At 47.6% G+C, this 552948-nt stretch overlaps 10 protein-coding genes, 155 non-coding genes and 27 pseudogenes across 173 annotated transcripts; 4 read left to right on the forward strand and 188 right to left on the reverse strand.

The window, feature by feature from the left end:
* Window positions 1-26932: 26932 nt before the first annotated feature.
* On the reverse strand, window positions 26933-59448 carry LOC140132618 (carbonic anhydrase 2-like). 3 transcript variants are annotated; one of them, XM_072151600.1, is made up of 8 exons: window positions 59433-59448; window positions 56824-57017; window positions 55676-55873; window positions 35915-36033; window positions 34521-34613; window positions 32116-32178; window positions 30063-30218; window positions 26933-27628 (listed from the first exon to the last, which is right to left on the reverse strand). In XM_072151600.1, the coding sequence occupies exons 2-8, from the start codon at window positions 56855-56857 to the stop codon at window positions 27509-27511; spliced, it is 783 nt and encodes a 260-aa protein (XP_072007701.1). In that variant the 5' UTR covers window positions 56858-57017; window positions 59433-59448; the 3' UTR covers window positions 26933-27508. The 3 variants fall into 3 exon arrangements, with proteins under 3 accessions (XP_072007701.1, XP_072007699.1, XP_072007700.1); XM_072151598.1 differs by lacking the exon at window positions 59433-59448 and adding an exon at window positions 59198-59339; XM_072151599.1 differs by lacking the exon at window positions 59433-59448 and adding an exon at window positions 58988-59141.
* Window positions 59449-76460: 17012 nt separating this feature from the next.
* LOC140133975 (carbonic anhydrase 3-like) lies at window positions 76461-85688 on the reverse strand. The gene is made up of 7 exons (XM_072154649.1): window positions 85552-85688; window positions 84115-84303; window positions 81812-81930; window positions 80156-80248; window positions 78414-78476; window positions 77452-77607; window positions 76461-77330 (listed from the first exon to the last, which is right to left on the reverse strand). Exons 1-7 carry the CDS (start codon window positions 85640-85642, stop codon window positions 77211-77213), a joined length of 831 nt encoding a protein of 276 aa, XP_072010750.1. The 5' UTR covers window positions 85643-85688; the 3' UTR covers window positions 76461-77210.
* Window positions 85689-99336: 13648 nt separating this feature from the next.
* Window positions 99337-122651, forward strand: LOC140133976 (E3 ubiquitin-protein ligase RNF31-like). The gene is made up of 15 exons (XM_072154650.1): window positions 99337-99369; window positions 101755-101780; window positions 104126-104171; window positions 105638-105696; window positions 106896-107060; window positions 108313-108480; window positions 109383-109481; window positions 110709-110798; window positions 112264-112363; window positions 115925-116043; window positions 117577-117690; window positions 117780-117837; window positions 119712-119784; window positions 120972-121131; window positions 122131-122651. The coding sequence occupies exons 2-15, from the start codon at window positions 101760-101762 to the stop codon at window positions 122188-122190; spliced, it is 1332 nt and encodes a 443-aa protein (XP_072010751.1). The 5' UTR covers window positions 99337-99369; window positions 101755-101759; the 3' UTR covers window positions 122191-122651.
* A 4179-nt stretch (window positions 122652-126830) lies between these two features.
* Window positions 126831-164466, forward strand: LOC140132619 (E3 ubiquitin-protein ligase RNF31-like). Its single transcript, XM_072151602.1, has 16 exons — window positions 126831-126895; window positions 127710-127738; window positions 129533-129558; window positions 130086-130131; window positions 131015-131070; window positions 142304-142468; window positions 143301-143474; window positions 144786-144884; window positions 146334-146423; window positions 146814-146916; window positions 150026-150144; window positions 151464-151577; window positions 151661-151718; window positions 153795-153858; window positions 159557-159716; window positions 161369-164466. The coding sequence occupies exons 3-16, from the start codon at window positions 129538-129540 to the stop codon at window positions 161399-161401; spliced, it is 1302 nt and encodes a 433-aa protein (XP_072007703.1). The 5' UTR covers window positions 126831-126895; window positions 127710-127738; window positions 129533-129537; the 3' UTR covers window positions 161402-164466.
* Window positions 164467-164556: 90 nt separating this feature from the next.
* On the reverse strand, window positions 164557-187869 carry IMPA1 (inositol monophosphatase 1). 3 transcript variants are annotated; one of them, XM_072151605.1, is made up of 9 exons: window positions 187736-187869; window positions 177052-177120; window positions 176183-176316; window positions 174788-174892; window positions 170957-171002; window positions 169187-169295; window positions 168845-168953; window positions 166699-166850; window positions 164557-165106 (listed from the first exon to the last, which is right to left on the reverse strand). In XM_072151605.1, the coding sequence occupies exons 2-9, from the start codon at window positions 177112-177114 to the stop codon at window positions 164985-164987; spliced, it is 840 nt and encodes a 279-aa protein (XP_072007706.1). In that variant the 5' UTR covers window positions 177115-177120; window positions 187736-187869; the 3' UTR covers window positions 164557-164984. The 3 variants fall into 3 exon arrangements, with proteins under 3 accessions (XP_072007706.1, XP_072007704.1, XP_072007705.1); XM_072151603.1 differs by lacking the exon at window positions 187736-187869 and adding an exon at window positions 187658-187726; XM_072151604.1 differs by lacking the exon at window positions 187736-187869 and adding an exon at window positions 187666-187688.
* Window positions 187870-192175: 4306 nt separating this feature from the next.
* LOC140134516 (5S ribosomal RNA) lies at window positions 192176-192294 on the reverse strand. Its single transcript, XR_011856341.1, has one exon. It is a non-coding gene; the product is annotated as a 5S ribosomal RNA (ribosomal RNA).
* Window positions 192295-192978: 684 nt separating this feature from the next.
* On the reverse strand, window positions 192979-193098 carry LOC140134387 (5S ribosomal RNA). The gene has a single exon (XR_011856248.1). It is a non-coding gene; the product is annotated as a 5S ribosomal RNA (ribosomal RNA).
* Window positions 193099-194411: 1313 nt separating this feature from the next.
* On the reverse strand, window positions 194412-194530 carry LOC140134528 (5S ribosomal RNA). Its single transcript, XR_011856352.1, has one exon. It is a non-coding gene; the product is annotated as a 5S ribosomal RNA (ribosomal RNA).
* A 644-nt stretch (window positions 194531-195174) lies between these two features.
* Window positions 195175-195294, reverse strand: LOC140134388 (5S ribosomal RNA). Its single transcript, XR_011856249.1, has one exon. It is a non-coding gene; the product is annotated as a 5S ribosomal RNA (ribosomal RNA).
* A 1313-nt stretch (window positions 195295-196607) lies between these two features.
* On the reverse strand, window positions 196608-196726 carry LOC140134324 (5S ribosomal RNA). Its single transcript, XR_011856187.1, has one exon. It is a non-coding gene; the product is annotated as a 5S ribosomal RNA (ribosomal RNA).
* Window positions 196727-197418: 692 nt separating this feature from the next.
* LOC140134469 (5S ribosomal RNA) lies at window positions 197419-197528 on the reverse strand (annotated as a pseudogene).
* A 1313-nt stretch (window positions 197529-198841) lies between these two features.
* LOC140134336 (5S ribosomal RNA) lies at window positions 198842-198960 on the reverse strand. The gene has a single exon (XR_011856198.1). It is a non-coding gene; the product is annotated as a 5S ribosomal RNA (ribosomal RNA).
* A 644-nt stretch (window positions 198961-199604) lies between these two features.
* LOC140134389 (5S ribosomal RNA) lies at window positions 199605-199724 on the reverse strand. Its single transcript, XR_011856250.1, has one exon. It is a non-coding gene; the product is annotated as a 5S ribosomal RNA (ribosomal RNA).
* A 1313-nt stretch (window positions 199725-201037) lies between these two features.
* On the reverse strand, window positions 201038-201156 carry LOC140134347 (5S ribosomal RNA). The gene has a single exon (XR_011856209.1). It is a non-coding gene; the product is annotated as a 5S ribosomal RNA (ribosomal RNA).
* A 684-nt stretch (window positions 201157-201840) lies between these two features.
* On the reverse strand, window positions 201841-201960 carry LOC140134390 (5S ribosomal RNA). The gene has a single exon (XR_011856251.1). It is a non-coding gene; the product is annotated as a 5S ribosomal RNA (ribosomal RNA).
* A 1313-nt stretch (window positions 201961-203273) lies between these two features.
* LOC140134358 (5S ribosomal RNA) lies at window positions 203274-203392 on the reverse strand. The gene has a single exon (XR_011856220.1). It is a non-coding gene; the product is annotated as a 5S ribosomal RNA (ribosomal RNA).
* A 684-nt stretch (window positions 203393-204076) lies between these two features.
* Window positions 204077-204196, reverse strand: LOC140134391 (5S ribosomal RNA). The gene has a single exon (XR_011856252.1). It is a non-coding gene; the product is annotated as a 5S ribosomal RNA (ribosomal RNA).
* Window positions 204197-205511: 1315 nt separating this feature from the next.
* Window positions 205512-205630, reverse strand: LOC140134369 (5S ribosomal RNA). The gene has a single exon (XR_011856231.1). It is a non-coding gene; the product is annotated as a 5S ribosomal RNA (ribosomal RNA).
* A 684-nt stretch (window positions 205631-206314) lies between these two features.
* Window positions 206315-206434, reverse strand: LOC140134393 (5S ribosomal RNA). Its single transcript, XR_011856254.1, has one exon. It is a non-coding gene; the product is annotated as a 5S ribosomal RNA (ribosomal RNA).
* A 1313-nt stretch (window positions 206435-207747) lies between these two features.
* LOC140134381 (5S ribosomal RNA) lies at window positions 207748-207866 on the reverse strand. Its single transcript, XR_011856242.1, has one exon. It is a non-coding gene; the product is annotated as a 5S ribosomal RNA (ribosomal RNA).
* Window positions 207867-208550: 684 nt separating this feature from the next.
* LOC140134394 (5S ribosomal RNA) lies at window positions 208551-208670 on the reverse strand. Its single transcript, XR_011856255.1, has one exon. It is a non-coding gene; the product is annotated as a 5S ribosomal RNA (ribosomal RNA).
* A 1315-nt stretch (window positions 208671-209985) lies between these two features.
* Window positions 209986-210104, reverse strand: LOC140134392 (5S ribosomal RNA). Its single transcript, XR_011856253.1, has one exon. It is a non-coding gene; the product is annotated as a 5S ribosomal RNA (ribosomal RNA).
* A 684-nt stretch (window positions 210105-210788) lies between these two features.
* LOC140134459 (5S ribosomal RNA) lies at window positions 210789-210898 on the reverse strand (annotated as a pseudogene).
* A 1313-nt stretch (window positions 210899-212211) lies between these two features.
* Window positions 212212-212330, reverse strand: LOC140134403 (5S ribosomal RNA). The gene has a single exon (XR_011856264.1). It is a non-coding gene; the product is annotated as a 5S ribosomal RNA (ribosomal RNA).
* A 684-nt stretch (window positions 212331-213014) lies between these two features.
* LOC140134395 (5S ribosomal RNA) lies at window positions 213015-213134 on the reverse strand. The gene has a single exon (XR_011856256.1). It is a non-coding gene; the product is annotated as a 5S ribosomal RNA (ribosomal RNA).
* Window positions 213135-214433: 1299 nt separating this feature from the next.
* On the reverse strand, window positions 214434-214552 carry LOC140134415 (5S ribosomal RNA). Its single transcript, XR_011856275.1, has one exon. It is a non-coding gene; the product is annotated as a 5S ribosomal RNA (ribosomal RNA).
* A 684-nt stretch (window positions 214553-215236) lies between these two features.
* LOC140134460 (5S ribosomal RNA) lies at window positions 215237-215346 on the reverse strand (annotated as a pseudogene).
* A 1315-nt stretch (window positions 215347-216661) lies between these two features.
* LOC140134426 (5S ribosomal RNA) lies at window positions 216662-216780 on the reverse strand. The gene has a single exon (XR_011856286.1). It is a non-coding gene; the product is annotated as a 5S ribosomal RNA (ribosomal RNA).
* Window positions 216781-217464: 684 nt separating this feature from the next.
* LOC140134461 (5S ribosomal RNA) lies at window positions 217465-217574 on the reverse strand (annotated as a pseudogene).
* A 1315-nt stretch (window positions 217575-218889) lies between these two features.
* Window positions 218890-219008, reverse strand: LOC140134438 (5S ribosomal RNA). Its single transcript, XR_011856298.1, has one exon. It is a non-coding gene; the product is annotated as a 5S ribosomal RNA (ribosomal RNA).
* Window positions 219009-219704: 696 nt separating this feature from the next.
* LOC140134396 (5S ribosomal RNA) lies at window positions 219705-219824 on the reverse strand. Its single transcript, XR_011856257.1, has one exon. It is a non-coding gene; the product is annotated as a 5S ribosomal RNA (ribosomal RNA).
* A 1315-nt stretch (window positions 219825-221139) lies between these two features.
* Window positions 221140-221258, reverse strand: LOC140134318 (5S ribosomal RNA). Its single transcript, XR_011856181.1, has one exon. It is a non-coding gene; the product is annotated as a 5S ribosomal RNA (ribosomal RNA).
* Window positions 221259-221942: 684 nt separating this feature from the next.
* Window positions 221943-222062, reverse strand: LOC140134397 (5S ribosomal RNA). The gene has a single exon (XR_011856258.1). It is a non-coding gene; the product is annotated as a 5S ribosomal RNA (ribosomal RNA).
* Window positions 222063-223376: 1314 nt separating this feature from the next.
* On the reverse strand, window positions 223377-223495 carry LOC140134450 (5S ribosomal RNA). The gene has a single exon (XR_011856299.1). It is a non-coding gene; the product is annotated as a 5S ribosomal RNA (ribosomal RNA).
* A 684-nt stretch (window positions 223496-224179) lies between these two features.
* On the reverse strand, window positions 224180-224289 carry LOC140134463 (5S ribosomal RNA; annotated as a pseudogene).
* Window positions 224290-225603: 1314 nt separating this feature from the next.
* On the reverse strand, window positions 225604-225722 carry LOC140134462 (5S ribosomal RNA). The gene has a single exon (XR_011856300.1). It is a non-coding gene; the product is annotated as a 5S ribosomal RNA (ribosomal RNA).
* Window positions 225723-226406: 684 nt separating this feature from the next.
* Window positions 226407-226516, reverse strand: LOC140134464 (5S ribosomal RNA; annotated as a pseudogene).
* A 1315-nt stretch (window positions 226517-227831) lies between these two features.
* Window positions 227832-227950, reverse strand: LOC140134471 (5S ribosomal RNA). Its single transcript, XR_011856301.1, has one exon. It is a non-coding gene; the product is annotated as a 5S ribosomal RNA (ribosomal RNA).
* A 692-nt stretch (window positions 227951-228642) lies between these two features.
* On the reverse strand, window positions 228643-228762 carry LOC140134398 (5S ribosomal RNA). The gene has a single exon (XR_011856259.1). It is a non-coding gene; the product is annotated as a 5S ribosomal RNA (ribosomal RNA).
* Window positions 228763-230061: 1299 nt separating this feature from the next.
* LOC140134479 (5S ribosomal RNA) lies at window positions 230062-230180 on the reverse strand. The gene has a single exon (XR_011856305.1). It is a non-coding gene; the product is annotated as a 5S ribosomal RNA (ribosomal RNA).
* Window positions 230181-230872: 692 nt separating this feature from the next.
* On the reverse strand, window positions 230873-230992 carry LOC140134373 (5S ribosomal RNA). Its single transcript, XR_011856235.1, has one exon. It is a non-coding gene; the product is annotated as a 5S ribosomal RNA (ribosomal RNA).
* Window positions 230993-232290: 1298 nt separating this feature from the next.
* On the reverse strand, window positions 232291-232409 carry LOC140134490 (5S ribosomal RNA). The gene has a single exon (XR_011856316.1). It is a non-coding gene; the product is annotated as a 5S ribosomal RNA (ribosomal RNA).
* Window positions 232410-233101: 692 nt separating this feature from the next.
* On the reverse strand, window positions 233102-233221 carry LOC140134429 (5S ribosomal RNA). Its single transcript, XR_011856289.1, has one exon. It is a non-coding gene; the product is annotated as a 5S ribosomal RNA (ribosomal RNA).
* A 1298-nt stretch (window positions 233222-234519) lies between these two features.
* Window positions 234520-234638, reverse strand: LOC140134432 (5S ribosomal RNA). Its single transcript, XR_011856292.1, has one exon. It is a non-coding gene; the product is annotated as a 5S ribosomal RNA (ribosomal RNA).
* A 688-nt stretch (window positions 234639-235326) lies between these two features.
* On the reverse strand, window positions 235327-235446 carry LOC140134374 (5S ribosomal RNA). Its single transcript, XR_011856236.1, has one exon. It is a non-coding gene; the product is annotated as a 5S ribosomal RNA (ribosomal RNA).
* Window positions 235447-236759: 1313 nt separating this feature from the next.
* On the reverse strand, window positions 236760-236878 carry LOC140134500 (5S ribosomal RNA). The gene has a single exon (XR_011856326.1). It is a non-coding gene; the product is annotated as a 5S ribosomal RNA (ribosomal RNA).
* A 644-nt stretch (window positions 236879-237522) lies between these two features.
* Window positions 237523-237642, reverse strand: LOC140134399 (5S ribosomal RNA). The gene has a single exon (XR_011856260.1). It is a non-coding gene; the product is annotated as a 5S ribosomal RNA (ribosomal RNA).
* A 1313-nt stretch (window positions 237643-238955) lies between these two features.
* LOC140134501 (5S ribosomal RNA) lies at window positions 238956-239074 on the reverse strand. Its single transcript, XR_011856327.1, has one exon. It is a non-coding gene; the product is annotated as a 5S ribosomal RNA (ribosomal RNA).
* A 684-nt stretch (window positions 239075-239758) lies between these two features.
* On the reverse strand, window positions 239759-239878 carry LOC140134400 (5S ribosomal RNA). The gene has a single exon (XR_011856261.1). It is a non-coding gene; the product is annotated as a 5S ribosomal RNA (ribosomal RNA).
* A 1313-nt stretch (window positions 239879-241191) lies between these two features.
* LOC140134502 (5S ribosomal RNA) lies at window positions 241192-241310 on the reverse strand. The gene has a single exon (XR_011856328.1). It is a non-coding gene; the product is annotated as a 5S ribosomal RNA (ribosomal RNA).
* Window positions 241311-241994: 684 nt separating this feature from the next.
* LOC140134401 (5S ribosomal RNA) lies at window positions 241995-242114 on the reverse strand. The gene has a single exon (XR_011856262.1). It is a non-coding gene; the product is annotated as a 5S ribosomal RNA (ribosomal RNA).
* Window positions 242115-243429: 1315 nt separating this feature from the next.
* On the reverse strand, window positions 243430-243548 carry LOC140134503 (5S ribosomal RNA). Its single transcript, XR_011856329.1, has one exon. It is a non-coding gene; the product is annotated as a 5S ribosomal RNA (ribosomal RNA).
* Window positions 243549-244232: 684 nt separating this feature from the next.
* Window positions 244233-244342, reverse strand: LOC140134465 (5S ribosomal RNA; annotated as a pseudogene).
* A 1298-nt stretch (window positions 244343-245640) lies between these two features.
* Window positions 245641-245759, reverse strand: LOC140134505 (5S ribosomal RNA). The gene has a single exon (XR_011856331.1). It is a non-coding gene; the product is annotated as a 5S ribosomal RNA (ribosomal RNA).
* Window positions 245760-246403: 644 nt separating this feature from the next.
* On the reverse strand, window positions 246404-246523 carry LOC140134402 (5S ribosomal RNA). The gene has a single exon (XR_011856263.1). It is a non-coding gene; the product is annotated as a 5S ribosomal RNA (ribosomal RNA).
* Window positions 246524-247836: 1313 nt separating this feature from the next.
* On the reverse strand, window positions 247837-247955 carry LOC140134506 (5S ribosomal RNA). The gene has a single exon (XR_011856332.1). It is a non-coding gene; the product is annotated as a 5S ribosomal RNA (ribosomal RNA).
* Window positions 247956-248647: 692 nt separating this feature from the next.
* Window positions 248648-248767, reverse strand: LOC140134404 (5S ribosomal RNA). The gene has a single exon (XR_011856265.1). It is a non-coding gene; the product is annotated as a 5S ribosomal RNA (ribosomal RNA).
* A 1313-nt stretch (window positions 248768-250080) lies between these two features.
* Window positions 250081-250199, reverse strand: LOC140134507 (5S ribosomal RNA). The gene has a single exon (XR_011856333.1). It is a non-coding gene; the product is annotated as a 5S ribosomal RNA (ribosomal RNA).
* Window positions 250200-250843: 644 nt separating this feature from the next.
* Window positions 250844-250963, reverse strand: LOC140134405 (5S ribosomal RNA). Its single transcript, XR_011856266.1, has one exon. It is a non-coding gene; the product is annotated as a 5S ribosomal RNA (ribosomal RNA).
* A 1313-nt stretch (window positions 250964-252276) lies between these two features.
* LOC140134508 (5S ribosomal RNA) lies at window positions 252277-252395 on the reverse strand. The gene has a single exon (XR_011856334.1). It is a non-coding gene; the product is annotated as a 5S ribosomal RNA (ribosomal RNA).
* Window positions 252396-253079: 684 nt separating this feature from the next.
* LOC140134407 (5S ribosomal RNA) lies at window positions 253080-253199 on the reverse strand. The gene has a single exon (XR_011856267.1). It is a non-coding gene; the product is annotated as a 5S ribosomal RNA (ribosomal RNA).
* Window positions 253200-254516: 1317 nt separating this feature from the next.
* On the reverse strand, window positions 254517-254635 carry LOC140134509 (5S ribosomal RNA). Its single transcript, XR_011856335.1, has one exon. It is a non-coding gene; the product is annotated as a 5S ribosomal RNA (ribosomal RNA).
* A 684-nt stretch (window positions 254636-255319) lies between these two features.
* On the reverse strand, window positions 255320-255429 carry LOC140134466 (5S ribosomal RNA; annotated as a pseudogene).
* A 1315-nt stretch (window positions 255430-256744) lies between these two features.
* Window positions 256745-256863, reverse strand: LOC140134511 (5S ribosomal RNA). The gene has a single exon (XR_011856336.1). It is a non-coding gene; the product is annotated as a 5S ribosomal RNA (ribosomal RNA).
* A 684-nt stretch (window positions 256864-257547) lies between these two features.
* On the reverse strand, window positions 257548-257667 carry LOC140134408 (5S ribosomal RNA). The gene has a single exon (XR_011856268.1). It is a non-coding gene; the product is annotated as a 5S ribosomal RNA (ribosomal RNA).
* A 1315-nt stretch (window positions 257668-258982) lies between these two features.
* LOC140134354 (5S ribosomal RNA) lies at window positions 258983-259101 on the reverse strand. The gene has a single exon (XR_011856216.1). It is a non-coding gene; the product is annotated as a 5S ribosomal RNA (ribosomal RNA).
* A 684-nt stretch (window positions 259102-259785) lies between these two features.
* On the reverse strand, window positions 259786-259895 carry LOC140134467 (5S ribosomal RNA; annotated as a pseudogene).
* A 1315-nt stretch (window positions 259896-261210) lies between these two features.
* LOC140134348 (5S ribosomal RNA) lies at window positions 261211-261329 on the reverse strand. Its single transcript, XR_011856210.1, has one exon. It is a non-coding gene; the product is annotated as a 5S ribosomal RNA (ribosomal RNA).
* A 696-nt stretch (window positions 261330-262025) lies between these two features.
* Window positions 262026-262145, reverse strand: LOC140134409 (5S ribosomal RNA). Its single transcript, XR_011856269.1, has one exon. It is a non-coding gene; the product is annotated as a 5S ribosomal RNA (ribosomal RNA).
* Window positions 262146-263460: 1315 nt separating this feature from the next.
* On the reverse strand, window positions 263461-263579 carry LOC140134359 (5S ribosomal RNA). The gene has a single exon (XR_011856221.1). It is a non-coding gene; the product is annotated as a 5S ribosomal RNA (ribosomal RNA).
* A 691-nt stretch (window positions 263580-264270) lies between these two features.
* On the reverse strand, window positions 264271-264380 carry LOC140134468 (5S ribosomal RNA; annotated as a pseudogene).
* Window positions 264381-265695: 1315 nt separating this feature from the next.
* Window positions 265696-265818, reverse strand: LOC140134362 (5S ribosomal RNA). Its single transcript, XR_011856224.1, has one exon. It is a non-coding gene; the product is annotated as a 5S ribosomal RNA (ribosomal RNA).
* A 684-nt stretch (window positions 265819-266502) lies between these two features.
* LOC140134410 (5S ribosomal RNA) lies at window positions 266503-266622 on the reverse strand. Its single transcript, XR_011856270.1, has one exon. It is a non-coding gene; the product is annotated as a 5S ribosomal RNA (ribosomal RNA).
* A 1314-nt stretch (window positions 266623-267936) lies between these two features.
* On the reverse strand, window positions 267937-268055 carry LOC140134504 (5S ribosomal RNA). Its single transcript, XR_011856330.1, has one exon. It is a non-coding gene; the product is annotated as a 5S ribosomal RNA (ribosomal RNA).
* Window positions 268056-268739: 684 nt separating this feature from the next.
* LOC140134411 (5S ribosomal RNA) lies at window positions 268740-268859 on the reverse strand. The gene has a single exon (XR_011856271.1). It is a non-coding gene; the product is annotated as a 5S ribosomal RNA (ribosomal RNA).
* A 1315-nt stretch (window positions 268860-270174) lies between these two features.
* On the reverse strand, window positions 270175-270297 carry LOC140134363 (5S ribosomal RNA). The gene has a single exon (XR_011856225.1). It is a non-coding gene; the product is annotated as a 5S ribosomal RNA (ribosomal RNA).
* A 684-nt stretch (window positions 270298-270981) lies between these two features.
* Window positions 270982-271101, reverse strand: LOC140134412 (5S ribosomal RNA). Its single transcript, XR_011856272.1, has one exon. It is a non-coding gene; the product is annotated as a 5S ribosomal RNA (ribosomal RNA).
* Window positions 271102-272399: 1298 nt separating this feature from the next.
* Window positions 272400-272518, reverse strand: LOC140134352 (5S ribosomal RNA). Its single transcript, XR_011856214.1, has one exon. It is a non-coding gene; the product is annotated as a 5S ribosomal RNA (ribosomal RNA).
* Window positions 272519-273214: 696 nt separating this feature from the next.
* Window positions 273215-273334, reverse strand: LOC140134413 (5S ribosomal RNA). Its single transcript, XR_011856273.1, has one exon. It is a non-coding gene; the product is annotated as a 5S ribosomal RNA (ribosomal RNA).
* A 1298-nt stretch (window positions 273335-274632) lies between these two features.
* Window positions 274633-274751, reverse strand: LOC140134353 (5S ribosomal RNA). Its single transcript, XR_011856215.1, has one exon. It is a non-coding gene; the product is annotated as a 5S ribosomal RNA (ribosomal RNA).
* Window positions 274752-275443: 692 nt separating this feature from the next.
* On the reverse strand, window positions 275444-275563 carry LOC140134430 (5S ribosomal RNA). The gene has a single exon (XR_011856290.1). It is a non-coding gene; the product is annotated as a 5S ribosomal RNA (ribosomal RNA).
* A 1298-nt stretch (window positions 275564-276861) lies between these two features.
* LOC140134512 (5S ribosomal RNA) lies at window positions 276862-276980 on the reverse strand. Its single transcript, XR_011856337.1, has one exon. It is a non-coding gene; the product is annotated as a 5S ribosomal RNA (ribosomal RNA).
* Window positions 276981-277668: 688 nt separating this feature from the next.
* LOC140134414 (5S ribosomal RNA) lies at window positions 277669-277788 on the reverse strand. Its single transcript, XR_011856274.1, has one exon. It is a non-coding gene; the product is annotated as a 5S ribosomal RNA (ribosomal RNA).
* Window positions 277789-279086: 1298 nt separating this feature from the next.
* LOC140134513 (5S ribosomal RNA) lies at window positions 279087-279205 on the reverse strand. The gene has a single exon (XR_011856338.1). It is a non-coding gene; the product is annotated as a 5S ribosomal RNA (ribosomal RNA).
* Window positions 279206-279897: 692 nt separating this feature from the next.
* Window positions 279898-280017, reverse strand: LOC140134443 (5S ribosomal RNA; annotated as a pseudogene).
* Window positions 280018-281315: 1298 nt separating this feature from the next.
* On the reverse strand, window positions 281316-281434 carry LOC140134514 (5S ribosomal RNA). The gene has a single exon (XR_011856339.1). It is a non-coding gene; the product is annotated as a 5S ribosomal RNA (ribosomal RNA).
* Window positions 281435-282118: 684 nt separating this feature from the next.
* LOC140134416 (5S ribosomal RNA) lies at window positions 282119-282238 on the reverse strand. Its single transcript, XR_011856276.1, has one exon. It is a non-coding gene; the product is annotated as a 5S ribosomal RNA (ribosomal RNA).
* A 1314-nt stretch (window positions 282239-283552) lies between these two features.
* Window positions 283553-283671, reverse strand: LOC140134515 (5S ribosomal RNA). The gene has a single exon (XR_011856340.1). It is a non-coding gene; the product is annotated as a 5S ribosomal RNA (ribosomal RNA).
* Window positions 283672-284363: 692 nt separating this feature from the next.
* On the reverse strand, window positions 284364-284483 carry LOC140134372 (5S ribosomal RNA). The gene has a single exon (XR_011856234.1). It is a non-coding gene; the product is annotated as a 5S ribosomal RNA (ribosomal RNA).
* A 1297-nt stretch (window positions 284484-285780) lies between these two features.
* Window positions 285781-285899, reverse strand: LOC140134357 (5S ribosomal RNA). The gene has a single exon (XR_011856219.1). It is a non-coding gene; the product is annotated as a 5S ribosomal RNA (ribosomal RNA).
* A 688-nt stretch (window positions 285900-286587) lies between these two features.
* On the reverse strand, window positions 286588-286707 carry LOC140134417 (5S ribosomal RNA). Its single transcript, XR_011856277.1, has one exon. It is a non-coding gene; the product is annotated as a 5S ribosomal RNA (ribosomal RNA).
* A 1314-nt stretch (window positions 286708-288021) lies between these two features.
* LOC140134355 (5S ribosomal RNA) lies at window positions 288022-288140 on the reverse strand. Its single transcript, XR_011856217.1, has one exon. It is a non-coding gene; the product is annotated as a 5S ribosomal RNA (ribosomal RNA).
* A 696-nt stretch (window positions 288141-288836) lies between these two features.
* LOC140134418 (5S ribosomal RNA) lies at window positions 288837-288956 on the reverse strand. Its single transcript, XR_011856278.1, has one exon. It is a non-coding gene; the product is annotated as a 5S ribosomal RNA (ribosomal RNA).
* Window positions 288957-290270: 1314 nt separating this feature from the next.
* Window positions 290271-290389, reverse strand: LOC140134356 (5S ribosomal RNA). Its single transcript, XR_011856218.1, has one exon. It is a non-coding gene; the product is annotated as a 5S ribosomal RNA (ribosomal RNA).
* Window positions 290390-291085: 696 nt separating this feature from the next.
* On the reverse strand, window positions 291086-291205 carry LOC140134419 (5S ribosomal RNA). Its single transcript, XR_011856279.1, has one exon. It is a non-coding gene; the product is annotated as a 5S ribosomal RNA (ribosomal RNA).
* Window positions 291206-292519: 1314 nt separating this feature from the next.
* LOC140134350 (5S ribosomal RNA) lies at window positions 292520-292638 on the reverse strand. Its single transcript, XR_011856212.1, has one exon. It is a non-coding gene; the product is annotated as a 5S ribosomal RNA (ribosomal RNA).
* Window positions 292639-293322: 684 nt separating this feature from the next.
* Window positions 293323-293442, reverse strand: LOC140134364 (5S ribosomal RNA). The gene has a single exon (XR_011856226.1). It is a non-coding gene; the product is annotated as a 5S ribosomal RNA (ribosomal RNA).
* A 1298-nt stretch (window positions 293443-294740) lies between these two features.
* Window positions 294741-294859, reverse strand: LOC140134517 (5S ribosomal RNA). Its single transcript, XR_011856342.1, has one exon. It is a non-coding gene; the product is annotated as a 5S ribosomal RNA (ribosomal RNA).
* Window positions 294860-295555: 696 nt separating this feature from the next.
* LOC140134420 (5S ribosomal RNA) lies at window positions 295556-295675 on the reverse strand. Its single transcript, XR_011856280.1, has one exon. It is a non-coding gene; the product is annotated as a 5S ribosomal RNA (ribosomal RNA).
* A 1298-nt stretch (window positions 295676-296973) lies between these two features.
* LOC140134518 (5S ribosomal RNA) lies at window positions 296974-297092 on the reverse strand. The gene has a single exon (XR_011856343.1). It is a non-coding gene; the product is annotated as a 5S ribosomal RNA (ribosomal RNA).
* A 696-nt stretch (window positions 297093-297788) lies between these two features.
* Window positions 297789-297908, reverse strand: LOC140134376 (5S ribosomal RNA). Its single transcript, XR_011856237.1, has one exon. It is a non-coding gene; the product is annotated as a 5S ribosomal RNA (ribosomal RNA).
* Window positions 297909-299207: 1299 nt separating this feature from the next.
* Window positions 299208-299326, reverse strand: LOC140134519 (5S ribosomal RNA). The gene has a single exon (XR_011856344.1). It is a non-coding gene; the product is annotated as a 5S ribosomal RNA (ribosomal RNA).
* A 692-nt stretch (window positions 299327-300018) lies between these two features.
* On the reverse strand, window positions 300019-300138 carry LOC140134377 (5S ribosomal RNA). The gene has a single exon (XR_011856238.1). It is a non-coding gene; the product is annotated as a 5S ribosomal RNA (ribosomal RNA).
* Window positions 300139-301436: 1298 nt separating this feature from the next.
* LOC140134520 (5S ribosomal RNA) lies at window positions 301437-301555 on the reverse strand. The gene has a single exon (XR_011856345.1). It is a non-coding gene; the product is annotated as a 5S ribosomal RNA (ribosomal RNA).
* Window positions 301556-302251: 696 nt separating this feature from the next.
* On the reverse strand, window positions 302252-302371 carry LOC140134378 (5S ribosomal RNA). The gene has a single exon (XR_011856239.1). It is a non-coding gene; the product is annotated as a 5S ribosomal RNA (ribosomal RNA).
* Window positions 302372-303669: 1298 nt separating this feature from the next.
* LOC140134521 (5S ribosomal RNA) lies at window positions 303670-303788 on the reverse strand. Its single transcript, XR_011856346.1, has one exon. It is a non-coding gene; the product is annotated as a 5S ribosomal RNA (ribosomal RNA).
* Window positions 303789-304488: 700 nt separating this feature from the next.
* Window positions 304489-304608, reverse strand: LOC140134379 (5S ribosomal RNA). The gene has a single exon (XR_011856240.1). It is a non-coding gene; the product is annotated as a 5S ribosomal RNA (ribosomal RNA).
* A 1298-nt stretch (window positions 304609-305906) lies between these two features.
* LOC140134522 (5S ribosomal RNA) lies at window positions 305907-306025 on the reverse strand. The gene has a single exon (XR_011856347.1). It is a non-coding gene; the product is annotated as a 5S ribosomal RNA (ribosomal RNA).
* Window positions 306026-306721: 696 nt separating this feature from the next.
* On the reverse strand, window positions 306722-306841 carry LOC140134421 (5S ribosomal RNA). Its single transcript, XR_011856281.1, has one exon. It is a non-coding gene; the product is annotated as a 5S ribosomal RNA (ribosomal RNA).
* Window positions 306842-308139: 1298 nt separating this feature from the next.
* Window positions 308140-308258, reverse strand: LOC140134523 (5S ribosomal RNA). Its single transcript, XR_011856348.1, has one exon. It is a non-coding gene; the product is annotated as a 5S ribosomal RNA (ribosomal RNA).
* A 692-nt stretch (window positions 308259-308950) lies between these two features.
* Window positions 308951-309070, reverse strand: LOC140134439 (5S ribosomal RNA; annotated as a pseudogene).
* A 1298-nt stretch (window positions 309071-310368) lies between these two features.
* Window positions 310369-310487, reverse strand: LOC140134360 (5S ribosomal RNA). Its single transcript, XR_011856222.1, has one exon. It is a non-coding gene; the product is annotated as a 5S ribosomal RNA (ribosomal RNA).
* Window positions 310488-311183: 696 nt separating this feature from the next.
* On the reverse strand, window positions 311184-311303 carry LOC140134422 (5S ribosomal RNA). The gene has a single exon (XR_011856282.1). It is a non-coding gene; the product is annotated as a 5S ribosomal RNA (ribosomal RNA).
* A 1299-nt stretch (window positions 311304-312602) lies between these two features.
* LOC140134524 (5S ribosomal RNA) lies at window positions 312603-312721 on the reverse strand. The gene has a single exon (XR_011856349.1). It is a non-coding gene; the product is annotated as a 5S ribosomal RNA (ribosomal RNA).
* A 692-nt stretch (window positions 312722-313413) lies between these two features.
* LOC140134380 (5S ribosomal RNA) lies at window positions 313414-313533 on the reverse strand. Its single transcript, XR_011856241.1, has one exon. It is a non-coding gene; the product is annotated as a 5S ribosomal RNA (ribosomal RNA).
* Window positions 313534-314831: 1298 nt separating this feature from the next.
* Window positions 314832-314950, reverse strand: LOC140134525 (5S ribosomal RNA). The gene has a single exon (XR_011856350.1). It is a non-coding gene; the product is annotated as a 5S ribosomal RNA (ribosomal RNA).
* Window positions 314951-315646: 696 nt separating this feature from the next.
* Window positions 315647-315766, reverse strand: LOC140134423 (5S ribosomal RNA). The gene has a single exon (XR_011856283.1). It is a non-coding gene; the product is annotated as a 5S ribosomal RNA (ribosomal RNA).
* Window positions 315767-317064: 1298 nt separating this feature from the next.
* Window positions 317065-317183, reverse strand: LOC140134527 (5S ribosomal RNA). The gene has a single exon (XR_011856351.1). It is a non-coding gene; the product is annotated as a 5S ribosomal RNA (ribosomal RNA).
* A 692-nt stretch (window positions 317184-317875) lies between these two features.
* LOC140134440 (5S ribosomal RNA) lies at window positions 317876-317995 on the reverse strand (annotated as a pseudogene).
* Window positions 317996-319293: 1298 nt separating this feature from the next.
* LOC140134361 (5S ribosomal RNA) lies at window positions 319294-319412 on the reverse strand. Its single transcript, XR_011856223.1, has one exon. It is a non-coding gene; the product is annotated as a 5S ribosomal RNA (ribosomal RNA).
* Window positions 319413-320108: 696 nt separating this feature from the next.
* Window positions 320109-320228, reverse strand: LOC140134424 (5S ribosomal RNA). The gene has a single exon (XR_011856284.1). It is a non-coding gene; the product is annotated as a 5S ribosomal RNA (ribosomal RNA).
* Window positions 320229-321527: 1299 nt separating this feature from the next.
* LOC140134529 (5S ribosomal RNA) lies at window positions 321528-321646 on the reverse strand. Its single transcript, XR_011856353.1, has one exon. It is a non-coding gene; the product is annotated as a 5S ribosomal RNA (ribosomal RNA).
* A 692-nt stretch (window positions 321647-322338) lies between these two features.
* On the reverse strand, window positions 322339-322458 carry LOC140134382 (5S ribosomal RNA). The gene has a single exon (XR_011856243.1). It is a non-coding gene; the product is annotated as a 5S ribosomal RNA (ribosomal RNA).
* Window positions 322459-323756: 1298 nt separating this feature from the next.
* On the reverse strand, window positions 323757-323875 carry LOC140134530 (5S ribosomal RNA). Its single transcript, XR_011856354.1, has one exon. It is a non-coding gene; the product is annotated as a 5S ribosomal RNA (ribosomal RNA).
* Window positions 323876-324571: 696 nt separating this feature from the next.
* On the reverse strand, window positions 324572-324691 carry LOC140134425 (5S ribosomal RNA). The gene has a single exon (XR_011856285.1). It is a non-coding gene; the product is annotated as a 5S ribosomal RNA (ribosomal RNA).
* Window positions 324692-325989: 1298 nt separating this feature from the next.
* On the reverse strand, window positions 325990-326108 carry LOC140134531 (5S ribosomal RNA). The gene has a single exon (XR_011856355.1). It is a non-coding gene; the product is annotated as a 5S ribosomal RNA (ribosomal RNA).
* A 696-nt stretch (window positions 326109-326804) lies between these two features.
* On the reverse strand, window positions 326805-326924 carry LOC140134427 (5S ribosomal RNA). Its single transcript, XR_011856287.1, has one exon. It is a non-coding gene; the product is annotated as a 5S ribosomal RNA (ribosomal RNA).
* Window positions 326925-328222: 1298 nt separating this feature from the next.
* On the reverse strand, window positions 328223-328341 carry LOC140134532 (5S ribosomal RNA). Its single transcript, XR_011856356.1, has one exon. It is a non-coding gene; the product is annotated as a 5S ribosomal RNA (ribosomal RNA).
* A 686-nt stretch (window positions 328342-329027) lies between these two features.
* Window positions 329028-329147, reverse strand: LOC140134441 (5S ribosomal RNA; annotated as a pseudogene).
* Window positions 329148-330445: 1298 nt separating this feature from the next.
* On the reverse strand, window positions 330446-330564 carry LOC140134533 (5S ribosomal RNA). The gene has a single exon (XR_011856357.1). It is a non-coding gene; the product is annotated as a 5S ribosomal RNA (ribosomal RNA).
* A 696-nt stretch (window positions 330565-331260) lies between these two features.
* LOC140134428 (5S ribosomal RNA) lies at window positions 331261-331380 on the reverse strand. Its single transcript, XR_011856288.1, has one exon. It is a non-coding gene; the product is annotated as a 5S ribosomal RNA (ribosomal RNA).
* A 3404-nt stretch (window positions 331381-334784) lies between these two features.
* LOC140134319 (5S ribosomal RNA) lies at window positions 334785-334903 on the reverse strand. Its single transcript, XR_011856182.1, has one exon. It is a non-coding gene; the product is annotated as a 5S ribosomal RNA (ribosomal RNA).
* A 692-nt stretch (window positions 334904-335595) lies between these two features.
* Window positions 335596-335715, reverse strand: LOC140134433 (5S ribosomal RNA). Its single transcript, XR_011856293.1, has one exon. It is a non-coding gene; the product is annotated as a 5S ribosomal RNA (ribosomal RNA).
* Window positions 335716-337013: 1298 nt separating this feature from the next.
* Window positions 337014-337132, reverse strand: LOC140134320 (5S ribosomal RNA). The gene has a single exon (XR_011856183.1). It is a non-coding gene; the product is annotated as a 5S ribosomal RNA (ribosomal RNA).
* A 700-nt stretch (window positions 337133-337832) lies between these two features.
* On the reverse strand, window positions 337833-337952 carry LOC140134383 (5S ribosomal RNA). Its single transcript, XR_011856244.1, has one exon. It is a non-coding gene; the product is annotated as a 5S ribosomal RNA (ribosomal RNA).
* Window positions 337953-339250: 1298 nt separating this feature from the next.
* Window positions 339251-339369, reverse strand: LOC140134321 (5S ribosomal RNA). Its single transcript, XR_011856184.1, has one exon. It is a non-coding gene; the product is annotated as a 5S ribosomal RNA (ribosomal RNA).
* Window positions 339370-340061: 692 nt separating this feature from the next.
* Window positions 340062-340191, reverse strand: LOC140134445 (5S ribosomal RNA; annotated as a pseudogene).
* A 1291-nt stretch (window positions 340192-341482) lies between these two features.
* Window positions 341483-341601, reverse strand: LOC140134322 (5S ribosomal RNA). The gene has a single exon (XR_011856185.1). It is a non-coding gene; the product is annotated as a 5S ribosomal RNA (ribosomal RNA).
* A 692-nt stretch (window positions 341602-342293) lies between these two features.
* LOC140134446 (5S ribosomal RNA) lies at window positions 342294-342423 on the reverse strand (annotated as a pseudogene).
* A 1291-nt stretch (window positions 342424-343714) lies between these two features.
* Window positions 343715-343833, reverse strand: LOC140134323 (5S ribosomal RNA). Its single transcript, XR_011856186.1, has one exon. It is a non-coding gene; the product is annotated as a 5S ribosomal RNA (ribosomal RNA).
* Window positions 343834-344525: 692 nt separating this feature from the next.
* On the reverse strand, window positions 344526-344655 carry LOC140134447 (5S ribosomal RNA; annotated as a pseudogene).
* A 1291-nt stretch (window positions 344656-345946) lies between these two features.
* LOC140134325 (5S ribosomal RNA) lies at window positions 345947-346065 on the reverse strand. Its single transcript, XR_011856188.1, has one exon. It is a non-coding gene; the product is annotated as a 5S ribosomal RNA (ribosomal RNA).
* Window positions 346066-346757: 692 nt separating this feature from the next.
* LOC140134431 (5S ribosomal RNA) lies at window positions 346758-346877 on the reverse strand. Its single transcript, XR_011856291.1, has one exon. It is a non-coding gene; the product is annotated as a 5S ribosomal RNA (ribosomal RNA).
* A 1291-nt stretch (window positions 346878-348168) lies between these two features.
* On the reverse strand, window positions 348169-348287 carry LOC140134351 (5S ribosomal RNA). Its single transcript, XR_011856213.1, has one exon. It is a non-coding gene; the product is annotated as a 5S ribosomal RNA (ribosomal RNA).
* A 692-nt stretch (window positions 348288-348979) lies between these two features.
* On the reverse strand, window positions 348980-349109 carry LOC140134448 (5S ribosomal RNA; annotated as a pseudogene).
* Window positions 349110-350400: 1291 nt separating this feature from the next.
* Window positions 350401-350519, reverse strand: LOC140134326 (5S ribosomal RNA). Its single transcript, XR_011856189.1, has one exon. It is a non-coding gene; the product is annotated as a 5S ribosomal RNA (ribosomal RNA).
* Window positions 350520-351211: 692 nt separating this feature from the next.
* Window positions 351212-351341, reverse strand: LOC140134449 (5S ribosomal RNA; annotated as a pseudogene).
* A 1291-nt stretch (window positions 351342-352632) lies between these two features.
* On the reverse strand, window positions 352633-352751 carry LOC140134327 (5S ribosomal RNA). Its single transcript, XR_011856190.1, has one exon. It is a non-coding gene; the product is annotated as a 5S ribosomal RNA (ribosomal RNA).
* Window positions 352752-353443: 692 nt separating this feature from the next.
* Window positions 353444-353573, reverse strand: LOC140134451 (5S ribosomal RNA; annotated as a pseudogene).
* A 1301-nt stretch (window positions 353574-354874) lies between these two features.
* Window positions 354875-354993, reverse strand: LOC140134328 (5S ribosomal RNA). The gene has a single exon (XR_011856191.1). It is a non-coding gene; the product is annotated as a 5S ribosomal RNA (ribosomal RNA).
* A 692-nt stretch (window positions 354994-355685) lies between these two features.
* On the reverse strand, window positions 355686-355815 carry LOC140134452 (5S ribosomal RNA; annotated as a pseudogene).
* A 1301-nt stretch (window positions 355816-357116) lies between these two features.
* Window positions 357117-357235, reverse strand: LOC140134330 (5S ribosomal RNA). Its single transcript, XR_011856192.1, has one exon. It is a non-coding gene; the product is annotated as a 5S ribosomal RNA (ribosomal RNA).
* Window positions 357236-357927: 692 nt separating this feature from the next.
* Window positions 357928-358057, reverse strand: LOC140134453 (5S ribosomal RNA; annotated as a pseudogene).
* A 1290-nt stretch (window positions 358058-359347) lies between these two features.
* Window positions 359348-359466, reverse strand: LOC140134331 (5S ribosomal RNA). The gene has a single exon (XR_011856193.1). It is a non-coding gene; the product is annotated as a 5S ribosomal RNA (ribosomal RNA).
* A 635-nt stretch (window positions 359467-360101) lies between these two features.
* On the reverse strand, window positions 360102-360221 carry LOC140134365 (5S ribosomal RNA). Its single transcript, XR_011856227.1, has one exon. It is a non-coding gene; the product is annotated as a 5S ribosomal RNA (ribosomal RNA).
* A 1301-nt stretch (window positions 360222-361522) lies between these two features.
* On the reverse strand, window positions 361523-361641 carry LOC140134332 (5S ribosomal RNA). Its single transcript, XR_011856194.1, has one exon. It is a non-coding gene; the product is annotated as a 5S ribosomal RNA (ribosomal RNA).
* A 692-nt stretch (window positions 361642-362333) lies between these two features.
* On the reverse strand, window positions 362334-362463 carry LOC140134454 (5S ribosomal RNA; annotated as a pseudogene).
* Window positions 362464-363754: 1291 nt separating this feature from the next.
* Window positions 363755-363873, reverse strand: LOC140134346 (5S ribosomal RNA). The gene has a single exon (XR_011856208.1). It is a non-coding gene; the product is annotated as a 5S ribosomal RNA (ribosomal RNA).
* Window positions 363874-364561: 688 nt separating this feature from the next.
* On the reverse strand, window positions 364562-364691 carry LOC140134455 (5S ribosomal RNA; annotated as a pseudogene).
* A 1291-nt stretch (window positions 364692-365982) lies between these two features.
* LOC140134333 (5S ribosomal RNA) lies at window positions 365983-366101 on the reverse strand. The gene has a single exon (XR_011856195.1). It is a non-coding gene; the product is annotated as a 5S ribosomal RNA (ribosomal RNA).
* Window positions 366102-366793: 692 nt separating this feature from the next.
* Window positions 366794-366923, reverse strand: LOC140134456 (5S ribosomal RNA; annotated as a pseudogene).
* Window positions 366924-368224: 1301 nt separating this feature from the next.
* Window positions 368225-368343, reverse strand: LOC140134334 (5S ribosomal RNA). Its single transcript, XR_011856196.1, has one exon. It is a non-coding gene; the product is annotated as a 5S ribosomal RNA (ribosomal RNA).
* Window positions 368344-369039: 696 nt separating this feature from the next.
* LOC140134366 (5S ribosomal RNA) lies at window positions 369040-369159 on the reverse strand. Its single transcript, XR_011856228.1, has one exon. It is a non-coding gene; the product is annotated as a 5S ribosomal RNA (ribosomal RNA).
* Window positions 369160-370460: 1301 nt separating this feature from the next.
* On the reverse strand, window positions 370461-370579 carry LOC140134335 (5S ribosomal RNA). Its single transcript, XR_011856197.1, has one exon. It is a non-coding gene; the product is annotated as a 5S ribosomal RNA (ribosomal RNA).
* Window positions 370580-371267: 688 nt separating this feature from the next.
* On the reverse strand, window positions 371268-371387 carry LOC140134367 (5S ribosomal RNA). Its single transcript, XR_011856229.1, has one exon. It is a non-coding gene; the product is annotated as a 5S ribosomal RNA (ribosomal RNA).
* An 11196-nt stretch (window positions 371388-382583) lies between these two features.
* On the reverse strand, window positions 382584-382703 carry LOC140134434 (5S ribosomal RNA). Its single transcript, XR_011856294.1, has one exon. It is a non-coding gene; the product is annotated as a 5S ribosomal RNA (ribosomal RNA).
* A 1301-nt stretch (window positions 382704-384004) lies between these two features.
* LOC140134337 (5S ribosomal RNA) lies at window positions 384005-384123 on the reverse strand. The gene has a single exon (XR_011856199.1). It is a non-coding gene; the product is annotated as a 5S ribosomal RNA (ribosomal RNA).
* A 696-nt stretch (window positions 384124-384819) lies between these two features.
* LOC140134435 (5S ribosomal RNA) lies at window positions 384820-384939 on the reverse strand. Its single transcript, XR_011856295.1, has one exon. It is a non-coding gene; the product is annotated as a 5S ribosomal RNA (ribosomal RNA).
* A 1313-nt stretch (window positions 384940-386252) lies between these two features.
* LOC140134436 (5S ribosomal RNA) lies at window positions 386253-386372 on the reverse strand. The gene has a single exon (XR_011856296.1). It is a non-coding gene; the product is annotated as a 5S ribosomal RNA (ribosomal RNA).
* Window positions 386373-387673: 1301 nt separating this feature from the next.
* LOC140134349 (5S ribosomal RNA) lies at window positions 387674-387792 on the reverse strand. Its single transcript, XR_011856211.1, has one exon. It is a non-coding gene; the product is annotated as a 5S ribosomal RNA (ribosomal RNA).
* Window positions 387793-388484: 692 nt separating this feature from the next.
* LOC140134437 (5S ribosomal RNA) lies at window positions 388485-388604 on the reverse strand. Its single transcript, XR_011856297.1, has one exon. It is a non-coding gene; the product is annotated as a 5S ribosomal RNA (ribosomal RNA).
* Window positions 388605-389889: 1285 nt separating this feature from the next.
* LOC140134338 (5S ribosomal RNA) lies at window positions 389890-390008 on the reverse strand. The gene has a single exon (XR_011856200.1). It is a non-coding gene; the product is annotated as a 5S ribosomal RNA (ribosomal RNA).
* Window positions 390009-390702: 694 nt separating this feature from the next.
* Window positions 390703-390821, reverse strand: LOC140134444 (5S ribosomal RNA; annotated as a pseudogene).
* Window positions 390822-392136: 1315 nt separating this feature from the next.
* On the reverse strand, window positions 392137-392255 carry LOC140134339 (5S ribosomal RNA). Its single transcript, XR_011856201.1, has one exon. It is a non-coding gene; the product is annotated as a 5S ribosomal RNA (ribosomal RNA).
* A 697-nt stretch (window positions 392256-392952) lies between these two features.
* LOC140134457 (5S ribosomal RNA) lies at window positions 392953-393062 on the reverse strand (annotated as a pseudogene).
* A 1301-nt stretch (window positions 393063-394363) lies between these two features.
* On the reverse strand, window positions 394364-394482 carry LOC140134340 (5S ribosomal RNA). The gene has a single exon (XR_011856202.1). It is a non-coding gene; the product is annotated as a 5S ribosomal RNA (ribosomal RNA).
* A 692-nt stretch (window positions 394483-395174) lies between these two features.
* On the reverse strand, window positions 395175-395294 carry LOC140134368 (5S ribosomal RNA). The gene has a single exon (XR_011856230.1). It is a non-coding gene; the product is annotated as a 5S ribosomal RNA (ribosomal RNA).
* A 1314-nt stretch (window positions 395295-396608) lies between these two features.
* LOC140134341 (5S ribosomal RNA) lies at window positions 396609-396727 on the reverse strand. The gene has a single exon (XR_011856203.1). It is a non-coding gene; the product is annotated as a 5S ribosomal RNA (ribosomal RNA).
* A 688-nt stretch (window positions 396728-397415) lies between these two features.
* LOC140134384 (5S ribosomal RNA) lies at window positions 397416-397535 on the reverse strand. Its single transcript, XR_011856245.1, has one exon. It is a non-coding gene; the product is annotated as a 5S ribosomal RNA (ribosomal RNA).
* Window positions 397536-398849: 1314 nt separating this feature from the next.
* Window positions 398850-398968, reverse strand: LOC140134342 (5S ribosomal RNA). Its single transcript, XR_011856204.1, has one exon. It is a non-coding gene; the product is annotated as a 5S ribosomal RNA (ribosomal RNA).
* A 692-nt stretch (window positions 398969-399660) lies between these two features.
* LOC140134370 (5S ribosomal RNA) lies at window positions 399661-399780 on the reverse strand. Its single transcript, XR_011856232.1, has one exon. It is a non-coding gene; the product is annotated as a 5S ribosomal RNA (ribosomal RNA).
* A 1314-nt stretch (window positions 399781-401094) lies between these two features.
* Window positions 401095-401213, reverse strand: LOC140134343 (5S ribosomal RNA). Its single transcript, XR_011856205.1, has one exon. It is a non-coding gene; the product is annotated as a 5S ribosomal RNA (ribosomal RNA).
* A 688-nt stretch (window positions 401214-401901) lies between these two features.
* Window positions 401902-402021, reverse strand: LOC140134385 (5S ribosomal RNA). The gene has a single exon (XR_011856246.1). It is a non-coding gene; the product is annotated as a 5S ribosomal RNA (ribosomal RNA).
* A 1314-nt stretch (window positions 402022-403335) lies between these two features.
* On the reverse strand, window positions 403336-403454 carry LOC140134344 (5S ribosomal RNA). Its single transcript, XR_011856206.1, has one exon. It is a non-coding gene; the product is annotated as a 5S ribosomal RNA (ribosomal RNA).
* Window positions 403455-404146: 692 nt separating this feature from the next.
* Window positions 404147-404266, reverse strand: LOC140134386 (5S ribosomal RNA). The gene has a single exon (XR_011856247.1). It is a non-coding gene; the product is annotated as a 5S ribosomal RNA (ribosomal RNA).
* Window positions 404267-405567: 1301 nt separating this feature from the next.
* Window positions 405568-405686, reverse strand: LOC140134345 (5S ribosomal RNA). The gene has a single exon (XR_011856207.1). It is a non-coding gene; the product is annotated as a 5S ribosomal RNA (ribosomal RNA).
* Window positions 405687-406377: 691 nt separating this feature from the next.
* LOC140134371 (5S ribosomal RNA) lies at window positions 406378-406497 on the reverse strand. Its single transcript, XR_011856233.1, has one exon. It is a non-coding gene; the product is annotated as a 5S ribosomal RNA (ribosomal RNA).
* Window positions 406498-410393: 3896 nt separating this feature from the next.
* On the forward strand, window positions 410394-435514 carry LOC140132621 (carbonic anhydrase 1-like). Its single transcript, XM_072151606.1, has 7 exons — window positions 410394-410476; window positions 413908-414105; window positions 415090-415208; window positions 418083-418178; window positions 419580-419642; window positions 434858-435013; window positions 435210-435514. Exons 1-7 carry the CDS (start codon window positions 410440-410442, stop codon window positions 435327-435329), a joined length of 789 nt encoding a protein of 262 aa, XP_072007707.1. The 5' UTR covers window positions 410394-410439; the 3' UTR covers window positions 435330-435514.
* A 190-nt stretch (window positions 435515-435704) lies between these two features.
* CA13 (carbonic anhydrase 13) lies at window positions 435705-459196 on the reverse strand. Of its 2 annotated transcripts, XM_072151607.1 has the most exons (7): window positions 458994-459196; window positions 453793-453990; window positions 449374-449492; window positions 448593-448688; window positions 446715-446777; window positions 444961-445116; window positions 435705-437337 (listed from the first exon to the last, which is right to left on the reverse strand). In XM_072151607.1, the coding sequence occupies exons 1-7, from the start codon at window positions 459022-459024 to the stop codon at window positions 437212-437214; spliced, it is 789 nt and encodes a 262-aa protein (XP_072007708.1). In that variant the 5' UTR covers window positions 459025-459196; the 3' UTR covers window positions 435705-437211. The 2 variants fall into 2 exon arrangements, with proteins under 2 accessions (XP_072007708.1, XP_072007709.1); XM_072151608.1 differs by lacking the exon at window positions 444961-445116.
* A 4930-nt stretch (window positions 459197-464126) lies between these two features.
* LOC140132624 (carbonic anhydrase 13-like) lies at window positions 464127-507361 on the reverse strand. 3 transcript variants are annotated; one of them, XM_072151611.1, is made up of 7 exons: window positions 507041-507361; window positions 482044-482250; window positions 480019-480137; window positions 475432-475527; window positions 470763-470825; window positions 466080-466235; window positions 464127-464969 (listed from the first exon to the last, which is right to left on the reverse strand). In XM_072151611.1, exons 1-7 carry the CDS (start codon window positions 507192-507194, stop codon window positions 464832-464834), a joined length of 933 nt encoding a protein of 310 aa, XP_072007712.1. In that variant the 5' UTR covers window positions 507195-507361; the 3' UTR covers window positions 464127-464831. The 3 variants fall into 3 exon arrangements, with proteins under 3 accessions (XP_072007712.1, XP_072007714.1, XP_072007713.1); XM_072151613.1 differs by lacking the exon at window positions 507041-507361 and adding an exon at window positions 506764-506841; XM_072151612.1 differs by lacking the exon at window positions 507041-507361 and adding an exon at window positions 488252-488376.
* On the forward strand, window positions 506214-514470 carry RBIS (ribosomal biogenesis factor). 2 transcript variants are annotated; one of them, XM_072151615.1, is made up of 4 exons: window positions 506214-506329; window positions 509905-510039; window positions 510128-510247; window positions 514061-514470. In XM_072151615.1, the coding sequence occupies exons 2-4, from the start codon at window positions 509926-509928 to the stop codon at window positions 514127-514129; spliced, it is 303 nt and encodes a 100-aa protein (XP_072007716.1). In that variant the 5' UTR covers window positions 506214-506329; window positions 509905-509925; the 3' UTR covers window positions 514130-514470. The 2 variants fall into 2 exon arrangements, with proteins under 2 accessions (XP_072007716.1, XP_072007715.1); XM_072151614.1 differs by lacking the exon at window positions 506214-506329 and having other exon boundaries at window positions 510128-510241.
* Window positions 514471-516782: 2312 nt separating this feature from the next.
* On the reverse strand, window positions 516783-531749 carry E2F5 (E2F transcription factor 5). The gene is made up of 9 exons (XM_072151609.1): window positions 531443-531749; window positions 529496-529605; window positions 524027-524190; window positions 522443-522484; window positions 521931-521995; window positions 520851-521094; window positions 519136-519318; window positions 518983-519027; window positions 516783-517980 (listed from the first exon to the last, which is right to left on the reverse strand). Exons 1-9 carry the CDS (start codon window positions 531554-531556, stop codon window positions 517871-517873), a joined length of 1077 nt encoding a protein of 358 aa, XP_072007710.1. The 5' UTR covers window positions 531557-531749; the 3' UTR covers window positions 516783-517870.
* Between the last annotated feature and the right edge of the window lie 21199 nt (window positions 531750-552948).

A 552948-nucleotide genomic window follows, 5' to 3' on the forward strand; every position in this document is an offset into this window, starting at 1 on the left:
AAAAATTGGTATAAAAATTATTATATCTCCAATATTTCTACAAAGTTGAAAGAAAAATTAAAGAATATCTCTGGTTGGTAATACAGAACATAAGGGTCGCAGATCGCACTTTCGGGGATTGCGTACCTGTGACAGGTATTTAACAGGGGTCTGCACTGGGATTTTGTAGCAGGTGATCAGATTGTGGCGCAGCTGTGCCAGGTTTCATTCGACAGAAATTGGTGGGGCGATCCGACTGATTCAGACTGAGCCAAGGATTTAACTTTCAAATTGTGTCGCAAGACATGCACTTACATACACCAGGAAGAAGAAGGTGAACTCCGGCGGACCTGAGCGGGGAAGTGACACATGCAGGATATTGGGCGCACGATCTTAGTCAGAGTGCGTTATCGTCGGACAACTTTCGGTGAGCTCCGTGGACTGGGTAAGTAAATGTGCCCCAGAAGATACGATTGAAGATGTGGTAAAGAGAGAACATCCAAATTTTATGTTGGAATGATTGTTTGGATGGGGATGATGGTTTTTGATGATTATTTGGCTTCTAGTAAGGCTGACACATGTAATGAGAATGTTGTGGTGGCTGCATATCCATTACCAGTAGAGATGAGTGGACCACAACTTTTTGTTTGGGTACGGGAGCACCCTGCGCAACCTGAACAGATTGCCGGATCCGGCATAGTAACGCCCCTAGCAACAAGCCATGGGTTTGGGATGTCCCGTTCTGGAAATATGTCCGGGTCACACGGGGTGCACTCGAACCCCAAACCTGAATGAAAAGTTTGGGTTAGTTCATTTCTAATAACCAGTAACTCCCATAAAAGGAGGTTGTAGATCCAGGAAACAAATAAGAAATCTACTTTCTTTGAAAAGATTCTGCCATGTGCATCTCCCATTTTGTGTTCTTCTGAGGAAGGTCAAAATGAAATCCCCAGAGCAGCCACTATTAGTATACCCGAACAAGGGTGGTACCTCCCCTCTCTGGTATTTTGGATCCATACATCACCTTCTGACAATTTTGGACTATCATAATCTACCATCAAAATCCATCATGACAAACCAGTGGCACTTTTCATGGATCCAGACACCGTGCAGTAATTGTCTTATTTTGTTATCCATGTCCTCCTTCCTTCTAAAATCATTTTTTATTATGCTAATGAGTCAGAAGTGCTCTGGGGTGTTGCCAGAGCCCCTCCATTCTGTAGATTCACAGACTGTTGAACTGTCTCCCCTTGCTCCCTCAACACTTCCCCCTTCTCTCTGCCTAATGTAGTCTCGCACCGTGAGAGGGGAGAAGAGCTCCTGCACAGTGTAACAGCCTGTGAACACTCTGTTGTTTGTATCACTTACCCAAAACATGAAAACTGATATATGGCCACTGGACAGATCCAGAAGTACATGACTGTGACAAGCCACTAGAGAGAGTTTATTACCCTCCAAGCCTTAAAGGAAACCTACCACCACGGATCTACCTATAAAGCAATCTTTTAATAACTTTTAATTCCCTAATATGCAGATTTTCTAAAAAGGCTACTGGGGCGTGGAGTAGCCGGAGCTGAGGCTACACGGTGCGGCTACTCCACGCCTCGGCAGCCTCTCCTACCAGATGTCTACAGCACACAGAACAGCAGGCCTCTTTAGAGGCAGAAGCCTTGTATTTCCAGCAATTGTTATCCAGTATTTTGGAGACCTAGACTACACAACCGTCGCCTGCTACTTGGGAGACACATAATCTACCACCCTTACCAGTTATGACATGGGAAATGTAAGTGTCTGCAGACTCTTTGTCTTCACATAAACACTATATATATATATATATGTATTACATAAACACGTAGTAGTGGGAGACAGAGGAGCTGTAGTAACTTCTAGTGGAGTCATTCATCTTCTCTGTTTAGTTGTATGAACAGGATGATTACACATAAGGGTTTTATAGAAATGGCCGGGGGATCATGTAGTATATAGTCAGTACATTGCCCTGCTCCTAAAGGATTTGTGTTACTTCCCTAGTATTTCTCTAATGGTTAAGAATGTCAGGATGTTCTGAAAATAGCATCTATCCCCTGAGGTATGTTTAGCAGATTTACTTTAGTACTTTGAATAAGGTGAAAAATTCTGATGCAGTTGTGTTACTTACTGCATGTCTTCAAAGGAAATCTACCATCAAAATCCATCATGATAAACCACTTACTCATAGATCCAGGCAACGTGACTGTGGTACACTTCTTTTATTTCTTTCCTTCTAAAAGCAACTCATACAATTATGCTAATGAGTCTGACAGGCTATGGGGGGAGTTACCAGAGCCCATCTTTGTGGAAGCTTCACAGGCTCTTACACTGTGCAGTTACATTGCGTGAGATAACAGCAGGCAGAGGGAAGAGGCAGGCGCTTAGGTAGCAGATGTGATTGGAGAAAGTGTAACAGCCTGTGAAGTTACAGCACGAAGGGTCCATGATAACGCCATACTGATCCCTTCACACATATAAGAATAATTTGGAAGTTGATTTTAGAAAGATGGAGGCCATGGATAACAAATATAAGAAGATTACCACAGTCACGGTGCCTGGATCTATGAGTAAGTGTCCCTGGTTTATATCATGATGGATTTTGATGGTAGATTTTCCTTTTTAATCTATGTAATTTTTATCTCTGTATATGAAGGCTGTGGAGTAAACATTTTATTAAACTGGATTGCATTAATAATTCTATAGATTTTCATCCTAAAAGCCGTCAGAGCCATCACTGTCCTAAAGTGGTAGGAGGGTGGGGCATTCTGTATCGCCAGCCTTGGGCGCCATCGTAAGCGGGTAACATAAGTGTAAATGTCCTTCTGTTGTCAGGGAGATTATAGACAATATAGATATTTAGGACCGGACATTGGAGTACACATCATATTTACTTTATATAAACTACTTATTTTTACCCTCATATTACACTTTTTAATTTTCAGATTCAGTGTTCTTTATACCGTGTTTAACAAAAATCTAAAATAGGCAAAAGCCATGACAGAGACGGAGAGTACAATTTGTATTTCTACAAGAGCTCGGGAACAGATGGCACAGTTAATATTATAAATTATTCTATTACGCTTTGAGCATCACTCCAGTCACAGAATAGACAGGGGTGTGTTATTACGTTACCTCTTTGTATTACTTATCCTGTATATCAGCTGCTACCTGCGTACAGGTAGGTGGCGTATGTTGTCGATATATTATAATCGTCAGTTCCTGTTCCTTTCATTTATCTATATGTGGATATTGGATAAACATAGGTCCTGACTATGTAGAGTCACTACTATTGGCCATTACGATATACCATATACACTATGGGGCACATTTACTTACAAAGTTGGAGAGTTCACTAAAATTGCTATTTCCGTGTATAATACTTTGTTCGGCGATTCACTAAAATAGTGCGCCACAAATTATGAATTTGTCGCTTGCCCGCACTGGTCCGACAGAGGTCACCATCTTTTTTGTGGTGCAACTTTAACATAGGGCGTGCGACACAATATGAAAGTTAAATACGGCGCTCGGTCCGAATCAGTCAGACCGTCCGACAACACGTCCCCTAATTTGTGTCGTATGGAGACCAGCGCAGCCGCGCCACAAAAGGATCGCGTGTGACACATTAGCAACGCAGACACTTCTTAAATACCTGTGCAGGCCGTTTTAGCCTAGAAGAAGGTGCACGATCCAACAAATATGCGGACTGTGCATCCACTTGATCTGTATAGACTGTAGGTGAGAATAATTCTCATGGTGACATCCATCACTGTACAGCTGCATAAACAAGTGATATATCATTTGGAGCAGTGTAAGGTTATCTCTATATGGAAGGTGTGGTGTGCTATCCATGAGCACACACTTCTGTGAATCCTCAGCTATCAGATAGCAGCACAGCGCTGAGCTGTAGAAACCCAAGTCTACTACCTTAGTTAATATCAGTTGGTTCTGGAGTTATACAATATTTCAGAATATGCTGGACACGTGTTGCCCGCTAATAATAATTGGCCCTGCCAAATCATCCTCAGCCAATGTCAAAATGTTGACATTTTTGTGAATATTTTAATGAACAATGTATAATTTGCTCTAAAGGTGAGCAGCTCAGAATCTGATTTTTAATTACACTTTGGATCTGAAGTATATAAAACAACAAATAATATAAAAAGTTTTTATAAATTTCGAATAAAGTTTATTTTAGGCTTCATGGCCCGTATGTAAATGTTGTAACCTATGTACATATTATTGCATATTTTAACTCTTGATTCGCTGCCCCTATTCATTCCAACTATTACGTCATTAAACATGATCACCGGGATTCCAATAAAGAGAGGCTTTTATCTCTTTTTATATTTTTGCTATGTGCTTTAGCTTTATAGTATTTATCACATCTGTTTTGCTTGCGTTTTTTCCGTGTATGTTTCCCTGTACCTGAATCTCCTTCCCTGATCTTAGAATTTCTACTGATCAAGGCCATATTAAAGTTGGTGGGGGCCACTGAATGTAGACAGGGTATACATCCATGTAATAGTCAGGGTCCTTCTTTAGTCCTTAATCAATTTAATATGCTGGGTACCTCCTAAGTCCATAATCAGTGTAATATTCAGGGTCCCCCCCTTAGTCAGTAATCCATGTAATAGACAGGGTCCCCCTTAGTCCGTAATCCATGTAATAGGCAGGGACCCATTAGACAGTGTCCTTCTCTTAGTAATTAGGCAGGCTTACCACTATTTGGGTGCTGTTCCTGCATTGTCCTCCATTGCTGCCTCTATCCTTCAGCTCCATGGGGCCACTGCCGGCTTGGCGGCTCCAGGCGCTGCTGTATGTGTTGCCAATGCTTGCCAGCTCGCTTTGCTCTTTCTCCAACCTCCCTCTGGTCACCGTATCGAGCAGGACTTGCACTTGCCGTTGTGCCCCTGGTTTGTTGATGGAGCACTCTTGCTGGTAGAAGGGCAACGGCACTGCAAACTCTGCCATCTGGGTGGAACAAGGAGCATAATCCGGGCCTGGCCATGGCCCACTGCTGCTGTTAGGGGCCCCCATAGGAGCAAGTTGGTGGGGGCCTTGGAAATGTGCCCCGTGAGCCTCCCAAGAATCTGGCCCTGCTGTTGATCATTTTTTAAATCTTTCCCTTAGGTGATACAAACTGTTGTCTCCGGACCAATCTGGCTCAGCCACCAAAAACTGAAACTACTTCTGTGGTAGCGACCTGGCGGTTCCCTATAGTAAAGGCCCAATCATAATAAGGGGCAATATAGAAGTGACAGGGTGTTACCACAGTTAAATAATTTTACTATAAGCATGATGTCTATAGCAGTCACAAGGGATACATATATACCAGGCTGATGTTGTATTATTAACCAGCTTCCACATGATCAAGGAAGTATGTCAAAAAGCTAAAAGTCACAATGATACAATGTAAAAACCATCCCCTGTGTCTATGTGTAATACAAAGAATTCACCAACGGACACTCCATATTCTCCTTGTCTGCTACAGGAAATCTGTATGAGGATGGATTAGCACAAATGTCACTCTGCTTCTCTATGCAGAATATAAAGTATTCCATATATTTTGAGCAGAATTGTTCTGCTTCGTGCCATTAACTTGCACTGGATGTGAATTTAATGAGGGTTTTGGTAAAATGATAAGCAATTCCTAAAAATTGAGGCAGCAAAAAATGTGGGGGTAGTAAGGGGGAGGCAGTATTGTTCATTGGGTAGAACACACCACAACTTTTATCCCTCTTTGGGCGTCACAAAAGTTGGGAGGTACAGTTATATCATCCACATTCCTCCGACTAGCCTTAATATCTAGTGATACATTCCTTAATATTTCATGGAATGTTAAGTAAAGATGAAGCTTTACCTCTTCTTTCACCATTATCTCTGCTTCCCTCCTTATGGTTGAATAACAAATAGCAGGTTGTGTCAATTACACATCATATATGACACCACGTCACGACCTCGCCCCCAACAGACTGGTTAGTGATACATGAAATGTTTTACTTAAGAGCTTAAATATAGAATAGAATGAAAAAGACTAAAACATCAGAGCTGAAATGAGTAATGGTGCCGTGTCATTGTTTCATTGTGTAGACCTGAAAAGTTGCTGGTTAGACGGGTTACTGATACTGCTAATGTTTTACACTTGGCCGAAGAGCATAAATGTAGAATGTCACTGACAAAAGATGACTCAAGGGACCCTCACTTGCATCCCGTAGACTGGGACACGTCATGCGCAGGTAGCCTCAGTTACATGCACGTCTTATAGCACATGCAAGTGCTTACATACTCAAACCCAGGTCTGGCTCATCATTGGAGCTGTTGAAGCTCTAGGTCGGGGCCTCCTGAAACTACACAGAGCACATTCATTTCTTTTGATGCCACTTAAAGGAAATCTACCAATTGATTCTATTCATCATGAACCAAACATACCTTGAGAATGTTGTAGCTACCCTGATGCAGAAACATATCTTGTTTAATCCCTGAACCGAGTGGTTTTGCTGAAAAAACTATTATAAAATTTTACTGATGAGGCTCTGTTGCTCATGTGGCTGCCCTGGTGCTTCTCCTCACCCTAATTAAGCACTGCTTCAGCCTTGTCCTGCCCAGCATGACCCAAGAATACATTATCACTGTGTGGTCCCTGACAGGCAGAACTAATCAATTGCTGCACCATGCCCCAGCTGCTGTCTATGAGTCATCCAGGTCAGGTTGATTAGTCTGTCTGCATAGTTCAGGGATCTCCGTGTGTAACGTGTTTATGTAGACAGCCAGCTTTCCCAATGTCCTCAATTTTATAATTGTTTTTTGAGCAGAACCACTTGGATCAGGGATTAAACAAGATATGTTTCTGCATCAGTGTAGGCACAGTGTAGGTATGTTTGGTTCACAATGCATAAAAACAAATGATTTTCTTTAATGGGTTGTTTTGTATTGGCCTTTTTTTTATAGACCCCCAGTTTATGTAAAAATAAGAAAGAATTAACACTGAAATAAGTTCTTTTCTCCAGTCCAGCTCCTCATCTTCTATCACCGGCAGAGTGATATCCCCTTCACTACAAACCCAACACTGGCTAATAAAGGCCACATATGTTTACTGTAGTGAATACACACTTCAACAGTAAAATAACTACAGGCATCCATGGGAGTGATCTGAGGCAACCAGTTTAAAGGGGTTGTCCATAGTTTGAAAAACATGGCCGCTTTCTTCCAAATGCAGCTCCTCCCCTGACAATGGGTAGTGTGTGGTATTGCAACTGAGCTACATTCATCTGTGTACAGCAGAGCTTAAATACTGGTACTACCCATGGTCAGGTGTGGCAATATTTTTGGAAGAAAAAAGCCATGTTTTTTGACCAATTTAATTCAATGCACATTACGAGTTAGCTTTCCAGAAATAATACTATCTAATACTTATAATAATAGTAATTAGTACTACAGGCAGTCCCCTACTTAAGGACACTCGACTTTATTTTAGTCCCAGGCCGCAATTGTCAGCTGTAAGGTGTCTGTAATGACATTTAATTGATAATCCTTGTCACCGGGAAAAAAAAAAAGTTTGCCTGCAGCTTTAATTATAAACTATACAGTTCCGACTTACATACAAATTCAACTTAAGAACAAACCTAAAGAACCTATCTTGTACGTAAACCGGGGGCTACCTGTATTTACTATATAATCTAAATAATAAATAGGATTACCATATTTTTCGGACTATAAGACGCTTCTTACTATAGGACGCACCCCAGATTTAGGCTTCCAAAAAAAGGAAAAATATATTTTACACCAATTAAAATATCCCTGTTGTCGCACTAAAGCACAGCACACACAGACATACATTTACACAGACAGCTCTGCATCATCCATCCACATATACACTCAGCTCTGCATCATCCATCCACATGCACACACAGCTCAGCTGTACACACACAGCTCAGCTATACACACTCAGCTCAGCTATACACACACACACACAGAACCACACACACATACTTCCCCCATTCCCCTTCTTCTTACCCTGTCCCAGGACAGCATGGCAGTATCAGACCTGTTGTGATGTAAGAAGCATGTGATCAGTCACATGATTCTGACATCACCGCAGGTCCTGTACCTGTAGGAAGAGAGCAGTGCGGAGTCTCTCCTCTCTGGGAGATTGGGTGCAGCTCTATATGAGGGCATCACCCGATCTCCATTACAGCGGTCAGGAGGGTCTGGCAGTGCTGGATCCTCCTGACCTCCAGTCTATAAGAGGCAGGCACTTTTTAGCAAGATTTTTTTCTTGCAAAAAAGTGTGTCTTATAGTCCAGAAAATACGGTAGCTTTTATATGATTCATAGTTTGTAGTCAACACACTCAGCAATTTGGAAGCTGAACATGAGTTTTTTTATATTCATCATTTCTTTACCTAATTTCAGAATTTCTAGTAAATCTTTAATGTGTTGCCTCCAATCATCCCGTCTGATCCCATTATTGTCCTGGACAGCTCAAAGTACTACGGAGCTAAAGAAATCACCTGCAAAGCTTACGGCATGAACAAGGAGTACAGGCAGTCCTCGGGTTACATACAAGATAGGGTCTGTAGGTTTGTTCTTAAGTATGTATGTAAGTTGGAACTGTATACTTTATCATTGTAACCCCAGCCAGAACTATTTTGGTCTTTGTGACAATTGCATTTTAAAAATGTTGGGTTGCCATAAAAATCAATATTAACACTAAAGCTTCATTACAGACACCAGTGATAACTGTTACAGCTGATTATTGTAGCCTAGGACTAAAGTACAATAAATTACTAATATCCAGAGGTCCGTTTGTAACTAGGGGTCGTATGTAAGTCGAGTGTTCTTAAGTAGGGGACCGCCTGTAAGTGTTATAATGTCTACAGATATCCCGTACTATGGACAATTGGCTGTAAATATTCAAACTAAAAATCTACCAGATATTAACATAAGTTTTCTTTTTGTTGTCTGGTGGAGCTTTTTTGTATATTAGAACTAAAGTGGTATTACAAAACTTAAAGGGGTATTCTTATCTGGGCATTTACATTTAATATAATTTATTTGCCATATGTAAACATTTCTTCAATTGAATGTCACTAAAAAAAATGTTCCTGTGTGAGGATAATTTCTCATAAATGTAGCCATGTTGTCCCTTAGGGATCCAAAAAGGGGAAAAATGGGAGATTTCCACTTGGTAGGCTATTTCTAAGCTTTACAAGAGGGGGCTAGCTAGCCCTAGGGCACCATAACCAAGGGATAAAACTTAACTTTTAATCATATTAGTTTAAATGTACAGTGAACATAAATTTAAGATCCCTAAGTGATCTTTTTACTATTTACACTTTGCATTATATGAACATTCTAATTGGATGCAAGCGTGCATAATACTTACACATCAAACTTTGTTCCTGACGTTCACAGATCTCGAACACTGAACGATCCCTCTCTTGGAATGGATTAGGTGATTAACTCAGGCCAAAAATACTTACCTACGCCCAACCCTTATCCTCTATGGGATGAGTTATTCTTTTTACTTCTTTTCCTTCTCCCTGAGGGGACATAATGATATTCTTTTGATATAGCCTCCCTGCCCTGAACTAGTAACCATGGTGATCCCACCGAGTGACGTACCAGAACACGTGATGACACCACGTGACGAGCAGGGGATCATGGGCCCTCACAGAGGGCGGCCCTTCGTTACCCCCACACATTACTGGGCAGATGACGCGATATGGGCGAGCCCTCATGTCTATACACAACACGTGATGGCCCCGTGTTGGTCATGTGACAAGTGCCCGCCCATACGTACCTAGGGGCGGTCGCAACAACAGCTGGGCTGACACGCCCCCTCTCGCCCTCGGACAGCTGATTGGGCACACCCACCACCTTGGCATTCTGGGTAAGGGTATAAGTACACACTCTGCACGCCGCTCGCGAGTTAAGCCCGTTACGCCTGATGAAGCCGTGTACTCGGCGAAACATGTTGGGGGGCTTGAGCAGCAAGTTTTAATTGCAGAGTACTTCATGCCAGTGTAGAATTGATTATCAAATAATATAGGAGGCAGCATAGGAATAGAGCAGTACTGTGTGGTGTGAATGCTATTCACCAGGTGTATGAGACAATTGGGTCATAGGACTGGATCAGGGTAATTGGGGTATCCATCTTTACTATATATACAGTGGCATAACACTGATCCACCTCGTTTTGATCCCTACATAGGGATACAGTGCAGCAAGAGTAATATCTATCTAACAATTCACTTGGACAATGATGGATAAACCCCACTGACCTGACCAGGGAGTGCGAACTGCACTTTCCTGGACTCATCCACCCAAACAGTCTAAAGATACATATACCCCACTATAAATAGTCTCACCTGAGACATAAAACTCACACCCACCACTGAAATCTGCCCCACTAATGCATATGTGACACATTTAGTACCTAGTCTGGTATTCCGGAAACCAGAACTGGGACACTTAGACACGTGGCATTGAAGCAACTCTGTGTTTTTAGCCTTAAATTTATGTTCACTGTACATTTAAACTAATATGATTAAAAGTTAAGTTTTATCCCTTGGTTATGGTGCCTTAGGGCTAGCTAGCCCCCTCTTGTAAAACATGCTGTCCCTTAGAAACGAGATAGCTTCCTCAGATACGACCACCCCACATTTTGGCAGCAGTGGCCACACATGCGCTATAGAGTCCTGCTTGATTACGTGGCTTCAGCAATCATTACCGCAGGATGTCTATGTGACATGTAGTAACTCCCGGACATTTCATATGCAAAAACTTTTTGTTTCTTTGTGCAATCCCTCCAGCAGAGGTGGTCGTATCCAAGGACACCGTCCTGTTTCTAAGGCACCATATGACTACATTAATCAAAAATTATCTTCACACAGGTAATTTTTTTACATCTAATTGAAGAAATGTATATATATAGTAGATTAATGCCTATTGCTCACAAGTGAGTTCAGTCCAAGAAACTCGCTCCATGCAGTCAGAGGATTTTCTGGACCAACTTATAATCACTGAACTGAAAAGACATTCTGAATTCAGGTCAATGACTAGAGGTACAGAGACCTGCAAGCCCATAGATGTAGTTTCTTCGACCAAACTCGCTTGTGGGTAACGGCCTTAATGTTCATATCATATACCAGTCTTAATATGAACCCCTTGATTTTATTAGCTTAGAAAAAGTATGCACACTGAGCCGCAATTCCAAAAATAACCAATGGACAAGAATGGCACTATTGCATGTAAAGTAACTGGGTTTGGGGTGACCCCAACATTACACTGGGCTCCTCAGACACTGTTCAGCTGTTGCCATGTGTTGCTGCTCTCTGGATGGGATGGTAAGGTTTGGTGCACCCTAATGTCATTTCAGTCAAGAGAGCCAGGGTATGCAGTGGGAAGCTGGTTTCTTTACTGAGGAAATTTCGGTGCAATATAGCAAAGCATAGGGATGACTTCTCCAAACTTCTCCCTGGCAGAATGAGGGTTTATGCTAAGGAAAGGCCTTGGGCTCCTGGGATAGCTGTCCCTTTCTTCCTTACAAGACTAGTATTCTAGCCAAAGGCTGGGAGCCCAAGATATATAATAATAATATGAACAGTGGCGTAACTTAAATCTGATGGGCCCTGGTGCGAAGTCTGTGCCAGGCCCCTGACTATAATGTATGGTTTATAGTACTAGTCTTCTCATATGGGAAAGCGACACCTTATGGGCCCCTAAGCCTCTTGGGCCCGGTTGCGACCGCACCCTCTGCACCCCCTCTAGTTACGCCCCTGAATACTAATGCTTTATATAGTGCCATAATATTCCGAAGCATTGTATATGCCAGAGTATCCCCGTCTCAGCTGCTTTTTCTTCTGGCCGCTCAGACAGTTGGGCAGAGTGTTCATCTCCAAGCGCTGTTTCCTAACTTTAGGACCCTTGGGTTAGTGACTGTTCTCTTTTTATACTTTTTTCTTGTAAGAGGAGTGGAGATATTCAGCACAAACAATGACAAAACAATCTCCCATTGACTTACATCAAGTCCCCATGATATTCTATGGCAAACAAGATTCCAGACAGCACCTTAATTTCTAGTAAACACATATTTTTTTACCTCCAAAACATGTTCTTCTATAGTCTCTACATCTAAGGAAATTTACCAGCTTCTCTATAGTTAAAGACATAAAGTAAGAAATGTCTCTGAGTTCATTAAGCCTTTCTACAGTATAAATAAACAGTATGCATTTCACATCTTACAGTAATAAACAATATACACTCACCGGCCACTTTATTAGGTACACCTGTCCAACTGCTCGTTAACACTTAATTTCTAATCAGCCAATCACATGGCGGCAACTCAGTGCATTTAGGCATGTAGACATGGTCAAGACAATCTCCTGCAGTTCAAACCGAGCATCAGTATGGGGAAGAAAGGTGATTTGAGGCCTTTGAACGTGGCATGGTTGTTGGTGCCAGAAGGGCTGGTCTGAGTATTTCAGAAACTGCTGATCTATTGGGATTTTCACGCACAACCATCTCTAGGGTTTACAGAGAATGGTCCGAAAAAGAAAAAACATCCAGTGAGCGGCGGTTCTGTGGGCGGAAATGCCTTGTTGATGTCAGAGGAGAAAGGGCAGACTGGTTCGAGCTGATAGAAAGGCAACAGTGACTCAAATCGCCACCCGTTACAACCAAGGTAGGCAGAAGAGCATCTCTGAACGCACAGTACGTCGAACTTTGAGGCAGATGGGCTACAGCAGCAGAAGACCACATCGGGTGCCACTCCTTTCAGCTAAGAACAGGAAACTGAGGCTACAATTTGCACAAGCTCATCGAAATTGGACAGTAGAAGATTGGAAAAACGTTGCCTGGTATGATGAGTCTCGATTTCTGCTGCGACATTCAAATGGTAGGGTCAGAATTTGGCGTCAACAACATGAAAGCATGGATCCATCCTGCCTTGTATCAACGGTTCAGGCTGGGGGTGGTGGTGTCATGGTGTGGGGAATATTTTCTTGGCACTCTTTGGGCCCCTTGGTACAACGCCACAGCCTACCTGAGTATTGTTGCTGACCATGTCCATCCCTTTAAGACCACAATGTACCCAACATCTGATGGCTACTTTCAGCTGGATAATGCGCCATGTCATAAAGCTGGAATCATCTCAGACTGGTTTCTTGAACATGACAATGAGGTCACTGTACTCAAATGGCCTCCACAGTCACCAGATCTCAATCCAATAGAGCATCTTTGGGATGTGGTGGAACGGGAGATTGGCATCATGGATGTGCAGCCGACAAATCTGCGGCAACTGTGTGATGACATCATGTCAATATGGACCAAAATCTCTGAGGAGCTTCCAGCACCTTGTTGAATCTATGCCACAAAGAATTGAGGCAGTTCTGAAGGCAAAAGGGGGTCCAACCCGTTGCTAGCATGGTGTACCTAATAAAGTGGCCGGTGAGTGTAGATCAGTGCACGTTAACCCTCGATGAGAAATAAGGAAGACGTTGGTGACTTTGTTTAGGGAAAATTTGCAAATGTTCACAAATGTCCAAAGTTCGGTGCTCCAGGACACTACACATGAAATCCAGACCCCTTTTCTAAACTCAATGGGGGGATTTACTAATTCTGGTGCAAGCACGACTGTCGGCATCGGAGATCAGTCTCCGGAAAGCACAGCCTGATGTATTAATGTGGCGCACGGCTGTAAGTAATTAATGTGTAGTCGGAAATAATCAGTCAGGCACCATAAAAATACCGACATCAATGAGATGTGCGCCAAAAGCTTACATGGACTGCCCCTTAATTTTGCTTTTTTTTGCAGATGCCACGACAGAGATCCGATGATGGAAAGCACAGCCCGATGCATTAAAGTAGCGCACGTAATTAATGTGCACACAGAACTTTTGATTTCAGACCATTTTTTTCCTGGTCTATTCTTCGACAAAAATTGCGCCTAAAAAAGCCAACAAACTCAACATAAATGTGGCGAATGATGTAGAAAATATAGGCCTCACCCACTTGCGTAAAAAAAAGACGGACGAGTCGGGATAGTCGGAAACATCTGTTCTTTCTGGCGCAAACACATTATAAATGATCCGCAACACTTTAGCACCAAAAAAAGTGAGTTTCCGACACTTTTTTGGCGCATATACGATAATACGTCTGCCCCTATGTGCTGTTTGCGTCACAAATGTGAAGTGTGCGCACGCTGCATGGCCTGATATGCGCAGGATCTATACGCCCCTTTCAGAACGCCCCTTTCCATGCACAGTATTGTGTCGCGACTTGCATTGTTCAAACATCATAAATACACATGCAACCAGTTTGCACATATACTTGTGTGCAGTCTACGCGAGAATTTTTTGATATTTATTTATGCTATTGTAAAAGTTTTTTTATTACACTTTCAGTGTGTCTAAATAATTGTATAAGCTCCTTTTATTTTTATAATCCCTCTATAGATACTTCTAGAGATTTTTCCATGATGTTCACCTGTCATATACTGGAATGTGCTTATGACAGTAATTCACTGTATAGACAAATAAGCCCTTCAATATCCCATCCCCCTCCCTTCTGTTATCATGATCAGAAGCGATCATCACCGTGACCTACTTGCGCATGTCAAACCGCTGTGTGAGATAAGATGGGCTATGCTTCCTGCTGATGAAACAAAAGCTTCTTCTAAAATTCTAATTAAAATGGACGAATGTCTTATTTATGTTTTGTTTCTGCTTTATAGAATTCTGTTCCTGAGTGTAGAAGACACAATTGAATATTAAAGTCCTGCGGACTACAAGCCTTCTGGAGATACAGCGCTATTAGTCTGAACTGAAGGATTTTAGATAAGGAGAGATAGAGAAGTGATTACATATATCAGCGCCAGGCGCATCCACCAAACGTTTTACTAGACGGAAGGTTTTATATTGTCCAGATGATCAACGTGTCTGATGCTCACCTCCTATTTACACCTCCTATTAGTTGGCATAGTACATGACATTATTATAATGCATCATTTTTGTGCACGCCCCTATTCCCAATAAGCCACACCCCATTTTGTTAGGCCAACCACAAACCCCACCCATTTCTCAATAGTTGTGAACGTTTAAATTTGTCTTAGATAAATAAATCCGCTAAATATGTAAATTGAGAGGTTAATCTGTTACCCACACCCTACTTACAGTCTACTAATATTTTAATTGTGTGAAATTGGCTACGTGAGACTCTACCAAATTGTGCTGAGGTACAGTACCAGACAAAATTAATGTACAGGAATCAAAACTCTAAGGAATCCCATTAAAGGGAACTTGTAAGGAGAAATTATCCTAATACACCCCAACCAGATTGTCACGGGTGCTCCCGCGATCCCTGTCTCGGATCGCGGGGGCATCCGTGCTCCTCCGTGTGCCCCTGCTGCAGCTCGGTCACGTCACTCACCTCTCCCGGCTCCTGCTCTTCCCCGGACTGCCGTGCGCACATGTCCCCGCCGCCTAGGGCACGCTTGCGGCTCCTGCCGAAAATTTAATGGGGCACCGTTAATTGGTGCACTGGCTGAACACCTCACCTTTAAGAATCCTGCCTCTTCCTGTGTCCCCTGCCGGATCTTGGTGCCTCACAGCCTAAGAGAACGCTTCCTGGTGATTATTCCTGCGTTCCTCTGTCTTCTTGTGTTCCTCCGCTCCTGAGTCCTGTGTAGCCGTGTTACCCGAGTTCCTCCGTGTTGCTGTGTTCCGTATGCCTGTGTTCCCGTTCCCACCTGCCTGGACCTCCCATTGCTGACCCCGGATTTGGACATGACCTTGCATCTCTGCTGCCTGCCCTGACCCTGAGCTTGAACATCACTACCACACTGTCTTCTACTAAAGTACCTCGACCTCGGCTGCCAGCGCGGGCTAGTCGCACCTGGGAACGACCTGGTGGTATCCTGTCACAGCAAGTCCAACCCGCTTTGCGGCGGGCTCTGGTGAAAACCAGGTGCCACTTAGACTCCAGTCCCAGGTGTCGGCTAGTTCCATCTCCCACGGTGGTCCAGAGGATCCACTGATGCTGACACAGATTGTGGTGAAGCAGATTAAAAACTTCCAGATGATGTTTCTTTCATGGCCCAGTGTGGTGGCATCATCCAGAAAATCAACTTTGAAGTGAGATGTAAATTGGTTGTATAAAGTCATGAGGGAGGAGAACTTAGCACTGAAGTCAAGTTCTCCTCACCTAAGAATACTCACATCACCGTACTTTACAGTCTGGTGTCCAGGGGCATCACAAACTGGCTCTCCTGAAGTTTGGTGCATGATGTCAATTACAGTAGAAGGGAGACAGGAGAGCTTGATGTCAGTGCAGAACTCTCCGCCTCCTTGACTTTATACAACCAATTTATATTTCACTTCAAAGTAAATTTTCTGGATGATGCCAACCCACTGGGCCGTGAAAAGAACATCATCTTGAAGGTGTTAATTTGATTCACAATAATCTTCTAGTATCTTTAATTTCAGAAACAAAAGGGAAAAGGACACAACTGATATCCTTTCAGGTGGTGGGTGAGGGGGGCCTATATTTTATGCTATGTCTGTGACATGGCCATCATCTGAAAGATACCATATTGGCCCAAAGGCAAGTTTTGTCAATTGGAAGGTGGTTATGTAGTATATCACAGCTTCAAAAAATGTTCATGATATTTTGATCCGGTTCCTTCAGCTTTTTGTTCAGCACCACGGACAATGGGGCTCATTTACTAACAGTCATGCTGCTCACTTTTGTCGTACTGTTCGCCATTTTGGTGCACACCATCGTTTTTTGGCGCAGCTGCGCTGGCTTCCATGTGACACATATTGGGGGCATTTAACTGGTGCAAGCAAAGAGGACAATGTTTTTGTTAACACCAATGTTTTGTTTTATGCTTGAGATCCTTGAATTTGATTTTAAAATGTGCCCCTCAAAGGGTCCCAGAAAAAAAAGAACTTCCGGGACAAAGCGACTAACACAACATTAATCTCTTTTAAAGTGGATGACAGCAAAGAGTATCTGGCAGAATGAAATGATTTAAAGGGAACCTGTCATCAGGAATGTCATTTTTAGTAATATTTCAGACTGGGGAACTGTGGGCCCTCCAATGATTATGGTGACGTGCACCTACCTTCCATGCTTTATTAACAGACCTACAGTAATGGATTGTTAGAGCGTAACCGTAAAGTTAACGACAAAAAATAGTTTTAGCATAGCTGGAGTGAGCATTTTACAACAATTCCAACGATGACTGTATCATGCTGCTGGCTTTTTCCTAACCTGAGATATAAGGGTTAATAGGTATATGAGGCCATCCGTAAAATCCACTCAGCTTTTCCTGAAGTGGGCGACACTTCCTGGTTGTGATATCAGCTCAGGGCATTGAAGCCACAGCATTGAAGGCATTCCTATGAATCAGGACAGTGGGGGTCATTTACTAAGGGCCCGAATCGCGTTTTTCCCGCGGGTTACCCGAATTTTACCGTTTTGCCCCGATTTTCCCTGAATTGCCCCGGGATTTTGGCGCATGCGGATAGATTGCAGCGCATCGGCGCCGGCATGCACGCGATGGCGTGGTCGTCGGAAAACCCTGTGGATTCAGAGAAACCGTCGTATTTTTTAAAAAATGTGTCACTTGACAAGCCCTTACCTGCACCCGGCCTTGCTTGGTGAACTTCAGTGAACTCCAACGGAAATAAGCACAGCAGCGACACCTGGTGGACTTCGGGCGCACTACCTTAGTGAATCGGCGGAAGACCCGAATCGTCCACAGAGAACGCGCCGCTGGATCGCGACAGGACCGGGTAAGTAAATCTGCCCCAGTATGTTTGTAATTGGACAACCTGAAGCATGTGATGAGTCACATACTTGTGACATCACTCAAGCTCATATTTATTTGCAATCATCTTCTACTGCCTTCTCCAGCAAGCCTCTAGCTGTTCTATATGTTTTCCCATGGTGACCAGAAAGCATGGCAAATGGAGAGTAGCCGGGGGGGAATGTAAAGAGTCTGTTAGCAGCTAAACACCTGCAGATTAGAGTAAATTATTTTTGCTTATTGCAGAGTTGGGCAAAAGTTTTTATACTTTACACTTTTACTTTAATATACTAAAACATTTTGAGAGTATTAGTCTTAATAGTTTGTATATATGGTTCGTAAACTGTTACCATAGAAACATTCCGGTTTGGATAGTGGCTGGGAACAGAAAGTGATTAGGGACCTTTCCTTTGTTCTGATTTCGTTGCGCTTGAGAAGAGGGTAAATACAGGTTAGGGAAAGGCAATATTGTTGCAGCTTTTTTTTGATGGACAGCATATTCTGATATTCCAGTTCAGACCTTAACCGATTGTAAAATGTATGTCACAGAAAGCCATTCCTTTAAATAACCTCCCACATCTTTTGCCGTATTGTATGCTTACCTGACAGCTTTACCCTTTATAGTACATGTTAAGATTAATAGACTGAACAACCTCTGTGATCACTTCCACTCTCTACATTGTAACCGGCAAGTCATTACACCTCCCTGTGATTCTATTACATGATTTTCTAGCATTTTCCTCTCCTTCAAGCTCTGTAACAATGAAGAAACATCTTATTCTATTTCAAACGTTCAGAAAGAAGGTGAGAAAGTGCGTCTTATTTACACGAACATCCAAGACAATAAGATATGTGTCTGCAGCGGGCAGAACACCCACAGCTTCATCTGGAAAATAAGACGGCAATCATTCTCAACAATGGTGTCGCTGGGTAGATTGAGGCGAACAGCGGGGACGGCTATGGAAGTCAGGCTGGAAGCGGCTTTCCTGCAGCTCTTTGTCCTCCGCAATATACAAGTAAAATTATACTTTGTGTTCTTCTCTGCATGGCGGTGAATGAAGCGGTTTCCTACCCCGGAGGGACATTGTTTTCCCTGAATATATTTATTATTAGCAACAAAAATGACAAATCATTTTACATTTATGATTAGGTTGAATTCAAAAGATTATAAAGACAAAATAATAATAACCATAAATCCCTTATAACCATAAATAATGAGGGCCATATAGGGCGCCGTCGAAGAGTTAACTGGAAAAAATACTTAACCGCCCGGAGGTGCCGTGAATTCATGTTCCCTGACAAAGTAGACACCTTTCAGGGGATCGAATTGAAAGAGATTAATGTGGCTCAGCAGTAAGGAGTCGGAAGAAACCGAAATTCTAATTTAACAGCACAGCATCCCCATAGGACTGAAGAAGTGAAGTCGATGAAGAGAGATACAAAGCAACACAAGTGCATTAGTAAACCGAGCGCCGAACACCTCTATGATACCAGGCTGGAGTTATTTGTGAATGTTACGGATACTACAGATATTTGTAGCACAGTTTATTACTGTGTATTCCAGCCAAAGACGAAGATGTGACGTTGGTCCTAAATATTTACATGAAGCTTCTCTTGTACTGAGAAATATTTTGTCTCCAGGATAATTCAAAGCCTTTTCTCGTCTGTTCTCATCTCATCAAAACCCTTTCATCAGATTCATAAGCTTTGATAACCCATATAGCAATAAAAACAACAACAACAAAAAATTGCAGATGTTTATTCTTGTTGCCCTGTCCTAACTCCACACACTTGTTTTCGAACACAGTATCATACCTACCTAATGGCCCCCACCCTATATACTGCCCCTTCATAGTACAATGCTTCTTCTTGTGACTCGGCTCTGTTATGTCACAAAACTGTCTCCTCTCTCATCAACTCCTCTACACTAGAATCTTCCCAACCAACCTCATAAACCAGAGAAGAACCCTTTTTGTTAACTACTGGAGTCTGTTTCTGGAATGTTCTGGGATGCCAGCCAATTAGAAAGACTGCTAACCACCAGGTGATATGAATAATAAACACTGAAAATGAAAATATTTAAATTAACAAATACTGCTCGCAAATATACCTGTAGTGGCCATTAAATGGTAATGATATATCACATACAGTAAACTCAGCTCAGACAGGTGTTTTGCACAGGAAATCTGGGATAGCCTGCAGGAGAGACAGGAAGGAGATGGCTAGTCTCCCGCAAGCAACACCACACTATACTACGCCCTCTCATAATGTATAGTGCCCTCTTCTTGTGGCCCCCACCATATAATTTCTTCCTGACAACTTCATCTATCATACCCAAAATTGATTGATTGTAAACCAAGCACACTGACATACTGGTGTGTTCCCCCTTTGGCAGGATCTGCTCTTTTTTTTTAGCTTTTTATGCCCTGGTTTTATTTTTAAAAAAAAGCTATTAAAATTATGCAAAGGAGCCTAGAGACTCCAGGATCCATAGGTATTAATGGAGTCTGAAGCCCCTGAGGCTCATTTGCATGATTTTAAACCCTTTTTTTTTCCTTAAAAACAAGGGCATAAGAGGAATAGCAAATCCTGCCAGAAAGGGCGCACACCAGTATGTCAGTGTGCTTGGTTTACAATCCTGGTGGAAGATGTCCTTTAAGTCAATTAAAGGCTTCAATGATAGGGAGATCATAAATCTTCTTCTTTATAAAGTTCTCATAGAATCTTATATGAGGGTAAAAAAACAGGAAGTTGTCCAGAATGATGAATGAAACACATAAATTAGGACATAATTGTCAGTACTGTCTCTGGCAACCATTGAGCCGAGCTGAAAATATGCACGACTGCCAATCTGGGACATGGGTGTACGGGGAACTGAAACCACTTTCTCATGCTGATTGCAGTAATTGGCAGCGCAGACCATGGCACCCGGTCTCTTCCTTTGTCCTCGAGGATACATTTTCTGTTCCGAAAAAAAGGAACATTATGTGTAACAGCTCATTGACTATTTGGTTACGGTGAGTTATAAATAACATTTTAAGGCGCAGTTATTTGCTAAAGAAATTACAGCTTAGATCAAATGTATAAAGGTAAAAGAAGAAGTTGCCATGTCTTCTGCTTTGTTGTAGTCTTCTGCTTCATGGTGGTTTATACCCCTGGAGTTCTAGAGGTCCTCAGAGATTTAGTCTTTATCCACTATTGACACTGATTCCAATCCACAAGTTAGTGAATAAATGTCTGATCACTAGGGGTCTGACTGCTGGGACCTCTACTTATTATGAGAATGGGGGTACACAAGTGCCTTTGAGTGTCCCATTTAAATATAATCAGGATTCTAGATAAACCACCCAGAAGTTATATGGAGCTAAATGGAGCCTTTAGTGAGAATGTGCTTAAAGATAATCTACCGGGACAATCAAGAATGGATAAACTGAGGACAATTACACATAGATCCACATGGACTGTGGTAATCTTTTTATATTAGTTAACCATGGCCTTTTTCCTTCTATAAACAACTTTTAAAATTATTCTAATGAGCAAGAAATTGCTCCTGGGTGGTATTACCAGAGCCCTTTAGTGTTGCTTATTCACAGGCTGTTACAATGAGCAGGACATGTCTGATCCAACCCCCTGCTCTCTCCCTCATTGCTCTCTCTTTCCCTGAGGAAGTGCAAGGGGGGAGGGGAGAGCTACTCTGCTCATTGTAACAGCCTGTGAAGCTACAGCACTGAGAGACCCTGGAAACACCCACCAGAGCCTTCAGGCCTGAATCTATTAGTAAGTATCCCTGGTTTATCCTGCTTGATTTTGATGATACATTAAAAGAGTTCTCCAATGACAAACAAGTTAGCCCCTATCAATAGGACCCTGAGATGGATAGGAGTGTCATTCCGATTCCCCCTTATCTTTGGTTCTATAGCACCTAGAAACATGTTTTCATTGTCATATTAAAGATAAGAATCTGATCTTTCAGACCGCACCTTGCAGCTTCCATTTTCACTATGTCTTTAACTGCCTTTATATTCGGTTCAGTAAATCACTGAACCAAAAGTGATCTGTAAGATGAGATTCCCATCATTAATATGACACCAAGAACATGTTTCTAGATACTGTTGAAGCAAAGTTAGGGACATCTGAAGTGACACTTCCCCTATAGCCTATAAACTTGACTATAAACTTTTTCTAGTTAAAGGAAATCTACCAATTGCTTTTATGCATTATGAACCAAAAATACCTTGAGAATGCTGTAGCTACACTGATGAAGAAATATTTCTTGTTTAAACCCTGAACTGAGTGGTTTTGCTGAAAAACTATTATAAAATTATGATAATGTGGCTCCTGTGGCTGCTCTGCTGCTTCTCCTTCCCCTTATTATGCACTGCTTCAGCCTTGTCCTGCCCAGCATAAGCCAAAAATATGTCATCATTGTGTTGTCCCTGACAAGCAGAAGTAATCGATCACTGCACCATCCCCCAGCTGCTGAGTCATCCAGCTTGGTTGATTAGTCCTGTCTGGACAGTTCAGGAAGCTCTGTGTAATGTGTTTATGTACTGCAGCCAGTCTGCACCCAGCTTTCCTAAGGCCCTAAATTTTATAATTGTTTTTTGAGCAAAACCACTTGGATCAGAGATTAAACAAGATATGTTTTTGCATCAGTGAAGCTAAAGCATTTTCAAGGTATAAAAACAAAATGGCCGATTTTCTTTAAGCGGTCAACATCTCACATAAAAGAGGGAATTCTGGAAAGGACATTTCATACCCTCCTGAGGGCAATTGGTAGTTTAACGGGGTAAAACCTGGTGACAAGTTCCCTTTAAATATATATTTGACCTAATATCTTTGTCTTAGGGCACATTCACATGGCTGTCTGCGGGGACGTACATGCGGCCACACATGTGTGGCATCGATCCGGCCCGCACACCGCAAAAAGATAGAGCATGCTCTATCTTTCGGCGTGTGTGCAGCCGTGCACCACTATTCTCTATGGAGGGAGGAGGGGCCGCCTCCTCCTCCTCTCCAGCACACGGCGGTATGCCCGCACGGCGGGCATACCGCTGCTTGAATGTACCCTCAGCAGTACAAAGGGAACTGCATTGTTGCATACAGTTATTGTTACATTACATTGTGTATAAATTATTGACAACACTTGGGAGGAAGTGATATAAAAAGCCATTAACAACGTATAAAACCTTTGAAACTTCCCTTTTATAGGTGCCAGGTTATTTGGGGGTAAATTCATGGTATAAGCCGCTTCCAGAACACTCTTGTCTCTAGGCCGGTTTAGTGGATCCTTCATCAGGAGTGGGTGGCCATTACAAAGAAGGGTCTCATAATCAAGAACTGAGAATAATGCCCTGTACCACTGCCCCCATAGTTCTATCCTTTTACTAGCTTTGTCAACCAGCTAATTCTTGGTGGACTTGGGTATAGGGTTAATAATTAATTATTTTATCTGTATTATTAAGTGTTGTGGAATTATTTTTTCATTAATTACATTCATGAGTTGAGTTTTATTATTAACTAGCTGTAGCTCCCGGCATAGCCCAGGATAGTAAATAACTGCTCTTAGCTATAACAAAATAGAAATAAAAATATTTTATATGTCACAGCATGTCTGTCAGTCCCTGTCACAGTCTATCTCAGTCCTTGTCACAGCCTGTCTGTCAGTCCCTGTCACATTCTCACGGTCAGTCCCTGTCACAGCCTGTCTGTCAGTCAGTCCCTGTCACAGCCTCACGGTCAGCCCCTGTCACAGCCTGTCTGTCAGTCAGTCAGTCCCTGTCAAAGCCTGTCAGTCAGTCCCTGTCACAGCCTGTCTGTCAGTCAGTCAGTCCCTGTCACAGCCTGTCTGTCAGTCAGTCCCTGTCACAGCCTCACGGTCAGCCCCTGTCACAGCCTGTCTGTCAGTCAGTCAGTCCCTGTCAAAGCCTGTCAGTCAGTCCCTGTCACAGCCTGTCTGTCAGTCAGTCAGTCCCTGTCACAGCCTGTCTGTCAGTCAGTCCCTGTCACAGCCTCACGGTCAGCCCCTGTCACAGCCTGTCTGTCAGTCAGTCAGTCCCTGTCAAAGCCTGTCAGTCAGTCCCTGTCACAGCCTGTCTGTCAGTCAGTCAGTCCCTGTCAAAGCCTGTCAGTCAGTCCCTGTCACAGCCTGTCTGTCAGTCAGTCAGTCCCTGTCACAGCCTGTCTGTCAGTCAGTCCCTGTCACAGCCTCTCGGTCAGTCCCTGTCACAGCCTGTCTGTCAGTCAGTCCCTGTCACAGTCTATCTCAGTCCTTGTCACAGCCTGTCTGTCAGTCCCTGTCACAGCCTCTCGGTCAGTCCCTGTCACAGCGTGTCTGTCAGTCAGTCCCTGTCACAGTCTATCTCAGTCCTTGTCACAGCCTGTCTGTCAGTCCCTGTCACAGCCTCACGGTCAGTCCCTGTCACAGCCTGTCAGTCCGTCAGTCCCTGTCAAAGCCTGTCAGTCAGTCCCTGTCACAGCCTGTCTGTCAGTCAGTCAGTCCCTGTCACGGCCTGTCTGTCAGTCAGTCCCTGTCACAGCCTCTCGGTCAGTCCCTGTCACAGCCAGTCTGTCAGTCAGTCCCTGTCACAGCCTGTCAGTCAGTCCCTGTCACAGCCTCTCGGTCAGTCCCTGTCACAGCCTGTCTGTCCAACAGACAATGGCTCCTGTATATGGTGGTTAATAAGTGTATTTTGGAAAGCACAGGGTAAAAATTTTGGCTCAAAACCGAGTGTATGACGTTCCCTGAGTCACAGAGAGAGACTGTGCAAAATTTGGTGACTGTAAACGTGACATACATACATACACACATACATACACACACACATACATACACATACATACACACATACATACATACACACATACATACACATACATACACACATACATACACATACATCCAGCTTTATATATTAGATTCTTTTTGTCACTCTTATTAAACACTGCAGCTTTATTTCATCCTTAGGAGCAGTTGTGTATCATTTATTAGGTAGTTATGTCTTTTCTGTGATAGTGGGTTAGGGTTAGGTGTAAGCTGCCATACTTGGTGGCCGACTCCTACTTCCTGTCATAAGCAGGAAGAAGCAAAAACAGCTGATCACCGATATGTAGACAAGCGGCACATCTAATGAACATAGTAAGTTCAACATTGGGTCTGCGGTATACATGACAGAGCCAGCATGATAGTCTGACTGTAATGAGATCATCATGCACGTATAAATACATGGAAGTATGCCATAGGCAAGAAGAATGAGTGTCTCAGTGAAGATAGTCGAAAGTTATTGGACACATAGAATTTCCATAAATAACCTCGCCTGATAGTGCTCTTAGCTCATCACAGCTGTCTGGTTCGAGTTTGATCTGACAGTTCTCCAACACGCATGGCTAACACATCACGTTTAGTTTTCATATCATGTGTGGGCGATGACATCTCGAGACTTACAAACAATAGACAGCGGTTACTGAAACACAAATCTTACTGTATAAGAATTGACTCCTAATTGTCTGAATCTTTCTCATAACTTTTTTAATAGGTGGGCATGGCAGATAATAAGGCTTAGAGGATAAGTTTATAACATAGATTATCAGATTATCATTATCAGAGGGACAGAAGTTACTAGACCTTTGGGGTTTATAGCACATTTTATGTCTGTTTTTGGTCTAAAAATGTGTAATAAAAGTCTCAAGTTATGGTGTAACCCCTCATTCACTGGCCTGGCTGGGCTATGCAAGAGGAAGGGGGTCTCCCCCATCCCTATACATCAGTTTATAATCACAGTAGAAAGTAGGGAGAATTATAGCTCAGGAGCTTTCTGGGACGGATGTAGCACCTAATTCCTCGAGAGGCACATACCTTGTTAATTGGGTGCAGTTCTTTCCAGTTTAGGGGAGGACAAGACTGAGACTCAAGATTTTCCCTATTGATTGCATGTTTTCCAATAACAATTGCAATTTATTCCTAAACAGACAGGCCCTGACGTAAGGACACCTACAGATGACCTACAGATGACCCCTAGATACAGACAGACCTCTCTGCCCACTGTGACCTCTGGTGAAGTCTCTGGGTGTTACTTTAGTCCCAGACTGCAATGATCAGCTGTAACGTGTCTGTAATGAAGCTTTATCGATAATCCTTGGTCCCATTATACCAGTACAAACCTAAAGGTGTTCTTCAAGTTTCTACATACTGATATGCCATCTATAGGATTGGTTTATCAATATGAGATCAGGTTAGGCCAACAGTATTCCAACACTGACCAGCTGATGTCTACTGCCTCCAGTGGTGGTAAATAAAAAATAAGTCAGGAGAACAGAACATAACATTCTTGTTATGTCTACTCACCATTTATTTTCTTGATCGTGGCCAAATGCCAATCCTGGACACCTCACTACTCCCAGATATTTGGCAGGCCAAGATGTGAATGTATGGAGAAGGATGAGCAAATAATATGGTGAATGATAACTATGTCTGGAACTAGAAATACTCTGGCAATCGAATATATATATATATATGCAAATGTAAACGGTGACATGTATGTATGCCTGTTTAAATTTTGTTTTTATCAAAACAATAAATACTGTTTAAAAAAAAAAAAAAGTTGGGATAACAGCTCCATTCTCTGTGTTGTAGCGGATTTGGGTTACTGCAACTTCCCATTATGGCTTTGTAGAGTTCTGTTCTCTGTGTGCCCGAGTCTTGGATTCCCATATTTATGATACAGGCGTTCCCCTACCTAAGAACACCCGACTTACAGATGACCCCTAGTTACAAACGGATCTCTGGTAATTGGTAATTTACTTTACTTTATCCCTAGGTTACATTAAACATCTATAACAGTTATCACAGGTGTCTGCAATTAAGCTTTATTGTTAATCCTGATTCTTATGACAATCCAACATTTTTAAAATCCAATTGTCACAAAGACCAAAATAAATTAGTCTGGAGCTACAATTATAAAATATACAGTTCCGACTTGCATACAAATTCAACTTAAGAACAAACCTACAGACCCTATCTTGTACGTAACCTGGGGACTGCTTGTATTGAACATGAACAAGTCATCAATGTACTGTATGTAAAATATATAATATATAAAAACCACAGCGACAATGATTTGCGGTAGCCACTTTTATTAAGGTATCGAAAAATACATTTATAATCTGCTCTTTCTTTATGTTAAGTTTGGAACTTTAAAACTGTGCAAAGTTAGTCCCAATAAGACTTTATATGTATATTTTATCATATTATACTGTAAAAAAAAAATGTACACTCCTATTAAAATCAATATTTTCTTTATGCAACAGGTAGATAAGATTTTACACACACATTCACATTAAGTCATACATGGCGGTGTATGTCCTTCAAGTTTTCGTCTTATAACATAATCTTTGTAAAAATCTAATGGACAAAGCGCCCCCCCCCCCCCTTCTATATTAGTGCAGCATTATTTGTGGAAGAAAATCAGCAAAGGCTACGCCTGGTTAAGCTGTAAGCAAGATCTCACATCATAAATGATTTGCCTATGTCTGTCGACTTTCACATTTCATTAATCAGATCCTAATACTCACAAAGGGATTAGAAATTGAGCACAGAGAAATATCTGCCACCACTGTGCACGCGGCCAGAGATCATTAAACTCCGGAGCCTGGACTCCAAGGTTGATCTTTGCACAGATGGATAAATCTGATCCTAATGGAATGAGGCCCTAACTTCTCGGCCCTTTAGTGGCTGTGGTGGGCGATAGTTGTCCACCATGTGGCAGGGACTGTCATGTTCACTGCTGAAGTAAAGGCCTCGCAGCTTTGAGATCTAAAACAAACACAAAACAATCTTGTTAGTTTTCTCAAATAAAGTACATTATTCGTTAAAGCTGTTATATTACAGGAAATCTACCATCAATATCAAGCGTAACAAACCAGGGACACTTACTCATAGATCCAGGCACCGCGACTGTGGTCATCTTCTTATATTTGTTATCCATGGCCTCCTTTATTCTAAAAATCAACTTTTAAATTTATGCTAATGAAACAGACGTGCTACCCTAGCCCCTTTTTGATCATTGACATTACAGTAAGAACTGATCTCTGAACAGGGGATGGAGTGTGAGACAGTGTTACACTCTGTAAAGCCTGATCACAGAGGGGCTAGGGTAGCCCCTCAGGCTCATTAGCATAATTCCAAAAGTTGATTTTGGAAGTAAGAGGCCATGGATACCAAATATAATAAGATTATCACAGTCTAGATGCCTGGATCTATGAGTAATGTCCCTGGTTTATCATGATGGATTTTCATGGTAGATTTCCTTTAAAGGGGATGTCCCGTATTAGAAATAACCCACCTCCAAAAGGGTATGTACAATAGTATGGACAAACAATTCTGCCAGTGCCGAAAATGTACTTTAATAGCACACAGCCCATGAGCAAGTGTGTGGCTGCTTTTTAACTATTTATTAAAAATTTTAACAAGTTAGGGGTGTATTCTGGGATTTAGTTATTCTTTGGTTAAGCGGTCAATATCAGATTGGTATCTGACATCTCAGCAGTTTGGCGAATGCTGTCCTGACTTGCCAGTGATGTCACAGGGTCTGCTTGCAGTGTAGTCCACTTTCAGTGTATAGCCGCAATACCAAGCACCACCACTTTGCAATGTACAGCACTGTGCAAGATAGGCTGTGAAGAGTATTGATTGGTTTTTCTAAGAACATATATTTGACTAAAATAATAATAATAACATAAATAAAAAAAACAAAAACCTTTGGCCCCTTTATAGTGAGCTTACTTGGTGGCATTAAAAATTCAGAAAATAAAATAGTCTCATATTCCCTAAAATATAACCTAATTTATCATACCAAACAGCCCCCTCATGGTTATTTTATATAAAACCTCCCTCCCCCTATGGATTTATTAAAACCCCTCCTATTCTATGTTACATCAGAGGCTATGTTGTAATTTGTTGTGTAATGAAGGGACAGATATGTTGCAGATTTTGTTTTGTTTTTTTAAATTGCTGCCAATTGTCACAATATTTAATACTAAATTAGATATTTTGGTAAAATGCCATCCACTTTGCAGATGCTGTAAATGTTTGCATTTTATGCCTGAGGTTCCGCAATGGAAAAACTTTAGTACATCTCTCCTATCACACGTGGATAGTTATACATTTCTAAATAATGTCTGAAAAATTCTAAAAACTTACATTCTAAGCTCATCTTTAGAACTGGGCTATAATGTCCCTGGTGAGGTCAAGAGCAGAGGGCATCCTGGTATGGCATATATATATATATACACATCTAGTGCTCAGGAAAATGTCATACTACTTCGCTTCATTGTGAAAACATGGACAACCTTGGCGAATGTTAACAAAAACATCCAGCTCTGTGTGTGAGAACCTCTGGGTTACATGTCACTGCTGCTCTGAGATAAGGGAGGTTCCTCATGATGAAAGTCAAAAGTCATGGGAGATGTCAAAATCTTAAGTTGCACAGTTAGTTGGCTGCTTCTTAGCTCTTATCACCGGCTAAAATATTTCTTCTTCAACCGTGCTCAACTTTTGACATAAAGCTGTATCGTGACAAGGGGAGGCAGATGAATAGATAACGCACAGGTCTTATGTTACTGGACTTTATCATATTTCTCCTGCCGCAGTATATTTGGAGTCTATGAGCAGTATTGATCAAGAAAAATTGCAGACTGTGTTAGTTTGGTGACAAGAAAGTGATATTTTTCGCCATCTATGAAAATAACAAAAGTAATAATGGAACTTTATTCTAGCATGGACCACTCTTGCAAGTGCAGAAGGGGCGGAGCTAATTCCAAAATGCTCCGGGCAATGTGCATTCAGCTTCCCCTCTTCATTATTCTAAATGACAGCTGCATTGTCCATCCTGTCAGAGCCATCATTCAAGCAGAGAAGAATCCTGGCTGCCTCCAACCACCACTAGTGGGAGCTAATGAGCATCCTGCATACTACTTAACATTAAACTCAATAAAAAAATCTCCCCCTATTTGCGGTTACTGTATAACTGTATAATTGTATCTCTTTAGATATGTAGATGATTTGGAGCTCTGTACCAGGAAGTATGAGCTGTGATCACTTCACACATAGAAATGAATCACTACTAGATGCCTGACCGCATACAATGCAATAGTAAAATGCAGAAATGAATGAATTATATATCTAAGCAACAACAATTTTAATGGGCTTGAAGATATTAGTACAAGAGAGATGTATACAATCCCCATACCTGGTCACTGCTCACACTAATTGGCTCCTTAAGGACATGCCAGAGGACGCACTGCAGGAGAGGAGGGGTCGTCAGAGATCCCTTGTAGGTCCAGAAATCCAAGGAATTTGGTAGCAGACCTGAAGGATCATAATTATGGAAAGAGGCCTCTTTTCCCTAGAACATTAAGATATTTAACTTATTGACTAGAAGAAAAATTATTTACATACCATACAATATTAATGTATAATTTATAAATTTCTCAGCTAAGCAGAGTTCCACAGATCTATGATGCCTTTTAGGGTATAATATCTCATATGGAGATTGCACCTAGATCAAGGCCTACAACCTGAGAAGATCAAGGACTAAATTTTTAAAATTTTTAAAATTGTTATTGAGTCTGACGGGCTCTGGGGGTGTTATCAGAGCCCCTCTGTGGTGTAGTTTCACAGGCTGTTACAGTGTGCAAGGAGGACTTGTCCCCTCCCACAATTTTCCCATGCTCCCTCAGCACTGCCGCCCCCGTCTTCCTGATGTAATCTTAAATCATAAGAGGAAGTTTCAGCAGGGAATGGGAAAGAACCGAGGGAGCAGAGAGTGAGACAGTGTAACAGATTGTGAAGATACATCATGAATCATCATGGCTAATCATCATAATTTTAAAAGATTTTAGAAGGAAGGAGGACGTGGATAACAAATATAAGAAGATTACCACAGTCACAGTTCCTGGATCTATGAGTAATTGTCCCTGGTTTATCATGTTCTGTTTTGACGGCAAATTTCCTTTAAAGGAACACTCCAGTCACAGATTCACTGAATTATACCACATGCAGGGGGGACTATAGGTTTTAGCAAGGTTCCAGGAATACAATGTACATTAGTCCTCTCAGGTCCTGACCATGCATTATTCAATTAATTAGCTATGACTGGAGTGTTCCTTCCAGTACATGTAAAGTAAAGTACACCGTTTTTTTTTGCCACCCCTGCCTCAGCCCCCTTTTTCAGTTTATTAATAAATTTCAAAGTGGAAAATATGATTATGCATAATTTATTATAAAAGATTATATTACATAGCCTATTGTTTGTAAGGTTTGCATATGCTTAATGTATTTCCATATTTCCCAGAATCTCCTAGTGGAGCACCAATGGCTATAAGTCTCCACATGCCTGCAAAGTGGGCGAATTGGCAAAGTCTCTGTAAGGAGAAGCCTCTCTCACTCAATCAAGCCAGTTTCCTGCACTGCGCTAAAGAAGCCCAACCAGCTTGAAACAGTGCTGTCTACAGTTGGGAATTTGTTCCTTCTGGAATAGATATAAGTTTAGGCTTTAATGCCACATCATGTCATATCCTATATGATTAGGATATTCATGCTTGATGGTAAGAGGGCTAAAATAGGTAGCTAAAATAGGTGTAGTTTTCTTTGTCCCATTCTGGAAAATATATTTGCATATTTTCCAGAGTCTCCTAGTGGATCCTCAATGGCTATAAGTCTCCTTACTCCTACAAGTTGGCCTTAATTGGCAAAGTCTCTGCAAGGAGAACTCTTACTCCCTGACACTTATGAAAGGATAAACATTTTCACATAAGCATGGCGAGTGATAAAGCCCCACAGCCAGGGCAGACACATCATGAGGCTTAGATCTCATAAAGTAACCGCCGGCCGTGCTCTGCTGGCAGACAAAACTTCACCAGGTCCAACTTGGCAAAAAAGTCTTCAAACATTCAGTGGTAAATGTTCACAGGCTTTTAGACAGGCACGGGGCGTTCTACTCTCTCAGCGTCCGCGACCTTTCACTTCCCCCCTTGCTAACACGGCATGGAGGTGACATTGTCGTGAGAAATTGCGATTATTTCATTGCGCCGGAAAACTGGGGTAGGAGGACTAATAAATCTCCCCTTGGAAGTAAAAATTAACAACTGAACGGCAATTACAGAACTCATAAGTATTTTTAATTATATCTAAGAATGTATTAGTCCCGATTTTTATCCTGTTACATACTTAAATCTGAATTCCCAGAATGCACCTCATCATGTAAACCTGTGATAGGGAACACAAGAAATTCTGCTTCTTACCTTTGTTGGAATGAGAGCTAAGGCGTCAATCACCTGCTGGAGCTCTGGCTTTGCCTCGCCGACCTGTAATGTACAGAGATTACTTAAATATGGCATGTAATACCATAATACAACATAATACAGAATAATAACATACAACAAGCAATTAACTTTCACTAATTTTTGTTTTAATCGCTGTAACAAAGCAGTAATTAAAGTGACTAGAGATCAGCAGAGCAATTACAATGTGGTTCTGATGATGTTTATTGTGTGCAAAACAAACAAAACTCAACTTATAGGTGAACGGATGCTGGTGGTAACATTACAAAATGGCCACTACATCCTATATATTACATATACATTATCAGACTAAATGTTATTTTCCTACCTTGAGTGAGGGTATATGGCTAGGATAAGGCAATGCGGCCTACTGCTGCTCTCTACTTCCTGTGTGAAGCCTCAAAAACACAGGAAATGCATCCTCAGCCAATCAAATCCTGCAGTATAGACCTGCCTTGGCCAGTGATTGGTTGAGGATTTATTTTCAAGCATTTTACGTGTTTCGAAGTTGTTATTGACATCCTAGTTCACAATACTGTAAGGGGTGTTCCATCTTTAAGATATCGGTGAAATTTCCATAAGACGGGTTATCAGTATTAGATAATGGAGGTCTGACTCTCACACACCACACAGACCAGCTTAATTTATAAAGATGGATGCTCACTGGAATCAGAGCTAAGGTGCTGTTCCTGCAAGAGCCACTACATAGAGCAGGGAGCTCGAAAATTGGCTCTGTTCTATGTGTACTAGGAATAGTTGATTGGTGGAAATCTGAGTATTAGGCCCCCACCAATTTGATGTTGATGACCTCTCCTATGTAAAGGTAAAGGTAGAAGAAACTTTTAACTCTTGAGTCTTCATATAAACTGCGTCACTACTTTGTATTGAGTCATTGGGGCACATTTACTAAGGGTCCATCGGAAGCATTTTCGTCGGGTTTCACAGCGATTTCCGTCGCCGGCTTGCACAGGACAGAAATCAGGGGGCAGGCCGTCGGACAACCCAACGGATTCGGACAAACCGCAAAATTTTAAAACGGAATTGTGTCGCAAGATCAAGCACTCATATGCACCAGAAAGAAGAAGGTGAACTCTGGCGGATCACAGCGCAGAAGCGACACATGCAGGAAATTGGACGCACGACCTTAGTGAATCCCGGCTGGACCCGAATCCTCGTCAAACAACGCACCGCGGGATCGCGAATGGACCGGGTAAGTAAATCTGCCCCATTGTCTTGCCGCAATGAGGTAAGGCACTAAAGAGAAGTGCTCTGTGGTAATAAGACATCTGCGGGGGATTCCTGCAAATCTAATATGGAAAGCCCACCGCCCCATACACCAGCCATTTCAACAAGACAAATGTCATAGTGGATTTTTTATTTCATTTTTAACGATGTCTATATTTCAACAGCAAAAATGCAATTTTAAGGGAAAAACAGATTTCATGTGTCTGCTGTTATATATTTTGCACTCGTGTGCTTTTTCTGACATATGAGATAATGGTATTTTACTCCTGCCCTGTGACTACGACTATAGTGACTATCCCATCTTCATTCTTAGAAATCACTTCACTACAATGACTAGAAAGACAGATAGGAGGGGTAACTGGTCAAACTGCATTTGTTTAGTCTACAAACAATAGACAAAACATTGACATATACTGTATCTATGTAATCAGGAAACACACAGCTGTCATAGCCGCCACCTACCTGTCCTATAACTACTGCTCTCAAGATTGTCAGTGTACCTCACCCTTCAACAAACTAAATCAGTAGTACTTCTGCTTCTGCCGATTTTGTGACTTATCTTAATTTTCTAGCAGCCTTGGTGGGAGAAGATCTAGTTGCTGTGACTTATCCCTATCTCCTCTTAGTTGACTTATATGATCTGATACGTCAATAGCATCTCACTCAGCCAAACCAGTTCCCTACACTGTACTGAAGAGATGCAACCACGTCGAAACAGCGCTGCCTACAGTTGGGAATCTGTTCCCTCTGGCTTTAATCCCTACATCATGTCATTTGGCTTCTGGAAAGTCTTGCTTGATGGTAAGTGGGCTGCCATATAAGGTAGCTGAGAGGCAATGTTGTCCTTATCCCATTCTGGAAAACATATTTGCATATTTCCCAGAATCCCCTGGTGGAGCATCAATGGCTATACATCTTCACACGCCTACAAGTTGGCGTCAGGGTACATTTAGACAACCATGTGGTTGCCTGGACTAGATCCCGGACAAGCACAAGGCTGGAAGGAAGAGGGGTGAGCGCTCTTCACCCCTCCTCCCTGCATAGGCAGCCGAGCAGCCGTGATAAGTCTTATACTTTGCCGCGCAACTAGATCATCACGCATCTATTTCTGGCTAACTTACCTTCAAGAAAACACCTACTACCGCCAATCCATCGCAGTGCTTCACGGCTTCACCAAAGCTGCCGTACTTTGTGTTCCAGTGCACCAAGTGAAGCTGCCAATGAAATACAGACATGAAAAAGTTAGAAGGAGAAGGTCAATTTTTGCTGCCTACAATTAAGACAACCTCAAAGAAATAAGAAGATAATGGGGCATATTTATGAGGCCCTCTGCGCCACGCCAGTAATGCTACCACTTGCGATTATTTGCCCCAATCTGCCACCTTCATGTCAGTGGGCCTGAAGGGGTGTGAAGGGGGGGCGCGGACGGCCGGGAATGAAAAGTCGCCAGCTGCGGTTTTTTCTACGCCAGGCCCAGGCCCTCCCTGCCGTGGAATAAATGCTGTGCAGCCTCCCACCCTGATAAATCAAGAGGCTTCCTTCCTCCTCTTGATGTATGCCGCTGCGAATATGCCCAGCGTATGATAAATATGCCCCAATGTTTACAGATTTAAAGGGCCAGCGCGCCACTTCCGGGTTTCTTTATAAGCCGACTTCTCCCAGCAACCCCTGATGGATCTTTGATCATTTGCCAATGAGAAAGCTTTCCTTGCATTATTCTTGTATTCTGATCTCCTGTTGTGACCCCGGACCTGACCCTGACCTTGCTCCTGCTGCCAGCCCTGACCAGCTGCCCCATTCCTAATTTTGCATCTTTTATGCTCGTCCCTGACCTCGAGACTGCCTAGCGTTCCTGTACCTCGACCTTGGCTGCCACCACGGTCAAGTCACACCTGTGGAACGACCTGGTGGTTCCACGCCGCAGCAAGACCATCCTGCTTTGCAGCGGGCTCTGGTGAATACTAGGTGTCACTTTGACTCCGGTCCGAGGTGTGTCATCGTCCGCGGTGGTCCAGGGGGTTCACTACACTGAAGCCTGACAATGGCAAACTGAAGTGGATGATCTAGGAGCAGTAGATTATTCAATGGGGTGGATCTGTTTTATAAATATTGATAAAAATTCGTGTGAAATTTTGCACCACAAATGGGTAATTTTATAACAGGTTCAAGGCCCAAACTCAATGCAGTTTTTTTAGGATGGATTTTGACACATTCAGCTAAGCAAATTACTCTCATATTGCAGTGAATCACCCAGACATGGATTATCTCAGAAACCTGACTATAGTCCAAAGCCTCATCACTTACTAAACTAAAGTATTGTGACAAATCCTACATTGTGATAGTTATTCTATGAGAAGTTCTAATCCCAAGCATCAAAAGTAAAAATTTTTGGAAGTTTTTGAAAACTTAGAGTTTGACACTGGTAGAGTAGAATCGAGCACCACTGACCTCTCTTGACAAAACAACTATGACTAAACCCATAGAATTTTAAAGTTTTCAATGCTATAAAACTTACCTCAGCCTCATATTTGTGTCCATTAACGGTGTGCTCAGAACCATGTCCATCGCAGGATCCCCAGTGAAAGTGGAATTGCTTCAGCCTGTAGGTTCCTTCCAGAGCTCCACCTTCCAGCACTGTAATTCCAGAAGAAACAAGAGCTCAGCACCTTCTTATCTATGCCGGAGGAAAAGCACATCCTCATGTTCTTTTAATAAACACTTAAGAGACCACTGACCCATTAAGACTCTGACTCCAGAGATAGCCGAGGGTTTTACGGATCAGTCCAAATTAGCCAAATGAGTTGTGACATGTATATCTTGTCAATCTTCTTAAATACATCATTATCGCTTTACCTAGTGAGACTGTGAAGGCCTGACCCTTCCCTGGAAGTTCACACGTCCCACCTGTGCCCTGAATGTCCAGACTCTACAATGGCAGTCATCCATACTACATGTACAATAGCCAATACATCATATATACAGTCAGGGTAGTAGCTAAAAGGGGTACAAAAGTAACAAAAACAACAGGATCCTAAAGCACAATGGGTGGGCCTTTTGCCACGCAAGACTAAACTATTATTATAAATGGACTTGGAGGAACTTTAACGTACTTTATACATGGGTTCAGGAGCTTCATATTGCACCTCTTTATAAAAGTATTATACAAAATCTGCATTATGAGTGCTATTTACTGTAAGGACATCATTATCAATACCTCTCCCTAATCAAATGTTTCATACTCCAAATTTTAGAATTCACTTTTGAACTAATTACCAAGTTCCGACTGCTGGGACCTCCACCAATCATGAGCATGGACCGCCACCAATCACGGTGGTCCCATGTTCACTAATTAATAGAGCAGCTCAAGTATCTCCTATGGAATGGGGAGAACGATAAAACGTGGTGTACCCATTCAAAGGGTTTTTCTGAGATTTTGATTTATACAACATTCTTCTGATCCGTTAGAGTTGACTATGCTGTTGGATTTTCTAAAGAAAAAACCTAAATGAAGCGTTAGCAATATCAACAAATTACACTCAATAATAATTGATTTCTCAACACCAACAGGTTGTCCAAGGTGAGTGAAGACTGAGATGAGTGAGACACTGGACCATGCTTGGTATCAAAGTTGAGCTCTACTCACTTGAATGTACACAGGTCACACTCTTAAGTGGCCTAAGGCTTTTTTTAAAAGGTTATTTTAACCCCTTTAAGGGTAGATGCACATAATACAAAAATGTAAAAAAAATCATATGGAGATACAGACACTTTGAAATCGATGTGCTTTAAAGCTACTATATATGTGCAGAATATTTACTTATGGAAATGGACCTGACCTATGGATTTTGTAGAAGTACAGAAAAACGAATAATAATAATAATAAAATGTATGCAGATAACACCATGCTCTATGTCTGACTGGAGGAAGATGGGGCACGCAGCATGAGTTGTGAATATTTAGCACATTATCTACATAACACATAGAGCAGATATTCGGGGGCCCTACCTTGCTGCTACAGCACGGGGCGTATCAGTGCACCGCAGGAGCCCGAATGAGACATCTTAATATTCAGTCTAAATTCATGGGATGAAACCAATTAATGCCACTCCATGTACCAGGGCTGAGGGGCACAGAGGGTCACATTGTCCCAAATACATTATTGATGTAAAAGTCATCTACACTTATTTGCATGACAAAGGCAAAATACATTCAGGAATATCTCTATATTAACCCCTTTATCATCGCTGGCAGTTTTTGGCCTCTGTGACACAGCAATTTTTTTATCATCAGAATCATCTGTTGTGTAGATGACATTTTCATAATTCTAACTCTGGGGAGGAATTTTTAAAAAATTTCTCATGTAAAAATAATATTAGCTCAAAGGACATCTACCGCCAGGATAAAGTATTGTAAACCAAGCATACTGACTAACTGGTGTGTGCCCCCTCTAGCAGAAACCACTCTTTTTATGAAAAAAAAAGGTTGTAACAATTATGCAAATGAGCCTGAGGGGCTCCAGGCTCCATGGACATCTATAAAAAAAAACCTGGAGACCCTGAGACTCATTTGCATAATTTTTATAACCATTCATTCATAGAAACAAGGACTTAAACATCTAAAAGAAGAGCAGGTCCTGTCAGAGGGGACATACACCAGTATGTCAGTGTGCTAGGTTTACAATCCTTCATCCTGGTGGTAGATGTCTTTTAATGCTCTGGATTGATCTGCTACAATTTTTATAGTATAGTTATAGCTGATGAATGAAATGTAATAAATCTGCTTAGAAAACGGTTCAGGAGAGGAGAGAGGGGTTGAACTGAATAGTTACTTTCAAAACTTTCAGTGAGGGTGTATTTTATTATCCATAACTCAAAACCCAATATCAGGATTTGGGGTCTTAAGAGCCAACTTATAGGATTCTATGGTGATCAACGTTCAACTCAACTGCAGGAGGACCACACATTTTATGGTTTTATGGTAAAGTGCGACCACCTAACAATAACTTATTAAAGGGGATTTTACTATTTTGATGATAATGAAGCATTTCTAATCATCAGTACAGTACATCAGTTTCCTTAAACCCACGGTAAACATATAACCAACTGGTTACGTTATCAAACTTTATTCCTCCATTCAATCCAGAAAAGTAACATTATACTGTTTACAGTGAAGGGGGAAAGTAACCTGATAGCATTTCTGGTTCTAGACAGAGAACATTTGGAATACATTTGTAACTGTGTGTATCTAGTGACATACAATCTACAGGTTATATAATCCTCTGTGTCAGTGCTCGGGCCGCCCCACTAGATAACACCTTATTGTTTGCATAAGCCATTGCGGTATCAGCAGTCACGTACAAGCTTGCACCTATTGTTCCTGAAAATGCAAAGCTTAACAGATGAAGAACCGCATTCAAAATACACAGCGGAAATGGATTTCCTCTCTAATAATTTGTGTCCCATATTTACTAGACATTGTGGACATTGTTACATTTTTATGTTATCACATCACTATCTTAACTGTTTTTGATTGACATTTTGTGATAGCTAAGAACAATGTCGGGATATGATGGGTCTATTCTCCATTCGTGGTTATTTTTTTGTACTTTCAAATAAACAAAAGCCAATTTCATGAAACAAAGGCTAATGCTCCTTCCATATACATTAGATAACTTTCAGCAATTTTTATTGGACAGATAACTCTTCCAATAATAATAATAATCTTCATCATCATATTCCGTAGTGCTTAACAGATCAAAGGGAACATGTACAATTATGATATTACACTACAGAGTACAAACAGTCATATGCAAAGAGTTTGTATGCTCTCTCCGTGTTTGCGTGGGTTTCCTCCGGGTCCTCCGGTTTCCTCCCACACTCCAAAAACATACTGTTAGGTTGTTTAGATTGTGAGCCCCATGGGGACAGGGACCCATTTGACATGCTTTGTGCAGCGCTGCGTAATCTGTGTGCGCTATATAAATAAAGAATTATTATTATATGGAACAATAGCAGTGAGCTCACTGATATACCAGTACCATTGCCTTGGCTAAAAGAAAATCCAGTGTACCGTCCTCTGTCCTTTGAAAGGAAAACTTTATTGGGGCTCCAGCATACAAAAAAACCCCACTTATTAAAGATCAATGCGTTCCAGCATAAGCCTTATTCCCGATCTCTCTAAGGTTTGTACCGAAACGTGTCGATCTTTTACAAGTGTTTTTACTTGATGTATTGTATGCTGGAGCACCAATAAAGTTTGCCTTAAAAAGGACAGAAGACGTTGTCCTGGATTTTCTTTTATTTCATGTATTTGCTTCAAATTTGAGCGTTCCGATTGCAGTCTGTTGGTCCGGCAGCGAGGGGTAAGAGGGCTGGATTTAGGATTGAACTTTTATATTGGCTTGGCCAAAAGTACATGTCTAATGAAAGGAGAGGAAAGCTACAAAAGTTTTCTCAAAGTTGGAATAAATTTCAACTTGCTAGATCCTTATCTCCGCCATCGAAGCTGAATCAGGAAGCCCCACTGAAATCAACAGATTCAGTCGAATTTAATCTGATTTTAATCCTTAAACTGGTTCCTACAATGTAAGCATCCTGAAAACTACAACCTTACTAAATATAGGACACAGGCTTCCAGAGCCCAAGTTTAATGTCAAAGGTAGAAATAGGTAAGTACATAGTAAAGTGGAGGTATGTGTCATACATGGAGCTAAGCTGCTGCATCTAAGTTGCCCTGTTAGAAAAGACTTATTATTCATATGCTGTTTCCAAAATTTTCCAAAATACTTGCTGGGCATGTGCCCCTAATTTCAGTAAATTAAACACCAATAGTCGCACGGCTTGCGACCACAAATACCCTTTCTCCACCATGGTTAATTAGAAAAAACTATCTTTTTTTCGAATTATTTTAAGAATTGGTAACAAAGGAACATTATTTAAAAATGAACAAACAGACAGTATAAGGAAGGGTCGATGGAGTATTTCAGTAAGGCCCTGGCAATGAACCTGGTTGCTAGTTTTGCACCCTATGAACTTTTCCCACATCCAAAAATAAAGAAAAAACAACAACGAAAGGGAAATCGGGGGCCAAAACCTTCTAAGGGGCCCATGGCCACTCAAACCTCTCACACCAAATTTTATACTGAGAAGGGCCCATGAAATCATTGTACATCTGTTTATGCTCTCAATACACTGGTACAAAAGAGCCATTTCAGGACCTTTGAAGGTCCTCCAAAGGTCTTGAAACCACAGATTAAAAGCAGACAGAAATTAGCATCTTCTATTCCTCAAGAAGCTGATTCTAGCACCTGATGTAGGAAGTGATTCCAGACTTGTAGGGGCTATAATACTCATACAGCCCAGAGCCCATGGCAGTCCACCCCTGATGTTATATGTAAGGATATGTAAAAACTATGTCATAATGCGTCCTTTGAAGCTTTTTAGATAAGGGTAATTGTTGAAAGAACAAAGTATTATTGTCCACCTGACAAAGGTCACAAAGGTTATCAGCATATGGAGCTTCAGTTATAGGATCTATCATCCAGTCTCCTGCTTGGTGAATAGATCTGTGTGTTTGTGTGTCTTGCATCTATTTTACCAATTTTCTAAGCAAGAACAAATATTTAATGAGTTTTATATCAAACTCTTTTTAATAATTTATGTTGTCTAGCGGGTCTTCTTTTGCCTCTGATAATCAGTTGTTATGACGGGAAGAAGTTTGTTGTCCTTAGAAAACTAGTGTATAAGATTACACATCATGTATTTTGTTAGATATAAAAAAAAACCAAATAGCAACTTCCAATAACAAAAAATAACAAGAATAAGAAAAAGTTTTGATTTAAAAAATGGCCGCTGATAAATGTTAATAGGAATCTCATTGGTCATTAAAGGCAATACTTTTTTACAAGTGGAAAAAATTTAATAATTCTTCTAATGGATGTCAAAGGGTTCTAATATTTTTATAGGTCCAAACAAAAGTGAAACCAAAATGATATTTTTTAGAGCTTCCTGTCATAAAAGTAGGAAGTACTAATACATTTAGACTTCTTTGGTCTTTTGTTTTAATTGTACTATGACATTAAACAACCTCCATTATGGATATCACAGAAGGAGCCTTCTAGATTTGCATATACTTCTGATTTTATACCAAGACATGCAGAGCTGTCACGGGTGACCCAGCGATCCATGTCTCGGATCGCGGGTGCAACCGTGTGCTGCTGCCACGCGGCTCCCCTGGCTCGGACCTGCACTCCCCGCTCCTGTGATTTAAAGGGCCAGTGTCCCTCTAATTGGCGCTGGCTAATCTGACGCGCCCCTTATAGTCCGGCACCTCCCTTCACTCTCTGCCGGATCTTCAAGTCATTCAATTGAAGTGAAAGCCTCCTGTGTTCTTCCTGTGCATTTCCAGACGCCTCCGTGTTTCCCATGTTCCGGCTAGTACCATCATCTCCCTCGGTGGTCCAGGGAGTCCACAGACTCTAGCTCCAAGAGACTCTCCCACACCCTCGTGTGTGACAAGAGGTTACTGCAGTGGATTCCATATGAGACCAGAAGAAGAAAATATTGTCCCATTCTTCATTATGAAGAAGTACAGGGTCACATGGACTTGTTGTGCCACTGTACAATAAGTCAAAGTTGCCAAAATTTTTGCCACAAAGTCAAATCTGCCACAAAGAGTCAAAATTGGCAGAAAATTACTAATTTTCCAGGCCAAGTGAATGTAACGATAAAGAATGAGACTATATATTTCTAGTTCTTATCTGTAGCAAACAAAATTGTGCAAATATCCCAATCTATATTATAGTTTAAAGGACCAATAAAATATAATGTAACTATACACCTCTCTCTATCTCTCTCTATGAACCTGCACTTGTAGATCCATACATCTAAGAAGTGATATTATATTATTATGCAGAGATAAGTAGAGAACTGATACTGGACATAGTAACCAGTCACCAGCCTCTACTATAATACACTCTTCTGTCCACATAACAATAGTCCATTGTGTATTGCAGTCGTTTCTGGATATTGTAATTAGCTCGGTGTTCAGTAACCATTGTATTCTTGACCTACAGGGCATGACCATGATACAGGCTCTGATCCGAAGACTAGGTATCAATTACATAAGGCAAAAAAATTTGGAAACCATATTATAAAACGTCTTACTATACCAGCAAGGAACATATACAATACTCAACCAACACGGTAATCCAAAAGAACTGAAATTCCAAGCTTAAAACAATCTAATTTGGACATAACATAAAAGTTACCAGGTCTATTGTTTATTGGATGAATAAACTATTAGATCTTACTGATATCATGTCCCATTTCTGAATCTAGAACCATAGATTACAATGTAAAGTAATTGTTATTATATGTGACGCCGATTCCAAGGATTGTTAAGCGATTCCTGTCTTCATACATTATATGCAAGGAGCCATGATATGTATATATAGAATGTATCCGAGGGTTAAACCATCCAAATTGCTTCACGGCTACATATTGTCTTTTGTTCTCTACTTTTAGCAACAAGAAACCTGACTCCATAGTGATGCAGGGATCCGATTCTTGTAAAACAATTTTATTAATACTCAGTTTACTTTAAGTTCAGTGAAAATCTCATTATAAAGGAACCATAAAATCAGATTTTATTGTTGTACTTGGACAGTATGTCTTCTCTTTCCACTTAAGAGGATGTAGAATATGGCAGATTTCTATATACATTAGTAAGGATAAGAAGCACAAGACTACATTCAATGCACAAAGGTCGGAACATTGTAGGGGATTAGGGGGTTCGCTCTAGATTTGAGCGGGTCATCCAAGATTTGATATGATGACGCTGAAATGCTGCTATTTGGAAATGGAAAAGCAAAGGACAGACATGAAGAGTTAGTCCTAGAGCTAGACCCCCAGCTGTCCCTACCTATTTGTCTATTACTACACTAGATGGTAGGTGACAATTGGTCATCGTTCCCTTCCTGCGTCAAAGTGAAAACAGGGAGATAAAAAACCAAAGGAAAACCAAATAAAAAAGAATGGTTCTATGAATACGGGTCAAAGGATACAGAAGTCCAGAAAACACTAGCACCCTCCAAAAAAGACCTATAGCAAGAACTAGAGAGTAAGTAGGCAATCTTCTTGTAAGATACCAGAGTGCCTGTCCAGAAAGTTATTGGACTGAGCTCAATAACTTCCAGATAAACCAGACCAGCAGAGGAGGAATGTGAATGGAGGAGGCATGTGTCCATCAAAGCTAGATAAGCCGTCTGCAGCCCAAAACAAAGTCAACTGGAGACAAAAGTATATGGTGGAAATCAATGTAAACAGCCTGGCGTAAAATAAGGCAGTGTTCAGACTAGTGCAGGACTGAATGCAAACTATGTACACATTCACAGCAGCGTATCTCCTGCCATACTTTACAGACAGAGGATGGCACTGAAGCATGAACAGGCACAGAAGTTCGAGAAGATTTGGTTTTGGACCGCTACTTTAAAAGATTTGACTGAAGTGAAGCAGAAAAAATTCAGAATTGATTCAGTACCTAAAAAATTTACTAAGTCTACAACCAATGACTAGATTCACTCATCTCTAGTTTGCTCCTGTAATTTGCATTGGGTCTCAGAACTAAAGATAGACAAACTAATTTGGAAAGTCTGCAGGGAATATACCGCAATGCAGCAAGTGGTGATAAATATCCGGCACAAAGAGGCAAATACTTTGCATGCAAAGACGTGAAGGGCAATGAATGAGGGTGCGCTTCTATTTCAATGAAAATACATATTGGATTTATTAGCATTTTCTCATTTAAAGGGGCATTTCAGGCTCTATCCATAGTATATAGGTCATCACTAGTTGATCTATGAGGGTGCAATGGCGACATGGTGATACTCCGGTCGGTAGTCATATCTGCATTCATAGTTCAGAAAGAAATCTCAAAGAAAACCAGATAATCACTGAAATATAGGAAAAAATGTATGAATATGATGACCACTAATGACATCTAATACACTGCTGTCTACAATGCATTGAATACTTGAGCTCCTTTCTAGATGAGAATATTATGATATCGAGATATAAGTAGTGGAAGTCGGTTACACAAGTTTTATCTAATGACTTGTTGCCCACCAACCCAACTGACCACGGTAATTTTTCATATAAGATTTATTATCCCACTGATCCGCGGTTCCAGGGCTCAAACAATAAGGTAAACATTTTCCTATATTTGATGTCTATGATAAATATGCAATTACAATGATATTTAATGTACAGATGCAAGGCCAATCCTCCCCATTCACCGTTGTTGGCAGAACAGGACATGTTCATCCACTACAATTATAAGAGACAGATAATTGGCCTGTGTAAAAGGCTTTCATTCAGCTCAGTTATAAGTATATCGAGGGCCACAATAAGATAACAAAATAGGATGTGAGGAGGGAAAGGTAAAAGTTATTAATATATAGTTAGAATATATTTGTATCACTTTCTATTGTATTAACCAAAATATAGAAGTTGGATAAAGGCAAAAAGAGTTCTACCGACTTCTATATCATTATGTTTATTATTTATTTTTGTAACATCACTGTGTGTATTATCCCTGTACTGTGACATCACTGTGTGTATTATCCCTGTACTGTGACATCACTGTGTGTATTATCCCTGTACTGTGACATCACTGTGTGTATTATCCCTGTACTGTGACATCACTAAGTGTGTTATCCCTGTACTGTGACATCAATGTGTGTGTTATCCCTGTACTGTGACATCACTGTGTGTGTTATCCCTGTACTGTGACATCAATGTGTGTGTTATCCCTGTACTGTGACATCACTGTGTGTGTTATCCCTGTACTGTGACATCACTGTGTGTATTATCCCTGTACTGTGACATCACTGTGTGTATTATCCCTGTACTGTGACATCACTGTGTGTATTATCCCTGTACTGTGACATCACTTTGTGTATTATCCATGTACTGTGACATTACTATGTGTATTATCCCTGTACTGTGACATCACTTTGTGTATTATCCCTGTACTGTGACATTACTATGTGTATTATCCCTGTACTGTGACATCACTGTGTGCATTATACCTGTACTGTGACATCACTGTGTGTATTATCCCTGTACTGTGACATCACTGTGTGCATTATACCTGTACTGTGTATATTATCCATATACTATAAGATTACTGTGTGTATTATCTCTTTACTGTGACATCACTGTGTCTATTATCTCTTTACTGTGACATCACTTTGTATATTATCTCTGTACTGTGACATCACTGTGTGTATTATCCCTGTACTGTGACATCAGTGTGTATAATCCCTGTACTGTGACATCACTGTGTGTATTATCCCAGTACTGTGACATCACTGTGTGTATTATCCCAGTACTGTGACATCACTGTGAGTATTATCCCAGTACTGTGACATCACTGTGCGTATTATCTCTTTACTGTGACATCACTTTGTATATTATCTCTGTACTGTGACATCACTGTGTGTATTATCCCTGCACTGTGACATCACTGTGTATTATCCCTGTACTGTGACATCACTGTGTGTATTATCCCTGTACTGTGACATCACTGTGTATTATCCCTGTACTGTGACATCACTGTGTGTATTATCCCTGTACTGTGACATCACTTTGTGTATTATCCCTGTACTGAGACATAACTGTGTGTATTATCCCTGTACTGTGACATCATTGTGTGTATTATCTCTTTACTGTGACATCACTTTGTATATTATCTCTGTACTGTGACATCACTGTGTGTATTATCCCAGTACTGTGACATCACTGTGATTATTATTCCTGTACTATTAGATTACTGTGTGTATTATCCCTGTACTGTGACATCACTGTGTGTATTATCCCTGTACTGTGACATCACTGTGTATGTTATCCCTGTACTGTGACATCACTGTGTGTTATCCCTGTACTGTGACATCACTATGTGTATTATCCCTGTACTATGAAATAACTGTGTGCAGTATCCCTGTACTGTGACATCACTGTGTATATTATCCCTTTACTGTGACATCACTGTTTGTATTATCCCTGCACTGTGACATCACTGTGTGTAATATCACTGTACTGTGACATCAATGTGTGTATTATCCCTGTACTGTGACATCACTGTGTGTATTATACCTGTACTGTGACATCACTGTGTGTGGTATCCCTGTACTGTGACGTCATTGTGTGTATTATCCCTGTACTGTGACATCCCTGTGTGTATTATCTCTGTACTGTGACATCACTGTGTGTATTATCCCTGTACTGTGACATTACTGTGTGTATTATCTATGTACTGTGACATCACTGTGTGTATTATGCCTGTACTGTGACATTAATGTGTGCATACTCTCTGTACTGTGACATCTCTGTGTGTATTATCCCTGTATTGTGACATCACTGTGTGTATTATCTCTGTACTGTGACATTAATGTGTGCATACTCTCTGTACTGTGACATCTCTGTGTGTATTATCCCTGTACTGTGACATCACTGTGTGTATTATCCTGTACTGTGACATCACTGTGTGTATTATCCCTGTACTGTGACATCACTGTGTGTATTATCCCTGTACTGTGACATTACTGTGTGTATTATCTCTGTACTGTGACATCACTGTGTGTATTATCCCTGTACTGTGACATTACTGTGTGTATTATCTCTGTACTGTGACATCACTGTGTGTATTATGCCTGTACTGTGACATTAATGTGTGCATACTCTCTGTACTGTGACATCTCTGTGTGTATTATCCCTGTACTGTGACATCACTGTGTGTATTATCCCTGTACTGTGACATCTCTGTGTGTATTATCCCTGTATTGTGACATCACTGTGTGTATTATCTCTGTACTGTGACATTAATGTGTGCATACTCTCTGTACTGTGACATCTCTGTGTGTATTATCCCTGTACTGTGACATCACTGTGTGTATTATCCTGTACTGTGACATCACTGTGTGTATTATCCCTGTACTGTGACATCACTGTGTGTATTATCCCTGTACTGTGACATTACTGTGTGTATTATCTCTGTACTGTGACATCACTGTGTGTATTATGCCTGTACTGGGACAATACTTGAAGAAGCAGGTTTTTCCTATGGGTCCCCAACCTTATTTGTTATGACTGAGGAGATATAACTATTCTATTGGAAGGGAGGGCAGAAAATTGCAAGTTACAGTATAAAACATGTCAAGTGCCATAAAATATGAGACAGTTCACAGGTTCAGTGTTTACTTTATCCAATGAATTAAATGTGGTGTCTGAGCGTGGTTGACGTGTCCCATCCTGACAGCTTGTTAGCAATTCTCTGCTTGTGATGTGACACTGCGGACAGTTAAATAAACAGCGACAAAGAAAGCTTTGTTATAAGGGAGGCAAAGTCATAGGCAAATAGAGAGGAAGGGAGAGGGACGGGAACACTGCAGCCTTGTACTTCTCACACTTATATTATTATATTATACATAGACAACACAAACCAATGGTCACTGACATGTAGCTTTCAAGATCTCTGATTGCTATCAGCAAATGGAAACCTATTGAGGGTTTTCTTGGATCACTTTATTTGCCAATCTAGTATATGGATGGGCTATACATATCATATTATATATTCTGGCACCCCCATCAGCTGGCATAGTGTAATTCTTCATGCTGTATAGAGTGCTGGAGGAGCTGCTATAATAGTGTACTAACTGGTTTCTTATGGCTCCATTGTGCAGAACCAGCAGCGGGTTTTGGCGCCATGTGTTTACATACACACCATCTACCTTGTAGGGTGATACAACTGATAGTCCAGGGCAGGGCTTCCACTAGAAAGTTTTGGGTCCCTGAATGGCAAATTCTGTGGGCAGCCGCAAGCCCCACAGAATAATAATTTGTCCCTGCGTGCACAGTGAGTTCCCTGCACCTGGGAGGGGAGGAGGGTTTTCTATGATTTGGGGCCCCTTCTCCTCCATGGGGCCTCCTGAACACAGTCACACTCATCCCCACTGATGGCGGCCCTGGGTTAGGGGCATCCACCTTTGTCTCAATGCTAATAACTGGTATAGTAGGAATTTAAAACTACACTCACCGGCCACTTTATTAGGTACACCATGCTAGTAACGGGTTGGACCCCCTTTTGCCTTCAGAACTGCCTCAATTCTTCGTGGCATAGATTCAACAAGGTGCTGGAAGCCTTTCTCAGAGATTTTGGTCCATATTGACATGATGGCATCACACAGTTGCCGCAGATTTGTCGGCTGCACATCCATGATGCGAATCTCCCGTTCCACCACATCCCAAAGATGCTCTATTGGATTGAGATCTGGTGACTGTGGAGGCCATTTGAGTCCAGTGACCTCATTGTCATGTTCAAGAAACCAGTCTGAGATGATTCCAGCTTTATGACATGGCGCATTATCCTGCTGAAAGTAGCCATCAGATGTTGGGTACATTGTGGTCATAAAGGGATGGACATGGTCAGCAACAATACTCAGGTAGGCTGTGGCGTTGCAACGATGCTCAATTGGTACCAAGGGGCCCAAAGAGTGCCAAGAAAATATTCCCCACACCATGACACCACCACCACCAGCCTGAACCGTTGATACAAGGCAGGATGGATCCATGCTTTCATGTTGTTGACGCCAAATTCTGACCCTACCATCCGAATGTTGCAGCAGAAATCGAGACTCATCAGACCAGGCAACGTTTTTCCAATCTTCTACTGTCCAATTTCGATGAGCTTGTGCAAATTGTAGCCTCAGTTTCCTGTTCTTAGCTGAAAGGAGTGGAACCCAGTGTGGTCTTCTGCTGCTGTAGCCCATCTGCCTCAAAGTTCGACGTACTGAGATGCTCTTCTGCCTACCTTGGTTGTAACGGGTGGTGATTTGAGTCACTGTTGCCTTTCTATCAGCTCGAACCAGTCTGCCCATTCTCCTCTGACCTCTGGCATCAACAAGGCATTTCCGCCCACAGAACTGCCGCTCGCTGGATGTTTTTTCTTTTTCAGACCATTCTCTGTAAACCCTAAAGATGGTTGTGCGTGAAAATCCCAGTAGATCAGCAGTTTCTGAAATACTCAGACCAGCCCTTCTGGCACCAACAATCATGCCACGTTCAAAGGCCTCAAATCACCTTTCTTCCCCATACTGATGGTTGAACTGCAGGAGATTGTCTTGACCATGTCTACATGCCTAAATGCACTGAGTTGCCGCCATGTGATTGGCTGATTAGAAATTAAGTGTTAACGAGCAGTTGGACAGGTGTACCTAATAAAGTGGCCGGTGAGTGTATTTTATGGTCATACCCAGGCCCAGGAGCCTATGGTCCTATAAATTGTCTCCTCCCCATATGAATAGACAATTGATTGTAGTAAGGGGGTCTGTATAAGTACACAGTACACATCTGTATCTGATGTTGGAAGCTGCTTAATCAGATATATCCACTAATTATATAGGAAGCTCCATGCGGATAGTTGTACTTTCTTGTAGGTTATACATGTTGTATTGGGATGAAGCACAGGGACGGCTCCAGCACTCTCCATTACACTCCCCCACTACTCTGCAATGGCCAGAAATCATCCTACTAGTACACACTCCTCCTGCACAGCAGCCGCTCTATGATATAACACCTTGTCCATTTGTAGAGACACCTGCAGATGCGGGATATTAAATGAGGATGATAATTAACCACTTAATTTATCGCTACCAATATGCTCCTACTATCTACCAGGGGACTGCGCAAGCTGTTATCATGGAGGCCACAGCACACGGATACTAATGGCAGCGCACGCTCAGCAATGCATCCACAATACAAGCCTCCATCTATCTGGATTACACATTGAGTGAGGCCGGTGAGGTGTCCAGACCTTCCTCTATAAAAACTATCCTCTCTTGCCAAGGTGAAAGATAATGATCCTATAAACTGGATTTTATCACTGTCCCTGCGCACTGATACTGCTCATACATTCTGCCATAAATCCTACAATGACAATGTGTCCGCACTGATTCTGCCTCTCACCAGAGGAACTATACTACAATAGAGACAATAGATGAATAGATAGATATGAGACTGTTACTAGATTCTAGATGGATAGATATATACTGTAGATTAATAGACAGATATTACATAGATAGACAATAGATAGATGGATGATAGATAGTAGTTTTTCATCCCAAACAGCTCCAGAATGGTCATTTTCCATAGATTGAGCCCCCCTCACCCCATAGATTCCTTATGTACAGCTTTATGTGGGCCCCCGGCAGTTCTGGGCCCCGGCACTTGCCCGTGCATGCCCAGTGCTGGCGCTAGCCCTGGATTGATAGATAGATAGATAGATAGATAGATAGATAGATAGATAGATAGATATGAGATAGATAGATAGATAGATAGATAGATAGATAGATAGCTGATAGACAGATAGATAGATAGATGGATAGATAGATGATAGACAGATAGATAGATGGATAGATAGATAGATAGATAGATGATAGATATATAGATAGATAGATAGATAGATGATAAATATATAGATTGATAGATGGATAGATAGATGATAGATAGATAGATAGATAGATAGATAGATAGATGGATGATAGATAGATAGATAGATAGATAGATAGATGGATGATAGATAGATAGATAGATAGATAGATATGAGATAGATAGATAGATAGATAGATAGATAGATATAGGAGAAGTAGATAGATAGATAGATAGATAGATAGATAGATAGATAGATAGATAGATAGATCTTGATCCTGGTGCAGAACATAGCTAGTGCACCCAGTAGTGGATTATAATATAGGTGGCCTTCTAGGGGGACTATGGACACCCGAACCAGCCACCAAATATTATACTGAGAAGGTTTTCACCCTTGAATCCTTGTACATATGTTCCTGCTCTCAATACACATGTACACAAGAGGCATTTCAGGACCCTTGTAGGTCCTGAAACTGCAATTTGAAAGCAGACAGAAGGGACACATCCTCCATTCCCCACGTAGCTTGATTCTATTACCATATGTGGGAAGTGAATTCCAGATGTGTAGGGGCTATAATACTCATTTAGACCCCTAATAATAGCCATAGCCCTGCCCCCTCCCAATGGACGGAGTAGTTGCGATTCCCAGATCTGCGCCGGGAACAGTGACTATTGCACAGCTTCTCCCCCCTGTGTTCAGGAGTACAACCTGCCATTTATTGTAAATTCACTTTTCTTCAATATTGGATTTACAGTGGTGTGAAATAGTCAGATTGAGAGGCTGTGGTATGACCTTAGTATAGCGGTTCATGGTCGGATACCCTCCAATGTGGGTGAGTTATAACAATTCTGAAAAGACGAGTGGCTGCTTCTGCTAATGAGCAATAAGGTGTGTTACTAGTACCCCTCCGTGCTGTAGCTTTTCAGATGGTTACACTGTCTCATACCCCTTGCTCCCTCAGCACTTCCCCCTCCTTCTGTCTGAGGTACATTCGCAGCTCTAGAGGAGGTTTCACAGTGTAAAAGCCTGTGAAGCTACAGCACAGAGGGGTTCTGGTAAAACCCCGAGAGCCCTTCTGGTTCATTGGCATCATTTTAAAAGTTGATTTTAGAAGGAAGGAGGCCATGGATAACAAATATAACAAGATTACCACAATCACAGTGCCTGGTTCTATGAGTCCCTGGTTTGCTGGGTTTAGATTTTTAACAAATTAGTAAGGGGGCAAATACTATTTCACCTCACTTTATGGTGGTGCTGCCTTTCATGGATATATCTAAAATGTCTTCTCACAGATAGATTGATAGATCGATAGATCGATCTGGGGACGCTGGGGAACAAATTTTAAAAATGGTGGTGCTTGGAGGTTTTTACCTGATTCTGGGTATTTTTGAGCCGCTGATTCCAAAAATACCTTCCACTTCTCTCTAGCAGCTCTGGTGTATGAGAAGTTGATGCAATGAGTACCTTGTTCTTATGACTATCGCTCCTGTTGGAGTCTCCAGCGCCAATGTCCAACAACATCTTATCGCAGGAAATCACAGAAACAAGGATTCAGCGACCTGATGGAAAACCTCTAGTCTACAGCCACAAAATATCGAATTCATATCCAAAACATCTTTAGCACAATATTAAGTGACCACTAGTTTGAGCAGCGTATACCTCATACAGCGGCAGATATTAAAAATTTGTTTGATTAGGAAAATGGATGTAATTTCCAGAATCAGGGCCACACACATACTTTAATACAGTCCTAAGTTTTAAGGTTGTAATAAATATGACATAGATAGATAGATGTGAGATAGATAGATAGATAGATAGATAGATAGATAGATAGATAGATAGATAGATATGAGATAGATAGATAGATAGATAGATAGATAGATAGATAGATAGATAGATGTGAGATAGATGAATAGATAATAGATAGATATGACATAAATAATAGATTTATAGATTATTTTAAAAAGTTCAAAGCAGCACAGTGCACTAGTTATCCTTGTAGAGGAGGGGTCAGAGGCGTAACTTGAGGGGGTGCAGAGGTTGCTGTCGCACCCGGGCCCAAGAGGTTTAGGGGACCCTTATGGTGTCACTTTCCCATATGAGAAGACTATTACTATAAGCCATACATTACAGTCGGGGCCTGGCACAGACTTTGCACTGGGGCTCATCAGCTTCTAGTTACACCACTGGGAGGGGTACAAACCAAGGTTCACTATTTTGTAAGGAAAATAGCAGCAGATATTGATAATAGCCTGGTACTAAGTGCACCAGTGTATGTTGCTCCTGTGATTGCTCCTGTGATTGTGCTGTACCACCAGGGCACGCCTATGCAATATCTAACCTGGTGTAGAACTGCACCATAGCCTGCACCTGAACAGCCCACACCTAACCCTCCACGACAGACTGGCGTAGAGGGGGAGGAAGTCGCAATCCACAGCCTCTGCACTAAGAATTGTAACTTAATCACAGCTTGCACCCCTGTTTTCAGGTGTATAAGTTGTGATAATTGTGGCCCATAATGTATAAGAAAATGAGAAACTGAAAATGTTCTGTATGGAATGTTTAGTTAGTGATAATAGACAGACAGATAAAATATGATAAAAGTAGATGATAAATATTTATTTATACAGAACCAAATGTTACACAGCAGTTTACTTAATAGATAGATAGATAGATATGAGATAGATAGATAGATAGATAGATAGATAGATGATAGATAGATGATAGATAGATAGATAGATGATAGATAGATGATAGATAGATAGATAGATAGATAGATAGATAGATAGATAGATAGATAGATAGATAGATAGATAGATAGATAGGAGATAGATAGATAGATAGATAGATAGATAGATATGAGAGATAAATGGATGATTGATTGACAGATAGATGTATCTTAGATAGAACTACTTAAATATATAAATTAATGCACAAAACTATATAAAAAAAACCATACATGACTCTAATTACTACTACAGATACATCTCTAGAAGATAATGAGATAATATGCTGATGTATGTCATTACTGTACTGACACAATGACAGCCGCTCACAGCAGAGGACAATGACGGTATCAGAAAATAACAAACTAATACGGTAATTGTCATTTGTGACCAGACCAGTGACACGTGATAGGGATGGAGCAATGTCACTAGCAGCTAGTATTACAGTAGCAGGCTGAGCGTTTATGGGGCCGGTGTGTACACAACGTATCTATTGCAGATAAGCCGGCAGTAACCTTGAGATGTGAGCACCTGTAACCACTGCAGGTCCTGTGCGGCACCACCACGGCCTTTCTAGAACGCAGATTAAGTTACCACTCACAACTGAGCACAACGCGCACGGGATGTGTATCCTATGGGGTTTACTGAGAAGACGTATCTAGGAAAAGGATCTTCACTGGGAGATCCCCACAATGTTACTGGTATATGAGGAGGAATCAATCTCCTGGTAGCAATTATTAAAGGGATATCCCCATTATATGATGTCATGGCAGATAATCATATAAAACGCCTGATTCATAGAAGAACAACCTACTATATATCCTCCTGGGCCCCCACAAGGTCATCCTTATACTGTACAGAATCTGGAAAACTCATTTAACTGACCCCACAATCTTCATATTCTAAGGATCTGCGGTGGCCCAATACATTGGACCCCCATGAATCAGAAAGTGATGACAGATTCCAACTGTACGTATCACTCACAATCATGGATGGGTTCACCTTTAAACTCTTTCTGCAGCACTTAGGTTCACAATAGGAATGAATGAATTTTGACTAGTAATAGTTGACTTAAAGGAAATCTACCATCATAGTCCAGCATTGTAAACCAGGGGAACCATGTCTGTGCTAATCTTCTTATATGTATTATTCATGACCTTCTTCCTTCTAAAATCAACTATTAAAATTATGATTAAGAGATAGAAGGGTATTGGGGGGGCATTACCAGAGCCTTTCTGTTCATTGACTTCACAGGCAGCTACACTGTGCAGAAGCACCCCCCCCCCCTCTGTCTGCTCCCCCACAGTGCCCCTGCACAGTGTAACAACCTGTGAAGTTACAGCATGGTGGGGCTAGATTAGCACTTCTGTCTCAACAGCATAATTTTACAATTTGATTTTAGAAGGAAGTAGACCACGGATAACAAATAAGAAGATTACCACAACCACACTGCCTGGATCTATGAGTAAGTGTCCCTGGCTATTCATGATGGATTTTGATTGTAGATTTCCCTTAATGGACATCTACCACCAGGATGAAGAATTATAAACCAAGTAAACTGACATACAGGTGTGTGTCCCCTCTGCAATGATCTGCTTTTCTTTCAGCTTCTTATGTCCTGTTTTTAATTATGCAATTGAGCCTGAGGGGCTCCAGGCTCCATAAGGGTTAATGGAGCCCTGAGCCCCAGTGGCTCATTTGCATAATGTTTAAAGTAATTTTTTTCTTAAAAACAAGGGCACAAGAACCTAAAAGAAGAGCAGATCCTGCCAGAGGGGGCACACACCAGTATGTTAGTGTGCCTGGTTTACAATCCTTCATCCTGGTGGTAGATGTCCTTTAAAGGGGATGACTGCTGAAGCCAGTGATAGTTTGTTTTTTTATGTCATGACCACTACAGCCAATCAGGAGGACTGGAGTGATGAGATTATGTTATATAGATGACACCAAAAACTAATTACAGACAAGCAGTGAGAACACACTTCATTACAATGCAATGACTTAGAATAAAGCAATATATCAACCGTGGGATCAATAACTTTTATAATACAGAAATGAAAACTAACCTGATTTGTTTTCAGAGTCTTCAAACTCCACATTGAAGGCATGGCCATTATTCAGGATGGCTTTGGCAGTGGAAGGGTCATAGGTGATGCTCAAAGGTTTAAGTGCTGGGTCGTATTTGGCTTCACTTGGCTTAATATCAATAGGGGACTGATGATCCCCCAAAGCTACTGGGAAGGATTGATGCCATGTGTCAGGTCCTATGTAAAGAAGAACCATAAAGAGCGTCAACAGAGAATACGTATTAAAGATACATTGTAACAGAACGTCAGCGAGAGGGAATCCAACAGAACACAAAGTGCTGACAAGGTGCTTCAAGGTCAAAATTCAATGAAATCGCTACAATGTTGCAAAATGTTTCAAAGTTTAATCAGTAGCTTTACAGAAGTTAATAGCGAATTAGCAGGAGAGCTGCTGTCACATAATAATCCGGGACGCGGCATTAACCCTTTCAGCTCAGGGAAATCTCCCCCACCACTACCACGTGCACAAACCCATAATTAACCCAAAATAGGACAGAACATAGAGACCGTACGAGGAAAAGCTATAAATATTACAGATTATCCTAATTCTAGCAATCTTGTCATTTCAAGGTCACACGAGAGAGAGAAGAAGATGAGGAGAAGGAAATGTCAGGAGACGCAAGGATGACTCAAGGTAACACAAAAAATTTTCCTAAACCACCAGGAAATAATATCTGGAAGTTCTAGATTCATTGAATTGTGATATTAGTCCAGAAGTGTCCGTGATTTGTAACCTATCATTAAGTGTTGGGTAAATCCTCGGAGTCAGATGAATGATGAGTCTAGTGAAACCCTTCCAATGCAATTAGTATAATGTGTATCCCCACCGCTGCAGCCCGGGGGGAACTCTCCATGTTAATGAAAAGGCAATGAATAAAACAGGACACTATTTATGGTGGGAGAACAGCCATGAAAACCGATACATAAGGTGCGCAATTCTAAAATAGACCCCCGCACCCCCCACCTGCACCATCCAGGGTCAACAATCTCCTAACCTGAACATTACAGGAGGAGAAGATTCCAAGTAATGGTTTATACAGCGTATGTCATACGTCAACATACCATAACCTATGCCCTAAGCGTCAAAGTAAGTGTCAAAAGGAATGACACTTGTTCCCATCACTCACCGTTGTCAGGACCGTATCCCCATCCATGTGCCATGATCTTCTGCTTGTAGCTCCTCCTGCTGGACAAGTCCGTCTACTGGTTGCCACTGAGTGAGTGTCAGCCACCGGGCTTCTTCTTGTGCGGTTTTATAGGGTCCCACCAGCTCCATCTCACTTAGACCTCAGCAGGTGGGGGTTGTCTCTCGGAGATCAGCCTGTTTTTTTGAGGCGGAGAGTAAAAATGAGCCCCTCCTTCTACAACGTACCGGCCCGATGACTTCTACTCTATTGACCATCTACTGTACTCCTCCCATTCATCATCTCTATGTGCTTCTGTATACACATGATACACATAATAAATATAACAACGTCCCATAGCACCCGGGACAAGTCATCTCTAGAAATGACTGGATCGCTTAAGGTCTGTCCTGAGCTACAGAGTGAAACTACACATAACATCTCCAAGGGTATAGTATACAGCACACACTGACCTGAGCAACCAAGCTTCATAGTGGGACAAGGACACATAGTGCAAATAAGCCCATACTATACCACAACAGCAAACCATATAATATACCATAATAGTACACAACAGAAAAACATATTCTATACCATAATAGTACACAACAGAAAAACATATTCTATACCATAATAGTACACAACAGAAAAACATATTCTATACCATAATAGTACACAACGCAAAACATATACAATACGACAACAGTACACAACAGAAAAACATATACTATACCATAATAGTACACAACAGCAAACCATATACAATACCACAACAGTACACAACAGAAAAACCTATACTATAGCATAATAGTACACAAAGCAAAACCTATACTATACCACAACAGTACACAACAGCAAGAAAATATACAACAGTAAAACATTACAGAACAGCAATGAAAATAGCAATACAAGACAGCAATGTACACACTGCTATAAAAGCACATACTGTACTATCACAGCACATAGAAGTGATACATACTCTATACTATGACATATATATGTGCACTATAGTACAACATCACTGCAGCAATTCATACACCGAACTGAAACATATGGACACACTATTCAATCAGAGCACATAGCAGTAATACGTACACTATACTACCACACCACACAGTGTACTATCACAGCACACACTACACTACCACACTACACTACCACACCACACAGTGTACTATCACACTACACTACCACATCACACACTACACTACCACACACTATACTATCACACACTACTCTACCACACCACACACTATACTATCAGAGCTTACATGAGCAATGCACGCTCTATACTAGAACATATATACACAGTATACTATACTACATGCACACACCATAAGGGAAGACCACACAGTAGTAATGCACACACTATAGTAGAATGTGTACACAATATACTAAAACATACACATCAACACTGCACTATAATACACACATTATAGTACAAACACATAGATAGTAAGCAACTTACATAGTATACTATAATACATACACACTCCCTTCTAATACATGCACACACTATACTACAACATATATACACAGTGTACTATAATACAAGCACACACCATAGTGAAATATCACACAGTAGTAATGCACACACTATAGTATATATACACAGTGTACTATAATACAGACACACACTATACTACAACATATATACACAGTGTACTATAATACAAGCACACACTATACTACAACATTTATACACAGTGTACTATAATACAGACACACTATACTACAACATTTATACACAGTGTACTATAATACAGACACACTATACTACAACATTTATACACAGTGTACTATAATACAGACACACACTATACTACAACATTTATACACAGTGTACTATAATACATACACACTCTATAATACAGACACACACTATACTACAACATATACACAGTGTACTATAATACATGCACACACCATAGTGAAATGCACACACTATAGTATATATACACAGTGTATTATAATACAGACACACACTATACTACAACATATACACAGTGTACTATAATACATGCACACACCATAGTGAAATATCACACAGTAGTAATGCACACACTATAGTATATATACACAGTGTATTATAATACAGACACACACTATACTACAACATACACACACACAACACAAGGACATCACACAGCACAGCCACACACTTCACCATTGCAGGACTTCATTGAGAAAAGCCTGTGTGTATCTCAGGAGATTGTCCTGGGTCCTCGGAGCCATAGATTTCCTATTGGTAAATCATTGGGGGAGCTGCAGAGGATGCCAGTGCTTGTCCCTGGTGCCCTCCTGTGCCACACACAATGCCCTGCACTGCTAGTTTATACAGAAAGTAGAGGAGAAGATGCCAGGGGGCAGGATGTACCTGCAGCAGCGCCAGGCAAGGGACAGCACTTGTAGCAGCCCCATGTAAGCTGAGTGCTGGATCCTGTTGGCATTAGCTCAGCGATGGCATCTGGTGGGTCATGTGCCCCATCCCCTGCTCCTCCTCTAGCATCCATCACATAGCAGGCGGACATGCACCATCACATCCCATTAGGCAGCCCTCATCTCCCAGACACTTGCTACATACCACCACTAAGTCACCCCCATACACTTACCTCACCTCCCCCTGCGCCGCAGCCTCCAAAAATAATCCCTAATCCCATACATTGCAATAAATCATACATTGACCTTGTCGCTCACAGACGTGGAGCTGCTTTCTGTGATCTGGGTCTTTAATTAGGAGAAGATTACATGATATGCCTGGTATTATGCTGCCTCCTGCTGGTGGAGAGGAATATTACACGCTCCCTCCGTGGATGGTCACTGCTCATCCTTACCGGCTGATGGCGCGTTGTCGACATCTGCTGGTGAAAATGTCTTACTACAATAAAAAATCCAATTCTTTAATTATTGATGAAGGTTTACACAGATTATCAATAAATAAGGGGACAACTATGTTTTATGTCTTGTTACTGTCAGTTGCTTCTGGACAATCTGAATTATTCATGTTGCAATAAGGAGAAGAATAGTAGTTTGCAAGTAATTCATTCTTCCCTACTAATGTACATGGATTGTATCTGGTTTTTCTAAGTTTAATTAACTAAAGTTTAGCTGAGCTGTAAAATAAGACACCATGAAGACATGTGATTCAGTTCCTTGTAGAAAGTAGTCCAGGCAAAAACATTAGTGCACATTAGGAAATTTTAGAGAGCCTTGCCTCTATCCCTTCATTGTCCCTCTACATGCCTGTAAACCTAAGCAATGAGGTCCTAAAGCTGTATGCAAATGACATGTGAAATGTCCAATGAGTCATTAGCATATTCAAGCTGTCCACCTTATTCATGAGTGGGAGGCACAGCCACACCCCCAGTGCTTGACTGACAGCTGCTCCATGTAATGGCTGCTCCATGTGCTTGCTGGTGGCCACCCCTCCTGCAGCCTGTGTGTGTGTATGTGAAAGATACAACAGCTCCAGGCAGCCACGTTATAGCAGAACATGTCAGGTACTTGTGTCTCTGTGTATTAGGAGGATGCAGCATGTCAGCAGATGCAGCACAGACACCAGCAATGCTTTACTATACATTACACACAGACATGTGCAGGGGGAGGAGAGGGGAGGGGAAACAGGGGTGACATAACAGCCTCTGACCATGTGACCAGCCTCATTTACATAATAAAGAATAGATGATTTTACAGTGATTAATGTATGAATTGACTAGATAAAGGCTGGGATGGGATCCTTGTGAGCTGATCCAGCAGGTACTGGTGACAGAAATAGTGACAGAGACCTGATGACAGGTGTCCTTTAACTTTTGCATTGAATTCCACAGTCTGTAGGAATTATTGACAACCCCTATAACATAGGAGTAAATCATGAATCTCCATTCCTTCGCCTCTGCTCCAGTTCTCTTTGTTGTTCTATCTTGACTGTGCTGCTGCAATGATATGCCGTCTACTCATGTGACCACTGCAGCCAATCACTGGCCTCACTGGCAGTAGTAGTCACATGTGTAACCATCATAACATAGTAACAGCAATGTAAACAGAGAACAGGAGTAGTGGTGATGGAATGGAGAGAGATTCTTTTCAAAAATGTTGTTATTATTATTAATATTATTATTATTTTAAACATTCTCCTCTTGTGTTCTTCTATACTTCAAAGCTCCTTTAACATGGAACGGCCAAGTGTCTTTCATGTGAATGTATCACATAATGTACAAAACCAAATAAAACGGTACAAACACATATTCAAATGTATCTTGTTTTTGTATAGTGTAAGGATATATCTAATCTAATCATTGGTTTCTTGCTCTGCAGTTTTAGGTTTACTATTTTTTTCACTATATAATGTGACCAAATACTGTATAAGGGGGCATTCAGTATGTTGTCTTCACAGATAAACTCAGCTTAAGAAAATAGGTTTGGAACACCAACTTTCTAGGGTGTTTAAAATGTGTCGGCCTTGAGGTGTACCTTAAAGGGAACCTGTCAGTTACAATAACAAACCCTAGCTAAACTTATCTCTGAATACTGCTATTATACAGCATTACAACTATCCCTATATTGTTGCTCCCTATGTCTGTCAAGTCCCACAGTCAGTTTGTAAAGGTGCCTCACCATCTATGCAAAATTATCCCATGTGAATTTGGTCATCCTCTCAGCTGAGTCCAGCATATTCATATTCTTCCTGCTAAGCCACGCCTCCATCTCATTCCCCCCTTCCCTGAAGAATGAAAGATGCTGGTTGTGTAACTTACTGAATACTGAGAGAGGGGTGTATGAGGGGGTTGAGAGAGCGTTCATTGAAGAGAATTCCAAAGGGAGGGGTGAATGAGAGGGTTGAGGGAGCTCTCATTGAAGAGAATTCCAGAGGGGGGCGGTGAATGAGGAAGCTGATTTTTCTTCACACAGTCACAGACAATGGGGCACATTTACTAAGGGTCCGCAGCCGCGAATCCGTCGGGTTTTTCCCGAATATTTCCGCTTTGCGCTGTATTTCACGGAATTGTGGCGCACGCGATCGATTTTTGCGCGACAGAAATCGGGGGGCGTGGCCACCGGACAACCCGAAGGATTCGGAAAAACCGCAGAATTTAAAAAGCCATTTGTGTCGCAAGATCAAGCACTCACATACACCAGAAAAAAGCGGGTGAACTTCGGCGGACCTCGGCGCAGCAGCGACACCTGGTGAATATCGGCGCACGGACCTTAGTGAATCCCAGCAGAACCCGAATCAGCGGCGGAGAACCCGCCGCTGGATCGCGACTGGACCGGGTAAGTAAATGTGCCCCAATGTCTTTCTCATTCCTGAGGGAGGGGTGAATAATATAGCAGAGTTATGTTCTGATGAAATAAAAAGTAAAACAAGAGGCAGCGTTGAGCGAGAAGAACATCAATAGATGCACGCATAGCTAGTGAGTCAACTTTACAAACAGAAGTGAAACTTTATAGGCATGGGGAGGAACAATATAGGGATAGTTGTACTTCTGTATAATAGCAGTTTTCAAAGATATGTTAGTGTGGGTAAGTTTAACTGACAGGTTCCCATTAATGAATCCCAAATGTGATCCCTTCTACAAGGGTCTATAGTTCTGCTTCTAATCTTCAATATAAGTAACTGCATCAAACTGTCCACCTGGTCTACATAGATCTCCATAGAAACTGTTTACACATTTTCATTATTTATTACATCTAGTCTGCAATGTGATGATGCTACACACTCCCATATGCTTGGTGTTACATAAAAGTAATATATGGACCAGGCAATACACAGATTCCTTTTGTGAGGCATAAGACTGGATTGTGGTCATGACTTATAGCAGACGAGAAAATAAAATTTTTCATCTTTTCTTGTTGCGCTAAAATCAAAAGGTCAGTTTCTTGTAAATGATAATCCAGGTTCTGTGCTGCCGGGTCACAGGACACCTTAATCCTTATGTACTTACAAGGAGGTTCTGATTCTGAAAGGTTTTATAGTTAAAGTTCACACAAGGTGTAAATCAACCAATATTTAAGCAGTTGGGTGTGGAGAAGATAAGGCAGAGTAATAAGCAGCGGCTGTTTAATTCCCTGAAATCCAGGAACCAGATTTATTACTTTGTATTTTCACATGTTATACCCACGACTTTATCTAAATGTGAGTGTGAGGATGAAGAGGGCCCCAGGCTGCAAAGGACAACATTCAGGACACAAGCACAATCCCGTCTATTTCTAAGTCAGTCCTCTTGCACATATCCAGCACAATGTGGAAATTTGTCTCTAGAATTGGGAGCACAGTGTGGAAATTTGTCTCTAGAATTGGGAGCACAGTGTGGAAATTTGTCTCTAGAATTGGGAGCACAGTGTGGAAATTTGTCTCTAGAATTGGGAGCACAGTGTGGAAATTTGTCTCTAGAATTGGGAGCACAGTGTGGAAATTTGTTTTTAGAATTGGGAGCACAGTGTGGAAATTTGTCTCTAGATGTGGGAGCACAGTGTGCAAATTTGTATCTACAAATTAGGGAACAAGTTGTGGAAAATTGTCTCTAGAATCAGGGAGCATAATCTGGAAATTTGTCTCTAGAATTGGGAGCACAGTGTGAAAATTTGTCTTTAGAATTGGGAGCATAGTGTGGAAATTTGTCTCTAGAATTGGGAGCACAGTGTGGAACTTTGTCTCCGGAATCGCTGATCACATTGTGGAATTTGTTTCTACAATAAGGGAGAACAGTGTGGAAATGTTTTTTTCTTAATTCAGGGCAACAGTGATGACAGTGTGGAAATAATAAAAATGAATTGATGAATAATATGTACACAAAAGGGAGCCAATGAAAACTTTGTGTTCATTAGTTGTCATCCTAAAAGCTCTCAGCTTTTCCAGTAAACAAATCTGTTTTTTTCTGTAAAACAATTTGTACTATAACTGTGGAAAATGTATAGCTTTAAGTTAGAGATACATCACCAGTAAATGTTCTTCTTGTCTACAGATACTGTACTAATAAACAGAATGTATAAAAGAAAATACTATAGATTAATGCAAGTTAACCCTAGATATAAAGTAAGAAGTGCTGACTTTGTGAAGGAGAATATCCGTGCAGGCATTGCCCTCTGTCCGCGTATTGCAGCTTAGAAGGGGTTAATGTCTGTTTGTATTTCCTGTGTGTGAACTGTGGTTTAGCTTTTGTTTATAAAGCCACACTCGGCTCCCTCTGGCTTAGTCCTGTCCAGCAAAGGGTTACTGGTGTGATGGACAGCTCCCAATGTGATGCTACATCCTCAGTAGTGCTGTCGTTCACTTTCAGCAAATAATTGATATTGTTTGTGTAGTGAAAAATGTCTTCGATTTTCCTATATACTTTATGTATCAATTCCATGGTGTTCTCTAGACAGAGAGTGTGTGTGTTATAACGAGATGTGCACCTGTGTGACATCACATGATCGGGCATATAACGAGCCGTGCACCTGTGTGACATAACATGATCAGGGGTATAATGAGCCGTGAACCTGTGAGACATCACTTGACCAGGGATATAATGAGCCGTGCACCTGTGTGACATCACATGACCAGGGATATAACGAGCCGTGCACCTGTTTGGCATCACATGACCAGCGATATAATGAGCCGTGCTCCTTTGTGACATCACATGACCAGGGATATAATGAGCCGTGCATCTGTGTGACATCACATGACTAGGGATATAACAAGCTGTGCACCTGTGTGACATCACATGACCAGGGATTTAATGAGCCGTGCACCTGTGTGACATCACATGACCGTGTATATAATGAGCCGTGCACCTGTGTGACATCACATGACCAGGGATATAATGAGCCGTGCACCTGTGTGACATCACATGACCGTGTATATAATGAACCGTGCACCTGTGTGACATCATATGACCAGGGATATAACAAGCTGTGCACCTGTGTGACATCACATGACCAGGGATATAACGAGCCGTGCACCTGTGTGACATAACATGATCAGGGGTATAATGAGCCGTGAACCTGTGAGACATCACTTGACCAGGGATATAATGAGCCGTGCACCTGTGTGACATCACATGACCAGGGATATAACGAGCCGTGCACCTGTTTGGCATCACATGACCAGCGATATAATGAGCCGTGCTCCTTTGTGACATCACATGACCAGGGATATAATGAGCCGTGCATCTGTGTGACATCACATGACTAGGGATATAACAAGCTGTGCACCTGTGTGACATCACATGACCAGGGATATAATGAGCCGTGCACCTGTGTGACATCACATGACCGTGTATATAATGAGCCGTGCACCTGTGTGACATCACATGACCAGGGATATAATGAGCCGTGCACCTGTGTGACATCACATGACCGTGTATATAATGAGCCGTGCACCTGTGTGACATCATATGACCAGGGATATAACAAGCTGTGCACCTGTGTGACATCACATGACCAGGGATATAACGAGCCGTGCACCTGTGTGACATAACATGATCAGGGGTATAATGAGCCGTGAACCTGTGAGACATCACTTGACCAGGGATATAATGAGCCGTGCACCTGTGTGACATCACATGACCAGGGATATAACGAGCCGTGCACCTGTTTGGCATCACATGACCAGCGATATAATGAGCCGTGCTCCTTTGTGACATCACATGACCAGGGATATAATGAGCCGTGCATCTGTGTGACATCACATGACTAGGGATATAACAAGCTGTGCACCTGTGTGACATCACATGACCAGGGATATAATGAGCCATGCACCTGTGTGACATCACATGACCGTGTATATAATGAGCCGTGCACCTGTGTGACATCACATGACCAGGGATATAATGAGCCGTGCACCTGTGTGACATCACATGACCGTGTATATAATGAGCCGTGCACCTGTGTGACATCATATGACCAGGGATATAACAAGCTGTGCACCTGTGTGACATCACATGACCAGGGATATAATGAGCCGTGCACCTGTGTGACATCACATGACCGTGTATATAATGAGCCGTGCACCTGTGTGACATCACATGACCAGGGATATAATGAGCCGTGCACCTGTGTGACAAAACATGACTGGGGACCTATTATTATCCATAGAAAGTAAACAATAAAGCTTCCTATAGAATGACGGCAAGCAGAGATTTAGAAAATTGTGAGGAATTGATATAGAAATTATATTGGAAATGTATAGAATTTTTTATTACACAAACAATATCAATTATCTACTGAAAGTGGAAAACTCTTTTAAAAATTTTTCTTTTTCGTATAGAATGAATTCTACTCATTTCGCATTCTAACCTATAACCAAATTGCATTACATACTGATCACAAGCTGTTACCAGACATTTTTACAATAACTACAGAAATGTCAAGTACAATATACTCAAAAAATCTAGTCCCCGGAGCCGCTATATATATAGGAGATCTTACAATAGATCTATGAATAATTCATCACTTCCAAGCGATAATAACAGTGTCCCTGTGTGGATACAAGAACAAATCTGGAGACACGTAGAAGCAGACATAGGGTGCAATTTCCATAACAGAAATTTACTTTGTTGTTCTATTAAAGCCACCAGTGAAAAATAAACTTCTGGAATGGAGATTTTACAAAAATAAAATGTTTATTCTACGGATATTGCGACTCTATTCCTTCAGAATCCCTCTGTTTCTCCCGATTCATTACATTGAAAGTCCCGTCAATGTTGGGCCTTAACTCTTATGCAAATGAATTATAAAATTAGGACCATTATATATATATTTTTTTTATTATTATTTATTTATTAATTTACTCTTTCTCTGGCAACATTTCAGTTTCTTTGTCCCATTGTTTAAACAGTGTGGCACATTTACCAGTTTTCTGTCGGACTTTGCACATTCTTTCTAGAACAAACTGCTTGCACAGGTATTTAACCCCTGTACGGCGCTCGCCAGGTCCCGGTGCATGGAGAAGGCTCGTGGGCCGTGCACGCTCCATAATCGGTAAGTCTTTGCTGCATATTGACAGATAACTTTAGTGATAGACCTCAGCGGAAATTAGTAAAGATGACGTATGCAGATCATAGTGGACATGGTGAGGGTAAGAAGAGAGGAGATGACAAAAGGAAAAGGCTACAGCTTCACAGAACACAAGAAAACCAAAATGAGAAGAGACACAGAGGATAGAGAATTGGAGGAAGACAACCCATCATCTGGGAGCAGCCTACAACATCTGCAACATCCACACTGGGGCTGACAGCATGGAGGGGCCGCAGGTGACTATGATCCGCAGTGACTGGTTGTATGATGCCCGGATAGACCTCATCCACACCCGCCTGGGTTGGTAGTGGGGAGTCGGCATAGGTTTCTCCTTTGAAGATTAATGTAATGACTCGCTGGAATGGTCTTTACGAGCTAAACCCACTCCTGTAGGCTTCCTGTTTAACTAAGCAGATTGAACAAAATTTCATTCCATTTCATTTCTTAGTCTATGCTACCATCTAGTGGTTATATATGGTATTGTAGCTGAATTGTCATCTGCCTGATGGAAGGGTTAAATTTTACGCTGGTAAATTATATAAAGAAGCCAAAATTATTCAGTAAAGATCAACACAACACTTCTGTACATTACAACTCACTATGGAACTAATAGAATCTCCATGGTAACATAAGAAGAACTTGGAATAAAACAGTCCGGCTCATCAGAATCAGATTAAGCCACCAGTACCAGTGACCCCCTGGGTACAACACAACAACAAGCCCAAATGAAAGCTGAATTTGTAGGCAACCAGAGTTTTCCTTATAAGGTGTGAAGGTGGGCTCCAAGAATATGGTTTTCCTGGTGGTCCCAATGTAACAAGTCTGCACACACATCAGTTCCTGTTGTTTGACACTGATAGAAGTTTTTTGATATAAGGAATAAAGAAATAGAAATTTTACTACAACAAGCCGCTCAGGAGCTGTTTTTTTCTTCCCTTGCAAGTCTTGTAAAATGTAATAATATATAATAGAATGTTTATGTGGCCATCAAAATTTGAGGAAGAAGAGAAAACAGAACAAACATCAACCAGAGTTTCATGGGATGTTGAAGTCCATCCACAGCGGCCCAATGGGGCGCGGGCAATAACCATTCACTAAGGGAGGGGTTTCCCCTAGGTCACTCCTGGTTGATAATGGTACTGTGCTGAAGATAAAGAAGAGACACACAAAGACAGTTGGATCCAGCTTACAGTTAGTTTATTGTCCAAACCAAAATACACACAGCGGTGTTGGTATTGTCGCATCTTCCATGCATGGTGTCGCATGGCAGTAGGAAAAGCTGTAGGAATATTGGCTTTAAGTCTAGTATGGCTCTCTGCACCTTATCACATGCACCTCTTTATAGGCATTTCACCGGTTTTCCGAAGGAAAAAAGTCAAGATCTTCATTGGAGCAGACTACATCAGTAAATATACTGTATACAACACGGGTGAGCTGTGCCTTGTGGTGCACCGAGTCATCAATTTGACTATTTGACAGTTTGAATATATACACAGGACTCCTTAGAAAATAAAGGGTGATCAGGCCTACTCCCCATATACCACAGGTATTACCGGGAAAGACATTTGTAGGGACTGTACTTGTGTCAAAATCATAATAATAATAATTCATTTATTTATATATCATTGTAAATCAACACTGCAGCAATACGTACAAAGGTTTTCTTTAATATGGACTGTCCCGGCAGCAGACCTTGAGGTCACAAAACAATATCAATCATAGATTGGATTCCTCCGTGGATTGGATTTTATACAGACATATTCAGCAAATTGAAAAAAAAACCCTGAACTACTGAATGAGACTTATTTCTACTATGTTCCCTTTCCTCAGTGAAGCTACATGCACCAGTATACAGAAGCCGGATATATTGTTTGGAATGGCTATCCCATTGTAAACTAAAACTTACATTACAGCACAGTTAATTAAATAGCTCTACGACCCCTGGTGGTTTCTTAGGGGTACTGCTGTAACCAGTTTCTAAAAAAAATAAAAAGAAACTTTTTTTTTTTTTTTTATTACAGCTATTCCTGGACTTAAAGGAAATCTACAAAAAGCTAAAAAAAAAACATCTCGTCCCCCCACTGCGGCCTGCTAATTATAAGACTTATTTCTAGGTGATCCCTGTGTGTCAAGATCAGAGAGGACAACCACCAGGATCAAGATCAGGAGGAGGACAGGTGAGTATCTGTTGTTTTTTTTTTACTTTTTGGTAATGGTAGATTATAGAAAAGACTATAGCAGGAAGGAACTGATGGATATTGGTAACAAAGAACGAACATCTGGAGTCTGGGGCGGCGATTGTATCATCTAGAGGCATACAAGGGGCCATTACCATCAGGGGATGTAGTTAGGAGCAGTTAGGAGCAGACTCCTGACATTTGGAGGTGGAGGTGGTGCCAGGATCATCTAGACTCGGACAATTAAGGCGCCATTGCCATCTGGAGGAATCATTTGTCTGACATGGGGAGAAGATGGATGAGAACCTCTTGACCATCAGGCGTAAAAGGAAATGCACTTTCTACCTAAGTACTAAGGGCTTGTAATCCCCGGAGGAAACTAAAAGACAAATATATATACCTGTATACAGTACAGACCCCATAAAAACTATCAAGAAACAATAGACAACAATTTGATCACAATCAGTAAATTTTATTAATGACACACAAAAATCAGATATGTATGATCACCAAGACTTAAAAACTACCCATAAAAACAGTCCCTGGTGGACACAAAGGTGCATCGCTATTCTTGAAACAATAGTATCACACTACAAAAATGAATGGATGGTCGGAAGGGCACTACAGGCAGCAATACAAAAATATAGAAATAGAACAGCATAGTGCCAATCAACCTGTATTTTAAATATAACAATATACAATTTCATGAGAAGACCGGCCGCGGCGCGGGACATCGGCAACACCGGAGGAGGTAAGTACATGTTTATTGTGTTTAAATAGCCCACCGCAGCCCGGCCATAAGAATTTTTTTAAACCCGGATAACCCCTTTAATCTGAAAAAAGTTTCTTTCTACTTTTTGCTGATGACATGCCGACGTCAGAGTCTCTAGGATGTGCAACACTCTCGCCGATGCAAGGCAGAGGAGTGGTTGTGAATACGTCCCACCTTGTAGCTTGCAGCCTGTGTAGGGTCTAGTCAGCCCCACAGCATGTCACTACATCACACTACATAGTCCTTATAGGACACAGGGGAACATTGCAGTGGTAGATCCTGCCTGGTAAGGCAGGAGTTAATTGCTTTATGTGATGTAAGATGTGTCATCCAATCACATGTATTATCCTAATGTATTGTAAGCTGAGATGTAATTGGAGGAGTAGCCAGCATCTGACCAGTGGGAGTAACAAAACCCCTGGCCAGGAATGTTCTAGAGCTCAGTTGCAGTCAGACCAGAGGGTCTGCAGGACACTAGTAGAGAGCAGTCAGACTAGGAGTCTGCAGAAGCAGACTGGAGTTACTCCAGTAAAGACTATGTACAGCTAGCATACCAGACCAGAGCAGGAAGAGCCTAGCCCCTGCCTAAAGAGTGGAACTAATAGCTAGTTTAGTGAGGAAAGGGGTATCATCCTACCTTCAAGGGTGATACCTGAAGCAACCCAGGACAAGCTGAAGCATCCTACAAGGACACAGCTACCACCCAGCTTGCCCTCTGCATCCAGCCTGGTGCTCTACATCCTGTGGCTCCCTCCAACTGCATCTCAGCACTCCGCTACTCTGTTAAAGGCACGTTGCTGCGGTTCCTGTTGGTTCCAATAAAGAACTGTAAGTTGTTTTTGTTCAACCTCTGCCTCCGTCTGGTCCCTGCTACTACGGCTGCCATCATCACAGGCACCCTGTCCACTACACAGAGACTTATACTCTAGACACCAAAGGGTTGCCCCAGGGAGAACCGCTATAGCAGCCTCTCCCTCATAATTTCTTGCCAACACCACCCTGCTGGAGACCTGCCAGGCTGTAGGACAGCCCTCCGGTTCCCCCATACCAAGCACCGTGACACTAGCGTGCCTAGGCCGCAAACGCAAGCCACTCAGGTACTGCGGGCCCCGGCTGACTCCAGGCCCCCGAGAAAAGGCTAGGCCCCGGTGGGGGATGTTGCAGATGTCTCTCCCAGTATGGAGAAATTACTGCAGGACTAGGATACATGTAAAAAAGACTAATTTACCAAAAGTGACTTTATTTCATCTTGGTTATCCACCTATTCAAAGCCTGTCATGGCATATATCTATATTGAGATTCATGCACTAATGCTGGGTTCTAATTTTGGACCTCATGTATATGTACTGCCCTGTGACAGAGGACTTTTGTGGACATTGTAATATTTATCCTATGCAAACTCAGTATTTCTTACTTTATTTTATGTCAAGGGTTAACTTGCATTAATCTATAGTGCTTTGTTATGTACATTCTGTTTCTTAGTGCTGTATCTGTATAGACTAGTAGAAAGGGTTCATGAACATTGAGAGACATTTCTGACTGTATATCTCTAACTAGAGAGGAGTTAGTAATTTTCCACAGATATAGTACAGATTGTTTTGCAGAAGAAAAACAGACTTGTTAATGGACAATCAGACAGTTTGACCTTTAGAATGACAGGTGCTGTCTGGAAAGTTGTTTACACTTTAGTAAGTTGCTGTCATATAATATTATGAGAACTTAATGGAAGTTTATGGTTTGTCACTGTTGTTATGCTGAAATGTAAACACTTCTCCCCTGGTAGAAAGTATATAATGAGAATAATCCCAGTTCTTAGTGATTTTCAGTCAGGAAACATCTTGGAGAAGAAGACTGCCAGTCTACCTGAGTACCAAAAGAAGAAGCTGAGATGGGGATATACTGCCATAAACTCTGGGGTGACCAGCGTCTCAGCCTTATGAGAAAGAGAAGGACAGAGGGACAGGCCTTTCCTCAACATTAACCCTTCTTCTGCCAGGGAGGAGATTGAGGAAGCCAACCCTTTGATTAGCTTTTATTTCTTTGCACCTGAATTTCTTCAGTAAACGAGGTAACTGTTCACTGCAGACCCTGACTCTCTGGACTTATTTCCCATTGGGGTGCACCATGTCTTACCATCCCTTCCGGAGAGCTACAACACATGGTGACACCTTTTATAATTTAGGCACAAATCTGAAACTACCCCAGCGGACTGTGTATTGTTACCTGTTGGAAGTAATTGAACTACAGTTAACCCCTTCCCACTGATGCCTTATTTTGTTTCCATTTTTTGCTCACTTCCTTTAAAAATCCATAACTTTCCATGTACAGAGTTGTCTAAGGGCTTGTCTTTTGTACTTCCCAGCGCCAGTATTTTACATGCCTTCTCATGCACTGGGCATCTGGGAACAAAATTCTGATTGCACTGAAATTGACAAAAAACTAACACATTTGCATTCTCTGTTTTTACATATTTCACTTTGTGCTCCAAATTATTATTATTTGTTGGGTACAATCACACAGATAACAAATTTGGATAGTTTTGATTATGTTTTAATAGATTTTTTCTAACCTTTGCTACAAAATGTTTTTTTGTTTCATTTGTTGCAATATGCGCTTTTCTGCATCTTCTTCCTCCTTTCATGATAGAAGCTTGTGCCAAGGTTTTGTTGGTATAATCGGATGATGGATGAAAGCTAATACAGGGCGATTCTGGAGGAAATGCAGCCAGAGACGGGGCCAGAAGAACAGCAACCCTAAACATACAGCAAAAGCTACAATGGATTGGTTTATATAAAAGCATTTTTTAACCCCTTACCGACGGGCGCCGTGATAGTACGGCGTGTGTCAGGTGCTGGTACATGGAGAGGGCTCACGGGCTGAGTCCTCTCTATATCCGTTAGGTCTTTGCTGCATATTGCGATTGGTGCTAGCAGTGTTATCCCCGTGATCGCCGCTGACAGATCGTCGCTCCCCTAGATGTCATGACAGGCTCGGGTCAGCACATTCTAATGAATGAGGAGGAAAATCCCCATTTACTACCAAAATTCAAGGGGTGTGAATATTTGTGCAACCCACTGTAAGTGTTGAATAAGGTTGTTTGATAATGTGCTGTGTGTACACATGAAGAGGGGGACAGCATTATATCATTGCCTTCTCCTGCAAGTCCTAGTAGATTGTTTTGGAAGTGACATCACTTAAACAACTTCTGTGTAAAGCTGAGGGTCTTAATGCAGGATTAAGAGATTGTTAGAGTCTATATTTATCGGACAGATCGCATATTCTTCCATCAGACACAGCAGGGTAGGAAACCTCTTATTCTGTTATGTCCATAGAGCAGCTTGAATTCTCAATCATTCGGCGTGTTTGTTAGCAGCAAAGTAATCCCTCAGCGGCGATAGCACACTGTAAGTCCTAATGCACATAAACGCTGCTTTTATTTGTGTGTTATCTATATATATATTTGTTTGTCGCGCATTCGTTTTAATGGACTCATACACATGAACATGTCTTTCTGGATCTGTGTGGAGGCTGTAAAAAACTCAGGGTAGGTCAATTTACTGTCTGTGTTTGCGGTCTGTGCCTTCCCATAGAAATGGGACGCAGATGACAGTTGGCAGATTGCTTGCTAGTAGAGTTATGATAACCCGATGGTCGGGTTCAGCCTCCTGACCCCTACATATTGCTAGCTATGGCAATGATTGACCAGGGGGACACACCGAACCCAACCACCGGGTCCCCTCATCTCTACTTTTTAGGTATCACAATAATGTTACTTTTCAGGAGGTTTTGGACAAGCGAGTGGCAACAACTTTCAACTATTTCCAATCATCACACACATCCTTCTAACAAATTATTTTTTCCTTTAACTGCTTGATCTGATCTGTTTTCAATCTCCATCGGGTTACCCTGGCATCATATTAGTTCAGGGAAGAACTGGTGACAGTGAAAATCATGATGAGAGTTGTATAATGTATCTTTACAGAACTTGGAGTCCTCCAAGTTACTGGGAATGAATTATCTTTGCAGACATTGATGGTGAACCTCAATGAATATGTTTCGTGTAAAGCTGAGGGTCTTAATGCAGGGTTAAGAGAAGTCTATATTTATCAGACAGATGACATATTCTTCCATCAGTCACAGCAGGGATCCATATTCTACATTCTATTCCATAGACTGCTTGCATCAGAGATGATTGTTGACTCCAGTTGATAGATTCAATGATGGGTTCAGTACGGTCCTTCACCTACCGACCATGGACCGACTGATTGAAGCAGCTTCTCCTTCACCATCGGCCATGAGCAGACAACAATGGATGAACAAATGTAAGCGGCTACACCTACTGGCCACACAGTGTCATCAAATCTAAGGATATCTGCATCTAGACAGGTCACACCTCAGGAATCTTGCTCTTTACCTCAAAAAACAACACACAAGTGCAAGCCAACCAAGGGCTGAAGAGAAGATTCTCTCTCATCTACTTGGTTACTACTACATTACTTAGGCATGTGCATATGGTCAAGTATATAATTGTGTAGTGCACAAGCAGCCCAGGGCCGCCATCATGGTTTCCCAGTGATATTGTCCTCCAGGGCTGTGACCCGTGGCTTTAGCACTTTATTCTAGCAACACTAACATAGTACTGAATAAAACAATTGGTAATTATTATAAAAATATTCAAGAAATTAAGAAAACACCATTGTTTTCCTATAAACGTATGAATAACTTCTAGGATGAATTGGTCAAGACTGATGTCAGTTTACAGAGATTGTAACTCAGAAAGGTTGCTTCCCGTGTCTTTCCTGTGAGTATTGCCCTACACCCCACTACAAGAAGGACATATAATATTAGATGTTTTTTTACATGTAAAACTGACTATGTAATTTATGTGTGTTGACAACTAATGAATACAGAATCATACTCAATGGGGAAAATAAACCAGGGGCCGTGCGCCAGTTTTCTGTTGGACTCTTTTTAGTGCAAACTGCTTATCCATGTATTTAAGAAGTGTCAGTATGAGACAAAAAAAAAAGAAGTGTTTGCGCCACATTTGTGTACCACGCAGCTGCACTAGGCATCATGCAACTCATATTCTGGTGTTCAGTCACACTACCACGCGCACCATGGGTGTCACACCTCTTTGAGGAAGCGATAGCGAAACGTACGTCGGGGTGCTGTGGTGGTGGTTTACTATGCCACGCCCGGGTGGGTAAAGTAACAATAATATATTTTGTGCACTTTTGAATTGGATTATTTGAATACTCATAATGGATGTATATATATATTTAACCGATTGACCACCACCACACTTCTGTTTCTGTGGATGTTATTGTATGTCTAGTGTTCTTTGATTGCCATTTTGCGTATTAATAAAGATTGGAATAACTTTTATAACACTGGTGTTATAGTTTATGGATCATTTTTTCATCCTATATACTTATATTGGTATTCATATTGTGGCTGGTATTAGGATTGTTTACAGTAGAAGTGGGTAGTGCTATTGGTATTCATCGTTCTTAAGTAGAGGGTCGTCTGTACTGCTCATATTTTTATGGTTTTTAGTTGTCTCTGATAAATACTGTAGTTATGGATTAACCTTCTAAATTGCAAGACAATGATCATCATTTCAAATGTTAGGTATGGGGGGAAGTGGAGGAACAATATTTGCTTGCATGGAGCCCTGAAATATCTGATCCCAGTGCTAAACACAGTCCAATAAATGTGAATGTGCACCGGTTCTCCATTTACATGAAGAAGTCGATGGTATTTGTGGTCTCCCTGTTGCTTAGGGTCTCTATGGTAATTGCTGAGGGTCCCTATAGTTGAATTAAAAACAAGTGTTGTACATGGCTTTAGGTAAACTGCAGTTATAGCTGCAGATGTAGCTCACCCTTATGACTACACTTACATCTATAAATTGAAATGCTAAAAGGCAACTGACTGAATAGTTAATGAAAATGTCTTAGTCTAGAAACACTGGTGAGATCAACAAGGTCCATTGCTCCGATGCCTACATGGAGCTTACTGAGTTTATTACATTATTTCTGTTTAAAGAGAACCTGTCAGCAGTGACCCCCACACATGTACACACAAAGCACACAGTACCTTCTAGATGTCTTAAAAGTTTCACTGATGCCTCTATCCATGGATTAGAGCCACTGAGGTGGGAGCTGAAGTATACAGCCAGGTTTCCCCACCCTCCTCACTGAGGCCGACATTGCTAACGTGGCTGCAGAGAATTCCAGAGGTAAGGGTGAGGAGTAAAGTTGATTTTTCTTCACACAGGCAGTGTTTCCCAAAACCTCTCCCTTCCTGATGGAGTGGTTAATGATGTAGCACAAAGCCACAGTTTCTCACCTGACCTCCCCACCTTGGGAATTCTCTTCAGCAAGTCACATGTCTAGCTCTCTCTCTCTTTCTCAAGGTTCCAGCAAGGCATTAAGTAGAATTTCCTACCCCTGACAATAAGTAAACATACAGTATATTTCTCAAGTTGAATAGTGGCAGATCGTCACTAAGTACCAGTTCCATATAAGCAGCATGGTAGTAGCAGTGAGACCTGTCAATCATGAACAGGGAGGCAGTGCAGGCAGCCATAAATATGCAGGACTTACTGTGATTGGACTCAACACAGGTTGTTTTTTCAACATTGCATCCATGGAATGGAACCATTTAAGGATAACAGGAAAGCTTTTTAATCATCGTTTTTAATAAAGTATTTATTTTGAGTGGGTTAATTTTAATTGCAGGTTCCCTTTAAGGATTGTTCACTTCAGGGATTGCCCAGTTTTTCACTTTTTATGCCAAGAAAATATGAATCTACAACATCATGCTTGCCATAAAAAATATAACATCATACAACTCATATATATCAAATTATAAGCCATTGAGATTGTATAAATCATTGACATATCCTGTGGATGACAATACCAATAAGTAACTTTATTTAAAGGAAATCTACCATTTGATTTCATGCATTATGAACTAAAAATCCCCGTGCTGAGTGTTTTTGCTGAAAAAAATTACAGCATTCGGGACCTTGAAAAACATGGATTGCTAAATCCATTACACATTAAACACATTACACTGAGCTTTCTGAACAGTCCAGACAGGACTAATCAACCTGAGCTGCATGACTCATATGCAGCAGCTGGGGGATGGTGCAGCGATTGATTACTTCTGCCTCTCAGGGATAACACAGTGATTACATCATTCTCTGGAGCAGTGCATAGCTAATGTGAGAGGAAAAGCGCTGAGCGCTGACGGAAAGGAGCGACAGAGCTTCATTCTCATAATTTTATAATTGTTTTTTCATCAAAACCACTCGGCTCAGAGATTAAACAAGATATGTTTCTGCCTCAGTGTAGCTACAGCATTCTCAAGGTATCAAATGGTACATTATTTTTAAGGATGTGCTATGATGTGCAGTCTTGTTACTGCAGAAAATTCTAGTCGAATGATGCTCTAACTTCTCTCCCATTCAGGGGCTGGGTGGGACGATAATTATCCACCAAGTGTATTGGAACTTCACACTCCATGGTTGATAAAAGGCTCCGAAATTTCTCCATCTACAAACAGAAGTTAATATATAAGTAATATTCATAAAAAATGCCTGGCAGCTCTCATTGGATTTCTAGTTTTTAGACTATTTTTGAAAGGTTTAATAGATGAAAATTCTAAGGCGATTACCTGTTCCGTGCTGATTGTAATTGGTTCTCTTAAGAGCAGCCAGTCTACACATTCCTCACATGGGGGGGTTGTGTACGAGCCTTGGTATGTCCAGTAATCGTGGGATGTAGGGAACAGGACCGAGGGGTCAAAATCTGTGAAATGAGTTTTCCTTCCCTAAATGCCAAAAATAAAATGATTAAGCGGTTCTGGTCAAAGTAATAAATAAGCAAATAATTAAAGAGTTTACACCTCTCCATTTAAAGATCATATACTGTTCGGCCTTCGCTAAAAAGCCTCCCAACTAGACATCATTACTTTTATAGAAGTTGTTGTTAGATGAGCAAAAGGGTAACAATGTTTTGAAGTTTTGACTTCTAGGCTCCATATGCTTTGAGATATGAGACTATCATCATGTTATAGACAATCATCTTGCCTATCTCATGCATAAATTTGACTTGCAGCTATTTAGAATAAAGACCTGCAGTCTTGTTATATAACCGCATTGTTAGTGTTTCGCTCCTCCTGGTGGAACAATGTTTTTCATATTTTATGATTCAAATTCCAACCTATTCTCACATTCCCCAATAGCACAGGCTGTTATAAGGATGATTCCTGCAACTGCATCATGTGAGGGCCACTATATTTGAATGAAATAATATGAAATGTAGACTGTCTATCCAAAACCAAGAGGTGGATATCTAGCCAAAATATTGGAGTCAACAAGTCAGCTCATCGGCTCAGCACAAGGTTAATCAGTTCTCATGTGACAAACATAACAGTGACGGCGGCTTACATCCTTCATAGTAGTAAAATCAAATATGTCCAAGCAATGCGCATTACACAAGTCAAAAACAGGTGAAGAAGCCTAAACGTGGTCTAGTTTTCAAAATAGTACAAAGTTACATTTTGCCAAATGGACCTGGAAAAATCAAGCAACAGCCTATACATAGCCTGTAATTCAAACTTTATTCTTCCCCCACCTTTGCTTTGATGCAGTCCAGCGCCTCTAATATTGGCTTCAGTTGTGGCTTTGCTTTGCCAATCTGTTCAAAGTTATAATCAGATTTATTATTTAACATTAATAGTTTATTGTTTGTTATTTGTTACCAGTGATAAAAGTAAGAATCTTAGGAGAGACAGTGACATTTTTGATAACGTGTCCATCAATAATGATTGCCAGCCTTCTGTATACACACACTCAGTGGCATAACTAGGAGAGGCCGGGCCCTTATCAGACTTCTGAATGGGGCCCCCTTCCTTCATAAAAATATACATATTACACTCACATTTCTATACCTGTATACATAAACATACAGTTTTTCACTTATACATGCACATTTATATACTCTTACACACATACACACACATATAGAGCATATACACATTACATATACACACATATACAGTGCCATATACAGACGTACAGCATATATATACACATACAGTATATCCACACCATATACATATACAGCATATATACATCACATATATGTTACTGTGTGTGGGTTGAGTAATCAGGACTCTCACTGCCAATCACTGTGTGTGGGTTAAGTAATCAGGACTCTCACTGCCAATCACTGTGTGTGGGTTGAGTAATCAGGACTCTCACTGCCAATCACTGCGTGTGGGTGGGGTAATCAGGACTCTCACTGCCAATCACTGTGTATGGGTGGAGTAATTAGGACTCTCACTGTCAATCACTGTGTTTGGTCGGGGTAATGAGGACTATCACTGCCAATCACTGTGTTTGGTCGGGGAAATGAGGACTCTCACTGCCAATCATTGAATGTTGCGGGGGGAATAATCAGGACTATACTGCCAATCACTGTGTTTGTGGTCGGGGTAATCAGGACTATGACTAGAAAACATTGGGTGTTGAGGGGCGTAATCAGGACAAGCACTGGCAATCACTGTGTGTGTGTGGGTGGGTGGGTGGGGGTAATCAGGACTATTACTGCCAATCACTGTGTGTGTGTGTGTGTGGGGGGTAATCAGGACTATCACTGCCAATCGCTGTGTGTGTGGGGGGGGGGTAATCAGGACTATCACTGTCAATCACTGTGTGTGGGGGGGGGTAATCAGGACTATCACTGTCAATCACTGTGTGTGGATGGGATATTCAAAACTCTCATTGTAAAACACTGTGGAGTAACAGTTTGCCAGCATAGGGTGCATTGTGTGCCAGATTCAGGAATTGTGGTGCACAGCCTTAATGAATCTGATGCAACCTCGACTGCTCCGGCAGAGTGCAATAACTTTTTTTGGTGCACCTTTAACATAGAGCGTGCAACACAATTCTGTGGGACACTGCATGGTAAATGTGGTTCATGGTCCGACTGTGCACTGGAACACCCCTTTATGTGCAGAATTGGGCAGCTGCAACACAAATGTGTAGCAGACACTTCTTAAATACATGTGCAAGCAGTTTGCACTGAAAAAAACATGCAAAGTCCGACAGAAAAATGGGGCAAGGGCTTTAATAAATGTGGGCCTGTGTGTTTCTCCTCTAAGTGCTTTCAGGATTTTGCAATTCTGCTCTACAGAGATCAACTTCTGTCCTCTAACATATTCTGTTTTCGGATAGGACTGTACTTTTAGCTACATTTTATATTTCTTGAAATAAATTAATAATTTTTGTTGCTGTCCAGCATTGTTGCATTATCTAAGCAAGTATTAGTAGTAGAATCAATGATATTGACCCCGTAGATCTTACTTTACTTACTTTGATGAACACAGATAGTATAGTCACTCCATCAGGATTCTTCCGGGCTTCTGTAACAGTGTCATACTTTGAGTTCCAATGAACAAATTGTATCTATGATAAAAATAGGAGTGACATTACACCAATACATGGAAAATAATACATTTTATACATTTTACTTCTTTTGCACAATAAAACACAAAAATGCACAAAAGTTGCATAGTTTTTTTTAAAGGTTTCAATGTATGGAAGAAATATTATTATTATAGTTATGTATAGTCGTATATATATATATACATCCACAGGGCTGACACTGTTTTGCTAGCACACTTTTCTCGCATTAAAGGACAGCAGACCTGGGGATATAACCCAATCAAAATCCTCCTGCTATTTTAAAATAATAAAAACAATCTAAAAAAAATCCTCCTGCTATTGGTAGAGGGGTAATATGTGACAGGTCAATAGGTGACCAGAAAGTTGTGAGAAACTGCAGACAGATGGATGTAAACAGAGACGCATAGGAAGGTGTTCAGAGACTGATAGATCACAGCATTATATTAGTTACCATCACTATGGGATTGGGAGTTAAAGGGATATTCCCATTTCAGCATATGAATGTTATTGTTTGCATTATAAAAACTTATACAATTTTCCAAAATACTTTCTGTTTCAATTCCTCACTGTTTTCTAGATCTCTGCTTGCTGTCATTCCATACAAAGGTTCTATGTTTACTACCAGTAAACCGAATCTGATCCTAATCCCTATAGATGACCATAGCATTTAATAGGGTTATTTCCAAGAGTGTTCCCCAACCTAATGTTAGAGTCAATGCCTTCCTTCACTATTATGGGATAGTTGGAAAAATTTCTTTTGGAGCACCACAATGGTAAATGACTATAAGGCAGTTGTTAAAGGGTTAATAATACAGTGTCATCACTTAAAGTGAGACGGCGTCATTGTGCTATGGTTCTCTGATTGGTGCAGGTTATTGGGGGCTTGATATCATAGATGCTGTGCAATGGAAATCTTTGAAGACTCTGCTATGGTGAACCAACCACTGAAGAGGATTAAGAAGCTGGATGGTTGGTTCACCGTAGCAGAGTCTTCAAAGATTTCCATTGCACAGCATCTATGACAGTGGTGGCGAACCTATGGCACGGGTGCCAATGGTGGCACTCGGAGCCCTCTCTGTGGGCACCCAGGACATCACCAAAAAAAAGAAACTTCCTGCAGTCTCAGACTTGCTGTGCACAGAGCTATTTAAAGGTGACAGTTCTACCTGGGATTACTGGAGGAGGGAGAAGGTGTGGACAGATCTAGATTATCATTGTAGCTCCTGCTTCAGCCCTGACAAGGGAAGGTACAATGATCATCCAAATCTTTTTCCTATTTTCTGCTTTATTGGTGTCCTCAGTGTGCTAATATGAATGAAAGCTGTGACAGAGCTTGGAGAATAAATCACTTATTAGATTTCTGTGTTGGCACTTTGTGATGAATAAGTCGGTCTCGGTGGTAGTTTGAGCACTCGGTCTCTAAAAGGTTCGCCATCGCTGATCTATGATATCAAGCCCCCACCAACCATAAAATGGGGCATATAAAATCCCATTGTATGATTATTCTAAATCACTCCAACACTAGTAACCAAATGAGCAACCAATAGATACTATTTCCAGTACCTCTCCTGCATATCTCAGGCCATCTATAACATGCTCAGAGCCTTGGTCATCAGAAGACCCCCAATGGAACTGTATTTGGCGTAGTCTGTAGGTCCCAGTTATAGGTCCACCTTTAATCACTAAAGAAGACAAAATTAAAGTAAAATCATGTGAAGGTTAACTAAATTGATGTAGTATAATTTGCTCTACATTTGGTTGTGCATCTAGAGTTTCCAAGTAAGATCATCTCTATTATTTCTGATTCAGAAAATAATTTAGAAGACAATGGGGGGGATTTATAAAGAGAATCGCTTAGGTTCCAGTGGTGAGCACATAAGCCGGAATGATATCTTCACCAAATCAGACCTGGTGGACATTTCATTGATAGTCACCACAGGTTTTCTGGTGAAGGCTATAGTAAATATGGCCACTGGGAGTTCACACCACCACTCCTCACCCAAACAAGCCCACTTTCGGAAAAAATGGCACGCAGGGTAGAAAACTGCCGGAAATTAGACTAAAATTCCCACCATTGTTCTCAAGAGCTTTGGTTAGATGTTTATCTATTTACCTGACATAGATAATTAGATAATCCATATCTTTTTTAATTTTTTTTTTAAGTAAGAGGTGAAAGCATGGGGCCTTTTAGAGTACAATATTCCGGAGATAAGTTACTGTTCAGATTTTGACAAAGTCTTCATCTTTTCACTACAAGATCAGCTGTTCTACTCGTCAAAATTGATAGAGACCATGATGGCATTCCCAATAGTGGCTCACATTGATGTAAATACAGACCAAAATATTTCTACTAGTGTAATCCCCCCATTACCCAGATCTGAGTACTGTAGCACCTACAAAGCTTTAACAATCCTTCATACCCTGCATTAATTCCTTCTGATCCCTCTTCTTTCCTTTGTCTTCTCTCTCTTCATATCCCATGTAAACAAGATATAAACATTGTACATGGAAACTTACAACCTTTACCAATCTCAACTCTTTACTTCACTGTTCATGACCAATCAGTGAGAGTTGAAATGTCATGCAGGTTAGTGAATGTTATAGGTTTGCCTAAGAGCATGTTTGAAACTTTGGGTATTAAGCTATTGGGTATTTGTCTGATAGTCAGGGGAAGGACATTCCAGAGAATTGGTGCAGCTCAGGAGAAGTCCTGGAGACATGAGTGAGAGAATCTTCAAGTTGTAATAGATCAAATGCTTGTATTCTATAAAATCTATTGCCTCAATGTCAATAAAAGCCATCTATCTATGGCACCTGATCACTGTGCAGTGAGCACACAGAGGGGCACAGTTACTATGGACCTTGCTCCAGTTTTCTAACGGACTTTGAACGTTATTTAATGAGCAAACTGCTTGCACATGTATTGAAGAAGTGTCCGCATCACATATGTGTTGCACATGACCCTTTTGTGTCGTGGCTGCACTATTCTTCACACAACACAGGTTTTGTCACTGAAATGGGTGCTCCGGTGTGTCACTTGTCCCATGTTAAACGTGCGCCAAAAAAAAAGTAGTTGGAGCAGTGCAGGGAGCACCAGATTCATGAAAAATGAGCGCTACAATTCATGAATCAAACTGCACAGTGGGCCTTACTGGTATAAAATCTCTATTTCCATAATTCATGACAAATTTTCAAAATCACCTTGAAAAGTTTGATCATTTTTCCTCACTTTTAAACTTCTCTCCTGTGATGGTATTCAATTTTACGTACCACATATCTACTGGAATGGATGTAGGGAAGGTTGTCTGAAACTTTCGAAAAGTCCCATTTGATAATTAGTCAAATGGGTTCATAAAGAGTTCAACATTTTAACTACACTTACTTCCCAACCCCCTAAATCCTTTGAAAAACCATAATGTCATTAACACTGTGACCTTATGAGTCCAAAACATTTTTTTACAATGGATGTCAGCCATGTAGGTCTTGACACATCACCTTGAAGGGGTTGTCCATGAATTTGAAAAATAATGGCGGCAGGGCTGTAAAAATTAAAATGAGCATATACTCACCACACTCTCTTGGTATACAGAGGCCAACGGTGACCACAGCCACTGCAGGCGTTGCAGAAGGAGTGACCGGCACCGCTACAGCCGAAGAGGAGTGCGGAGAGAGGTGAGTATAAGCTCTTTATTGTTTTTATAAACCCCAAGCCGTACTGTATATATAAAATGTTATTCCTGAGCAACCCCTTCAATGTCCAGGATAAAGAGTGAAGCATTAAGATATAAATAGATGTGATATCTCCATAGGTACAGAGTTTTATACCACTTCATATTTTTATTGATTCAAATTCAGTAACAGATCACCTGATGCCCCATCAAACATCACTCTGATAGTAGTGCCATCATTGACGATAGTCATGGAAGATGATGGGCGGTAGGAAACAGTCCATGGTTTCAGGCTGGCATCGTGCTTAATGTACCGGGTGTGCAGCTCAATAGGGGATTGCTTCTGACCTTTGGCACTTGGGAAATATTCTGCCCATGAGTCTGGACCTAATCCATACAAAATTAAATAAACTTTAGTAAATTGATACGCTTAACTATTGTCTTACCAACCTGGCAATAATCATTATTATACAAAAGAATGCAAACATATCGTACATAGTCACATAAGCAAATTACATACACAGTGGGCCCCTTACTTAAGGACACCCGACTTCAAGACAACTACTAATTACAGACAGACCTCTCTGGCCACTGTGACCCCTGGTGAGACTCTCTGGATCCTTTACTTTAGTCCCAGGCTAATAATAGGCTTGATAATCCTTGTTCCCATGACATCACACAATTTTGAAAATCCAATTGTCACTGAGACAAAAATTTTGTCAGGAGCTACAATCGTAAAATATACCAGTTCCGAGTTACATACAAATTCAACTTAAAGGGATATTCCCATGAAGACAAGTTTCTTATATGCTCTCAGGATAACAAAATAACACATTCTCTAATTCACTGTTGTTAACAAATATACAGCATTTCACAGATATAATCCAACCTGTCTCTCAGTCCTGCTGTACACAATTTCAGTTGCCCCTAGACACGACCCTGTAACTTCTGACTTGGGGTCGGACCGCCTCTTGGATTTCTGTGTGAGATTGTGCAGATGAGACTTCTGTCTCTCTCTGATCTGAGCCTGTAGCCCCTCCCCCTGCACCGAGCTCACACATAATCACATCCTGCCAGGAGATCGTGAGGAGAGAGAGACTACAAACTGCAAACTACAAGGAGATAAGTTATCTGGGGGGAAGGAGGAGGCAGGCACATAGCTGTGAGATGTAGCAGAGCTCACAGTGTAACAGTCTGTCAGCCTCTGTCTGTGTAATCTCATGTATCTCTGATCTGTCTCATCTCTTTCTATATGTCAGTGAGTTATGAGTTAGTATAGTATCAGAAGCCAGATAAAAGTGTATTTGCACCTGTACCCTAATAATGTAACCACATTGTCACCCCACAAAACTAGATGGATAATACAGTAATGTGCCTGCTTAGAGAGTCCCCACCCCCACACCCTAAGATCTTACACTGAGGGAGTGATAGAAGCTAAAACAGCAATAAAAATTAATACAATTGTAAAGTAAAGGGTTAAAATTATCTTTATTGTGTTAACATCACTAGGGGATTGAAATGCAAGAATTTTCTTTTGTGGGAAAACCCCTTTAAGTGCAAATCTTAAAAAACGATCTTGTACATAACCCAGGGACTGCCTGTAATACAAATATATCGATAATATGTGGTACTCACCATTCAAAGCACCATATCCCCAGTCGTGTCTTCGGGACATCACTATATTGTAAGTCCGAGCACTGATAGTGTGTTTGCTCTCTCCCCTCATTTATAGATTGCTTTAGCCCTGAGACTGGGTTTATTCTTCCCCTCCCCTATGTGTTAGATGGACCCTAGGGAATGGCAGTGTTATGTTGACTAACAAGCCCTCGTGCCCCGCAGAATGTCATTCAAGATATGATGATCCCTCCTCATATTTAGAAAGAGTAGAAGATAAAAAGCTAATGTGATCACAAGGATGAATCACTGTGCCAAGCGCATTCAGGCACGGCCATCGGAATTGTGACAGTAACCAAATCAGCTGAGATGATGGGAGTAAATGTGTCACTCAAGCAGATGATATTGTTGGTGCTTAGCACATACGTGATTAGAACATTTATAAGTTCAGCATGCCTTTATACAAGGGTGGCTCTGTATAAGAGAGGTGAGCAGCATCGGGTTTCCCCATAATATCAATCATTATTAACTGTTAGCAACACAAGTGATGAAACCTCAGAATGTAGAAGATAATAGAATATCTGGCAAGAGGAAAACAATAATGAGGCAGATTTACTTACCCGGTGCAGTCGTGATCCAGCAACAGGTTATCCGACGCTGATTCGGGTCCAGCCGGGATTCACTAAGGTCCGTGCGCCCGATGTCCATTAGGTGTCGCTGCTGCGCTGAAGTCCACCGGAGTTCACTTTCTATTTCTTGGTGCAGGTAAGTGCGTGTCAAGCGACCCTTTTTTTTTTTTTTATAAAACAGCGATTTTTCCGAATCCATCGGGTTTTCCGACGGCCACGCCCCCCAATTTCAGCCGCATGCATACCAGCGCTGAAGCGGCACAATCGGATCGCGTGCACAAAAAAAACCCGGGGCAATTTGGCGCAAATCTGAAAAATTTGGGAAACCCAATGAAAAAAAGTGATTCGGGCCCTTAGTAAATGACCCCTATTGTCTACAAACATAAATTTACAAGACATTTTTTATTTGCATCAGCTGAAATTTTTCCTTTCTTTACTATCATTAAAATTATTCCTGCCCTTTAAGTGATGAGATAAAACACATCAGATTCAGTTGTCTTATATGGAGTGGGGAGCACGATCGGCTCCAGGTTTCAGTAGGCTCCTGGGCGACAGAGCCTCAGTGGGCCCCTTTTGCAGTGAACTAGCATTAAAAATTCAGAAACTAAAACAGTCTCCTGTTCCCTAAAATAATTTGTTAGTTTATCATACTAAACAGCCCCCTCATGGTTATTTTATATAAAGCCTCCCCCTAGTAGAAACACCCTCCCTTACCCCCATGGATTCTTATCTACAGATTTAAGCAGGCCCCCTTCGGAGCCCTGGACCCTGGCACTTGGCAGGTCTCCAGCAGGTGGTGTGTGCAAGAAATATGGAGGGAGAGGCTGATGTACTGATTCTCCCTGGGGCAACCCCTGAGTGTCTGTAAGATAGGTCCCTGGGTAATGGATGGGGAAGCCCGTTGTTGTGACAGCCATATCCAGGGATCAGATGGAGGCAACATTGTGCAAATCAACTCACAGTTCTTTATTGAACAGGTAGCAGGCAATAGGCCTAAACGGTCAATAGCAGATTCTGGTACTGGAGTGGTCATGGAATGGAATCCGCAGGAAAAATGCACCAGCCTGGTAGTAGATGAAGACTGGGTTAGTTGAGAATGAGCTGTGTCCAAACTGTGGAAGCTGCAGCTCTGGTTAGAGTCTCCTAACTCTGTGGCAGCACTGAAGGTGTGCTACACACTGACTCTCTCTTCACTTAGACCATGTGGTATGGACTCCTGACAGGCAAAGACCATGAGGTTAGACAGATCAGTTAAGACTCTGCAGACTGGATCATGTGTTCCCTGTGGCCAGGTGGTAGCGCCTCTCCAATCACACTCCAGTTTACAATACAGCCAACTCATTGGTTAATTACTTACACATAGTTAACTGTTGCCTTTCCAGGCAGTATCTTCTGGCTGTAATTACTAAGTCTCTCATGTTACACCTTCTGACATGGAGAGGGACACTTTCAGAAACACCTACCTAGCCCTTTGCATCTGCAGGGGTGTTGCACTTCCATGTAATACTAACAACTTATTATTCTTGCCACAGAAGCACAGTACAAGTTATCTGAGTTATGGTAACCCCTAGAAGTATGAGTGGGCGAGGACCCGAATCTAGGGGTCATTCAGAACTCAGATTGCCGTAAGTCAGGGACTGACTAAATCTTAAGAAGAGTTTAATACTTGTGTCTTATTAGAACTTTCGTGAGGACTTTCTTGTACCATTACAGTATTTGAGGGAGAGTGTTAGGGGATCAAGAACATTGTTAGGAGACCAAGAACTAGAGGACAAAGAAGAACATAAGATGTTTGTGTGGTAAACTCCACAGGTTATGAAACATGGATGGAAGAGGAGACGTGGTAATGCCGGACCTAAAGAAGAAGACAGAGGACAACTACATTCCGAGGACACGTCACTGGCAGTCACCCGATGGAATAAGTAGGGATTTTGCCTGTATTTTGAGTAGCTGGATATGACAAGCACAATATTTAGCACAAGCACATGTAAGAGGGTTTTTTTTACGAGAGTGGACACTTGTGCAAATTCACTACCGTACATTGGGGCCTATGCCCCGGATCTTTTGCGCCCCTAAGGGTCACCCATATTTTATTTAACCTAGTAATATTTCTTTTCTGCCTGTAGCAGCCGCAAGTCACATGACAAAAAACAGACTCACAATAAGTCGCACCCCTCAAAATACTGACATGGAGTCGTTTTCACAGAGCATGCAGTGCTTCCCTCTGATCCGCCGGTAAGAGGTCCTGAACCCCACTACCCGGGATTTATGGCTGCTACAGACAGAAGAGAAAATTTAGCAGGGTAAGTACAAAATGGGTAGCCCTACTAGGGTATTGTACTTGCCCTGGTAAACTTTCTTATTAGTTGCCAACATGTTTACCAATCAAATATTGGTAATTAAATATTTTCCTGACAACATTAACTTGAACATTTGGTAATAAAGGGGTTGTTGAGAGTATTGAAAAAAAACTAAAGGTGGCCGGAGGGGGCTGCTTAAAAAAAATAGAGATCTACTTACCTTCTGGTGCCCTCCGGCTGCTGTTGCTCTGGTCCGGGCGCTATGGCTGCCGGAGCAGCGCAGGACTCAGCTTCCCGGTCGGCATTGTGTATAGGGGCCGGAAGGTTGTCGGGTCCGAGCGGAAGCTGAGTTCAGATAACGGAGGGTACCAGAAGGGAAGTAGATCTTTATTTTTTTTTAAGCAGCCCCCTCCGGCCACCTTTAGTTTTTTTTTCTCGGACAACCCCTTTAAGTATATATTGATATTTGATAAATTTGGCTGTTAAATAATTTTTGGGCTTACCATCACTGTCGATAAGCTTCTGTTTACAGTAGGCTTCATGGCATTCAGGGTGTTGGAGGTATAATCCAGCACGTTCACCCATTTCCAGTGAGGTAATGTCCCAGACATGTTGGCACCTGTGAATTTTTTTTTTGCAGGATGGATTTCTGGAAACAAGGACATGGCTATGTTTGGTGACATATACCAGCGGACGTTTGCTTTGCTAGGAATAAACACATCAAGCCATTGATTTAGTAAAGAATAGCTTTAGGATGGGATCTGAACTATTAATGTACAGCTGCCAAGCTGGTACTTAACGGGACATGCCAACATCACGAGAATATCCTTTAATACCCTGGGATCCATTCTGCCCATGATGTCTGCAGCTGTTTTACAGTTAGTGAATTTCCAAGAGTAAAAAAAAAGTAGTTTTATTTAACTATTGAAAAAACCATTATTCATTTCTTTCTAGGATTCAACAATTTCGTTAAAAGATCGTAAAAAATATTTACCAAATTGGGGATTTTCTAAAATTCTAAATGATTTTATTCAATATTTACTTATGTCTGCAAAAATTACAATAAGAAATGATGTTGAAAATTGGGTAATTGCTATCACCCAAACCATGCAATGGATCTTAGATCTAAGATTATGGTGCTAACACCAAACCACTTTTTTTTAAAACATTAAAAAAATGCATTTGTTTAATTTGTGTGTTTTGTATTTTTTTAAGGGACCACCTATCCATAATGGTAAAAGGTAGAGCATGACCTACTCTGAACCATTTTTCACAGAACACGATAGGCCCACGTTTATTCTGTTTAAGTGTTTGCGCCAGTTTTATGTCTGATTTAGCACTAGTAGAATTGGCAAACTGATTGCACATGTATTTATATTGTCTGCGCCAGTTTTGTGATGCGGCTGCACCGTGTCCGACAGGACAGAAAAAACGTGCAACTAAAGGCCCGTGTTATTGCTTAGTCGGTGTTAGCATCACATTTATTACTACATATATTTTATATATTTATATATATTTTATACATATATGTTATTTATTTATTACTACATATTTTTTATTAACCCCTAGGGGACACAGCCTATTTTGGCCTTAAGGACGCGGTCCCATTTTTCAAATCTGACCTGTGTCACTATAAGTGGTTATAGCTTTGGAACGCTATGAGATATCCAGGGGATTTTGAGATTGTTTTCTCGTGACACATTGTACTTCAAATTAGTTTAAAAATTTGGATGAAATCTTTTGCGTTTAGTTATGAAAAAAAACAAAATTTGGCAAAAATTTTGAAAAATTCTTTATTTTCAACGTTCTAAATTCTCTACTTTTGATGCAGACAGTCATAGCTCCCAAATAAATTCATAACTTACATTTCCCAAATGTCTGCTTTATGTTGGCATGGTTTTTTAAGATTCCACATATTTTACTAGAATGTTATGAGGCTCAGAATTTGGGTGCCATTTTTCACATTTTTTGTAAAATCGCCAAAACCCGTATTTAGATGGACCTGCTCAACTTCTAATTGACACTGAGAGGCCTAAATAATAGCAAGACTCGTAAATTACCCCATTGTGGAAACTACACCCCTCAACGTATGAAAAACTACTTTTAAGAAGTTTGTTAACCCTTTACGTGTTTTATAGGGGTTAAAACAAAATGGAGGTGCAGTCTGCAAATTGTAATATTTTTTCACAATACACTCATTTTGGGTGGAAAATTAAACATTTAAAATGGATTAAATGAAAAAAGGCTCCACAAAGTTTGATACCCAATTTCTCCCGAGTACACGGATACTCTATATGTGGTGGTAACTTCTGTATGGGCGCACGGCCGGGCATAGAAGGGAAGGAGGCGCCATCCAGATCAGATTTGCTATGTCACATTGTACAGGCTATAATTTTTTTCTTTTTTTTTAATGTGGACATATAGGGACTTATTTCTTTTGCTACATGAGATGCACTTTTCTGGTATGTAATTTTGGGGCATCTACAGCTAATTGGTGAGATTTAATTAACTCTTTGTTGGTGGAGGAAATGAAAATCATCAATTTTTAGGAAAATTTTTGTGTTTTTTATTTGGCCGTTAACCATACCATAAAAATAGTATATTATTTTTATTCTATGGGTCGCCACGATTATGAAAATACTTCATTTATATATATTTTTTATTTTTTACCATTTTTACTGAATAAAAAGTAATTTGGCAAAATTGTTGTTAATTTTAGCATCACCGTCTTTCATATGTATAACTTTTTTATTTTTCACCTCACAAATCTGTTTAAGGGCTTATTTTTTGCAAGAATGATAGCTCTTTTTAGTGGTCTTATTTTAGATTGCGTAACTTTTTAAAATCACTTTTTTTAGAGCATTTTTAAAGGGCATTAATAAAAAATCATCTTTTTCAGAGAGAGTTTTTTTAGGTTGTTTTTTACGGGGTTCACTTTGCGGATCTAATAACGATTCTGTTTTATTATGCAGATTGTTACGGACGCAGGGATACCAAATATGTGGGGGTTTTGTGTATTTTATTCAATTGTACTGAATAAAAACTAATTTGGAGAAAATCTTATTCATTTTAGCATCACCATCTTTTCATATGCATAACTTTTTTATTTTTTGGCTGACAAATCTGGTTAGGGGCTTATTTTTTGCGAGAACAGTTGTTCTTTTTAGTGGGCTTATTTTAGAGTGCATAAAATTTTTAAAATCACTTTTTAGAGCATTTTTTATAGGGTATTAATTAAAAATTATCTTTTTTCGGAACGTTTTTTGCGTTTTTTTCCTCCGGCGTTTACCGTGCGGGTCCAGTAACAATTCTGTTTTATTATGCAGATTGTTACGGACGCGGCAATACCAAATATGCAGGTTTTTTTTGTGTTTTTATGTTTTTTATACTTTATTAAGTTTTTTATGGGAAAGTGACATTTTAGGGGCTTATATTTTATGTATTTATTTTTTATTTATTATAATGTGTAGTGTTAACTGTTTTTGCATTTTTTTTTACTTATACATACTTGAACTTAAACCAGTGATGCTCTGATCACTGGTTTAAGTTCAATACACTGCTCTACAATACTATTTTATTGTAGAGCAGTGTAAACTGTCTGAGCAAGCTTGCGCATGCTCAGACAGTTTACAGCCAGACCCGGAAGGGGTCTGGCTGCCATGGAGACCGGGCAGCTCCGGGGCACATGCCAGTCCTCGGAGCTGCCCGGAAGAGGATCGGATCCCCCGGTAAGCGGCACGGGGGATCCGATCCACAGCAGGAACACCGGCCGGCTCCGATCGCGGGTGTTACAGCGCGGTGTCAGCTGTGATAGACAGCTGACAGCCGCTGCTTCTGGTACCGGCTCCGTTCGTGAGCCGGTCCCAGAAGCTAGACGTTATACTACGTCCCGGTGCGCTAAGCATCTAGCCCCGGGGACGTAGTATAACGTCGTGGTGCGCCTAGGGGTTAATATATACAGTTATTACTCCATATATTTTAGACATTATTGTATATTTTATTATCAATACAGGCAGTTACGTACAAGATAGGTTCCATAGATTTGTTCTTAAGTTGAATTTGTATGTAAGTCGAAACTTATACTTTATAATTGTAGATCCAGACAAAAAATTTTTTTGCCCCAGTGACAATTGGAGTGTTAAAACTTTTTGCAGTAATGCGACCAAGGATTATCAATAAAGCTTCATTACAGACACATTACAGCTGATCACTGCAGTCTAGGACTATAGTAAAGCATCCAGAGAGCTGTTTCAGTGGGCAGAGGGGTCCGTCTGTAACTAGGGGTCATCTGTAAGTCGGGTGTCCTTAAGTAGGGGACCACCTGTATTAAACATTACAGTTTTAAATCACATAGAGAGACACTGAGGATCACGGGCTTACATGCAACAGAAATGGGGGGGTGAAGAAGAAGGTGAACTATGTCGAACCTGAGCGAAGAAGCGACACATGCAGAATATCGGGCGCACAATCTTAGTGAATCGCGGCAACTGTGCATTATCGTTGGACAATGCATTTTAGGTGAACTCAGTCGGACAGTAAATCTCCCCCATTAGGTGCAAAATCCCCATATACTGCCATACAGACAACCTTGGGTTAAATTTAGATTTTTCAAACCTAGGGGGTTTGAAAAATAGTAAAAAAAAAAAGTAAAAAAGTTACATTTAAAAAAAAATTTTAATTAAAAAAACTAAACATTAAAATCACCCCCCTTGCCCTAGAACTGATATAAATATAAATAAGCAGTAAAAATAATAAACATGTTTGGTATGAATGCATCCCGAAATGTACAATCTATTCAAATATAATAACTGTCATTCCCGGCCTTTAACCTGGTATCTGAAAATAGCGTCCTAAGACGAAAATGTGACTTTTGTGCCATTTTGAGAAATATAAAAGAATTCAATAAAAAGTGATCAAAAGGCTGTACTGTCCTCAAAATGGTAGCATTGAAAACGTCATCAAAAATCGCAAAAAATTACACCACACACAGCTCCCTACACTGAAGAAGAGGACAAAATGAAGAGACTTTTTTGTACAGGAAGTTTTAATTTTTGTAAATGAAACCATTATAAAACCTATATAAATGTGGTATCCCTGTGATTCTACCGACCAAAATAAAAATGTCATTTGGGGCGTACAGTGAAAGTTGTAGAATCCAAGGCCACAAATGTATTATTTCACCAATTTCACTACATTTGGATTTTTTTCCTGCTTCCCAGTACACAGCATTGAATAATATACCGTCACTATGGAGTGCAATTTGTTATACAGAAAACAAGCCCTCGTACAGCCCCTTAGTTTGAAAAATAAAAAATTATGGATTTTTGAGATGAGGTGGGGAGTGAAAAATGAAAAAAAAACAATAAGGGCCTGGTCATTAAGGGATTTAAAAGGAAAAACTCTTTGGACACATCTGACCAACAAAACAGCAGAAAAATAGGAAAACAAAGCAGACGCACAAAGCCAGAATTAGGATGCATGTGCTCTTAGACATTGCACACCTCTAAGGCTACATTCACACTAACGTATGGAGGACGTTTATACGGCCGATATACGTCCTCCATAGACGGCAATGGGCGCACGGCGCCCTACGGGAGTGGTACGGTGCAGCACACGTGCGGCACCGTACCGCTCCATACCCGGGAAAAAGATAGGACCTGTCCTATCTTTACCCATAGTACGGCGCCGTGCGCCATTACTTCCTATAGAGAGGGGCGGGGGTGAGGTGCGCTCACCTCCTCCTCCTCTCCCCGTGCACTGCCGTTGCCCGCTACGGTACGGTACAGGTGGGCAACGGCAGTGTGAATATAGCCTAAGACAAAGCTCTGCCATAGACATGACATTTCACAAACCTTTTCATACATCAATAGATCAAAGAAACATAAGAACCTTTGTAATACAAGCCGGGTAACATACAAGATAGGTTCTTTAGGTTTGTTCTTAAGTTGAATTTGTATGTAAATCGGAACTGTATAGTTTATAATTGTAGCTCCAGGCAATTTTTTTTTTTGTTGTTGTTCCAGTGACAATTAGATTTTCAAATGTTTTTGCTGTAATGGGAACAAGGATTATCAATAAAACTTCATTACAGACACTTTACAGCTGATCATTGCAGCCTGGGACTAGAGTAACATCCAGAGAGCTTTGTCTTTAACTAAGGGTCGTCTGTAAGTCGGATGTCCTTAAGTAGGGGACTGCCTGTATATCTTAATGGAGTAAGTGCTTCTTTCTCCACTTATTTTGGCTCCCTCCTTCCTTTTTAATCTGCTTTTCACTCTGAAATTCATATGAATTCCTTTAGGCAGGCAAGTTGGAGAAAAGCTCTCTGGGCAGATTACATAATAGGGGGGTAAGAAGATTAAGAAGCAGATTATGATTTTTAAACTTCTAAACAATTTTTGACAACATAAAATATTTCTTAGTTTAATACAACAGAAAATAACAGATGATTTAAGTACTTGCTTCTTAACATTCTGTAGTTTCACATCATTTTATCAAGCTATAAATTATTTGCTATAGTTTTTAATATTTTATTAAAGGAAATCTACCATTTGATTCTATGCATTATGAACCAAACATACCTTGAGAATGCTGTAGCTACACTGATGTAGAAACATATCTTGTTTAATCCCCCGAGTGGTTTTGCTGAAAAATCAGTTATAAAATTATGATCATTTTTAGCTGCCCTGGTGCTTCTCCTCGCCCTAATTCTGCATAAGCTGAGAATAAGTCATCACTGTGTTTTCCCTGACAGGCAGAAGTAATCAGTCACAGCATTATCCCTCAGCTGATGTCTATGAGTCATTCAGCTCAGGTTGATTAGTCCTGTCTGGATAGTTCACGAAGCTCCGTATGTAATGTGTTTATGTTTATGCTTTCCCAAGGTCCTGAATTTTATAATTGTTTTTTGAGCAAAACCACTCAGTTCAGGGATTAAACAAGAAATGTTTCTGCGTCAGTGTCGTTACAGCATTCTCACAACATAAAGCAATGTTTTTTTAGCAGATAGGTTTCTTTTTCCACTTTCTTTTCCTCAAATCATCCTCCTTCCTTCCTATTCTACTTTTAACCCTTAGGCCTCTGCTGAACTATGTTTAACTGGGAACACAGACTGAAGCTCATTGAGGTTTTAGATTACACAGATATTCTATGGATAGGGGAGGGGGCAGTGAGTCACAGCAGCTAGATCTCTTCCCTCCAGCGAAAAAATAAGCGAGAAATAAGTGGAAATTACACAGATTTTAGTGCAGGGGTAGGGAACCTATGGCTCGGGAGCCATATGTGGCTCTTTTTATGGCTGCATCTGGCTCTCAGACAAATCATTGATTAATAGCGATGGACAGTGTGTACATATAAGGCACACACGGCGATGATCACTAGATGCAGGCAGGGATGTTACCGCTACCTGCATCCTTTGTGTGACCAAGGTACCATCGCTGCACCATTGCTTAAAGGGGTATTCCCATCTGGGCATTTACATTTAATTTAATTCATTTGCCATATGTAAACATTTCTTCAATTGGATGTTATTAAAAAAAAATGTTTTTATCTTCTGTGTGAAGATAATTTTATCATAAATGTAGCAATGTTGTCCCTTAGAAACGAGATAGCTTCCTCGGATACGACCACCTCACATTTTGGCAGAGGTGGCCAGACATGCGCTATTGAGTCCTGCCTGACCACCTAGATTCAACGATCATTACCACAGGACGGCTGTAGGACATACAATAACTCCTGGACATTTCATATACAAACATCCTTTGTGTCTTTGTGCAATACCTCCAGCAGAGGTGGCCGTATCCAAGGATATAGTTTTGTTTCTAAGGAACCATATGACTACATTTATGAGAAATTAACTTTTTTTTAATAACATCTAATTGAAGAAATGTTTATATATGGCAGATTAATGAAACAGAATGTGAATGCCCAGACAAGAATACCCCTTTAAGGTGAACGGTCCTGTGTCATAGAGTAGAGCAGCATCCATTCCTCTCTATGACCCAGGCACCAAAGCAACGATGGCAGCAGTGCCTGGGTCACAGAGAAGAGCGCGGGAGTGATGAGAAACCGTTGAAGGGAGAGCAGGTAGGTGAATATTCCCTTTTTTGTTTTGCTGTGACTACCTATCTACTGGGGGAAAGTATGTGCTGACACTATCTATCTACTGAGAGGCATGTGCTGTGACTACCTATCTACTGGGGCCTGGGGTCATGTGCTGGGGCTACCTGTCTACTGGGAGGTATTTACTGTGGCTACCTATCTACTGGGGGCATGTGCTATGACTACCTATCTACTGGGTGCATGTGCTATGACTACCTATCTGCCTTGGGCATGTGCTGTGGCTACCTATCTACTGAGGGCATGTGCTGGGGCTACCTTTCTACTGGGGGCATGTGCTGGGGCTACTTATCTGCTGGGGGGGGCATGTGCCGTGATTATCAATATATTGGGCGGCATGTGCTGTGGCAGCCTATCCACTTGGGGGCATGTGCTGGGGCTAGCTGTCTATTTGGGTGCATGTGCTGTGGCTACATATGTACTGGGGGGGCATGTGCTGGGACTACCTATCTACTGGGGACATGTGCTGGGGCTGCCTATTTACTGGGGGCATGTTCTGTGGCTACCTATTACTGGGGCTCATGTGATGTTGTTACCTATCTACTAGGTGCATGTACTGGGGTTACCTATCCACTGGAAGCATGTGCTGTGAATACCTATTTACTGGGGGCCATATACTGGGACTACATATCTACTAGAGGGGAAGTCCTGTTGCTACCTATCTACTGGGGGGCCATGTGCATATTGTATGGCTCTCACAGAATTATATTTTAAAATATGTGTGTTAACGGCTCTCTCAGCCAAAAAGGTTCCTGACCACTGTTTTAGTGTGAGGTGGGTATTCTTTGAGTACAGATGACAATTCTGCTGTACAGCACTTGCCACTTGAGTGTCTGCTCAGCAGCCAGGAAAACTCATCTTTAGAGGTTACTTCTCTTCTATTACTCAATGTAATATTATTTAACAGGTGGAATCTCATGCAAATGCATGAAGCTAATGTTCCCATAACTATTTACAGATATTACCATATGAATCCACCAGAAGACATAGACATGGTGATTTGCATGGTAAATTGCATTTATTTCCCCCTGTACACTAACTCAATGCCAAATGAGTTGAATTACTTTTATGAACAGTACAAGATAAACAATATAGAGGATATAGGGGACATTAATCATAGGGGGTCTCAGGTTCGCCTATTTTTGCGGCTGGTTTGTTCTTTTTTTTGGCTTGTGATTTGTGATGGATCTAGTTCTGCCCTAGTAAATGCGTTTTGGAATTGTCACATGTCCGATTCATTTGCGCCTAATTTTGTGCCAAATTTGTCTCTGATTTTTACCCTTCAAAGTAGATCTCATTTGAGACTAATAATGGAACAAAATTTAAAAAAGGTGACAGAACGTTCACGGCTTCATTTTTGCTCAAAAAAGTATCAGCTTGTACAATGTCCGGACCACATTGTGATGCAAATGCAGGGACTAAAACTTACAGATATGTCGGAAAAAAAAAATTCTTGCTCAAATGAGTCTTTGCCTTTTCCATTGTAATGTACAGGATATGGAGTCTGATAATATTTTCAGATCTGTACAATATGACAATAATCACTCACAGAGATGATCCCATAGACAATGATGAAGTCGTTACTGGAGAAATTTACATTTTAAACTGAGCTGAAGGATTTTCCCTGTTGCATAGAGGTTATTTCTAATTTGGCAAACGAAAACCTATGTTTTTAGTAATGAAAAAGTGAAGTTTTTTTGAAGTGCAGCTGCTCAGAGAAGGTGCATTTTTGCGCCTGTTTAGGCGCAAATTAGAGATAGATGTCGTGCAAACATCTGTATAACAGTCACTCACTAAGTCAGATAAGGCGCAGGGACTCCAAGTGCCTCTCAAGTGCCGAACTTTGACGGGCACCTGAAAATGGCGCAAATGTCACTCACTAAGTCAGATAAGGCGCAGGGACTCCAAGTGCCTCTCAAGTGCCGAACTTTGACGGGCACCTGAAAATGGCGCAAAAATGCACCAAAATGAATAACTACGCCATGTTTTTGCGCAAAAAAAACGCCAAAAACTTTCTAACAAACTAAGATCAATGTCCCCCATAGAGTATATGGAGGATATAGTGTAGTACTTAACATCAGGGCACATTTTGGTTTGGACGCTGGGGGGACCCTAGTCATGTGAACAGCCCAGGGCCCATGGGACACTTAATCCGCCACTGTTCAGGACTATGCTACACTGAGAAGTACAGGAAAGAAACTGCTGGATATAGGTAATAAAGATAATAAGCAAAGTTGTTCAATGTTGAATGTGAATAAAAAACTTTACTGTTGTTCTTCAAGTTACTGTTGGGAAACAGGTCGGAGGTCAGTTGAGTAGATGGTAACTGAGGGTCATCAATGTGGAGGACAAACAGGTGCAGACAATTCATGTGACTTGTCTGATTTTTTTGGGTGAAGTATCATCATATTTGTGTCAGGGCTTAGTTCATCCCCAATAAAAATAATTTCTAAACCATGAATTATAGTCAAGACTAGTTCTGGTAAGTAATGCTAAAATTATTTTTTTTTAGCAGTAGATAGTTTTATGCTGTTATTTCTAACATGTAACCTAGTGATAGTGCAAGTAACAGTGTCACATGTACTTTGTCCTGAATGAAGGACCTATAGTCCAAGGAAGTGTCCATATCTTTAAACTAAACCTAAGGGGGGGAAATGGAAAGATAGTGTTAGTAATGCAATAAGGAAGCTGGTGGTGCTAGGAGCCGCTCTGTGCATAATGATCCTTGTGTCTTCCCTTTCTGTGTCACAGCTATTGTTTCCAGGCCAGAAGCTAGAGCAGAAGACAGTCCGGTAAGTGGTCATCATCTTCCCCATCATTACTGTATAATAATCTTTCTTCTGATCATCTGTTGTTATGCTTTGCTGTGCCGCACATTTTCATGATGATGCTATGACAATTATTCTCTGTATGGCACAAATGTTTACAGAATCATCTTATCATTGCATAATAAGAATCTATTTATGATCGTTAAGTTACGTGATCATTGATAAAATTAGCATAGACAAGCTTTATTCATTACATCAGAGTAGTACAGAATACTTCAAGCGTAAGGCCCCATTCACACTACCGTATGGGGGGCGCACATACGTCTCCCAAAGGCGGCAATGGGAGCACAGAGCGACACGGTGCTGCACACGTGTCTCACCATATCACGGGGAAAAGATAGTATATGTCCTATGTTTCCCCATATTACTGTGCTGTACCGAATGCATTGTTATGGAGAGGGAAGTGGTCACCCCTTCTCCTCTCCATGGCTCCAGGCATGCCTTCGTGTGATTATGCCCTAATTAAAAGAAAATGATTGTTTTATATACCCTGCAGGAGTTTTACCAGACGTTGGCGTTGGGTTCACCAGCGTATGATGTAAATCTCAACTCACACTGTGCCAGCTGTGTCAGGTGGCTCCTGGTAAATCTGGCGGGCGGCTGCATTGCCAATCAATACGATATAGAGTTACACTATGGGGGCATTTATCTTTAGTCAGGACATTTGTGCGCGTGTTTTCTTGTCTGGTCAGAACTGGAGTTTGTTTGCAACTTTTTAACCACGATTTGCGCCAAAATTGCAACTTTTTTAATACGTTCTCATCTGGATTTTAAAGATATATCAGACACAGCGCTGAAAAATTCTTGCGTGGCTGACTTTGCTAGGCGAGTTTAAGTCGCAAATATATAAAAAAGTAGCAAAAATTTGAGAAAAAAAGAGAAATTCCTATGATAAGTGATCACCTATGACTAGTGTAAGGACAGCAACTCCCTGCTCCGGCCAATACAGATGCCGAGACTTGATGTGAAAGTGGCGTAAGAGGAAAATAATTCCTTGCAATTGGGATTTCACCTATATGAGGGCTGCTAAATATCCCTCCATTAAAATTATGCTATTAAGCCAAAAGGACCCTGGGGGTTTTACCAGAGTCCCTCAGCGCTGGAGCTAAATTTTTTGTTGCTTTGTCATATTTATTGTTCTAGTAGACAGCCAAGCTTAAAGCGAACCTGTCAGCAGGTTTTCCGAACTAAACTACTAGTAGCCTCAGCTGCAGTATGAAAAATCCTTGCTAGAATTCCCTCTTTTATGTAAAATCTCACATGAAATGAGTCAGGTCTAGTGATTGCAGCAGTCGTGTCACTTCAGACGCCCTTACCTTCTGTTCTGTTGTAGCTACAAACATTCTTTATGTCATATGTAAGATACAGATCTCTCCTTTTTGAATGTACCTTTCAGATTTTGGCTGTGTAACCCGTACTATTTGTAAATGTAAATTAAAAAAACAATAAAAAAAAGTTTAACAAGAAAAGATACCGAACTCATCTTTCTGATTACAACAGGTTTATGGGTTCTGTGAGCTATAGAACTTTAGATACCGGCAGCTAAAGACATAGAACTAAATATATAAAAACTGGTGCAATCTGCCTCCGTGCAGTTTGCCTCCCTAATGCGCATTTTGCACCAGATAATCCGTTAGCGTCGCACGCACTTAGTTAATCTGCCCTTTTTTAGGATGTGACACAGTTGCACCTTTTTTTGGTGCACTTTTCTTCTTTTGTGGCGCAGCTCAGTAATTAATATGGAACAAACGAGGAAAACACACTACCAAGCCCCTTTAGGTGGACAGTTTTCTAAAATGTCAGAAAAAGTGCATCCGCAACACAAAAGTGGTTCAAACACTTTATAAATACATGTGGAAGCTCAAAAGACCTTCGTTTTAGTGCAAACATAGACAAAAAACTGGCACAGACATAATAATATAACTGGGCCATAGTGGAAATGTGAACTGCAGATAAAGATCCAGTTCCTGCCTATTTTTAACTGCCTGTATGTCTAGTTCTGTAGCTCACAGAACCAACACCACTAGCATCTGAAAGATGAGATTCTTTTCTTTAATATGACACAAGGAGTTTGTTTCTTGGCGCTATAGAAGCAAAGATAGGGGCGACACTACTCTACTCCTGCAACCACTAAATTTGACTATTCTAATGTGGGATGAGAAGAGCTGGACTTTGATTGGGATTTTTTATTGGTAAACAGAAGAATTCTACAATATCATAACTTACCTGAGGAGGTCGGGAGATTCGTGGGGGAAAACCTGGTAACAGGTTTCTTTTAAGCAATATCGGCGGACCCAAATAGATTAATAGATAATATAACTTGATTTTTTTGTTCATTTTTTTCCCCAGATACCATGAAAAATCCTTGCATTCAGGTCAGTAATAACTATAAAAACAACTGTAATACAATCCTCTTATAAGACACTAAGTGCACCATATGTATACATACAGTATAACGCTTTATACTTTTCCTTTTGTACATTATTTATTATATAATCACATGATTGATGAGCAGAGTAAAGGTTATAGATAAATTGCTGCTTCATTTATCTTTATGGAACTGTGTGCAAGCTCATTCACACAGGGAATTCATCCAGGTTCACCAAAGGTTATTATGCAAATTGTGCCACAGATTCCACTTATCTGTTAACTTATCTTCTCCCATTGACAGAGGTAAAGGTGCAAAATTGGCATTAATATTTGATGTCAATTTCAGTGTATACTTTGTGTACATACTGCAGTAACTATAAACCCCCTAGAGATACAAATTCATGGAAACTCAGGATACTGTAGTACACAGGGAATTTTCTGTAGATGCATCCATGTGGAAAATCCAAATTCTGATCATGTGCACCAATGATTTTTCTATTTGTTAACAACAAAATGATGTCATATTTTGTGTACCACATTTATCAAGAATTCTAGAATGTTTTTAGACACTTTTCTGACTGCTTTGACAGAAGGGGAGTGGGTTTGGTAATGGGGACATAATCTACATAGAGTCGAAAATGTGTGTATTATTACAGGGAACCTGTCACCAGGAATTTCATTATTAACTTATGACAAGTTCCAATAGCCTGTGCTATTCTGATTTTAAAAATGCCTTTGTCAGCATTCTGGTAAATGCTGGGTCCGAGTGTTTCCTCTCGGAGGTGGTCGGAGGATCAAAGATGAGAGAAGAAACAAAAGCGCAAGAGGACTCAATTGTTTCTTTGATGTAACAGTGATAGGATAAAAATAATGACTCTCACCTGGTGTTTGGAAGAGTCTGAGCGTATCGGCGAGCAATTTTGCTCTTGAAGGTATTTAGATGTTTTCGGGCATCTGGAAAAGCTGACAGCCACGAGATTCAGGTGATGGTCCGTTCTCCCAGGAAGATGGACCGACAGGCAGATGCAAGGCAATACACGTGGAATTGGAGATCTCGTCGATCACGGCGCTGCGATGTCCAGAAGCCACTCGCAAACTATGGGTACGTTTTTTGACTGTTTTTATTGAATCACTACGCGTTTCAGCCCCGGTCTGGAGCCTTCCTCAGGTGTAAAAGACATATACTTTTATATGTGTTTGCGCACAAATATATACAATGAATGTTGGCTGACGTCAGAATGACGTCTAGCGGAAATGACATCACAAAAAAGGGGCATAATATATAAACATAAATATAAATGTATAAAAAAATGTATAAAAAACATAGAAAAGGTGTATTTTACCACCCAATATAACCCCATGGGTTTTATGTGTTTTAATATGTATTTCTATGTTTTTTATACATTTTTTTATACATTTATATTTATGTTTATATATTATGCCCCTTTTTTGTGATGTCATTTCCTCTAGACGTCATTCTGACGTCAGCCAACATTCATTGTATATATTTGTGCGCAAACACATATAAAAGTATATGTCTTTTACACCTGAGGAGGGCTCCAGACCGGGACCGAAACGCGTAGTGATTCAATAAAAACAGTCAAAAAACTTACCCATAGTTTGCGAGTGGCTTCTGGACATCGCAGCGCCGTGATCGACGAGATCTCCAATTCCACGTGTATTGCCTTGCATTTGTCAGCATTCTGAATCATTTCAGTAGTTTATAAAAGTTTATTTTACCTCCCTGGGAGAGAGATGGAGGAGTGTAGAGGACAGGAGACTGCACAGGCTGCAGCTTCCCAAGTGAGCTTCTGTCTTGTTACTAGCAAGACCAAATTACAGTGACATTTCAGTAAAAAACAGATGTAGAAGTGGGGTGAGCCAAAATAAGTTGAGAAGGAAGCACTTTCCTATCCGACTTAAGGACACCCGACTTACAGACAATGCCTGGTTACAGACAGTCCTCTCTGACCACTGTGACCTCTGGTGAAGCTCTCTGTATATTACTTTAGTCCCAGACTGCAATGATCAGCTGGAAGGTTTCTTTAATGAAGCTTTATGGATAATCCTTCTTCTCATAACAGCAAAAACATTTTAAAATCCAAGTGTCCTGGGACAAAAAAAAATTGTCTGGAGCTACAATAATAAAATTTGCCAGTTCCAACTTAGATACAAATTCAACTTAAGAAAAAACCTAATGAACCAATGTTGTACGTAACCCGGGGACTGCCTGTATATTACAAATTTTCATGTGGTCACTTGCACTATTTATTTATACAAAGTCAGTTGAAAAGTAAGTGACCCTGTAGTATGGCTGCTCACTGACATTATTATTATTATGTTCTTTTAGGCTTTTATCCAACGGTGTTGGCTGTTACTGAAATGTAAAAAAGGAGGTAAATTCTGGATGACATAACTGAATATTTTAATATAATTTAACATCTAAGGCCCCTTTCACGTTTGTGTTTTTCACGCATGGGTTTTGCTTGTGCTTTTGATGTTCCAAATTCGCATTGCACTCTGTCCCATTGTTTTCAATGGACTTTTTTTTATTTGCATTTTTTTTTTCACGTGGGTGCATGTATTTCAAGTCTATAGAGATGCATCAAAAACGCATAGCATTCGCCGAGCAATGTGTTTTAAATGGATGGGTTGCTTGGTGATGTGAAAAAAAGACAAGGAGTGGCATGTGGGTACCAACATGGGCAAGAAAAACACACCAAAAACGCAGTAAAAAAAAACAAACAACAGGCATGTGAAAAACTCAAAAACGTCAATGACTCCTAGCAAAAATTAACCAAAAATGCAGGCAAAAATTGCACTTTAACATGATGTTATCCTGTAAATTAATGGAACACTCTAATGAAAGTCAGCAGACTCTGATAAAGATAATGATGTATTTTTGGCTCTTTTGGTGACTATTGTTTTACAAGCTGGGGGCTTCCATTTTTTAAAATAATTAATCATTGTGCCTAACCCTCTGAGATCTACAACAGCAGCAATGTTTCATTCATAGCTTGCAAATTTAGCTATGCAAGGATCTGGTCTGATGCCTGAATTTATTTCGGGGCCTAGTTTGGAGTCTGTATTGATTACAGATACCTGGTGTCTGATTTACTCATAGAAGTGGTGTCAGCTTTTCTTCAATACATCTTATTCGACAGTCCATAGAATACATTGGTACAATGCTCCTTTTTTTTAAAGAATATTGTAGGTGCAATTTTTTTCTTTTAAAAAAAGTACTCAATGGATCAAAAAAATTAAATAAAAAAATTAAATATGCATTGTTCACCACAATCCCCCACAACATCCTTTACAATGATGCTGGAGCCCCTGCTGCTGTTCACTTCTGGGTCCTAAATTACAGGAAGTGGCTGTATATCCCTAAACTACCAACCAGCAAGGAGATCCATTGTCGAGGCCAGTGATTGGCTAAGCAGGCATTTACATCAATTTCCTGTGTTTTGAGAAAAAGATCAGGCACAGGATCTACTTATGGATTTGGACTTCAATTTGTGTTAGGGATTTAGGGATTTTAGGGAATGTCCTTATTTTTGGGTCTCCATTGTGAAAATGGATCTTGGAACTAAAGACACCTGTACATGATTTTGTTAGAATACTCTGCTATTATATACAGAACCATCCGGGACTGGTAGAAACATACGCCACACCGTAGAATATTTTTTGCAATGGGAATATATGGGCAACTTCTGTGTCAGCTGATTGGTGAGGGATCGGTGTGTGCTGGACCACAACTACTTTGACAATATTAAAATACAAAAAAATAAATAAATGTTTGATCATGTTAAATGTTATATATGGGACTGTATTGTATAACATATTCTGTATTTTAATACAACAGATGAGGAGGATAACATTTCAACCAGTGATGTTTCAGTTACGGTTGGAGATGTAAATACGGTATGCGCTTTTCTTCAAATTCTTGTCTAAATTCTTCTCTAGGGTCACAACAGAATTTGTCCTGCTATAAATGACAGTTGTGCTATATCAATACTAATTGTTTATATCATCAATGTCGTTAGCAACTTTTCCTTTCGGGTCCATGCACACTGATGTATTGGGGACACATAAACGACCGCAAATTTACGGCCGCAGATACATCCCCCATAGTTGTCTACCGGGTTCGGTACAGTGAGCACAACGTGAGCACAAAAAAGATAGAGCGTGCTCCATCTTTGGCCGTAAGAACGGCTGTGCGTCTCTATTCTCTATGGAGAGAGGAGGGGCAAGCAACGATCGCTTCTCCTCCTCTGCAGCGCGCTGTCGTGTGCACGTACAGCTACGGACGGCCGGGCATACATACATGTTAGTGTGCATGAGCCCTTAAACTGTATAATGTGTCAGATGTGTTACTTCCTTCACTGACTTTGACTATTATCCTCCTCCCTTCTTCCTCCCTCCTCTGCTAATCTTTTCTGAATTATGTTTTACTTGTAGCAAGACTTACACAGAGGTTCTATGGAGAGGGGAGGGGGAGCAATGAGTCACAGCAGCTAGATAATAATAATAGTAATAATTCCTTTATTTATATAGCGCACACAGATTATGCAGCGTTGCACAGAGCTTGTCAGATCAGTCCCTGTCCCCATGGGGCTCACAATCTAATACAACCTACCAGTGTGTCTTTGGTGTGTGGGAGGAAACCGGAGGACCTGGAGGAAACCCACACAAACACGCAGAGAACGTACAAACTCTTTGCAGATGTTGACCTGGATGGGACTTTAATCCAGGACGCCAGTGCTTCAAGGCTGTAGTGCTAACCACTGAGCCACCATGCTACCCTATAATCTCCCCGACCAGCTGAAAACTACTGATAGAGCATGCAGGGAGAGAGAGAGAGACTGCTATAAATGGGTCATATTATTCCCATAAATAGTATTATTCCACATGAACACACACTGAACCACGTATTTCTCCGAAGTCTCGTAAATAGAGAGTTGACCTTTTAAAACTACCCTTTAAAAAACTTTTTACATTTTCCATAACATAGCAAATCTTAGCATAATTTTGCATTGTGCTGTTTCTCTGTTATTCATCCTGGAAATGTATAAATAAAACTATTATATATGAAAAGCACATTAAAAATGTTGTTCTTACAGGAGGTACCATGGAGACAAACAATTATTGATGAATTATCTAAGCAAGGCTTGTGGAGCCAGGAAGATATATTGGAGGCTGTTAATGCCTGTCTAGATTACGATTCTGCCGTAAAGTACTTGTCACACGAGTGTCAGATCTGCTGTGAGAAATCCTCATTTTCAAAGGTTACTTCTCTTCTATCACTCAATGCAATATAATAATGTGTAAGAAATAAAAGCAATGCAATAGCTACTAATAATAATGTCCCGGATGGAATCTTATGCATAATTATGAAATTAAAGGGGTTGTCCAATTTACCTCATTAGTTTTTTGTAAAAAGTTCTGCTCTCATGATATGTAAAGTGAAGCCTCCTGTCTTTTACCTCATCAGTCAGACATTCATGTACATAAAATGGCCACAGATGGAGGGTCATGTGATCTCTAACTGTCCATGAACAATTGCCCTGCCAGGACCTTAATCTTATATTCATGAATATTATCATAAAGTTCTGGCATAGCAATTGTTCATGGACAGTTAGAGATCACATGACCCTCCTTCTGCGGCCATTTTATGGTCAGGAAACTCTGGCTGATGAGGTAAAAGACAGGAGGCTTCACTTTACATATCAAGAAAGCGAGCACAACTATTACCGTATTTTTCGGATTATAAGGCGCACCATCAATAAATGCCTGCTAAAACGTCTAGGTTCATGTATAAGGCGCACCGAATTATAAGGATGAATGGCCAGCAGGTGGCAGACCTGTGCACAGTTCAAGGCAGCTGTTGACTGTAAGTACGGTTCATATATAAGGCGCACTGGACTATAACGCACACCTTTAATTTCTGAAAAAAATCAAAGGATTTTCTGTGCGCCTTATAGTCCGAAAAATACGGTACTAGATGTATATTGGTAAATTACCTAATATCCTGCCCTCACACTTGTAATGTACAGAATTTGCCATAACCATCTACCACAAAACATAGGCCTCATGTACATGGCTGCATAGAAGCATAGAACTGCATATAGGCCTTTTGTATACCGTATCTTGCCATATAATAGAAGTATAGCACACCAAACCAGTTTAGAGTCTCATCGGACTCCGTGCTATACCGCCTCCATGCGTTCTGCGTATAACCATGCTTAGCAATGCCGGTTTTCGCGTCTCATAGTCGGCCTGGATGTTCAGCTCCCTATCTTTTTCCCTGTGAATAGAGTTCATTATCGGTGCTCGTAACCTGGAAGAAAAACACAAGGGACTATCCAATGCTGGATCCCCTCTTTCCAAAGACCCTGAGCCGAATCATAAACAAATTCACAAAACAGACCAATCTTTAAAAATATGGAGAAAAGTAATAGGAAGTGGGAAGGGAAATGTATCATTTTATTCAATAAACATATATTTAGTTTTCTAAGCAATCTCCGTCTTATCTTTCAGTTCGTGCACATGACACACTGCAGTTGCTCCTTCTGTCAAGATTGTTTCATTCACCATTTCTCCTCGGTTATTAAAGAGAAGAGTATCATACACGTGAAGTGTCCTATCTGCAATAATCCGCAGAATGAAGATGAATTCATGGAGTTTTTCAACTTATTGGACACACAGGTAAAAGATAAAACCGAATATTGTTCCAACAATAATTTATAACAATATAATAAAATGAAAGCTGTAACCACAGCCTGTATAATCTTACAATGTTTGAGGCAGGGGATAGACTAGTAGTAGGCCCCAGCCCTGGAGGCGACAATATCCCTCTCTTGTCGTGGTGGCTCTGATACTGCTTTACCATATCTCTTGCTGTAGTGTATGCGGGTGCTCCTGCGACCCATGTCTCAGGTCGTGTGCTCAACGTGCCTCTCTGTGTGCCCCCGCTATAGCTACTCACTCCTCACTCCTGCTCCTGCGTCCATGCTCGTGTGCTCATGTCCTAAGGCGCATGCTCGCTGGCTTCAGAAGATTTAAATGGCCAGTATGCTGTTAATTGGTGCTGGCCTTACCCAGAATCTTATTTAACCCAGCCTCTCCCCGCACACCGCTCCAGATCTTCGTGCATAGTGCCGTCCCTGTTGCCCTGCATTCTTTCTGTGATCTTTTTGTTGTGACCCCGGTTCCGTATTTGTCTCTGATCCTGTTCTGCCTGCCCTGACCTGTTGCTCCGTTCCTGACTCTGATTCCGTGCTGCCTGTCCTGACCTCATGTCATGTCATGTTTAACGTCTGTGTACCTTGCCTTGGCTGCCACCGCGGACAAAGCCGCACCTGTGGAACGACCTGGTGGCACCTCGCCACAGCAAGTCCAACCCGCTTTGCAGCGGGCTCTGGTGAAAACCGGGTGCCACTTAGACTCCGGTTCCAGGTGTTGGCTGCCTGGACTACCAAATAAAGTATTAATTGTTTTTATAAATGTAACATAAAGCTTTTCTTATTTTATTATAGGATTTTATTACTGCCTATACCCTTTCCTTAAATTAAATAAATGTTGTATTTTCATCCATCCTTTTCTTTCAGATTCGCCACTATCTTGATGAAGAAACCCATTGTTTGTTTCAACGTAAATTGAGAGATGCAGCGCTAATGAAGATGCCCAACTTCAGGTGGTGCAGTCATGTAAGCAACAAATTCTGCTACAAGGCAGATTTTCATTTTAGTTGCATTATGACTTTTACTTTAATGAATTATGTCCAAATTTGAGACATTTGATTTTTGGCCAAAATTTTATAACTTGCTTTAACTCGTTTGGGCAGATTTATCAAATGCCAGCGCCTTGTGCACCGACATATGATGAGACCCGCCCTCTGACTCCTCCTTTTTGTATCTGTGGTGTGGAGGTGTTGTAAAGGGGAAAATGGGTTTAAAAGGTATTGGGATTATTTCAGCGCTTGTAGACCAGAAAACAGGTGACTTTGTGGAAAAGGGGTATGGCCTGAAGAAAACAAAATGCACCAGATTTTGTATGGGATAAATGTTACTTTATATTAGTTTTGTTATGAATTATCGTCACAATTACTTAAAGGGGTATTACCACAGATAACAAAATAACACATTCTCTAATTCACTGTCATTAACAAAATACACAATTTCACAGATATAATTCCAGCCTGTCTCCATCAGTCCTGGTGTTAATTTTGGTTGTCCCTGGATACGACCATAAACTCCTGATTATGGTCAGACAGATTAAGGGGTGTAACTAGGAGAGAATGGGCCCAATAGCAGTTTTCTTTTCCTTAAAAAAATATATACATATTTTTACAATCACACACATTTATACATTCAAATATACACACACATAGGTTCACATTTAATAAAGGACTGTTTTTTGTCAGATTTTGCACTTTCTAGAGCAAACTGCTTGCACATGTATTTAAGAAGCGTCTGCACCACATTTGTGTCTCACGTGACCTTTTTGTGGCGTGGCTGCACTAGTCAGCATGCAACACAAATTTCTGCACTGAAGGGCGCGTTCTGGTGCTCAGTCGGACCGTACGTCACGTATAGACACACACAGTACATACACATCCATACATTTATACACATCATACACACACATAGGGGGGGATTTAGCATACACTGGAACTCATGCACCGGCGTATGATAAAGGCCATGCCTCTGGTGTCCCGCAGGATACATCAAGAGGATTAGGCACAGACGGCCAGGCAACTGGGCAAAGACCATGGAAGGTTTTTAAAAAGCACGCAGGCAGGCAGTCACCCGCCAATGATACTTGGGCATAGATCGCTGTTTGCGGACAGAGGAAATGCACACATCATCTGCTTGTAGGTTTACTCTGCTTGTTATTTGATTATTATTTGTATTAATTATCTATTATGTATTTAGTGTCAGTTTGGAATTTTACATGAAGGAGAATCTTTAGAAATGGAATGTCCAGAATGCGAAAAGAGCACGTGTTTCCAGTGCAAAGAAAAAGTAAGTGTAGGATTTAAAGTGACCCTCTCTATCTGACAGTCAACATACCTGGTACCCACTGTTGTTCCTATCAGGATTTTGTTCTCATTTGAAGCCTCCCATATCTACACAGTGCACATGTAGACACCTGTATAAAAGATCAAAAAAAGATACTACCTCTCCTAAAACCCAAATTTCCTTCCTCTAACTTCAACATCAGATCCACGCTTTCAGTCTTGTACATGGTCACATTTACCACCTAGTACAGATACAGACACATAACAATATTGTTGGGATAATGGAAAGATAATAAAAGTCATTGTCAGGATTCAGGGGTAGTAGACCCACTGAACCACGGCGGACGATGACGTAAGCCGACAACTGGGAGAGGAGTCTAAGTGGCACCCAGTTTTCACCAGAGCCCACTGAAAAGTCCACCAGGTCGCTCCACAGGCACAACTGTGTCTGCAGTGGTGGCCATGGCGAGGTACAGAATTGTGAGGCAGAATGGTGGTCAGGGACAGGCAGGAGGTCGAGAAAGGCAACACAGGATGGCAGAGCTGAAGGTCAGGGATGGCAGCAGAGTAGCGAAGTCAGGGACAGAAACGGGGTCACAACGGGAATCCACCAAATAACCGTAGGGCATAGGAACAAGCTTTTCACTAAGGCACGGGGCACAGAGATCCGGCATGTGGGAAGAGGCTGGCTATTTATCAGATTGGCAGATTACCAGTTGCTCAGCGCCTATTAGCGGCGTGCTGGCCCCACACCATACGAGGCGGGGACGCGTGTGCCGGACTGCCGGAGCCATCGCTGGAGTGTGGACAGGTAAGTCAGCCAGCTGCGGTGGTCCAGGGGCATGAAGGGGCATGCCAGGGGCATGTGTTTTTGGTGCACAAATTGTGCAGTTATTGACATTGGGATGTTAAATTGTGGTTCAAGGGTTAATGAATTGGAGCATGAACTGTCACCATATTCGGGAAGATGAAATAGACCAGCTTTTAGCTCGTCTGTGAACCAAAAATTGCGGCAAAAAAAATTGTGGCAAACCTAGAGCAGCAGGAAAAGTGTTCGAATCACTAAGCTGCGCCCAAATTGAGCAACCAAAAAAAAAAAAGGCATGAGTGTCACAAAAGGGAGCAAAATTGTGGCACCGACACTTCATAAATTTGGTGCAGCAAAGAAAAAGATCAGAAAAATCAATAATGAATGCCCCCCGATAAGTATCCAGAACCAGTTATTTTCACTTTGATAAAAGAACAAATGGGAAAACCACAAACCTCTCCTCACACTGCGGTTAAAGACGCTATGAGTATCCAGGAAAAACAGATAATACACTCAGCTCGGCTGCTCCCTTTTCCTCAAAAACAAACGATTGAAAAAAATGTTGTATTATATGTTTTGTCAAGAAAAATGTATTACAATAACAATGATTGCAAAAATTAATGTTATTTAATGTTATTATGATTGATTTTCTCTTCCATAGTGGGATGGTAGACATGTAGGTTTGAGTTGTGAGCAATTTCAGAAATTGAAGATGAAAGAAGACGAGAACCTGAACACGTATCTTGCCAAGAACGGAATCGGTAGTATTCATGTAGTTTCATTCTATGTTTTCACTGGAATACTGTACAAAATGATATTTCTTTACAGTGGATAAAAATCTGTCCCTGCTCATGTGATGTCACACAGGTGCACAGCTCATTATATATCACACAGCTCTGATATAACGAACCGTGTACCTGTGTTACATAACATGACCAGGGATATAAATTATAAGCCGTGCACCTTTGTGACATCACATCACCAGAGATATAATGAGCCGTGCACCGGTGTGACATCACATGACCAGGGATTTAATGAGCTGTGCACCTGTGTGACATCACATGACCACGTTCCAGTTCTTATCCATACAAACTAAACAATAAACTTTCCTATAGAATTACAGCAAGCAGAGATTTGAAAAACCATAAGGAATTTACACTCACCGGCCACTTTATTAGGTACACCTGTCCAACTGCTCGTTAACACTTAATTTCTAATCAGCCAATCACATGGCGGCAACTCAGTGCATTTAGGCATGTAGACATGGTCAAGACAATCTCCTGCAGTTCAAACCGAGCATCAGTATGGGGAAGAAAGGTGATTTGAGGCCTTTGAACATGGCATGGTTGTTGGTGCCAGAAGGGCTGGTCTGAGTATTTCAGAAACTGCTGATCTACCGGGATTTTCACGCACAACCATCTCTAGGGTTTACAGAGAATGGTCCAAAAAAGAAAAAACATCCAGTGAGCGGCAGTTCTGTGGGCGGAAATGCCTTGTTGATGCCCAAGGTCAGAGGAGAATGGGCAGACTGGTTCGAGCTGATAGAAAGGCAACAATGACTCAAATCGCCACCCGTTACAACCAAGGTAGGCAGAAGAGCATCTCTGAATGCACAGTACGTCCAACTTTGAGGCAGATGGGCTACAGCAGCAGAAGACCACACCGGGTGCCACTCCTTTCAGCTAAGAACAGGAAACTGAGGCTACAATTTGCACAAGCTCATCGAAATTGGACAGTAGAAGATTGGAAAAACGTTGCCTGGTCTGATGAGTCTCGATCTCTGCTGCGACATTCGGATGGTAGGGTCAGAATTTGGCATCAACAACATGAAAGCATGGATCCATCCTGCCTTGTATCAACGGTTCAGGCTGGTGGTGGTGGTGTCATGGTGTGGGGAATATTTTCTTGGCACTCTTTGGGCCCCTTGGTACCAATTGAGCATCGTTGCAATGCCACAGCCTACCTGAGTATTGTTGCTGACCATGTCCATCCCTTTATGACCACAATGTACCCAACATCTGATGGCTACTTTCAGCAGGATAATGCGCCATGTCATAAAGCTGGAATCATCTCAGACTTGTTTCTTGAACATGACAATTAGTTCACTGTACTCAAATGGCCTCCACAGTCACCAGATCTCAATCCAATAGAGCATCTTTGGGATGTGGTGGAACGGGAGATTCGCATCATGTGCAGCCGACAAATCTGCGGCAACTGTGTGATGCCATCATGTCAATATGGACCCAAATCTCTGAGGAATGCTTCCAGCACCTTGTTGAATCTATGCCACGAAGAATTGAGGCAGTTCTGAAGGCAAAAGGGGGTCCAACCCGTTACTAGCATGGTGTACCTAATAAAGTGGCCGGTGAGTGTATAAAGACAATGGGGCTCGTTTACTATGGATTCGCGAAGCGCATTTTCGTCGGGTTTCCCGACGATTTCCGTTTTGTGTCGCATTTAACAAGGGGATTTTGGCACACACGATCGAATTTTGGTGCATTGGGGGGCGTGGCCGTCGGACAACCCGATGGATTTGGACAACTCGCAAGATTTAACATTTAGAATTGTGTCGCAAGACATGCACTTACAAGCACCGGGAAGAAGAAGGTGAACTCCGGCAAACCTCGGCGGGGAAGCGATGGATGCAGGAACTGAGGCGCACAATCTTCATGAATCGTGCCGGACTACATCCTCATCGGACCATCCGAATCGGGGATCGCAACAGGACCAGGTAAGTAAATTTGCCCCACTGTATTGGAAAATTCTATAATTTTTCAATATACAATCAGTAACATTAATTTGCTGAATCTGTACAACCCCTTTAACATTTTGCACCTAAAATAAGATAAATGGTGCGCACCTTTTACATAAAATATACAAGATATATCTCAGGCTAGGAAGAAGCCAACAGCATGATACAGGTATCGTTGGAATTGTTATGAAAGGTGCTATTTTTGTCAGTGACTTTACAGTTACGCTTTAAATGGCCAACATAAATCAATAGAACAAACCATCCTGTTACGAGGGAAAGCTTTGGAATACAGGGTGCTTCAAAAGTTCCAACCTTTTATTTAAGAAATGAAAGGGAAGATTACATATTTGAATAACCCCATCAAGGAATGGGTGAGGGTGATCATCTTTTAGGCTTTTATGACCAAAACATTGCCGCCATCTTCAAAAAGCCTCCATATTGGATTGATGGCAAATTTTTCCAATAGGAAAGTATTCATGTAGTATATAAGAGGAAACCAGAAATTGATCGCCTTAATTAGATTTGCAATATCTCAAGTGGTTCAAAAATATCAACACAGATTCTCAATCAGGTTCATTTCAATTAAATTCAGCTCTGTGTTCAGCACAATGGTCAACTGGTCATCACATCGCATAGCTGTGCATCACAGGAAATGTTTCCAGTTTTGGTTAAAACTTTCTGTGTTGACAGTTTTTAACCATAAGAGATATTGCAAAACTGACAATTAATTTTCTCTTACAATTGGAAAAATTTGCCTTTGACTCAGTGGTGCTTATTCACTTTAGTCAGATTTTCCAACATTATCGGTGATTGCAGGGCTGTGACAGGTATTTAGCAGGGGATTGTGTCGGACGCGATCGGATTTTGGCGTAGCTGCGCTGGCTTTCACGCGACACAGATCGGCGGGTGTGCCGTCGGATGATCCGACGGATTCGGACTGAGCGCGGGATTTAAAATTCAAATTTTGTCGCAAGACAATGTACTCACATGCACCAGGAAGAAGAAGGTGAACTCCGGCGGACCTGAGTGGGGAAGCGACACATGCAGGATATCGGCCCATGATCTTAGTGAATCGCGGCACAGTGCATTGTCGTCGGACAATGCACTTTTGGGTGAACTCCTCCGGACAGGTAAGTAATTGTGCACCAGTATGTCAGCTTTCAAGATGGTGGCCATGTTCTGGTTGAAACCTAAAAGATAGGCACCCTTGTCTCATCCTGCACATCCTATCACAGCAAAGTGCTTCACTTTGGCCACTTTCTTTGGCTCGTATCATCCTCCTCCTTCTTTCCTAATTTGATTTTCATCATTCTGTGAATTTCATCATTCAAGCAAAATAGTAAGCCTATCAGATCACATAGGGTAGAAGAGACATCTGCAAATTATCAAAATAAACTAAATAGAAGAAAACCGCTATAGAATGAAAATTACAAGTCACATATTGACCAGAATCACCATACACAAAAATTCTGATGGTTCTTATGATTTTCCAAATGGCATAACTGTTTTGTAAAATGTAATCAATTGTGACCCGTGCCTCTGGTGACACTATGCCTTTGTCTCCATGCAGTATGTCCAGCTTGCAAATATCAGTATGACCTGTGGAAAGGCGGATGTTTGCACTTTACGTGCCGAGAGTGTAAGCATGAATTCTGTGGAGGATGTAAACAGCCGTTTTATAAAAGCTCCGTAAGAACCTTATTTTATTAAAATTTAAAGGACATCTACCACCATGATGAAGGATTATAAACCAAGTACACTTACATGCTGGTGTGTGCCCCCGAGGCAGGATCATGTGAGCATATGCATATGAGCCTGAGGGGTTCTGGGCTCCATAGATAATAATTGAGCCTGGAGCCCTTCAAGCTCATTTGCATATTTTTCAAAACCTTTTTTTTGGAAAAACAAGATTATAAGTAGCTAGAGGAAGAGCAGATCTTGCCTGTCGAGGCCTGCACCAGCATGTAAGTGTGCTTGGTTTACAATCCTTGATGCTGGCGGTAAACTCCCTTTAATATCTGCTAACAGTTGAATTCCTAATACACTTAATGTTATCCAATAGGATGTGTTATAGGTCACACAGATTTCAAAATACCTTACATCTTTTGCATTTCCATAAGACACATGTATCTTAAAACTAGCTTAGTATGCCTTTTTTTTTACTCTTCTCCTCCTTTAGATTTATCTATCGGATGATTTCCAATTTTTGGCAAATTTTTTTGTGCAACATGTACCACCTCTATTTGCCTACACCCTTAGGACCTGAAGTATTTTTCCACATTTTTTTGCAACATTTCTGGCAAAAATCAAAGGGTAAACATCTGAAACTAGTCCATGGACAAATATGGCACAAAGTACACATGAAGAAGTTGTTAAAAAATGTGCAAATCCACCATTTAAAAAAAAAATGGTGGAATTTCAAAAAAGAGAAACATAGTTCTCCCTATGTCTTTAACTGCCTATACACACACTACTATGAATTACCTTATGCGATTCTAATATTTTTATATGATACAAAAACATGTTTCTAGGTAATATAGAACTAACATGTCAGAACTGCAGGTTCTGGTTTAGCAGTCTGGATGAGTACCTGCTCTGTGGACAGCACTCATGATTAAAGGTGGTAATATCACCAGAAACGCGTAGAATTCTGGATGTTTTCACTGAACATGCACACTTGAAAATAAAGCAAGGCACAGTTTTTTTCATATTTGCTGGATCATGGTTGAGTTTTAAGAAGTTAATTACCTTGAGTGGAGAGTCCCTGCAAAGACATGACTGTCATATGCTCTGCGGAGGGCTGAGTGATTGACATCTTGCTGCCTTTCTGAGCTGGTGGTGTGTTACCAGTGTCAGTTGGAGAGATGGATGGCCGAACCAACCAACACCTTTGGCTTGATTGAGTACACTTTAGACAAGTCTTCTGGCTCTTGGTGATCCATATACTCTGTGGTCTTTGACTACTGTACTGCCTTACCATTTTGTGCCTTTCCGCCTTTTTGTTTCTTACTTGGTCGCCTGACTGTTTGTCTGTCTTTTCTCTCTTGTTGTCGCTCTTTAACAATGCAGAGGTGAAAACTACTGACATAACCTGAATACAGGTGAAAGAATAGCCAGAAATAGTGTTACTCTTCATGCACACACACTGGATTCTGATGCAAAGTTTGTTGAAATGAAATTGACAATTTAACAAATTATTTTCTTTTATTCTGTGACTCTCAGGAATGTGGTTTCTCAGAAGACTGCGGTAACAAGGGGCTGCACGCTCATCACAGACGGGATTGTTTCTATTACTTGAGAGATTGGGATGTGGAAAGACTGCAGAAACTGCTTCAGGTAACACCTTCCTCATATGAAGACATTTGAGACATCTTCAGTGTTTAAGTTGAACGTATCTAATATGTTATTTTATACTTATTTTATAGCACAACAAGATACAGTACGCCTTTAAGGAGAGGAATAACACCAATAATGAGCCTAAACGTAAGATTTCCAGTATTTTCCTATTTATGTAAATCACTAAGAAGTAACTAATATGTGCATAGCCTTAGCTTCTTAAAGCAGATACAAGCTTTCCTCTAATTCACACTCAAGTTTCTTCCTTCCTGGGTTATGCTTGTTATGATGAATATTAATTTACTCGATTATGTCCCACGTCAGCTTTAAGTTAGTGAAGATTGCAACTATAACTTAAACCCTAACCTACCCCTTCCTATCATCATGTTCACCAGTGTATAATAGCCCCAACACGGCAGCCTCTTGATGTATCGGGCAGGCTGCCGTGCAGCGTTTATTCTACACCAGGCAGGGTCTAGCATAGAAATAAACGCAACCGGCGACTTTTCACATGTGTAAAATCACCGGCGGTAGAGTAATACCGCACACTGGCCCACTCCCGTCTGGCCGTACCCGCTCCTGTCCGGACGCGCCCTCCACTCGGCTGGCCGCGTCCCCCATTTGCGATTATTTCAGGGCCTCTGCGCCATGTCAGGTCCTGATAAATATTCCCCATAATACCTATGGATGTACTTTCAATGATTTTGGTTAAATATTCATTGCCACAAACTGGGGGAATATTAGGACTCTAGTCACAGGCCCAGCCAGAACTAGGGAGGCCCAGGCAGGCTCCTTAAGACACTGGTACAATTGGTTACGATTGTGGGGCCCCATTACTATATAGCAGTGATGGCGAACCTTTTAGAGACCGAGTGCCCAAACTACAACAAAGACCGGCTTATTTATCGCAAAGTGCCAACACAGAAATGTAATTTGTGATTTATACTCCCTTCTCTGCCACAGTTTTCATTGATAGCAGCACCTGAGGACACCAATACAGCAGAAAATAGTCCCAGGTACAGCTGTGACTTAGAAATAGCTCTGTGCACCGCAAGTCCTGGGCTGTCTGGGACTGCAGGAAGTTACCTGGAGTCATCTCTGGTGATGGCCTGAGTGCCCACAGAAAGGGCTCTGAGTGCCACCTCTGGCACCAGTGCCATAGGTTAGCCATCACTGCTATATAGGCTACTGTGAGGGCACTGTTTCTATACTGGCTATTGGGGAGGCACCATTAGAATATTGGCTTCTAAAGGGGCAATATCACTATATTGGCTACTGATGGGACACTGTTACTATATTGTCTACTGTGGGGGCATAAGAGTGAGCAAAAGAACAGTCTCAAGTGTTTTATAAGATTGTCAGCTGTGCAGCTAATCCGGCAAATTGTCACCCCATGCTACTATCCATGGCTGTGATTGGCCAGAAACACCCAAATTTGCTTACAACCCTTGCATTTCCTCTTATAATATCACAGTAGAAATATTTGTTCTTGAAATGTAGGGTCCACACATGAAATATTGCCTACACATATCTAAGATTATATATGATCCAATCAATTTTTTTAAATATAACATTTATTTGTTTTCACACATAATTTACAAAATTCAACATTACGATACAAAAACAATAACCAAAAACATGTAACATACAAGTTTGGACATAAAGATGTCCTTAGTCCCTTACATGCTTAGCAAGATCTAATATTATTGCAGTTATTAGCTCCAAAAAGACGAATATTAACGTGGATACATTTAAGTTATAATTTCCACTATGACTATCCTACTAAATCCAATAAGTGATTCCAGTTTTTGCATAAATTCAGCATGTTAATTATGTCATTATTTATTAATGCTGTTTCATATGTGTAATAATCTGTTATTCTCTTAATAACATCCCGAATATGATCCAATCTATAACTAATTAATTATAATTAATTAAAATACTGTGAAAGGATAAAATGAAAAAATGAATCCTTAAAATAAAGAAAAAAGAAATAAAGCAAATAAAATGTTTCGTTTTAGGTGTTTTTATAGCAGTAAAATTTCTGCAAACCTCCGATAAGGATGAAAAAAACCAAGATCATTCCGCCACAAGGTATATTATGATCTTTATACACATTTGTTGATTTAATCCCTTAAAGAGAATCTACCTTTTGATTTAATGCATTAAGAACCAAACATACCTTGAGAATGCTGTAGCTAAACTGACACAGAAACATATCTTGTTTAATCTCTGGTCCTTTAAAGACCAGGCCTGTTAAGTTTTAGCATTTTTTGTAATACTAAATACTGAACTATGATTGTATTGAAGTAAATTGCTGATATACTGCATCCAGTATTGCTGAAAGATATCCATGGGATCAACTCCCAGCTGTCGCAACAACCAGCAACCCCCAGGGGGCAACTATCTGTGCCAAAATGGTGGCATTCATGCTTTGCCGTCAACTTCTCTGGTTGAATTGCCAGCATCAGTCACAGGCTTTACAACAGTCCTGTACGAAGTGAAAGTGTATCCAAGCCCTTATTCACACAACGCACTAAATGCAGTACGTTAGTATTTTTCGTTTTTTAATGTATGGGGCAATAAAAAATCCTAGTCTGAATTATTTTCATCAACTCTAGTGTATTATAGTCGATGGGTCAGTGAAAAAAACAGATGGCAGCCATAATACACTCCTGAAATTCAGATGTTTTTACAGACAGTAAAGAAATTTAGGTCAAAATGTTTGAACTTGCCACGGGACACAGTGGAATATTTTCTGCGACCATGTGTGTGTTGTAAGCAGTGTGTGTTGTAAGCAATCCTGAACAGATGGGTTTTCAGGGTACGTCTGAAACTTTGGAAGATGGGGGACAATCTGACACATTTTGGTAGAGAGTTCCAGAGTATTGGTGTAGCACAGAAGACGTCCTGGAGATGGATGTCAAAAAAGTAGATGGTAATAGATCAAAGTAGAAGGTCCTGTGGGGATCGGAGATTATGTGTGGGACGGTATTGGTAGATTAGGTTAGAGTTAAATTGAATTCCCTGTGCAATGGGGAACCAGTGGAGAGACTGGCAGAGAGGAGAGGCAGAGGAGGAGCGAGGAGACAGATGAATTAGCCGGGCAGCAGAGTTAAGGATGGATTGAGGGTGTTAGAGAGTTAGCAGGGAGACCACAGAGAAGAATGTTTCAGTAGTCCAAGTGGGAGATGATGAGGACATGGATTAGCAAATTCCAATCTGATACTTATTACTTATATCATGGATGCATTACACTATTTTATTTTATTGTGTTACAGTACAGAAGAAAAGGAATACTTGGTGGAACAAATAAATACCAACAAACTGGATCCACTTGACCTCTTTACAGAAGAAGAGATGATAATAGAGCTTCAACGTTGGAAAGTAACAATTCCCAAAACCTGTTATGGGGAAAAATATCTACACACACTACAGGAGGTAAGAGATGAGGGCCAATGGCGTAACCTGAAGCTGTCAGGCCCCAGTGTGCAAAGTAATAATAATGTTTATAGTACTAGTCTAGGTTCACCATACGGGCCCCTTGGACCCAGTTGCAGCCTTACCCTTTGCAGCCCCTGATCAGGGAAATACGTGTCTGTGTAGCTGAAGAATTGCAGATCTACCAAACACCTAGGTTCCAAGTAAGCGAGTGAACTTCTACATGGCTTTAAACTGTTTGCTTCCAACTCGGTGAAGGCAAGAAGGAAAAAATGTGGGGTCGAATTAGATAGACGCGCTATATCTAGATTAAAGTGATGAGGATTTTATTGATATTTTGACAACGCGTTTCAACACCATATCGGCGTCTTCATCAGGTCTATGATGGTAAATGACATAACACCAAACAAAACATAACATAATTAGTAATTCTTGCCTTCACACTTCTTGTGGACCACCATCCAGCTCCAGGGTTTGATGCTGCAACTCTACCGTAACACCACCCCCCCTATTGTTTGTGCACACATCTTTTTGACGCCTGGCTCAAGAAATCCCCAAACTTTTTTACCCTAATCTCACTTCCAACTCTGTGATTTACCTCACTACCTGGTCAGTTCATTGCTTCTAGCTGAATTGCGGGAAGGACACATGCTTCTGAATGACATCTTATGTCGTGCCACACAGCTATTTTATGGCTTGAATTTGAGATGGAAGATGCATACCTGATCTTGACTATCGTGTCTTGAGTGGGTTTAGCTGTGCAAAGGAGGCCAACACTGTTGAAGTTTGGCAATGGCCATAATCATGAGCAACATAACTGTAGGGAACCCCGGTGAAGAAGAAAAGATCCCCAGAAAGCAAACATATAAAAGAATAATAAAACAAATAGAGTATATTTCATTTATTATAGAAATTTTACGCAGCATAAAGTCTCAAAGAAAACTATAGTTCATCTAGATAGCGACTCTTGTTAATTTTTTTCTCTTTTTTTTTTTACAGAAAATAAAGAAAGAAATACCACTTTTTGGCAATTTGGATACACAGGCCAACAGTTCTTAAGTTCTAAATGAAAGCAACAGAGAAAGGAGCTCACAGCATTGGTTGTATGATTATGATGGATTAATGAGAGATACAATAGTATAAGGCCCAATATACATGAATGTATGAACGCCAGCTAGAATACGGCCTGCAGAGGAGGGCAGTATGCACGGCACGGTATGGTGAGAACCCACACGTGTCACCGTACTGAGCCATTGCTTAAAAAACAGTGTTCTCTATTGCCAGAAATACGGCACAGCTGCACATCTTCTTATGGAGGGGGAAGGGGAGGGGTAACTACCGCCCTGCTCGCTCCATAGGCCGGCAGTGACTGCCGCGCGCTAGGCGGCAGTCACCGCCCCTAGCCACGCCCCAACCCCGCCCCCTCATGAATACGTCGGACAGCTTTGCGAGCTGTCCAACAATTACATTGTACCCCGCAGCAGTGTTTGATAGCGTTACCGGAGGTTAACACTGCGGCGTTTGATCGAGCACTAGGAGCTGCTTACTTTAGTAAGCAGCTCCTAGTGCCGATAAATTGGGTGACAGGTCCTCTTTAAGACAAGGATGAAAACTGTTGCTGTGTCCCTCTTTTGGTTGTTTCTCTATATAATTATGACTCTTTACTAAATCATCTTTGATGCTCTTACCATTTTTATGGACAATTCACAAAATTACAAATTTTAAGATGGGTCTCCTCTTATCTTTTGTGAATGTGTAATTTTTAGGGATAAATGAATGTATTACTGACCAAATCGGACCTTTCTATATTTTATCTCCTTTTTGTTTTAACTACTATGAAGATCTCAAAGGGTTAAAAAATCTTCTTAAAAGCTGTTTCTGATAATTTGAGGGGTGCAGATTTGAAAATAGAGTGACATATTGGGGGTTTCTAATATTATATATTTCAAATATCTTTAAAAACATTAATGATCTTTATACTACAGGGGCTGGCAGGCTATACACTACAGGGGGCTGGCAGGCTATATGCTACAGGGGCTGGCAGGCTATATGCTAGAGGGGCTGGCAGGCCATATACTACAGGGGCTGGCAGGCTATATACTACAGGGGATGACAGGCTATATACTACAGGGGATGGCAGGCTATATATACTGGGGGTTAGGGCGCTTGGAGGCTATATACTACAGGGGGCTGGCTAGTGATATACCACAGGAGGCTGGCTGGCTACATACTACAGGGGCTGGCTGGCTATATACTACAAAGGCTGGCAGGCTATATACTGGGGGCAGGGGCTGGCAGGCTATATACTACAGGGGCTGTTTATATGCTACAAAGGCTGGCAGGCTATATATACTGGGGGGCAGGGGCTGGCAGGCTGTATACTGAAGGGACTGGCTATATGCTACAAAGGCTTGCAGGCTATATATACTGGGGGGCAGGGGCTGGCAGGCTATATACTACAGGGGCTGGCTATATGCTACAAAGGCTGGCAGGCTATATATACTGGGGGGCAGGGGCTGGCAGGCTACATACTTGGAGGCTGTGACAAATGTATTTCCCACCCTCGGCTTATACTCGAGTCAAAAGGTTTTTCTAGTTTTTTTGTGTTAAAATTAGGGGTCTCCGCCTATACTTGGGTCGGATTATACGCGAGTATATATGGTAATTTAAATACAAAAAATTGGGCTGAGTCTGACACTATATACCGGCTGCATCCTGAAGGGGTTAACCATGATTTATAATGACAGCTATTTGATTTTATGAAGCTGTTACAGTCAGTATCTTTAAAATAGGTTTTTGTGTAGCGGTCATCTTATTCTTTGATGATTTCTAAATATAAATTTTTCTGAAAAAGACAAATGTATGTTTTGAAGGATTTCCACATACTCAAATCGCACTGTCATACAATCAGTAGTTGTCGATAAACTGATGAAACACCTTTAAATGTTGTGGAGTTAAATTGTTTTGTACTTTTGAAAGAAAATAATCATAATCTAATATAGAGATTGTGAGCCCTCATGGACAGGGTCCTCCTTCCTCTTGTTCCAGATTGCAGTAGTTTTTGTCTTTTGTACTTGAATTTGTTTTTATCTTGATGTTTGTAAACCTCTAACACAGTGATGGCGAACCTTTTAGACAAAGAGTGCCCAAACTACAACCAAAACCTACTTTTATGCCGCAAAGTGCCAAGGTGACATTTTAAGCAGTAACCTATTGATCCCAACTGTATCATAAGTCTTAATCGTATTGGCGTTCTGAGGACACCAATACAATAGAAAGAAAATTTGGATTGTAGCTTCCTTCCAGGGTCCCCTGAAGAGAAAGAAACTTTGAGTCATGTCTAGCAAATATTGTCCTGGAGTGAAGGCCTGGGTGCCAACAGAAAGGGCTCTGAGTGCCACCTCTGGCACCCGTGCCATAGGTTCGCCACCACTGCTCTAACAGTAACATGGAATTAATGGTGCTCAGTAAATAAATAATTATAATATTTGCAGTAAGAACTTTAGAACTTTTTAACTTATATCTAAGTCATTTAGAGAATGTTTTTTCATATCACGTTGTACATCTAAATTTTGCTCACCACTCAAAGGGGTATATTGAGCATTTTGACACCACATGTGTTTAATAGAAAGTATTATTTTTGGCTTGTGTAAGTGAAAAATAAACATTTTTCTTAAAAACGCTTGTTTTAGACCCTAAATTTTTCTCTTTTTCAATGGGTTAAAGAATCCATCTTGTAGCCTGTTATCCAATTTCTCCTGAAAACAGAAAGATCTCAAACATGGTTGGAAAATGCTGTAGAGGCACTCAGTGAGGCTTGGAGGGTAAGAAATCAGATACTGGGCCACATGTATCATAGTTTTGTCTCTCTGAGGTGAATTTTTGAGACATTTGGTGGCTCTTTTTTGGACTCTATGTATGATCCTGTCTTTTTACTTGTGATACATGTTCAGTTTTTCCTGTCCTGGCAGGCGCAAATTTTGGCTTCTTTTTGAGACTTTTTGTTGCAAATGTCTCAAGAGGAAGAATCAGGGGACCCAGAGCAGGAGCTCCAGTGACAATCCATCTCTATCCACACCTTCTTGCTCCTTCTTAAATCCTGGCAGCCAAGGATGTCGCTTTAAAATAGCGCTGAACTTGGCAAGTCCTGGGCTGTGTTGGATCACAGGAGAAAGCCTTGAGTCCTAGATGGCAAACTCTGTGTTGGGGTGAAGGCCTGGGTGCCCGCAGAAAGGGTTCTGAGTGCCCCCTCTGGCACCCGTGCCATCGGTTTGCCACCAGTGCTCTAGACCATTGGAGAGGCCCCAATCTCTTTACAGTGCAGGGTTCATGATAGTCTCACATGTATGCTACTACTCTATATTGCAAACATACCATGTGAAAAAAATGTACGGTGTGCACAGAAATTTGCTGTACAGGGGCCCAAAAATTCCTAGTGGCAGCCCTTGCAGCAAGGCTTCCCATGATGTTAGGTGACTAAGTGATCCGAGTTGTACCTTATGGTTGCTTTAATTCCCTGAACCTTCAGTGGGCCTTGGTGAAATGTAACTGTCTACCTGTAAATACCTTAACTTTTCCCTAAAACATATTTGGGTTTGTAACGAGCAGAAGGTTGTAGACCCACTGTACTGCCAGACCAGCTTCATATTGGTGGGGGCTGCCACAGGGGGAGTAGATGGCAGGGAAGTTTGGCACAGGGACAGGAACCCATGTGGCCAAAGAGCAAATCCGAGGTCAGGCCAGTCAGTTGTGCAAAGTCAAAAGTCCAGGCAACGGTTCAGGGCAGGCAGGGGCCGCAGGGCAGATGCAGGAGTGCAATAAACAGGATCCAAATACACAACATACACAAAAGCACTACTCTAGCAAGCTAGAAGGCTTTGCTCATGTATATTCCCATGTGTCCTTCATAATCCACAGGTGCATCAGATGGACTGGGAGCAGAAAGCTGAGACTTTAGGTTCTTAAAGGGTCAGCACAGTTGACTGAAAAAAGCTCAGATGGTATTATGGGAATGCCGGCGAGCACAGGGCTATACCAGGGCTATAGTTATTGAGTCTTTTTGAATATTAAATTAGAAAAAAATATAAGTACTTGCATAGTGAAGCAATTGCAACTTTTGAAAGTGTCATGTTGGATGTCAATGACTTCTCCCTTGGCCTCTGTATGTGTCTTCATTCTCCACATACTCATGTCTGGGGAAAGTATACAGAACAGAATGGAAGAGCTAACTGGAACTTCTGGAACAGAAGATAAGAAAGTAGATGTTGACTTTGATAAAGAAATATAATTCTGTCAGTATGGACAGAGTTTTGTTATGCCACATACTCAATTAAGCGATAAAATGCTTCATGCCTGGCAAGGATAGACAGAAGGATGGGCCCTGACAGTGCCACTAGGTGCCACTATGTACCCAATACTAACTAGAAGACATCACATGACATTTTGGTTGTTTTATTTGTTTCATTAAATGTATTTTTGATAATATTTTGTTGTTCTAATGGTATGTGAATATTGTACCTTACTTTGTAAAAACAAATCTTCAATAGACAAAAATGTAGACAGAAAGTAATACCCGTAGCCCGCATTCTTTGAGTTGAAAAATGTGTACAATCCAGAATATGAGGAACTTTAATGTAGCACAGCTTTCGTTCCTGCATTTATGTTCAAGGAAGGAAAGCCGTAATTTCTGGAGAAGCACTTCTCCTTCACCAGACGACAAGGGGACACCAGGCAGACAGGACTTTCTCTAAGACTGAAATTTAAGGTACTGTTAGGCAACGAGGCAGCTGTCAATTGAGAAGTCACTTTGTGCAGATTGACCTTGATGGTCATCAATATGGTGACCCACCAGTTGTAGACGTGGCCCTGCTGGTTGTATGCAAATTTTTGTGGCTAAGTAGCAGGTTGGCTTGTTAGACATAATTTGTGCCACTTAACCCCCTATCTTTTCATCCAATAAAAGTACCTTCTAATCTATGGGTGGCTCAGAGGTTAGCACTACAGGCTTGCAGTGTTGGGGTCCTGGTCTCAAGTCCCATCCAGGTCAACATCTGCAAAGAGTTTGTATGTTCTCTCTGTGTTTGTGTGGGTTTCCTCCGGGTCCTTTGGTTTCCTCCCACACTTCAAAAACATACTGGTAGGTTGAATCGATTATGAGCCCCTTTGAGGACAGGGATTAATTTGTCAAGCTCTGGGCAGCGCTGTGGAATATGTTGGTGCTAAATAAATAAAGGATTTGTTTGCAGTTCTTCTTGGTTTTGATACATATAATTTTTATTAACCATAGTTAATTTATGCTGTTATTTCTAAAACGGAAACCAATTATATGAACGGGACCAATGTTACATGTACTTTGTCCTGAGAGAAATAGTCAGCAAGTATCTTTATGATGTTTCATTCAACTAGATACTCCAATAAACCATTCAACCTTGGGGACATAAGGAAGCACAGCTTTCATTTTTTAACTTAAGTTAGGGGAAAAATGCAAAGATAGTGTGAGTATTACAATAAGGAAGCTGGCAGTGCTAGGAGCAGCTCTGTGTATAATGATCATTGTGTTTCCTTGTTCTGTATAACAGCTATTCTCTTCACCCCAGCAGAGAGTCCGGTAAGTGTTCATTACTTTATAATAATTTTTCTTCTAATCATCATTTATTTTGACATGATTTGCTGTGTACCAATGTTTATGGTGATGCCACTAACATTTTGAATACAGTATAAGTTACATGTATATTTATATAATTATCGTAGATGAGCATTATTCATTAGGCCAGTGTAGTAAGTACAGATCTCAAGTATCAGGAGAGGGACATGAGTATAATCCCTGGAACATACCATGACTCTATTTCATGGATGGATAAACTTGAAGCATAGTTGCCAAAATTACAGTTGGCAAAATAGGAATGTTAAATGGGTTGGGACAGCATGACCCGTGATTCCCAGCCATCATAAATATGTAGGGCTGAAAGTCTCCTAAAGTACTTCAAGTGAATGGGGTGAATATGCACATGCTCACCCCATGATCCATTCACTTCTCACCCATTCTCCCTTCACTAGCCCTAAAATGGTGAATATAACACAGGCTGAGTATGAGTATGGGATAAGTGGCTATAATGCAAATAACTATATCTCTGCAGTATTTGATATGCTTGTGCAGCGCTGCGTAATCTGTGTGCGCTATATAAATAAAGAATTATTATTATTATTACCTGACCCACAGTGGGAGGGAGCCTTTGACAACAATTCCAACGATACATATATCATGTTGCTGGCTTCTTCATAGCCTGATGTCACGGGGGCTCCTGCTACTCACATCTTGGGTCACAGACGCACCTGTGCCGCTCTTCGTGGAGGCCGCCGCTCCCCTTATCCACACTCACCTCTTCACGCTCCTGTTCCCGTCCTGGCTTCCCGGCACGCACATCCCCGGCTCCTACGGCGCACTCTCACTGGTCACTTCCCAAATTAGTTAAAAGCCGGCCCTTCCCAGCATTCCCAGCCAGATCTTTGCACTCTATGCCTCAGAAAAAGCTATTACCTGTGACCTCTTCCTGTGTATTGCTCTGTCTCTAACCCCATATCTTTGCCGCCTGTCTTGACCTCCTGCCTGTCCCCGACCATGAGATTGCCTGCTCGACTTTGGCTGCCATCGCGGACAAGTCGCGTCTGTGGAATGACCTGGTAATACCACACCGCAGCAAGACCAACCTGCTTTGCGGCAGGCTCTGGTGAAAACCGTGTGCCACTTAGATTCCGGTGCCAGGTGTCGGTTGTGTCATCATCCACGGTGGTCCAGGGGGTTCACTACCCCAGAAGCCTGACACCTGAGTTCGAACCTGGTGTATCTATCAGCCCTATCTGTAAAATCTTCTCCTGAAATGAGCGAGAACTTCCTGGTTGTGAAATTAGCTATATGGAACTGAGCGAAGCTTCCCTCACTTCCCAAAATGCTGAGTTCTCCGCACATGTAATAGCGCTAGCAGTCCAGCCATAGGATGTCATTGTCAGTTTAACTCACATAATAACATGCTTTACAGTAACAGCAACCTATACACACTGATTATTACACAAACACACACATATAGACCTATGCATTAACTGCTGTAACCGTGAAACAGAAGCCAGCTACTGCCATTACTCAGAGGGGATGGGTTGTGTTGTATTTATTAAAAAGATTTCACACACTACGACACCAGAGTGCTCTGTATCCAGCTACAATCCTGGAATATAAATACAATTTATACTGTTGTAAAGTGGTTGTATAGTGAAAGCTGCTGACAGATCTCTTTTTAATTAACTTTTTGACCAAGAAGTAACTGGCCAGCTTAAGAAGTAGTGGCTGACCATATTTCCAGATGGATAGATAATATTTCTTCTGTGACTTTCTTTGTTTGTTCCACAGATACCATGAGAAATACCCGCTTCCAGGTCAGTTGCCAGTGTAAAAACAATATGACACAGTGTTATTTTTTCACCTTCTGTAATGTACCGTAATATTTATTCTTGATGAAAAATACCTTAGTAGACTTGAAATTATCTAATAAAGTATAGAAGTTATCACATACTGGTAGGTTAGGTGATAGCTTGTTAATCGTTGTAGGTCCTACTGCGGGGGCATCCATTATCATAAGAATGGGAGTCCTGTGCTCCTTATATGACTTGAGTAAGTACAAAAGCACTTATCTCCGCTGTCTCAGCTGCTGAGAGATTTATCCTCACTGCTTTCACTTCACCCCCATATAGCTTTTATATGATCTTGTACATCAGTGTGCTTCTGTCTTGTTGCTAGAAAGTTGGAAGTCAGGTGAAATTTCAGCAAAAAGCAGATTTGGTAAAAATTACTAAGTTTTTTATAGTCACTACTAATTTATGCAAAGTTAATTGAAAAATTAGTAACCATTTAAATCAGATGCACTTATACATCCGTCTATGATATTATTATCTTTCTTTTTTAGGCTTTGATCCAACGGTGTTGGCTGTTCCTAAGATGTAAAAAAACAGGTAAAGGTTAATCACTGGATAATGGGAACATATACAAATCAATAACTTGTGTTTTTTTGTTTAAATCAAACCCAGCCTTTGAAATGAGGCTGAAAATATGAAATGGTTGGGTGCCATGATCGGTAATCGTTGCCAGCTATCCCGCTGCTATCTATTATTTCATGTAATCAAGACACCCACAAAACACACTACGGAAATGTTTAGTTTTAAAGGAAATTACTTAGGTACCAAATGGATTCAAAGTAAAAAAAACATTATGCTGAATGTCACCGATCCCCACCTCATCTCCCACTGCAGGGCCCTCACTTTTAGGAAATGGCTGTAAATGCCAAAAACAGGCAATCAGTTAGTGAGATGGCCCCGCACAGGGGCTGAACAGGCATTTACATCAATATGCTGTGTTTTTTTTAAGAAAGGGATCATGCACAGGCACTGAGATGGTTCTGAATTTTGGGGTTCAATTTGGGTTCATTCTGTGCTTTTTATCAATATGTAAATGATGGATTCAGAGCACCCCTAGGTACCAAACAGGGGTGTAACTGTGAGAGGCTGGGCCTCATAGCAAACTTTTGAATGGGACCTTCCCCTTAAAATAAATATTTGTACACTCACAAATGTTTATACAATCTCACACATTTATACATTTATACACACATTTAAAAACTTATATTCACACACTTCTACTCTTATACACTCATTTTTATACATTCGCATGTATTTTTTCTGATGCCTCTGTCAGCTGATCAGTGAGGTTGATGGGTGTTGGACCCCAACTACTTTGACAATATTTATATTCAATAAATCTAGATGATTATGATCATGTTAGGTTTTGTATGTGGAACTGCATTGTATAATATATACATCCTTTATTTCAATAAAACAGACAACGAGGAAACAGTTTCAACCAGTGATGTTTCAGTCAAAGTGGAAGATGTGGAAGTAGGTGCTTTTCATCTAACCGTGTATAAATCATTAGTAAAAGTAACTACACAAAACTGTGTAACATTTCTTATCAAATGTGTTTCTATCTCCTCTGTGTTTTGGTTCTAATCATCCTTCATTCTTCCTTCCTCATCAACTTTTTACTCCTTTAAAGGAAACCTACCATCAGCATCTACCATCAGAAGTAGATCTAATGATAGATTCCAATGCATATACACAAAGAAATGTACTGGGTTTCCACAGGACTATTAGTATCACTGTTTTAATATAGTTAATTCCAAAAGTTTACCAGTGTCAGACATGTAGGTTGCGGATTAGGGAAGTAAGCAGGAGGGTTGCGGTGCTCTAATTCTTGAAGTAGACAATCAATCCAAGTATTCATAAGAAAGTAAACGAATGGCCCTCACCACGGTATCTCCTTCCAATTCATCATAGTATCATAGTATATAAGGCTGAAAAAAGACCATCAAGTCCAACCTTTAAGAATTAAATAAATGTTTTATCCCCATAACCCGTGATATTTTTTCTCTCCAGAAAGGCATCCAGGCCTCTCTTGAACATGTACATAGAGTCCGCCATAACAACCTCCTGCGGCAGAGAGTTCCACAGTCTCACTGCTCTTACAGTAAAGAACCTTTGTCTATGGTGATGGTAGAATCGCCTCTCCTCTAGGCGTAGAGGATGCCCCCTTGTCCTGGTCACAGGCCTAGGTATAAAAAGATCTTTGGAGAGATCCTTGTACTGTCCGTTCAGGTATTTGTACATTGTAATGAGGTCTCCCCTCAGTCGTCTTTTTTCTAAACTGAATAATCCCAAATTTTGTAATCTGTCATTTTATTCTAATCCCTCCATTCCCCTAATAATCCTGGTTGCTCTCCTCTGCACCCGTTCCAGCTCTACTATATCCTTTTTATACACTGGTGCCCAAAACTGTACACAATATTCCATGTGTGCTCTGACCAGGGATTTGTATAAGGGCAAAACTATGTCTTTATCATGAGAATCTATTCCTCTCTTGATACATCCCGTAATTTTATTTGCTTTAGCTGCAGCCGCCTGGCTCTGGTCACTAAAATTAAGTTTACCATCCACCAATACCCCCAAGTCCTTTTCAGCTCTAGTTTTACCAAGTAATTGACCGTTTAGAACATAATTATACTTTTTGTTTCCATGGCCCAAGTGCATAACTTTACATTTATCAGAAACAGCATTTACAAAGATTGTTAACCCCTTGAGATCTTCATAGTAATTGAATCAAAATGGCGGTGAAATTTAGAATAGTCAAATTTTGTCGGTTATACGTTCATTTAGCCCTAAAATTTACACATTTCCAAAAGATAAAAAGAGAAAACCCACCATAAAATTTGTTCTACAATTTCTCCTGAGTGCAGCGACCCCCCACATTGGACATTACTTGTGTTATGGGGGCACAGCGAGGCGCAGAAGGGAAGGAGCCCTGCAGCTGCCAGGATTTTAGTTTTCTAGTTGCCCCCTTTTGAAGGCTATAAAATTTTTGCTTTTCCGTTATTTGGGCCATGTGACAGCATTTTTTTTGCGCGATGAGATGCTTTTTCCAGTGTTACCATTTTTGGGGTTGGTATCACCTATTGTTGAAAATTTAGGAACTTTTTTTGAGGTCATGAGTTGAAAAGCATCAATTCTGTACTGGATTTTTAACTTTTTTTTTTTTTCGTGTTCACCGTATAGCCTGATAATCATGTTATCTTTATTCTATGGGTCGATACGATTACGGGGATACCAGACATGAATATTTTTTCTTATGTTTTACTAAATTTGCCAAATAAAACCCTAATGTGGGGAAAATCTATCATTTTTGCATCACCGTCTTCCAAGTGGCATAACAATGTTACGTTTTTGGCTACAGAGCTGGTTGATGGCTTGTTTTTTGCGGGACATGTTGTACTTTGCAACAGTATTATGTTATATGGAGTACATATGTTTTGTTGATCACTTTTTATTGCCTTTTTAGTGGGATATAATAGGTATATCATAATATCATAATTTTTGGCGGGTTTTTAACGTTTTTTTTTACGGCGTTAATCATATGGGTTCAATAGTTATCTAGTTTTATTCTATGGATTGTTACGGACGCGGTGATACTATATATGTGGGGTTTGGGTTATGATTTAGACTTTTTTGAGCGTTTTATGTCTCTTTATATGTTTTGGGGCTTATGGGCATTTTTTGTGATTTATAAAGTTATTTTTTATTGAAAAACATTTTTTTTTACATTTTTGTTTTTGATCCACCATGGGAAATGAACAAGCAATCATCTGATTGCTTGTTCATGATAATACTCTGCAATACTGATGTATTGCAGGGTATTGGCAGTGTCAGCCTATGCAGATGCCCCAGAGGTGCCATTGCAGCGGTTGGCGCCCCCGAAAACGGCGCGGGGGGGGCGATCGTGGGGTAAAGACCGCCAGAAGGCAGGTTAAATGCCGCGGCCGCGTTGACCGCGGCATTTAACGGGTTAAACGCCCGCAATCGGAGCCCACTCCGACCGCGGGTGTTAGCTGGGGATGTCAGCGGTACATTACCGCTGAAATCCCACGACCCCCGATACCGGTTCGGCTCCTGTGCAGAGCTGAACCGGCATAGTCTCTGTGCAGTAGCTTTACTGCGCTGAGCGCTATTCGCGGGACTCAGCGCAGTACAGCTACGGCACAGAGCGCTAAGGGTTTAATAAAAATATTAAAAAGAAGTGGCCCCAATACTGACCCCTGTGGCACTCCACTGGTAACGTCAACCCAATCTGAGAATGTGCCATTAATGACGACCCTCTGTTTTCTATCACTAAGCCAATTACTTACCCAAATACACAGATTTTCCCCTATTCCCAGCAGTCTCATTTTATATACCAACCTTTTATGTGGCACGGTGTCAAATGCCTTTGAAAAGTCCAGATATACAACATCCACAGCGTCCCCCAGATCCAGTCTTGAACTTACCTACTCGTAGAAACCAATCAGATTAGTCTGACAGGACCGATCTCTCATAAACCCATGCTGACGCTGGGTTATAAGGTTATGCACAGTGAGATACTCCAGGATAGCATCTCTAACAAAGCCCTCAAATATTTTCCCCACCACAGAAGTTAGACTCACGGGTCTGTAGTTTCCAGGATCGCTATTTGATCCTTTTTTGTATATTGGTACCACATTTGCTATGCGCCAGTCCTGTGGAACATAACCAGTCCTCAGTGAATCTTCAAATATTAAAAATAATGGTCTGTCTATCACGGTACATAGTTCATGCAGAACCCGGGGGTGTATGCCATCTGGCCCCGGTGATTTATCTATCTTAGTGGTTGCGAGGCTGCGCCGTACCTCTTCCTGGGTTAAACTGTTGACATTCCAAAAAGAATTTACATTATTCCTCATTGTGTCTTCCACCAGGGGATTTTCCTGGGTAAAGACAGTCGAGAAGGCGACATTCAGTAGATTGGCCCTTTCCTCATCTCCTTCCACCATGACCCCCATGTTATTTCTAAGGGGACCCACACTCTCTGTTTTTAGTTTCTTATCATTTATATACTTGAAAAATAATTTGGGATTATTTTTGCTCTCCCTGGCAATTTTTCTCTCAGTCTCTATTTTTGCAGCCTTTATCTGCTTTTTACAGGATTTATTTTTCTCTCTATAATCCTGTAATGCCTCATCGCTACCTTCACGTTTTAGGACCTTAAACGCCTTATCTTTCTCGCTTATTGCTTTCCTTACAAGACTAGTTAGCCACATTGGCTTTTTCTTGTTCCTCTTATGCTTTTTCCCATAAGGTATGTGTTTCTCACAGGACTTTTTCAGAATATATGAGAAAAAGTCCCATTTTTGGGGGGGGGGTTTGTCTTTGAGAACATTATCCCAGTCTATGCCTTTAAGGTCTTCCCTTAGTTGCTGAAAATTTGCCCTCCTGAAGTTTAGAGTGTTGGTTGCCCCTTCCCTAACATTCTTAGTAAAGTGTAATACAAAATCAATGATATTATGATCACTATTCCCCAGGTTCCCCCCAACCTGTAGTTTTGATACCCTATTAGGTCTGTTGGTAAGCATAAGGTCCAGCAGTGCCCCCCCTCTTGTTGGCTCCAGGACTATTTGCGACAGGTAATTGTCTTTTGTTGTTGACAAGAACCTGCTACCTTTGAAGGACCTGCAGGTTTCTGCCCCCCAGTCAATATCTGGGTAATTGAAGCCCCCCATGATAAGTACTTCACCATGCTTTGAAGCCGCATCCATTTCACTTATCAGCATTTCCTCTGCTGCCTCCAATATATTTGGAGCCTTATAACAAACCCCTAGTAATATTTTATTATTCTTTTTCCCTCCCCTTATCTCCTCCCATAGGGACTCCACATTTGCGTTACTGATGTCATCTCGCAAGACAGGCTTGAGGCAAGAATTCACATATAAACAAACCCCTCCCCCTTTTTTATTTATACGATTCTTTCTAAAAAGACTATAACCATCTATAGTAACCGCCCAATCATAGCTACTGTCCAGCCATGTCTCGCTGATTCCCACTATATCATATTTCCGTTCCAACATCAAGAGTTCCAGTTCCTCCATTTTGTTTGTGAGGCTTCTGGCATTTGTGTACATACACTTTACATGGTTTTCCCCTGTTCGAATTCCTTTTGTTCTTATTCCCCAATCTCATTCCAGCCCCCCTTCCTCCCCCATGGACTATGACATTTCCCAGCTCTCTATCTACACTGTCTATTTGCCCTGCACAATTGTAGTTGCCCTCCCCCCAGGTCTCTAGTTTAAACAATCCTCCAACCTTCTAGCCATTTTTTCCCCCAAAACAGCTGCACCCTCCCCATTGAGGTGCAGCCCATCCCTACTGTAGAGCCTGTAGCCGACAGAAAAGTCAGCCCAGTTCTCCATGAACCCAAAACCCTCCTTCCTACACCAACTTTTGAGCCACTTATTTACCTCCCTGATCTCCCGCTGCCTTTCCGGTGTGGCACGTGGTACAGGTAGTATTTCGGAGAAAACTACCTTTGAGGTCCTTGCCCTGAGCTTATGGCCTAAATCCCTGAAATCATTTTTTAAGGACCTTCCACCTACCTCTTACTTTGTAATTAGTGCCAATGTGGACCATGACCGCTGGTTCCTCACCAGCCCCTCCCAGTAATCTGTCAACCCGATCCGCAACATGCCGAACCCGAGCACCCGGCAAACAACACACTGTTCGGTATGCACAGTCTTTGTGACAGATTGCCCTGTGTGTTCCCCTAATAATCGAATCTCCCACTACCAGCACCTGTCTGACCTTGCCTGTGCTCCCATTACCCTTCTTACTGGAGCAGACAGTCCCCTGGTTGCTAGAGGCCATGTCTTGCTGAAGCATTGCTACCCCAGAGCTGATATCCCCGTCATCCGCCAGCCTGGCAAACTTATTGGGGTGCACCAGATCAGGACTAGACTCCCTACAACTCTTCCCTCTACCCCGCCTTCTACATGTTACCCAACTAGCTGCCCCCTCCCTCTGCACCTCCATACTTCCCTCCCCACAACCATCTTCCCCAGAGAGTTTGTGCTCCAGGAGCAGCAAACTTTGCTCCATATTGTCAATTGCCCGCAGCCTTGAAACTTGCTCATTTAGATCCAGAATCTGGGCTTCCAGATGAGCAATTTTCACACATCCCACACAGCAGTATTCCCCCTCGAACGGCTGTTCAGGGAAAGCATACATGGCACAGGATGTACACTGTGTAGCAATGCCACTTATGGAGTCCATTCAGTTTATTTGTGCATACTTACAATAATATGACGGGCAAGCAACATTTCATAGGGAAGGGAGGACATTGTGGCCATCTGCCTCGACACACCCCTTTTTCAACCTCAAGTTCCTATTGGTGCTTTACAAATTAATGCTCCTCACCATTAACACTCAAGATTGGTGCTTCGTTTGGTATAAGTTATACAAATAAAGCATCTGTCATGCACTTACAAAAGTCTGGACTCGTGATGCCACACGCTCTCACAGGGCACGGTCCTCATCGCCACGCCCCCCCCCCCCCAGATGACGTCAGCTGAAGAGGTGGGGCGCAACTTCGGGCCGACTCGGGATTGGCGCATGGCAAAGTAGATGTGTTCGTAGTGGTTCCTATGGATACCAGACAATCAACATTGCGCACCTTCAAAGAAAGGGTTTCAAATATGTAGTAGGAGGTAGGAGAGAGGAACAGGGTGGGGACTAAGGTAGTAACGGCCTCAATTTTAAAACATCAAAATGTCACTAACTAGGAGTGACAAAAAACTATGCTTGTAATGACCCCTTAAGCGGGATAAATTGGTCTATTACCGGGGCATTCACTAACCGTGAACTAAATGTACAGTAACAATTCTTTAAATCTGACATATATTACAGGTAATGTTAAATGGCTTCTAATCTTTGTGGGTATATGTCGTATTTTATTGTTAATATTTAGCAAAGATAGAGCACGTGAGTAATATGTCATAATATGAAATAAATCAGATAGACTCTCATGTCTAGTCTATCATTTAGTCCCAGAGGGCCTAGGGCTCCTGTCCGTAGGATCCATCTACCTTCATTTTGCAAAAGACGCTGTCTATCGCTTCCTCCTCGCAAGATGGGGACTGCGATTTTCAAGACCTTTGGATCCGAATTGTGGTGCATTTTCACATGTTCAATTAATCTCGGTGCCCCATGGCCTGTTCTTAAGGACCTAATATGTTCTCCAAAACGAATGTTCAATTTCCTTATAGTTTTCCATATATAAAACCTCCCACAATCACAGAAAATTACATAGACTACGAAGTCCGTATTGCATGTAATGAGATGCTTAGGTTTTATTGTACACATAAAACCTCTTTTGTTTTAATGAATTGTGGACAATGGCTGCAACTACCACAAGGGTAGTTTTCTGTACTCGTTTCTAGCCAATTGCTTCTGACGGGGTTAAAGGCATTCCTCACTAACTCTGACTTTATTGTCCTCCCTCTCCGGAAGGTCACCAAACGTCCTCTGGCTGCTACCTCAGCTAGTTCCTTATCGGCCTCTATTATGTGCCAGTTGGATCTGATGGCTGACTTGATCAAATTTGCCTGGGGTGTAAAATTAAAAGTGAAAGAGATTTAATGTCACCTTGTACTATTTTTCTGTTCTTTTTTGCTCTTTCAAAGGCTTCATCTATGAGTATTTCTGGGTACTCTTTTGCTAAGAGTCTTATTTTCAGTTCTTGAGATTGCCTACAAAACCTTCTTCTGTGTTAATAATTCGGGACACCCTTACAAATTGACCATATGGTACCGCCTTCTTCACGTATTGGGGGTGGTAACTATGAAAATGTAAAAGAGTGTTTTTAGCTGTACTTTTCTGAACACTCTTGTCTCTAGAACTACCTCTTTGTCTTCAACTATGACACCTAGAAACTCTAAACAACTGCCTCCAATGTTGTATGTAAAACACATGTTCATTGTATTATGTGTGTTCAGGTATTAGACCATATCCTTAAACTGCTGCTCCGAGCCTCTCCATACTATAAAGACATCGTCCACATATCGTTTATATGTCTGTAAATACTTCAAATATGGGTTACTTTCAGAAAAAATGTATATGTCTTCGAATATGGGCAGAAAGAGGTTGGAGTATGTACAGGAGACCGGAGTCCCCATCGCTGTCCCCTTTCTCTGGCCATACCAAGTATTATCATGCTGAAATGCATTGTGTGTCAATACGAAATGCAGGGCATTGCAGATGAAATTTATGTATCCCTCATTTTTATTGGCTTGAGTAAGAATACTCCTTACTGACTGTATTCCTGTGTCATGGGGTATTCTGGTATATAAGCTTTCAACATCTATCGACATCAGGTAGTCTCCTGGTTGCCACGATAAATTCTGTACTATGTCTAGGAAGTGATTTGTGTCTTTAATATAAGATGGAATGTTGTGTAATGCAGGTCTTAACAGCCAGTCTATATATTGGGATAATGGCTCCGTTATTGAACCTATAGCAGCCACTATCGGGCGGCCTGGCGGGGACTGTTCTTTTAGATATCAGGCCCTTTTCGACACTGTCCCTTAAAAAAGTTCTTAAGTGGGATAAGAATTTTTGTGTCGGATCTTTTGTAAGCCTCTCGTATGTTCGTTCATCCCCAAGTAAGCGTGCTGCCTCCTGTTTGTAATAATCTTTAGTTAGAAGCACTACACACCCCCTCCCCCCCTTTGTCAGCCTGCTTCACTATTAAATTGTCATCGTTTTTTAACGACTTCAGGGCTTTCCATTCCTCTTTCGTTAAATTCGGTTCGTCTTGTCTATATATAAGGGACTTCACTTCCTTAGTGACCTGTTTCTTAAAAATGTCGATTGTGCTACCAGGATGTACTTGGGGATTATATGTGGAGGGTAAACCCCCTCTGAAATGTGTATCTGTTGTATGTGTGGATGTCTCAGCCTCATCTGCCAAAAACAAAAGACAATCTTTCTCAATGTCTGTCAATTTTTGTTCTACAAAAAATCCTAATGGGATCACTGTGACTGGAACTTCAGCTACCTTGAGTTTTCTCTCTTTTGCATTATCATTTTTTTGTGCAAACACTTTTTTTAGGGCCATTTTTCTAGTACCTATGAACAAATCAATTTCAAAATCCACATAATCAAACGTATCTGTAAGGCAGAAATGTAAACCTTCCTGCAGAACAGACTTGTGTGCTGTCCCCAGTTCAACCTGCGATAGGGTGGTTATTAAGTCTCCTTCCTTATTTACTTCCAGGAGACTTGCTTGCGTTTCTGATTCCTCCTCTTTTCTTTTATGTCTCTTGGGTTTACCTCGTCGTGTGTGTTGTTTTTTTGGATTTTTCCTAAAGGGGCCTGCGCTTGCGTGGGTATACTGGTGGATGTACTAGTTGATGGTCCTTCGTCCGAGTAACTGGACTCGGAGTCAGTTGTCCAATAGTTCTTCTTCTCTCTGTTTCCACTTCTCCTGTGTCTAGGTTGATAGGGCTTATTCATTTTTGTCCTCTTCTTCGCGTGACAATTAAAGATCTGATTATTTTCATAGTCCTTCTTATCCCTCATGAACTTATCTTTCTTTTTCTCTTTTATTGTTTCTCTAAACTCTTCATGAATGTTTCCATTTGTTGTGGGGTATGTCTTCTTCTTAATTCTGACTTCGCTTTACAAAGCTCCGTGGTCACTAGCTGGTATTCTTCTTCATTTCGTGTTAGTACTATTTTCATCAAGTTCTTGGAGTTTTCGTGATGCGCTTCTTCCCATGCTCTTACGTTTCTGCTATCATCAACAAATTGGGACGGTGGTTTGTAAACTCTAAGACCTCTGGGTACTCTCTCACTTGCTACATAACATTTTAACGAATTTATAGTCCAAAAAAATTTCACTTCCTTCTCTGCCAACCCTTTTATCTTAAATTCCAAACTCTTGGTGCTTATTACCTGTATATCTTCTTTCTCATTGCACTGCGTCCTCCCTCCCTTGTTTTAGTGAAACTCCTTCTTCTGATTTCCCAATTTCCACATCTGTATCTGTAATCATGTCTTTTCCCTGTGTCAGGTGTCCTTCTTACATTCATCAAAGTGTGCTCTACTCAGTCGATTAGAAAAAGTCCAAATCGCAATGCTCACGTTCTCGGTCTTTGCTAAATATTAACAATAAAATATGACGTATACCCACAAAGATTAGAAGCCATTTAACATTACCTGTAATATATGTCAGACTTAAAGAATTGTTACTGTACATTTAGTTCACTGCTAGTGAATGCCCCGGTAATAGACCAATTTATCCCGCTTAAGGGGTCATTACAAGCATAGTTTTTTGTCACTCCTAGTTATTGACATTTAAATGTTTTAAAATTGAGGCCGTTACTACCTTAGTCACCAACCCTGTTCCTCGCTCCTACTACACATCAGCGGTTTTGAAACCCTTTCTTTGAAGGTGCGCAATGTTGATTGTCTGGTATCCATAGGAACCACTAGGAATACATCTACTTTGCCATGCGCCAATCCTGAGTCGGTTCAAAGTTGCGCCCCGCCTCTTCGGCTGACGTCATCTGGGGGGGGGGGGTGGCGATGCGGACCGTGCCCCAGTGATGGCGGCTTTGCGGCCGAGGTAGTGATGCCGACGCCATTTTGGGGGTTGGCCACGCTCTGCCAGCCTTCCCCTTTCGACAAAAGCCGTGTGAGAGCGTGTGGCATCACTAGTCCAGACTTTGGTAAGTGCATGACAGATGCTTTATTTGTATAACTTATACAAAACGAAGCACCGATCTTGAGTGTTAATGGTGAGGAGCATTCATTTGTAAAGCACCAATAGGAACTTGAGGTTGAAAAACGGGTGTGTCGAGGCAGATGGCCACAATGTTTCATGTGTGTGAACGGGCAAGCCAGATGAAGCGCTCTACTCGGGAAACAGCTGTCCTTTTTGTCTTTTTGTGAGTCCCTGCGTCCTCCCTTCCCTGTGAAATGCTGCTTGCCCGTCATGTTATTGTAAGTATGCACAAATAAACCGAATTGAAAGGAGATACCGTGGTGAGTGCCATTGGATTACTTTCTTATGAATACTAATGATAGATTCCTCCTGTCTCTGCCCTAATCTGTAATTTAATGATCCTGGAACCTAACCTAACTTGTTACTGGGGCGTGGAGTAGCCTTAGCTCCCAGTGCTGGGCTAGGCTAGTACACACCCCAGTAGCCTCTGCAGTTAATTTACATATTCCTAAAATCTAATTCTTAACAAGTTTGGTTAGATTCCAGGATTATTAAATTACAGATTAGGGCAGAGGCAGGAGGAGTCTACCATCCGATCCACCGCTGATGGTAGATTCCTCATTGTTGGTTTCCTTTAAATCTTCACTTGCATAGAAGTTCTATGGAAAGGGGAGCAATGAGTCACAACAGCTGGGTCTCCTCCACTAACTGTGAGGCAACTGTAAATTACTGAGCCTACAGAGAGAGAGAAACTACTAAAAATGTAGCATATAAATCTTAGAAATAATGTTATTCTGCAAGAACAAACACTAGACTACCGACTTCTGGTAAAAAGAGAGTTGTGCTTTAAATATTATCTTTTAAAAACTACTTGTATTCTCCATCATAACATTTTAAGAATCCTGTGGTTTTTACCTGCTGGAAATACATATATAAAATAACTGGTTGGTGCTTTCCCTCCCCTTATGTAAATGTATAGAAAATAAAAATCTTGTTATTTTTTTTTTTTTTTTAGCAAGAACAGTTGAAACAAATAATGTATGAAGAATTATCTAACAAAGGTTTGTGGAGTGAGGAAGATATATGGGAAGCTGTTTCTGTCAATCCAGATTACGATTCTGCCGTAAAGTACTTGTCACATGAATGTCAGATCTGCTGTGAGAAATTCTCATTTTCAAAGGTTACTTCTCTTCTATCACTCAATGTAATATTATAAAGCAAAAGAAAACACTAATGCAGTAACTGATATTAAGAAATAAAAGTTAAAGTAGTTTTCCAGGAATATGGAAAAAAAACAGGGGACCGGGGCTGGGGTAGGAAAAAAGCAAACACACACTTACATTAGTGGATTATAAAGAGGCAGTTTGGGGGTCAGCCTGGGGCTCAAGATTTCAAGGGGGCCCATGGTCTACCCAAATCACCCACCAAATTGTACAGAGAAGCACCTTCACCCATGAAATCCTGGTACATCTGTTAATGCTCTTGGTACACATGTACACAAGAGCCATCTCAGGACCTCTGGAGGTCCACCTAACTGGAGGACTGAAGACTGAAACAGACAGAAAGGACACATCATCCATTCCCAAAGAATCTTGATTCTAGTACCATATGTAGGAAGTGAATTTCCACCCTTGTATACCTTACTTACCCCGCTCTTATTCTGGCCCTGTGTACTTCCAGTAATGTGACCTGCGTCTGGTTGGAAGTTAAGGACGCCACAGGACATGGGAACTGGGAGCTAGAGACGGGAAATTGTGTTTTTTCCCCTCTAAGGGGGTTTCCATATTCCTTGTAAACAATTCTTTAATGTTGTCATAGTAATGTACATCATTTACTATAGCATAGAAGAAAATCAAAAAGGCCACCCAAGGCTGGGTGCCCCCTTTCTAAAGACCCCTAGTAGATACATGAATAAATACATAAAAACAGACCAAATTATAGAATAATAAATAAAAAAAATGAAATCTTTATAGTGGAACAAATATCTAAGCAAACTCCGTCTTATCTTTCAGTTTGTGCACATGACACACTGCAGTTGCTCCTTCTGCAAAAACTGTTTCACCCAACATTTCTCCTCGGTTATTAAGGAGAAAAGTATCTTCCATGTGAAGTGTCCTATCTGCAAAAAGCCTGATCTAGAGAATAAGGAGGAATCTATGGAGTTTTTCAACTATTTGGATATACAGGTATGATGGGCAGGGTTGGCTACAGGTTTCAGTGGGACCCTGGGCGACAGAGCCTCAGGGGGCCCTTTTGCAGTGAACTCATGTGGCGACATTAAAAATTCAGAAACTAAAACAGTCTCCTGTTCCCTAAAATATTCCCTAGATTATCATCACAAACAGCCCCCTAATGGTTATTTTATATAAAACCTCCTCATAGTTATTTTATATAGAGCCCCCCCTCACCCCCTATGGATTCATTTAATATGGCCCCCCTCACCCCCATGGATTCCTTATGTACAGCCTTATGTGGACCCCCACCCCAGGAACCCTGGGCCCTGGCACTTGCCCGGGTAAGCCCAATGCTGGTGCCGACCCAGATGATGGGTAAAGTATGAAAGTACTGTCTTAGCCAAACCATAAAAAGTTTATTCCGTGATCTTAAATACTTTAAGTGAAAAGTATTTATTGCAATGAACCATAAATCCTGGTGCTATATTGTCTTGTGAACATTTATCAGGACTTGTGCGCCAGTTTTCTGGTGTGAAAGCCATAAATTATTCACAATTATTAGAGAACCACCTAAAATTGTGATTATTTCCCCCTTCACACCAATCTCCACGCCAAGTGGGCATAGAGGGGTATGATAGGGGCCCAGGCCAGCTGCGAATTCTACACCAGAACAATGAGTGACCTCTGTAGATCACAGGACATCATAAATCCCATGGCCCGGGAGGCCACTAATTGGTTAAAGAAAGTCCTGTGACCCTCAACCTGCAGACCAGCAGTAATGGAGTAGCATGGGAATTGTGGGCTGGGGCAGGGTACACTTTCTTTACAGTCCATGTACCCAGAAGGTTTTCCAGAACTTCTGGAAAAACCTTTTAATGAAACATGACTTGGGTTGGGGCCACAAACTTTAGCTTATCTAGCCACAGTCTTTTTCAATATGTAGTGTGTGATTCTTATCATGTTACTTAATATTTAATGAGCATAACTGAGCAAGTGGGACATGTGTGCTGCGGCTCCATTCACTATCCTATGGTACTGAGGGAAGTAGCCATGTACCGTGCATGTGCAGGTGTATGTGCAACCAGCTGCTTTATTCATTTAGAGGTAACATAGACGATCCTTGACGATCCGTGGGGATCCCACTGGAACCCTCAGTTATTCCCTGTGGATAGGAGACAACTTCATGTAAGTCACAACAGCCATACTGCCAATCTTTTCCCATGCACATCTTTATAACATCTAGACAACTTTATGTAAAATGTATTTTTTATGCACACCCAATATAAAATGAATTTAGTTTTTCCACATGTCCTCCTCTTCCAGATCAAACAGAATCTTGATCAAGGAACACATGAGTTGTTTCAATGTAAATTGAGAGATAGAGCGCTAATGAAGATGCCCAATTTCCGGTGGTGCAGTCATGTAAGTGATAAATTCTGCTCTATGAGGATAAATTCTGCAATATTATTGAATCTTGACTTTACTTTTTATAAATCAAGTTATGACACAATTTGGCACATATCGTTTTAGACTAAAATTTGATTAAATAGAAATTTGCTTTAAATTAAAATCAAGCCACTTTGTGGGAAAAGGATGTGGCTGGAAGACACCAAATTTATATAAAATGTTTCTTTTATCACACAATCCTGTCGGGGGTACTTGGCTAGCTATGACTCTCTCACATACAGTGAAGAGGGGTGCTGGAGTGACCAATGGAGGGACCATGCAGTTGGACATCAGATGGTTGTCCCCTATCCTGCGGGGACAACCAGACACCCAGTCCAACTACTTTAAGGTATCCTGCACAAAACCAGAATTTGCAATGGGAGAAATCCTCTATGAATCTGCAACATCCCCCACTGGGGCCTAGCCTTTTATTGGGGCCTGGAGGTATAGGGGGACCAGAACACCGGAGTGACTGCCTAGTGCGGCCTTGGGCACGCTGATGTCACCAAATGCTTGGTATGGGGACCGGAGGGCTGACCTACAGCCTGGCAGGTCTCCAGCAGGTGGTGTGTGCAAGAAATATGGAAGGAGAGGCTAATACAATGGCTTCTCTCTAGGACAACCCCTGAAGTGTCTGTAGGATGAGTCCCTGTGTGATGGATGGGGAAACCCATGGCGGTAACCAGCCATATCCAGGGATCAGACGGGGCAGCATTGTGCAAATAAACTTACAGTTCTTTTTTCAACAGCAGGCAACGGCTAAATGATTAACAGCAGATTTCAGAAAGCCAGTGAGCTGGTGAGCGCTAGTCCGCAGGAAGGTTACTCTCAGTCTTGTAGGAACTGCAGGCTGGGCTGGTAGGGATGGAGCGGAGTCCACATGGGGAACTCTGCTCTGGGGCTTAAGTTTCCTGACAAGCCCTCAGGTATCAGGCAGCAGCCCTAGGTACCTCCTTTTCCTGGTAGTGGGTCTGGAGAGCAGCTCTGGAGATGCACACTGGACCTGCTTCTCTATCTACTGACTGGATTCCAAGACCATGTGCTCCCGCCCAGCAGGGGTTTATATACTCCCCTGGTCAGGTAGTAGCACTTCTCCAATCAGCTTCCAGCTTGCTTTACATGAACATCATTGGACAATAACATTATGTATTGTTAACTCTTGCCTTACCAGACAGTGGCTACAGCTGCAATTACTAAATTTACCTAGCAGTAGCTTCTGGATGAGTTGCGCAGGCTCACCATATAAATCCTGACAAGGGGAGGACGCTATTTGCGACAACCACCTTGCCTATGCATTGGCAGGACAAAATTGCATAAAAGTTTTTGATCTCTCTACATGAATTACATGGAGAATCACTTTCTACTCAAGTCTTAAGTCTTGTTTATTCCTTGTAGTTTTTGCTTCATTATCTATTTTATATTTAGTGTCCATCTGGTATTTTACATGAAGGAAACACATTAGAAATGCAATGTCCAGACTGTAATAAGAGCACGTGTTTCCAGTGCAAAGAACAAGTAAGTGCAAATTTCACTTGACCCTCACAACAACAGAAAACATCTGACAATCAACTAATCTGGATCACATTCCATTTCCTTTCTCATGTCCCCCATCTGATTCCTTTCAAGATGGCTGCTAAGTTTTAATTCAGAGCTCTGTATAAAAGTCTAGAGTAAAAAAAAAATTCCTCCTCCTGCCTCTGCACTAATCTGTAATTAAATAATCCTGAAATCCAACCTAACTTGTTAAAAACTTTATTTTAGTAACATGTAAATTAACTGCAGAGGCTACTGGGGCGTGGAGTAGCCTTCGCTCCCAGTGCCCGGCCAGACTAATACATGCCCCTCATATACAACAGTCTTTGTTGCCTAATTTAATGTTATTATGATTGATTTTCTCTTCTGCAGTGGGATGATATGCATTTAGATTTGACTTGTGAGCAATTCAAAACGTTGAGGATGGAAGAGGAGAACCAGAACCCAACTACGTGCCCTACCAAGAACGAAATCGGTATTCATGTAGTTTCATTCTACTTTTCACTGGAAAACTGGAGCTGATAAAAAGATAATATCTAAGGGAAACAGTACAATTAGAATTTCAAAGCTACACTATGTTTCATACATAATAATATGTTAACATTTTTCACCTAAAATAAGTGACATGACCTTGCACACCTCTTACACAAAGCTCTGCCATGGACACAAGATTTAAAGAGCCACCACAATTGCAACAACCTTTTTGTATATCAATAGAACAAAGGAACATTAAAGGAAATCTACCATTTGATTTCATGCATTAGGAAGCAAACATACCTTGAGAATGCTGTAGCTACACTGATGCAGGATAATTTCTTCTTTAATCCCTGAGCTGAGTGGTTTTGCTGACGCTGTTTTTTGTCAGAAATGAAAGGGAAAATGACATATTTGACTACCCCAGCAAAGAATGGATGTAGGCTATGTCTGGAACACAGCTGCCTTATTGTATCAAGAGCAAGTTTTTTCAATAGACAGGTGGTCATGTAGCGTATCAAAGAAAACCAGAATTGTCTTGCCACAGTCAGATATGGGCTTAGATTGTCGCTTCCCGTGACGTCATCGTAGAACGGTGATCTTTTACCATGAAAACCTTGGGTCATACAAAAACCCGAGGCTGTCTGCTTTTAGCCGATCTATTACAATGTGCGGTTTTTTAGTATGGCAGTATATGGTAGGATCAATCAGACACTCGGGAGTGTAAAAATAGTAAAAAAGAAAGCTAGTAGTGTAGATTTGTAGCGTGTTAGCCATGGAGAGCAGAAGAAGAGTGAAGAAATCAGACGATTATGAGGCTAACTGAGTATATTTGATGGTGGAGCTTTCGAGAATACCAGTTCTCTTCGTCAGACATGATGTTAGCATAAAACTGAAAATTCACTGCATTGTATACACACTAAACAGTGATCATCAAAGGATATTAAAAAAAACCTTTAAAACAACAGATTGATAAATACAAGGATATCTTATTTATGACAGGACGACAATAAACAGACTAAAAACCTGCGAGGCGAGGCAAGAGAGCCCTGGCTCTTATCTGCTTGTGGCCTCCAGGTCAGAGGTCAAGGGTCATGAAGCCGCATGAATGTTAAGACCATGCCAGAGACTCCATCAGAGCATGAACTTGCACCAATATGATATTAAAAATGAAAGGACAGATCTCCCAGTAGCTGCACATTTCTCCAGAGAGGACCTCACTATGGAAGATTTGCAGATTACTATTTTAATGGGACATTTTAAGACACAGAGGGAAAGGAAAGAATGGGAGTTTAAATTAATGCAGAGATTCCTTACAAAGTGGTCTTTTGTTTTAAAGGGTTTTTTTTAATATCCTTTGATGATCACTGCCTAGTGTGTATAAAATGCAGTTTTCAGTTCCATGCATAACATCATGTCTGACGAAGAGAACTGGTATTCTCGAAAGCTCCACCACCAAATAGACTCAGTTAGCCTCAAAAAGGTATCGCCTGATTTCTTCACTCTTCTAAAAGAAACCTAAACATTCAAATCCCCCGCTTTCCCAAGAACTGATATAAATAAAGAGTAAAAATCATAAACATGTTACCTATTGCCGCATCCCAAAATGTCCGATATATCAAAACATATAATAACCGTTATCCCCGATGTTTAACCCTGTAAAGGAAAATTCGTTAAAGACACTTTTCCGCCATTTTGCAACATATAAAAAATTTTATAAAAAGCAATCAAAAGGTCGCACAGTCCTCAAAATTGTAGCATTGAAAACATCACCTTATCTCACAAAAAATGACCCCTCACACAGTTCTGTACACTGAAGTATGAAGAAGTTACTAGCGCCAGAAGATGGCAAAATGAAGACTATTTTTTGTGCGGGAGGTTTTAATTATTGTGAATGTATGAAAACATTATAAAACCTATACAAATTTGGTATTGTACCCACCCTAAGAATAAAGTAGACATGTCATTTGGGGCAAGCTGTAAAATCCAAGCCCACAAGAAAATAGTGCAAATGCATTTTTTCACTAATTTCACTGCATGTGGACTTTTTTCCTGCTTCCCAGTACATGGCATGGATTGCAATTTGTTACACAGAAACAAACCCTCACACAGCTCTTTAAATGAAAAAATAAAAAAGTTATAGATTTTTGAAGGTTTGAGAGGGAAAAATTGAAATGCAAAAACAAAAAGGGCTATGGGGTTAAAGGGTTAAAAGATACCCATTATTTGTTAGTAGTGATATGCAGCCCTGAACTGCAATGTGCATGTTCAGGTCCGCAGAACACGAACCCAGACTTCTATCAGGTTTAGGCTTTTCCCCCCACTACTAACACCCGTGATTGGTGCTTCCTCTTCACTACTTGCTGGATATCAAATATGTCATATTCCTGTTTATTTCTGAAATGGAAGGATGTCCTGGGACTTTTATCTCACTCTACAATGTCCAATGTCTCAATATACAATGTACAGGAACCGACAGTGGATGGGGCAAGTAAGTGGCTAGGACTGGAGGGTCTAGCTTAATAGTTTCCTTGTGGCCGTTGTCACTGTGGCTTGTCCTAAACTAGGCATCATCAAACCCTATCTGGGCCAGTAGGGTAGAACCAAGAAAAGGAGGGGGTGTAGCATGGTAGATAATCCCCCTATGGAACTCCTGGTGTATACAGGGTGGTAATCCCTGGCAGGTGGCAGAAGGAAGGCCCTTGGTGTTCACGGCATGCCAGGGATGCACAATGGAGACACTGAAGTAACATAGTGAAAACGTAGAGTTACTTTATTAAAAAACAGTCCAAGCAGCACCAACGTTCTAGGTTTAAGCTATCATAAAGAGTAATAGAGAGGCAATAATCCTTGGTTGCAGGAACAGCTTAATACCTCAGCCCAGGACCTACGGGTCAACTAGGCTACCTTGTCTACTTTGGAGCCCATTTGGCTCTGCTACATCAAATTTTTGTCACTCTTTCCCGCCAAAAGTTGGGAGGTATGAGATAACAAGTCACATAGTGACCGGAAACACCATACACAAAAATTCTGATTGGCATAACTGTGTAGTAAACGTCCTCAGTTGGTATCCATATCTCTGGTGACACTATGCTTTTGTCTCCATGCAGTATGTCCATCTTGCAAATATCGGTTTGACTTGTGGAAAGGCGGATGTTTGCACTTTACGTGCACGCAGTGTGAACATGAATTTTGTGGAGGATGCAAACAACCGTTTCATCAAAGCTCTGTAAGAATTAGTATTTTACTGAAATCTCAATGTCCGTTAGATGGAATCTGTGTAATTTATTATATTGTACAATATGTGATGTATAAGGAGCTTAGATCTAATTCTAAGATCCCAGAGCAGATTATTACCAAAATACAGACCTGATATAAAGCTAATCTTTACCATAAACCTACTATAAGGAATACACGAACTGAGTTATTCCTGCTGGCAGGTTCCTTTCTATCTTCTAATATCTACCATGGGGGATATTTATCATACGCCGGCGCTTTTGTGCCGTTGTTTGATAGCCCTCCCGCTGTGGAAGCCTCCTCATGTATCCGGTGGGGTTCTGCGCAGCAACTTGTAAAAAGTCACCAGCTGCAGTAAGTACGCAGGGGGAGGGGACAGTGACGCCCCACGCCGCCCCCCCTTCACGCCCATCTGTCATGAAGGTGGCGGATTGGGCTAAATAATCACAGGTTCTATCAATAAGCTAGCATTTGCGATTATTTCAGGGCTTCTACGACACTGACGTGGCGCAGAGGTCCTGGTATGTATATTCCAATGTCTTTATCTAAACTTTTGCGCCATGTAACAAACAAAAACTTTATCTTATGCCGCCAGAAGTTAGTGAACATACTTGGGCATGGGCTAAATAGCCGAGAGCGCTACGGGACGGGCAGGGAGGTGGCACTTCAGAGCTCTGGCTCCTGGTGCTCGACCGGGCTACTCCACGCCCCAGTAGACAAGAAAGATACAGTTTTTCTTTAGTACCATAGGGCAAAAAGATTACATTAAGACAGAGTAGGGGTTAGAAGAGAGAAAGGAATCTACCATCAGGAACACCTATATAGATGTATATGTGTAGTTGATGGGAGACAATATAGCAGCTAGTCTCCAGCCACCCTACAATCAAGAACTGAGAATTAAAGATAAAGCGAGGAAAACCGCTTTCAATTCCAGGCTACATTCACACGGCCGTATGGGGGGGCGTATATACGGCCGACGTATATATGCTGTACATACGCCCCCCATGGATGGCAATGGGCGCACGTCCCGCAGGGTACCGTTCCGTACCCGGGAGAAAGGACATGTCTTATCTTTCCCGCTAATACGCCGCCGTGCGCCATATATCGCTATGGAGAGCGCTCCTCCTCCTCTCCCGGGGGCCCCGTGCTACGCTACGACGTGCACACAGTCGTGTGAATGTAGCCTAAAAGTCATGTAGTGTCCAGATAAAACTCCACATGTACATACACTCTACTTCTCATTCATGCACAGTTGGTTAAAAAGATATTGACCTTTTAAAAACGTATTTTCTTTTATTCTGTGACTCTCAGGAATGTGATTTCTCAGAAGACTGCGGTAACAAGGGGCTGCACGCTCATCACAGACGGGATTGTTTCTATTACTTGAGAGATTGGGATGTGGAAAGACTGCAGAAACTGCTTCAGGTAACACCATCCTCATATAAAGACACCTGAGACAACTTTGTTTTATAGTTGAAGATGCCTAATAAGTTATTTAACCCTTATAGCACAACAAGATACAGTACGACTTTAAGACGAAGAGCGACACCAACAATGAGCCTAAAAGTAAGAGTTCCATTTGTATCCTATTCAAATAAATCACTAAGAACAGGGGCCCATAGCAGACTTCTGAATACCTTCCCGCTTAAAAATATACATATTACACATATACTTACATAATACAGTACATACACACCATATACAGCATATATACATCACATATATGTTATATACATATTATGCTGTACAATGTGCAATAATAGTGCACATTCTTTAGTGTCAGATCTGATGACGGGGTCCCATAACACTGTGGGCCCCATAGCGGCTACTATGGCTGCTGCTGCTGTAAATAAGCCCCTGACTAAGAAATAACTATTGTATTCAAAACCTTAGCTTCTTTAGGCAGATCTAAGTTTGCTTCTTATTCACTTTCAAATTTCTTCCTTACTAAGTTATCCTTTGATATGCTTCCCACATGGGAATTGAATATTAATATTCTTTATTATGCCCAACAAAACTGAACTTTTCCAATGGAATCTTTTAACACTGACAAACACTGACAAATATATTATATGTGGGTCTCTTCCGGATCCTCCGGTTTCCTCCCACACTCCAAAACATACTGGTAGGTTGATTAGATTGTGAGCCCCATTGGGGACAGGAACTGATTTGGCAAGCTCTGTGCAGCGCTGTGTAATCTGTGTGCACTATATGAATAAAGAATTATTATTAACCTCCTACTAAATGTAACACATCTTCCATCAGTATCGGAAAGGTTGTAATTTTTTATAGTTTTAAATTTCTTATGGCCGGGCTGGGGAGGGATATTTAAACATAATAAACATGTACTTACCTCCTCCGGCGCCGCCGATGTCCCGCGCCGCGGTCCCTTCGATCCGTGCCCCTGTTTGTTTACAGGGGAACGGAAGCCGAGCACAAGGAGCTTCCAGTCCGCGATGTGGCCGGCTCCTCCCATCCGTCCATATCTCTCAGCGTTGTAAGCTCTTGTAATGAAACCGGCGCACAGAGAAGACCGGTCGCGGCACGGGACATCGGCGGCGCCGGACAAGGTAAATACATGTTTATTATTTTTAAACAGCCCTCCCCAGCCCGGGCCTCAGTTATTTTTAAAACCCGGATAACCCCTTTAAATAATACCTTGTGCAGCATGACTCTAGGTTCTAACAAGGTTCTAGGAATACTATGGAAATGAGTCCTTCTCCTACCTTCAGGGCCTGCACCATTTACTATTCAATGAATTAGCTTTAAATTGAATGTTCCTTTAACCCCTTAACGGAAAAAGATGCTCCTGAACGTTTTGTAGCATTAGGGGGCGTATGAAGCGAGCTCACGGTCTGAGCCGCCTTTATACTCACCGGGTGTTTGCTGCACAATGCTACACAATAATAGGTGTGTGGACAGCCGTCGCTAGCAAAGCTGCCAGCAGCATCTTGGCTTGGATCGTCACTCCCTGTGACGTGATTGGGTAGCAGTGGTCCGTTGCCATGACAGCCACAGGTCACACAAAGATCCGTGTGCTATTACAATGTGTGATTTGCAAACAACAGGGCACATTTACTAAGGGTCCTGCGGCCGCGATTCCGTCGGGTTTTCCCAAATATTTTCGATTTGCTCCAGGTTTTGGCCGCACGTGATCGGATTGTGGTGCATGGGCGCCGGCTTGCATGCGACAGAAATCGGGGAGCGTGGCCGTCGGACAACCCGACAGATTCGGACGAACCGCAGAATTGAAAAAAAAAAATTGCACTCACATGCACCAGGAAGAAGAAGGTGAACTCCGGAGGACCTCAGCACAGCAGCGACGCCTGCTGGATATCGGGGGCATGACTTTTTAGTGAATCCCGGCAGACCCGAATCCTCGACCGACAACGCGCCGCGGGATTGCGACTGGACCGGGTAAGTAAATGTGCCCCAATGTGTAAATCCGTTGGGCGGTCGTTTGGCATGCGGTTAAGGAAACTGGAGTGGGGGATTTATGTGATTCAACAAAGCTTATTAAATATATCCCCCCATGTGTTCACTGTTTATAATCAACTGACCTTTCGTAGTTCTGAAAGATTTTTGAAAGATCCATAAAAATAAAGAAAATTTTAAAAGCTAAAAGGACATATTTCATTTTAGGTTTATTGAAATCTCTGCAAGCTTCAAATAATACACTGAATAAGGGAGATAATACTTCCAGCAGGTATGTTATGTCTCTTTATAATAATAATATTAATTTTCATATATAAAGCGCCTTCATATTCTGTAGCACTGTGATGATTTTGGGGGGAAATAGACAAATAAAATAAGATATTACAGTGTGAAAACATATGAAAATAATAGGTGTGTGGAACTTGATGAGGATGAGGGAGTGACACAAGAGCTTACAGTCTATGAGGATAAGGGGGTGACACAAGAGCTTACAGTCTATGAGGATGAGGGGGTGACACAAGAGCTTACAGTCTATGAGGATGAGAGGGTGACACAAGAGCTTACAGTCTATGAGGATGAAGGGGGTGACACAAGAGCTTACAGTCTATGAGGATGAGGAGGTGACACAAGAGCTTACAGTCTATAAGGATGAGGGGGTGACACAAGAGCTTACAGTCTATGAGGATGAGGGGGTGACACAAGAGCTTACAGTCTATGAGGATGAGGGGGCAACACAAGTGCTTACAGACTATGAGGATGAGGAGGTGACACAAGAGCTTACAGTGTATGAGGATGAGGGGGTGACACAAGAGCTTACAGTCTATGAGGATGAGGGGGTGACACAAGAGCTTACAGTCTATGAGTATGAGGAGGTGACACAAGAGCTTACAGTCTATGAGGATGAGGGGGTTACACAAGAGCTTACAGTCTATGAGGATGAGAGGGTGACACAAGAGCTAACAGTCTATGAGGATGAGGGGGTGACACAAGAGCTTACAGTCTATGAGGATGAGGGGGTGACACAAGAGCTTCCAGTCTATGAGGATAAGGGGGTGACACAAGAGCTTACAGTCTATGAGGATGAGGGGGTGACACAAGAGCTTACAGTCTATGAGGATGAGGGGTGGCACAAGAGCTTACAGTCTATGAGGATGAGGGGGTGACACAAGAGCTAACAGTCTATGAGGATGAGGGGGTGACACAGGAACTTACAGTCTATGAGGATGAGGGGGTGACACAAGAGCTTACAGTCTATGAGGATGAAGGGGGTGACACAAGAGCTTACAGTCTATGAGGATGAGGGGTGGCACAAGAGCTTACAGTCTATGAGGATGAGGGGGTGACACAAGAGCTAACAGTCTATGAGGATGAGGGGGTGACACAGTAACTTACAGTCTATGAGGATGAGGGGGTGACACAGGAACTTACAGTCTATGAGGATGAGGGGGTGACACAAGAGCTAACAGTCTATGAGGATGAAGGGGGTGACACAAGAGCTTACAGTCTATGAGGATGAGGAGGTGACACAAGAGCTTCCAGTCTATGAGGATGAGGGGGTGACACAAGAGCTTACAGTCTATGAGGGGGTGATACAAGAGCTCACAGTCTATGAGGATGAGGGGGTGACACAAGAGCTTACAGTCTATGAGGATGAGGGGGTGACACAAGAGCTTAGAGTCTATAAGGATGAGGGGGTGACACAAGAGCTTACAGTCTATAAGGATGAGGGGGTGACACAAGAGCTTACAGTCTATGAGGATGAGGGGGTGACACAAGAACTTACAGTCTATGAGGATGAGGGGGTGACACAAGAACTTGCAGTCTATGAGGATGAGGGGGTGACATAAGAGCTTCCAGTCTATAAGGATGAGGGGGTGACACAAGAGCTTCCAGTCTATGAGGATAAGGGGGTGACACAAGAGCTTACAGTCTATGAGGATGAGGGGGTGACACAAGAGCTTACAGTCTATGAGGATAAGGGGTGGCACAAGAGCTTACAGTCTATGAGGATGAGGGGGTGACACAAGAGCTAACAGTCTATGAGGATGAGGGGGTGACACAGGAACTTACAGTCTATGAGGATGAGGGGGTGACACAAGAGCTTACAGTCTATGAGGATGAAGGGGGTGACACAAGAGCTTACAGTCTATGAGGATGAGGAGGTGACACAAGAGCTTCCAGTCTATGAGGATGAGGGGGTGACACAAGAGCTTACAGTCTATGAGGGGGTGATACAAGAGCTCACAGTCTATGAGTATGAGGGGGTGACACAAGAGCTTACAGTCTATGAGGATGAGGGGGTGACACAAGAGCTTAGAGTCTATAAGGATGAGGGGGTGACACAAGAGCTTACAGTCTATAAGGATGAGGGGGTGACACAAGAGCTTCCAGTCTATGAGGATGAGGGGGTGACACAAGAACTTACAGTCTATGAGGATGAGGGGGTGACACAAGAACTTGCAGTCTATGAGGATGAGGGGGTGACACAAGAGCTTACAGTCTATGAGGATGAGGGGGTGACACAAGAGCTTACAGTCTATGAGGATGAGGGGGTGATACAAGAGCTCACAGTCTATGAGGATGAGGGGGTGACACAAGAGCTTACAGTTTATGAGGATGAGGAGGTGACACAAGAGCTTCCAGTCTATGAGGATGAGGGGGTGACACAAGAGCTTACAGTCTATGAGGGGGTGATACAAGAGCTCACAGTCTATGAGGATGAGGGGGTGACACAAGAGCTTACAGTCTATGAGGATGAGGGGGTGACACAAGAGCTTCCAGTCTATAAGGATGAGGGGGTGACACAAGAGCTTCCAGTCTATGAGGATGAGGGGGTGACACAAGAGCTTACAGTCTATGAGGATGAGGAGTGGCACAAGAGCTTACAGTCTATGAGGATGAGGGGGTGACACAAGAGCTCACAGTCTATGAGGATGAGGGGGTGACACAAGAACTTACAGTCTATGAGGATGAGGGGGTGACACAAGAGCTTACAGTCTATGAGGATGAAGGGGGTGACACAAGAGCTTACAGTCTATGAGGATGAGGAGGTGACACAAGAGCTTCCAGTCTATGAGGATGAGGGGGTGACACAAGAGCTTACAGTCTATGAGGGGGTGATACAAGAGCTCACAGTCTATGAGGATGAGGGGGTGACACAAGAGCTTACAGTCTATGAGGATGAGGGGGTGACACAAGAGCTTACAGTCTATAAGGATGACGGGGTGACACAAGAGCTTACAGTCTATAAGGATGAGGGGGTGACACAAGAGCTTACAGTCTATGAGGATGAGGGGGTGACACAAGAACTTGCAGTCTATGAGGATGAGGGGGTGACACAAGAGCTTACCGTCTATGAGGATGAGGGGGTGACACAAGAGCTTACAGTCTATGAGGATGAGGGGGTGACACAAGAGCTTACAGTCTATGAGGATGAGGGGGTGACACAAGAGCTTACAGTCTATGAGGATGAGGGGGTGACACAAGAGCTTACAGTCTAGGAGGATGAGGGGGTGATACAAGAGCTCACAGTCTATGAGGATGAGGGGGTGACACAAGAGCTTACAGTCTGTGAGGGTGAAGGGGATGACAGAAGAGCTTACAGTCTATGAGGATGAGGAGGTGACACAAGAGTTTCTAGTCTATGAGGATGAGGGGGTGACACAAGAGCTTACAGTCTATGAGGATGAGGGGGTGACACAAGAGCTTACTTTCTATGAGGATGAGGGGGTGATACAAGAGCTCACAGTCTATGAGGATGAGGGGGTGATACAAGAGCTCACAGTCTATGAGGATGAGGGGATGACTGACGAGCTTACAGTCTATGAGTATGAGGGGTGATACAAGAGCTTCCAGTCTATGAGGATGAGGAGGTGACAGACGAGCTTACAGTCTATCAGGATGAGGGGGTGACACAAGAGCTTACAGTCTATGAGAATGAGGGGGTGACACAAGAGCTTACAGTCTATGAGGATGAGAGGGTGACACAAGAGCTTACAGTCTATGAGGATGAAGGGGGTGACACAAGAGCTTACAGTGTATGAGGATGAGGAGGTGACACAAGAGCTTACAGTCTATAAGGATGAGGAGGTGACACAAGAGCTTACAGTCTATGAGGATGAGGGGGTGACACAAGAGCTTACAGTCTATGAGGGGGTGATACAAGAGCTTACAGTCTATGAGGATGAGGGGGTGACACAAGAGCTTACAGTCTATGAGGATGAGGGGGCAACACAAGTGCTTACAGACTATGAGGATGAGGAGGTGACACAGGAGCTTACAGTGTATGAGGATGAGGGGGTGACACAAGAGCTTACAGTCTATGAGGATGAGGGGGTGACACAAGAGCTTACAGTCTATGAGGATGAGGGGGTGATACAAGAGCTTACTTTTTATGAGGATGAAGGGGGTGACAGAAGAGCTTCCAGTCTATATGGATGAGGGGGTGACACAAGAGCTTCCAGTCTATGAGGATGAGGGGGTGACACAAGAGCTTACAGTCTATGAGGATGAGGGGGTGACACAAGAGCTTACAGTCTATATGGATGAGGGGGTGACACAAGAGCTTCCAGTCTATGAGGATGAGGGGGTGACACAAGAGCTTACAGTCTATGAGGATGAGGGGGTGACACAAGAGCTTACAGTCTATGAGGAGCTGACACAAGAGCTTACAGTCTATGAGGATGAGGGGGTGACACAAGAGCTAACAGTCTATGAGGATAAGGGGGTGACACAAGAACTTACAGTCTATGAGGATGAGGGGGTGACACAAGAGCTTACAGTCTATGAGGATGAAGGGGGTGACACAAGAGCTTACAGTCTATGAGGATGAGGAGGTGACACAAGAGCTTCCAGTCTATGAGGATGAGGGGGTGACACAAGAGCTTACAGTCTATGAGGATGAGGGGGTGACACAAGAGCTTACAGTCTATAAGGATGAGGGGGTGACACAAGAGCTTACAGTCTATAAGGATGAGGGGGTGACACAAGAGCTTACAGTCTATAAGGATGAGGGGGTGACTCAAGAGCTTACAGTCTATGAGGATGAGGGGGTGACACAAGAACTTGCAGTCTATGAGGATGAGGGGGTGACACAAGAGCTTACAGTCTATGAGGATGAGGGGGTGACACAAGAGCTTACAGTCTATGAGGATGAGGGGGTGATACAAGAGCTCACAGTCTATGAGGATGAGGGGGTGATACAAGAGCACACAGTCTATGAGGATGAGGGGATGACACAAGAGCTTACAGTCTGTGAGGGTGAAGGGGATGACAGAAGAGCTTACAGTCTATGAGGATGAGGAGGTGACACAAGAGTTTCTAGTCTATGAGGATGAGGGGTTGACACAAGAGCTTACAGTCTATGAGGATGAGGGGGTGACACAAGAGCTTACTTTCTATGAGGATGAGGGGGTGATACAAGAGCTCACAGTCTATGAGGATGAGAGGGTGACACAAGAGCTTACAGTCTATGAGTATGAGGGGTGATACAAGAGCTTCCAGTCTATGAGGATGAGGGGGTGACACAAGAGCTTATAGTCTAAGAGGATGAGGGGGTGACACAAGAGTTTCTAGTCTATGAGGATGAGGGGGTGACACAAGAGCTTACAGTCTATGAGGATAAGAGGGGACGACACAAGAGCTTACAGTCCATGAGGATGAGGAGGTGACACAAGAGCTTACAGTCTATGAGGATGAGGGGGTGACACAAGAGCTTACATTCTATGAGGATAAGAGGGTGACACAAGAGGTATAAGCGCTTGTATAATGGTCCAGCCATAAATAAGTCGACACCCATGTGAAGCATTGCCACAGTCACCCTCAGTTTGCCCAATACTATACCTATTATATATCAAAACACAATAGGGATCTCATTAATAGAGTTACACACTTGTTTATTGCAAAAACTGATATGATTTAATATCTACTTAATCTCATTGTATGCTTTAAACTATTTAATCTTTTTACAGTACAGAAGAAAAGGAATACTTGGTAGAGGTAATAAATACCAACAACCTAGATCCACTTGACCTCTTTACAGAAGAAGAGATGATAATAGAGCTTCAACGTTGGAAAGTAACAATTCCAGAAAACTGTGATGGGGAAAAATATCTACAGACACTACAGGAGGTAAGAGATGAGGGCCAATCTGTTTCTATGTTGCCTAAGAGTGGCAGATCTACACTCACCGGCCACTTTATTAGGTACACCTGTCCAACTGCTTTTTAACACTTAATTTCTAATCAGCCAATCACATGGTGGCAACTCAGTGCATTTAGGCATGTAGACATGGTCAAGACAATCTCCTGCAGTTCAAACCGAGCATCAGTATGGGGAAGAAAGGTGATTTGAGGCCTTTGAACGTGGCATGGTTGTTGGTGCCAGAAGGGCTCGTCTGAGTATTTCAGAAACTCCTGATCTACTGGGATTTTCACGCACAACCATCTCTAGGGTTTACAGAGAATGGTCCAAAAAAGAAAAAAACATCCAGTGAGCGGCAGTTCTGTGGGCGGAAATGCCTTGTTGATGCCAGAGGTCAGAGGAGAATGGGCAGACTGGTTCGAGCTGATAGAAAGGCAACAGTGACTCAAATCGCCACCCGTTACAACCAAGGTAGGCAGAAGAGCATCTCTGAACGCACAGTATGTCGACCTTTGAGGCAGATGGGCTACAGCAGCAGAAGACCACACCGGGTGCCACTCCTTTCAGCTAAGAACAGGAAACTGAGGCTACAATTTGCACAAGCTCATCGATATTGGACAGTAGAAGGTTGGAAAAACGTTGCCTGGTCTGATGAGTCTTGATTTCTGCTGCGACATTCGGATGGTAGGGTCAGAATTTGGCGTCAACAACATGAAAGCATGGATCCATCCTGCCTTGTATCAACGGTTCAGGCTGGTGGTGGTGGTGTCATGGTGTGGGGAATATTTTCTTGGCACTCTTTGGGCCCCTTGGTACCAATTGAGCATCGTTGCAATGCTACAGCCTACCTGAGTATTGTTGCTGACCATGTCCATCCCTTTATGACCACAATGTACCCAACATCTGATGGCTACTTTCAGCAGGATAATGCGCCATGTCATAAAGCTGGAATCATCTCAGACTGGTTTCTTGAACATGACAATGAGGTCACTGGACTCAAATGGCCTCCACAGTCACCAGATCTCAATCCAATAGAGCATCTTTGGGATGTGGTGGAACGGGAGATTCCCATCATGAATGTGAAGCCGACAAATCTGCGGCAACTGTGTGATGCCATCATGTCAATATGGACCAAAATCTCTGAGGAGATTCCAGCACCTTGTTGAATCTATGCCACAAAGAATTGAGGCAGTTCTGAAGGCAAAAGGGGGTCCAACCCGTTACTAGCATGGTGTACCTAATAAAGTGGCCGGTGAGTGTAAAAGAGATATAACCATAAAAAAGTAAGATATATAATATAAATTGGGTATAACCAGGGGTGAATCTAAAGTCTCTGCTGAGGTGAGCTATAGCACAGCCCCCTCCAACTCGTCCAGAAGTAATATGATATATTATTTTTATTTAGTATGCAAGTTCTCCACGCTGTGTCTCTTACCCCTGCTGACTTTATAGCAGGTGCAAGCTCCCATCTTGCTGCAGGTGGTGCTGCCTGAGGCAAGAGGCTCAATTCACCTCATGGAGGGTGCGAACCTGGATATAACACTCTATGATATAAACCATACTCAGCAGAAACTTGCGATAAGGATAAATACAGCTTGAGACACTGGTTGTTTTATTTTTTTTTTTAAATCTTTTTGCAGAAAATAAAGGCAGATATTCCCCTTGGATTTTAATGAAGAATGAATCTATAGAGAAGATCAACTATTTTATGAATACTGAACCTTCATAGCTGCATGGTGCACAAAATATTGGCTGTATGATTACGAAGGAGCAAAGAAGATATGCAACTTTAGCAAAAGCACGTCTAAGCCCTTATTCACACATAATAGTTTTGGTATCTGATTTGCATCACTGCAGCCTTAGCTGACAAACCTTAGGAGGTTCTAAACACTTATTACTTCTGTACCAAGACAGCTACACACAAAGTACTGGTGTCATTTTAAAGAGGGGAAACTCCCCTTTAACTTAAACAGTTTGTGGATAACTCTGTACCTGTGGCACCTAGAAACAGTTAAATTTGGTATTGTGAGAGGTATATGAAAATCGCACTGAAATTCACATTAGGAACATATGTATCTGTAATGAAGATTTGGTCTATCTTTAGATATAAAGGGGGTAATTTATTTTGATTTTCCTAGGCGTTTTGGGCCCAAAAAAAAAAAGTTTCAAAAAAGTCGGATTCAGGTTTTCTGGGACTGTTCACCGCTAAAAAGTCTCACACGGCTATTTCTACCAGTTCATTAATTTGGTGTAAATACAGAACTGCTGCTAGAGCAACACTGTACAAAGCCAGATTCATGACTAGGGACTTTTAGCAAAAGTCTCAGTTACTTCAGTCCTTTGCTGTGTCTTTTTATGCCGTTTGAGACTTTTTGGGGAAAAAAAACCCAGACAAAGTAGATCATACGAACATTTATTAAAGGGCCAAGTCACTTTAATGAGTCTGATGGGCATCGGAGCTCCAAAAATAGACAGATCTGTCACAAGGAGCTGCCTAATGATAAATAACCATTCTAGGATCCATATTACCACCCTTTAACTTAAAAGTTAATTTCTGAAAATCAGAAATCCTAAACATCACCCTACCCCCACACATAGCATCCAAATTACAGGCCACAATTTACAATTACAATGGCCACAGAGGGCACTCATATACTTGGGCATACAATTGCCAAAGAACCATCAGACCTTTTCCAACTCACTTAACTAGCGCTCCTAGAATCTATTGACTTGCAACTTAGAACATTGTCCATCCCATTTGTATCCTGGATAGGTGTAGTATGTCAAACTTGTCCTCACTGCCGCCAAATGCTTACTCTCCTTATTCTGGAAGAAACCCGCTCCGCCCTCTATTTTGGATCTTTACACCCGAATGAAAGCTATAAGGCTGATGGAGCACCTGACTGCCCAAGTAAATAACCAAATGGATAAGTTTGAAGTAGTGTGGTCCACTTGGGACAATTTCTGTGTGACGGATGTTCCTTAATAGTAGTGTCGACTGCTCAGTTTATTCTTTTCTTTAAGTGCTACAAGTGAGACAGGAATGCCAGTTTGTTTAGATTTTAGTTTATTAATGTTACATACTCTATATTCTGATATCTGAACACAGACTGTCACATATTCGGTCTTTGTGCAGTGGTCCCCCTGCTGTTACAGGATTAAGGGTCGTATTTGCTACAAGCACATAGATCATTTTCTTCCTTTATCTGGGCTTTTAAAAAGTTCAGACTACACTACTTACAACAAATCCAGATTAAGAAAAAAGGAGGACCTCACTAATATCTACTGGATCTCTCATATCCAACGCTGGTTAACCCTCCAAAAATCTCTGGCGCCCTCCTAATGCGCTTCACTAGAACAGAACCTACTCATGAGCTCTGGGGCAAAGCGCATGCACACACAATACATAGTAAAAGTTACTTACTCTCATCCACTATCAAGGTCTGGCAGAATATTCAGAAGAAATGGGGCCCTTTGCCCTCAATCTCAGCCGAGATGACCGGCCACCTGCTGCCATATGTGGTTCTTAAACTCAGGCAAGATTTTTCCTTCTGGACACAAATGAAAGATATTACAGTCAAAGAGCTCAAACTAGGTGCCCCGACACCCCTACACTTGTCAGACTAGTAGAGAAAAAGTGCGCTTCATTAGATTTTCTGCGGTTATATAGGATGAACAAGATTTGCTCTTGCCTACTGGTGAAGGTGCCACAGTCATTTATGGCAAATCTAGTGTTTTAGGATCGGAGTGGCCCTTTAAGACTCTTTACAACCACAGCACAGGTATGGTTCAAACCCGACCTAGGAGGGAGAACCTGCATCTACTTGATATAGCGAAATAAACGCCTAAAATGAGATTACCACTTTACAGCTGAAATATGGGCTCTTCAGATGTGGCAGCACTACCACTGGCTACATACAAACCCTGGAGGATGTGTGGAGATGGTAATTCCCTATTTACATGGCCTCATTTTCAGGTTTAGGTTGCTCAGTTTGTCATAAGTGCCAAGGAAGCTGAGAAGGCAATGTGCATAAAATTCACATACGTTCAATATATCTGCCAAATATTTGCCATATCCACCAATATATCTGGTTTATATTACAGAACGCTGTGGCAATATATCACAGATCATAGATACATTAAAGCGCATGCAACCTCTTCATATTTTATTTAACAAGTCAAAACCAGAAAGTGATTTTCAGATTGTTTTCCTTTATTCTGTGCAACACTGCACCAGGTCCAGAGACCAGTTGAATGTGCTAGTAACTCCTGCTGCTGATATCGGGACAATCATAGTTGCGCCAAAAACAGTGGAGTGTGCAGCATCAATAGTGCAGCAAGTGTTATGTGCAGCGGAAGAGGTGTGAGAAGCGGGTTTCCTTGTATTTATCTGGTCTGGGTTCTGTACAATCATTCAGTCTGGGTTACTGGGTTGGTTTTGTATTATTGTATGTACTGACATGCTGAGTTATTTTGGGCTGCGCTGCAGAGACCTTATTCTGTGCTGCATTTTCAGTAATCTTCTGGGGTGGCATTTCATGCTTATATAGTGGTGATGGCAATAATGTTCCCCCACAAAACATGTACAATGCGTGCTGTGTTCCTTCCACACTCATAAGGGGGGAAAAAAAATATCAATAAAGAAATTAAGATGCTATCAATAAAAGGTACAGAAATACAATATTCCCTGATTCTTGAAACATGCGAGAGAGGAAGGGAGAGCCTGGAAATCCAATTATGTTACAGGAGGAATGGAGTGTGTGGAGGGGGGGGGGGGGGGGGGGCTGGGGGCGGTTCAATCTTAATTAAAGATGTAAATTACACCGGCTTCCAAGTTACAGAAATAAAAAATAAATCTTTATTTCAGCTTAGTAAATACACTGATTGGACAGTGGTGTATAAGAGGTATTCAGTACATTTGGACAGTAGGTTTTACATTCAAATATAACAAGACACCAGGAGCAAGTCCACAATAAATAGATTCGGAGACCTTCAAGACCGGTGTTCATTCTCTTTCGTCCAACTTTATTTTTGGGCAGTTTTTTTGGAAAGGCGGAAACCAGGACATTGCATTGCCCTGCATTTACCCTCATCACTAATGGTCAGGTTCCCACCTGGAGCAGAGATACTGAGCCTACTATGGTCTAGATAAAGCTCTTCTTAAAATAATGCAAAATGAATCATTAAGTTAAAAATGCCTATTTCTAAGTCGAGTGCAAAGTTAATAAAAAGTGCATCTAAAACCAAGACGCTGCTCTACTCCTTTCTGCCGTCATCCCGCACCAGTTGTATGAGTTGAAGCTCCTTGGCGATGCGTTCTCCAATTTCCGTGCTGCTCGCTGCAATCACTCGACGAGACATTAGGTCAAAAGCGCCTCCTGCACAAAAAAATAAAATCTTCTGTAAAGTCTTTGTTATGTTTTAAATCATACTGTATCATCAGATCTTCTAGACAAGGGGAACTCCGACAAGTACATTTCCATTTTAAATGCATGTAGCAAACTCCTAAACCCAAGAATACAAACAAATAAGTTACACAGGTATATTTCAAAAAGACCTGTCAACCAAAAAAAAAAAAGTAAGCAGCTCCTAGCGCTACCCCAGATGTAGCAGTGTTACACCGCTAGCTTAATTGGAACCCTCTGATAGCAGACACTGCGGTGCCATACCCTCCAAACGCTGGACCAAGCCGCTTCTCCCCCGGACCGCTCCTCCCATGCCATAGTCCAGCGGTGAATGCCAGGCTTCCTTCTCGGATGGCTGTGAGCTTCGTCCGGCGTTCCGAGGGTATGAGGCTGCAGTGGTTCCGATAAAGCTGGCAGTTGGACTTTGGTAAGCAGCTCCTGGGGCGTTTTTATAGGGCGACAGGTCCTCTTTAAAGAGGAACTTTCATCGCCTCACACATGTTGATTTACATACCATACAGTAGGGACTTTTTCACAGATTCTGTGGCATTTTTTTTTGGGCTCTGTGGCTAGCCCCTACGGTTGCCAAGATATCCGTCCTAGTATCTGACCATTATAATCCTCTCCACTGTCAAAAAGGAGGTGCTGGAGCAAAGTAGGGGGGCGTGTTATGATAATCTTCTTTGACACTATCCAATCAGCGGCAGGCAATGCCCGAGAAACTATTGTGGATAGTTCTCCATGCTCATTTAAAGTCTGTGTTCACACATTGGCCCAAATTAAAAAAAAACTTTACAGGAGAAAAAAAAAAAAAAAAGTAAAACAAGTATTTTTTTCACATTTTAGTTTTATATCAGAATTCAAAGGGAACCAGGGATGTCATTTTCACTAAACACAGGTTACAGAAGCCCATTACAGCTGCATTGGAAATATGCCTTTCTGCCTTCTCTGAGCATTTGAATTACAATATAATTGTATGTGATAACTTACCTTGCACCCTGACAGAATCCTCTGTGTAGTCCCAGGGGTTGGGCTTTGGTTTGGATGCATTTCAAAAAACAACACGTGACAAGTGTTGCAGACTGCTCAGCTCTCAGCCCCCATCTTTGTGCTCCTGTACAGCTCCTCCCTCTCCCACTATTGTCAGTTCACCAGGCTCCAAGAGCTGAGGAGTCTGCAGCACAAACAAGTCACATGTTTTTTTGAAATGCATCCAAACCAGAGCCCAACCTCTGGGACTACACAGAGAATTCTGTCAGGGTGCAAGGTAAGTCATAATACACAATTATATTGTAATGCAAATGCTTAGAGAAAGCAGAAAGACATATGTGCACCGCAGCTGTAATGGGCTATTATAACCTGTCTTTAGTGAAAATTAGGTCACTAGTGACAAGTTCCCTTTAAGAGAAAAAAAAATCTACAGGGTGAACACAACATTGATCGAATGTTCATTCAACAATTTGAGTTTTATTACTATAGGAATTATTAACTCTGTAAATGAGTAACAAGGATTATGCAGTAACTCCAATACTCTTCCATTATTTGGACTTTACACATATATGTACCGTTAGTATCCAGGACAACCCCTCCAGCCTCCGTAACAATGACCGCTGCAGCCGCCATATCCCAGCAATGGATTCCCATCTCATAGTAAGCGTCAGCTCCTCCTGTAGCCACCAAACACATATTTACAGCAGCTGTGCCCACCGCCCGGATACTAGGGGTTACAAGAACAGTTCAATGAAAACCTTAAACTAATGAAAACACAAATTTACATATAGATATATACAGTTTAGTAAAATTATCAGACATATATCAGACAGAGCGAGTAGAAGGCTACAGGTCTTGGGCCACAGGCACACAGTCAGTTGCGTGCAGCCCGTGTGACGCGAGCTGCAATCTCAGCAAGAACAGGACTCGCAAGGTTATGTAACTCAGGTGGTCGGATCATGCGCAGGGGCGCTGAAAACACCACCACAGTGTGTACGAGCCCATAGAAATACCCAGCCATGTACATGGAGCCTCAGGGAGAACTTTATAAAAACTGGAGAAGAACAGATCCTCCTCCTTTATGTTGCTCTTTAATGGAAATCTACCATTTCATAAACCAAACATACCTAGCTACGATGCAGAAACATATCTTGTTTAATAATTAAGTTCTCGGGGGTGCTCGGGGGCACTATTGTAGTAACTTCTGCGTCGTCAGAGGGAACAAAAACTCAGCATATAGCTTATATGGAGATCAAACTGTAGGTTTCTAGACTTCGGTGTGTTGCTCTAACTGCAGTGACAGGTCATTGACAGACTTCGTGGTAGAACAAAGGAAAAAAGTTGGCAAGATGAAGCGCTACCCAAAGCGTGAAACGAGTCGTCCCTGGTGAAAGAACGCATCCTCCCTCGCTACCCTCCCCTGTTGTGTACGCCAAATTTTAAATGGATTAATAAAAGAAAAGAATTTTACCAAAGGTGGCGAGTGCCAACTTTTTTCCTTTTTTCTACCACGAAGTCTATATCTTGTTTAATCATTGATCCGATTGGTTTTGCTGAAAAAACAATTATAAAATTATGATAATGAGGATCAGTCGCTCCTGTGGCTGCCCCAGCACTTTCCTCACCCTAACTATGCACTGCTCCAGCCTTGTTCTGCCCAGCATAAAACGATAATATGTAATCACTGTGTTGCCCCTGACAGGCAGAAGTCATCAAATCACTGCACCATCCCCCAGCTGCTGTGTATCGGTCATCCAGCTCAGGTTGATTGGTCCTGTCTGGACAGTTCAGGAAGCTCCGTGTAATGTGTTTACGTAGGCAGCCTGTATGCAACACAGCTTTTCGATCATCCTGAATTTTATAATTGTTTTTTTAGCAAAACCACTCAGTTCAGGGATTAAACAAGATATGTTTCTGCATCATTGTAACTACAGCATTCTCAAGGTACATGTGGTTCACAATGTATAAACACAAAATGGTAGATTTCCTTTATATGGTTTTCGGATATTTAATTAGCCGATATCTGGAGCACATGATTTTGGTAGTTAAAAGCTACGGGACTACGCCTTTTTATTGGTTACACAGAACACCTACCTACATGCCATCCACTTAGTAATGGTGATGCAGGGTACTGCAGGTTCATCCTTTTCATTTGAATGGGGTAAAGCTGCACTACCCAGCACAGCCGCCACCAATTACAACCAATAGGTCTGTAGTTATCCAGTCTCCAGCAGAAACATTCATACTGTTTAGTTAGACCCTTTACAAACAGTGACAATGTGGTGTATTTGGTTAAGAATTCTCCAGGATTGGAAAGGAAAATGGTCTCCAATGCTTCCTTAAATAAAGCAGCTCCCTCTACAGAAATGTCTGAGTTACGAGATGCCTAGTGACATCAAGTGGGATAACAGCTGAACCAATAAGTATTTTTCAAAAGAAAAAAAAATCCAGTTTTTTTTTTTGCTTTTTTTAAGAGAGGATTTAGAACCTTAAACTACATGTCCGTTTGGATCTGCGGTTTAGGGTTCTAAATCGACCGGAGAGTCTCCTTTAGTGTTACAGCAAGTGAAGCTTCACTGTACATGTGCGGCACCTATGACAAGTCATCGTGCCAAAGTATTAACCAAGGTGCGTCCAGGGCATGTATAGTAACAAAAAACATTTATAATGTAACCAAGCAGGTTAATGTTGTCAAGATTTGCCCAAAAAGGTGATAGTTACCCATGGATTGGAATACACAGCAGTCTCTCCATGTTAGACAGAACAATTTTAATAACCTCAGGGTCACGATTTGATCCCAATTCTGTAACAATCATGGACTTTGTAATATCTGAAAAACATACAAAAACATTCGGACATGAATTTTAATGTTATGCCCGGTGAGACTGCCCGAATGTTATGCAAGATTACTTTTCATGTGAATAGGTTCCCATCCACTATGCCTCAACTCTAGCCCATACATTTACCAGTAACTCTACGAGGGGAAAACCTATAGACAATGCTAATGCCTCTGAATGGAGCAGGGTCAATATCAAGCTTAGAAATCTGTAAAGCGTCATTTACCTTTCTGCCCAGAGACTTGCAATTTCTGACCGTTACAATAAGCCCCCTTTCCCTTCCTGCCAGTGTACATCTTGTCTTCTACGCAGCTGTATACCACACCAAATTCGACCTAGAAGGGGGGAAAGAAAAAAAAAATCATTGTTTTTGTCATGAGGAAAAATTTTAAAAAAAAGGCACATCACTGATCATAAGAAAAATAAGTGACATTTTAATAGTCAAACCATTCAAAATAACATGCGTCTCTGTATATAAAATCCCCAAAGTGGGATCATTAATACCAAAAGTTAACTAAGGGTTGATAAACCCACCACAATGTGACTGCTCTCATTGGAGCAATGTGTAAGTGACTCCCTTGGCAGATGCGCTTTGGAAGATTATTATTACAGTCCTATAAACCACAAATTAAAGGCTGAAAGTCTAAATTTATATATAATATTACCCTTCAGTATGAGATCTAGTAATACACGGCTTCCACTGAGGAAAGCTACGGTTATACATCAGACAGACATCATACAATGCTCTACTACTCAGTAAATAGCTACTCTGTACTCTACGCAAAAAGGTACAAGATCTTAGTTTGCTTTCACACAGCCGTTGTGAAGACGTATATCCGGCCCCAAACTTGAGTCCTCCCATAGACGGCTATGGCGCCCGGTGGAGGTACAATGTACACACATGTGGCACTGCACCGTGCAGGGGGCAAAAGATGGAGCATGCTCTACCTTTCCATGTGTTTACGGGCCTTTGGCTATGTACATATAAGCATTGCAGGCTCTGTTGCGATCCTCCGCCAGCCAATCAGGTCTATCGGGTGCCACCACCAACAGCGCCCATTATTTGACAATTCCAGCACAACCTCATGGTTTCGGCTTAAGAGGTTTGAAAAACATGGCTGTTTTCCTTTCCTCTCCTCTCCTGGCCAAGAAATTTAGCATCAAATTGAAGCATGATAAACTGGGGACACCAACTCATAGATCCAGGCACCGTGACTGGGTTAATCTTCATATAGCTGTTATCCATGGCCTCCCTTCTAAAAATCTACTTTTAGCTTCACAGGCTGTTACACTGTGTCCCCTGCCACTGTGTGGGAATAAAGCAAAGGGCCACCAGTAGGTGGACGGGAACGATGCCAGACTGAGGGAGAAAAATCACAGTCTGTCTACATTGAGAGCTCTGATTTTCTCCCTCCATCTGGCTCTGTTCCAGTCTACATTTCGCCATGCATCGAGAACATTCGGCACACGAGTCCAGAATGTCGAGTAGCCTGGATTGAGCTCATTAATTCAAGGCTTCGTAAAAAGAGTATCCCAGGTAAGGTTCCATTTACAGGGAAATGGGTTCATATTAACCCAACAGTATTACCTTAGAGGATTGCAGTGCTTACAAAAAATGTCAGCGAATATTATGGATGGAACATCTAAAACTGGCTAAAAGGAAATCTACCATGAAAATTAAGCATCAATAAACCTGGGACACTTACTCATAGATCCAGCCACCATGACTGTGGTTATCTTAGATTTGTAATCCATGGGTTGTAACATCCTGTAAATATACATCACTGAGGGGCTCTGAAAACACCCACCAGAGCCCTCAGACTCATTAGCTTATTTTAACGTTTATTTAAGAAGGATGGAGGCCACAGATAACAAATATAAAAGATTACCACAGTGATTACTATAAAATACTAAAGTTCTCAAGCATACACTTGCTCTGGATTTTTACCACTCTGCTACCAATTTGTAGAATAAGATATGGTTGGAGTCTACCTACCTGCTTATTCACAGCAAAGCCAATGGAGACGGCTACAAAGGGAAACCTACGTAAACAAGAATAAATAATAAATCATAGGTTTTTAGTTTTGAAAGTCCCTAGAAATACAGCACCACCTAGTTTACAGTTCACGGAAATAACATGCGTATTTCTGTTTTTAAAAGGGTTTGCCCATGAAAGAAAGTTCTCAAATTTTAATCCCCTGTTGATGTTTAGACAAGATAATTTTTAACCCCTTACTTTGCAATTTTACACTTACCATCACTGAGTAATAGGAGCTAAAACAGCAATAAACTGAGTGTAAGTGGGAACTCTCTAAGACACTTCACAATACCTCTGTGCTATGAGATGCTGTGCACTGACAATGTGCTTAGATTATCAAGGTACATGGTTTATCTGCGCTTTTATTTAGCTTCTGAACATTCCACTAGTAATTGACAAATAGAAAAATAGATAATACAGATCAGAGATTATGAGATCCATGAGATGCATATAACACACAATGACATTCTCCAGCTCTGCCATCTCACCTATAACTTACACAAAAAGCTACCTCCACTTGTATAAAGACCTTATCTCGTCTGTAGCTAGTACATCAAGTCTCTGTACACTGCTGCTTGCTGGCAGGCAGTGCCTGTGTATGGGGTATTCTTGTAATGCAGGGGGAAGGGGAAGGAGGGAAGAATCCAACCGTAGTCAGAAGATTTACAGTAGGATTCAGGGACTTGATGTATATTTAAGAATCTTCTCTACATGGGAATACTCCTTTAAGGATAATTGTTCTTTTGGACATTGCTTGGCTCCCACCCAATTAACCTGTTCTATGGCTAATCTGCCAGAACCTGGAGGTGAATCAGGCCTGCTCTTATATGCCAAAGGTACATAGGTATATTGTGTGGATGTGCAGTCCAGTTCTTTCCCCTTCCAATGTTGCTTTAGTTCTATTCTATCCCGTCATTTATTTTGTTTTGTGCCTGGTACCAGCACTCCGCCCCATTCGACCCAGGTGTTTTTAATTTAGCAGGAGACTGCATATAGGGGCCGCCTACTCCCTCTCAGCCAGTGCCTGAGACCACATGGAACAGTGAGTATTCAAGACCTGTTCACACCTGGTTAGCATCTAATTCCTGTTCACATGGTGCGGTATTGCATGGCATCTGCTGCTTCTGTAGTGTGGTGCTGGTGGAGACCCAGGGCCCGGAGCCATGGGGGCTTTGCCTGCCAATATGGGTGCTGGGGGGCAACTGGTTCTTAGTCCCTGCTGGTGCTGTGCTGCAGCGGCTACGGATGCCATGTGATGCCGCACATAATAGCATAAGGACCCACTACAACAAGGTCATCAAAATGTAACAAAGAACCTTGAGATCGTTATGTAAATGTAGCCTAGGGGCGATAGTACATTGTATATTGTGTGGTTGTGCGGTCCAGTTCTTCTCCCAATGCTGGATATGCCAAAGGTACCATGTGAAATTTATACCATTTTATTACATAAAAGCTTTTATTGTTTATATAAGTGTGGTCCTTATCTTTCCTTCCTACCTAAAAATCATTATTGCAGCCTCGGAGTGCCAGGATCCAGGTAGAATCCTGTTGCACATACAGCCAAAATATCTCTAGTGAGCCACCACCACTCAGTGCTCCTCACTTGGCCAAAACACTGTCTCCAAGCCAAGACTGACTACCTGTGCGCTGCCTCCCAGTGGTGCTACGTGGGGGCCTGACCTGTTACAAAGTTTTTTCTTTGTAATGCAAATACTCCTTTATTAGAAGAATCTGCAAAGAGATTAATAGGCTGTGCAACACTCCATTCAGATGGCATGCAGGGCTGTCCAGCTGGCTAGCTAAGGCGCAATAAATCGCTTTGTAGAAGAAGCAGAAATGATGAGCAACTCAGTCTAAAACCTGTGGTCTGCTGAGCTGGACCAATCTCCTAGGAGCTGGTTCAGCTCTTCTGAATTAGTATAAACAAGCACATTAATGGCTCATTCACACGGCCATTCATGGGGACGTACAAGCGGCTGCATATACGCCCCCCATAGACGGCAATGGCATATAAACACATTTCACACAAGAAGTACCCATCTCTAGCAACAGGTGGCACTGTTGTTACTTAACACTATAGTGCAGCCTAGATAGGGAGTTGGATCTCGGAGTTATAAAGCTCAGTAGGGCGCTCAGTCCTACTGGGTCTACTCTAGCAAGAATACCAGTCTAAAGTGGCGTAATGGCCCAACTCTTGGACATTACACAATCGGATATCATATGCAAGAACCTTGTCATTTTAAAATTGATGATTTATTCCATAGATATGTGGCCTTCGATTAATTGGTTGAACTCTCTTTGAATATGTATACAAGTTCTACCCGATGAAAACAGAGAAGTGCATGTCTCATGGGCCTCAAGCGCAACATTATCCTGCGGTACTGTACAGCATGTTCCACTAATTCTGTACACCCGGGCCAATAAAAACCTAAAAGTGCTTTCAGTTTCCAGGGATACAAATCTTATAACAGATGCCAGAAATTTTCCACACTGGCATATAAGGCTTAGCCTCATCTGAAATTTTCCACACTGGAAAACGATAAAGACAATATGTTTACTAAGATTACAAGCCGGTCTTACCTAAGGCATGTGAAAATAATGACATTATGGTGCTGCAAAGTGAAATCTAGCAGCAGTTTATAACCTCAGCGCATTAAATGTAGCAGTATTGTGATCTTGGTACATATCTTCATTAGTCACTCTCATTGTGACCCTGCTTGCTTGTCATTTCCCCACGTCTCTGTGAGGCATCTGTGTCCTCCTCTTCCCGAGAGTCAGCTCTCGGGAATTCTCTGGCGTGTGTGTTTGCCTTCTGTATTGTACAGCCGGCTTCTGCTCACCGGTGCTGCACAATGGAGATGGCGCACACGCATGCGCAAAAGATCGCTTATGTGGGCTCTTGGGCACAGGAAGAGAAGGTGGAGGGCAAAGATGCTTCACAGAGGTGAGAATAAATAAGGAAACATGGAGCAGAAAGTGGTTACTATGAGGTACAAAGTAGCCAGATTAGAATTAGCAACTTTTTTTTTTTTTTTTTTTTTTTTTTAAAAACATGAAATTACACAAAATACAGGACTAATGAAGATATGCACAAGGTCAGCATACGGCTTAGGTTAAAAACTTTCACTTTTCTAATGATAAAGTGAAAAATATCTGCGACTCTTTTGACAAAGTTGCCATATGGGGGCGACTTTTTTTGTTTTGCAAGTACCCCAATGTGGTGTTTTATTTTTCCACCATAGTTTAGCACCATTCTTGGTTTTGTCAAACTATTAGTGTATCAAAATTTTTTGAGGCAATGCAGCTATGTGTTAAAGGAAATCTACCATCAAAATCAAGTATTATAAACCAGGGACATTTACTCATAGATCCAGGCACCAGGACTGTGGTAATCTTCTTATATTTGTTATCCATGGTCTCATTCCTTCTAAAATCAACTTTCAAAAATATGCTAATGAGATTGAAGATTGAAGATCCGAGATCCCCTCTGTGCTGCAGACTCACCTCACCTTCCCCCCCTGCTCCTGCTCGGCACTTCCCCCCTCCCTCTGCCTGATGTAATCTCACTTTAGAACAGGAACTTTCAGAACACAGTGGGAGAGGGAAAGTGCACAGTGTAACTGCCTGTGAATCTACAGCACAGAGGGTCTCTGGTAATGCTCCCCGGGCCCTTCAGGCTCATTACATAATTTTATAAGTTGCCTGGATCTATGAATAAGTGCACATGGTTTATCAAGGGTAGATTTATGGATTCTGAATATGCTGCAGGACTGCACTCAAGTCACTTACCGGTGAACAAAATTAGTTGTGCCATCAATGGGGTCAATGATCCACGTTGCGTTATCAGTCAAAGTACTTCCCTGACCTGCAGCCACCGATTCCTCACCAATAAAACTGGAAGAGATGAATGAAACATATTAGCTATTTGTCATGTAATACAAACTGTGCAAATGTCTGCAGCAGCCTCTTAGAGTGACCGAAACTAAGTAGACCACACAGTCCACTGAGTATAGCCTGCAAGACCACTACGCGAGGGATGGCACTGTCCCAATGTACTGGAGCTGCAGATCAGTGTGGGTTGCATCAACAGCACCAGAACCAGTCGGTAGCAGTGAGACTAATAGGGGAAATTTATCATTAGGCAGGATCCTTTATGACAGTTTTTAGACTTTGGGCAATTTTGGGCACATGAGGTTTGGGCACATTAAATACGCAGGGGGGGTTACTGGAGTGGCAGTCAAACTTTCAGTATTTTTTAAAGTTGCACATCTTAAATCCTGCCCTGCACAGTAAAACAAATCAATTTGTTGCAATGTGCTCGTGTGTAAGCGGCGTTAAATGCCCTACAAGGCAAAGTCTTAAACCGTGAAATAAGACTTCTTACCGCCAAGAAAATCACAAAAAATGATAAATCTCTGCCAATGTGGCTGACTCCGCCCCGAAGACAGACACTGGGGGTTTGGGGGGAGAGAACGATCAAACATGTTCCAGTCCTCTTAACAGTTTTCTGCAATTTTCAGCCATTTCCCCTTTAAACAGAATAGGGTACAACGAGAGCAGGGGTCCTGTTCTCTCTATTGAATGGAGAGGCAGATCAAGCATGTGTCCTGTCACTCCATTCAATATTTATGGGAGTTCTGGAAATTGCCAAGTACAGGGGTCTGGTGTCTGTGCACTCACATGTATCAGATTGTCATACGCAAGACTGTGGGCCAAATCTTCCCTGCGGCCTTGTGTTATCCAGCCCGTCCCCCTGGCTCTACGCTGAGCTAGTCATAGTGCCTGGGATACCCTCCCCACTTCACCGGAACAGCAGCCGTCATCACACTGTGCCTGTCGGCTTCAGAGCCACATACAAAGCTGCACAGAGGGAAACAGAAGACGACTCCGCTGATTCGGTGGAGCGGGAAAGGGTGAGTAAAGGATTTTTCCCCATAGTGCAACATACTTTTATGTATATGTAACATATATATGTATGTACAGTAATAAAATGACTTTCGGTCCTTTACAGATAACCACGAGGCTGATGTGGCCCCGGGGAAAATGAGTTTGGTACCCCTTACCGAGCCAGTGGGCAAACCCATAGGGTAACTCATATATATATATATATATATATATATATTTTTTTTTTTTTTAAGTTTAGCAAACCCAAGTTCCCAGTTCAAAGCCTTCATATGACGTTACCTGTGAGTTGGATATTTCTCTTTAATCGATGAAATAATCATCTCTTCAACTTTCTGATCTGTAGCTGTCACCAGGTCGGCTGGGGAGCTCTTTACCATTATAGAAACTTCTTCTTTCAGTGCTGCACATATCACCTGCCAATCCATTCAGAGAGTGAAAAATATTAGGATAGGAAAAAGTATGGTGCGGCTGTTTTGGAAGAAGGAACTTAATACATCATATAGCACTGTGGTCATATAGCACATACATCCCCTGCACGGTGGTCAGGCTGTGAACTGCACCCAGCACACGGTCCATTCAGTAAGTACTTAAAGGGGTTTTCCCACAAAGACAATTTAGACCCTATCCCCGGGGCCCTATCGCCCTATCCCCGGGGCCATCCCTTGTAAGGATATGTCAGGAATCCGCCCAACATATCCTTACAATGGAGGAGAAAAACGCAACGTGAGTGCAGCCTTATATACAGGGAGTCCCCGGGTTACATACAAGATAGGTTCTGTAGGTTTGTTCTTAAGTTGAATTTGTATGCAAGTTGGAACTGTTTACTATATCATTGTAACCCAAGACAACATTTTTTCTGGTCTCAATTGGATTTTAAAAATGTTGGGTTGTCATAAGAACCAGGATTAACAATAAAGCTTCATTACAGACGCCTGTGATAACTGGTACAGCTGATTATTATAGCCTAGGACTAAAGTACAGTAAATTACCAATTACCAGAGGTCCGTTTGTAACTAGTGGTCGTCTGTAAGTCGGGTGTTCTTAAGTAGGGGACCGCCTGTAGATCTCTACCCATTACTACAAATTGCCTGGGATTTCTCTATAAAACAATTGTTGCATATGTATTTAACATGTCCGCCAATACTTACTGCCCCGGCTTTTCTTGCTACTTGCACAGCAAACTCCATACATTCCTGCCATTGATCTGCCATTTTAACCTAGAAAAAAGATGAGAAAGAAAAATCTTTTCACTTTGATCACATTCCCACATAGAGCAAGAACAGTAACCACCAATGCTCCAATAACATATACTGGCCGGGTTCACCTTTCCGTTTTTCAAATAAAGGATTATAATTTTAACAGATACATTGGCTTATACTAAAAGAGTAAAGAATCTGTTATTTTAACAGATACTTTATAAGTTGGATGTTCATTTTTAACATTTATTATGACAAATCCGCAATCTATATCTAGCTAACTGCAGCCACTGTAATTTTACAAAATACATAGGGACTTCCCATTCAGGTGTATCTTTGGCCAATTAAAGCCCTTGCTGGGGGCATCAATTTTGAGTGGCAATTTCGGAATTTGAATTTCGATTCGGCTCATCTCTAATGCACATAATGACCCCATAGACTAAATGCACATAATGACCCCATAGGCTAAATGCACTATGTGCAGAGTGCGCCACTAATAATCCGGCATACCCACCATGCGCCCAAAGTGCTTAAAATAAGTGCACCAGTTATTTTCTGGTGACCTCAGTTTAAAGGGGTTTGCCCATTTAATTCACTAGTGATGTTTACACAAAGATTTTTTTTAACCCCTTACTTTGCAATTTTACTCAGTTTTATTGCTGTTTTAGCTCCTATCACTCAGTGATGGTCGGTGTAATATTCCAGAGTGTGGGTGGGCACTCTCTAAGCAGACACATCATGTTTCTTCTAGTGCTATGAGAAGCTGCTTAGATTAGCAGTATTGTAGAATTGTGCCGTGTTAGCTGTCTATATCATTCTGTTGTTTTTTAAAGTCCTTTGATGAGTGCTTCCTAGTGTGTTTAAAGGAAACCTACCACTTAAAAGTGGTAGTTTTACATACATATATATGGCACCAGCTCAGGGTGAGCTGGTGCCGGAGCATATTTTTGTTACTAGAATAAAGCCCCTATCTCTGATTTATAAGTTATATTAACTTTTATCTCGGCGCACCATGCGCGCGCCCGATTCTGAAGTGCTGGAGAGCCGGTGACGTTGCCTGCGCAAGTTAGCATGGGGAAACAGGCCGTGCTAAGTTGCGCAGGCGCGCGTGTGCCGGAGAGCTCGGTGACGTCACCGGCTCTCCAGCACTTCAGAATCCGGCGCACGCACGGGCGCGCGCATAGCGCGCCATGCCCTAGTGCGGTGTGCGGAGATATAAATTAATATAACTTATAAATCAGGGATAGGGGCTTTATTTAGTAACAAAAATATGATGTTTATGTATGTAAAACTACCACTTTTAAGTGGTAGGTTTCTTTTAAAATGCTCTAAGTTTTCTGTTTCATGCATAACATCTTCCCTAGTTCTCGAAAGCTCACCAACAAATATACTCGGCCTTAAAAATGTATCTTGACTTCGTGAGAATACCCCAACATAAATGTGGCGGCCAGTGTGAATATGCCCCGCAACCCCCCTTTAAGTGCACAGTTTTGCGTTGCTGCAGACATATTGCAGCCATGACACAAAACTGGCGCAAACACTACATAAATACATACGATACAACTTTATTGATCCTCTGGGGTTGTGCAAACAGTTTGCACATGTATTTACGTGTCTCAGAAAACTGGCGCAGACAGTTTGATAAATCTGGGCCAATGGAGGACATAAAATTTACATTGATGTCAATGGGATTTTTAATTGACACGTTAAACCTCCGTTGTTTGATTTTTAACGAAGGTAACGAACAGAGGATTCCACGATACCGTGAACAGAGTCTTAGGTAGAAATTAATATTAAAGGGAATCTGTCCTGACAGCTTTGTTGGTGCGAGACGGCATGACGTAAGCAAGCGTCTGTGTCGCCCCTCCCCCGGAAGCCTCCTACCATGTAGCATGCCGGCTCTCCTGCCTCGGTCGGTTGGGAGACGTCCCTCTGTGTGCCATCGGGATCCCCCGGAGGACAGCTGTAAGCTCGGGCAGCACGATTGACGGAGCGGGGCAGCGCTGGAGGAGAGGAGCGGTGCGGGTCCGGTTGCTTGCTGCTGACCTGTGTTCTCAGGTCGGGCGAAGTTGGCGTCACGCTGCGACTGAGCGTGCCCGACTATGAATTGATGGTATACTGCCAGTGACCTCTGCACCCGGGATTCCTGTGTCGCTTCTCCCAACGTGCAGCTTACCCTATGGAGATAAAGCTCCTCTGCTCCCTGGAGACCGGACGTAGCTGGAAGAGTGATTAGCAAGGTTCAGCGTGGCTACAACCTGAGGCGTCAAGTGGGTGAGATCCAAAGCATGCTTTAACAAATATTGCTGTATGGAGGATGGATTTATTGCATAGCTGCTCCACTAACCTTCTTGCGACTAACTCAGCACTCCCTGCTCCTCTCCCATTAATCTGTCATGAGCATTCACAGCCGAAATGACTAACATACCAAATGGTTTATCTTTGCTTTTTACTAACCAGTGATGAACTTTGTGTACTGTGCTCCAAAGAAAGGATTTTGTATCTTGAGAGTCACTAATGATTTGTGAGCACTTACAATTAACCCACACAGGCTTCTTTTGCTTCTTTGGAGTCAGCGTTTTGCCCGCATCGCCGCTGAGCTATATATATTGTGACTGTAGAGCATTAACCCAACATGAGCTCACAGAACTAACATATTTAATACTGCCAGAGCTCCTCTGTCTTCTGATAACACACCGCCGACGCGGGTTGTATAAACGTATATACTGGGATAGGGCTATACAGTTTACAGCCTTGCAGGTGGTTTGAACCCGGTCAATTTTGATTTGTCTGATTGTTGGAATAACCTTGTGACAAATATTAGACATTACATCCTATCTTTGCCCGGGTCCTGCGGAACAAGAAATTGACGAAAAAGACAGTGCTCCTTTGACAACAAAGATTTGCCCCATGTTAATCGCTTATATGCCTCTTTAGGTTTAATAACTATATGTATTAGCATAACGTGCATTGGTCTGGTTTGTAAAAGTTTACAACTAAATAATCACCGGCTTTGTAAATATGCCAACCCTATTGTTTCTGCTGACATAGATGTTGTCGCATTAGTGGCACAGGCAAAATCTGGCCAAGACACGCTTTACAGCCTCTTCTAGGTGACCGGGAGAGGCGCTAGTTAAATCTTCCATTACAATTTCTGTAGTTACTGTACTGCTTTATTAGATACTTGTTTTAACCAAGGGCAAAGCCACAGTTCTTGATTTATTAATACAATGGGTCCTAAGAATGTACAAAGGAAGTCGGGTGGGGGAATAGATAAGTTATGGAAGGGATCACCAGCCAAGACCAGACAGACCCCTAAGGAACAAGAGGGGCCGGAAGAAGGCTCCAGATATGTGCCCTTACAGAATGAGGACCCCCCAGGTGAAATTAAAGAAACCCTGGCTGAGATCCTTGCAGCTGTGAAAGAAACCAAAACAAAAGTGGACGAATCCAAACTAGCAATAGAAAAACTTAACTCTCAGGTTGGATCCATACAGGGCGATCTACTTCGATTTAGGGATGAGATGAATAGGATATGGGAAAAAACGAAAGGGTTGGAGAATATCTGTAAAGATATGGAGGAGGAAATTAAAGAGATGAGAAAGACTGCAGAGACAACCAAAAAGGAACAGAAAAAGCTGCAGGATAAGCTTACGGATCTGGAGGACAGATCGAGGCGATCCAATATCAGAATAGTGGGCCTCCCGGAAGGGGAATCAGATAAGGAATTAATAAGTAAAATTACAAAATGGCTGTATGAGACCCTCGGGCAGGAGGGCTTTTCTAAGTCTTTCGGGATTGAGCGAGCTCATAGGATCCCATTTAAGAGACCCCCTCCAGGCTCCCCCCCAAGGGCCATATTGATAAAGTTGATAAGTTCCCAAGATCGGGATTTCATTTTGCGACAATGTCGCGATATGAAGGATCTGGCCCTTGAAGGCGCTAAAATTGCCTTATACCCCGATTACTCCAGAGAAACCCAACAACAAAGAGCTAGCTTTAAAGGGGTTAAGAAAAGACTCTTGGAAGGCAAGATTAAATATGCGCTTCTTTTTCCAGCCAAACTACGGGTCATATTTCAGGAGAAAACCTGGTTTTTCACCTCTTCAGCAGAGGTAGCGAATTGGCTGGACCAACAGGGACTATAATAGAGACGCGTTGTTAGAGCTGCCTTAGAGCAGGAATAAAGAGCAGGATTCAAGTTAAGACATTGCAGATATAGATATGGTAGGATTGGTGGAGGGGAGGGTGGCACCAGGTGGTGTGGGAGACCTGTTTAAAAAGAAGAGATGGGTCGATGAGAGGGGAGGGGGGGGGACGCTGGCAGAGCACAGGAGTGGGAGGAAGGGTTTTTTTCTTTGTTTTGTGTTTTTTTTTTTTTTTTTTCTTTTTTGTTTTTTTTGTTTTTTCCCTAGAAAATGGAAACCAGAATACTTACATGGAATATTAGAGGGATTAGCGACAGAATAAAACGTTGCCAAATTTTTGATGTAGTCAGTAAGCACCTACCAGCCATTGTTTGCCTTCTCGAAACCCATTTGGTAACAGAAAATGTGTATAGACTCAAAAGAAAGTGGGTCGGGAGGGAATTTCATGCCTTTGGAACCATTTTTTCGAGAGGGGTATCAGTATTGATTCACCGGGATATTGATTTTGAAATAAAAGAATCCATGGTGGATAAAAATGGTAAATTTATTTTTTTACATGGTATTTTAAAGGGGCTTGAGGTTATTTTGGCATTTGTGTATATTCCTCCTCCAGCATCTCTGGAAGTGATCTATTCCCTCCTGGAATTTATAGAACCCAGGGCACATTGCCCCCTGATGATAATGGGAGATTTCAACTTGGTAATGGACGAAGTAAAGGACAGGTTTAAAATGTCTCAGGGTAATACAGTGGGACAAAATCCGAGCGGGAGATTAGCCAGAGTCTGTGGTGAGTTAGGCTGGATTGATGTCTGGCGGAAGCTGTATGGCAACCGGAAAGCCTTTTCATGTTCAAGCCGTTCATACCAGTCGTTATCCCGCATTGACCTAAGTTTGGTCAACCCTGCCTTTTTTAACTTGATCCGCAAAATGGCATACGAAAATATTATAATATCTGATCATGCGCCAGTAATGATCATTTTGAAATCGACAGTACAAAGCCATAGGCGGTTCAAGTTAAACCCTTACTGGATTTGTATCCTTAAGGATCAACTGAATATCAAGGAGGAAACGCAGAAGTTTTGGGTGCAGAATTTGGGTTCGGCAAGTAAGAGTGCTATTTGGGACGCCTTAAAGCTTCATTTAGGAGCTTTATATAGGAGGGAAATTAAGCGGGCAAAGATCCAATATAATCAACAGGAAAGTAGTCTACAACAAGAGTTGCACAATGCGGAACGGAGGTATATTGAGTCCCCCTCAGAAGAGGCTAGAACCAGGACTCTTAAATGTACGCAGGATCTCAAAGATTTCATGAGCCAGAAAGCCCAACACAGAGCCTTTTTTCGGTCCCAGACTCATTTTATAGAAAGTGGGAAACCGGGTAAATATCTTGCAGGTATAATAAAGGACTCCGGTGGTAAGAACATCATTACAGCTATCAGGAGGGAGGACGGTATAGTGACCAACAATCAGGATGAGATAGTGCAGACAATTAGAAACTTTTACGCTGACTTGTACAGATCAGAGGAAACACTGGGCGCTAGTGAGATGAGAGAATACCTGAGGGGAATACAGTTTCCCAAAGTTTCGGAAGCCCAAAAGCAAATGTTAAATGACCCCATTACCTTACAAGAAATCAAGTTGGCTCTGGACTCTTTTGGTAGGGACTCTTCACCAGGCCCAGACGGGCTTCCATTTGGCTTTTACAAACAATATGGGGAGACTATTCTCCCTAGATTGTTGGAGGTGCTGGAGGAAGTGGTTGAAGTTGGAGGAGTTACCAGATCGATGGCTGAAGCTGGGATAGTACTGATCCCAAAGAAAGAAAAAGACCCAACCGAAGTGGGGTCGTATCGCCCCATTTCGCTGTTAAATACAGATATTAAGATCCTCTCTAAAGTCCTTGCAATTAGGCTACAACGGGTTATTAAATATATAATTCATAGAGATCAGAATGGATTTATACCCGGTAGAAGCACTGGAGACTGTATCCAGAGATTATTCTCGGCTATCGATCTGGGAGAGGGAGGGCTCCGCTCCATCTTGTCTTTGGACGCTGTAAAGGCGTTTGACAGGGTGGAGTGGAGCTTCCTGTGGGAGGTTATGAGGAGTTTCGGACTGGGGGACCGGTTTATCGGGCTAGTCAAGTGTATGTATAGGGCGCCCACAGCAAGAATCCGTACTGGCAACAGTGAATCGGAAATGTTCCAACTTACCCGTGGGACGAGACAGGGGTGCCCACTGTCACCCCTGCTCTTTGCAATATATATAGAACCCTTAGCCTTGAAAATTAGAGGGGAAAAAAGTATACTGGGTGGGGGCTGCGGGGGTTCAGACGATAAGATCTGTCTATATGCGGATGATCTAGCGCTTTTTTTACAAGACTCCCCGGACTCAATCCCAATGGCTATCAGGGTCACTGAAGAATTTGGCAAATTCTCTGGATTGCAGATAAATTGGCGGAAGTCCGCCCTGCTGGCCTTAGACCCATCAGTAGACAGTTGGGCGACAGACAACACCACATTACCGTGTGTCAAGAGCTTTCACTATTTGGGAGTGGAAGTCTCAAGCAACTTGGAAGATTTCTATAATCTGAATCTGGTGCCATTAATTGGAACTCTGAGGAAGAGAGTTGGAGTTTGGAACAAGCTCCCTCTCTCTAAAGCAGACAAGATAGGGCTTATCAAAATGGTTATCCTGCCGCAGGTACTATATTATTTGTCAGCATCACCACTCTGGATTGAAGACTCCTTTTTTAAAATGATCGAAGCAATTTTGAATGGTTTGATTTGGGGCAGAAAGAGAATTAGGATAAAGATGGATTTTCTTTATAAGCCACTGGGGGAAGGGGGACTGGGGTTACCCTTTTTTCAGGGTTACTATCTAGCAGCGCAGATCAGCCGGCTAATAAAATGGAGGGAAAAGCCACTGATGGTTAAATTGGTGACGATGACACAGGGCAAAACAGAAAGTATTTTTGAGCTTCTGGAGGGCTCCCTTTTAGAAGGAAAAATTTTTCAGGGATATCTGCTGGGTAAGACTTTAAAGAGAATTTGGACTGCCACTAAAAAGATATTAGGAATAAATGGTTTTTTAAATGACACCCCTTTGTGGTTTAATGCTAATTTGACGGGAGTAATGGCTATGGATGATCAAAATTTTTGGTGGATTAAGGGAGTGAGGTACATATCACAGATTATGATAGAAGGAAAATTTATATCACTTATTTCGATGCAAAGGTTATACGGCTTGAGATCAGAAGACTGGCTTAGATATTTGCAATTAAAACATGTAATGAACTATAATTTGCACAAGATAAAAATGAAACTGGATTCACATAAATGCTTAGATTTTATTAAAACGAAAGGGGATAGTAATAAGTCTTTATCTAAATTATATAGGTTTATAAGGGATAGTCACTCTAGGAACAAGATACACAAATCCCAAAATAAATGGGAAGGGGTGATTGGGACAATGAGTATGGAAGAATGGAAGAGAATTCACAGAAACACTAGATTGTGTTCACTAAATTGGAATCACAGATTAATTTATTTTAATGTTTTGCACCAGGTGTATTACACTCCAGCGGCGTTGCTAAAAATGAAGTTAAAGAAGGAATCTAGGTGCTGGAAATGCCAATTACCGGACGCAGATTTCCTTCACCTGGTATGGCAGTGCCCAATTATAAAGGTCTTTTGGAAAGAAGTTTTCAGAAGGATTGATCACATTCTTAAAATCAATTTACCCCTAGTGATTCACATAGCAATTTTTAGCCTAGTGGAGGATCCGAGTTTGACTAACCTACATGGTAGGCTGATTAGTAGGCTGATGAATATGGCAATGATAATCATAGTCCGAAAATGGGGCTCCAAGTCCCCTCCAAATGTAGAGAACTGGTGGAGACTCTCCATGCAGATAAAGGAATATGAATGTAATCGATCTAAGATGTTGCGTACAGAGCATAAATGGAATAGGGTCTGGTCATGTTGGCAATAAAACACATAGTTGAATATTATTAATCTTAACTACAATTTTTATATATACATTTTTTTTTTTTGTTGTTTTTTGTTTAATTAATTAATTTTTTTTTTTTTTTTTTTTTTTTTTTTTTCTCTCCGCTTCTTTCTCACTCCTGCTGCCAGGGGATCCATTTAGGGGAGGGGGGGGGGGGATTTGGCAAAAGTGTGTTGGGACTCTGGTCTGTAGGAAAAGGGAAGTTGCAGAATAATTGATATATATTTTATATATTAGATGCCATAAGGGACTACACTGCAATAATCCTATTAAGCAATAATCCTATATAAACAATGCATTTTATGTCAAGGGTTGATATTTGTGTTAGCATAAAGGAAAATTTTGTAGATGAAGGATTTTAAAAGACTAATGTAATTAATGTATACACTTTTAGAGTATATTGTATGGTCTTTTGAAACATGCATGTAAAATATGTAAACATTGCAATAAAGATTTATATTTTCAAAAAAAAAAAAAAAAAAAAAAAGGGAATCTGTCCTGTTATGCATGCTTGTTACCTCTAGAGAATGATGGCACAGTTTGCAGTTAACTCCAGGGCTCTGGTATTGCTGAGAAAACGACATTATAAAAATATGTAAATGAGCCTGAGGAGCACATGAGCGCCCCATGGCTCTGCCTTCAATAATTATGCACGCCCCCTTCCCCAGCTACTTATCATTAACCTTCTGTCCCGCATGCTATCCTCAGTAAAGAAAGTGTCTGGCTGTCTGGAAATCTCACGCATGTGCGAGAAATTGTTCCTTGCGGAGCCTGTAGGTTACCAGTGCGGCTGAGCAAGAAGACAAAGGTGAATAATAAGTAGCCTGAGGCGTGCATAATTACAGAGCGGTGGAGCCATGAGGCGCTCAATTGACGTGAGCCTGGCGGCGTGTTTCCTCGATACGTCACGTTTGACGCACATGCAATGTTACCTCAGCATGTAATTCAGACCGAAGCCTTTGGAATGCGTCAAAAAATGCATCGTGTGAACGCACCCCACGTTCAGTTTTGATGCAGTTTTTGAAGCCAAAAGCAGGTGTGGATAATAGTGGGTGAGGACTTATCATTAAGAAGTCCTGCTCCTCTATTTCCACTCCTGCTTAGGGCATCAAAAACTGCATCTGAAAAAATGAACGTGTGGACGCACCCTGAGCGCCTCAGGCTAATTTACATATTTTTTTAAAGTTGCTTTCTCAGCAATACCAGAGCCCTGGAGTTAGCTGGAAACTGTGCCCTCACCCTCTAGAGCAATGATGGCCAACCTTTTGGAGTACCCAAAGTACAACCAAAACCCATTTATATGTCGCAAAGTGCCAACATGACAATTTAAGCAGTAATTTATTAATCCCTGCTGTAGCACAGGTTTTAATCGTATTGGTGTCATGATTTCACCAATACAATAGAAAGATGGTGGAGAAATTTACATTTTAGCTTCCCTCCAGGGTTCCCTAAAGAGGAAGAATCAGGGTTCCCAGAACAGGAGCTCCAACAATAACCTGTCTCTATCCACACCTTCTTGTTCCTGCTGTAACCCTGGCAGCCAAAGATGTCGCTTTAAAATGGCAAGTCCTGGGCTGTATTGGACCACAGGAGGAAGCCTTGAGTCCTATCTGGCAAACTATATGTTGGGGTGAAGGCCTGGGTGCCCACAGTAAGGGCTCTGAGAGCCACCTCTGGCACCCGTGCCATAGGTTCGCCACCACTGCTCTAGATAAAACATGCAGTCTACCACCAGTAATCTGGTAGTTGATGTCCTTTAAATTAAGGACCGAAAAAAACTATTTCATCAGTCCAAAAGTATTTCTGCCATAAATGATTGTCCTAATACGCATATAAGGGTATACATATAGATAACACATATAAATGGCTGTGTGATCCCATCCCTTCCCCTGCACCTTGTATTATGTTGGGAGACCACACTACATGGGGTTACACACACTATACACGGGGGGCTAATGCAGTGTTGGACTGGCCCACCAGAGTACCAGAGGATCCTCAAGTGGGCCCCTGGCTCAACCCAATACTGAACCCCAGAGGTCCATCAGAAAACACCACAATTTGGAGACTGCTAGAGCACATTTCCTGGGGGATAATGAAGAGTGGGCCCCCAAATTGATTTTCTCTGGTGGGCCTATGGAAACCAGTCCGACACTGGGCTAATGTGTGATCACTGAGACCCCTGACCCCCCAAGACTGGGTAGAAATGCAATACGTTTTTGGTGCATGGTAAAAAAAAAACAAAAAAAACAACCAGTTCTAAATGAGATAATAACATTAAAAAATGCACAACAAGAAGGACCAATAGTAAGACCCCATACAACAACATAGAGGCTAGAGGAGGAAATAGGGAGCAGCCCCTAATCCCTATAGAGGAAGATCCCCCCAGCTATAACGCATACAGCAGCACCTCGGTAACATCTCCCATTAGCCATGACCATTAATCCATGGAGCTGGTGCACGTCCACAGCACACGTTACCTTACACCGAATGACCGCAGCCGCTTCCTACCCCGGTAACCGGCAGCACAAGAGACGCACTCCGCTTCCTGCTCTCCTGCGCATGCGCCACCTCCAGGACACGCCCACCATGACCGGTGTCGCGGCAGTAACTGTTTCGTTTCCATCAAAACCGGCGGCCGGCAGCGTTACCCTGGAAGATAATAATTGGTGACTGCTTTCCGGGTAATCTCTAAAGAAATAACCAAGATTGTTGAAAGGTTTAATGTCAAATATATGTAAATATCTGACTTTGTCAATAAAGAAGAGTTAAAGGGGCAGTCTGTTAAAGGGATTGTCACAAGTATAGGTAGACAGCAGTTTGATCAGTGGGGGGGGGGGGGGAGGGAAGGAGGGGGGGTTAACTGCTGGGATCCCCACTGATCAAGAAGAATCGGGGACCCTATATGAGTGGACCCAGTGTTTAGGCTAGACGACCCGAACATTTTGGGCGACAGAACAGCCAAACCAGTAAATTGACACCCCTAGCTACTAGACTTGGCTATGATTGGCCAGATAATTTCTGGAATTGGCTGTTCGGGCATTAAACGTGTCGTGCGGCCGAACCCAAACGCAAACATCTGGTCCGTTCATCATGTCATATCAAGAATGAGTCCTATCGCACATTCTCGTGAACAGCGCAGGTTTTCGTTTCCTGTTCGGTATGGATCCAGTAGTCACTCACCAGATTGCTATCCTTTATCCTGTCCCACGTTGCGTTTTTGGCTGCGTTTGCAAACGCAGACAAAACCGCACCCACTGGGTCGGGCCATGGACCGATCGCATCAGTGTTTCTATGGAAACGCCTGCGATCGGGAAGGAGCCGTCGGTGTTTTGCGTTACTTTAATACTGGAGACCCCATGACAGACCTGTTATACTGGAGACCCTCACAGCAGATTTATAAAACTGGAGACCAACATATAACCGCTGTATAATAGAGGAGACCTGACCCCATTGCAGCCTTATAATACTGGAGACCCCCAGAGGAAACCTACATAAATATGCAGACCCCTCAGAGAAGATGTATAATACTGGAGACCCCCCAGAGGAAACCTATATAAATATGCAGACCCCTCAGAGAAGATGTATAATACTGGAGACCCCCCAGAGGAAACCTATATAAATATGCAGACCCCTCAGAGAAGATGTATAATACTGGCGACCCCCCAGAGGAAACCTATATAAATATGCAGACCCCTCAGAGAAGATGTATAATACTGGAGACCCCCAGAGCAAACTGGGCTGGCACTACTTTGAGTTTTGTTATGAAGGTGATGACTATGGTTCAGTATTCATAGTGCATTTCATTTCTCAGGGTGCATCCGTTTTTTTATGCGTTTTAGACGCATTCCAAAGGCTTTAACCTTGATCACATGTTGAAGTAACATTGCATTTGCTGAAACGCAATGTTACTTCAACATTGTGATCAAGGCTGAAGCCTTTGGAATGCGTCAAAAACACATAAAAAAACGTGACGCAACGGATCGTGTGAATGAGCCCTAAAGATTCTTCACAGACATTTTGGGCTCAGATTTATTAATGTCTTGTGGCCTTTTTCCTGTTATGTGTGTGACCCTGGACAGGTAGACACAATGGCTCCATTGTGTCTCATTGCTGAAGATAAAGACATCAGCAAAAAGGTATTTACTTTTTTTTTTGGAAACCATGAGTCTCTGTGACTATTGGCTACTGAGGGCAGTGTAACTATGGGCTACAATGGAGCACTGCATTACAAACTCTGGTGCACTGTACAAATATAGACCTCTGTGGGGGCAATGTGATTACATTGGCTACTAAGGGGACTTTGTGACTATATTGTCTACTGCAGGGACACTGTGACTGTACTGGCTACTACGGGGACACTGTGACTGTACTGGCTACTGCGGGGACACTGTGACTGTACTGGCTACTGCGGGGACACTGTGACTGTACTGGCTACTGCGGGGACACTGTGACTGTACTGGCTACTGCGGGGACACTGTGACTGTACTGGCTACTACGGGGACACTGTGACTGTACTGGCTAGTGCGGGGACACTGTGACTGTACTGGCTACTACGGGGACACTGTGACTGTACTGGCTACTGCGGGGACACTGTGACTGTACTGGCTACTACGTGGGACACTGTGACTGTACTGGCTACTGCGGGGACACTGTGACTGTATTGGCTACTGCGGGGACACTGTGACTGTACTGGCTACTACGTGGGACACTGTGACTGTACTGGCTACTGCGGGGACACTGTGACTGTATTGGCTACTTTGGTGATATAATAGTAATCTCTATAGGAGCTAGAGATCAATAACACCAAAAAATGAAAATAGAATCTGCTCTTGATGCTATGGTCCAAAACCGGATAAATATTATGAAATCTATGTCAAAAACTGAACCAAAAAAAGATTTATTCCACACAACATGAATAATGATCATAGAAAAAACAATATTTACTGAAATAACCTTAGTACACATTAAAAATATCTCTGGTAGAAAACAATGTCCAGATGAAATTAACCTGACATAATACAGTTACAGTGAGGGCAAATATAGAATTGTAATTACCGTATATACTCGAGTATAAGCCGACCCAAGTATAAGCCGAGACCCCTAATTTTACCACCAAAAACTTGGAAAACCTATTGACTCGAGTATAAGCCGAGGCTGGGAAATGGATTGGTCACAGACCCCCCCAGTATATAGCCAGCCCCCTATAGTATACAACTTGCCCCCTGTAGTATACAGCCACCCCAGCCTGCCAGCGGCGCCTAGTATGACGTCAGCCCGGTAGAGAGCAATGGCGGCGCCCAGCGCGATGTACAGAGGACGGTGGACGGGCCAGAAAAGGACCTGCGCGGACATCGGGGGAGCAGCGCTGCACATCGGGTCCACCGGAGGGTGAGTATATGAGTTTATTATTTTTAAAGTATTTTTTACTTATTTTGTGACTCGTGTATAAGCCGAGGGGACGTTTTTCAGCACATTTTTTGTGCTGAAAAACTCGGTACATGTATATCATTAGGTCATTACGTGATATTATCCTGCAAGATGTATATGAAAAAAAATCAACATCATTGCCTAAATGGTGTCAAAACAAAACCCCCCTTACCCATAAAACACACCGCACACCAGCCTCGACACACTTTTCAGCTGTCAAACCTTTACTGATCGTCAGATGTATTTTGCCAGGGAAATTTCACCTAAACGTTGTTTCCCATCAAAGGTATTTTTAATGTGTACTAAGGTAATTTCAATAAATATTGTTTTTCTATGATCATTATTCATGTTGTGTGGAAAACATCTTTAGGGTAGTGGCACACGTGCCATTTTGTCTGCGTTTGCAAACGCAAACAAAGCCGCACCCACAGGGGTGGGTTGCGAGCCAATCGCATCAGCGTTTCTAATTAACGCAAAACACCAGCGGTGGCCGCCGCCTTTCTCCATGGCCTAAAAACTGCTTTTGGGGGGAAGCTGTTTGGAAAGCACAACCAGCAGGCTCCAGCCACCTGGGATGGAGACAAAACAGGTGACATAGTTGCCAGCCATTGGCAGCTGCTTTTACCACCCACAGCTTCCCTGTACTGGGACGCGTGGCTTGCTAACAGGCTGGGCTGGGGCGGCTGGCTGGATAACTGGCTGGCTGGATAACTGGCTGGCTGTGGAAATCGGACAGCCGCCTAGCGCCCATGGGGGCTTGGGGATTAAGCCCCCAGTTTACGCAACTTTTTGGCTTGAAAAACGGCGCAAAACAAAGGTGGCGTCACAGGTTTTTGACACTTTTTGCCAGCAAAAAGCCGCAAGGAGCATTTCATGCCAAACCCCCCGCACAGCACTGAGACACAAATGTCGCATTCGCTCGCCTCCTGCCAGGCCGCGCAAAGCAGGATTTAGCAATTGACCCTTTTCAAAGGCAACGCTTGCCTCACTGTGTTTGTCACTCTGCAAGGCGGCTAAAACAGCCACAAAGTTTTCTGCAAATCTACCCCTTTTCCCCCGAAAAGCTGACAAATACAAGGGAAAAAAAGACAAAAGACAAAACTAAATGACCCCCTTAAAACAGTGCCAAAGATGCCTGTCTGATAATAAAAAGAATCCTTCTTTATTTATATAGCGCCTACACATTACGCAGCGCTGCACAAAGCTAGATGACAAATGCCCCCCCTTGCCTCCAGCCCTATGGGAGACGCTGGGGGTTGAAATTTGGGGCAGAAGTAAGAGGAATAAACAAGAACGCTGGTGGGCGCCTTGCTCTTGAGGTATCCCCGCAGTTGAAAAGTGACAGGGGGGGGCCAAGGCGACTGCTAGGGCTTTGCAAGGGTTAAAGAGTGCAAGAGAGAAAGCAAGTGAAAAGAAGCAAGCGTGCAAAGTAAATGTAAAATAGGCATAGAGGACAGTGACCCCTGCTGGTTGAAGGGAGGAAAAGCAAAAGCCTACAGCACCTGGTATTCCCAGGCGGTCTCCCATCCAAGTACTAACCAGGCCCGACCCTGCTTAGCTTCCGAGATCAGACGAGATCGGGCGTGTTCAGGGTGGTGTGGCCGTAGGCAGAGACAGGCCTCTCACTTGCTGCTCTTGTACTGCAGCCTGACGCCTGCTGCTTCTTCCACTGGGCTCAAGCTTGGCCCTTTTTTTTTTTCTTTTTTCTTCTTCTTCTTCTTCTCTTCTTTTACATGGCCTGGCTCTGTGCAGCACAGCAAAGCCACCCAGCACAGCCTACTTGCTTGCCTCACAGCCCCCTCTAGCTTCATGGCACCGTGGCCACAGCCTGCTACTGCTCAAGCCCGCCTTTTTGCAACATTCTACCAGCAGCCCCCACATCCCTTTTGGCCACAGCTGGCTAGCTGGCTGGCTGGCTGGCTAGCCCGCAGGCCGTCGGCAGCTCAGCCCCTCCAGCGGGCTAGTTACACCCGCTTCTTTGGCACACTTCACTTCTGCTGGCCCTCCCCACTAGCCCCTGCTCAAGGCCTGAGCCTTTCAGCTGCGGCCTCATATTAACTCTCACCTTTCCAGGTGGCAGGCTGCAGGGGGCCAACCAAGGCCTTGCAGCGGGAACACCCAGCTAGAGGCCGTGGTGACGGTGTGGGGGGTGGGTGGGCGTCTCAGAGGCCTTGGTGGGCCAGCCTCTTCCTGCTCGGGGATGCGTCAAGGCAACATATATTCGGGGACTGGCAGCTCCGCGCTGGAGGGGGGTGGACCTTGGAGGGAGGTAGAGGACAAAAAGTAATCAAACGGTCTACAGCACCCGCGCTTCCCAGGAGGTCTCCCATCCAAGTACTGTCCGAGCCCGACCCTGCTTTGCTTCCGAGATCGGACGAGATCGGGCGTATTCAGGGTGGTATGGCCGGTAGACGCTACCTCATGCTTCCCTGCCTCCCCAAAAAGGCGGCCATTCTGACAACGTGCTGCCCCAAAGCACCGGCCTAGCACGGCCCTGGGCCAAGCCGCTCCCGTGCCTCGGGTACACCAGGGACACACAACAGGATGGGGGGTGGGGGAAGGGCTCCTCCTCTTTGGCCAGCGGCAAAACTTTGGCCTTTCTATACCTCCGCGCCGGCAAAGTGCAACTGCAAGGGCTGGCTGTAGCCCCTGTCATGACAGCTGTTGTTGAGCAATCAAACCCCCTCACCGTGGCAACTCTCCACCTGAGCGGCCAGCCGCCTTTCTCCATGGCCTAAAACTGCTTTTGGGGGGAAGCTGTTTGGAAAGCACAACCAGCAGGCTCCAGCCACCTGGGATGGAGACAAAACAGGTGACATAGTTGCCAGCCATTGGCAGCTGCTTTTACCACCCACAGCTTCCCTGTACTGGGACGCGTGGCTTGCTAACAGGCTGGGCTGGGGCGGCTGGCGCCGCCGGCTGGCTGGATAACTGGCTGGCTGGATAACTGGCTGGCTGTGGAAATCGGACAGCCGCCTAGCGCCCATGGGGGCTTGGGGATTAAGCCCCCAGTTTACGCAACTTTTTGGCTTGAAAAACGGCGCAAAACAAAGGTGGCGTCACAGGTTTTTGACACTTTTTGCCAGCAAAAAGCCGCAAGGAGCATTTCATGCCAAACCCCCCGCACAGCACTGAGACACAAATGTCGCATTCGCTCGCCTCCTGCCAGGCCGCGCAAAGCAGGATTTAGCAATTGACCCTTTTCAAAGGCAACGCTTGCCTCACTGTGTTTGTCACTCTGCAAGGCGGCTAAAACAGCCACAAAGTTTTCTGCAAATCTACCCCTTTTCCCCCGAAAAGCTGACAAATACAAGGGAAAAAAAGACAAAAGACAAAACTAAATGACCCCCTTAAAACAGTGCCAAAGATGCCTGTCTGATAATAAAAAGAATCCTTCTTTATTTATATAGCGCCTACACATTACGCAGCGCTGCACAAAGCTAGATGACAAATGCCCCCCCTTGCCTCCAGCCCTATGGGAGACGCTGGGGGTTGAAATTTGGGGCAGAAGTAAGAGGAATAAACAAGAACGCTGGTGGGCGCCTTGCTCTTGAGGTATCCCCGCAGTTGAAAAGTGACAGGGGGGGGCCAAGGCGACTGCTAGGGCTTTGCAAGGGTTAAAGAGTGCAAGAGAGAAAGCAAGTGAAAAGAAGCAAGCGTGCAAAGTAAATGTAAAATAGGCATAGAGGACAGTGACCCCTGCTGGTTGAAGGGAGGAAAAGCAAAAGCCTACAGCACCTGGTATTCCCAGGCGGTCTCCCATCCAAGTACTAACCAGGCCCGACCCTGCTTAGCTTCCGAGATCAGACGAGATCGGGCGTGTTCAGGGTGGTGTGGCCGTAGGCAGAGACAGGCCTCTCACTTGCTGCTCTTGTACTGCAGCCTGACGCCTACTGCTTCTTCCACTGGGCTCAAGCTTGGCCCTTTTTTTTTTTCTTTTTTCTTCTTCTTCTTCTTCTCTTCTTTTACATGGCCTGGCTCTGTGCAGCACAGCAAAGCCACCCAGCACAGCCTACTTGCTTGCCTCACAGCCCCCTCTAGCTTCATGGCACCGTGGCCACAGCCTGCTACTGCTCAAGCCCGCCTTTTTGCAACATTCTACCAGCAGCCCCCACATCCCTTTTGGCCACAGCTGGCTAGCTGGCTGGCTGGCTGGCTAGCCCGCAGGCCGTCGGCAGCTCAGCCCCTCCAGCGGGCTAGTTACACCCGCTTCTTTGGCACACTTCACTTCTGCTGGCCCTCCCCACTAGCCCCTGCTCAAGGCCTGAGCCTTTCAGCTGCGGCCTCATATTAACTCTCACCTTTCCAGGTGGCAGGCTGCAGGGGGCCAACCAAGGCCTTGCAGCGGGAACACCCAGCTAGAGGCCTTGGTGGGCCAGCCTCTTCCTGCTCGGGGATGCGTCAAGGCAACATATATTCGGGGACTGGCAGCTCCGCGCTGGAGGGGGGTGGACCTTGGAGGGAGGTAGAGGACAAAAAGTAATCAAACGGTCTACAGCACCCGCGCTTCCCAGGAGGTCTCCCATCCAAGTACTGTCCGAGCCCGACCCTGCTTTGCTTCCGAGATCGGACGAGATCGGGCGTATTCAGGGTGGTATGGCCGGTAGACGCTACCTCATGCTTCCCTGCCTCCCCAAAAAGGCGGCCATTCTGACAACGTGCTGCCCCAAAGCACCGGCCTAGCACGGCCCTGGGCCAAGCCGCTCCCGAGCCTCGGGTACACCAGGGACACACAACAGGATGGGGGGTGGGGGAAGGGCTCCTCCTCTTTGGCCAGCGGCAAAACTTTGGCCTTTCTATACCTCCGCGCCGGCAAAGTGCAACTGCAAGGGCTGGCTGTAGCCCCTGTCATGACAGCTGTTGTTGAGCAATCAAACCCCCTCACCGTGGCAACTCTCCACCTGAGCGGCCAGCCGCCTTTCTCCATGGCCTAAAACTGCTTTTGGGGGGAAGCTGTTTGGAAAGCACAACCAGCAGGCTCCAGCCACCTGGGATGGAGACAAAACAGGTGACATAGTTGCCAGCCATTGGCAGCTGCTTTTACCACCCACAGCTTCCCTGTACTGGGACGCGTGGCTTGCTAACAGGCTGGGCTGGGGCGGCTGGCGCCGCCGGCTGGCTGGATAACTGGCTGGCTGGATAACTGGCTGGCTGTGGAAATCGGACAGCCGCCTAGCGCCCATGGGGGCTTGGGGATTAAGCCCCCAGTTTACGCAACTTTTTGGCTTGAAAAACGGCGCAAAACAAAGGTGGCGTCACAGGTTTTTGACACTTTTTGCCAGCAAAAAGCCGCAAGGAGCATTTCATGCCAAACCCCCCGCACAGCACTGAGACACAAATGTCGCATTCGCTCGCCTCCTGCCAGGCCGCGCAAAGCAGGATTTAGCAATTGACCCTTTTCAAAGGCAACGCTTGCCTCACTGTGTTTGTCACTCTGCAAGGCGGCTAAAACAGCCACAAAGTTTTCTGCAAATCTACCCCTTTTCCCCCGAAAAGCTGACAAATACAAGGGAAAAAAAGACAAAAGACAAAACTAAATGACCCCCTTAAAACAGTGCCAAAGATGCCTGTCTGATAATAAAAAGAATCCTTCTTTATTTATATAGCGCCTACACATTACGCAGCGCTGCACAAAGCTAGATGACAAATGCCCCCCCTTGCCTCCAGCCCTATGGGAGACGCTGGGGGTTGAAATTTGGGGCAGAAGTAAGAGGAATAAACAAGAACGCTGGTGGGCGCCTTGCTCTTGAGGTATCCCCGCAGTTGAAAAGTGACAGGGGGGGGCCAAGGCGACTGCTAGGGCTTTGCAAGGGTTAAAGAGTGCAAGAGAGAAAGCAAGTGAAAAGAAGCAAGCGTGCAAAGTAAATGTAAAATAGGCATAGAGGACAGTGACCCCTGCTGGTTGAAGGGAGGAAAAGCAAAAGCCTACAGCACCTGGTATTCCCAGGCGGTCTCCCATCCAAGTACTAACCAGGCCCGACCCTGCTTAGCTTCCGAGATCAGACGAGATCGGGCGTGTTCAGGGTGGTGTGGCCGTAGGCAGAGACAGGCCTCTCACTTGCTGCTCTTGTACTGCAGCCTGACGCCTACTGCTTCTTCCACTGGGCTCAAGCTTGGCCCTTTTTTTTTTTCTTTTTTCTTCTTCTTCTTCTTCTCTTCTTTTACATGGCCTGGCTCTGTGCAGCACAGCAAAGCCACCCAGCACAGCCTACTTGCTTGCCTCACAGCCCCCTCTAGCTTCATGGCACCGTGGCCACAGCCTGCTACTGCTCAAGCCCGCCTTTTTGCAACATTCTACCAGCAGCCCCCACATCCCTTTTGGCCACAGCTGGCTAGCTGGCTGGCTGGCTGGCTGGCTGGCTAGCCCGCAGGCCGTCGGCAGCTCAGCCCCTCCAGCGGGCTAGTTACACCCGCTTCTTTGGCACACTTCACTTCTGCTGGCCCTCCCCACTAGCCCCTGCTCAAGGCCTGAGCCTTTCAGCTGCGGCCTCATATTAACTCTCACCTTTCCAGGTGGCAGGCTGCAGGGGGCCAACCAAGGCCTTGCAGCGGGAACACCCAGCTAGAGGCCGTGGTGACGGTGTGGGGGGTGGGTGGGCGTCTCAGAGGCCTTGGTGGGCCAGCCTCTTCCTGCTCGGGGATGCGTCAAGGCAACATATATTCGGGGACTGGCAGCTCCGCGCTGGAGGGGGGTGGACCTTGGAGGGAGGTAGAGGACAAAAAGTAATCAAACGGTCTACAGCACCCGCGCTTCCCAGGAGGTCTCCCATCCAAGTACTGTCCGAGCCCGACCCTGCTTTGCTTCCGAGATCGGACGTATTCAGGGTGGTATGGCCGGTAGACGCTACCTCATGCTTCCCTGCCTCCCCAAAAAGGCGGCCATTCTGACAACGTGCTGCCCCAAAGCACCGGCCTAGCACGGCCCTGGGCCAAGCCGCTCCCGTGCCTCGGGTACACCAGGGACACACAACAGGATGGGGGGTGGGGGAAGGGCTCCTCCTCTTTGGCCAGCGGCAAAACTTTGGCCTTTCTATACCTCCGCGCCGGCAAAGTGCAACTGCAAGGGCTGGCTGTAGCCCCTGTCATGACAGCTGTTGTTGAGCAATCAAACCCCCTCACCGTGGCAACTCTCCACCTGAGCGGCCAGCCGCCTTTCTCCATGGCCTAAAACTGCTTTTGGGGGGAAGCTGTTTGGAAAGCACAACCAGCAGGCTCCAGCCACCTGGGATGGAGACAAAACAGGTGACATAGTTGCCAGCCATTGGCAGCTGCTTTTACCACCCACAGCTTCCCTGTACTGGGACGCGTGGCTTGCTAACAGGCTGGGCTGGGGCGGCTGGCGCCGCCGGCTGGCTGGATAACTGGCTGGCTGGATAACTGGCTGGCTGTGGAAATCGGACAGCCGTCTAGCGCCCATGGGGGCTTGGGGATTAAGCCCCCAGTTTACGCAACTTTTTGGCTTGAAAAACGGCGCAAAACAAAGGTGGCGTCACAGGTTTTTGACACTTTTTGCCAGCAAAAAGCCGCAAGGAGCATTTCATGCCAAACCCCCCGCACAGCACTGAGACACAAATGTCGCATTCGCTCGCCTCCTGCCAGGCCGCGCAAAGCAGGATTTAGCAATTGACCCTTTTCAAAGGCAACGCTTGCCTCACTGTGTTTGTCACTCTGCAAGGCGGCTAAAACAGCCACAAAGTTTTCTGCAAATCTACCCCTTTTCCCCCGAAAAGCTGACAAATACAAGGGAAAAAAAGACAAAAGACAAAACTAAATGACCCCCTTAAAACAGTGCCAAAGATGCCTGTCTGATAATAAAAAGAATCCTTCTTTATTTATATAGCGCCTACACATTACGCAGCGCTGCACAAAGCTAGATGACAAATGCCCCCCCTTGCCTCCAGCCCTATGGGAGACGCTGGGGGTTGAAATTTGGGGCAGAAGTAAGAGGAATAAACAAGAACGCTGGTGGGCGCCTTGCTCTTGAGGTATCCCCGCAGTTGAAAAGTGACAGGGGGGGGCCAAGGCGACTGCTAGGGCTTTGCAAGGGTTAAAGAGTGCAAGAGAGAAAGCAAGTGAAAAGAAGCAAGCGTGCAAAGTAAATGTAAAATAGGCATAGAGGACAGTGACCCCTGCTGGTTGAAGGGAGGAAAAGCAAAAGCCTACAGCACCTGGTATTCCCAGGCGGTCTCCCATCCAAGTACTAACCAGGCCCGACCCTGCTTAGCTTCCGAGATCAGACGAGATCGGGCGTGTTCAGGGTGGTGTGGCCGTAGGCAGAGACAGGCCTCTCACTTGCTGCTCTTGTACTGCAGCCTGACGCCTACTGCTTCTTCCACTGGGCTCAAGCTTGGCCCTTTTTTTTTTTCTTTTTTCTTCTTCTTCTTCTTCTCTTCTTTTACATGGCCTGGCTCTGTGCAGCACAGCAAAGCCACCCAGCACAGCCTACTTGCTTGCCTCACAGCCCCCTCTAGCTTCATGGCACCGTGGCCACAGCCTGCTACTGCTCAAGCCCGCCTTTTTGCAACATTCTACCAGCAGCCCCCACATCCCTTTTGGCCACAGCTGGCTAGCTGGCTGGCTGGCTGGCTAGCCCGCAGGCCGTCGGCAGCTCAGCCCCTCCAGCGGGCTAGTTACACCCGCTTCTTTGGCACACTTCACTTCTGCTGGCCCTCCCCACTAGCCCCTGCTCAAGGCCTGAGCCTTTCAGCTGCGGCCTCATATTAACTCTCACCTTTCCAGGTGGCAGGCTGCAGGGGGCCAACCAAGGCCTTGCAGCGGGAACACCCAGCTAGAGGCCTTGGTGGGCCAGCCTCTTCCTGCTCGGGGATGCGTCAAGGCAACATATATTCGGGGACTGGCAGCTCCGCGCTGGAGGGGGGTGGACCTTGGAGGGAGGTAGAGGACAAAAAGTAATCAAACGGTCTACAGCACCCGCGCTTCCCAGGAGGTCTCCCATCCAAGTACTGTCCGAGCCCGACCCTGCTTTGCTTCCGAGATCGGACGAGATCGGGCGTATTCAGGGTGGTATGGCCGGTAGACGCTACCTCATGCTTCCCTGCCTCCCCAAAAAGGCGGCCATTCTGACAACGTGCTGCCCCAAAGCACCGGCCTAGCACGGCCCTGGGCCAAGCCGCTCCCGTGCCTCGGGTACACCAGGGACACACAACAGGATGGGGGGTGGGGGAAGGGCTCCTCCTCTTTGGCCAGCGGCAAAACTTTGGCCTTTCTATACCTCCGCGCCGGCAAAGTGCAACTGCAAGGGCTGGCTGTAGCCCCTGTCATGACAGCTGTTGTTGAGCAATCAAACCCCCTCACCGTGGCAACTCTCCACCTGAGCGGCCAGCCGCCTTTCTCCATGGCCTAAAACTGCTTTTGGGGGGAAGCTGTTTGGAAAGCACAACCAGCAGGCTCCAGCCACCTGGGATGGAGACAAAACAGGTGACATAGTTGCCAGCCATTGGCAGCTGCTTTTACCACCCACAGCTTCCCTGTACTGGGACGCGTGGCTTGCTAACAGGCTGGGCTGGGGCGGCTGGCGCCGCCGGCTGGCTGGATAACTGGCTGGCTGGATAACTGGCTGGCTGTGGAAATCGGACAGCCGCCTAGCGCCCATGGGGGCTTGGGGATTAAGCCCCCAGTTTACGCAACTTTTTGGCTTGAAAAACGGCGCAAAACAAAGGTGGCGTCACAGGTTTTTGACACTTTTTGCCAGCAAAAAGCCGCAAGGAGCATTTCATGCCAAACCCCCCGCACAGCACTGAGACACAAATGTCGCATTCGCTCGCCTCCTGCCAGGCCGCGCAAAGCAGGATTTAGCAATTGACCCTTTTCAAAGGCAACGCTTGCCTCACTGTGTTTGTCACTCTGCAAGGCGGCTAAAACAGCCACAAAGTTTTCTGCAAATCTACCCCTTTTCCCCCGAAAAGCTGACAAATACAAGGGAAAAAAAGACAAAAGACAAAACTAAATGACCCCCTTAAAACAGTGCCAAAGATGCCTGTCTGATAATAAAAAGAATCCTTCTTTATTTATATAGCGCCTACACATTACGCAGCGCTGCACAAAGCTAGATGACAAATGCCCCCCCTTGCCTCCAGCCCTATGGGAGACGCTGGGGGTTGAAATTTGGGGCAGAAGTAAGAGGAATAAACAAGAACGCTGGTGGGCGCCTTGCTCTTGAGGTATCCCCGCAGTTGAAAAGTGACAGGGGGGGGCCAAGGCGACTGCTAGGGCTTTGCAAGGGTTAAAGAGTGCAAGAGAGAAAGCAAGTGAAAAGAAGCAAGCGTGCAAAGTAAATGTAAAATAGGCATAGAGGACAGTGACCCCTGCTGGTTGAAGGGAGGAAAAGCAAAAGCCTACAGCACCTGGTATTCCCAGGCGGTCTCCCATCCAAGTACTAACCAGGCCCGACCCTGCTTAGCTTCCGAGATCAGACGAGATCGGGCGTGTTCAGGGTGGTGTGGCCGTAGGCAGAGACAGGCCTCTCACTTGCTGCTCTTGTACTGCAGCCTGACGCCTACTGCTTCTTCCACTGGGCTCAAGCTTGGCCCTTTTTTTTTTTCTTTTTTCTTCTTCTTCTTCTTCTCTTCTTTTACATGGCCTGGCTCTGTGCAGCACAGCAAAGCCACCCAGCACAGCCTACTTGCTTGCCTCACAGCCCCCTCTAGCTTCATGGCACCGTGGCCACAGCCTGCTACTGCTCAAGCCCGCCTTTTTGCAACATTCTACCAGCAGCCCCCACATCCCTTTTGGCCACAGCTGGCTAGCTGGCTGGCTGGCTGGCTAGCCCGCAGGCCGTCGGCAGCTCAGCCCCTCCAGCGGGCTAGTTACACCCGCTTCTTTGGCACACTTCACTTCTGCTGGCCCTCCCCACTAGCCCCTGCTCAAGGCCTGAGCCTTTCAGCTGCGGCCTCATATTAACTCTCACCTTTCCAGGTGGCAGGCTGCAGGGGGCCAACCAAGGCCTTGCAGCGGGAACACCCAGCTAGAGGCCGTGGTGACGGTGTGGGGGGTGGGTGGGCGTCTCAGAGGCCTTGGTGGGCCAGCCTCTTCCTGCTCGGGGATGCGTCAAGGCAACATATATTCGGGGACTGGCAGCTCCGCGCTGGAGGGGGGTGGACCTTGGAGGGAGGTAGAGGACAAAAAGTAATCAAACGGTCTACAGCACCCGCGCTTCCCAGGAGGTCTCCCATCCAAGTACTGTCCGAGCCCGACCCTGCTTTGCTTCCGAGATCGGACGAGATCGGGCGTATTCAGGGTGGTATGGCCGGTAGACGCTACCTCATGCTTCCCTGCCTCCCCAAAAAGGCGGCCATTCTGACAACGTGCTGCCCCAAAGCACCGGCCTAGCACGGCCCTGGGCCAAGCCGCTCCCGTGCCTCGGGTACACCAGGGACACACAACAGGATGGGGGGTGGGGGAAGGGCTCCTCCTCTTTGGCCAGCGGCAAAACTTTGGCCTTTCTATACCTCCGCGCCGGCAAAGTGCAACTGCAAGGGCTGGCTGTAGCCCCTGTCATGACAGCTGTTGTTGAGCAATCAAACCCCCTCACCGTGGCAACTCTCCACCTGAGCGGCCAGCCGCCTTTCTCCATGGCCTAAAACTGCTTTTGGGGGGAAGCTGTTTGGAAAGCACAACCAGCAGGCTCCAGCCACCTGGGATGGAGACAAAACAGGTGACATAGTTGCCAGCCATTGGCAGCTGCTTTTACCACCCACAGCTTCCCTGTACTGGGACGCGTGGCTTGCTAACAGGCTGGGCTGGGGCGGCTGGCGCCGCCGGCTGGCTGGATAACTGGCTGGCTGGATAACTGGCTGGCTGTGGAAATCGGACAGCCGTCTAGCGCCCATGGGGGCTTGGGGATTAAGCCCCCAGTTTACGCAACTTTTTGGCTTGAAAAACGGCGCAAAACAAAGGTGGCGTCACAGGTTTTTGACACTTTTTGCCAGCAAAAAGCCGCAAGGAGCATTTCATGCCAAACCCCCCGCACAGCACTGAGACACAAATGTCGCATTCGCTCGCCTCCTGCCAGGCCGCGCAAAGCAGGATTTAGCAATTGACCCTTTTCAAAGGCAACGCTTGCCTCACTGTGTTTGTCACTCTGCAAGGCGGCTAAAACAGCCACAAAGTTTTCTGCAAATCTACCCCTTTTCCCCCGAAAAGCTGACAAATACAAGGGAAAAAAAGACAAAAGACAAAACTAAATGACCCCCTTAAAACAGTGCCAAAGATGCCTGTCTGATAATAAAAAGAATCCTTCTTTATTTATATAGCGCCTACACATTACGCAGCGCTGCACAAAGCTAGATGACAAATGCACCCCCTTGCCTCCAGCCCTATGGGAGACGCTGGGGGTTGAAATTTGGGGCAGAAGTAAGAGGAATAAACAAGAACGCTGGTGGGCGCCTTGCTCTTGAGGTATCCCCGCAGTTGAAAAGTGACAGGGGGGGGCCAAGGCGACTGCTAGGGCTTTGCAAGGGTTAAAGAGTGCAAGAGAGAAAGCAAGTGAAAAGAAGCAAGCGTGCAAAGTAAATGTAAAATAGGCATAGAGGACAGTGACCCCTGCTGGTTGAAGGGAGGAAAAGCAAAAGCCTACAGCACCTGGTATTCCCAGGCGGTCTCCCATCCAAGTACTAACCAGGCCCGACCCTGCTTAGCTTCCGAGATCAGACGAGATCGGGCGTGTTCAGGGTGGTGTGGCCGTAGGCAGAGACAGGCCTCTCACTTGCTGCTCTTGTACTGCAGCCTGACGCCTGCTGCTTCTTCCACTGGGCTCAAGCTTGGCCCTTTTTTTTTTTCTTTTTTCTTCTTCTTCTTCTTCTCTTCTTTTACATGGCCTGGCTCTGTGCAGCACAGCAAAGCCACCCAGCACAGCCTACTTGCTTGCCTCACAGCCCCCTCTAGCTTCATGGCACCGTGGCCACAGCCTGCTACTGCTCAAGCCCGCCTTTTTGCAACATTCTACCAGCAGCCCCCACATCCCTTTTGGCCACAGCTGGCTAGCTGGCTGGCTGGCTGGCTAGCCCGCAGGCCGTCGGCAGCTCAGCCCCTCCAGCGGGCTAGTTACACCCGCTTCTTTGGCACACTTCACTTCTGCTGGCCCTCCCCACTAGCCCCTGCTCAAGGCCTGAGCCTTTCAGCTGCGGCCTCATATTAACTCTCACCTTTCCAGGTGGCAGGCTGCAGGGGGCCAACCAAGGCCTTGCAGCGGGAACACCCAGCTAGAGGCCGTGGTGACGGTGTGGGGGGTGGGTGGGCGTCTCAGAGGCCTTGGTGGGCCAGCCTCTTCCTGCTCGGGGATGCGTCAAGGCAACATATATTCGGGGACTGGCAGCTCCGCGCTGGAGGGGGGTGGACCTTGGAGGGAGGTAGAGGACAAAAAGTAATCAAACGGTCTACAGCACCCGCGCTTCCCAGGAGGTCTCCCATCCAAGTACTGTCCGAGCCCGACCCTGCTTTGCTTCCGAGATCGGACGAGATCGGGCGTATTCAGGGTGGTATGGCCGGTAGACGCTACCTCATGCTTCCCTGCCTCCCCAAAAAGGCGGCCATTCTGACAACATGCTGCCCCAAAGCACCGGCCTAGCACGGCCCTGGGCCAAGCCGCTCCCGTGCCTCGGGTACACCAGGGACACACAACAGGATGGGGGGTGGGGGAAGGGCTCCTCCTCTTTGGCCAGCGGCAAAACTTTGGCCTTTCTATACCTCCGCGCCGGCAAAGTGCAACTGCAAGGGCTGGCTGTAGCCCCTGTCATGACAGCTGTTGTTGAGCAATCAAACCCCCTCACCGTGGCAACTCTCCACCTGAGCGGCCAGCCGCCTTTCTCCATGGCCTAAAATCTGCTTTTGGGTGGAAGCTGTTTGGAAAGCACAACCAGCAGGCTCCAGCCACCTGGGATGGAGACAAAACAGGTGACATAGTTGCCAGCCATTGGCAGCTGCTTTTACCACCCACAGCTTCCCTGTACTGGGACGCGTGGCTTGCTAACAGGCTGGGCTGGGGCGGCTGGCGCCGCCGGCTGGCTGGATAACTGGCTGGCTGGATAACTGGCTGGCTGTGGAAATCGGACAGCCGCCTAGCGCCCATGGGGGCTTGGGGATTAAGCCCCCAGTTTACGCAACTTTTTGGCTTGAAAAACGGCGCAAAACAAAGGTGGCGTCACAGGTTTTTGACACTTTTTGCCAGCAAAAAGCCGCAAGGAGCATTTCATGCCAAACCCCCCGCACAGCACTGAGACACAAATGTCGCATTCGCTCGCCTCCTGCCAGGCCGCGCAAAGCAGGATTTAGCAATTGACCCTTTTCAAAGGCAACGCTTGCCTCACTGTGTTTGTCACTCTGCAAGGCGGCTAAAACAGCCACAAAGTTTTCTGCAAATCTACCCCTTTTCCCCCGAAAAGCTGACAAATACAAGGGAAAAAAAGACAAAAGACAAAACTAAATGACCCCCTTAAAACAGTGCCAAAGATGCCTGTCTGATAATAAAAAGAATCCTTCTTTATTTATATAGCGCCTACACATTACGCAGCGCTGCACAAAGCTAGATGACAAATGCCCCCCCTTGCCTCCAGCCCTATGGGAGACGCTGGGGGTTGAAATTTGGGGCAGAAGTAAGAGGAATAAACAAGAACGCTGGTGGGCGCCTTGCTCTTGAGGTATCCCCGCAGTTGAAAAGTGACAGGGGGGGGGCCAAGGCGACTGCTAGGGCTTTGCAAGGGTTAAAGAGTGCAAGAGAGAAAGCAAGTGAAAAGAAGCAAGCGTGCAAAGTAAATGTAAAATAGGCATAGAGGACAGTGACCCCTGCTGGTTGAAGGGAGGAAAAGCAAAAGCCTACAGCACCTGGTATTCCCAGGCGGTCTCCCATCCAAGTACTAACCAGGCCCGACCCTGCTTAGCTTCCGAGATCAGACGAGATCGGGCGTGTTCAGGGTGGTGTGGCCGTAGGCAGAGACAGGCCTCTCACTTGCTGCTCTTGTACTGCAGCCTGACGCCTACTGCTTCTTCCACTGGGCTCAAGCTTGGCCCTTTTTTTTTTTCTTTTTTCTTCTTCTTCTTCTTCTCTTCTTTTACATGGCCTGGCTCTGTGCAGCACAGCAAAGCCACCCAGCACAGCCTACTTGCTTGCCTCACAGCCCCCTCTAGCTTCATGGCACCGTGGCCACAGCCTGCTACTGCTCAAGCCCGCCTTTTTGCAACATTCTACCAGCAGCCCCCACATCCCTTTTGGCCACAGCTGGCTAGCTGGCTGGCTGGCTGGCTAGCCCGCAGGCCGTCGGCAGCTCAGCCCCTCCAGCGGGCTAGTTACACCCGCTTCTTTGGCACACTTCACTTCTGCTGGCCCTCCCCACTAGCCCCTGCTCAAGGCCTGAGCCTTTCAGCTGCGGCCTCATATTAACTCTCACCTTTCCAGGTGGCAGGCTGCAGGGGGCCAACCAAGGCCTTGCAGCGGGAACACCCAGCTAGAGGCCGTGGTGACGGTGTGGGGGGTGGGTGGGCGTCTCAGAGGCCTTGGTGGGCCAGCCTCTTCCTGCTCGGGGATGCGTCAAGGCAACATATATTCGGGGACTGGCAGCTCCGCGCTGGAGGGGGGTGGACCTTGGAGGGAGGTAGAGGACAAAAAGTAATCAAACGGTCTACAGCACCCGCGCTTCCCAGGAGGTCTCCCATCCAAGTACTGTCCGAGCCCGACCCTGCTTTGCTTCCGAGATCGGACGAGATCGGGCGTATTCAGGGTGGTATGGCCGGTAGACGCTACCTCATGCTTCCCTGCCTCCCCAAAAAGGCGGCCATTCTGACAACGTGCTGCCCCAAAGCACCGGCCTAGCACGGCCCTGGGCCAAGCCGCTCCCGTGCCTCGGGTACACCAGGGACACACAACAGGATGGGGGGTGGGGGAAGGGCTCCTCCTCTTTGGCCAGCGGCAAAACTTTGGCCTTTCTATACCTCCGCGCCGGCAAAGTGCAACTGCAAGGGCTGGCTGTAGCCCCTGTCATGACAGCTGTTGTTGAGCAATCAAACCCCCTCACCGTGGCAACTCTCCACCTGAGCGGCCAGCCGCCTTTCTCCATGGCCTAAAACTGCTTTTGGGGGGAAGCTGTTTGGAAAGCACAACCAGCAGGCTCCAGCCACCTGGGATGGAGACAAAACAGGTGACATAGTTGCCAGCCATTGGCAGCTGCTTTTACCACCCACAGCTTCCCTGTACTGGGACGCGTGGCTTGCTAACAGGCTGGGCTGGGGCGGCTGGCGCCGCCGGCTGGCTGGATAACTGGCTGGCTGGATAACTGGCTGGCTGTGGAAATCGGACAGCCGTCTAGCGCCCATGGGGGCTTGGGGATTAAGCCCCCAGTTTACGCAACTTTTTGGCTTGAAAAACGGCGCAAAACAAAGGTGGCGTCACAGGTTTTTGACACTTTTTGCCAGCAAAAAGCCGCAAGGAGCATTTCATGCCAAACCCCCCGCACAGCACTGAGACACAAATGTCGCATTCGCTCGCCTCCTGCCAGGCCGCGCAAAGCAGGATTTAGCAATTGACCCTTTTCAAAGGCAACGCTTGCCTCACTGTGTTTGTCACTCTGCAAGGCGGCTAAAACAGCCACAAAGTTTTCTGCAAATCTACCCCTTTTCCCCCGAAAAGCTGACAAATACAAGGGAAAAAAAGACAAAAGACAAAACTAAATGACCCCCTTAAAACAGTGCCAAAGATGCCTGTCTGATAATAAAAAGAATCCTTCTTTATTTATATAGCGCCTACACATTACGCAGCGCTGCACAAAGCTAGATGACAAATGCCCCCCCTTGCCTCCAGCCCTATGGGAGACGCTGGGGGTTGAAATTTGGGGCAGAAGTAAGAGGAATAAACAAGAACGCTGGTGGGCGCCTTGCTCTTGAGGTATCCCCGCAGTTGAAAAGTGACAGGGGGGGGCCAAGGCGACTGCTAGGGCTTTGCAAGGGTTAAAGAGTGCAAGAGAGAAAGCAAGTGAAAAGAAGCAAGCGTGCAAAGTAAATGTAAAATAGGCATAGAGGACAGTGACCCCTGCTGGTTGAAGGGAGGAAAAGCAAAAGCCTACAGCACCTGGTATTCCCAGGCGGTCTCCCATCCAAGTACTAACCAGGCCCGACCCTGCTTAGCTTCCGAGATCAGACGAGATCGGGCGTGTTCAGGGTGGTGTGGCCGTAGGCAGAGACAGGCCTCTCACTTGCTGCTCTTGTACTGCAGCCTGACGCCTGCTGCTTCTTCCACTGGGCTCAAGCTTGGCCCTTTTTTTTTTTCTTTTTTCTTCTTCTTCTTCTTCTCTTCTTTTACATGGCCTGGCTCTGTGCAGCACAGCAAAGCCACCCAGCACAGCCTACTTGCTTGCCTCACAGCCCCCTCTAGCTTCATGGCACCGTGGCCACAGCCTGCTACTGCTCAAGCCCGCCTTTTTGCAACATTCTACCAGCAGCCCCCACATCCCTTTTGGCCACAGCTGGCTAGCTGGCTGGCTGGCTGGCTAGCCCGCAGGCCGTCGGCAGCTCAGCCCCTCCAGCGGGCTAGTTACACCCGCTTCTTTGGCACACTTCACTTCTGCTGGCCCTCCCCACTAGCCCCTGCTCAAGGCCTGAGCCTTTCAGCTGCGGCCTCATATTAACTCTCACCTTTCCAGGTGGCAGGCTGCAGGGGGCCAACCAAGGCCTTGCAGCGGGAACACCCAGCTAGAGGCCGTGGTGACGGTGTGGGGGGTGGGTGGGCGTCTCAGAGGCCTTGGTGGGCCAGCCTCTTCCTGCTCGGGGATGCGTCAAGGCAACATATATTCGGGGACTGGCAGCTCCGCGCTGGAGGGGGGTGGACCTTGGAGGGAGGTAGAGGACAAAAAGTAATCAAACGGTCTACAGCACCCGCGCTTCCCAGGAGGTCTCCCATCCAAGTACTGTCCGAGCCCGACCCTGCTTTGCTTCCGAGATCGGACGAGATCGGGCGTATTCAGGGTGGTATGGCCGGTAGACGCTACCTCATGCTTCCCTGCCTCCCCAAAAAGGCGGCCATTCTGACAACATGCTGCCCCAAAGCACCGGCCTAGCACGGCCCTGGGCCAAGCCGCTCCCGTGCCTCGGGTACACCAGGGACACACAACAGGATGGGGGGTGGGGGAAGGGCTCCTCCTCTTTGGCCAGCGGCAAAACTTTGGCCTTTCTATACCTCCGCGCCGGCAAAGTGCAACTGCAAGGGCTGGCTGTAGCCCCTGTCATGACAGCTGTTGTTGAGCAATCAAACCCCCTCACCGTGGCAACTCTCCACCTGAGCGGCCAGCCGCCTTTCTCCATGGCCTAAAAACTGCTTTTGGGTGGAAGCTGTTTGGAAAGCACAACCAGCAGGCTCCAGCCACCTGGGATGGAGACAAAACAGGTGACATAGTTGCCAGCCATTGGCAGCTGCTTTTACCACCCACAGCTTCCCTGTACTGGGACGCGTGGCTTGCTAACAGGCTGGGCTGGGGCGGCTGGCGCCGCCGGCTGGCTGGATAACTGGCTGGCTGGATAACTGGCTGGCTGTGGAAATCGGACAGCCGCCTAGCGCCCATGGGGGCTTGGGGATTAAGCCCCCAGTTTACGCAACTTTTTGGCTTGAAAAACGGCGCAAAACAAAGGTGGCGTCACAGGTTTTTGACACTTTTTGCCAGCAAAAAGCCGCAAGGAGCATTTCATGCCAAACCCCCCGCACAGCACTGAGACACAAATGTCGCATTCGCTCGCCTCCTGCCAGGCCGCGCAAAGCAGGATTTAGCAATTGACCCTTTTCAAAGGCAACGCTTGCCTCACTGTGTTTGTCACTCTGCAAGGCGGCTAAAACAGCCACAAAGTTTTCTGCAAATCTACCCCTTTTCCCCCGAAAAGCTGACAAATACAAGGGAAAAAAAGACAAAAGACAAAACTAAATGACCCCCTTAAAACAGTGCCAAAGATGCCTGTCTGATAATAAAAAGAATCCTTCTTTATTTATATAGCGCCTACACATTACGCAGCGCTGCACAAAGCTAGATGACAAATGCCCCCCCTTGCCTCCAGCCCTATGGGAGACGCTGGGGGTTGAAATTTGGGGCAGAAGTAAGAGGAATAAACAAGAACGCTGGTGGGCGCCTTGCTCTTGAGGTATCCCCGCAGTTGAAAAGTGACAGGGGGGGGGCCAAGGCGACTGCTAGGGCTTTGCAAGGGTTAAAGAGTGCAAGAGAGAAAGCAAGTGAAAAGAAGCAAGCGTGCAAAGTAAATGTAAAATAGGCATAGAGGACAGTGACCCCTGCTGGTTGAAGGGAGGAAAAGCAAAAGCCTACAGCACCTGGTATTCCCAGGCGGTCTCCCATCCAAGTACTAACCAGGCCCGACCCTGCTTAGCTTCCGAGATCAGACGAGATCGGGCGTGTTCAGGGTGGTGTGGCCGTAGGCAGAGACAGGCCTCTCACTTGCTGCTCTTGTACTGCAGCCTGACGCCTGCTGCTTCTTCCACTGGGCTCAAGCTTGGCCCTTTTTTTTTTTCTTTTTTCTTCTTCTTCTTCTTCTCTTCTTTTACATGGCCTGGCTCTGTGCAGCACAGCAAAGCCACCCAGCACAGCCTACTTGCTTGCCTCACAGCCCCCTCTAGCTTCATGGCACCGTGGCCACAGCCTGCTACTGCTCAAGCCCGCCTTTTTGCAACATTCTACCAGCAGCCCCCACATCCCTTTTGGCCACAGCTGGCTAGCTGGCTGGCTGGCTGGCTAGCCCGCAGGCCGTCGGCAGCTCAGCCCCTCCAGCGGGCTAGTTACACCCGCTTCTTTGGCACACTTCACTTCTGCTGGCCCTCCCCACTAGCCCCTGCTCAAGGCCTGAGCCTTTCAGCTGCGGCCTCATATTAACTCTCACCTTTCCAGGTGGCAGGCTGCAGGGGGCCAACCAAGGCCTTGCAGCGGGAACACCCAGCTAGAGGCCGTGGTGACGGTGTGGGGGGTGGGTGGGCGTCTCAGAGGCCTTGGTGAGCCAGCCTCTTCCTGCTCGGGGATGCGTCAAGGCAACATATATTCGGGGACTGGCAGCTCCGCGCTGGAGGGGGGTGGACCTTGGAGGGAGGTAGAGGACAAAAAGTAATCAAACGGTCTACAGCACCCGCGCTTCCCAGGAGGTCTCCCATCCAAGTACTGTCCGAGCCCGACCCTGCTTTGCTTCCGAGATCGGGCGTATTCAGGGTGGTATGGCCGGTAGACGCTACCTCATGCTTCCCTGCCTCCCCAAAAAGGCGGCCATTCTGACAACGTGCTGCCCCAAAGCACCGGCCTAGCACGGCCCTGGGCCAAGCCGCTCCCGTGCCTCGGGTACACCAGGGACACACAACAGGATGGGGGGTGGGGGAAGGGCTCCTCCTCTTTGGCCAGCGGCAAAACTTTGGCCTTTCTATACCTCCGCGCCGGCAAAGTGCAACTGCAAGGGCTGGCTGTAGCCCCTGTCATGACAGCTGTTGTTGAGCAATCAAACCCCCTCACCGTGGCAACTCTCCACCTGAGCGGCCAGCCGCCTTTCTCCATGGCCTAAAACTGCTTTTGGGGGGAAGCTGTTTGGAAAGCACAACCAGCAGGCTCCAGCCACCTGGGATGGAGACAAAACAGGTGACATAGTTGCCAGCCATTGGCAGCTGCTTTTACCACCCACAGCTTCCCTGTACTGGGACGCGTGGCTTGCTAACAGGCTGGGCTGGGGCGGCTGGCGCCGCCGGCTGGCTGGATAACTGGCTGGCTGGATAACTGGCTGGCTGTGGAAATCGGACAGCCGTCTAGCGCCCATGGGGGCTTGGGGATTAAGCCCCCAGTTTACGCAACTTTTTGGCTTGAAAAACGGCGCAAAACAAAGGTGGCGTCACAGGTTTTTGACACTTTTTGCCAGCAAAAAGCCGCAAGGAGCATTTCATGCCAAACCCCCCGCACAGCACTGAGACACAAATGTCGCATTCGCTCGCCTCCTGCCAGGCCGCGCAAAGCAGGATTTAGCAATTGACCCTTTTCAAAGGCAACGCTTGCCTCACTGTGTTTGTCACTCTGCAAGGCGGCTAAAACAGCCACAAAGTTTTCTGCAAATCTACCCCTTTTCCCCCGAAAAGCTGACAAATACAAGGGAAAAAAAGACAAAAGACAAAACTAAATGACCCCCTTAAAACAGTGCCAAAGATGCCTGTCTGATAATAAAAAGAATCCTTCTTTATTTATATAGCGCCTACACATTACGCAGCGCTGCACAAAGCTAGATGACAAATGCCCCCCCTTGCCTCCAGCCCTATGGGAGACGCTGGGGGTTGAAATTTGGGGCAGAAGTAAGAGGAATAAACAAGAACGCTGGTGGGCGCCTTGCTCTTGAGGTATCCCCGCAGTTGAAAAGTGACAGGGGGGGGCCAAGGCGACTGCTAGGGCTTTGCAAGGGTTAAAGAGTGCAAGAGAGAAAGCAAGTGAAAAGAAGCAAGCGTGCAAAGTAAATGTAAAATAGGCATAGAGGACAGTGACCCCTGCTGGTTGAAGGGAGGAAAAGCAAAAGCCTACAGCACCTGGTATTCCCAGGCGGTCTCCCATCCAAGTACTAACCAGGCCCGACCCTGCTTAGCTTCCGAGATCAGACGAGATCGGGCGTGTTCAGGGTGGTGTGGCCGTAGGCAGAGACAGGCCTCTCACTTGCTGCTCTTGTACTGCAGCCTGACGCCTGCTGCTTCTTCCACTGGGCTCAAGCTTGGCCCTTTTTTTTTTTCTTTTTTCTTCTTCTTCTTCTTCTCTTCTTTTACATGGCCTGGCTCTGTGCAGCACAGCAAAGCCACCCAGCACAGCCTACTTGCTTGCCTCACAGCCCCCTCTAGCTTCATGGCACCGTGGCCACAGCCTGCTACTGCTCAAGCCCGCCTTTTTGCAACATTCTACCAGCAGCCCCCACATCCCTTTTGGCCACAGCTGGCTAGCTGGCTGGCTGGCTGGCTAGCCCGCAGGCCGTCGGCAGCTCAGCCCCTCCAGCGGGCTAGTTACACCCGCTTCTTTGGCACACTTCACTTCTGCTGGCCCTCCCCACTAGCCCCTGCTCAAGGCCTGAGCCTTTCAGCTGCGGCCTCATATTAACTCTCACCTTTCCAGGTGGCAGGCTGCAGGGGGCCAACCAAGGCCTTGCAGCGGGAACACCCAGCTAGAGGCCGTGGTGACGGTGTGGGGGGTGGGTGGGCGTCTCAGAGGCCTTGGTGGGCCAGCCTCTTCCTGCTCGGGGATGCGTCAAGGCAACATATATTCGGGGACTGGCAGCTCCGCGCTGGAGGGGGGTGGACCTTGGAGGGAGGTAGAGGACAAAAAGTAATCAAACGGTCTACAGCACCCGCGCTTCCCAGGAGGTCTCCCATCCAAGTACTGTCCGAGCCCGACCCTGCTTTGCTTCCGAGATCGGACGAGATCGGGCGTATTCAGGGTGGTATGGCCGGTAGACGCTACCTCATGCTTCCCTGCCTCCCCAAAAAGGCGGCCATTCTGACAACATGCTGCCCCAAAGCACCGGCCTAGCACGGCCCTGGGCCAAGCCGCTCCCGTGCCTCGGGTACACCAGGGACACACAACAGGATGGGGGGTGGGGGAAGGGCTCCTCCTCTTTGGCCAGCGGCAAAACTTTGGCCTTTCTATACCTCCGCGCCGGCAAAGTGCAACTGCAAGGGCTGGCTGTAGCCCCTGTCATGACAGCTGTTGTTGAGCAATCAAACCCCCTCACCGTGGCAACTCTCCACCTGAGCGGCCAGCCGCCTTTCTCCATGGCCTAAAAACTGCTTTTGGGTGGAAGCTGTTTGGAAAGCACAACCAGCAGGCTCCAGCCACCTGGGATGGAGACAAAACAGGTGACATAGTTGCCAGCCATTGGCAGCTGCTTTTACCACCCACAGCTTCCCTGTACTGGGACGCGTGGCTTGCTAACAGGCTGGGCTGGGGCGGCTGGCGCCGCCGGCTGGCTGGATAACTGGCTGGCTGTGGAAATCGGACAGCCGCCTAGCGCCCATGGGGGCTTGGGGATTAAGCCCCCAGTTTACGCAACTTTTTGGCTTGAAAAACGGCGCAAAACAAAGGTGGCGTCACAGGTTTTTGACACTTTTTGCCAGCAAAAAGCCGCAAGGAGCATTTCATGCCAAACCCCCCGCACAGCACTGAGACACAAATGTCGCATTCGCTCGCCTCCTGCCAGGCCGCGCAAAGCAGGATTTAGCAATTGACCCTTTTCAAAGGCAACGCTTGCCTCACTGTGTTTGTCACTCTGCAAGGCGGCTAAAACAGCCACAAAGTTTTCTGCAAATCTACCCCTTTTCCCCCGAAAAGCTGACAAATACAAGGGAAAAAAAGACAAAAGACAAAACTAAATGACCCCCTTAAAACAGTGCCAAAGATGCCTGTCTGATAATAAAAAGAATCCTTCTTTATTTATATAGCGCCTACACATTACGCAGCGCTGCACAAAGCTAGATGACAAATGCCCCCCCTTGCCTCCAGCCCTATGGGAGACGCTGGGGGTTGAAATTTGGGGCAGAAGTAAGAGGAATAAACAAGAACGCTGGTGGGCGCCTTGCTCTTGAGGTATCCCCGCAGTTGAAAAGTGACAGGGGGGGGGCCAAGGCGACTGCTAGGGCTTTGCAAGGGTTAAAGAGTGCAAGAGAGAAAGCAAGTGAAAAGAAGCAAGCGTGCAAAGTAAATGTAAAATAGGCATAGAGGACAGTGACCCCTGCTGGTTGAAGGGAGGAAAAGCAAAAGCCTACAGCACCTGGTATTCCCAGGCGGTCTCCCATCCAAGTACTAACCAGGCCCGACCCTGCTTAGCTTCCGAGATCAGACGAGATCGGGCGTGTTCAGGGTGGTGTGGCCGTAGGCAGAGACAGGCCTCTCACTTGCTGCTCTTGTACTGCAGCCTGACGCCTGCTGCTTCTTCCACTGGGCTCAAGCTTGGCCCTTTTTTTTTTTCTTTTTTCTTCTTCTTCTTCTTCTCTTCTTTTACATGGCCTGGCTCTGTGCAGCACAGCAAAGCCACCCAGCACAGCCTACTTGCTTGCCTCACAGCCCCCTCTAGCTTCATGGCACCGTGGCCACAGCCTGCTACTGCTCAAGCCCGCCTTTTTGCAACATTCTACCAGCAGCCCCCACATCCCTTTTGGCCACAGCTGGCTAGCTGGCTGGCTGGCTGGCTAGCCCGCAGGCCGTCGGCAGCTCAGCCCCTCCAGCGGGCTAGTTACACCCGCTTCTTTGGCACACTTCACTTCTGCTGGCCCTCCCCACTAGCCCCTGCTCAAGGCCTGAGCCTTTCAGCTGCGGCCTCATATTAACTCTCACCTTTCCAGGTGGCAGGCTGCAGGGGGCCAACCAAGGCCTTGCAGCGGGAACACCCAGCTAGAGGCCGTGGTGACGGTGTGGGGGGTGGGTGGGCGTCTCAGAGGCCTTGGTGAGCCAGCCTCTTCCTGCTCGGGGATGCGTCAAGGCAACATATATTCGGGGACTGGCAGCTCCGCGCTGGAGGGGGGTGGACCTTGGAGGGAGGTAGAGGACAAAAAGTAATCAAACGGTCTACAGCACCCGCGCTTCCCAGGAGGTCTCCCATCCAAGTACTGTCCGAGCCCGACCCTGCTTTGCTTCCGAGATCGGGCGTATTCAGGGTGGTATGGCCGGTAGACGCTACCTCATGCTTCCCTGCCTCCCCAAAAAGGCGGCCATTCTGACAACGTGCTGCCCCAAAGCACCGGCCTAGCACGGCCCTGGGCCAAGCCGCTCCCGTGCCTCGGGTACACCAGGGACACACAACAGGATGGGGGGTGGGGGAAGGGCTCCTCCTCTTTGGCCAGCGGCAAAACTTTGGCCTTTCTATACCTCCGCGCCGGCAAAGTGCAACTGCAAGGGCTGGCTGTAGCCCCTGTCATGACAGCTGTTGTTGAGCAATCAAACCCCCTCACCGTGGCAACTCTCCACCTGAGCGGCCAGCCGCCTTTCTCCATGGCCTAAAATCTGCTTTTGGGTGGAAGCTGTTTGGAAAGCACAACCAGCAGGCTCCAGCCACCTGGGATGGAGACAAAACAGGTGACATAGTTGCCAGCCATTGGCAGCTGCTTTTACCACCCACAGCTTCCCTGTACTGGGACGCGTGGCTTGCTAACAGGCTGGGCTGGGGCGGCTGGCGCCGCCGGCTGGCTGGATAACTGGCTGGCTGGATAACTGGCTGGCTGTGGAAATCGGACAGCCGCCTAGCGCCCATGGGGGCTTGGGGATTAAGCCCCCAGTTTACGCAACTTTTTGGCTTGAAAAACGGCGCAAAACAAAGGTGGCGTCACAGGTTTTTGACACTTTTTGCCAGCAAAAAGCCGCAAGGAGCATTTCATGCCAAACCCCCCGCACAGCACTGAGACACAAATGTCGCATTCGCTCGCCTCCTGCCAGGCCGCGCAAAGCAGGATTTAGCAATTGACCCTTTTCAAAGGCAACGCTTGCCTCACTGTGTTTGTCACTCTGCAAGGCGGCTAAAACAGCCACAAAGTTTTCTGCAAATCTACCCCTTTTCCCCCGAAAAGCTGACAAATACAAGGGAAAAAAAGACAAAAGACAAAACTAAATGACCCCCTTAAAACAGTGCCAAAGATGCCTGTCTGATAATAAAAAGAATCCTTCTTTATTTATATAGCGCCTACACATTACGCAGCGCTGCACAAAGCTAGATGACAAATGCCCCCCCTTGCCTCCAGCCCTATGGGAGACGCTGGGGGTTGAAATTTGGGGCAGAAGTAAGAGGAATAAACAAGAACGCTGGTGGGCGCCTTGCTCTTGAGGTATCCCCGCAGTTGAAAAGTGACAGGGGGGGGGCCAAGGCGACTGCTAGGGCTTTGCAAGGGTTAAAGAGTGCAAGAGAGAAAGCAAGTGAAAAGAAGCAAGCGTGCAAAGTAAATGTAAAATAGGCATAGAGGACAGTGACCCCTGCTGGTTGAAGGGAGGAAAAGCAAAAGCCTACAGCACCTGGTATTCCCAGGCGGTCTCCCATCCAAGTACTAACCAGGCCCGACCCTGCTTAGCTTCCGAGATCAGACGAGATCGGGCGTGTTCAGGGTGGTGTGGCCGTAGGCAGAGACAGGCCTCTCACTTGCTGCTCTTGTACTGCAGCCTGACGCCTGCTGCTTCTTCCACTGGGCTCAAGCTTGGCCCTTTTTTTTTTTCTTTTTTCTTCTTCTTCTTCTTCTCTTCTTTTACATGGCCTGGCTCTGTGCAGCACAGCAAAGCCACCCAGCACAGCCTACTTGCTTGCCTCACAGCCCCCTCTAGCTTCATGGCACCGTGGCCACAGCCTGCTACTGCTCAAGCCCGCCTTTTTGCAACATTCTACCAGCAGCCCCCACATCCCTTTTGGCCACAGCTGGCTAGCTGGCTGGCTGGCTGGCTAGCCCGCAGGCCGTCGGCAGCTCAGCCCCTCCAGCGGGCTAGTTACACCCGCTTCTTTGGCACACTTCACTTCTGCTGGCCCTCCCCACTAGCCCCTGCTCAAGGCCTGAGCCTTTCAGCTGCGGCCTCATATTAACTCTCACCTTTCCAGGTGGCAGGCTGCAGGGGGCCAACCAAGGCCTTGCAGCGGGAACACCCAGCTAGAGGCCGTGGTGACGGTGTGGGGGGTGGGTGGGCGTCTCAGAGGCCTTGGTGGGCCAGCCTCTTCCTGCTCGGGGATGCGTCAAGGCAACATATATTCGGGGACTGGCAGCTCCGCGCTGGAGGGGGGTGGACCTTGGAGGGAGGTAGAGGACAAAAAGTAATCAAACGGTCTACAGCACCCGCGCTTCCCAGGAGGTCTCCCATCCAAGTACTGTCCGAGCCCGACCCTGCTTTGCTTCCGAGATCGGGCGTATTCAGGGTGGTATGGCCGGTAGACGCTACCTCATGCTTCCCTGCCTCCCCAAAAAGGCGTCCATTCTGACAACGTGCTGCCCCAAAGCACCGGCCTAGCACGGCCCTGGGCCAAGCCGCTCCCGTGCCTCGGGTACACCAGGGACACACAACAGGATGGGGGGTGGGGGAAGGGCTCCTCCTCTTTGGCCAGCGGCAAAACTTTGGCCTTTCTATACCTCCGCGCCGGCAAAGTGCAACTGCAAGGGCTGGCTGTAGCCCCTGTCATGACAGCTGTTGTTGAGCAATCAAACCCCCTCACCGTGGCAACTCTCCACCTGAGCGGCCAGCCGCCTTTCTCCATGGCCTAAAATCTGCTTTTGGGTGGAAGCTGTTTGGAAAGCACAACCAGCAGGCTCCAGCCACCTGGGATGGAGACAAAACAGGTGACATAGTTGCCAGCCATTGGCAGCTGCTTTTACCACCCACAGCTTCCCTGTACTGGGACGCGTGGCTTGCTAACAGGCTGGGCTGGGGCGGCTGGCGCCGCCGGCTGGCTGGATAACTGGCTGGCTGGATAACTGGCTGGCTGTGGAAATCGGACAGCCGCCTAGCGCCCATGGGGGCTTGGGGATTAAGCCCCCAGTTTACGCAACTTTTTGGCTTGAAAAACGGCGCAAAACAAAGGTGGCGTCACAGGTTTTTGACACTTTTTGCCAGCAAAAAGCCGCAAGGAGCATTTCATGCCAAACCCCCCGCACAGCACTGAGACACAAATGTCGCATTCGCTCGCCTCCTGCCAGGCCGCGCAAAGCAGGATTTAGCAATTGACCCTTTTCAAAGGCAACGCTTGCCTCACTGTGTTTGTCACTCTGCAAGGCGGCTAAAACAGCCACAAAGTTTTCTGCAAATCTACCCCTTTTCCCCCGAAAAGCTGACAAATACAAGGGAAAAAAAGACAAAAGACAAAACTAAATGACCCCCTTAAAACAGTGCCAAAGATGCCTGTCTGATAATAAAAAGAATCCTTCTTTATTTATATAGCGCCTACACATTACGCAGCGCTGCACAAAGCTAGATGACAAATGCCCCCCCTTGCCTCCAGCCCTATGGGAGACGCTGGGGGTTGAAATTTGGGGCAGAAGTAAGAGGAATAAACAAGAACGCTGGTGGGCGCCTTGCTCTTGAGGTATCCCCGCAGTTGAAAAGTGACAGGGGGGGGGCCAAGGCGACTGCTAGGGCTTTGCAAGGGTTAAAGAGTGCAAGAGAGAAAGCAAGTGAAAAGAAGCAAGCGTGCAAAGTAAATGTAAAATAGGCATAGAGGACAGTGACCCCTGCTGGTTGAAGGGAGGAAAAGCAAAAGCCTACAGCACCTGGTATTCCCAGGCGGTCTCCCATCCAAGTACTAACCAGGCCCGACCCTGCTTAGCTTCCGAGATCAGACGAGATCGGGCGTGTTCAGGGTGGTGTGGCCGTAGGCAGAGACAGGCCTCTCACTTGCTGCTCTTGTACTGCAGCCTGACGCCTGCTGCTTCTTCCACTGGGCTCAAGCTTGGCCCTTTTTTTTTTTCTTTTTTCTTCTTCTTCTTCTTCTCTTCTTTTACATGGCCTGGCTCTGTGCAGCACAGCAAAGCCACCCAGCACAGCCTACTTGCTTGCCTCACAGCCCCCTCTAGCTTCATGGCACCGTGGCCACAGCCTGCTACTGCTCAAGCCCGCCTTTTTGCAACATTCTACCAGCAGCCCCCACATCCCTTTTGGCCACAGCTGGCTAGCTGGCTGGCTGGCTGGCTGGCTGGCTGGCTAGCCCGCAGGCCGTCGGCAGCTCAGCCCCTCCAGCGGGCTAGTTACACCCGCTTCTTTGGCACACTTCACTTCTGCTGGCCCTCCCCACTAGCCCCTGCTCAAGGCCTGAGCCTTTCAGCTGCGGCCTCATATTAACTCTCACCTTTCCAGGTGGCAGGCTGCAGGGGGCCAACCAAGGCCTTGCAGCGGGAACACCCAGCTAGAGGCCGTGGTGACGGTGTGGGGGGTGGGTGGGCGTCTCAGAGGCCTTGGTGAGCCAGCCTCTTCCTGCTCGGGGATGCGTCAAGGCAACATATATTCGGGGACTGGCAGCTCCGCGCTGGAGGGGGGTGGACCTTGGAGGGAGGTAGAGGACAAAAAGTAATCAAACGGTCTACAGCACCCGCGCTTCCCAGGAGGTCTCCCATCCAAGTACTGTCCGAGCCCGACCCTGCTTTGCTTCCGAGATCGGACGAGATCGGGCGTATTCAGGGTGGTATGGCCGGTAGACGCTACCTCATGCTTCCCTGCCTCCCCAAAAAGGCGGCCATTCTGACAACGTGCTGCCCCAAAGCACCGGCCTAGCACGGCCCTGGGCCAAGCCGCTCCCGTGCCTCGGGTACACCAGGGACACACAACAGGATGGGGGGTGGGGGAAGGGCTCCTCCTCTTTGGCCAGCGGCAAAACTTTGGCCTTTCTATACCTCCGCGCCGGCAAAGTGCAACTGCAAGGGCTGGCTGTAGCCCCTGTCATGACAGCTGTTGTTGAGCAATCAAACCCCCTCACCGTGGCAACTCTCCACCTGAGCGGCCAGCCGCCTTTCTCCATGGCCTAAAATCTGCTTTTGGGTGGAAGCTGTTTGGAAAGCACAACCAGCAGGCTCCAGCCACCTGGGATGGAGACAAAACAGGTGACATAGTTGCCAGCCATTGGCAGCTGCTTTTACCACCCACAGCTTCCCTGTACTGGGACGCGTGGCTTGCTAACAGGCTGGGCTGGGGCGGCTGGCGCCGCCGGCTGGCTGGATAACTGGCTGGCTGGATAACTGGCTGGCTGTGGAAATCGGACAGCCGCCTAGCGCCCATGGGGGCTTGGGGATTAAGCCCCCAGTTTACGCAACTTTTTGGCTTGAAAAACGGCGCAAAACAAAGGTGGCGTCACAGGTTTTTGACACTTTTTGCCAGCAAAAAGCCGCAAGGAGCATTTCATGCCAAACCCCCCGCACAGCACTGAGACACAAATGTCGCATTCGCTCGCCTCCTGCCAGGCCGCGCAAAGCAGGATTTAGCAATTGACCCTTTTCAAAGGCAACGCTTGCCTCACTGTGTTTGTCACTCTGCAAGGCGGCTAAAACAGCCACAAAGTTTTCTGCAAATCTACCCCTTTTCCCCCGAAAAGCTGACAAATACAAGGGAAAAAAAGACAAAAGACAAAACTAAATGACCCCCTTAAAACAGTGCCAAAGATGCCTGTCTGATAATAAAAAGAATCCTTCTTTATTTATATAGCGCCTACACATTACGCAGCGCTGCACAAAGCTAGATGACAAATGCCCCCCCTTGCCTCCAGCCCTATGGGAGACGCTGGGGGTTGAAATTTGGGGCAGAAGTAAGAGGAATAAACAAGAACGCTGGTGGGCGCCTTGCTCTTGAGGTATCCCCGCAGTTGAAAAGTGACAGGGGGGGGGCCAAGGCGACTGCTAGGGCTTTGCAAGGGTTAAAGAGTGCAAGAGAGAAAGCAAGTGAAAAGAAGCAAGCGTGCAAAGTAAATGTAAAATAGGCATAGAGGACAGTGACCCCTGCTGGTTGAAGGGAGGAAAAGCAAAAGCCTACAGCACCTGGTATTCCCAGGCGGTCTCCCATCCAAGTACTAACCAGGCCCAACCCTGCTTAGCTTCCGAGATCAGACGAGATCGGGCGTGTTCAGGGTGGTGTGGCCGTAGGCAGAGACAGGCCTCTCACTTGCTGCTCTTGTACTGCAGCCTGACGCCTGCTGCTTCTTCCACTGGGCTCAAGCTTGGCCCTTTTTTTTTTTCTTTTTTCTTCTTCTTCTTCTTCTCTTCTTTTACATGGCCTGGCTCTGTGCAGCACAGCAAAGCCACCCAGCACAGCCTACTTGCTTGCCTCACAGCCCCCTCTAGCTTCATGGCACCGTGGCCACAGCCTGCTACTGCTCAAGCCCGCCTTTTTGCAACATTCTACCAGCAGCCCCCACATCCCTTTTGGCCACAGCTGGCTAGCTGGCTGGCTGGCTGGCTAGCCCGCAGGCCGTCGGCAGCTCAGCCCCTCCAGCGGGCTAGTTACACCCGCTTCTTTGGCACACTTCACTTCTGCTGGCCCTCCCCACTAGCCCCTGCTCAAGGCCTGAGCCTTTCAGCTGCGGCCTCATATTAACTCTCACCTTTCCAGGTGGCAGGCTGCAGGGGGCCAACCAAGGCCTTGCAGCGGGAACACCCAGCTAGAGGCCGTGGTGACGGTGTGGGGGGTGGGTGGGCGTCTCAGAGGCCTTGGTGAGCCAGCCTCTTCCTGCTCAGGGATGCGTCAAGGCAACATATATTCGGGGACTGGCAGCTCCGCGCTGGAGGGGGGTGGACCTTGGAGGGAGGTAGAGGACAAAAAGTAATCAAACGGTCTACAGCACCCGCGCTTCCCAGGAGGTCTCCCATCCAAGTACTGTCCGAGCCCGACCCTGCTTTGCTTCCGAGATCGGACGAGATCGGGCGTATTCAGGGTGGTATGGCCGGTAGACGCTACCTCATGCTTCCCTGCCTCCCCAAAAAGGCGGCCATTCTGACAACGTGCTGCCCCAAAGCACCGGCCTAGCACGGCCCTGGGCCAAGCCGCTCCCGTGCCTCGGGTACACCAGGGACACACAACAGGATGGGGGGTGGGGGAAGGGCTCCTCCTCTTTGGCCAGCGGCAAAACTTTGGCCTTTCTATACCTCCGCGCCGGCAAAGTGCAACTGCAAGGGCTGGCTGTAGCCCCTGTCATGACAGCTGTTGTTGAGCAATCAAACCCCCTCACCGTGGCAACTCTCCACCTGAGCGGCCAGCCGCCTTTCTCCATGGCCTAAAATCTGCTTTTGGGTGGAAGCTGTTTGGAAAGCACAACCAGCAGGCTCCAGCCACCTGGGATGGAGACAAAACAGGTGACATAGTTGCCAGCCATTGGCAGCTGCTTTTACCACCCACAGCTTCCCTGTACTGGGACGCGTGGCTTGCTAACAGGCTGGGCTGGGGCGGCTGGCGCCGCCGGCTGGCTGGATAACTGGCTGGCTGGATAACTGGCTGGCTGTGGAAATCGGACAGCCGCCTAGCGCCCATGGGGGCTTGGGGATTAAGCCCCCAGTTTACGCAACTTTTTGGCTTGAAAAACGGCGCAAAACAAAGGTGGCGTCACAGGTTTTTGACACTTTTTGCCAGCAAAAAGCCGCAAGGAGCATTTCATGCCAAACCCCCCGCACAGCACTGAGACACAAATGTCGCATTCGCTCGCCTCCTGCCAGGCCGCGCAAAGCAGGATTTAGCAATTGACCCTTTTCAAAGGCAACGCTTGCCTCACTGTGTTTGTCACTCTGCAAGGCGGCTAAAACAGCCACAAAGTTTTCTGCAAATCTACCCCTTTTCCCCCGAAAAGCTGACAAATACAAGGGAAAAAAAGACAAAAGACAAAACTAAATGACCCCCTTAAAACAGTGCCAAAGATGCCTGTCTGATAATAAAAAGAATCCTTCTTTATTTATATAGCGCCTACACATTACGCAGCGCTGCACAAAGCTAGATGACAAATGCCCCCCCTTGCCTCCAGCCCTATGGGAGACGCTGGGGGTTGAAATTTGGGGCAGAAGTAAGAGGAATAAACAAGAACGCTGGTGGGCGCCTTGCTCTTGAGGTATCCCCGCAGTTGAAAAGTGACAGGGGGGGGCCAAGGCGACTGCTAGGGCTTTGCAAGGGTTAAAGAGTGCAAGAGAGAAAGCAAGTGAAAAGAAGCAAGCGTGCAAAGTAAATGTAAAATAGGCATAGAGGACAGTGACCCCTGCTGGTTGAAGGGAGGAAAAGCAAAAGCCTACAGCACCTGGTATTCCCAGGCGGTCTCCCATCCAAGTACTAACCAGGCCCGACCCTGCTTAGCTTCCGAGATCAGACGAGATCGGGCGTGTTCAGGGTGGTGTGGCCGTAGGCAGAGACAGGCCTCTCACTTGCTGCTCTTGTACTGCAGCCTGACGCCTACTGCTTCTTCCACTGGGCTCAAGCTTGGCCCTTTTTTTTTTTCTTTTTTCTTCTTCTTCTTCTTCTCTTCTTTTACATGGCCTGGCTCTGTGCAGCACAGCAAAGCCACCCAGCACAGCCTACTTGCTTGCCTCACAGCCCCCTCTAGCTTCATGGCACCGTGGCCACAGCCTGCTACTGCTCAAGCCCGCCTTTTTGCAACATTCTACCAGCAGCCCCCACATCCCTTTTGGCCACAGCTGGCTAGCTGGCTGGCTGGCTGGCTAGCCCGCAGGCCGTCGGCAGCTCAGCCCCTCCAGCGGGCTAGTTACACCCGCTTCTTTGGCACACTTCACTTCTGCTGGCCCTCCCCACTAGCCCCTGCTCAAGGCCTGAGCCTTTCAGCTGCGGCCTCATATTAACTCTCACCTTTCCAGGTGGCAGGCTGCAGGGGGCCAACCAAGGCCTTGCAGCGGGAACACCCAGCTAGAGGCCGTGGTGACGGTGTGGGGGGTGGGTGGGCGTCTCAGAGGCCTTGGTGGGCCAGCCTCTTCCTGCTCGGGGATGCGTCAAGGCAACATATATTCGGGGACTGGCAGCTCCGCGCTGGAGGGGGGTGGACCTTGGAGGGAGGTAGAGGACAAAAAGTAATCAAACGGTCTACAGCACCCGCGCTTCCCAGGAGGTCTCCCATCCAAGTACTGTCCGAGCCCGACCCTGCTTTGCTTCCGAGATCGGGCGTATTCAGGGTGGTATGGCCGGTAGACGCTACCTCATGCTTCCCTGCCTCCCCAAAAAGGCGGCCATTCTGACAACGTGCTGCCCCAAAGCACCGGCCTAGCACGGCCCTGGGCCAAGCCGCTCCCGTGCCTCGGGTACACCAGGGACACACAACAGGATGGGGGGTGGGGGAAGGGCTCCTCCTCTTTGGCCAGCGGCAAAACTTTGGCCTTTCTATACCTCCGCGCCGGCAAAGTGCAACTGCAAGGGCTGGCTGTAGCCCCTGTCATGACAGCTGTTGTTGAGCAATCAAACCCCCTCACCGTGGCAACTCTCCACCTGAGCGGCCAGCCGCCTTTCTCCATGGCCTAAAATCTGCTTTTGGGTGGAAGCTGTTTGGAAAGCACAACCAGCAGGCTCCAGCCACCTGGGATGGAGACAAAACAGGTGACATAGTTGCCAGCCATTGGCAGCTGCTTTTACCACCCACAGCTTCCCTGTACTGGGACGCGTGGCTTGCTAACAGGCTGGGCTGGGGCGGCTGGCGCCGCCGGCTGGCTGGATAACTGGCTGGCTGGATAACTGGCTGGCTGTGGAAATCGGACAGCCGCCTAGCGCCCATGGGGGCTTGGGGATTAAGCCCCCAGTTTACGCAACTTTTTGGCTTGAAAAACGGCGCAAAACAAAGGTGGCGTCACAGGTTTTTGACACTTTTTGCCAGCAAAAAGCCGCAAGGAGCATTTCATGCCAAACCCCCCGCACAGCACTGAGACACAAATGTCGCATTCGCTCGCCTCCTGCCAGGCCGCGCAAAGCAGGATTTAGCAATTGACCCTTTTCAAAGGCAACGCTTGCCTCACTGTGTTTGTCACTCTGCAAGGCGGCTAAAACAGCCACAAAGTTTTCTGCAAATCTACCCCTTTTCCCCCGAAAAGCTGACAAATACAAGGGAAAAAAAGACAAAAGACAAAACTAAATGACCCCCTTAAAACAGTGCCAAAGATGCCTGTCTGATAATAAAAAGAATCCTTCTTTATTTATATAGCGCCTACACATTACGCAGCGCTGCACAAAGCTAGATGACAAATGCCCCCCCTTGCCTCCAGCCCTATGGGAGACGCTGGGGGTTGAAATTTGGGGCAGAAGTAAGAGGAATAAACAAGAACGCTGGTGGGCGCCTTGCTCTTGAGGTATCCCCGCAGTTGAAAAGTGACAGGGGGGGGCCAAGGCGACTGCTAGGGCTTTGCAAGGGTTAAAGAGTGCAAGAGAGAAAGCAAGTGAAAAGAAGCAAGCGTGCAAAGTAAATGTAAAATAGGCATAGAGGACAGTGACCCCTGCTGGTTGAAGGGAGGAAAAGCAAAAGCCTACAGCACCTGGTATTCCCAGGCGGTCTCCCATCCAAGTACTAACCAGGCCCGACCCTGCTTAGCTTCCGAGATCAGACGAGATCGGGCGTGTTCAGGGTGGTGTGGCCGTAGGCAGAGACAGGCCTCTCACTTGCTGCTCTTGTACTGCAGCCTGACGCCTACTGCTTCTTCCACTGGGCTCAAGCTTGGCCCTTTTTTTTTTTCTTTTTTCTTCTTCTTCTTCTTCTCTTCTTTTACATGGCCTGGCTCTGTGCAGCACAGCAAAGCCACCCAGCACAGCCTACTTGCTTGCCTCACAGCCCCCTCTAGCTTCATGGCACCGTGGCCACAGCCTGCTACTGCTCAAGCCCGCCTTTTTGCAACATTCTACCAGCAGCCCCCACATCCCTTTTGGCCACAGCTGGCTAGCTGGCTGGCTGGCTGGCTAGCCCGCAGGCCGTCGGCAGCTCAGCCCCTCCAGCGGGCTAGTTACACCCGCTTCTTTGGCACACTTCACTTCTGCTGGCCCTCCCCACTAGCCCCTGCTCAAGGCCTGAGCCTTTCAGCTGCGGCCTCATATTAACTCTCACCTTTCCAGGTGGCAGGCTGCAGGGGGCCAACCAAGGCCTTGCAGCGGGAACACCCAGCTAGAGGCCGTGGTGACGGTGTGGGGGGTGGGTGGGCGTCTCAGAGGCCTTGGTGGGCCAGCCTCTTCCTGCTCGGGGATGCGTCAAGGCAACATATATTCGGGGACTGGCAGCTCCGCGCTGGAGGGGGGTGGACCTTGGAGGGAGGTAGAGGACAAAAAGTAATCAAACGGTCTACAGCACCCGCGCTTCCCAGGAGGTCTCCCATCCAAGTACTGTCCGAGCCCGACCCTGCTTTGCTTCCGAGATCGGGCGTATTCAGGGTGGTATGGCCGGTAGACGCTACCTCATGCTTCCCTGCCTCCCCAAAAAGGCGTCCATTCTGACAACGTGCTGCCCCAAAGCACCGGCCTAGCACGGCCCTGGGCCAAGCCGCTCCCGTGCCTCGGGTACACCAGGGACACACAACAGGATGGGGGGTGGGGGAAGGGCTCCTCCTCTTTGGCCAGCGGCAAAACTTTGGCCTTTCTATACCTCCGCGCCGGCAAAGTGCAACTGCAAGGGCTGGCTGTAGCCCCTGTCATGACAGCTGTTGTTGAGCAATCAAACCCCCTCACCGTGGCAACTCTCCACCTGAGCGGCCAGCCGCCTTTCTCCATGGCCTAAAATCTGCTTTTGGGTGGAAGCTGTTTGGAAAGCACAACCAGCAGGCTCCAGCCACCTGGGATGGAGACAAAACAGGTGACATAGTTGCCAGCCATTGGCAGCTGCTTTTACCACCCACAGCTTCCCTGTACTGGGACGCGTGGCTTGCTAACAGGCTGGGCTGGGGCGGCTGGCGCCGCCGGCTGGCTGGATAACTGGCTGGCTGGATAACTGGCTGGCTGTGGAAATCGGACAGCCGCCTAGCGCCCATGGGGGCTTGGGGATTAAGCCCCCAGTTTACGCAACTTTTTGGCTTGAAAAACGGCGCAAAACAAAGGTGGCGTCACAGGTTTTTGACACTTTTTGCCAGCAAAAAGCCGCAAGGAGCATTTCATGCCAAACCCCCCGCACAGCACTGAGACACAAATGTCGCATTCGCTCGCCTCCTGCCAGGCCGCGCAAAGCAGGATTTAGCAATTGACCCTTTTCAAAGGCAACGCTTGCCTCACTGTGTTTGTCACTCTGCAAGGCGGCTAAAACAGCCACAAAGTTTTCTGCAAATCTACCCCTTTTCCCCCGAAAAGCTGACAAATACAAGGGAAAAAAAGACAAAAGACAAAACTAAATGACCCCCTTAAAACAGTGCCAAAGATGCCTGTCTGATAATAAAAAGAATCCTTCTTTATTTATATAGCGCCTACACATTACGCAGCGCTGCACAAAGCTAGATGACAAATGCCCCCCCTTGCCTCCAGCCCTATGGGAGACGCTGGGGGTTGAAATTTGGGGCAGAAGTAAGAGGAATAAACAAGAACGCTGGTGGGCGCCTTGCTCTTGAGTTATCCCCGCAGTTGAAAAGTGACAGGGGGGGGGCCAAGGCGACTGCTAGGGCTTTGCAAGGGTTAAAGAGTGCAAGAGAGAAAGCAAGTGAAAAGAAGCAAGCGTGCAAAGTAAATGTAAAATAGGCATAGAGGACAGTGACCCCTGCTGGTTGAAGGGAGGAAAAGCAAAAGCCTACAGCACCTGGTATTCCCAGGCGGTCTCCCATCCAAGTACTAACCAGGCCCGACCCTGCTTAGCTTCCGAGATCAGACGAGATCGGGCGTGTTCAGGGTGGTGTGGCCGTAGGCAGAGACAGGCCTCTCACTTGCTGCTCTTGTACTGCAGCCTGACGCCTGCTGCTTCTTCCACTGGGCTCAAGCTTGGCCCTTTTTTTTTTTCTTTTTTCTTCTTCTTCTTCTTCTCTTCTTTTACATGGCCTGGCTCTGTGCAGCACAGCAAAGCCACCCAGCACAGCCTACTTGCTTGCCTCACAGCCCCCTCTAGCTTCATGGCACCGTGGCCACAGCCTGCTACTGCTCAAGCCCGCCTTTTTGCAACATTCTACCAGCAGCCCCCACATCCCTTTTGGCCACAGCTGGCTAGCTGGCTGGCTGGCTGGCTGGCTGGCTAGCCCGCAGGCCGTCGGCAGCTCAGCCCCTCCAGCGGGCTAGTTACACCCGCTTCTTTGGCACACTTCACTTCTGCTGGCCCTCCCCACTAGCCCCTGCTCAAGGCCTGAGCCTTTCAGCTGCGGCCTCATATTAACTCTCACCTTTCCAGGTGGCAGGCTGCAGGGGGCCAACCAAGGCCTTGCAGCGGGAACACCCAGCTAGAGGCCGTGGTGACGGTGTGGGGGGTGGGTGGGCGTCTCAGAGGCCTTGGTGAGCCAGCCTCTTCCTGCTCGGGGATGCGTCAAGGCAACATATATTCGGGGACTGGCAGCTCCGCGCTGGAGGGGGGTGGACCTTGGAGGGAGGTAGAGGACAAAAAGTAATCAAACGGTCTACAGCACCCGCGCTTCCCAGGAGGTCTCCCATCCAAGTACTGTCCGAGCCCGACCCTGCTTTGCTTCCGAGATCGGACGAGATCGGGCGTATTCAGGGTGGTATGGCCGGTAGACGCTACCTCATGCTTCCCTGCCTCCCCAAAAAGGCGGCCATTCTGACAACGTGCTGCCCCAAAGCACCGGCCTAGCACGGCCCTGGGCCAAGCCGCTCCCGTGCCTCGGGTACACCAGGGACACACAACAGGATGGGGGGTGGGGGAAGGGCTCCTCCTCTTTGGCCAGCGGCAAAACTTTGGCCTTTCTATACCTCCGCGCCGGCAAAGTGCAACTGCAAGGGCTGGCTGTAGCCCCTGTCATGACAGCTGTTGTTGAGCAATCAAACCCCCTCACCGTGGCAACTCTCCACCTGAGCGGCCAGCCGCCTTTCTCCATGGCCTAAAATCTGCTTTTGGGTGGAAGCTGTTTGGAAAGCACAACCAGCAGGCTCCAGCCACCTGGGATGGAGACAAAACAGGTGACATAGTTGCCAGCCATTGGCAGCTGCTTTTACCACCCACAGCTTCCCTGTACTGGGACGCGTGGCTTGCTAACAGGCTGGGCTGGGGCGGCTGGCGCCGCCGGCTGGCTGGATAACTGGCTGGCTGTGGAAATCGGACAGCCGCCTAGCGCCCATGGGGGCTTGGGGATTAAGCCCCCAGTTTACGCAACTTTTTGGCTTGAAAAACGGCGCAAAACAAAGGTGGCGTCACAGGTTTTTGACACTTTTTGCCAGCAAAAAGCCGCAAGGAGCATTTCATGCCAAACCCCCCGCACAGCACTGAGACACAAATGTCGCATTCGCTCGCCTCCTGCCAGGCCGCGCAAAGCAGGATTTAGCAATTGACCCTTTTCAAAGGCAACGCTTGCCTCACTGTGTTTGTCACTCTGCAAGGCGGCTAAAACAGCCACAAAGTTTTCTGCAAATCTACCCCTTTTCCCCCGAAAAGCTGACAAATACAAGGGAAAAAAAGACAAAAGACAAAACTAAATGACCCCCTTAAAACAGTGCCAAAGATGCCTGTCTGATAATAAAAAGAATCCTTCTTTATTTATATAGCGCCTACACATTACGCAGCGCTGCACAAAGCTAGATGACAAATGCCCCCCCTTGCCTCCAGCCCTATGGGAGACGCTGGGGGTTGAAATTTGGGGCAGAAGTAAGAGGAATAAACAAGAACGCTGGTGGGCGCCTTGCTCTTGAGGTATCCCCGCAGTTGAAAAGTGACAGGGGGGGGGCCAAGGCGACTGCTAGGGCTTTGCAAGGGTTAAAGAGTGCAAGAGAGAAAGCAAGTGAAAAGAAGCAAGCGTGCAAAGTAAATGTAAAATAGGCATAGAGGACAGTGACCCCTGCTGGTTGAAGGGAGGAAAAGCAAAAGCCTACAGCACCTGGTATTCCCAGGCGGTCTCCCATCCAAGTACTAACCAGGCCCGACCCTGCTTAGCTTCCGAGATCAGACGAGATCGGGCGTGTTCAGGGTGGTGTGGCCGTAGGCAGAGACAGGCCTCTCACTTGCTGCTCTTGTACTGCAGCCTGACGCCTGCTGCTTCTTCCACTGGGCTCAAGCTTGGCCCTTTTTTTTTTTCTTTTTTCTTCTTCTTCTTCTTCTCTTCTTTTACATGGCCTGGCTCTGTGCAGCACAGCAAAGCCACCCAGCACAGCCTACTTGCTTGCCTCACAGCCCCCTCTAGCTTCATGGCACCGTGGCCACAGCCTGCTACTGCTCAAGCCCGCCTTTTTGCAACATTCTACCAGCAGCCCCCACATCCCTTTTGGCCACAGCTGGCTAGCTGGCTGGCTGGCTGGCTGGCTGGCTAGCCCGCAGGCCGTCGGCAGCTCAGCCCCTCCAGCGGGCTAGTTACACCCGCTTCTTTGGCACACTTCACTTCTGCTGGCCCTCCCCACTAGCCCCTGCTCAAGGCCTGAGCCTTTCAGCTGCGGCCTCATATTAACTCTCACCTTTCCAGGTGGCAGGCTGCAGGGGGCCAACCAAGGCCTTGCAGCGGGAACACCCAGCTAGAGGCCGTGGTGACGGTGTGGGGGGTGGGTGGGCGTCTCAGAGGCCTTGGTGGGCCAGCCTCTTCCTGCTCGGGGATGCGTCAAGGCAACATATATTCGGGGACTGGCAGCTCCGCGCTGGAGGGGGGTGGACCTTGGAGGGAGGTAGAGGACAAAAAGTAATCAAACGGTCTACAGCACCCATGCTTCCCAGGAGGTCTCCCATCCAAGTACTGTCCGGGCCCGACCCTGCTTTGCTTCCGAGATCGGACGAGATCGGGCGTATTCAGGGTGGTATGGCCGGTAGACGCTACCTCATGCTTCCCTGCCTCCCCAAAAAGGCGTCCATTCTGACAACGTGCTGCCCCAAAGCACCGGCCTAGCACGGCCCTGGGCCAAGCCGCTCCCGTGCCTCGGGTACACCAGGGACACACAACAGGATGGGGGGTGGGGGAAGGGCTCCTCCTCTTTGGCCAGCGGCAAAACTTTGGCCTTTCTATACCTCCGCGCCGGCAAAGTGCAACTGCAAGGGCTGGCTGTAGCCCCTGTCATGACAGCTGTTGTTGAGCAATCAAACCCCCTCACCGTGGCAACTCTCCACCTGAGCGGCCAGCCGCCTTTCTCCATGGCCTAAAAACTGCTTTTGGGGGGAAGCTGTTTGGAAAGCACAACCAGCAGGCTCCAGCCACCTGGGATGGAGACAAAACAGGTGACATAGTTGCCAGCCATTGGCAGCTGCTTTTACCACCCACAGCTTCCCTGTACTGGGACGCGTGGCTTGCTAACAGGCTGGGCTGGGGCGGCTGGCGCCGCCGGCTGGCTGGATAACTGGCTGGCTGTGGAAATCGGACAGCCGCCTAGCGCCCATGGGGGCTTGGGGATTAAGCCCCCAGTTTACGCAACTTTTTGGCTTGAAAAACGGCGCAAAACAAAGGTGGCGTCACAGGTTTTTGACACTTTTTGCCAGCAAAAAGCCGCAAGGAGCATTTCATGCCAAACCCCCCGCACAGCACTGAGACACAAATGTCGCATTCGCTCGCCTCCTGCCAGGCCGCGCAAAGCAGGATTTAGCAATTGACCCTTTTCAAAGGCAACGCTTGCCTCACTGTGTTTGTCACTCTGCAAGGCGGCTAAAACAGCCACAAAGTTTTCTGCAAATCTACCCCTTTTCCCCCGAAAAGCTGACAAATACAAGGGAAAAAAAGACAAAAGACAAAACTAAATGACCCCCTTAAAACAGTGCCAAAGATGCCTGTCTGATAATAAAAAGAATCCTTCTTTATTTATATAGCGCCTACACATTACGCAGCGCTGCACAAAGCTAGATGACAAATGCCCCCCCTTGCCTCCAGCCCTATGGGAGACGCTGGGGGTTGAAATTTGGGGCAGAAGTAAGAGGAATAAACAAGAACGCTGGTGGGCGCCTTGCTCTTGAGGTATCCCCGCAGTTGAAAAGTGACAGGGGGGGGCCAAGGCGACTGCTAGGGCTTTGCAAGGGTTAAAGAGTGCAAGAGAGAAAGCAAGTGAAAAGAAGCAAGCGTGCAAAGTAAATGTAAAATAGGCATAGAGGACAGTGACCCCTGCTGGTTGAAGGGAGGAAAAGCAAAAGCCTACAGCACCTGGTATTCCCAGGCGGTCTCCCATCCAAGTACTAACCAGGCCCGACCCTGCTTAGCTTCCGAGATCAGACGAGATCGGGCGTGTTCAGGGTGGTGTGGCCGTAGGCAGAGACAGGCCTCTCACTTGCTGCTCTTGTACTGCAGCCTGACGCCTGCTGCTTCTTCCACTGGGCTCAAGCTTGGCCCTTTTTTTTTTTCTTTTTTCTTCTTCTTCTTCTTCTCTTCTTTTACATGGCCTGGCTCTGTGCAGCACAGCAAAGCCACCCAGCACAGCCTACTTGCTTGCCTCACAGCCCCCTCTAGCTTCATGGCACCGTGGCCACAGCCTGCTACTGCTCAAGCCCGCCTTTTTGCAACATTCTACCAGCAGCCCCCACATCCCTTTTGGCCACAGCTGGCTAGCTGGCTGGCTGGCTGGCTGGCTGGCTAGCCCGCAGGCCGTCGGCAGCTCAGCCCCTCCAGCGGGCTAGTTACACCCGCTTCTTTGGCACACTTCACTTCTGCTGGCCCTCCCCACTAGCCCCTGCTCAAGGCCTGAGCCTTTCAGCTGCGGCCTCATATTAACTCTCACCTTTCCAGGTGGCAGGCTGCAGGGGGCCAACCAAGGCCTTGCAGCGGGAACACCCAGCTAGAGGCCGTGGTGACGGTGTGGGGGGTGGGTGGGCGTCTCAGAGGCCTTGGTGGGCCAGCCTCTTCCTGCTCGGGGATGCGTCAAGGCAACATATATTCGGGGACTGGCAGCTCCGCGCTGGAGGGGGGTGGACCTTGGAGGGAGGTAGAGGACAAAAAGTAATCAAACGGTCTACAGCACCCGCGCTTCCCAGGAGGTCTCCCTTCCAAGTACTGTCCGGGCCCGACCCTGCTTTGCTTCCGAGATCGGACGAGATCGGGCGTATTCAGGGTGGTATGGCCGGTAGACGCTACCTCATGCTTCCCTGCCTCCCCAAAAAGGCGGCCATTCTGACAACGTGCTGCCCCAAAGCACCGGCCTAGCACGGCCCTGGGCCAAGCCGCTCCCGTGCCTCGGGTACACCAGGGACACACAACAGGATGGGGGGTGGGGGAAGGGCTCCTCCTCTTTGGCCAGCGGCAAAACTTTGGCCTTTCTATACCTCCGCGCCGGCAAAGTGCAACTGCAAGGGCTGGCTGTAGCCCCTGTCATGACAGCTGTTGTTGAGCAATCAAACCCCCTCACCGTGGCAACTCTCCACCTGAGCGGCCAGCCGCCTTTCTCCATGGCCTAAAATCTGCTTTTGGGTGGAAGCTGTTTGGAAAGCACAACCAGCAGGCTCCAGCCACCTGGGATGGAGACAAAACAGGTGACATAGTTGCCAGCCATTGGCAGCTGCTTTTACCACCCACAGCTTCCCTGTACTGGGACGCGTGGCTTGCTAACAGGCTGGGCTGGGGCGGCTGGCGCCGCCGGCTGGCTGGATAACTGGCTGGCTGTGGAAATCGGACAGCCGCCTAGCGCCCATGGGGGCTTGGGGATTAAGCCCCCAGTTTACGCAACTTTTTGGCTTGAAAAACGGCACAAAACAAAGGTGGCGTCACAGGTTTTTGACACTTTTTGCCAGCAAAAAGCCGCAAGGAGCATTTCATGCCAAACCCCCCGCACAGCACTGAGACACAAATGTCGCATTCGCTCGCCTCCTGCCAGGCCGCGCAAAGCAGGATTTAGCAATTGACCCTTTTCAAAGGCAACGCTTGCCTCACTGTGTTTGTCACTCTGCAAGGCGGCTAAAACAGCCACAAAGTTTTCTGCAAATCTACCCCTTTTCCCCCGAAAAGCTGACAAATACAAGGGAAAAAAAGACAAAAGACAAAACTAAATGACCCCCTTAAAACAGTGCCAAAGATGCCTGTCTGATAATAAAAAGAATCCTTCTTTATTTATATAGCGCCTACACATTACGCAGCGCTGCACAAAGCTAGATGACAAATGCCCCCCCTTGCCTCCAGCCCTATGGGAGACGCTGGGGGTTGAAATTTGGGGCAGAAGTAAGAGGAATAAACAAGAACGCTGGTGGGCGCCTTGCTCTTGAGGTATCCCCGCAGTTGAAAAGTGACAGGGGGGGGCCAAGGCGACTGCTAGGGCTTTGCAAGGGTTAAAGAGTGCAAGAGAGAAAGCAAGTGAAAAGAAGCAAGCGTGCAAAGTAAATGTAAAATAGGCATAGAGGACAGTGACCCCTGCTGGTTGAAGGGAGGAAAAGCAAAAGCCTACAGCACCTGGTATTCCCAGGCGGTCTCCCATCCAAGTACTAACCAGGCCCAACCCTGCTTAGCTTCCGAGATCAGACGAGATCGGGCGTGTTCAGGGTGGTGTGGCCGTAGGCAGAGACAGGCCTCTCACTTGCTGCTCTTGTACTGCAGCCTGACGCCTACTGCTTCTTCCACTGGGCTCAAGCTTGGCCCTTTTTTTTTTTCTTTTTTCTTCTTCTTCTTCTTCTCTTCTTTTACATGGCCTGGCTCTGTGCAGCACAGCAAAGCCACCCAGCACAGCCTACTTGCTTGCCTCACAGCCCCCTCTAGCTTCATGGCACCGTGGCCACAGCCTGCTACTGCTCAAGCCCGCCTTTTTGCAACATTCTACCAGCAGCCCCCACATCCCTTTTGGCCACAGCTGGCTGGCTAGCTGGCTGGCTGGCTGGCTAGCCCGCAGGCCGTCGGCAGCTCAGCCCCTCCAGCGGGCTAGTTACACCCGCTTCTTTGGCACACTTCACTTCTGCTGGCCCTCCCCACTAGCCCCTGCTCAAGGCCTGAGCCTTTCAGCTGCGGCCTCATATTAACTCTCACCTTTCCAGGTGGCAGGCTGCAGGGGGCCAACCAAGGCCTTGCAGCGGGAACACCCAGCTAGAGGCCGTGGTGACGGTGTGGGGGGTGGGTGGGCGTCTCAGAGGCCTTGGTGGGCCAGCCTCTTCCTGCTCGGGGATGCGTCAAGGCAACATATATTCGGGGACTGGCAGCTCCGCGCTGGAGGGGGGTGGACCTTGGAGGGAGGTAGAGGACAAAAAGTAATCAAACGGTCTACAGCACCCATGCTTCCCAGGAGGTCTCCCATCCAAGTACTGTCCGGGCCCGACCCTGCTTTGCTTCCGAGATCGGACGAGATCGGGCGTATTCAGGGTGGTATGGCCGGTAGACGCTACCTCATGCTTCCCTGCCTCCCCAAAAAGGCGTCCATTCTGACAACGTGCTGCCCCAAAGCACCGGCCTAGCACGGCCCTGGGCCAAGCCGCTCCCGTGCCTCGGGTACACCAGGGACACACAACAGGATGGGGGGTGGGGGAAGGGCTCCTCCTCTTTGGCCAGCGGCAAAACTTTGGCCTTTCTATACCTCCGCGCCGGCAAAGTGCAACTGCAAGGGCTGGCTGTAGCCCCTGTCATGACAGCTGTTGTTGAGCAATCAAACCCCCTCACCGTGGCAACTCTCCACCTGAGCGGCCAGCCGCCTTTCTCCATGGCCTAAAACTGCTTTTGGGGGGAAGCTGTTTGGAAAGCACAACCAGCAGGCTCCAGCCACCTGGGATGGAGACAAAACAGGTGACATAGTTGCCAGCCATTGGCAGCTGCTTTTACCACCCACAGCTTCCCTGTACTGGGACGCGTGGCTTGCTAACAGGCTGGGCTGGGGCGGCTGGCGCCGCCGGCTGGCTGGATAACTGGCTGGCTGGATAACTGGCTGGCTGTGGAAATCGGACAGCCGTCTAGCGCCCATGGGGGCTTGGGGATTAAGCCCCCAGTTTACGCAACTTTTTGGCTTGAAAAACGGCGCAAAACAAAGGTGGCGTCACAGGTTTTTGACACTTTTTGCCAGCAAAAAGCCGCAAGGAGCATTTCATGCCAAACCCCCCGCACAGCACTGAGACACAAATGTCGCATTCGCTCGCCTCCTGCCAGGCCGCGCAAAGCAGGATTTAGCAATTGACCCTTTTCAAAGGCAACGCTTGCCTCACTGTGTTTGTCACTCTGCAAGGCGGCTAAAACAGCCACAAAGTTTTCTGCAAATCTACCCCTTTTCCCCCGAAAAGCTGACAAATACAAGGGAAAAAAAGACAAAAGACAAAACTAAATGACCCCCTTAAAACAGTGCCAAAGATGCCTGTCTGATAATAAAAAGAATCCTTCTTTATTTATATAGCGCCTACACATTACGCAGCGCTGCACAAAGCTAGATGACAAATGCCCCCCCTTGCCTCCAGCCCTATGGGAGACGCTGGGGGTTGAAATTTGGGGCAGAAGTAAGAGGAATAAACAAGAACGCTGGTGGGCGCCTTGCTCTTGAGGTATCCCCGCAGTTGAAAAGTGACAGGGGGGGGCCAAGGCGACTGCTAGGGCTTTGCAAGGGTTAAAGAGTGCAAGAGAGAAAGCAAGTGAAATGAAGCAAGCGTGCAAAGTAAATGTAAAATAGGCATAGAGGACAGTGACCCCTGCTGGTTGAAGGGAGGAAAAGCAAAAGCCTACAGCACCTGGTATTCCCAGGCGGTCTCCCATCCAAGTACTAACCAGGCCCGACCCTGCTTAGCTTCCGAGATCAGACGAGATCGGGCGTGTTCAGGGTGGTGTGGCCGTAGGCAGAGACAGGCCTCTCACTTGCTGCTCTTGTACTGCAGCCTGACGCCTACTGCTTCTTCCACTGGGCTCAAGCTTGGCCCTTTTTTTTTTTCTTTTTTCTTCTTCTTCTTCTTCTCTTCTTTTACATGGCCTGGCTCTGTGCAGCACAGCAAAGCCACCCAGCGCAGCCTACTTGCTTGCCTCACAGCCCCCTCTAGCTTCATGGCACCGTGGCCACAGCCTGCTACTGCTCAAGCCCGCCTTTTTGCAACATTCTACCAGCAGCCCCCACATCCCTTTTGGCCACAGCTGGCTAGCTGGCTGGCTGGCTGGCTAGCCCGCAGGCCGTCGGCAGCTCAGCCCCTCCAGCGGGCTAGTTACACCCGCTTCTTTGGCACACTTCACTTCTGCTGGCCCTCCCCACTAGCCCCTGCTCAAGGCCTGAGCCTTTCAGCTGCGGCCTCATATTAACTCTCACCTTTCCAGGTGGCAGGCTGCAGGGGGCCAACCAAGGCCTTGCAGCGGGAACACCCAGCTAGAGGCCTTGGTGGGCCAGCCTCTTCCTGCTCGGGGATGCGTCAAGGCAACATATATTCGGGGACTGGCAGCTCCGCGCTGGAGGGGGGTGGACCTTGGAGGGAGGTAGAGGACAAAAAGTAATCAAACGGTCTACAGCACCCGCGCTTCCCAGGAGGTCTCCCATCCAAGTACTGTCCGAGCCCGACCCTGCTTTGCTTCCGAGATCGGACGAGATCGGGCGTATTCAGGGTGGTATGGCCGGTAGACGCTACCTCATGCTTCCCTGCCTCCCCAAAAAGGCGGCCATTCTGACAACGTGCTGCCCCAAAGCACCGGCCTAGCACGGCCCTGGGCCAAGCCGCTCCCGTGCCTCGGGTACACCAGGGACACACAACAGGATGGGGGGTGGGGGAAGGGCTCCTCCTCTTTGGCCAGCGGCAAAACTTTGGCCTTTCTATACCTCCGCGCCGGCAAAGTGCAACTGCAAGGGCTGGCTGTAGCCCCTGTCATGACAGCTGTTGTTGAGCAATCAAACCCCCTCACCGTGGCAACTCTCCACCTGAGCGGCCAGCCGCCTTTCTCCATGGCCTAAAACTGCTTTTGGGGGGAAGCTGTTTGGAAAGCACAACCAGCAGGCTCCAGCCACCTGGGATGGAGACAAAACAGGTGACATAGTTGCCAGCCATTGGCAGCTGCTTTTACCACCCACAGCTTCCCTGTACTGGGACGCGTGGCTTGCTAACAGGCTGGGCTGGGGCGGCTGGCGCCGCCGGCTGGCTGGATAACTGGCTGGCTGGATAACTGGCTGGCTGTGGAAATCGGACAGCCGCCTAGCGCCCATGGGGGCTTGGGGATTAAGCCCCCAGTTTACGCAACTTTTTGGCTTGAAAAACGGCGCAAAACAAAGGTGGCGTCACAGGTTTTTGACACTTTTTGCCAGCAAAAAGCCGCAAGGAGCATTTCATGCCAAACCCCCCGCACAGCACTGAGACACAAATGTCGCATTCGCTCGCCTCCTGCCAGGCCGCGCAAAGCAGGATTTAGCAATTGACCCTTTTCAAAGGCAACGCTTGCCTCACTGTGTTTGTCACTCTGCAAGGCGGCTAAAACAGCCACAAAGTTTTCTGCAAATCTACCCCTTTTCCCCCGAAAAGCTGACAAATACAAGGGAAAAAAAGACAAAAGACAAAACTAAATGACCCCCTTAAAACAGTGCCAAAGATGCCTGTCTGATAATAAAAAGAATCCTTCTTTATTTATATAGCGCCTACACATTACGCAGCGCTGCACAAAGCTAGATGACAAATGCCCCCCCTTGCCTCCAGCCCTATGGGAGACGCTGGGGGTTGAAATTTGGGGCAGAAGTAAGAGGAATAAACAAGAACGCTGGTAGGCGCCTTGCTCTTGAGGTATCCCCGCAGTTGAAAAGTGACAGGGGGGGGCCAAGGCGACTGCTAGGGCTTTGCAAGGGTTAAAGAGTGCAAGAGAGAAAGCAAGTGAAAAGAAGCAAGCGTGCAAAGTAAATGTAAAATAGGCATAGAGGACAGTGACCCCTGCTGGTTGAAGGGAGGAAAAGCAAAAGCCTACAGCACCTGGTATTCCCAGGCGGTCTCCCATCCAAGTACTAACCAGGCCCGACCCTGCTTAGCTTCCGAGATCAGACGAGATCGGGCGTGTTCAGGGTGGTGTGGCCGTAGGCAGAGACAGGCCTCTCACTTGCTGCTCTTGTACTGCAGCCTGACGCCTACTGCTTCTTCCACTGGGCTCAAGCTTGGCCCTTTTTTTTTTTCTTTTTTCTTCTTCTTCTTCTTCTCTTCTTTTACATGGCCTGGCTCTGTGCAGCACAGCAAAGCCACCCAGCACAGCCTACTTGCTTGCCTCACAGCCCCCTCTAGCTTCATGGCACCGTGGCCACAGCCTGCTACTGCTCAAGCCCGCCTTTTTGCAACATTCTACCAGCAGCCCCCACATCCCTTTTGGCCACAGCTGGCTAGCTGGCTGGCTGGCTGGCTAGCCCGCAGGCCGTCGGCAGCTCAGCCCCTCCAGCGGGCTAGTTACACCCGCTTCTTTGGCACACTTCACTTCTGCTGGCCCTCCCCACTAGCCCCTGCTCAAGGCCTGAGCCTTTCAGCTGCGGCCTCATATTAACTCTCACCTTTCCAGGTGGCAGGCTGCAGGGGGCCAACCAAGGCCTTGCAGCGGGAACACCCAGCTAGAGGCCGTGGTGACGGTGTGGGGGGTGGGTGGGCGTCTCAGAGGCCTTGGTGGGCCAGCCTCTTCCTGCTCGGGGATGCGTCAAGGCAACATATATTCGGGGACTGGCAGCTCCGCGCTGGAGGGGGGTGGACCTTGGAGGGAGGTAGAGGACAAAAAGTAATCAAACGGTCTACAGCACCCGCGCTTCCCAGGAGGTCTCCCATCCAAGTACTGTCCGAGCCCGACCCTGCTTTGCTTCCGAGATCGGACGAGATCGGGCGTATTCAGGGTGGTATGGCCGGTAGACGCTACCTCATGCTTCCCTGCCTCCCCAAAAAGGCGGCCATTCTGACAACGTGCTGCCCCAAAGCACCGGCCTAGCACGGCCCTGGGCCAAGCCGCTCCCGTGCCTCGGGTACACCAGGGACACACAACAGGATGGGGGGTGGGGGAAGGGCTCCTCCTCTTTGGCCAGCGGCAAAACTTTGGCCTTTCTATACCTCCGCGCCGGCAAAGTGCAACTGCAAGGGCTGGCTGTAGCCCCTGTCATGACAGCTGTTGTTGAGCAATCAAACCCCCTCACCGTGGCAACTCTCCACCTGAGCGGCCAGCCGCCTTTCTCCATGGCCTAAAACTGCTTTTGGGGGGAAGCTGTTTGGAAAGCACAACCAGCAGGCTCCAGCCACCTGGGATGGAGACAAAACAGGTGACATAGTTGCCAGCCATTGGCAGCTGCTTTTACCACCCACAGCTTCCCTGTACTGGGACGCGTGGCTTGCTAACAGGCTGGGCTGGGGCGGCTGGCGCCGCCGGCTGGCTGGATAACTGGCTGGCTGGATAACTGGCTGGCTGTGGAAATCGGACAGCCGTCTAGCGCCCATGGGGGCTTGGGGATTAAGCCCCCAGTTTACGCAACTTTTTGGCTTGAAAAACGGCGCAAAACAAAGGTGGCGTCACAGGTTTTTGACACTTTTTGCCAGCAAAAAGCCGCAAGGAGCATTTCATGCCAAACCCCCCGCACAGCACTGAGACACAAATGTCGCATTCGCTCGCCTCCTGCCAGGCCGCGCAAAGCAGGATTTAGCAATTGACCCTTTTCAAAGGCAACGCTTGCCTCACTGTGTTTGTCACTCTGCAAGGCGGCTAAAACAGCCACAAAGTTTTCTGCAAATCTACCCCTTTTCCCCCGAAAAGCTGACAAATACAAGGGAAAAAAAGACAAAAGACAAAACTAAATGACCCCCTTAAAACAGTGCCAAAGATGCCTGTCTGATAATAAAAAGAATCCTTCTTTATTTATATAGCGCCTACACATTACGCAGCGCTGCACAAAGCTAGATGACAAATGCCCCCCCTTGCCTCCAGCCCTATGGGAGACGCTGGGGGTTGAAATTTGGGGCAGAAGTAAGAGGAATAAACAAGAACGCTGGTGGGCGCCTTGCTCTTGAGGTATCCCCGCAGTTGAAAAGTGACAGGGGGGGGCCAAGGCGACTGCTAGGGCTTTGCAAGGGTTAAAGAGTGCAAGAGAGAAAGCAAGTGAAAAGAAGCAAGCGTGCAAAGTAAATGTAAAATAGGCATAGAGGACAGTGACCCCTGCTGGTTGAAGGGAGGAAAAGCAAAAGCCTACAGCACCTGGTATTCCCAGGCGGTCTCCCATCCAAGTACTAACCAGGCCCGACCCTGCTTAGCTTCCGAGATCAGACGAGATCGGGCGTGTTCAGGGTGGTGTGGCCGTAGGCAGAGACAGGCCTCTCACTTGCTGCTCTTGTACTGCAGCCTGACGCCTGCTGCTTCTTCCACTGGGCTCAAGCTTGGCCCTTTTTTTTTTTCTTTTTTCTTCTTCTTCTTCTTCTCTTCTTTTACATGGCCTGGCTCTGTGCAGCACAGCAAAGCCACCCAGCACAGCCTACTTGCTTGCCTCACAGCCCCCTCTAGCTTCATGGCACCGTGGCCACAGCCTGCTACTGCTCAAGCCCGCCTTTTTGCAACATTCTACCAGCAGCCCCCACATCCCTTTTGGCCACAGCTGGCTAGCTGGCTGGCTGGCTGGCTAGCCCGCAGGCCGTCGGCAGCTCAGCCCCTCCAGCGGGCTAGTTACACCCGCTTCTTTGGCACACTTCACTTCTGCTGGCCCTCCCCACTAGCCCCTGCTCAAGGCCTGAGCCTTTCAGCTGCGGCCTCATATTAACTCTCACCTTTCCAGGTGGCAGGCTGCAGGGGGCCAACCAAGGCCTTGCAGCGGGAACACCCAGCTAGAGGCCGTGGTGACGGTGTGGGGGGTGGGTGGGCGTCTCAGAGGCCTTGGTGGGCCAGCCTCTTCCTGCTCGGGGATGCGTCAAGGCAACATATATTCGGGGACTGGCAGCTCCGCGCTGGAGGGGGGTGGACCTTGGAGGGAGGTAGAGGACAAAAAGTAATCAAACGGTCTACAGCACCCGCGCTTCCCAGGAGGTCTCCCATCCAAGTACTGTCCGAGCCCGACCCTGCTTTGCTTCCGAGATCGGACGAGATCGGGCGTATTCAGGGTGGTATGGCCGGTAGACGCTACCTCATGCTTCCCTGCCTCCCCAAAAAGGCGTCCATTCTGACAACATGCTGCCCCAAAGCACCGGCCTAGCACGGCCCTGGGCCAAGCCGCTCCCGTGCCTCGGGTACACCAGGGACACACAACAGGATGGGGGGTGGGGGAAGGGCTCCTCCTCTTTGGCCAGCGGCAAAACTTTGGCCTTTCTATACCTCCGCGCCGGCAAAGTGCAACTGCAAGGGCTGGCTGTAGCCCCTGTCATGACAGCTGTTGTTGAGCAATCAAACCCCCTCACCGTGGCAACTCTCCACCTGAGCGGCCAGCCGCCTTTCTCCATGGCCTAAAATCTGCTTTTGGGTGGAAGCTGTTTGGAAAGCACAACCAGCAGGCTCCAGCCACCTGGGATGGAGACAAAACAGGTGACATAGTTGCCAGCCATTGGCAGCTGCTTTTACCACCCACAGCTTCCCTGTACTGGGACGCGTGGCTTGCTAACAGGCTGGGCTGGGGCGGCTGGCGCCGCCGGCTGGCTGGATAACTGGCTGGCTGGATAACTGGCTGGCTGTGGAAATCGGACAGCCGCCTAGCGCCCATGGGGGCTTGGGGATTAAGCCCCCAGTTTACGCAACTTTTTGGCTTGAAAAACGGCGCAAAACAAAGGTGGCGTCACAGGTTTTTGACACTTTTTGCCAGCAAAAAGCCGCAAGGAGCATTTCATGCCAAACCCCCCGCACAGCACTGAGACACAAATGTCGCATTCGCTCGCCTCCTGCCAGGCCGCGCAAAGCAGGATTTAGCAATTGACCCTTTTCAAAGGCAACGCTTGCCTCACTGTGTTTGTCACTCTGCAAGGCGGCTAAAACAGCCACAAAGTTTTCTGCAAATCTACCCCTTTTCCCCCGAAAAGCTGACAAATACAAGGGAAAAAAAGACAAAAGACAAAACTAAATGACCCCCTTAAAACAGTGCCAAAGATGCCTGTCTGATAATAAAAAGAATCCTTCTTTATTTATATAGCGCCTACACATTACGCAGCGCTGCACAAAGCTAGATGACAAATGCCCCCCCTTGCCTCCAGCCCTATGGGAGACGCTGGGGGTTGAAATTTGGGGCAGAAGTAAGAGGAATAAACAAGAACGCTGGTGGGCGCCTTGCTCTTGAGGTATCCCCGCAGTTGAAAAGTGACAGGGGGGGGGCCAAGGCGACTGCTAGGGCTTTGCAAGGGTTAAAGAGTGCAAGAGAGAAAGCAAGTGAAAAGAAGCAAGCGTGCAAAGTAAATGTAAAATAGGCATAGAGGACAGTGACCCCTGCTGGTTGAAGGGAGGAAAAGCAAAAGCCTACAGCACCTGGTATTCCCAGGCGGTCTCCCATCCAAGTACTAACCAGGCCCGACCCTGCTTAGCTTCCGAGATCAGACGAGATCGGGCGTGTTCAGGGTGGTGTGGCCGTAGGCAGAGACAGGCCTCTCACTTGCTGCTCTTGTACTGCAGCCTGACGCCTGCTGCTTCTTCCACTGGGCTCAAGCTTGGCCCTTTTTTTTTTTCTTTTTTCTTCTTCTTCTTCTTCTCTTCTTTTACATGGCCTGGCTCTGTGCAGCACAGCAAAGCCACCCAGCACAGCCTACTTGCTTGCCTCACAGCCCCCTCTAGCTTCATGGCACCGTGGCCACAGCCTGCTACTGCTCAAGCCCGCCTTTTTGCAACATTCTACCAGCAGCCCCCACATCCCTTTTGGCCACAGCTGGCTAGCTGGCTGGCTGGCTGGCTAGCCCGCAGGCCGTCGGCAGCTCAGCCCCTCCAGCGGGCTAGTTACACCCGCTTCTTTGGCACACTTCACTTCTGCTGGCCCTCCCCACTAGCCCCTGCTCAAGGCCTGAGCCTTTCAGCTGCGGCCTCATATTAACTCTCACCTTTCCAGGTGGCAGGCTGCAGGGGGCCAACCAAGGCCTTGCAGCGGGAACACCCAGCTAGAGGCCGTGGTGACGGTGTGGGGGGTGGGTGGGCGTCTCAGAGGCCTTGGTGGGCCAGCCTCTTCCTGCTCGGGGATGCGTCAAGGCAACATATATTCGGGGACTGGCAGCTCCGCGCTGGAGGGGGGTGGACCTTGGAGGGAGGTAGAGGACAAAAAGTAATCAAACGGTCTACAGCACCCGCGCTTCCCAGGAGGTCTCCCATCCAAGTACTGTCCGAGCCCGACCCTGCTTTGCTTCCGAGATCGGGCGTATTCAGGGTGGTATGGCCGGTAGACGCTACCTCATGCTTCCCTGCCTCCCCAAAAAGGCGTCCATTCTGACAACGTGCTGCCCCAAAGCACCGGCCTAGCACGGCCCTGGGCCAAGCCGCTCCCGTGCCTCGGGTACACCAGGGACACACAACAGGATGGGGGGTGGGGGAAGGGCTCCTCCTCTTTGGCCAGCGGCAAAACTTTGGCCTTTCTATACCTCCGCGCCGGCAAAGTGCAACTGCAAGGGCTGGCTGTAGCCCCTGTCATGACAGCTGTTGTTGAGCAATCAAACCCCCTCACCGTGGCAACTCTCCACCTGAGCGGCCAGCCGCCTTTCTCCATGGCCTAAAATCTGCTTTTGGGTGGAAGCTGTTTGGAAAGCACAACCAGCAGGCTCCAGCCACCTGGGATGGAGACAAAACAGGTGACATAGTTGCCAGCCATTGGCAGCTGCTTTTACCACCCACAGCTTCCCTGTACTGGGACGCGTGGCTTGCTAACAGGCTGGGCTGGGGCGGCTGGCGCCGCCGGCTGGCTGGATAACTGGCTGGCTGTGGAAATCGGACAGCCGCCTAGCGCCCATGGGGGCTTGGGGATTAAGCCCCCAGTTTACGCAACTTTTTGGCTTGAAAAACGGCGCAAAACAAAGGTGGCGTCACAGGTTTTTGACACTTTTTGCCAGCAAAAAGCCGCAAGGAGCATTTCATGCCAAACCCCCCGCACAGCACTGAGACACAAATGTCGCATTCGCTCGCCTCCTGCCAGGCCGCGCAAAGCAGGATTTAGCAATTGACCCTTTTCAAAGGCAACGCTTGCCTCACTGTGTTTGTCACTCTGCAAGGCGGCTAAAACAGCCACAAAGTTTTCTGCAAATCTACCCCTTTTCCCCCGAAAAGCTGACAAATACAAGGGAAAAAAAGACAAAAGACAAAACTAAATGACCCCCTTAAAACAGTGCCAAAGATGCCTGTCTGATAATAAAAAGAATCCTTCTTTATTTATATAGCGCCTACACATTACGCAGCGCTGCACAAAGCTAGATGACAAATGCCCCCCCTTGCCTCCAGCCCTATGGGAGACGCTGGGGGTTGAAATTTGGGGCAGAAGTAAGAGGAATAAACAAGAACGCTGGTGGGCGCCTTGCTCTTGAGGTATCCCCGCAGTTGAAAAGTGACAGGGGGGGGCCAAGGCGACTGCTAGGGCTTTGCAAGGGTTAAAGAGTGCAAGAGAGAAAGCAAGTGAAAAGAAGCAAGCGTGCAAAGTAAATGTAAAATAGGCATAGAGGACAGTGACCCCTGCTGGTTGAAGGGAGGAAAAGCAAAAGCCTACAGCACCTGGTATTCCCAGGCGGTCTCCCATCCAAGTACTAACCAGGCCCGACCCTGCTTAGCTTCCGAGATCAGACGAGATCGGGCGTGTTCAGGGTGGTGTGGCCGTAGGCAGAGACAGGCCTCTCACTTGCTGCTCTTGTACTGCAGCCTGACGCCTACTGCTTCTTCCACTGGGCTCAAGCTTGGCCCTTTTTTTTTTTCTTTTTTCTTCTTCTTCTTCTTCTCTTCTTTTACATGGCCTGGCTCTGTGCAGCACAGCAAAGCCACCCAGCACAGCCTACTTGCTTGCCTCACAGCCCCCTCTAGCTTCATGGCACCGTGGCCACAGCCTGCTACTGCTCAAGCCCGCCTTTTTGCAACATTCTACCAGCAGCCCCCACATCCCTTTTGGCCACAGCTGGCTAGCTGGCTGGCTGGCTGGCTAGCCCGCAGGCCGTCGGCAGCTCAGCCCCTCCAGCGGGCTAGTTACACCCGCTTCTTTGGCACACTTCACTTCTGCTGGCCCTCCCCACTAGCCCCTGCTCAAGGCCTGAGCCTTTCAGCTGCGGCCTCATATTAACTCTCACCTTTCCAGGTGGCAGGCTGCAGGGGGCCAACCAAGGCCTTGCAGCGGGAACACCCAGCTAGAGGCCTTGGTGGGCCAGCCTCTTCCTGCTCGGGGATGCGTCAAGGCAACATATATTCGGGGACTGGCAGCTCCGCGCTGGAGGGGGGTGGACCTTGGAGGGAGGTAGAGGACAAAAAGTAATCAAACGGTCTACAGCACCCGCGCTTCCCAGGAGGTCTCCCATCCAAGTACTGTCCGAGCCCGACCCTGCTTTGCTTCCGAGATCGGACGAGATCGGGCGTATTCAGGGTGGTATGGCCGGTAGACGCTACCTCATGCTTCCCTGCCTCCCCAAAAAGGCGGCCATTCTGACAACGTGCTGCCCCAAAGCACCGGCCTAGCACGGCCCTGGGCCAAGCCGCTCCCGAGCCTCGGGTACACCAGGGACACACAACAGGATGGGGGGTGGGGGAAGGGCTCCTCCTCTTTGGCCAGCGGCAAAACTTTGGCCTTTCTATACCTCCGCGCCGGCAAAGTGCAACTGCAAGGGCTGGCTGTAGCCCCTGTCATGACAGCTGTTGTTGAGCAATCAAACCCCCTCACCGTGGCAACTCTCCACCTGAGCGGCCAGCCGCCTTTCTCCATGGCCTAAAACTGCTTTTGGGGGGAAGCTGTTTGGAAAGCACAACCAGCAGGCTCCAGCCACCTGGGATGGAGACAAAACAGGTGACATAGTTGCCAGCCATTGGCAGCTGCTTTTACCACCCACAGCTTCCCTGTACTGGGACGCGTGGCTTGCTAACAGGCTGGGCTGGGGCGGCTGGCGCCGCCGGCTGGCTGGATAACTGGCTGGCTGGATAACTGGCTGGCTGTGGAAATCGGACAGCCGCCTAGCGCCCATGGGGGCTTGGGGATTAAGCCCCCAGTTTACGCAACTTTTTGGCTTGAAAAACGGCGCAAAACAAAGGTGGCGTCACAGGTTTTTGACACTTTTTGCCAGCAAAAAGCCGCAAGGAGCATTTCATGCCAAACCCCCCGCACAGCACTGAGACACAAATGTCGCATTCGCTCGCCTCCTGCCAGGCCGCGCAAAGCAGGATTTAGCAATTGACCCTTTTCAAAGGCAACGCTTGCCTCACTGTGTTTGTCACTCTGCAAGGCGGCTAAAACAGCCACAAAGTTTTCTGCAAATCTACCCCTTTTCCCCCGAAAAGCTGACAAATACAAGGGAAAAAAAGACAAAAGACAAAACTAAATGACCCCCTTAAAACAGTGCCAAAGATGCCTGTCTGATAATAAAAAGAATCCTTCTTTATTTATATAGCGCCTACACATTACGCAGCGCTGCACAAAGCTAGATGACAAATGCCCCCCCTTGCCTCCAGCCCTATGGGAGACGCTGGGGGTTGAAATTTGGGGCAGAAGTAAGAGGAATAAACAAGAACGCTGGTGGGCGCCTTGCTCTTGAGGTATCCCCGCAGTTGAAAAGTGACAGGGGGGGGCCAAGGCGACTGCTAGGGCTTTGCAAGGGTTAAAGAGTGCAAGAGAGAAAGCAAGTGAAAAGAAGCAAGCGTGCAAAGTAAATGTAAAATAGGCATAGAGGACAGTGACCCCTGCTGGTTGAAGGGAGGAAAAGCAAAAGCCTACAGCACCTGGTATTCCCAGGCGGTCTCCCATCCAAGTACTAACCAGGCCCGACCCTGCTTAGCTTCCGAGATCAGACGAGATCGGGCGTGTTCAGGGTGGTGTGGCCGTAGGCAGAGACAGGCCTCTCACTTGCTGCTCTTGTACTGCAGCCTGACGCCTGCTGCTTCTTCCACTGGGCTCAAGCTTGGCCCTTTTTTTTTTTCTTTTTTCTTCTTCTTCTTCTTCTCTTCTTTTACATGGCCTGGCTCTGTGCAGCACAGCAAAGCCACCCAGCACAGCCTACTTGCTTGCCTCACAGCCCCCTCTAGCTTCATGGCACCGTGGCCACAGCCTGCTACTGCTCAAGCCCGCCTTTTTGCAACATTCTACCAGCAGCCCCCACATCCCTTTTGGCCACAGCTGGCTAGCTGGCTGGCTGGCTGGCTGGCTGGCTAGCCCGCAGGCCGTCGGCAGCTCAGCCCCTCCAGCGGGCTAGTTACACCCGCTTCTTTGGCACACTTCACTTCTGCTGGCCCTCCCCACTAGCCCCTGCTCAAGGCCTGAGCCTTTCAGCTGCGGCCTCATATTAACTCTCACCTTTCCAGGTGGCAGGCTGCAGGGGGCCAACCAAGGCCTTGCAGCGGGAACACCCAGCTAGAGGCCGTGGTGACGGTGTGGGGGGTGGGTGGGCGTCTCAGAGGCCTTGGTGGGCCAGCCTCTTCCTGCTCGGGGATGCGTCAAGGCAACATATATTCGGGGACTGGCAGCTCCGCGCTGGAGGGGGGTGGACCTTGGAGGGAGGTAGAGGACAAAAAGTAATCAAACGGTCTACAGCACCCGCGCTTCCCAGGAGGTCTCCCATCCAAGTACTGTCCGAGCCCGACCCTGCTTTGCTTCCGAGATCGGACGAGATCGGGCGTATTCAGGGTGGTATGGCCGGTAGACGCTACCTCATGCTTCCCTGCCTCCCCAAAAAGGCGGCCATTCTGACAACGTGCTGCCCCAAAGCACCGGCCTAGCACGGCCCTGGGCCAAGCCGCTCCCGTGCCTCGGGTACACCAGGGACACACAACAGGATGGGGGGTGGGGGAAGGGCTCCTCCTCTTTGGCCAGCGGCAAAACTTTGGCCTTTCTATACCTCCGCGCCGGCAAAGTGCAACTGCAAGGGCTGGCTGTAGCCCCTGTCATGACAGCTGTTGTTGAGCAATCAAACCCCCTCACCGTGGCAACTCTCCACCTGAGCGGCCAGCCGCCTTTCTCCATGGCCTAAAACTGCTTTTGGGGGGAAGCTGTTTGGAAAGCACAACCAGCAGGCTCCAGCCACCTGGGATGGAGACAAAACAGGTGACATAGTTGCCAGCCATTGGCAGCTGCTTTTACCACCCACAGCTTCCCTGTACTGGGACGCGTGGCTTGCTAACAGGCTGGGCTGGGGCGGCTGGCGCCGCCGGCTGGCTGGATAACTGGCTGGCTGGATAACTGGCTGGCTGTGGAAATCGGACAGCCGTCTAGCGCCCATGGGGGCTTGGGGATTAAGCCCCCAGTTTACGCAACTTTTTGGCTTGAAAAACGGCGCAAAACAAAGGTGGCGTCACAGGTTTTTGACACTTTTTGCCAGCAAAAAGCCGCAAGGAGCATTTCATGCCAAACCCCCCGCACAGCACTGAGACACAAATGTCGCATTCGCTCGCCTCCTGCCAGGCCGCGCAAAGCAGGATTTAGCAATTGACCCTTTTCAAAGGCAACGCTTGCCTCACTGTGTTTGTCACTCTGCAAGGCGGCTAAAACAGCCACAAAGTTTTCTGCAAATCTACCCCTTTTCCCCCGAAAAGCTGACAAATACAAGGGAAAAAAAGACAAAAGACAAAACTAAATGACCCCCTTAAAACAGTGCCAAAGATGCCTGTCTGATAATAAAAAGAATCCTTCTTTATTTATATAGCGCCTACACATTACGCAGCGCTGCACAAAGCTAGATGACAAATGCCCCCCCTTGCCTCCAGCCCTATGGGAGACGCTGGGGGTTGAAATTTGGGGCAGAAGTAAGAGGAATAAACAAGAACGCTGGTGGGCGCCTTGCTCTTGAGGTATCCCCGCAGTTGAAAAGTGACAGGGGGGGGCCAAGGCGACTGCTAGGGCTTTGCAAGGGTTAAAGAGTGCAAGAGAGAAAGCAAGTGAAAAGAAGCAAGCGTGCAAAGTAAATGTAAAATAGGCATAGAGGACAGTGACCCCTGCTGGTTGAAGGGAGGAAAAGCAAAAGCCTACAGCACCTGGTATTCCCAGGCGGTCTCCCATCCAAGTACTAACCAGGCCCGACCCTGCTTAGCTTCCGAGATCAGACGAGATCGGGCGTGTTCAGGGTGGTGTGGCCGTAGGCAGAGACAGGCCTCTCACTTGCTGCTCTTGTACTGCAGCCTGACGCCTACTGCTTCTTCCACTGGGCTCAAGCTTGGCCCTTTTTTTTTTTCTTTTTTCTTCTTCTTCTTCTTCTCTTCTTTTACATGGCCTGGCTCTGTGCAGCACAGCAAAGCCACCCAGCACAGCCTACTTGCTTGCCTCACAGCCCCCTCTAGCTTCATGGCACCGTGGCCACAGCCTGCTACTGCTCAAGCCCGCCTTTTTGCAACATTCTACCAGCAGCCCCCACATCCCTTTTGGCCACAGCTGGCTAGCTGGCTGGCTGGCTGGCTAGCCCGCAGGCCGTCGGCAGCTCAGCCCCTCCAGCGGGCTAGTTACACCCGCTTCTTTGGCACACTTCACTTCTGCTGGCCCTCCCCACTAGCCCCTGCTCAAGGCCTGAGCCTTTCAGCTGCGGCCTCATATTAACTCTCACCTTTCCAGGTGGCAGGCTGCAGGGGGCCAACCAAGGCCTTGCAGCGGGAACACCCAGCTAGAGGCCTTGGTGGGCCAGCCTCTTCCTGCTCGGGGATGCGTCAAGGCAACATATATTCGGGGACTGGCAGCTCCGCGCTGGAGGGGGGTGGACCTTGGAGGGAGGTAGAGGACAAAAAGTAATCAAACGGTCTACAGCACCCGCGCTTCCCAGGAGGTCTCCCATCCAAGTACTGTCCGAGCCCGACCCTGCTTTGCTTCCGAGATCGGACGAGATCGGGCGTATTCAGGGTGGTATGGCCGGTAGACGCTACCTCATGCTTCCCTGCCTCCCCAAAAAGGCGGCCATTCTGACAACGTGCTGCCCCAAAGCACCGGCCTAGCACGGCCCTGGGCCAAGCCGCTCCCGTGCCTCGGGTACACCAGGGACACACAACAGGATGGGGGGTGGGGGAAGGGCTCCTCCTCTTTGGCCAGCGGCAAAACTTTGGCCTTTCTATACCTCCGCGCCGGCAAAGTGCAACTGCAAGGGCTGGCTGTAGCCCCTGTCATGACAGCTGTTGTTGAGCAATCAAACCCCCTCACCGTGGCAACTCTCCACCTGAGCGGCCAGACGCCTTTCTCCATGGCCTAAAACTGCTTTTGGGGGGAAGCTGTTTGGAAAGCACAACCAGCAGGCTCCAGCCACCTGGGATGGAGACAAAACAGGTGACATAGTTGCCAGCCATTGGCAGCTGCTTTTACCACCCACAGCTTCCCTGTACTGGGACGCGTGGCTTGCTAACAGGCTGGGCTGGGGCGGCTGGCGCCGCCGGCTGGCTGGATAACTGGCTGGCTGGATAACTGGCTGGCTGTGGAAATCGGACAGCCGTCTAGCGCCCATGGGGGCTTGGGGATTAAGCCCCCAGTTTACGCAACTTTTTGGCTTGAAAAACGGCGCAAAACAAAGGTGGCGTCACAGGTTTTTGACACTTTTTGCCAGCAAAAAGCCGCAAGGAGCATTTCATGCCAAACCCCCCGCACAGCACTGAGACACAAATGTCGCATTCGCTCGCCTCCTGCCAGGCCGCGCAAAGCAGGATTTAGCAATTGACCCTTTTCAAAGGCAACGCTTGCCTCACTGTGTTTGTCACTCTGCAAGGCGGCTAAAACAGCCACAAAGTTTTCTGCAAATCTACCCCTTTTCCCCCGAAAAGCTGACAAATACAAGGGAAAAAAAGACAAAAGACAAAACTAAATGACCCCCTTAAAACAGTGCCAAAGATGCCTGTCTGATAATAAAAAGAATCCTTCTTTATTTATATAGCGCCTACACATTACGCAGCGCTGCACAAAGCTAGATGACAAATGCCCCCCCTTGCCTCCAGCCCTATGGGAGACGCTGGGGGTTGAAATTTGGGGCAGAAGTAAGAGGAATAAACAAGAACGCTGGTGGGCGCCTTGCTCTTGAGGTATCCCCGCAGTTGAAAAGTGACAGGGGGGGGCCAAGGCGACTGCTAGGGCTTTGCAAGGGTTAAAGAGTGCAAGAGAGAAAGCAAGTGAAAAGAAGCAAGCGTGCAAAGTAAATGTAAAATAGGCATAGAGGACAGTGACCCCTGCTGGTTGAAGGGAGGAAAAGCAAAAGCCTACAGCACCTGGTATTCCCAGGCGGTCTCCCATCCAAGTACTAACCAGGCCCGACCCTGCTTAGCTTCCGAGATCAGACGAGATCGGGCGTGTTCAGGGTGGTGTGGCCGTAGGCAGAGACAGGCCTCTCACTTGCTGCTCTTGTACTGCAGCCTGACGCCTGCTGCTTCTTCCACTGGGCTCAAGCTTGGCCCTTTTTTTTTTTCTTTTTTCTTCTTCTTCTTCTTCTCTTCTTTTACATGGCCTGGCTCTGTGCAGCACAGCAAAGCCACCCAGCACAGCCTACTTGCTTGCCTCACAGCCCCCTCTAGCTTCATGGCACCGTGGCCACAGCCTGCTACTGCTCAAGCCCGCCTTTTTGCAACATTCTACCAGCAGCCCCCACATCCCTTTTGGCCACAGCTGGCTAGCTGGCTGGCTGGCTGGCTAGCCCGCAGGCCGTCGGCAGCTCAGCCCCTCCAGCGGGCTAGTTACACCCGCTTCTTTGGCACACTTCACTTCTGCTGGCCCTCCCCACTAGCCCCTGCTCAAGGCCTGAGCCTTTCAGCTGCGGCCTCATATTAACTCTCACCTTTCCAGGTGGCAGGCTGCAGGGGGCCAACCAAGGCCTTGCAGCGGGAACACCCAGCTAGAGGCCGTGGTGACGGTGTGGGGGGTGGGTGGGCGTCTCAGAGGCCTTGGTGGGCCAGCCTCTTCCTGCTCGGGGATGCGTCAAGGCAACATATATTCGGGGACTGGCAGCTCCGCGCTGGAGGGGGGTGGACCTTGGAGGGAGGTAGAGGACAAAAAGTAATCAAACGGTCTACAGCACCCGCGCTTCCCAGGAGGTCTCCCATCCAAGTACTGTCCGAGCCCGACCCTGCTTTGCTTCCGAGATCGGACGAGATCGGGCGTATTCAGGGTGGTATGGCCGGTAGACGCTACCTCATGCTTCCCTGCCTCCCCAAAAAGGCGTCCATTCTGACAACATGCTGCCCCAAAGCACCGGCCTAGCACGGCCCTGGGCCAAGCCGCTCCCGTGCCTCGGGTACACCAGGGACACACAACAGGATGGGGGGTGGGGGAAGGGCTCCTCCTCTTTGGCCAGCGGCAAAACTTTGGCCTTTCTATACCTCCGCGCCGGCAAAGTGCAACTGCAAGGGCTGGCTGTAGCCCCTGTCATGACAGCTGTTGTTGAGCAATCAAACCCCCTCACCGTGGCAACTCTCCACCTGAGCGGCCAGCCGCCTTTCTCCATGGCCTAAAATCTGCTTTTGGGTGGAAGCTGTTTGGAAAGCACAACCAGCAGGCTCCAGCCACCTGGGATGGAGACAAAACAGGTGACATAGTTGCCAGCCATTGGCAGCTGCTTTTACCACCCACAGCTTCCCTGTACTGGGACGCGTGGCTTGCTAACAGGCTGGGCTGGGGGCGGCTGGCGCCGCCGGCTGGCTGGATAACTGGCTGGCTGGATAACTGGCTGGCTGTGGAAATCGGACAGCCGCCTAGCGCCCATGGGGGCTTGGGGATTAAGCCCCCAGTTTACGCAACTTTTTGGCTTGAAAAACGGCGCAAAACAAAGGTGGCGTCACAGGTTTTTGACACTTTTTGCCAGCAAAAAGCCGCAAGGAGCATTTCATGCCAAACCCCCCGCACAGCACTGAGACACAAATGTCGCATTCGCTCGCCTCCTGCCAGGCCGCGCAAAGCAGGATTTAGCAATTGACCCTTTTCAAAGGCAACGCTTGCCTCACTGTGTTTGTCACTCTGCAAGGCGGCTAAAACAGCCACAAAGTTTTCTGCAAATCTACCCCTTTTCCCCCGAAAAGCTGACAAATACAAGGGAAAAAAAGACAAAAGACAAAACTAAATGACCCCCTTAAAACAGTGCCAAAGATGCCTGTCTGATAATAAAAAGAATCCTTCTTTATTTATATAGCGCCTACACATTACGCAGCGCTGCACAAAGCTAGATGACAAATGCCCCCCCTTGCCTCCAGCCCTATGGGAGACGCTGGGGGTTGAAATTTGGGGCAGAAGTAAGAGGAATAAACAAGAACGCTGGTGGGCGCCTTGCTCTTGAGGTATCCCCGCAGTTGAAAAGTGACAGGGGGGGGGCCAAGGCGACTGCTAGGGCTTTGCAAGGGTTAAAGAGTGCAAGAGAAGAAAGCAAGTGAAAAGAAGCAAGCGTGCAAAGTAAATGTAAAATAGGCATAGAGGACAGTGACCCCTGCTGGTTGAAGGGAGGAAAAGCAAAAGCCTACAGCACCTGGTATTCCCAGGCGGTCTCCCATCCAAGTACTAACCAGGCCCGACCCTGCTTAGCTTCCGAGATCAGACGAGATCGGGCGTGTTCAGGGTGGTGTGGCCGTAGGCAGAGACAGGCCTCTCACTTGCTGCTCTTGTACTGCAGCCTGACGCCTGCTGCTTCTTCCACTGGGCTCAAGCTTGGCCCTTTTTTTTTTTCTTTTTTCTTCTTCTTCTTCTTCTCTTCTTTTACATGGCCTGGCTCTGTGCAGCACAGCAAAGCCACCCAGCACAGCCTACTTGCTTGCCTCACAGCCCCCTCTAGCTTCATGGCACCGTGGCCACAGCCTGCTACTGCTCAAGCCCGCCTTTTTGCAACATTCTACCAGCAGCCCCCACATCCCTTTTGGCCACAGCTGGCTAGCTGGCTGGCTGGCTGGCTAGCCCGCAGGCCGTCGGCAGCTCAGCCCCTCCAGCGGGCTAGTTACACCCGCTTCTTTGGCACACTTCACTTCTGCTGGCCCTCCCCACTAGCCCCTGCTCAAGGCCTGAGCCTTTCAGCTGCGGCCTCATATTAACTCTCACCTTTCCAGGTGGCAGGCTGCAGGGGGCCAACCAAGGCCTTGCAGCGGGAACACCCAGCTAGAGGCCGTGGTGACGGTGTGGGGGGTGGGTGGGCGTCTCAGAGGCCTTGGTGGGCCAGCCTCTTCCTGCTCGGGGATGCGTCAAGGCAACATATATTCGGGGACTGGCAGCTCCGCGCTGGAGGGGGGTGGACCTTGGAGGGAGGTAGAGGACAAAAAGTAATCAAACGGTCTACAGCACCCGCGCTTCCCAGGAGGTCTCCCATCCAAGTACTGTCCGAGCCCGACCCTGCTTTGCTTCCGAGATCGGGCGTATTCAGGGTGGTATGGCCGGTAGACGCTACCTCATGCTTCCCTGCCTCCCCAAAAAGGCGTCCATTCTGACAACGTGCTGCCCCAAAGCACCGGCCTAGCACGGCCCTGGGCCAAGCCGCTCCCGTGCCTCGGGTACACCAGGGACACACAACAGGATGGGGGGTGGGGGAAGGGCTCCTCCTCTTTGGCCAGCGGCAAAACTTTGGCCTTTCTATACCTCCGCGCCGGCAAAGTGCAACTGCAAGGGCTGGCTGTAGCCCCTGTCATGACAGCTGTTGTTGAGCAATCAAACCCCCTCACCGTGGCAACTCTCCACCTGAGCGGCCAGCCGCCTTTCTCCATGGCCTAAAATCTGCTTTTGGGTGGAAGCTGTTTGGAAAGCACAACCAGCAGGCTCCAGCCACCTGGGATGGAGACAAAACAGGTGACATAGTTGCCAGCCATTGGCAGCTGCTTTTACCACCCACAGCTTCCCTGTACTGGGACGCGTGGCTTGCTAACAGGCTGGGCTGGGGCGGCTGGCGCCGCCGGCTGGCTGGATAACTGGCTGGCTGGATAACTGGCTGGCTGTGGAAATCGGACAGCCGCCTAGCGCCCATGGGGGCTTGGGGATTAAGCCCCCAGTTTACGCAACTTTTTGGCTTGAAAAACGGCGCAAAACAAAGGTGGCGTCACAGGTTTTTGACACTTTTTGCCAGCAAAAAGCCGCAAGGAGCATTTCATGCCAAACCCCCCGCACAGCACTGAGACACAAATGTCGCATTCGCTCGCCTCCTGCCAGGCCGCGCAAAGCAGGATTTAGCAATTGACCCTTTTCAAAGGCAACGCTTGCCTCACTGTGTTTGTCACTCTGCAAGGCGGCTAAAACAGCCACAAAGTTTTCTGCAAATCTACCCCTTTTCCCCCGAAAAGCTGACAAATACAAGGGAAAAAAAGACAAAAGACAAAACTAAATGACCCCCTTAAAACAGTGCCAAAGATGCCTGTCTGATAATAAAAAGAATCCTTCTTTATTTATATAGCGCCTACACATTACGCAGCGCTGCACAAAGCTAGATGACAAATGCCCCCCCTTGCCTCCAGCCCTATGGGAGACGCTGGGGGTTGAAATTTGGGGCAGAAGTAAGAGGAATAAACAAGAACGCTGGTGGGCGCCTTGCTCTTGAGGTATCCCCGCAGTTGAAAAGTGACAGGGGGGGGGCCAAGGCGACTGCTAGGGCTTTGCAAGGGTTAAAGAGTGCAAGAGAGAAAGCAAGTGAAAAGAAGCAAGCGTGCAAAGTAAATGTAAAATAGGCATAGAGGACAGTGACCCCTGCTGGTTGAAGGGAGGAAAAGCAAAAGCCTACAGCACCTGGTATTCCCAGGCGGTCTCCCATCCAAGTACTAACCAGGCCCGACCCTGCTTAGCTTCCGAGATCAGACGAGATCGGGCGTGTTCAGGGTGGTGTGGCCGTAGGCAGAGACAGGCCTCTCACTTGCTGCTCTTGTACTGCAGCCTGACGCCTGCTGCTTCTTCCACTGGGCTCAAGCTTGGCCCTTTTTTTTTTTCTTTTTTCTTCTTCTTCTTCTTCTCTTCTTTTACATGGCCTGGCTCTGTGCAGCACAGCAAAGCCACCCAGCACAGCCTACTTGCTTGCCTCACAGCCCCCTCTAGCTTCATGGCACCATGGCCACAGCCTGCTACTGCTCAAGCCCGCCTTTTTGCAACATTCTACCAGCAGCCCCCACATCCCTTTTGGCCACAGCTGGCTAGCTGGCTGGCTGGCTGGCTAGCCCGCAGGCCGTCGGCAGCTCAGCCCCTCCAGCGGGCTAGTTACACCCGCTTCTTTGGCACACTTCACTTCTGCTGGCCCTCCCCACTAGCCCCTGCTCAAGGCCTGAGCCTTTCAGCTGCGGCCTCATATTAACTCTCACCTTTCCAGGTGGCAGGCTGCAGGGGGCCAACCAAGGCCTTGCAGCGGGAACACCCAGCTAGAGGCCGTGGTGACGGTGTGGGGGGTGGGTGGGCGTCTCAGAGGCCTTGGTGAGCCAGCCTCTTCCTGCTCGGGGATGCGTCAAGGCAACATATATTCGGGGACTGGCAGCTCCGCGCTGGAGGGGGGTGGACCTTGGAGGGAGGTAGAGGACAAAAAGTAATCAAACGGTCTACAGCACCCGCGCTTCCCAGGAGGTCTCCCATCCAAGTACTGTCCGAGCCCGACCCTGCTTTGCTTCCGAGATCGGACGAGATCGGGCGTATTCAGGGTGGTATGGCCGGTAGACGCTACCTCATGCTTCCCTGCCTCCCCAAAAAGGCGGCCATTCTGACAACGTGCTGCCCCAAAGCACCGGCCTAGCACGGCCCTGGGCCAAGCCGCTCCCGTGCCTCGGGTACACCAGGGACACACAACAGGATGGGGGGTGGGGGAAGGGCTCCTCCTCTTTGGCCAGCGGCAAAACTTTGGCCTTTCTATACCTCCGCGCCGGCAAAGTGCAACTGCAAGGGCTGGCTGTAGCCCCTGTCATGACAGCTGTTGTTGAGCAATCAAACCCCCTCACCGTGGCAACTCTCCACCTGAGCGGCCAGCCGCCTTTCTCCATGGCCTAAAATCTGCTTTTGGGTGGAAGCTGTTTGGAAAGCACAACCAGCAGGCTCCAGCCACCTGGGATGGAGACAAAACAGGTGACATAGTTGCCAGCCATTGGCAGCTGCTTTTACCACCCACAGCTTCCCTGTACTGGGACGCGTGGCTTGCTAACAGGCTGGGCTGGGGCGGCTGGCGCCGCCGGCTGGCTGGATAACTGGCTGGCTGGATAACTGGCTGGCTGTGGAAATCGGACAGCCGCCTAGCGCCCATGGGGGCTTGGGGATTAAGCCCCCAGTTTACGCAACTTTTTGGCTTGAAAAACGGCGCAAAACAAAGGTGGCGTCACAGGTTTTTGACACTTTTTGCCAGCAAAAAGCCGCAAGGAGCATTTCATGCCAAACCCCCCGCACAGCACTGAGACACAAATGTCGCATTCGCTCGCCTCCTGCCAGGCCGCGCAAAGCAGGATTTAGCAATTGACCCTTTTCAAAGGCAACGCTTGCCTCACTGTGTTTGTCACTCTGCAAGGCGGCTAAAACAGCCACAAAGTTTTCTGCAAATCTACCCCTTTTCCCCCGAAAAGCTGACAAATACAAGGGAAAAAAAGACAAAAGACAAAACTAAATGACCCCCTTAAAACAGTGCCAAAGATGCCTGTCTGATAATAAAAAGAATCCTTCTTTATTTATATAGCGCCTACACATTACGCAGCGCTGCACAAAGCTAGATGACAAATGCCCCCCCTTGCCTCCAGCCCTATGGGAGACGCTGGGGGTTGAAATTTGGGGCAGAAGTAAGAGGAATAAACAAGAACGCTGGTGGGCGCCTTGCTCTTGAGGTATCCCCGCAGTTGAAAAGTGACAGGGGGGGGGCCAAGGCGACTGCTAGGGCTTTGCAAGGGTTAAAGAGTGCAAGAGAGAAAGCAAGTGAAAAGAAGCAAGCGTGCAAAGTAAATGTAAAATAGGCATAGAGGACAGTGACCCCTGCTGGTTGAAGGGAGGAAAAGCAAAAGCCTACAGCACCTGGTATTCCCAGGCGGTCTCCCATCCAAGTACTAACCAGGCCCGACCCTGCTTAGCTTCCGAGATCAGACAAGATCGGGCGTGTTCAGGGTGGTGTGGCCGTAGGCAGAGACAGGCCTCTCACTTGCTGCTCTTGTACTGCAGCCTGACGCCTGCTGCTTCTTCCACTGGGCTCAAGCTTGGCCCTTTTTTTTTTTCTTTTTTCTTCTTCTTCTTCTTCTCTTCTTTTACATGGCCTGGCTCTGTGCAGCACAGCAAAGCCACCCAGCACAGCCTACTTGCTTGCCTCACAGCCCCCTCTAGCTTCATGGCACCGTGGCCACAGCCTGCTACTGCTCAAGCCCGCCTTTTTGCAACATTCTACCAGCAGCCCCCACATCCCTTTTGGCCACAGCTGGCTAGCTGGCTGGCTGGCTGGCTAGCCCGCAGGCCGTCGGCAGCTCAGCCCCTCCAGCGGGCTAGTTACACCCGCTTCTTTGGCACACTTCACTTCTGCTGGCCCTCCCCACTAGCCCCTGCTCAAGGCCTGAGCCTTTCAGCTGCGGCCTCATATTAACTCTCACCTTTCCAGGTGGCAGGCTGCAGGGGGCCAACCAAGGCCTTGCAGCGGGAACACCCAGCTAGAGGCCGTGGTGACGGTGTGGGGGGTGGGTGGGCGTCTCAGAGGCCTTGGTGGGCCAGCCTCTTCCTGCTCGGGGATGCGTCAAGGCAACATATATTCGGGGACTGGCAGCTCCGCGCTGGAGGGGGGTGGACCTTGGAGGGAGGTAGAGGACAAAAAGTAATCAAACGGTCTACAGCACCCGCGCTTCCCAGGAGGTCTCCCATCCAAGTACTGTCCGAGCCCGACCCTGCTTTGCTTCCGAGATCGGGCGTATTCAGGGTGGTATGGCCGGTAGACGCTACCTCATGCTTCCCTGCCTCCCCAAAAAGGCGTCCATTCTGACAACGTGCTGCCCCAAAGCACCGGCCTAGCACGGCCCTGGGCCAAGCCGCTCCCGTGCCTCGGGTACACCAGGGACACACAACAGGATGGGGGGTGGGGGAAGGGCTCCTCCTCTTTGGCCAGCGGCAAAACTTTGGCCTTTCTATACCTCCGCGCCGGCAAAGTGCAACTGCAAGGGCTGGCTGTAGCCCCTGTCATGACAGCTGTTGTTGAGCAATCAAACCCCCTCACCGTGGCAACTCTCCACCTGAGCGGCCAGCCGCCTTTCTCCATGGCCTAAAATCTGCTTTTGGGTGGAAGCTGTTTGGAAAGCACAACCAGCAGGCTCCAGCCACCTGGGATGGAGACAAAACAGGTGACATAGTTGCCAGCCATTGGCAGCTGCTTTTACCACCCACAGCTTCCCTGTACTGGGACGCGTGGCTTGCTAACAGGCTGGGCTGGGGCGGCTGGCGCCGCCGGCTGGCTGGATAACTGGCTGGCTGGATAACTGGCTGGCTGTGGAAATCGGACAGCCGCCTAGCGCCCATGGGGGCTTGGGGATTAAGCCCCCAGTTTACGCAACTTTTTGGCTTGAAAAACGGCGCAAAACAAAGGTGGCGTCACAGGTTTTTGACACTTTTTGCCAGCAAAAAGCCGCAAGGAGCATTTCATGCCAAACCCCCCGCACAGCACTGAGACACAAATGTCGCATTCGCTCGCCTCCTGCCAGGCCGCGCAAAGCAGGATTTAGCAATTGACCCTTTTCAAAGGCAACGCTTGCCTCACTGTGTTTGTCACTCTGCAAGGCGGCTAAAACAGCCACAAAGTTTTCTGCAAATCTACCCCTTTTCCCCCGAAAAGTTGACAAATACAAGGGAAAAAAAGACAAAAGACAAAACTAAATGACCCCCTTAAAACAGTGCCAAAGATGCCTGTCTGATAATAAAAAGAATCCTTCTTTATTTATATAGCGCCTACACATTACGCAGCGCTGCACAAAGCTAGATGACAAATGCCCCCCCTTGCCTCCAGCCCTATGGGAGACGCTGGGGGTTGAAATTTGGGGCAGAAGTAAGAGGAATAAACAAGAACGCTGGTGGGCGCCTTGCTCTTGAGGTATCCCCGCAGTTGAAAAGTGACAGGGGGGGGGCCAAGGCGACTGCTAGGGCTTTGCAAGGGTTAAAGAGTGCAAGAGAGAAAGCAAGTGAAAAGAAGCAAGCGTGCAAAGTAAATGTAAAATAGGCATAGAGGACAGTGACCCCTGCTGGTTGAAGGGAGGAAAAGCAAAAGCCTACAGCACCTGGTATTCCCAGGCGGTCTCCCATCCAAGTACTAACCAGGCCCGACCCTGCTTAGCTTCCGAGATCAGACGAGATCGGGCATGTTCAGGGTGGTGTGGCCGTAGGCAGAGACAGGCCTCTCACTTGCTGCTCTTGTACTGCAGCCTGACGCCTGCTGCTTCTTCCACTGGGCTCAAGCTTGGCCCTTTTTTTTTTTCTTTTTTCTTCTTCTTCTTCTTCTCTTCTTTTACATGGCCTGGCTCTGTGCAGCACAGCAAAGCCACCCAGCACAGCCTACTTGCTTGCCTCACAGCCCCCTCTAGCTTCATGGCACCGTGGCCACAGCCTGCTACTGCTCAAGCCCGCCTTTTTGCAACATTCTACCAGCAGCCCCCACATCCCTTTTGGCCACAGCTGGCTAGCTGGCTGGCTGGCTGGCTGGCTGGCTGGCTAGCCCGCAGGCCGTCGGCAGCTCAGCCCCTCCAGCGGGCTAGTTACACCCGCTTCTTTGGCACACTTCACTTCTGCTGGCCCTCCCCACTAGCCCCTGCTCAAGGCCTGAGCCTTTCAGCTGCGGCCTCATATTAACTCTCACCTTTCCAGGTGGCAGGCTGCAGGGGGCCAACCAAGGCCTTGCAGCGGGAACACCCAGCTAGAGGCCGTGGTGACGGTGTGGGGGGTGGGTGGGCGTCTCAGAGGCCTTGGTGAGCCAGCCTCTTCCTGCTCGGGGATGCGTCAAGGCAACATATATTCGGGGACTGGCAGCTCCGCGCTGGAGGGGGGTGGACCTTGGAGGGAGGTAGAGGACAAAAAGTAATCAAACGGTCTACAGCACCCGCGCTTCCCAGGAGGTCTCCCATCCAAGTACTGTCCGAGCCCGACCCTGCTTTGCTTCCGAGATCGGACGAGATCGGGCGTATTCAGGGTGGTATGGCCGGTAGACGCTACCTCATGCTTCCCTGCCTCCCCAAAAAGGCGGCCATTCTGACAACGTGCTGCCCCAAAGCACCGGCCTAGCACGGCCCTGGGCCAAGCCGCTCCCGTGCCTCGGGTACACCAGGGACACACAACAGGATGGGGGGTGGGGGAAGGGCTCCTCCTCTTTGGCCAGCGGCAAAACTTTGGCCTTTCTATACCTCCGCGCCGGCAAAGTGCAACTGCAAGGGCTGGCTGTAGCCCCTGTCATGACAGCTGTTGTTGAGCAATCAAACCCCCTCACCGTGGCAACTCTCCACCTGAGCGGCCAGCCGCCTTTCTCCATGGCCTAAAATCTGCTTTTGGGTGGAAGCTGTTTGGAAAGCACAACCAGCAGGCTCCAGCCACCTGGGATGGAGACAAAACAGGTGACATAGTTGCCAGCCATTGGCAGCTGCTTTTACCACCCACAGCTTCCCTGTACTGGGACGCGTGGCTTGCTAACAGGCTGGGCTGGGGCGGCTGGCGCCGCCGGCTGGCTGGATAACTGGCTGGCTGGATAACTGGCTGGCTGTGGAAATCGGACAGCCGCCTAGCGCCCATGGGGGCTTGGGGATTAAGCCCCCAGTTTACGCAACTTTTTGGCTTGAAAAACGGCGCAAAACAAAGGTGGCGTCACAGGTTTTTGACACTTTTTGCCAGCAAAAAGCCGCAAGGAGCATTTCATGCCAAACCCCCCGCACAGCACTGAGACACAAATGTCGCATTCGCTCGCCTCCTGCCAGGCCGCGCAAAGCAGGATTTAGCAATTGACCCTTTTCAAAGGCAACGCTTGCCTCACTGTGTTTGTCACTCTGCAAGGCGGCTAAAACAGCCACAAAGTTTTCTGCAAATCTACCCCTTTTCCCCCGAAAAGCTGACAAATACAAGGGAAAAAAAGACAAAAGACAAAACTAAATGACCCCCTTAAAACAGTGCCAAAGATGCCTGTCTGATAATAAAAAGAATCCTTCTTTATTTATATAGCGCCTACACATTACGCAGCGCTGCACAAAGCTAGATGACAAATGCCCCCCCTTGCCTCCAGCCCTATGGGAGACGCTGGGGGTTGAAATTTGGGGCAGAAGTAAGAGGAATAAACAAGAACGCTGGTGGGCGCCTTGCTCTTGAGGTATCCCCGCAGTTGAAAAGTGACAGGGGGGGGGCCAAGGCGACTGCTAGGGCTTTGCAAGGGTTAAAGAGTGCAAGAGAGAAAGCAAGTGAAAAGAAGCAAGCGTGCAAAGTAAATGTAAAATAGGCATAGAGGACAGTGACCCCTGCTGGTTGAAGGGAGGAAAAGCAAAAGCCTACAGCACCTGGTATTCCCAGGCGGTCTCCCATCCAAGTACTAACCAGGCCCAAACCTGCTTAGCTTCCGAGATCAGACGAGATCGGGCGTGTTCAGGGTGGTGTGGCCATAGGCAGAGACAGGCCTCTCACTTGCTGCTCTTGTACTGCAGCCTGACGCCTGCTGCTTCTTCCACTGGGCTCAAGCTTGGCCCTTTTTTTTTTTCTTTTTTCTTCTTCTTCTTCTTCTCTTCTTTTACATGGCCTGGCTCTGTGCAGCACAGCAAAGCCACCCAGCACAGCCTACTTGCTTGCCTCACAGCCCCCTCTAGCTTCATGGCACCGTGGCCACAGCCTGCTACTGCTCAAGCCCGCCTTTTTGCAACATTCTACCAGCAGCCCCCACATCCCTTTTGGCCACAGCTGGCTAGCTGGCTGGCTGGCTGGCTAGCCCGCAGGCCGTCGGCAGCTCAGCCCCTCCAGCGGGCTAGTTACACCCGCTTCTTTGGCACACTTCACTTCTGCTGGCCCTCCCCACTAGCCCCTGCTCAAGGCCTGAGCCTTTCAGCTGCGGCCTCATATTAACTCTCACCTTTCCAGGTGGCAGGCTGCAGGGGGCCAACCAAGGCCTTGCAGCGGGAACACCCAGCTAGAGGCCGTGGTGACGGTGTGGGGGGTGGGGGGTGGGTGGGCGTCTCAGAGGCCTTGGTGGGCCAGCCTCTTCCTGCTCGGGGATGCGTCAAGGCAACATATATTCGGGGACTGGCAGCTCCGCGCTGGAGGGGGGTGGACCTTGGAGGGAGGTAGAGGACAAAAAGTAATCAAACGGTCTACAGCACCCGCGCTTCCCAGGAGGTCTCCCATCCAAGTACTGTCCGAGCCCGACCCTGCTTTGCTTCCGAGATCGGGCGTATTCAGGGTGGTATGGCCGGTAGACGCTACCTCATGCTTCCCTGCCTCCCCAAAAAGGCGTCCATTCTGACAACGTGCTGCCCCAAAGCACCGGCCTAGCACGGCCCTGGGCCAAGCCGCTCCCGTGCCTCGGGTACACCAGGGACACACAACAGGATGGGGGGTGGGGGAAGGGCTCCTCCTCTTTGGCCAGCGGCAAAACTTTGGCCTTTCTATACCTCCGCGCCGGCAAAGTGCAACTGCAAGGGCTGGCTGTAGCCCCTGTCATGACAGCTGTTGTTGAGCAATCAAACCCCCTCACCGTGGCAACTCTCCACCTGAGCGGCCAGCCGCCTTTCTCCATGGCCTAAAATCTGCTTTTGGGTGGAAGCTGTTTGGAAAGCACAACCAGCAGGCTCCAGCCACCTGGGATGGAGACAAAACAGGTGACATAGTTGCCAGCCATTGGCAGCTGCTTTTACCACCCACAGCTTCCCTGTACTGGGACGCGTGGCTTGCTAACAGGCTGGGCTGGGGCGGCTGGCGCCGCCGGCTGGCTGGATAACTGGCTGGCTGGATAACTGGCTGGCTGTGGAAATCGGACAGCCGCCTAGCGCCCATGGGGGCTTGGGGATTAAGCCCCCAGTTTACGCAACTTTTTGGCTTGAAAAACGGCGCAAAACAAAGGTGGCGTCACAGGTTTTTGACACTTTTTGCCAGCAAAAAGCCGCAAGGAGCATTTCATGCCAAACCCCCCGCACAGCACTGAGACACAAATGTCGCATTCGCTCGCCTCCTGCCAGGCCGCGCAAAGCAGGATTTAGCAATTGACCCTTTTCAAAGGCAACGCTTGCCTCACTGTGTTTGTCACTCTGCAAGGCGGCTAAAACAGCCACAAAGTTTTCTGCAAATCTACCCCTTTTCCCCCGAAAAGCTGACAAATACAAGGGAAAAAAAGACAAAAGACAAAACTAAATGACCCCCTTAAAACAGTGCCAAAGATGCCTGTCTGATAATAAAAAGAATCCTTCTTTATTTATATAGCGCCTACACATTACGCAGCGCTGCACAAAGCTAGATGACAAATGCCCCCCCTTGCCTCCAGCCCTATGGGAGACGCTGGGGGTTGAAATTTGGGGCAGAAGTAAGAGGAATAAACAAGAACGCTGGTGGGCGCCTTGCTCTTGAGGTATCCCCGCAGTTGAAAAGTGACAGGGGGGGGGCCAAGGCGACTGCTAGGGCTTTGCAAGGGTTAAAGAGTGCAAGAGAGAAAGCAAGTGAAAAGAAGCAAGCGTGCAAAGTAAATGTAAAATAGGCATAGAGGACAGTGACCCCTGCTGGTTGAAGGGAGGAAAAGCAAAAGCCTACAGCACCTGGTATTCCCAGGCGGTCTCCCATCCAACCAAGTACTAACCAGGCCCGACCCTGCTTAGCTTCCGAGATCAGACGAGATCGGGCGTGTTCAGGGTGGTGTGGCCGTAGGCAGAGACAGGCCTCTCACTTGCTGCTCTTGTACTGCAGCCTGACGCCTGCTGCTTCTTCCACTGGGCTCAAGCTTGGCCCTTTTTTTTTTTCTTTTTTCTTCTTCTTCTTCTTCTCTTCTTTTACATGGCCTGGCTCTGTGCAGCACAGCAAAGCCACCCAGCACAGCCTACTTGCTTGCCTCACAGCCCCCTCTAGCTTCATGGCACCGTGGCCACAGCCTGCTACTGCTCAAGCCCGCCTTTTTGCAACATTCTACCAGCAGCCCCCACATCCCTTTTGGCCACAGCTGGCTAGCTGGCTGGCTGGCTGGCTAGCCCGCAGGCCGTCGGCAGCTCAGCCCCTCCAGCGGGCTAGTTACACCCGCTTCTTTGGCACACTTCACTTCTGCTGGCCCTCCCCACTAGCCCCTGCTCAAGGCCTGAGCCTTTCAGCTGCGGCCTCATATTAACTCTCACCTTTCCAGGTGGCAGGCTGCAGGGGGCCAACCAAGGCCTTGCAGCGGGAACACCCAGCTAGAGGCCGTGGTGACGGTGTGGGGGGTGGGTGGGCGTCTCAGAGGCCTTGGTGAGCCAGCCTCTTCCTGCTCGGGGATGCGTCAAGGCAACATATATTCGGGGACTGGCAGCTCCGCGCTGGAGGGGGGTGGACCTTGGAGGGAGGTAGAGGACAAAAAGTAATCAAACGGTCTACAGCACCCGCGCTTCCCAGGAGGTCTCCCATCCAAGTACTGTCCGAGCCCGACCCTGCTTTGCTTCCGAGATCGGACGAGATCGGGCGTATTCAGGGTGGTATGGCCGGTAGACGCTACCTCATGCTTCCCTGCCTCCCCAAAAAGGCGTCCATTCTGACAACGTGCTGCCCCAAAGCACCGGCCTAGCACGGCCCTGGGCCAAGCCGCTCCCGTGCCTCGGGTACACCAGGGACACACAACAGGATGGGGGGTGGGGGAAGGGCTCCTCCTCTTTGGCCAGCGGCAAAACTTTGGCCTTTCTATACCTCCGCGCCGGCAAAGTGCAACTGCAAGGGCTGGCTGTAGCCCCTGTCATGACAGCTGTTGTTGAGCAATCAAACCCCCTCACCGTGGCAACTCTCCACCTGAGCGGCCAGCCGCCTTTCTCCATGGCCTAAAATCTGCTTTTGGGTGGAAGCTGTTTGGAAAGCACAACCAGCAGGCTCCAGCCACCTGGGATGGAGACAAAACAGGTGACATAGTTGCCAGCCATTGGCAGCTGCTTTTACCACCCACAGCTTCCCTGTACTGGGACGCGTGGCTTGCTAACAGGCTGGGCTGGGGCGGCTGGCGCCGCCGGCTGGCTGGATAACTGGCTGGCTGGATAACTGGCTGGCTGTGGAAATCGGACAGCCGCCTAGCGCCCATGGGGGCTTGGGGATTAAGCCCCCAGTTTACGCAACTTTTTGGCTTGAAAAACGGCGCAAAACAAAGGTGGCGTCACAGGTTTTTGACACTTTTTGCCAGCAAAAAGCCGCAAGGAGCATTTCATGCCAAACCCCCCGCACAGCACTGAGACACAAATGTCGCATTCGCTCGCCTCCTGCCAGGCCGCGCAAAGCAGGATTTAGCAATTGACCCTTTTCAAAGGCAACGCTTGCCTCACTGTGTTTGTCACTCTGCAAGGCGGCTAAAACAGCCACAAAGTTTTCTGCAAATCTACCCCTTTTCCCCCGAAAAGCTGACAAATACAAGGGAAAAAAAGACAAAAGACAAAACTAAATGACCCCCTTAAAACAGTGCCAAAGATGCCTGTCTGATAATAAAAAGAATCCTTCTTTATTTATATAGCGCCTACACATTACGCAGCGCTGCACAAAGCTAGATGACAAATGCCCCCCCTTGCCTCCAGCCCTATGGGAGACGCTGGGGGTTGAAATTTGGGGCAGAAGTAAGAGGAATAAACAAGAACGCTGGTGGGCGCCTTGCTCTTGAGGTATCCCCGCAGTTGAAAAGTGACAGGGGGGGGCCAAGGCGACTGCTAGGGCTTTGCAAGGGTTAAAGAGTGCAAGAGAGAAAGCAAGTGAAAAGAAGCAAGCGTGCAAAGTAAATGTAAAATAGGCATAGAGGACAGTGACCCCTGCTGGTTGAAGGGAGGAAAAGCAAAAGCCTACAGCACCTGGTATTCCCAGGTGGTCTCCCATCCAAGTACTAACCAGGCCCGACCCTGCTTAGCTTCCGAGATCAGACGAGATCGGGCGTGTTCAGGGTGGTGTGGCCGTAGGCAGAGACAGGCCTCTCACTTGCTGCTCTTGTACTGCAGCCTGACGCCTACTGCTTCTTCCACTGGGCTCAAGCTTGGCCCTTTTTTTTTTTCTTTTTTCTTCTTCTTCTTCTTCTCTTCTTTTACATGGCCTGGCTCTGTGCAGCACAGCAAAGCCACCCAGCACAGCCTACTTGCTTGCCTCACAGCCCCCTCTAGCTTCATGGCACCGTGGCCACAGCCTGCTACTGCTCAAGCCCGCCTTTTTGCAACATTCTACCAGCAGCCCCCACATCCCTTTTGGCCACAGCTGGCTAGCTGGCTGGCTGGCTGGCTAGCCCGCAGGCCGTCGGCAGCTCAGCCCCTCCAGCGGGCTAGTTACACCCGCTTCTTTGGCACACTTCACTTCTGCTGGCCCTCCCCACTAGCCCCTGCTCAAGGCCTGAGCCTTTCAGCTGCGGCCTCATATTAACTCTCACCTTTCCAGGTGGCAGGCTGCAGGGGGCCAACCAAGGCCTTGCAGCGGGAACACCCAGCTAGAGGCCGTGGTGACGGTGTGGGGGGTGGGTGGGCGTCTCAGAGGCCTTGGTGGGCCAGCCTCTTCCTGCTCGGGGATGCGTCAAGGCAACATATATTCGGGGACTGGCAGCTCCGCGCTGGAGGGGGGTGGACCTTGGAGGGAGGTAGAGGACAAAAAGTAATCAAACGGTCTACAGCACCCGCGCTTCCCAGGAGGTCTCCCATCCAAGTACTGTCCGAGCCCGACCCTGCTTTGCTTCCGAGATCGGACGAGATCGGGCGTATTCAGGGTGGTATGGCCGGTAGACGCTACCTCATGCTTCCCTGCCTCCCCAAAAAGGCGGCCATTCTGACAACGTGCTGCCCCAAAGCACCGGCCTAGCACGGCCCTGGGCCAAGCCGCTCCCGTGCCTCGGGTACACCAGGGACACACAACAGGATGGGGGGTGGGGGAAGGGCTCCTCCTCTTTGGCCAGCGGCAAAACTTTGGCCTTTCTATACCTCCGCGCCGGCAAAGTGCAACTGCAAGGGCTGGCTGTAGCCCCTGTCATGACAGCTGTTGTTGAGCAATCAAACCCCCTCACCGTGGCAACTCTCCACCTGAGCGGCCAGCCGCCTTTCTCCATGGCCTAAAATCTGCTTTTGGGTGGAAGCTGTTTGGAAAGCACAACCAGCAGGCTCCAGCCACCTGGGATGGAGACAAAACAGGTGACATAGTTGCCAGCCATTGGCAGCTGCTTTTACCACCCACAGCTTCCCTGTACTGGGACGCGTGGCTTGCTAACAGGCTGGGCTGGGGCGGCTGGCGCCGCCGGCTGGCTGGATAACTGGCTGGCTGGATAACTGGCTGGCTGTGGAAATCGGACAGCCGCCTAGCGCCCATGGGGGCTTGGGGATTAAGCCCCCAGTTTACGCAACTTTTTGGCTTGAAAAACGGCGCAAAACAAAGGTGGCGTCACAGGTTTTTGACACTTTTTGCCAGCAAAAAGCCGCAAGGAGCATTTCATGCCAAACCCCCCGCACAGCACTGAGACACAAATGTCGCATTCGCTCGCCTCCTGCCAGGCCGCGCAAAGCAGGATTTAGCAATTGACCCTTTTCAAAGGCAACGCTTGCCTCACTGTGTTTGTCACTCTGCAAGGCGGCTAAAACAGCCACAAAGTTTTCTGCAAATCTACCCCTTTTCCCCCGAAAAGCTGACAAATACAAGGGAAAAAAAGACAAAAGACAAAACTAAATGACCCCCTTAAAACAGTGCCAAAGATGCCTGTCTGATAATAAAAAGAATCCTTCTTTATTTATATAGCGCCTACACATTACGCAGCGCTGCACAAAGCTAGATGACAAATGCCCCCCCTTGCCTCCAGCCCTATGGGAGACGCTGGGGGTTGAAATTTGGGGCAGAAGTAAGAGGAATAAACAAGAACGCTGGTGGGCGCCTTGCTCTTGAGGTATCCCCGCAGTTGAAAAGTGACAGGGGGGGGGCCAAGGCGACTGCTAGGGCTTTGCAAGGGTTAAAGAGTGCAAGAGAGAAAGCAAGTGAAAAGAAGCAAGCGTGCAAAGTAAATGTAAAATAGGCATAGAGGACAGTGACCCCTGCTGGTTGAAGGGAGGAAAAGCAAAAGCCTACAGCACCTGGTATTCCCAGGCGGTCTCCCATCCAACCAAGTACTAACCAGGCCCGACCCTGCTTAGCTTCCGAGATCAGACGAGATCGGGCGTGTTCAGGGTGGTGTGGCCGTAGGCAGAGACAGGCCTCTCACTTGCTGCTCTTGTACTGCAGCCTGACGCCTGCTGCTTCTTCCACTGGGCTCAAGCTTGGCCCTTTTTTTTTTTCTTTTTTCTTCTTCTTCTTCTTCTCTTCTTTTACATGGCCTGGCTCTGTGCAGCACAGCAAAGCCACCCAGCACAGCCTACTTGCTTGCCTCACAGCCCCCTCTAGCTTCATGGCACCGTGGCCACAGCCTGCTACTGCTCAAGCCCGCCTTTTTGCAACATTCTACCAGCAGCCCCCACATCCCTTTTGGCCACAGCTGGCTAGCTGGCTGGCTGGCTGGCTAGCCTGCAGGCCGTCGGCAGCTCAGCCCCTCCAGCGGGCTAGTTACACCCGCTTCTTTGGCACACTTCACTTCTGCTGGCCCTCCCCACTAGCCCCTGCTCAAGGCCTGAGCCTTTCAGCTGCGGCCTCATATTAACTCTCACCTTTCCAGGTGGCAGGCTGCAGGGGGCCAACCAAGGCCTTGCAGCGGGAACACCCAGCTAGAGGCCGTGGTGACGGTGTGGGGGGTGGGTGGGCGTCTCAGAGGCCTTGGTGAGCCAGCCTCTTCCTGCTCGGGGATGCGTCAAGGCAACATATATTCGGGGACTGGCAGCTCCGCGCTGGAGGGGGGTGGACCTTGGAGGGAGGTAGAGGACAAAAAGTAATCAAACGGTCTACAGCACCCGCGCTTCCCAGGAGGTCTCCCATCCAAGTACTGTCCGAGCCCGACCCTGCTTTGCTTCCGAGATCGGACGAGATCGGGCGTATTCAGGGTGGTATGGCCGGTAGACGCTACCTCATGCTTCCCTGCCTCCCCAAAAAGGCGGCCATTCTGACAACGTGCTGCCCCAAAGCACCGGCCTAGCACGGCCCTGGGCCAAGCCGCTCCCGTGCCTCGGGTACACCAGGGACACACAACAGGATGGGGGGTGGGGGAAGGGCTCCTCCTCTTTGGCCAGCGGCAAAACTTTGGCCTTTCTATACCTCCGCGCCGGCAAAGTGCAACTGCAAGGGCTGGCTGTAGCCCCTGTCATGACAGCTGTTGTTGAGCAATCAAACCCCCTCACCGTGGCAACTCTCCACCTGAGCGGCCAGCCGCCTTTCTCCATGGCCTAAAATCTGCTTTTGGGTGGAAGCTGTTTGGAAAGCACAACCAGCAGGCTCCAGCCACCTGGGATGGAGACAAAACAGGTGACATAGTTGCCAGCCATTGGCAGCTGCTTTTACCACCCACAGCTTCCCTGTACTGGGACGCGTGGCTTGCTAACAGGCTGGGCTGGGGCGGCTGGCGCCGCCGGCTGGCTGGATAACTGGCTGGCTGTGGAAATCGGACAGCCGCCTAGCGCCCATGGGGGCTTGGGGATTAAGCCCCCAGTTTACGCAACTTTTTGGCTTGAAAAACGGCGCAAAACAAAGGTGGCGTCACAGGTTTTTGACACTTTTTGCCAGCAAAAAGCCGCAAGGAGCATTTCATGCCAAACCCCCCGCACAGCACTGAGACACAAATGTCGCATTCGCTCGCCTCCTGCCAGGCCGCGCAAAGCAGGATTTAGCAATTGACCCTTTTCAAAGGCAACGCTTGCCTCACTGTGTTTGTCACTCTGCAAGGCGGCTAAAACAGCCACAAAGTTTTCTGCAAATCTACCCCTTTTCCCCCGAAAAGCTGACAAATACAAGGGAAAAAAAGACAAAAGACAAAACTAAATGACCCCCTTAAAACAGTGCCAAAGATGCCTGTCTGATAATAAAAAGAATCCTTCTTTATTTATATAGCGCCTACACATTACGCAGCGCTGCACAAAGCTAGATGACAAATGCCCCCCCTTGCCTCCAGCCCTATGGGAGACGCTGGGGGTTGAAATTTGGGGCAGAAGTAAGAGGAATAAACAAGAACGCTGGTGGGCGCCTTGCTCTTGAGGTATCCCCGCAGTTGAAAAGTGACAGGGGGGGGCCAAGGCGACTGCTAGGGCTTTGCAAGGGTTAAAGAGTGCAAGAGAGAAAGCAAGTGAAAAGAAGCAAGCGTGCAAAGTAAATGTAAAATAGGCATAGAGGACAGTGACCCCTGCTGGTTGAAGGGAGGAAAAGCAAAAGCCTACAGCACCTGGTATTCCCAGGCAGTCTCCCATCCAAGTACTAACCAGGCCCGACCCTGCTTAGCTTCCGAGATCAGACGAGATCGGGCGTGTTCAGGGTGGTGTGGCCGTAGGCAGAGACAGGCCTCTCACTTGCTGCTCTTGTACTGCAGCCTGACGCCTGCTGCTTCTTCCACTGGGCTCAAGCTTGGCCCTTTTTTTTTTTCTTTTTTCTTCTTCTTCTTCTTCTCTTCTTTTACATGGCCTGGCTCTGTGCAGCACAGCAAAGCCACCCAGCACAGCCTACTTGCTTGCCTCACAGCCCCCTCTAGCTTCATGGCACCGTGGCCACAGCCTGCTACTGCTCAAGCCCGCCTTTTTGCAACATTCTACCAGCAGCCCCCACATCCCTTTTGGCCACAGCTGGCTGGCTAGCTGGCTGGCTGGCTGGCTGGCTGGCTAGCCCGCAGGCCGTCGGCAGCTCAGCCCCTCCAGCGGGCTAGTTACACCCGCTTCTTTGGCACACTTCACTTCTGCTGGCCCTCCCCCCTAGCCCCTGCTCAAGGCCTGAGCCTTTCAGCTGTGGCCTCATATTAACTCTCACCTTTCCAGGTGGCAGGCTGCAGGGGGCCAACCAAGGCCTTGCAGCGGGAACACCCAGCTAGAGGCCGTGGTGACGGTGTGGGGGGTGGGTGGGCGTCTCAGAGGCCTTGGTGGGCCAGCCTCTTCCTGCTCGGGGATGCGTCAAGGCAACATATATTCGGGGACTGGCAGCTCCGCGCTGGAGGGGGGTGGACCTTGGAGGGAGGTAGAGGACAAAAAGTAATCAAACGGTCTACAGCACCCGCGCTTCCCAGGAGGTCTCCCATCCAAGTACTGTCCGAGCCCGACCCTGCTTTGCTTCCGAGATCGGACGAGATCGGGCGTATTCAGGGTGGTATGGCCGGTAGACGCTACCTCATGCTTCCCTGCCTCCCCAAAAAGGCGTCCATTCTGACAACGTGCTGCCCCAAAGCACCGGCCTAGCACGGCCCTGGGCCAAGCCGCTCCCGTGCCTCGGGTACACCAGGGACACACAACAGGATGGGGGGTGGGGGAAGGGCTCCTCCTCTTTGGCCAGCGGCAAAACTTTGGCCTTTCTATACCTCCGCGCCGGCAAAGTGCAACTGCAAGGGCTGGCTGTAGCCCCTGTCATGACAGCTGTTGTTGAGCAATCAAACCCCCTCACCGTGGCAACTCTCCACCTGAGCGGCCAGCCGCCTTTCTCCATGGCCTAAAAACTGCTTTTGGGGGGAAGCTGTTTGGAAAGCACAACCAGCAGGCTCCAGCCACCTGGGATGGAGACAAAACAGGTGACATAGTTGCCAGCCATTGGCAGCTGCTTTTACCACCCACAGCTTCCCTGTACTGGGACGCGTGGCTTGCTAACAGGCTGGGCTGGGGCGGCTGGCGCCGCCGGCTGGCTGGATAACTGGCTGGCTGTGGAAATCGGACAGCCGCCTAGCGCCCATGGGGGCTTGGGGATTAAGCCCCCAGTTTACGCAACTTTTTGGCTTGAAAAACGGCGCAAAACAAAGGTGGCGTCACAGGTTTTTGACACTTTTTGCCAGCAAAAAGCCGCAAGGAGCATTTCATGCCAAACCCCCCGCACAGCACTGAGACACAAATGTCGCATTCGCTCGCCTCCTGCCAGGCCGCGCAAAGCAGGATTTAGCAATTGACCCTTTTCAAAGGCAACGCTTGCCTCACTGTGTTTGTCACTCTGCAAGGCGGCTAAAACAGCCACAAAGTTTTCTGCAAATCTACCCCTTTTCCCCCGAAAAGCTGACAAATACAAGGGAAAAAAAGACAAAAGACAAAACTAAATGACCCCCTTAAAACAGTGCCAAAGATGCCTGTCTGATAATAAAAAGAATCCTTCTTTATTTATATAGCGCCTACACATTACGCAGCGCTGCACAAAGCTAGATGACAAATGCCCCCCCTTGCCTCCAGCCCTATGGGAGACGCTGGGGGTTGAAATTTGGGGCAGAAGTAAGAGGAATAAACAAGAACGCTGGTGGGCGCCTTGCTCTTGAGGTATCCCCGCAGTTGAAAAGTGACAGGGGGGGGCCAAGGCGACTGCTAGGGCTTTGCAAGGGTTAAAGAGTGCAAGAGAGAAAGCAAGTGAAAAGAAGCAAGCGTGCAAAGTAAATGTAAAATAGGCATAGAGGACAGTGACCCCTGCTGGTTGAAGGGAGGAAAAGCAAAAGCCTACAGCACCTGGTATTCCCAGGCGGTCTCCCATCCAAGTACTAACCAGGCCCGACCCTGCTTAGCTTCCGAGATCAGACGAGATCGGACGTGTTCAGGGTGGTGTGGCCGTAGGCAGAGACAGGCCTCTCACTTGCTGCTCTTGTACTGCAGCCTGACGCCTACTGCTTCTTCCACTGGGCTCAAGCTTGGCCCTTTTTTTTTTTCTTTTTTCTTCTTCTTCTTCTTCTCTTCTTTTACATGGCCTGGCTCTGTGCAGCACAGCAAAGCCACCCAGCACAGCCTACTTGCTTGCCTCACAGCCCCCTCTAGCTTCATGGCACCGTGGCCACAGCCTGCTACTGCTCAAGCCCGCCTTTTTGCAACATTCTACCAGCAGCCCCCACATCCCTTTTGGCCACAGCTGGCTAGCTGGCTGGCTGGCTGGCTGGCTGGCTAGCCCGCAGGCCGTCGGCAGCTCAGCCCCTCCAGCGGGCTAGTTACACCCGCTTCTTTGGCACACTTCACTTCTGCTGGCCCTCCCCACTAGCCCCTGCTCAAGGCCTGAGCCTTTCAGCTGCGGCCTCATATTAACTCTCACCTTTCCAGGTGGCAGGCTGCAGGGGGCCAACCAAGGCCTTGCAGCGGGAACACCCAGCTAGAGGCCGTGGTGACGGTGTGGGGGGTGGGTGGGCGTCTCAGAGGCCTTGGTGGGCCAGCCTCTTCCTGCTCGGGGATGCGTCAAGGCAACATATATTCGGGGACTGGCAGCTCCGCGCTGGAGGGGGGTGGACCTTGGAGGGAGGTAGAGGACAAAAAGTAATCAAACGGTCTACAGCACCCGCGCTTCCCAGGAGGTCTCCCTTCCAAGTACTGTCCGGGCCCGACCCTGCTTTGCTTCCGAGATCGGACGAGATCGGGCGTATTCAGGGTGGTATGGCCGGTAGACGCTACCTCATGCTTCCCTGCCTCCCCAAAAAGGCGTCCATTCTGACAACGTGCTGCCCCAAAGCACCGGCCTAGCACGGCCCTGGGCCAAGCCGCTCCCGTGCCTCGGGTACACCAGGGACACACAACAGGATGGGGGGTGGGGGAAGGGCTCCTCCTCTTTGGCCAGCGGCAAAACTTTGGCCTTTCTATACCTCCGCGCCGGCAAAGTGCAACTGCAAGGGCTGGCTGTAGCCCCTGTCATGACAGCTGTTGTTGAGCAATCAAACCCCCTCACCGTGGCAACTCTCCACCTGAGCGGCCAGCCGCCTTTCTCCATGGCCTAAAATCTGCTTTTGGGTGGAAGCTGTTTGGAAAGCACAACCAGCAGGCTCCAGCCACCTGGGATGGAGACAAAACAGGTGACATAGTTGCCAGCCATTGGCAGCTGCTTTTACCACCCACAGCTTCCCTGTACTGGGACGCGTGGCTTGCTAACAGGCTGGGCTGGGGCGGCTGGCGCCGCCGGCTGGCTGGATAACTGGCTGGCTGTGGAAATCGGACAGCCGCCTAGCGCCCATGGGGGCTTGGGGATTAAGCCCCCAGTTTACGCAACTTTTTGGCTTGAAAAACGGCGCAAAACAAAGGTGGCGTCACAGGTTTTTGACACTTTTTGCCAGCAAAAAGCCGCAAGGAGCATTTCATGCCAAACCCCCCGCACAGCACTGAGACACAAATGTCGCATTCGCTCGCCTCCTGCCAGGCCGCGCAAAGCAGGATTTAGCAATTGACCCTTTTCAAAGGCAACGCTTGCCTCACTGTGTTTGTCACTCTGCAAGGCGGCTAAAACAGCCACAAAGTTTTCTGCAAATCTACCCCTTTTCCCCCGAAAAGCTGACAAATACAAGGGAAAAAAAGACAAAAGACAAAACTAAATGACCCCCTTAAAACAGTGCCAAAGATGCCTGTCTGATAATAAAAAGAATCCTTCTTTATTTATATAGCGCCTACACATTACGCAGCGCTGCACAAAGCTAGATGACAAATGCCCCCCCTTGCCTCCAGCCCTATGGGAGACGCTGGGGGTTGAAATTTGGGGCAGAAGTAAGAGGAATAAACAAGAACGCTGGTGGGCGCCTTGCTCTTGAGGTATCCCCGCAGTTGAAAAGTGACAGGGGGGGGCCAAGGCGACTGCTAGGGCTTTGCAAGGGTTAAAGAGTGCAAGAGAGAAAGCAAGTGAAAAGAAGCAAGCGTGCAAAGTAAATGTAAAATAGGCATAGAGGACAGTGACCCCTGCTGGTTGAAGGGAGGAAAAGCAAAAGCCTACAGCACCTGGTATTCCCAGGCGGTCTCCCATCCAAGTACTAACCAGGCCCGACCCTGCTTAGCTTCCGAGATCAGACGAGATCGGGCGTGTTCAGGGTGGTGTGGCCGTAGGCAGAGACAGGCCTCTCACTTGCTGCTCTTGTACTGCAGCCTGACGCCTGCTGCTTCTTCCACTGGGCTCAAGCTTGGCCCTTTTTTTTTTTCTTTTTTCTTCTTCTTCTTCTTCTCTTCTTTTACATGGCCTGGCTCTGTGCAGCACAGCAAAGCCACCCAGCACAGCCTACTTGCTTGCCTCACAGCCCCCTCTAGCTTCATGGCACCGTGGCCACAGCCTGCTACTGCTCAAGCCCGCCTTTTTGCAACATTCTACCAGCAGCCCCCACATCCCTTTTGGCCACAGCTGGCTAGCTGGCTGGCTGGCTGGCTGGCTAGCCCGCAGGCCGTCGGCAGCTCAGCCCCTCCAGCGGGCTAGTTACACCCGCTTCTTTGGCACACTTCACTTCTGCTGGCCCTCCCCACTAGCCCCTGCTCAAGGCCTGAGCCTTTCAGCTGCGGCCTCATATTAACTCTCACCTTTCCAGGTGGCAGGCTGCAGGGGGCCAACCAAGGCCTTGCAGCGGGAACACCCAGCTAGAGGCCGTGGTGACGGTGTGGGGGGTGGGTGGGCGTCTCAGAGGCCTTGGTGGGCCAGCCTCTTCCTGCTCGGGGATGCGTCAAGGCAACATATATTCGGGGACTGGCAGCTCCGCGCTGGAGGGGGGTGGACCTTGGAGGGAGGTAGAGGACAAAAAGTAATCAAACGGTCTACAGCACCCGCGCTTCCCAGGAGGTCTCCCATCCAAGTACTGTCCGAGCCCGACCCTGCTTTGCTTCCGAGATCGGACGAGATCGGGCGTATTCAGGGTGGTATGGCCGGTAGACGCTACCTCATGCTTCCCTGCCTCCCCAAAAAGGCGTCCATTCTGACAACGTGCTGCCCCAAAGCACCGGCCTAGCACGGCCCTGGGCCAAGCCGCTCCCGTGCCTCGGGTACACCAGGGACACACAACAGGATGGGGGGTGGGGGAAGGGCTCCTCCTCTTTGGCCAGCGGCAAAACTTTGGCCTTTCTATACCTCCGCGCCGGCAAAGTGCAACTGCAAGGGCTGGCTGTAGCCCCTGTCATGACAGCTGTTGTTGAGCAATCAAACCCCCTCACCGTGGCAACTCTCCACCTGAGCGGCCAGCCGCCTTTCTCCATGGCCTAAAATCTGCTTTTGGGTGGAAGCTGTTTGGAAAGCACAACCAGCAGGCTCCAGCCACCTGGGATGGAGACAAAACAGGTGACATAGTTGCCAGCCATTGGCAGCTGCTTTTACCACCCACAGCTTCCCTGTACTGGGACGCGTGGCTTGCTAACAGGCTGGGCTGGGGCGGCTGGCGCCGCCGGCTGGCTGGATAACTGGCTGGCTGTGGAAATCGGACAGCCGCCTAGCGCCCATGGGGGCTTGGGGATTAAGCCCCCAGTTTACGCAACTTTTTGGCTTGAAAAACGGCGCAAAACAAAGGTGGCGTCACAGGTTTTTGACACTTTTTGCCAGCAAAAAGCCGCAAGGAGCATTTCATGCCAAACCCCCCGCACAGCACTGAGACACAAATGTCGCATTCGCTCGCCTCCTGCCAGGCCGCGCAAAGCAGGATTTAGCAATTGACCCTTTTCAAAGGCAACGCTTGCCTCACTGTGTTTGTCACTCTGCAAGGCGGCTAAAACAGCCACAAAGTTTTCTGCAAATCTACCCCTTTTCCCCCGAAAAGCTGACAAATACAAGGGAAAAAAAGACAAAAGACAAAACTAAATGACCCCCTTAAAACAGTGCCAAAGATGCCTGTCTGATAATAAAAAGAATCCTTCTTTATTTATATAGCGCCTACACATTACGCAGCGCTGCACAAAGCTAGATGACAAATGCCCCCCCTTGCCTCCAGCCCTATGGGAGACGCTGGGGGTTGAAATTTGGGGCAGAAGTAAGAGGAATAAACAAGAACGCTGGTGGGCGCCTTGCTCTTGAGTTATCCCCGCAGTTGAAAAGTGACAGGGGGGGGCCAAGGCGACTGCTAGGGCTTTGCAAGGGTTAAAGAGTGCAAGAGAGAAAGCAAGTGAAAAGAAGCAAGCGTGCAAAGTAAATGTAAAATAGGCATAGAGGACAGTGACCCCTGCTGGTTGAAGGGAGGAAAAGCAAAAGCCTACAGCACCTGGTATTCCCAGGCGGTCTCCCATCCAAGTACTAACCAGGCCCGACCCTGCTTAGCTTCCGAGATCAGACGAGATCGGGCGTGTTCAGGGTGGTGTGGCCGTAGGCAGAGACAGGCCTCTCACTTGCTGCTCTTGTACTGCAGCCTGACGCCTGCTGCTTCTTCCACTGGGCTCAAGCTTGGCCCTTTTTTTTTTTCTTTTTTCTTCTTCTTCTTCTTCTCTTCTTTTACATGGCCTGGCTCTGTGCAGCACAGCAAAGCCACCCAGCACAGCCTACTTGCTTGCCTCACAGCCCCCTCTAGCTTCATGGCACCGTGGCCACAGCCTGCTACTGCTCAAGCCCGCCTTTTTGCAACATTCTACCAGCAGCCCCCACATCCCTTTTGGCCACAGCTGGCTAGCTGGCTGGCTGGCTGGCTGGCTGGCTAGCCCGCAGGCCGTCGGCAGCTCAGCCCCTCCAGCGGGCTAGTTACACCCGCTTCTTTGGCACACTTCACTTCTGCTGGCCCTCCCCACTAGCCCCTGCTCAAGGCCTGAGCCTTTCAGCTGCGGCCTCATATTAACTCTCACCTTTCCAGGTGGCAGGCTGCAGGGGGCCAACCAAGGCCTTGCAGCGGGAACACCCAGCTAGAGGCCGTGGTGACGGTGTGGGGGGTGGGTGGGCGTCTCAGAGGCCTTGGTGGGCCAGCCTCTTCCTGCTCGGGGATGCGTCAAGGCAACATATATTCGGGGACTGGCAGCTCCGCGCTGGAGGGGGGTGGACCTTGGAGGGAGGTAGAGGACAAAAAGTAATCAAACGGTCTACAGCACCCGCGCTTCCCAGGAGGTCTCCCATCCAAGTACTGTCCGAGCCCGACCCTGCTTTGCTTCCGCGATCGGACGAGATCGGGCGTATTCAGGGTGGTATGGCCGGTAGACGCTACCTCATGCTTCCCTGCCTCCCCAAAAAGGCGGCCATTCTGACAACGTGCTGCCCCAAAGCACCGGCCTAGCACGGCCCTGGGCCAAGCCGCTCCCGTGCCTCGGGTACACCAGGGACACACAACAGGATGGGGGGTGGGGGAAGGGCTCCTCCTCTTTGGCCAGCGGCAAAACTTTGGCCTTTCTATACCTCCGCGCCGGCAAAGTGCAACTGCAAGGGCTGGCTGTAGCCCCTGTCATGACAGCTGTTGTTGAGCAATCAAACCCCCTCACCGTGGCAACTCTCCACCTGAGCGGCCAGCCGCCTTTCTCCATGGCCTAAAATCTGCTTTTGGGTGGAAGCTGTTTGGAAAGCACAACCAGCAGGCTCCAGCCACCTGGGATGGAGACAAAACAGGTGACATAGTTGCCAGCCATTGGCAGCTGCTTTTACCACCCACAGCTTCCCTGTACTGGGACGCGTGGCTTGCTAACAGGCTGGGCTGGGGCGGCTGGCGCCGCCGGCTGGCTGGATAACTGGCTGGCTGTGGAAATCGGACAGCCGCCTAGCGCCCATGGGGGCTTGGGGATTAAGCCCCCAGTTTACGCAACTTTTTGGCTTGAAAAACGGCGCAAAACAAAGGTGGCGTCACAGGTTTTTGACACTTTTTGCCAGCAAAAAGCCGCAAGGAGCATTTCATGCCAAACCCCCCGCACAGCACTGAGACACAAATGTCGCATTCGCTCGCCTCCTGCCAGGCCGCGCAAAGCAGGATTTAGCAATTGACCCTTTTCAAAGGCAACGCTTGCCTCACTGTGTTTGTCACTCTGCAAGGCGGCTAAAACAGCCACAAAGTTTTCTGCAAATCTACCCCTTTTCCCCCGAAAAGCTGACAAATACAAGGGAAAAAAAGACAAAAGACAAAACTAAATGACCCCCTTAAAACAGTGCCAAAGATGCCTGTCTGATAATAAAAAGAATCCTTCTTTATTTATATAGCGCCTACACATTACGCAGCGCTGCACAAAGCTAGATGACAAATGCCCCCCCTTGCCTCCAGCCCTATGGGAGACGCTGGGGGTTGAAATTTGGGGCAGAAGTAAGAGGAATAAACAAGAACGCTGGTGGGCGCCTTGCTCTTGAGGTATCCCCGCAGTTGAAAAGTGACAGGGGGGGGCCAAGGCGACTGCTAGGGCTTTGCAAGGGTTAAAGAGTGCAAGAGAGAAAGCAAGTGAAAAGAAGCAAGCGTGCAAAGTAAATGTAAAATAGGCATAGAGGACAGTGACCCCTGCTGGTTGAAGGGAGGAAAAGCAAAAGCCTACAGCACCTGGTATTCCCAGGCGGTCTCCCATCCAAGTACTAACCAGGCCCGACCCTGCTTAGCTTCCGAGATCAGACGAGATCGGGCGTGTTCAGGGTGGTGTGGCCGTAGGCAGAGACAGGCCTCTCACTTGCTGCTCTTGTACTGCAGCCTGACGCCTGCTGCTTCTTCCACTGGGCTCAAGCTTGGCCCTTTTTTTTTTTCTTTTTTCTTCTTCTTCTTCTTCTCTTCTTTTACATGGCCTGGCTCTGTGCAGCACAGCAAAGCCACCCAGCACAGCCTACTTGCTTGCCTCACAGCCCCCTCTAGCTTCATGGCACCGTGGCCACAGCCTGCTACTGCTCAAGCCCGCCTTTTTGCAACATTCTACCAGCAGCCCCCACATCCCTTTTGGCCACAGCTGGCTAGCTGGCTGGCTGGCTGGCTAGCCCGCAGGCCGTCGGCAGCTCAGCCCCTCCAGCGGGCTAGTTACACCCGCTTCTTTGGCACACTTCACTTCTGCTGGCCCTCCCCACTAGCCCCTGCTCAAGGCCTGAGCCTTTCAGCTGTGGCCTCATATTAACTCTCACCTTTCCAGGTGGCAGGCTGCAGGGGGCCAACCAAGGCCTTGCAGCGGGAACACCCAGCTAGAGGCCGTGGTGACGGTGTGGGGGGTGGGTGGGCGTCTCAGAGGCCTTGGTGGGCCAGCCTCTTCCTGCTCGGGGATGCGTCAAGGCAACATATATTCGGGGACTGGCAGCTCCGCGCTGGAGGGGGGTGGACCTTGGAGGGAGGTAGAGGACAAAAAGTAATCAAACGGTCTACAGCACCCGCGCTTCCCAGGAGGTCTCCCATCCAAGTACTGTCCGAGCCCGACCCTGCTTTGCTTCCGAGATCGGACGAGATCGGGCGTATTCAGGGTGGTATGGCCGGTAGACGCTACCTCATGCTTCCCTGCCTCCCCAAAAAGGCGTCCATTCTGACAACGTGCTGCCCCAAAGCACCGGCCTAGCACGGCCCTGGGCCAAGCCGCTCCCGTGCCTCGGGTACACCAGGGACACACAACAGGATGGGGGGTGGGGGAAGGGCTCCTCCTCTTTGGCCAGCGGCAAAACTTTGGCCTTTCTATACCTCCGCGCCGGCAAAGTGCAACTGCAAGGGCTGGCTGTAGCCCCTGTCATGACAGCTGTTGTTGAGCAATCAAACCCCCTCACCGTGGCAACTCTCCACCTGAGCGGCCAGCCGCCTTTCTCCATGGCCTAAAATCTGCTTTTGGGTGGAAGCTGTTTGGAAAGCACAACCAGCAGGCTCCAGCCACCTGGGATGGAGACAAAACAGGTGACATAGTTGCCAGCCATTGGCAGCTGCTTTTACCACCCACAGCTTCCCTGTACTGGGACGCGTGGCTTGCTAACAGGCTGGGCTGGGGCGGCTGGCGCCGCCGGCTGGCTGGATAACTGGCTGGCTGGATAACTGGCTGGCTGTGGAAATCGGACAGCCGCCTAGCGCCCATGGGGGCTTGGGGATTAAGCCCCCAGTTTACGCAACTTTTTGGCTTGAAAAACGGCGCAAAACAAAGGTGGCGTCACAGGTTTTTGACACTTTTTGCCAGCAAAAAGCCGCAAGGAGCATTTCATGCCAAACCCCCCGCACAGCACTGAGACACAAATGTCGCATTCGCTCGCCTCCTGCCAGGCCGCGCAAAGCAGGATTTAGCAATTGACCCTTTTCAAAGGCAACGCTTGCCTCACTGTGTTTGTCACTCTGCAAGGCGGCTAAAACAGCCACAAAGTTTTCTGCAAATCTACCCCTTTTCCCCCGAAAAGCTGACAAATACAAGGGAAAAAAAGACAAAAGACAAAACTAAATGACCCCCTTAAAACAGTGCCAAAGATGCCTGTCTGATAATAAAAAGAATCCTTCTTTATTTATATAGCGCCTACACATTACGCAGCGCTGCACAAAGCTAGATGACAAATGCCCCCCCTTGCCTCCAGCCCTATGGGAGATGCTGGGGGTTGAAATTTGGGGCAGAAGTAAGAGGAATAAACAAGAACGCTGGTGGGCGCCTTGCTCTTGAGGTATCCCCGCAGTTGAAAAGTGACAGGGGGGGGCCAAGGCGACTGCTAGGGCTTTGCAAGGGTTAAAGAGTGCAAGAGAGAAAGCAAGTGAAAAGAAGCAAGCGTGCAAAGTAAATGTAAAATAGGCATAGAGGACAGTGACCCCTGCTGGTTGAAGGGAGGAAAAGCAAAAGCCTACAGCACCTGGTATTCCCAGGCGGTCTCCCATCCAAGTACTAACCAGGCCCGACCCTGCTTAGCTTCCGAGATCAGACGAGATCGGGCGTGTTCAGGGTGGTGTGGCCGTAGGCAGAGACAGGCCTCTCACTTGCTGCTCTTGTACTGCAGCCTGACGCCTGCTGCTTCTTCCACTGGGCTCAAGCTTGGCCCTTTTTTTTTTTCTTTTTTCTTCTTCTTCTTCTTCTCTTCTTTTACATGGCCTGGCTCTGTGCAGCACAGCAAAGCCACCCAGCACAGCCTACTTGCTTGCCTCACAGCCCCCTCTAGCTTCATGGCACCGTGGCCACAGCCTGCTACTGCTCAAGCCCGCCTTTTTGCAACATTCTACCAGCAGCCCCCACATCCCTTTTGGCCACAGCTGGCTAGCTGGCTGGCTGGCTGGCTGGCTGGCTAGCCCGCAGGCCGTCGGCAGCTCAGCCCCTCCAGCGGGCTAGTTACACCCGCTTCTTTGGCACACTTCACTTCTGCTGGCCCTCCCCACTAGCCCCTGCTCAAGGCCTGAGCCTTTCAGCTGCGGCCTCATATTAACTCTCACCTTTCCAGGTGGCAGGCTGCAGGGGGCCAACCAAGGCCTTGCAGCGGGAACACCCAGCTAGAGGCCGTGGTGACGGTGTGGGGGGTGGGTGGGCGTCTCAGAGGCCTTGGTGGGCCAGCCTCTTCCTGCTCGGGGATGCGTCAAGGCAACATATATTCGGGGACTGGCAGCTCCGCGCTGGAGGGGGGTGGACCTTGGAGGGAGGTAGAGGACAAAAAGTAATCAAACGGTCTACAGCACCCGCGCTTCCCAGGAGGTCTCCCATCCAAGTACTGTCCGAGCCCAACCCTGCTTTGCTTCCGAGATCGGACGAGATCGGGCGTATTCAGGGTGGTATGGCCGGTAGACGCTACCTCATGCTTCCCTGCCTCCCCAAAAAGGCGGCCATTCTGACAACGTGCTGCCCCAAAGCACCGGCCTAGCACGGCCCTGGGCCAAGCCGCTCCCGTGCCTCGGGTACACCAGGGACACACAACAGGATGGGGGGTGGGGGAAGGGCTCCTCCTCTTTGGCCAGCGGCAAAACTTTGGCCTTTCTATACCTCCGCGCCGGCAAAGTGCAACTGCAAGGGCTGGCTGTAGCCCCTGTCATGACAGCTGTTGTTGAGCAATCAAACCCCCTCACCGTGGCAACTCTCCACCTGAGCGGCCAGCCGCCTTTCTCCATGGCCTAAAATCTGCTTTTGGGTGGAAGCTGTTTGGAAAGCACAACCAGCAGGCTCCAGCCACCTGGGATGGAGACAAAACAGGTGACATAGTTGCCAGCCATTGGCAGCTGCTTTTACCACCCACAGCTTCCCTGTACTGGGACGCGTGGCTTGCTAACAGGCTGGGCTGGGGCGGCTGGCGCCGCCGGCTGGCTGGATAACTGGCTGGCTGTGGAAATCGGACAGCCGCCTAGCGCCCATGGGGGCTTGGGGATTAAGCCCCCAGTTTACGCAACTTTTTGGCTTGAAAAACGGCGCAAAACAAAGGTGGCGTCACAGGTTTTTGACACTTTTTGCCAGCAAAAAGCCGCAAGGAGCATTTCATGCCAAACCCCCCGCACAGCACTGAGACACAAATGTCGCATTCGCTCGCCTCCTGCCAGGCCGCGCAAAGCAGGATTTAGCAATTGACCCTTTTCAAAGGCAACGCTTGCCTCACTGTGTTTGTCACTCTGCAAGGCGGCTAAAACAGCCACAAAGTTTTCTGCAAATCTACCCCTTTTCCCCCGAAAAGCTGACAAATACAAGGGAAAAAAAGACAAAAGACAAAACTAAATGACCCCCTTAAAACAGTGCCAAAGATGCCTGTCTGATAATAAAAAGAATCCTTCTTTATTTATATAGCGCCTACACATTACGCAGCGCTGCACAAAGCTAGATGACAAATGCCCCCCCTTGCCTCCAGCCCTATGGGAGACGCTGGGGGTTGAAATTTGGGGCAGAAGTAAGAGGAATAAACAAGAACGCTGGTGGGCGCCTTGCTCTTGAGGTATCCCCGCAGTTGAAAAGTGACAGGGGGGGCCAAGGCGACTGCTAGGGCTTTGCAAGGGTTAAAGAGTGCAAGAGAGAAAGCAAGTGAAAAGAAGCAAGCGTGCAAAGTAAATGTAAAATAGGCATAGAGGACAGTGACCCCTGCTGGTTGAAGGGAGGAAAAGCAAAAGCCTACAGCACCTGGTATTCCCAGGCGGTCTCCCATCCAAGCACTAACCAGGCCCGACCCTGCTTAGCTTCCGAGATCAGACGAGATCGGGCGTGTTCAGGGTGGTGTGGCCGTAGGCAGAGACAGGCCTCTCACTTGCTGCTCTTGTACTGCAGCCTGACGCCTGCTGCTTCTTCCACTGGGCTCAAGCTTGGCCCTTTTTTTTTTTCTTTTTTCTTCTTCTTCTTCTTCTCTTCTTTTACATGGCCTGGCTCTGTGCAGCACAGCAAAGCCACCCAGCACAGCCTACTTGCTTGCCTCACAGCCCCCTCTAGCTTCATGGCACCGTGGCCACAGCCTGCTACTGCTCAAGCCCGCCTTTTTGCAACATTCTACCAGCAGCCCCCACATCCCTTTTGGCCACAGCTGGCTAGCTGGCTGGCTGGCTGGCTGGCTAGCCCGCAGGCCGTCGGCAGCTCAGCCCCTCCAGCGGGCTAGTTACACCCGCTTCTTTGGCACACTTCACTTCTGCTGGCCCTCCCCACTAGCCCCTGCTCAAGGCCTGAGCCTTTCAGCTGCGGCCTCATATTAACTCTCACCTTTCCAGGTGGCAGGCTGCAGGGGGCCAACCAAGGCCTTGCAGCGGGAACACCCAGCTAGAGGCCGTGGTGACGGTGTGGGGGGTGGGTGGGCGTCTCAGAGGCCTTGGTGGGCCAGCCTCTTCCTGCTCGGGGATGCGTCAAGGCAACATATATTCGGGGACTGGCAGCTCCGCGCTGGAGGGGGGTGGACCTTGGAGGGAGGTAGAGGACAAAAAGTAATCAAACGGTCTACAGCACCCGCGCTTCCCAGGAGGTCTCCCATCCAAGTACTGTCCGAGCCCGACCCTGCTTTGCTTCCGAGATCGGACGAGATCGGGCGTATTCAGGGTGGTATGGCCGGTAGACGCTACCTCATGCTTCCCTGCCTCCCCAAAAAGGCGTCCATTCTGACAACGTGCTGCCCCAAAGCACCGGCCTAGCACGGCCCTGGGCCAAGCCGCTCCCGTGCCTCGGGTACACCAGGGACACACAACAGGATGGGGGGTGGGGGAAGGGCTCCTCCTCTTTGGCCAGCGGCAAAACTTTGGCCTTTCTATACCTCCGCGCCGGCAAAGTGCAACTGCAAGGGCTGGCTGTAGCCCCTGTCATGACAGCTGTTGTTGAGCAATCAAACCCCCTCACCGTGGCAACTCTCCACCTGAGCGGCCAGCCGCCTTTCTCCATGGCCTAAAATCTGCTTTTGGGTGGAAGCTGTTTGGAAAGCACAACCAGCAGGCTCCAGCCACCTGGGATGGAGACAAAACAGGTGACATAGTTGCCAGCCATTGGCAGCTGCTTTTACCACCCACAGCTTCCCTGTACTGGGACGCGTGGCTTGCTAACAGGCTGGGCTGGGGCGGCTGGCGCCGCCGGCTGGCTGGATAACTGGCTGGCTGGATAACTGGCTGGCTGTGGAAATCGGACAGCCGCCTAGCGCCCATGGGGGCTTGGGGATTAAGCCCCCAGTTTACGCAACTTTTTGGCTTGAAAAACGGCGCAAAACAAAGGTGGCGTCACAGGTTTTTGACACTTTTTGCCAGCAAAAAGCCGCAAGGAGCATTTCATGCCAAACCCCCCGCACAGCACTGAGACACAAATGTCGCATTCGCTCGCCTCCTGCCAGGCCGCGCAAAGCAGGATTTAGCAATTGACCCTTTTCAAAGGCAACGCTTGCCTCACTGTGTTTGTCACTCTGCAAGGCGGCTAAAACAGCCACAAAGTTTTCTGCAAATCTACCCCTTTTCCCCCGAAAAGCTGACAAATACAAGGGAAAAAAAGACAAAAGACAAAACTAAATGACCCCCTTAAAACAGTGCCAAAGATGCCTGTCTGATAATAAAAAGAATCCTTCTTTATTTATATAGCGCCTACACATTACGCAGCGCTGCACAAAGCTAGATGACAAATGCCCCCCCTTGCCTCCAGCCCTATGGGAGACGCTGGGGGTTGAAATTTGGGGCAGAAGTAAGAGGAATAAACAAGAACGCTGGTGGGCGCCTTGCTCTTGAGGTATCCCCGCAGTTGAAAAGTGACAGGGGGGGGCCAAGGCGACTGCTAGGGCTTTGCAAGGGTTAAAGAGTGCAAGAGAGAAAGCAAGTGAAAAGAAGCAAGCGTGCAAAGTAAATGTAAAATAGGCATAGAGGACAGTGACCCCTGCTGGTTGAAGGGAGGAAAAGCAAAAGCCTACAGCACCTGGTATTCCCAGGCGGTCTCCCATCCAAGTACTAACCAGGCCTGACCCTGCTTAGCTTCCGAGATCAGACGAGATCGGGCGTGTTCAGGGTGGTGTGGCCGTAGGCAGAGACAGGCCTCTCACTTGCTGCTCTTGTACTGCAGCCTGACGCCTGCTGCTTCTTCCACTGGGCTCAAGCTTGGCCCTTTTTTTTTTTCTTTTTTCTTCTTCTTCTTCTTCTCTTCTTTTACATGGCCTGGCTCTGTGCAGCACAGCAAAGCCACCCAGCGCAGCCTACTTGCTTGCCTCACAGCCCCCTCTAGCTTCATGGCACCGTGGCCACAGCCTGCTACTGCTCAAGCCCGCCTTTTTGCAACATTCTACCAGCAGCCCCCACATCCCTTTTGGCCACAGCTGGCTGGCTAGCTGGCTGGCTGGCTGGCTGGCTGGCTAGCCCGCAGGCCGTCGGCAGCTCAGCCCCTCCAGCGGGCTAGTTACACCCGCTTCTTTGGCACACTTCACTTCTGCTGGCCCTCCCCACTAGCCCCTGCTCAAGGCCTGAGCCTTTCAGCTGTGGCCTCATATTAACTCTCACCTTTCCAGGTGGCAGGCTGCAGGGGGCCAACCAAGGCCTTGCAGCGGGAACACCCAGCTAGAGGCCGTGGTGACGGTGTGGGGGGTGGGTGGGCGTCTCAGAGGCCTTGGTGGGCCAGCCTCTTCCTGCTCGGGGATGCGTCAAGGCAACATATATTCGGGGACTGGCAGCTCCGCGCTGGAGGGGGGTGGACCTTGGAGGGAGGTAGAGGACAAAAAGTAATCAAACGGTCTACAGCACCCGCGCTTCCCAGGAGGTCTCCCATCCAAGTACTGTCCGAGCCCGACCCTGCTTTGCTTCCGAGATCGGACGAGATCGGGCGTATTCAGGGTGGTATGGCCGGTAGACGCTACCTCATGCTTCCCTGCCTCCCCAAAAAGGCGTCCATTCTGACAACGTGCTGCCCCAAAGCACCGGCCTAGCACGGCCCTGGGCCAAGCCGCTCCCGTGCCTCGGGTACACCAGGGACACACAACAGGATGGGGGGTGGGGGAAGGGCTCCTCCTCTTTGGCCAGCGGCAAAACTTTGGCCTTTCTATACCTCCGCGCCGGCAAAGTGCAACTGCAAGGGCTGGCTGTAGCCCCTGTCATGACAGCTGTTGTTGAGCAATCAAACCCCCTCACCGTGGCAACTCTCCACCTGAGCGGCCAGCCGCCTTTCTCCATGGCCTAAAATCTGCTTTTGGGTGGAAGCTGTTTGGAAAGCACAACCAGCAGGCTCCAGCCACCTGGGATGGAGACAAAACAGGTGACATAGTTGCCAGCCATTGGCAGCTGCTTTTACCACCCACAGCTTCCCTGTACTGGGACGCGTGGCTTGCTAACAGGCTGGGCTGGGGCGGCTGGCGCCGCCGGCTGGCTGGATAACTGGCTGGCTGGATAACTGGCTGGCTGTGGAAATCGGACAGCCGCCTAGCGCCCATGGGGGCTTGGGGATTAAGCCCCCAGTTTACGCAACTTTTTGGCTTGAAAAACGGCGCAAAACAAAGGTGGCGTCACAGGTTTTTGACACTTTTTGCCAGCAAAAAGCCGCAAGGAGCATTTCATGCCAAACCCCCCGCACAGCACTGAGACACAAATGTCGCATTCGCTCGCCTCCTGCCAGGCCGCGCAAAGCAGGATTTAGCAATTGACCCTTTTCAAAGGCAACGCTTGCCTCACTGTGTTTGTCACTCTGCAAGGCGGCTAAAACAGCCACAAAGTTTTCTGCAAATCTACCCCTTTTCCCCCGAAAAGCTGACAAATACAAGGGAAAAAAAGACAAAAGACAAAACTAAATGACCCCCTTAAAACAGTGCCAAAGATGCCTGTCTGATAATAAAAAGAATCCTTCTTTATTTATATAGCGCCTACACATTACGCAGCGCTGCACAAAGCTAGATGACAAATGCCCCCCCTTGCCTCCAGCCCTATGGGAGACGCTGGGGGTTGAAATTTGGGGCAGAAGTAAGAGGAATAAACAAGAACGCTGGTGGGCGCCTTGCTCTTGAGGTATCCCCGCAGTTGAAAAGTGACAGGGGGGGGCCAAGGCGACTGCTAGGGCTTTGCAAGGGTTAAAGAGTGCAAGAGAGAAAGCAAGTGAAAAGAAGCAAGCGTGCAAAGTAAATGTAAAATAGGCATAGAGGACAGTGACCCCTGCTGGTTGAAGGGAGGAAAAGCAAAAGCCTACAGCACCTGGTATTCCCAGGCGGTCTCCCATCCAAGTACTAACCAGGCCTGACCCTGCTTAGCTTCCGAGATCAGACGAGATCGGGCGTGTTCAGGGTGGTGTGGCCGTAGGCAGAGACAGGCCTCTCACTTGCTGCTCTTGTACTGCAGCCTGACGCCTGCTGCTTCTTCCACTGGGCTCAAGCTTGGCCCTTTTTTTTTTTCTTTTTTCTTCTTCTTCTTCTTCTCTTCTTTTACATGGCCTGGCTCTGTGCAGCACAGCAAAGCCACCCAGCGCAGCCTACTTGCTTGCCTCACAGCCCCCTCTAGCTTCATGGCACCGTGGCCACAGCCTGCTACTGCTCAAGCCCGCCTTTTTGCAACATTCTACCAGCAGCCCCCACATCCCTTTTGGCCACAGCTGGCTGGCTAGCTGGCTGGCTGGCTGGCTGGCTGGCTAGCCCGCAGGCCGTCGGCAGCTCAGCCCCTCCAGCGGGCTAGTTACACCCGCTTCTTTGGCACACTTCACTTCTGCTGGCCCTCCCCACTAGCCCCTGCTCAAGGCCTGAGCCTTTCAGCTGTGGCCTCATATTAACTCTCACCTTTCCAGGTGGCAGGCTGCAGGGGGCCAACCAAGGCCTTGCAGCGGGAACACCCAGCTAGAGGCCGTGGTGACGGTGTGGGGGGTGGGTGGGCGTCTCAGAGGCCTTGGTGGGCCAGCCTCTTCCTGCTCGGGGATGCGTCAAGGCAACATATATTCGGGGACTGGCAGCTCCGCGCTGGAGGGGGGTGGACCTTGGAGGGAGGTAGAGGACAAAAAGTAATCAAACGGTCTACAGCACCCGCGCTTCCCAGGAGGTCTCCCATCCAAGTACTGTCCGAGCCCGACCCTGCTTTGCTTCCGAGATCGGACGAGATCGGGCGTATTCAGGGTGGTATGGCCGGTAGACGCTACCTCATGCTTCCCTGCCTCCCCAAAAAGGCGTCCATTCTGACAACGTGCTGCCCCAAAGCACCGGCCTAGCACGGCCCTGGGCCAAGCCGCTCCCGTGCCTCGGGTACACCAGGGACACACAACAGGATGGGGGGTGGGGGAAGGGCTCCTCCTCTTTGGCCAGCGGCAAAACTTTGGCCTTTCTATACCTCCGCGCCGGCAAAGTGCAACTGCAAGGGCTGGCTGTAGCCCCTGTCATGACAGCTGTTGTTGAGCAATCAAACCCCCTCACCGTGGCAACTCTCCACCTGAGCGGCCAGCCGCCTTTCTCCATGGCCTAAAATCTGCTTTTGGGTGGAAGCTGTTTGGAAAGCACAACCAGCAGGCTCCAGCCACCTGGGATGGAGACAAAACAGGTGACATAGTTGCCAGCCATTGGCAGCTGCTTTTACCACCCACAGCTTCCCTGTACTGGGACGCGTGGCTTGCTAACAGGCTGGGCTGGGGCGGCTGGCGCCGCCGGCTGGCTGGATAACTGGCTGGCTGGATAACTGGCTGGCTGTGGAAATCGGACAGCCGCCTAGCGCCCATGGGGGCTTGGGGATTAAGCCCCCAGTTTACGCAACTTTTTGGCTTGAAAAACGGCGCTAAACAAAGGTGGCGTCACAGGTTTTTGACACTTTTTGCCAGCAAAAAGCCGCAAGGAGCATTTCATGCCAAACCCCCCGCACAGCACTGAGACACAAATGTCGCATTCGCTCGCCTCCTGCCAGGCCGCGCAAAGCAGGATTTAGCAATTGACCCTTTTCAAAGGCAACGCTTGCCTCACTGTGTTTGTCACTCTGCAAGGCGGCTAAAACAGCCACAAAGTTTTCTGCAAATCTACCCCTTTTCCCCCGAAAAGCTGACAAATACAAGGGAAAAAAAGACAAAAGACAAAACTAAATGACCCCCTTAAAACAGTGCCAAAGATGCCTGTCTGATAATAAAAAGAATCCTTCTTTATTTATATAGCGCCTACACATTACGCAGCGCTGCACAAAGCTAGATGACAAATGCCCCCCCTTGCCTCCAGCCCTATGGGAGACGCTGGGGGTTGAAATTTGGGGCAGAAGTAAGAGGAATAAACAAGAACGCTGGTGGGCGCCTTGCTCTTGAGGTATCCCCGCAGTTGAAAAGTGACAGGGGGGGGCCAAGGCGACTGCTAGGGCTTTGCAAGGGTTAAAGAGTGCAAGAGAGAAAGCAAGTGAAAAGAAGCAAGCGTGCAAAGTAAATGTAAAATAGGCATAGAGGACAGTGACCCCTGCTGGTTGAAGGGAGGAAAAGCAAAAGCCTACAGCACCTGGTATTCCCAGGCGGTCTCCCATCCAAGTACTAACCAGGCCCGACCCTGCTTAGCTTTCGAGATCAGACGAGATCGGGCGTGTTCAGGGTGGTGTGGCCGTAGGCAGAGACAGGCCTCTCACTTGCTGCTCTTGTACTGCAGCCTGACGCCTACTGCTTCTTCCACTGGGCTCAAGCTTGGCCCTTTTTTTTTTTCTTTTTTCTTCTTCTTCTTCTTCTCTTCTTTTACATGGCCTGGCTCTGTGCAGCACAGCAAAGCCACCCAGCACAGCCTACTTGCTTGCCTCACAGCCCCCTCTAGCTTCATGGCACCGTGGCCACAGCCTGCTACTGCTCAAGCCCGCCTTTTTGCAACATTCTACCAGCAGCCCCCACATCCCTTTTGGCCACAGCTGGCTAGCTGGCTGGCTGGCTGGCTAGCCCGCAGGCCGTCGGCAGCTCAGCCCCTCCAGCGGGCTAGTTACACCCGCTTCTTTGGCACACTTCACTTCTGCTGGCCCTCCCCACTAGCCCCTGCTCAAGGCCTGAGCCTTTCAGCTGCGGCCTCATATTAACTCTCACCTTTCCAGGTGGCAGGCTGCAGGGGGCCAACCAAGGCCTTGCAGCGGGAACACCCAGCTAGAGGCCGTGGTGACGGTGTGAGGGGTGGGTGGGCGTCTCAGAGGCCTTGGTGGGCCAGCCTCTTCCTGCTCGGGGATGCGTCAAGGCAACATATATTCGGGGACTGGCAGCTCCGCGCTGGAGGGGGGTGGACCTTGGAGGGAGGTAGAGGACAAAAAGTAATCAAACGGTCTACAGCACCCGCGCTTCCCAGGAGGTCTCCCATCCAAGTACTGTCCGGGCCCGACCCTGCTTTGCTTCCGAGATCGGACGAGATCGGGCGTATTCAGGGTGGTATGGCCGGTAGACGCTACCTCATGCTTCCCTGCCTCCCCAAAAAGGCGGCCATTCTGACAACGTGCTGCCCCAAAGCACCGGCCTAGCACGGCCCTGGGCCAAGCCGCTCCCGTGCCTCGGGTACACCAGGGACACACAACAGGATGGGGGGTGGGGGAAGGGCTCCTCCTCTTTGGCCAGCGGCAAAACTTTGGCCTTTCTATACCTCCGCGCCGGCAAAGTGCAACTGCAAGGGCTGGCTGTAGCCCCTGTCATGACAGCTGTTGTTGAGCAATCAAACCCCCTCACCGTGGCAACTCTCCACCTGAGCGGCCAGCCGCCTTTCTCCATGGCCTAAAATCTGCTTTTGGGTGGAAGCTGTTTGGAAAGCACAACCAGCAGGCTCCAGCCACCTGGGATGGAGACAAAACAGGTGACATAGTTGCCAGCCATTGGCAGCTGCTTTTACCACCCACAGCTTCCCTGTACTGGGACGCGTGGCTTGCTAACAGGCTGGGCTGGGGCGGCTGGCGCCGCCGGCTGGCTGGATAACTGGCTGGCTGTGGAAATCGGACAGCCGCCTAGCGCCCATGGGGGCTTGGGGATTAAGCCCCCAGTTTACGCAACTTTTTGGCTTGAAAAACGGCCCAAAACAAAGGTGGCGTCACAGGTTTTTGACACTTTTTGCCAGCAAAAAGCCGCAAGGAGCATTTCATGCCAAACCCCCCGCACAGCACTGAGACACAAATGTCGCATTCGCTCGCCTCCTGCCAGGCCGCGCAAAGCAGGATTTAGCAATTGACCCTTTTCAAAGGCAACGCTTGCCTCACTGTGTTTGTCACTCTGCAAGGCGGCTAAAACAGCCACAAAGTTTTCTGCAAATCTACCCCTTTTCCCCCGAAAAGCTGACAAATACAAGGGAAAAAAAGACAAAAGACAAAACTAAATGACCCCCTTAAAACAGTGCCAAAGATGCCTGTCTGATAATAAAAAGAATCCTTCTTTATTTATATAGCGCCTACACATTACGCAGCGCTGCACAAAGCTAGATGACAAATGCCCCCCCTTGCCTCCAGCCCTATGGGAGACGCTGGGGGTTGAAATTTGGGGCAGAAGTAAGAGGAATAAACAAGAACGCTGGTGGGCGCCTTGCTCTTGAGGTATCCCCGCAGTTGAAAAGTGACAGGGGGGGGCCAAGGCGACTGCTAGGGCTTTGCAAGGGTTAAAGAGTGCAAGAGAGAAAGCAAGTGAAAAGAAGCAAGCGTGCAAAGTAAATGTAAAATAGGCATAGAGGACAGTGACCCCTGCTGGTTGAAGGGAGGAAAAGCAAAAGCCTACAGCACCTGGTATTCCCAGGCGGTCTCCCATCCAAGTACTAACCAGGCCCGACCCTGCTTAGCTTCCGAGATCAGACGAGATCGGGCGTGTTCAGGGTGGTGTGGCCGTAGGCAGAGACAGGCCTCTCATTTGCTGCTCTTGTACTGCAGCCTGACGCCTACTGCTTCTTCCACTGGGCTCAAGCTTGGCCCTTTTTTTTTTTCTTTTTTCTTCTTCTTCTTCTTCTCTTCTTTTACATGGCCTGGCTCTGTGCAGCACAGCAAAGCCACCCAGCACAGCCTACTTGCTTGCCTCACAGCCCCCTCTAGCTTCATGGCACCGTGGCCACAGCCTGCTACTGCTCAAGCCCGCCTTTTTGCAACATTCTACCAGCAGCCCCCACATCCCTTTTGGCCACAGCTGGCTAGCTGGCTGGCTGGCTGGCTGGCTGGCTGGCTAGCCCGCAGGCCGTCGGCAGCTCAGCCCCTCCAGCGGGCTAGTTACACCCGCTTCTTTGGCACACTTCACTTCTGCTGGCCCTCCCCACTAGCCCCTGCTCAAGGCCTGAGCCTTTCAGCTGCGGCCTCATATTAACTCTCACCTTTCCAGGTGGCAGGCTGCAGGGGGCCAACCAAGGCCTTGCAGCGGGAACACCCAGCTAGAGGCCGTGGTGACGGTGTGGGGGGTGGGTGGGCGTCTCAGAGGCCTTGGTGGGCCAGCCTCTTCCTGCTCGGGGATGCGTCAAGGCAACATATATTCGGGGACTGGCAGCTCCGCGCTGGAGGGGGGTGGACCTTGGAGGGAGGTAGAGGACAAAAAGTAATCAAACGGTCTACAGCACCCGCGCTTCCCAGGAGGTCTCCCATCCAAGTACTGTCCGAGCCCGACCCTGCTTTGCTTCCGAGATCGGACGAGATCGGGCGTATTCAGGGTGGTATGGCCGGTAGACGCTACCTCATGCTTCCCTGCCTCCCCAAAAAGGCGTCCATTCTGACAACGTGCTGCCCCAAAGCACCGGCCTAGCACGGCCCTGGGCCAAGCCGCTCCCGTGCCTCGGGTACACCAGGGACACACAACAGGATGGGGGGTGGGGGAAGGGCTCCTCCTCTTTGGCCAGCGGCAAAACTTTGGCCTTTCTATACCTCCGCGCCGGCAAAGTGCAACTGCAAGGGCTGGCTGTAGCCCCTGTCATGACAGCTGTTGTTGAGCAATCAAACCCCCTCACCGTGGCAACTCTCCACCTGAGCGGCCAGCCGCCTTTCTCCATGGCCTAAAATCTGCTTTTGGGTGGAAGCTGTTTGGAAAGCACAACCAGCAGGCTCCAGCCACCTGGGATGGAGACAAAACAGGTGACATAGTTGCCAGCCATTGGCAGCTGTTTTTACCACCCACAGCTTCCCTGTACTGGGACGCGTGGCTTGCTAACAGGCTGGGCTGGGGCGGCTGGCGCCGCCGGCTGGCTGGATAACTGGCTGGCTGTGGAAATCGGACAGCCGCCTAGCGCCCATGGGGGCTTGGGGATTAAGCCCCCAGTTTACGCAACTTTTTGGCTTGAAAAACGGCGCAAAACAAAGGTGGCGTCACAGGTTTTTGACACTTTTTGCCAGCAAAAAGCCGCAAGGAGCATTTCATGCCAAACCCCCCGCACAGCACTGAGACACAAATGTCGCATTCGCTCGCCTCCTGCCAGGCCGCGCAAAGCAGGATTTAGCAATTGACCCTTTTCAAAGGCAACGCTTGCCTCACTGTGTTTGTCACTCTGCAAGGCGGCTAAAACAGCCACAAAGTTTTCTGCAAATCTACCCCTTTTCCCCCGAAAAGCTGACAAATACAAGGGAAAAAAAGACAAAAGACAAAACTAAATGACCCCCTTAAAACAGTGCCAAAGATGCCTGTCTGATAATAAAAAGAATCCTTCTTTATTTATATAGCGCCTACACATTACGCAGCGCTGCACAAAGCTAGATGACAAATGCCCCCCCTTGCCTCCAGCCCTATGGGAGACGCTGGGGGTTGAAATTTGGGGCAGAAGTAAGAGGAATAAACAAGAACGCTGGTGGGCGCCTTGCTCTTGAGGTATCCCCGCAGTTGAAAAGTGACAGGGGGGGGCCAAGGCGACTGCTAGGGCTTTGCAAGGGTTAAAGAGTGCAAGAGAGAAAGCAAGTGAAAAGAAGCAAGCGTGCAAAGTAAATGTAAAATAGGCATAGAGGACAGTGACCCCTGCTGGTTGAAGGGAGGAAAAGCAAAAGCCTACAGCACCTGGTATTCCCAGGCGGTCTCCCATCCAAGTACTAACCAGGCCCGACCCTGCTTAGCTTCCGAGATCAGACGAGATCGGGCGTGTTCAGGGTGGTGTGGCCGTAGGCAGAGACAGGCCTCTCACTTGCTGCTCTTGTACTGCAGCCTGACGCCTACTGCTTCTTCCACTGGGCTCAAGCTTGGCCCTTTTTTTTTTTCTTTTTTCTTCTTCTTCTTCTTCTCTTCTTTTACATGGCCTGGCTCTGTGCAGCACAGCAAAGCCACCCAGCACAGCCTACTTGCTTGCCTCACAGCCCCCTCTAGCTTCATGGCACCGTGGCCACAGCCTGCTACTGCTCAAGCCCGCCTTTTTGCAACATTCTACCAGCAGCCCCCACATCCCTTTTGGCCACAGCTGGCTAGCTGGCTGGCTGGCTGGCTGGCTGGCTGGCTAGCCCGCAGGCCGTCGGCAGCTCAGCCCCTCCAGCGGGCTAGTTACACCCGCTTCTTTGGCACACTTCACTTCTGCTGGCCCTCCCCACTAGCCCCTGCTCAAGGCCTGAGCCTTTCAGCTGCGGCCTCATATTAACTCTCACCTTTCCAGGTGGCAGGCTGCAGGGGGCCAACCAAGGCCTTGCAGCGGGAACACCCAGCTAGAGGCCGTGGTGACGGTGTGGGGGGTGGGTGGGCGTCTCAGAGGCCTTGGTGGGCCAGCCTCTTCCTGCTCGGGGATGCGTCAAGGCAACATATATTCGGGGACTGGCAGCTCCGCGCTGGAGGGGGGTGGACCTTGGAGGGAGGTAGAGGACAAAAAGTAATCAAACGGTCTACAGCACCCATGCTTCCCAGGAGGTCTCCCATCCAAGTACTGTCCGGGCCCGACCCTGCTTTGCTTCCGAGATCGGACGAGATCGGGCGTATTCAGGGTGGTATGGCCGGTAGACGCTACCTCATGCTTCCCTGCCTCCCCAAAAAGGCGTCCATTCTGACAACGTGCTGCCCCAAAGCACCGGCCTAGCACGGCCCTGGGCCAAGCCGCTCCCGTGCCTCGGGTACACCAGGGACACACAACAGGATGGGGGGTGGGGGAAGGGCTCCTCCTCTTTGGCCAGCGGCAAAACTTTGGCCTTTCTATACCTCCGCGCCGGCAAAGTGCAACTGCAAGGGCTGGCTGTAGCCCCTGTCATGACAGCTGTTGTTGAGCAATCAAACCCCCTCACCGTGGCAACTCTCCACCTGAGCGGCCAGCCGCCTTTCTCCATGGCCTAAAAACTGCTTTTGGGGGGAAGCTGTTTGGAAAGCACAACCAGCAGGCTCCAGCCACCTGGGATGGAGACAAAACAGGTGACATAGTTGCCAGCCATTGGCAGCTGCTTTTACCACCCACAGCTTCCCTGTACTGGGACGCGTGGCTTGCTAACAGGCTGGGCTGGGGCGGCTGGCGCCGCCGGCTGGCTGGATAACTGGCTGGCTGTGGAAATCGGACAGCCGCCTAGCGCCCATGGGGGCTTGGGGATTAAGCCCCCAGTTTACGCAACTTTTTGGCTTGAAAAACGGCGCAAAACAAAGGTGGCGTCACAGGTTTTTGACACTTTTTGCCAGCAAAAAGCCGCAAGGAGCATTTCATGCCAAACCCCCCGCACAGCACTGAGACACAAATGTCGCATTCGCTCGCCTCCTGCCAGGCCGCGCAAAGCAGGATTTAGCAATTGACCCTTTTCAAAGGCAACGCTTGCCTCACTGTGTTTGTCACTCTGCAAGGCGGCTAAAACAGCCACAAAGTTTTCTGCAAATCTACCCCTTTTCCCCCGAAAAGCTGACAAATACAAGGGAAAAAAAGACAAAAGACAAAACTAAATGACCCCCTTAAAACAGTGCCAAAGATGCCTGTCTGATAATAAAAAGAATCCTTCTTTATTTATATAGCGCCTACACATTACGCAGCGCTGCACAAAGCTAGATGACAAATGCCCCCCCTTGCCTCCAGCCCTATGGGAGACGCTGGGGGTTGAAATTTGGGGCAGAAGTAAGAGGAATAAACAAGAACGCTGGTGGGCGCCTTGCTCTTGAGGTATCCCCGCAGTTGAAAAGTGACAGGGGGGGGGCCAAGGCGACTGCTAGGGCTTTGCAAGGGTTAAAGAGTGCAAGAGAGAAAGCAAGTGAAAAGAAGCAAGCGTGCAAAGTAAATGTAAAATAGGCATAGAGGACAGTGACCCCTGCTGGTTGAAGGGAGGAAAAGCAAAAGCCTACAGCACCTGGTATTCCCAGGCGGTCTCCCATCCAAGTACTAACCAGGCCCGACCCTGCTTAGCTTCCGAGATCAGACGAGATCGGGCGTGTTCAGGGTGGTGTGGCCGTAGGCAGAGACAGGCCTCTCACTTGCTGCTCTTGTACTGCAGCCTGACGCCTACTGCTTCTTCCACTGGGCTCAAGCTTGGCCCTTTTTTTTTTTCTTTTTTCTTCTTCTTCTTCTTCTCTTCTTTTACATGGCCTGGCTCTGTGCAGCACAGCAAAGCCACCCAGCACAGCCTACTTGCTTGCCTCACAGCCCCCTCTAGCTTCATGGCACCGTGGCCACAGCCTGCTACTGCTCAAGCCCGCCTTTTTGCAACATTCTACCAGCAGCCCCCACATCCCTTTTGGCCACAGCTGGCTAGCTGGCTGGCTGGCTGGCTGGCTGGCTAGCCCGCAGGCCGTCGGCAGCTCAGCCCCTCCAGCGGGCTAGTTACACCCGCTTCTTTGGCACACTTCACTTCTGCTGGCCCTCCCCACTAGCCCCTGCTCAAGGCCTGAGCCTTTCAGCTGCGGCCTCATATTAACTCTCACCTTTCCAGGTGGCAGGCTGCAGGGGGCCAACCAAGGCCTTGCAGCGGGAACACCCAGCTAGAGGCCGTGGTGACGGTGTGGGGGGTGGGTGGGCGTCTCAGAGGCCTTGGTGGGCCAGCCTCTTCCTGCTCGGGGATGCGTCAAGGCAACATATATTCGGGGACTGGCAGCTCCGCGCTGGAGGGGGGTGGACCTTGGAGGGAGGTAGAGGACAAAAAGTAATCAAACGGTCTACAGCACCCATGCTTCCCAGGAGGTCTCCCATCCAAGTACTGTCCGGGCCCGACCCTGCTTTGCTTCCGAGATCGGACGAGATCGGGCGTATTCAGGGTGGTATGGCCGGTAGACGCTACCTCATGCTTCCCTGCCTCCCCAAAAAGGCGTCCATTCTGACAACGTGCTGCCCCAAAGCACCGGCCTAGCACGGCCCTGGGCCAAGCCGCTCCCGTGCCTCGGGTACACCAGGGACACACAACAGGATGGGGGGTGGGGGAAGGGCTCCTCCTCTTTGGCCAGCGGCAAAACTTTGGCCTTTCTATACCTCCGCGCCGGCAAAGTGCAACTGCAAGGGCTGGCTGTAGCCCCTGTCATGACAGCTGTTGTTGAGCAATCAAACCCCCTCACCGTGGCAACTCTCCACCTGAGCGGCCAGCCGCCTTTCTCCATGGCCTAAAAACTGCTTTTGGGGGGAAGCTGTTTGGAAAGCACAACCAGCAGGCTCCAGCCACCTGGGATGGAGACAAAACAGGTGACATAGTTGCCAGCCATTGGCAGCTGCTTTTACCACCCACAGCTTCCCTGTACTGGGACGCGTGGCTTGCTAACAGGCTGGGCTGGGGCGGCTGGCGCCGCCGGCTGGCTGGATAACTGGCTGGCTGTGGAAATCGGACAGCCGCCTAGCGCCCATGGGGGCTTGGGGATTAAGCCCCCAGTTTACGCAACTTTTTGGCTTGAAAAACGGCGCAAAACAAAGGTGGCGTCACAGGTTTTTGACACTTTTTGCCAGCAAAAAGCCGCAAGGAGCATTTCATGCCAAACCCCCCGCACAGCACTGAGACACAAATGTCGCATTCGCTCGCCTCCTGCCAGGCCGCGCAAAGCAGGATTTAGCAATTGACCCTTTTCAAAGGCAACGCTTGCCTCACTGTGTTTGTCACTCTGCAAGGCGGCTAAAACAGCCACAAAGTTTTCTGCAAATCTACCCCTTTTCCCCCGAAAAGCTGACAAATACAAGGGAAAAAAAGACAAAAGACAAAACTAAATGACCCCCTTAAAACAGTGCCAAAGATGCCTGTCTGATAATAAAAAGAATCCTTCTTTATTTATATAGCGCCTACACATTACGCAGCGCTGCACAAAGCTAGATGACAAATGCCCCCCCTTGCCTCCAGCCCTATGGGAGACGCTGGGGGTTGAAATTTGGGGCAGAAGTAAGAGGAATAAACAAGAACGCTGGTGGGCGCCTTGCTCTTGAGGTATCCCCGCAGTTGAAAAGTGACAGGGGGGGGCCAAGGCGACTGCTAGGGCTTTGCAAGGGTTAAAGAGTGCAAGAGAGAAAGCAAGTGAAAAGAAGCAAGCGTGCAAAGTAAATGTAAAATAGGCATAGAGGACAGTGACCCCTGCTGGTTGAAGGGAGGAAAAGCAAAAGCCTACAGCACCTGGTATTCCCAGGCGGTCTCCCATCCAAGTACTAACCAGGCCCGACCCTGCTTAGCTTCCGAGATCAGACGAGATCGGGCGTGTTCAGGGTGGTGTGGCCGTAGGCAGAGACAGGCCTCTCACTTGCTGCTCTTGTACTGCAGCCTGACGCCTACTGCTTCTTCCACTGGGCTCAAGCTTGGCCCTTTTTTTTTTTCTTTTTTCTTCTTCTTCTTCTTCTCTTCTTTTACATGGCCTGGCTCTGTGCAGCACAGCAAAGCCACCCAGCACAGCCTACTTGCTTGCCTCACAGCCCCCTCTAGCTTCATGGCACCGTGGCCACAGCCTGCTACTGCTCAAGCCCGCCTTTTTGCAACATTCTACCAGCAGCCCCCACATCCCTTTTGGCCACAGCTGGCTAGCTGGCTGGCTGGCTGGCTGGCTGGCTGGCTAGCCCGCAGGCCGTCGGCAGCTCAGCCCCTCCAGCGGGCTAGTTACACCCGCTTCTTTGGCACACTTCACTTCTGCTGGCCCTCCCCACTAGCCCCTGCTCAAGGCCTGAGCCTTTCAGCTGCGGCCTCATATTAACTCTCACCTTTCCAGGTGGCAGGCTGCAGGGGGCCAACCAAGGCCTTGCAGCGGGAACACCCAGCTAGAGGCCGTGGTGACGGTGTGGGGGGTGGGTGGGCGTCTCAGAGGCCTTGGTGGGCCAGCCTCTTCCTGCTCGGGGATGCGTCAAGGCAACATATATTCGGGGACTGGCAGCTCCGCGCTGGAGGGGGGTGGACCTTGGAGGGAGGTAGAGGACAAAAAGTAATCAAACGGTCTACAGCACCCATGCTTCCCAGGAGGTCTCCCATCCAAGTACTGTCCGGGCCCGACCCTGCTTTGCTTCCGAGATCGGACGAGATCGGGCGTATTCAGGGTGGTATGGCCGGTAGACGCTACCTCATGCTTCCCTGCCTCCCCAAAAAGGCGTCCATTCTGACAACGTGCTGCCCCAAAGCACCGGCCTAGCACGGCCCTGGGCCAAGCCGCTCCCGTGCCTCGGGTACACCAGGGACACACAACAGGATGGGGGGTGGGGGAAGGGCTCCTCCTCTTTGGCCAGCGGCAAAACTTTGGCCTTTCTATACCTCCGCGCCGGCAAAGTGCAACTGCAAGGGCTGGCTGTAGCCCCTGTCATGACAGCTGTTGTTGAGCAATCAAACCCCCTCACCGTGGCAACTCTCCACCTGAGCGGCCAGCCGCCTTTCTCCATGGCCTAAAAACTGCTTTTGGGGGGAAGCTGTTTGGAAAGCACAACCAGCAGGCTCCAGCCACCTGGGATGGAGACAAAACAGGTGACATAGTTGCCAGCCATTGGCAGCTGCTTTTACCACCCACAGCTTCCCTGTACTGGGACGCGTGGCTTGCTAACAGGCTGGGCTGGGGCGGCTGGCGCCGCCGGCTGGCTGGATAACTGGCTGGCTGTGGAAATCGGACAGCCGCCTAGCGCCCATGGGGGCTTGGGGATTAAGCCCCCAGTTTACGCAACTTTTTGGCTTGAAAAACGGCGCAAAACAAAGGTGGCGTCACAGGTTTTTGACACTTTTTGCCAGCAAAAAGCCGCAAGGAGCATTTCATGCCAAACCCCCCGCACAGCACTGAGACACAAATGTCGCATTCGCTCGCCTCCTGCCAGGCCGCGCAAAGCAGGATTTAGCAATTGACCCTTTTCAAAGGCAACGCTTGCCTCACTGTGTTTGTCACTCTGCAAGGCGGCTAAAACAGCCACAAAGTTTTCTGCAAATCTACCCCTTTTCCCCCGAAAAGCTGACAAATACAAGGGAAAAAAAGACAAAAGACAAAACTAAATGACCCCCTTAAAACAGTGCCAAAGATGCCTGTCTGATAATAAAAAGAATCCTTCTTTATTTATATAGCGCCTACACATTACGCAGCGCTGCACAAAGCTAGATGACAAATGCCCCCCCTTGCCTCCAGCCCTATGGGAGACGCTGGGGGTTGAAATTTGGGGCAGAAGTAAGAGGAATAAACAAGAACGCTGGTGGGCGCCTTGCTCTTGAGGTATCCCCGCAGTTGAAAAGTGACAGGGGGGGGCCAAGGCGACTGCTAGGGCTTTGCAAGGGTTAAAGAGTGCAAGAGAGAAAGCAAGTGAAAAGAAGCAAGCGTGCAAAGTAAATGTAAAATAGGCATAGAGGACAGTGACCCCTGCTGGTTGAAGGGAGGAAAAGCAAAAGCCTACAGCACCTGGTATTCCCAGGCGGTCTCCCATCCAAGTACTAACCAGGCCCGACCCTGCTTAGCTTCCGAGATCAGACGAGATCGGGCGTGTTCAGGGTGGTGTGGCCGTAGGCAGAGACAGGCCTCTCACTTGCTGCTCTTGTACTGCAGCCTGACGCCTGCTGCTTCTTCCACTGGGCTCAAGCTTGGCCCTTTTTTTTTTTCTTTTTTCTTCTTCTTCTTCTTCTCTTCTTTTACATGGCCTGGCTCTGTGCAGCACAGCAAAGCCACCCAGCACAGCCTACTTGCTTGCCTCACAGCCCCCTCTAGCTTCATGGCACCGTGGCCACAGCCTGCTACTGCTCAAGCCCGCCTTTTTGCAACATTCTACCAGCAGCCCCCACATCCCTTTTGGCCACAGCTGGCTAGCTGGCTGGCTGGCTGGCTGGCTGGCTGGCTGGCTAGCCCGCAGGCCGTCGGCAGCTCAGCCCCTCCAGCGGGCTAGTTACACCCGCTTCTTTGGCACACTTCACTTCTGCTGGCCCTCCCCACTAGCCCCTGCTCAAGGCCTGAGCCTTTCAGCTGCGGCCTCATATTAACTCTCACCTTTCCAGGTGGCAGGCTGCAGGGGGCCAACCAAGGCCTTGCAGCGGGAACACCCAGCTAGAGGCCGTGGTGACGGTGTGGGGGGTGGGTGGGCGTCTCAGAGGCCTTGGTGGGCCAGCCTCTTCCTGCTCGGGGATGCGTCAAGGCAACATATATTCGGGGACTGGCAGCTCCGCGCTGGAGGGGGGTGGACCTTGGAGGGAGGTAGAGGACAAAAAGTAATCAAACGGTCTACAGCACCCATGCTTCCCAGGAGGTCTCCCATCCAAGTACTGTCCGGGCCCGACCCTGCTTTGCTTCCGAGATCGGACGAGATCGGGCGTATTCAGGGTGGTATGGCCGGTAGACGCTACCTCATGCTTCCCTGCCTCCCCAAAAAGGCGTCCATTCTGACAACGTGCTGCCCCAAAGCACCGGCCTAGCACGGCCCTGGGCCAAGCCGCTCCCGTGCCTCGGGTACACCAGGGACACACAACAGGATGGGGGGTGGGGGAAGGGCTCCTCCTCTTTGGCCAGCGGCAAAACTTTGGCCTTTCTATACCTCCGCGCCGGCAAAGTGCAACTGCAAGGGCTGGCTGTAGCCCCTGTCATGACAGCTGTTGTTGAGCAATCAAACCCCCTCACCGTGGCAACTCTCCACCTGAGCGGCCAGCCGCCTTTCTCCATGGCCTAAAAACTGCTTTTGGGGGGAAGCTGTTTGGAAAGCACAACCAGCAGGCTCCAGCCACCTGGGATGGAGACAAAACAGGTGACATAGTTGCCAGCCATTGGCAGCTGCTTTTACCACCCACAGCTTCCCTGTACTGGGACGCGTGGCTTGCTAACAGGCTGGGCTGGGGCGGCTGGCGCCGCCGGCTGGCTGGATAACTGGCTGGCTGTGGAAATCGGACAGCCGCCTAGCGCCCATGGGGGCTTGGGGATTAAGCCCCCAGTTTACGCAACTTTTTGGCTTGAAAAACGGCGCAAAACAAAGGTGGCGTCACAGGTTTTTGACACTTTTTGCCAGCAAAAAGCCGCAAGGAGCATTTCATGCCAAACCCCCCGCACAGCACTGAGACACAAATGTCGCATTCGCTCGCCTCCTGCCAGGCCGCGCAAAGCAGGATTTAGCAATTGACCCTTTTCAAAGGCAACGCTTGCCTCACTGTGTTTGTCACTCTGCAAGGCGGCTAAAACAGCCACAAAGTTTTCTGCAAATCTACCCCTTTTCCCCCGAAAAGCTGACAAATACAAGGGAAAAAAAGACAAAAGACAAAACTAAATGACCCCCTTAAAACAGTGCCAAAGATGCCTGTCTGATAATAAAAAGAATCCTTCTTTATTTATATAGCGCCTACACATTACGCAGCGCTGCACAAAGCTAGATGACAAATGCCCCCCCTTGCCTCCAGCCCTATGGGAGACGCTGGGGGTTGAAATTTGGGGCAGAAGTAAGAGGAATAAACAAGAACGCTGGTGGGCGCCTTGCTCTTGAGGTATCCCCGCAGTTGAAAAGTGACAGGGGGGGGCCAAGGCGACTGCTAGGGCTTTGCAAGGGTTAAAGAGTGCAAGAGAGAAAGCAAGTGAAAAGAAGCAAGCGTGCAAAGTAAATGTAAAATAGGCATAGAGGACAGTGACCCCTGCTGGTTGAAGGGAGGAAAAGCAAAAGCCTACAGCACCTGGTATTCCCAGGCGGTCTCCCATCCAAGTACTAACCAGGCCCGACCCTGCTTAGCTTCCGAGATCAGACGAGATCGGGCGTGTTCAGGGTGGTGTGGCCGTAGGCAGAGACAGGCCTCTCACTTGCTGCTCTTGTACTGCAGCCTGACGCCTGCTGCTTCTTCCACTGGGCTCAAGCTTGGCCCTTTTTTTTTTTCTTTTTTCTTCTTCTTCTTCTTCTCTTCTTTTACATGGCCTGGCTCTGTGCAGCACAGCAAAGCCACCCAGCGCAGCCTACTTGCTTGCCTCACAGCCCCCTCTAGCTTCATGGCACCGTGGCCACAGCCTGCTACTGCTCAAGCCCGCCTTTTTGCAACATTCTACCAGCAGCCCCCACATCCCTTTTGGCCACAGCTGGCTGGCTAGCTGGCTGGCTGGCTGGCTGGCTGGCTAGCCCGCAGGCCGTCGGCAGCTCAGCCCCTCCAGCGGGCTAGTTACACCCGCTTCTTTGGCACACTTCACTTCTGCTGGCCCTCCCCACTAGCCCCTGCTCAAGGCCTGAGCCTTTCAGCTGTGGCCTCATATTAACTCTCACCTTTCCAGGTGGCAGGCTGCAGGGGGCCAACCAAGGCCTTGCAGCGGGAACACCCAGCTAGAGGCCGTGGTGACGGTGTGGGGGGTGGGTGGGCGTCTCAGAGGCCTTGGTGGGCCAGCCTCTTCCTGCTCGGGGATGCGTCAAGGCAACATATATTCGGGGACTGGCAGCTCCGCGCTGGAGGGGGGTGGACCTTGGAGGGAGGTAGAGGACAAAAAGTAATCAAACGGTCTACAGCACCCGCGCTTCCCAGGAGGTCTCCCATCCAAGTACTGTCCGAGCCCGACCCTGCTTTGCTTCCGAGATCGGACGAGATCGGGCGTATTCAGGGTGGTATGGCCGGTAGACGCTACCTCATGCTTCCCTGCCTCCCCAAAAAGGCGTCCATTCTGACAACGTGCTGCCCCAAAGCACCGGCCTAGCACGGCCCTGGGCCAAGCCGCTCCCGTGCCTCGGGTACACCAGGGACACACAACAGGATGGGGGGTGGGGGAAGGGCTCCTCCTCTTTGGCCAGCGGCAAAACTTTGGCCTTTCTATACCTCCGCGCCGGCAAAGTGCAACTGCAAGGGCTGGCTGTAGCCCCTGTCATGACAGCTGTTGTTGAGCAATCAAACCCCCTCACCGTGGCAACTCTCCACCTGAGCGGCCAGCCGCCTTTCTCCATGGCCTAAAATCTGCTTTTGGGTGGAAGCTGTTTGGAAAGCACAACCAGCAGGCTCCAGCCACCTGGGATGGAGACAAAACAGGTGACATAGTTGCCAGCCATTGGCAGCTGCTTTTACCACCCACAGCTTCCCTGTACTGGGACGCGTGGCTTGCTAACAGGCTGGGCTGGGGCGGCTGGCGCCGCCGGCTGGCTGGATAACTGGCTGGCTGTGGAAATCGGACAGCCGCCTAGCGCCCATGGGGGCTTGGGGATTAAGCCCCCAGTTTACGCAACTTTTTGGCTTGAAAAACGGCGCAAAACAAAGGTGGCGTCACAGGTTTTTGACACTTTTTGCCAGCAAAAAGCCGCAAGGAGCATTTCATGCCAAACCCCCCGCACAGCACTGAGACACAAATGTCGCATTCGCTCGCCTCCTGCCAGGCCGCGCAAAGCAGGATTTAGCAATTGACCCTTTTCAAAGGCAACGCTTGCCTCACTGTGTTTGTCACTCTGCAAGGCGGCTAAAACAGCCACAAAGTTTTCTGCAAATCTACCCCTTTTCCCCCGAAAAGCTGACAAATACAAGGGAAAAAAAGACAAAAGACAAAACTAAATGACCCCCTTAAAACAGTGCCAAAGATGCCTGTCTGATAATAAAAAGAATCCTTCTTTATTTATATAGCGCCTACACATTACGCAGCGCTGCACAAAGCTAGATGACAAATGCCCCCCCTTGCCTCCAGCCCTATGGGAGACGCTGGGGGTTGAAATTTGGGGCAGAAGTAAGAGGAATAAACAAGAACGCTGGTGGGCGCCTTGCTCTTGAGGTATCCCCGCAGTTGAAAAGTGACAGGGGGGGGCCAAGGCGACTGCTAGGGCTTTGCAAGGGTTAAAGAGTGCAAGAGAGAAAGCAAGTGAAAAGAAGCAAGCGTGCAAAGTAAATGTAAAATAGGCATAGAGGACAGTGACCCCTGCTGGTTGAAGGGAGGAAAAGCAAAAGCCTACAGCACCTGGTATTCCCAGGCGGTCTCCCATCCAAGTACTAACCAGGCCCGACCCTGCTTAGCTTCCGAGATCAGACGAGATCGGGCGTGTTCAGGGTGGTGTGGCCGTAGGCAGAGACAGGCCTCTCACTTGCTGCTCTTGTACTGCAGCCTGACGCCTACTGCTTCTTCCACTGGGCTCAAGCTTGGCCCTTTTTTTTTTTCTTTTTTCTTCTTCTTCTTCTTCTCTTCTTTTACATGGCCTGGCTCTGTGCAGCACAGCAAAGCCACCCAGCACAGCCTACTTGCTTGCCTCACAGCCCCCTCTAGCTTCATGGCACCGTGGCCACAGCCTGCTACTGCTCAAGCCCGCCTTTTTGCAACATTCTACCAGCAGCCCCCACATCCCTTTTGGCCACAGCTGGCTAGCTGGCTGGCTGGCTGGCTGGCTGGCTAGCCCGCAGGCCGTCGGCAGCTCAGCCCCTCCAGCGGGCTAGTTACACCCGCTTCTTTGGCACACTTCACTTCTGCTGGCCCTCCCCACTAGCCCCTGCTCAAGGCCTGAGCCTTTCAGCTGCGGCCTCATATTAACTCTCACCTTTCCAGGTGGCAGGCTGCAGGGGGCCAACCAAGGCCTTGCAGCGGGAACACCCAGCTAGAGGCCGTGGTGACGGTGTGGGGGGTGGGTGGGCGTCTCAGAGGCCTTGGTGGGCCAGCCTCTTCCTGCTCGGGGATGCGTCAAGGCAACATATATTCGGGGACTGGCAGCTCCGCGCTGGAGGGGGGTGGACCTTGGAGGGAGGTAGAGGACAAAAAGTAATCAAACGGTCTACAGCACCCATGCTTCCCAGGAGGTCTCCCATCCAAGTACTGTCCGGGCCTGACCCTGCTTTGCTTCCGAGATCGGACGAGATCGGGCGTATTCAGGGTGGTATGGCCGGTAGACGCTACCTCATGCTTCCCTGCCTCCCCAAAAAGGCGTCCATTCTGACAACGTGCTGCCCCAAAGCACCGGCCTAGCACGGCCCTGGGCCAAGCCGCTCCCGTGCCTCGGGTACACCAGGGACACACAACAGGATGGGGGGTGGGGGAAGGGCTCCTCCTCTTTGGCCAGCGGCAAAACTTTGGCCTTTCTATACCTCCGCGCCGGCAAAGTGCAACTGCAAGGGCTGGCTGTAGCCCCTGTCATGACAGCTGTTGTTGAGCAATCAAACCCCCTCACCGTGGCAACTCTCCACCTGAGCGGCCAGCCGCCTTTCTCCATGGCCTAAAAACTGCTTTTGGGGGGAAGCTGTTTGGAAAGCACAACCAGCAGGCTCCAGCCACCTGGGATGGAGACAAAACAGGTGACATAGTTGCCAGCCATTGGCAGCTGCTTTTACCACCCACAGCTTCCCTGTACTGGGACGCGTGGCTTGCTAACAGGCTGGGCTGGGGCGGCTGGCGCCGCCGGCTGGCTGGATAACTGGCTGGCTGTGGAAATCGGACAGCCGCCTAGCGCCCATGGGGGCTTGGGGATTAAGCCCCCAGTTTACGCAACTTTTTGGCTTGAAAAACGGCGCAAAACAAAGGTGGCGTCACAGGTTTTTGACACTTTTTGCCAGCAAAAAGCCGCAAGGAGCATTTCATGCCAAACCCCCCGCACAGCACTGAGACACAAATGTCGCATTCGCTCGCCTCCTGCCAGGCCGCGCAAAGCAGGATTTAGCAATTGACCCTTTTCAAAGGCAACGCTTGCCTCACTGTGTTTGTCACTCTGCAAGGCGGCTAAAACAGCCACAAAGTTTTCTGCAAATCTACCCCTTTTCCCCCGAAAAGCTGACAAATACAAGGGAAAAAAAGACAAAAGACAAAACTAAATGACCCCCTTAAAACAGTGCCAAAGATGCCTGTCTGATAATAAAAAGAATCCTTCTTTATTTATATAGCGCCTACACATTACGCAGCGCTGCACAAAGCTAGATGACAAATGCCCCCCCTTGCCTCCAGCCCTATGGGAGACGCTGGGGGTTGAAATTTGGGGCAGAAGTAAGAGGAATAAACAAGAACGCTGGTGGGCGCCTTGCTCTTGAGGTATCCCCGCAGTTGAAAAGTGACAGGGGGGGGCCAAGGCGACTGCTAGGGCTTTGCAAGGGTTAAAGAGTGCAAGAGAGAAAGCAAGTGAAAAGAAGCAAGCGTGCAAAGTAAATGTAAAATAGGCATAGAGGACAGTGACCCCTGCTGGTTGAAGGGAGGAAAAGCAAAAGCCTACAGCACCTGGTATTCCCAGGCGGTCTCCCATCCAAGTACTAACCAGGCCCGACCCTGCTTAGCTTCCGAGATCAGACGATATCGGGCGTGTTCAGGGTGGTGTGGCCGTAGGCAGAGACAGGCCTCTCACTTGCTGCTCTTGTACTGCAGCCTGACGCCTGCTGCTTCTTCCACTGGGCTCAAGCTTGGCCCTTTTTTTTTTTCTTTTTTCTTCTTCTTCTTCTTCTCTTCTTTTACATGGCCTGGCTCTGTGCAGCACAGCAAAGCCACCCAGCACAGCCTACTTGCTTGCCTCACAGCCCCCTCTAGCTTCATGGCACCGTGGCCACAGCCTGCTACTGCTCAAGCCCGCCTTTTTGCAACATTCTACCAGCAGCCCCCACATCCCTTTTGGCCACAGCTGGCTAGCTGGCTGGCTGGCTGGCTGGCTGGCTGGCTAGCCCGCAGGCCGTCGGCAGCTCAGCCCCTCCAGCGGGCTAGTTACACCCGCTTCTTTGGCACACTTCACTTCTGCTGGCCCTCCCCACTAGCCCCTGCTCAAGGCCTGAGCCTTTCAGCTGCGGCCTCATATTAACTCTCACCTTTCCAGGTGGCAGGCTGCAGGGGGCCAACCAAGGCCTTGCAGCGGGAACACCCAGCTAGAGGCCGTGGTGACGGTGTGGGGGGTGGGTGGGCGTCTCAGAGGCCTTGGTGGGCCAGCCTCTTCCTGCTCGGGGATGCGTCAAGGCAACATATATTCGGGGACTGGCAGCTCCGCGCTGGAGGGGGGTGGACCTTGGAGGGAGGTAGAGGACAAAAAGTAATCAAACGGTCTACAGCACCCGCGCTTCCCAGGAGGTCTCCCATCCAAGTACTGTCCGAGCCCGACCCTGCTTTGCTTCCGAGATCGGACGAGATCGGGCGTATTCAGGGTGGTATGGCCGGTAGACGCTACCTCATGCTTCCCTGCCTCCCCAAAAAGGCGTCCATTCTGACAACGTGCTGCCCCAAAGCACCGGCCTAGCACGGCCCTGGGCCAAGCCGCTCCCGTGCCTCGGGTACACCAGGGACACACAACAGGATGGGGGGTGGGGGAAGGGCTCCTCCTCTTTGGCCAGCGGCAAAACTTTGGCCTTTCTATACCTCCGCGCCGGCAAAGTGCAACTGCAAGGGCTGGCTGTAGCCCCTGTCATGACAGCTGTTGTTGAGCAATCAAACCCCCTCACCGTGGCAACTCTCCACCTGAGCGGCCAGCCGCCTTTCTCCATGGCCTAAAATCTGCTTTTGGGTGGAAGCTGTTTGGAAAGCACAACCAGCAGGCTCCAGCCACCTGGGATGGAGACAAAACAGGTGACATAGTTGCCAGCCATTGGCAGCTGCTTTTACCACCCACAGCTTCCCTGTACTGGGACGCGTGGCTTGCTAACAGGCTGGGCTGGGGCGGCTGGCGCCGCCGGCTGGCTGGATAACTGGCTGGCTGTGGAAATCGGACAGCCGCCTAGCGCCCATGGGGGCTTGGGGATTAAGCCCCCAGTTTACGCAACTTTTTGGCTTGAAAAACGGCGCAAAACAAAGGTGGCGTCACAGGTTTTTGACACTTTTTGCCAGCAAAAAGCCGCAAGGAGCATTTCATGCCAAACCCCCCGCACAGCACTGAGACACAAATGTCGCATTCGCTCGCCTCCTGCCAGGCCGCGCAAAGCAGGATTTAGCAATTGACCCTTTTCAAAGGCAACGCTTGCCTCACTGTGTTTGTCACTCTGCAAGGCGGCTAAAACAGCCACAAAGTTTTCTGCAAATCTACCCCTTTTCCCCCGAAAAGCTGACAAATACAAGGGAAAAAAAGACAAAAGACAAAACTAAATGACCCCCTTAAAACAGTGCCAAAGATGCCTGTCTGATAATAAAAAGAATCCTTCTTTATTTATATAGCGCCTACACATTACGCAGCGCTGCACAAAGCTAGATGACAAATGCCCCCCCTTGCCTCCAGCCCTATGGGAGACGCTGGGGGTTGAAATTTGGGGCAGAAGTAAGAGGAATAAACAAGAACGCTGGTGGGCGCCTTGCTCTTGAGGTATCCCCGCAGTTGAAAAGTGACAGGGGGGGGGCCAAGGCGACTGCTAGGGCTTTGCAAGGGTTAAAGAGTGCAAGAGAGAAAGCAAGTGAAAAGAAGCAAGCGTGCAAAGTAAATGTAAAATAGGCATAGAGGACAGTGACCCCTGCTGGTTGAAGGGAGGAAAAGCAAAAGCCTACAGCACCTGGTATTCCCAGGCGGTCTCCCATCCAAGTACTAACCAGGCCCGACCCTGCTTAGCTTCCGAGATCAGACGAGATCGGGCGTGTTCAGGGTGGTGTGGCCGTAGGCAGAGACAGGCCTCTCACTTGCTGCTCTTGTACTGCAGCCTGACGCCTACTGCTTCTTCCACTGGGCTCAAGCTTGGCCCTTTTTTTTTTTCTTTTTTCTTCTTCTTCTTCTTCTCTTCTTTTACATGGCCTGGCTCTGTGCAGCACAGCAAAGCCACCCAGCACAGCCTACTTGCTTGCCTCACAGCCCCCTCTAGCTTCATGGCACCGTGGCCACAGCCTGCTACTGCTCAAGCCCGCCTTTTTGCAACATTCTACCAGCAGCCCCCACATCCCTTTTGGCCACAGCTGGCTAGCTGGCTGGCTGGCTGGCTGGCTGGCTAGCCCGCAGGCCGTCGGCAGCTCAGCCCCTCCAGCGGGCTAGTTACACCCGCTTCTTTGGCACACTTCACTTCTGCTGGCCCTCCCCACTAGCCCCTGCTCAAGGCCTGAGCCTTTCAGCTGCGGCCTCATATTAACTCTCACCTTTCCAGGTGGCAGGCTGCAGGGGGCCAACCAAGGCCTTGCAGCGGGAACACCCAGCTAGAGGCCGTGGTGACGGTGTGGGGGGTGGGTGGGCGTCTCAGAGGCCTTGGTGGGCCAGCCTCTTCCTGCTCGGGGATGCGTCAAGGCAACATATATTCGGGGACTGGCAGCTCCGCGCTGGAGGGGGGTGGACCTTGGAGGGAGGTAGAGGACAAAAAGTAATCAAACGGTCTACAGCACCCATGCTTCCCAGGAGGTCTCCCATCCAAGTACTGTCCGGGCCCGACCCTGCTTTGCTTCCGAGATCGGACGAGATCGGGCGTATTCAGGGTGGTATGGCCGGTAGACGCTACCTCATGCTTCCCTGCCTCCCCAAAAAGGCGTCCATTCTGACAACGTGCTGCCCCAAAGCACCGGCCTAGCACGGCCCTGGGCCAAGCCGCTCCCGTGCCTCGGGTACACCAGGGACACACAACAGGATGGGGGGTGGGGGAAGGGCTCCTCCTCTTTGGCCAGCGGCAAAACTTTGGCCTTTCTATACCTCCGCGCCGGCAAAGTGCAACTGCAAGGGCTGGCTGTAGCCCCTGTCATGACAGCTGTTGTTGAGCAATCAAACCCCCTCACCGTGGCAACTCTCCACCTGAGCGGCCAGCCGCCTTTCTCCATGGCCTAAAAACTGCTTTTGGGGGGAAGCTGTTTGGAAAGCACAACCAGCAGGCTCCAGCCACCTGGGATGGAGACAAAACAGGTGACATAGTTGCCAGCCATTGGCAGCTGCTTTTACCACCCACAGCTTCCCTGTACTGGGACGCGTGGCTTGCTAACAGGCTGGGCTGGGGCGGCTGGCGCCGCCGGCTGGCTGGATAACTGGCTGGCTGTGGAAATCGGACAGCCGCCTAGCGCCCATGGGGGCTTGGGGATTAAGCCCCCAGTTTACGCAACTTTTTGGCTTGAAAAACGGCGCAAAACAAAGGTGGCGTCACAGGTTTTTGACACTTTTTGCCAGCAAAAAGCCGCAAGGAGCATTTCATGCCAAACCCCCCGCACAGCACTGAGACACAAATGTCGCATTCGCTCGCCTCCTGCCAGGCCGCGCAAAGCAGGATTTAGCAATTGACCCTTTTCAAAGGCAACGCTTGCCTCACTGTGTTTGTCACTCTGCAAGGCGGCTAAAACAGCCACAAAGTTTTCTGCAAATCTACCCCTTTTCCCCCGAAAAGCTGACAAATACAAGGGAAAAAAAGACAAAAGACAAAACTAAATGACCCCCTTAAAACAGTGCCAAAGATGCCTGTCTGATAATAAAAAGAATCCTTCTTTATTTATATAGCGCCTACACATTACGCAGCGCTGCACAAAGCTAGATGACAAATGCCCCCCCTTGCCTCCAGCCCTATGGGAGACGCTGGGGGTTGAAATTTGGGGCAGAAGTAAGAGGAATAAACAAGAACGCTGGTGGGCGCCTTGCTCTTGAGGTATCCCCGCAGTTGAAAAGTGACAGGGGGGGGCCAAGGCGACTGCTAGGGCTTTGCAAGGGTTAAAGAGTGCAAGAGAGAAAGCAAGTGAAAAGAAGCAAGCGTGCAAAGTAAATGTAAAATAGGCATAGAGGACAGTGACCCCTGCTGGTTGAAGGGAGGAAAAGCAAAAGCCTACAGCACCTGGTATTCCCAGGCGGTCTCCCATCCAAGTACTAACCAGGCCCGACCCTGCTTAGCTTCCGAGATCAGACGAGATCGGGCGTGTTCAGGGTGGTGTGGCCGTAGGCAGAGACAGGCCTCTCACTTGCTGCTCTTGTACTGCAGCCTGACGCCTGCTGCTTCTTCCACTGGGCTCAAGCTTGGCCCTTTTTTTTTTTCTTTTTTCTTCTTCTTCTTCTTCTCTTCTTTTACATGGCCTGGCTCTGTGCAGCACAGCAAAGCCACCCAGCGCAGCCTACTTGCTTGCCTCACAGCCCCCTCTAGCTTCATGGCACCGTGGCCACAGCCTGCTACTGCTCAAGCCCGCCTTTTTGCAACATTCTACCAGCAGCCCCCACATCCCTTTTGGCCACAGCTGGCTGGCTAGCTGGCTGGCTGGCTGGCTGGCTGGCTAGCCCGCAGGCCGTCGGCAGCTCAGCCCCTCCAGCGGGCTAGTTACACCCGCTTCTTTGGCACACTTCACTTCTGCTGGCCCTCCCCACTAGCCCCTGCTCAAGGCCTGAGCCTTTCAGCTGTGGCCTCATATTAACTCTCACCTTTCCAGGTGGCAGGCTGCAGGGGGCCAACCAAGGCCTTGCAGCGGGAACACCCAGCTAGAGGCCGTGGTGACGGTGTGGGGGGTGGGTGGGCGTCTCAGAGGCCTTGGTGGGCCAGCCTCTTCCTGCTCGGGGATGCGTCAAGGCAACATATATTCGGGGACTGGCAGCTCCGCGCTGGAGGGGGGTGGACCTTGGAGGGAGGTAGAGGACAAAAAGTAATCAAACGGTCTACAGCACCCGCGCTTCCCAGGAGGTCTCCCATCCAAGTACTGTCCGAGCCCGACCCTGCTTTGCTTCCGAGATCGGACGAGATCGGGCGTATTCAGGGTGGTATGGCCGGTAGACGCTACCTCATGCTTCCCTGCCTCCCCAAAAAGGCGTCCATTCTGACAACGTGCTGCCCCAAAGCACCGGCCTAGCACGGCCCTGGGCCAAGCCGCTCCCGTGCCTCGGGTACACCAGGGACACACAACAGGATGGGGGGTGGGGGAAGGGCTCCTCCTCTTTGGCCAGCGGCAAAACTTTGGCCTTTCTATACCTCCGCGCCGGCAAAGTGCAACTGCAAGGGCTGGCTGTAGCCCCTGTCATGACAGCTGTTGTTGAGCAATCAAACCCCCTCACCGTGGCAACTCTCCACCTGAGCGGCCAGCCGCCTTTCTCCATGGCCTAAAATCTGCTTTTGGGTGGAAGCTGTTTGGAAAGCACAACCAGCAGGCTCCAGCCACCTGGGATGGAGACAAAACAGGTGACATAGTTGCCAGCCATTGGCAGCTGCTTTTACCACCCACAGCTTCCCTGTACTGGGACGCGTGGCTTGCTAACAGGCTGGGCTGGGGCGGCTGGCGCCGCCGGCTGGCTGGATAACTGGCTGGCTGTGGAAATCGGACAGCCGCCTAGCGCCCATGGGGGCTTGGGGATTAAGCCCCCAGTTTACGCAACTTTTTGGCTTGAAAAACGGCCCAAAACAAAGGTGGCGTCACAGGTTTTTGACACTTTTTGCCAGCAAAAAGCCGCAAGGAGCATTTCATGCCAAACCCCCCGCACAGCACTGAGACACAAATGTCGCATTCGCTCGCCTCCTGCCAGGCCGCGCAAAGCAGGATTTAGCAATTGACCCTTTTCAAAGGCAACGCTTGCCTCACTGTGTTTGTCACTCTGCAAGGCGGCTAAAACAGCCACAAAGTTTTCTGCAAATCTACCCCTTTTCCCCCGAAAAGCTGACAAATACAAGGGAAAAAAAGACAAAAGACAAAACTAAATGACCCCCTTAAAACAGTGCCAAAGATGCCTGTCTGATAATAAAAAGAATCCTTCTTTATTTATATAGCGCCTACACATTACGCAGCGCTGCACAAAGCTAGATGACAAATGCCCCCCCTTGCCTCCAGCCCTATGGGAGACGCTGGGGGTTGAAATTTGGGGCAGAAGTAAGAGGAATAAACAAGAACGCTGGTGGGCGCCTTGCTCTTGAGGTATCCCCGCAGTTGAAAAGTGACAGGGGGGGGCCAAGGCGACTGCTAGGGCTTTGCAAGGGTTAAAGAGTGCAAGAGAGAAAGCAAGTGAAAAGAAGCAAGCGTGCAAAGTAAATGTAAAATAGGCATAGAGGACAGTGACCCCTGCTGGTTGAAGGGAGGAAAAGCAAAAGCCTACAGCACCTGGTATTCCCAGGCGGTCTCCCATCCAAGTACTAACCAGGCCCGACCCTGCTTAGCTTCCGAGATCAGACGAGATCGGGCGTGTTCAGGGTGGTGTGGCCGTAGGCAGAGACAGGCCTCTCACTTGCTGCTCTTGTACTGCAGCCTGACGCCTACTGCTTCTTCCACTGGGCTCAAGCTTGGCCCTTTTTTTTTTTCTTTTTTCTTCTTCTTCTTCTTCTCTTCTTTTACATGGCCTGGCTCTGTGCAGCACAGCAAAGCCACCCAGCACAGCCTACTTGCTTGCCTCACAGCCCCCTCTAGCTTCATGGCACCGTGGCCACAGCCTGCTACTGCTCAAGCCCGCCTTTTTGCAACATTCTACCAGCAGCCCCCACATCCCTTTTGGCCACAGCTGGCTAGCTGGCTGGCTGGCTGGCTGGCTGGCTAGCCCGCAGGCCGTCGGCAGCTCAGCCCCTCCAGCGGGCTAGTTACACCCGCTTCTTTGGCACACTTCACTTCTGCTGGCCCTCCCCACTAGCCCCTGCTCAAGGCCTGAGCCTTTCAGCTGCGGCCTCATATTAACTCTCACCTTTCCAGGTGGCAGGCTGCAGGGGGCCAACCAAGGCCTTGCAGCGGGAACACCCAGCTAGAGGCCGTGGTGACGGTGTGGGGGGTGGGTGGGCGTCTCAGAGGCCTTGGTGGGCCAGCCTCTTCCTGCTCGGGGATGCGTCAAGGCAACATATATTCGGGGACTGGCAGCTCCGCGCTGGAGGGGGGTGGACCTTGGAGGGAGGTAGAGGACAAAAAGTAATCAAACGGTCTACAGCACCCATGCTTCCCAGGAGGTCTCCCATCCAAGTACTGTCCGGGCCTGACCCTGCTTTGCTTCCGAGATCGGACGAGATCGGGCGTATTCAGGGTGGTATGGCCGGTAGACGCTACCTCATGCTTCCCTGCCTCCCCAAAAAGGCGTCCATTCTGACAACGTGCTGCCCCAAAGCACCGGCCTAGCACGGCCCTGGGCCAAGCCGCTCCCGTGCCTCGGGTACACCAGGGACACACAACAGGATGGGGGGTGGGGGAAGGGCTCCTCCTCTTTGGCCAGCGGCAAAACTTTGGCCTTTCTATACCTCCGCGCCGGCAAAGTGCAACTGCAAGGGCTGGCTGTAGCCCCTGTCATGACAGCTGTTGTTGAGCAATCAAACCCCCTCACCGTGGCAACTCTCCACCTGAGCGGCCAGCCGCCTTTCTCCATGGCCTAAAAACTGCTTTTGGGGGGAAGCTGTTTGGAAAGCACAACCAGCAGGCTCCAGCCACCTGGGATGGAGACAAAACAGGTGACATAGTTGCCAGCCATTGGCAGCTGCTTTTACCACCCACAGCTTCCCTGTACTGGGACGCGTGGCTTGCTAACAGGCTGGGCTGGGGCGGCTGGCGCCGCCGGCTGGCTGGATAACTGGCTGGCTGTGGAAATCGGACAGCCGCCTAGCGCCCATGGGGGCTTGGGGATTAAGCCCCCAGTTTACGCAACTTTTTGGCTTGAAAAACGGCGCAAAACAAAGGTGGCGTCACAGGTTTTTGACACTTTTTGCCAGCAAAAAGCCGCAAGGAGCATTTCATGCCAAACCCCCCGCACAGCACTGAGACACAAATGTCGCATTCGCTCGCCTCCTGCCAGGCCGCGCAAAGCAGGATTTAGCAATTGACCCTTTTCAAAGGCAACGCTTGCCTCACTGTGTTTGTCACTCTGCAAGGCGGCTAAAACAGCCACAAAGTTTTCTGCAAATCTACCCCTTTTCCCCCGAAAAGCTGACAAATACAAGGGAAAAAAAGACAAAAGACAAAACTAAATGACCCCCTTAAAACAGTGCCAAAGATGCCTGTCTGATAATAAAAAGAATCCTTCTTTATTTATATAGCGCCTACACATTACGCAGCGCTGCACAAAGCTAGATGACAAATGCCCCCCCTTGCCTCCAGCCCTATGGGAGACGCTGGGGGTTGAAATTTGGGGCAGAAGTAAGAGGAATAAACAAGAACGCTGGTGGGCGCCTTGCTCTTGAGGTATCCCCGCAGTTGAAAAGTGACAGGGGGGGGCCAAGGCGACTGCTAGGGCTTTGCAAGGGTTAAAGAGTGCAAGAGAGAAAGCAAGTGAAAAGAAGCAAGCGTGCAAAGTAAATGTAAAATAGGCATAGAGGACAGTGACCCCTGCTGGTTGAAGGGAGGAAAAGCAAAAGCCTACAGCACCTGGTATTCCCAGGCGGTCTCCCATCCAAGTACTAACCAGGCCCGACCCTGCTTAGCTTCCGAGATCAGACGATATCGGGCGTGTTCAGGGTGGTGTGGCCGTAGGCAGAGACAGGCCTCTCACTTGCTGCTCTTGTACTGCAGCCTGACGCCTGCTGCTTCTTCCACTGGGCTCAAGCTTGGCCCTTTTTTTTTTTCTTTTTTCTTCTTCTTCTTCTTCTCTTCTTTTACATGGCCTGGCTCTGTGCAGCACAGCAAAGCCACCCAGCACAGCCTACTTGCTTGCCTCACAGCCCCCTCTAGCTTCATGGCACCGTGGCCACAGCCTGCTACTGCTCAAGCCCGCCTTTTTGCAACATTCTACCAGCAGCCCCCACATCCCTTTTGGCCACAGCTGGCTAGCTGGCTGGCTGGCTGGCTGGCTGGCTGGCTAGCCCGCAGGCCGTCGGCAGCTCAGCCCCTCCAGCGGGCTAGTTACACCCGCTTCTTTGGCACACTTCACTTCTGCTGGCCCTCCCCACTAGCCCCTGCTCAAGGCCTGAGCCTTTCAGCTGCGGCCTCATATTAACTCTCACCTTTCCAGGTGGCAGGCTGCAGGGGGCCAACCAAGGCCTTGCAGCGGGAACACCCAGCTAGAGGCCGTGGTGACGGTGTGGGGGGTGGGTGGGCGTCTCAGAGGCCTTGGTGGGCCAGCCTCTTCCTGCTCGGGGATGCGTCAAGGCAACATATATTCGGGGACTGGCAGCTCCGCGCTGGAGGGGGGTGGACCTTGGAGGGAGGTAGAGGACAAAAAGTAATCAAACGGTCTACAGCACCCGCGCTTCCCAGGAGGTCTCCCATCCAAGTACTGTCCGAGCCCGACCCTGCTTTGCTTCCGAGATCGGACGAGATCGGGCGTATTCAGGGTGGTATGGCCGGTAGACGCTACCTCATGCTTCCCTGCCTCCCCAAAAAGGCGTCCATTCTGACAACGTGCTGCCCCAAAGCACCGGCCTAGCACGGCCCTGGGCCAAGCCGCTCCCGTGCCTCGGGTACACCAGGGACACACAACAGGATGGGGGGTGGGGGAAGGGCTCCTCCTCTTTGGCCAGCGGCAAAACTTTGGCCTTTCTATACCTCCGCGCCGGCAAAGTGCAACTGCAAGGGCTGGCTGTAGCCCCTGTCATGACAGCTGTTGTTGAGCAATCAAACCCCCTCACCGTGGCAACTCTCCACCTGAGCGGCCAGCCGCCTTTCTCCATGGCCTAAAATCTGCTTTTGGGTGGAAGCTGTTTGGAAAGCACAACCAGCAGGCTCCAGCCACCTGGGATGGAGACAAAACAGGTGACATAGTTGCCAGCCATTGGCAGCTGCTTTTACCACCCACAGCTTCCCTGTACTGGGACGCGTGGCTTGCTAACAGGCTGGGCTGGGGCGGCTGGCGCCGCCGGCTGGCTGGATAACTGGCTGGCTGTGGAAATCGGACAGCCGCCTAGCGCCCATGGGGGCTTGGGGATTAAGCCCCCAGTTTACGCAACTTTTTGGCTTGAAAAACGGCGCAAAACAAAGGTGGCGTCACAGGTTTTTGACACTTTTTGCCAGCAAAAAGCCGCAAGGAGCATTTCATGCCAAACCCCCCGCACAGCACTGAGACACAAATGTCGCATTCGCTCGCCTCCTGCCAGGCCGCGCAAAGCAGGATTTAGCAATTGACCCTTTTCAAAGGCAACGCTTGCCTCACTGTGTTTGTCACTCTGCAAGGCGGCTAAAACAGCCACAAAGTTTTCTGCAAATCTACCCCTTTTCCCCCGAAAAGCTGACAAATACAAGGGAAAAAAAGACAAAAGACAAAACTAAATGACCCCCTTAAAACAGTGCCAAAGATGCCTGTCTGATAATAAAAAGAATCCTTCTTTATTTATATAGCGCCTACACATTACGCAGCGCTGCACAAAGCTAGATGACAAATGCCCCCCCTTGCCTCCAGCCCTATGGGAGACGCTGGGGGTTGAAATTTGGGGCAGAAGTAAGAGGAATAAACAAGAACGCTGGTGGGCGCCTTGCTCTTGAGGTATCCCCGCAGTTGAAAAGTGACAGGGGGGGGGCCAAGGCGACTGCTAGGGCTTTGCAAGGGTTAAAGAGTGCAAGAGAGAAAGCAAGTGAAAAGAAGCAAGCGTGCAAAGTAAATGTAAAATAGGCATAGAGGACAGTGACCCCTGCTGGTTGAAGGGAGGAAAAGCAAAAGCCTACAGCACCTGGTATTCCCAGGCGGTCTCCCATCCAAGTACTAACCAGGCCCGACCCTGCTTAGCTTCCGAGATCAGACGAGATCGGGCGTGTTCAGGGTGGTGTGGCCGTAGGCAGAGACAGGCCTCTCACTTGCTGCTCTTGTACTGCAGCCTGACGCCTACTGCTTCTTCCACTGGGCTCAAGCTTGGCCCTTTTTTTTTTTCTTTTTTCTTCTTCTTCTTCTTCTCTTCTTTTACATGGCCTGGCTCTGTGCAGCACAGCAAAGCCACCCAGCACAGCCTACTTGCTTGCCTCACAGCCCCCTCTAGCTTCATGGCACCGTGGCCACAGCCTGCTACTGCTCAAGCCCGCCTTTTTGCAACATTCTACCAGCAGCCCCCACATCCCTTTTGGCCACAGCTGGCTAGCTGGCTGGCTGGCTGGCTGGCTGGCTAGCCCGCAGGCCGTCGGCAGCTCAGCCCCTCCAGCGGGCTAGTTACACCCGCTTCTTTGGCACACTTCACTTCTGCTGGCCCTCCCCACTAGCCCCTGCTCAAGGCCTGAGCCTTTCAGCTGCGGCCTCATATTAACTCTCACCTTTCCAGGTGGCAGGCTGCAGGGGGCCAACCAAGGCCTTGCAGCGGGAACACCCAGCTAGAGGCCGTGGTGACGGTGTGGGGGGTGGGTGGGCGTCTCAGAGGCCTTGGTGGGCCAGCCTCTTCCTGCTCGGGGATGCGTCAAGGCAACATATATTCGGGGACTGGCAGCTCCGCGCTGGAGGGGGGTGGACCTTGGAGGGAGGTAGAGGACAAAAAGTAATCAAACGGTCTACAGCACCCATGCTTCCCAGGAGGTCTCCCATCCAAGTACTGTCCGGGCCCGACCCTGCTTTGCTTCCGAGATCGGACGAGATCGGGCGTATTCAGGGTGGTATGGCCGGTAGACGCTACCTCATGCTTCCCTGCCTCCCCAAAAAGGCGTCCATTCTGACAACGTGCTGCCCCAAAGCACCGGCCTAGCACGGCCCTGGGCCAAGCCGCTCCCGTGCCTCGGGTACACCAGGGACACACAACAGGATGGGGGGTGGGGGAAGGGCTCCTCCTCTTTGGCCAGCGGCAAAACTTTGGCCTTTCTATACCTCCGCGCCGGCAAAGTGCAACTGCAAGGGCTGGCTGTAGCCCCTGTCATGACAGCTGTTGTTGAGCAATCAAACCCCCTCACCGTGGCAACTCTCCACCTGAGCGGCCAGCCGCCTTTCTCCATGGCCTAAAAACTGCTTTTGGGGGGAAGCTGTTTGGAAAGCACAACCAGCAGGCTCCAGCCACCTGGGATGGAGACAAAACAGGTGACATAGTTGCCAGCCATTGGCAGCTGCTTTTACCACCCACAGCTTCCCTGTACTGGGACGCGTGGCTTGCTAACAGGCTGGGCTGGGGCGGCTGGCGCCGCCGGCTGGCTGGATAACTGGCTGGCTGTGGAAATCGGACAGCCGCCTAGCGCCCATGGGGGCTTGGGGATTAAGCCCCCAGTTTACGCAACTTTTTGGCTTGAAAAACGGCGCAAAACAAAGGTGGCGTCACAGGTTTTTGACACTTTTTGCCAGCAAAAAGCCGCAAGGAGCATTTCATGCCAAACCCCCCGCACAGCACTGAGACACAAATGTCGCATTCGCTCGCCTCCTGCCAGGCCGCGCAAAGCAGGATTTAGCAATTGACCCTTTTCAAAGGCAACGCTTGCCTCACTGTGTTTGTCACTCTGCAAGGCGGCTAAAACAGCCACAAAGTTTTCTGCAAATCTACCCCTTTTCCCCCGAAAAGCTGACAAATACAAGGGAAAAAAAGACAAAAGACAAAACTAAATGACCCCCTTAAAACAGTGCCAAAGATGCCTGTCTGATAATAAAAAGAATCCTTCTTTATTTATATAGCGCCTACACATTACGCAGCGCTGCACAAAGCTAGATGACAAATGCCCCCCCTTGCCTCCAGCCCTATGGGAGACGCTGGGGGTTGAAATTTGGGGCAGAAGTAAGAGGAATAAACAAGAACGCTGGTGGGCGCCTTGCTCTTGAGGTATCCCCGCAGTTGAAAAGTGACAGGGGGGGGCCAAGGCGACTGCTAGGGCTTTGCAAGGGTTAAAGAGTGCAAGAGAGAAAGCAAGTGAAAAGAAGCAAGCGTGCAAAGTAAATGTAAAATAGGCATAGAGGACAGTGACCCCTGCTGGTTGAAGGGAGGAAAAGCAAAAGCCTACAGCACCTGGTATTCCCAGGCGGTCTCCCATCCAAGTACTAACCAGGCCCGACCCTGCTTAGCTTCCGAGATCAGACGAGATCGGGCGTGTTCAGGGTGGTGTGGCCGTAGGCAGAGACAGGCCTCTCACTTGCTGCTCTTGTACTGCAGCCTGACGCCTGCTGCTTCTTCCACTGGGCTCAAGCTTGGCCCTTTTTTTTTTTCTTTTTTCTTCTTCTTCTTCTTCTCTTCTTTTACATGGCCTGGCTCTGTGCAGCACAGCAAAGCCACCCAGCGCAGCCTACTTGCTTGCCTCACAGCCCCCTCTAGCTTCATGGCACCGTGGCCACAGCCTGCTACTGCTCAAGCCCGCCTTTTTGCAACATTCTACCAGCAGCCCCCACATCCCTTTTGGCCACAGCTGGCTGGCTAGCTGGCTGGCTGGCTGGCTGGCTGGCTAGCCCGCAGGCCGTCGGCAGCTCAGCCCCTCCAGCGGGCTAGTTACACCCGCTTCTTTGGCACACTTCACTTCTGCTGGCCCTCCCCACTAGCCCCTGCTCAAGGCCTGAGCCTTTCAGCTGTGGCCTCATATTAACTCTCACCTTTCCAGGTGGCAGGCTGCAGGGGGCCAACCAAGGCCTTGCAGCGGGAACACCCAGCTAGAGGCCGTGGTGACGGTGTGGGGGGTGGGTGGGCGTCTCAGAGGCCTTGGTGGGCCAGCCTCTTCCTGCTCGGGGATGCGTCAAGGCAACATATATTCGGGGACTGGCAGCTCCGCGCTGGAGGGGGGTGGACCTTGGAGGGAGGTAGAGGACAAAAAGTAATCAAACGGTCTACAGCACCCGCGCTTCCCAGGAGGTCTCCCATCCAAGTACTGTCCGAGCCCGACCCTGCTTTGCTTCCGAGATCGGACGAGATCGGGCGTATTCAGGGTGGTATGGCCGGTAGACGCTACCTCATGCTTCCCTGCCTCCCCAAAAAGGCGTCCATTCTGACAACGTGCTGCCCCAAAGCACCGGCCTAGCACGGCCCTGGGCCAAGCCGCTCCCGTGCCTCGGGTACACCAGGGACACACAACAGGATGGGGGGTGGGGGAAGGGCTCCTCCTCTTTGGCCAGCGGCAAAACTTTGGCCTTTCTATACCTCCGCGCCGGCAAAGTGCAACTGCAAGGGCTGGCTGTAGCCCCTGTCATGACAGCTGTTGTTGAGCAATCAAACCCCCTCACCGTGGCAACTCTCCACCTGAGCGGCCAGCCGCCTTTCTCCATGGCCTAAAATCTGCTTTTGGGTGGAAGCTGTTTGGAAAGCACAACCAGCAGGCTCCAGCCACCTGGGATGGAGACAAAACAGGTGACATAGTTGCCAGCCATTGGCAGCTGCTTTTACCACCCACAGCTTCCCTGTACTGGGACGCGTGGCTTGCTAACAGGCTGGGCTGGGGCGGCTGGCGCCGCCGGCTGGCTGGATAACTGGCTGGCTGTGGAAATCGGACAGCCGCCTAGCGCCCATGGGGGCTTGGGGATTAAGCCCCCAGTTTACGCAACTTTTTGGCTTGAAAAACGGCCCAAAACAAAGGTGGCGTCACAGGTTTTTGACACTTTTTGCCAGCAAAAAGCCGCAAGGAGCATTTCATGCCAAACCCCCCGCACAGCACTGAGACACAAATGTCGCATTCGCTCGCCTCCTGCCAGGCCGCGCAAAGCAGGATTTAGCAATTGACCCTTTTCAAAGGCAACGCTTGCCTCACTGTGTTTGTCACTCTGCAAGGCGGCTAAAACAGCCACAAAGTTTTCTGCAAATCTACCCCTTTTCCCCCGAAAAGCTGACAAATACAAGGGAAAAAAAGACAAAAGACAAAACTAAATGACCCCCTTAAAACAGTGCCAAAGATGCCTGTCTGATAATAAAAAGAATCCTTCTTTATTTATATAGCGCCTACACATTACGCAGCGCTGCACAAAGCTAGATGACAAATGCCCCCCCTTGCCTCCAGCCCTATGGGAGACGCTGGGGGTTGAAATTTGGGGCAGAAGTAAGAGGAATAAACAAGAACGCTGGTGGGCGCCTTGCTCTTGAGGTATCCCCGCAGTTGAAAAGTGACAGGGGGGGGCCAAGGCGACTGCTAGGGCTTTGCAAGGGTTAAAGAGTGCAAGAGAGAAAGCAAGTGAAAAGAAGCAAGCGTGCAAAGTAAATGTAAAATAGGCATAGAGGACAGTGACCCCTGCTGGTTGAAGGGAGGAAAAGCAAAAGCCTACAGCACCTGGTATTCCCAGGCGGTCTCCCATCCAAGTACTAACCAGGCCCGACCCTGCTTAGCTTCCGAGATCAGACGAGATCGGGCGTGTTCAGGGTGGTGTGGCCGTAGGCAGAGACAGGCCTCTCATTTGCTGCTCTTGTACTGCAGCCTGACGCCTACTGCTTCTTCCACTGGGCTCAAGCTTGGCCCTTTTTTTTTTTCTTTTTTCTTCTTCTTCTTCTTCTCTTCTTTTACATGGCCTGGCTCTGTGCAGCACAGCAAAGCCACCCAGCACAGCCTACTTGCTTGCCTCACAGCCCCCTCTAGCTTCATGGCACCGTGGCCACAGCCTGCTACTGCTCAAGCCCGCCTTTTTGCAACATTCTACCAGCAGCCCCCACATCCCTTTTGGCCACAGCTGGCTAGCTGGCTGGCTGGCTGGCTGGCTGGCTGGCTAGCCCGCAGGCCGTCGGCAGCTCAGCCCCTCCAGCGGGCTAGTTACACCCGCTTCTTTGGCACACTTCACTTCTGCTGGCCCTCCCCACTAGCCCCTGCTCAAGGCCTGAGCCTTTCAGCTGCGGCCTCATATTAACTCTCACCTTTCCAGGTGGCAGGCTGCAGGGGGCCAACCAAGGCCTTGCAGCGGGAACACCCAGCTAGAGGCCGTGGTGACGGTGTGGGGGGTGGGTGGGCGTCTCAGAGGCCTTGGTGGGCCAGCCTCTTCCTGCTCGGGGATGCGTCAAGGCAACATATATTCGGGGACTGGCAGCTCCGCGCTGGAGGGGGGTGGACCTTGGAGGGAGGTAGAGGACAAAAAGTAATCAAACGGTCTACAGCACCCGCGCTTCCCAGGAGGTCTCCCATCCAAGTACTGTCCGAGCCCGACCCTGCTTTGCTTCCGAGATCGGACGAGATCGGGCGTATTCAGGGTGGTATGGCCGGTAGACGCTACCTCATGCTTCCCTGCCTCCCCAAAAAGGCGTCCATTCTGACAACGTGCTGCCCCAAAGCACCGGCCTAGCACGGCCCTGGGCCAAGCCGCTCCCGTGCCTCGGGTACACCAGGGACACACAACAGGATGGGGGGTGGGGGAAGGGCTCCTCCTCTTTGGCCAGCGGCAAAACTTTGGCCTTTCTATACCTCCGCGCCGGCAAAGTGCAACTGCAAGGGCTGGCTGTAGCCCCTGTCATGACAGCTGTTGTTGAGCAATCAAACCCCCTCACCGTGGCAACTCTCCACCTGAGCGGCCAGCCGCCTTTCTCCATGGCCTAAAATCTGCTTTTGGGTGGAAGCTGTTTGGAAAGCACAACCAGCAGGCTCCAGCCACCTGGGATGGAGACAAAACAGGTGACATAGTTGCCAGCCATTGGCAGCTGCTTTTACCACCCACAGCTTCCCTGTACTGGGACGCGTGGCTTGCTAACAGGCTGGGCTGGGGCGGCTGGCGCCGCCGGCTGGCTGGATAACTGGCTGGCTGTGGAAATCGGACAGCCGCCTAGCGCCCATGGGGGCTTGGGGATTAAGCCCCCAGTTTACGCAACTTTTTGGCTTGAAAAACGGCGCAAAACAAAGGTGGCGTCACAGGTTTTTGACACTTTTTGCCAGCAAAAAGCCGCAAGGAGCATTTCATGCCAAACCCCCCGCACAGCACTGAGACACAAATGTCGCATTCGCTCGCCTCCTGCCAGGCCGCGCAAAGCAGGATTTAGCAATTGACCCTTTTCAAAGGCAACGCTTGCCTCACTGTGTTTGTCACTCTGCAAGGCGGCTAAAACAGCCACAAAGTTTTCTGCAAATCTACCCCTTTTCCCCCGAAAAGCTGACAAATACAAGGGAAAAAAAGACAAAAGACAAAACTAAATGACCCCCTTAAAACAGTGCCAAAGATGCCTGTCTGATAATAAAAAGAATCCTTCTTTATTTATATAGCGCCTACACATTACGCAGCGCTGCACAAAGCTAGATGACAAATGCCCCCCCTTGCCTCCAGCCCTATGGGAGACGCTGGGGGTTGAAATTTGGGGCAGAAGTAAGAGGAATAAACAAGAACGCTGGTGGGCGCCTTGCTCTTGAGGTATCCCCGCAGTTGAAAAGTGACAGGGGGGGGCCAAGGCGACTGCTAGGGCTTTGCAAGGGTTAAAGAGTGCAAGAGAGAAAGCAAGTGAAAAGAAGCAAGCGTGCAAAGTAAATGTAAAATAGGCATAGAGGACAGTGACCCCTGCTGGTTGAAGGGAGGAAAAGCAAAAGCCTACAGCACCTGGTATTCCCAGGCGGTCTCCCATCCAAGTACTAACCAGGCCCGACCCTGCTTAGCTTCCGAGATCAGACGAGATCGGGCGTGTTCAGGGTGGTGTGGCCGTAGGCAGAGACAGGCCTCTCACTTGCTGCTCTTGTACTGCAGCCTGACGCCTACTGCTTCTTCCACTGGGCTCAAGCTTGGCCCTTTTTTTTTTTCTTTTTTCTTCTTCTTCTCTTCTTTTACATGGCCTGGCTCTGTGCAGCACAGCAAAGCCACCCAGCACAGCCTACTTGCTTGCCTCACAGCCCCCTCTAGCTTCATGGCACCGTGGCCACAGCCTGCTACTGCTCAAGCCCGCCTTTTTGCAACATTCTACCAGCAGCCCCCACATCCCTTTTGGCCACAGCTGGCTAGCTGGCTGGCTGGCTGGCTGGCTGGCTAGCCCGCAGGCCGTCGGCAGCTCAGCCCCTCCAGCGGGCTAGTTACACCCGCTTCTTTGGCACACTTCACTTCTGCTGGCCCTCCCCACTAGCCCCTGCTCAAGGCCTGAGCCTTTCAGCTGCGGCCTCATATTAACTCTCACCTTTCCAGGTGGCAGGCTGCAGGGGGCCAACCAAGGCCTTGCAGCGGGAACACCCAGCTAGAGGCCGTGGTGACGGTGTGGGGGGTGGGTGGGCGTCTCAGAGGCCTTGGTGGGCCAGCCTCTTCCTGCTCGGGGATGCGTCAAGGCAACATATATTCGGGGACTGGCAGCTCCGCGCTGGAGGGGGGTGGACCTTGGAGGGAGGTAGAGGACAAAAAGTAATCAAACGGTCTACAGCACCCATGCTTCCCAGGAGGTCTCCCATCCAAGTACTGTCCGGGCCTGACCCTGCTTTGCTTCCGAGATCGGACGAGATCGGGCGTATTCAGGGTGGTATGGCCGGTAGACGCTACCTCATGCTTCCCTGCCTCCCCAAAAAGGCGTCCATTCTGACAACGTGCTGCCCCAAAGCACCGGCCTAGCACGGCCCTGGGCCAAGCCGCTCCCGTGCCTCGGGTACACCAGGGACACACAACAGGATGGGGGGTGGGGGAAGGGCTCCTCCTCTTTGGCCAGCGGCAAAACTTTGGCCTTTCTATACCTCCGCGCCGGCAAAGTGCAACTGCAAGGGCTGGCTGTAGCCCCTGTCATGACAGCTGTTGTTGAGCAATCAAACCCCCTCACCGTGGCAACTCTCCACCTGAGCGGCCAGCCGCCTTTCTCCATGGCCTAAAAACTGCTTTTGGGGGGAAGCTGTTTGGAAAGCACAACCAGCAGGCTCCAGCCACCTGGGATGGAGACAAAACAGGTGACATAGTTGCCAGCCATTGGCAGCTGCTTTTACCACCCACAGCTTCCCTGTACTGGGACGCGTGGCTTGCTAACAGGCTGGGCTGGGGCGGCTGGCGCCGCCGGCTGGCTGGATAACTGGCTGGCTGTGGAAATCGGACAGCCGCCTAGCGCCCATGGGGGCTTGGGGATTAAGCCCCCAGTTTACGCAACTTTTTGGCTTGAAAAACGGCGCAAAACAAAGGTGGCGTCACAGGTTTTTGACACTTTTTGCCAGCAAAAAGCCGCAAGGAGCATTTCATGCCAAACCCCCCGCACAGCACTGAGACACAAATGTCGCATTCGCTCGCCTCCTGCCAGGCCGCGCAAAGCAGGATTTAGCAATTGACCCTTTTCAAAGGCAACGCTTGCCTCACTGTGTTTGTCACTCTGCAAGGCGGCTAAAACAGCCACAAAGTTTTCTGCAAATCTACCCCTTTTCCCCCGAAAAGCTGACAAATACAAGGGAAAAAAAGACAAAAGACAAAACTAAATGACCCCCTTAAAACAGTGCCAAAGATGCCTGTCTGATAATAAAAAGAATCCTTCTTTATTTATATAGCGCCTACACATTACGCAGCGCTGCACAAAGCTAGATGACAAATGCCCCCCCTTGCCTCCAGCCCTATGGGAGACGCTGGGGGTTGAAATTTGGGGCAGAAGTAAGAGGAATAAACAAGAACGCTGGTGGGCGCCTTGCTCTTGAGGTATCCCCGCAGTTGAAAAGTGACAGGGGGGGGCCAAGGCGACTGCTAGGGCTTTGCAAGGGTTAAAGAGTGCAAGAGAGAAAGCAAGTGAAAAGAAGCAAGCGTGCAAAGTAAATGTAAAATAGGCATAGAGGACAGTGACCCCTGCTGGTTGAAGGGAGGAAAAGCAAAAGCCTACAGCACCTGGTATTCCCAGGCGGTCTCCCATCCAAGTACTAACCAGGCCCGACCCTGCTTAGCTTCCGAGATCAGACGAGATCGGGCGTGTTCAGGGTGGTGTGGCCGTAGGCAGAGACAGGCCTCTCACTTGCTGCTCTTGTACTGCAGCCTGACGCCTGCTGCTTCTTCCACTGGGCTCAAGCTTGGCCCTTTTTTTTTTTCTTTTTTCTTCTTCTTCTTCTTCTCTTCTTTTACATGGCCTGGCTCTGTGCAGCACAGCAAAGCCACCCAGCACAGCCTACTTGCTTGCCTCACAGCCCCCTCTAGCTTCATGGCACCGTGGCCACAGCCTGCTACTGCTCAAGCCCGCCTTTTTGCAACATTCTACCAGCAGCCCCCACATCCCTTTTGGCCACAGCTGGCTAGCTGGCTGGCTGGCTGGCTGGCTGGCTGGCTAGCCCGCAGGCCGTCGGCAGCTCAGCCCCTCCAGCGGGCTAGTTACACCCGCTTCTTTGGCACACTTCACTTCTGCTGGCCCTCCCCACTAGCCCCTGCTCAAGGCCTGAGCCTTTCAGCTGCGGCCTCATATTAACTCTCACCTTTCCAGGTGGCAGGCTGCAGGGGGCCAACCAAGGCCTTGCAGCGGGAACACCCAGCTAGAGGCCGTGGTGACGGTGTGGGGGGTGGGTGGGCGTCTCAGAGGCCTTGGTGGGCCAGCCTCTTCCTGCTCGGGGATGCGTCAAGGCAACATATATTCGGGGACTGGCAGCTCCGCGCTGGAGGGGGGTGGACCTTGGAGGGAGGTAGAGGACAAAAAGTAATCAAACGGTCTACAGCACCCGCGCTTCCCAGGAGGTCTCCCATCCAAGTACTGTCCGAGCCCGACCCTGCTTTGCTTCCGAGATCGGACGAGATCGGGCGTATTCAGGGTGGTATGGCCGGTAGACGCTACCTCATGCTTCCCTGCCTCCCCAAAAAGGCGTCCATTCTGACAACGTGCTGCCCCAAAGCACCGGCCTAGCACGGCCCTGGGCCAAGCCGCTCCCGTGCCTCGGGTACACCAGGGACACACAACAGGATGGGGGGTGGGGGAAGGGCTCCTCCTCTTTGGCCAGCGGCAAAACTTTGGCCTTTCTATACCTCCGCGCCGGCAAAGTGCAACTGCAAGGGCTGGCTGTAGCCCCTGTCATGACAGCTGTTGTTGAGCAATCAAACCCCCTCACCGTGGCAACTCTCCACCTGAGCGGCCAGCCGCCTTTCTCCATGGCCTAAAATCTGCTTTTGGGTGGAAGCTGTTTGGAAAGCACAACCAGCAGGCTCCAGCCACCTGGGATGGAGACAAAACAGGTGACATAGTTGCCAGCCATTGGCAGCTGCTTTTACCACCCACAGCTTCCCTGTACTGGGACGCGTGGCTTGCTAACAGGCTGGGCTGGGGCGGCTGGCGCCGCCGGCTGGCTGGATAACTGGCTGGCTGTGGAAATCGGACAGCCGCCTAGCGCCCATGGGGGCTTGGGGATTAAGCCCCCAGTTTACGCAACTTTTTGGCTTGAAAAACGGCGCAAAACAAAGGTGGCGTCACAGGTTTTTGACACTTTTTGCCAGCAAAAAGCCGCAAGGAGCATTTCATGCCAAACCCCCCGCACAGCACTGAGACACAAATGTCGCATTCGCTCGCCTCCTGCCAGGCCGCGCAAAGCAGGATTTAGCAATTGACCCTTTTCAAAGGCAACGCTTGCCTCACTGTGTTTGTCACTCTGCAAGGCGGCTAAAACAGCCACAAAGTTTTCTGCAAATCTACCCCTTTTCCCCCGAAAAGCTGACAAATACAAGGGAAAAAAAGACAAAAGACAAAACTAAATGACCCCCTTAACCCCTTCACGCTCCGCGGCGGATATATCCGCCACGGAGCGCAGTGACTTAGCGCTCAGTGGCGGATATATCCGCCACGGCGCTTATGCCGGCTCGGCTCTGGATCAGAGCCGAACCGGCATCGGGAAACACGGGGTGCCGGCTGTAACTAATAGCCGGCACCCCAGTGTAACACCCGCGATCGGAGTTGTCTCCGATCGCGGGTGCTTAACCCTTTAGATGCCGCGGTCAGCGCGACCGCGGCATCTAACAAGCATCTGGGGTGTCTTTCCCCCACGATCGGCCCCCCCGAACCGTTTTCGGGGGGCGCCGATCGTTGCTATAGTAACTCTGGGGTCCGATCTGGACCCCAGAGTTACTAGCAAGAATTGCCAGTAAGATGGCGTCTGTGACGTCATCTTACTGGCACAGTGCCAGCCTATGCAAGTGCATAGGCTGACACTGATAATACTCTGCAATACATGAGTATTGCAGAATATTATCATGAAGAAGCAATCAGAGGATTGCTTCTTCATGTCCCATGGTATAAAAGTGAAAAAGTAAAAAAAAAAGTTATTCAATAAAAAAATAAAGTCATAAATCCCTAAAAATGCCCCAAACCCCCAAAACATATAAAGAGACATATAACTCAAAAAAAAAGTCTAAATCATAACACAAACCCCACATATATAGTATCACCGCGTCCGTAACAACCCGTAGAATAAAAGTAAATCATTATTGAACCCGCACGATAAACGCCGTAAAAAAAAACTGTTATAAACCCTCCAAAAATTATGATTTTTACCTTTTCAATCCCACAAAAAATGCTATAAAATGCGACCAAAAAACCATATGTACTTAGACATGATACTGGTGCAAAGTACAACATGTCCCGCAAAAAACAAGCCATCAACCAGCTCCGTAGCCAAAAACGTAACAAAGTTATGCCACTTGGAAGATGGCAATACAAAAATTATAGATTTTTCCCCACATTAGGGTTTTGTTTGACAAATTTAGTAAAACGTAAGAAAATATATTCATGTCTGGTATCCCCGTAATCGTATCAACCCATAGAATAAAGCTAACAGGATTATTAGTCTATACGGTGAACACCAAAAAAAAAAAAGTCAAAAATCCAGTACAGAATTGATGCTTTTCTACTCCTGCCCTCAAAAAAAGTTCCTAAATTTTCAACAATAGGTGATACCAACCCCAAAATGGTAACAATGGAAAAAGCATCTCATCCCGCAAAAAAAATGCCGTCACATGGCCCCAATAACGAAAAAGCGAAAATTTTATAGCCTTCAAAAGGGGCCAATGAGGAAACTAAAATCCTGGCAGCTGCAGGGCGCTCCTTCCCTTCTGCGTCTCGCTGTGCGCCCATAAAACAAGTCACAGCCACATGTGGGGGGTCTTTGTACTCAGGAGAAATTGCAGAACAAATTGTATGGTGGGTTTTCTCTTTTTATATTTTGGAAATGTGTAAATTTTAGTGCTAAATGAACGTATAAGGGAACAGTATGACCATTCTAAATTTCACCTCCATTTTGATTCAATTACTATGAAGATCTCAAGGGGTTAACAATCTTCGTAAAAGCTGTTTCTGATAGCTTGAGGGGTGCAGATTTGAAAATGGGTAGATTATATAGGGGGTTTTGATGCTAAATATGTAAAATTTCATTCAAAACTGTATTTATCCCCAAAATAGTCAATTCTGAAAATCTGGAAAAGCGCTATTCTATTTGTAAGCCGCGTGACATCAAAATAAATTATCCAGACATTTCAGAAATTATGAAAATGTAAAGTAGACAAATGGGAAATGTTATTCAGCAACTTATTTAGGTGGTAAATCGATCTGCCTGAAAACGCAATGATTTAGAATTTCGAAAATGGCAAATTTTTCAAAAAATTTATCATATTTTCTTTTTTTTGTAAATAAACGCAAAACTTATCTGCCAAAATTTACCACTAAAATGAAGTACAACATGTGGGGAAAAAACAATCTCAGAATCGTTTTGATAAGTAACAGTGTTCAAAAGTTATAACCATATAAAGCGAAGCAAGTCAGAATCCAAAAAATCGGGCTGAGCCTTAACCTGCAAAATGGCTGCGTCCTTAAGGGGTTAAAACAGTGCCAAAGATGCCTGTCTGATAATAAAAAGAATCCTTCTTTATTTATATAGCGCCTACACATTACGCAGCGCTGCACAAAGCTAGATGACAAATGCCCCCCCTTGCCTCCAGCCCTATGGGAGACGCTGGGGGTTGAAATTTGGGGCAGAAGTAAGAGGAATAAACAAGAACGCTGGTGGGCGCCTTGCTCTTGAGGTATCCCCGCAGTTGAAAAGTGACAGGGGGGGGGCCAAGGCGACTGCTAGGGCTTTGCAAGGGTTAAAGAGTGCAAGAGAGAAAGCAAGTGAAAAGAAGCAAGCGTGCAAAGTAAATGTAAAATAGGCATAGAGGACAGTGACCCCTGCTGGTTGAAGGGAGGAAAAGCAAAAGCCTACAGCACCTGGTATTCCCAGGCGGTCTCCCATCCAAGTACTAACCAGGCCCGACCCTGCTTAGCTTCCGAGATCAGACGAGATCGGGCGTGTTCAGGGTGGTGTGGCCGTAGGCAGAGACAGGCCTCTCACTTGCTGCTCTTGTACTGCAGCCTGACGCCTACTGCTTCTTCCACTGGGCTCAAGCTTGGCCCTTTTTTTTTTTCTTTTTTCTTCTTCTTCTTCTTCTCTTCTTTTACATGGCCTGGCTCTGTGCAGCACAGCAAAGCCACCCAGCACAGCCTACTTGCTTGCCTCACAGCCCCCTCTAGCTTCATGGCACCGTGGCCACAGCCTGCTACTGCTCAAGCCCGCCTTTTTGCAACATTCTACCAGCAGCCCCCACATCCCTTTTGGCCACAGCTGGCTAGCTGGCTGGCTGGCTGGCTGGCTGGCTAGCCCGCAGGCCGTCGGCAGCTCAGCCCCTCCAGCGGGCTAGTTACACCCGCTTCTTTGGCACACTTCACTTCTGCTGGCCCTCCCCACTAGCCCCTGCTCAAGGCCTGAGCCTTTCAGCTGCGGCCTCATATTAACTCTCACCTTTCCAGGTGGCAGGCTGCAGGGGGCCAACCAAGGCCTTGCAGCGGGAACACCCAGCTAGAGGCCGTGGTGACGGTGTGGGGGGTGGGTGGGCGTCTCAGAGGCCTTGGTGGGCCAGCCTCTTCCTGCTCGGGGATGCGTCAAGGCAACATATATTCGGGGACTGGCAGCTCCGCGCTGGAGGGGGGTGGACCTTGGAGGGAGGTAGAGGACAAAAAGTAATCAAACGGTCTACAGCACCCATGCTTCCCAGGAGGTCTCCCATCCAAGTACTGTCAGGGCCCGACCCTGCTTTGCTTCCGAGATCGGACGAGATCGGGCGTATTCAGGGTGGTATGGCCGGTAGACGCTACCTCATGCTTCCCTGCCTCCCCAAAAAGGCGTCCATTCTGACAACGTGCTGCCCCAAAGCACCGGCCTAGCACGGCCCTGGGCCAAGCCGCTCCCGTGCCTCGGGTACACCAGGGACACACAACAGGATGGGGGGTGGGGGAAGGGCTCCTCCTCTTTGGCCAGCGGCAAAACTTTGGCCTTTCTATACCTCCGCGCCGGCAAAGTGCAACTGCAAGGGCTGGCTGTAGCCCCTGTCATGACAGCTGTTGTTGAGCAATCAAACCCCCTCACCGTGGCAACTCTCCACCTGAGCGGCCAGCCGCCTTTCTCCATGGCCTAAAATCTGCTTTTGGGGGGAAGCTGTTTGGAAAGCACAACCAGCAGGCTCCAGCCACCTGGGATGGAGACAAAACAGGTGACATAGTTGCCAGCCATTGGCAGCTGCTTTTACCACCCACAGCTTCCCTGTACTGGGACGCGTGGCTTGCTAACAGGCTGGGCTGGGGCGGCTGGCGCCGCCGGCTGGCTGGATAACTGGCTGGCTGTGGAAATCGGACAGCCGCCTAGCGCCCATGGGGGCTTGGGGATTAAGCCCCCAGTTTACGCAACTTTTTGGCTTGAAAAACGGCGCAAAACAAAGGTGGCGTCACAGGTTTTTGACACTTTTTGCCAGCAAAAAGCCGCAAGGAGCATTTCATGCCAAACCCCCCGCACAGCACTGAGACACAAATGTCGCATTCGCTCGCCTCCTGCCAGGCCGCGCAAAGCAGGATTTAGCAATTGACCCTTTTCAAAGGCAACGCTTGCCTCACTGTGTTTGTCACTCTGCAAGGCGGCTAAAACAGCCACAAAGTTTTCTGCAAATCTACCCCTTTTCCCCCGAAAAGCTGACAAATACAAGGGAAAAAAAGACAAAAGACAAAACTAAATGACCCCCTTAAAACAGTGCCAAAGATGCCTGTCTGATAATAAAAAGAATCCTTCTTTATTTATATAGCGCCTACACATTACGCAGCGCTGCACAAAGCTAGATGACAAATGCCCTCCCTTGCCTCCAGCCCTATGGGAGACGCTGGGGGTTGAAATTTGGGGCAGAAGTAAGAGGAATAAACAAGAACGCTGGTGGGCGCCTTGCTCTTGAGGTATCCCCGCAGTTGAAAAGTGACAGGGGGGGGCCAAGGCGACTGCTAGGGCTTTGCAAGGGTTAAAGAGTGCAAGAGAGAAAGCAAGTGAAAAGAAGCAAGCGTGCAAAGTAAATGTAAAATAGGCATAGAGGACAGTGACCCCTGCTGGTTGAAGGGAGGAAAAGCAAAAGCCTACAGCACCTGGTATTCCCAGGCGGTCTCCCATCCAAGTACTAACCAGGCCCGACCCTGCTTAGCTTCCGAGATCAGACGAGATCGGGCGTGTTCAGGGTGGTGTGGCCGTAGGCAGAGACAGGCCTCTCACTTGCTGCTCTTGTACTGCAGCCTGACGCCTGCTGCTTCTTCCACTGGGCTCAAGCTTGGCCCTTTTTTTTTTTCTTTTTTCTTCTTCTTCTTCTTCTCTTCTTTTACATGGCCTGGCTCTGTGCAGCACAGCAAAGCCACCCAGCACAGCCTACTTGCTTGCCTCACAGCCCCCTCTAGCTTCATGGCACCGTGGCCACAGCCTGCTACTGCTCAAGCCCGCCTTTTTGCAACATTCTACCAGCAGCCCCCACATCCCTTTTGGCCACAGCTGGCTAGCTGGCTGGCTGGCTGGCTGGCTGGCTGGCTGGCTAGCCCGCAGGCCGTCGGCAGCTCAGCCCCTCCAGCGGGCTAGTTACACCCGCTTCTTTGGCACACTTCACTTCTGCTGGCCCTCCCCACTAGCCCCTGCTCAAGGCCTGAGCCTTTCAGCTGCGGCCTCATATTAACTCTCACCTTTCCAGGTGGCAGGCTGCAGGGGGCCAACCAAGGCCTTGCAGCGGGAACACCCAGCTAGAGGCCGTGGTGACGGTGTGGGGGGTGGGTGGGCGTCTCAGAGGCCTTGGTGGGCCAGCCTCTTCCTGCTCGGGGATGCGTCAAGGCAACATATATTCGGGGACTGGCAGCTCCGCGCTGGAGGGGGGTGGACCTTGGAGGGAGGTAGAGGACAAAAAGTAATCAAACGGTCTACAGCACCCATGCTTCCCAGGAGGTCTCCCATCCAAGTACTGTCCGGGCCCGACCCTGCTTTGCTTCCGAGATCGGACGAGATCGGGCGTATTCAGGGTGGTATGGCCGGTAGACGCTACCTCATGCTTCCCTGCCTCCCCAAAAAGGCGTCCATTCTGACAACGTGCTGCCCCAAAGCACCGGCCTAGCACGGCCCTGGGCCAAGCCGCTCCCGTGCCTCGGGTACACCAGGGACACACAACAGGATGGGGGGTGGGGGAAGGGCTCCTCCTCTTTGGCCAGCGGCAAAACTTTGGCCTTTCTATACCTCCGCGCCGGCAAAGTGCAACTGCAAGGGCTGGCTGTAGCCCCTGTCATGACAGCTGTTGTTGAGCAATCAAACCCCCTCACCGTGGCAACTCTCCACCTGAGCGGCCAGCCGCCTTTCTCCATGGCCTAAAAACTGCTTTTGGGGGGAAGCTGTTTGGAAAGCACAACCAGCAGGCTCCAGCCACCTGGGATGGAGACAAAACAGGTGACATAGTTGCCAGCCATTGGCAGCTGCTTTTACCACCCACAGCTTCCCTGTACTGGGACGCGTGGCTTGCTAACAGGCTGGGCTGGGGCGGCTGGCGCCGCCGGCTGGCTGGATAACTGGCTGGCTGTGGAAATCGGACAGCCGCCTAGCGCCCATGGGGGCTTGGGGATTAAGCCCCCAGTTTACGCAACTTTTTGGCTTGAAAAACGGCGCAAAACAAAGGTGGCGTCACAGGTTTTTGACACTTTTTGCCAGCAAAAAGCCGCAAGGAGCATTTCATGCCAAACCCCCCGCACAGCACTGAGACACAAATGTCGCATTCGCTCGCCTCCTGCCAGGCCGCGCAAAGCAGGATTTAGCAATTGACCCTTTTCAAAGGCAACGCTTGCCTCACTGTGTTTGTCACTCTGCAAGGCGGCTAAAACAGCCACAAAGTTTTCTGCAAATCTACCCCTTTTCCCCCGAAAAGCTGACAAATACAAGGGAAAAAAAGACAAAAGACAAAACTAAATGACCCCCTTAAAACAGTGCCAAAGATGCCTGTCTGATAATAAAAAGAATCCTTCTTTATTTATATAGCGCCTACACATTACGCAGCGCTGCACAAAGCTAGATGACAAATGCCCCCCCTTGCCTCCAGCCCTATGGGAGACGCTGGGGGTTGAAATTTGGGGCAGAAGTAAGAGGAATAAACAAGAACGCTGGTGGGCGCCTTGCTCTTGAGGTATCCCCGCAGTTGAAAAGTGACAGGGGGGGGCCAAGGCGACTGCTAGGGCTTTGCAAGGGTTAAAGAGTGCAAGAGAGAAAGCAAGTGAAAAGAAGCAAGCGTGCAAAGTAAATGTAAAATAGGCATAGAGGACAGTGACCCCTGCTGGTTGAAGGGAGGAAAAGCAAAAGCCTACAGCACCTGGTATTCCCAGGCGGTCTCCCATCCAAGTACTAACCAGGCCCGACCCTGCTTAGCTTCCGAGATCAGACGAGATCGGGCGTGTTCAGGGTGGTGTGGCCGTAGGCAGAGACAGGCCTCTCACTTGCTGCTCTTGTACTGCAGCCTGACGCCTGCTGCTTCTTCCACTGGGCTCAAGCTTGGCCCTTTTTTTTTTTCTTTTTTCTTCTTCTTCTTCTTCTCTTCTTTTACATGGCCTGGCTCTGTGCAGCACAGCAAAGCCACCCAGCGCAGCCTACTTGCTTGCCTCACAGCCCCCTCTAGCTTCATGGCACCGTGGCCACAGCCTGCTACTGCTCAAGACCGCCTTTTTGCAACATTCTACCAGCAGCCCCCACATCCCTTTTGGCCACAGCTGGCTAGCTGGCTGGCTGGCTGGCTGGCTGGCTAGCCCGCAGGCCGTCGGCAGCTCAGCCCCTCCAGCGGGCTAGTTACACCCGCTTCTTTGGCACACTTCACTTCTGCTGGCCCTCCCCACTAGCCCCTGCTCAAGGCCTGAGCCTTTCAGCTGCGGCCTCATATTAACTCTCACCTTTCCAGGTGGCAGGCTGCAGGGGGCCAACCAAGGCCTTGCAGCGGGAACACCCAGCTAGAGGCCGTGGTGACGGTGTGGGGGGTGGGTGGGCGTCTCAGAGGCCTTGGTGGGCCAGCCTCTTCCTGCTCGGGGATGCGTCAAGGCAACATATATTCGGGGACTGGCAGCTCCGCGCTGGAGGGGGGTGGACCTTGGAGGGAGGTAGAGGACAAAAAGTAATCAAACGGTCTACAGCACCCGCGCTTCCCAGGAGGTCTCCCTTCCAAGTACTGTCCGGGCCCGACCCTGCTTTGCTTCCGAGATCGGACGAGATCGGACGAGATCGGGCGTATTCAGGGTGGTATGGCCGGTAGACGCTACCTCATGCTTCCCTGCCTCCCCAAAAAGGCGGCCATTCTGACAACGTGCTGCCCCAAAGCACCGGCCTAGCACGGCCCTGGGCCAAGCCGCTCCCGAGCCTCGGGTACACCAGGGACACACAACAGGATGGGGGGTGGGGGAAGGGCTCCTCCTCTTTGGCCAGCGGCAAAACTTTGGCCTTTCTATACCTCCGCGCCGGCAAAGTGCAACTGCAAGGGCTGGCTGTAGCCCCTGTCATGACAGCTGTTGTTGAGCAATCAAACCCCCTCACCGTGGCAACTCTCCACCTGAGCGGCCAGACGCCTTTCTCCATGGCCTAAAAACTGCTTTTGGGGGGAAGCTGTTTGGAAAGCACAACCAGCAGGCTCCAGCCACCTGGGATGGAGACAAAACAGGTGACATAGTTGCCAGCTGCTTTTACCACCCACAGCTTCCCTGTACTGGGACGCGTGGCTTGCTAACAGGCTGGGCTGGGGCGGCTGGCTGGATAACTGGCTGGCTGGATAACTGGCTGGCTGTGGAAATCGGACAGCCGCCTAGCGCCCATGGGGGCTTGGGGATTAAGCCCCCAGATTACGCAACTTTTTGGCTTGAAAAACGGCGCAAAACAAAGGTGGCGTCACAGGTTTTTGACACTTTTTGCCAGCAAAAAGCCGCAAGGAGCATTTCATGCCAAACCCCCCGCACAGCACTGAGACACAAATGTCGCATTCGCTCGCCTCCTGCCAGGCCGCGCAAAGCAGGATTTAGCAATTGACCCTTTTCAAAGGCAACGCTTGCCTCACTGTGTTTGTCACTCTGCAAGGCGGCTAAAACAGCCACAAAGTTTTCTGCAAATCTACCCCTTTTCCCCCGAAAAGCTGACAAATACAAGGGAAAAAAAGACAAAAGACAAAACTAAATGACCCCCTTAAAACAGTGCCAAAGATGCCTGTCTGATAATAAAAAGAATCCTTCTTTATTTATATAGCGCCTACACATTACGCAGCGCTGCACAAAGCTAGATGACAAATGCCCCCCCTTGCCTCCAGCCCTATGGGAGACGCTGGGGGTTGAAATTTGGGGCAGAAGTAAGAGGAATAAACAAGAACGCTGGTGGGCGCCTTGCTCTTGAGGTATCCCCGCAGTTGAAAAGTGACAGGGGGGGGCCAAGGCGACTGCTAGGGCTTTGCAAGGGTTAAAGAGTGCAAGAGAGAAAGCAAGTGAAAAGAAGCAAGCGTGCAAAGTAAATGTAAAATAGGCATAGAGGACAGTGACCCCTGCTGGTTGAAGGGAGGAAAAGCAAAAGCCTACAGCACCTGGTATTCCCAGGCGGTCTCCCATCCAAGTACTAACCAGGCCCGACCCTGCTTAGCTTCCGAGATCAGACGAGATCGGGCGTGTTCAGGGTGGTGTGGCCGTAGGCAGAGACAGGCCTCTCACTTGCTGCTCTTGTACTGCAGCCTGACGCCTGCTGCTTCTTCCACTGGGCTCAAGCTTGGCCCTTTTTTTTTTTCTTTTTTCTTCTTCTTCTTCTTCTCTTCTTTTACATGGCCTGGCTCTGTGCAGCACAGCAAAGCCACCCAGCGCAGCCTACTTGCTTGCCTCACAGCCCCCTCTAGCTTCATGGCACCGTGGCCACAGCCTGCTACTGCTCAAGACCGCCTTTTTGCAACATTCTACCAGCAGCCCCCACATCCCTTTTGGCCACAGCTGGCTAGCTGGCTGGCTGGCTGGCTGGCTGGCTAGCCCGCAGGCCGTCGGCAGCTCAGCCCCTCCAGCGGGCTAGTTACACCCGCTTCTTTGGCACACTTCACTTCTGCTGGCCCTCCCCACTAGCCCCTGCTCAAGGCCTGAGCCTTTCAGCTGCGGCCTCATATTAACTCTCACCTTTCCAGGTGGCAGGCTGCAGGGGGCCAACCAAGGCCTTGCAGCGGGAACACCCAGCTAGAGGCCGTGGTGACGGTGTGGGGGGTGGGTGGGCGTCTCAGAGGCCTTGGTGGGCCAGCCTCTTCCTGCTCGGGGATGCGTCAAGGCAACATATATTCGGGGACTGGCAGCTCCGCGCTGGAGGGGGGTGGACCTTGGAGGGAGGTAGAGGACAAAAAGTAATCAAACGGTCTACAGCACCCGCGCTTCCCAGGAGGTCTCCCTTCCAAGTACTGTCCGGGCCCGACCCTGCTTTGCTTCCGAGATCGGACGAGATCGGACGAGATCGGGCGTATTCAGGGTGGTATGGCCGGTAGACGCTACCTCATGCTTCCCTGCCTCCCCAAAAAGGCGGCCATTCTGACAACGTGCTGCCCCAAAGCACCGGCCTAGCACGGCCCTGGGCCAAGCCGCTCCCGAGCCTCGGGTACACCAGGGACACACAACAGGATGGGGGGTGGGGGAAGGGCTCCTCCTCTTTGGCCAGCGGCAAAACTTTGGCCTTTCTATACCTCCGCGCCGGCAAAGTGCAACTGCAAGGGCTGGCTGTAGCCCCTGTCATGACAGCTGTTGTTGAGCAATCAAACCCCCTCACCGTGGCAACTCTCCACCTGAGCGGCCAGACGCCTTTCTCCATGGCCTAAAAACTGCTTTTGGGGGGAAGCTGTTTGGAAAGCACAACCAGCAGGCTCCAGCCACCTGGGATGGAGACAAAACAGGTGACATAGTTGCCAGCTGCTTTTACCACCCACAGCTTCCCTGTACTGGGACGCGTGGCTTGCTAACAGGCTGGGCTGGGGCGGCTGGCTGGATAACTGGCTGGCTGGATAACTGGCTGGCTGTGGAAATCGGACAGCCGCCTAGCGCCCATGGGGGCTTGGGGATTAAGCCCCCAGATTACGCAACTTTTTGGCTTGAAAAACGGCGCAAAACAAAGGTGGCGTCACAGGTTTTTGACACTTTTTGCCAGCAAAAAGCCGCAAGGAGCATTTCATGCCAAACCCCCCGCACAGCACTGAGACACAAATGTCGCATTCGCTCGCCTCCTGCCAGGCCGCGCAAAGCAGGATTTAGCAATTGACCCTTTTCAAAGGCAACGCTTGCCTCACTGTGTTTGTCACTCTGCAAGGCGGCTAAAACAGCCACAAAGTTTTCTGCAAATCTACCCCTTTTCCCCCGAAAAGCTGACAAATACAAGGGAAAAAAAGACAAAAGACAAAACTAAATGACCCCCTTAAAACAGTGCCAAAGATGCCTGTCTGATAATAAAAAGAATCCTTCTTTATTTATATAGCGCCTACACATTACGCAGCGCTGCACAAAGCTAGATGACAAATGCCCCCCCTTGCCTCCAGCCCTATGGGAGACGCTGGGGGTTGAAATTTGGGGCAGAAGTAAGAGGAATAAACAAGAACGCTGGTGGGCGCCTTGCTCTTGAGGTATCCCCGCAGTTGAAAAGTGACAGGGGGGGGCCAAGGCGACTGCTAGGGCTTTGCAAGGGTTAAAGAGTGCAAGAGAGAAAGCAAGTGAAAAGAAGCAAGCGTGCAAAGTAAATGTAAAATAGGCATAGAGGACAGTGACCCCTGCTGGTTGAAGGGAGGAAAAGCAAAAGCCTACAGCACCTGGTATTCCCAGGCGGTCTCCCATCCAAGTACTAACCAGGCCCGACCCTGCTTAGCTTCCGAGATCAGACGAGATCGGGCGTGTTCAGGGTGGTGTGGCCGTAGGCAGAGACAGGCCTCTCACTTGCTGCTCTTGTACTGCAGCCTGACGCCTGCTGCTTCTTCCACTGGGCTCAAGCTTGGCCCTTTTTTTTTTTCTTTTTTCTTCTTCTTCTTCTTCTCTTCTTTTACATGGCCTGGCTCTGTGCAGCACAGCAAAGCCACCCAGCGCAGCCTACTTGCTTGCCTCACAGCCCCCTCTAGCTTCATGGCACCGTGGCCACAGCCTGCTACTGCTCAAGCCCGCCTTTTTGCAACATTCTACCAGCAGCCCCCACATCCCTTTTGGCCACAGCTGGCTAGCTGGCTGGCTGGCTGGCTGGCTGGCTAGCCCGCAGGCCGTCGGCAGCTCAGCCCCTCCAGCGGGCTAGTTACACCCGCTTCTTTGGCACACTTCACTTCTGCTGGCCCTCCCCACTAGCCCCTGCTCAAGGCCTGAGCCTTTCAGCTGCGGCCTCATATTAACTCTCACCTTTCCAGGTGGCAGGCTGCAGGGGGCCAACCAAGGCCTTGCAGCGGGAACACCCAGCTAGAGGCCGTGGTGACGGTGTGGGGGGTGGGTGGGCGTCTCAGAGGCCTTGGTGGGCCAGCCTCTTCCTGCTCGGGGATGCGTCAAGGCAACATATATTCGGGGACTGGCAGCTCCGCGCTGGAGGGGGGTGGACCTTGGAGGGAGGTAGAGGACAAAAAGTAATCAAACGGTCTACAGCACCCGCGCTTCCCAGGAGGTCTCCCTTCCAAGTACTGTCCGGGCCCGACCCTGCTTTGCTTCCGAGATCGGACGAGATCGGACGAGATCGGGCGTATTCAGGGTGGTATGGCCGGTAGACGCTACCTCATGCTTCCCTGCCTCCCCAAAAAGGCGGCCATTCTGACAACGTGCTGCCCCAAAGCACCGGCCTAGCACGGCCCTGGGCCAAGCCGCTCCCGAGCCTCGGGTACACCAGGGACACACAACAGGATGGGGGGTGGGGGAAGGGCTCCTCCTCTTTGGCCAGCGGCAAAACTTTGGCCTTTCTATACCTCCGCGCCGGCAAAGTGCAACTGCAAGGGCTGGCTGTAGCCCCTGTCATGACAGCTGTTGTTGAGCAATCAAACCCCCTCACCGTGGCAACTCTCCACCTGAGCGGCCAGACGCCTTTCTCCATGGCCTAAAAACTGCTTTTGGGGGGAAGCTGTTTGGAAAGCACAACCAGCAGGCTCCAGCCACCTGGGATGGAGACAAAACAGGTGACATAGTTGCCAGCTGCTTTTACCACCCACAGCTTCCCTGTACTGGGACGCGTGGCTTGCTAACAGGCTGGGCTGGGGCGGCTGGCTGGATAACTGGCTGGCTGGATAACTGGCTGGCTGTGGAAATCGGACAGCCGCCTAGCGCCCATGGGGGCTTGGGGATTAAGCCCCCAGATTACGCAACTTTTTGGCTTGAAAAACGGCGCAAAACAAAGGTGGCGTCACAGGTTTTTGACACTTTTTGCCAGCAAAAAGCCGCAAGGAGCATTTCATGCCAAACCCCCCGCACAGCACTGAGACACAAATGTCGCATTCGCTCGCCTCCTGCCAGGCCGCGCAAAGCAGGATTTAGCAATTGACCCTTTTCAAAGGCAACGCTTGCCTCACTGTGTTTGTCACTCTGCAAGGCGGCTAAAACAGCCACAAAGTTTTCTGCAAATCTACCCCTTTTCCCCCGAAAAGCTGACAAATACAAGGGAAAAAAAGACAAAAGACAAAACTAAATGACCCCCTTAAAACAGTGCCAAAGATGCCTGTCTGATAATAAAAAGAATCCTTCTTTATTTATATAGCGCCTACACATTACGCAGCGCTGCACAAAGCTAGATGACAAATGCCCCCCCTTGCCTCCAGCCCTATGGGAGACGCTGGGGGTTGAAATTTGGGGCAGAAGTAAGAGGAATAAACAAGAACGCTGGTGGGCGCCTTGCTCTTGAGGTATCCCCGCAGTTGAAAAGTGACAGGGGGGGGCCAAGGCGACTGCTAGGGCTTTGCAAGGGTTAAAGAGTGCAAGAGAGAAAGCAAGTGAAAAGAAGCAAGCGTGCAAAGTAAATGTAAAATAGGCATAGAGGACAGTGACCCCTGCTGGTTGAAGGGAGGAAAAGCAAAAGCCTACAGCACCTGGTATTCCCAGGCGGTCTCCCATCCAAGTACTAACCAGGCCCGACCCTGCTTAGCTTCCGAGATCAGACGAGATCGGGCGTGTTCAGGGTGGTGTGGCCGTAGGCAGAGACAGGCCTCTCACTTGCTGCTCTTGTACTGCAGCCTGACGCCTGCTGCTTCTTCCACTGGGCTCAAGCTTGGCCCTTTTTTTTTTTCTTTTTTCTTCTTCTTCTTCTTCTCTTCTTTTACATGGCCTGGCTCTGTGCAGCACAGCAAAGCCACCCAGCGCAGCCTACTTGCTTGCCTCACAGCCCCCTCTAGCTTCATGGCACCGTGGCCACAGCCTGCTACTGCTCAAGACCGCCTTTTTGCAACATTCTACCAGCAGCCCCCACATCCCTTTTGGCCACAGCTGGCTAGCTGGCTGGCTGGCTGGCTGGCTGGCTAGCCCGCAGGCCGTCGGCAGCTCAGCCCCTCCAGCGGGCTAGTTACACCCGCTTCTTTGGCACACTTCACTTCTGCTGGCCCTCCCCACTAGCCCCTGCTCAAGGCCTGAGCCTTTCAGCTGCGGCCTCATATTAACTCTCACCTTTCCAGGTGGCAGGCTGCAGGGGGCCAACCAAGGCCTTGCAGCGGGAACACCCAGCTAGAGGCCGTGGTGACGGTGTGGGGGGTGGGTGGGCGTCTCAGAGGCCTTGGTGGGCCAGCCTCTTCCTGCTCGGGGATGCGTCAAGGCAACATATATTCGGGGACTGGCAGCTCCGCGCTGGAGGGGGGTGGACCTTGGAGGGAGGTAGAGGACAAAAAGTAATCAAACGGTCTACAGCACCCGCGCTTCCCAGGAGGTCTCCCTTCCAAGTACTGTCCGGGCCCGACCCTGCTTTGCTTCCGAGATCGGACGAGATCGGGCGTATTCAGGGTGGTATGGCCGGTAGACGCTACCTCATGCTTCCCTGCCTCCCCAAAAAGGCGGCCATTCTGACAACGTGCTGCCCCAAAGCACCGGCCTAGCACGGCCCTGGGCCAAGCCGCTCCCGAGCCTCGGGTACACCAGGGACACACAACAGGATGGGGGGTGGGGGAAGGGCTCCTCCTCTTTGGCCAGCGGCAAAACTTTGGCCTTTCTATACCTCCGCGCCGGCAAAGTGCAACTGCAAGGGCTGGCTGTAGCCCCTGTCATGACAGCTGTTGTTGAGCAATCAAACCCCCTCACCGTGGCAACTCTCCACCTGAGCGGCCAGACGCCTTTCTCCATGGCCTAAAAACTGCTTTTGGGGGGAAGCTGTTTGGAAAGCACAACCAGCAGGCTCCAGCCACCTGGGATGGAGACAAAACAGGTGACATAGTTGCCAGCTGCTTTTACCACCCACAGCTTCCCTGTACTGGGACGCGTGGCTTGCTAACAGGCTGGGCTGGGGCGGCTGGCTGGATAACTGGCTGGCTGGATAACTGGCTGGCTGTGGAAATCGGACAGCCGCCTAGCGCCCATGGGGGCTTGGGGATTAAGCCCCCAGTTTACGCAACTTTTTGGCTTGAAAAACGGCGCAAAACAAAGGTGGCGTCACAGGTTTTTGACACTTTTTGCCAGCAAAAAGCCGCAAGGAGCATTTCATGCCAAACCCCCCGCACAGCACTGAGACACAAATGTCGCATTCGCTCGCCTCCTGCCAGGCCGCGCAAAGCAGGATTTAGCAATTGACCCTTTTCAAAGGCAACGCTTGCCTCACTGTGTTTGTCACTCTGCAAGGCGGCTAAAACAGCCACAAAGTTTTCTGCAAATCTACCCCTTTTCCCCCGAAAAGCTGACAAATACAAGGGAAAAAAAGACAAAAGACAAAACTAAATGACCCCCTTAAAACAGTGCCAAAGATGCCTGTCTGATAATAAAAAGAATCCTTCTTTATTTATATAGCGCCTACACATTACGCAGCGCTGCACAAAGCTAGATGACAAATGCCCCCCCTTGCCTCCAGCCCTATGGGAGACGCTGGGGGTTGAAATTTGGGGCAGAAGTAAGAGGAATAAACAAGAACGCTGGTGGGCGCCTTGCTCTTGAGGTATCCCCGCAGTTGAAAAGTGACAGGGGGGGGCCAAGGCGACTGCTAGGGCTTTGCAAGGGTTAAAGAGTGCAAGAGAGAAAGCAAGTGAAAAGAAGCAAGCGTGCAAAGTAAATGTAAAATAGGCATAGAGGACAGTGACCCCTGCTGGTTGAAGGGAGGAAAAGCAAAAGCCTACAGCACCTGGTATTCCCAGGCGGTCTCCCATCCAAGTACTAACCAGGCCCGACCCTGCTTAGCTTTCGAGATCAGACGAGATCGGGCGTGTTCAGGGTGGTGTGGCCGTAGGCAGAGACAGGCCTCTCACTTGCTGCTCTTGTACTGCAGCCTGACGCCTGCTGCTTCTTCCACTGGGCTCAAGCTTGGCCCTTTTTTTTTTTCTTTTTTCTTCTTCTTCTTCTTCTCTTCTTTTACATGGCCTGGCTCTGTGCAGCACAGCAAAGCCACCCAGCGCAGCCTACTTGCTTGCCTCACAGCCCCCTCTAGCTTCATGGCACCGTGGCCACAGCCTGCTACTGCTCAAGCCCGCCTTTTTGCAACATTCTACCAGCAGCCCCCACATCCCTTTTGGCCACAGCTGGCTAGCTGGCTGGCTGGCTGGCTGGCTGGCTAGCCCGCAGGCCGTCGGCAGCTCAGCCCCTCCAGCGGGCTAGTTACACCCGCTTCTTTGGCACACTTCACTTCTGCTGGCCCTCCCCACTAGCCCCTGCTCAAGGCCTGAGCCTTTCAGCTGCGGCCTCATATTAACTCTCACCTTTCCAGGTGGCAGGCTGCAGGGGGCCAACCAAGGCCTTGCAGCGGGAACACCCAGCTAGAGGCCGTGGTGACGGTGTGGGGGGTGGGTGGGCGTCTCAGAGGCCTTGGTGGGCCAGCCTCTTCCTGCTCGGGGATGCGTCAAGGCAACATATATTCGGGGACTGGCAGCTCCGCGCTGGAGGGGGGTGGACCTTGGAGGGAGGTAGAGGACAAAAAGTAATCAAACGGTCTACAGCACCCGCGCTTCCCAGGAGGTCTCCCTTCCAAGTACTGTCCGGGCCCGACCCTGCTTTGCTTCCGAGATCGGACGAGATCGGACGAGATCGGGCGTATTCAGGGTGGTATGGCCGGTAGACGCTACCTCATGCTTCCCTGCCTCCCCAAAAAGGCGGCCATTCTGACAACGTGCTGCCCCAAAGCACCGGCCTAGCACGGCCCTGGGCCAAGCCGCTCCCGAGCCTCGGGTACACCAGGGACACACAACAGGATGGGGGGTGGGGGAAGGGCTCCTCCTCTTTGGCCAGCGGCAAAACTTTGGCCTTTCTATACCTCCGCGCCGGCAAAGTGCAACTGCAAGGGCTGGCTGTAGCCCCTGTCATGACAGCTGTTGTTGAGCAATCAAACCCCCTCACCGTGGCAACTCTCCACCTGAGCGGCCAGACGCCTTTCTCCATGGCCTAAAAACTGCTTTTGGGGGGAAGCTGTTTGGAAAGCACAACCAGCAGGCTCCAGCCACCTGGGATGGAGACAAAACAGGTGACATAGTTGCCAGCTGCTTTTACCACCCACAGCTTCCCTGTACTGGGACGCGTGGCTTGCTAACAGGCTGGGCTGGGGCGGCTGGCTGGATAACTGGCTGGCTGGATAACTGGCTGGCTGTGGAAATCGGACAGCCGCCTAGCGCCCATGGGGGCTTGGGGATTAAGCCCCCAGATTACGCAACTTTTTGGCTTGAAAAACGGCGCAAAACAAAGGTGGCGTCACAGGTTTTTGACACTTTTTGCCAGCAAAAAGCCGCAAGGAGCATTTCATGCCAAACCCCCCGCACAGCACTGAGACACAAATGTCGCATTCGCTCGCCTCTTGCCAGGCCGCGCAAAGCAGGATTTAGCAATTGACCCTTTTCAAAGGCAACGCTTGCCTCACTGTGTTTGTCACTCTGCAAGGCGGCTAAAACAGCCACAAAGTTTTCTGCAAATCTACCCCTTTTCCCCCGAAAAGCTGACAAATACAAGGGAAAAAAAGACAAAAGACAAAACTAAATGACCCCCTTAAAACAGTGCCAAAGATGCCTGTCTGATAATAAAAAGAATCCTTCTTTATTTATATAGCGCCTACACATTACGCAGCGCTGCACAAAGCTAGATGACAAATGCCCCCCCTTGCCTCCAGCCCTATGGGAGACGCTGGGGGTTGAAATTTGGGGCAGAAGTAAGAGGAATAAACAAGAACGCTGGTGGGCGCCTTGCTCTTGAGGTATCCCCGCAGTTGAAAAGTGACAGGGGGGGGCCAAGGCGACTGCTAGGGCTTTGCAAGGGTTAAAGAGTGCAAGAGAGAAAGCAAGTGAAAAGAAGCAAGCGTGCAAAGTAAATGTAAAATAGGCATAGAGGACAGTGACCCCTGCTGGTTGAAGGGAGGAAAAGCAAAAGCCTACAGCACCTGGTATTCCCAGGCGGTCTCCCATCCAAGTACTAACCAGGCCCGACCCTGCTTAGCTTCCGAGATCAGACGAGATCGGGCGTGTTCAGGGTGGTGTGGCCGTAGGCAGAGACAGGCCTCTCACTTGCTGCTCTTGTACTGCAGCCTGACGCCTGCTGCTTCTTCCACTGGGCTCAAGCTTGGCCCTTTTTTTTTTTCTTTTTTCTTCTTCTTCTTCTTCTCTTCTTTTACATGGCCTGGCTCTGTGCAGCACAGCAAAGCCACCCAGCGCAGCCTACTTGCTTGCCTCACAGCCCCCTCTAGCTTCATGGCACCGTGGCCACAGCCTGCTACTGCTCAAGACCGCCTTTTTGCAACATTCTACCAGCAGCCCCCACATCCCTTTTGGCCACAGCTGGCTAGCTGGCTGGCTGGCTGGCTGGCTGGCTAGCCCGCAGGCCGTCGGCAGCTCAGCCCCTCCAGCGGGCTAGTTACACCCGCTTCTTTGGCACACTTCACTTCTGCTGGCCCTCCCCACTAGCCCCTGCTCAAGGCCTGAGCCTTTCAGCTGCGGCCTCATATTAACTCTCACCTTTCCAGGTGGCAGGCTGCAGGGGGCCAACCAAGGCCTTGCAGCGGGAACACCCAGCTAGAGGCCGTGGTGACGGTGTGGGGGGTGGGTGGGCGTCTCAGAGGCCTTGGTGGGCCAGCCTCTTCCTGCTCGGGGATGCGTCAAGGCAACATATATTCGGGGACTGGCAGCTCCGCGCTGGAGGGGGGTGGACCTTGGAGGGAGGTAGAGGACAAAAAGTAATCAAACGGTCTACAGCACCCGCGCTTCCCAGGAGGTCTCCCTTCCAAGTACTGTCCGGGCCCGACCCTGCTTTGCTTCCGAGATCGGACGAGATCGGACGAGATCGGGCGTATTCAGGGTGGTATGGCCGGTAGACGCTACCTCATGCTTCCCTGCCTCCCCAAAAAGGCGGCCATTCTGACAACGTGCTGCCCCAAAGCACCGGCCTAGCACGGCCCTGGGCCAAGCCGCTCCCGAGCCTCGGGTACACCAGGGACACACAACAGGATGGGGGGTGGGGGAAGGGCTCCTCCTCTTTGGCCAGCGGCAAAACTTTGGCCTTTCTATACCTCCGCGCCGGCAAAGTGCAACTGCAAGGGCTGGCTGTAGCCCCTGTCATGACAGCTGTTGTTGAGCAATCAAACCCCCTCACCGTGGCAACTCTCCACCTGAGCGGCCAGACGCCTTTCTCCATGGCCTAAAAACTGCTTTTGGGGGGAAGCTGTTTGGAAAGCACAACCAGCAGGCTCCAGCCACCTGGGATGGAGACAAAACAGGTGACATAGTTGCCAGCTGCTTTTACCACCCACAGCTTCCCTGTACTGGGACGCGTGGCTTGCTAACAGGCTGGGCTGGGGCGGCTGGCTGGATAACTGGCTGGCTGGATAACTGGCTGGCTGTGGAAATCGGACAGCCGCCTAGCGCCCATGGGGGCTTGGGGATTAAGCCCCCAGTTTACGCAACTTTTTGGCTTGAAAAACGGCGCAAAACAAAGGTGGCGTCACAGGTTTTTGACACTTTTTGCCAGCAAAAAGCCGCAAGGAGCATTTCATGCCAAACCCCCCGCACAGCACTGAGACACAAATGTCGCATTCGCTCGCCTCCTGCCAGGCCGCGCAAAGCAGGATTTAGCAATTGACCCTTTTCAAAGGCAACGCTTGCCTCACTGTGTTTGTCACTCTGCAAGGCGGCTAAAACAGCCACAAAGTTTTCTGCAAATCTACCCCTTTTCCCCCGAAAAGCTGACAAATACAAGGGAAAAAAAGACAAAAGACAAAACTAAATGACCCCCTTAAAACAGTGCCAAAGATGCCTGTCTGATAATAAAAAGAATCCTTCTTTATTTATATAGCGCCTACACATTACGCAGCGCTGCACAAAGCTAGATGACAAATGCCCCCCCTTGCCTCCAGCCCTATGGGAGACGCTGGGGGTTGAAATTTGGGGCAGAAGTAAGAGGAATAAACAAGAACGCTGGTGGGCGCCTTGCTCTTGAGGTATCCCCGCAGTTGAAAAGTGACAGGGGGGGGCCAAGGCGACTGCTAGGGCTTTGCAAGGGTTAAAGAGTGCAAGAGAGAAAGCAAGTGAAAAGAAGCAAGCGTGCAAAGTAAATGTAAAATAGGCATAGAGGACAGTGACCCCTGCTGGTTGAAGGGAGGAAAAGCAAAAGCCTACAGCACCTGGTATTCCCAGGCGGTCTCCCATCCAAGTACTAACCAGGCCCGACCCTGCTTAGCTTCCGAGATCAGACGAGATCGGGCGTGTTCAGGGTGGTGTGGCCGTAGGCAGAGACAGGCCTCTCACTTGCTGCTCTTGTACTGCAGCCTGACGCCTGCTGCTTCTTCCACTGGGCTCAAGCTTGGCCCTTTTTTTTTTTCTTTTTTCTTCTTCTTCTTCTTCTCTTCTTTTACATGGCCTGGCTCTGTGCAGCACAGCAAAGCCACCCAGCGCAGCCTACTTGCTTGCCTCACAGCCCCCTCTAGCTTCATGGCACCGTGGCCACAGCCTGCTACTGCTCAAGACCGCCTTTTTGCAACATTCTACCAGCAGCCCCCACATCCCTTTTGGCCACAGCTGGCTAGCTGGCTGGCTGGCTGGCTGGCTGGCTAGCCCGCAGGCCGTCGGCAGCTCAGCCCCTCCAGCGGGCTAGTTACACCCGCTTCTTTGGCACACTTCACTTCTGCTGGCCCTCCCCACTAGCCCCTGCTCAAGGCCTGAGCCTTTCAGCTGCGGCCTCATATTAACTCTCACCTTTCCAGGTGGCAGGCTGCAGGGGGCCAACCAAGGCCTTGCAGCGGGAACACCCAGCTAGAGGCCGTGGTGACGGTGTGGGGGGTGGGTGGGCGTCTCAGAGGCCTTGGTGGGCCAGCCTCTTCCTGCTCGGGGATGCGTCAAGGCAACATATATTCGGGGACTGGCAGCTCCGCGCTGGAGGGGGGTGGACCTTGGAGGGAGGTAGAGGACAAAAAGTAATCAAACGGTCTACAGCACCCGCGCTTCCCAGGAGGTCTCCCTTCCAAGTACTGTCCGGGCCCGACCCTGCTTTGCTTCCGAGATCGGACGAGATCGGACGAGATCGGGCGTATTCAGGGTGGTATGGCCGGTAGACGCTACCTCATGCTTCCCTGCCTCCCCAAAAAGGCGGCCATTCTGACAACGTGCTGCCCCAAAGCACCGGCCTAGCACGGCCCTGGGCCAAGCCGCTCCCGAGCCTCGGGTACACCAGGGACACACAACAGGATGGGGGGTGGGGGAAGGGCTCCTCCTCTTTGGCCAGCGGCAAAACTTTGGCCTTTCTATACCTCCGCGCCGGCAAAGTGCAACTGCAAGGGCTGGCTGTAGCCCCTGTCATGACAGCTGTTGTTGAGCAATCAAACCCCCTCACCGTGGCAACTCTCCACCTGAGCGGCCAGACGCCTTTCTCCATGGCCTAAAAACTGCTTTTGGGGGGAAGCTGTTTGGAAAGCACAACCAGCAGGCTCCAGCCACCTGGAATGGAGACAAAACAGGTGACATAGTTGCCAGCCATTGGCAGCTGCTTTTACCACCCACAGCTTCCCTGTACTGGGACGCGTGGCTTGCTAACAGGCTGGGCTGGGGCGGCTGGCTGGATAACTGGCTGGCTGGATAACTGGCTGGCTGTGGAAATCGGACAGCCGCCTAGCGCCCATGGGGGCTTGGGGATTAAGCCCCCAGTTTACGCAACTTTTTGGCTTGAAAAACGGCGCAAAACAAAGGTGGCGTCACAGGTTTTTGACACTTTTTGCCAGCAAAAAGCCGCAAGGAGCATTTCATGCCAAACCCCCCGCACAGCACTGAGACACAAATGTCGCATTCGCTCGCCTCCTGCCAGGCCGCGCAAAGCAGGATTTAGCAATTGACCCTTTTCAAAGGCAACGCTTGCCTCACTGTGTTTGTCACTCTGCAAGGCGGCTAAAACAGCCACAAAGTTTTCTGCAAATCTACCCCTTTTCCCCCGAAAAGCTGACAAATACAAGGGAAAAAAAGACAAAAGACAAAACTAAATGACCCCCTTAAAACAGTGCCAAAGATGCCTGTCTGATAATAAAAAGAATCCTTCTTTATTTATATAGCGCCTACACATTACGCAGCGCTGCACAAAGCTAGATGACAAATGCCCCCCCTTGCCTCCAGCCCTATGGGAGACGCTGGGGGTTGAAATTTGGGGCAGAAGTAAGAGGAATAAACAAGAACGCTGGTGGGCGCCTTGCTCTTGAGGTATCCCCGCAGTTGAAAAGTGACAGGGGGGGGCCAAGGCGACTGCTAGGGCTTTGCAAGGGTTAAAGAGTGCAAGAGAGAAAGCAAGTGAAAAGAAGCAAGCGTGCAAAGTAAATGTAAAATAGGCATAGAGGACAGTGACCCCTGCTGGTTGAAGGGAGGAAAAGCAAAAGCCTACAGCACCTGGTATTCCCAGGCGGTCTCCCATCCAAGTACTAACCAGGCCCGACCCTGCTTAGCTTCCGAGATCAGACGAGATCGGGCGTGTTCAGGGTGGTGTGGCCGTAGGCAGAGACAGGCCTCTCACTTGCTGCTCTTGTACTGCAGCCTGACGCCTGCTGCTTCTTCCACTGGGCTCAAGCTTGGCCCTTTTTTTTTTTCTTTTTTCTTCTTCTTCTTCTTCTCTTCTTTTACATGGCCTGGCTCTGTGCAGCACAGCAAAGCCACCCAGCGCAGCCTACTTGCTTGCCTCACAGCCCCCTCTAGCTTCATGGCACCGTGGCCACAGCCTGCTACTGCTCAAGACCGCCTTTTTGCAACATTCTACCAGCAGCCCCCACATCCCTTTTGGCCACAGCTGGCTAGCTGGCTGGCTGGCTGGCTGGCTGGCTAGCCCGCAGGCCGTCGGCAGCTCAGCCCCTCCAGCGGGCTAGTTACACCCGCTTCTTTGGCACACTTCACTTCTGCTGGCCCTCCCCACTAGCCCCTGCTCAAGGCCTGAGCCTTTCAGCTGCGGCCTCATATTAACTCTCACCTTTCCAGGTGGCAGGCTGCAGGGGGCCAACCAAGGCCTTGCAGCGGGAACACCCAGCTAGAGGCCGTGGTGACGGTGTGGGGGGTGGGTGGGCGTCTCAGAGGCCTTGGTGGGCCAGCCTCTTCCTGCTCGGGGATGCGTCAAGGCAACATATATTCGGGGACTGGCAGCTCCGCGCTGGAGGGGGGTGGACCTTGGAGGGAGGTAGAGGACAAAAAGTAATCAAACGGTCTACAGCACCCGCGCTTCCCAGGAGGTCTCCCTTCCAAGTACTGTCCGGGCCCGACCCTGCTTTGCTTCCGAGATCGGACGAGATCGGACGAGATCGGGCGTATTCAGGGTGGTATGGCCGGTAGACGCTACCTCATGCTTCCCTGCCTCCCCAAAAAGGCGGCCATTCTGACAACGTGCTGCCCCAAAGCACCGGCCTAGCACGGCCCTGGGCCAAGCCGCTCCCGAGCCTCGGGTACACCAGGGACACACAACAGGATGGGGGGTGGGGGAAGGGCTCCTCCTCTTTGGCCAGCGGCAAAACTTTGGCCTTTCTATACCTCCGCGCCGGCAAAGTGCAACTGCAAGGGCTGGCTGTAGCCCCTGTCATGACAGCTGTTGTTGAGCAATCAAACCCCCTCACCGTGGCAACTCTCCACCTGAGCGGCCAGACGCCTTTCTCCATGGCCTAAAAACTGCTTTTGGGGGGAAGCTGTTTGGAAAGCACAACCAGCAGGCTCCAGCCACCTGGAATGGAGACAAAACAGGTGACATAGTTGCCAGCCATTGGCAGCTGCTTTTACCACCCACAGCTTCCCTGTACTGGGACGCGTGGCTTGCTAACAGGCTGGGCTGGGGCGGCTGGCTGGATAACTGGCTGGCTGGATAACTGGCTGGCTGTGGAAATCGGACAGCCGCCTAGCGCCCATGGGGGCTTGGGGATTAAGCCCCCAGTTTACGCAACTTTTTGGCTTGAAAAACGGCGCAAAACAAAGGTGGCGTCACAGGTTTTTGACACTTTTTGCCAGCAAAAAGCCGCAAGGAGCATTTCATGCCAAACCCCCCGCACAGCACTGAGACACAAATGTCGCATTCGCTCGCCTCCTGCCAGGCCGCGCAAAGCAGGATTTAGCAATTGACCCTTTTCAAAGGCAACGCTTGCCTCACTGTGTTTGTCACTCTGCAAGGCGGCTAAAACAGCCACAAAGTTTTCTGCAAATCTACCCCTTTTCCCCCGAAAAGCTGACAAATACAAGGGAAAAAAAGACAAAAGACAAAACTAAATGACCCCCTTAAAACAGTGCCAAAGATGCCTGTCTGATAATAAAAAGAATCCTTCTTTATTTATATAGCGCCTACACATTACGCAGCGCTGCACAAAGCTAGATGACAAATGCCCCCCCTTGCCTCCAGCCCTATGGGAGACGCTGGGGGTTGAAATTTGGGGCAGAAGTAAGAGGAATAAACAAGAACGCTGGTGGGCGCCTTGCTCTTGAGGTATCCCCGCAGTTGAAAAGTGACAGGGGGGGGCCAAGGCGACTGCTAGGGCTTTGCAAGGGTTAAAGAGTGCAAGAGAGAAAGCAAGTGAAAAGAAGCAAGCGTGCAAAGTAAATGTAAAATAGGCATAGAGGACAGTGACCCCTGCTGGTTGAAGGGAGGAAAAGCAAAAGCCTACAGCACCTGGTATTCCCAGGCGGTCTCCCATCCAAGTACTAACCAGGCCCGACCCTGCTTAGCTTCCGAGATCAGACGAGATCGGGCGTGTTCAGGGTGGTGTGGCCGTAGGCAGAGACAGGCCTCTCACTTGCTGCTCTTGTACTGCAGCCTGACGCCTGCTGCTTCTTCCACTGGGCTCAAGCTTGGCCCTTTTTTTTTTTCTTTTTTCTTCTTCTTCTTCTTCTCTTCTTTTACATGGCCTGGCTCTGTGCAGCACAGCAAAGCCACCCAGCGCAGCCTACTTGCTTGCCTCACAGCCCCCTCTAGCTTCATGGCACCGTGGCCACAGCCTGCTACTGCTCAAGACCGCCTTTTTGCAACATTCTACCAGCAGCCCCCACATCCCTTTTGGCCACAGCTGGCTAGCTGGCTGGCTGGCTGGCTGGCTGGCTAGCCCGCAGGCCGTCGGCAGCTCAGCCCCTCCAGCGGGCTAGTTACACCCGCTTCTTTGGCACACTTCACTTCTGCTGGCCCTCCCCACTAGCCCCTGCTCAAGGCCTGAGCCTTTCAGCTGCGGCCTCATATTAACTCTCACCTTTCCAGGTGGCAGGCTGCAGGGGGCCAACCAAGGCCTTGCAGCGGGAACACCCAGCTAGAGGCCGTGGTGACGGTGTGGGGGGTGGGTGGGCGTCTCAGAGGCCTTGGTGGGCCAGCCTCTTCCTGCTCGGGGATGCGTCAAGGCAACATATATTCGGGGACTGGCAGCTCCGCGCTGGAGGGGGGTGGACCTTGGAGGGAGGTAGAGGACAAAAAGTAATCAAACGGTCTACAGCACCCGCGCTTCCCAGGAGGTCTCCCTTCCAAGTACTGTCCGGGCCCGACCCTGCTTTGCTTCCGAGATCGGACGAGATCGGACGAGATCGGGCGTATTCAGGGTGGTATGGCCGGTAGACGCTACCTCATGCTTCCCTGCCTCCCCAAAAAGGCGGCCATTCTGACAACGTGCTGCCCCAAAGCACCGGCCTAGCACGGCCCTGGGCCAAGCCGCTCCCGAGCCTCGGGTACACCAGGGACACACAACAGGATGGGGGGTGGGGGAAGGGCTCCTCCTCTTTGGCCAGCGGCAAAACTTTGGCCTTTCTATACCTCCGCGCCGGCAAAGTGCAACTGCAAGGGCTGGCTGTAGCCCCTGTCATGACAGCTGTTGTTGAGCAATCAAACCCCCTCACCGTGGCAACTCTCCACCTGAGCGGCCAGACGCCTTTCTCCATGGCCTAAAAACTGCTTTTGGGGGGAAGCTGTTTGGAAAGCACAACCAGCAGGCTCCAGCCACCTGGGATGGAGACAAAACAGGTGACATAGTTGCCAGCTGCTTTTACCACCCACAGCTTCCCTGTACTGGGACGCGTGGCTTGCTAACAGGCTGGGCTGGGGCGGCTGGCTGGATAACTGGCTGGCTGGATAACTGGCTGGCTGTGGAAATCGGACAGCCGCCTAGCGCCCATGGGGGCTTGGGGATTAAGCCCCCAGTTTACGCAACTTTTTGGCTTGAAAAACGGCGCAAAACAAAGGTGGCGTCACAGGTTTTTGACACTTTTTGCCAGCAAAAAGCCGCAAGGAGCATTTCATGCCAAACCCCCCGCACAGCACTGAGACACAAATGTCGCATTCGCTCGCCTCCTGCCAGGCCGCGCAAAGCAGGATTTAGCAATTGACCCTTTTCAAAGGCAACGCTTGCCTCACTGTGTTTGTCACTCTGCAAGGCGGCTAAAACAGCCACAAAGTTTTCTGCAAATCTACCCCTTTTCCCCCGAAAAGCTGACAAATACAAGGGAAAAAAAGACAAAAGACAAAACTAAATGACCCCCTTAAAACAGTGCCAAAGATGCCTGTCTGATAATAAAAAGAATCCTTCTTTATTTATATAGCGCCTACACATTACGCAGCGCTGCACAAAGCTAGATGACAAATGCCCCCCCTTGCCTCCAGCCCTATGGGAGACGCTGGGGGTTGAAATTTGGGGCAGAAGTAAGAGGAATAAACAAGAACGCTGGTGGGCGCCTTGCTCTTGAGGTATCCCCGCAGTTGAAAAGTGACAGGGGGGGCCAAGGCGACTGCTAGGGCTTTGCAAGGGTTAAAGAGTGCAAGAGAGAAAGCAAGTGAAAAGAAGCAAGCGTGCAAAGTAAATGTAAAATAGGCATAGAGGACAGTGACCCCTGCTGGTTGAAGGGAGGAAAAGCAAAAGCCTACAGCACCTGGTATTCCCAGGCGGTCTCCCATCCAAGTACTAACCAGGCCCGACCCTGCTTAGCTTCCGAGATCAGACGAGATCGGGCGTGTTCAGGGTGGTGTGGCCGTAGGCAGAGACAGGCCTCTCACTTGCTGCTCTTGTACTGCAGCCTGACGCCTGCTGCTTCTTCCACTGGGCTCAAGCTTGGCCCTTTTTTTTTTTCTTTTTTCTTCTTCTTCTTCTTCTCTTCTTTTACATGGCCTGGCTCTGTGCAGCACAGCAAAGCCACCCAGCGCAGCCTACTTGCTTGCCTCACAGCCCCCTCTAGCTTCATGGCACCGTGGCCACAGCCTGCTACTGCTCAAGACCGCCTTTTTGCAACATTCTACCAGCAGCCCCCACATCCCTTTTGGCCACAGCTGGCTAGCTGGCTGGCTGGCTGGCTAGCCCGCAGGCCGTCGGCAGCTCAGCCCCTCCAGCGGGCTAGTTACACCCGCTTCTTTGGCACACTTCACTTCTGCTGGCCCTCCCCACTAGCCCCTGCTCAAGGCCTGAGCCTTTCAGCTGCGGCCTCATATTAACTCTCACCTTTCCAGCTAGAGGCCGTGGTGACGGTGTGGGGGGTGGGTGGGCGTCTCAGAGGCCTTGGTGGGCCAGCCTCTTCCTGCTCGGGGATGCGTCAAGGCAACATATATTCGGGGACTGGCAGCTCCGCGCTGGAGGGGGGTGGACCTTGGAGGGAGGTAGAGGACAAAAAGTAATCAAACGGTCTACAGCACCCGCGCTTCCCAGGAGGTCTCCCATCCAAGTACTGTCCGGGCCCGACCCTGCTTTGCTTCCGAGATCGGACGAGATCGGGCGTATTCAGGGTGGTATGGCCGGTAGACGCTACCTCATGCTTCCCTGCCTCCCCAAAAAGGCGGCCATTCTGACAACGTGCTGCCCCAAAGCACCGGCCTAGCACGGCCCTGGGCCAAGCCGCTCCCGAGCCTCGGGTACACCAGGGACACACAACAGGATGGGGGGTGGGGGAAGGGCTCCTCCTCTTTGGCCAGCGGCAAAACTTTGGCCTTTCTATACCTCCGCGCCGGCAAAGTGCAACTGCAAGGGCTGGCTGTAGCCCCTGTCATGACAGCTGTTGTTGAGCAATCAAACCCCCTCACCGTGGCAACTCTCCACCTGAGCGGCCAGACGCCTTTCTCCATGGCCTAAAAACTGCTTTTGGGGGGAAGCTGTTTGGAAAGCACAACCAGCAGGCTCCAGCCACCTGGGATGGAGACAAAACAGGTGACATAGTTGCCAGCCATTGGCAGCTGCTTTTACCACCCACAGCTTCCCTGTACTGGGACGCGTGGCTTGCTAACAGGCTGGGCTGGGGCGGCTGGCTGGATAACTGGCTGGCTGGATAACTGGCTGGCTGTGGAAATCGGACAGCCGCCTAGCGCCCATGGGGGCTTGGGGATTAAGCCCCCAGTTTACGCAACTTTTTGGCTTGAAAAACGGCCCAAAACAAAGGTGGCGTCACAGGTTTTTGACACTTTTTGCCAGCAAAAAGCCGCAAGGAGCATTTCATGCCAAACCCCCCGCACAGCACTGAGACACAAATGTCGCATTCGCTCGCCTCCTGCCAGGCCGCGCAAAGCAGGATTTAGCAATTGACCCTTTTCAAAGGCAACGCTTGCCTCACTGTGTTTGTCACTCTGCAAGGCGGCTAAAACAGCCACAAAGTTTTCTGCAAATCTACCCCTTTTCCCCCGAAAAGCTGACAAATACAAGGGAAAAAAAGACAAAAGACAAAACTAAATGACCCCCTTAAAACAGTGCCAAAGATGCCTGTCTGATAATAAAAAGAATCCTTCTTTATTTATATAGCGCCTACACATTACGCAGCGCTGCACAAAGCTAGATGACAAATGCCCCCCCTTGCCTCCAGCCCTATGGGAGACGCTGGGGGTTGAAATTTGGGGCAGAAGTAAGAGGAATAAACAAGAACGCTGGTGGGCGCCTTGCTCTTGAGGTATCCCCGCAGTTGAAAAGTGACAGGGGGGGGCCAAGGCGACTGCTAGGGCTTTGCAAGGGTTAAAGAGTGCAAGAGAGAAAGCAAGTGAAAAGAAGCAAGCGTGCAAAGTAAATGTAAAATAGGCATAGAGGACAGTGACCCCTGCTGGTTGAAGGGAGGAAAAGCAAAAGCCTACAGCACCTGGTATTCCCAGGCGGTCTCCCATCCAAGTACTAACCAGGCCCGACCCTGCTTAGCTTCCGAGATCAGACGAGATCGGGCGTGTTCAGGGTGGTGTGGCCGTAGGCAGAGATAGGCCTCTCACTTGCTGCTCTTGTACTGCAGCCTGACGCCTGCTGCTTCTTCCACTGGGCTCAAGCTTGGCCCTTTTTTTTTTTCTTTTTTCTTCTTCTTCTTCTTCTCTTCTTTTACATGGCCTGGCTCTGTGCAGCACAGCAAAGCCACCCAGCGCAGCCTACTTGCTTGCCTCACAGCCCCCTCTAGCTTCATGGCACCGTGGCCACAGCCTGCTACTGCTCAAGCCCGCCTTTTTGCAACATTCTACCAGTAGCCCCCACATCCCTTTTGGCCACAGCTGGCTAGCTGGCTGGCTGGCTGGCTGGCTGGCTAGCCCGCAGGCCGTCGGCAGCTCAGCCCCTCCAGCGGGCTAGTTACACCCGCTTCTTTGGCACACTTCACTTCTGCTGGCCCTCCCCACTAGCCCCTGCTCAAGGCCTGAGCCTTTCAGCTGCGGCCTCATATTAACTCTCACCTTTCCAGGTGGCAGGCTGCAGGGGGCCAACCAAGGCCTTGCAGCGGGAACACCCAGCTAGAGGCCGTGGTGACGGTGTGGGGGGTGGGTGGGCGTCTCAGAGGCCTTGGTGGGCCAGCCTCTTCCTGCTCGGGGATGCGTCAAGGCAACATATATTCGGGGACTGGCAGCTCCGCGCTGGAGGGGGGTGGACCTTGGAGGGAGGTAGAGGACAAAAAGTAATCAAACGGTCTACAGCACCCGCGCTTCCCAGGAGGTCTCCCTTCCAAGTACTGTCCGGGCCCGACCCTGCTTTGCTTCCGAGATCGGACGAGATCGGACGAGATCGGGCGTATTCAGGGTGGTATGGCCGGTAGACGCTACCTCATGCTTCCCTGCCTCCCCAAAAAGGCGGCCATTCTGACAACGTGCTGCCCCAAAGCACCGGCCTAGCACGGCCCTGGGCCAAGCCGCTCCCGAGCCTCGGGTACACCAGGGACACACAACAGGATGGGGGGTGGGGGAAGGGCTCCTCCTCTTTGGCCAGCGGCAAAACTTTGGCCTTTCTATACCTCCGCGCCGGCAAAGTGCAACTGCAAGGGCTGGCTGTAGCCCCTGTCATGACAGCTGTTGTTGAGCAATCAAACCCCCTCACCGTGGCAACTCTCCACCTGAGCGGCCAGACGCCTTTCTCCATGGCCTAAAAACTGCTTTTGGGGGGAAGCTGTTTGGAAAGCACAACCAGCAGGCTCCAGCCACCTGGGATGGAGACAAAACAGGTGACATAGTTGCCAGCTGCTTTTACCACCCACAGCTTCCCTGTACTGGGACGCGTGGCTTGCTAACAGGCTGGGCTGGGGCGGCTGGCTGGATAACTGGCTGGCTGGATAACTGGCTGGCTGTGGAAATCGGACAGCCGCCTAGCGCCCATGGGGGCTTGGGGATTAAGCCCCCAGATTACGCAACTTTTTGGCTTGAAAAACGGCGCAAAACAAAGGTGGCGTCACAGGTTTTTGACACTTTTTGCCAGCAAAAAGCCGCAAGGAGCATTTCATGCCAAACCCCCCGCACAGCACTGAGACACAAATGTCGCATTCGCTCGCCTCCTGCCAGGCCGCGCAAAGCAGGATTTAGCAATTGACCCTTTTCAAAGGCAACGCTTGCCTCACTGTGTTTGTCACTCTGCAAGGCGGCTAAAACAGCCACAAAGTTTTCTGCAAATCTACCCCTTTTCCCCCGAAAAGCTGACAAATACAAGGGAAAAAAAGACAAAAGACAAAACTAAATGACCCCCTTAAAACAGTGCCAAAGATGCCTGTCTGATAATAAAAAGAATCCTTCTTTATTTATATAGCGCCTACACATTACGCAGCGCTGCACAAAGCTAGATGACAAATGCCCCCCCTTGCCTCCAGCCCTATGGGAGACGCTGGGGGTTGAAATTTGGGGCAGAAGTAAGAGGAATAAACAAGAACGCTGGTGGGCGCCTTGCTCTTGAGGTATCCCCGCAGTTGAAAAGTGACAGGGGGGGGCCAAGGCGACTGCTAGGGCTTTGCAAGGGTTAAAGAGTGCAAGAGAGAAAGCAAGTGAAAAGAAGCAAGCGTGCAAAGTAAATGTAAAATAGGCATAGAGGACAGTGACCCCTGCTGGTTGAAGGGAGGAAAAGCAAAAGCCTACAGCACCTGGTATTCCCAGGCGGTCTCCCATCCAAGTACTAACCAGGCCCGACCCTGCTTAGCTTCCGAGATCAGACGAGATCGGGCGTGTTCAGGGTGGTGTGGCCATAGGCAGAGACAGGCCTCTCACTTGCTGCTCTTGTACTGCAGCCTGACGCCTGCTGCTTCTTCCACTGGGCTCAAGCTTGGCCCTTTTTTTTTTTCTTTTTTCTTCTTCTTCTTCTTCTCTTCTTTTACATGGCCTGGCTCTGTGCAGCACAGCAAAGCCACCCAGCGCAGCCTACTTGCTTGCCTCACAGCCCCCTCTAGCTTCATGGCACCGTGGCCACAGCCTGCTACTGCTCAAGACCGCCTTTTTGCAACATTCTACCAGCAGCCCCCACATCCCTTTTGGCCACAGCTGGCTAGCTGGCTGGCTGGCTGGCTGGCTAGCCCGCAGGCCGTCGGCAGCTCAGCCCCTCCAGCGGGCTAGTTACACCCGCTTCTTTGGCACACTTCACTTCTGCTGGCCCTCCCCACTAGCCCCTGCTCAAGGCCTGAGCCTTTCAGCTGCGGCCTCATATTAACTCTCACCTTTCCAGGTGGCAGGCTGCAGGGGGCCAACCAAGGCCTTGCAGCGGGAACACCCAGCTAGAGGCCGTGGTGACGGTGTGGGGGGTGGGTGGGCGTCTCAGAGGCCTTGGTGGGCCAGCCTCTTCCTGCTCGGGGATGCGTCAAGGCAACATATATTCGGGGACTGGCAGCTCCGCGCTGGAGGGGGGTGGACCTTGGAGGGAGGTAGAGGACAAAAAGTAATCAAACGGTCTACAGCACCCGCGCTTCCCAGGAGGTCTCCCTTCCAAGTACTGTCCGGGCCCGACCCTGCTTTGCTTCCGAGATCGGACGAGATCGGACGAGATCGGGCGTATTCAGGGTGGTATGGCCGGTAGACGCTACCTCATGCTTCCCTGCCTCCCCAAAAAGGCGGCCATTCTGACAACGTGCTGCCCCAAAGCACCGGCCTAGCACGGCCCTGGGCCAAGCCGCTCCCGAGCCTCGGGTACACCAGGGACACACAACAGGATGGGGGGTGGGGGAAGGGCTCCTCCTCTTTGGCCAGCGGCAAAACTTTGGCCTTTCTATACCTCCGCGCCGGCAAAGTGCAACTGCAAGGGCTGGCTGTAGCCCCTGTCATGACAGCTGTTGTTGAGCAATCAAACCCCCTCACCGTGGCAACTCTCCACCTGAGCGGCCAGACGCCTTTCTCCATGGCCTAAAAACTGCTTTTGGGGGGAAGCTGTTTGGAAAGCACAACCAGCAGGCTCCAGCCACCTGGGATGGAGACAAAACAGGTGACATAGTTGCCAGCTGCTTTTACCACCCACAGCTTCCCTGTACTGGGACGCGTGGCTTGCTAACAGGCTGGGCTGGGGCGGCTGGCTGGATAACTGGCTGGCTGGATAACTGGCTGGCTGTGGAAATCGGACAGCCGCCTAGCGCCCATGGGGGCTTGGGGATTAAGCCCCCAGTTTACGCAACTTTTTGGCTTGAAAAACGGCCCAAAACAAAGGTGGCGTCACAGGTTTTTGACACTTTTTGCCAGCAAAAAGCCGCAAGGAGCATTTCATGCCAAACCCCCCGCACAGCACTGAGACACAAATGTCGCATTCGCTCGCCTCCTGCCAGGCCGCGCAAAGCAGGATTTAGCAATTGACCCTTTTCAAAGGCAACGCTTGCCTCACTGTGTTTGTCACTCTGCAAGGCGGCTAAAACAGCCACAAAGTTTTCTGCAAATCTACCCCTTTTCCCCCGAAAAGCTGACAAATACAAGGGAAAAAAAGACAAAAGACAAAACTAAATGACCCCCTTAAAACAGTGCCAAAGATGCCTGTCTGATAATAAAAAGAATCCTTCTTTATTTATATAGCGCCTACACATTACGCAGCGCTGCACAAAGCTAGATGACAAATGCCCCCCCTTGCCTCCAGCCCTATGGGAGACGCTGGGGGTTGAAATTTGGGGCAGAAGTAAGAGGAATAAACAAGAACGCTGGTGGGCGCCTTGCTCTTGAGGTATCCCCGCAGTTGAAAAGTGACAGGGGGGGGCCAAGGCGACTGCTAGGGCTTTGCAAGGGTTAAAGAGTGCAAGAGAGAAAGCAAGTGAAAAGAAGCAAGCGTGCAAAGTAAATGTAAAATAGGCATAGAGGACAGTGACCCCTGCTGGTTGAAGGGAGGAAAAGCAAAAGCCTACAGCACCTGGTATTCCCAGGCGGTCTCCCATCCAAGTACTAACCAGGCCCGACCCTGCTTAGCTTCCGAGATCAGACGAGATCGGGCGTGTTCAGGGTGGTGTGGCCGTAGGCAGAGACAGGCCTCTCACTTGCTGCTCTTGTACTGCAGCCTGACGCCTGCTGCTTCTTCCACTGGGCTCAAGCTTGGCCCTTTTTTTTTTTCTTTTTTCTTCTTCTTCTTCTTCTCTTCTTTTACATGGCCTGGCTCTGTGCAGCACAGCAAAGCCACCCAGCGCAGCCTACTTGCTTGCCTCACAGCCCCCTCTAGCTTCATGGCACCGTGGCCACAGCCTGCTACTGCTCAAGCCCGCCTTTTTGCAACATTCTACCAGCAGCCCCCACATCCCTTTTGGCCACAGCTGGCTAGCTGGCTGGCTGGCTGGCTGGCTGGCTAGCCCGCAGGCCGTCGGCAGCTCAGCCCCTCCAGCGGGCTAGTTACACCCGCTTCTTTGGCACACTTCACTTCTGCTGGCCCTCCCCACTAGCCCCTGCTCAAGGCCTGAGCCTTTCAGCTGCGGCCTCATATTAACTCTCACCTTTCCAGGTGGCAGGCTGCAGGGGGCCAACCAAGGCCTTGCAGCGGGAACACCCAGCTAGAGGCCGTGGTGACGGTGTGGGGGGTGGGTGGGCGTCTCAGAGGCCTTGGTGGGCCAGCCTCTTCCTGCTCGGGGATGCGTCAAGGCAACATATATTCGGGGACTGGCAGCTCCGCGCTGGAGGGGGGTGGACCTTGGAGGGAGGTAGAGGACAAAAAGTAATCAAACGGTCTACAGCACCCGCGCTTCCCAGGAGGTCTCCCTTCCAAGTACTGTCCGGGCCCGACCCTGCTTTGCTTCCGAGATCGGACGAGATCGGACGAGATCGGGCGTATTCAGGGTGGTATGGCCGGTAGACGCTACCTCATGCTTCCCTGCCTCCCCAAAAAGGCGGCCATTCTGACAACGTGCTGCCCCAAAGCACCGGCCTAGCACGGCCCTGGGCCAAGCCGCTCCCGAGCCTCGGGTACACCAGGGACACACAACAGGATGGGGGGTGGGGGAAGGGCTCCTCCTCTTTGGCCAGCGGCAAAACTTTGGCCTTTCTATACCTCCGCGCCGGCAAAGTGCAACTGCAAGGGCTGGCTGTAGCCCCTGTCATGACAGCTGTTGTTGAGCAATCAAACCCCCTCACCGTGGCAACTCTCCACCTGAGCGGCCAGACGCCTTTCTCCATGGCCTAAAAACTGCTTTTGGGGGGAAGCTGTTTGGAAAGCACAACCAGCAGGCTCCAGCCACCTGGAATGGAGACAAAACAGGTGACATAGTTGCCAGCCATTGGCAGCTGCTTTTACCACCCACAGCTTCCCTGTACTGGGACGCGTGGCTTGCTAACAGGCTGGGCTGGGGCGGCTGGCTGGATAACTGGCTGGCTGGATAACTGGCTGGCTGTGGAAATCGGACAGCCGCCTAGCGCCCATGGGGGCTTGGGGATTAAGCCCCCAGTTTACGCAACTTTTTGGCTTGAAAAACGGCGCAAAACAAAGGTGGCGTCACAGGTTTTTGACACTTTTTGCCAGCAAAAAGCCGCAAGGAGCATTTCATGCCAAACCCCCCGCACAGCACTGAGACACAAATGTCGCATTCGCTCGCCTCCTGCCAGGCCGCGCAAAGCAGGATTTAGCAATTGACCCTTTTCAAAGGCAACGCTTGCCTCACTGTGTTTGTCACTCTGCAAGGCGGCTAAAACAGCCACAAAGTTTTCTGCAAATCTACCCCTTTTCCCCCGAAAAGCTGACAAATACAAGGGAAAAAAAGACAAAAGACAAAACTAAATGACCCCCTTAAAACAGTGCCAAAGATGCCTGTCTGATAATAAAAAGAATCCTTCTTTATTTATATAGCGCCTACACATTACGCAGCGCTGCACAAAGCTAGATGACAAATGCCCCCCCTTGCCTCCAGCCCTATGGGAGACGCTGGGGGTTGAAATTTGGGGCAGAAGTAAGAGGAATAAACAAGAACGCTGGTGGGCGCCTTGCTCTTGAGGTATCCCCGCAGTTGAAAAGTGACAGGGGGGGGCCAAGGCGACTGCTAGGGCTTTGCAAGGGTTAAAGAGTGCAAGAGAGAAAGCAAGTGAAAAGAAGCAAGCGTGCAAAGTAAATGTAAAATAGGCATAGAGGACAGTGACCCCTGCTGGTTGAAGGGAGGAAAAGCAAAAGCCTACAGCACCTGGTATTCCCAGGCGGTCTCCCATCCAAGTACTAACCAGGCCCGACCCTGCTTAGCTTCCGAGATCAGACGAGATCGGGCGTGTTCAGGGTGGTGTGGCCGTAGGCAGAGACAGGCCTCTCACTTGCTGCTCTTGTACTGCAGCCTGACGCCTGCTGCTTCTTCCACTGGGCTCAAGCTTGGCCCTTTTTTTTTTTCTTTTTTCTTCTTCTTCTTCTTCTCTTCTTTTACATGGCCTGGCTCTGTGCAGCACAGCAAAGCCACCCAGCGCAGCCTACTTGCTTGCCTCACAGCCCCCTCTAGCTTCATGGCACCGTGGCCACAGCCTGCTACTGCTCAAGCCCGCCTTTTTGCAACATTCTACCAGCAGCCCCCACATCCCTTTTGGCCACAGCTGGCTAGCTGGCTGGCTGGCTGGCTGGCTGGCTGGCTAGCCCGCAGGCCGTCGGCAGCTCAGCCCCTCCAGCGGGCTAGTTACACCCGCTTCTTTGGCACACTTCACTTCTGCTGGCCCTCCCCACTAGCCCCTGCTCAAGGCCTGAGCCTTTCAGCTGCGGCCTCATATTAACTCTCACCTTTCCAGGTGGCAGGCTGCAGGGGGCCAACCAAGGCCTTGCAGCGGGAACACCCAGCTAGAGGCCGTGGTGACGGTGTGGGGGGTGGGTGGGCGTCTCAGAGGCCTTGGTGGGCCAGCCTCTTCCTGCTCGGGGATGCGTCAAGGCAACATATATTCGGGGACTGGCAGCTCCGCGCTGGAGGGGGGTGGACCTTGGAGGGAGGTAGAGGACAAAAAGTAATCAAACGGTCTACAGCACCCGCGCTTCCCAGGAGGTCTCCCATCCAAGTACTGTCCGGGCCCGACCCTGCTTTGCTTCCGAGATCGGACGAGATCGGGCGTATTCAGGGTGGTATGGCCGGTAGACGCTACCTCATGCTTCCCTGCCTCCCCAAAAAGGCGGCCATTCTGACAACGTGCTGCCCCAAAGCACCGGCCTAGCACGGCCCTGGGCCAAGCCGCTCCCGAGCCTCGGGTACACCAGGGACACACAACAGGATGGGGGGTGGGGGAAGGGCTCCTCCTCTTTGGCCAGCGGCAAAACTTTGGCCTTTCTATACCTCCGCGCCGGCAAAGTGCAACTGCAAGGGCTGGCTGTAGCCCCTGTCATGACAGCTGTTGTTGAGCAATCAAACCCCCTCACCGTGGCAACTCTCCACCTGAGCGGCCAGGCGCCTTTCTCCATGGCCTAAAAACTGCTTTTGGGGGGAAGCTGTTTGGAAAGCACAACCAGCAGGCTCCAGCCACCTGGGATGGAGACAAAACAGGTGACATAGTTGCCAGCCATTGGCAGCTGCTTTTACCACCCACAGCTTCCCTGTACTGGGACGCGTGGCTTGCTAACAGGCTGGGCTGGGGCGGCTGGCTGGATAACTGGCTGGCTGGATAACTGGCTGGCTGTGGAAATCGGACAGCCGCCTAGCGCCCATGGGGGCTTGGGGATTAAGCCCCCAGTTTACGCAACTTTTTGGCTTGAAAAACGGCCCAAAACAAAGGTGGCGTCACAGGTTTTTGACACTTTTTGCCAGCAAAAAGCCGCAAGGAGCATTTCATGCCAAACCCCCCGCACAGCACTGAGACACAAATGTCGCATTCGCTCGCCTCCTGCCAGGCCGCGCAAAGCAGGATTTAGCAATTGACCCTTTTCAAAGGCAACGCTTGCCTCACTGTGTTTGTCACTCTGCAAGGCGGCTAAAACAGCCACAAAGTTTTCTGCAAATCTACCCCTTTTCCCCCGAAAAGCTGACAAATACAAGGGAAAAAAAGACAAAAGACAAAACTAAATGACCCCCTTAAAACAGTGCCAAAGATGCCTGTCTGATAATAAAAAGAATCCTTCTTTATTTATATAGCGCCTACACATTACGCAGCGCTGCACAAAGCTAGATGACAAATGCCCCCCCTTGCCTCCAGCCCTATGGGAGACGCTGGGGGTTGAAATTTGGGGCAGAAGTAAGAGGAATAAACAAGAACGCTGGTGGGCGCCTTGCTCTTGAGGTATCCCCGCAGTTGAAAAGTGACAGGGGGGGGCCAAGGCGACTGCTAGGGCTTTGCAAGGGTTAAAGAGTGCAAGAGAGAAAGCAAGTGAAAAGAAGCAAGCGTGCAAAGTAAATGTAAAATAGGCATAGAGGACAGTGACCCCTGCTGGTTGAAGGGAGGAAAAGCAAAAGCCTACAGCACCTGGTATTCCCAGGCGGTCTCCCATCCAAGTACTAACCAGGCCCGACCCTGCTTAGCTTCCGAGATCAGACGAGATCGGGCGTGTTCAGGGTGGTGTGGCCGTAGGCAGAGACAGGCCTCTCACTTGCTGCTCTTGTACTGCAGCCTGACGCCTGCTGCTTCTTCCACTGGGCTCAAGCTTGGCCCTTTTTTTTTTTCTTTTTTCTTCTTCTTCTTCTTCTCTTCTTTTACATGGCCTGGCTCTGTGCAGCACAGCAAAGCCACCCAGCGCAGCCTACTTGCTTGCCTCACAGCCCCCTCTAGCTTCATGGCACCGTGGCCACAGCCTGCTACTGCTCAAGCCCGCCTTTTTGCAACATTCTACCAGCAGCCCCCACATCCCTTTTGGCCACAGCTGGCTAGCTGGCTGGCTGGCTGGCTGGCTAGCCCGCAGGCCGTCGGCAGCTCAGCCCCTCCAGCGGGCTAGTTACACCCGCTTCTTTGGCACACTTCACTTCTGCTGGCCCTCCCCACTAGCCCCTGCTCAAGGCCTGAGCCTTTCAGCTGCGGCCTCATATTAACTCTCACCTTTCCAGGTGGCAGGCTGCAGGGGGCCAACCAAGGCCTTGCAGCGGGAACACCCAGCTAGAGGCCGTGGTGACGGTGTGGGGGGTGGGTGGGCGTCTCAGAGGCCTTGGTGGGCCAGCCTCTTCCTGCTCGGGGATGCGTCAAGGCAACATATATTCGGGGACTGGCAGCTCCGCGCTGGAGGGGGGTGGACCTTGGAGGGAGGTAGAGGACAAAAAGTAATCAAACGGTCTACAGCACCCGCGCTTCCCAGGAGGTCTCCCATCCAAGTACTGTCCGGGCCCGACCCTGCTTTGCTTCCGAGATCGGACGAGATCGGGCGTATTCAGGGTGGTATGGCCGGTAGACGCTACCTCATGCTTCCCTGCCTCCCCAAAAAGGCGGCCATTCTGACAACGTGCTGCCCCAAAGCACCGGCCTAGCACGGCCCTGGGCCAAGCCGCTCCCGAGCCTCGGGTACACCAGGGACACACAACAGGATGGGGGGTGGGGGAAGGGCTCCTCCTCTTTGGCCAGCGGCAAAACTTTGGCCTTTCTATACCTCCGCGCCGGCAAAGTGCAACTGCAAGGGCTGGCTGTAGCCCCTGTCATGACAGCTGTTGTTGAGCAATCAAACCCCCTCACCGTGGCAACTCTCCACCTGAGCGGCCAGGCGCCTTTCTCCATGGCCTAAAAACTGCTTTTGGGGGGAAGCTGTTTGGAAAGCACAACCAGCAGGCTCCAGCCACCTGGGATGGAGACAAAACAGGTGACATAGTTGCCAGCCATTGGCAGCTGCTTTTACCACCCACAGCTTCCCTGTACTGGGACGCGTGGCTTGCTAACAGGCTGGGCTGGGGCGGCTGGCTGGATAACTGGCTGGCTGGATAACTGGCTGGCTGTGGAAATCGGACAGCCGCCTAGCGCCCATGGGGGCTTGGGGATTAAGCCCCCAGTTTACGCAACTTTTTGGCTTGAAAAACGGCGCAAAACAAAGGTGGCGTCACAGGTTTTTGACACTTTTTGCCAGCAAAAAGCCGCAAGGAGCATTTCATGCCAAACCCCCCGCACAGCACTGAGACACAAATGTCGCATTCGCTCGCCTCCTGCCAGGCCGCGCAAAGCAGGATTTAGCAATTGACCCTTTTCAAAGGCAACGCTTGCCTCACTGTGTTTGTCACTCTGCAAGGCGGCTAAAACAGCCACAAAGTTTTCTGCAAATCTACCCCTTTTCCCCCGAAAAGCTGACAAATACAAGGGAAAAAAAGACAAAAGACAAAACTAAATGACCCCCTTAAAACAGTGCCAAAGATGCCTGTCTGATAATAAAAAGAATCCTTCTTTATTTATATAGCGCCTACACATTACGCAGCGCTGCACAAAGCTAGATGACAAATGCCCCCCCTTGCCTCCAGCCCTATGGGAGACGCTGGGGGTTGAAATTTGGGGCAGAAGTAAGAGGAATATACAAGAACGCTGGTGGGCGCCTTGCTCTTGAGGTATCCCCGCAGTTGAAAAGTGACAGGGGGGGGCCAAGGCGACTGCTAGGGCTTTGCAAGGGTTAAAGAGTGCAAGAGAGAAAGCAAGTGAAAAGAAGCAAGCGTGCAAAGTAAATGTAAAATAGGCATAGAGGACAGTGACCCCTGCTGGTTGAAGGGAGGAAAAGCAAAAGCCTACAGCACCTGGTATTCCCAGGCGGTCTCCCATCCAAGTGCAACACCCTCGCCGATGCAATTGCGAGGTAGGGTTTGCGAATACGTCCCACCTGCATGTAATCCCATTACATAACATGGTTCTAATAGGACATAGGGATATTGCAGTGGTGAATCCTGCCTGGCAAGGCAGAGGTTAAGTATTTTGTATAATGCCAGATGCTGTCAACCAATGTCTGTGTTACATCCTGTCTCTGTGCACTGAGAGGTAATTGGAGGAGCAGCCACCACCTGACCAAGGGAAGGTAATAAAACCCCTAGCCCAGAATGTTCTAGAGAAGTCTCTCCCCAGAGAGAGAAGAGAGCAGTCTCTCCCAGAAGGGAGAATAGACCGGTCCTAGTCAGGCCCTCTGGGTCTGCAGGACGCAAGCAGAGAGTAGTTAGCTGAGCAGCAGCTCAGAGACTCTAGCATACCAGACCAGTGCAGGAAGAGCCTAGCCCCTGCCTGAAGTGGAAGATTAGACTAGAGTTAGTGTAGTGAGGAAAGGGGTATCATCCTACCTTCAAGGGTGATACCTGAAGAGATCCAGGACCGAGCTGAAGCCTCCTCTAAGGACACAGCTGCCTCCCAGCCTGCCCTCTACATCCAGGCTGGTGACCTACATCCTGCGGCTCCCTCCAAATACCTCTCCAGTACTCCATCTACCTGTTAAAGGCACGTTTGCTGAAGTTCCTGCGGTTCCAATAAAGAACTGTAAGTTGTTTTCTTCAACCTCTGCCTCCGTCTGGTCCCTGCTACTACTACTCCCATCATCACCGGCACCCTGTCCATCGCCCAGAGACTCACACTCGGGACATTAAGGGGTTGCCCCAGGGAGATCCGCTATAGCAGCCTCTCCCTCATCATTTCTTGCCAACACCACCCTGCTGGAGACCTGCCAGGCTGTAGGACAGCCCTCCGGTTCCCCTGTACCAAGCACCGTGACAATAGCGTGTTTAGGCCGCAACCGCCAGCCACTCCGGTACTGCGGGCCCCGGCTGACTCCAGGCCTCACCTCAAAGGGCTAGGCCCCGGTGGGGGATGTTGCAAGTGGCGTCACGAACAGGATATATACTTCTGTGCCTTATCCTGGCACTAAAGACTGTACTTTATTAAGAAAAAGACTGTGCTGCCTAACCCTGCTGCCATCCGGGTTTAGGCCCAAGTATTTGTGTGTTTCTACATTGAACTTTATACTGCTGCCATGTGCTGTCGAGCGCCGCTCCAGCACTCAAGAGGTTAATTCCTGCAAGAACTGTGTCAGCTCTGCTACATCCGGCACTGCTGCGCCTGAAGCATTTACCTCAGAGGCGTGTGGCGCAGCAAATATTTCCAGCCCGCCAAATCCTCACTGGCGGGAACTCCAGAAGCGTCACTAGGCTCCGCCCCCTGCGCGAGTGGCGCGAACTACCGTGGAGGAGGAGCTGGAGCGAGTGCGGCCGGCAACGAAGAGGGTTAATCAGCCATCTTGGATTTCGGCGCAGGCCGCGCCTGAAGCCTGCCAGCAGTGTGCGCCTCATCCGGAGTTCCGGCGTACGTGTCCTGCAACCGGAGAACACCGCGGAGCATCACTGAGCCCTGCTGCCTGCCGGACATCGGGAACGGAGATCTTCGTGCACCGGAGCTGTCCTGTCACCGCGGCTGATCCTGAGTGAGTACCGCTGGGGAAGTTAAAGGGGGGTAGAGATTGTTTCCGACGCTAGGTTATTGGCTCACCTCCCAGGGAATAGTGACTGTGTCTTAAAGTGCCCACGTCCCATTCTAGCCATCGCCCATAGCAACGGACATTGTGTAACCCTACAGGCTTCCCTCAGCTAGGCCAGTCATGTCCGCCCAGGACGAAGATACGGGACTGGCGCAAGTCCCGTCCCCTGGTCCCTCCTCAGGGTACCGGAGCATGTTAAGTCCTCCAGAGAGTCCCTTCAGCCCTGCTACAGCTAGTGTCCCTGGGACCCCCACCATGATGCCTCTGACTATGCCCTACTATCCGGGGGCCCCCTGGTTACCCCACTACGAGGGAGAATCACACACTCTCTCTGAATTCAGAGACAAATTGTTAGCCACCTTCGCCCTGTGTCCGTTTACAGAGGAACAGAAAGTGGGCATCCTCATCGGGCAGTTGAAAGGACCCGCTCTCCGGGAAGTCAAGTCTTGGCCCCGAGAACAGTGTCAGAATGTGGTCCAGATTCTTGATAGGCTACGCAATACCTTTGACAAGTGTACTGTCTCCGAGTTGAAGCAGAAATTCTTCGGGAAAAGACAGAAGCCCCAAGAGTCCCTCCGAGACTTTGCCCTCTCCCTACAGGAGACATGGAAGGCCATCACCTGCCTGGAGCCCAAAGACGCTGAAACCTCTGATCAAACCTTAAGGGAACAATTTATTAATGGACTTGTTGATAGAAATCAAAGGTGTCAACTAAAGATCATCTCTTCTCAACATGCCCAGGCCTCCTTCCTTGAGTTTAAGGAAACTGCCATTGACATATTAGGGGACCGACCGCCTACTGGACCGCAGAAAGAGCCTGAGTCCGTGGAAATGGAGGAATCTGCTCTAGCTTGCTATCCAACGCAGTCGACATCACCTACTCCTGCGGCTACGGAAGTTGCTGACTTAGCAGGACAGGTCTCTAATCTGGCGGACACCCTGCATAAAATCCTCGATCGGTTGACCCAGGTGGAAGTGACTATCTCCGCTATGAGGAGGAAACCTCCAGAGAACCCGGTACGGTCAGCTACTCCTCGTGAATCTCCGACTAAGCAGCGCCCAAAAGAGGCGAAGTCGTTAAGCACCTGGAGTCAGAAGAAACCCCGCCAGCGGTGCAGCTACTGCCATAAATATGGGCATGAAGAGAATGATTGTCGTCAGTTAAACGACAAACCCTTGGAGCTAAGGGACGACCTCCAAGGGAAGAACTTGTAAGTCCCCGAGATGCTAACTGGATGCCCAGGTTCGTGGGGACTCGCCCCATGGTTCATGTAACCATCAATGGAGTTACCCTACCGGCCTTAATTGATACCGGCTCTCAAGTGACCACCCTCCGGAGTGCTGCCTTCGAGAAATGCCGAGGAAAAGCATCCCTAGTCCAGCCTCCAAAGGCTTACTTGAACATTATTGCTACGAACGGAAAACCCGTACCCATCCGCGGCTACTGTGAGCCCACGCTAACCATTTGAGATACTGAGTTAACCAGACAGGGCGTAGTGGTGACACGGGTGCCCGAAAACGGTAACTTCTCCCTGGTACTGGGTACCAATGTCCTCCGCAATTGCTACCCTGAAGTGCTGAAGGCTCTCCACGACTCCCTGCCAACAGTGCCCAACGGTTCCCGGAAGGTAATTCAAGAGACTATGCAGGTTCTAGCGGCGCAACAGAAGTTTGCTGGCCCTAATGGAGAAATCTGCAGAGCCCGGATCAAGGATCCCCAACCTGTCCGCCTTCAACCTGGGACTGAGACGTTAGTATGGTGTCGAGCCTGCATGGGCGTCCAAGGTCAAGACTACCAGGCGATAGTAGAACCTCTACCAGCTGATGAAGACCTGCCCATTCTAGCCGCCAGGAGCCTAGTCACCGTATCCCGAGGACAAGTACCCATTCGATTACTAAATGTGGGGGACTCCCCAGTGGATCTGAGAAAGTACCAAGCCGTAGCCACTCTCTTCAGTGTCCATCCTGAAGACTTGGTGGAAACCGCTCTGTCTGCCTCCCAACAGTTGGAAGTGAAGCCAAGTGCTGAAGGTGAGCCTGCCGAGCAATCCTGGTGGCTTGAGCTCAATATTGGAGACGACGATTTTACTCCTGCAGACCAAGTACAAGGTGTCCTGGATGTCGTTATGAAGCACCACCAGGCCTTCAGCAAACACCCACTGGATTTTGGGCAGACTACTCTGATCCAACATACCATCCCTACTGGCTCTCATCCTCCTATCAAGGAACGATACCGGCCCATACCTCCAGCCCGCTACCAAGAGGTGAAAAAGCTGGTACAAGAGATGAAGACAGCCAACGTTATCCGGGAGAGTCACAGCCCATGGGCTGCCCCGCTGGTCCTTGTGAAGAAGAAGGATGGAACCCTTCGATTCTGTGTTGACTATAGGAAGATCAACAATATCACCCACAAGGACGCCTATCCTCTGCCTCGAATCGAGGAATCCCTCGCAGCCCTAGGGTCAGCTGCCTACTTCTCTACCCTGGACCTGACCAGTGGCTACTGGCAAGTGGCCATGGCGCCGGAAGACGGAGAGAAGACGGCTTTCACCACCCCAATGGGCTTGTTCGAGTTCAACAACATGCCGTTTGGGCTATGCAACGCCCCAGGCACATTTCAACGGCTGATGGAGAGATGTTTGGGTCATCGCAACTTCGAGACCGTCCTGCTATATTTGGACGACATTATCATCTACTCCAAGACTTATGAAGACCACCTCCACCATCTGGCTGAAGTCTTCCAAATCCTGACCCAACATGGGTTGAAGGTCAAGCCATCCAAGTGCCACCTGCTACAACCTAGCGTCAAGTACCTGGGACATGTGGTGAGCGCTCATGGAATTGAGCCAGATCCAGAGAAGATTGCAGCTGTCTACGACTGGCCTACCCCATCAACCGTACGGGACATCAAAAGCTTCCTGGGATTTGCCAGTTACTACAGGCGTTTCATCCCGAAGTTTGCCCAGCTGGCGGCTCCCCTGCAAGAGCTTCTAAGGGGCCTGCCAAAAGAGAGCCAACGTTCCCGAGTATCCATTGAGTGGACGGCCGAACGAGAAGCTGCCTTCCAGATGCTCAAGCAACGGCTGACTGAACCTCCGGTGTTGGGATATCCAGACTATAGTCTGCCTTTCACCCTATACACTGATGCCAGCAAGCAAGGTCTAGGGGCGGTATTATCCCAGCTCCAAAACGGAACTGAAAGGGTCATAGCCTACGCCAGCCGTTCCCTCCGAGAACCGGAGCAAAACGACCAGAACTATAGTTCCTTCAAGTTGGAGTTTCTGGCGTTAGTCTGGGCTGTGACCGAAAAGTTCAAGGACTATCTAGCTGCATCATCTTTCACTGTCTTCACAGACAATAATCCCTTGGCACATCTGAACACCGCTCGTCTTGGAGCACTGGAACAACGGTGGGCCTCCAGACTTGCCAATTTCAGCTTTACCATCAAGTACCGGGCTGGTAAGACCAATGACAACGCCGACACTCTGTCCCGTCTCCCTGACCAGTGGGAGGGACCCTCCACGGATGCTCAGTGGGAAGATGTGGAGATGCCAGCGTTCTATGCCCGGTTTGTGCGTCAAGATGCCCAGAGAGTTTACTCCCTACCGACAGAGGCAGAGCCAGCGACTCCTCAAGAAGAGTCAGAGCCCCCTGCGGAAAAGGACCTCTGCATGAGTCTTCAGGCTGATAGCCGTGCCATAGGAGAAGTAATGGACTATCTCTCTAGTGGGCGAGTGCCTGAAAGAATCCGGCGCAGAAGAGCTGATGGAGAACTGTCTCAATTGTGGCGCCAGAGAAAGACTCTGAGCATGCACCAGGGTCTGCTAAAGAGAAGAACTCTGGACCCTATCACTTATGACCGGCTGTACCAGATTGTGATTCCCAGGAGGGATGCCAAAATAGTACTGGAAATGTACCATGACCAGTCCGGACACTTTGGCGCTCAGAAGACTGAAGCCACCCTCCGAAGGCGATTCTACTGGGTCAACATGAAGTCCGACATTGAAGCCTGGTGTCGAGAATGCCCAGCCTGCGCCATCGCTCGAGGAGAGCGACACAATCAAAGGGCCCCTCTACGTCCCATTGTAAGCCAACGGCCTTTGGAGATCCTGGCATTGGACCACGTGAAGTTGGAGCCCAGCAGATCCGGTCACAGTTATGCTCTTACGATCATCGACCACTATACCAAATTTGTGGTTGCAGTACCTGTCAGAGACCTGTCTGCAAGGACTACCGCAGCGGCCCTGTGGAAGAGCTTCATTCTCCCCTATGGCTGTCCGGACCAGATCCTTACAGACCAAGGAACAGCATTTGAGTCCCAAGTCTTCCAGGAGCTGTGCACTCTATATGGCTGCAAGAAGCTGAGGACCACAGCCTATCATCCCCAAGGCAACGGGCTTTGTGAAAAGATGAACCAGACTCTAATCAATATGCTGAGGACTCTGACCCCTGCAAAAAGGGCTGACTGGCCAAAACTGTTGCCCGAATTGGTGTACCTGTACAACAATACCAATCATTGCTCCACAGGGTACACCCCGTACTATCTGATGTTCGGGAGACACGGACATCTCCCTGCGGATATGACCTGGGACATGGAGTCCCCTGATTCCCAGTCTTTACTCCCCCAGACTGACTGGGTTCACGAACACCAGAGGCGCCTGGCGGATGCCAGAGAAGTTGTGGATCTGCGGTTGGAAGAGGCCCGAGAGAAACAAAAAAGGGACTTCGATCGTAATGCCTGTGCTGAGCCTTTTGCCCCAGGAGATCGAGTGTGGCTGCGCAACAACCATCCTACCAGTAAGCTAGATGGGCGTTGGGAGCGTGAGCCATACCTAGTTAGGGACAGTCTCTCCCCTGAAGTCTACGAGATTTCAAGAGGAGACCGTCCACCACTCCGGGTACATAGGAACCGGCTGAAGAGATGTCTTCGTCCTTTTGCCCCTATGTCTACACCTCTCACCTCGACCCCCGACTTACAGACCTCCTTGTGTTCACCTACCCCCAGTTTCTTGGAACTTGTGACTGTGCCTCAATTCTGTTTTGTTTCCACTCCAGTAAGAGGTACCTCGCAGAGACCATCATCCCCACCGCAGTCTCCAATACTGCTGCCTGTGGAGGATGATCCGGCTCCACTGTCTACAACCCCTGAAGCATCAGAGGCAGCTGAGACTCCGACTCCAGCGCCTGACTCAGAGGAGGACGATGAGGAGGTTGTTATCTTCTCCAGGCCGGAACTGCGGAGGTCTCAAAGGGAGACAAAAGGTAAAGCTCCTGCGTACCTGCAGGAGTACCAGCTGGTGACACGCAGAAGCAGGAGGCAGGTACGTTTTTCTGACACCGACGTACTTACCACCGAAGAAGATGCAGAGTAACCCCTGAAGGGCTGTAGCCCACTCCAGGTACTGTGTACATATTGTGTATATTTATCTCCATTTTCCCCAAAGGGCCAGAGACTTTCCTGAGACTCTTACCCTTATTTATCTCAGTCAAGAGACATACCTTGAACTGATTATTGTCATGTGCTATGATAGCACCCTTCCTCTGCCACAGCAGAGATTTCTTCAAAGGACCCTGTCCCTCTACACATAGAGGAGACCCTTTGCTTCTCAGTGCACTTTTCCCCACATCAAGGGCTGTACCCAGAAGATGGACTTTGTCATTAGAGACCTTCTGAGAGACTTTTGCCAGATACTACCAGGGAAAAGTTGCTATGTCTATTGACTTACTATTTTGCACTTAATGCCTTCCTTTTAGGTACGGACATTCTGTTTGCACTTTTTATGCCTTTCCTTTGCAGGAAAAGAGACATTTACTACCGTGCTACCCTGAGTAGCCTATCCACCTCTGTAACGTTTGTAACGTTCAAGATGTGTACCCATTGGGCTCCTAAGCCAATGTGAATTAACCTGTTTGCACACTGTCATATATGCCAGTAGTCTGCATTAACCCTTTCATAGGCTTTTCAGGTTGTAGAGTGGCTGTGTCGGACCGTCTCTATGTAGTACAATGTTTTATTGTGTCACATATGCCAATGTATGCATATATACACTATATAATTGCCGCCAGGGAAGAAGTGTTGATAAAACAAATATACAGGCCTTGGTGCAAGGAGTGGATTACAGGACATGACACCACACCTTTCCTACTGTACAGTTCGGTTTAATGGCGTCAGCGACCAACTGTCATACAGCTATATTTTTGTCTTAGTCCGACACCAACCCAGGTGCCTGTCTCCAGGACCATGGGCGGTTTGTCCCTACACCTCACATAGCCTGCACTTCCTAGAAGTGTCCTTAGCCCCTCTGTGCCCCAAACCATCTGTAGTCGAGCCGAGGGCGGCTCTTTCAATTGCCCCCGGGGTATGCAACACCCTCGCCGATGCAATTGCGAGGTAGGGTTTGCGAATACGTCCCACCTGCATGTAATCCCATTACATAACATGGTTCTAATAGGACATAGGGATATTGCAGTGGTGAATCCTGCCTGGCAAGGCAGAGGTTAAGTATTTTGTATAATGCCAGATGCTGTCAACCAATGTCTGTGTTACATCCTGTCTCTGTGCACTGAGAGGTAATTGGAGGAGCAGCCACCACCTGACCAAGGGAAGGTAATAAAACCCCTAGCCCAGAATGTTCTAGAGAAGTCTCTCCCCAGAGAGAGAAGAGAGCAGTCTCTCCCAGAAGGGAGAATAGACCGGTCCTAGTCAGGCCCTCTGGGTCTGCAGGACGCAAGCAGAGAGTAGTTAGCTGAGCAGCAGCTCAGAGACTCTAGCATACCAGACCAGTGCAGGAAGAGCCTAGCCCCTGCCTGAAGTGGAAGATTAGACTAGAGTTAGTGTAGTGAGGAAAGGGGTATCATCCTACCTTAAAGGGTGATACCTGAAGAGATCCAGGACCGAGCTGAAGCCTCCTCTAAGGACACAGCTGCCTCCCAGCCTGCCCTCTACATCCAGGCTGGTGACCTACATCCTGCGGCTCCCTCCAAATACCTCTCCAGTACTCCATCTACCTGTTAAAGGCACGTTTGCTGAAGTTCCTGCGGTTCCAATAAAGAACTGTAAGTTGTTTTCTTCAACCTCTGCCTCCGTCTGGTCCCTGCTACTACTACTCCCATCATCACCGGCACCCTGTCCATCGCCCAGAGACTCACACTCGGGACATTAAGGGGTTGCCCCAGGGAGATCCGCTATAGCAGCCTCTCCCTCATCATTTCTTGCCAACACCACCCTGCTGGAGACCTGCCAGGCTGTAGGACAGCCCTCCGGTTCCCCTGTACCAAGCACCGTGACAATAGCGTGCTTAGGCCGCAACCGCCAGCCACTCCGGTACTGTGGGCCCCGGCTGACTCCAGGCCTCACCTCAAAGGGCTAGGCCCCGGTGGGGGATGTTGCACAAGTACTAACCAGGCCCGACCCTGCTTAGCTTCCGAGATCAGACGAGATCGGGCGTGTTCAGGGTGGTGTGGCCGTAGGCAGAGACAGGCCTCTCACTTGCTGCTCTTGTACTGCAGCCTGACGCCTGCTGCTTCTTCCACTGGGCTCAAGCTTGGCCCTTTTTTTTTTTCTTTTTTCTTCTTCTTCTTCTTCTCTTCTTTTACATGGCCTGGCTCTGTGCAGCACAGCAAAGCCACCCAGCGCAGCCTACTTGCTTGCCTCACAGCCCCCTCTAGCTTCATGGCACCGTGGCCACAGCCTGCTACTGCTCAAGCCCGCCTTTTTGCAACATTCTACCAGCAGCCCCCACATCCCTTTTGGCCACAGCTGGCTAGCTGGCTGGCTGGCTGGCTGGCTGGCTGGCTAGCCCGCAGGCCGTCGGCAGCTCAGCCCCTCCAGCGGGCTAGTTACACCCGCTTCTTTGGCACACTTCACTTCTGCTGGCCCTCCCCACTAGCCCCTGCTCAAGGCCTGAGCCTTTCAGCTGCGGCCTCATATTAACTCTCACCTTTCCAGGTGGCAGGCTGCAGGGGGCCAACCAAGGCCTTGCAGCGGGAACACCCAGCTAGAGGCCGTGGTGACGGTGTGGGGGGTGGGTGGGCGTCTCAGAGGCCTTGGTGGGCCAGCCTCTTTCTGCTCGGGGATGCGTCAAGGCAACATATATTCGGGGACTGGCAGCTCCGCGCTGGAGGGGGGTGGACCTTGGAGGGAGGTAGAGGACAAAAAGTAATCAAACGCTCTACAGCACCCGCGCTTCCCAGGAGGTCTCCCATCCAAGTACTGTCCGGGCCCGACCCTGCTTTGCTTCCGAGATCGGACGAGATCGGGCGTATTCAGGGTGGTATGGCCGGTAGACGCTACCTCATGCTTCCCTGCCTCCCCAAAAAGGCGGCCATTCTGACAACGTGCTGCCCCAAAGCACCGGCCTAGCACGGCCCTGGGCCAAGCCGCTCCCGAGCCTCGGGTACACCAGGGACACACAACAGGATGGGGGGTGGGGGAAGGGCTCCTCCTCTTTGGCCAGCGGCAAAACTTTGGCCTTTCTATACCTCCGCGCCGGCAAAGTGCAACTGCAAGGGCTGGCTGTAGCCCCTGTCATGACAGCTGTTGTTGAGCAATCAAACCCCCTCACCGTGGCAACTCTCCACCTGAGCGGCCAGCCGCCTTTCTCCATGGCCTAAAAACTGCTTTTGGGGGGAAGCTGTTTGGAAAGCACAACCAGCAGGCTCCAGCCACCTGGGATGGAGACAAAACAGGTGACATAGTTGCCAGCCATTGGCAGCTGCTTTTACCACCCACAGCTTCCCTGTACTGGGACGCGTGGCTTGCTAACAGGCTGGGCTGGGGCGGCTGGCTGGATAACTGGCTGGCTGGATAACTGGCTGGCTGTGGAAATCGGACAGCCGCCTAGCGCCCATGGGGGCTTGGGGATTAAGCCCCCAGTTTACGCAACTTTTTGGCTTGAAAAACGGCGCAAAACAAAGGTGGCGTCACAGGTTTTTGACACTTTTTGCCAGCAAAAAGCCGCAAGGAGCATTTCATGCCAAACCCCCCGCACAGCACTGAGACACAAATGTCGCATTCGCTCGCCTCCTGCCAGGCCGCGCAAAGCAGGATTTAGCAATTGACCCTTTTCAAAGGCAACGCTTGCCTCACTGTGTTTGTCACTCTGCAAGGCGGCTAAAACAGCCACAAAGTTTTCTGCAAATCTACCCCTTTTCCCCCGAAAAGCTGACAAATACAAGGGAAAAAAAGACAAAAGACAAAACTAAATGACCCCCTTAAAACAGTGCCAAAGATGCCTGTCTGATAATAAAAAGAATCCTTCTTTATTTATATAGCGCCTACACATTACGCAGCGCTGCACAAGGCTAGATGACAAATGCCCCCCCTTGCCTCCAGCCCTATGGGAGACGCTGGGGGTTGAAATTTGGGGCAGAAGTAAGAGGAATAAACAAGAACGCTGGTGGGCGCCTTGCTCTTGAGGTATCCCCGCAGTTGAAAAGTGACAGGGGGGGGCCAAGGCGACTGCTAGGGCTTTGCAAGGGTTAAAGAGTGCAAGAGAGAAAGCAAGTGAAAAGAAGCAAGCGTGCAAAGTAAATGTAAAATAGGCATAGAGGACAGTGACCCCTGCTGGTTGAAGGGAGGAAAAGCAAAAGCCTACAGCACCTGGTATTCCCAGGCGGTCTCCCATCCAAGTACTAACCAGGCCCGACCCTGCTTAGCTTCCGAGATCAGACGAGATCGGGCGTGTTCAGGGTGGTGTGGCCGTAGGCAGAGACAGGCCTCTCACTTGCTGCTCTTGTACTGCAGCCTGACGCCTGCTGCTTCTTCCACTGGGCTCAAGCTTGGCCCTTTTTTTTTTTCTTTTTTCTTCTTCTTCTTCTTCTCTTCTTTTACATGGCCTGGCTCTGTGCAGCACAGCAAAGCCACCCAGCGCAGCCTACTTGCTTGCCTCACAGCCCCCTCTAGCTTCATGGCACCGTGGCCACAGCCTGCTACTGCTCAAGCCCGCCTTTTTGCAACATTCTACCAGCAGCCCCCACATCCCTTTTGGCCACAGCTGGCTAGCTGGCTGGCTGGCTGGCTGGCTGGCTGGCTTGCCCGCAGGCCGTCGGCAGCTCAGCCCCTCCAGCGGGCTAGTTACACCCGCTTCTTTGGCACACTTCACTTCTGCTGGCCCTCCCCACTAGCCCCTGCTCAAGGCCTGAGCCTTTCAGCTGCGGCCTCATATTAACTCTCACCTTTCCAGGTGGCAGGCTGCAGGGGGCCAACCAAGGCCTTGCAGCGGGAACACCCAGCTAGAGGCCGTGGTGACGGTGTGGGGGGTGGGTGGGCGTCTCAGAGGCCTTGGTGGGCCAGCCTCTTTCTGCTCGGGGATGCGTCAAGGCAACATATATTCGGGGACTGGCAGCTCCGCGCTGGAGGGGGGTGGACCTTGGAGGGAGGTAGAGGACAAAAAGTAATCAAACGCTCTACAGCACCCGCGCTTCCCAGGAGGTCTCCCATCCAAGTACTGTCCGGGCCCGACCCTGCTTTGCTTCCGAGATCGGACGAGATCGGGCGTATTCAGGGTGGTATGGCCGGTAGACGCTACCTCATGCTTCCCTGCCTCCCCAAAAAGGCGGCCATTCTGACAACGTGCTGCCCCAAAGCACCGGCCTAGCACGGCCCTGGGCCAAGCCGCTCCCGAGCCTCGGGTACACCAGGGACACACAACAGGATGGGGGGTGGGGGAAGGGCTCCTCCTCTTTGGCCAGCGGCAAAACTTTGGCCTTTCTATACCTCCGCGCCGGCAAAGTGCAACTGCAAGGGCTGGCTGTAGCCCCTGTCATGACAGCTGTTGTTGAGCAATCAAACCCCCTCACCGTGGCAACTCTCCACCTGAGCGGCCAGCCGCCTTTCTCCATGGCCTAAAAACTGCTTTTGGGGGGAAGCTGTTTGGAAAGCACAACCAGCAGGCTCCAGCCACCTGGGATGGAGACAAAACAGGTGACATAGTTGCCAGCCATTGGCAGCTGCTTTTACCACCCACAGCTTCCCTGTACTGGGACGCGTGGCTTGCTAACAGGCTGGGCTGGGGCGGCTGGCTGGATAACTGGCTGGCTGGATAACTGGCTGGCTGTGGAAATCGGACAGCCGCCTAGCGCCCATGGGGGCTTGGAGATCAGACGAGATCGGGCGTGTTCAGGGTGGTGTGGCCGTAGGCAGAGACAGGCCTCTCACTTGCTGCTCTTGTACTGCAGCCTGACGCCTGCTGCTTCTTCCACTGGGCTCAAGCTTGGCCCTTTTTTTTTTTCTTTTTTCTTCTTCTTCTTCTTCTCTTCTTTTACATGGCCTGGCTCTGTGCAGCACAGCAAAGCCACCCAGCGCAGCCTACTTGCTTGCCTCACAGCCCCCTCTAGCTTCATGGCACCGTGGCCACAGCCTGCTACTGCTCAAGCCCGCCTTTTTGCAACATTCTACCAGCAGCCCCCACATCCCTTTTGGCCACAGCTGGCTAGCTGGCTGGCTGGCTGGCTGGCTGGCTGGCTTGCCCGCAGGCCGTCGGCAGCTCAGCCCCTCCAGCGGGCTAGTTACACCCGCTTCTTTGGCACACTTCACTTCTGCTGGCCCTCCCCACTAGCCCCTGCTCAAGGCCTGAGCCTTTCAGCTGCGGCCTCATATTAACTCTCACCTTTCCAGGTGGCAGGCTGCAGGGGGCCAACCAAGGCCTTGCAGCGGGAACACCCAGCTAGAGGCCGTGGTGACGGTGTGGGGGGTGGGTGGGCGTCTCAGAGGCCTTGGTGGGCCAGCCTCTTTCTGCTCGGGGATGCGTCAAGGCAACATATATTCGGGGACTGGCAGCTCCGCGCTGGAGGGGGGTGGACCTTGGAGGGAGGTAGAGGACAAAAAGTAATCAAACGCTCTACAGCACCCGCGCTTCCCAGGAGGTCTCCCATCCAAGTACTGTCCGGGCCCGACCCTGCTTTGCTTCCGAGATCGGACGAGATCGGGCGTATTCAGGGTGGTATGGCCGGTAGACGCTACCTCATGCTTCCCTGCCTCCCCAAAAAGGCGGCCATTCTGACAACGTGCTGCCCCAAAGCACCGGCCTAGCACGGCCCTGGGCCAAGCCGCTCCCGAGCCTCGGGTACACCAGGGACACACAACAGGATGGGGGGTGGGGGAAGGGCTCCTCCTCTTTGGCCAGCGGCAAAACTTTGGCCTTTCTATACCTCCGCGCCGGCAAAGTGCAACTGCAAGGGCTGGCTGTAGCCCCTGTCATGACAGCTGTTGTTGAGCAATCAAACCCCCTCACCGTGGCAACTCTCCACCTGAGCGGCCAGCCGCCTTTCTCCATGGCCTAAAAACTGCTTTTGGGGGGAAGCTGTTTGGAAAGCACAACCAGCAGGCTCCAGCCACCTGGGATGGAGACAAAACAGGTGACATAGTTGCCAGCCATTGGCAGCTGCTTTTACCACCCACAGCTTCCCTGTACTGGGACGCGTGGCTTGCTAACAGGCTGGGCTGGGGCGGCTGGCTGGATAACTGGCTGGCTGGATAACTGGCTGGCTGTGGAAATCGGACAGCCGCCTAGCGCCCATGGGGGCTTGGGGATTAAGCCCCCAGTTTACGCAACTTTTTGGCTTGAAAAACGGCCCAAAACAAAGGTGGCGTCACAGGTTTTTGACACTTTTTGCCAGCAAAAAGCCGCAAGGAGCATTTCATGCCAAACCCCCCGCACAGCACTGAGACACAAATGTCGCATTTGCTCGCCTCCTGCCAGGCCGCGCAAAGCAGGATTTAGCAATTGACCCTTTTCAAAGGCAACGCTTGCCTCACTGTGTTTGTCACTCTGCAAGGCGGCTAAAACAGCCACAAAGTTTTCTGCAAATCTACCCCTTTTCCCCCGAAAAGCTGACAAATACAAGGGAAAAAAAGACAAAAGACAAAACTAAATGACCCCCTTAAAACAGTGCCAAAGATGCCTGTCTGATAATAAAAAGAATCCTTCTTTATTTATATAGCGCCTACACATTACGCAGCGCTGCACAAAGCTAGATGACAAATGCCCCCCCTTGCCTCCAGCCCTATGGGAGACGCTGGGGGTTGAAATTTGGGGCAGAAGTAAGAGGAATAAACAAGAACGCTGGTGGGCGCCTTGCTCTTGAGGTATCCCCGCAGTTGAAAAGTGACAGGGGGGGGCCAAGGCGACTGCTAGGGCTTTGCAAGGGTTAAAGAGTGCAAGAGAGAAAGCAAGTGAAAAGAAGCAAGCGTGCAAAGTAAATGTAAAATAGGCATAGAGGACAGTGACCCCTGCTGGTTGAAGGGAGGAAAAGCAAAAGCCTACAGCACCTGGTATTCCCAGGCGGTCTCCCATCCAAGTACTAACCAGGCCCGACCCTGCTTAGCTTCCGAGATCAGACGAGATCAGGCGTGTTCAGGGTGGTGTGGCCGTAGGCAGAGACAGGCCTCTCACTTGCTGCTCTTGTACTGCAGCCTGACGCCTGCTGCTTCTTCCACTGGGCTCAAGCTTGGCCCTTTTTTTTTTTCTTTTTTCTTCTTCTTCTTCTTCTCTGCTTTTACATGGCCTGGCTCTGTGCAGCACAGCAAAGCCACCCAGCGCAGCCTACTTGCTTGCCTCACAGCCCCCTCTAGCTTCATGGCACCGTGGCCACAGCCTGCTACTGCTCAAGCCCGCCTTTTTGCAACATTCTACCAGCAGCCCCCACATCCCTTTTGGCCACAGCTGGCTAGCTGGCTGGCTGGCTGGCTGGCTGGCTAGCCCGCAGGCCGTCGGCAGCTCAGCCCCTCCAGCGGGCTAGTTACACCCGCTTCTTTGGCACACTTCACTTCTGCTGGCCCTCCCCACTAGCCCCTGCTCAAGGCCTGAGCCTTTCAGCTGCGGCCTCATATTAACTCTCACCTTTCCAGGTGGCAGGCTGCAGGGGGCCAACCAAGGCCTTGCAGCGGGAACACCCAGCTAGAGGCCGTGGTGACGGTGTGGGGGGTGGGTGGGCGTCTCAGAGGCCTTGGTGGGCCAGCCTCTTTCTGCTCGGGGATGCGTCAAGGCAACATATATTCGGGGACTGGCAGCTCCGCGCTGGAGGGGGGTGGACCTTGGAGGGAGGTAGAGGACAAAAAGTAATCAAACGCTCTACAGCACCCGCGCTTCCCAGGAGGTCTCCCATCCAAGTACTGTCCGGGCCCGACCCTGCTTTGCTTCCGAGATCGGACGAGATCGGGCGTATTCAGGGTGGTATGGCCGGTAGACGCTACCTCATGCTTCCCTGCCTCCCCAAAAAGGCGGCCATTCTGACAACGTGCTGCCCCAAAGCACCGGCCTAGCACGGCCCTGGGCCAAGCCGCTCCCGTGCCTCGGGTACACCAGGGACACACAACAGGATGGGGGGTGGGGGAAGGGCTCCTCCTCTTTGGCCAGCGGCAAAACTTTGGCCTTTCTATACCTCCGCGCCGGCAAAGTGCAACTGCAAGGGCTGGCTGTAGCCCCTGTCATGACAGCTGTTGTTGAGCAATCAAACCCCCTCACCGTGGCAACTCTCCACCTGAGCGGCCAGCCGCCTTTCTCCATGGCCTAAAAACTGCTTTTGGGGGGAAGCTGTTTGGAAAGCACAACCAGCAGGCTCCAGCCACCTGGGATGGAGACAAAACAGGTGACATAGTTGCCAGCCATTGGCAGCTGCTTTTACCACCCACAGCTTCCCTGTACTGGGACGCGTGGCTTGCTAACAGGCTGGGCTGGGGCGGCTGGCTGGATAACTGGCTGGCTGTGGAAATCGGACAGCCGCCTAGCGCCCATGGGGGCTTGGGGATTAAGCCCCCAGTTTACGCAACTTTTTGGCTTGAAAAACGGCCCAAAACAAAGGTGGCGTCACAGGTTTTTGACACTTTTTGCCAGCAAAAAGCCGCAAGGAGCATTTCATGCCAAACCCCCCGCACAGCACTGAGACACAAATGTCGCATTCGCTCGCCTCCTGCCAGGCCGCGCAAAGCAGGATTTAGCAATTGACCCTTTTCAAAGGCAACGCTTGCCTCACTGTGTTTGTCACTCTGCAAGGCGGCTAAAACAGCCACAAAGTTTTCTGCAAATCTACCCCTTTTCCCCCGAAAAGCTGACAAATACAAGGGAAAAAAAGACAAAAGACAAAACTAAATGACCCCCTTAAAACAGTGCCAAAGATGCCTGTCTGATAATAAAAAGAATCCTTCTTTATTTATATAGCGCCTACACATTACGCAGCGCTGCACAAAGCTAGATGACAAATGCCCCCCCTTGCCTCCAGCCCTATGGGAGACGCTGGGGGTTGAAATTTGGGGCAGAAGTAAGAGGAATAAACAAGAACGCTGGTGGGCGCCTTGCTCTTGAGGTATCCCCGCAGTTGAAAAGTGACAGGGGGGGGCCAAGGCGACTGCTAGGGCTTTGCAAGGGTTAAAGAGTGCAAGAGAGAAAGCAAGTGAAAAGAAGCAAGCGTGCAAAGTAAATGTAAAATAGGCATAGAGGACAGTGACCCCTGCTGGTTGAAGGGAGGAAAAGCAAAAGCCTACAGCACCTGGTATTCCCAGGCGGTCTCCCATCCAAGTACTAACCAGGCCCGACCCTGCTTAGCTTCCGAGATCAGACGAGATCGGGCGTGTTCAGGGTGGTGTGGCCGTAGGCAGAGACAGGCCTCTCACTTGCTGCTCTTGTACTGCAGCCTGACGCCTACTGCTTCTTCCACTGGGCTCAAGCTTGGCCCTTTTTTTTTTTCTTTTTTCTTCTTCTTCTTCTTCTTCTTCTCTTCTTTTACATGGCCTGGCTCTGTGCAGCACAGCAAAGCCACCCAGCACAGCCTACTTGCTTGCCTCACAGCCCCCTCTAGCTTCATGGCACCGTGGCCACAGCCTGCTACTGCTCAAGCCCGCCTTTTTGCAACATTCTACCAGCAGCCCCCACATCCCTTTTGGCCACAGCTGGCTGGCTAGCTGGCTGGCTGGCTGGCTAGCCCGCAGGCCGTCGGCAGCTCAGCCCCTCCAGCGGGCTAGTTACACCCGCTTCTTTGGCACACTTCACTTCTGCTGGCCCTCCCCACTAGCCCCTGCTCAAGGCCTGAGCCTTTCAGCTGCGGCCTCATATTAACTCTCACCTTTCCAGGTGGCAGGCTGCAGGGGGCCAACCAAGGCCTTGCAGCGGGAACACCCAGCTAGAGGCCGTGGTGACGGTGTGGGGGGTGGGTGGGCGTCTCAGAGGCCTTGGTGGGCCAGCCTCTTCCTGCTCGGGGATGCGTCAAGGCAACATATATTCGGGGACTGGCAGCTCCGCGCTGGAGGGGGGTGGACCTTGGAGGGAGGTAGAGGACAAAAAGTAATCAAACGGTCTACAGCACCCGCGCATCCCAGGAGGTCTCCCATCCAAGTACTGTCCGGGCCCGACCCTGCTTTGCTTCCGAGATCGGACGAGATCGGCGTATTCAGGGTGGTATGGCCGGTAGACGCTACCTCATGCTTCCCTGCCTCCCCAAAAAGGCGTCCATTCTGACAACGTGCTGCCCCAAAGCACCGGCCTAGCACGGCCCTGGGCCAAGCCGCTCCCGAGCCTCGAGTACACCAGGGACACACAACAGGATGGGGGGTGGGGGAAGGGCTCCTCCTCTTTGGCCAGCGGCAAAACTTTGGCCTTTCTATACCTCCGCGCCGGCAAAGTGCAACTGCAAGGGCTGGCTGTAGCCCCTGTCATGACAGCTGTTGTTGAGCAATCAAACCCCCTCACCGTGGCAACTCTCCACCTGAGCGGCCAGCCGCCTTTCTCCATGGCCTAAAAACTGCTTTTGGGGGGAAGCTGTTTGGAAAGCACAACCAGCAGGCTCCAGCCACCTGGGATGGAGACAAAACAGGTGACATAGTTGCCAGCCATTGGCAGCTGCTTTTACCACCCACAGCTTCCCTGTACTGGGACGCGTGGCTTGCTAACAGGCTGGGCTGGGGCGGCTGGCGCCGCCGGCTGGCTGGATAACTGGCTGGCTGGATAACTGGCTGGCTGTGGAAATCGGACAGCCGCCTAGCGCCCATGGGGGCTTGGGGATTAAGCCCCCAGTTTACGCAACTTTTTGGCTTGAAAAACGGCCCAAAACAAAGGTGGCGTCACAGGTTTTTGACACTTTTTGCCAGCAAAAAGCCGCAAGGAGCATTTCATGCCAAACCCCCCGCACAGCACTGAGACACAAATGTCGCATTCGCTCGCCTCCTGCCAGGCCGCGCAAAGCAGGATTTAGCAATTGACCCTTTTCAAAGGCAACGCTTGCCTCACTGTGTTTGTCACTCTGCAAGGCGGCTAAAACAGCCACAAAGTTTTCTGCAAATCTACCCCTTTTCCCCCGAAAAGCTGACAAATACAAGGGAAAAAAAGACAAAAGACAAAACTAAATGACCCCCTTAAAACAGTGCCAAAGATGCCTGTCTGATAATAAAAAGAATCCTTCTTTATTTATATAGCGCCTACACATTACGCAGCGCTGCACAAAGCTAGATGACAAATGCCCCCCCTTGCCTCCAGCCCTATGGGAGACGCTGGGGGTTGAAATTTGGGGCAGAAGTAAGAGGAATAAACAAGAACGCTGGTGGGCGCCTTGCTCTTGAGGTATCCCCGCAGTTGAAAAGTGACAGGGGGGGGCCAAGGCGACTGCTAGGGCTTTGCAAGGGTTAAAGAGTGCAAGAGAGAAAGCAAGTAAAAAGAAGCAAGCGTGCAAAGTAAATGTAAAATAGGCATAGAGGACAGTGACCCCCTGCTGGTTGAAGGGAGGAAAAGCAAAAGCCTACAGCACCTGGTATTCCCAGGCGGTCTCCCATCCAAGTACTAACCAGGCCCGACCCTGCTTAGCTTCCGAGATCAGACGAGATCGGGCGTGTTCAGGGTGGTGTGGCCGTAGGCAGAAACAGGCCTCTCACTTGCTGCTCTTGTACTGCAGCCTGACGCCTGCTGCTTCTTCCACTGGGCTCAAGCTTGGCCCTTTTTTTTTTTCTTTTTTCTTCTTCTTCTTCTCTTCTTTTACATGGCCTGGCTCTGTGCAGCACAGCAAAGCCACCCAGCGCAGCCTACTTGCTTGCCTCACAGCCCCCTCTAGCTTCATGGCACCGTGGCCACAGCCTGCTACTGCTCAAGCCCGCCTTTTTGCAACATACTACCAGCAGCCCCCACATCCCTTTTGGCCACAGCTGGCTGGCTAGCTGGCTGGCTGGCTGGCTGGCTGGCTGGCTAGCCCGCAGGCCGTCGGCAGCTCAGCCCCTCCAGCGGGCTAGTTACACCCGCTTCTTTGGCACACTTCACTTCTGCTGGCCCTCCCCCCTGGCCCCTGCTCAAGGCCTGAGCCTTTCAGCTGCGGCCTCATATTAACTCTCACCTTTCCAGGTGGCAGGCTGCAGGGGGCCAACCAAGGCCTTGCAGCGGGAACACCCAGCTAGAGGCCGTGGTGACGGTGTGGGGGGTGGGTGGGCGTCTCAGAGGCCTTGGTGGGCCAGCCTCTTCCTGCTCGGGGTTGCGTCAAGGCAACATATATTCGGGGACTGGCAGCTCCGCGCTGGAGGGGGGTGGACCTTGGAGGGAGGTAGAGGACAAAAAGTAATCAAACGGTCTACAGCACCCGCGCTTCCCAGGAGGTCTCCCATCCAAGTACTGTCCGGGCCCGACCCTGCTTTGCTTCCGAGATCGGGCGTATTCAGGGTGGTATGGCCGGTAGACACTACCTCATGCTTCCCTGCCTCCCCAAAAAGGCGGCCATTCTGACAACGTGCTGCCCCAAAGCACCGGCCTAGCACGGCCCTGGGCCAAGCCGCTCCCGAGCCTCGGGTACACCAGGGACACACAACAGGATGGGGGGTGGGGGAAGGGCTCCTCCTCTTTGGCCAGCGGCAAAACTTTGGCCTTTCTATACCTCCGCGCCGGCAAAGTGCAACTGCAAGGGCTGGCTGTAGCCCCTGTCATGACAGCTGTTGTTGAGCAATCAAACCCCCTCACCGTGGCAACTCTCCACCTGAGCGGCCAGCCGCCTTTCTCCATGGCCTAAAAACTGCTTTTGGGGGGAAGCTGTTTGGAAAGCACAACCAGCAGGCTCCAGCCACCTGGGATGGAGACAAAACAGGTGACATAGTTGCCAGCCATTGGCAGCTGCTTTTACCACCCACAGCTTCCCTGTACTGGGACGCGTGGCTTGCTAACAGGCTGGGCTGGGGCGGCTGGCTGGATAACTGGCTGGCTGGATAACTGGCTGGCTGTGGAAATCGGACAGCCGCCTAGCGCCCATGGGGGCTTGGGGATTAAGCCCCCAGTTTACGCAACTTTTTGGCTTGAAAAACGGCCCAAAACAAAGGTGGCGTCACAGGTTTTTGACACTTTTTGCCAGCAAAAAGCCGCAAGGAGCATTTCATGCCAAACCCCCCGCACAGCACTGAGACACAAATGTCGCATTCGCTCGCCTCCTGCCAGGCCGCGCAAAGCAGGATTTAGCAATTGACCCTTTTCAAAGGCAACGCTTGCCTCACTGTGTTTGTCACTCTGCAAGGCGGCTAAAACAGCCACAAAGTTTTCTGCAAATCTACCCCTTTTCCCCCGAAAAGCTGACAAATACAAGGGAAAAAAAGACAAAAGACAAAACTAAATGACCCCCTTAAAACAGTGCCAAAGATGCCTGTCTGATAATAAAAAGAATCCTTCTTTATTTATATAGCGCCTACACATTACGCAGCGCTGCACAAAGCTAGATGACAAATGCCCCCCCTTGCCTCCAGCCCTATGGGAGACGCTGGGGGTTGAAATTTGGGGCAGAAGTAAGAGGAATAAACAAGAACGCTGGTGGGCGCCTTGCTCTTGAGGTATCCCCGCAGTTGAAAAGTGACAGGGGGGGGCCAAGGCGACTGCTAGGGCTTTGCAAGGGTTAAAGAGTGCAAGAGAGAAAGCAAGTGAAAAGAAGCAAGCGTGCAAAGTAAATGTAAAATAGGCATAGAGGACAGTGACCCCTGCTGGTTGAAGGGAGGAAAAGCAAAAGCCTACAGCACCTGGTATTCCCAGGCGGTCTCCCATCCAAGTACTAACCAGGCCCGACCCTGCTTAGCTTCCGAGATCAGACGAGATCGGGCGTGTTCAGGGTGGTGTGGCCGTAGGCAGAGACAGGCCTCTCACTTGCTGCTCTTGTACTGCAGCCTGACGCCTGCTGCTTCTTCCACTGGGCTCAAGCTTGGCCCTTTTTTTTTTTCTTTTTTCTTCTTCTTCTTCTTCTCTTCTTTTACATGGCCTGGCTCTGTGCAGCACAGCAAAGCCACCCAGCACAGCCTACTTGCTTGCCTCACAGCCCCCTCTAGCTTCATGGCACCGTGGCCACAGCCTGCTACTGCTCAAGCCCGCCTTTTTGCAACATTCTACCAGCAGCCCCCACATCCCTTTTGGCCACAGCTGGCTGGCTAGCTGGCTGGCTGGCTGGCTGGCTAGCCCGCAGGCCGTCGGCAGCTCAGCCCCTCCAGCGGGCTAGTTACACCCGCTTCTTTGGCACACTTCACTTCTGCTGGCCCTCCCCACTAGCCCCTGCTCAAGGCCTGAGCCTTTCAGCTGCGGCCTCATATTAACTCTCACCTTTCCAGGTGGCAGGCTGCAGGGGGCCAATCAAGGCCTTGCAGCGGGAACACCCAGCTAGAGGCCGTGGTGACGGTGTGGGGGGTGGGTGGGCGTCTCAGAGGCCTTGGTGGGCCAGCCTCTTCCTGCTCGGGGATGCGTCAAGGCAACATATATTCGGGGACTGGCAGCTCCGCGCTGGAGGGGGGTGGACCTTGGAGGGAGGTAGAGGACAAAAAGTAATCAAACGGTCTACAGCACCCGCGCTTCCCAGGAGGTCTCCCATCCAAGTACTGTCCGGGCCCGACCCTGCTTTGCTTCCGAGATCGGACGAGATCGGGCGTATTCAGGGTGGTATGGCCGGTAGACGCTACCTCATGCTTCCCTGCCTCCCCAAAAAGGCGGCCATTCTGACAACGTGCTGCCCCAAAGCACCAGCCTAGCACGGCCCTGGGCCAAGCCGCTCCCGTGCCTCGGGTACACCAGGGACACACAACAGGATGGGGGGTGGGGGAAGGGCTCCTCCTCTTTGGCCAGCGGCAAAACTTTGGCCTTTCTATACCTCCGCGCCGGCAAAGTGCAACTGCAAGGGCTGGCTGTAGCCCCTGTCATGACAGCTGTTGTTGAGCAATCAAACCCCCTCACTGTGGCAACTCTCCACCTGAGCGGCCAGCAGCCTTTCTCCATGGCCTAAAAACTGCTTTTGGGGGGAAGCTGTTTGGAAAGCACAACCAGCAGGCTCCAGCCACCTGGGATGGAGACAAAACAGGTGACATAGTTGCCAGCCATTGGCAGCTGCTTTTACCACCCACAGCTTCCCTGTACTGGGACGCGTGGCTTGCTAACAGGCTGGGCTGGGGCGGCTGGCGCCGCCGGCTGGCTGGATAACTGGCTGGCTGGATAACTGGCTGGCTGTGGAAATCGGACAGCCGCCTAGCGCCCATGGGGGCTTGGGGATTAAGCCCCCAGTTTACGCAACTTTTTGGCTTGAAAAACGGCCCAAAACAAAGGTGGCGTCACAGGTTTTTGACACTTTTTGCCAGCAAAAAGCCGCAAGGAGCATTTCATGCCAAACCCCCCGCACAGCACTGAGACACAAATGTCGCATTCGCTCGCCTCCTGCCAGGCCGCGCAAAGCAGGATTTAGCAATTGACCCTTTTCAAAGGCAACGCTTGCCTCACTGTGTTTGTCACTCTGCAAGGCGGCTAAAACAGCCACAAAGTTTTCTGCAAATCTACCCCTTTTCCCCCGAAAAGCTGACAAATACAAGGGAAAAAAAGACAAAAGACAAAACTAAATGACCCCCTTAAAACAGTGCCAAAGATGCCTGTCTGATAATAAAAAGAATCCTTCTTTATTTATATAGCGCCTACACATTACGCAGCGCTGCACAAAGCTAGATGACAAATGCCCCCCCTTGCCTCCAGCCCTATGGGAGACGCTGGGGGTTGAAATTTGGGGCAGAAGTAAGAGGAATAAACAAGAACGCTGGTGGGCGCCTTGCTCTTGAGGTATCCCCGCAGTTGAAAAGTGACAGGGGGGGGCCAAGGCGACTGCTAGGGCTTTGCAAGGGTTAAAGAGTGCAAGAGAGAAAGCAAGTGAAAAGAAGCAAGCGTGCAAAGTAAATGTAAAATAGGCATAGAGGACAGTGACCCCTGCTGGTTGAAGGGAGGAAAAGCAAAAGCCTACAGCACCTGGTATTCCCAGGCGGTCTCCCATCCAAGTACTAACCAGGCCCGACCCTGCTTAGCTTCCGAGATCAGACGAGATCGGGCGTGTTCAGGGTGGTGTGGCCGTAGGCAGAGACAGGCCTCTCACTTGCTGCTCTTGTACTGCAGCCTGACGCCTGCTGCTTCTTCCACTGGGCTCAAGCTTGGCCCTTTTTTTTTTTCTTTTTTCTTCTTCTTCTTCTTCTCTTCTTTTACATGGCCTGGCTCTGTGCAGCACAGCAAAGCCACCCAGCACAGCCTACTTGCTTGCCTCACAGCCCCCTCTAGCTTCATGGCACCGTGGCCACAGCCTGCTACTGCTCAAGCCCGCCTTTTTGCAACATTCTACCAGCAGCCCCCACATCCCTTTTGGCCACAGCTGGCTGGCTAGCTGGCTGGCTGGCTGGCTAGCCCGCAGGCCGTCGGCAGCTCAGCCCCTCCAGCGGGCTAGTTACACCCGCTTCTTTGGCACACTTCACTTCTGCTGGCCCTCCCCACTAGCCCCTGCTCAAGGCCTGAACCTTTCAGCTGCGGCCTCATATTAACTCTCACCTTTCCAGGTGGCAGGCTGCAGGGGGCCAACCAAGGCCTTGCAGCGGGAACACCCAGCTAGAGGCCGTGGTGACGGTGTGGGGGGTGGGTGGGCGTCTCAGAGGCCTTGGTGGGCCAGCCTCTTCCTGCTCGGGGATGCGTCAAGGCAACATATATTCGGGGACTGGCAGCTCCGCGCTGGAGGGGGGTGGACCTTGGAGGGAGGTAGAGGACAAAAAGTAATCAAACGGTCTACAGCACCCATGCTTCCCAGGAGGTCTCCCATCCAAGTACTGTCCGGGCCCGACCCTGCTTTGCTTCCGAGATCGGACGAGATCGGGCGTATTCAGGGTGGTATGGCCGGTAGACGCTACCTCATGCTTCCCTGCCTCCCCAAAAAGGCGGCCATTCTGACAACGTGCTGCCCCAAAGCACCGGCCTAGCACGGCCCTGGGCCAAGCCGCTCCCGAGCCTCGGGTACACCAGGGACACACAACAGGATGGGGGGTGGGGGAAGGGCTCCTCCTCTTTGGCCAGCGGCAAAACTTTGGCCTTTCTATACCTCCGCGCCGGCAAAGTGCAACTGCAAGGGCTGGCTGTAGCCCCTGTCATGACAGCTGTTGTTGAGCAATCAAACCCCCTCACTGTGGCAACTCTCCACCTGAGCGGCCAGCCGCCTTTCTCCATGGCCTAAAAACTGCTTTTGGGGGGAAGCTGTTTGGAAAGCACAACCAGCAGGCTCCAGCCACCTGGGATGGAGACAAAACAGGTGACATAGTTGCCAGCCATTGGCAGCTGCTTTTACCACCCACAGCTTCCCTGTACTGGGACGCGTGGCTTGCTAACAGGCTGGGCTGGGGCGGCTGGCGCCGCCGGCTGGCTGGATAACTGGCTGGCTGGATAACTGGCTGGCTGTGGAAATCGGACAGCCGCCTAGCGCCCATGGGGGCTTGGGGATTAAGCCCCCAGTTTACGCAACTTTTTGGCTTGAAAAACGGCCCAAAACAAAGGTGGCGTCACAGGTTTTTGACACTTTTTGCCAGCAAAAAGCCGCAAGGAGCATTTCATGCCAAACCCCCCGCACAGCACTGAGACACAAATGTCGCATTCGCTCACCTCCTGCCAGGCCGCGCAAAGCAGGATTTAGCAATTGACCCTTTTCAAAGGCAACGCTTGCCTCACTGTGTTTGTCACTCTGCAAGGCGGCTAAAACAGCCACAAAGTTTTCTGCAAATCTACCCCTTTTCCCCCGAAAAGCTGACAAATACAAGGGAAAAAAAGACAAAAGACAAAACTAAATGACCCCCTTAAAACAGTGCCAAAGATGCCTGTCTGATAATAAAAAGAATCCTTCTTTATTTATATAGCGCCTACACATTACGCAGCGCTGCACAAAGCTAGATGACAAATGCCCCCCCTTGCCTCCAGCCCTATGGGAGACGCTGGGGGTTGAAATTTGGGGCAGAAGTAAGAGGAATAAACAAGAACGCTGGTGGGCGCCTTGCTCTTGAGGTATCCCCGCAGTTGAAAAGTGACAGGGGGGGGCCAAGGCGACTGCTAGGGCTTTGCAAGGGTTAAAGAGTGCAAGAGAGAAAGCAAGTGAAAAGAAGCAAGCGTGCAAAGTAAATGTAAAATAGGCATAGAGGACAGTGACCCCTGCTGGTTGAAGGGAGGAAAAGCAAAAGCCTACAGCACCTGGTATTCCCAGGCGGTCTCCCATCCAAGTACTAACCAGGCCCGACCCTGCTTAGCTTCCGAGATCAGACGAGATCGGGCGTGTTCAGGGTGGTGTGGCCGTAGGCAGAGACAGGCCTCTCACTTGCTGCTCTTGTACTGCAGCCTGACGCCTGCTGCTTCTTCCACTGGGCTCAAGCTTGGCCCTTTTTTTTTTTCTTTTTTCTTCTTCTTCTTCTTCTCTTCTTTTACATGGCCTGGCTCTGTGCAGCACAGCAAAGCCACCCAGCACAGCCTACTTGCTTGCCTCACAGCCCCCTCTAGCTTCATGGCACCGTGGCCACAGCCTGCTACTGCTCAAGCCCGCCTTTTTGCAACATTCTACCAGCAGCCCCCACATCCCTTTTGGCCACAGCTGGCTGGCTAGCTGGCTGGCTGGCTGGCTGGCTAGCCCGCAGGCCGTCGGCAGCTCAGCCCCTCCAGCGGGCTAGTTACACCCGCTTCTTTGGCACACTTCACTTCTGCTGGCCCTCCCCACTAGCCCCTGCTCAAGGCCTGAGCCTTTCAGCTGCGGCCTCATATTAACTCTCACCTTTCCAGGTGGCAGGCTGCAGGGGGCCAATCAAGGCCTTGCAGCGGGAACACCCAGCTAGAGGCCGTGGTGACGGTGTGGGGGGTGGGTGGGCGTCTCAGAGGCCTTGGTGGGCCAGCCTCTTCCTGCTCGGGGATGCGTCAAGGCAACATATATTCGGGGACTGGCAGCTCCGCGCTGGAGGGGGGTGGACCTTGGAGGGAGGTAGAGGACAAAAAGTAATCAAACGGTCTACAGCACCCGCGCTTCCCAGGAGGTCTCCCATCCAAGTACTGTCCGGGCCCGACCCTGCTTTGCTTCCGAGATCGGACGAGATCGGGCGTATTCAGGGTGGTATGGCCGGTAGACGCTACCTCATGCTTCCCTGCCTCCCCAAAAAGGCGGCCATTCTGACAACGTGCTGCCCCAAAGCACCAGCCTAGCACGGCCCTGGGCCAAGCCGCTCCCGTGCCTCGGGTACACCAGGGACACACAACAGGATGGGGGGTGGGGGAAGGGCTCCTCCTCTTTGGCCAGCGGCAAAACTTTGGCCTTTCTATACCTCCGCGCCGGCAAAGTGCAACTGCAAGGGCTGGCTGTAGCCCCTGTCATGACAGCTGTTGTTGAGCAATCAAACCCCCTCACTGTGGCAACTCTCCACCTGAGCGGCCAGCAGCCTTTCTCCATGGCCTAAAAACTGCTTTTGGGGGGAAGCTGTTTGGAAAGCACAACCAGCAGGCTCCAGCCACCTGGGATGGAGACAAAACAGGTGACATAGTTGCCAGCCATTGGCAGCTGCTTTTACCACCCACAGCTTCCCTGTACTGGGACGCGTGGCTTGCTAACAGGCTGGGCTGGGGCGGCTGGCGCCGCCGGCTGGCTGGATAACTGGCTGGCTGGATAACTGGCTGGCTGTGGAAATCGGACAGCCGCCTAGCGCCCATGGGGGCTTGGGGATTAAGCCCCCAGTTTACGCAACTTTTTGGCTTGAAAAACGGCCCAAAACAAAGGTGGCGTCACAGGTTTTTGACACTTTTTGCCAGCAAAAAGCCGCAAGGAGCATTTCATGCCAAACCCCCCGCACAGCACTGAGACACAAATGTCGCATTCGCTCGCCTCCTGCCAGGCCGCGCAAAGCAGGATTTAGCAATTGACCCTTTTCAAAGGCAACGCTTGCCTCACTGTGTTTGTCACTCTGCAAGGCGGCTAAAACAGCCACAAAGTTTTCTGCAAATCTACCCCTTTTCCCCCGAAAAGCTGACAAATACAAGGGAAAAAAAGACAAAAGACAAAACTAAATGACCCCCTTAAAACAGTGCCAAAGATGCCTGTCTGATAATAAAAAGAATCCTTCTTTATTTATATAGCGCCTACACATTACGCAGCGCTGCACAAAGCTAGATGACAAATGCCCCCCCTTGCCTCCAGCCCTATGGGAGACGCTGGGGGTTGAAATTTGGGGCAGAAGTAAGAGGAATAAACAAGAACGCTGGTGGGCGCCTTGCTCTTGAGGTATCCCCGCAGTTGAAAAGTGACAGGGGGGGGCCAAGGCGACTGCTAGGGCTTTGCAAGGGTTAAAGAGTGCAAGAGAGAAAGCAAGTGAAAAGAAGCAAGCGTGCAAAGTAAATGTAAAATAGGCATAGAGGACAGTGACCCCTGCTGGTTGAAGGGAGGAAAAGCAAAAGCCTACAGCACCTGGTATTCCCAGGCGGTCTCCCATCCAAGTACTAACCAGGCCCGACCCTGCTTAGCTTCCGAGATCAGACGAGATCGGGCGTGTTCAGGGTGGTGTGGCCGTAGGCAGAGACAGGCCTCTCACTTGCTGCTCTTGTACTGCAGCCTGACGCCTGCTGCTTCTTCCACTGGGCTCAAGCTTGGCCCTTTTTTTTTTTCTTTTTTCTTCTTCTTCTTCTTCTCTTCTTTTACATGGCCTGGCTCTGTGCAGCACAGCAAAGCCACCCAGCACAGCCTACTTGCTTGCCTCACAGCCCCCTCTAGCTTCATGGCACCGTGGCCACAGCCTGCTACTGCTCAAGCCCGCCTTTTTGCAACATTCTACCAGCAGCCCCCACATCCCTTTTGGCCACAGCTGGCTGGCTAGCTGGCTGGCTGGCTGGCTAGCCCGCAGGCCGTCGGCAGCTCAGCCCCTCCAGCGGGCTAGTTACACCCGCTTCTTTGGCACACTTCACTTCTGCTGGCCCTCCCCACTAGCCCCTGCTCAAGGCCTGAACCTTTCAGCTGCGGCCTCATATTAACTCTCACCTTTCCAGGTGGCAGGCTGCAGGGGGCCAACCAAGGCCTTGCAGCGGGAACACCCAGCTAGAGGCCGTGGTGACGGTGTGGGGGGTGGGTGGGCGTCTCAGAGGCCTTGGTGGGCCAGCCTCTTCCTGCTCGGGGATGCGTCAAGGCAACATATATTCGGGGACTGGCAGCTCCGCGCTGGAGGGGGGTGGACCTTGGAGGGAGGTAGAGGACAAAAAGTAATCAAACGGTCTACAGCACCCATGCTTCCCAGGAGGTCTCCCATCCAAGTACTGTCCGGGCCCGACCCTGCTTTGCTTCCGAGATCGGACGAGATCGGGCGTATTCAGGGTGGTATGGCCGGTAGACGCTACCTCATGCTTCCCTGCCTCCCCAAAAAGGCGGCCATTCTGACAACGTGCTGCCCCAAAGCACCGGCCTAGCACGGCCCTGGGCCAAGCCGCTCCCGAGCCTCGGGTACACCAGGGACACACAACAGGATGGGGGGTGGGGGAAGGGCTCCTCCTCTTTGGCCAGCGGCAAAACTTTGGCCTTTCTATACCTCCGCGCCGGCAAAGTGCAACTGCAAGGGCTGGCTGTAGCCCCTGTCATGACAGCTGTTGTTGAGCAATCAAACCCCCTCACTGTGGCAACTCTCCACCTGAGCGGCCAGCCGCCTTTCTCCATGGCCTAAAAACTGCTTTTGGGGGGAAGCTGTTTGGAAAGCACAACCAGCAGGCTCCAGCCACCTGGGATGGAGACAAAACAGGTGACATAGTTGCCAGCCATTGGCAGCTGCTTTTACCACCCACAGCTTCCCTGTACTGGGACGCGTGGCTTGCTAACAGGCTGGGCTGGGGCGGCTGGCGCCGCCGGCTGGCTGGATAACTGGCTGGCTGGATAACTGGCTGGCTGTGGAAATCGGACAGCCGCCTAGCGCCCATGGGGGCTTGGGGATTAAGCCCCCAGTTTACGCAACTTTTTGGCTTGAAAAACGGCCCAAAACAAAGGTGGCGTCACAGGTTTTTGACACTTTTTGCCAGCAAAAAGCCGCAAGGAGCATTTCATGCCAAACCCCCCGCACAGCACTGAGACACAAATGTCGCATTCGCTCACCTCCTGCCAGGCCGCGCAAAGCAGGATTTAGCAATTGACCCTTTTCAAAGGCAACGCTTGCCTCACTGTGTTTGTCACTCTGCAAGGCGGCTAAAACAGCCACAAAGTTTTCTGCAAATCTACCCCTTTTCCCCCGAAAAGCTGACAAATACAAGGGAAAAAAAGACAAAAGACAAAACTAAATGACCCCCTTAAAACAGTGCCAAAGATGCCTGTCTGATAATAAAAAGAATCCTTCTTTATTTATATAGCGCCTACACATTACGCAGCGCTGCACAAAGCTAGATGACAAATGCCCCCCCTTGCCTCCAGCCCTATGGGAGACGCTGGGGGTTGAAATTTGGGGCAGAAGTAAGAGGAATAAACAAGAACGCTGGTGGGCGCCTTGCTCTTGAGGTATCCCCGCAGTTGAAAAGTGACAGGGGGGGGCCAAGGCGACTGCTAGGGCTTTGCAAGGGTTAAAGAGTGCAAGAGAGAAAGCAAGTGAAAAGAAGCAAGCGTGCAAAGTAAATGTAAAATAGGCATAGAGGACAGTGACCCCTGCTGGTTGAAGGGAGGAAAAGCAAAAGCCTACAGCACCTGGTATTCCCAGGCGGTCTCCCATCCAAGTACTAACCAGGCCCGACCCTGCTTAGCTTCCGAGATCAGACGAGATCGGGCGTGTTCAGGGTGGTGTGGCCGTAGGCAGAGACAGGCCTCTCACTTGCTGCTCTTGTACTGCAGCCTGACGCCTGCTGCTTCTTCCACTGGGCTCAAGCTTGGCCCTTTTTTTTTTTCTTTTTTCTTCTTCTTCTTCTTCTCTTCTTTTACATGGCCTGGCTCTGTGCAGCACAGCAAAGCCACCCAGCACAGCCTACTTGCTTGCCTCACAGCCCCCTCTAGCTTCATGGCACCGTGGCCACAGCCTGCTACTGCTCAAGCCCGCCTTTTTGCAACATTCTACCAGCAGCCCCCACATCCCTTTTGGCCACAGCTGGCTGGCTAGCTGGCTGGCTGGCTGGCTGGCTAGCCCGCAGGCCGTCGGCAGCTCAGCCCCTCCAGCGGGCTAGTTACACCCGCTTCTTTGGCACACTTCACTTCTGCTGGCCCTCCCCACTAGCCCCTGCTCAAGGCCTGAGCCTTTCAGCTGCGGCCTCATATTAACTCTCACCTTTCCAGGTGGCAGGCTGCAGGGGGCCAACCAAGGCCTTGCAGCGGGAACACCCAGCTAGAGGCCGTGGTGACGGTGTGGGGGGTGGGTGGGCGTCTCAGAGGCCTTGGTGGGCCAGCCTCTTCCTGCTCGGGGATGCGTCAAGGCAACATATATTCGGGGACTGGCAGCTCCGCGCTGGAGGGGGGTGGACCTTGGAGGGAGGTAGAGGACAAAAAGTAATCAAACGGTCTACAGCACCCATGCTTCCCAGGAGGTCTCCCATCCAAGTACTGTCCGGGCCCGACCCTGCTTTGCTTCCGAGATCGGACGAGATCGGGCGTATTCAGGGTGGTATGGCCGGTAGACGCTACCTCATGCTTCCCTGCCTCCCCAAAAAGGCGTCCATTCTGACAACGTGCTGCCCCAAAGCACCGGCCTAGCACGGCCCTGGGCCAAGCCGCTCCCGTGCCTCGGGTACACCAGGGACACACAACAGGATGGGGGGTGGGGGAAGGGCTCCTCCTCTTTGGCCAGCGGCAAAACTTTGGCCTTTCTATACCTCCGCGCCGGCAAAGTGCAACTGCAAGGGCTGGCTGTAGCCCCTGTCATGACAGCTGTTGTTGAGCAATCAAACCCCCTCACCGTGGCAACTCTCCACCTGAGCGGCCAGCCGCCTTTCTCCATGGCCTAAAAACTGCTTTTGGGGGGAAGCTGTTTGGAAAGCACAACCAGCAGGCTCCAGCCACCTGGGATGGAGACAAAACAGGTGACATAGTTGCCAGCCATTGGCAGCTGCTTTTACCACCCACAGCTTCCCTGTACTGGGACGCGTGGCTTGCTAACAGGCTGGGCTGGGGCGGCTGGCTGGATAACTGGCTGGCTGGATAACTGGCTGGCTGTGGAAATCGGACAGCCGCCTAGCGCCCATGGGGGCTTGGGGATTAAGCCCCCAGTTTACGCAACTTTTTGGCTTGAAAAACGGCCCAAAACAAAGGTGGCGTCACAGGTTTTTGACACTTTTTGCCAGCAAAAAGCCGCAAGGAGCATTTCATGCCAAACCCCCCGCACAGCACTGAGACACAAATGTCGCATTCGCTCGCCTCCTGCCAGGCCGCGCAAAGCAGGATTTAGCAATTGACCCTTTTCAAAGGCAACGCTTGCCTCACTGTGTTTGTCACTCTGCAAGGCGGCTAAAACAGCCACAAAGTTTTCTGCAAATCTACCCCTTTTCCCCCGAAAAGCTGACAAATACAAGGGAAAAAAAGACAAAAGACAAAACTAAATGACCCCCTTAAAACAGTGCCAAAGATGCCTGTCTGATAATAAAAAGAATCCTTCTTTATTTATATAGCGCCTACACATTACGCAGCGCTGCACAAAGCTAGATGACAAATGCCCCCCCTTGCCTCCAGCCCTATGGGAGACGCTGGGGGTTGAAATTTGGGGCAGAAGTAAGAGGAATAAACAAGAACGCTGGTGGGCGCCTTGCTCTTGAGGTATCCCCGCAGTTGAAAAGTGACAGGGGGGGGCCAAGGCGACTGCTAGGGCTTTGCAAGGGTTAAAGAGTGCAAGAGAGAAAGCAAGTGAAAAGAAGCAAGCGTGCAAAGTAAATGTAAAATAGGCATAGAGGACAGTGACCCCTGCTGGTTGAAGGGAGGAAAAGCAAAAGCCTACAGCACCTGGTATTCCCAGGCGGTCTCCCATCCAAGTACTAACCAGGCCCGACCCTGCTTAGCTTCCGAGATCAGACGAGATCGGGCGTGTTCAGGGTGGTGTGGCCGTAGGCAGAGACAGGCCTCTCACTTGCTGCTCTTGTACTGCAGCCTGACGCCTGCTGCTTCTTCCACTGGGCTCAAGCTTGGCCCTTTTTTTTTTTCTTTTTTCTTCTTCTTCTTCTTCTTCTCTTCTTTTACATGGCCTGGCTCTGTGCAGCACAGCAAAGCCACCCAGCACAGCCTACTTGCTTGCCTCACAGCCCCCTCTAGCTTCATGGCACCGTGGCCACAGCCTGCTACTGCTCAAGCCCGCCTTTTTGCAACATTCTACCAGCAGCCCCCACATCCCTTTTGGCCACAGCTGGCTGGCTAGCTGGCTGGCTGGCTGGCTAGCCCGCAGGCCGTCGGCAGCTCAGCCCCTCCAGCGGGCTAGTTACACCCGCTTCTTTGGCACACTTCACTTCTGCTGGCCCTCCCCACTAGCCCCTGCTCAAGGCCTGAGCCTTTCAGCTGCGGCCTCATATTAACTCTCACCTTTCCAGGTGGCAGGCTGCAGGGGGCCAACCAAGGCCTTGCAGCGGGAACACCCAGCTAGAGGCCGTGGTGACGGTGTGGGGGGTGGGTGGGCGTCTCAGAGGCCTTGGTGGGCCAGCCTCTTCCTGCTCGGGGATGCGTCAAGGCAACATATATTCGGGGACTGGCAGCTCCGCGCTGGAGGGGGGTGGACCTTGGAGGGAGGTAGAGGACAAAAAGTAATCAAACGGTCTACAGCACCCGCGCTTCCCAGGAGGTCTCCCATCCAAGTACTGTCCGGGCCCGACCCTGCTTTGCTTCCGAGATCGGACGAGATCGGGCGTATTCAGGGTGGTATGGCCGGTAGACGCTACCTCATGCTTCCCTGCCTCCCCAAAAAGGCGTCCATTCTGACAACGTGCTGCCCCAAAGCACCGGCCTAGCACGGCCCTGGGCCACCAGGGTACACCAGGGTACACCAGGGACACACAACAGGATGGGGGGTGGGGGAAGGGCTCCTCCTCTTTGGCCAGCGGCAAAACTTTGGCCTTTCTATACCTCCGCGCCGGCAAAGTGCAACTGCAAGGGCTGGGTGTAGCCCCTGTCATGACAGCCGTTGTTGAGCAATCAAACCCCCTCACTGTGGCAACTCTCCACCTGAGCGGCCAGCCGCCTTTCTCCATGGCCTAAAAACTGCTTTTGGGGGGAAGCTGTTTGGAAAGCACAACCAGCAGGCTCCAGCCACCTGGGATGGAGACAAAACAGGTGACATAGTTGCCAGCCATTGGCAGCTGCTTTTACCACCCACAGCTTCCCTGTACTGGGACGCATGGAATGCTAACAGGCTGGGCTGGGGGATGGAAATCAGCCAGCCGCCTAGCGCCCATGGGGTCTTTGCATCTTAGCCTCCAGTTTCCGCATCTTTTTTGATGTCGCAAAACAAAGGTGGCATCACAGTTTTTGCCCGTAGAGCACTAGAGGGGGGTAGAGGACAACGGGTGAACAGCACCCAACAGCAGTCTACAGCACCCAAACTTCTCAGAATGTCAACCCATCCAATCCATGTGTTTTGTGGTTTATAGTATTTGTGGATCATACCCATTAATATCTTTGATCTATTAACGCAAACATTTAGAATCCAGTGATAAGCTTTCAGTGTACATAAACCTGTTGTAAAAATGATTATTGCTCCAATTAGTTTCGTTATTCTTTCTGCTTACAAAACTTAAAGTTTTAGCAAAAACAATGTGAAACATTTTTTCACATGGACAGACACGGGGGGTACCCTGGAAAACCTTCAGCCCCCCCATTCAGCACATTCAAGCTGCTTGAAAAAGGATCCTTAACAGGGTCTGAAACGTTGCACTTGGGTAAATAAAGCACCCATCCATTTTTTTCACATTGAATTTGGAGTGCAGCCTCATTTTTTTGGAGTACATTTGCCTGGTGTGTCAAGACCAGTTTTGTGGTTTGCACCCACTAAGTTTTTTGCTATTGCTTTGGTGCTGCTGGACTTTCTAATGTTTTAATACATATAGCATGTACAAGTAATGTATGTGACATCCCTTCCGAGCCTCTGAATAAGAATTGGATGAGCTCTCCTGGATCAGAGCTAAGTAGTTAATTTTACAATTGTGGGAAAACCTTTAAAGGGAACCTGTCATCAGCAATTGGCCTAATAATCCACTGCCAGAATATTGTCAAGCAGTGTAACACCATCAAATTTTTGTTTCTTCTATGGTCCAGTGTGGTGACATCATCAAGAAAATTAAATTTGAAGTGAGCTGTAAATTGGATGTATAAGGTCAAGGAGGAAGAGAGTTTAACACTGAGGTCAAGGTGGGGAGCTCTGCAATCCTCAGTGATTGACATCATGCATCGGAGCTCAGGAGATCTGGTTAGTTATGGAAGCAGGAACATCAATTACAGTGAAGGGGGATTTCAGAGGAAGAGAGAGCTTGACTTCAGTGTTAAAATCTCCACCTCCTTGACTTCATACAACCAATTTACATCTCATGTCAAAGCAGATTTTCTGGATGATGCCACCACATAGTGTCATGAAAGAAACATTATGTGGAAAGTGTTCTGTTGCTTGACAACATACTGGTAGTGGTTTATTAAATCAATTTGTGCTGATAGGTTTCCTTTAAGCTATGAGAAACAAATACATTCCTGATAACTTGTTTTTCACAAGTGGAAGATCATTGTGGCATATGAGAAACTGTCCTGTCTCTTTTTTGCAGAGGTAAATATACGGACAACAGCTTGAGGGTGTGGCCACACCCCTTTTCTGCTAAGCCACATCCCCTTCCACAGGACCACACCCCTCTTTGTGATGTCAACATTTTAGCTTTGGAATAAAGACACAGGACTTTTTAGCGTCACCATAAATTTTATTATAGTGCGTGTAGCCCCATATACATTGAACATTTTTGTCTAGTCACAAGACCTGAAGACATAGTATGGAAGCAAATAATATTCTGACTCTGTTTTACAATAGCATTATCTGTTTTATTGTTTTAGAACATTCAGAAAAGTCCTAAGAAGACATACAAACTTACCCTATTATGTTTGTACCCTTTGTGTATACAAGTCTTGTATGATCAGGCCAATAAACATGGTCCATATCTAAGTCATGCGACAGCAATCTCGGTAACAAGCTTATAAATTGGGTAGTAAAATTTTAGGTTAAGGGTAGATTGGAGTAAAGTTTATTTTGCCACTAACGTAATGCAAACTCAGGAGCCGCATAATGCAATCTCTGGCTAAAAGTTGAAATATATTCTGATGTTTTGTAAATTGAATTCTTTGCCTGCATTTATTTATGACATAAAATCCAACAATAATAGAATGAATGTAAATTAATAGTTGAATAAATATCCAGATCATTCAGAAATACTAAAAAATACAGCCAAAAAGTCACCAAACCTCCACCTGCCTGACCACAGCCAGAAAGACTATAAGCTTCAAAGATCAAAATGTCAAATATGTGCACCATAAATCCATTTCCATGATGTTATCCTTTACCCACTTCCATTGGTTGAGTGCATTGGAACACAGAAAGTGTAAGGCCAAGGTCCCACTCCCAGTTCGCAATGTAAGAAGGCTTAAAATCTGCTTTCAGTGCTCTCTGTAAGAGCAAGACAGGCAATGGGATAAGCTCCAAGACATACAGGGGCCCAGTAGGGGCAAATCCATGGATAGTACCTAACTTTCCTTTGGGGGCAAACCCCTTTAAGCACATACTGCATTAAAAATGCATTTATAGTATATACTGTGTGTAGCACAGCACATGCCCCCCACAGTAGATAGCACCTAGTCCCCAGAGGAAGCCAAAGAGAATTGTCGATACACGTGGGGATCCTCCTCTCTCCCCCTGTATACTGGATACTGGGGATATCTTCTTTATTTTATACTCTTTATAGTCATAGCACATGCTCCCCAGTATATATGCAGCACAGCAAAAAATGCAGTTTTTACATTAATACTTACCTATCTCCGCTCCCTGCAGCTGTCTCCTCCTCACTCCTGCTCTCTTCAGGGTATTTTCGCTATTTAATATTTAATATTCGCTATTTAAGGTTAGAATTCTTAAGGTGCCCTGCAACTTGGGCCCATCTAGAGACCTGGCCCAGAACTGCTGTCCAACAATTTCCCCTTATGATGGTGGCCGTAACTTGTATGGTCAGCTTTAGTCGTTGGCTTGCTTCTGTGAAGTGTGTATGGTCAATGAGACACGGTCAGTGTGGTGGTCACATTTCACAGACTGAACACAGTCAAGGGAAGGGACTACAGCTTGATGGTTATATATAGTACAAGGCGTCCCTGGCTATCTGTGGCACAACCACTCTGTACCGAAAACTATAGTACAAAACACAATGGCACTGTACTCATTGTATTATATGTAACTCTGATGTGAAGGGTAGACACCATATGGTCTGTGTCTCACGGATCAATCATACTGGTCCGAAACAGACTTGACATATAGTAAGCCTTTGTGCAGGCAACAAGAGTGTGCACCTTGAAAAACGTATAAAAACACAAACATGAAGACCATGAATCAGCATCAAAGAAGAATATAGATGTAAAACAATAACTTTTCACATATTCTCGGTGGCACCATTGAAGTGGTTTATGAGTGAATATCATCACCTTCTATAAAAACCCTTTATTGCCTCTGTCTCATTTGTGCATAAGACAAGACACATAAACTCACATATAAAATGCCAGCCATGCCACTATATATACTGGGGGCAGGAGTCAGGGAGGTCCATCACCAGAGGAAGAAGAAGCCCTGTCATTCCTTCAGCCATGAGCACATCAGCCTGGGGTTATGAGGCACATAATGGTAAGCACTCGTAAGCTTTCTAGGACAAGCCTTTCCTCTGTCCAGTGATCTGCTCTTTCAGAGAAAATGTCATTCTTATCCATACAAATTAGGTTGCTGGTGCACTAGGGGCAGGGCCTGGTACACAAGGGGAGGGGCCTTGTCTGTTCCTGCACCGGTTTAGCTCTTTTCATGCTGCATATCACTAAAAAGCACCACTCTTTTCAAAATGAAAATTTAAATTTATCACCACTATTAAAATTCTAAATGCTCAAACAGCCCTCCCCCCGACATGTTTCGCCAGGGGGGGGGGGGGGGGGGCTGTTTGAGCGTTTAGAATTTTAATAGTGGTGATAAACTAATAGTGGTGATAAGGAGTAGGCATATGTGGGACTGCAGCGATAATAAGTACTAGGAGACTAAATCAATTGGAGAGGATTTAGGGATTAGAGGATAGTGGAGCATTTACCTATATCTCACAATTCTTAATAGACAGGAAATAAGTAGCAGTGTATGAGAAAGCTGTTCAGACAAATAGTGACAACTGTGTGTGCGCTTGTTGGGAGATAATTTTTAAGTGGAGCTAACTACCCTATGAATGAGTGTGTGGTTGTTGGGAGACATTCCAAAAGCGAAGCTTGTTATCCTATGAGTGGGACATTTTGATAGCCCATACCTGACTACTACGTGGTATTAGTTATCAATGTAATATCCCCGACTTAACCACCAGAGATCAACAGAATCTATCAGCGATTTCCCGATCAATAACGATCTCCCAAAACAAACGCACAATTGTGTATACACACCTACTCCCGCAATATCCGAACTCCCGCCTCTCTCTACAGTGTGAATTAAAAACCCACTCCCACCACACCAAGTTTTTAATTATTTTTGGTTTGCACATATACCCCTATTAAATAATAACACAGACACAGCTCTGGTTTTATTAAATGATAGAAATAAAAGTTAATTTTTATTAGTCTTTACTCTTGGTCTAAGGACCTCTTTTTTGCAGAAATGCAACTGTTGTGAATTCACCAACAGGAACAGCCCCGCCTACAATGCACCAAGATCCTTAATTGCATGAAGATAAATTTGATCTAAAATTATTGATGGTTTGGAATGTCGTCTGGAAAGCTCAGAAAATGCCCTACACAATGTTTTCAGATCCGACAGACTTCACTTAATTGAATTCACAGATATTTTTCATATAATGTATCACTTAAATCACTGCATACAGGGCCAACGCCAACAGTGGGCATACATGGGCAAGTGCCAGATCCCAGGGCTGCAAGGGGGGCCCACATAAGGCTGTACAAAAAGAATCCATGGCGGTGAGAGGGGGTGTTTCTAATGAATCCATAGGGGTTAGGGGGGCTTTATATAAAACAACCATGAGGAGGCTGTTTTGTGTGATAAACTAGGGAATGTTTTGGGGAATAGGATACTGTTTTAGTTTCTGAATTTTTAACGCCGCCATGTAAGTTCACTGCAAAGGGGCCCACTGAGGCTCTCTCGCCCAGGGGTCTACTGAAACCTGCAGCTGACCCTGACTGCACAGCACATGGTAATGTCCCCTTCTTTTCAACAGGGAAAAGAAGCATGCGGCACTCACCGGTATCAGGGACAATGTTCGCTTTATTGTAGGGAAAAATTCATAGCAGGGAAGATGCACGCCACGCCAGGGTGACCTCGAGGTTTGAGAAAACGCACTCCGCGCGAAACGGCCCGTCACCCTGATGTGGCGTGCATCTTCCCTGCTATGAATTTTTCCCTACAATAAAGCGAACATTGTCCCTGATACTGGTGAGTGCTGCATGCTTCTTTTCCCTGTTGAACTTTTGTTGATCGCTATACCTGGCGACGCCTTACATGTAATCCGGTTCACAACCCCGGCTCTCGGACCTGAAGTTCACCCTGATGTGATGTGTGAATGTGGTGGTGCCGGTAGCCTGTATTTCTAGTTGATTTAATGTCCCCTTCTTGTTGCAGACACCACAATGGATCCATATTTTATACCCTAATACAACTCAGAAATGCAATATAATACGCAATTTAAATTTTATCCTACCTTTATCCTACCTTTAATAATGGCCCCCCACTTAGTGAGCCCCTTTTTTTTATCTCCCCATACTTAGAATGCCCTAGATTTCTCTACTCCTACCCACCCTCCTTCTCTTCCACCTCACATTGTGGCCCCTCTCCCCCCCCCCTCCCTTCACATTGTGGCCCCTCTCCCCCCCCTCCCTTCACATTGTGGCCCCTCTCCTCCTTTCGTTTACATTGAGGCTCTTCTCCTCCTCATCCTCAATTTGTGGCCCCTCTCCTCCTCATCCTCAATTTGTGGCCCCTCTCCTCCTCCCTCCCATTTTGACCCCTCTCCTACTTGTCCTGACATTGAAGCCCCTATCTAACTTGTCATCAAATTGTGGCCCTCTCCTCCTCATAATGTGGCCCCAGTTCTTCTTCCCCCTCCTCCTCCCTACCCCTCATATGATGGTTCTTGCCCTCTATCCTGCTCATATTGTGCCACCTGTACTCCATCCCCCTCGTATTGTGTCCTCCACCCCCTTCATATTGTGAGCTCTCTCCCTGTTGCTAGGTATTAAACAAAAAAAGTCTTACTTTACTTTCCCAGTTCTCCCAAAGAAGTCCTGCTTCCTCTTCCTCGGTTCTGAAACTGATTTGGAGGATGGAGAGGAGGAAGTCAGCCTAAGGTACACATGTCTGCTAAAGAGGGGAAGCAGATATGTGTGGAGGTAGCAACAAGCTAAAAGAGCCTCCTTGTCTCGATGCCTAGGCTGCTCTGCAGCTTTAGTGTATCGGGACTGGGAGAAGGAGGTGGGACAAGGAGGGACATGCCAGGAAAATCTCCCAGCCGCCCAGGACAGCAAGGAGATATGGTTTTACTACCAGGACTTTTCCTTACCAGCACCAGGGAAGAGTGTTTGTTCTAAGGTAGGGCAGTAAGTGCTCTCTTGCTAATTAAGAGCATCAATGGCTGTAAGTCTCCTCACACCTGCAAGGCAGCCTTGATTGGCAAAGCTTTGGTTTAGAGAGCTCAGTTGTACTGACAAGATGCACAGACATTGAAACAGTGCTGTCTACAATTGGGAATCCTTATGGAATAGATATACTGGTTTGGCTTTAATCCAGCATCATATCATTAGGCTTTCTGAAAGTCATACTTGATGGTAAGGAGGCTGTCTTACACGGTAGCTAAGAGGAAGTGTTTTCCTTATCTCATCCTGGATAAATGTATTTGTGTATTTGTCTGTTCATTTGAGGGCTGTAAATGAAATGAACAAGAGGTACAGAATGTATAAATTAGACCTCTGACCACAAACTTTATTTGTTGTCTGTTTCTATGGAGAGACATAGAGCTACCCCTAAATGTTTTATCAGTATAAGACATGAATGGATAGACTCACCTAATTTATTTTTTCATTTAGGGCCTGATCATTGGCATAAAGCTTATCCCATTGCCCAGGGAAATTTCCAGTCTCCAATAGATATTAAAAGCAAGGAAGCAAAGTTTGATGCATCTTTAAAGTCTCTTAGTATCAACTACAATCCAGGTTCTATCAAGTCTATCATCAACATTGGGCATTCATTCCATGTGATCTCTGAGGATACGGCTGACATCTCAGGTAAGTACAGAATGAATATCTTGTAAAGGTTTTATCATCAGATAATTATATTAGTAAAGGACATAATTGATAATAATGCAAAGTCAATCAGGCAAAAGCAAATAACAAAATCATGTAATACACAGATATAGAGGTAGTCAGTTTCTCCAATCACAATCCATTTGGAATGTCCATAGGTAGCACAAGTTCAGGTAGTTCATGCACAATTTTTTAAAATTTAGTTTCAAGTGATTGTGAACTACCAACACATTACCCACCAGCGTGGTGCATGTTTCACAAGCAAATGTAAGAAAGAAGAAATACATAACCAACACTACAGCCCTACAATCCCCTTTTCAGCATCAGCTTCAGTAGGGAGTATGTGACAACTATTGTTGAGCAGACCCAAATCACTAAGTTGGGTTTACACATGGAACGTCGTGGGTTGAGGTCCCCCAGGTCTGACCCCATGTCCTATGCCTCATCTCACCATTCAGCACTTCTGTTATGTGACCTTCTAAGGTCCTTTAACCCTAACCTTTGCAAAATCCACCCCATGTATATATTTGATCACATGAAATCACAGCATGCCTCCATGAACTTCTAGTTCTCCCCATCCTCCATGCAGGCATGCTATGATTTCAGATACATACATGGGGTCGATATTTACAAATGTTTGTGGTAAAGGACATTAGATGACATTACCCTGGTCTCATGACATTAACATAATAATGTAACAGCACTCTCTCTCAACGTTCCAGCAAGGCGCTATATAAATCAAGTCTCTATGAGAATATAGTCTTTGTCTTACATTGTGTTTGGTAAAGATCTTTCAGAGTTGGGATCAAGGCAGTTTACTCTAAAGGGCAAACATAATAAAGATATACATCAAAAGCAAAGTATAGCTAAGAATGTAATAGGCATTTTCATATTTACCGATGCATAATTTGGTCATCGTGCATTGAATTCGTGTAAGAAGGCTGGAACATTATATGTTCATTGCAGTGGTTAAAGGAGGCCCACTCCAAGCAAGTTATAGGCTGAATCAGTTCCACTTCCATTGGGGTCCAACCAATGATGCCGGATCAGAACATACAGTGGACGGGAAGTCTTATTCAGGAGAGGTAACTTATTTTAAATGACTCTAAACCCTCAATTCACACTTCTTTAACAGACATTATGAAGAACCATTATCATCCATACAAATATCAAAGCCAATGTAATGTGTGTGTAAGTGTGGGGGGCAGGTTATAAGGTTATAATAGTTCTGCTCCGCTTTCTTCATATGCAAAGTGAAGCCTCCTGTCTTTTACCTCATCAGCCAGAATTTCCTGACCATAAAATGGCCGCAGATGGAGGGTCATGTGATCTATAACTGGCCATGAGCAATCGCCGGTTGATCGTTCATGGACAGAGATCAAATGACCCTCCCTCTGTGGCCATTTTATGGTCAGGAATGTCTGACTGATGAGGTAAAAAACAGGAAGTTTCAAACTGAATAGAGCATATCCCTCGTGCTCCTATGAGTGCTGGCGCTGTAAGCAGGCTTCAGGAAATATGACCCATATCTGTTAAGGCCACACTGGGCCAGGGTTATTAGACTTATAGCGAAGCTAACAGGCACCAAACTGAACGACGAACCCACTACTCTACTGCTGAATATCCTCCCGATCCCCACCACGAAAGCCAAAAAGTCGCTAGTGGGTTTCGTGTTAATAGCGGCCAGGGCTCTGATACCACGCTTATGGAAATCCACTAGGGTCCCTACCTGCTCTGACCTCCTCTCGGAGATTTCGCTTTTACATAGGATGGAAGAGCTCACAGCAGACACTCATCACACGACCGAACAGCAAATTAAAACTTGGGGACCAAGGCTCGACTTTAGAAACTCACAGGACTTTCTCTCCTTCATGTAATTAAATAGCTAAAAAGATTTTCTCTAGCTGACACTAGACTCCCCTTCTTCCCTATACCTTCCCTCCCTCCCTCCTTAGAGATGGGGTTTTCCCTCTCCAACAACAAAAGGGAACTATAGGAATATAGGCAATGATTAGGCATTTAATAATCTCTATGATGAGATGCTATGATCTTACAATAGCACTCCACAAAGATGATGCTTTCATTCTACGGATATCATATCCTTGACAAGGCTACATCAACTACATTAAATTGATATGTGCTTATGCAAACTGTTAACTACAGGCGTACTTAAAATTGTATGACTTGATTAAATGCACTATTGTTAGTCCTGGGCACCTGCGCCTGCGTGCGCGAGAGGCGCTTATATCTTCCTATTTTTGTACAATTTCTGTGCCTTACAATGCCGATTCTTGTTGTACCACATATCTTGTTCAATAAAAGAATGATACAAAAAACAGGAAGTTTCACTTTATATATCAATAAAGTGGACCAGAACTTTAAATGTATAACTAATATCCCTTCCCCCACACTTACACATACATTACAAGAAAAATGAGGTTAAGTGGCCAAGCCCTTTAATGAAACTGTAGCAGTCTATCATTTATAGTAGTCACTAACATCTAAAACAATGTTGCATAAAATGAATATAAGAAACTTTGCAATATATACTTTATAACTTGACCCACGAGGACACTCTCTGCGCAGTGTCAGTATGGGTGTATGTAAATGAGCCCTCTTCCTTTGTGGTGGGTGCTTGCTGTATTATACTACAGTAATAAGTATTTCTTAGATTTTTAGATATGTTTTGTCTCTATATATGGAATTTTTCAAATATAGGCTTAAAGTATGTCTACTTTACTTTCAACCACCTAATAAAGCAATAGGTGTATGTGTCAGTGGTGTCTAAAGTTTTCCTCATCTTTCAAATGTTCGCAAAATCAGTAATCTAGTGTATGTGTGTATGAGGAATAACACTGTTTCTAGAGATTATGTGATTTGTAATCTTCACAGATTTACAGATAGTAGACGGCCCTATCTCACTTGCACGTTATGTCTTGTAGGGGATGGAACCGTGTTTATTGTATCCTGGAACAGCACAAATCTTCTGAAAACATGTTTATAAAATACTGGAAATGGCCTACACCTTTGGCTCCACTGGCTGTTAATTTATGCACCACCCACCTGACGATTGTGATGTCACTGGCTGTCTGTTCGAATGACAGGCGGGACCAGGCTGCAATGAGTGGGGACATGCATAAATTAACAGCCAGTGGAGCCAAGAGGCGCTTTGGTGACGTAGGCGGTGAGACTCTGGCTCATTTGCATAATTGTATAAACTTGTTTTCATAAGATTTGTCCTCTTCCAGGATATAATAAAAATATCCCCTAGCAGACATAATGGGGCAGTTTTACTTACCCGGTCCTGTCGCGATCCCGCAGTGAGTTGTACGACGAGGATTCGGGTCCGGCGCGATTCACTAAGATGACCGAGTTTCTGCTTCCGTTGCTTCCCCGCCGAGGTCCGCCAGAGTTCACCTGCTTCCGACGGCCTGCCCCCTCATTTCTGTCACATGCAAGCCAGCGCTGATGCACCAAAATCCGATGGCGTGCTCCAAAATCCCAGGCCAATTTGGCGCAAACCGGAAATCGTCGGGTCCGACGGACCCTTAGTAAATGAGCCCCAATGAGTTAGTGAGAAAGTGACTTGGGGCAGTCTACTATGAGTAAACCTGATGGTAGATGGTAAATTTCAATCCTCTCTATGCTGGTGGATAGAGATCTAGTAAGTCCTGCTCACTCCTCCCCCTCCCCTCTGCAAAGTGCTTATATCAGGTATGATAAATGCTGGGAATTCAGTAAAATCAACTTATGAATAGAAAAAGCTATGACCAGAGGAATATAATTTGGCAAATTTTAAAAATATTTTGTATCCTCTATAAAAAGACTTCCCTAAAAATTCTGGTCCGTTATTGTATAATATTTGCTTTCCTTGAAGAAATGGAAAATAAATGCACCTTTAACAAGCATGATTTTTAGAATAATATTGTGTTATGTAAATGTCTTCACTTTTATCGTAGCTTCATCTTGTTCACTGGAATTCAGAAAAATATTCCAGTTTTGCTGAGGCCTCTAAAAATCTTGATGGCTGTGCCGTGCTGACTGTTTTCTTACAGGTATGTGGTTACAATGACAATTTCTAACTAATGGAATAACACACAATTAGTCATATACTGTTTACACTTTTCATACAGCATACAGAAACACCTGTCTGGATAAAACAATTAAAATTAATGGAATTTTCTTTATTAATCCGTTATTAAAATAATTGGACTAGTCACTAAATGCACAGGCATTCACAGGCATTGACCAGTTTTGTGGACTGGTTTAGTAGAATTGGATCTGGATAGTATTTACCAAACTTATTTGTGCAGTATCCCGGCTTATGAGCCTAACAAACTGTTAATTTGTCGGGACACAGTTTGAGTAGTGCCACATAACTGGATTGGAAGCAGTGATGAAGGTGAATCATGAGTCTGACAACACTCAATATAACACGTAACGTATGTTGGATCCATTATATTGTTAGGATGCTTCATCAGAGGTGCTAAAATTACAATAAGATTTGACCCTATGGGGGATACGTCAGCAGAATTTGCCCTAATGGCATTGTAACAGGCCGGGTAACTAATGAAAGTCCCAATTTTTAAGCTGAGATGTTGCAGATAAAGTTCATCATAGATTGAGCTCTAGCTCCTGTACTGGTGGTGCACAGGGATATGAAGTATCAAATAAACCAAACATGAATTACATTGTTTGTTGGTTAGAAGGGTTTGCCCTTGAAAGAAAGTTCTCAAATTTTAATCCCCTAGTCATGTATACACAATAAAGATCATTTTTAACCCCCTTAATTGTAATGGTCATTGTAAAATTACAGAGTGTGGGCGGGGACTCTCTAAGCAGACACTTCCTGATCCCTATATTGCTGTGAGATGCCGTGTGCTGACAATGTGCTTAGATTATCAGGGTACAGGGTTTATCTATACTTTCATTTAGCTTCTGAACATTCACTAGTATCTGAAACATAGAAAAAGAGAGATGAGACAGATGAGAGATGATGAGATCCATGAGATGGATATAAAACACAATGACACACTTTAGCTCTGCTACATCTCATTTATAACACACACAGTCAGATCTGCTAAACCTTCCCCTGCTATAAAGATCTTATCTTATCTGTAGCTTATAGAGTAAGGGGCAGACAGCACACTGCATCATGCAGAGAGGAGAAGCTATTCATGAATAATCTGTCCTGCCCAACCATAATCAGAAGATTTACTGTCAGATCCCGGGGCAACCAAAATTGTGTACATTAGGAGTGATAGAGACAGGTTGGAATTATATCTGTGAAATACTGTATTGAATTAGAGAATTAGAGAATGTGATATTTTGTTATCCTGTGTATATTTAAGAATCTTGTCTGTAGGAATACCCCTTTAAGAGAATTATAAGAGTCTTATAATGAAATTGACTGATTAAATTTTTTTGCAATTTACTGGCATTTCTTTTAATCTTAGATCGGAAGTGCTCATAGTGGTCTACAGAAAGTTGTGGATGCATTAAGCCAAATTAAAACAAAGGTAAGTAGTAGTGGTGTGTCTAATTTAGACTTTGTTCACATTCCAAACTTTCCACTGGATTCATAAGTCACTTGGATATCCTAAAACAATGACCTATCAAAAAAGTGCAAACACAAATATGCTACTGAGCATACTAAGGCACCCACACACAATGTGGCTCAGCTGCAGTACCTGCAAGTAGAGTACCACCAACTACTGTGTATTGCCCACTGATGAATGGTTGGCAGCAAGTAAAGGTAACATACTAGTAATTGGTGTTTTTTTGCACTTGTTCCATTGAAACCATTGAGTGTTCATATGAGCCTTTAAGAGGCTGTTATTAAAATTTTGCATAAAATGCATGCATTTCCATTAAGTTGTAGTTACAGGTGAGATACTTGGCATTCTTAAAATTCAAAGTAAATCTATCATCATATTTTGATACCTTCAGTCACTTGTCCAACTGACCACCAAGGTACCATAACTGTATTTATCTTCTTTATTTATGCCCTCTTTTGTAAAAAAAAAAAAATCCAGTTTTGGAAATATGTAAATGAGGCAGAAGTGCTTCGGAGGGTGTTACCCTCCGGGCTCTGGCTTCACTGGCTAATACATGCTCCCCAGAGCACTTCTTCAAGCCTCCTTTCTTCTCCGGAGCTTCTCCCACAGACGTTGACATCAGCCACTTTTCTTGAGATTTCCTACATACGCTATGAGATCCTGATAGCACAACCACCTGCTACTCAGTATGGCTGCGCAACGTAGCACATAAGGAGGATCTTGTCACCACCCCCAGTTTGGTGTTTGGGCTCTGGTGTTGAGGCCACTTCTGGATTAGGTTGAAGAGACACTGAATAGCCAGTGGCTGAGCATTATATTTAGCGCATAGTTCAATATTTCAAGAGAAGGCTCTGATATCACTGGCAATGGGGGAAGAGACAAGTAAAAATCAAGGAGACAAGTAAAAAGTGCTTGGGTGGAGGGGTGTATTAGCCAGTTAAATGAAGAGGAAGCTCGGAAAGGGCACTAAAGCACTCTTTTTCATATTTTTAACACTTGATTTTTGGATGAAAGAGGGCATAAATAAGGAAGATAAAGGGGCACATTTACTAATGGTCTGAATGCCGCACTTTGTCAGGTTTTCCGTTTTTGCGCCAAATTGCCCTAGGTTTTTGGCACATGCGACCAAATTGTGTTGCATCGGCACCAGCTTGCATGAGACAGAAATCTGGGGCTGTGGCCGTTGGACAACCAGACGGATTCGGACAAACCACGGAATTTAAAAAAGGAATTGTGTCGCAAGATCAAGCACTTACATGCCCCGGGAAGAAGAAGGTGAACTCCGGAGGACCTCGGCGCAGAAGCGACACATGCAGGAACTCGGGCGCACGATCTTAGTGAATCACGCCGGACTCGAATCCTCATAGGACAATGTACCACGGGATCGTGACAGGACTGGGTAAGTAAATCTGCCCCAAAGAATCTCAATGTTTAGATGGACACTTGAGTGAAGCTGATTTATCATGTCAAAATGTAATGATAGATTTCTTTTCAATTAAAAAAGCACAAACAAAATGAATGTAGTTTTTCAAGATGGGTCTTTCTATCCAGTTTTAAACACACTCAACTCCATAGTCTGAATACACTTTAAGATATTGGATGGTTGAAAATAAGTCACACCACCTTCTCATTCAGTATACCTTTGTGCACTCTAAGGGTAACAATTAGAGATGAGCGAACATACTCGTCCGAGCTTGATGCTCGATCGAGCATTAGCGTACTCGTAACTGCTCGTTGCTCGGACGAGTATTTCGCCCGCTCGAGAAAATGGCAGCTCCCGCCGTTTTGCTTTTTGGCGGCCAGAAACAGAGCCAATCACAAGCCAGGAGACTCTGCACTCCACCCAGCATGACGTGGTACCCTTACACGTAGATAGCAGTGGTTGGCTGGCCAGATCAGGTGACCCTGGGATAGACTAGCCGCTGCCCGCGCTGCTCGGATCATTCTCTGTCTGGATGCCGCTAGGGAGAGAGCTGCTGCTGCTCAGGGAAAGCGTTAGGGTGTTCTATTAGCTTACTGTTAGGCAGGAGTGATTCTAAAAGAACCCAACAGCCCTTCTTAGGGCTACAATAACGTTATATTTTTTTTATTTTTTTTTTTATTTGCAGCTAGTACCATATTGTGAGGAATTAGCAGGGGGACTTGCTACCGTTGTGTTTAGCTCTTAGTGACACACATATCCACCTCAAACACCAAAGTGGGAAAATTTATTAGGGGTTTGAGTAGAATTAGGCACAGTCTGCCAGTTTCTTTTTATTTTACGTTTATTTTTTTCATAACTCAGCGTCATCTCATCTGGCATAGTAGTGTGCTGTAATACTTGGCTAGAAAATAGCCATAGGAGAATACAAACGTCTTAATTACGCCTACAGTAGCGTTATATATATTTGATTTCTGGTTGATCTGCTGGTGGCTGTACTTGCTGCAGTGCATCTACTATCAAATTGGGAGCAATTTGGAGTCAGACTTGCGACCACTGTGTTTTAGTGACGCACATATCCATCGCAAAGACCGAAGTGGGAAAATTTATTAGGGCCCGGGGTTGTATTTCAATTAGGCACAGTCTGCCAGTTTCTTTTTATTTTACGTTTATTTTTTTCATAACTCAGCGTCATCTCATCTGGCATAGTAGTGTGCTGTAATACTTGGCTAGAAAATAGCCATAGGAGAATACAAACGGCTTACTTACGCCTACAGTAGCGTTATATATATTTGATTTCTGGTTGATCTGCTGGTGGCTGTACTTGCTGCAGTGCATCTACTATCAAATTGGGAGCAATTTGGAGTCAGACTTGCGACCACTGTGTTTTAGTGACGCACATATCCATCGCAAAGACCGAAGTGGGAAAATTTATTAGGGCCCGGGGTTGTATTTCAATTAGGCACAGTCTGCCAGTTTCTTTTTATTTTACGTTTATTTTTTTCATAACTCAGCGTCATCTCATCTGGCATAGTAGTGTGCTGTAATACTTGGCTAGAAAATAGCCATAGGAGAATACAAACGTCTTAATTACGCCTACAGTAGCGTTATATATATTTGATTTCTGGTTGATCTGCTGGTGGCTGTACTTGTGTCAGGTTCGCTAGGGAGATTGCTGGGACTTCTGGTTCTTCTGGTGGTGCCAGCAGCGTTCTCCGTACCCCGGCGCGTATCCGCGCAAACTCCACCTCTCGTCCTGGGCAGCGGCTGCTAAGATCTCGCGCTGTCTAGGAGGGGCTGGGACTTTGAACCTCTGCTGGGTGCCTGGTTATTCTGCACCGTGAGGGGTTAATTCCCAGGTACTGTCCAGCTCCTATCAGATTCTGGAGGTGGAGTTCTGGCTGCATAAATTGCAGCTTCACTAGTTCCCAGTGCCAGTGTTTGAAAATCCCTTTCTCCCTGGTTGCTGCTCGTTTGTATTGCTCAGTATCTGTATCTATATTGTTGTTAACTCGGCTAGTTTTTGGACTTTGACTCTTGCTTACTGATTCTGCCTTTGACGTTCCCTCTAGTTGTGACTCCGGCTTGTTTACTATTCTTTCATGTTCTATGTTTGTCAGTCTGTTTGTGTTTGCCCTTATCCACACTTACTCAGTATATTCCGAGTCTTCAAGTAGTCGCCCCACGGTTTAGCGTGGGGGGGCTATAGGAAGGGACAGAGGTTGGGGTAAGCTCAGGGCTCACCTTCCCCTGTCTTGTGTGTACCCTATCCTAACAGAAACACTGGCCTAACATAGGTCTGCATCCTGTATCCGACCTGCTACATTCTCTCCTTCCATGGAGCCTTTGTCAGCTGTGGTCGCTCAGGTCCAGACCCTAACTCAGTTTGTTCAGGATCTAGCTTCCCGTCTCCAAATTCAGGAATCTATGCAGGTTCCACGGCAGACATCACCGCAGGATCCACTGCCACCCATACCTGAACCTAAGGTTCCTCTCCCTGACGTGTTTTTTGGTGACCGTAAGCATTTTTTTTCATTTCGGGAGGGCTGTAAACTTTACTTTTCTTTACGCCCTCGTTCATCGGGCACAGAGATTCAAAGGGTGGGCGTGGTAATTTCCCTGTTGCGTGGGGATCCGCAAAATTGGGCTTTTTCTCTCCCACCTGACTCTCCATCCCGTTCTTCTCTTGACGCTTTTTTTTCTGCTTTAGGCCAGATTTATGACGAACCTGACCGTCGAGCACTTGCAGTTTCCCACCTTAGATCTCTGTGTCAGGGAAAACGGACAGCAGAAGAGTATTGTGCCCAGTTCAGACAGTATGTGACTGACTCGCAATGGAATGACTGCGCCCTAAAAGACCAATTTATGTCCGGACTGTCAGACCGAGTACAGGACTTAGTCTTAGCTTATGCCGAGCCTCAGACATTAGATGATGCTATGACTCTGGTCATCCGAGTTGATCGTCGCCTAAGATCCAGGCGATCACCTCGGGTGTCCTCGGACTGTCAGCCAGCGGCCAGTCCGTCTCCGGGTAGTCCAGAATTGGAATCCATGGAGCTGGATAGCATCTCTCCTGCACAGCGGAAGCAACGTCGAGTGAGACGCCATCTTTGTTTCTACTGTGGAAGTCCTGATCATCAGATCAACACCTGTTCCAAGAGGCAGCAGCAGGAAAACTTCCGCTCCTAAGCAGTAGTCGGGGGGACTGCTTAGGAGCTCAGGTACTCCCTATTGTGGCTAGAATGTATTTACCTTGTACGGTTAAGTTTCAGTCTGTTTCCTGCACTGGTCGCGCCTTTTTGGATTCAGGTGCTGCGACTAATTTAATCGATTATAATTTTGTCTCTCAGTTTGGCATGTCATTGATTCCATTGTCCACTCCTATCCAGATGTCGGGTGCGGATTTGACCCCTCTACAGGCAGGGTTGATCAAATTCCGAACCCCGCAGATGAAGCTTATGGTGGGAGCTATGCATGAAGAATGGTGTTCTTTTCTAGTTATGGAAAACCTGTCTGAAAATGTCATTCTTGGTCTACCCTGGCTCCGGATCCATAATCCGGTAATTAATTGGGAAACTCTGGAGCTGGTTCATTGGGGTCCTCTCTGTAAGGAACACCTGACCAGAGTTTCACTATGTACAGTAGTGACGGAAGATCAGAGTCTTCCAGGTTTTCTCTCTGACTACTCAGATGTGTTTTCTAAACCCTTGTCCCAAGTCCTTCCTCCTCACAGGGAGTTTGATTGTAAAATTGACCTTCTTTCCGATGCTAGATTGCCTAAGGGTCGTATATATAACTTGTCGGTGCCAGAACGGGAGGCACTAAAGAGCTATATTGAGGAGAGTTTGGCAATCGGACATATTCGTCCCTCTGAGTCGCCCACTGGGGCCGGGTTCTTTTTTGTTGAGAAAAAAGATGGTGGTTTACGGCCGTGTATTGATTATCGAGAATTAAATAAGATAACGGTAAAAAACTCAGGTCCCCTCCCCTTGATCCCGGATCTCTTAAATCAGGTTTCTGGGGCCCAAGTTTTCTCTAAATTAGATCTCAGAGGGGCTTATAACCTGATTCGGGTCCGAGAAGGGGATGAGTGGAAAACCGCATTTAATACACCTTTGGGGCACTTTGAATACCTGGTTATGCCTTTTGGTTTGAGTAATGCCCCAGCGGTTTTTCAAGGTTTTATGAACTCCATCTTTCATGATTACATCGGTGTGTTTATGGTGGTGTATCTAGACGATATTTTGATTTTTTCTCCTGATATGGTTTCTCACCAGCAACATCTCCGCCAAGTACTTACCAGGTTGCGCAAAAACCACCTCTTCGCTAAGCTGGAAAAGTGTGTTTTTTGCGTCCAGAAGGTTTCCTTCTTAGGTTATGTTGTGACTCCCTCTGATGTACAGATGGATCCGAGTAAGGTTCAGGCGCTCACGGACTGGGTTCGGCCTACAAATCTTAAGGCCCTTCAACGATTTTTAGGTTTCGCTAACTATTATCGGAACTTTATAAAGAACTTTTCTGTGATCGCCAAACCCCTCACGGATCTAACCCGTAAGGGTGCTGATCCAAACAACTGGTCCCCTGCCGCTTGCTCAGCGTTTGAAACTTTAAAAGCGGCATTCTCGTCAGCCCCAGTTTTGGTTCAACCTGACCTCTCTCTACCGTTTGTTGTGGAAGTTGATGCCTCCGAGGTAGGAGTAGGTGCAGTGTTGTCTCAGGGGTCCTCCACTCTCACCAGACTGAGGCCCTGTGCATATTTCTCTAGAAAGTTTTCCTCTTGTGAGAGGAATTATGATATTGGTAATCGAGAGCTCCTTGCCATTAAGTGGGCATTTGAAGTCTGGCGACACTTTTTGGAGGGAGCTCTTCATCCGATAACTGTGCTCACAGATCATAAGAACTTAGTATATTTGGATACTGCTAAGCGTTTGAACTCACGTCAGGCTAGGTGGGCCTTGTTTTTCTCTCGCTTTAATTTTGTGGTCACCTACCGACCTGGGTCAAAAAATGTGAAGGCTGATGCCTTGTCCCGTAGCTTTGGGACTCCTGAGCTTCCAGCGACTACGGACAGTAATATTTTGTCTCCAGGTGTTGTGTTGGCAGCTGTCTCCTCCCACCTCTCCTCTCAAATTTTAGCAGGACAAAAATCTGCACCCAAAGACCTTCCGGAAGGCAAATTGTTTGTTCCTATTTCTTGTCGTTTGAGAGTGTTGGAGGAGACGCATTGCTCAGTATTGGCAGGTCATCCGGGTATGCGGAGTACCTTGGATCTCGTAAAGAGAAGTTACTGGTGGCCTCACATGACTAAAGATGTGCACACATTTGTCCAAGCCTGTCAGGTCTGTGCGCGAGGAAAGACTCCCAGGAGACGTCCTGAGGGGCCTCTTCTTCCGCTTCCAGTTCCCACCAGGCCATGGTCTAAAGTGTCAATGGATTTTGTCACTGATCTGCCAGCATCTCAAGGCTATACAGTGATTTGGGTGGTAGTGGACCGTTTCTCCAAGATGGGACACTTTGTTCCATTAAAAAAGTTACCCTCAGCTGAAGAATTGGCTGATTTGTTTATACAGAATATTGTACGCCTCCATGGTATACCAGATGATATTGTGTCTGATAGGGGCGTACAATTTGTTTCCAAATTTTGGCGAGCATTCTGTTCTAGACTGGAAGTTAATCTGTCGTTCTCCTCTGCGTTTCATCCTGAGTCTAATGGTCAGTCCGAGAGAATGAATCAGGAGATGATTCAATATCTGCGACTCTTTGTCTCGGACAGTCAGGACCAGTGGGTGAAATTCCTTCCGTTGGCAGAATTTGCTATTAATAACCACTGTAGTTCGTCCACACAGGTATCTCCGTTTTTCTGCAATTATGGTTTTCATCCTCGTTTCTCTTTTTCATCTGTGCCTGTCTCTAACATTCCTCGAGCGGAAGCTATTGCATCCAAGTTACGCTCGCTCTGGTCACAAGTTCGGGAGAGTATTCGGAGGGCACAAGATTCTATGGTCCAACAGACTGAAAGAAGGCTCACTAACTCTGGTACGTTTGTGGTGGGGGATAAAGTGTGGTTATCCACGAAAAACCTTAAATTGAAGGTCCCCTCTTTGAAGTTTGCGCCCAGGTTTGTGGGTCCGTTTGTTGTCACTCATATGGTTAACCCGGTTTCCTTTAAGATTACACTTCCAGCGGGGTGGCGGGTTCATAACACCTTCCATAAAAGTCTTCTTAAGCGCTATGTGGAGCCTGTGTTGCCTCTTCCTGACCCTCCTTCTCCATCTATTGTGGAGGGGAATCTGGAATTTGAAGTGGAAAAAGTGGTGAATTCCAGATGGGTAGGTAACTCCCTGCAGTACCTGGTCCATTGGAAGGGTTTTGGTCCTGAGGATAGGTCTTGGGTTCCGGCTAGAGATGTTCATGCTCCACGGTTGCTCAGGTTGTTTCATCAGGCCAACCCTCAGAAGCCATCTTTAAGATCTAGGGGTCCGAAGGCCCCCCGTCAGGGGGGGGGTACTGTCAGGTTCGCTAGGGAGATTGCTGGGACTTCTGGTTCTTCTGGTGGTGCCAGCAGCGTTCTCCGTACCCCGGCGCGTATCCGCGCAAACTCCACCTCTCGTCCTGGGCAGCGGCTGCTAAGATCTCGCGCTGTCTAGGAGGGGCTGGGACTTTGAACCTCTGCTGGGTGCCTGGTTATTCTGCACCGTGAGGGGTTAATTCCCAGGTACTGTCCAGCTCCTATCAGATTCTGGAGGTGGAGTTCTGGCTGCATAAATTGCAGCTTCACTAGTTCCCAGTGCCAGTGTTTGAAAATCCCTTTCTCCCTGGTTGCTGCTCGTTTGTATTGCTCAGTATCTGTATCTATATTGTTGTTAACTCGGCTAGTTTTTGGACTTTGACTCTTGCTTACTGATTCTGCCTTTGACGTTCCCTCTAGTTGTGACTCCGGCTTGTTTACTATTCTTTCATGTTCTATGTTTGTCAGTCTGTTTGTGTTTGCCCTTATCCACACTTACTCAGTATATTCCGAGTCTTCAAGTAGTCGCCCCACGGTTTAGCGTGGGGGGGCTATAGGAAGGGACAGAGGTTGGGGTAAGCTCAGGGCTCACCTTCCCCTGTCTTGTGTGTACCCTATCCTAACACTTGCTGCAGTGCATCTACTATCAAATTGGGAGCAATTTGGAGTCAGACTTGCGACCACTGTGTTTTAGTGACGCACATATCCATCGCAAAGACCGAAGTGGGAAAATTTATTAGGGCCCGGGGTTGTATTTCAATTAGGCACAGTCTGCCAGTTTCTTTTTATTTTACGTTTATTTTTTTCATAACTCAGCGTCATCTCATCTGGCATAGTAGTGTGCTGTAATACTTGGCTAGAAAATAGCCATAGGAGAATACAAACGTCTTAATTACGCCTACAGTAGCGTTATATATATTTGATTTCTGGTTGATCTGCTGGTGGCTGTACTTGCTGCAGTGCATCTACTATCAAATTGGGAGCAATTTGGAGTCAGACTTGCGACCACTGTGTTTTAGTGACGCACATATCCATCGCAAAGACCGAAGTGGGAAAATTTATTAGGGCCCGGGGTTGTATTTCAATTAGGCACAGTCTGCCATTTCCTTTTTTATTTTACGTTTATTTTTTTCATAACTCAGCGTCATCTCATCTGGCATAGTAGTGTGCTGTAATACTTGGCTAGAAAATAGCCATAGCAATAGGATAGCATCGTTTGGTTTTAAAAACTAAAAAACACAAAAAAAAAACAAAAAAACAAAAAAAAGTTAAAAAAAAATACAAGTTATAACTCTCATTTTCAAAATGTTTAACCCGAGGGCTAGGGGTAGAGGACGAGGGCGGGGACGTGGGCGTCCAACTACTGCAGGGGTCAGAGGCCGTGGTCCTGGGCGGGGTGAGACACCACCTGCTTATGAGGGAGCAGGGGAACGCCGCAGAGCTACACTCCCTAGGTTCATGTCTGAAGTTACTGGGAATCGTGGTAGAGCACTGTTGAGGCCAGAACAGTGCGAACAGGTGATGTCGTGGATTGCCGACAATGCTTCGAGCAATTTGTCCACCAGTCAGTCTTCCACGCAGTCCACCCATGTCACCGAAATCGGCACTCCTCCAGCTCCTGCACCTCAGCCTCCTCCCCCCCAGTCTGCCCCCTCCCAGCAAAATTTGCCATTTGAACCGGCATACTCTGAGGAACTGTTTTCTGGACCCTTCCCACAGTCACAAACCACTTGTCCGGTTGCTGATGAGCAATTTTCCGATGCCCAGGTTTTCCACCAGTCGCAGTCTGTGGGTGATGATGACCTTGTTGACGTAGTGGAAGAAGTGTGTAAAGAGGTGTCCGACGATGAGGAGACACGGTTGTCAGACAGTGGGGAAGTTGTTGTCAGGGCAGGAAGTCCGAGGGGGGAGCAGACTGAGGGATCGGAGGATGATGAGGTGACAGACCCAAGCTGGGTTGAGAGGCCGGGTGAACACAGTGCTTCTGAGACGGAGGAGAGTCCTCGACCAGAACAGGTTGGAAGAGGCAGTGGTGGGGCCAGACGGAGAGGCAGGGCCAGAGCTGGTGCATCAGCGCCAAATGTGTCAACTAGTGAAGCTCCCGTGGCGAGGGCTCCTGCGGCGAGGGCTAGATTTTCAGAAGTCTGGAGGTTCTTTAAGGAAACACCGGATGACCGACGGACTGTGGTGTGCCACATTTGCCAAACCAGGATCAGCAGGGGTTCCACCACTACTAGCTTAACTACCACCAGTATGCGCAGGCATATGAATGCTAAACACCCCACTCAGTGGCAACAAGCGCGTTCACCTCCGGCCGTGCACACCACTGCTCCTTCCCCTGTGTCAGCTGATAGTCAGCCCCCTGCCCAGGACCCTGCCACAAAAACCCCATCGTCACCTCCACGATCCTCCACAGCATCCACCAGCGTTCAGCTCTCCATACCCCAGACGCTGGAGCGGAAACGCAAATATAGTGCAACCCACCCGCACGCCCAAGCCCTTAATGTGCACATCTCCAGATTGCTAAGCCTGGAGATGCTGCCCTATAGGCTAGTAGAGACCGAGGCCTTTCGCAGCCTCATGGCGGCGGCCGCCCCTCGGTATTCGGTCCCCAGCCGCCACTACTTTTCCCGATGTGCCGTCCCAGCCCTGCACCAGCACGTGTCAGACAACATAATCCGTGCCCTGACCAACGCCGTTTCTGACAAGGTCCACCTGACCACGGACACGTGGACGAGTGCTGCCGGGCAGGGCCACTATTTATCTCTGACGGCACATTGGGTTAACTTGGTGGAGGCTGGGACCGAGTGTGACCCTGCGGCTGGTCATATACTGCCGACGCCGAGGATTGCGGGGCCTACCTCGGTCCAGGTGTTTGAGGCCTACTATGCCTCCTCCTCCTCCCACCCCTCCTCCACCTCCTCCTCCGAACGACCATCCGTGGGCATGGCGCCATCAGTCGCTAGCTCTAGGCACAGCAGCAGTGCCGTCGCTAAGCGACAGCAGGCGGTGCTCAAACTGCTGAGCCTAGGCGATAAAAGGCACACCGCCCAAGAACTATTACAGGGCATCACGGCGCAGACTGATCTGTGGCTGGCACCGCTGAACCTGAAGCCAGGCATGGTTGTGTGTGACAACGGCCGTAACCTGGTGGCGGCTCTGCAACTCGGCAGACTGACACATGTGCCATGCCTGGCCCATGTGTTAAATCTGATAGTTCAGCGTTTCCTCAAGACATACCCCAATCTGTCTGATTTGCTCACAAAGGTGCGCCGCATCTGTGCGCATTTCAGGAAGTCCAGCACAGATGCTGCCACTCTCAGGGCAGCGCAGCGCCGCCTCCAACTGCCCGCTCACCGACTGTTGTGCGACGTGCCCACGAGGTGGAATTCAACACTGACCATGTTATCCAGAGTTTACCAGCAGCGCCGAGCGATTGTAGACTGCCAGATGTCAACTTCCACCAGAACTGGTAGTCAGGTCAGTCAGCTTCCTCAAGTCTACAATGAGGAGTGGACGTGGATGTCTGATATCTGTCAGGTGCTGAGTAACTTTGAGGAGTCAACACAGATGGTCAATGGCGATGCCGCCATCATCAGCCTCACCATCCCGCTGCTTGGCCTGTTGAAAAACTCTCTGGTCAGCATGAAGTCGGAAGCTTTGCGCTCCTCACAAGAGACAGGGGAAGAAGATTCCCTTGTTGATAGCCAAAGCACCCTTAGGTCTGTTTCTCAGCGCATATCGGAGGAGGTGGAGGTGGAGGAGGATGAGGAGGAAGAGGAGGAGAATGTTGGCGAGACACAAGAGGGGACCATTGTTGAGTCCTACACTGTTGAGCGTGTATGGGCAGAAGAAGAGGAGTTGGAGGAGTTGGAGGAGGAGGAAATGGACAGTCAGGCCAGTGAGGGGAGTGAATTCTTACGCGTTGGTACTCTGGCGCATATGGCAGATTTCATGCTAGGCTGCCTATCCCGTGACCCTCGCGTTCAAAGAATTTATTCCAGCACCGATTACTGGGTGTTCACTCTCCTGGACCCACGGTACAAGCAAAATCTTTCCACTCTCATCCCTGGAGAGGAAAGGAGTGTGAGAATGCATGAATACCAGCAGGCCCTGGTGCACAAGCTGAAACAGTATTTCCCTTCTGACAGCGCTAGCGGCAGAGTGCGTAGTTCTGCGGGACAAGTAGCGAGGGAGAGTAGGCGAGCAGGCAGCTTGTCCAGCACTGGCAAGGGTACGCTTTACAAGGCTTTTGCCAGCTTTATGTCACCCCAGCAAGACACTGTCACCTGTCCCCAGTCTCGGCAGAGTAGGGCTGATCTTTACAGAAAGATGGTGAGGGAGTACGTAGCTGACCATACCATCGTCCTAAATGATCACACAGCTCCCTACAACTACTGGGTTTCAAAGCTGGACATGTGGCACGAACTGGCGCTCTACGCCTTGGAGGTTCTTGCCTGCCCTGCCGCTAGCGTCTTGTCAGAGCGGGTTTTCAGTGCAGCTGGTGGCATCATCACCGATAAGCGTACACGCCTGTCGACTGACAGCGCTGACAGGCTGACGCTTATCAAGATGAATAAAGCATGGATTTCTCCTAATTTCAAATCTCCAGCAGGTGAAGGAAGCTCAACCTGAATAATTTATCCACTCCTCCTCCTCCTCATTTTCCTCCTTCTCCTCCTCTTTCTACAGTAAAGCAGAGGAAACTGGCTGTTTTTTGACAGGGCCCACTGGCTCTAGGTATAGTACTTTATGCATTTAATTTTTCTGGAGGGCCACCGACACGGTCCTCTGTTTTAAACAATTTTTGGGAGTGCCACATACAGGCACTCAATCTATTCAATTTTTCTGGAGGGCCACCTTTCCGGTCCTCTGTTTTAAACAATTTTTTGGGACTGCCACATACAGGCACTCAATCTATTCCATTTTTCTGGAGGGCCACCTACCTGCTCCTCTGGTTTGAAAAATTTTTTGGACTGCCACATACAGGCACTATCCAAATTGAATTGTCTCCATAGCAGCCTCCACACGTTGTCTCCATTGCTACCTCCAAAAGTCGTCCATATAGCTGCCTCCATACATCGTCCCTTTATCAAACGAGGTTTGTCAGGCCGAAATTTGGGTTGTTTTCATGGATTCCACATCAAAGTTGTTAACTTTGTCGCCACCCTGCTGTGTTGTCCACAAAATACACTGGCAAACTTTTACCATTTACGGATATTATTTCAGCGCTTCTTGCGCATCTGTTTACATTCCCCTCACCCGCCATATCCTAAACTTATAAGAACGCTACTACACTTGATCTTATACAAAAGGTTCTTAGAAGTGCTGTTTGGGGAGTAGCCTAGAGACAGGGGCTTGGATTGGCGAAAGCTCGCCTAGCAGCGGAGCGCCAGCTCCATGCGCATCATGCGCTTCTTGCGCATCTGTTTACATTCCCCTCACCCGCCATATCCCAAACTTATAAGAACGCTACTACACTTAACTTGGTGCAGGCTGGGATGGAGTCTGACCCTGGGGCTGGTCATATACTGCCGACGCAGAGGATTGCGGGGCCTACCTCGGTCCAGGTCTCAAAGGCCTACTATACCTCCAAATCCTCCCACCCCTCCTCCACCTCCTCCTCCTCCGAATTACCATCCGTGGGCATGGCGCCATCAGTCGGTAGCTCTAGGCACAGCAGCAGTGCCGTTGCTAAGCGACAGCAGGCGGTGCTCAAACTGCTGAGCCTAGGTGATAAAAGGCACACCGCCCAAGAGCTATTGCAGGGCATTCCACATCAAACTTGTTAACTTTGTCGCCACCCTGCTGTGTAAGCCACAAAATATACTGGAAAACTTTTTTCATTTACGGATATTATTTCAGCGCTTCTTGCGCAGATGTTTACATTCCCCTCACCCGCCATATCCCAAACTTATAAGAACGCTACTACACTTGATCTTATCCGAAAGGTTCTTAGAAGTGCTGTTTGGGGAGTAGCCTAGAGACAGGGGCTTGGATTGGCGAAAGCTCGCCTGGCAGCGGAGCGCCAGCTCCATGCCAAGAACCAACTAACATAGTTTTAACTGCAGTACCTTTAATCTACTACTAGTTCACTGCCTCCATACATCGTCCCCTTATCAAACGAGCTGTGTCAGGCAGAATTTTGGATTGTTTTCATGGCTTCCATGTTAACTTTGTCGCCACCCTGCTGTGTAATCCACAAAATATACTGGCAAACTTTTATCATGTACCAATATTATTTGAGCGCTTCTTGCTCACCTTCTTTGGTTCCTCTCTGCTACCCATTGGTTTGAAGCCTGAGTCCATTTAGGGTATGTCGCCATGCCACTCTCTAGCCTTCCGCTGCTGCCGCTGCCTCTGCATGCCGTCCCCTATAGTGTCAGGGTCAATTATTGGATGTTTTAGATGCTATCTAGCTTCATTCTGTCACTCTGTCATGGCCATGCTGTTGCCCATAATTTTGGCATAATGGTGCGATTAAGCAGCCTCAGAGGCATCCATGCATGCTGCCCCTGCTGTTTCCTGTCCATTTCCGTGGTGTTTCCATCCTTTTCTGAGGTTCCCAGGTGTTTGGCCAAGCTTCCCTGTGCAGAGCCTTGGTCCCCTTGAAAAATGCTCGAGTCTCCCATTGACTTCAATGGGGCTCGTTACTCGAAACGAGCACTCGAGCATCGGGAAAAGTTCGTCTCGAATAACGAGTACCCGAGCATTTTAGTGCTCGCTCATCTCTAGTAACAATAGCAGATGACTATTATGCTGTTTTCTATTAAACTGCTACAAATGTATTGTTTTTGGCTTACTTTAGTTGAAGAGAGTCTACTGCCAACATTATCACTTGTAAACAAATAGTACCCCAAACACATCGGGGCTCATTTGTTTGTCGCAGAGCTGTGTGCCTTTTTTGGGGATTACAGGGCTTGCACAGTTATATAGCAAATGTCTACTCTGGGATTTTGTTGCAGATGCACTGGCTTTCATGCAACACAATTTTAGCTGAACAATGCCCTGTCCTCTATCCATGCCCCTTCCTCCATCATTAAGCCACAGTTTGTCTTCTAGACTTAGAACTAACGCGTGTGTTCAGAGTCAGTTCGACACATACTAGAAATACAAAAAAATCTATTTAGTTATCATTAATCAAAGGAAGTTTTTTTTTATAATGAAGATATATTATAAATACAATCTTTTATGTTTTCTTCAAATGGACTAATATCTTTAATTTTTCTATATTTTATCACTTCTTAGGGTAAAAAAGCAGCTTTTACCAACTTTGATCCATCTGTCTTGCTTCCTGCATCGAAAGATTACTGGAGTTACATTGGATCCTTGACTCACCCACCGCTGAATGAATGCGTCACTTGGGTTATCTTCAAAGAGCCAATAAGTGCCAGCCCTGACCAGGTAACAAAGGAAGTGAACTGCCTGGTCATTCGTTGTTTCGCAAAAATATTTCACTTTTGAAACAATGGGCAAAAAAAATCTACTTACAGTTATCTTTAGTCTTTAAAGTTTTCAAAAAGTGACATCTTTCCTGCCCAGTATTACTTTAACCACACATAATACATTACTAATGCGTTCATTTACTTTTGCTTTGCAGTTGAACCAATTCCGTAGTCTCCTGTCATCAACCGATGGAGAAAAAGAGACCCAAATCCTGGATAACCATCGGCCAACTCAACCACTGAAGGGCAGAGAAATCAGGGCTTCTTTCTCGTAAAGATGGCGCCATTGTGGCACAATCCAGAACATCATTACTTAGATTGGTCTCACCTACTGCAGAGCAGACACAGTGATGTTTTCCAGGACAAACCCTTAGATATAAGGAAAGTTATAAAAAAAATAAAAGTATCTGTCTGATTTCTAAGGAAGATCCAATAAATTCATCTTTACATTAGGTGACTCGTGCCAGTTTTTGATCAAATCCAATAAATCCAATAAATTACTAAAATACAGAATTTTTATTTTTATTTTTACACAACAGCAGAGCTGAAGTTCCCAGCCCCCCTATGATTAGAAGAAAATATCATTCCTAAACACTATAAACACTAAAAGTATTTAGCACGCTGCCAATGAAAACAGATGGATCTGGAGATCACAGCAAGAAACACTTTTTATTAGAGATTAGCTTATAGCACAGTCTTTACTTACAGAAAAATAAATGTACATCGTATACACAGACTAGATACATGGATAGATAGATAACAGGATGATAGTGTATAAAGTATTCAAAAATATTATTAGAAATATCACGTTTGCTAAAAGAATCCCTTCCCCACCAGTTGACTGATTCAGAGCAGGACTATCCACGGACAGCAATGACACCTTTGTGTAAGAGAAATCATAAGCATGCACGGTACTAAGTTCCTATAGTAAAATAAGATGCACTCAGCTGTTTTTTTTGTACTCAGCTGTTCTATACATACATTCATTATTTCCAAATCGTAGCTTCTTCTTCATTCAGTGTTTGGCTGCGGGTGTACCCTAGTAGTGGAGAATGTTATATTCTGTCTCTTTGTATCTCACATATGAAAGCATAGCTCCAGCTCTGCTTCCGCTCCCTTCTCCATTTTCAATGCATAGCTACCATGCCAATAGACATGGGAGAGGAAAGACTGAGCAGTGAGTGAGTGCTACACAAAAAGGGGGAGTGTGCATGGCTATGGGAGGTGAGTAGTAGGAATTGCTATATGAGAATGAGATGTCTGCTGTGACATGGGAAGGGAAGGATCATGGCCATGGGTGGTGAGCAGCAAGACCTCCTGTATCAGGCTGAGCTGTCTGCTGTGAGATAGAGGGGCGTTGCCGGACAAGAGGAACAACGGGAACTGATAGAGCTTGTAGCTAAGGCTCCTGCATGAGGGGACAAAGGGAGTTGAGTGTCAGAACCAAATTCAGATGGATTTTGGAGAGAAAGCAACAAGGGAGCGTGGGAATAGGTAGGAAATTTGGGTAAATAAACTTTAGTCTATTGAAAATTACAATAAAAAATGTCAACATAGCCCCCTTTAAAGGCTAAATCTCCTCCCTGGCACTGCATCCATAGAGGTCTATAGCATGTTGCAGTGAGCACACCGTGAGCATACCGGCCTCTCGGCTTTCTATGGAGAGGAGAGTTGTGAGGAGCGCTCTTCCCTCCTCCCTCCAGCACTCGGGTGAGCACACGTTTTCGTGCGAGGGGACTTCCTGACAAAATTATTCAGTGCTGATTACATAACTGTATACATACACCCTCCCAGTTGTAAATTTATTCAAATATTTACATTTAGGAGATAAAGTTGAATTTTACAATGGTTATGTAATGGAAAATGTAATTATTTAGCATTTTTTGAAGGAGAAGAGTGTTCCTCTTTAAGGAGGATGTGTACACAGCGTGTTACATGAAACAGAGCATCAAACTAGAAGTCAATAGGATATATAACATGGCAATAAAAACACACAATTACATTCGATAAAAAGTATTAGATTTCAATATATACATTTATTAATTCACAATGTTATTTAAACCAACTGTACATAATATTACACATGTTATACGACTGTCCTGCATGTCAGTGCGTAATGTCATTCCCATGGCGTTGTCTCTTTACAATACAGCTCCTCTATGAGAACGATGATCTTACTGTCCTCCCTTTTAGGGGCTGGATGGGGCGATGATTATTTTTCATGCAGCATGGCTCAATTTCATCGGTTTCAGTGGTGGAGAATAGGCTGCGGAACCGAGATAACTGAAAAACAATAATTTTCATGAATTTTATTACCGTATATACTCGAGTATAAGCCGACCCGAGTATAAGCCGAGACCCCTAATTTTACCACCAAAAACTGGGAAAACCTATTGACTCGAGTATAAGCCGAGGGTGGGAAATGGATTGGTCACAGACCCCCCCCCCCAAGTATATAGCCAGCCAGCCCCCTATAGTATACAGCTTGCCCCCAGTAGTATACAGCCAGCCCAGCCTGCCCCCAGTAGTATACAGCCATCCCAGCCTGCCCACAGTAGTATACAGCCTGTCCCCAGTAGTATACAGCCTGTCCCCAGTAGTATACAGCCTGCCCCCAGTAGTATACAGCACTGCCCAGCCTGCCCCCAGTACTATACAGCCTGTCCCCAGTAGTATACAGCCTGCCCCAGTAGTATACAGCCTGCCCCAGTAGTATACAGCCTGTCCCAGTAGTATACAGCCTGTCCCCAGTAGTATACAGCCTGCCCCAGTAGTATACAGCCTGACCCCAGTAGTATACAGCCTGCCCCCAGTAGTATACAGCCTGCCCCCAGTAGTATACAGCCTGCCCCCAGTAGTATACAGCACTGCCCAGCCTGCCCCCAGTAGTATACAGCACTGCCCAGCCTGCCCCCAGTAGTATACAGCACTGCCCAGCCTGCCCCCAGTAGTATACAGCACTGCCCAGCCTGCCCCAGTAGTATACAGCCTGTCCCCAGTAGTATACAGCTTGCCCCCAGTAGTATACAGCACTGCCCAGCTTGCCTCCAGTAGTATACAGCACTGCCCAGCCTGCCCCCAGTAATATACAGCACTGCCCAGCTTGCCCCCAGTAGTATACAGCACTGCCAACTTGCCCCCGTTAGTATACGGCACTGCACAGCCTGCCTCCGGTAGTATACAGCACTGCCCAGCCTGCCCCCAGTAGTATACAGCACTGCCCAGCCTGCCCCCGTTAGTATACGGCACTGCACAGCCTGCTGCCGGTAGTATACGGCACTGCACAGCCTGCCCCCAGTAGTATACAGCACTGCCCAGCCTGCCCCCAGTAGTATACAGCACTGCCCAGCCTGCCCCCAGTAGTATACAGCACTGCCAAGCCTGCCCCCAGTAGTATACAGCACTGCCCAGCCTGCCCCCAGTAGTATACAGCACTGCCCAGCCTGCCCCCAGTAGTATACAGCACTGCCCAGCCTGCCCCCAGTAGTATACAGCACTGCCCAGCTTGCCCCCAGTAGTATACAGCACTGCCCAGCCTGCCCCCAATAGTATACAGCACTGCCCAGCTTGCCCCCGTAGTATACAGCACTGCCCAGCCTGCCCCGAGTAGTATACAGCCCAGCCCAGCATTAAAAAAAATAATAAACTTATATACTCACCCTCCGGTGGCCTCCATCTGCAGCGCTGCTCCCCCGATGTCCGCCCGGCTTGTCTTCTGGCTTCCGCACCCGTCTGCTGTACATCGCGCTGGGAGAGAGCAATGGCGGCGCCCAGCGCGATGTACAGAGGGCGGAAGACAGGCGCGGACAGGCGGGTCAGGCGGGTCCAGAAGAGGACCCGCGTGGACATCGGGGGAGCAGATCGGGGCCACCGGAGGGTGAGTATATAAGTTTAGTATTTTTTAAAGTATTTTTTAAGTGTTGTGTTTTAACTTGTGACTCGTGTATAAGCCGAGGGGACGTTTTTCAGCACATTTTTTGTGCTGAAAAACTCGGCTTATACACGAGTATATACGGTATATGTAAAATTCGCTTTAAAGGGAACCTGTCACCAGGGACCTAATTTTTTTGATAGCCCGCAGGCGCTTAGCCGTGGGGCTAATGACTGCCTGCAGGTTTAGGCGTGAAAATTTAGCAAGGGTTTTAGCAGGTGCAGCATGGCCCCTTTAAGAAAAGTTGTTTATCCCCCGGGTACATGGGCTACGTGACTGGGGGGTGGGCTACAGGTGTGGGTGGTATCTAGGGGTGGGCAAAAGTGATAAAGCAGGCTGCAAGCCTGAGCTCACCCTCTTTCCTGCGGATCTTCTGGAGTGTGTACATCACCATGGCTTCTGATGATGCCATACGCCGTCGCATCAGGGAAGAGGGATCTGGATGGCTGGCCTCACTGCTGGCTGAAGCTTAGGCCTCTGGCCTCCCGGCAAATGCTGCTCCCCCGGCATCCAGTGGGGTTCGTCGTTCGGGTAGGCAATCACGGCCGCCTCAGCGCTTGTCTCCATCAGCGCAGGCGGCCGTGCATAATATCCCTGTCACCCCTCCCCCGTCAGGCTCGGGGGCTGGTGCTGCTCTGGCCCAGCCTGCAATCATGGCTGTGGTGAGAGCAGCTTCCCCGGGCTGCATCCCGCCCACGCCGATGCCGGCCTCCTCCTCCTCGGTCCGGCACCTGCAGCCCCTAGCTAGTGCTACTGTCGGGAGCAGCCGGGCTGTCGCTCTGCCTCCCGTTCAGTAGAATTGACAGGCCGAGTAGATGTACTCACCTCGGTCAGTGAGGTTTCCCCTCCCGTCCAGACATCCCTCAGTACTCTGGCGCCATCTAGTGGTGGGAGTGCGGTAATGACAACACCACTCACCCGGCTCCCACCTATGGCTGTTAATTCCCCTTCTATGCCTTCCCTAGGTCAAATTAATTCCGACGAGGACTTACTGGGTGCTGACCTTGCTCCGCTGGGCGCTGGCACCCCTTGTGGTCCCGCCCCCGCTAGTCACCCCAATGCTGTCCGGGGGTTTGGGTCCGGGTTACATTGTCCCCGTAGCCGCCAGACGTTCGCCGTCCGCCCACTCAAGGGCCAGTTATCGCAGGACATCCTCCGGGCGCCAGTCTGCATCCTGGTCAACCCGAGGGAAAAGGCACCGATCGCGCAGCCGGAGCCCTACGTCTCCCTCGTTCTCGTCTAGATCATCCCGGGGACGAAGCTCTGATTCCTCTAGGAGTCCATCGCCACGGCGTCATCGTCGCAGTCGCGATCCACTTGGGAGACGTCCAGGCCCAATCAGTAGTTGGTTCCACCAACGCCTTCTCCTGCCACGCCGGCTCCGGTTGCACCTGCAGGGAACCCAGACGCGATCCCGTCATCTCCGGCTGTCGGTGAGTCCGCCGGCTTGGGGGGGGGGGGAGTGACTGATTCTGCTCTTGTAGCTTCAATTCGTTCCCTGCTGGGATCGGCGCCTGCGGCTCCCGCTACGCTGGCCCCATCAGGTAAAACCACGGCAGAGGACTCCACTTCCACATTTACCCCTTCTGTTCCTGTTTTCAGGGATACTTATTTCTGTGGGGTTTTACCTCTTGGTTCTCACCTTTCTGAGGATACCAGGGACCGTATTGTACGAAACGATTATGTCACAATTTGGTCTCTAGTTTCCGTGGACATGGTGACGGTCGACAAGGAGCGCCGTTACGAGCGCGGTGTGGAACGGAAGCCAAAAGTCTCCAAGACCTTTCATGATTGGCTCCAAGCCTTTTTAGTGTTAGGCTGTGTGTTAACTCAAAAAATGCCAGAAAACTGTTTTGTTTATTTAGATACCATTTTCTATGCCTTTCGCACCCACGGGGGTGCTGCATGGTGGCGTTATGTTGAGGAGTTCAGGAGGCGTATTGCTATAAATCCTGAGATCGGCTGGGACCCAAAAGCAACTGATCCCTGATTGCGCTTAATGACTGCTCAGAAGCCCTTTCTGACCGCCTCCTCGTCCACGGTCCCATCAGCCTCCCAGGGGGTGGGGGCGGCTCGCAGGTCGGGAACGTGTTTTATGTTCAAAGACGGACACTGTCGCTTCTACGGGTCCTGTAAGTTCCGGCGGAGTGCTCCATTCTGCCATCCGCTGTTCCTGCCCTGCTACCGCCCTCCCCCAAGGTGGTGGTCGCCAGGAGGACCCCAGTTTGCGTGCTAGAGATGCTCCCCTGGCTAAACCGTTATCCCAAGAAAGCGGAAGCCGCCCGGCTTAGGACGGGTTTCACTTTTGGTTTCTTCGTCCCTTTCAAGCCTAGTAGTTTACCCGTTTTTTCACATAATCTGAAGTTGGTCCAGGAGTAAGGTGTCCAAAGAGGTAGAGCTGGGTAGGATGGCGGGCCCCTTCCGGGTTTTGCCCCTTTCTAACTTGCGGATTTCCCATTTAGGGGTGGTCCCCACGAAGGAGCCGGGCAAATTCCGTTTGATTCATCACCTGTCCTATCCCATCGGCTCGTCTGTTAATGATGGCATACATAAGGACTTAGTGTCAGTTTCTCATGTTTCCTTCGACTGGGCCGTTGAGTTAGTGCATGCCGCGGGCCCAGGCGCCCTCCTGGCAAAGTTTGATATCTAGTCCGCATTCAGATTGTTACCAGTTCATGAAGATTGTTTCCATCTTTTGGGCTGCCACCTGGAGGAGTGTTTTTATTACGACATCTTCTTGCCTATGGGCTGCTCCATTTCATGCTATTACTTTGATAGTTTGGCACATTTTTGGAGTGGTCCCTACGCTTTTTCACTTCCTCCAGACTGGTTACTCATTATTTGGACGATTTTTGTTGGTCCGCATGATTCTTCTCATTGCTCTTTCCTCCTGACTTCTTTCCAGGATTTGGCACAGCGCTTTGGGGTGCCTCTATGAGCTGAAAAAACGGTTGGCCCATGTGCCGTGTTATCTTTTCTAGGCATTGAAATCGATTCATTAGCTATGATATTTCGGCTGCCTGAGAAAAAATTGCTAAAATTTCATTTAGCGCTTGCAGCTTGTATAGCAGCATCAAAAGTGACGCTGCGTGAGGTGCAGTCCTTGCTGGGTCTCTTGGTTTTTGCGTGCCGGATTATGCCCATGGGTCGGATCTCGTGCCGCCTTTCCTTGGCTACCGTCAGGGTCAGGTCCCCATCCGGGATTACACGTAACATAATAGATGACCAGCGGGTTTGGGATCTGTTTTTGTCCTCTTATAATGGGAGGACTTGTTGGCGGGAGCCTGCCGTTTCTAGCCCTGATTTGCACCTTTTCTCTGATGCGTCTAAAAGTTTGGGTTTTGGTGTGCTTTTTGGCTCTGTCTGGTGTCCCGAGCCCTGGCCCGAGTGCTGGCGAGTGGGGGGTTGGTGTGGGAATTTGGCACTTTTAGAGTTATTCCCAATAGTAGTAGCAGTGGAATTGTGGGATTCGGCCATGTCCAACAAATCCATAATCTTCTGGACTGATAACATGAGCGTGGTGCATGTAGTTAACTGCCTTTCCTCTTCTTCCCCTCCGGTTCTCTGTTTGTTGCGCAGGCTTGTTTTTAGGTTTTTCGGAGGCTATGTCCTTTGGCGGACGCGGAGGGAACCCCATACCCAGGCTCCCCATGGTCAACCCTGGAAGCCAGCTTCTCCCGCTGCACAAATCATCAGTCGCACCATCTACATGGAATGCTCATGGTAAAGCTTGGGGCGAGTGGTGTGCTGCAGCGGGTGGGAGGAGTTGGAATTCAGTTTCAGGGCCGAGGCTTGAAATTACCCTGAAGTTCTTGGAAGGTTTGTGGGCCCAAGGGGTATCGGGTGTAGGGGCACAATGGTGGTTGGCAGGTGTTTCCTTCTTCTTCGAGCTTTACGGATGGTCTGATGTAACGCAGTGTTTTTCATCTGGCTGGTGTTGAAGGGTTGGAAAAGGGCTCCGTGCGGCGGGAGGCACGTCGTCCTGTCTCGTTCTCAATTCTATGGCGCCTTTTGCCTTGATTATATGCAGTGTGTAAGGATTCCTTTGAGGTTCTTTTGTTTCGGGCCGCTTTTGTTTTTGCTTTCCTCGGGGCATTGAGAGTGTCGGAGTTAGTATCACCTAGCGCAGCGCGTCCTGGGGGTCTGCTTTTTGAGGATGTGTCAGTTTCGGCAGGAGGATTGAGGTTTCGGATTTGTCATTCCAAGATGGATGTGTTTGGTAAGGGCTGTTGGGTAGCGCTGCGTCAGGTAAGTTCACTCGGTGGCCGCTGCAACGGAATTTATGGAGGTTAGGGTTGGGGTACCCAGTTTTTCTCACATGCTGATAGTTCGCCTCTGACTTGTTTCCAATTTACATCCGTATTTAAAAGGGTGCTTGAGGAAGTAGGCCTTCCATCGGGTGAGTTCGGTACTCACTCTTTTTGTATTGGCGCTGCGACTACTGCCAGTGAGTTAGGCCTGTCAGATGCTGACGTGCAGAGGATAGGGCGCTGGCGTTCTGATTGCTTTGCAGGTTATATACGCCCCGATCTGGTTCTTAATTAATTGTTTTTTCATTATAGATTCACATCCGAACGTGTGGATCCTGGGGCATTCTCACGTCTATTGGGTCGAGCAAAGAGCCATGATACGACCTGGTGGCAGATCAATGGGTTTCTACAATGCGGATGTCCACTGGCGGGGAATTCGAGGCCTGCGATGGCTGCAGGCCCTACCAGAACTCGTGGACATCAGCCGCTACGCCGAAGCTCCTTCCATCTTGGTTTTACGTTTGGGGGGTAACGATTTATGTTTTGTGCATTTTGGAGAACTGATAGCCCTTATTCAGTCTGTTTAGAGCGTTTCTCCTCATTCTTCTCTCGATTCATTTTGGTATGGTCTGAAATTCTCCCTCGTGCAGTATGGGAAGGCGCCAGGGATGTGGCCGCCATCGAGTGAGAGAGGCGACTTCTGAACACCAGAGTATCTCGTTTTGTTACCGAAAGAGGCGGTGTTGTGGTCAGGCATCGAGAGTTGGAGGGGGATAACAGGGGCCTGCTGCTACCTGATGGGGTCCATTTGTCTGATATAGGTTTGGATATTTTCCTATCGGATTTGCAGGATGGTATTGATAGGGCTTTTCAGTTGTTTTTGGGGGGTCGGAGTGACATGTAAGGGGTACATGTCATCCTCCGTGGCGGTTTTTATATCGGGTTTGTGACCTACATGCCCTCTGAAAGGCGGGCTCACAGGTGCCCGGGTTTATTTGTTATATTTGACCATGCTACTCTACGAGTTGGAGTTACATGTTATAAGTTAAATAAAGCTGTGGCCGACTCTCTAGTCGTCATACCACTAAGTTTAAGGTTAAAACGTGTCTGTGGTCTTTTCTGGCTGAGTTAAAGGGGACATTTGGGTGGGCCTATCTGGGTTTTGGGGAAAGGATATGCAGGCAGTCACTAAAGACATGTTGCAAAAGCCCATCACCTGCATTGCACATCTGCCTTTCTGCATTCTCTAAGCATATGCATTACAATAAAATTGTGTGTTTTAATCAACCTAGCACCCTGACAGAATCCTCTGTATAGACCCAGAGTTGAGCTTTGGTTTGGCTGCTTTTCAAAAAGCAACATGTGTCTTGTCTGTGCTGCAGACTGCTCAGCTCTCAACCCCCACCTTTGTGCTCCTGTACAGCTCCTCCCTCCTGCTCATTCACGGAGCTCACATCCAAGATATATTTCAGCAGCTATCTCAGAGATAATGTAAGAGCATGAGAGAAGCAAACTAAGTGGAGCTCTTGGCTCTGATGAGATATATTTCAGAGTGTTTTGCATTCACATGTACTATAATTTAGGCAAAGTTTCTAGATATTTCCACAATTATTTACAAGAAAGATGTTTTACAAAGGTCACTATATCAGCAAACACAGGGTTTGGGGTATTCCAAAACACACACAACCAAAACACAATTTAATGACAACACTGCAATGTCCATACCTGCCTGGAGCTGACCTCTATTGGTTCCTTTAGCACAATCCATATAACAGTCTCTAGCAGTGGGGGAACAGTAAGTGATCCTGGGTAAGTCCAGAATTCCTTGCAGTCAGGGAGTAGGCATGATGGATCAAAGTTTGTAAAGGAAGACTGTTTACCCTGTGACAAAAATGAAACTTTTTTAATACATCTTACCATTTAATTAGGGCAAAATTGAGCAGTTATCTGTGTGGTCCAGATTATCTGATCCGTGTTGGAGCCTCATTTCCCAGATTTACTTTTCTGTAATGAAATCATTGTATCCTAGCACCATCCCGATCATAGTCTATTGTCCTGTAGTCACAGCAGCATTGGGCTACAGGACAGTAATGCCGCAGTGAGTTGTGTTTTGGCGCGGGGAATGCAACCATCATGCGGACCATAGTACACACAAAAGTCAAGAAGTTGTCCTCTAAACAAAATACATTAAAAGTTGCCTATTATTTCTTCAAATGTTCGACATTCATGTGCTTTAAACAAATTGCTGTAAAGGTGAAACTAAAGTGAAATCATATAAAAGCATTCACTCATTTTTACTCACTTGCTAACTGCAACTATTTTACACCACCTTTCTAGCATAGAAAACTCTGGGGCTTTTCAGTTTAACTGCAGAATCTTAAACCTAAAGGGGTTTTCCAGGAATTCTAGGGTGGTTATAAAAACATACGGAGTGGGGGAGATCTACTATACCTTCTCCGCCAATTTTCCAGCAAAGAAATCTCCCCATCCCTGCCAGTTATGAGCCATTTCTGCCTGGCGCTCCACTTTGGCCTTGTCGGGGTGGGTAGGGCTGTTCATGCCTTTGCTAGCCGCAAGAAAACCGCTGCCAATTATAGCTTAAAGGGGTTGTTTGTTTTAAAAAAAACAAAGCTGTACTCACCTCCTCTGTCACTCCCTGTGTCCAGCAATGCCATCTCTCCGCACTGTGCCCCTGTTTGTTTTCATGTTTGTCTGCGCTGAGTTCAGCTTCCAGTTGCCCCCCTCCCACCCTCACCGTCCCGGGTGGGCATGGCCGGCCACTTTGGCCAGCCAGAAGCTGAACCCAACATAGTTTCCATGCCCCTGTGAACAAACAGGGGCTAGGCCCAGAGAGATGGCGGCACCGGACACCAGGAGCGATGAAGGAGGTAAATACAGCTTTAGGTTTTTCTAAAATCGCTCACCAGCCTGACTGCAGAATTTTTAAAAAAGTCAGACAACCCCTTTAAATCTCTACCAGGTCTAAACAGATCCAACCTGGAGGAGATTGCGTCCAGATCTACTAAGACTCCAGTGCTCAGTGATAGTCTTCTTTGAATACTGCAGCCATATGCACGACTGATGCTCTATTCAAACAAGGATACGGGAAGCCTATTTGTGTTATCAGTAGAGTCATGGGACACCTATCGCCTATCCTTTGGATAGATAATGACAGTGAAACAATCCTTACTGAAAATCACTGGCATACTGAGGAAGAGTTATGAAATGATTTATATGACAAGTGATCATTGTTGCCCCAAGTAACCAATCACATCACTGCTCTTATTTTTGAAATGTATAATATATAACTAAGCTGCACTTTAATGAATGCTATGAACAACGAATAATATTTCTTATAAATCTTTACCATAATTCCAGTTAGGACAAATCAAATATCCAAACAAATAACTAATCCATTTATTGTCCGTAAATTTTGTTTAGAATTGAAAGTTCATTGCATTGAACAGTATTACTAGTACCTTAAAATTGATGTTATCTAAGGCGTTTGTAACTCTTTCTAGGTTTTTATTATGTTCTCCGATCTAAAAGAAAAGAAGAAGTTATTCTAGCAGGTATTTCACATAGGTGTTACACTATTTACATCCGTTAGAGAGAAAGAGGTTGTGGATGGGAACCTATAGTTTTCTATTATAGAAAAAATCTTTATATTAATTTTAGATATTTTTTTGAATATCTGCTAATCGTACAGAGTTATTTTTTATTTGTGTTTGTCATTGCAAGGTATTTAAACCGATATAACAGGTTTACATGAACCAAATTATTTGGACTATTGGATGGACCTGACAATAAGATACACCCGCAACATGCAGCATAAAAGAGGTAAAAAAAAAGATTTGTAAATGCAACTTCCAAAGGGTAATATAGTTAGGTTACATGGTGCAAATAAAATACCACAGTGTCACCAACCACACAGTAACAAACATGGACCGTCCTACAAAGCTGGTCATAATGCTCTACCACTATGGGGCACATTTACTAAGGGTCGCGGATCGCACTTTCGTTGGTTTGTTTGCTGTTTTTGAGATTTGTGCAGTTTTGACAGGTATTTAACAGGGGTTTATGATGGGATTGTGTTGCACGCTTCGGATTTTGACGTAGCTGCGCTAGCAACATGCAACAGAAATGGGGGGGGTGCTTTCGGACTGAGCGCGGGATTTCAGATTCAAATTGTGTCGCAAGCCAATGAACTTACATGCACCAGGAAGAAGAAGGTGAACCGCGTCAGACCTGAGCGGGGAAGCGACACATGCAGGATAGCGGACGCACGATCTTAGGGAATGGCGGCACAGTGCATGATTGTCGGACAATGAACTATCTGTGAACTCCTCGGACCGAGTAAGTAAATGTGCCCCTATGTGTACTACATAGCCCCAATAAAATTCAAAAACCCTTACATTGTCTCAGAGTTTAGAAGTCAAGTCAAGTGGTGGAGAGGATTTGTAGTGTTCAAGTTATCACCTGTCCACAGGATAACCAATTGATTGGTGAGAGTCCGACTGCTGGACCTAAGAATCTGGAGAAGGGGGTCTATTCTCACTAATCAGTTGATTGGCAGGTTGAGCAAGCATCTTGCTATGAGAGTGTTGTAGAATTGTCATACACAGCTCTCAGGTATGTCCATCACGCTTCGGAGAGGTACTGACGTATCTGAGCATTGTGTTCGCAATTTTTTTAAAATGGAACCCGCGTACTTTTGATTGATAGGGGTCCCTTTCTCACGATCGGTGGAGGTTCCAGCAGTTGGATCATCAACAATCAGCTTGTAATCCTCAAGATAGGGGATAACATGGCAATGTGGTGCAATTGCTGCTACTTGTTCTTAGAGGACATGGTTAGAAGCGTCTCTTTGTACTGTAAAGGTAACACTATGGGGCAGATTTATCAAGCAGTCTGAAAGTCAGAATATTTCCAGTTGCCCATGGCAACCAATCACAGCTCAGCTTTCATTTCACCAGTGCTCATGAATATTTTAAAGGGGAGCTGTGATTGGTTGCCATGGGCAACTGGAAATATTCTGACTTTCAGACTGCTTGGTAAATCTGCCCCTATGTATGTAGCAGCTCCCAGCACAGATAATAAAGTGACTTATACATGCAACACAATATGACCTGTCACATCACACTGGCTCCCTGCATTCACAGCAGAAGATGCATGAGAAGAATGGTCTAAAAATATATTTTCAATCAAATTTATTCTGTAAGCCAGTCCTGTCTTCTCTTTGAAGTACCAAAAGGCCACTGACTATTAGCCACAGAAGAAAGCAGAAGCACTATATATACCATTTCATATCTGGTTGTGAAGGACAGAAATTTGCAAATATGGACTGACATTTTTACCTTTAAAAATATTCCCAAAACAGCTAATCCATCAGGCTTCTGAGCGGCTTCCACAAAGTTTGAATATTTTTCTGAGTTCCAGTGGACAATGTGAAGCTGAAACACATGTTTAAAATGATAGAATCAATTATATTGTCTCCTCTACAATCTATTCTTAATGCACCAGCCAGACTTGTCTTTCAGGCCAAACGCTACATGGATGCCTCCAGTTTGTGCAAATCACTGCACTGGTTACCCATCTCCTTGCAAATACAGTTTAAAATCCATATATACTCGTGTATAAGCCGAGTTTTTCAGCACAAAAAATGTGGTGAAAATCCTCACCTCGGCTTATACACGAGTCAATACAGAGCCCAGCACTTTAAAAAAAAAAGTTTATAAACTCACCCTCTGGCAGCCCCGATGTGCAGTGCGGCTCCCCGATGTCAGCGTGTGTCCTCTTCTGGCTTCCACGCCCGTCTTCTTTAGTGTTGGGCTGGCTGTATACTACTGGGGGCAGGCTGGGCAGTGCTGTATACTACTGGGGGCAGGCTGGGCAGTGCTGTATTCTACTGGGGGCAGGCTGGGGTGGGTGTATACTACTGGGGGCAGTGCTGTATACTACTGGGGGCATGCTGGGCTGGCTGTATACTACTGGGAGCAGGCTGGGCTGGCTGTATACTACTGGAGGTAGACTGTATACACCAGATATATACCAAGTTTCAGGCTTCTTTGCAGTCATTTTCAATCTGTTATGTGCATTGTCCCTCTAATTATATTTCTTCATTATATATCTTCTTACCTCTGCCGGATAATCTCTTCCATCCACCTTATGCTCAGCGCCATAATCATCACAAGGTCCCCAGTGAAAATGGAATTGGCGCAATCTGTAGCTGCCATGCAGTGGCCCACCTCTCACCACTGTCAAATAAAACAACCCAATAAATTACATATTCCAAATTCCAGATGAGAGCTAGAATTAGAATAAAAAACTTGTTTACTTATAGTAATTTATTTTTAGTATACACTATCATGTCAAACAATACATTCAAAGAAATTGTTAAGACCTAAATATAAAAATGAAATAAAAATAGGTTAAAAAAATGTAATGTTCTGTGCATACATGACCCTTTCTAGCCATATCTTCACAGCAGGGGAGCTGTTAACTCTAAGTGCTCACACTTATAGACCACACTTCATAAAACTATTTCACTGCTGATTTCTACTACTTATTTCATGCTCTGTGGTCCATCATGTCATGGAAGCTACGAGGCTAGACTATGTAGATCCTATACGTGATCTCAGTAGATTTGGAATCTCATTGGATTTGTTGCTAACCTCTTTCATGAGAGAACACAAGGCATCATAGGAAGTATGGGCAACTTGTAATTGACTTGGGGCAAAAACAGGAAGAGTTAGTCTCCAACGCTTTGTTTGTAAAATCGGATTTAAAATTTAACTAATGCAGAAAAGTACATCTCTTTTTAATAGAAATAAGTATTGATGTATAGGAATTCCAGCAACTGAGCGGTAGCCTGTTTTTAAGGGCTATAGGTGCTGTCAAACCGGGTCTTGGAGCCTTAGGTGGCCCATAAGATATCCCATACGAAGAGTCTATTCCTATTAATGACACATTTATATAGTTGGGGGGCCTGGCACAGATTTTGCTTTGGGCCCAGCATATTTAAGAATCCTAGTTCTCATTCATATTGGTGAGGATTATATTATCCTTTCACTTCAAATACAGTAAAAGATATTATAGATTGGCATGATATGACCACGAATGTGGAGAAAATTTCTTTTTTGCTGTCATATTTCAAGAATAAGAACTAAATAAAAAAAAACAAGAAAGCATGTAATGTTTCGCAACACCACATTTGTTGCTTGCCTTGTAACTCTTGCTCACTTCCATTGAAGCCTCATTGTCTTCTGTTGCCTAATATTTTTGGCTGGACCTTCTGGAACCAGGCCAAACTCTGTCGACTTCCTTCTACTAGGCGGACAAATGCAAAACAATGTTAGTAACTATCAAGATAAGGTATACTATATGAAATGTATACCCAAAAAAGAAAGTTGTTTAGGTAGTTATTTCTGTCTCAGTTGCAGCTTCTTTTCTTTTGGATGTATTTTGTTTTTAATAAGCTTTGAAGTTCATTCATCCTTCACTCCACTCATGACTATAGTGTGCTGCCTAGACAAACAATACACAAGGGTCATTTACACAGGAATCCAAACCACTTAATTTTGGCACAAGAATCCAATCCACTTGATTTTGGGGTGTGGGAGGAAATCAGAATACCTCAATAAAACCCACACAGACAACATATTGCAGGAATAGGCCTCTGTCAGCCAATGGCTTATCTTGCTGAGGACAAAAGTAATAGGAGGTTGAAATCCAACTACCCAATCCCCGTTTACGTTAATATCTGCAGTCTGGGAATAAGCTGGAGGCCTTTGTTAAAAAATGAATAAGTGGCTGTTCCCATAACATCAAAATAAGTGAATTTACTGATCTGATACACATCTCATATGTATGGTAATTTTCAATTAAAGTTATTGCAGAGCTGTTTCTGTAACTCCCATAAAGGTGAACTGGAGTTATGGAAACAGCATAGAAGAAGGAGCTGCTGAATTGTAACTTGATTTGCTACACTTTTTATTTAACTATGTCATTCACCCATTCAGTGCAGTGGGCATACCTGAGCAAGTATCAGGGCCCAGTGCTGCTGGGGGGCCCACATACTGAATCCATAGGGGTTTTATATAAAATGAGCAGGCTGTTTGGGATGATAAACTAGGAATATTTTAGGGAACAGGAGACTGTTTTAGCTTCAGAATTTTTAATGGCGCCACATGAGTTCACCGCAAAGTTGCCTACTGAGACTATGTCACCCAGGGGTCAACTGAAACCTGGAGCCGACAACCCTGCACTCAACCACCGGAGTGTGTCGGATACAGGGCTATTCTCATCTCAGGAGTGAACGGCTGGACTTTGAGACCGCTTTCTTTAACTTTGTACCTCCTCCAGGAAAAAATGTGTGCAGTCATAGAAGTATTTAAAAATTGTCTACTGCCCAGTTTACACATACAGTAATTCTGGGGTTTCTGTTATTCTCTCCTTCCTAGAAAAGTATAACAGAAACAAAAAATGGAAGGTAAGCGAAAAGTCTCCCATTCACTTTCAGTTCCTCGTAGACATCATTGTACAGGAGGTGACCTTCCATTATGCGTCTATTTTTTATAGCAGAAAATTTTTTATTGGCTGTAGGTTTTTTTTCTGCTATTAATAACACACGTTCATAATGAATCGTTCATGTGAACTTAGCCTAAAGCACTTGATGAATGTGACCCTTGTCATTTTTAGGGGCAAATTACAATATTTGTCATAAACTGACTGATAAATATATCGTTGTTCTGACACATCCGTGTACTTTTCCGTGTATTGCTTATAAATAGAAGATAGATAAGACAAAGGTTATTGATTAATGACTTCTGTATGATTCAGTGAGGTGGTCAAAAGTCAGGAACCTTCAGTTACAAATTGAGAACTACTGCTGCCGTACTGGATTTGGTTTTATGATGTTTTTATGATACTTGTAGATCATTATCAAAAAATGGGAAGCATTGATACTGTAGAGAATGAATGGCTGACTCCTGGGCAACCGGTTATTAGAATTAGTTAACTTTTTAACAAGATTCACTTTCGATGCCAAGAACATTCTTCTAAAAACTCGTGCTGATAATAAGCAGCCAGCGAATTCAATCAGATTTTATTGTCTTGTGTTTCAAGCTCGATCATCAAAGCAGTGACATATTTACGAAGACAGTTGTGTAGCTGCAATATTAAGCTTCTTCCTGTCCTTCATGTGCGCTCCCGTAATGCAGTCCGTCCTCAGCTGTACATGCCCAATGTTTTCATAGCTACCTCTCTGCTCAGTGATCGGAGGCACAGCTGTGATACACTGCGCATGCACACTGCACAAGATGGCACCCACTGATCCCAACCAGTCATTGATGCTGCTGCCCGATTAGGAAGAAGACCACGGGTGAGTGGGTTTATCACTCGCAATGGGGGCTCAGGGTATGAAATACAGTATATTAGGCCTGCGGCCAGTATTTAAAAATTTTAATGTAAAGGTGGCCAACCCGTCTAAACTCTAGTAATTGAATACCCAACTGCTGGAACCCCTACTTATCACTAGAGCAAGGGTTCCTGTGTGACAAAGGTAAGGTCGCAACTGGGCCCAAGATGCTTAGGGGGCACATAAGGTGTCACGTTCCCATATGAGAAGACTATTACTATAAACCATACATTTTAGTCGGGGGCCTGGCACAGACTTTGCACTGGTGCCCATCAGCTTCTAGTTACATCACTGGTGTCTACCAACTAATATAAAAGTATATTTACAGATTCTACAGAATATAATTTTGGACTAACATAACATTTAAAGATGGACATTTACTTTAAAGAGAAGAGACGTTTTTTTCTTTTCTTATATTTGTGTTTTACGTAAAATTTTGTTTGACATTGTAACATCTATGCCACATCGGACTTCAGCATTGTCCTCTATTTGTAAAGCACCATGGAATACAGTTATGCTAAATAAATAAGGATTTCTTTTTATCCCCTGACTGTGATTTGTATGTAGTTTAAGTTCTCTCCTGCACTAGTCTGAAAATTGCTGCGTCTCCTGTTGACTTGTTGGTGACCAGTCCAATAACTCTGAAACCGCATAAGAGGATTGTCTGCCCACTACATACTTTCTATAAGTGTTCTTTTGAGCTGGTTGCATTTTCTGGACTTATATTCCATTGTATTGTGTTTGACTAGATGTTTGTCATTATATATTAATTTTGCTGCAGGAAGGAAACGTCGACCAGTTGTCACCTGCCGCTTATGGTAGGATAGGCAGGCAGGTATGAAAGAGGCGAGTTTTTGGACTCTCTGTCTGTGTCCATCCTTACTTTTCCTCTTGTTGTCCATTCTTTAACAGCAGCATTACAGACATATTAAAAACTAAGAATAAATTCTCCCTTAATTTGGATATTTTAACTACGATAGTGGTTTAAACGTCAAAGTTCCCAAAATTTCTAATTCTGATTGTATTCTTCATTGAGGATGAGCCCAGTTACAATATGGTAAAATATCACGGTAGATGACTGTCCTGTAAATCCAATGCACATTTAGTAATTCGAGAATAAGGATAAAAGGAAACCCTACCTGATTTGTCTTCTCCATCATCAAATTCAACACTGAATGTGTGACCACTGTTCATGATAAGCTTCGCAGAAGAGGGATCGTAGTCAACATTGAAAGGTGGCAAACTAGGATCATAGCTGGCAGCTTTAGTTATGATATCGATAGGGGATTGACGATCTCCATTAGCAAGAGGAAACAGCTCATGCCACACTTCAGGACCTGTAAGGGGAAAATTGGTTAAATCCTACAAAGAAAAACCTAGCTATCTCTATAAATCATGTCCTAATAGATTATCCAAGGTGTTTGAGGACCACATAGAGCATAGTTCATAGTTCTATTTTAGGTAAAATGTTTGGACTATCTAGACCCTCCGAAAGCATAAGACTTTCCAGGGAGGATCGCCCACTGGGCCCAAGTTCTGACACAGTTATGGAACCCAAAGGTTCAGGATAAGATAACTCACTTTGTAAGATGATTTACCAGACCTATCAATCACAGTTAATGGCTTTATACTTTTACCAGTCTCACAGGTTTATTGTCTTGGAGTGGCCTTCTGAAGTGCTAAAGATACTCTGAGTAACTGCACCCTGGTCTTTATGGCTTAGTAATGTATTAGGTCTATTTACTACTATGTATATAAATGTGTCTCTGTCTTCTATTCTGACCTGTTAATTCCATCTCACTTTCATGGCGGCTGCACTAAGTCACTTAGCAGATAAGTGAAGTATTGTATGTTAAACACCATTTACGATATTAAACACACAAGGTCAGTTCTTCATGTCTTCCTCAGATTACTTCTTGGTCAGACAGTTCATCTTTATCGATTTTTTGATTGTGAATGGAATGTGTTATGTAACAGAATCATGTGGAAAAATTATCTATGGAGTGGAACATTTTAACATATACCTTCATCGTTTTATCTTAATGGTATAACCACAAGACCATCAATGTTTCAATTTTATGTAAAATTTTTAGACTATCTAGACCAGATCTGGGCATTATACCGTCCATGCCACCATGATCATGGTGGACGATCACACAGTCTGGTCAAAAATACTTAGCCAGCACTTAGGAAGAGTCGGGCGAAGCAGGACATGAGCCAGATGCAGGACTGAGTTGTGCCCCTGGCTCATGGGCATCTGATTCCTTGTGTAGTGGCAGAGCAACACAACAACGTCACTGCGTCACCGGCGCTGGGTGCTTTACTGCAGGACAGAAGATGCTAACAGAGAGACCAGAGGCGAGGTGGTGATTTCCTTTTGAAAAGGATCAGCCCCGTTACCCCCTGAAGACGCCATCTCATGACGAAACATGTCGGGGGGGCTGTTTGAATGTGTGTAATTTTAGATTGAGTGGTGTTCGAGGATTAGAAAGAGCTAACAATGCCAGAACACAGCGGCATTGAATGGCAGCAATGATAGCAGGAATAGAAGCGGGAATGAATGTATGAATGAATGAGAGTTTGCAAAACACAAAAGGGAGTGAACCCAATAAGTGTCTGGAAATAGACAACTAGCGGTTATCTATGACCCACATTCAATTTACTGCATCCAATAACGTATAGCTAAGATATTACAAAAAATACTGTGCGTACCTAGCAATTGATATTTTGACCGCAGCCCGGGAGCCTATACGGTTAAAACACCCCAAAGTGAGGGGTATGATCAAGAGTGTGGTTGAACACTCACAACAGTTAGAATCCATCCCTGGAATAACTGTAGTCAAGATCTATGACCCACATTGAATTTACCGCATCCAATAACGTATAGCTAAGATATTACAACAAATACTGTGCGTATCTAGCAATTGATATTTTTTCTGCAAGAAAAACCTTTATTTATTGATAGCTCTAAACTATCTAGAAAAGAGCGAATGTAGCACAGTTAACCCATTAATACCTACCTGTGGGCTTAAACTCCTTAAATTCTATACATTAAATGTGAATCCATCTCATATTCATAACATTCCCCTTCTTGCTCAAAAGAAAAATTCCATTTCTTTTCCCACCATTCCTATTTTTAATATTTTTTGCTTGTTCCTACACATTGGAAAATATTCCTTATGGTTTAAAATAAATTATCAATTAAAGTTAAATTTTAATAAAATCGTTTTAACTTAGGTCGAAGGACCTTTCTGTTTGCAGAAATGCAAAGTATGTACGGTAAATAACTGATAAATATGCCGCACTGTCTCCACCTTTATCCCCCAGTTCAGCCACATAGTTAGTTGTGTGTTTATTGTAATTGTGTTGCATTAGGTTTACTTTCCCGCTATGCATATACAGGTGTCTATGTCTTCTATTCTGACCTTCTGACCTGCTAATCACATCTCACTTTGATGGTGGCAGTGTACATTCACTTTGCAGATAAGTGAAGCATTGTATATTAAAGACCATTTAACATATTAAACACACAAGGTCAATTCTTTGTATTGTCTTCCAAAGATTACTTCTTGGTCAGACAGTTCTTCTTTATTGATTTGTTTGCTTGTCAATGGAATGTCACATAATCATGTGGAAGATAGTGACTAATAAATACAATAAAATTTATCTGTGGAGCAGGACCTTTTAACCATCACTTGCATCATCTTAACCTGATGGTGTAACCATTGCGATAACATCTGTATCCATGTCACCCCATTTCTGTACACAAAGGTTCCTGAGAGCACAGTGAACTCTAGATGACAGAATTTAAAGAACTTATAGGGCGTCATCTATTGGGAAAAAGAAATTCGAAACACCTGGAAATTCTTAGCTACTGGTAAGATGTTAACATCTACTGGTATATCTTCCTTTGTTGGACCTGTTCTGTCCTGCAATATGTTGGCATAACAGGAAAGCTTCTAGTTTTTAACCATTTTGCCTCAAATTTTTTTTACCTGGTATTTCAGGACCCTTCCACACTTGCGTTCTTCACGCATATGTTCTGCACGTGCTTTTGATGTTCCAGACTCGCATTGCACTCTGCTCATTGTTTTCAATGGGCATGCGTTTTTTTTCATGCATGTCAAAATTGTTGCATGCACTTCTTTTGAATTTCACAAGCTTTTTTCACTTCCCATTCAAGTCTATAGGGACGCATCAAAACGTATGTAATGGATGGGTTGCTAGGTGATGTGAAAAAAGGCAGGAAGTGGCATGTGGGTACCAATTAAAGAATCATGTGATTTGAAACATGTGCATGAAAAACACACCGAAAACGCAGTAAAAATGACACGCGCGTGAAAAACGCTAATGACTCCAAGCAAAAACTGACCAAAAATGCAGACAAAATCATGAGTTTTTTACGCATTGCACTCTGACGAGATCTGCAACGTATGTGTGAAAGAGGCCTACACGTGCCCATATTGGGGCACATTTACTAAGGGTGCGCACACCGCATTTCCATCGGATTTCTCGACTATTGGGTTTCTCTCCGATTAGCGCCGCATTTACAGGGGTTTTTGGCGCACGCAATTGGATTTTGGCGCAACCCAACTGATTCGGGCTGAGTGCGGGATTTAAAATTCAAATTGTGTCACAAGACATGCACTCACATACACTGGGAAGAAGAAGGTGAACTCCGGCGGACCTGAGCGGGGAAGCGACACATGCAGGATATCAGACGCACGATCTTTGTGAATCGTGCCGGACATCATCCTCGTCAGACAACGCACCTCGGGGATCGCGACAGGACCGGGTAAGTAAATGTGCCCCATTGTGTTTATGTTGTTTCATATGTCTATTTCTAGATAGATATAGCTACAGGTTATGTGATGTAGAAATCAATTATGTCCAGAACCTATGCGCAAAAAAAAGTACACTTTATTGGAGTCCACATTGATCTAGAAGGACCTTAACTTTGTCAAGTTTGACTGCAGATCTTACAGTGTAACATCAGAAGAAATTACTTAAAAAAGACTTTAACAAAAATTCACAAAAAGGATTCCTTAACTTATCAGTCAAGTTGTTAAAGCCAATAGGGTGAGTCTGGTGCTATCTCTTTGTAGTGTGCACGGAATATGTGAAGTCAGATATCCTAATCTCATTGAAGCAGAACTACACTGTATCTTATGATAGTGACGTGTGTATAGTTCAAGGATGCAAGAAATAAGTCACTGTCCTAATGTCACTGTCAAGTTGCATCTAGGAATACACGAAACACATATACAGACAGTATAATGTTACGTACAAGATAGGGTCTGTAGGTTTGTTCTCAAGTTGAAATTGTATTTAAGTCCGAAATGTATATTTTAGAATTGTAACCCCAGTCAAACATTTTTTGGTCTCTGTGACAATTGAATTTTGTAAATGTTGGGTTGTCATAAGAACCAGGAACAACAATAAAACTTAGCTACAGACGCCTGTGATAACTGTTACAGCTGATGATTGTAGCCTGGGACTAAAGTACAGTAAATTACCAACATCCAGAGGTCCTTTTGTACTAGGGGTTGTCTGTAAGTCGAGTGTTCTTAAGTTGGGAAACGCCTGTATATGTATACATACAAATACTGTTACATTTATGTCTAGGGCACCCACAGACATCCCTCAACTAAGAATTGAGGATTATTGTGATCAGCTGGGAAACATTCTTTGCCTCTTTGCCTCTTTGTCTGTGTCTATGGTATGATCTATGATATGACTAAATATTTTAGTGGTTGAAATATCCAACATCTGTCTGTGGTGTCCTGGAGGCCATTACCAGGTTAGTTTTACATTCTCATTTCTGATAAAAAAAATAAAAAAAAGACCACATTTTAAAGGGTCCACATAATATCATGGAACAACTTTTTAGGAACGGAATTGTAAGAGGCAAAATTACCCCAGACCTAAACTCCTTGTACGAGGCTTCAATACATTAAAGGTATTCCCAAGAGTCATTAGGGATTGATCAGAAGACTCTATCTATTGATGCCTTCAATTCCATGATAAAGACTATTCACACAAGAGGAATGGATACAAAGGCTTTGAAGCATGTATACAGTATGTAATATTAGTTTATGATTTTGGGAACATTTTCTGTGCATTTGCATTGAATAGAAAGTTAAAGTATTTGGGAACCTTAAAGTCATATTGGGTCTATGGATGGGGGTCCCAGTGTGGGTTTAACCATTGACTTTCACTGTGAAACATTGCCATCTTTAGGTGTACCATAGAGAATAATCCCAGAGAATGTACAGCAAAAACAACACTAGAATATAAACTATCACATATTTCACTTAGCAGTGCATATCTTGGAGCTTACCGTTGTGGTCGGCATATCCCCACTTGTTCATTATTCTTCTTGTTGGGAGCTGCACAAGTGTTTGCGGAGAGCAGGAGTAAAGTCTATCAGTGCGCTTCAATCACTTGATCCTATTTGCTTAGCTGAATTCCTCACTGGAGAGGTCAGTGATGTCTGCGAGACCTTCTCAGCAGGCTGGTGAGGAGGTAGTGGCTTTCTCCACTCATGACTGCAATGTCTTATACATCTCAGTGTCCTGCCCACTGCTTTTACTATATGTCAATACAGTGAAGTCTACAGAGATAAGGAAAGGCAAGAAATGACAGTAGGGTGTTAAGAATATAACTCCGGTCATTTAACTCTTTTTTTTTTCAAAGTGCATTAAGATTCACCTTGTATCAGAGCGAACTTAGGGGCCGCTATAATAAACTTATTAGAGAATATCTGAATGAATTAGATTTTTAAGGCTATGCACATCTACATTCAAGGGTCCAAAGGATTTTTTTGATCCAATAAAATAATGCTTATCATTACCCCACTTCCATGGAAGCACATTGCACCTCCTTATAGTCAATGGGATCTATTGGGTTCTGTTGTTGTGTTATGGACAGTGTTTTGTATGAATCCGAACTCTGCAGTACAAAGCACTTCCATGGTGGTGTTCATTAGAAGTTGGGGGGCAGTTTCGGCTCACGTGTCCCCACGTATTTTCATAGTCTTGTGTATGAGCCTGCTGCCTTAGCTTAGCAGGTTGTATTTCTGTCCCTCTTTGCAATTCTTGTCTACTGTCACAGGTACATGTCCAAACCTTACACATCAGCCACAAACAACAGATCACAGGGCCCTTGTTTGCTTCCCGATATTGCCTCAAATTGTTTGTGTTTGGGTAGACTTAGGCCCCTTCCACATTAGCGTTGCATTTCACGTCAGGGTGCAATGCGTGAAAAACCAACGTTTTTGGCTGTGTTTTTGTTCCATTTTTCCTTGGAGTCATTAGCGGTTTTGCGTTTTTCACGCACGTGTTGCCCCCCAACTTCTAATGAACAATGAACACCACCATGGAAGTGCTTTGTACTGCAGAGTTCAGATGCATACAAAACACTGTCCATAACACAACAACAGAACCCAATAGATCCCATTGACTATAAGGAGGTGCAATGTGCTTCCATGGAAGTGGGGTAATGATAAGCATTATTTTATTGGATCAAAAATGTAGATGTGCATTGCCCCGACAGAGTGCACCACTTTTTTTGGTGCATCTTTAACATGGGGCGTGCAACACACTTCTGTCGGACTGTTGAATCTGGTGCAAGGTCCGACTGAGCACCAGAATGCCCCTTCAGTGCAGAAATGTGTGTTGCGTGTGTTGTGTTGCCAAAAAACGTTTGCATGCTACACTTGTTAAATACTTGTGCAAACAGTTTGCAACTAAAAAATGTGCAAAGTCCGACAGAAAACTGGCGAAAGGTCCGTGGCTGATGTTTGATATCATCATTGGAATTATTGCCAAATAATAAAATTAGATCAATAACACTTCGAAGTCTCCTTATGTGTTTGTCTATGTCACCCCATAGATGTGCTCCTGATTCATGCACAGTATTTTCTCCTCATATTTCATTGAGTCATGTGAACGCAGGATGCTTGAAAATCCTGAAACTATGGAGGGGTGAAGGGTTTAACTAAAATAAGTCACACAACAAGAGCTTTCAGATATTGGCATGTGACTTGTCGTGTACGAATGAGTGGTTCAAATTAAGCACTTTCCTTACTGCCTTTGTTTCTGGAAATAATTCTCCACTATTTAGATCTTCACCCCAATGAGATTTTTTAAAATAAATAAATAAATTACATTTTCCATAGAAACATATTTGGTCATGTCCAGACACCCCCAAAAATTCAAAGATCAAAAAGATCCAGTTTCCTGTTTTTTTGTGCCCATGAATATAATAATAATAATAATAATAATAATCTTTATTTATATAGCGCCGTTATATTCCGTAGCGCTTTACAAATCAATCAGTTTATAAAAACTGTAACCTCTTAAATGTGCAGAGAAAAAACAGTTGTCCCATTTCGGCAAATTAACGTTATTGTTTGCATTATAAAAAGTTATTAATTTTTCTAATATACTTTCTGTACCAATTCCTTACATATTTCTAGATCTCTGCTTGCTGTCATTCTATAAAAAAGTTTCTATTTTTACTATCAGTGGACAGAAATCTGACCATGGTCACACAGGTGCACGGCTCGTTATTTTCACAGAGTTCTGGGTTATAATGAGCCGTGCACCTGTGTGACCATGGTCAGATTTCTCGTGGTAAAAATAAAAGCTTTCTATAGAATGACAGCAAGCAGAGATCTAGAAATCTTTGAGGAATAGATACAGAAAGTATATTGGAAAATTGTATAACTTTTTATAATGCAAACAATAACAATTTGCCGAAATAATAATATTCCTTTAAGTACAGTTTACCACTCCGTTAGGCCTTAATTTGAGGCAAAATCAGTGGTTGAATACACAGAACAGGTGCAAGTCTACCCAGCGATTATACAGAGATAAGACTTTACAGGACTTGTACCTGTTCTGTTTTCTTCACCACTTTTAGTTTTTGCTCAAAATAAGGACCCTTGCACACGGCCGTGTTCTCACTACAGACAAACCAGGGCGTAACATACGGTCGGGTGTAGGAGAGAGGGGGCTGAGCGCTGATCACCATTCCTCTCTCCATAGAAAGCCGGGCAGCTTCGGTACAGTATGGTGGGAAAAACGGCCATTCAAATGGATGAACGTATTGTCCATTTAAGTGAATGTGGTTGTTGTGCTACTAGTATATAACCGTACAGGTATCACACCGCAGAACAAGTGTTTGTGTGCAAGGGGTCTAACTGAAGAAAAAAAAACAAAGACCTAAGAGATGTGAACTGGGCCTCAATGTATTGTGTGACTTAGAGGTTGGACCCATTGGGGGCACATAACAATGCCATTTTAGTATAGAAAATCTCACAAACCATTGATTTTTAATTTCCCTCACTAGTTTCTAAAAAAGGGGTATTGCAATGGCACAGAAAAGGCAGTGTTATCAGTCTTCTTTTCTGGTGTGAAAGTTTGCTACAAATGATCCATCACATAATGGCGTCAGGAATCAGGATGCATAAGGTTACAGGGGTGGACGTGCTGCAGGTTCTCTTTAGCGAGAATTCCCATTCTGTGACATCTACAGCAGGAGGTAGTGACATCATTGTGCGTCCGTCCCATCCGGACTTTGTTTTCATTTGTAGTGAGATGTAGATGCCCCGCCATGAATATTTACATTCAACTGAATATTTTGCTTGTATATTGGGAGTGAACTACAAAATTAATAGATTCTTATACAGGGAGACTGAAGAATATATTACTTACGATTGTATGGGTACACTAGAATTTTGCAAATTTTATCCTGAGAATCCAATAGATAAATATGTGGACATGGTGAGATAATTTGGAGAAATCTATTTTGGAAATATTTCAAATCGGAGTTTACATGGGTAATTTCAAGCAAATTCTGCAAGAACTAAAAAATAATTTAAAATTGCAATACAGTACTTGTGTGGGAGCCATAAACCTTTGTGGTGCAAGGGTTTTTAGCTGAAAACTATCAGCTGGGTGGCTGAGAGGATTAATGTAGCAAAAAAAAAAGCCCAATTTGGACACTTTTGTAGGACCATTGACTCCCAACATATGTCCAACCACGTTGAAAACTGCGAAGGCACACATGGCCACTCTCTATTCAGGTCTGTGGGAGTTTCAAAAAATATCTTAGCATTTAAAAAGCCATTTTCGGCTCCCCTAGACTTGAATGAAGAGTCGCCATGAATGTGCAGGCAAGTGTCCACTTGGCCCAGTCGTGGGTCCCACCTCTATGAAGTACTTATGACATATCATATTAAATGCTTTGGGGGGAGTCAACAGAGGTTCCCTGGCCATTACATTTTCCCACATAGTGCGAGGGGGATGGAGGGTGATCACAAGTGTTTCAGGGGTGCGTGAAATAGCCAGAGAACCCCAAACCTGAATGGGTTTTGGTAATGGCCTCTGAAGCATTGTGCTTTATTTACATAAAACATTATTTTTCGAGTAAAGTAGCTTCCAATGCTATTAATAATTGTCCGTATGTTAAGATTGTGTAGATGGTGCAGGGGGGCTGTACAAAAAAAAATAAACTTGTACTTACCTTCTCCGGCGCTCCCTGTGTCCTATGCTACCATCTGTCATTGCTGTGCCCCTGTTTGTTTACAGGGGCAAACACGCTCAGCTCCAAAACTTTTGCCCGCCTTTTACGCCCAGCTGTACCCAGCCGCCATGCCTAATACACAGTGGGGCTTATTTACTAAGGGTCCGCGGATCGCATTTCCATCTGACTACCCGACATTTTCGCGATTTGGCCCACTGTGACAGTGATCGTGTCACACGTAAATGGATTTTGGCGCAGCTGCGCCGGCTTTCATGCAACAAAAATTGTGGGGCTTGCCGTTGGACGATCCAAGACAATGCGCTTACATGCACCAGGAAGAAGAAGGTGAACTCTGTCGGACCTGAGCGGGGAAGCGACACATGCAGGATATCAGGCGCACGATCTTCATGAATCGCAGCAGATGTGCATTCCGGTCGGACACGCACTTTCGGGGATTGCGCAGGATGGGTAAGTAAATGTGCCCTATTATGTTCAATGTGTATCAGGTGCTGGGATACAGGACAAGTCAGGTGTGCCAGGCGAGTGGAAGTTGTCGGAGCTGCGCATGTCTTCCCCTCGTAAGGGGACAAACAGGGACATGGCCCCAACAGACAGTTGCGCGGCCCCAACAGACAGCAGCACCGGAGAAGAGAAGTATAAGTTTAACTCTTTAAGGGTTAATAAAGATTGAATCTAATGGTAGATTTCCTTTAAATGTTTCTGTCCCTGTCTTTCATCTTATAGCCCAGGGATAAAATGAAAGGCTATAAAAAAAGACATATAAAATGTAATCCTCAGGCCACTTTGCAGTAATAGTATTACATAAAAGCCCATATCTCAGATCTACTTTACTGTACACATTCCAGAACCTCTTATCTAGTCATCCTTTCCAATTATTATAAGCTAAATCAATATTTAACGACCGTCATCTTAAACATTAACATCTTATGTATGTAGGTTTATTCATCAGATCAATACAACGAGGTATATATATATACTGTACATTTTATATATACAACAGCATGAACCTGGACTTTATCAGAATAGCTCTCAGGATAAATGCTGTTTTAATATACATGTTATAAATATATTCAGTGATGGTTTGTGAAGCTCAGTTTTCACATTCAAGTCTCTTTGCTAATGAGTATCCTTGGTGTTTCAATAACAATGCCTTGAATACTGAAGAAAAGAAAGGTTTCCAGACACAGGTTAAAACTCCATAATATTATTTGACACAATAAAAAAAAAAAAATCAAAGCATGAACAGATTCTGACGCGAGTCAAGCTTTTTATTGTTCTTAGGCTTAGCCAACACCCGAAACGCGTTAGAAAATTGTTTGCTCAATGGCTTTTAATTGTAGAAAATAAAATTATGGAGTTTTAACCACAATGTCAGGAAATATTTTGTTCCTTTAGTGGAATCACCTTCCTGCGGTCCAAGTAGGTTTCTCCTGAAGCAAAGTGGAACAACGCAGCAGCTGAGTGCAGCAGGGCACACGTGGAAAGGGTGAGCCGCAGTCATATATGCACAATGCCCAATGAGAGTCTATTGGAAATAATCCACACCCGGCTGTACTGATCACCTCCCAGTGAAATGACTAGTGTCAGACCATGTTCATAGATTTAAATAATAGGCAGAAATGTAGACTTAGGGCCGGATTGTCTTATTTTTGCTTGAAGATCTGACAACTCTGGCTTCAAGTGGTTGAATTGGTCTGTGATTTTCTAATATGCAGGTTGGCTTCTCACTCTCCGAAGTGCACAGTAAACCACGGAAATGAAAAAGCTGGAAAAAAAAAAAAAGATAAGAAATCCTGTTTATTACAGAAATGGAGTGGTGCTGGTACTGGTAGATATGGTCCACAGAATAAGAAAGATGCAATAAGACAACAAAGACTATGGAAGACTACAGGACAAGAGATGGATAAGTCAGGGGCATAACATCTTAGGCCTCATTCATACGAACGTATGGGGACACACGATCCAGCCAGGTCTATGGCACTTAATCACAGTGTGGGCTTTGAAAAGGGAGGAGCAAGGAGCACTTACCCGTCCTCTCTCCTCCTGGTGTGCTCCAGGTTGCAGTAGGGCCCTTGGCAAATATTTCTTAGTTTATTATACCAAACAGCCCCCTCATGGTTATTTATATAAGCCCCCCTGACACCCTAGGGATTTATTAGATACAGCCTCCCTCACCCCCATGGATTTCTTAAGGTTGTTGTAAGTCCCAAAAAAATTATCACCGTTACAGCTTACGTCCCTCGTCTTGATCCCACAGCTGTGTCTCCTTGAGAAGTATACCGCCACTATGTACAAATGTCCTGGACGGACTGCACGGTATCCACAAAGATTTTTTTAATTAAAAAAATCACCCAGCACCATGTTAAAAGTTTTGTTACGCCTTATTCTTCAATTTTAAACTATAATTTCCATAAACGCATTGTAGCTACAATGCATTTTTTTTCGTTTAGGGAAATTAATTTTTTTTTAAATTGAGGAATAAAGCGTGACAAAACTTTTAACACGGTGCTGGATGATTTTTTATTTTCAAAAATTGTCAAGGTATTCTGGAACTGAACCTGGACATTGTGTTATTGCATATGATTTGCAATTCATTTTTATTTTACCACCTGCCAAAATATTTCTACCACTTGTAAAAAATCTTGATGCAAAGTTCTACCCAAAACCAATTTCCAAGGTACAATTTCCACGTGATTTTGGAGTGCAATCTTGATGCCATCTTTGTACATGTCCCTGGATCACGATAATAGCTACAGACCACACATAGGTCATCAGTGTTACTGTATGGACAAACCCTTTAGGTGCAAAATATGATTACCAAAAACTACTAGGTATGGGACAAGGATCAAAATAATAATGACTTTGTATTACACACCTGTTCTGAGCTTATAAGTATCGCCTCCTGGAGGACGATCCACGTCACACATTCGGAGTAAGGGGGTGTTGTTAAGGATCCTTGATACGTCCAGTAATTTCGGTCATTGGGTAGCAAACTTGAAACATCCAACTGTGTGAATGGACATTCTTTATTCTAGAACACATAGAAAACATTTGTATTAAAATAGGAATGGCCTATATCTATATGTACAGTATTAATAAACTGATCAAAAAACAGAGGGAAGACTGAAAGGGGTTTTCTTGTCTGGGCACTCACATTCCGTTTCATTAATCTGCCATATACAAACATTTCTTCAATTAGATCTTATTAAATAAAGGTTCCTGTGTGAAGATAATTTCTCATAAATGTAGCCTTGTTGTCCCTTAGAAACGAGATGGCTTCCTCAGATACAGCCACCTCTGCTGGAGGGATTGCACAAAGAAACAAAAGGTTATTGTATATAAAATGTCCGGGAGTTACTACATGTTGCACAGCCACCCTGTGGTAATGATCGCTGAATCCTGGTGGTCCAGCAGGACTCTATAGCGAATGTCTGGCCACCGCTGCCAGAGTGTGACGTGGTCGTATCCGAGGAAGCTATCTGGTTTCTAAGGGACAACATGGCTACATTTATGAGAAATTATCTTCACACAGGAACATTTTTTTTATTAACCCCTTCACGCTCCGTGGCGGATATATCCGCCACGGAGCGCAGTGACTTAGCGCTCAGTGGCGGATATATCCGCCACGGCGCTTATGCCGGCTCGGCTCTGGATCAGAGCCGAACCGGCATCGGGAAACACGGGGTGCCGGCTGTAACTAATAGCCGGCACCCCAGTGTAACACCCGCGGTCGGAGTCGGCTCCGATCGCGGGTGTGTAACCCGTTAAATGCCGCGGTCAGCACGACCGCGGCATCTAACATGTCTCTGGGGTGTCTTTCCCCCACGATCGGCCCCCCCGAACCGTTTTCGGGGGGCACCGATCGCTGCTATGGATGTGCTGGGGTCCGATCTGGTCCCCAGCACAGCCTGCAGGCACTGCCAGTAAGATGGCGTCTGTGACGTCATCTTACTGGCATAGTGCCAGCCTATGCAAGTGCATAGGCTGACACTGATAATACTCTGCAATACATGATTATTGCAGAGTATTATCATGAACAAGCAATCAGATGATTGCTTGGTCATTTCCCATGGTGGAAAAAGTGAAAAAGTAAAAAAAAAATGTTATTCAATAAAAAATAAAGTAATAAATCAATAAAAATGCCCATAAGCCCCATAACATATAAAGAGACATATAACCCCAAAAAAGTCTAAATCATAACAAAAACCCCACATATATAGTATCACCGCGTCCGTAACAACCCGTAGAATAAAAGTAAATCATTATTGAACCCCCACGATAAACGCCGTAAAAAAAAACTGCTATAAACCTTCCAAAAATTATGATTTTTAGCTATTCAATCCCACAAAAAATGCTATAAAATGTGATAAAAAAACCATGTGTACTCCGACATGATACTGGTGCAAAGTACAACATGTCCCGCAAAAAATAAGCCATCAACCAGCTCCGTAGCCAAAAAAGTAACAATGTTATGCCACTTGGAAGACGGCAATACATAAATGATAGATTTTTCCCCACATTAGGGTTTTGTTTGACAAATTTAGTAAAACGTAAGAAAATATATTCATGTCTGGTCCCCGTAATCGTATCAACCCATAGAATAAAGATAACAGGATTATTAGTCTATACGGTGAACACCAAAAAAAAAAAGAGTAAAAAATCCAGTACAGAATTGATGCTTTTCTACTCCTGCCCTCAAAAAAAGTTCCAAAATTTTCAACAATAGGTGATACTAACCCCAAAATGGTAACAATGGGAAAAGCATCTCATCGCGCGCAAAAAAAATGGCATCACATGGCCCCAATAACGAAAAAGCGAAAATTTTATAGCCTTCAAAAGGGGCCAATGAGGAAACTAAAATCCTGGCAGCTGCAGCGCCCTCCTTCCCTTCTGCGCCTCGCTGTGCCCCCATAACACAAGTAATGGCCACATGTGGGGGGTCTTTGTACTCAGGAGAAATTGTAGAACAAATTGTATGGTGGGTTTTCTCTTTTTATATTTTGGAAATGTGTAAATTTTAGGGCTAAATGAACGTATAAGGGAACAATATGACCATTCTAAATTTCACCTCCATTTTGATTCAATTACTATGAAGATCTCAAGGGGTTAACAATCTTCGTAAAAGCGGTTTCTGATAGCTTGAGGGGTGCAGATTTGAAAATGGGTTGGTTATATAGGGGGTTTTGATGCTAAATATGTAAAATTTCATTCAAAACTGTATTTATCCCCAAAATAGTCAATTCTGAAAATCCGGAAAAGCGATATTCTTTTTGTAAGCCGCGTGACATCAAAATAAATTATCCAGACATTTCAGAAATTATGAAAATGTAAAGTAGACAAATGGGAAATGTTATTCAGCAACTTATTTAGGTGGTAAATCTATCTGCCTGAAAACGCAATGATTTTGAATTTTGAAAATGGCAAATTTTTCAAAAAATTTATCATATTTGCTTTTTTTTTGTAAGTAAACGCAAAACTTATCAGCCAAAATTTACCACTAAAATGAAGTACAACATGTGGGGAAAAAACAATCTCAGAATCGTTTTGATAAGTAACAGTGTTCAAAAGTTATAACCATATAAAGCGACGCAGGTCAGAATCCAAAAAATCGGGCTGAGCCTTATGTTACAAAATGGCTGCGTCCTTAAGGGGTTAACATCCAATTGAAGAAATGTTTACATATGGCAAATGAATTTAATTAAATGTTAATGCCCAGATGGGAATACCCCTTTAAACAGCACAATGTAATTCTAAGTCAATCACATTTCTGTGAAATCAACACATCCAGTTATGAATCAACACTGATTGCAAATCGATTTCTCCTGTAACAGGCAACAGGTAAAATTATGGAAATTAGCAATAGAATCCATATAAAGGAGTGGTTCTGTAGGTGGTGTACACAGACTATTTATCTGTTCTCATCCCCTTTGGCTGTTGTTGCCCCTAGAAGTGGCATGAGATGTCACTGTCAGAAATAGACTCCATGAGAGTGGTATGAGGGCCGCAAGTCATTGATGTGCTTGCAGCATGATACCATTTGACAGTAAATACCAAGATTGGCAAATTTCACAATGGCACCGTGTGTTCACAGATGAGAACAATATCACATTGAGCACATGTGACAGATGGGACAGTGTCTAGAGATGCCATGGAGAACATTCTGCTGCCTATAAAATCAACCATTATGACCGGTTTGGCAGTGGGTCAGTAATGGAGTGGGGAAGCTTTTCTTCAGAGGGTTGTAGAACCCTCTATGTGCTAACCAGAAGTACACCAGGCCATCCAGGAGTTGACAGACACTTTCATCCAGTTCTAGGAGGAGATCTCTGAAGAGAACATTTGGCCCCTTATCAGGAGCACAACAAGGCATTGTACAGAGGTCATACAGGAACGTGGAGGCCACACACAACACCGAGCCACATTTCCTTGTCTTGAGGCATTTCCACTGAATTTGGATCAGCCTGAAATATGATTATCAATATCATTCTTAATCTAGACTCCCATGGGATATTCACTTTGATTTATCATTTTTATGTTTTATCGTTTTCAACACATTACGCTCTGTAATGAGTGATAAATTGCAACTGGGATATTAAAGTCGTTGAGATCTAGGATGTGGTATGTTAGTGTTCTCTTTGTCTTTTTGAGCAGTGTATTACAGATTTGGTCAAGATGCATTGCAAGCTGATATATAGAAAACATGTTTTAGCACGGCCTACTCTGATAATTATAATCCCCCAATGGAAGACAGGGTTTATGTGCAATGGTTTAGCCCCTGCAAACTTACCCGGTGATGATCCGATGTGATATACACTAGAGGCAGATTGGATAAGATTTCACCAAACTTCATTCATATGCTTGGTGCAAAGTGACCCGTCCTGCGGGTTTTTAACCTCCCGTATACTATACTGTGGGTTCTCAACCTTTGCAATGTATATCACCCGGCAGATCAGTACGGAATGTGATCATTTTAAAGATAAAGGCTAGAGTGAATGTCTCTGTATCATATAAAGTAATACAAAGTCCCATGTCTGCTGATGGGTAGGGCTAGGGGGATCGGAGAGAAGTGGGTAGTGAAGGCTCTGATGTTCATAAGGACCCCTGTCCAAATGTCCCTTTTATCCTATACAGGTTAGTACCTGGATTACGTACAAGATAGGTTCCATAGGTTTGTTCTTAAGCTGAATTTGTATGCAAGTCGAAACTGTATATTTTATCATTGCAGATGCAGAGAAAAAATTTTTTGGCCTCAGTGACAATTGTAGCAAATTTTTTTCTGTAATGGATCCAAAGATCATCAATAAAGCTTCATTACAGACACCTTACAGCTGGACATTGCAGTCTGGGACTATAATAAAGCATTCAGAGAGCTTCACCAGGGGTCTCAGGGGGCAGAGGGGTCTGTCTTTAACTAGGGTTCGTCTATAAGACGGGTGTCTTTGAGTGGGGGGACGCCTGTATTAAAATTTCACCAGGTTTTGGAAACACTGAAACTGTACCAGATCAGAACCTACTAAGGCCTTCATTTCTTATCAATTTCACAGTCCTTGACACCTACCTTTGTTTTTACCTTGTCCAAGTTATTAATTATATTCTGTATAACTGGATTTGCTTCTCCAATCTGTAAAAAAAAAAAAAATTACAGAAAATTAATTTCATTTATCGTGTTTAGATAATAGTTATTATTCAAGGCCATGTGATGCGATAAGGCAACCTAACCTATGATCCACAATTATATAATACAGATTATGAATTATACTGCTTGGGTATAACGGAGGTCATTAAAGGGCTATTTTTCATGGTGAGAAGTAATGACATTGTTCTAGGATATGACCGGTGGAGGTTCAACCTTTGGAACCCTTGATAATAATGAAAACATTGGGGTCACATTGTTGATTCGGCAATAGGTCTCCTTCTAAATTTTTCCTGCAGTTACATGCCCTTCCACTAATTTGTGAACACTGCAGGCAGCTCCATTGACTTAACACATTAACAGAAAATCTCATTGTAAGTCACTGACTATCAATACTGAGGTAGACATCCCCTTTAAAAATTCAACTTAAACCACTAAACATTATACATAGGCTTTAAAGGGATTGTTCAGGATCAGAAAAATATATTTATAGCTAGGGGTAGTATTGAAGGGCATCTACCACCTGGATGAAGGACTGTATGCAAATGAGCCTTAGGGGCTCCAGGCTCCATAGGTGCTCATTTGCATACAGTCCTTCTTCCTGGTGGTAGATGTCCTTTAAAACAATAAACACCTCTGTATGAGCTCCTGTTCCCCATAGGCGACGACTGTTACTGCTGGCATGTGTTTGTATACAGAAATCGGTGGTGACATATATAAGACGTATAAATAAAAGCCGCCAGGAGCCATGAGAGAACGGGAGCGCGGAGAGGGGTATGCAGTTTGGCGGTTTGGGTGGCAAAGCACCCACCAAATTTTATACTGACAAGGGCCTTCACCCATGAAATCCTCTTACATCTGTTACTGTAGCAGGAAGAAGCAATAGCGACTATTTAGTAACTTAGTTATAAAAATATAGGATATAAGATGAGGACCGACACAAAATAACATGAGGAAGATCTGAATGATCCCTGAAAATTACTTAATTGTTAAAACATGGAAATTCTAAATCTTCAAATAGAAAAAAAAAAACATATATTATATAAAATATGGATTTACCATTTTAATAGCAAATTTACAGCTTTAACACCATGTTATAGGGATTTATTTTTTTTTTGCTGGGAAAACCACAGTGGACAGATGACACCCGTTATCATGTAGCGTTATCAATATATAAATTAGTGTACTAGAGTCTTGACTTCTGCAGTAAATGTTGCAGTAATCCTGTTATCTCGATTATAAACTAGCTCTAGTTAATATGTAAAGATTTATTGTTATTTTTATACTTTGAAGTGTATTTTCATCTAATATTCAGCAACACCTTGAAGTGTATTAAAAACCCTTTAATGACACAAGCTGCGGCCTTTTCCTACAAGGCAAGTGTCCAGTGGCATTGATTGCGCTGTTAACCTGTTAGATGCCACAGTCCAACCCAACTGTGCCCCCTAAACGGCAGTGAAACATGGGAGCTACATTGATGTGAGCTCATTGCTGGGTGGGTGCTGAATAGTTGCCATAATGGCTAGGAGCCTCTGAGATGCTCCCAGGGCTGCCATGTCGCAATGACTATTACAACCTGGGAGTAATAGGGAAGTGGTATTTTAAAGGAAATCTACCAGTTAGAAAATATAAAAAACAGATAAACATACTTACCTACGCTCCTCTTCATCGCAATCCCGGCGGGGTTCTTCTCAAGCTTGACATTCCGGGATCACCTAAAAAAGAAAGTTATAATTAGCAGCACGGTGCTCGGGGACAAGATGTCCCATGCTCCAGGCTGCTAATTATTCACGCCCCGCACCTCCCTCACAAATGCTGGGAGCAAGGGAGAGGGAGGTGACGTCATAGATACAAAGATGCAGCTAAGCTAACTAAAAATAAAAAGTATTAAAGCCAAGCTTACGACATAGATACAGTAATAGAATTATGCTTACTGTATACAGTACCAGAACAAAACTTATTACAGACTTACACCCCATAACATCTTGGGGAAAACTATTAAAAAACTAAATCCAGCACCAGTAATTTTTTCCAACTTTTCTTTATTAAACCATTTTAACAATTTTACAAACCAGCCGTAAGACACTGCTAAGATAAGGGGGAAGGAAGAGTGGAGGAAAAGGAAGGGGAGCAGAAAGACATATATTTATTCATAGGCTTCCGGCAAATAACTAAGGACTCGAAGAGTGTGGAAGAGCAGTGAGATCAATCATAGAAGTATGCACACGAGTCAATTGGATACAGTCTTTACATAAGTACTGGACCCATGAGTCTGATTTATAATTGCATGCATTCGAATAGTCCACAACAGTGGCATGGGGTGCTGGGTTGAGGAAGGATGGGGGTTGAATTGACATGTTAGGATAAGCAGAAGAGACCCATCCATCCAACAGATGAGCACCAGCTATGACTTTTGGCAGGATGTGGGGAAGAGTGCCCTGGAGGCAGGATCACATCAGAGATTGGTCCAAGGACCATGTGGTGGAGCTAAGGCAGTCATAGATCTTAGTGTGTATATGAGCAGCTAAAATAAAATGTTTAAAAAAAATTTTGGGACTTTCAGTTCTAGCACAAGTCATCTTCTGGTGAATCCATAATAATTGACAGGTTAATTTAATTTAGACATTGTAAACAGACTAGACAGTGGCCAATGTTATTTCACAGCAGTTTATGGGTAGAATAAAAAGGACTAGAGATGGCATGAAGAGCGTCTCATATCAAGTTACTTAGATAGGGCAGATGCATTGCACTTTATATTAATTATTAACATTAGAAGAAAGGCTGGAAAATAAATTGCTTTCCTTTCAATTATTAGCCCATAAAACACAGAGGTCATTTATAGTTTACGATTTTAATCTTCATATCTCACAAGTCTTACAAGATACTTTATTTTTCCTACTAATGAAAAAAAATATTACCTACATAATAAAGAAAAAGAAGGAATTAAAATGGAGCTTCCTGCTCATTTAGTTGGTCACCGCCGCTTCCCCCAACCATCATCATAGGACAATAGATTGGATGTGTATCGGGACTTTTAGACCAGAAACCTAGCATACAAGCTCTGATCAATCTCTCCCAAAGTCTTTAAGAATTACACGGATAATTATCTGGCAATGGGTCACTTGTCTTCAGAAATTTTTTAAAATTGAATGTGAAGCCATCGTACAGAAAATACATCAGAGACAAATGATTGACTTGGTAACAAACCTTTTAACAAAACTGCATAAAAGTGCAGATAATAATATTAAACTTTGTTGTTTATTAAGGAAATATGTTCCTGCGTCGTCCTTTTTTGCTGTATCATTCTATCTGCTTTTAGTAGTCTGAATAAACCAGCTCCCCCTCCCTACACACCATTGACAGCTGAAAGACAAAGGAGCAATGACTTAACTCCTTACAGACAGTCCCTGGATAGTCTAATTCACCTTTCAGAATTGAATCATCAAAATAAATATTTTCTAGTTTTGGAATGAGCTAACTTTTAGCCTAAATGACCTTGTATATTTGCTTTGATAGCTGAGAAAGCTTTACGATACACTGCTCACAGCAGGAGAAAGAAGAGGCAGAAAAAGGGTACAGAGAAGCTATTTTACCACCTGCACTATTCATTTCAAAAATGAAAAGAAAATAAGAAATATTATTTCCTTGAGGGTCCTCTTCCCTGCCTTCCGATTTCTACTTGACAGGCCAATGATTTCTCATATGTTAATCAAATGCTCATGTTATAGCTTAGTTGAAATACATGCCGTTGAGCACTGTATACCAAGAAATACATAACTGCTGCTACACAATGTGCGTCACAGTGCCTGGTATACAGAGATGGGACCTACAACAGCACTTGTCCACATGCCAAATTCCATTCATGCATGGAAAAACCAGGGATACTTAGTCATAGATCCAGGCACCATGACTGTGATAATCTTCTTATATGTGTTATCCTTGGCCTCCTTTCTTTTAAAATCAACTTTCAAAATTATGTTAATGAGCCTAACAGTTTACTGGGCTATTACTCCTTGGTGCAGCAGATTAACAGGCCGTTAGACTGTCTCCCCCTCCCACCTTCTCCTGGTCAGCACTTCCCCTCTCTCTCGGTCTCATGGAATTGCAGTGCAGAAGAGAAAGTTTCAGAAACAGTGGGAGGGGCAAAGTTTCTGAGGGATAGAGGGACAATGGGAACCACACCAGCCTTTCAGACTCATTAGCATAATGTAAAAGTTTATTTTAGAAGGTAGGAGGCCATGGATAACACATATAAGAAGATTACCACAGTCACGGGGCCTGGATCTATAAGTAAGTGTCCCTGGTTTATCATGATGGATTTTGATGGTAGATTTCCTTTAAAACAACAGACTACCACTAAACTTTATGACCAATCCTATAGGTAATCTATATCATAGTCCAATAAAATCTCTTTAATGAAAGAAAAGGCTTTAAGAATATGGCTCAGACCTGTATTTATAAATGTTTTTCATAATGCATGAACAACATTTAGTAACTTTAAGTAACAAGTAGACCACTCCTTCTGTCATCATAACCCCATATACACTTCATTGTTACTGAAGAAGTTAATGTACATGATAGTTGTATAGAGTACCTTTAATAGCACACCTATTACAGCCAAGCCGTCCGGATGCTTCACAGCCTCATCAAAGGATGGATACTTCTGTGCGTTCCAGTGCACGATATGCAACTACAAGAGGCAAAAGAAGACATTTTATATAGTTAATTAGATTCTACCAAAACAATTAGGTTATTTTCACACTTTACTGTACATTATCACATGCACATTAAATAATAAAATTGTATATATAGTTAGTTTGTTAATGTTCCCTGACAACTATGTGATTATCCCACATTGTATCCCTAGCAATTTGTTGTTCTTTTGTATCAGACTGTCATTATATCTCCTACGAGAAGTAAGTTCTTGGAGATATAGAAAGCATAGGGACAGAAATTGTCACTCAAATAATAGTATGACATAAATATACAACAAATCGAAAAAAGACTTCAATGGCCATAGTACAGTGGGAAAAAAGTACTGTATATACTCAAATGTTAGTTGACCCAAGTATAAGCCAAGTAACCTAATTTTACCACAAAAAACTGGGAAAACTTATTGACTCGAGTATAAGCGTAAGCGTAAATGTGAAAACAAATCCAGAAAGTCCAATTGTCTGATATTTAAAGAATTTATTTACAAATTATGGTGGAAAATAAGTATTTGGTCACCTACAAACAAGCAAGATTTCTTGTTCTCACATACATGTAACTTCTTCTTTAAAAGGCTCCTCTGTCCTCCCCCCATTACCTCAAACCGTCACACTTAAACCTCCACTTTGGTGAAGACCAAAGAGCTGTGCAAGGACACCAGAAACAAAATTGTAGACCTGCACCAGGCTGGGAAGACTCAAACTGCAATAGGCAGCAGCTTGGTGTGAAGAAAATGTGGGAGCGATTATTAGAAAATGGAAGACATACAAGACCACTGATAATCTCCCTTGATTCGGGGATTCACATAAGATGTCACCCCGTGGGGTCAAAATGATCACAAGAAAGAGGAGCAAAAATCCCAGAACCACACATGAAAACCTAGTGATGACCTGCAGAAAGCTGGGACCAACGTAACAAAGGCCCCCGTCCGTAACACCACACCATCAGGCACTCGGATCCTGCAGTGCCAGATGTGTCCCCCTTCTTAAGCTACATATCGGGGACTGTGTGAAGTTTGCCAGAGAGAATTTGGATGTTCCAGAAGAGTATTGGAAGGATCTCATATGATCAGATGAAACCAAAATACAACTGTTTGGTAGAAACACAACTCATTGGGGCTCATTTACAAAGGGTCCACGGACCGCGATTCTGTCGGGTTTCCAGAATATTTCCTTTTTGCGCCAAATTGCCCCGGGTTTTTGGTGCACATGATTGTGGCGCATCAGCCCAGGCTTGCATGCAACAGAAATCGTGTCGCAAGATCAAGCACTCACATGCACTAGGAAGAAGAAGGTGAACTCCGGCGGATCTCAGCGCAGAAGCAACACATGTAGGAAATTGGACGCACGGCCTTAGTGAATCGCGGCAGCTCTGAATCCTCGTCGGACAACGCACCGCGGGATCGCGATAGGACCAGGTAAGTAAATCTGCCCCATTGTGTTTAGAGAAGAGTGAATGCTGAGTTGCATCCAAAGAACACCAGACCTACTGTGAAGCATGGGAAGGGGAGGGTGTAACATCATGATAAGGGTCTGTTTCTCTGCAAAGGGACCAGGACAACTGATCCATGTACATGAAATAATGAATGGGGCTGTCACGGGTGCCCCTGCAACCCATATCCCGAGTCACAGGCGCACCTGTGTGCCTTCCTGTCCACCAGAGCCTGCCTGCACGTTCACTCACCTCTCCCGACTCCAGTGGCGTTCTCCGTTGCGTGCTTTTCCGTCTCCTTGGGCGCACACACGCCGGCTCTGTAAGATTTAAAGAGCCAGCACACCGATAATTGCCGCTGGCTGACCGCCTGCCAAGATAAGTTCCTGTGTCCCCTGCCAGATCTTCAAGCCGTGTGCCTTAGAGAAAGCTTTGTTCCTATACCCTGCGCTGTTATTGTGATTTCTTGTTGTGACCCCAGTTCCGTTATTTACTTTGATCCCGTGATGCCAGTCTTGACCTTCTGCCTGTCCCCGACCACGAGTTTGCTTTACGATTCTGTACTTCGCCTTGGCTGCCACCGCGGACGAAGCTGCACCTGTCGAACGACCTGGTGGCACCATGCCGCAGCAGGCCCGACCCACTTTGCGGCGGGCTCTGGTGAAAACCAGGTACCATTTAGACTCTGGTCCCAGGTGTCGGCTTACCTTATCGTCTGCGGTGGTCCAGTGGGTCCACTATTTTATGAGATATGAGATTTTGAGTGCAAACCTCCTTCCATCAGCAAGGGCATTGGAGATGAAACATTGGTGGGTCTTTTAGCATCACAATGATCCCAAGCAGATCACCAGGGCATCTAAGGAGTGGCTTCATAAGAAGCATTTCAGGGTCCTGGAGTGGCCTCACCAGTCTCCAGATCTCAATCCCATAGAAAACTTTTGCAGGGAGCTGAAAGTCAGTGTTACCCAGCAACAGCCCCATAACATCACTGCTCTAGAGGGGATCTGCATGGAGGAATGGGCCAACACACCAGTAATAGTGTGCGCCAACCTTGTGAAGACTTACAGCAAACGTTTGACCTCTGTCAGTCTGTCCGGTCAACAGGTGGACTGTTCTGTTATAAGTTGGGCACACTGTATAAAGTTTCTTATCTACAAACAACATTCTATAGAGCAGGAGAAGCCGAGCAGTTTGTACATAAGCGTCCTATCTGGAGGCAGCATATTATATAGCAGGAGAAGCCGAGCAGATTGTACATATTCTCTTATCTGCAGGCAGGACGTTATAGAGCAGTAGGAGCTAAGTAAGTTTGTACAGAGTGTCCTATCTGCAGGAAACATGTTATAAAGCAAAAGGAGCTGAGCAGTTTGTAAATAGTGTCCTGTATGCAGGCAGCATCATTTAGAGCAGGAGGAACTGAAAATAGTGTGCAAAGTGTTCTATCTTTAGGCAGATTATTATAGAGGGGCTGAGCATATTGTAGATAGTGTCCTTCCAATGGGCAGCATGTTATAGAGTAGTGTTAATGGACCATTGTACAAGTTTTTACCTCTTGTGTTACCCCCTTCAACCTCATAGACTGTAAGCTCTTGTGTCACCCCCTTCAACCTCATAGACTGTAAGCTCTTGTGTCGCCCCCTCATCCTCATAGACTGTAAGCTCTTGTGTCACCCCCTTCAACCTCATAGACTATAAGCTCTTGTGTCGCCCCCTCATCCTCATAGACTGTAAGCTCTTGTGTCACCCCCTTCATCCTCATAGACTGTAAGCTCTTGTGTCGCCCCTTCATCCTCATAGACTGTAAGCTCTTGTGTCGCCCATTCATCCTCATAGACTGTAAGCTCTTGTGTCGCCCCTTCATCCTCATAGACTGTAAGCTCTTGCGTCACCCCCTCATCCTCATAGACTGTAAGCTCTTGTGTCACCCCCTCATCCTCATAAGCTCTTGTGTCACCTCCCTCATCCTCACAGACTGTAAGCTCTTGTGTAACCCCCTCATCCTCATAGACTGTAAGCTCTTGTGTCACCCCCTCATCCTCATAGACTGTAAGCTCTTGTGTCACCCCCCTCATCCTCATAGTATGTAAGGTATTGTGTCACCTCCTCATCCTCATAGACTGTAAGCTCTTGTGAGCAGGGCCCTCACTCCTATTGTTCCATAGAACTATATTTTTACTCTGTAATGTCTTATTTTCTTTGTATTTGTCCTCCATGATTTGTAAAGGTGCTGTATAAATACATATGATCATAGATTATTAGATGAATGTTCCTGAAACTACACATAAAAATTAGAGTATGAATCCACCAAAAAGAGATGGCAATAGAATGACAAGTGGGAATTGATCAAAATATGTAAGGAATACATATGATCAGGTCATCAATGTCAGATTCTAGTGAATTCAATATAAATGGGAGCGGAGCTGCTGTAACACAACCAGGCCACTAGACAGTGAATGGAGCTATTGTCTGTGTTGACTCCAGGGTGTGAGGCAGGAAAAATCAGGTGCTGGGCAACCAAATTTTATTAAGGTCTTTTGTCCTTGCACCCAAGACAACACTGTACAGAATGAAGAATATATTATTAGTGAAATATACTGTATGCCAATGAAAGAATCTATGGGCAACCAGAGGTCTTTTTTTTCTTTTAGCATTTTCTACTGGTGAGAACTTGTTGTGGTGCAAAACATGTTTCTAGGAATTCTAGCCAAGTGATTGATGTCTTGTCTGATCATAAGAGCAGATCTGTCATCACTCTGCATTGTAAAGCTCCTGTAGCACCTGCTGCATAAATCATTTAATAAGTAATAGAGGATCAGATAGATATAGTTTTTGGGATTTTAATGTGATATATGCCTTCTTGTTTAGAATTTATTGAATTTTTTTGTAAATCTGCATGTTATTAGCTCCCCTAGTGGTGGTTTCAGGTAAATACAGTTTGTTATATTCTACCATCAGTACATGAGAGGTCACTGTAATAATTGACCTCCTCATTACATCATGTTGGTCTTATAATATATATATTAGGAGCACATCCTCTTACCTCAGCGGGATATGTCTGTCCATCAATTACATGCTCAGAACCATCCTGGTCAGAAGATCCCCAATGAAAATGGAGCTGACGTAAACGATAGTAACCAGTCAATGGTCCATCACTTACAACTAGAAACAGAGAGGGGCAAAAGTCAAACGCAGTGTAAAATGTAAAAAATGTTGTTCTAGGAAATGGTTACTGTCAATGGTATGTAAATATCAGCTCATGTGAATAATTTGATAAGGATTTCAGAACAGAATCCTTATGGAAATCCTTATCATGTTCACTGTTTTTACATCCATCATAGACTATTTATTCCCCTTTTACTTGAAATAATATATATTAAATTTTTGCCTACAATATCTGTAAGAAAAACTAAATCTCTGAGAAGAATAAGCAAATGTATACTTTTTGCAACAGATAAGTCCCATCCCATAAGAAATATTCCTCATCAACCTCCTATTCCCACGCAGACAAAAATCTTAAATATACTCAGGATAACAAAATAACACAAAAATATGTTATTAACAAAATACAACATTTCACAGATATAATTCTAACCTGTCTCTATCACTCCCGGTGTACACAATATTGGTTGATTCTGGATCCAACCATAAATTTCCTGAATTAGGGTCGGGCAGGGCAGATTCTTCTCATGAAAATCTTCTCCTGTCTCACACTGCAGTGCTCTTTGCATCGGTCCCTCCCCCTCCATTACAAGACCAGCTCAAACACACTTCCTACCAGCAAGCAGGGTGTGGAGAGTAAATTTACAGGCCAGTGATGGGAAGTCCGGCTCTTCTTAGTGAGCAGGACCATTAATCTCTGCTCACTAAGAAGAGTCAGCGCTTCTGGCGCCAGAACGGCTCCCCATTAAATGTATAATATGGAGCCTCAGTCCAGCCAGTCCCTCCCTCCACACCACTTTTAACCTGACTTTATTGGAGTCATGGTAGGCTGATTAGGGGTGGGCTTAAGTGAGACATCGGCTCACTGAGGGGAGCCTACTCCCTTTGTTCACGTGAAAGAGCCGGCTTCACAACTGCAGGCAAAATGAGATCTTTGTATCAGAGGAAGGAGGTACGGCAGAGGTGATTGTGTGTGATTGTGTGTGTGTGATATAGCTGAGTAAGTAGTGCTGGAGAATGTCATGGTGTGTTATATGCATCTCATGGATCTTGGGCCAGATTTATTAAAGCCCCTGCTCAAGTTTTCTGTCAGATTTTGCATGTTCTTTTATGTGCAAACTGCTTGCACAGGAGTCCCCAGGTTACATACAGGATATGTTGTTTAAGTTTGTTCTTAGGTTTGTTCTTAGATTTTTCAAAATTTTGCTATAATCGGACCAAGGAATATCAATAAAACTTCATTACAGACACCTTACAGCTGATCATTGGTGTCCTTTAAGTAGGGGATAACCTGTATTTAAGAAGTGCCCTTGACACATTTGTGCACGCGGGCACGATTCATTTGTGTGCCGGCTGCACTATACCCGACGTGACACATAATTCTGCACTAAAAGGGACGTTCCAGTGCAGTTGGACCTTGCGCCACATTTATCATGGAGAGTCCGACAGAAATGTGTCACACGGCCCATGTTAAAGACAGTTGGTGCATTTTGTTGGAGCAGTGCAGGGGGACACCAGATTCATGAATTATGGGCGGCACAATTGCTGAATCTGGCACCCTTTGCATCTTACAAAGTCAAACTGCACCTAGTGCAGTTTGCACTGTTCTTGATACATGTGGCCCATTGAGTCGGTACCAGCTGTCAATGGCACTGGCTCAGATACTAAGCGGGCACTATGTCAGAGTCATACATGTTAGCCTCTATGGTAATTGCCTTCTTAGACATGTTTATAGCTGAGTAAGAAGGTATTAAGATACTGTTCTTGAGTTTTGACATAGAGATTATTATTATTATTGACCATAGATTTTAACTGGTCCAGTATGATATCATTACCCCAATATGAAACTCCCATGGTAGTGCAATATCCCCTGCTTTCATAAATTGATCCTTTAGCTATGACCTACCTGACTTGTCATTGTTGTCTTCAAACTCCACGTTAAAACAATGACCCACGTTGACAAGTCTCCGTGATGATTTAGGATCGTAGTAGATGTACAGAGGCCTTAAAGAAGAATCATATCTGACTTTCTTAGTATAAATATTAATTGGGGACTGACGAGGTCGGCAATGTTCATTGCGTGAGGTAGACACACCCATATCCGGGCTTCTTCCTGTAAAGAAAAAAACAATGATTTAGTAATTTATTTATTTTTTGCATTTTATAGTTTATTATCCAGGAGCAAATATGGTTCCATGATTTATTAACCGTTAATACAGGCAGTCCCCGGGTTACATACAAGATAGGGTCTGTAGGTTTGTTCTTAAGTTGAATTTGTATGTTAGTCGGAACTGTATATTTTATCATTGTAATCCCAGCCAGAACTTTTTTGGTCTCTGTGACAATTGGATTTTAAAAATGTTGGGTTGTCATAAGAATCAGGATTAACACTAAAGCTTCATTGCAGACACCTGTGATAACTGTTACAGCTGATTATTGTAGCCTAGGACTAAAGTACAGTAAATTACCAATATCCAGAGGTCTGTTTGTAACTAGGGGTCATATGTAAGTCGAGTGTTCTTAAGTATGGGCTGCCTGTATAATCCATTACATACATGTTCCAAACTTTGCTACAGGAGGGTAGATTCCTAATACTGCGCATGAGATCTCTGTAATGCTTGTGTGAAAGTCTTTCGGACCATGTGGAATTTTGGAATTATCCAATAAGAAGGAGGGAATCAGTTTTGTGCTGTGGACTTGGCATTCCATAGCCCATTCTCACAGTCAGGTGCTTAAAATACTTAGGAGAAATCAATATAATTTTCCTAGACATTTGCACAGTCATGAAGATTGTCCGGCTTCTATAAATAGTGTATTGGAATGTATTTAGATTATCTGACACAGAGCAGCAGCTAAAAATGGCAGATGTAATCTAATTGTATATATATCAATGCAGTAACTTCAGTTTTTTGTCTTTAAAATCTCTCACGATTGTGACGCCACATATGCCAATTTTCGCCAAATTTGCACAGTTGTTGCAGCTTTTCCTAAACCTCTCCACTTTTCGCTTCAGGCAACTTACTCCAAATTTATTAAGAAGATAAATTTATTAAGCGTGGCTTTGCGAAAAGGCGTAAAATTTCAACACAAATCCAGCATAGGAAAAAGTTAAGAACTAGTTGTGACTTTCGTGCCACTTTTTAACTAAAAAGTTGAATTTCCCCATCAGACATGAACACCTTGTGTGCCACAGTTATCAAGCCATCTAAGCCACTAGGATGAATCTGATGTGTAAAGACATGTTAAGCAAATTCAGGCAGGCATTATGTGATTGGACAGTGGACATGAAACATATCAGGAATACAAATTTAGGAGAGTCTGACCTGACCATTATAAGAAGCCTATTTGGCTATTTTGTCAAAGGGAACCGGAAAATATGTCAATCCTCTTTTATCTCCATTATGTTTGTCCCATATGTCCTCCAGAGATGATCCTATGATTGATTTTGTAGTTGGCAACACTTATGGACCTATGGCAAAAGTACCCTCTATTTGAGTAAACTAAAAATCCAATTTTAAAAAATTAGATGAATATAAAAATTGTAAGAAAAAATAATATTACTCACATCCAGGACAAATTTCCATTTGGTTCAGTCATATTGACTAGACAATATTGGAGGTTTACAGTGTCAGAATATGGTATCTGCTCTGTGAGTCCGGATTCCTTTGGACCTGAACAGCGGTTTAAAATTTGGGTTCAGCCAAACCCAAACTTGTGTTCACTCATCACTAGTTGTGACGTGAATGTTAAAAATTGTTACAATATATCTAATACTGTATATCTGTTTCCTGGCTGAGTCTCATGCCTTTACATACACAAACTGTATACATTGCTAACATGTCGTTCCCCAAAAACTTGGACAATTGGATGTTATTGGCGAATGGCTAACATTGAAAAATTAGAATTTAAAAATTTAAAAAAATCATGGTTCCAAATTACCCCTTTGTGTACCTGCAATGTGCAGTTGTCTATGCCCTTCTCTACAGTGAAAAAATAATGATACTACATGAACGAGGAATAAAGAATGTTCTGGTTTTCTTTCCCGCTGTCTGACCCCTTTGTTCAGGTTTTTCATTTTACCAGCACTACTACTTTTCATTGCCCCCTCGCTTATACGTTATGTGAGCAGAACCTGGTGTAGTTATGTGTACACACATGTTGTTAAGCGGTAGATGGCCACAATAATGAATTGGATAATTAGGGGGAATTCATTGTATAATTAATTGTTACAGAGAAAAAAACATAATTGCAGCAGTGAGTTAACCTTTGAGGAATGTGTTAAGCATATCCATAGTAATCCAGTAAACCATATGTTCTCAGTACAATTACATTACCAAGTCTTCAAGGGATTTTCCCCATGTGATGAGTAACAGGAGAAACGTGTTAGCGAGTATCTGTCTCGTTCAGAGAATTTATGGGAAATAAGAAACCTTCTATGATGTACTATTTCTTGGAGAGTGACATTGATTTCTTAAAGCTTATCTCTAATGGCCCACTTAAAATATGTGCATTTCTGTGTGTAAAATCAAATTTCTAAACTACAACAAAACAATGAGTGCTCTGTTATTCAGAACCTTCATTCACATACAAGCTATCCAATGCAGTCAATTTAACATGGGGCGGAATAAGGGTGAGAATTGCATCACTGCAGCCCTGCTCAGAAAAACTAGATGAATAGATCCATCCGAGCAGCTCAGTCAACGCCAATAGAGGAGAACTGGGCAGATTCCCCTTACACACTAAAGTCTGGAAGAGGGTGCTCTCACCCCCCTCCCCACCCACTACATGACCCTCCCCACCCACTTGGCGTGGAAGTGGCATAAGGAGGGAAAAGTCCCAACTCCTGTCCATGTGCCAGGAACTTCAACTTTACCAAAGATTCCAGTACAATGGGGCACATTTACTTACCCGGTCCGAAAGTGCATCGTCCAACGACAATGCACTGTGAGGTGATTCAAGAAGATCGCGCGCCCGATTTGCTAAATGTGTTGCTTCCACAGTCAGGTCCGCCGAAGTTCACCATCTTCCTCCCGGTGTATGTAAGTGCTTGGCGCGATTGCAACTAAATACGATCGCATGTGACACAATCGCCTACTAAAATCCCTGTCCCAGTGGCGTGATCCCCAAAAATGGCGGAAAACCCTACGGAAATGCGCCTGCTGGACCCTTAGTAAATAAGCCCCATTGTGTGATAAATCCCCCCCACTGACTGGACAAAATTAGAGCTATAGGGGGATATTTATCAGGACCTCTGCGCACCGCCAGTGGCGCAGAGGCCCTGAAATGATCGCAAATGCTAGCTTATTGCTAGCTTTTGCAATTATTTTCCTCAATCCGACACCTTCACGCCAGTGTGGCGTGAAGGGGCGTGAAGGGGGGCGCGGCCGGCCGAGCGGAGGGCGCGGATGGCCGGGAGTGGGCCGGCGCGGGGCATTACTGTCCCCGCGCCTGCGCACTCGCTGCTGCCGGCGACTTTTCATACTTTTCATTCAGTTGCCTGCGTAGGATAAACGCTGCGCTGCTGGCAGCCCGATACATCAAGAGGCGGAAGCCTGCGAATTTGCAGCGGCGGGGCTATCACGAGCGCCAGCGTATGATAAATATCCCCCATATAGTCCACACACAGAATATGGTATCTGCTCTGTGAGTCCTGATGAGTTTTTTTGATGAATGTTTTCTTTAATGTCATGAATACACATGTCTATCTATAAATGTATGACAAACTTTAAAGAATTTGTCAGTGGGTGTGATGCAGGTGTGCGGTGAGAATCTTGTACGAAAAGAATGTCAAAAGGGGGGGGTTGAAAAATGATTTGTATCGCTTTATGGGGAAGTTAAAGCCACTTACATTCTGGGAGATAACAGGACACATTAATGGGAATAAGTTCACGGGCCAAATATGGCCTGGGGTCCAACTATATTTGGCCCGTGAGAAAAAAACCCAAATGTCTGCTAGCACTGGCCCAATGATTGACAGCACATGCGCTGATACTACTAATACCACAATGTTCTGCTGGAACGTTTGCAATCAATCAGGACCCACAAGCGCCCCACAAGTGACATTCCTTATCTACCTCATGCTACCAATCACATTGAGCCAACTCAAAAAAAAAACAAATGAAAGGTGGAAAACAGAAGCTTTCTAGAAAAGTGGAAAGCAAAATATCTGTATACAGACATAAAGCATTCACAAGCTGCTCAAATACTCTATGAGACTCATTTACAAAGAGTTTTGCTGCTTACAGGGGCGCAACTTGAGGGTGTACAGAGGTTGCGGTCGCACCCGGGCCCAAGAGGTTTAGGGGACCCTTATGCTGTCACTTTCCCATATGAGAAGACAATTACTATAAACCATACATTATATTCGGGGGCCTGGCAGCTTCTAGTTACGCCACTGGCTGCTTACTTTCGTCAGACTGTTCACCTTTTTTCAGGGATTACACAGCATGCACAGGTATTTAAGGGATTTTGGCGGACGCGATCCTTTTGTGGTGCAGCTGTGCTGGCTTCCATGCAATACAAATTGGGAGGGCTCAGTCCGACTGAGCACAGGATTTAACTTTCAATGGTCGCATGCCCATGCACTTGCATGCACGACAAAATAGAAGGTGAACTCTGTCGGACCTGAGCGGGGAAGTGACACATGAAGGATATCGGGCACACGATCTTAGTGAATTGCCGCACTGTGCATTGGAGTCAGACAATGCACTTTCTGTGAAGTCCATGACGGGGTAGGTAAATGTGCCCCTATAGGTTTGTCAGCTTAGATATTTTTAAGCAACTATTCTCCTTCATGAAGATAAACAAACATTACACAGGAATGTTCTCATTAATGAACACATCAATTAATTGGGGAGATTTATCATAAGTCTCTTATGATCCCATGAATCCCATGGTCTCTTAAGTCCCATGGCAACCAATCAGAGCCCAGCTTTCATTTTTCCACAGCTGTTTATAAAATTAAAGCTGAGCTCTGATTGGTTTCCATGGGTAACTAGAACAGTTTTACCTCAGAAACTTCATGATAAATGTCCCCGATTCCACTCAATCATGAGGATTTGCTCAGCACAATCCCTCCCACTGCTGTAATTTAAAGGACATCTATCATCAGATATACTGGATGGTAGACTCCTATAACTGACCTGTCTGTCTTCTTCTTTGCTTTATTACTTTCCATCACATTGGTATTAATAACATATAGGGACACATTTACTTACCCGTCCCATCGCAATCCCTGAGGAGCGTTGTCCGACAAGGATTCGGATCTGCCGTGATTCACGTAGCTCGTGCACCCGATATCCTGCATGTGTCGCTTCCCCGCCGAGGTCCGCCAGAGTTCACCTTCTTCTTCCTGGTGCTTGTAAGTGCATGTCTTGCGACACAATTTGAATTTTAAATCCCGCGCATAGTCCGAATCCATCCGGTTGTCCGGCGGCCAATCCCCCCAATTTGCATCGCATGAAAGTCGGTGTGATTGCGCCAAAATCCAATCGCGTGCTCTAAAAACCCCTGTTAAATGCGGCGCAACACGGAAAACGTCGGGAAACCCAACAAAAACGCGGTCTGCGGACCCTTAGTAAATGAGCCCCATACTGTATTTAATTGTTATAACAGCAATTTTGTATATATATTTTGTAAAAACATGAGCTTTATTACTGCTTTATCATTAATAACGAGTTATTAACCAACAGCTCTAGACGCCAACAAGTAATAAAGTAGAATTATTCTACCAACAAGTTGCCAGGTTTGTAAGGTAAATAACACATCCACTAAAGTTTCATGAAATCCATGGATTGTAGAGATGGAATACAATATAATATCCCAGTTCCAGGCTTATTAGTATCCCACCTAGTATGCGTATCATTAGCAGGGAAGCGCAATGTGCATGTTACTGGCAGCCGTCCAATCCTGCATCACAAGGGCTGCAGATATAGAAAATCACATTGCACAAGGATGGCTGAATGTCACTGGCATTTACATAAAAAAAGAAAATAAAAATAAAAGGAGAATTCCACGAGTCATCACTGAAGACCATTATCCATCAGCTTCCAGTAAGAACCGTGCATCAGGTTTTCTCTCTCTCTATATATTGTAATGATTTTATCTATACTCACAGCGCACACGTCTGATCACTTCTCTCTCTCTTCTTCTATGAACCATCCGGTCATTGCTACTCTATTTTAAATCAACATACATCAGCGGCACAGCTATGACAGTGTGTCAGACTGGTTCTGCAAGCCAAGCCCATGAATAGAGGTGGGTGGAACACCAGAGGATGACAGGACTGCTATATAATGCATAGGAGAAGGATTCGTTCACTTATAATCTGATGCGGTCTGATATTTTATGGGTAAGTGTATTAGAATGTATTTGAAAACAATGGACTGGGGACACTAGAGTATTTTGGTTTTAGAGCTATTGGCAATGTTATTAGTGGTAACAAATTATACATGCAAGATAAGATGGATAAAACTTTAATGTGGACTTCACTCAGGGCCGGTTTTTGACAAGTGGAGCCCTGGGCAAAACTGATAAAACTATACAGGCGGTCCCCTACTTAAGGACACCCGACTTACAGACAACCCATAGTTACAGACGGACCCCTCTGCCCACTGTGACCTCTGGTGAAGCTCTCTGGAAACCTTACCATAGTCCCAGGCTGCAATGATCAGCTGTAAGGTGACTGTAATGAAGCTTTATTCTTAATTCTTGGTCCAATTACAGCACAAATTTTGCAACTCCAATTGTCACTGGGACAAAAGAAAAAAAATTGTCGAATCACGTTTTTACGGCGGGTAACCCGAATTTTACCGTTTTGCACCGATTTTCCCAGAATTGCCACGGGATTTTGGCGCACACGATTGGATTGTGGTGCATCGGCACCGGCATGCACGCAACAGAAATTGGGTGGGCGTGGCCATCGGAGAAACCGCCATATTTTTTTTAAAAAATGTGTCACTTGACACGCTCTTACCTGCACCCGGCCTGGCTTGGTGAACTTCAGTGAACGGAATTCAGCGCAGCAGCGACACCTAGTGGACATCGGGCACACTACCTTAGTGAATCGCCGGAAAACCCGAATCCTCCACAGTGAACGCACCGCTGGATCGCAAATGGACCGGGTAAGTAAATGTGCCCCTTTATAGTTTACAAGCAATAGTATAGTGAGACAATGGGGGTCATTTACTAAGGGCCCGATTCGCGTTTTCCCGACGTGTTACCCGAATATTTCCGATTTGCGCCGCTTGTACATGAATTGCCCCGGGTTTTTGGCGCACGCGATCGGATTGTGGTGCATCGGGGCCGGCATGCGCGCGACAGAAATCGGGGGGGCGTGGCCGAACGAAAACCCGACGTATTCGGAAAAACCGCCGCATTTAAAAACCGTAAATGTGTCGCTTGGGGAGCGCTCACCTTCACCTTCTATGGGATGGTGCATTCCGGGGCGTTAAGATTATTTTCGGCGCTGCAGCGCCACCTGGTGGACGGCGGAGGAACTACCATCTTAAATCCCAGCCGGACCCGAATCCTGTGCAGAGAACGCGCCGCTGGATCGCGAATGGGCCGGGTAAGTAAATGTGCCCCAATGTGTTATATGGGACTGTAGGAGGATTTTTTACGAGATAGACAGATGATGGGGAGATTGATGATAGAAGATAAATATGAAGATGATATAGATTTATGTCACGGGTGGTCCCGCGACCCACATCGCGGGTCGCGGGCTCACCCGTGCCGCCCTGCCCCCGCCAGCGCGCCACCAGCACATCTCACCCGTCCCGGCTCCTGGCTCGCTCCCCTCCGCTGTGCGCGCGCGTCCCCGACTGCTAGGGCGCGCGCGACACCTTCTCCAAATTTAAAGGGCCAGCGCGCCATTAATTGGCGCTGGCCATATTGCCCAATTCTTCATAAGCCTGCCTCTTCCTGTTACCCTTGCAGGATCTTTGTGCCTCATAGCCTTAGAGAAAGCTTCCAAGCGATTATTCCTGCGTTCCTGTGTATTCCTGCGTTCCCGTGTATTCCTGTGTGTTCCCGCTCCTGTGTCCTGTGTTACCTGAGTTCCTCCGTGTTGCTGTGTTCCGTGTGCCTGTGTTCCCGTTCCCACCTGCCTGGACCTCCTGTTGCTGACCCCGGACTTGGACCTGACGTTGCATCTCTGCCGCCTGCCCTGACCCTGTGCCTGGACCTGTCTACGAGATTGTCATCCGCTAAGGTACCTCGACCTCGGCTGCCACCGTGGGCTAGTCACACCTGGGAACGACCTAGTGGTATCCTGCCGCAGCAAGTCCAACCCGCGGCGGGCTCTGGTGAATACCAGGTGCCGCTAGGCTCCGGTTCCGGGTGTTGGCTAGTTACATCTCCCGCGGTGGTCCAGAGGATCCACTGATCCTTACAATTTATAGATGCAGAAATATAAAGTAGATTATACACTGGCCACTTTATTAGGTACACCATGCTAGTAACGGGTTGGACCCCCTTTTGCCTTCAGAACTGCCTCAATTCTTCGTGGCATAGATTCAACAAGGTCCTGGAAGCATTCCTCAGAGATTTTGGTCCATATTGACATGATGGCATCACACAGTTGCCGCAGATATGTCTTCTACACATCCATGATGCGAATCTCCCGTTCCACCACATCCCAAAGATGCTCTATTGGATTGAGATCTGGTGACTGTGGAGGCCATTTGAGTACAGTGAACTCATTGTCATGTTCAAGAAACCAGTCTGAGATGATTCCAGCTTTATGACATGGCGCATTATCCTGCTGAAAGTAGCCATCAGATGTTGGGTACATTGTGGTCATAAAGGGATGGACATGGTCAGCAACAATACTCAGGTAGGCTGTGGCGTTGCAACGATGCTCAATTGGTACCAAGGTTCCCAAAGAGTGGCAAGAAAATATTCCCCACACCATGACACCACCACCACCAGCCTGAACCGTTGATACAAGGCAGGATGGATCCATGCTTTCATGTTGTTGATGCCAAATTCTGACCCTACCATCCGAATGTCGCAGCAGAAATAGAGACTCATCAGACCAGGCAACGTTTTTCCAATCTTCTACTGTCCAATTTCGATGAGCTTGTGCAAATTGTAGCCTAAGTTTCCTGTTCTTAGCTGAAAGGAGTGGCACCCGGTGTGGTCTTCTGCTGCTGTAGCCCATCTGCCTCAAAGTTCGACGTACTGTGTGTTCAGAGATGCTCTTCTGCCTACCTTGGTTGTAACGGGTGGCGATTTGAGTCACTGTTGCCTTTCTATCAGCTCGAACCAGTTTGCCCATTCTCCTCTGACCTCTGGCATCAGCAAGGCATTTCCGCCCACAGAACTGCCGCTCACTGGATGTTTTTTCTTTTTCAGACCATTCTCTGTAAACCCTAGAGATGGCTGTGCGTGAAAATCCCAGTAGATCAGCAGTTTCTGAAATACTCAGACCAGCCCTTCTGGCACCAACAACCATGCCACGTTCAAAGGCACTCAAATCACCTTTCTTCCCCATAGTGATGCTCGGTTTGAACTGCAGGAGATTGTCTTGACCTGCCACCATGTGATTGGCTGATTAGAAATTAAGTGTTAACGAGCAGTTGGACAGGTGTACCTAATAAAGTGGCCGGTGAGTGTATATACATAGCTAGATAGATGATAGGATATATATAGCTAGATAGATAGCTAGATAGATATATAGAAAGATAGATAGATAGAAGATTGACTGATAGATAATAGATAGGTAGATAGAAGATATATAGATAAATAGATAGAAAGGTATATAGATAGGAAATAGACAAATTATAGGAGATAGATAACTAGACAGATAGATGATAGATAAGATGATAAACATCTGCACCCAGGCATTCAACCAAGGTGTATTAAAAGAGCAATATATGCTCTGCCCACAAAAGTCCACATGCAGGAGATCCCTTCTCCAGCTTCATGAGCAGAAAAATTAAAGGGGTTTTCAGGTATCCCCAGGGATTGGCCAACACATTGGGATGGGTACAGCTCTCCAAACACCTTCCAATTATCCAAGGAGCTACAGCACCTCTTTATTCTTCATAATGGTTTGTGTACCTGCTTTTCATGTACTTCATATTAGAGGAGTATTGCTCCTCGTACCATTTTATTAGAATAGAGTGCTTGTTATGAATATGACTTTATTTTATAGTGAAGTTATTCAAGTAGTTAACTTTATATGACCTCGGGGAGAAACCTGAAGAAGCTCATCTTGTACTTTCTTTGTCTACCACCAGGTAAAGTAGATACACATGTATCTCATGTTATCTGCCACTGTGCATTTCTGATAATATGACCAAACTAAGATAAACCAATCACAACAAAGTCTAGTAATTGGGGATGGGTGGCTACCTTTCCTCTATGATAGATAAAAACTCTAGTTCAATAATAAATTAGAGAATCTTACTAGTTATCTGTGCGATTCTTCCCATGCACACATTGGGGCTCATTTACTTACCAGGTCCTGTCGCGATCCTGCGGCGCCTTGTCCGACGTGCATTCGGGTTCTGTCGGGATTCACTACGGTCCGTGCGCCCAATATCCAGCAGGTGTCGCTGCTGTGCAGAGGTTCGCCGGAGTTCACCTGCTTCTTCCTGGTGCATGTAAGTGCTTGATCTTGCGACACATTTTGTTTTTTAAATCCTGCGGTTTTTCCGAATCTGCCAGGTTGTCCGACGGCCAAGCCCCCCATTTCTGTCGCGTGAAAGCTGGCGCAATAGCGCCGAAATCCGATCGGGTTCGCCAATATGGCGGAATTCGGCGCAAAACGGGGGAAAAAAATAAAATCGGGAAACCAGACGAAAGTGCGGCCACGGAGCCCTTAGTAAACGAGCCCCATTGTATATGTATTTCTGTATATATACATACACACACACACACACACTTCTCTGATTTGGAACAGAGATGAATACATTCAGAGTAACACATAGATTTTAGTGTGCAATCCAAAAAAAAGGCTCTCTAGTAGTTCAATGAAGCTACAATTCCTGCATTGCCAGTAGTTGCAGTATGTAGGCGTACTGAGAACTGGATCCACACCAATCTAATATTGATGGGATATCTCTATGAAAGGCCACCAATATCATGATCCATTACAATCTACTAATGGACCTAAATGTCAAAACGGAGGTAAATTGACAGTTTGCTCATTTTCAGACCTGGAAACCACATCACATTGGCGTTGATGTTAAACTTCAGTCGCACATCCCTAGTGTTTGGTCTCTGTTGTGTCTCAGTTTTTCCTCAGTTCTGTCTAACAAGATTTAACATTGCATTTAAAACATTACAGCTGGTTTTTCAGCCTCATCAATGAAAAAGACTGACGTTTTATCCATTTTTTTGTGGACCCAAAGACTTCTATGGGCTTCCGTGATCTTCATCCATGAAAAAAATAGGACACGTTTCATCATTTTTTCCACGGACAACAGATCAGTGAAAATACTCATAGAAATCAATGGCTTTGTGAGGCATCCGTGGAAAGCACTTAACCACGGACGTGGAAAACAACTCCAATATGAAAGAGCCCTAAATCTTTATGGTAGTTAATAATGCCATACAGTGCCCAATATCCATATTTTCTCTTTTACCACCACATATAGCCTCAATGGCCTATTCCAATAGATGTTCAAATAACAGATTTACATAATGACCATGTCATGAAAGGAAGTTTATTCTCCACGAAATAATACATCTTATGCAAACCATGTGTACAAATCTTAGTAGGTCGCTCCTGTCAAAACATTTTATCCCAGTTGTGTATTAACAAAACTATTATAATAATAATTATTATTATTTATTTATATAGTGCACACAGATTACGCAGCGCTGCACAGAGCTTTTCAAATCAGTCCCTCTCGCCAATGGGGCTCACAATCCAATCAACCTACTAGTATGTTTTTGGAGTGTGGGAGGAAACCCACGCAAACACGGAAAGAACATACTATTGATGGTATTGTTGAAAGACTGAGTGCCTAAGACCTTGTATTACTGCCCGTTTAGTGTACATTTTGTCTATAATTCCCTTTGTAAAAACAAATGTTTCTGTAATGTTTTGTTTGATTGGTCTTGGGATCAGACTGTTAGGACCCCCATGATCCTAGAATGCACTGGGAACGAGCAACAAACCTGGGAACCACTTTGCAGAACAGTGCAGCAGAATTAAAACTATCATCTTATGTTTATCCTGCTCATTCTACATTTCCAGTATGGAGAGTATAGCCCATGCCGCCACATTGTTTTCTCTAGGAAGAAGCAGGATGAAAACATCAGTTTTACTTTCCAGCATCTGATTTAAGGTGTTGGGTAGAGGTGAATTTTGGCACAACCTCAATGTAGTTTCAGGGACAGGTTTAGGTTCTAGGACTGTAACTTTAGATCAGTAAAATGAAAGAATATTCCTCTAATACATGGATGTTCACATCTGCCCGAGAGAGAGCTTCTGTTTGTTATTAGCTCCCCACAAACAATATGGTATGGCCAAACAGTGCCACAACCACTTGTTCCTGTCTCTCATGTGGTGCTGAATAGCTGCAAAATTTTTCAGGGAAATGTAAACTGGAAAAATTGAATGTACCTGTTGGGTACATGAAGGGGCAGGGTTTAACCACATTTTATGGCTGTGGCACAGGGCAGAAAGGGACTGAATTGCAGAAGATCCAAACTGCAGAAGACTAGTTAATGTAAAGTCACAGCAAATCACTGCAGCCCCTTCCCATCATCTAACATTTATGACCTATCCTAACCATATGCGATCAATATAAAATCAAGGACACGTTCTGTAAATATAACACATACCCTGCCTTACCAAATACATAGACATATAAAAGCCATATGACTAATTCCAGGGTCATTAAGCCACACAGTAGGCAACTAACGCTATACATAAAATGTGTCTCATATGTAAATGTGTAATTATAGTAACCAGAATAGTAGCACACGGGATGTTGCTAAACATGATACTGACACTATCACTTACCTAAATACTTATAGAGCACTATTTATATATATTTATCATGTGTACAGATTACTCATACTACTAGAGTTTATGGTTTTTCAACTCAGCTAAATAGAATAGGCAAACGGAAAAGCAACATGGTCATTTTTTCATTACCAATCATCAGACTTATTTTATCTAAATATGTAAATTATGATTTTCGTGATCCTACATAGTACAAGTAGCTAGCAAACTACCTTACATGAGACATTCTAGCAAGCATTTAGGATCCTCTATGATGGACATCGAGAAACACATGAACACAGCTTCCCATCTATTATTGCTCTGCCCATGATATATCAAGACAAAGCAGTTTTGCCGAAAACTACTGAAAGACTATTATCCGCACACTACATCAAACCATCACCTACAATATGCCTAGGACATATAGTTGTGACAGCAAAGCTTTAGAAGCTACACAAACTTACCACTAAAATGATAGCAGAGCATAAAGAATAGCTACAGCTGCTGTGACAAAGTATGTAAACTATATGGGGCATCCCATTTTTTGGCGTTGATATGGATTTAGGTCCTTTTTGTGCCTTTAATAGCAATGGCATCAAAGTGGTACCCAGAACATGACAGGACCCAAGAATGGTAAGAACTTTTCAGAAGTACCCACCGCACCTGGGTCCACACGCTCATTTTTCATGTTTTATGCACCAAAATGCTTTGTTTTGGGACTGTATTTGTGGCCCCTCATTCCAAAGATGGGCACCACCAGAACTCACTCAATTCCCACACTCTTACAATTATTTTCTATAACTTATATTAGTAAATGGAGAAGGTGGCCTGTTTTCCATATACGCAATACTGGATTTTCTAATTATCCTTCTATTAATAGTATACCAGGAATAGCATATACTGGTTCAGCAGGAAGAGAAAGCATCTTGATAATTTCATCTTGCGTCTCCCCTGCATTGTTTACCTGCAATAATCACGGAATCCATTATGACTGACATTGCAGTGACTTGTGGAGACTTGTAAGGTAATTTACACTGTTGGTAAAGTCAGTAACTATGTCATTTACTACTTCCCTACAGTCTATAGTAACAAGAAAGTCGCTTCCAGGAATACTTTGTTACATAAGGCACCAGCACAATGACACAGCTCAAAATATCCATGAAAACACATTTACACACGATTAAGTGACTATAAAGCCAGTTTAACAAGTCTTAGAGTCATCCAATGAGGGTTGATGTTTCCAATATTACCACTGACATACACAACCTATATATATATACTTACAGTACAGACCAAAAGTTTGGACGCACCTTCTCATTCAAAGAGTTTTCTATATTTTCATTCATGGCTATAAAAATTGTAGATTCACACTGACAGCATCAAAACTATAAATTAACACATGTGAAATTATATACTTTAAAAAGTGTGAAACAACTGAAAATGTCTATTATTCTACTTGAAAAGGAAAAAGGATCGCAGCACATCCAGCAAAATAAAAGCACTTTTATTCTTCATTCTTTAAAAAGTACATCGTGGGGTGTAGGTAGGCACGAGAAACCTACGCGTTTCAGCTTGTCTAAGCCTTACTCATGGTAAGGCTTAGACAAGCTGAAACGCGTAGGTTTCTCGTGCCTACCTACACCCCACGATGTACTTTTTAAAGAATGAAGAATAAAAGTGCTTTTATTTTGCTGGATGTGCTGCGATCCTTTTTCCTTTTCAAGTGTTGCAAGCTCAAGCCAGAGCCTCGTGTGCACTCCAACACAATTGATCTCCACCACCTGGGACAACAGGGTATGTGAAACCTTTTACCTATTTGGTTTTTTTCTCAGCTATTTTTGTCTATTATTCTAGGTTCTTCAAAGTAGCCACATTTGCTTTGATTACTGCTTTGCACACTTTTGGAATTCTCTTGATGAGCTTCAAGAGGTAGTCACCTGAAATGGTCTTCCAAAAGTCTTGAAGGAGTTTCCAGAGATGCTTAGCACTTGTTGGCCCTTTTGCCTTCACTCTGCAGTCCAGCTCACTCCAAACCATCTCAATTTGGTTCAGGTCTGGTGACTATGGAGGTCAGGTCATCTAATGTAGCACAGTTGTGTGTTTGGGGTCATTTTCCTGTTGAAAAGGAAGGTCCAAAAATGCTTTTTCTAGAGAATACCAGGATTGGCAAATTACCACTGGCGCCCATTGCTCTTTACTGATGAAAGCAGGTTCACACTGAGCACGTGTGACATTTCTTTGGAGGACCGCACATCCCTCTATGTGTTCGCCAGTGGTAGCCTGACTGCCATTAGGTACCGGGATGAGATCCTCAAACCCTTTGTGAGACCATATGCTGGTGTGTTTGGCCCTGGGTTCCTCCTAATGAAGGACAATGCTAGACCTCATATGGTTGGAGTGTGTCAGAGGTTCCTGCAAGATGAAGGTAGTAAAGCTATGGACTGGTCCGCTTCTTCCCCAGACCTGAAGCCCACTGAGCACATTTGGGACATCATGTCTCGCTCCATCCACCAATGTCACGTTGCACCACTGACTATCCAGGAGTTGGCAGATGCTTTAGCCCAGGTCTAGACTCAGGAGACCATTGGCAACCTCATCAGGAACATCCGGGGAGGACACACACACACTACTGAGCCTAATTTTGTCTTGTTTTACGGACATTATATTAAAGTTGGATCAGCCTGTAGTGTGTTTTTCCACTTTAGTTTTGTGTGCGACTCCAAATCCAGGCCTCCATTGGTTAATACATTTAATTTCCATTGATGATATTTTAGCGATTTTGTTGTCAGCACATTCAACTTTGTACAGAACAAAGTATTCAATGAGAATATTTCATTCATTCAGATCTAGGATGTGTTATTTAAGTGTTCCCTTTATTTTTTTGAGCAGTTTATATACATATAGTACGTATATATATGAAAGTGAACACTCTGCATGATGGCCCACAAAACAAGCAACTGAGCCGGCAGAATATGATCATATTTTTGGCGATCACATATCATTGGATCTTACTAGATATGTAATTGGACAGAATTAACAGGGTTGTCTCATGAAAGCAGACCTTGTTTTTATACCCTTTAAGAGCAGATGGACTTTATAAAGAGAGTTCCCCCGCTAAGGACCCCAATATAAAACCCAGAACTTAGAGATCCAGTTCTATGATTCTGGTGGACTAAAGCCATTCTTGAATAAGATAGACAGCTACAGGTATAAGAAAACAAGAACGTACACTCTCCATTTAGTTCTATGATTGTATATCAGGACACATTAAAAACATCTGGTCCTAAGAAAGTATTAAATAATTGGCTATATACAACCTAAAATAAGAATCAAAATTCTAGTGTCTTTTTTACCAAAAAAATAACTGGCTCCCAAGCAGTGCCATTTTGCATAAATGAGAGGACGCATAAAAAAAACATTTCAACATAAAACAGGCATTCAGTAAATGCTAATTTGGAATTTCTAAAATTGAGAATTCTTAAAATTTTTCGCCAAATATCAGTGTCTTTTTTCATGAATGAATGCAAGACACCCAAATTTTTCAACTAACATGAAGTGCAATGTGACACGAGAAAACAGTCTCAAAATCACCTGGATATGTTATAGTGTTCCAAAGTTATAACCATATAGTGACATCAGATTTGAAAGAAATGTGCCATCTCAGGATGGTGCTAAATGCCCAAGTCATTAAGGGGATAAAAAGGTCATTGCCATTTGGGACACTTAACCACCACACGTGCGGCACCGTACCGCTCCGTACCCAGGAAAAAGATAGGACATGTCCTATCTTTTCCCGTATTACGGCGCCGTGCACCATACATCCCTCCTCCTCTCCCCGCGCGCTGCTGTCTGCCCGCCGTGCTATGGTACGGTGGGCAACAGCAGTGTGAATGTAGCCTTACCTAGAGATATGCGCCTGATTGGACCCATCTCTTGTGCTCCCTGCGCTTGCACAATGCTTCATTAAAACTGAAGCTGCACGCCTGGGTACATGCGCAGTGAGGTCAGAGTATAGTACACTGGCTTCACTGCATGACTGCAAGGAGCAGCGGACCCAGGTAAGTATTAATGTTTTTTTTATTTTAATTTGCGACACTAAACTAACGGTCCATAAGGACCTGTGGGTGGTTTAGTGTCAGAAATTGCCCTGACCGGTCCTCTTTAAGTTATGGTATTTTGTTCAATCTTTTTTACAATGTTGCTGCCGTTGATGTTTGTGGGTGTTTGATCTCGCACAGTTCTTTTACAGTCCTGCCACAGCGTTTCAATTGGGTTTAGGTCTGATTGCATTGCAACAACATAATCCTTTTTTCAGCAATTCTGTGTCAGATTTGCTGCTGGGATAGATGGTCTGAAATGTGACTCCAGAATATTTTGGTCTGTAGAGGAGTTCATTGTTGACTTCAGGTTGGCAAGGTCCTGTGGCTTTAAAACAAGCGCAAATCAGCACCGTCCTCCACTGACCACTAGGTTTGGCGGTTGTACTGATATGTGGCACTGTGCCTTATGGCCAAACATATTTACTTTGGTTTCATTATCCACAGGACATTGTTCCAACTTTTCAAATGTAAGCCAAGCTGCCATTTTAGAAACAAAAAGCCCTGTCTTAGCAACACTTTGATACAAACCATGCAAACAGAACAATGATTTTATAATCATTACAAACCTGAACATCTAACATGCTAAATGAGGCCTGTAGAGCTGGGACGTAGCTCCTGGTTTTTATGGACAGCAAACATTGCTGATGTCTATGCTCCATGGCATTCACTGAATGCTCCAGACCAGCAAACTGCTAAAACTTCTGCTTTTCTAAAGGTTGGTCACACTTTATGATCAATTACATCTTATTAGCAACATCTGGCTACTACTTAAACTTTCAATTATTTTAAGAGCACTGATGGAGCACTTAGTTTTTTATGTGTTACTTGCATTTTGGTCAGGTCTTTGCTTAATAAATAATGATACGATCATGTGTTATGTATCACTCTAAATAGGAGTTTGTGTTTATCTAATTTTAAAGAAGACCAGCCACCTTCACCTTCCTTTAGCCACTCCACATTGTAGCTGTATGTTGTGGTGCAGATAAGCCTGTATAGCGACGGCTCAGGGGCCAAGCCCTCTCCATACAGGGTATGTGCCTGCTGTATTATAAAGAAGACACCTGCAATGTAGTGCTGTGATTTGTCCTGTAAAAACACAGATGGTTCATGGTTCCTTATAGGACTTTACTTGGGAGGCTATAATAGATGAGAAGTATATTCATAATATCCTGCAATACAGTTGCACGGTCGGTTACAATGCCGGGGGGGGAATGCTGTCGTGTGATGTGAAATAATGTTTACATTTGACCAAAAAAAGAAATTTTTATTAAAATGTAACTTTTATTGCTAACTATTTTATAAGAAAGGGCAGGGGATGTTTCCCTGCTTACATTCTATATATGAAAACAAAAGATAAATGTTAAAAGTTATGAGTGGTGGGAGTAGAGATGTGTTTTCATTCATATGTGAGAGGGAATGTTATAGAATTGAAGAGTGTTCACAGATATATATAGAAGAAGTAGGTGCAATGCCCCCAAAAGTTTCTGGCTTGATCCTCTTGTAGATAAATAAAGTAGAAAGCAGGCAGCACTCCATGGTTCAAATTTCAAAATAAAAGTTGAATTTGTTCAATAAACATGAAATCAGAATAAACTTTTCTAGTTTTAGGTCAATTAGGATTACCAAAATTATTTTACATATGGCAAATACCAGAATAAAGAGCGAGCGAATTTGTAAAGGCATTGTTATTACTTTCTGAAAGTTTAAACTTTACATCCACTAAGATTACAGCCCATGATCTTATGTCTTTGGAAGCTTTGGAATCAAGTCTTCTGATGGCAACATCTGAATTAATTACACTTGTGGATGTATTTGAAGACACACCTGAAAGACACTGCTTTTTTGTGTGCAATCATTGGAAAGTCTAAAGAAATCAGCTGAGAATAGAACAAAAGAGAATTGTTGACCTGAACAAGTCTGATTCATCCTTGGGTGAAGGTGATATGTTCATCTGAACAAACAATTATATGCAAGACAGGAATGTCCAGCCATCATACCACTCAGAAGGAGACTGATTATGTGTTCCAGAGATGAACATGCTGTGGTCCAAAATGTGCATATCAACCCAAGAAGTAAAGAAAGAGACTTTGTGAAGATGCTGTCTGAAGCTGATAAGAGTGTGTCATTATCCCCATGAAATGAGTCCTATAGTGACATGGGCTGAATGGACACTCTGCCAGGGAGAAGCCATTACTCCAAAAGAAACAGAAAAAAAGCCAGATCAATGTTTGCAAATGCACACAGGAACAAAGACCTTCATTTTTGGAGACATCTCCTGTAGACTGACAAAACAAACATTGAACTGTTTGACCATAATGACTATTGTTATTTTTGGACAAAAAAGGAGAAGCTTGCAACTCAAGAGATCAGCCATGAAGTTGAAGCTTGGGTGCAAATGGGTCTTCAAAAAGGACAATGACCAAAGCTACTGCCAAACTTGTTACAAAGTGGCTTATTGATAACCAAGTCAACATTTAGGGGTGGCCATCACAAAGCCCTGATCTCAATCCTATTGAAAATTTATAGGCAATGATGAAAAGGCAGGTGTGAGCTAGGTGGCTACAAATATGGTTCAAATAGACCAGTTCTGTCAGGAGGAATGGGCCCAAATTCCTACCAACAATTGTGAGAAGCTTGTAGAAGGATTTCCAAAATGTTTAACCAAAGTCGGACAGTTTAAGGGCAATGATATCAAATACTTATGAACTGTATGTAAACTTTTGACTTAATATTGAAATAATATTGGGAATCCTAATTGATCTAAAACAGGAAATGGTTTAGTCAGATAGTGAGAAAAACATGCATACATATCTCACTTATAGTGTATGTAAACTTCTGGTTTCAGCTTAGAATTTAGTTATCACTTTATTTGTATCCCTTCGTATCCCTTCATGGGTAATGTAGATTTACAATGTAAAAAAGTGGAGGTATATATAAAATGAAAGCTGAGCTCCGGTCTGGCAAAAACCTCAGACAGTTTTGATAAAAAGTAGTGGATAGAGATGAGTGGACCCAATGGTGAGGTTTTATGTTCAGGTCCGACAGCCTGAACGGGCACTGGATAAAGGAGTTCAAACAAAGGTGGTGTATATGAAAGGTTTACTTTTCTAGACAGGGATGACGCATTTTGAGGGAGAACTTCCCTCTTCATCGGATCCAAGCACCATCTGACAGTGGAGGACCTCTTTCTTCCTGGTTGGCGCCTATCTGTCTGATTTTTCCAAATATATGATGACCTCCTAGTAGATGAACTGCACTCCAGACTAAGGACATTGGGATGCCCACTACATTATGGTCTCATATATAGCCTCATCCTGTTTGTTTGCAATTAAGGAACTAGCAACATTTAAGAACCTGCCTCTCATAGTGTATGTATGTAACTGTAACGCTAAGCCTGTCTCTGTATGTAACAACTGCCGGAACACTACAAAACAGTTTCCCAAACAATCATATCCAGGTAACCCTCCACCCTCAGGGGAAATGGGCAGCTTGTTGGCTAATTATGTGCATGACCAAAATCACTAATCTATGGGAGCGCAATCTCAGTTTTTACTTTCAAGCTTATACCTGTTTTGTTGACCTGTCATCTCTACATCTCCCTCAGGCTTTTCATCTTTGGACTGTTGGGTCTTGGCTCATTGTTCTGTATGGAAACCAGACTGCACTTTAAAACTCAATTGCTTTACTGGTTTATTGTTTAGACTCTCTGTTTCTTGAAGTAACTCTGGCCCTTCCTCTCTAGCCTTTCTGTAGTTTACACTTGCCCAATGTCACATAAGGGTGATGTACAGACTAGCACATATGTCTCACATGACCTTGCACAAGGTTATCCTTCCACTCAAGCGCACTGGTAACACCTGTCCTGGTACAAATCATGGTTGTTAACCTTTAAAATGCCAAATGCAAAATTGAGCACAAATGCCGAATTAGGACTTGTGGCTAAAGTATGGGATCAGGGAAGACAATCTGCAATGTCTGGCACGGACCCAAACATTGCAGTTAGGGTCCACTCAACCCTACATTTTAACTGTGCTGCACAAAGTATGATCACAGGTCATTCTGCAGTAACAGGTCCTGCACATGTAAAACACAATGGGGCACATTTACTAAGCAGCCTGCGCCGGTTTTCTGTCAGACTTTTCAGAGCAGACTGCTTGCACAGGTATTTATGAAGTGTCTGTGCCACACGCGACCCATTTGTGGCGCAGCTGCACTATTCTTCATGCAACTGAATTGTGCATTCCAGTGCACAGTCAGACCGTGCGCCACATTTATCGAGCAGAGTCTAACAGAAGTGTGTTGCACACCCCATGTTAAAGGTGCAACAAAAAAATGTTGGTGCACGATGTTGGAGCTGTGCAGGGGGCACCAGATTAATGAAAAACGTGCTCCAAAAATCTTGAATCTGGCGCCCCTGCACATTACACAGGCAAACTGCACATATAGTTAATTTTAAGACAAAATAATTGATACACACTGTAACACAAAGAAAAGAAATAAAGAAACTGAGCTTAGAGACAAAATCATGTGCTTTAGAATGTGACCACAATGGAGAAAGACACAAAAGTACAAGTAATGGCATAAAGAGAGAGTGTACTATACTAAGAAGGTGATACTCTACCAGGTAGATCATTACACATCCAGCTGTTACGTGGAGTATCGGCTTCTGCCCGATTCTTACATTCCTTCCTAGTCAGCTTGTATACTTCTACATGGTCCTAGCAACTGAACCCCAAGAGGCTATGTCCCACAGGACTCAGTGCCAGCACAAGCTGTAGAAGAGCCGCCATGTTTCCTCCCGTGAGAGACCTCAGTGCAATAGAGAAGTGTTAACTAGTTTTTGGGTCAGTGACCTCCCAAGTTTGTTTTCTCAGATGATTAATTATTGTTTCTTTTACTTATATACTGTCACAAAGCAGACTGGCTTTGTAACAGCCATAAAGAAACAACATACCAGAAGACAATATTATTTTTTTATGATAAAGAATGGCCAAGCACACTGACATACTGGTGTGTGCCCCCTCTGGCAGGAACAAAAATTTAATGACACACAAACCAACGAAGCATCAGTTAGCAGGCTGTAAACATTCTGATCTGTAGACTCCCATGAGGCGGTGGAATAGTTGGATACAGATTTTGAATTTGGAGCATACTTCAGCCCTAGTCCAGTGGTTAGGGGTTGGCTAGTAGAAGCCAAGAAGGGCTCTGTTGTTTAGGCAGCAATCCAGATGCAGTCTCTATGGTACTGGCACCCAGAGCTGCTGGTCTCTCATGCTAGAGAGTGACCTGGTCCTGTCTTCTGACAGGAGCAGAGAGAAAGACTGAAAGTTCTGACAGACTGAACCCAGACCCTTGACAATTAACTTATATTTAGAAGCTCTCAGATCTAGAAACGGCCTTGTGTTGCAAAAAGGATAACATTTAATATAAACATCACACACATTAATCTTCTAGTACACAGACATAGGATCTTGTAGGTGTAATACCACGAGGTGACATTAGATGGCAGAAAATGCAGATACGGAGGATTTCCAGTGTTACCATGTGAACTTCCTAGAATTTGTGCAACAGAGACGACAGTACTCCATTTAGGCTGGGTTCACACCTCGTTATTTGCCATACGTTGTAAGGACACGTCATGAGGATTCCGACATGACCTTACAAGGTATATCCTGTTGGTTCCTTTTTATGAAGCATTATGCCAGTGATAATGGAACATCACTACTCAGCAGCTCAATGGCTGAGGCAGTCAAGTTCTATCTGACCCTCAGAAAAGACTGGGAGCACCACGTGAGCAGAGCTCGATCGCCTTGTGAGAAGTTTGTTTTATTATTTTATTTGGGAAACTAATTTTATTTGAGAACCTATCAACCTCACAGACGGCACTAGTGCTACAACAGACGCAGCAGTGTTAGCAGCGTTATCGGAAACCTCAGATAATGCTAACAAACACTGCTGCGCTGTACACTACAGATGCCGGACCGCTCTCAAAGCGGCATATTCATGGGGGGGGGGGGGGGTGTTTGTTGTTGTTGTTCCCAGGCTCTGCCTCTTCCCCAGACCGCACCGCTCGCTCCATAGGCCACATGTGTGCCGCGCAACATGTGGCAGTCACCACCCCTAAACCCACCCCCTCATGAATACGCTTAGAGAGTGGTCCAGCGTTTGTAGTGTACAGCGCGTCAGTGTTTGTTAGCTTTATCTGAGGTTTCCCATAACGCTAGAGGTGTAACAATGCTGCATCTGTTCTAGCACTAGGAGCTGCTTACTTTAGTAAGCAGCTCTTACTGCCATTTTTGAGGGTGACAGGTCCTCTTTAAAGATAAAATTAACTCTGACAATTCAATTAAAGGGGTTGTAACAAGCTTGACTGTTATCCTGTAGCCACAATATAGGATATAACTATGTGGTAGGTGAGGGTCCAACTGCGTTTACCCCCACTCACAAAAACAGGGTTCCCATTCTCACTAATTGTTGGAGCTTCAGGTATAGCATGAATCCTGGCGCTCCATTCAATATTAGGGGAGTGCAGAAGCCTTTAATGTATTCCTGCCCCACAACAAAACGATACACCATGGTAATTACTAACACAGCATCATGTACTACTGCAGAATGTGGAAGATTTAAATAGTTACGCAATTTAAAAAAAGTTATAGAAAAAAAAAAAATAACCACATCCTAAGAAACCTCTATAAATGCTAAATCCCCAGGAGTGCACGGATCTCCAATATATAGGTAACATGTTATTTATTTTGTACTATTATATAACTGTATCTTTCCATCTCCTAAACAATATATTTTAATATTACAGTTTATGTGAAATGATGTGAACGGAAATGTAAACACGTTATAGGTTTTGGCAAACAACATTACACCCTCTTCTCTATTATTTTGTAGTGAATTCACAGACTAGACACCCCTACCCCTGAATACACGGGCACTGTGACCACATCTTGCCCCAGGTCTGTGCCCTGCACTTTCTAGTATTATAAGGCTCAGGGGCCGAATGATAAAATGAGTCCTCCCAGAGCCACTGAGACGCGGCCGGTCAGCTCTCTATGGTTACTCGCTTCCGGGTCGCGTTTTGATGACGTCACGACACTGTACACGTGCTGAAGCTTCTGTAGAAGGTAGCTATGTGTGTTATTGAGCTATAACTGCTTTGTGTATGTTCTATAGGAGCCGGTCACACTCCTGGGACCACGCATGCGTAGTGTACATTATGCTTATATCTTTTCAGTAGCATAGTATATATAAGGGGAATGATGAAACATGTCTTGCTGTATGATGTCACTCTATAGGTGCATGTGTCATATACTATGTATATGCATTACAGTATCATCTCATCATTGTGTGTGACATAGTAGTGCAAGGCGGGTGCACATAATGAGGCTGCATACACGCTTTCTATTTGCGTTGTGTTTAGAAACGCAACGCAAATGTCTGGGGGCGGGACTTGGGCCCCGATCGCATATGCTTTTCCGTTGAAACGCATGCGCCTGGTAACTAGCACCGCATGTCTTTCCTGTAAAACGCAAGCGCAAACAGAACATATTATTGCAACCTGGAGGTTCCTCATGGGACCCGAGCTTCACCCTCGATAACCAGTGTGTGCAGGATTGTGCCAGATTACTCCATAGGTTATGTAGAGGGCAAAGGAGAAGATGCAGACACCACAAATTTGGCTCTGTTGGGGAGGGACCTGCTTATAGTAAATTGTCTCCTGCAGGTTACCTGTGGATGTATGACTAGGGTGTTACCCTCTCACAGCACAAGTAGGCAGCTGTTACCGACTAAGTGTAGGGGTGGAAAGTCATCTTTCATCTGCAGCTCCTACTTACCCAATCTATGTATGATCTTTGAAGGCCTTGCATCGGATAGGGAACCGCACACACTTTGGCCCCTCTGCCCTTCCTTCAAGTCACTTGCTGGTAGCATGATTTTCTCTGATAAAAGCTCATTTATGGCTTTGTCTTCATGGGGTGGCATGTCCATGATCCTGACACCGGGGCAAGAACCTAACCCAAGACTCCACCAGTATCCACGCTCCTGCGTCCTGACAAGAGTGTACGGTATATACTTATATACAGTGTCCTGGATCCCAAAACCCTGTGAGACTAAACAGCCTGAACAACAAGGTGAAAGAATAGCACGCACTCGAACACTTAAAATTGCTAAGTGATGTCACCTGCTTTGAGCAGATGACCCTGCCCCATACTTACTACAATGGATAGTTTCAGACTAGGATATCACAGTTGGTTGTACTAACTCTACTAAACAAAAGATATTACGTGTCCACTATATAATTTTGTGAGCTCAGCCTACTAGACCCATTGCTCAGCTCAAACACCTTTTAATATTACGGCTAAAAAGTACTCCTGTAATATTCTTGTCAGAAACTGACGTACAAGTATTAGAGATGTGAGTCCCATCTTCAAAACATGGACTGTCTACAAAACGGCCCAAAAACGGCCTAAAAACGCCAAGTGTGTCTTCACCCTGTGCAGGCGGCGGGTCTGTTGTGGGGGAGGTGTGGGTGGCTCTTAGGGTGATGACACACTTTGCGTTATGAACCCCTTTTTGGTCCCTTTTTAAGCAGTCCGTTAAGAAACGCATGCATTAAATAACGCATCGGTTTTTAAAAACCAGGTTTTACCAATTATCTTAATTGAAAATGGTAAAAAACACATGCGTTAAATAACGAACTGCTTAAAAATGGACCAAAAACGGGTTCAAAACGCCATGTGTGGCATCACCCTTAGAAGAGCTTTTGGGGGTTTTCCACGAGGTGAGCTGTAACTTTATCTTCAAAACTGTAGAGAACGCAGCCCTATTACTTGAGTGCATAAATCACGCCCATGTACATATCGGTTTCCATGAATTAAAGGGGTTGTCCGAGACCGGAAACAAAAAAAAATATTGTTGGCCGGGAAGGGGCTGTTTAAAAAAAATAAACATTTACTTACCTCCTTGGTCTCTCCCATCATCCTGCGCTGCCATCTCTCCGGTACGTGCCTCAAACAGTAAATAAACGTATCCCCCATTATACAGCGCTGGGAATAGGGATGGGTGGTGATGGCTGGTCACCCTGGCAGGAAGCTAAATGCAGTGTAGCTTCCGAACCCCTGTTTGTTTACAGGGGCACAGAGCGGAGAGCCGGGAGGGACCACGGAGTTAGTTTTTTTTTTTTTTATTGGCCTCCTCCTGGGCCACCAATGTTTTGTTTTTTGCAGTCTCGGACAACCCCTTAATTTGGGAGTGACGGGCAGAAAATTGGACGTGTATAATAGCCAAAGACTTTAAAGGAAATCTATAATCAAAATCCATCATGATAATCCAGGGCCACTTAGGGTGTTGTCACACGATAGGGTTTTGATTCCATTTCGAACGCATATGAGTTTAAAGGCAAATGCATGCGATCAGCAATCGGCACCCGGTGTCTTGCATTTAGACAATATAGAGTACAAGCTCTCATGTGAAAGCACCCTTACTCATAGCTCCAGGCTTGTACATTTGTTGTCCGTGGCCTCCTTCCTTCTATAATTATGCTTGTGAGTCATGTTACTTAAGGTTATCTGCATGTTATATATTATGTCCAGATAACCTGCAGTGTAATACAGTGTAGTGTATGAGATGACAAGCCAATACACAAATTGCAGGAATAATCAGTTGCAGAAATACCTAACCGCTACCGATTTTGCAACACTTGCAATGCTCCGGCTATCGCAGAATCGTGGCTTTATATACATCAGGACCAAGCCAATGGTAACTGGTTTCTGATGCTTGGGGAATGGGTGTGGGATTATCAATAGGTTAAATCCTGCAATCATGTGCATTTATCTCAAAGGAAATCTACCATCAAAACCCTGATAAACCAGGGACACTTACTTATAGATCCAGGCACCGTGACTTGGATGGTAGATTTCCTTTAAGAGTCCAAGTGCTGGCTGATCTAGACTAGGACAAAACTTGTAGTAGAAAATTGTGCCGAGCCACTTTCTGGAGATAAGAGAAGACCTATCACACTTAACCTCTTACACATTAATGGTATTATTACTTTTCTGCATTCAACTGATAATGAGGGGTTTGGAAGTAAGAGTTTTTCTTACAGAGACTGCGAATTAAGGCCGCCTTGTGGACGTGTGGAGACTTGTAGGCATTGACTCTCCACTAGGTGTTTCTGGGAAAACATGCAAATAGTTTTCCTTATCCCATTCTGAAAAAACTATCTCTTTTAGCTATATTGCTCACTTGTTAAGGTGGTGATTTTTGGACCGGTTTGCAATACAGCCTGTTGGCCACTAGATGTCAGCACATGTACAGCTATGATATTCTACACATGTATATAACTTATATAACGTGGCCGTATTACTCTATAGACACTGTATTCCTCCACGGCCGTCTGTACCCTAAAGGGCCACACAGTTTTATTTTCCTGCTTGTAAAGAAGCTGCAACCCTGGAATATAAATCAGTTTTTACAGCCTTCTGCTACCTTCAAATCACACAGATCTCCAAATTGGTAAATGATTCTGATCCACAAAATCTGATAAGGATAAGAGAAAAGATATCCTCTCAGTAATATACTGTACAGCGTTGCAGGTGGCACTTTACCAGAGAATTGTCCATATTTCAGTTTTCTAATCAGTTGCTATGACTTGAATATGAGTATATGGTTAAATCACAGGATTTAATTCTACTTCCAGATTGAGATCAGCATTTCAGTGATGGCCAAAAGCAAAGGTAAAGGGCCGAAAAAACAGAACGTGTTTCACGTTGCAAACACAAAGAACGTGAAAGCCAAAAATAAAGCAAAACCAGTAGTGTCAAACCTGAAGAAGGTGAGTTGTGAGCGGCGGGTTACCACTACCTATCATCCCATGGACTAGACTGGTTCATATAATCATCTTCTATGTTCTCTCCTCTCAGATCAATGCTGTAACAAGTCACAAAGTCAGCAAAGTAAATAAGGCATTTACAGAACTGCACAGAGATGTGACCCAGACAAAGAAGGCGCCTGCAGCAGTATCAAAGGAGACACCGGTAAATGTATGTGAGACATCCAGTAAACTTGCATAGGGAACCCGTCACCAGATTTTCACTAACGAACCTAATGACCAGTTCCCATAGCACTATGCTAACTATTGCCCACACTGTTTCTAGCTACAAAATACATAGTTCCTATCCCCAGAAAATTAACTTTGTAAGCCTACCTGGCTCCCTGCCAGAAGGAGCAGTGAGTCACAAGGAGTGTGTGTTGTGCATGAGATGCAGTGTGTGACTCAGCCCATGTTTCCAGCATCTCCCTCATTTTCCCCTCCCTTCGGCAGAGCAGAAAATGAAAAGCTGACCCGAAGGGAGGTGAGACTTAGGCCCCTTCTCCACTGGCGTTTTTCACGCGCGAGTTCTGCGCGTGCATTTGACGCTCAGAACTCGCATTGCACTCTGTCCCATTGTATTCAATGGGTCTTTCTCCATTTGCGTGGTTTTCAACGCGCGTGCTTGCGTTCGTTTGCACGCGCGTCAAAATCGCAGCATGCTCTATTTTTGCGATTCACGCGCATTTTTCACGCCCCATTCAAGTCTATGGGGACGTATCAAAAACGCATTGCACTCGCAAACATTGCAAGTGCAATGCGAGTGCAATGCGTTTTAAACGTAAGGGTTGCTAGGTGACCAGTATAACATTATTTCCCCTGCTCGCGAACGATCATTTAATTAAAAAAACACAGTGCAGAACAGTGAAGAATAGAATAAAATCATTGTACACAGTGAACACAGGATCATTTAAGATAAAAACACAGTGCAGAACACAGTGAAGAATAGATTACAGATGTTCGGCACATCTGCTTACTTGTCGGGAGATACGCGCGGAGCGGTGCGAACAAAATAGCATGTGAAGAACAATATATATGTGTGAAGAAGACATTGCAGATGTATGGAAACATCTGCAATGTGTTCTTTACACACATATATATTGTTCTTCACATGCTATTTTGTTCGCACCGCTCCGCGCGTATCTCCCGACAAGTAAGCAGATGTGCCGAACATCTGTAATCTATTCTGCACTGTGTTCTGCACTGTGTTTTTATCTTAAATGATCCTGTGTTCACTGTGTTCACTGTGTACAATGATTTTATTCTATTCTTCACTGTTCTTCACATCTGCTAAATTGTCGGGAGATAATATACGCGCGGAACAGTGAAGAATAGATCGCAGATGTTTGCAAATTATCAGAAGACATTATTTTTCAATTAAATAACACATTTTAATCCCAAACCATGGTCCCTTTGAAAACTGCTCGAGTCTCCCATTGAAACGCGCGTCAAAAATGCGCCGAAAACGCAAAAACAACGCTAACAACACGCGCGTGAAAAACGCAAAAACGCAAATTACTCCAAGGAAAAATGGAACAAAAACGCAGCCAAAACGTCAGTTTTTCACGCATTGCACCCTGACGTGAAACGCAACGCTAGTGTGCAAGAGGCCTTAGACTTGAGCTGTGAGACACAAGGATTCGCAAGAATTCATTTTCTGAGGATATGAACTATACTTTTTTAAACTAAAAACAATGCGGGCAGCTATTTGTATAGAAATATGGAAACCTGTCCTTAGGTTTATTAGTGACAATCTGGTGGCAGGAAGCATATAATGCTCATACTGGGCCAAAGAGCAATGTTCAGTATTTGAATGTGTAATGGAAGGACTGGCACCATCACTCTGGGCACAGGCTGGTCACATATTTACTCTGGTTTGTTTTTAAATGGATTTTTAATCACAGTTATATTTAAAGTTTAATAACCTGTACAGAATAACCAGTCTTAAAGTAATAGGTAAATAGATGGACCACATGGTAAAGGCGGGAGACTATAAAATAAAACCGCCATAGTGTAGGCAAACACAGAGCCCCACCATATGAACTTGAATATTACGCCACCCTATCTGGTCCCTAAGTTGGACCTACTTGCCACTTGTGCATTACATGGGTACATAGACGCTGGATATCAGTATGTAATGTCTATACGGCTACCTATAGCTATAAGTATATTATGTATAGCATCTTGTTTTACGGCCTACTGTAACAACTGATGTAGACAGAAACCATCCCCCTATTCTCACATTAAATCTAAAGTCTCTATAAGGGTACTCCAGACACAATTTACATGGGGCAATATTCCAGTCATCTGGAAAAAAAAAAGAAAAATTACGGAAAGCTATCAAAATCCATCATGATAAACCAGGGGAACTTCTTATATTTGTTATCCATGTTCTTCTTCCTTCTAAAACCAACTTTTAAGATTATGCTAATGAACCAGAAGGGCTCTGGGGGAGTGTCACCTGAGCTCCTCTGTTCTGCAGTTTCACATGCTGTTACACTGCGCAGTAGCACTTCCCTCTTCCTGCTATAACCACACACAGCAGGAGCAATTCTGGCTTATTAGCATAAATTTAAAAGGTAGATTTTATAAGGGAGGAGGACATGAATAACAGCTATAAGAAGATTAGCACAGTCACATTTTCTGGATCTATGAGTAAGTGTCCCTGGTTTATCATGATGGATTCTGATGTAGATTTAATTTAATAGAAATGTGCAGTTCTTCCTCCTGATGGGTAATTGTAGTGAGATTCTGCCTGTGCTAGTAATGGGCTGAGCAGATATTCCTTCTATTTTGGGCTCCTATGTTCTACCGGGAAATGGAACCATCGGCTCGCATGTTTGGCTCAAATACATTTGCTTTCTTGTGCCCCAAACAATGGATCCACAGCCCATTGTTGTGTGAAGTCCACGTTACTGTAATATGCTGGAGTAGCCAGATTTCAGTGTAATCTTCCCATATGCGAGTCATGCGATGCACTGCAAATTTGTTTCTAGTTTACGGTAATTGAATAGGAGATGTATGCTAGCCTGTTCATATTAAAGAAAGTTAAACATTTTTGTAAAAATTTGCCATTTTAGTGTGTAAAAGTGCCCCCAACCAGAAGCTCCTCTGTTACCCCCAGTTCTGGATCATGTACAGTACAGCCGCTCTACAAACCAAGACCAATCCTATGGCGTGACCTGGATTTGTCTTCAAGGAGTCTCTAGGCTTATTGGGGCAAATTTCACATCAGGCAGTTTGATAAATGTGGCACATGAGGGGTTAATGACTGCATATGCAGAAAACGTGGCACAACTAGTTCTGAAATGTCTTATTCCATTGAGGAACTTCCATTCCATAGAGTGGATTAACACTAAATAAGTCACACTTCAAGAATCTGTCTAGGACAGCTGGTTCTCAAACTGTGGGTCACGATCCCTTTGGGGAGTAGAACAATCTTTTCACAGGGGTCACTTAAACCAACAGCAAACACATTTTCCAATGGTCTTCGGATTAGAGACACAGCTCCTAGTAAGGACTTGCCAAAAGTTATTTGGTAGAATGGTACGGGGTCCCAGAGAGGAGATCCTGGCAGAAGAGGAAAATGTGGGATCACATGAAGTAGGAGAGTATGGATTTCTTTTAGAAAGCATATTATGGCCTGGTGTATGGTTTGGATGAGGATCTGCACTAGGAGGCTATAGATATATATATATATATATATATATATATATATATATATATATATATATATATATATTGGCAACACAACACAAGTAGCTGTATGAAAGGGTTGCGGCACGATTGGTCTAGCGCATCAATATTCATATGATAAAATCTGCAGTAAGTTGTCAAAAGTGAAGAAATAGAGCAGATTTACAAAATTTGCTACTTTTTTATGCTAAATTTTTGTCAAATTAAGACATTTTAAATACAAAGAAGAGGCGACTACAGCAGTCCCTCCCCCTTGGACCATTTCACTGTATACAATTTTGTCTTCCAGATATCCCGGCCCAGTCCAGCAGCCCCTGTGGATGTAGAAGATGCCACAGACCTGTTCTCACAGCTGTAATCCAACTTCTATGAACTTCATGATTTTTTTTTTCAATACTGCATTCAGGAAGTGAAATCTAGACAAAGTATCAGATTTTATATATGTACATTTTATTGAAAACCTTTCAAGTACAAAAATACAAAAGGAAATATGTGGTTACAGAACAAGGAAGCGCACGCCAGGAAGATGGAAGATCACAGATCCATGTACTAAAACTTAGCCAATCAGTGGCCAGAAGGGGAGAAAGTGCTGGCGACTACAAGGCACTTAGACTCAGACCCCAGGGTTCTGACTCTGGGACATTGGCAGTGATTATTCACAAAGACAAACCTGAAAAATAAAAGTGGTTTGGCACAAAATGCAACATCTTGTCATTCAGTGGCTGCCACAGGTGGCGCCAGGCGAAATGTAATAGAAGTGCATGTGAAATCAGGCAGTGCAATCACAGATGGGAGGGGGGGATGTGCATTCAATAGAAAGTTTACATGGCTGTGTATATGATCACATTGGCAAAACCTCTTGACCTGCAGCTTCTACAGTGACATCCGATAACAGATTAAGTAACATACATCACCCATAGCCTCCCCTGTTAAAGGAAACTGCATATGTACAGAATATACTTTACATGCCTCAAAGGAAATCTACCATCATGATAAACCAGGTCACTGGGACTGTGTTAATCTTCTTAAATTTGTTATCCAAGGTTTGCTTTTTTCTAAAATCAACTTTTATATTTATGGTAATGAGCTAGAAAGACTCTTGGGGGTGTTATCAGAGCCCCTCTGTGCTGTAGCTTCACAGGCTGTTAGTGTGCAGGAGCACTCCCCCCCCCCCCCCCCCCCCCTTTGACAGATTACAGCAGGAGGAGGGAAGGATACAGTGTAAGCCTGTGGAGCTAGAGCAGAGGCTCTGGTAACAGCTCCCTCGAGCCCTTCTGGCTCATTAGCATACTTTTATAAGTTGATTTTAGAAGGAAGGAGATTACAGATAAGATTACCAGTAATTGTGCCTGGATCTACGAGTAAGGCCCCTTGCAGACAGCTGTATGCTAGCCATGTGTAGCCCACAGCCAGGTGCAGGAGGGGGTGGGTGGGATAAGAGCGCACCCTACCCCTGTCCATAGGGAAATCTGTCTTAAGGAAGGACTTGACCCATCTTTTACTGTACAGCCACCTGGTTTGCAGGCACTGCAGTGGGCAATACGCTCATTCAAATGAATGATTACATTGTCCATTGAATGATTGTGTGCAAGGAGCCCGGTTGATCATGCTAGATTTTGATGGTTGACTTTCTTTAATTAGACTGCAGACTGCAATGTTATATAGAGCAAATATATATTAATGAAGGGTATCCATATTGGATCTATGTGCTGGTAGCTGCCCTGGTGCATGAGGCTTAGGCCATCTCCACACTGGCATATACAGCATGTGAAATATGGGCAACAGAGATCCAACCTACAGCATCATAGTCATCTGTGCCTCATGCAGGATGGTTGTGCTTTCAGTAGAAGAACCTAGTCCTCACAGCATCATATGTCACCTTCAATTCACACATCTCATCTTGAGTACAGAAAACCTTCAGGCCTGGGTGTGACAGTTTGCAACATAACTTGAGGGGCAGCACATCTACATGTACTGTAGGTTTTGGATAAAGTCCGGGGTGTTGGGATTCAGCGCTATGTACAATCGCCTGGATCATGGAACAATTATTAGTTGTAACAGACCATAGGCAGCATATTAACAACAGGTTTGGAGTCATTAAAAGAAAGTCTTCCCAAAATGCAAGTTACTAAAACTGTACTGGCAGGAGTATTAGTCCTTATCAACAACCAGATAATTCAAATATGTTAATTGCCTTAAAGGGGTTGACTACAAATACTAAAGGTTAGAATGGCAGGTACAAGACCCTAATAGGGTCACCAAAATTGTAAAGGAAACTTTCTTTGTAGTCTGGGATCCCCGGGTCACATGACCCTCAAGCAGCAGTAATCAGTCTTCCTTTGAGGGATATGAAATTGGTTATGACAGAGGGGGCTTGTGTAAAGTAATGAGTGCGTAGGCCCCTAGATCCATCACAGGAGATCCTGCTGCGTGGGGTCATGTAACCAAGTGGTACCATGGACTAGAAAAAGTTTACCAGGGTAAATACATTATAGATGACCTCTGGTCTTGTACCTACCCTGGTAACCTTTTGTGCAAGTGGTCAGCCCCTTTAAAGTCCAGGCCAAGTGTAAGCATCTTATACTTATTTTATTTTTTTATCACTAGTGTAACAAATCTAACTAAGGTCCATGAAATTATAAAAAAAAAGTTTCCATCCTAGACCTGGAGCTAGAAATAGAAAAAAAAATACTCAAAAGTGGATCTTTCAGGTAAACTCACCTGACAGCAGCACATGGAGGGGGAGGAGCTGTGCAACGTATAAAGTTATAGGATTTGGCAAAAGAGTACGATTTTTCACAGCATTCCAAAAAAGTCCCAAATATCCCTACAAGGAGGTCTGTGCTTTTTACTCAGAAATGCTGCTCCACATCACATAAACCTATAGATACCATAATGCAGCTCCTCTCCCCATCATATACTGGTAAAGCTCTCAGATAGGACAGCAGAAATGACCCAATAGTTTCAGATCCCTGCGGTCTCACATTACCCAGGGGCTCCTGTGATATCTGAGGACAACAGTTAGATACATGGGGATAATGCTGTATTTTAAACACTTATAATAAGGACCATAAGCCAACCAAACACTGCACGGAGCAGGACTTGTAGCACCAAAAAGTCATCTATGATGTGCTGGGGTCATGGCTTCCCCACCAGAATACTGTTAGGACAGGGAAGTAGTCCAACAAGAACTCCGCTACCTGCAAAGCATCTGGTCAGATATGAAACTATTAAAGTCTCCCACCTCTATTCTCTGCTGTCCATGTGCGGACTAGTAGTTCTGACAGATCCATTTTACAAAGGTTTCAGATCACCGGGTCCACAGAACTGCCTGGTGTCCTGATGCATTGCACTCTAGGCAATCTTTTCACAAGAGCAAGCAATGACCGGGAAGGCCTGGTCCATTTAAAGGAAATCTACCATCAAAATAAATGGATAACCCAGGGACACTGACTCATAGGTCCAGGCACCGTGACTGGTCATCTTCTTGCTTCTAAAATCAACTTTTATAATTTAGCTGGACTTCTAGCAGTGTTACCAGAACCCTTTCTGCTGTAGCTTCACATGCTATTACACTGTGCAAGGAGCACTCGCCACCCACCGTGTGCTGAAACTTCAGGCAGAGGGAGGGGGAAGTACTCAGGGAGCAGATGGGGGAGGCAGTTTAACAGCCCGCGAAGCTGCTGCATGAAGGGGTCCAGTCAACCCCATACCCAAGCCCTTCTGTCCAATTAGCTTAATTTTAAGAGCTGATTTTAGAAGGAAGGAGGCCATGGATAACAAATATAAGAAGATGACCACAGTCACGGTGCCTGGATCTATTAGTAAGTGTCCCTGGTTTATCAGGATGGATTCCATGGTAGATTTCCTTTCAAACATCCTTGCAATTTATTAGCAGTTTGGGATATTTTATAGAACATCTGGTTAGTCACTGTTAGTTTGTTCTACAAAACAAGTCCAGTAGTAAGAACAATGCATTTATAAAATCTACTTCACTGTACAATAAAAAAAAAAAAAAAAAAATTATATAAATCCAAGAGTAAAAGTGACGCTACTGTAAGGCAGATGGAGATAGTAGTCCGGAAATTAGGGAATAAACCTAATAATTTAGTATCTGCACATCAAACAGATCGCAGACTCCTTCACTGTCATCCAGATTAAAATTGTAGTCATCGCCGGGTGTGGGAGAAAGTCGCAGGAGCGGGAAGACTGAAAGAGAAAAAAAAAAGATCTAGTCACAAGAGAAATAATGCAAAGACTATACAAGAGCTGTATACATAATCCATAGGATAACAGGGTCAACACAAACCTCCACTACGAATGGGAATATGCACGTGTCTCCAAGGTAACAGACAACAAATAAACGCTGTGTAGTCTGAACCTGCAGCTGGATTCTCTGCTTTCTGTCCTAGTATTCTAGCAACCCAATCAAAGACTTTTGTCCTCTATGGCTACAAATCCACATGAATAGGACCTGCTCCATCTCTTGCAGCGCGGCCGGTGTGCAGATCTGACCCCAATTTGTGCAGCCACCCAGGTATATGCCATAGTTAATGAACAGAGGTCATACTACATTTTTTTTCCCCCCAATTATAAAAAATACATTTTTAAGGAGTATTTTTTAGCCAAGGAAGAGTACAAAATGTGTAGTAATGCAAATCAATCATCTGTAAGCAAGTATAATAATATCCATTTATGATGTAGCTTCACAGGCTGTTACACTGTGTTGAAACTTCCTCTGCTCCTTTGAGATAACTGCAGGAAAAAGGGAGGGGGGCGCTGAGGGAGCAGTGGCAAGGGAAGCTGCATGAAGGGGCTCTGCTAGCAGGACCATAGCCCTTGTGGCTCATTGGCATAAATTTTAAAAGTTGATTTGAGAAGGAAGGCGGTCATGGATAAAAATTATAAGAAGATTATCACAGTCACAGTGCCTGGATCTATGAGTAAGTGTCCCTGGTTTATCCATACTTGATTTTGATAAAATATTTCCTTTACTATGGACAAGGCAGGACAGGAGGCCATGACACTTGTACAGGACTGCTGCAGCATATCCCTTTACATTTTAATGGGGCTGGGGGACAATATCACATAACCCATGAACAGGAAGCCATGTATAGCGTTTTTGTGGTAGTAACAATGCTCTTGTTTATATGTCATATTGTGAGACTTAACAATTCACATTAGCTGGTAAAGCGAGAAGGCGATACGTACCATCAGAAGACATTAGTTCATCAATCAAGTCCCCACTTATTTGACCTAAAAGAGGACATTTTCAGAAAAACAAAAATAAGCAAATGTCAATTTCACTGCCTGCATCTTGAATTAGAATCCGTATTCCTGTATAATACTGCATTAACCCCTTACCTTCTGTATCATCCAGTTTTCCAATGTCAAATGTATTGGGCTTGAGGATATTATTAACATCCAATGGAAGGAAGTCACTGGTGCTGGTGTTGGCAGATGGTGCCAAATCTGTCGTCAGAGGGGGATAGAGGAGGGAATCTGGAAGTTCACAGAAGCTGCCAACAGTTGTGTTATCTTGTACATCTGAGGAGACAAAAAACGGTCAAGGTTTATGGTTATGTTTGCTTCTGTATGTGATGGTAAACTAAGCAGCAAGTCCCGACCTCCAGTTACTTCTCTTGTACGGCCAGCTAACCCATGAATAAGGTCTATGGTAACCCCATTCCTACAGTAGCTGTCAGATCCTCCCTTAGAGGGGTTATCCAGAAAAATTATATTTTTGGCATACAGAAAGTTTATTGGAAAATCTAACTTTTCTTTATCAATTCCCTTCTTTTTTCTATACCTGTTTGTTTCCATTCTATAGGAAACTTTGTTTACTTCCTGTGGTTAACCCCTTGCACATCGCAGACAATTATGCAATGTGTAACAGGCATCTCTGATCCGTCTCATCTCTCTCTGTGTGTCAGTACAATGTCAGAAGCAGATAAAAGTATAAACACACACCTTGTACCCTGATAATGTAACCACACTGTCTCCCCACAGAACTAGATGGATCATAATGTATCTGCTTAGAGTCTCCCCGCCCACACTCTGGGATTTTGCACAGAGCAGCCTAGGGAGTGATAGGAGCTAAAACAGCAATAAAACTGAGTAAAATTGATCACTAACGGATTGAGATGTGAGAATTCTCTTATGGGAAAACCCCTTTAAATTTTTTTTTTTTCTGTACATAGAGTGTTGTAATTTCCATAATGGGGTAATTTACGAGTCAGGCCTATCACAGTCAATTGAAAAATGCCCCAAACCTATGTGTATAGGGACCTGCTCAACTTTCAAAAATCTCAAAATCCCCTGGATATGTTAAAGTGTTCCAAAGCTATAATCAGTCAGTGACACAGGGATCACTTATCAATGGGAAGTAAACAATGAAGCTTCCTATAACATGGAAGGTCTTCCACTTACCTTCCTTTCTCCATAGAATATATCAACCAACAAGTGTAGCCAATAGGTAAATACAAGTGTCAACTTAGTCTTACCTTTTCTGCTCAAATATGAGACAAGAACAAAAGGGAGTACAGGCAGTCCCCGGGTTACGTACAAGATAGGTTCAGTAGCTTTGTTCTTCAGTTGAATTTGTATGCAAGTCGGAACTGTATATTTTATAATTGTAACCCCGCCCACAATTTTTTTTGGTCTGTGACAATTGGATTTTTAATAAAGTTGGGTTGTCATAACAACCAGGATTAACATTAAAGCTTCATTACAGACACCTGTTGGAGCTATTTATTGTAGCCTAAGACTAAAGTACAGTAAAGTACCAAAATCCAGAGGTCCGTTTGTCGTCTGTAAGTCAGGTGTTCTTAAGTAGGGGACCGCCTGTATTGGCACAGCTGTGAACTAAGATGTAGCTTTACTTCAGCGACTGCATGTTATACTATAATATACTGGAGGCCAATGCAAGGGAAACAACCAGCGACTTCCCCAGACAAGAATGACTAGTCCAGTGTGTAATGACCAGTGTAAACGGAAACTTATACATTTCCAGATACAATAGCAGATATTTTCCAGCCAAATGATTTACAACAAGTATAGTAGACGTGAAAAGCCCCCACCTGTGCTGGACTCTTCCGCCTCCTTTGTCGGATTTTCCTCTGTGGGTGGAGGAGTATTCGGGGCGGACGGTTGCTGTGTACTGGATGGTTCAGGTTGTGCTGAAGGTTGTACAATGTCGTCAGGTGGAGGAACAGGAAAAGCGACCGGCTTCGAGGCACTGGAATCCTTATTGATCAGAAGCACGTTAATGGGCCCAGAACTGCTCCTCAAGCTGATCTGGTATTTTTTCTGTCCATTCTGACCCTAAAGAAAGAATTTGTATTACGGTTAAGTTGATGGCAACGGGAATGGAAAGTAATGCCTCAGACAACTACCTTTTCTATATAGAAGCTTTCAGTCCCATGAGCCGGTCAGAACCCATGGATGGGAGTCCTTGCATCACAGAATTATTGCCGGCTCATAATTGGCTATGATGCAAGGGCTCTCTTCCCCTGCACTGTACTCTATCCCTCATTCTTACCAGCACACATGTTCAATTCCTCAGACACAGCAGATCCGTGTACAGAGTGCCCAGGTATGAGACGTATGGTGCTTCCTTGGACATCAATTATTTTATGTGAATATCAATCTTTTGATCATTTTAGAGTTAAAATATCAGAACACCTTTCTCCATCAAATACTGGTTCACTGTTGCAAAGAGGGAACAGAAACAAGATCTCACTCACAGGGAACATTTATTATAAGTCCCTCCAGATACATCAGGAGGCTCTGGCCTAGAATTGATCATATATAGCTTGCAGGTTCGCAGGCTACAGCTACTTCCGATGTACTTGGCTACTGCCCGCCTTCACGTCCACTTTGCATTAATGTGACCTAAAGAGGGAAATAATCGCAACTAAAAGCAGTCCACTAGCAATTCCAATTATTTCAGGACTTTTACACCAGGAAACCAGGTTTGTTGCAGAAAGATGGACTGGACTTACACAGTAGTTTGTTATTTTACAAAACTTTTACAGGCCTAGAAAAGTGAAAATCTCCTTATACATGGGTCCTAAATGATTTAATAAATATGGTGCAGATTTTCCATTACAAATCTACCACATGTTGTTAATACAGCGTTACAAGGAGCTTACACTCACCATTTCTGGAATCGGAACTTCCAGTTGGGTGCCGGATGGGGCCTGAACGGCCAAGAGAGTGTCCCCTGTAAAGTGGAGCATTCTGATGTTAAAATTTAGGTTTAAACTCATGAATAAGAGGGTAAAATAAGTGGCAACAGCATTGGAGTTCATTGTGATCTTAAAAAGAAACCGGATCCATCCATATAGTCTGCAGCACAAATGAATTTAAAGGCTATCTACCAACAGGATTGAAAGATTGTATGCAAATGAGCCTGAGGGGCTCCAGGTCCCATTAACCCCTATGGAGCCTGGAGTCACTCAAGCTCGTTTGCATACAGTCCTTTATTCTTGCAGTCGATGCCCTTTAAGATAGGATCGGTGAACATTTCATAGCCCTAAGAAAAGCTCTATGTATACAATTATTTTATGTTGGTATGTGGCTGGAGCCTCTCCGCTGGACACTGTATAAGGTACAGGACAATACATAAATAAATTTATAAGGAATCAGTTTTTCATTACCACAGACTTACCATTAAAGCAATTGCAGAGATCATCATGGGTTACAAAAGAAAATGTATGGCTGAATTAAGGAATACACATAAAATACTGTATACAGGAAGTCCCCGGGTTACGTACCAGACAGGTTCTGTAGGTTTATTCTCAAGTTAAATTTCTAAGTGGAAAAATCTATATTTTATAATCGAAACCCCAGCCAAAAATGTTTTGCTCTCGATGACAACTGGATTTTAAAATTGTTGGGTTGCCATAAGAACCAGGATTATCAAAGCTTAATTGCAGACACCTGTGATCATTGTAGCCTAGGGCGAAAGTACAGGAAATTACCAACATCCAGAGGTTCATTTGTAACTAGGGGTCGTCTGCAAGTCATGTGTTCTCAAGAAGGGGACCGCCCGTATATAAGTCCGCACAGATTTTTGGTTTGTCAATGTTAACCACCTCTCAGATTGTCTCTGGCACACTCTCAGGACTCAAAGCACCCAATGGCATGACCAATGTCAGGAATGTCCTCGGCCATTCAGTCCCAGGTACAGGACTAAGTTCATAACAGAAGGCTTTTATCTAGAGCTGATGTTTAAAGGACCTCGCCACTTTAGGGGTGTTAGACTGTCCTATAACTCATGCTTGTTACCTGTAGGGCAGCGGTGGCGAACCTATGGCACTGGTGCCAGAGGCGGCACTCCAAGCCCTTTCTGTGGGCACTCGGGCCACCACCCCAACAGGACCTTCTGCTGGCCCCACAATTCTCAGAGTACGGAGGAACACTGGAAAGAAGCTAAAATGATGCAAATTATCCATCTTGTCCTCAGGAGGCCAGTATGATTGAACGTTGTTGAGGAACAGGGAGCAATAAGTTACTGCTTTAATTTTTGGTTGGCACCTTGCAATAAAAAAGGGGGTTTTGGGTTGCAGTTTGGGCACTCGGCCGCTTAAAGGTTCGCCATCACTGCTGTAGGGGAAGATCTCTCTACTTTTAGCTAATTTCCAAGCGCCTGAATCGCCCATAAAAGGATTTTTTTTTAACTTATGAAATGGTACTGGAGGGGCTCTGGGCCGCGTCATCTGAGCTCCTCCGCTCAGTAATTTATGCACGCCCCCTGGCTAATTGATATGCATATCTCCTTTCTGTCGCAGCTCCCCAGCCTCCTGTGATGTCAGCCGGCCTGTAAGAAATCTAACGCAGCTTTTTGTCCATGTATCTTTTTATTATCCATCTACTTTATATGTCTGCATCTATAAAGCGATCATCTATATCTTTCATATTTATCATCAAACTACCAATCATCTGTCTCCTATAAAATCCTCCTACAGCCCATATTACAGATTGCAGTCTACAAACAGTAGTATGGTAAGGCAAAGTGTTCTTATTGTGCAGGGTTATAGCTGGCATCTTCAGGAATGTGACTATTCATAAAATAGATTTCTTTTTAGGCCCCACTATTAGATTTGCCCAGGCCCCCACTTTCTCTAAAACTGGCCCTGCTTATATGGACCTCTTAGACCTATACACCATGGGACACCGCAAAACCAAACTCGAAATACTGGAGGGCCGTTTTGGGGTTTTGACAGCGAGACGACTATATTTTGAAAAGGATATATTTGGTTCTCAGAGTCGTCGATGACATTGTTGATGCTCTGCTGCAGCCACACTTTCTGCTGGTCCAGCTCTTTCTCCTTCAGCTCCAGTTCACCAATTTCTGATTTAAGATTTTTCAGCCTGTCCAGGATTTCTTTTGTGTTGCAGCCGGCGCCGACACCCCTTATAGGAAAACAAGATGTCCTCTGATCACAATTGTCACAAGTATATAAACATTAACAAGCTTAGAAATGGTGTCAAATCTTAAAAAAGAACTATAGAAAATGCACAATAAAACATTGCACTGCTTTTTTTGTACACGTCTTATTTAATAATCAAGGCCAATATTGTGAAAACTGCCACTGCTTTTATTAAAAATATCTCACATTACCTAGCTCCCTGTCAGCAGCATGTGGCGAGTCCAGCTGCAACGGCCTGCGTCTCAGTCTTCTCCAAACTCATTCAACTTCCTTCTCTCTCCCTTCCTGTCATGTGCATTGAGCAGGGGAGGGAGGAGGATGGTGTGGAGTAAAGGAATAATGAGTTGACACAGGCTGCAGCTGCAACCCCCAGGATACACCATATGCTGCTGGCAGGGGAGCCAGGTGATGTGAAAACAGAAGTTACTCACCGGTAATGATGTTTCCTCGTACCACGACGGCACCAACCAGAGAGAGAGAGGGATCCACCCCCGGGGACAGGAAACCTGAGCATAAAAACACGCCCCTCCTATCCTACCTCAGTGGGTTACAGAGACTTGGAAGAACCTTATTATTAGTATATCAGAAAAAACATTTTCCATGTAACCATAATTTTGACAAAATTATTTTATTACCTTTTTTATTTATTTTTAAAAATTTATTTAAATATCAATATTAATATTTATTTATTTTTTGACACCCCTGAAATACCACCAATAAAAAGGTAGGAAAAAATCACCAGGGTGGGAATATACCAGGTGCCGTCGTGGTACGAGGAAACATCATTACCGGTGAGTAACTTCTGTTTTCCCCAGCACCACGACGGCACCAACCAGAGAGATTTTCAGAGAGAAATATTTAGGGAGGGAAAAATCATAAGAAACACGCCCCCAGAGGAGAGCGCTTTTCTCTCCAAAGAGTTCAAGAGTACCCACCACATTTAACCGATAGTGTTTTAAGAAAGTGTGGGGGAGTAAACCCGCATGCTCCCTGACAATCCATCTCAATTATGCCCAAGATGTGGCTAGTGCTCGGGTAGAAAAGGCACGGATAGTTTCTGGGGCAGATTCTTCAGTTACTTCCTAGGTCAGATTCTATTTTTTATAAAGGTCTAGACCACCAAGTAAAAAGATTATTTTCTTTTACACCATATACATGATCTTAAGATATATTATAACCGATCAAAAGTGAAACTGTCTTTTTAACCTAATCATCCATGGATTAGATGTCAACTATACTAACCAGAAAGCATAAGGTTTTTCCCCCCAGAGAAAACCTGATACTAGAAATTAAAATGTTCCAAAATAACTTGAGATTCACATATGACGGACAACGGATTGATCTTCCATTTATTTTAGGTGTTCCTAAGGAACACGTTAAAGAGCAACTTTGTTTTCATTGTATGATCCTCTGACAACTTACACCCTGTTTCACTATTGTTATATTTTTCAGTAGTTTGGGACTTACTGCTTTTGACTGACTCCAGATTCTCTGAAAAACTGTACTTTTTTTTTTTTTTTTTGACAGTATATATAATAATTTATTAGAACCTCTTTTGGAATCCTGACAGCACGTTGCTTAGATTCCAAAGGTCTGACCACTAGACTCTCTTAGTGAGGATTACAGCCTCTACCCTTCATGCAGAACACAAGTTGTAGTGATCTCAAATAAACTAAGACCGGGTAAGGCTGGTATAAAGGCCATCGTTAGAACTAGGAGGGACATGGGTGGCCTGCCGACTCAGATTAACTGGTTTATCCATTTTAAAACTTCCTATAAGAAGGTACAGCTTTGCCCCTAATGGCAGATAGCTTTCTCTATATACAAATGCAGCATAGAGGAATGACTGGATATGAATGGAAATATCAGGGTCCTCTCCTCTTAGTATTATGTGAGGTATATGATAGGTGGATGACTCCCTGACGTCATAGGGACTTGTGCACCTGTACACATTGTATCATAGAATGTGGAGGGACATGGGTAAATAATGGGGTTATTACACATGAATATATTTGATACCCAGATGGATGTTGGTCACTACAAGCTATTAATGGCTAATTTGAAGTGTAATATGGTTGTAGAATGTACCTTATATGATCACATGATTTAACGATGTCCATATACAGGTAGTCCCTAGGTCACGAACAAGACAGGCCCCCAGGTTCGCTCCCAGGCAGAACCCGCATGGAAATCGGAACTATACGTTCCACAACCGCAGTCCCAGACCAAAAAAAAAATCTCTTTTTTTTTTTTTTTTTAAACTGCAATATATTACTTAAATCTGCAGGATCTGAAAAGAGACACTGAATATGAGGGCGCTACACCAAAGACCATCACCATTATTATTCTGACTTGCTCTACCTTTGTGACCTTGAAGAGAGGCAGACTGTCGGGCTTATACAAATAAGCAGACCACCATCAGGGAATCATATCCCATTGGGAATCTCTAAGTCTGGGTACACATTGTTATTTGGAGTTCGCTGTACCCGCAAAGCACACAACGCCAGGAGCATATCTTATCAGTAAGGATTTTGCCCTTATTCACCACATCTTGCTCCCTTATAGAGAAATTGCTTGGAGCAAAGATTCTGATACCATTCACCCTAACTTGCTTACCTTTGGAACAGCTGCTCTCAGCAAAGACTCTGGCATCATTCACATTAACTTACTTACCTGTGAAACTATTGTTTCTATCAAGGTCTTTGACATAATCCCCATTATCTTGTGTATTTTGGGTACTTGTGGAACCACTGCTCACAGCCTGGATCATTCACATTACTTTGTGCACCTGTGGAAACTATTCACAGCAAGGATTATGTAATCATTCATATTACCTTGGGTATTTTTGGAACCACCGGTCTCAGCAAGGAGTATAGCATCATTCCAATTACTCTGTGCCTGTGGGACTATTCACAGCGACTATTATTGTGTATTTGTGGAACCACCGCTCACAACAAGGAGTATAGCATCGTTCACATTACTCTGTGTCTATGGAACTATTCACAGCAACTAATATTGTGTATTTGTGGAACCACCGCTCACAGCAAGGAGTATAGCATCATTCACATTACTCTGTGTCTATGGAACTATTCACAGTAACTATTATTGTGTATTTGTGGAACCACCGCTCACAGCAAGGAGTATAGCATCATTCACATTACTCTGTGCCTGTGGAACTATTCACAGCAACCATTATTGGGTATTTGTGGAACCACCGCTCACAGCAAGGAGTATAGCATCATTCACATTACTCTGTGTCTGTGGAAGTATTCACAGCCAGGGTTATATCATCATTTACATCTCCTACCGTATCTTATGTATCTGAGGAACAACTATTCCCAGTAAAGGTTTTGGCATTATTTATCATAACTTGCTTGGTTTCTGGAACACTGCTCCCCACAAGGATTCAGGCATAATTATCAATATCTTCTATACCTCCGGTTATAAAGCTGCTCTGTCTTTAGTGAGGATCCTCATCTTTCCATGCACTGGCGCTCAAAAATCACCAATACAATTACTGGAACAGTGGATAATACCAGCGCCCCTTCCTAACTAATACAAAGTCAAATGTGTCCAGTGGCCCCACAACCACAATGTATTATATGAGCAAACCTTTTATATCCTATTGTATGCAGATGAACAAGGTTGGAGAGAGCAGTCTGAATTAAGTTAGGAAATTGCACACCACAGTTACCAAACTGCAATATGCCATATAAGAGTAGCTTTCAAACTTAACAAGTTTGCAGGTATAGAAGCACCCGATACTGAGGGTTTTTCTACCTCTTGTAATTTTGAGCCAGGTGATCCATGTTGATGGAAACTCACTTTCTGTGTCCAAGCAATGCTTTATGAAAGCGGCATGTGGTTCAGACCCAAGATAACTGAGGAGCAACCATGTGCTCTGTGAAGTGTCTCAGTCCTGAACTTCTGTCCATACCTGGAGGGGAGGCTAACCTGCAAGTCGTTAGATAATTAACTGAACTACCTGAAACTCTCATACAAGTGCAGAATTCCCTTTAGCTGCACTTAGCTGTAGTAAACGCTCATAGGCTAGAATTCAGAGCATGCTTGCAAACAGTTTATGTAGCATCTTTTTTGTCTCCTGATCTGCTCAGTTAAACATACACCACAATCTGACCATCAGCGAGTTCTGTGCAGGACGCCATAATAAACAGAAACCATGTGTTTCCTTGAGGCACCTCCACACTAAACTCTTCTCCACACTGGGAGGAGAGGTTAACCTGCAAGCCGTTAGCCAATTAACTGAAGCTGGCTGCAAGGGTAATTAATCCAAGCTGTAACCCAAGCTACTGAACAGGATTTTAGACCTGACCAGAGCAAGTATGTTCAGCTTAGAATGGCTGGTAGTTTTCCAATGTATCCATGGGTTAACTAGAATCCATATTACACATTTCATATCATGAGTGTAATAAAAAAAGTAGACTTACCACCCGGAACTCTCCTATGGTTACGATGGTTTTTCCGGGTCTGTGGGGATACGGTGACCTCTTTGTCAGGTTCCGTGAGCCCCCTCATAAGAGATAATCCAACAGACACAACCCATTCCACTGGAGGTGTGTACTGTACAGGATGCCCGAAGCCCATCCTGTTAGCGCCATTCACCACGTGAGGTGTGTTTGGAGAGGAGTAATCACACCATGCAACTGTGAATCCTCCTTCTGGAGAGGTCGGATACTGGACACGTCTCCCTGCATACCTGCTCCCACTCTGGGGTCGGTACCGTGCAGCAGAAAACCAGAACAGGCACACTCTAGTCCCCATTATACATCATGCTGTTTCTGGGGCTAGGACACACATAATGGCAACTATCATTGCTGACACTTTGCCTATACCCGCAGCACCTCGCCTGTGCTGCTTTGGATCGCTCCAGATCTGGATAACCTCCAGCTCACTGGCCGGGTTCAAAACCTAGTACCTGCCGTCTGACAGGCACCAGGTAGTAATCCTCTTAACACTCAGGTTCCCGCCAGGGACAGGAAACCACTGAGGTAGGATAGGAGGGGCGTGTTTTTATGCTCAGGTTTCCTGTCCCCGGGGGTGGATCCCTCTCTCTCTCTGGTTGGTGCCGTCGTGGTGCTGGGGAAAAAACATTTTATAAACTACTGAAAGTATTCAGAATGCTGACAATGTATGACATTTGTCAGACCCTTTACTACCTTTACTACTTTTTATACCTATACCATGTGCATGGATTATACAAGTGGAGAACTAAGAACTGTAAATGACTGGACAAGAAGTCTAGAGAGAGTCTTGCTTGATATTCTTACTTCCACTGGATGCTGTTCTTTGACTTCTTCTCTATTAAACCAATCCCCTCCAAGACATTAGTGATGTCGTATATTCTGCGTTTCTGTCTCACAGCCAGGGTATCAGCAGCCTGAAAGAGAAAGGTGTTCAGTACTGAATAAAAACCTCTTCTACATGATGCCTGCAGGTGACGCTTCTAATACAGAGGAATTGTCCAAAGCAGACAATGGCATTTAGATCTCTAAAATAATAATCTAGTGGATACATTAAAATGTATATTACTTTCAAAGGATGTTTAATGGCTCCAGTCAGAGTCAGTTTCCTCCTTTTTGTAAACATAACACTGCACTTTCTGCAGGAGGGAACAATGAGCAGAAGGGAAGCTCCTGCACAGTGCAACAGCTTGTGAAGCAACCACACAATCAGACTCTGGTAACACCTCCCTGAAGAGCCCTTCAGGCTAAATAGTATCATTTTGAAAGTTCATTTTAGAAAGCAGTCAGCCATGGATAACAAATATAAGAAGATTATCACAGTCAGTGTCTGGATGCATCAGGGTGAACAGAACCCCACTTTCCCCATCTTCTGGTTGATGGATGTCGACATCTTATCAATCTTGACAAAGTCAAGTAACATCCTTCACACCTACCTGCCAAATATAAAGGAACAGCGGCGAGATACAACTAGCAATTAATGCCAAACCTGTCCCTGAACCCACAAAGTTCAGTACCAACCCAAAACTTTGCAGTCCAGGTTCAATGAAAACTAACTATAACCTCTCAAGACCCCTGGAAAAACGTAGTTTGCATCTCGCATTTCATGTTGACCGGTTTACAGAGTGTTAGGTTGTATTAAGGCCACATTCAGACGACCGTATGGGCGACGTACAACCGGCCGCAAATTATACATCCCCGTAGATGGCAATGGAGGCACGGCGGCGGTACGGTTCTGTACCATATACGTGGAAACGATAGAGCATGCCCTCTTTCTCCCCCGTGTGTGCGGCGCTGTTTTCTATGCAGAGGGGAGGGGTGAGAGCGCTCCTCCCTCTTCTCCAGCGCGCTGCCACACAGCGGGCATACGTCTGTGTGAATGTACGCTAAGGTCATGCTCACATGATGCCACTTCTGCAAGTTTCCCTCCAATGTTTTCTATCGGATCCTTTCCACACCACACCCTCTGGCATCCTGTGTTTTTCTGTCTATACGCTCCTTATGGCAGACTGTGGCGCAGCCCTAAAACTGTGTCAGTCTTCTGGCCAAACTGATTAAAGGTGAACACGGCCTTAGACTGATCATCTTATACTATGACTGCAGCTCGGGTTCCAACCAAGGATACAGAAACGACGTGGATACTGGACAGCAGCAAGGGCAAAACCTACAGGGCGTCTAGCGGCCGGTTTGCTTGCACACATATTTAAGAAGTGTCCAAGACACAATGGTGGCGCGCGCTACATTATAGACAAATTTCTGCACTGACCGGGGCGTTCCAGTGATCAGTCCCATTGTGCGCCATATTTAACATGCAAAGTCTGACAGAAGTGTGTCACACGCCCCATGGTAAAGATGCACCGAAAAAAGTTGGTGCTCTACATCGGAGCAGCGCAGGGGGCATCTGATTCATGAAGAACAAGAGCCAGAAATCCTGAATCTGGCGCCCCCTGCACACTACACAGGACACTGCGCATAGTGCACACTGCACCGTTTTTAGTAAATGTGCCCCAATGTGCTTGTCGCACATGTATGGTGGCCGCAATCTGCATATAGTTCACGGCTGCTACTTGCAGATGTGCGCATGTACCCACCATACACAATGTGGCTTCAACACTTGGACTCAGAACTCAGGTAATTCCTCTGTATTATCAGGTTTTCATGACTTTCCAGTCACTGACAGCAAGGGAAGATTTTAAAATGTGACCTGCAGTGTAGTCGGGACGCATCAGTGACACCAGCCCCGGGGCCACTCACCACTTTCAGGTCCAGCACTCCGTCCTTCGCTTCCTGCAGCAGTGACACGAACTTGCTGGTGAGGAGCCCCAGACTCTTCTCATGTCTGCTGGACACCCCCGCCGGTTCCGCCATACTGACTAGCCGTGATACCGGGGGCAGGCCTCTCTAGCCCGCCCCCCACACCGGGAACTGTGCACAGAACACGCGGAGCACCACGAGAGACGCGATTACACGGGAAGTGACGTCTGGTCGCAGCGTTGCCCGGGAGACAGAAACTTGTAGGAAAAGATGGGACCACACGGTGACATATTTAAGGGACCCCGCCCCTCACGTGAGGCCCGAGCGGCCATCTTGTATGAGGGAAACTTTTCCGAACAGATGACAGTACCGTGCTCAGTAAGGACCTGCTGACACAATTGGATCACGTGACAGGAAGCAGAGGCGGGGCCTAAGCTGAGAAGCGCATTACACTGGAAGAGGAGCTTCCAAGAGACAGCACAGAGTCTGAAGTGAAACTGCTCCAGTTTCCAATTGCAACCAGAGCTCAGCTTTTATTTTAAAAACACTATGGGAAAAATTAGAGCTGAGCTCTGATTGGTTGCCATGGGAAACTAGATCAGTTGTGATAAATCTTCCCTATTAGGTGGGGGGTTGTTTTTCAGGTACATGGAACCTTGTCAGGGGGGAGGGGCTTGGCCTGATTAACCTCTTAGTTCTTGCTTTGGATCACATGCGCTTCAGTGAAAACGCATTTACAGTCAGGCCAAGCCCCTCCGGGTGCAGCCATTTCATTCAGTTTTTCAGATGCAGTTTTTGATGCCCAAAGCAGGAGTGGGGTGTAACTAGAGGAGGAGCAGCTTCTCCCAATGACCTCACCCATTATCATCCACTCCTGAGAGTCTATGACACATCTGAGCGGATGAAGTACAGAACGGTGGCTCAGTGGTTAGCACTACAGCCTTGCAGCACTGGGGACCAGGCTTCATGTCCCATCCAGGTCAACATCTGCAAAGAGTTTGTAGGTTCTCTCCGTTTTTGTGTGTTTCCTCCGGGTCCTCCACTTTCCTCCCACATTCCAAAACATACTGGTAGGTGATTAGATTGTGAGCCCCATTGGAGACGGGGACAGATATGACAAGCTCTGTGCAGCGCTGTGTAATCTGTATAAATAAAGGAATTCATTTTAAAAACAAGTGAATGATTGACACTGTATGCTAACGGCGCTGACCTGTAATATCTACTACCAAAAATGGAAATTTATGTCTGTTGTTTTTTTAATTGTTACATTTATATTATTTGTTTTTTCCCTAAAGTTTATACAGTTAATAAAAAATACATTTTAAAATTTTTTTTTTATCTTTAATTGTAAGATTTTCTTTTCATTATGGAAGCCCCTTTTGTGAGCAGCTGTGAGCCATTACCGCCCGGCTGCGTTCACACATTAAGGTTTTCAGATGCAGTTGTTTATGTCTACACCAAAAGTGAAGTGAACAAAAGAGAAGCCCCTATGTATATATAGCAATATAGCGATTTTATATCATAATTATATTATACAATGTACTGCAACACACTACTGTAAAGTAGAACATTGTAAATACCCTGCTGATAGCCTGCTCCTTTACAGAACCTGCTATGACAGCCATGGAGCCCTGTGCTAGGGTTAGGAATACTGGATTTACAGAGTTAGTATTATTACGTTTACTGGACCTAAAAGTCATGTTAAGACTTAGGCAAAGGACCATGGAAAGGCAGCAGATGGATAGTCACCTTGCTCAACCTTCGGTAATGAAAGGTTAGGTGGGATGATTTGAGGAACTTGTCCCATACACAGTGAACTGATTGTAAAGGAAAAGGATTTACAGCGGTGTCTAAAGAGTTAACACTGACAAGGATCCTTAGAGCAGGAGCCCAGTCACTGTGAAGCTGCTAAATACTATCATAGTTCAGGACCTGCCAACAGGAGGACAATAAGGTCCCTACAAACAATGGGAAGTAGGATCCATCTATGGTCTATATTCCATCACTGGTAAGGACCTGGTCCTTCCGGAGGATGGAGTTTAGCCAAATCACTGTGAACTGGCTAAATACTATGGTCCACATTTACTAAAGCCCCTGCGCCAATTTTCTGTTTGACTTTGCATATTCTTTTTAGTGCAAACTGCTTGTACAGGTATTTCTAAAGTGTCACATTTCTGGCGCATGCGACAAAATTGTGGCACGCGTTGCACTATATCTGACAACACAAAATTCTGCACTGAAATGGGCGTTCCAGTGCTTAGTCAGACCGTTAAAAACATTTAACATGAAAAGTCCAACACAAAAATAATAATTTTTCTGCGCAGTGCAAAGGACACCAGATTCATGAAGAACGTGCACCACAAATCATGAATGTGCCGCACTCTGCACTATACACAGGCAAACTGCACATAGTACAGGCTGCACTGTTTTTAGTGAATGTGGGAATATATGTGCGCAAGACCTGACCACTAGAGGACTAAAAGGTCCTCAGGAGTGATAGGAAACAGCCGGCTTATGAAAAACTGGTTATGTGCTATCACTGATAAGGACCAGGTCCCTACGATAGTAATATAGACACAGCCATAGTGTGATGTTTCGTTATATTTGTATATTGTATGGCATCCGCTAGGATCCTGCGCTCTGTGGTAATGATGTCAGACAAACTTTGCCAAGCAGTCAAGGCAATTGGGATTGTGTCACCCATTGTATGTAAGAGAGGACAGCACAGAAACAAGTATTCTGCAGGGTGCGGGTCCTGTGCGGGTCCAGACTATAAATGTACAAGCACCAGATATGATGCGCTCTAAAGTACAGAACCTCTGGTTTTCTCCTGGGGAGGCTCTTTGGTGTTGTGCAACAACAAATACCAGCAAGCTTTAGATGTCAGCATATCTGTGTAAATAAAGGGGCGTTCAGAGATAAATTTTTGCAAAAAATATGTCTATTGTGCCACTCTATTTGTGGACCATTATGACACGTGTGATCCACAGGATAGGGCTTAACTTGCTTATTGTAGGGGGTCTCGGTGATGGGACCCCTACTGATCACAAGAACGGAGGTTTGATATACCCCTGTCGCACCCCTCGTAACATCACAGAGCTGGCTGGAGAAGCCGGTCACGCATGCACCGGCTGCACCGTTCATCTCTTTGGAGTGGACAGAGATTGCTGAGTTCCGTACTTGGCAATCTCCGTCATCTCCATAGAGATCAATGGAGCAACCTGGCCATGCACAACTGGGTTCTCCTGCCATCTTGGTGGTGAAACGGGGGTACATCAGACCCCATTGGACCCACGTACTAGTGATCTGTGCCGAACCCATCACTAAGACTCCCACCGATCAGCAAGTTAGGCCCTGTCCACAGGATAGGGCCTAACATGCTTCGTAGGAAACCCCATTTAATATTTCTAGGCCACTGACTACGAAATACCCAAGTATTAGATTTGTTCCATAAGAGTGCGGGCCAGCCTCCTGCCTCCAGTATATAGCTAGCCAGCCCATGCCAGCAGCGACTGACATCATAGTGTGTGTGCGGCCAGCGAGCACTGAAGTAAGAGGAAATGCGGGGCTCATCAGAAAGGTGAGTAATGAGTTTTTAAGCACATTTTTTGTGCTGAAAAACTCAGCTTGTATATATGGTATTTATGAAGACAAAACCCAGTCAAATAAATAAAAGCTGTAAAAATCCAGTGTAATTGAAAGAAAAAACTATCATGTGATGCAGAAATTTCCTTAACGTGATCTAAAAATTGTGCCTTTACACTATGACCCCAACACAGCTATACTTGTCTATGCTGTTCTAGGTATCACTGGATAAACCTCTACAATTGTGGTGACTAGGAAGGTACAGCTTTTCAGGTGGTAGAACACATTCCCTTCTTTCAAAATAAATTTCTTCATCTTTTTTACAGGATGGTAAAATGAATTTCTCACATGTAAGAGACATCCTGTGAATCCACCAGGATGAAGGATTGTAAACCAAGCACACTGATATACTGGTGTGTGCCCCTCGGACACAATCTGCAATTTTTTAAGCTCCATAAGCCCTTGTTTTTACAAAGTTTCTAAAAATTATGCACCAGGCTCCATAGCTATTAAGTGAGCCCCGAGCCCCTAAGGCTCATTTGCATAATTTTTAAGCTTTTTTTTTTACAAAAAGAGAATAAGTAGCTAAAGAAGAACAGATCCTGCGAGAGGCGGCACACACCAGTATGTCCGTTGCTTGGTTTAAAATGCTGGCTGTAGATTTTCTTTAAGGGGTTGAAAAAAGGAAACTGTATTAAGGAAAAAATGGCTAATAAAAAAAAACACACAGATCAAGTTTATGTATTACACACTGAGAAAAAAAGGACAAATAAGGGTGAAGCATTTGCAGCATTTCTTCCCAATGATCAATCTTCAATGAGGTATTAGTTTACTTTTCAGGCTAAAATGAAATTAGAGCCCAAAAAGTGTAAGCTCGCAACCCACGTCACGGGTCCTCATCAGCTTGCGAGTCCCTAATCTAACTACCCAAAATAAAAAATAAGCCCTAAACTAAGCTAAAGAGTCCAGAACATGTTCTGTGGATATCATCCAGCTAACGGCTACTGCACGCTCTGGGGACTAAAGGCTGTTACTACTTTACTCTAGACCAGTGATGGCAAACCTTTTAGAGATCGAGTGCCCAAACTACAACCAAGACCCACTTGTTTATCGCAAAGTGCCAACACAGAAATGTAATTAGTGATTTATACTCCCTGCTCTGTCACAGCTACAATGATAATCCAGATCTGTCCACACCTTCCCACTCCTCCAGTAGTCCCAGGTAGAGCTGTCACTTTAAAATAGCTCTGTGTACAGCAAGTCCTGAGCTGTCTGGGACTGCAGGAAGATACCGGGAGTCATCTGTGGTGATGGCCTGAGTGCCCACAGAAAGGGCTCCGAGTGCCACCTCTGGCACCAGTGCCATAGGTTAGCCATCGCTGTTCTAGACGCTCCATGCAGAGTATTATAGAGACCCTGAGTCAGGCGGCTTCTTCACATGAATGTGTTTCCAATTCTCACTCCTCTTATAGTAATATCTTGCCTTTTCTGGACCTGTAGCAGGATCCTATCTTGATCTTTATAGAGCTCCAATGTTATTAGTATAGGATGTGGTGGGCGGTCCGCTGGACCCGGTTGGATTATCTCAGCCAAAGGTCCAGTAGCCACTTTTCAAAGTCGTCAGAATGTTGTCCCTCTCCTTTTCTGGCTCAACTACTAACATACTGTTTTTTCGGCAAAGCTGATACTCAAAATTGTCCTCCTTGACCTGCCGAGCCAACAATGCAAGGATTGAGTATACACATCTTGTTGCAATGGCGGTATGCGCCCCCTCCACCTCTTACAGCCACCTCTTCGTGGCAGTAGTTCTTTCCGCCACCTTCTGGACATCATTTCTTAGCAATAAAATCTTCAGGGTGATTACTTGCCCAGTAAATTCAAGTACAGGAAAGTATGCTCAGTGTCCTCTGTCTCTAGCTGTGTGGCCACCTTTACCATGTTCTCCTCCAGCTGTACCTCTCTGTCACAATTCTACATTGATCCCTCTTATGGCCAGAATGGAGGGTGCACTTTTCAACTAACTCTGGTGGCAGGAAATCGGATAACACGCTTGAACTCTTTCTGGTGGCCAGTTCATGGCGTTGCTGGGAATTCTGTCGACTTCCATCTGAGGTCACATGATGTACCCTTATAGGGAGGCCTAAAAGCCACTTCATGAACATCAACTGGTGCCTGAGTATCAGGTCATTTCCATGTACTCCAGCACTCCTGCTGACTTCTGTCATGATTCTTAGACCTTGGCTATTGCGACCTCAACTCCGTAGACTTGCCAGTGACCCTGACGTTGTCAATGGACCTTGGACTGCAAATTTGCAAGTGACCCTTTGCTCACATCCCTTCCACATATTTGGTACCATTGCATCCCTAAAAGTCTGCACAATAAAACTAAATAATTGTTAGAACTGCAGCGTGAACGCCATAGTAAAAAACACGGAAAACATCCCGTAATATGATTTTTCAAAAAATATCCTCACAAAAAATGTTCTTAAAAAGGATCAAAGAAAGTTACATACCCAAAAATGACACCACTGATAAAATCAAATCTTTCACAAAAAATAAGCCCTCAACCACCTCTGTCAACATAAAAATAAAGAAGTTATGCCTCAGAACGGTTGACGATACTAAAAACAATGTGAATTTCTCCACAATTGTTTTTGTTTCGCAAAATTGGGCAAAGATAAGACAAACTATATAAATGAGGTATTACATAACCGTAGAGAAACAAAGAATTAAAAAAAAAACATATTTTTATGTTATCGTGAGCGGAAGAAAAAAAAATGAAAAAAGTATGAAAAAAATATCAAAAATGAATGATTTTCTTTGGGCCTACCTTGAAATAGTTAATAAAATCTCTTGAAAAAGCTATAGATCACTCAAACTGAAGTATGTGTATAGTATATCTTATTCAGCAAAAAATAAGCCCTTATACAAGGCCTAATACATTAATTTAAAAAAAAAATAAAACTTTTATAGCCTGTACAATGTGACAATACAAATCTGTTTTGCATGGCACTGCTTTCATTCTATGCCCAGCTGTGTGCCCAAACGACAGTTTACCACCACATATGTGATGTTGCCATACACGGGAGAAATTGTATGTCAAACCTTGCAGAGTATTTCATCATTTAATCCATTGTGAATCTGTAATTTTCAGCATAAACTTATTTTCCCCAAAAAATTACAGTTCCTAAATTGTACGTCCATTGTTTTACTCCCATGAAACACTGAAAGGGTTAACAGATGTCATAATTGTTTTTTTTATATACATTGCAAGGTGTAGTTTCTATAGTGGGGTCATTTATGGGGTTTTATCATTATTTATATCTCTCAAAGTCACTTGAAAACTGAGTTGTCCCTCAACGTGAGTGGTGACAATTTTCATACAAATGTGAAAAATGGCACCTAAAGTTCTCATAACATCCTACAAAAATGAGATGATGCATAAAAAACTATGCAAACATAATGCAAACATGTGGTAAATGTTAGATATCAAGCTATTTGGGTGGTCTGACAATCTGCCAGGTAAGAAGAAGAATTCGAACTTTGGAAATGGATAATTTTTCTGAATTTTCGCATAATTTCCGTATTTTTCAGAATGTAACGCAAAACCTATCACTAAGATTTTTCAACTAATATGAAGTACAATGGGGGTCATTTACTAAGGGCCCGATTCGTGTTTTCCCGACGTGTTACCCGAATATTTTCGATTTGCGCCGATTTTCCCTGCATTGCCCCGGGTTTTTGGCACACGCGATCGGATTTTGGCGCATCGGCGCCGGCATGCACGGGGGGCGGGGGGGTGGGGGGGCGTGGCCAAACGAAAACCCAACGTATTCGGAAAAACCGCCACATTTAAAAACCGAAAATGTGTCGCTTGGGAAGCGCTTACCTTCACTTGGTCCGAGCTGGTGTATTCCAGCGCGTTCAGATGCTTTTCAGCGCAGCAGCGCCACCTGGTGGACGGCGGAGAAACAACCGTTCTTAAATCCCGCCCGGACCCGAATCCTGTGCAGAGAACGCGCCGCTGGATCGCGAATGGGCCGGGTAAGTAAATCTGCCCCAAGGTGTCATGAGAAGACAGTCTCAAAGTCACCTGGATATATTAAAGCGTTCCGAAGTTATAACCAATTATCCTGACACATGTCAGATTCTAAAAATAGAGTCTGGTCATTGAGCTGAAATGTTTGTTATTTATGGGTCACATTGCTACACTGTCTGTTATTTTTAGCGGAGGACTCCGTTACAGGTTTTGGTTTCCTATGATGACGCTCCTGCACCCGGAAATCTTTATTATCCGCCTCCCGGAAGTAGCAGCGTCTTAAGCTTGAGAAAGCGCATAGTAGCGCGAAACGGCCCGTTGCCTGCCATGTTTGGCGTCCTCCCCGCACTGCCACATGGAACAATAAAGCTTCTTCTTTACTTCCTCTGACCGGTGAGGGCCACTGCTTTTTTCTATATATGAATATCTCATCCTGGCTGGAAGTTGAGCACCACCGAGGATCTATATACATTACCTGCCATTTGCTGCCGTTTTTCCCGTTGCCATTTGTTGGGTCCGAGGAGGTTGATGCAAAGTGTCTTCGCTGTGCCTCAGCGCTCTTCTACATTGCTTTAGTTGAGAATACTTATTGCCTGTCGAGTATTGGCTTTTCACAACCACGTATCCCAGTAAATATCCGGCTCTGTAAAGAATCAGGATATAAAGAAACATTGCAGTCATCTCCAAAGCTTTCCACATGATAATATCAGGAATCTGTGTCTTCCTAGCTGATAGTTGGCGTCTGACCAGGCTTTGCTCCAATGTGTAATAACAGATTACCAACAAATTTTCCTCCTCTGATCAGGAGCAGGGCCGATTCTAGCATATTTGCTGCCTGAGGCGAATATTAAAATGCTGCCCCCCCCCCCCCGCTCCCTGTTAAGTAAATCCTTAAACTTTACTAACAATTAACAACCCTACAGGCAGCTCCCTGACACTGTGTGACTGACTACAGGATCTGAGAGGGATTTGTGGCATCTAGTACCTTATAGCTGACAATTTCTCCATCAGGAGGACTTTATTCCGGGTTCTCCAATCCATGACGTATCACTGCTGAGTTCACAGCCGGATATCTTCAGCTCCATGCAGCATCTCCACCCGGCGTCCCTAAAAATACCACAGTCACTTACAGTATAAAGTCACCTGGATAACAACACTGCGCTCCTAAATAACATATACGCCTCACAACGCAACTGACCGCACTCTCCCCACATATAAAACATCCCTTCATTATATATATATATTCTACTGGAATTATAGCATGCTAAGCACCAATCAATATACAACACCCCCAATTTATTAATACAGACTCCCCCCCCCAACATTTGGTTTACATGATGCAAAGTAATCTGTATCCTATAACTAATATATCCCACCCTCTTATTATGTTACATGATTTTACATACAGTGCAACCCTGATCAAATATATAGCACCCCCTAATGAATATATATATATATAATAAATTTATTTTTATATAGCCCTGCTCTCATTTATTTAAAGGCCTCGTTATTCACCCCCCCCCCCCCAATTAAATTATATACAGCTCCCATACACATATCCCCTACAGCTTAAATAAAATCTTGCCCCACATATAGAGTCCCCTCCCAGCTAAGTAATATACTGTACCCGATATACAGCCCCCCCAGCTTAGTAATATACTGTATCCCATATACAACCCCCCCAGCTTAGTAATATACTGTATCCCATATACAACCCCCCCAGCTTAGTAATATACTGTATCCCATATACATCCCCAGCTGAGTAATATACTGTATCCCATATACAGCCCCCCCAGCTTAGTAATATACTGTATCCCATATACATCCCCAGCTTAGTATTATACTGTACCCCATATACAACCCCCCCCAGCTTAGTAATATACTGTACCCCATATACATCCCCCCCCAGCTTAGTAATATACTGTATCCCATATACAACCCCCAGCTTAATAATATACTGTACCCGATATACAGCCCCCCCAGCTTAGTAATATACTGTATCCCATATACAGCCCCCAGCTGAGTAATATACTGTATCCCATATACAACCCCCCCCAGCTTAGTAATATACTGTATCCCATATACAGCCCCCCCAGCTTAGTAATATACTGTATCCCATATACATCCCCCCAGCTTAGTAATATACTGTACCCCATATACAGCCCCAGCTTAGTAATATACTGTATCCCATATACAACCCCCCCAGCTTAGTAATATACTGTATCCCATATACAGCCCCCCCAGCTTAGTAATATACTGTATCCCATATACATCCCCCCAGCTTAATAATATACTGTATCCCATATACAGCCCCCCAGCTTAGTAAGATACTGTATCCCATATACAGCCCCCAGCTTAGTAATATACTGTATCCCATATACAGCCCCCCCAGCTTAGTAATATACTGTATCCCATATACATCCCCCCAGCTTAATAATATACTGTATCCCATATACAGCCCCCCCAGCTTAGTAATATACTGTATCCCATATACAGCCCCCCAGCTTAGTAATATACTGTATCCCATATACATCCCCAGCTTAGTAATATACTGTATCCCATATACTGCCCCCAGCTTAGTAATATACTGTACCCCATATACAACCTCCAGCTTAGTAATATACTGTATCCCATATATAGCCCCCCCAGCTTAGTAATATACTGTATCCCATATACAGCCCCCAGCTTAGTAATATACTGTATCCCATATACATCCCCCCAGCTTAGTAATATACTGTATCCCATATACATCCCCAGCTTAGTAATATACTGTATCCCATATACTGCCCCCAGCTTAGTAATATACTGTACCCCATATACAACCCCCCCAGCTTAGTAATATACTGTATCCCATATACAACCCCCCCAGCTTAGTAATATACTGTATCCCATATACAGCCTCCCAGCTTAGTATTATACTGTACCCCATATACATCCCCCCAGCTTAGTAATATACTGTACCCCATATACAACCCCCCCAGCTTAGTAATATACTGTATCCCATATACATCCCCAGCTTAGTAATATACTGTATCCCGTATACAACCCCCCCAGCTTAGTAATATACTGTATCCCATATACAGCCCCCCAGCTTAGTAATATACTGTATCCCATATACAGCCCCCCCAGCTTAGTAATATACTGTATCCCATATACAGCCCCCCCCCAGCTTAGTAATATACTGTATCCCATATACAGCTCCCCAGCTTAGTAATATACTGTATCCCATATACAGCCCCCAGCTTAGTAATATACTGTATCCCATATACAACCCCCCCAGCTTAGTAATATACTGTATCCCATATACAGCCCCCCCCAGCTTAGTAATATACTGTATCCCATATACAGCCCCCCCAGCTTAGTGATATAGTGGTATATAATATACACAGCACCCTACAGTATAAAATGATTCTGGCCCCATATAATATATACTGACCCCCCCCCCCCCCCAGTATAAAATAATTCTGGCCCCATATAATATATACAGCATCCCCCCCCCTAATATAAAGTAATTATAGTCCCAAATAAAATATACTGAACCCCCCAGTATAAAATAATTATAGCCCCAAATAATATATACTGAATCCCCCCCCCCAGTATCAAACAATTATGGCCCCATATGATATATATAGCGTCTCCCCCCCCCCCAGTATTAAAAGTTTTCTAGTCCCATATAATACATACAGTCCCCCCCCCCCTCCCAGTATAGCATGACACCTCCCCACACACTTATTAGCCACATTTAATTTATTAAAGCACATGAAAAATAATAAAATATATACTTACCAGCAGGCAGCTGCTCCCTCGGCGCGCGGGTCCCGTCTTCACGCGGCTCCGCACAGTGACACGTGACACGTCATGACGCCTGTGTCACTGCTTAGAACAGAGTGACGCAGCTGCCGGAAAGGCGCTGCGGTGCTCCGCATATAAATCGCGCCTGTGTCTTAAAGAGACAGGCGCGATTTATTTAGCTGGTGGGCGATTCGGGCGTTAATGGACGCCCAAATCGCCCACTTTAGAGCGGCGAATTTCGCCGCCCTTTACAGGGACCCTCATTCTGCCGCCTGAGGCGAGATTTTCATCTCGCCTCATGGCAGATGCGGCCCTGATCAGGAGGTCAGAGGTTCCTGAACTAAGAGATGGGAGGCAGAAGAACATCTCATCTCTCTACATAGTGGCTGACACTGGTGGCTGCTAAGGGCCGAAGGAAAAAACCATTAAATAATATATTGCGTCTTTTGGCTTCTGCAGCCTATACATATATATCACAGTCTATAATAAGATACATAATATCATCCACACTAAAATCCACCACAGATATAATTGTACGGCTCATTCTCTGGTTCGAGGTCTTAAATACACTGAGCCAAATTCTTTGTTATCCCCAATTCACAGGACATGAGATAACAAACTGATTGATGAGGGTCCGACTGGTAGAACCAGGGCCGCATCTGCCATGAAGCGAGATGAAAATCTCGCCTCAGGCGGCAGATGTCTGAGCCTCAGGGGGGGCGGCGGCAGCAAACAGGTGAGAGTCTGTTCCCTTTGTCATACAGTTGCAAGTGTTGCTGCCAGCGCCTACGCGGGATCACCCGCGCCCATCCACACTTCCTGTCAGCTGCGGAAGTGGTGTGAAATGGGAGCGGAGAGGAGCTGTGCAGTGGGTACTTGAGAGAAAGAAAGAAATGAGCGGTGGAGCGAAGGCGGAAGAGGTCCGGAGCAGAGAGAAGTGAGGATGAAGGGAGCAGAGAGGAGGAAAGAGAAGCGCTGCAGAGAGGAGCAGAGTGGAGAGAGGAAGAACGAAGCAGAGAGGAGAAGAGGAGCGCTGCAGAGAGGAGCAGAGTGGAGAAAGAAGGAATGGAGCAGAGAGGAGGAAAGAGGAGCGCTACAGAGAGGAGCAGAGTGGAGAGAGAAGGAACAAAGCAGAGGAGCAGAGCAGAGTGAAGTAGAACGGAGCAGAGTGGAGCAGCACAGAGAGGACTGCAGACGAGCTCTGCAGATAGGAGCAGAGAAGAGCGAGCCATAAGTGTGATAAGGTACTTCAGCACAGTCCATCTATCTGCACCCTAATATACAAGCATCAGGGCCAGTGCACCAACAAGTGAGCTGTGCCCTGGTGTTCTAAGGGTTAACCCTTAAAATGCTAGCAGAGATTGTGATAATGCCTCTGCATACTCTATGAAAAAAGTCTCACACCTAGACTTTTCCCAACCCAGGAGGAGCACTGTGCCCCAGTTACAGAGCAGTCCTGCTGTTACAGGATAGACATGTCCAGAGTGACTGGAGCGCTATGAGCCTCACTAGTGTAGTAGTGATGTGCAGGGTCCTGGCTCCTCTGGCTGCTGCCACTATCTGTGGGGGCAGGGTGCACAGAGCTGGGTCTGGTACTGACTGCAGTCTGCCTCTGCCAGCCGACTCCATGGACTGATGGAGAAGAATTGTCATCTGTAAGGAGCAACCAAGATGAAGACCACGACAGATCAGAGGTAGATATATACATATATGGGATATGTTTACTCTGAAGAATAATGTGAGGACTGGCAGCAAGGGTTTAGGTATATGGGGGCCCTGATTCTAAGTTCGCACCAGGGGGGTCTTGTTACGCCACTGGACTTCACTGCCTACTTACTTAAAGGCTGCAGCAAATGACTTGGGTTTAGTCAGTAGTTAAAATCCAAAATCTTTATTAGGGTATCAAATAGTAAAAAGATCAAATTCATCAGGATGAGATTGCTTGTATTTGATCCTGATGAATTTGATCTTTCAACCTTTTGATACCCTAATAAAGATTTTTGAGATTTTAACCAAGGATTAAACCAAATCACTTCTGCAACCAGTGCCAAAAGCTTCTCTTCTATTTGAGTTATCCACAAGACTGGCTGTATATACCATCTATGGGGGATAGTTTGGCTGTATATACTATCTGTAGGTGGTGTTCTGGCTGTATATACTATCTGTAGGTGGTGTTCTGACATTATATTTTATCTATGGATGGTGCTCTGTTTTATATACTATCTATGGGTGGTGCTCTGTTTTATATACTATCTATGGATGGTGCTCTGTTTTATATACTATCTATGGGTGGTGGTCTGGCTGTATATAGTGTCTATGGGTGGTGGTCTGGCTATATATACTATCTATGGTTGGCGGTCTGGCTGTATACACTATCTATAGGTGGTGGTCTGGCTGTATATGCTATTTATGGAGGGTTCTGGCTGTGTATACTATCTACTGAGGGGGTTCTGGCTGTGCATACCACCTACAAAGGATTCTGGCAGAATATACTATCTATAGAGGGTTTTGGCTGTATATACTGTTAGGGGTTTCTGTCAGTATATGTCTGTGTCACTTATTGAATACTAATGTGTGAAACAGCACCAGCGTGTGTAGTCCTAGTGATCTGGTAGCGCTGTGTGAGTATGTTATCAATTGTTGTTAATGTCATGGGCATATTCAGATCAGGTTGTAGATACTTTTTAAAGATTTCCCTGCAATTTCAGTGAGAAATGGATCGGAAGTAGGGTGCTGAGAAATGGGGGGGGGGGGAGGGCAGCATTTAAATTTTCGCCTCAGGCAGCAAAAAGGCCAGAATCGGCCCTGGGTAGAACCCCCACTGATCATGAACACAAACACTCAACAATTTGAAAATGGGGGACTCTCTCACCAATGGGTGTATTGGGGGATGTAGCAGACGTCCTGCCACTCTATTAATGTGGGGGTGTCAGAAATCGCTGAGCACAGCGCTCGGCTGTCTCCAGCACTCCCCTTAATTGTCTATGAGAGTGCCAGAGATAACCGCATTCTGCTACAATTGAAAATATGCCACCATTATGGGTTGTTGCCAAGAGCTCAGCTATCAGAACTTATAATGTTATGTTATATATCGTGTTTTTAATAATTTTTTTATATTTTACAGATTGTATTTCAAGATTTAAAAAAGCTGTGACCATTCTCCTTTCCAACAAAACGTCTCTGTGTTTTATTTAGTTAGATGGGTGGTCAGGGTAGAGGTATTTCTGTCTTTTCCCAGACACTAGCTCAGTCATTGCCCCGTCATGCCTTTTAACACATCGGAGAGTGCCGGATGTCTGTTTTTGTTGATTATGAGGGTCCAAATGGACAATATATATAGATGAATGGAGGTATATTATGTATGTATGGCGGTACATTAATCTACACTCACCGGCCACTTTATTAGGTACACCTGTCCAACTGCTCGTTAACACTTAATTTCTAATCGTCCAATCACATGTCAGCAACTCAGTGCATTTAGACATGTAGACATGGTCAAGACAATCTCCTGCAGTTCAAACCGAGCATCAGAATGGGGAAGAAAGGTGATTTGAGTGTCTTTGAACGTGGCATGGTTGTTGGTGCCAGAAGGGCTGGTCTGAGTATTTCAGAAACTGCTGATCTACTAGGATTTTCACGCACAACCATCTCTAGGGTTTACAGAGAATGGTCCGAAAAAGAAAAAACATCCAGTGAGCGGCAGTTCTGTGGGCGGAAATGCCTTGTTGATGCCAGAGGTCAGAGGAGAATGGGCAGACTGGTTCGAGCTGATAGAAAGGCAACAGTGACTCAAATTGCCAAGGTAGGCAGAAGAGCATCTCTGAATGCACAGTATGTCGAACTTTGAGGCAGATGGGCTACAGCAGCAGAAGACCACACCGGGTGCCACTCCTTTCAGCTAAGAACAGGAAACTGAGGCTACAATTTGCACAAGCTCATCGAAATTGGACAGTAGAAGATTGGAAAAACGCTGCCTGGTCTGATGAGTCTCGATTTCTGCTGCGACATTCGGATGGTAGGGTCAGAATTTGGCATCAACAACATGAAAGCATGGATCCATCCTGCCTTGTATCAACGGTTCAGGCTGGTGGTGCTGGTGTCATGGTGTGGGGAATATTTTCTTGGCACTCTTTGGGCCCCTTGGTACCAATTGAGCATCGTTGCAACGCCACAGCCTACCTGAGTATTGTTGCTGACCATGTCCATCCCTTTTAATACCACAATGTACCTGACAAATCTGCAGCAACTGTGTGATGCCATCATGTCAATATGAACCAAAATCTCTGAGGAATGCTTCCAGCACCTTGTTGAATCTATGCCACGAAGAATTGAGGCAGTTCTGAAGGCAAAAGGGGTTCCTAATAAAGTGGCCGGTGAGTGTATATCTGCAAGCCAGAGCTATCACCATTGCTGATATGACCATTGTCTTGTTGTCTCTGGACCTGAAATCCAATAAAGTAAGCTACATTTCTGGGAAAGCACTGCAGTTGTCTGTCCTGGATTATTACCTGGTTAGTGGTATAAATCGGACCATCCATGCTACAACATCATCACATATTTATCACAACACATCTCTGTGACTATTCCTGACTGGCCCAGCCAGAGCCCGGACCTAAACCCAAAGTGACCATCTCTTGAGAGACACGAAAATGTCATTCACCATCCAACCTGAGGGAACTGGAGAGGATCTGCAAGGAAGAGGCAGAGGATCCCCAAATCCAGGGGTGAGGAACTTGTTGTATCTTCCCAAGAACAATCCTGGCTTCACCAGCTCCAAAGCTTCTACTCAACACTGAGCAAAGGGGCTGGATAATTCATGTGATATTTCAGATTTTCTTGCTCAATAAATTAGCACAAATATCTACATGCCTGTTTCTTCTGTGAAGATAGCGGCAGAATGTACATTAATCAGCAAAAAATAAACTTTTTTGATCTTACCAATTGGCTGCAATCAAAAAAAGAGTGAAAAATGTAAAGGGGTCTGAATACTTTCCGTATCCCCTGTAAATGTGCATCGCTGAGTGACTAGTAACTTCTCACAAGGTTTGTAAACACAACTAAATATATCTAATGTATCAAGGGATTCAGTGTTTTTTCAGTAAGAATATTTCCCACAATCTGTAGTAACCTGGGAATTCCAGTCCTCAATTTGTATTCACCACCAGATTTACTACTACATATTGTAGCCTTGTTACACAGGTGTGGTATCAGTATGCAGTGTGTCCTGCCAAAGGAAAATGTTATATAGTAATAAACTGTACTACTGAACATGGCTGTTACTGCTGCATCAATGGATCACTTGTTACGTTTCTTCCACTGGGTGACTTCAGCGGGGTTGGCCACATATAACAAAGTTTACCGGGGTACGGACAATGCCACCCATATTTTTCTTACTGTGGTAACTTCCCTTTCTGTTCGGAGGAGCCGCAGGTCATATGACTCTCGTGCAGATGCATTTGAAACTTCCCATTACGTTTTATGTTGTCGTTTTGTTTTATGTTGGTGGACAACTGCAACTAAGCAATTTCCCCTTGGGGATAAATGCAGTTTTATCGTATCATATCGTTATCGTACTGCATAATTCTGACATAACAGGGGGCAGTGCGATAATTACAGAATCTGCGCTGCTATGTGAACAGCCCCCTGTAGTATACAGCCTACCAGCCCCCTGTAGTATTTAGCCTGCCAGCCCCCTGTAGTATATAGCCTGCCAGCCCTTATAGTATATAGCCTGTCAGCCCCCTATAGTATATAGCCTGCCAGCCCCCTGTAGTGTATAGCCTGCCAGCCACCTGAAGTGTATAGGCTGCCAGCCCCCTGTAGTGTATAGCCTGCCGGCCCCCTGTAGTATGTAGCCTGCCAGCCCCCTGTAGTATATAGCCTGCCAGCCCCATGTAGTATATAGCCTGCCAGCCCTTATAGTATATAGCCTGCCAGCCCCCTATAGTATATAGCCTACCAGCCCCTGTAGTATATAGCCTACCAGCCCCTGTAGTATATAGCCTGCCAGCCCCATGTAGTATATAGCCTGCCAGCCCCCTGTAGTATACAGCCTACCAGCCCCCTGTAGTATATAGCCTGCCAGCCCTTATAGTATATAGCCTGCCAGCCTCCTGTAGTATATAGCCTGCCAGCCCCTGTAGTATATAGCCTGCCAGCCCCATGTAATATATAGCCTGCCAGCCACCTGTAGTGTATAGCCTGCCAGCCCCATGTAATATATAGCCTGCCAGTCCCCGGCAGTATATAGCCTGCCAGCCCCTGTAATATATAGCCAGTCAGCCCCCTGTAGTATATAGCCTGCCGGCCCCCTGTAGTGTATAGCCTGCCAGCCACCGGAAGTGTATAGGCTGCCAGCCCCCTGTAGTGTATAGCCTGCCGGCCCCCTGTAGTATATAGCCTGCCAGCCCCCTGTAGTATATAGCCAGTCAGCCCCTGTAGTGTATAGCCTGCCGGCCCCCTGTAGTATATAGCCTGCCAGCCCCCTGTAGTATACAGCATGCCAGCCCCTGTACTATATAGCCTGCCAGTCCCCTTTAGTATATAGCCTGCCAGCCCCCTGTAGTATATAGCCTGCCAGCCCCTGCCCCCCTCTAGTATATAGCCTATAGTCCCTGTCCCCAATATAATGCCTGTAGGAAAAAAACAAATCTGTACTCACCTTCCAAAGCACCCCCGGCAGGTCCCCTTCTTACACGGTGATCAGCATCGGCTCCGTGTCCCTGTGCCGTCCGTCGCAGGCATTGTGACGGCAGCCGCTCGCTGACATTATAGTGTGAGCCGATGCCAGGGCCCACACTTGAACGTCCGCATGCAGCTGATGTCACGATGCCTGCGATGGACGGAGCCGACGCCGGAGCATTGCTGTATAGAAGAGGACCTGCTGGGGGGACTTTGGAAGGTGAGTACACTGTTTGTTTGTTTTTTCTTGACTAAAGTATAAGCCGAGGTGAGGTTTTTCAGCACATTTTTGTTCTGAAAAATCCGGCTTATACTCGAGTATATATGGTAAGTTAGAAGTAGATTAAACAATGCACTTCAAATAAAGAAAAATGAAAAAGAGGATAGAAATAAATAAGTAGAGGGACACTACCCGAATAAACCACAAGATGTCAGCACCAACCCCTCGATCAAATGTAAAACAAACCCAATGAATATGAATGGAATAAGGGGAAGGGCTATAGTAAACCTGATTATGTAAGGGATGAATCAGGACCAGGATAAAGTCAGAGCACAAAAATTGAAAATGAATGAGTCATCTGTCACTGAAACTATGGAAGTTATGCTAATGTACATTTTACATACTTTGGATAGGTTCCTGTATGTTTTTGATTAGGGTCAAATTTTTCACCCTTAAATGGTCATATTATTTTCCGATCTGTTATTATTAAAAATAAACTGAACTAAAATCTAATAAACTAAAATATATATAAAAAAAATGTTTTACATACTTTGGTAGAAGTTTATTCAAATTTACTGCCTATTAAAAAAACTTAAATTGGTAAAATGAGAAAAAATACTTTTTTTGACATTTCTACTTATTTTTTTTATTGTAATGGCTTGCAGCATTTCCTCACAATGATCAATCTTCAATGAGGTATTAGTTAACTTTTCAGGCTCTAAATTTATCTGACTTTGAAAAAAAATATAAAATTAGAGCCCGAAAAGCGTAAGCTCGCAACCCACGTCACGGGTCCTCATCAGCTTGCGAGTCCCTAAACTAACTACCAAGAATAACAAAAAAACCCTAAACTAACTAAAGAGTCCAGAATCAATCCGGTTACCAAGATACAGCCCTCTCTGGGGACACAAAGTAGGAGGAGTACTGATCCTCTGCTCCAGGTCATCCATGTAGAGTCCGGTGTAGAGGGGTTGAAGATGTTGGCGAAATTTCCTCCAGGTCACCATCTGCTGCACTGTCAGGAATCTGGACATTATGAAGTTACATATATGATAACACAGACTTGGACTACCAGCTTCACATTGTCCAGGTCCATCTGAAGAGAGATAAGGAGCTTCCTCCACTTGCTACATAGGATACCAAAGGCACCCTCCACATAACGTCTGGCATGCGTGAGCCATAAGATGAAAATGTGCCTCCAAAACCTTCACACATGAACAGGAGGACCAGACAATCCTGGCAGACATCTAAGCTCTGGAAGTGTGACCTGGTTGGAACAAATCCAATCACTTAGTCTGGAAGTCCTGGACACAGCTCCATCAACAGAAGTCACCTTGTAATTGTAATATGGAGAAGTCTTCTTCACACCAATGTGTTTTTATTATCTTGCTATCCCTTGGCCTGTCACATCATCATATCTGAATCTTTATAGAGTAACAATTTTATTACAATAGGATTTAGTGGGCGGCCTGGTGTATCCAGTTGGATAGGGATCCTAAGCTCTCTTTCCACAGGTAACTGTGAGGATAAACACATATTTAGTGTGAACATCTTGTTGCACCTGAGGTAGCGCTCCCTCCACGTCTTACAGCCCTTCACAGCAGTAGTTCCCTCTGGTGACCACAATGCAGGTTACAGGCTGCAACTTCATTTGGTGGGCAGTTCACAGCATCACTGGAAATTACAGGAACTTCCCTCTGAGGTCACAGGAAGTACATTTATGGCCTATAAAGCCACTTCCTACCAGAGTATCAGGTGTTTTCTCTATACTACAGCATTCCCGCTCTCTTCTATCTTGACCCTGTCATTCCAAGGTCTCGTCATTGTGACTTCAACTCTGCAAACGCACCAATGACTCTGACTTCAGCTTTGAGCTTGGCCTCGATCCAAGCTCCAGTACATCCCATAAGTATGGTCGTCTCTAGCTCACCCGAAGTCAGATGGGGAACGTCTCAGTTTGCTCTTCCTCATACATTATCTTTGTTCAGCACAGATTGTAATGATATCAGAATGATTTATGCAGTACCATACCAACCCCCTGGTTAGAAGAGTTGATGCGCCGCACCAGTGGGATATCAAACTTCTAGAGGTTCCCAAGACAATCCGTCTACTCATCCTGGGGTTGCCATGCTTACAGAAGCTCGCTCCTCACCTCAACTGCTCCAAGTGGCAATACTCTCTTGGGGCCTTCAATGTCTGTCATCATGTCTGAAAAAATTGTTACCAACTAAACCAGTCACTCTCTGTCTCTCTGAAACTAGTAACATTATTCCACAAAGTCCTATCACTTCTATACTAATGCATTCAGCAAGTCGCAGGTGGTGAAGTTTCTACCCCATCATTCCTGGAATTTTGCCATGGACTTGCTTCTGTGCAAAACTACTCCACGAGGAAGGACCTATGACCAAGTACATTTTGGACAGTCTCCAAAGGGGATTCTTTTGACCATTTTCCTCCCCAGTTAGCACAGGAAAACAAGGATGGTGGTCTCCGAGCTTTGATAGACTATTGTAGGCTGAATAAAAATTAAACATAAGTACCTGCTACACCTAAAATAACCTGCAGTACCACTGTTTTCACTAAGCAGGATTTACAAGGGTCCTACAACCTCACTCGAAAGCTCTCTCAAAACAAATACAAGATGGCCCTCAACACCCACAACAGTAATTACCAGTACTTGGGCCTTCCAACTTGTTATCCGGACTTTGCTGATGTATTTTCCTAGAAACAAGCAGAGACTTTGCCACTGCACTGCCCCTACGAATGTGGCAGTCGTATCTCAGGAATTCATCAACAACATCTTCAGGGATCTGTTATATACCTGTATCTTGGTCTATATTGACGACATTCTGGTGTTCTCCCCAGATCTAGAGTCCCACCAGTCCCACGTACGGCAAGTCCTTAGTCGCCTCAAGATCAATTGCCTCTTCGCGAAACTTGAGAAATGCCAATTTCACCAGCAAAGCCTTCCTTTCCTCGGCTATATTATCTCCGACAGAGGCCTCCAGACTGATCCTGCCAAGTTGTCTGCTGTTCTTCAATGGCCATGTCCGGAAGGTTTCCTGGGCTTTGCAAACTATTACCGGCAGTTTATTCCCCCACTTGTCCACTCTTGTCCACTCCTATTGTGAAGCCCACCAAGAAGGGTGCCAATGGTTTCTTGCTGGCTGAAGAAGCCTTCTCAAGATT

The sequence above is a fragment of the Engystomops pustulosus genome, chromosome 5 (genome assembly GCF_040894005.1).
Source record: "Engystomops pustulosus chromosome 5, aEngPut4.maternal, whole genome shotgun sequence".
NCBI classification, from domain to species: domain Eukaryota; kingdom Metazoa; phylum Chordata; class Amphibia; order Anura; family Leptodactylidae; genus Engystomops; species Engystomops pustulosus.

Bases quoted from the DNA above. Each gene is read 5' to 3' on its own strand.
- E2F5 (XM_072151609.1), bottom strand. From the start codon at position 531,556: ATGGCGGAACCGGCGGGGGTGTCCAGCAGACATGAGAAGAGTCTGGGG. The intron at 521,095-521,930 runs GTGAGTGTAAGC...TTCTTTCTTTAG, and splicing joins AAGTTCCGATTCCAGAAATG to GGTCAGAATGGACAGAAAAA. The intron at 517,981-518,982 runs GTACGTATCGCC...TTTCTCTTTCAG, and splicing joins TGAACTAATGTCTTCTGATG to TCTTCCCGCTCCTGCGACTT.
- LOC140132624 (XM_072151611.1), bottom strand. From the start codon at position 507,194: ATGGACATGCCACCCCATGAAGACAAAGCCATAAATGAGCTTTTATCA. The intron at 480,138-482,043 runs GTAGGTCATAGC...CTCTGTTTCTAG, and splicing joins AGACAACAATGACAAGTCAG to TTGTAAGTGATGGACCATTG. The intron at 464,970-466,079 runs GTGTGTAATACA...TTTTTTTTCCAG, and splicing joins TACTTATAAGCTCAGAACAG to CTTTTTCATTTCCGTGGTTT.
- LOC140132619 (XM_072151602.1), top strand. From the start codon at position 129,538: ATGAGAAATACCCGCTTCCAG. The intron at 143,475-144,785 runs GTATGATGGGCA...CTCCTCTTCCAG, and splicing joins TCAACTATTTGGATATACAG to ATCAAACAGAATCTTGATCA. The intron at 144,885-146,333 runs GTAAGTGATAAA...TTTTATATTTAG, and splicing joins ATTTCCGGTGGTGCAGTCAT to TGTCCATCTGGTATTTTACA.
- LOC140133976 (XM_072154650.1), top strand. From the start codon at position 101,760: ATGAAAAATCCTTGCATTCAG. The intron at 116,044-117,576 runs GTAAGAACCTTA...TGTGACTCTCAG, and splicing joins AGCCGTTTTATAAAAGCTCC to GAATGTGGTTTCTCAGAAGA. The intron at 121,132-122,130 runs GTAAGAGATGAG...TTTTTTTTACAG, and splicing joins ATCTACACACACTACAGGAG to AAAATAAAGAAAGAAATACC.
- LOC140132618 (XM_072151600.1), bottom strand. From the start codon at position 56,857: ATGGCACATGGATGGGGATACGGTCCTGACAACG. The intron at 34,614-35,914 runs GTAAGTTTTATA...TTTCATTGGCAG, and splicing joins GACACAAATATGAGGCTGAG to CTTCACTTGGTGCACTGGAA. The intron at 30,219-32,115 runs GTAAGAAGCAGA...TTAATGTTCTAG, and splicing joins TAGCTCTCATTCCAACAAAG to GGAAAAGAGGCCTCTTTCCA.
- IMPA1 (XM_072151603.1), bottom strand. From the start codon at position 187,696: ATGGTCATGGCTAATGGGAGATGTTACCGAGGTGCTGCT. The intron at 171,003-174,787 runs GTAAGTGACTTG...TTGTTTACGTAG, and splicing joins ACAACTAATTTTGTTCACCG to GTTTCCCTTTGTAGCCGTCT. The intron at 169,296-170,956 runs GTAGGTAGACTC...CCCCCCTTCTAG, and splicing joins GCTTTGCTGTGAATAAGCAG to GTCGAATTTGGTGTGGTATA.
- LOC140132621 (XM_072151606.1), top strand. From the start codon at position 410,440: ATGAGCACATCAGCCTGGGGTTATGAGGCACATAATG. The intron at 414,106-415,089 runs GTAAGTACAGAA...TGTTCATTGCAG, and splicing joins GGATACGGCTGACATCTCAG to TGGTTAAAGGAGGCCCACTC. The intron at 415,209-418,082 runs GTAACTTATTTT...CTTTTATCGTAG, and splicing joins GGAAGTCTTATTCAGGAGAG to CTTCATCTTGTTCACTGGAA.
- LOC140133975 (XM_072154649.1), bottom strand. From the start codon at position 85,642: ATGAGGGGAGAGAGCAAACACACTATCAGTGCTCGGACTTACAATATA. The intron at 78,477-80,155 runs GTAAGTAAAGTA...AACTTTGAACAG, and splicing joins TACTATCTGTGTTCATCAAA to ATTGGCAAAGCAAAGCCACA. The intron at 77,331-77,451 runs GTAATCGCCTTA...TTCTGTTTGTAG, and splicing joins TTACAATCAGCACGGAACAG to ATGGAGAAATTTCGGAGCCT.
- RBIS (XM_072151615.1), top strand. From the start codon at position 509,926: ATGGCCAAAAGCAAAGGTAAAGGGCCGAAAAAACAGAACGTGTTTCAC. The intron at 510,040-510,127 runs GTGAGTTGTGAG...CTCTCCTCTCAG, and splicing joins TAGTGTCAAACCTGAAGAAG to ATCAATGCTGTAACAAGTCA. The intron at 510,248-514,060 runs GTATGTGAGACA...TTTGTCTTCCAG, and splicing joins CAAAGGAGACACCGGTAAAT to ATATCCCGGCCCAGTCCAGC.
- CA13 (XM_072151607.1), bottom strand. From the start codon at position 459,024: ATGAACAAGTGGGGATATGCCGACCACAACG. The intron at 449,493-453,792 runs GTAGGGTTTCCT...TTTATTTGACAG, and splicing joins TGATGGAGAAGACAAATCAG to TGGTGAGAGGTGGGCCACTG. The intron at 446,778-448,592 runs GTAAAAATGTCA...CTTTTCTTTTAG, and splicing joins TTTTGGGAATATTTTTAAAG to ATCGGAGAACATAATAAAAA.